Here is a 504,141-nt window from a genome sequence, read left to right as displayed (position 1 = left end):
GGAAAAAATGAGAGTGAGTAATTAGGCAAGGGGTTGAGATCATGATTGACTACAAGAAGCTAAAATTGTAGTTAGGCTGTGTTGTAATAGAGTCTGTCCACACAGCAGAGCAGCTGGTTTGAGTTATGCTGACAACAGCTGGTTAAACTTTACTTTTAGGGTTGTGAGTCACTTCAGCTGAAGCAGTCTTGGAGGGTATATTGTGCAATAGCACACCCAGCAATTAATTCACTGCAAGTATCAAAAAATATTTGTCACGCCTGTGTGCTAACAGAACTATATTACTATTTATGTATAATGTCAATATCATCAGTCAAATGCAATTACATAATAGTTTTTCAGTAATTTAAAAGGTACTTTGGCCATCTACTTTCTAACTGCATCTGCATCATTTGTCTGTAACTTCATAATAAAGGCCAGAATAAAAGACTTTTCTCACATTTTCCTGGTAAAAAAATATGATTTTGTAGAGAAATTACAATATTTTTGTGTTTTTCTCTTAACACCCAATCTTTTGTTTTAAATTATTAAACTAGGTGTATCAGCCACATGTTTGTTCACTGTTGGACTCTGTGCTCAGTCCTCAATCAATTTAGATAATATAGTTTGCACAATGGGAAAGGGGACAATGCAATTTATCTTTATCAGATGCTTTGATGATGGTCACAGCGGACTGGGGTCATACAGTTTGAATGACTGAAACTTGGTGCTGGATGACTTGGCAACATTCAGGTTTCACAATATTTGACACATTGAAAAGTCAGAGATTCATAGATGGTAGAAGTTGTATAAAATAAAGCATGAATTAATACATACCATTAAGCAGCTTTGTCATATTTGTCTCCCTACTTACCTGCAGCAGTGTGATGATGGCAGTACAATAAACAAATATCTCTCTAAAACTGAATGAGTGAGGTTGTGATTGTTGTCACTTGAAGTACGAGCTACTTCCATGTTGTTCCTTTCATGTTTAAGTAAGTTAGAGATTTTGATATACCCTATTTCTTAAGCGTTATGCATGGTTTTAAAATAGATTTGGTCATAAAGTGGAGAAAATAATCTTTTTATTATTATTATTCATTTTCATTCATGCAATGCAAATACTATATTTCTTGAAATATAACACTAACCTTCACCTGCAGCCACATTCATCATGATAACTATGCATTTGGCTCCATCTCCTGGTTTCACTGGATAACTGCATGTATCTGAATCACTTTACCACCTGGGAACTGACACCACATCAGCCCTGGGGAGGAAATCCCTCTTCTGTTGCTTTCCCTGGTGTTTCTTCCACTCCCCCTCCCCCCCCCCCTGTTAAAGGTATTTTTTTTTAGTTTTTAAGTTTTTTTTATCTGATGTGAGTGTGAAAGGACAGAGGGTTTTCAGACTGTAAAGCCATTCAAGGCAAATGTGTATTTAGTGATTTCGGGTTGAATTAAATCAAATTGAATTGAATTGTAGAGAAATTTTCTGTATTCACACCCTTGCTGTCTTCACAAGTTGGGTCTTAATCACATGAGACAAGAGGTAGTATTCAAAAGTGTGTAATTAGCATCACAAATGCACATTGATGTACAAAAAAAGGCAACTTCATCCACTAAAAATCATATTATAACTCTTCTGAGATGCACCTCCAGTCCTGTTTTTCTGAAAAGTCTTAACAGGTGTAAACATTGCAGAAATGGTGTGGGAGAGAATTTGCTTTCCAGATCCAGTGGCTTCAGCTCGGCACAAAAATATCGGTGTTGAATTTCACACGTTGAACACTTTCTATCCAGTCTTTTCCTTCAATCCTTCAATTGCTCTCCTACGTTTCAAGTTGGTGAAGAGCAACGCGAAGTTCACGATGTAAGTGGACACGCAGACCATGCAGAAATCCCCCAGAACAAAGGCGAGAATACATGCGAGATAGAGTGAGCCTGCCACAGACACCCAGGAGGAGAAGACCAGGAAGAGTGCCGCCTTTTTGGACAGAGTCAGTCCTGCAATGAAGACAAACACAGAAGAATTCAGTAAAACACATTACAAAAGTAATATTTGGGAAACAATGCATGTGGAAAGATATATCTGTGTGATAATAATATGTTATATCTCATGATTGAAGACGATGGGTTGCTGAATTTAGCTTAAGCAATCTATTTTGCCAAAAAATCTCAGCACTGCACTGTAATTTTGCAACAGACAATGACAGACTAACCAAGGCTCATCTGCAGAGTGTAAAATATGATGCCAAGCACACTGTTGGGCTGGTTCAGAGGGCTGTCTTTAGCAGCGAAGAACTGGACCAAGCCAAAACCACGTCCCCATCTGCAAAAATAGTAAAGAGAAAAAGTCAGAACAACATATTATTGAAATAAAATGAAAATATACTGTAGCCTACATAATTGTTTATAACTCATGTGGAGGTTCTTCAATTAAAACAGGACAGGTCAAAAATAGTAAATCCACTTCCTGGCATTCTTTTACAATAAAACAGTAGGTGCTTTAAAGCACTTCCAGATGATTTTAACACGTGGCAACACTGCAGGGGGCAGCCGTGCTATGAAATACTCATTTTCAAAGCAGAAGTAAGCTCAGAACCCCCAATAATTCAATGGAATCTATTGTTTCTGCGCAACAAAGCACATATCAACTTATACAATCCAAATAAGGATTAAAAAAACATACCTGGAGGTAAAGACTTTGGAGCAGCTCACAGACTCCCCCAGGTCGCACATCGCCCTGTAATCTGGGTCACTCTCTCGGGACAGCTCGACGTGAAGCGCGTAAACAGACAAAAACAAACCGAAAACACACAGAAACAAACGCGCTTTTCTCTCCCATTTCGGCAATGCCATGTTTACTTCAGCACACGTGTCGTTGGTACTTTTTAGATAAATTTAAATGGACTCAAGTCTGCTGAAAGATGAGGAAAAGAGTACTTTGTTTCTCCTCTCCAACTTCAGTGAAACGTCCACCGAGACAGGGCGACGTGTTAAAAGTCAGATTCTCTCTTCTGATTGGTCGGGGGATTTTTGTCGCGGCTTTTGATTGGACAGCTGAGTCCAGCTGTTGAACCAGCCAGAGGGGTGTTTACTGTTCTGTGTGTTTACTGTGGACTTCAGCCTGCAGGTTGGGTCAGATTACTTTGAAATGTAGCAATTGTTGTACAAACTAACGTAGGCCTAAGGAAATAATGAGCTAATATTAATAAATAATTCTTCCAACATTGTTCCAGCCTTAAAAAACGTGAGGTCCGCAAATGTTGTTGTTTTGCATATTTAGTATTTACGTTTGTTCAAATCAAAATACCTGTACAAAAACAGCACTAGCACAAACTCCATGTATGCTGTGTGTATTCTACAACATGTGAGATGCTGTTTCTTTTGTGCAAGTTTGTTGCTCCATGTTTGTCATGAGTTGGTATTGGTTACCATAAAAAAATAGTTTCCCATTTTAAAACTGCCATATCTAAAGACCGAATTAAGTACAACCTTTGACAATGTAGCTATAATTTAATTGCTAATTTAGCAATTAAATTGGGCTGATTTTAGCTGTTTGTTGTGATTATGTAATCCTGATTAAATGTAATCCATTACTCATCACCAGTCCTGGGAATCAGTGTATAATAAGTGGTGGAATAAATACACATTAACAGATTTGTCAAGATAGAGCATATTTTAACTACTTTATAGTTTTTAATTTACCTGCACCACTAAAGAACATTAACCAACTTGGCTGGGCCCTGCTTTATCACCCAATATTTGTGCCGCGTCCTGTTGAGGGGGCCTGTGTCGAAATCAGATTTTTAATCGATACTATGCCACATTATGCATATGCTTATATAAAGTTGTGTTAAATTAAAATCCCATCCAGCCGTGATATTGGGTATTGTACCTAGCCAATAATATGGCATCATGTAAAAGAAAAGGTAGATATAGTAGCCAATAACCAAAGATGTAAAAGTATTACCCTATGTAAATACTTAAGCAAAGTGAGTAAATGTATTTAGTTTTTTACTTTCCATCACTGTGTAAAATGTATTTACATGCACTTCCAAACACTTTTTTTTCTTTTGACATGTCTAATTTTTGTCTAGTTTTTGTCAGTTATAGTAGTAAGACATTGGTAAACTTTAACTAAATGCATTTACTCAAGTACAGTTTTGAGGTACTTGATCTTAACTTGAGTATTTACATTTAATACTACTTTTTTTTAACTTCACTACACTACATCAAAGAAGCCAGTATTGTACTTCTTACTCCACTACATTTAGGCTATATGACAATTTTAGCTAGTAACTAAGTTGATTCTTATCAATACAAAATATAAATCAATACATTTGTATGATTATGCATGAAACTACCCAGCAGCAAGCTATATAAATAAATTTAAATATGATCCACCTTTCAAATGATTACCACACCAATGCATCAGTAATTATCCAATAATGTATATTATTGTGAATTAAGTAGCCTACGTATCATACTTTAAAGTATATTTTATCAGGCTAATTTTGTACTTTTACTGAAGTAAGATTTTGAATACAGTACTTTTACTTGTTGCGGTGTATTTTCACTCTCAGATCTGTATCTAAAGTAAACAATAAAAAAATACCAGAGTACCTCTTCCATCACTATAATAAGGACCGTTATTGGCCTACTCTTAGTAGTAGTAGAAGTCCGTCATAGATACAGAGGTTTAAATGCAGGTACATTTCTCCCAATATGGCCCCTCCTAAAATTACTTAATTCTGGAAAACGGCGTCACCACCACCCAAAAACAGAGACCCTTCTGTCTGCCGTCATGTCCCGCCTCCCTTCACGTTCTCTGCTCCTATTGGTCAGCAGCTCAGACGTCACCGCACCTCATTAGTCCGCCACATGTCACTCAGACCGAACACGGAACTGTACGAGGAAGCGGCAGACAAAAACAAGAGATAAACCGTGTTACTACGGGATTAAAAACACAATTACGGATGTTGTTGGTGGCCCACACGGTGAGAATCTGTTCCGTGACTTTGAAACTTGTTTCTGTGTCGCCCTGTTTGGTTATATAAACCGAAAATAACACGATTTAAAGGTTTACGTTCCTAGGAAGCCTGAGCTTCAGGTAACTAGCCTACGCCCCTGCGTCAAAAAAGTGGGTAAGGCTGCGGCTTTATCACGTAATTTATCCGAAACACACTGCAATACAAAACTAGTGGACCTTTAAGACAGCTCCTCGTGGATTTATTCTCCGTGTAACTGTTTAAAAAGCACACATTGTAAGCTAGTTGTAGTCCAGAGCCGTCTTTTTACTGAGAGCTACAGGTTTTGGCCACTTGACAGGCCTGTAGGATGCTTAGTTGCTGGGCAGCGTGTTGGTCATGGCTGGTTACAAACAGAACCTCAGTTTAGTAAATAGTGAGGCTAAACCATTGTCTAAATCCCGTTAAGTTATATTTTTGTATCTGAATAATATGTCCTCTTAATAAAGAGCCCTGAAGAGGCTCCTGGGGGCCCGGGGCTCTAGTAGTGAGAGGGTTGTCAGCAGAGGTAAACATCAACAAATAAGTTGGCTTCCAGAGAAAGATAAAAAGTTATCCGTTTGACACCAGTGACTCTCAACTCTGGTCTTCTGTCTTCGGGTGATCACTGGTTTTCTCTTTTACCTGACTGTTCCATTGTAGCTGTCCAGCTAAGGATTAGTTATTGCAGAGACACATAGTTAAATGTTGCTGTCCAGCAGTCTGATATTGCAATGCGATTCAGAATACTGAGGGGATGATCATTGTTGTATCATCATTTAGTCATCATCAGTTTAGTTGAAAAATATATTAAAATGATCATGGTGTGATTTTTTTCTCTTAAGTCTGGAGAATATCATTTGTAGGCGAAGATGTCTTTGCAGCACCAAAAATTGTATTTTGACACAGATTTGGCCAAATATTGCACCTCCTTTAATTTGGATATTTAATTGGTCCATATCACAAGTTCAATAAAATGTATTAAAGCCTACTAGATGATACTGAAATCAATTTTTTTAAAGAATGTTGGTGTACATATGGTTAGGTTATTAAGTATTTTGTGTGAGACACTGACACCTTTATTTACTGCTGCTACGAACATTTATTTTTATTATTAAATAATCTGCCTATTATTTCCTCAGATAATTAACCGTTTAGTCTATGAAGTGTCAGAAACACCAAACCACATTTATTTGCCGGTTTTCTGTTTTTTAAATTAAGATATTATGTTGACCCTCATAGCAGAAAAAGAAAAGAAATACTCGCAAGAATCTATTACATTGCCTGGTCAACAATTCAATATTTTTGTCTATTGACTTTCAGTAGGATCATATGACAATATAATATATTATTTATTATTTAATGATGATGTCTATTGTCCAATGTAATTATTCTTAAATTACTAAAATAAAAATTACTAATTTAATTTATTTCTAAATGTAAAAAAAATTGAGCATAGAATTAAGTCTGATGTAATGCATAATAAAACCTATAATTTCTTTGAACTTTAGTCTGACAATTCTTCTGATTTTTGTATTAAATATTATATTGTAGAAATATTAAATACATCCATTTTTAAATTCTCTATAGAATAATGTCCACTAAGGAGGGAGGAGAAGGAAAAAATGATCAACCTGTGGCCATGTCACCTGAAAGAATGGCCCCTGACAAAACCAGAGAAAACCAGAACCAGCGTGAAGTCGAAGCACCAGGAGGCACCACAGACACCAGCACAGCAGCAAAAAACTTGGCTTTGCTTAAAGCACACTCTCTGGATGTAAAGTTCGATGTCGGAGAGGAATATGATGTTATAGAAACCATTGGCACAGGGGCCTACGGCGTCGTTTCCTCTGCTAGGAGAAGAGACAATGGTAAGGCTGATTTAATGAATAAATAACACAATTAACTGTCCACTGGAGTCCACTGGACCTCCATAGAGGAGGTGGGTGAGAGGAGGATGTTAGCCAAGCTGGCATCTATCATGGAAAACCCCTCTCACCCCCTGCATGACACTGTGGGGTCTCTGAGCAGCTCTTTCAGCAACAGACTATTACACCCACGGTGTAAAAAGGAACGCTTCCGCAAATCATTCTTTCCAGCTGCCATAAGACTGTACAACACCAACACAACCTGAACATTTTTGCATAAATCTGCACTCTGCACATTTCTCCACTTAAATTTGCACTAAGTTGTATATAGTATATTATTACTATTATTATTATTATTATTGTTGTATATTTGTATATTGTTAATATGTCTTTTCTTAGATTTTTTATTTTTTATCTTTATCTTAATTGTGTGAAACTTTGCGGCTGTAAAAAAGAAATTTCCCCACTGTGGGATTAATAAAGTCAAATCTGAATCTGAATCTAATTTTATGTGCTACAATGCAAATCCTTATCATTTAACATTATCATTCAGTCTCAGTTCAACACCCTGTCCTGCTGTGTGTTTACACCTCACAGGCCAGCAGGTGGCGATAAAGAAGATCTCCAATGCTTTTGAAGTGGTGACAAATGCTAAACGCACGCTGCGAGAGCTGAAGATTCTCAAGCACTTCAAACATGACAACATCATCGCCATCAAAGACATCCTGCAGCCCAACCTTCCTCACTCTGCCTTCAAGTCTGTGTATGTACTCTTTATTTTCATGGTAACTTGGGTGGCAAATAACAAGGTTCCTTACTCAGGCTAGAAAAGTCTCTTCAACTTTTTAATATCATGACATTTATAACAAGAATTTGATGAAATACATATATGGGAACTTTTAAGATCTAGATAAAATACTTCTGCACATTTATGCACCACTTACCTTTACATCAGCTTGTATACTCAAGCAATTTCACCTATATCTTAACATTTAACTTTTCATTGACCCATCATGAACGTTCACTAATACTAATTAATACCTAAAAAAGTATAATTACAAGAATGTTTATCTGAAAAAAATGCATTCTGCAGATTAACACTATTGTTGGAAATTATACCATACTGGATTTTTAACTGAGAGACATTATCTTAAATTGTAGATTGTTATATTGATTAAAGAGACGGTTCTATTTTTTGAAGTGGGATTTTAAGATATACCTAATGGCTCAATAGATGTCACACACACAGCTCATTTTCCACCTCCCATGTGTGCAGGTACGTGGTTCTGGACCTCATGGAGAGCGACTTGCACCAGATCATTCACTCTTCTCAGACTCTAACCTCAGAGCACACACGCTACTTTCTGTACCAGCTCCTCCGTGGCCTTAAGTATGTGCACTCTGCCAACGTAATCCACCGTGACCTCAAACCCTCCAACCTGTTGGTGAACGAGAACTGTGAACTAAAAATTGGTGACTTCGGCATGGCGAGGGGTCTAAGCTCTCATCCTGAGGAGTCTCATTCCTTCATGACTGAATATGTGGCAACTCGCTGGTACCGTGCTCCTGAACTTCTGCTGTCTCTCAACCACTATAGTTTGGCTATTGACTTGTGGTCTGTTGGCTGCATCTTTGCGGAAATGTTGGGGCGTAAGCAGCTTTTTCCTGGGAAGCACTACGTCCATCAGCTCACGCTCATTTTGGGTGTGTTAGGCACTCCTCCAGAGGGGTTGATAAGTACTATAAGGGCTGACAGAGTACGCTCATATGTTCAGAGTCTTCCAGCACGGTCTGCTGTGCCTTTGGCTAAACTGTACCCACAAGCTGAACCAGAGGCCTTGGACCTGCTGGTTGCCATGTTGCGCTTTGACCCTCGCGAGAGAATCAGCGTGACACAAGCATTGGAGCATCCTTACCTGTCCAAGTACCACGACCCTGACGATGAGCCAATTTGCGTGCCAGCTTTTGACTTTGAATTTGACAAGCTTCCAATGAACAAGGAACAAATTAAAGAGGCGATTTTGATGGAGATACAGGATTTTCATCAAAACAAACAGGGCTGTCGTCAGAGACTGCAGTTCAGGCCCTTGCCGCGGGCGAACGGCAGAGCCGCAGCACAAATCAGTAACACGCAGCCCTCGACTGTTAACCTGACCAAATCTACACTGGTTCCAATGGCACAACACACCCAAGCAGCACAGATTCAGCAACAGCAAATGAGGGAGGTGAAATCTCAACAGCAACAAGATCACACACCAGCAGAAGGAAGCCACACATTTCCAAATCAGATGCAGACCTTTAATAAACCCGGGTCCCTTTTGGAAGTTGCCCTGCCTCACGTGACCCATAATTTGCCTCCACTTTCTAAAAGCGAGAGTGGCCCAGTTGATGTGGACATGCCCAGTGCCAACTCAGACAGCGGTCAGCCAGAGACTATAGATTTAACAACACCAGTGTCGAGTCAGGACGCTCCGTCAGAAACAATGAGAGACAGTGAGGTACAGGAGCAGCTAACCAGAAGTCAGGCTCCTCTGACTCAGCCCACCCAGAGCCAGTCCATGACCCAGGCTCCCACCTCTATTCCTGCAACGCCAGCACAGACCATGACACCCCTACCCACCACTATGCCTTCTCTTTGTCTCTCTGTGGCACAGGCCCAGTCCCTGTCTCAGTCCCTTTCACAGTCACTGTCCAAGAATGTCAGGCCTCCTCCAGGTGCCGGAGAGGGAACCAGAAAAGAAGGAGCCATTTCAGAGGATACTAAAGCTGCACTCAAAGCAGCTTTATTGAAATCAGCTCTCAGAAATAAGGCCAGGGGTGGTAAGTTTATTGTTTCCCATATCCACTTGCATCACTGACATGTCGTTCTTTATTGTGAATGTGAATTTTATATCTTCATTGCAGATGGAGGTACCTCTGCGCTGGGTATCGACGTTGGCACAGGAGGCGTATCGTCCTCCCTGTCTTCTGTTCCAGATTTGCGGCGGCCTGTCACAGCCCAGGAGCGTCAACGAGAAAGAGAGGAGAAAAGAAGGAAGAGGCAGGAACGAGCAAGAGAGAGGGAGAGAAAAATTAAGGAAAAGGAGAGAAGAGAGGGAAAGCAGGGGGACTCCCTGTGTGGGGTCCTGCTGAGCGACGATGACAAAAACCTTTTGCAACGTTGGACGAAGATGATGGACAGCTGCAGTGAGAAATCTCATACTCCTAATAGCGATGGAGCAAAGAACAAGGACTGTAATGTGAACTCGCACCGGGGTGTAGCAATCGGCGATAGCACTGAAGGAGCACTGAACAATAAATCAGGAAAGGAGGCAAGGAAGATCCAGACTCATGAACAGTTAATCTCTCAAGTTAAACCTAACCAGCCGGGCTTGTTTCAGCCCCCCAGCACCCAGCAGCCATCGTTACTTTTCTCCATGAGTCAGAGGAAACCTCCAGCGGATGTAGTTGTTGCTGTAAGTGGAGGGATGGATATAATGAGCATCACAAGTGGGTTTGTTAAGAACAACACGCTCAAACCTCACAGCGAGAGCAACGGACAGAGTGGTTTCAGCTGTTTAGGGAATTGGAACGGGCAGCAATTAGAGACGAGGCCACCGCAACAACCGCAACCAAACAGGAAACCACAGCCCCCGCCGACGAGCTTTCTCCAGCCTCAGAGTCAAACCCAGCCTGACCCTCAGCCCCAGACGCAACTGCTGCCTCTGGAGAGTTTTTTGACTAAAGCTCCAACATTAACCGCCAGAGAGACAAATGGGAACGTTGATATCGGACGCCAGAATAACCTCAACTCCCACACTAACCCCTCGGCTGCAAATGCTGGTCCTATGGAGAAGCTGTGTCCCTCTGTAGGAGAGAAATCTGGGCCACAGACCACAAACCCTCTCTGTGGGACTTTAGGGGTCCCCTCACAGCCTCATCCCAGCTTAGGATTCACAGATACTGGACAGCAAGGGCCCTCCATTGCCCCTGATATACACACAGTAACGCTGCAGCTCTCAAAGTCCCAGGTGAGTCTCCGGTTTCTGTACCTTCCTTGTAAGATATTGTTGCTTTTTGCATGTAGCATTTACCTTAGAGAAGCTATATGTATAGACGGAGCACTGGTGCCGCTTTCATGATACAAAAACATAATTTTCTAGTACATATATACCAGGCTTAAATGTCACAATCTTCTGCTTGCCTTGAACTGATCTTAAAGATACAGAGTTCAGTTGACCCGATGTTTCCCCCTTTTCTCCTGTCAGGTCGAGGATGTTTTACCCCCGGTGTTCTCGGTCACCCCTAAAGGCAGCGGGGCTGGGTACGGTGTGGGCTTTGACCTGGATGACCTCCTCAACCAGTCTCTCACAGACCTGCAACACTGTGACCGGGACAGGTAAGGTCCATCACCGCGTGAGCTTAGTTTCTAATACTGCTGCCACGAACAAAACCAATGTCTAAAACTGGAAAGAAGGCACACTTCTTATATTTTAGCCATTGAGATCAGACTATTTTCTGGTTGTAGGGCTGCAACTAAATCTTTTTCTTCATTTTATTTATTCTGCAGATTATTTTTCTTAGTTATTCAATTCATCATTTGCAGAAAAAGTAAAAAAAAAAAATGTCCATCACATTGTCAAAGTCCAAGGTGATTTCTTGAAATGTCTTGTTTTTTTTGGGCAAAAACCCAAAGATATTCAGTTTAATTGTGAAAAAAATAATGAAAGTTGGCAAATCTCCATATTTGAGAAGCTGAAAACAGCATTTCTTTTTGGCATTTTGGCATGAAACATTACTTCCATGATTAATCCATCATCGACATAGCAGACAATTATTTTTTATAATTTTGTATTTTCATGAATGCAGCTGAAGTAGTTGACTCATAGATTTCCAAATTATATCCAGGTTCTAACACGCTGTGCCAAAGTGTATATTAAAAGCAATTAGTTGCTGTAACCGTTCCTAAGAATTGAATGAGGCATGTCAACCCGCCAAGTGCAAACATCATAACTCATTCCTCCTTAATCCCAGTTTCACATCCTTACATATTTGCCTTTTGATCAGTTGATTTAGTAAATGATTTGATCAAGAATCACCACATTTTAAAGAGCTACACTGTATTTAACTTATTAATGTGTCAAAGCAGCAAAATGCATTTCATGAGCTTTGAACGCTGAAAAACAGGATAAAAATTCAGATTGAACACGTTTGACTTCAATGTCGCCACTCTTCATGCTTTGTATATTTTTCTTCTCTATCAGCTACGACTCGGCCCCCCTCTCGGCCTCCCTGTTATCTGATTGGAGCGAGGTTCACCGCATGACTCCAGCTGATCTGGAATCACTGCAGCAGGAGTTACAGCTCGGCTCTCCCATGATCCTCTCCGATACCATTCCCCACGATGCCTGACCTTCCTTGCCTGGAATTTAAATGGCAACACTTGGATTTGTTGAAATGTTAGATTTTTTTAGCATGAAAACCTGAGTGAAGACTTACCAATTAATTTAAAGCTAGCTTTTTTTAATAGGCACTACCAAGCAGTCTTTTTGTTTCGTTTTTTTTTTTACCATTGACATGCTGCGCTTTCTTTGTAATAAAGAAAACTGTGTCATCACCTGTGTGTGCCTCTGGATAATTAATGAACTACAGCTGTTTAAGCTGTGATTAAGTTAGTTATCTGTGAGGAAGGACATTTAAAAATGACCTGAATGCATTTAAAAGAAACATTTGAAATAAAAAGGACAAAATTATTTGCATTTCAGAAATGCAGGGTGAAAATTAAGTAATATTTGCTTCCCAAAACAAGTGTGTATTTACTTAAGAGGGTGTATTAAGGTGGAAATAAAAGATAAGAAAGCTTTCAGGGAACGAAAGTGAAGCTTGGATCCATAAACACGATAAAACAAACTATCAGAAGCTATCAGAAGTTGAACAGAGCACTGACCTGATTTTTAGAATGAAATTAACAATTTATTGCAAATACAGAACACAATTAATTCAGCTCATAATTCTGATTTAAAATGCAAACCTATCAAAACTACTTTTACTCAAAAATCACAATGCAGAGTCATAGTTCCAAGATTATTTTACATTTCATGTTCAGTATGGCTCCACATGAACGCCAGGACCTGTTTTTTAGTTTGACTATTCAGCATAACATTGGACATCGGACATTGGTCAGACATAATTGATTTCCTCCTTCATTTGGCCTGTTTTATGTTTTCCCTCGCACAAATCCTGTTTTGGAAGTGTTCTACCTCAGGATCAGCAGAGTGGACAGACAGCTGACCGAAAGGGCCGTCATCCCACACCAGTTCTGGTTAGCTCGGCCATACAGCCGGATCTCTGGCAGCTCGCTGTTGATGAAGCTCGAGTAGGAGGTCAGTCTGGTATACACGCCTGGCTGGTTCGCCTGAGCACAGCCCAGTCCGAAACTCACCACGCCAGCCTGCACCCAGGTCCCATTTACCATTTGGCACACAAGAGGCCCTCCTGAATCACCCTGAACAGACAACACAAACAGACTCATTCAGCTTTCACCACTGGGAGGTATCAAAGCACTCAAAAGGGAGGGCTTACAAGCTAGATGGTGCATGATTGCAGAAAAGAAGCATTTTGGGTTATTTCCACTGCAGTTTTTTTTGCTTGTGTATACAAGTGTGTATTTGTGAATGTAAACGCAGCAACACAAACAGCTGATCCAACAGTACCTGGCAGGAGTCCTTGCCGCCCGCCTGGTATCCAGCACAGATCATGTCATACAGGATGTCCACCTGCTCCTTCGGGTCCGTCCGGTACATCTCCTGACATGAACTTTGAGAAATGATTGGCACCTCCACTTCCTGCAGAGTTGCGACTCCTGGCAGAGGGACTGAGGGGAATACAAGGACAGACGGAGGATGAAGGAACAAAAGGAGTGCAAGACTTCTTAATTTCTACAACAGGTGGTCAGTAAGCGTTTTTTTTGCTACAATTTACAGTAGTAGATGTTATTGTTTTAGTATTTTTGTCCAGTAAAGCATTTTAACATGCTTCTTGACTTTATTTCATACTATTTATTGGCCTTTCCTATCGTTTTATTGCTTTTTTCTTTGTGTAAACATAACCTGTTTACTCTCACCTTTGCATTTTGTTAAATGTAAAAGCTTGCAAATAGTTCACGTTTTAAGATAAAAACCAAACTAAAAGCCAGCCTCTGCTCACCATGCAACTTGTTTTATGAGCGCGATTTTACAATACTGTGACTTGGTATTTTTAGTTTATGAACTAAAGCTGAGAGCTGCTGCTATGCAATTGAGCTGAAGTGAATTATTTTGGGTGCAAATCTGTTGTAAATAAGTCTTATGCCCTATAATAATGATATGGAAGGATCTAAACTAAAATGACAATTACACTGATCTTTGCGGGAAAAAAAAACTTTTAAGGACAAAAGCAATATGATAAAAATAATATAATAAATAACATTAATATATGGCAAGTTTATGTAATTATGCATGTAGAAAATTAATGTGTGTATCACTTTCGCGCATTACATCAGGCAAAATGTTTGAAACAGAAGCTTAATTTGAATTATTCATCTAACAACACAATTTACTAGCACAGTGTTATAATGTCATCGCTTCACTGAAACACAATAAACTTAAATATAACCCAGCTTTTAAAGGACTGGCTTTCATAACCCACCTGTCCCATGCTCTGCTATAAGAAACTGTAATTGATAGCTATAGTAAAGAGAGTAACTCATTCAAAATTAATTTCCCGCCTGTTGTGTACTCTCAGATACCTGCCCCCCCCCCCCCCCCCCCCATCCTATATATTCATTTGCATAGAATAAAAAAAGGATAAAGGGCAAAAAGTTTTCTGCACACATGCTATGATGATGTGAATCTCTCCAGTCTTACCATCATTCCGGATGTTCCCCCAGCCGGTGACGTAGCAAGACATGCCACCTGGGAACAAGGTGCCAGAGGCCGGCAAGCAGACAGGACGGACATAATCTGTCCAGGCGACCGGGGTGGACAGCTCCACCAACGCCAAATCCTTCCCGTAGTGAGGTTCAGAGTAACCAGATGGGATCACCAACCGGTTCACACCATGCGCTGACTGGTGCTGGTTGTAGCCATTCAGCTGGTATCGGCCAGCGTAGATGATGTAAAGGCCCAGGTTGGACGGACTGAAAGAAGACAGAGAGACAGCAAATTAGTCTCTACAATACAACTTGTAGGCCAGGGCCTCTCTGCAGCACCACCATGCTTAATGCAGAAGGGTATTTTAACAAATATAGCAGCTCCTGCTGTTTGGATTTTGCATAGGTAATTTGCATTCTATTAAGCACCTTTTGAATCCGGAAAACCCCATATTCAAATGTTTTCAGGGTTTTCAGCACCTGTAGGGACCCTGGTTCTTGTCTTTGAGACCTTGTAGGGTGTAAATTAGCAAGAATTCAAATATTTGAAAGAACAATTTAGATGTTGACTATGGAGGCAAGTTTCCCAAATAGGTAAAAGGATGTTAAACACATTATACTTGAAATAAAGTTTCACTTTTTCTGAATCAGCCTGACCATTACGAGATTTTTGAGACTGATGCCGATACTGATTTAACATATTATCATACAATGTATTAAATTGTCAGCCAATTTATAAATGATAAAATAAAGAATAAATAGGAATAAAATAATGGCTGAACAAACATCACTGCTGTAATAACTAACACAATTTCCAAATCACACATGTATTGTTTTCAGCATTATACAGCCATGGGAAAAATTATTAGACCATTGTTTTCTTCAATTTTTTGTTCATTTTAATGCCTGGTACAACTAAAGGTACATTTGTTTGGACAAATATAACGATGACAACAAAAATAGCTCATAAGAGTTTAATGTAAGAGCTAATATCTAGCCATCTGCCATGGTTTTCTTGATAATGATTTCGGTTGTCATCAAGAAAACCAAGTAAAAAATGTACCTTTAGTTGTTCCAGGCATTAAATGAAAAAGAAAGCAAGGAGGAAACAATGACTGTAATATTGTGTAAAAAAGTTTTTATAATGCCACATATCGGACAGCATATATACCGATAGATAGGCCTTCGATAGGCCAATATCAGCCATTTGTCTGTTTATGTAACCAAGAATTCCCTTAAAATGACTCATGGCAAACAAAAGAAGCAGAGAGCCTGTGTAATGATGCTCAGCTGTGAGTTAACCCGCCGATTTGTGTCTGTGAGGAGTTTTCTTACTTGGGGAAACAATGAGCAGCTGATAGGACCCACTTCTCTGAGATGATGGAGCCTCCACAGGTATGACCAGTATTTGTTGTCTGGAGGCCGAAAGGAGGGAGGAGGGAAAAAAAGAGTGAGTCACCTCAGCATCACAAGCAAATCCCCTCTCTCAGCAGGTCAGTTTGATAAACAACACCCAGACTAAACCACACATATAACTACCCACGGGCAGAAATGATGCTGAAGAAGATTACACGGCTGAAGAGGTCTCACAGGGACCTACCTGGATATCCACCTGCCACGGCCAAGCCCCATATGTGGCGTCCTTTCCTCCCACAATCCTGTTCTCCGCGATAGTTGGTCGGCCACATTCTAGGGCGTAGGAAGCCAAAATACCTAAATAAACACAAATTACTGTTACTCTGACGGTGGACCCAGCACTACTTACACAAAAATTAAGTTTTATTGAATTAGCCAAGAGTGTACAAATGTTTCAAATGTGGACAAAGAAATAACAGACATGGCGAAAGCAGTGAGGAGATGGAGGAGGGGGACACGACGGTTGGAACTCACCTGTTACGCACCAAATAAGGCCAGAAAACTGTAATTGCGGCGACATTTTGTTAAGTTTAGCGTCACGAATTCTGTGTTGGGAAAAATCTTTTTTTTTTCTTCTTTTTCCTTAAAACGTTACATCCACCTTCACACTTCTTCTGGTACCTGATAACTGACACTTGAGCAGTGCAAGGAATTAAAAAAAAGTTACATTTCCTTGGTTATATTTTGCGTTTTACCGTCGAGAAAACCTCCTTAACTGTTACAGGTATCCTGAAACGGCGAAAGTGAGTGAAAAAAAAACAAGTGAACGGTGGCGACCTGTTCCCCAAACTACAGCCAATCAGCACTCATGTCCCGCCCCCCTGATCCACCTGAGCCAATGAGATTGAAAGAAAGAACCCGCGGACAAATCAGATTTTCCTCCTTGTTTGGTCACAGGTAAACTACCTTTTCCTGAATAAAGCGGTCCTTGTCACTGTTCTCACCGAGCAAATGTGCATTTTAGTATTTTATCGAGTACAATGCTATACAAGTCTCAGTCTCAGACTTTGGTAAGTAATCCAGATTGTCCATGTCCTGTTTTTATATATTCTTTCTTTATAATTATACTTTACGGGATGTTTTATACGAATAATGATAATATATGATTCTTTTTTTTTTTTTTACATGTTTATTATATCAATGGCTGTTATTTCCAGAACCTCGTGATATCTGTACTCTGACGCACTCACGATGCAGACTATCTCCTGTGACGTTATGTCTCTGAAGACAGCTTGCTGTTTATCTCTGTCCTTGGACAAGAACGGACAAGATGAGATGCTGCTTTTATATCCATCCAAAATAATGCGTAACGATTACTTCATTATAATAAATGTATAAAAACGGTCCTTGCTTGTGCTCATTAACTTGAATGTGCTGCAGTGGTGGAGAAAGTATTCAGATCCCTTAGGCTTCTTCAGTAAAAGTACGAATACCACACTGTGATAGTACTCCACTACAAGTAAAAGTCCTGCATTCAAAACTTACTGAAGTAAAAGTACAAAAATATCAGCATCAAAATGTCCTTAACGTGTCAAAAGTAAAAGTAAAGATTATTATTATTTGTTGATGCATTTATGTAAGCAGCATTTTGCTTTTCTCAAGATAGGGCTCATTAATATACGGTTGTGAGGTTTAATAAAACTTACAAAAGAGGTCTAGTCGCTTCAAATTAATCATGTTTTTCATGTTAAATCTGGACCTGAAAAGTAACTAAAGCTGGCTGCTAAATGTAGTGGAGTAAGAAGAAGAAGAAGTACAAAGACACATAAAATGGAAATACTCAAGTAAAGTACAAATACCTTAAAATTGTACTTAAGTACAGTACTTGAGTAAATGTACTTAGTTACATTCCACTGTGCTGTGAGTCCACCTATAGATGTTGAATTCAACTTAACTAAAAGACAACTCTGATTTACCAACAAAAATCATAATGTGTTGAGCCTAATATCATTTTTACCTTAACATAAAGCATATTCAAATTTTCTTACAGAATTGCATATTTAAAGGTCAACTGTATGTTTTATGCAATTAAATGAGGTTCAAAGAAATAAGCCTTCAAATGTGGGCATTCACTTTAACCTAATAATGTAAGTCATCAGCTGTTTTTGTGTGTGTTTGTGTATGCGAGCTGACAGTTTGTACTCAATCTTTATGGGCAATTTGTGGCTTAAAAACACAAATGTGAACAATGTCAAATCATAGGACCACACAGCTAGATCATGTGTTTTTCTTCTCAAAAGTTGTTATTTAATATTATACCTAATAGGCTTTACATTAATCCCAGGTATAAACTGTGTTGTTTGGAATGTGCTTCCCTTGTTTGACTCTGTGTTTGTAGGGACAAGAGTCCTATTTTTTCATTCCTCCAGGTACAAAACCAGTCTAACAGGTATGTGTATAAGGACTTCTAGCACAAATAAGACAAACAGCATCCTGGAGCAGCTCAAGCCACAGCATAAACCACTAAAAGGTCAAAGGTCAAAAATTGGATGTATGTTTAATTGATTGTATGTTTCCAGCGCTGAATTATTTGTACGTTTTTTGCTGGATTGTGAACATTAAAGTAAGTAATTTGATTGTTTTTATGTGCCACACATTGTGGTTACCCTATTATCCCCCCCCCACCCCTTTTTTTAACCACAACACCAAATGTTTGTTAATTCTTTCTGTCTATAAAGCTGTCTGTCTGTCTCTCTTTTTCCTTCTCTCTTTTCCTCTCTTCCCTCCCTCCCTGCCTCCCTGCCCCAGGCAGTGTGTCTAGTTTCACAGAGCAATTGAAGGTGACAGGGACAGAGAGAGAGGGAGAGGGAGGGAGGGACAGAGGGAGGACACATCACAGTATCGCCTCGGGCTACACAACAGTAGAGGAAGAGCGAGAGATGGAGGGACAAAGAGAAAAGAGAGGAGAGACTCACGAAAGTACTCATAGGGAATTCCATAAACAGGTAATGGGAAGATAAAGTTATGCACAAAGAGTTGCAATGTGTGAGTGTGTCATGTATGTGATGCCCGCAGGTCAGCCGATCTTCACTTTTCCATGTGTGTTTTTGTGTGCGAGCCCCTTCTACTCCGCTCCCCTCACTCATAATATATGAACACATTATAGGATCCAGTCAGTAAGAGCAATTATAATGCACTCCAGTTTGTTTTTATTTTAACGACTTGATGAATATTTGTCGTGGCATTGTAACCATGGTGACTGCCTCCACCGCCACTGCCTCCCCCTCCCTTCCCCTCCCAGGCCCGTCCACCACCCCTTCCCCATCCCCCCTTCAGCGCTGAAAAAGCAAGGGATGGTGGAGAGAGAGAGAGAGAGAGAGAGAGAGAGAGAGGTGACAGGAATGAACTAACAAGATGCACTAAAAAAAAAAAGCATGTCCTGGAGCTACATGAATCTTTGCAGCGAAGCACGCGCCGCCTCACACACACACAAACACACACAGACACTCACACACACACACACACACACACACGTTATTGCATTCAGCACATAGGGATCACATAGGTTAAGCCACATTCCAACAACTGGAACACAATACGATTATAAGACAACAGTGATTTCAAAATACAGGAGAGTAACCAGCTAGAGAACAGGGTGTTGGGATGATGATGGTGTCTGGGGGTTAATACCACATTTTTAGGTTTATATTTTTAATTAACTAAGCAGTTTTGTTAGTTAACTTTCCCCTTACTTACTTACTTACTTTCTAAGGCTGTGTATTGGTAAGAATATGGCGATGTGATATGTATCATAATTCAGGGGTTAAGATTCAATATATTGAAAAATACTGGGATTTTTAAAAATCTAATTTGAGGAAAAACTGTCAAAGTTGAAGGCAACAAGAAATGCATCAAATTGGAGAAATAATATATATATTTTTTATTATTATTATCACTGTTTTAATGCAACAGTGAGATCTGCATTTGCATTTATCCCAATCCCTGTAACATTTAACATTATAGCGTGGCAAGAATGCAGTGTATATACTAAATATATATATACCAATACTCAGGTATATCATTGTTTTTCAACACCCGATAACTTTGCATATGTTAAAATTATTTTGCTTAGGCACTCTACAAATGTATAATATTGCGTTAATATTTCCATTTTTTTTTACTACTTCATACTTCACACTAAATGTTATAGAAGCAAATATTTTGTGTTTTACCCCATTGCATTTATTTGACAGGTACAGTTCTATGCAGATTATGATTTAACGCAAAATATATGATTATCTTGTCACATATGGAGCATTATAATTGGTTAGAGCAGCTTAAATGAGCTCCACCTTAACCAGCTATAAACATTAAAATGCTGCTTATGTGTTCATGCATCAGTATTAATAATTCAATATATAATGTGTAATGATGTAGTCGTTCTGCATCATGAGCAAAAATGGTGATACTTAAAATACATTTTGATGAAAACGCGTATAAGTAAAATGTTGAATTAATAATGACACCAATTAATAATAATAAACTTTATTTATTATATATATTTAAGTGTTTTAGGTTAGTCAATTTATTTTTCGTTTTGTCCAATTTTCTCTTTTTACCCCCCATTTAAGTTATGTTTTCACACCATCATTTTCTTATGTCTACAATTTTTTCTGTATTAAATAAAATAAAGACAATTTCATTTTTAAATGATTTAAGTTTGTTTTAAAACAATTTAAGAAATTATGATAATGAGAAAAATGTTAGAATAGCATAAAATCAAACAGTTAAATACAAAAATAAAACAAAACAAATGCCCACTTATAAGATTTAAAAAAAAAAACAATCACAGTAATAAACTGAAAAGACACATTGAAAATAAAACAATATGCTAAAATGTATTTTTTATTTAAAAAAAAAAAAGATTCTTAGGACTTTTACTTGTAATGGAGTATTTTATAGCTTTTTTTTTTTTTTTTTAGCACTTTTCCTTAACTAAAGGATCTTAATGCTTCTTCCACCACAGTTCTTACTCCTTTTTACCTTTGAACTTGTCAAGTCCTTTCCTTTCTCCGAGGCACGTCTCGGAGGAAAGTAACAGAGAAAGAGGAGGGGGGGGGGGAGACCGAGCAATGGGGGCAGCGGTGAAAGAATAGCATAGTATGAAAGAGAGAGGGAGCGACAGAGAGAAAGGGAGCGCAAAGTCTTGTCAACCGGAAATAAAACAAGCTGGCACCCTCCCCATCCCCAAGCCCCAACACCCACCCCAAAGTCACATACTTCCTCTTCACTCTCTCTATCTCTTTCCTCTGCCTCCCTGCTTCCATCTTCCATCTCTCTCTTCTTCTCTCCCCTCCGCTGCAAAGAGATATATTTAAACCCCAGTTCTACTCTGCTCTCGTTCTTTGACTCCACCATACATACCGTCATACCTGCGTCATTACTTACGCCTCACATCAGACCTTGTGTGTCTATCGCCAAGGGTTTCTGTATGGTGCACCTTTAACCCGCTCCGGGGCCAGACAATGCCTTTGTTTATTGTCCCATAGCTTTCAGCTCTGTGTCTTATAGCAGGAGAACAATACCTCTGTGGACAGGGAACAATACCTAAGTGCTGTGGGAACAGCTGTTATTCAAACTCTGAGCAGTTTTAAAGCTCTTGTGTTAAAAAATAAAGTGTGGTAACTTTATCTGCCCGTCTACACTGTAAAAAATGTTTGTAGAAATAAAAGTAAAACACTGTCAAATACATCAGAAATGGGGTGTAAAATTAAAAATTGTACATCACCGTATTAGACACCATTAATTACCGTAAATCAAAGAATAGCACAAACCTTTTACTTTTTCTGTCATAAACTGGAAGAAACAACAAACACAGTTTTGCTGTAAAAATATAACATTTTCACACAAATTTATGGCGAAACACCATGATGTGTGAATAAATGACACAATTACCCTAAAAATAATAAATTAGTTTTTGCTGATATTTACATTTAAATTAAGAATAGACAATCCACTCACTGTATTTTTTACGGTGAAATTCTGGCAACCACAGCTGCCGGTATTTTTCCGTAAATTAAACAGATTATGTTTAACAGTGTAGAGCATTTTACAGCAATGTAGGCCTAAAACACTGGGGCTGGGACAGAATATGAGTCCATATGAGGATTATATGAAATTGCTGATTAAGAAAAGATTAATCAATAATTAATTGATTAATCAATTAATCGTTTCAATCATTAAAAAAAAACATTTGCAATGCGTTAAATGTCAGAATTACCTTTTTGTCCAGACATTATTTTTAATAAAATTTTCATTGTCATTTGGTTTGGGCCAAAACTTTAGATTTTGGTAATTAATGCAATATTTTCTAATTTATATTCATTGATCAAACAATTGCTCGCTTCATGATGATGTAATTCAGCAGATTTATCAATAATAAAAACAGTTATTTGCAGCCCTAGCTCAAAAACAAAGAATTGTAAAACATACTTTTGTTAAAATGTTATTATTATTATTTCATGAAAATATTTAGGTTTTGCTTATGTTGCTAAATTAGTTAAAAAAATCAAATGAACATATTACTTATATATCAAACAAATCTCGTGCATTAATAGGGTTAAATATTATATTTTCAGACATGAATGCGTTTATTACATTAGTAAATCAAATTACATTAAATAATTCAATGAAACAAATAATCACTAAGCTGTATAATTATCATCTTTATTGACTATTTCCGAATCATATCAGTTTCTCAAATAGAAAATCAGAAACATAATGCATTGTTAAGCCTAATATAACTAAGTGTCATTGTCTGCAAATATGTCATAAATATTTTAGTATGCACATGTTTTCTTGATTTTTGTTTGACATAACAATCAAACAAATTAATGTATTGTTTAGCCTATTATTTTGAATAATCATATTAAATGGAAATATACCAATATGTTAAGCTACATATTTTCTCATAATCATAATAATTTCCCTTCATCTTTTATTCTTGTTTATAAAAAATTGTGCAGCTGTGTGCTGTTACTAAATGCAGCATTTGACATTAGCAATATAATACAATATCATGTGGACATATCAATGCTTTATCAAAGTTTTAAGTCATATTCTGTAAGTATCCAAACGACGGAGTCCTTACTAGTGTGAACATTGAGTTTAATCTAATAATGTCAGTTGTCTGGTTGCTTATGTGTTGGTGTAAAAAAAAGTACCACACTTGACTCCCAATTATGCTCTGTATTTATGTGCGATTTATGGTTAAAATTGAATTCCATCATCTATTTATCATCCACTATCTCTCCATTATCTGTGCTTTATGCTCCACTCTCTCGGCCTCCCCTCCTCCTCTCGCTGGCATTAAGTTCAAACTTGACACTGATGTTGACTCACTTTGTCACCCCTCGGTGGCTCCCTCTCTCTCTCTCTCTCTCTCTCTCTCTCTCTCTCTCTTCCTCTCTCTCTCTCTCTCGCTCTCTCTCTCCATCGCTTGGAGGACAAGAGTGCCCGCAGACGCATTTCTCTCCAGAGCCCCCCCTCTCCCTCTTTCACTCTCTCTCACCCTGTCTAACTCTCTCCATCTCTCTCCTACTCTCTCCTTTACACACACACACACAGTTATTGTCAACAAAGCTGGAGAACAAGGGACGCAGGGGGAACAGGGGAATAAAGGTTCCACAGAGGAGGAAAGTCACACACGGGACCCGTGGCATCATCGTTTCACCTGGACACTCGGTAAGTTTGCAAAAAAATCCAGTCTTTTCCGTGCTTTTATGTGTATCTCTGTGTGCGGAGATCACTTGGACTTTTGGTAGCGACTCAGGGATGGACGACAAGTTACTTCCTGGTCATAGGATAATTTCTGGATTTTAATTAAAGAAACAGATGAATGAACTGTTGTTTCAGGGCTGCTTCACCCAAATGAATGAAGTTTGACCTTTGACATCGTGCTGCTGCTGTAGTTTGAGAGATTTGGCTCAGTATTAACTTGCCATTCCTCTACAAAGAGGAAATTCTGTTTAGTAAAAAGGGGAATATAAAAAAGGAAGCTTTTATTCATCTCAGACTTGCATGCATTTATGAGGCACATAACCATCTACTAGTCTTACACTGAAAGTTAAAAATGGGCTTGGTTTGAGTGTTTTAAGGTAGATTTTGCTCATAAAGCCAGTGTGTGTGTGTGTGTGTGTGTGTGTGTGTGTGTGTGTGTCAGTTTGTGGCTCCATGTAAATGCAGTGTCTTTTCCAGCATACGTGTGTGTGTGCATGCAAGCTTACCAGCAAAGATACAGCTAAAAGCAAGTAGCATAATAAATGTCATGGCTTTCAGAGTGGGTTCTAATGTACCTTTGCTCCCCATGGTATACTAGCATACCAATGTATAACACACACACGTTACGACAGCGTGCATGTAACTAACTCCATTTCTGTCTGTCATCATGAGGCTAATTCGCCACAATGCCGACCATGTGTGAACTCATGCGATATGAACCCCTCCTTCTTCTTCTTCTCCTCTTTCCCCTAACCCCCCCTCTCCTTGTCCTCCTCCTCCTCTTCCTCCGACCCCCTCCAGGAGGAAGGATTGTAGGATCGAAGGAGGGAAAGAGGAGCCAAAGGTGACAGTAAACAGGGGCGGACACGCACAGGACAGGACTCTTTTTATTTCTCTTCATGGTGGTTTGGACACTCGTAGTATGTATGAGAAGTTAACCATGCTGAACCTGCAGAGCGGCTCAAACTGGAGCGGGCCTAACAACTGGTACCATGACCCCACCGGCGTTCAGACACAACACAGCACAGGTGAGGACAACATATGTTAATGCTCACGGATCATCAGTTAAATGCCAACACAATAAAAGTCACTTGTGGCAACTTCCTGTTAGCTCAACGCATGAATCTACACATTCTAGTAACCTTAAAATGTAAATTTTCTTGACACTCCCACATCTCTTTTTGTCACCTTCCTCCCTGCCAGTGTCTGAGGGCTGTCTGCTGGACACAGAGGGCAGCATGGGGGGGGAGACAGGGGGAGGAGGAGCGGGCAGAGGTGGAGGAGTCCCCGTGGAGAGGGACGAGGGCGAGGAGTCTCAGCTGAGGCTGCAGCTCAAGAGGAAGCTGCAGAGGAACAGGACCAGCTTTACACAGGAGCAGATCGAGGCTCTGGAAAAAGGTCAGGGCATGCAAGCACGCACAGTTCTCTCCCCGCTTCTCAGCCAATCGCAGCCCTCCATTCCCAGACCAGAGTGTGTCATGACGCAGCTTGTCTTGCTGCTTTTTTTTGTCCCCCTGCCATCACCTTTGTTATTGGATTATAGTTTTACACCTTGTTGGCAACCTATTTAGTAAATGGCAGGAGAGAAAAATATAAGAACTGATAAGGAAACAGGCTTTTTATCAATCCCTGTGTGGCTTCCAGATGCAAATTATCCATAATCTTAACCCCACAAATATTCCTGATCTGCTCCAAAAAAGCCTCGGGCAGCATATACAGCTGCAGAGTTCTGATAATGCATCATTACTGTTGGTTGTTTTATGCAGTGAGATCTGGCCCTCATGGCCTCATATCCGCTGAGAGGGATCAGAAAGCCACCCTTGACTGGATATGGCTGCAGCAGGCCCTTGAGCTAAATAAGGACGCAATGTCCACTGTGCAGCCGAGTGGAAATGTATCACTGTGGTCACTCTGTGCAAATGACATTAATGAGGTACGCTGACCTCAGTGCACAGCCAAGGCACAATAACAATCATGTGTTGACACAGACGCCAATTATAACCAAGCCAATTATAACAATTTGTGAGACAGACTTAATTTATAGAGCCATCGTTGTGCAATATGGGTTTATTAACCATGTGTTACCAGTGGGAACTTAAGTCTTTAGGTCTTTACAACCCTGGTAACCTGTTAATATTATATTTTCAGCTATTTATATAGAAAAGATGGCTGCCTTTTCAAATGTAACCAACTCTGCCGTTACTGATCTATTTCTTTAACTTTCTCTGCAAACATTTTAAAGTATTATTAAGCATCAAATCTATAAAGATGGCTTCATTACCAGACCAGAAATTTCAGAATTACGTTGGGATGACTCAGACTGTCAGTTAGAGGGTGAGGCATATACTCGTTTGGACTTGTCAACAACACAAATGTCACCCGTTTGTCAACTTTAAATTAACTGCCACAGTGAGGAATGATACTCTGATACGCCCCAAATGAAACAACAGCTGAGTCAGGATTCACTTACCTCCAGCCTCACAGTGATCGTTTTAATAAAATGCTTCTGCATATACGTGAAACAACACTAATTGTATTTATTTGCTCCGAATGTAGAGAATAAGTGATAGCAAATTGAAAACCTATGACAACTTCTTCGCCGGTTTAATTTTAGTCAGCCTACTTTGAAATGAAATGCTTAGGCAGCTTCTCAACTTGAGTCCTTTCATTTGAACTTTCTGCGTGTTCCACGAAGGTAAATAATTTATACAAAGTGCAACAGATAAATATTTCAAATATAGTTGTAAGGATACATCTCAGCTTCCTGGATTTGTGTATTCCATGACAAGATAATTAGTGGTGCAGATGTTGAGCAGTAATTACTTCATATGCAGTTTAATATCTGTCTAAATAATCAGATCATTAATTGGTGATTTTAATTAAGTTGAATCTGGATCCACCTCATGCTTTCTTTTCACATAAACAGATGAATTAAAAATATGTTAACGCCACGCAGCAAGGGTTATGAGGCGAGCTGCTCCCCAGTCGTGCTGTCATCCTCGATTAAGACTCACACAGCGTGTTTGACATTAGTTAATATCTTCCGCAGAGTTTGAAAGGACACATTACCCAGATGTCTTTGCGAGGGAGAGATTGGCAAACAAGATCGATCTACCAGAGGCCAGGATACAGGTCAGACAACTCGTCTTTACACCTTACATTTGATGCTCAAGCTGCTGCAACATGCATGACAAAGAGGGCCTGGTTTGATTGACAGGTGTGGTTCTCAAACCGAAGAGCCAAGTGGAGGAGGGAGGAGAAGCTGCGCAATCAAAGGAGGTCAGGGGGTGTGACTTCCTGTTCACAGAGCCAAGCCCCTCTGACCACTTCCTTCAACACATCCGTCTATCATCAGCAGCACGGCAGCAGTTCAGGTAAACGCCAGGTCACTGCAACAAGGCTCCAATACTGTATATGTGTTCACTGGCTCATTCATACAGCACATGAGTGATACCTTTTTGCCCTCTATGATTTATATATTACTAGTTTATAATTACAGCTCTTAGAGTGACATTTGCAGGCAGGCAAACCATTAGAGTTTCTACATTAGAGCGCATCTATATTTCCACTGCAATGTGTTCCCATTGCGTGTGTGTGTGTGTGCGTGTGCGTGTGCTTACCATCTCGCTCTGCGTGTCTCTCTCCAGGGTCCATGTTGAGTCAGGCTGAGTCGTCCCTGCCCAGCTACAGCTCCCTGTCAGTTTTCTCATCGGGAGTCCAGGTTGGACATTTCATCATTCATCATTCATCAGCACCTTCCAAACTTTCCTGAAGCAGGTCACCGTCGTCACACAGCTTATTAACTCCTTAACGTCAAGACTATAAAACATATAATAATGAAAATAGATGAGGAAATAGTTCCACTTCTACTTCTTATTTTAAAAATAATATTATAATAATAATCATAACAGGATTTATTCCTCTCCTTATTAAACGATTAATATTGCTGTTATCTAAATTTAGTGTCATTATTTAATAATAATAATAATAATAAATCAGAAGGTTTATTGTCAGTTATAATTTTATTAAGGAATTTGCTTTCAATTCTGGTGCATACAATAAACATATAAAGAGGAAATTTAAAATAAAGGCAAAGTATTGTAATGGTCAAGAACATAAATATGGATTAGAGAAAATTACAATATGTTAACTTATATTGCACAATATTGGAGGGAATTATCATTTTTGCATCATTATTTATATTGAAAATTATATTTTTAAAAAAGTCCATAGAACATGATCTGTAGGCCTGGACAACATTCAGAATAGTATTTTGACACATATTTTCCCTTTAACAAATATTAAATATGGAATAGAGAAAAAATACCATAACAATATGGAAAAATATATTATATTTACAATATAAAAATGACAAAAATGTACCATTATTTGCATAATGTGCAAAAATACACAATAAAATAAAAAATAAAAAATAAAGAAGATGTGCAATGCACAGGGGTAATAGTAATGGTGGGGTATAGTCATAGTTAGTATATAATAATAATATGATAAGATAATAAAAATAAAAAGCAACGTAAAGGTTACACACAAAGCTAAAAAGAGGCAGAAGGCAAACAGATCTAGAAATATATCAATTAGACAGTGATTCTAAATTTGATATTGACTTTCTTAAAGAGGAAAAAAAAGTGGTACTGCATCAAAAAAAAATTCTCAAATCTTGATTCTTGATTAGGTTTATTGGTGACATCCATTAATAATAAACAGCCTCTCACATAACTCTATTGGACTGATAGTCAGATGGCCTCCTGGTGGCAATGTGACGACTTACAACATGTTTTTATTCTTAGTTTATCAGGTAGATTTCTCAACAGTCCAACAAGGTTTCAGTGTAAGTTTAGCTTCTCTGTGGAAGCCTTGCCATTGTTTGAGGATCAAATCATTTTTTTTAAAAAAGGTGTCCAGCAAAAGCTACATTTCTTAAAGCTTGGGCCACTAAAAAAAATTTCGAGGGGGACAAACATCACAGCATTTACCACCGACCTTGCTTTGATTGTATTGATTATCATCCCAGCCTCAAAAGCAGCATGCAAATACACACATTTTGTTTCTTATTTTTCCATGAATGTTAACATGCTGGACTCTATTCTGCATTATTTAAATAGAATTCCATGCATATAATCTTTTCAGTTTGTCTCCTGTTTCTGATTTTATAATTCTTCATTCTCTATTTGAATTAATATCTTAATTGCAGTTATTTCAACTGATATTGTAGGGAATTATTATTTTTGCATCATTACTTTTATTGAAAAATATATTAAAATGATCATAATGTAATAATCTGATCTGTAGGCCTGGACAACATTCACAATAGTGTTTTGAAATATTTGCCGTTTAACAAATATTGCCCGTCCTGGATATTGCAGGAGTCCATATTGCAGTTTTTTCAGCCCTACTTTGGTTACCCATTAGGTTGGTTGTTCATATACAATAATTATAATAAAAAGCAAAAATTTAGAATTACACAGTATCCGCGGCGGGAAAAAAATCAGGCCAACCAAATACAAAGATTAGAAAATAAAGGAAATCTTTTTGCAAATGTATTGCAATAATTTGGGCTGCTGCTCTGCTTTACTCCTACCATGAAACATTACTCTAGCGCCTCCATGTGGTCAAACTGAAACACTGCTGCCTCAACGGCACATGGTGCAGCAAACAGGTTTTCTTTGATAATGAAGTTTGTTGTTTCATTATGAATCTAACCTGAATCTTTGTCCCTCCTCCACCTTTATGTCCTCTCTCAGTCTATTCCTCCCCAGTCGGCCTCCTCCTACTCCTGCATGTTACCTCCATCTCCCTCTGCCCCACGCAGCTTTGACTCATCGGCATACTCCTCCCCTCATCTGCAGACTCCGTCCTCAGCCAACTCCAACACTGGTGAGTGCAAAGGGTCGAGACGTTAACTGTGTCTCTTGCTGAAATGAAACTCTACACCTCTGACTGACTGTCGCTGTTTCTCGTCCCCCTCTCTCTCTTCCTCCCAGGGCTCATATCACCCGGGGTTTCAGTGCCGGTCCAGGTTCCAGGAACTGAGCAGCAGAGCATGAGTCATAACCTGGGTCAGTACTGGGCCAGATTACAGTGAACAACAGACAATCGCTGCCAACCGGCAAAACAAAAGAAGAGAAAAAAAGGGCATGTAACAAAAAAGTGTCAAGAAAACAATATTGGGACACACGGTTTTGAAAGGAAGCACAGGACTGAGTTATAGAGCCCTTAATAAAATGCATTAAATGTTTACAAATTCAGCCAAGAGCAGCTTTGGTTGCACTTGACAGTACTCTGGTCATACTGGCATTTGCTTAGTGGTGTCAGGTTGCAGATTTTGTTTGGATAGTTAATCATAGGGCTGAGATCAGGATTAGTAATAGGATCAGTTTGAGGCGTGTTTAGGATTGAAATAGAGCTAAGATTAGCGTTAAAGGATAAGTGTGAAGGATTAAGGCGGATCTATTGGCAGAAATTAAACATAGTATTCATAGCTATGCATAATCACCGGAAGCTAAGAAAGGTTGTGGTTTTGTAAACTTAAATTGTTGTGGGGAAACTACACATTCCAGTGCAATACTTTTCATAGGAATATCTACAAAAAAACAGTATGAGAATAACCTATGCACTGCCATGTTTCTACTGAAGTCCAAAGCGTTCAAACCAAACTCTCCACTCTACAGAAGGACTTTCTTATTTTTATGTTACCTGAAGGCCATCATAGGTTTTACTTCATGCTTGGAAAGGGAGGGGTCAGTGAAGGGGTATTCAACCTCTTCGCTAGATAACACTAAATCCTGCACACTGGACCTTTAGGTTAGGGTTTAGGTTACACTGTCTGTGGAGATGTGACAGTGCTTTTTATTACCCAGTAGTTAAGAATTAGCATTGGGCCCTTTAAAAGTTTAAACATTTTATTGTGTTGAATATTTTGGCTTTTACTTCATGAACCCCTAAAAAAAAGGAAAAAGAAAATGTGCTTTTATTACACAAAGATAGAAAACTGACACTGTGAGATGTGGTTGAAAGCTCTGAAAAGCCAATAAGTAAACTTTTTGAGCATTATATTTACACATTTGCAAAATGTATCTTTAAAAAAGCAGAAAATTGCTCTGTGTCAGTTCAGAAAGTCGACCTGACGTCATTTTAAGCTCTCAGCCCGTAAAAGTGAGATAAACTAAAATATCTTCAAGTTAAAGAAAATACAAAAAATGGAAAAAGCGTGATTTTTTTTGCCCATAAACGCTGGTTATGGTTATAACTCCACCACACAGAAATGCTTAGAATAAAGGATTCAGTGGTACTAAGTAAATGCCAGCAGATGTCTGTATTGTGAAGTGTGACCACAGTTTCTTGTTACTTGAGCAGCTCGATGATATAGTGAAAGCAAGCTTGTTCCCTGATCATAAGCTGTGTGAGGCTATCTGTGAAGATTTTAGACTTGCTTATGGCAATCACTTTTACTAAAACTTAAAAAAAAAACTACCAGAAAAAAAAGTAAATCCTGCCTTCCCTGCCAGCAACATAACACTAAGACTGATACTGCATATTTTTGTACAGACATCTGTGTATGATGAAGATAACTGTGAAATATTGTCAGATGTTATTGGAGGGAAGAATGTAGCACGTTGTGGACTCAAATCATCCTCAAAGCACAAAAACAATATCATTAGCGACGCACAAAATCCAATATTGGCATCAGAAATCGTCTGATACTCGGCTGAACAAACTCATTTACAGATATCATATGTGATTTTTGCAGTAAAGCAACTAGATTTCTCTTTGTTTTATATATATATAGTATATATGTGAGGACTTTTTGATCTAAAAACTGAAGCAATTCCATAACAGATTTACTGTGATACTGTACGTACTCTGATTGGCAGGGACTTTTTTCACTAATGAACCATATCCAAGAGCCAATGACAATCAAGCATCATTACACAGCAAAAACAAAACGCCTTCAAACTATCAGACACTTAAAGGACTGACAATCAAAGCTGGGAATAGAGGAGATAAAAAAAATATATGAAAAAACTGTGAAATTGTTGCAACACTGTCAATACAAAAGCAATCAACTGTGCATGACCAAAAAGAAGCCGCTATAGACAATCAGCTACTTGCAGAGATGAACCGAATATTGTACAAAAAGCGTTACTGTACTTTGCAGGGTCTGAACCTCTGCTCACTTTCCTCTGACTATTTGTTTTGTTGATGCATCTTAGTTTAATCTCATATGAAACGTCTTTCAACTCTTATTTATTTGTCTTTTCACTCATTCACACAAGTCCTGTGTGTTGTTTCTGTTGTCGTTGTGTGTTGTGTTAGTACTGTATAGCTACCAAGAGTCAACCCTTTTGTGAAGGCCTTGGATCCCTTTAATGAAAATAAAACTGTGTGTAATGAAAATATATATTCAAAAGTCTTTATTTCTCATGTTTTTTATATTTGATTCAAGTTACATACATAGAGAAATAATGGTTATGTTTGACAAATGTGGTTCTTATATTCTAATCACTATTACCCCATCTAAAAAAACAACTATGTTTACATTTTTGGGCAAATTTAATATAATGTAAAAACTAATATTTCATGCCAATTAAAATCCTGTTCAACTTACTAAAAAATAATCATTATCATCGCGATGACTGATTGTTTGGATTTTAATGTATACTTTCATATTGAAATCAAAGCTAAAGTGGCTTAAACCTGCATTCTTTCTAATGACCAGCAGGGGGCGACTCCACTGGTTGCATAAAGAAGTGTGACTGTATAAAAGTCAGTGAGAAAATTACCTTATTCTTCACTGGATTTATTACCTCAGTAAATAATTTTCTGATGAGTTTATGGTCTTAATCGATGTTTGAAGTCTTCTTCAATACAGTGTGATGTTCATTTTGTAAATTTTGGTTCTACGATTTAGGGTGTGGCTACCTTGTAGTTGACAAGTTGACGGCAGTGTCTTCAAGTTCTCAGTCAGATCCACCATCTCACTCAAATATGGTCACTTCTGGCTCCAAAAAAAACAACCAGCAAAAGTGCCAATCTCGTGGCTTCAGAATGGAAGTCAATGAGAGCAAAACACAGTTAAAGGAGATGATTATTGCACTTGCATTAATCAGGTGGTCACAAACATGACTCCAAATTAATGTTTATGTTGCATACTTATGTGTAAAACTTGTGCTTAAAAATTGTTATATGTTAGTGTTCATACTACTTGTTTTTGCTGCCCTCAAGTGGCCAAAAATCAGTAAGTTTAAGGTATTTTGTCTGTTAAGGATAAAGAGGTTAAAATAAATGGTGGTCACTGTGATGGAGGCGTTCAGTCAAGTGGTCAGTGTGGAATATCCAACTGTTATCCACAAGGGGCAACTGCATAAATGGGGCGTCTGTCATGAAGTGGACATGGCGGAAACTGGCCGACCATTAGCAGAGCAGCCTTTTGTGCTAATGGCATGACTCACTTGGGCCCTGGAGGATGGACAGAAATTAAAGATGGGAGAGGAGGAAGAGAGGGAGGGAAAGATAATACCAGTGATGCTCTGCAGAGACAGAAGGAACACACAGACACATGGACGTAATGGGACTCTGAGATGAGATGTGAGATGCCGATGCACTTCGACTTAATGCAGCGTCATCAATTTCCACCAAATGTATTATGAGTACTGTGTTTTAAATGACACTGGCAAAATAGTCATTGTTGAAAATTATAAGCTTCATTTAAAAAATAAAAAAAAACTTACATTATTTAGACTGTTTCCCCATGACGATTACTATGGCAGTTTAAAAAATATTTCAGTTTGTGTTATTTAAGACAATATTAAAGTTAAAATGAATTAGATTAAATTAAATTACGATAAAATTTAAAATAAAATATTACATTTTCATTGTCATGTTGCAGAATTCTCAAAAAATGTAATAAAAATGTAATATAAAGAGAATACTACTACCAATTATTTTTTTGTGTATTCCAAAGCAAAAAAAAAAAAAAAATACTATAATGAGATGAAATCATCAAATAATAAATATGTAAATGGACTTTTTATTTTCAATTTCCTATTATTATAAGGAAACTCGACTTTAAGATCTGAATGTAAATATTACTTGATTTTGGCTCATTTCTCATGAATTGACATTCAAAAACTGTTTTTAAAATATATATTTAAATTTTTATTATGTTTAAATCATTTTCAATATTCAATCCTCGGGATTTCACATAATTATTTTCTAGAAAATTGTTTGAAAATAAAATCTGATGTGATTTTATTTTAATAATGTCAGACCTGATCTTCTGTACATTAACACGAATTAAAAACCTGATGCAACACAAACATTTTCTCAAACAAAAGTATAAAGTAATTATCATCAAAAACACACAACTTGTGACAAACATTATTTGGTGGAAGTGTGGCCTTTTCTTATTCCAGGACACTTTATTTACATCCATTTAAAACAATGTTTAAAGGGCGTTACACTCAAAATGTCAGTGAGATTACATTACTGAGCGCTTTTAATGTTCTGAACCCAACATTTTGTTGCACCAGAGGTGGGCAAGGCCAACAAACTGAAAGAGCAATTTGAACGTCTAACACACGAGGACTCTGACTCAAATGCAGAAGAAGCCGCATGCCAAAAATGCAGTTTAACTGTGGTGATAACAGAAACCAAAAAGCACCATTGTGGTAGACGTTCAGAGAGACGGTGTGTGGCTTAAAAACAGTTTGTGAAACTCAACCATACACTCGAGCGGGAGACGGGATATTGTGGTTGCAGGGCATTTGGGGTCAAATGGAGAGGCAGGTTAATGGTTTTAACCAAATATAATATACTTCTACAGTTCAGTTGCAACATATGCAACAAGCTGAGGGGCCCTGCATCAAAATCTGGTTCTCACAACTTTACCATTTTAGTTGTACTTTGCTCACATTGTAACGACTCAAAACACAGAAAAGACAGAATCAGTTCCGTGATTTAATGCCAATGTGAAAGTATATATATATATATATATATATATATATATATATACATATATATATATATATATATATATATAGGCTTACAGGCAGGCCCAGGAGTCATGAGCCAAGCAGGGCTTAAAACCAGGAATGCAGTCCAAACAGACAAACAAACCAAAAAGATTTGAGCACACAAGCAGGGCCAGTTATACTGCAGGGCTGATGAGGGAGAGTGGGAACAGGTGAGCAGGTGGATGAGGGAGAGGGAAAGTCTGAGGACACCTGGTGGACGGGTAGAGAATGACACTGAACGTGTTAATAGAAGTGGGAATGTGGCTGGAGGGAAAATGTGACACTCATGGTGCTTTTTACAAAATAAGGTTGTGTTTAATTAAATAATCAAATTCTTTCTGATATACAGAAAACCTTGGACTCATACAGTAGTATGTAGTAGAGTATACTGTTTGGCTTCTTAGTCCCAATTATAGTGCAGTTGTTATCTACACAGTGTGCTGTGTCACATGATGGGAACTGCCCCAGTATCAGTCATAACCACAAAAGATAACATTAAAAAATATCAGAAAAAAACTTTAGCTGAAAAATGTAAACATCCTGTCTGCATAAGAGTATATGTAAAAAATATCCATTCTTCATGCTGATGGTCATGTTTGCTTATGCAGGTCATTTAGAGGCATCAGTGTTGAATTAAGACTTTTTCATAATAAGTTAAAAACTAATTTTAGCTGCTTTAACAACTGATTAATATATACAAATGCAGACTTAATGGTTAAAGCATATTTTTGAGGTTATCCTGGACAGTATTTGTGATTTTTTTGGATTGTTGTAGTGATATAAAGCAAGCATATGAGTCCACTCCCATGTTGATAAACAAATTAAAAACTTGAAAAATATCCTGTTAAGGTATATTTAGGACAGTTAAAAATGTGTGATTAATTTATTATGATGTCACATTTATAATAGCCCATAACTTGTATATAAAGAATAAGTAAATAATTGTAATACTTTTACATATTCGCTGTATACCATACTTTACATATAAATATCTTCTTTATATTTTCTATATTATATATCTGTTTTTATACCCCATATGCTATACTGTGTGTACCCTCTGCATATAAACACACAGTGGTGGGCCGTCAGGGCCAGCAAAGCCTTCTCTGCTGGCCTAACATAACCAGAAATCATGATCATGATTATGATAAAGGTTCATTTAATTTTTCATTTACTTTCCCTAAATATCTAAAAGTATTCATATTCTCCTCATGTCATATTATGCTCTTTCCAGTGCTGTTGTTTTTAGGTTAGAGTTTTTATCCAATCAGAATTCAGCTATCTTATGTTGCCAGGCTGTATGAAATCTGCCCGGGCCTTCAGAATCAACAATGCAGGCGTCTGTGCGTCTGTGCACTGTAAATGAACGGGCCAATACAGTTGATAGATAGTTGCGATAGCCAATCAGATCACGAGTTGTGTCAGTAAGGCCCTCTAGCTCATAGACGTATATATGTCTATGAGCTAGCTGGCCTCACGTTGAACGTGACATTTACGCGTCCTGTGATTGGATATGGATACTTACTAGTTTGAGCCACGGCAGCGCTATGCAGATCAACAGAGTCACACCCGGGACTGTTAACGGTATGTAAATAATCACAAAAAGTCACAGAAAGTCGTGATATGTCACGTTTTGACATGAAAAAGTTTTTTCACAAAGAGACTTTGTCGCTGTCGCCAAAGTATGGCCGTCTTGTTAGTGTCTTTCTGATATTAATCAATAGATTTTGCAATGTATTGCACAATCTTGTTAAAGCTTGCATATTCTTTGTGGACTCATTTAATAAAACTTTTTGGAAAGATAATTTTAAAGACCCTTTTATTTTTAAGTTTTGACAGTAGCATACCAGATATGTTTTAATTGCTGATGCGGTAGGCTATTGGTGATTTTTATAATGCGCCGGATAATAGCCCATTTTGTACACAACTGATGTGATGCAATGCCTAGTAGTGCTTCAGTGTGTTTCTAACTACTCTCCAGTCCTGGTGTTATAAATGCTGGCATAATGAAAGGTATTTATTGACTAAGTTGGACATCACTGAAGGCCTAAGTGTGAAATGCACCGCCCGCCACTGTAAACACATGTACATATACATAAATATATTTATTCACTGATGTTCATATAACTGCATACGACAACCTATTTAACATGCTAAAAGTTTTCTCTAATGTGCAATATCTGTTGAATGCAAAAATACTCTCAGAAAAGACAAACCAACAACAACAACAACAACAACAACAACAACAACAACAATAATAATAATAATAATAATAAAATAATAATAATAACAAATGCCAAATAGCAGCCATGTAAGTATTTTATGTATATGATGTATGTATGTCTTTTTTTTTTATTCTGTTTTTTTTTTTTTTTAATCTAAATGTCTGTATCTTGAGCTGCTGTGACGACTAAATTTCCCCACTGTGCGAAAAATAAAGTCTTATCTTATCTTAATAAAACCATAAATTACAGCTAATTAACGCTTTAGCATAATAGAAAGTGCCACCAAACTCTCTCTTAATTTTATTTAATTTAGAGATTGAAAAGGAAGAAAAATTGGTAACGCTTTATATTAAGGTTCCTTGTAATAACCATTAATTAACAAGTAATAAGGCCCCTTTAAGTCCTTTGCTTATTAACATTATTGTGTGTTTATAAGCTTATATAAGTGTTAATAATGGCATTACAAACGCCCATAACCCACCCATTATGTCTTTGCCATGCCTTTATTAATCCTATTTTGTTTGCTTATTGATATTAAAATATACTTTATTGCTCATCTATTATAAGTTAACTATAAGTTAACTATCCTTTTTGCAACTACCGGATCTAAAGCGAGAACAATGCCTTATTACTTGTGAATTAATGGTTATTAAGGACCTTATTGTAAAGCGTTACCGAAAAATGGATTGTTTGGCTGACGTTGATCTCCTCACCTGTAGCTTACCTGTAACAGCGCACACCAGCGCTCCTCTTCAGACAAACAATGTGTATGTTGCGCGCCTTATATATATAGCCTCCGGGCGGATAAAGAGAGCCGCACTGACTGTGTTTGTGCAGAGAGAGGGAGGGCAGAGCCGGAGACACGCTCACTGATCGATCAGCCCAGCCTAGTCCCAAGAGACACCAGAGCTTCAGAGGAGACACAACGGTGAGCTTTGTTTCTGTCCGGGATGGTTTGGAGGAAGCTAATGTCATTAAGAACAAGAAATGTCTCTGTTTTGTCCACTTGATAAATGTTGTGATGATAATCGCGGTTTTCTGCAGTGACTGGGATGGAGTTGGGTCTTCTGCTGTGGATCCTTTTGACCTTAACGGGGAACACATCAGCGGCGGAGGAGAAGTACAGTACAGCTGTGGTGAGTGGATTAAAGAGAGGAAAAGTGGGTAACGCTTTATAATAAGGTCCTTAATAACCATTAATTAACAAGTAATAAGGCATTGTTCTCGCTTTAGATCCGGTAGTTGCAAAAAGCATAGTTAACTTATAGTTAACTTATAATAGATGAGCAATAAAGTATATTTTAATATCAATAAGCAAACAAAATAAGATTAATAAAGGCATGGCAAAGACATAATGGGTGGGTCATGGGTGTTTGTAATGCCATTATTAACACATATAAGCTTATAAACACACCATAATGTTAATAAGCATCTTGTAAGGACTTACAAGGGGATTATTACTTGTTAATTAATGGTTATTACAAGGACCTTAATATAAAGCGTTACCGAAAAGTGTTATTCTACTGTGTGTTGATTATATATATATTAACGTGGCATAATAACAGTCTAATTATCTATTTATTTCTATACTTCTCTGTCTAATTCTTAGCTGTGGTGCTAGATTTCTCCAGAATGTGCAATATATCATTTTCTTGATTATATTTTTGACTGTAGAATAATTTAAAGTCAGTTCAATTACAAATATTATTATATATATATATATATATATATATATATATATATATATATATATATATATATATATATATATTATTTATATACCCTGTTAGGATTATTAAACCATCAGCAGTTTTTTTGGGGAAAACACTTTCAATACTTGCCTGCATATGTTTTTTTCTTGTTTGTTTTAAAAAAATATATATATATACACGGTTGCCCATGAAGTTGGAATAATTTTGTTTTCAGACACAATCCTCTTTTAATTGTGGTTTAATTTTAATTGTGATATGTTTGGAAGAGATTCATTAATAAAGTTTTGAGAAGATATACACTTTATCGGTCAAGAATAAATCACATTGTCACAATCATTTCATGGAAAGAGGTAAAAACAAATATTTCATCCCAACTTTATGAGCGACCATGTATAGATAGATAGATAGATAGATAGATAGATAGATAGATAGATAGATAGATAGATAGATAGATTACTTTATTCATCCCCGAAGGGAAATTCGGTTGTCACAGCAGTTCGGTATTCAAGTACAATAAAATACAATAGAATAAAATACTTAGGTAGCATAAATAAAAACAACAATAGAAAAAAACACAGAATAGAACAAGGACAAGTACGTACGTCTCTCCGGCCGTGTTGTGCCTCAGGGCCATATATGTGGGGTCTATCTTTGCGTCAGGCTTAAACAAACTTAATTCTGATTGATATGAAAATCAGGGTGTCATATAGAAGAATACATATACATATATATATACATACATATACATATATATACATATATAAATATACATATAGCAAGTCATTATGACTCATTAGGTTTATAAAAACAAAAGATTATATTATAATATATATATTATATATTATTATTATATATTATAATAGATTATAATTTACATTATTTTGTTGTGCATTTAGACTTTTTTTTAAAATATTTTCAAAAAAAGTATGTTTGAAAACAACAACATTGTAACATTGTATTCAGATTATTACAATATGCTAATCTCAGTTGCACATTTTAACTTAAATCATGACAGGCAATAAAATATGGAACTCTCCAAGCTTCCTATGTCCAAATCACTAAAACACTTCCTCAGAAACACATAAATTCTGCCTAATATTGCGCAACTGCTCATGTATGAACTTTAGTGTGTCATGCTCATGAGGAAAAAAGTGTATTTTCACTTCTGCTACCTTAAAAGTCAATATAGTTGGTCTGCATAAAACAATAGGGGGACCTGACTATTTAAAAATCAGTCCAAATCAAAGACGGACACAGTGCAAAACCACCAAAATACAACGGTTGAGAAATGAGCCAACACCTTTTCCTTTCAACTGCAGCTACAGTAGAAGGGTGGAGGCAATGCAGGATGTTTCAAAATCACTTTTAAGTAACAGATTTAGCAGGTTGTGACATATCTTCTTGCTTATTTCAACTGTAGACCATTCTCTTCTCAACTTTCGGCATGCAAATCGTCAATTGCATGCTTCCTTTTTCCCATCAAGCAACTCAGTCAGCAAAGACAGGATGATGTAATATTAATGAGTGAGAAAGGCTGACACACTGCATTGTGAGAAACATGCTGGGTCTGATCTATAGTAGTAAATATCCTCTATGACATCAGCATCTGTTTAAAATGAAACTGTGTTATGCACATATGTTTGGTCAGAAAGTGTTGAAATACTGGAAGAGCGCATACCATTAAGGCATACCATCCTTGTAGCGGTGGACTCGGGTTCGAATCCGTCCCGAGCCCTTTGCCGCATGTCTTCCTCTGTCTCCCCCTTTCTACCTGTCACTATCTAATAAAAAGCAGTAAAATGCCCAAAAAAAATCTTTAAAAAAAAAAAAATCAAGAGAATTGTCTTGGTTTTTTATGTTTTGGCCTTCAGTAATCTGCATTAGGACCCACTGTGACCATTCCGCTTCGCAAACACACTAAAGTCTGTGTGCATTAAGATTAAGATTAAGATTTCCTTTATAAGAATCATCATCCTATGCTGTGGTAATGAATGAATGAATGAATGAACCCTTTATTGTCATTGCACAGAGTAACAAGTACAACGAAATTGAGCCATCAACCCGTCCAGAACGCATAAAACACCCACAAACAATATCACAAGGTAGACAGGACAGGAAGACAGGGTATGAAGAGAGAGAAATACATATGACGAGAGGAAAGGAGGAAAAAAGCATGAAAAAAACCTCAGCAACATGGCATGGTACACTTTCACAACATGAATATGACGTGCAGGGGGGGGGGGCAGCATAGCCATGTGGCCATCCGGATCCGCAGCCACCCGGCGCAGCTCTCAGACCCGCCTGTCTCGCTGGGGGTATGAAGCATCGAAGGCGTGGGTTGGGGGGTGGGTAGGGGGGGGATGTATGCATGTCAGTATATGTGGAAGTTCGTGTGTGTAGGCCTGAGACCCGCCTTTGTCAAGCACCAAACAGTTCGTCTCAGTTCGCTGGAATAACAAAAGCGATGAGCCTGGACGTTGCTAAGGAGATGACCTTCCTTCCTGGGCCAGGGAAGGAAGGTGGACAGTTCAACAGGTGGTTATGGGAGTTGAGAGGGGGAGAGGATGGGATGGAAGTGTCTCACTACATTCCTCAGCAGGGAAGATTAGCAACGGCCTTCGAGCCAAGGCTGTTGTTTTGGGGAAGCCAGATAAGATTGTAATTTGAGCTGTGGCTGGAAGTGGCAACGATTTCTGCTACTAATCCTGTCGATGGTAAAATGTCCCTCCCGGTCTCCGGATCGTTCCCTCTCCAGGGCTGTCACCCTTCCCTGAATGGTATCCACGGCGCGGTTTGTGACCACAGTCTGAGTTCCGACAGCCCTGGCGATACATTCAATCATCACGGGCATCTTAATGGGGCCTTTGACAGCTGACACCGTTTCCTTTGTGTTTCGATAAACCAGAGCAAAGCCCAATCCAAACAGCAAAAACCCTGTTATCATGGTTCCGAATAGGTAAAGATCTTCAATGTCCTCCAGAGACAGAGGTGCCAGGCACACGATGCGCCACCTGCTCCAGGCGTCCATCGTGTAGCCAGCCACAAAAGTCCCCTCGGGACAGGCGGGCTCCCCAGAACCACGGCTTCTCGTCGAGAAAATGGTGTCAATTGCGTTAAGAGACCAGTTGATCAAATCCATGGTTTTTGGTTTTTTGAGAGCAGTGTAGAGAGAGTCTTCCAAAAGCTAGACAGTAGACGAGACGAGACGAGAGGAGCGAAGCAGGGAAAAACACAGTGGGAGGGAGAGAGAAAAAAGATGCGACCGCCTCCGTTGAGAGCCAAACAAGAATAATTTTTGTGAAACCACACATTGCCAAATCTCCTCTGGTTCTCTTGTTTTCTGTGCAGGATTGGTTGAGCAGGTATGGCTACCTTCCTCCTCCTGACCCGCGCACCAGTCAACTGCAGACCAAAGACGGGATCGAGAAAGCCATTCGAGTCATGCAGAGATTCGGCGGGGTCCATGAGACTGGGGTGCTCGGTAACAATACATCATGTGTATATGACATTTCACATGCCTGGGGGTTTGTCACATGAGGTCTCAAACTTCCTGTAATCTGCTCTGTAGTTTCACCATACACTGTGTGATCAACTTCTCTTACAGACACAGAAACCCTCAAACTCATGTCTACGCCTCGATGCTCGCTGCCTGATATCGTTGGGAGTGAGGACATGCTGAGGAGGAGGAGGAGGAGGAGGAGGAGATACGCTCTGTCCGGCCTTAAGTGGCAGAAGACAGACCTCACATGGAGGTGTGTTTCCTGTCATGCTACATTGTGGCTTTTTATCATCCTCATATGAATCATAGATCTCTGTGTATCATCCACACAATTTATTTTTAGGTTTATAAAAAGCTGCAGCTGTCATTCTGCACGTCAAAGAGAATTTTAATCACACTAAAATTATGTTTAATTATAAGACAACTATGTTAGGATTACATATACCTTCATAGGGGAAGTTTTATTGGGGAAGTGTATTTTTTAAATCAAAAGTCTCACAGTGTTTTCAGTAGCTTTTTGACCTTTTGTTTTTGAGAAATCTGAGTGTTAGACCACAAGTCTTTCTTAACAAATCATGAGAAAAGCATTTATACAAACTGTTTGGATTTCTTGCTTCCACGGCTGCGGCTAAGTTTGAGCACATTCACGTTATCAATTTGCAATGTTATCTGGGGAATTTCACATTTAAGCGCATACACGTTAAAAAGAATAATTGAAGGCAAGTTCATTTATCTGGCACCTTTCAGCCACAAGGCAGTTCAAAGTGCTTTACATAAAACATCAAATTATTAGAATTAAGAAAGAAATTAAGAAACACAAGGTAATATTAAAAGACACATCTTAATAGTAAAATAAAATGAGCCTGGTGTTATTCTATATTTTCTTGTGTTTAAAAAAGTGTCATAAAAGGGTTGATGGTGTTAGTCACCTCTTAATACTGTCTTAATACAACTTCCCTATTATGTCGGTCGTACTCAACTCAACTTTATTTGTAAAGCACTTTAAAAACAACAACAGTCGCAACAAAGTGCTGTACATAAACAAGCAAACAAGAAACAATAAAATAAATAAAACAGGAAATACATACTTAAATAAATAGATTCATGGCTTTTTTAAAAACAATTAAAAAAAAACAATAAATAAAAACAAACCATAAAAACACTAAAACAAGAGCAGAGTCTCATGCGTGGTTAAAAGCCAAGGAATAAAAATAGGTTTTAAGATGAGTTTTAAAAATGGACAGTGAGGAGGCTGATGTGCAAAGGCAGGAGCAGCAGATCAGCTGACCTGAGGCACCGAGCAGGAGCGTAGGGGTGGAGGAGCTCAGAGAGGTAAGGCGGGGCGAGACCATTTAAAGATTTAAAAACAAATAAAAGAATCTTAAAATGGACTCTAAAATGCACAGGCAGCCAGTGGAGGGAGGCCAGGATGGGAGTTATGTGCTCCCTCTTACGAACTCCAGTTAATTTTTTTTTTTTTTTAGTTTTTTTTTTAGTTAATTTTTCCTTCCAAAATATTTTTATTGAAAAATACAATAAAAACATTTCCAATTACAGAAATACAATTATCCTTTTCTTATTTTTTATACATATATGTACATGTAAACAGTCACATATACACATACACAAACGAAAATGAACAAAAACACTGATAGATTTGTAGAAGAACAATAATTAAATTAGATTACAGAGTGCAGTGTAAACCCCCACCCCCCACCCACGTCCCACCTCGGCACATCACAACCAACAAACATACTATTGATCAATTATGCAATATAAAATGCACAACAACAGTAATAGGCAGAAATTCAATCAGGTAGTACCTCTAAATTAGTGAAATAGGAAATAAAAGGTTGCCATTTGTGAAAAAATTTGACTGTACTTCCTCTTAATGTATATTTAATTTTTTCAAGCTTTTAAAAAAAAAACATGAACACGAACTCCAGTTAAGAGGCGAGCAGCTGCGTTCTGCACTAACTGGAGCCGTGCGAGGGAGGACTGGCTGACTCCAAGGTACAGTGAGTTACAGTAATCCAGCCGAGATGTAACGAAGGCATGGATTACTGTTTGAAAGTGCTGGAACAAAAGAAAAGGCTTCACTTTAGCCAGCTGCCTGATTTGAAAAAAGCTGGATCTAACAAGAGCACTAATCTGACGATCTGATTTAAAATCACTGTCCATCTTAAAACCTAAATTTGTGACAGTCGGCCTTTTAAAATCTGCCAAGGAAATTCATTCGTACTGATGATGTAAAACATTTAGTCACAATAATATAGTTTCATTCTTAGGAAAGTTTTCAGCAATTTCTTGTAAAACAGCAGACCACTTCCACCATTTGTGTGAGAGATTACAGATAACAACCCACACTGGGTCTGGAAAGAGGAACCCTTTTTTTTTTAGAATGTATTATTGACTTTGACGTGAGTTCTCATGAATTCTCCTTCACGTCTGTCTTTGATCTCAACATCTGTGGCACGAAGAAATAAGCTTTATTAGGTTTTAACTACACCGGCCATACTTATTAGTAGGCTTGTTTCATCAATTGGATTTGTTGACAGGTTAGTTGTGTTTTCACTGAGTGCTTTCTGAGTACTTTTTGGAAAGCGGCTGAGTGTTTGCCTCTGTTCCCATACAGGTACTTTTGTAGCTGCTAAGGAACTGAGTCTGAATGTGACGTAAACAGTTCTGCAACAATTTTGACCATGACGTCAATGACGCTACGCTGACAACAAACCGACTTGTCGGCGGCCTTTCTTTTTCCTTTGTCCATCGTCGTCTCTTCTTTGGTTTCTTGATCTTGATTCTCTCGTCTCAGTCTGCTGTGCTTATCTCTTTTAGAAATGGCGCTGTTGTGTTGTGGTTGTGTCGATTTCTACTCACGTCATATCCTACCTCAACCGTATCCAATCAGCGTCGACTAGTCGGTAGCAGCTCAGTAGCGGCCCAGAAAAGTACCTAAGCAGTTGAGGCAGGTACTTTCTGAGCCGCTACCTGAGCCGATAACCGGTGAAGTTTGGCGGATCCTCTCTCCCGAGCCACACCCATAGTGGCTCACTAGAGGGAAAAGTACCTAATGGAAAAGCGCCTATTGTTGACAGGTGCATCCTTTATATTTTTGTTAAGCTGGAAAAATAGTAAAATTCTTATAAAACTAAATATTCTGTTAATTTGAAGAAATTGTAAGTCTTTCAAAGACTCGATCAACTTCATACGTGTATGTATTAAAATGACAGGGTGAAACCAAATGAAAGTCTCACATACAATGCACCGTGAAATGTATTTAGAGGATAATTAAAACAGGCTTCAACTTTGTGAATATCCAAATTATCTCCCTGTCTGCAGTGTCCACAGCTACCCATCACCCTCCATCTCCCCCAACCTGCCTGACCACGTGGTGGACCAAATCCTGACTGACGCCTTCAAAGCCTGGAGCGACGCAGCCCCCTTGACATTCACTCGGCAGAGTAGTGACAGGAGGGGGGCGGTGGCTCCAGGCGACATCAGAGTGAGTTTTGCCCAGTTGCTTCACGAGGATGGGTACCCTTTTGACGGGCAGGGCGGCACCCTGGCCCACGCCTTCTTCCCGGGCAGAGATGACATGGCAGGTGACACACACTTTGATGATCATGAGATCTGGAGCTATCAAGGTATTTACTGAAATCATGATGGATGGATTTATGATGACTAGAATATGTGAATGACTAATGATGAAAAAGTGTTTTTTTTAAAAAGTGATTCCTCTCAAATCCTGCTTGTTTGTGTGATCTTCCTCAGGTGGCAGGAGAGGCACGGACTTGTTCACAGTTGCAGTGCACGAGTTTGGCCACGCGCTGGGCCTGTCCCATTCCTCCAGCGATCCATCCATCATGAGGCCGTACTACCAGGGTCCCGTCGGAGACATTCCCAGCTACCAGCTGCCCCTGGACGACAAGACGGCCATCCAGCAGCTTTACGGTCAGTAACAAAATGATCACTGACTGTGATATTGTCCTCTATTGCCTATATCCACAGTTTTTTTTTTTTTTTTTAAGATATTTTTTTTGGCCATTTTGTAGCTTTATTGAGAGAAAGAGATACTGAGAGTGAAAGGGGGAGACAGAGGGGAAGACATGCGGGAAAGGGCTCCGAGCTGGATTCGAACCCGGGCCGCCCGCTTACGAGGACTGGGCCTATCCCACCACATGGAAGGCATTTTTCTGTCATCAATTATTTGATTTATTTAATAAGTATTAGACAAGTACAGCACTTGCATGGCAACAAATATCCCTGGGTTCCCTTTTGACCTTTCATCCTGACCAACATTTTCGTATTATTTAATTTACTGTGGTATAAAATGCTTAATGGCCATATAACCATGACATCAGGTGGTTTTTGGTAGGCCCTGAAAAAGGAGAAAATGTTGAAACTTGTTGTTTAAATCATGATAGTAAAGATTTACGAACATTGTACATGCTAACTTTGAATTTCAAGTGTTATAGCTGAATAAAACACACAAGTGCGTAAAGGTGCATTCACACACAACCGTTTCCTTCCTTGTTTTAAAAAGGAAACTGTTTGCATCCTGTGTCAAGCTTCCCCTGGCTACTGAGAAGAATGTGGGCTGCTTGCACAATTTATGTAGCGCTGTCATCAGCTTTCAGCGCCTCTTCACTGTCGTCTGCTGTCACTGTTCTGTTGTAGGTGTGAAAGTTAGTGTTGATCCGGACCGCCCACGCCTGCCCAGTCCACCTCCTCCTCGAAGACCAACACAGCCGTGAGTTGAGGAAACAATCAAAAACTACTCATCCAGCCAGACAACAAGCACTTATCATTTGCACTTGATGATCCCATGCATGCACTCAGTCTAATTATGAATCATGATGAGCAATTTAAGGCCAGTGGATGCAGATAAAAGCCTTGTGATGGAGCCATACTGTGACAGTGTTATTGCACCCTCTAGTGATTTTTTTTTTTATCAAACTGCATCCTATGAAATATAATTTGACTAAGCTTTTTCTGTCCCAGTGTGAAGCCCTCAGTCAACGAGCGCTGTCAGGCAGGCTTTGACGCAGTCGCAAATATCAGGGGAGAGGTCTTCTTTTTCAAAGGTGAGAAATACTGTCACTAATGCACAGAAATAGAAATTCCACGGAATAAAAAAAATACTTCTCTCTCAGATTTACAGTTATTGAAAAAAATGATTAGACCACCCTTGTTTTCTTCAATGTCTTGTTAATTTTAATGCCTGGTACAACTAAAGGTACATCTGTTTGGAGAAATATAATGATAACAAAAAAAAGTTCATAAGAGTTTAATTTAAGAGCTGATATCTAGACATTTTCCATGGCTTTCTTGACAATAACCAAAATCATTATCAAGAAAACCATGGAAAATGGCTAGATATCAGCTCTTAAATCAAACTTATGAGTTGTTTTTGTTATCATTTTATTTGTCCAAACAAATGTACCTTTAGTTGTACCAGGCATTAAAATGAACAAGAAAGCAAGGAGAAAACAAGGGTGATCTAAACATTTTTTCCATGACTGTACATTGTTAATTTAACAATTACATATTCAGAATTGGGTGCTGATGTAGTTTAATACAGGAAGCTCCCACTTTACCATCCGTGTATCTGAATATAGAATGAGACTCATCATGTTCACTCTCTTTTCTTGGAAAGGTGCACACTTCTGGAGAATTAGGCGGGACAGGCACATGGTGTCCCTCAATCCGGCTGAGATCAAAAACTTCTGGATGGGCCTCCCGCCTGGAACGAACAAGATCGATGCCGTGTATGAGCGGAAGAGCGACAGCAGCATTATCTTCTTCATCGGTGGGAAACAAGTTCATGTGGTTTTGTGGGTCTCTGCTGGATCTAATTTTGGTTGTGGTTCTTTTGAGTCAGACTAGAAGGTGTGAACTTGATTCTTCTCACAAAATTGGTGGTATTTTTAAGGTGTTGGTGGTTTTTCACAAGAGCATGGCATCTGCAGAGCAACAACTGCAATAAATAAGAATAACCTTGACAGATACCATTTTTTTTAATTTGCATGAACAAATTCTTACATTTCCTCTCTGGCTGTTCAGGGTCTCAGTACTGGGTCTTCAAGGACACGGTGGCCATGGAAGGCTACCCTCGGCCCCTCTCTGAATGGGGCATGAAGAGAAAGAGCGGGGCACCGGTGGACCGGGTGGATGCAGCCTTCATCTGGGCCCACAACGGCAAGACCTACCTGTTCAGCGGTGGGGAGTTCTGGAGGTTTGACGAGAGCCAGAAGGGCGTGCAGGTGAGGCAGCCGGAGGCGGGCTACCCTCGTGACACCAGCCTCTGGGCAGGAGTGCCCACCGACATGGATGACATCATCAGCTGGGGAGAAGGTAACCTTGTGTTAGGAGGCATAAATATGTAATGAATTTCTGGCACCAGTGTCGGATAAATAAACAAAAGGTGATGACACTTTAGTATGAGAGCAATGGAAAAGAACAAACTCAAAATAGAGATGGCTGATAGATAAATGTCAATGTTGTTTCTTTTTGTGCAGTGGTGGATGAAGTTTTCTTTGCATAAAAAATACTTCAGAGGTTGTTTGAGGTATTCAACCATAGTCAGTGTGTTACCTACAGTACATGGCGGTCGTCACTTTAAGTGTTCGCTACTTTTAGAATATATTCAAAGCTCAGGCAGCTCTTTTAGAAAGGGAACTGCTGCTGTTATCTGTGCTCTCTTCAAAGCTACCAGACTCCATTGACAAAAACTCAAAACTCATGTCATTTTAACTTGTGAAACATGGGAATTGCTAGTCTACTGCTGCCTCGATCAAGAAGATTGTTTGTGTTTTGTTATTGTGTGACTTTGGTGTTTCCAATGATTTCAGATTCACCAAAGTCTCACAATAACACAAACAAACTAACCAACTGAGGCAGAGGTAGAGCAGCAGTTCCCATGCTCTGTGAGGTGAAATTGCTGTTTTTGTCAATGGAGTCTGGTGGCTTTGAAGAGAGCATAGATAATGGCTTAAGTTCCCCTGTGTAAACTTAAACAGGCTTGTCTGAGGGCAAGGTAAAAATAGTGTACACATAAACTGATATAGATTTTTTTTTTTAATTACTATAATGCATTTTGCTGCTGCCTCCGTCCACAGCAGCAGATTGCTTACTTCAGTGCCTGTCCTCCTGCCTGCTTCTTCATGCTCACCAAGGTTATTATAGTTTCCGAAAGCTAACAAAATAACGAAAAATATAATTGAAAAAACATTTTTGTTAACTGATATAAAAATAACTAACTGAAACTGTATTGTGTGGTTACAAAACTAACTAAAATTATCGTGAAAATGTCCTTTATTTTTGTCTATGTCAACCTTTTTCATACATAAACCTTTTTGATTGATATGAAATCAATTACATCCATTTGATTTTATGAGTTAATAAGCTTATTGGGGCTAAAATGGATAAGGCAAAAGAAATAAAGGCAACATTTATTGTGGCCTGTTTGAAACTTGCACGCAACAAATACCCCATTATAAAAAACTAAAACTAAGCACAAAAAAACCCAAAATTAAAGGTAGAAAACTCACTCTAAAAATTAATTAAAACTAACTGAATTTGAAAACAAAAATTCACAACGAAATTAAAACTAAAACTACTGAAAAATCCAAAACTATTATAACCTTGGTGCTCACCACCATTTACTGTAGGTAATACACTGATTATGGATTACCTTAAACCACTACGAAACTACTTTGTTTAGGCAACTCGTTTAAAGTCCTCTTGGGTCTCAGTCCTGACTTTGTGCCTTTCACATCCCTTACCACACATTTTGTGGCATAGCTACTAAATTCAGTGCATTAATTTTCTGCTCCTGCTCTTCAGGAGATGCCTACTTCTTCAAGGACAACCTTTACTGGGTATTGGAGAGTGGAGGACTAAACCAAGCTGTTGTCACTCCGAAATCCATCGCTGTAGACTGGCTCCACTGTCCGGCTCCGCCTGCAACCGCCTCTCCTCGAAACCCAAAGGGCTGCCGCTGTGACTTGAATGACTCGTCTTCATTTCTACAAAGCAGCTGGCTCTTCCTCATCTCTGTTATATTAGTAATTTATTAATTTGTTAGAAAATAAATACCTGAGCTTGGACGTGGTTTGAAACTAGGCTGTTTTTGTACTTTTGTACTACTGTCAATTGTTCCACTGGACAGTAATAACGGCTCTTTACATTATCATACACTCACAGTACATTACAACCCACAAGCTGGTTTCAAATTACATGCTAGCATCATAGCAACGTTAATGTCTTCCTTTAGCATAATGAGTTTCACCTCTCCCTTAGTGTTGGGTTACATGGAGCCTGTATAGGAGAATGCATGGAAATTTCACACAGAAATCCAGCAAACGGGCTACTCTCTCATACTGGGGTCTTATACAACCACCTTATGGGCAGTAAACAGGCCACACAAACAAAATGAAGTGCAGTAGTCAATTCTGTTATCGAAGCTCATCTTTTTCAATTCAGAGTTTGTGCATTTGCATATAAAAATATATACAGCACAAACAGAAATATGATTAATTACACTTACAGACTGAGTTTTTGTTTGCACATGTAAATGATTTCCTAGAGGCACATGATCAAGAAGAAAAAGCACCTTTTTTTTTTTTTACAATTGAGCAAATGCTTTTGCTTGACAGTATTATTGCAACAGTTCTGCAAACAGAGACTCACAAAGCAGCAGTCAATTGTTTCCTTGTAAGAGTTCAAAGCAGAGTTCAGCAGCAGGTGATCAGGCCGCAAACTGAGATCTGAAATGATAAAAAAAATATGCAAAATGGCTGCATAGATGTAGCTGCTGATAATACAAATGCAATCTTCTTCTTTATATTATTATTTTTGCACTGATTTAATATCTATCCTGTAACAAAAAGTGATTTAATTCTTGTATTTGATTATTTAACCTTTGTGCATCCCTTTATACAAACTATCCTTTCCTGAAATAAAAATGTTTTTATTATTTTCCACTTACGTTGAGTTTATTTTTTTAAACCACCATACAAACATAATTAATTATTTTCTGTTTACTAAAAGCTAGGGGGATTTCCTGTTTTTATTGTTTATATGTGAATGATTAGCAACATGTTACGTCCCAGTCTAGCGGTGCCTTAACATGAAAGGCCATCTTCCCCAAAGCCCAAGTAGCCACCAATTTACACGTGTATATAAGTTTGTTTTATTTGGATATTTATAATGCTGTGTAGAGTGAATGTGATTTTCCACTTTGCTGGTGATTTTCTAATATTTTTCTCATAGATTTTCGAGGGCACAGTTTGGGTTTTCAGCTGTCATGTTTAGACTTGGTAACTCTTAGCTACACACCTGTGAGGACAACACACACACACACACACACACACACACTCACACATTGTGTAGAACAAACATTGTGAACAGCTGTTGTTATTAGTAACTGGCCAATAGAATCGGTGTCGATCACCCCATTTTCTGTACGGGGGCAGGCTTAGCCCAATACAAATAAAATGTAAACTTTTATAGTGTTCGTGGCTCACTCTGACTGAATTCCTGCCAGAATGATGTTATTCTGAGACCAGATCTGCATAATTTCACCTGTGACCAAAAATAAAGGCCGGTTTTGAGACCTTACTTTACCTCCAGTGTGTGTTTGCTCTTGGGCTTCCAATCTATGAACCAGAGTGATTTTTTACAAGGTAAAGGATAGATATTTATTTGCAATAATAAATATTCGAATCCATATATTTTCTGGTAATGCTTCAGGGTTAACTAAAGCCAAAATAACAAACAAAGAAATCTGTCTCGAAAATAAAAACTTTAACTACTCAATACAAATGAGCCAATCCCGGCCAGGGAGTGAAACCTTCCCACCAATCCTCCTGCAGTTTTGGCACGCCCCTATCTACATATGAAAGTGACACAAAAACACAGGGCACATGCACAGCAATCTACAAAAATGACCACAGTCACAACAACCAGCATTGATTTTAATGCATTTCTGGTTTTTCTTTTTTTTTCTTATTTTGCAGAAACCCCTCCTAAAACTGTTGTTTTAAGTTATTAAGTTATTGTTTTAACTTACTTACTTCCGACCTGATCATGTTACATTTTTTTTAGAATTTAAACCCTTTAAACAACATTTTGTTTACTTAACATCACAGTTTTATAAAAAGAAATACACAAAAAGTGAATTTTTAACTGTATACTAAATTCTGACTTTGATTTTTTTTTTTTTTTTGTCACTACAGGGTTCCATAATAAAGCAGCGATAGCTCAAGTGGAAACCAGGAAAATAGCTTGTATTTGACCCATAAGGCAGACATAGACAGAAAATGCCTTAATCTGATGGAAAATACTAAAAACTACAATATTGAAGCCGGAAATCCAAATTGAAAGCCTGATGTAAGACAATATTTGATTTAACAAAACAAAAAAAAGAAACTCAGCTCTATCTGTCATTTCCTCCTGAAGACCCCTCGGTCTCTGACTGCCTCTCAGAGATCGTCACATGGATGGGGGCACATCACCTCCAGCTGAACGTCTCAAAAACTGAACTACTGGTCCTCCCTGCTAAACCTACAATCCACCATGACATCAACATCAACATTGACCCCCTGTGTCTTGCCCCCACCAGGGTGGTGAGAAACTTAGGTGTGATGATTGATGACCAACTCATCTTTTCCAGTCATGTTGCCTCAGTTACCCGATCATGCCGCTTTGCACTTTAGAACATCAGGAAAATCAGACCTTACCTAACTCAACATGCTACTCAACTCCTGACACAAGTTGTCGTCATCTCAAAACTTGACTACTGTAATGCCCTCCTGACAGGCCAACGCCCTCCTGACAGGCCTGCCAGCCTGCACAGTAAAACCCCTTCAGATGATCCAGAACGCGGCAGCGTGCCTGGTCTACAACCAGCCAAAAAGGTCACATGTCACACTGCTGCTCATCGAGCTCCACTACCTGTTGCAGCCCGCATCCAATTCAAATCTCTAATGCTGGCCTATAAAGTTGTCTCCGGTACTGCACCTACCTACATGAATGCCCTGATTCAGACATACACTACTGGTCAAAAGTTTTAGAACACGCCAACTTTTCCAGAATTTAATTGAAAATTATGCAGTTTAATGTCTCAGTGTACTCTGAAATTAATGCACATTTGCAACATTTAAAATTCTTTATTGAGCGTGATAGTGTTTTGAAAGTAAAAAAAGATTCAAAATCACATTTTATGTTGGACTAAAGGACTAAAAAAAGACACAAAATGACCAAAAAAAGACACAAAATGACAAAAAAGACACCTAAAGACACAAAATGACAAAAAAAGACACAATATGACTTACAAAGACATGAAAATAATTCAAAAATGGACAAAATATCCCAAGACTCCATAGAGTTCAGTTGTTAACCCATTTCTTGTTCCCTGAAAAAAGGCCTACTTGTATAATTCTGAAATGTACATTATTTTTCAGTTTTGGTTAACCTTACCTTTTTTTATTTACCTCTGGCAGTTCACCACTTACCTTTGTACCCTTTCAAGCTGTTCATTTGACTTTAACTGCTTGAATTTCAATAAAAAACTGGAAAAATTGGGGTGTTCTAAAACTTTTGACCGGTAGTGTATGCTATGCATATGCTTAACGAATTGTCACTAGCACTTATTGATGCACTAATAGCTCTTACTGCACTATACCTTGATTGTTTGATTTTTTCTTCTTGTAAGCTACTTTGGATAAAAGTGTCTGCTAAATGACTAAATGTAAATGTAATGTAAAAAGAAAAAAGAAAGAAACAACTCACACCAGAATTTCTCCAAAATTCATCAATGCAGCCAAAATGATTGAAAAATCAAAAATTAAAATTAAACAATGTCCCAATAACGTTTAACTTGCTGGTGATCCTGTAGAGGTGGAGCTCTGCAGATGTAACACAGTAAATCATTATATGTTTAGCATTAGTAGGGTTTAGGAATTTCAATTGAACTGACATGTTTTTCTCTGTATGCAGGAAATCAACAAATGGAACATTTGTGTGTGTCTCAATTCCTAGCATTAGTGTCTGTTTTTGTGTCGTCTCTTCGGAAGATTATCTCTTGATCTCAGCTACTGTAGACGCTGTTTTCCTGCTACAGCCATATCTCATGCCGATCATTCTCCAGTGACAGTCCCATATAAGTCAAGCTAGATCAACTCAGATTGCCACCTTCAGTTGGTTACACCTCTCCCCCTGGGCCATGACATACTTGTATCAGTGACATCAGATCTGAGTCAGTCACCGCGGGTCAGAAAAAATAATATCTACTGTTGTTTAGCCTGACAAACCACTCTTTTGTTCTTTACTGACACCCTTCAGATGGTCCGATATGAGAACTAGCTGATTTTAAAGTTTACTCTGGTAGCACTCAATCTGAAAGTAAAGTGATGCACCTGTGAGTTTGATTTTTATGAAATATGATCATTCCTGCTTCCAACCCTCTAGTGCATAAAAAATACTTAAATACAACAAAAAAAACAAATATTTTAAAAGGGAATTGGTTACAGGAAGTCCCATGAAAAACAAAAAAATACAAAGGTATTATTAATTCAAAATCATTCCTTTTATGTTGTGTACCTCAATATGTTGTTAAGAAATCAATTTAAGATTACATAATCCATTCAGAAAGGTATATAAAAAAAAGTGGAGCAGCATATCATTTCAGTGTGGAAAATCATGATTGCTCCTCATTTCCAGTGGTTTAATTCTATAATAAACATAATAAAAAAGTTACAAAATGTCTGAAATTAAAATATATGAATACATTTATCAGAAGTTGTTAACTCTGGAACCCCAACTAGTCAGTACAATAATAATTTTGCACATACAAACCATTAGATCATTGCATCTGAACTGGTTTTATGAAAATTAAATGCTTACTTACCCACCAATGGCTTAAAGGAATGTTCAATCATGGAAAAAAGCATGCAAACAGGATTTCCTGATTATGTATGTGATCAAGTAATTGTCATAAATGTAGAAAACCCGTTTTCACAACAGTAAATTGTGGTTTTATAAGGCCTTTTAGGGGGGAAAATGGATCTAAAATTAAGGTACATTTGTTTGAAAAAAATAAAGCTCATAAGAGTGCAATTTAAGAGCTGATATCTAGCCATTTTCCATGGTTTTCTTGATAACCAAAATCAAGAAAACCATGAAAAATGGCTAGATATCAGCTATAAATTACACTCTTATGAGCTTTATTTGTTATTTGTCCAAACAAATGTACCTTTAGTTGTACCAGGCATTAAAATGTACAAGAAATTGAAGAAGGGTGATCTAATAATTTTTTCCATGACTGTATATACATAAAGAGAGCCAACTTCACCCAGACATGAAAAATTGTGCATGCTTACTTCAAAGGCCTTCAACTCTTCTTTGTAACGAAGAACATTTAATCATAATATGGCTAGTTAACCATTGAATCTTTTGTCCGAAGCACATTTAGAGTTGTTGAAGCAAGTTTGAACAGCAGTATTTATTCTGGGCTTTATGTTCAGGTCATTCGATAAGGTTAAAAGCATAAAACTTGCATCCTCACAGACAGATTTATGAAGAAGCAAAGTGTGAGAGTTGAAGCGAAGTGCTTCGGTAAGTATAGCAACCTTTTATGTCATCTAAGGTTTTGTGAAACAAAGCGCTCTCAAAAGCAATGCCAAGTCTCAAGTGTCTGGCTCGAGTTCAGTCCAAGAGCAACAATGGGGAGGAAATCTGATATGGTTACACAATGCTTTTCAAAAGAAAAGCAAAAAAAAAAAAAAAAAAAAAAAAAATGGCACTTCCTAGGAATTAGCCAACATTCATTAAAAGTATTTTGATACATAAAATCAAGACAAATGGGAGATATTGTCACCAAAACATTTTAATTTAGAGACACATATAGATTAAGAGGTCACAGTTCTGTTACATGTGCAAGTGTTGCGCTGTAGGGCAAAAGGCATAAACATATCATTGCGGTAAATAATGGTGCTCATTTGACTGAGTGACACGTCAATCCTTCATCACACCGGTTGAACGAGACGGCACAGGTTTCATTTTTGAGTGTTAAGCTTGGCAACATGGCTACATTTAGCACATATAAAGAGTATAAAAATATAAAAATATTATTTGACAGATACTCGTTATATACTTGACTTCTAAACATCCATTACTATATCTACCCAGTAAATTTAGTGCAAGTGCATCCCTGTACATAGCTTTGGCAGCTTAAAAAGAAAGTTCTTGTGCACATCATGTTTAACAAATCGATCAAGCAAGAGGTGCAATCATGCATACAACATTTTCTGGATAAATAATTGTTTCTTGACAACATTAATGCAACAAAGGTCTTGTGGTGTTAAGGCTCAGTTTTGTTTGTGCGTACTGCATCCTTCATACTGAATTTAGGACACCAATGAGGAGTCGTTCAGTGCATACATTGTCCATATTATTAACATGTAAAGTCAGACAAACCAGATTAAGAGGGAAAAGGAAAAGTGGTGAAGGGGTGTGTCCTCATTGCAAGCAGGTTAACCAGCATCAGCTGAGACGTCCCAACAACACCACCACAACCTTTTACATGTCTAAGCCTTGCCCAGAATGAGGCTCAGAGCCATCAGCCCCAGAGAGTAGCAGGTATTAGAGGCACTGCTAGACTGCGTTGTCACCTTTTGAGCTTTCTGGATGCCTCTGTAGACGTTGGTCATGAGAAGTGATGAGCTGTTGCCGATGTGTACGGTGGTACTGAAGAGGTCAATCTGGAAAACAAGATGTGAAGCACTGTTAGAGCGGCATTGCTAATCGGCCCCGGGATAAAGAAAAAGAAAACTCACCAAGTCTTTGGAGACTTTGACAGGTTCCTTGAACACAGTCCAGACCACAGCCTCATTGCAGTTCGGGGTGGTTAAAGAGCCAAGGTAGCGGTAATACTTGGAGCGATCCACGCCGGGAAGGAGATCATCCAGTGAAATTCCAGATGGTATGGAAATGTGGTCGCCTGGGGGCATAAACACAACCTCTGAAGGGACTGTAGCTGACACATTTCATTCAGAAACATCAGATCAAACTCTGCACAGGACAAAAGAAAATATCTGTTTACCGCTGTTTGAGATGTTGGACAGGTAGGAGGCCAACTTTTTCCAGCTCTCAGGTTTGCCAGTCTCATCTCCTGACATTGCCTGAAAAGTGCACACACAAGTGTTTTGTCCAGCCCCGTGGATGCTTCAAAAACAAAGAATGGAGTGACAAACTAAAGCTGCAACCTTCATAGCTGAAAAATTAAGTGCAAGTGACAAACTGCAGTTCCTCAAATGGCCACTTGAGGCTGGCTTCAAAAGCAAAACAATTCCCATAGACACCCATGTTAAAAAGTCGAACTTTACAGCCTGGTTAAAAAAAATGGTTCGTCTGTAAAGTCAATTTCTTCCTTTAGGACAACCATCCAGGGTGCTTTCTTTATAACTTACCCATTGAAATTCTATGAAGGCATAAAGTTATGCGTGATTAAGCGTGTGGCTGCTTTGAGTGACAGGTAGCTGCCCTCAGGTGGTGTGTTGGCAACCAGGCACTGCCTCCTTGCCCATTTTTGGATTAGCCAGGGGGTATGGAGCCAGGTAAGGCCAAAAGGGCAGTGGCAAGAGCCACCTACACCGAGCTTCATTTTGGCTCTGCAGAATCCCAGACTACACCCACATTTTAATTTAAGAGAATAATCCGGATGATGCAGTGCAACAGTTGCTTGGAACAGAAACGGGATGCAAAACTTTTTTTTTTTGCAATGAGTTTGCAGACAGATAACATTGGAGCATATTACAAGTCTTGAAATGCATCTTTTCTCACCTCGATAAAGAAACCAAGAGCAGCAAGCCCTGTAGAGTCAGCGACAGCCTGAGTTGTGTTCCCGTTATAGGACCCCTTGCTGTTTACAATGTGCAACTGTTGGAGTGCAGTAAGAAAAATACTTTGAATTAATTAATTTAAAAACACATAGCCTGAACTTATAGCTGAGCATGAAGCAAAGACTGAGCACTATACCTCCATGGGGTAGCGCTTGCCATCCACAGTGTGCTCGGAGCCGGGGACGGAGGAACCCTTGCCCCAGTGCAAGTGGAATTGCAGGCTGTCATAAGACTCAGGCAGATCTCCTCCTGAGATGCTTACACCGCTCTTTAGGGTGACTTTTACTGGGGGAGAACCCAAACAGAGTGGACTATTAAATCAAAACTGATGAGAAACAGAAGAAAGAATGATTTGTTGGCCAGATGTTGCTGCTAGGATTGCAACACCACAGAAGGAAAAAAAAAAAAATAGTTTCCAAGCATATTCTCTTAAAGCTTATTATTGCCTCCAGAAATACAATTCAAGCGGTTGGTTTCCTCACCTGTCTTGCCGGTGTTTGAGATCTCGTCCAGGTGGGTGGTGCTGCCGAAGTTAGTAAAGCTGAATGAAGTCAGATTGGAGTCAGTTTCGGCACTTGCTGGGACGATGTCAATGGGCGACTGTCGGCTGCCGTTGCAATACTTCGGAGCAATAGTCGGCCATTGGGTGTAACCTATAAAAAAATAAAAAATAAAAAAATGGAAAAGGATTTTTAGTAAGTGAAGAGCAGCAGCGTTTCAATTTATTTAGTGGCCATTGAGAGATGAGGGGAGATTACTCACTGCAGCTGGAATCATGGTAACACCATGCTGGAGGAGGAAAAAATAATTCAATTATTTTCAGTCATGGGGAAAAAAAGAGCACAGTTTATGCAAAGCTTCAATATAGATTTCAGACTAATAAAAGAGCCTCAAATATTTACCGACTGACTCCGAGGCACAGTGTGCTCTGGGCACCAGGATGCACACAGCGAGCGCAGCAACAATCCACTTCATCTAAAATAACGGGTGGGAAAATAGTTTTACATTTTTTTTTGTCGCACCAAAATTTTAAAAGCACCTGCAAATATTCAAATTCGTTCATTTTACATTTGCCAGCTAAACCAATTTGCCAATTGCGCACGCGTTTTAAAATAGGCTATATCAACTTTTTTTCCCCTTTAAATTAAAGATGAAAAACAAACATTTAAAAATGCATCAGCCTAATGTGAAGAAGAAAACAGAGACCTTCAGCAGCGTTCAAAAGATCTTTTTTTTTTTTTAAGTCAGTTTCAGAGAAATGGAGCAGGACTTTTAGCCGCACCTGAATCCAGTTAACCTGAGCAGCAGGGTGTCTTACCTTGGACGAACCTGTAGCTCCTTCTGTCTGCAAACACCTGTAGAGTGTCATCCTCCCTCTTTATATCCGCTCTCCCTCCAGCCCCCTCCCACACCGCCTCTATGTGACAGTCTCCCTGAAGAATGTCCTGCTGCTGCAGGTGATAAGGAGGGATTTTTTTCTTCTTTTTTTTTGTGATCGTTTGTTCGGAGGGAGTTTTTAAAACATTTATTTAATTTACTGTTACAGCCACGACTAATGGGAGGAAGTATTACTCTGCCAGTATGGCTGTGATATGTATCATAAATAATTGTATGCATATTTATGTATATTAAGTTTTTAACTTGATTTGTTATTTTTTTTGTTTTTTTCTGTACGTAAAGTTTACAATAACAACAGTTACACTAGACCCAGATCAACAAAGAACGGAATTTATTTCATTAATTATCACCACTTATCCGCACTGAGAGGCGGATATACCCTGGACAGGTTGCCAGACTGTCACAGGGCTGAAAAAAGGGGCGAAAAAATAAATGGGCACATTCTGCACAACATGGAGCCCCACCAGCATGCTAAAAGCTACGATGCATCATGTATGATGAAATAGTCCTCAGCCTTGATTACGATTAGCATTAAGTTAAAGGAGATCCAGATCAAAGTAATTAATGATATGGTACTGACAATTAAAACCATCAAACCGAACCATCTAGGGGGTCCGGGGGCAACAAGCACAAGGGAACATTTGCCTATTTACACATCCAGTGTAATATTCATCCACATCCAATAGTAACTCTGCTGTTTTTGGTCTCCTGCAGGAAATATCTCGTTCTTTAGCTGCTAAATGCTCCACCATGTTCACCAGTTATATATATTTAAATAAATAGCAACATGTCTGTTAAATATGTTTGATTAAATCATGAAGCGCAGATTAGAAATTGATCTGTAATTGATTTTATTTATTGTTTGAATGGATGTCATGCATGCTCTTTGACAAAAGCTCTATACCCAACAGGTGCATCTGAAAAAATGTTGAATATCGTGAAAAAGTTCAATATTTTTGTCAATCATTTCAGAAAGTGAAACTCATATAGATTCATTCCACATAGAGGGGAATATTTCAAGCCTGTTTTTCTTGTAGTTTTGATGATTTTGGCTTAGAGATAATGGAAACCCAAAATTTAGAGCCTCACTACACAGGGAGGGAATGACACAATGACCTAACAGAAACGTTTCCACACCCAGCATCAGCCATTTGTACAATATGCTTAAATTGACGAGCAACTTCTTGAGGATGTGCGAATAATGATTTCTCTCAGTGGCAAAAATGTGACATAACAAAAGAAAACTCAGCCTTGGTAAATATCTCTATGCATTTATACTGTATTAATCAGGTAATATGATTTTGATACAGTGATTGTGTTTGTGTGTTAATATTGATGTAGAAAACTATGATTACTTTAATTACATATATTCCATTTGCTTAAACTAATTAAGATTCTATAATCACAAAAAATAGTATTGTCTGTCTTATATTTTTTAAACTTTAAAAGAACATGTAGATATTGAAGAATAGTTGGGCTCTTGTTATATTTCTGTAGAACATAACAAGGCAGTATGTTCGTCATAACAAGTTTGTTAGCAGGTCACAAGGCCTTGTAGTGGAGCGGCTAAGTGATATAATCGTTCAGTTTATGATACAAGCGTGAAAATTGGAATGAACACTCTCCATGGGTCACTTAACAAGAAAATTGTCCGAGACATTTGAAATTTTAAGATGGCGGCCATTTTTCAAGATGGCCGACACCTTAGTGGAGCAGTTAAGTGACACAATGGTTTATTGGGTGATACACGCATAAAACCTGGCATGAGCAGTATCTGTGGGTCACTTGACAAAAGTAAGTGGCCCAGGCCCTGAGGCAGCAAAACAGCCCCAAGTCATGATGCTCCCTCCATCATACTTCACTGTTGGGATGATGTTCTCAGATTGGAATGCAGGGCCCTTTTTAAACCACACATATTGCTGCGTGTTCTTTGTGAAAAGTGTCATGGGGTGTCAGGTTGCTCTTTGGCAAACTTCAGGCATGCAGTGATGTTTCTTTGGAAATCAGCGACTTTCTCCTTGGTGTCCTGCCATGGATGCCACACCTCGGTGTGGTAGACTCCTTTTTAAACCATACATAGTGCTGCATGTTCTTCATGAAAAATGCTCTTTGGCAAACTTCAGGCATGCAGTGATGTTTCTTTGGAAATCAGCGACTTTCTCCTTGGTGTCCTGCCATGGATGCCACACCTCGGTGTGGTAGACTCCTTTTTAAACCATACATAGTGTTGCATGTTCTTCATGAAAAATGCTCTTTGGCAAACTTCAGGCATGCAGTTATGTTTCTTCCTCCGTAGGTTCCTGCCAAGGACACTACACCTTTTCAATTTTGCTTGTGTGGCAGACTCATGACTAGAAATGTTAATCAGTTCCAATGACTCCTTCAAGTCTTTACTTGTTACACTGGAATTCTTTTTTACCTCACTGAGCTTTCTGCGTTGTGCCTTTGGAGTGAACTTGGGTGGCGCCCACTTCTAGGAAGAGTAGCCACAGTACTAAATCGTCTCTATTTGTGGACCATTTGTCCAACTGTGGACTGGTGAATACCTAAAGTCTTGAGGTTACTTTGTAACCTGTTACAGTCTGATGCAATAAACAATTCTTGATCGCAGGTCTTCGAAGAGATCTCTTTTTTGCGAGGCATGGTTCACATGGGCAGATGCTTCTTGTGAATAGCAAACTCAAAAGTTTGAGTGTTTTTTATATGTCAAAGGATCTCTACACCTCACTCAAATCTAATTTTATTATTAGGACTTCAAGTTTGCTAACTCTTGACTCCAATCAGCTCTTAATGGAGTCATTAGCAAAAGGGTTCACTTTTTCTACTAGCATTAAGAGTGTCTCATATATATATATTCAATAAAACATGGAATATTATAATTGTTTGCATGGTATGAGTATAAGTACGTTGTGTCCATAATCAGGACTTAAATGCAAATCAGATCACATTTTATGACAAATTAATGCCGAATTAACTTTTCTTGCAACTGTATATTTGGAACAAAACTAGTTATTGGGCCATCACAGACCCTGGTTGCCATGGGGCTGATGGTTTCTAAGCACTACTAAGAACAGAAGTGCTTGCTATCCAATCATTGAAATTACTAAATCTCCAAATGACTAAGGTTTTTGAAGACAAATCACAGCATGGATTTTTCTATGTTGTTACAAAAGTCTGGGTATATTGATGTAATATTCTGGAGGGGTTTTGATCATTTTTATACATTCTTGATATTAGAGAAATGCCTAATTCAGCAACAACAACAAATGGTATCAACTTGTGGAACATAGTTGAGCATGGACCTCAGACTTCAACTTCAGAAAGAGAAAATGTAATGTTCTTAACCTGGATAAACCTTAATAGGTTTATTAGATTCACAGTGCTAGGCTGCATCTCAAATTAATCTTCAGGTTTACAGTTTACAGATGATGTACACCACTTTAATGTGGCATTTACTGTTCCTCCAATTGTCTATACAATGGGGCGGGAACTTAAAGCTGTTTTAACTGTAGCACTTGCAAGTACAGTTGGGTGTTAACATAGGCCATGTTACATTGCTACACTTTGATGTGTGGGATACAACTAAGTTCATGCCTTAACCCTACACTTAGTCCGATCGTTCATCCAATGCTATTTTTACCCTGTACGATCTGTACACCGCCCGATTAACTAAAACTACTCAGAGAGTTGTTGTCTGTTCTTTGACTAACTTTACAATTGGCTGACATTGAACCCCACTCTGAGATTAACAGCAGTCATATATCACCAGTTTGCCCTGGTAGTGCAGATACTCACTCTTGTCTAATCTGTCTGTGATCAACAAATCAACACAACTGTATTTTGATGTGTTAAAACTTGTTCTTTAGAATTATCTAAAACCCCATACATTTCTATGAGAAAATTGATCTTTTGAGGATCAAGGGGGCGGCCATCTTGAAAATAGAAATTTCAAGTGGCTGGGAGTGTTTTTTTTTGTCAACCCAAGTAACTGTGGGTGGCTTATTGTCAAGTGACCCATGGAGACTGTTCATGCCAATTTTTATGCTTGTATCACCAAATAAACCATTATATCACTTAAATGCTCCACTAAGGTGTCGGCCATCTTGAAAAATGGCCGCCATCTTGGAATTTCAAGTAACTGTGGGTGGGTTATTGTCAAGTGACCAACAGAGAGTGCTTATGCCAATTTGTATGGCAGTATCACCAAATAAACCATTATATCACTTAACTGCTCCACTTAGGTGTCGGCCATCTTGAAAAATGGCCACCTTCTTGGAATTTCAAGTAACTGTGGGTGGGTTATTGTCAAGTGACCAACAGAGACTGCTCATGCCAATTTGTATGCTAGTATCACCAAATAAACCATTATATCACTTAACTGCTCCACTTAGGTGTCGGCCATCTTGAAAAATGGCCGCCATCTTAAAATTTCAAATGTCTCGGACAATTTTCTTGTTAAGTGACCCATGGAGTGTGTTCATGCCAATTTTCACGCTTGTATCATAAACTGAACGATTCTGCCAAAAATGAGCACTTAGCCGCTCCACTGTTGTCCTGGGCAGCAGTGATTGTTTTGCCCAGGTGGCCTGACGTGTGACGGTATGAAAGAAAACTGGCGAATGAGCGGAGGGGAAGGCGGCACTTCCTGGAAGAAATCTACCTTCATTGATATAATTAAACTATGTTAGTGTGGAACTGGGGGTTTTTGCAGGGGAAGAGACGAGTTTTTTCAGACTTCCTGACCTGAAACCTGTCTGTGTGTATCAGGGACAGTTAAACTGATTCCTAAAGTGAATCCCAGAGCTCTGTAATTCACATTTCTTGACGTATTGTAATAAAACTATGTTAAACTGAGAACTCGGACGTCTCCAGCTCATCCTTTCCCCATCAAAGACTGCGCAGAAATAATTGGTGAGGTATTTTCCTGTTGGTGTCAGATAATTCAATTTTCAAGGTTTACTCATGCAATTTTTCTAACAGCTGCTTTATGTGTCTTTGTAGATTACAACACACATTTTAAATTAGAAAAACCCTACTCATTGTGCCTTAAATTGTAGTTGTATTCATTGTGGGAGGAGGCAGCATAGATATACAAGCACTGTAAGAATTAGGATTGACAAAAAAGTCATTATACTGCAATCTATGAGTTTCTTTTTTTATCATGCAATCCCCTTTTTTCATGCTTGACAAAAATGAGTCACTAGCCCCTTTTTCACGCCGCCGTTTCAAGCTGCGATATTTACCACTCTGTGGCGTTTCGCCTTCAGTCTGAACACACCAGAGGTGTAAAAGGGGGACCAAGTGTTTCTGGCTCTGTACCGTCATTGGAGGTAGTAGAATTGGCGAGACTCTTGGAGGCGGGATCGATGTGAACCGCCGGAGCCAACGAGACGTTAAATATGTGATGTACTTTATTTGTGCGACCAACACTCTGTTAACAAGAGAGGAAGTGGACCGTATCTTTAGAAACACGCCTTCGCTTGAGTCTGACAGTGATTGAATCTTTCATTCATTCATGCATTATCCTTAACCGCTTATCCGCACTCGTGTTGCGGGGGGCTGGAGCCGATCCCAGCTGACACTGGGTGAGAGACGGGTACACCCTGGACAGGTCTCCAGATTATCACAGGGCAGACACATCGAGACAAACAATCACACTCTCATTCACACCTACGGGCAATTTAGAGTCACCAATTAGAACATGCAAACCCCACACAGAAGAGCCGCAGGCCGGAGTCGAAACCAACGACCCTCTTGCTGTGAGTCAAGAGTGCTAACCACTACATTGAGGCCCCGTTTACACGAGGACGCTCGCGGGTGAAAACGACAAAATATTTTATCGGAAGTGCCTTTTGTTTAGACACAAAAATCTGAAACCACCTTCCAAAGTGGAAAAGTTAAATACGCTCCGCCGTAGCGTCTCCGTCTACACTGACAAGACGCAAAACTCTGATCTGATCTGCTCACGTCACGTATGTGTTTACGTCACATACATGCTCCAGTACAGGGAAATAAACAAACGTGGGATTATTTCCATGCGTCCACGCGACCTTCAAGCTGCTCTGGCAGCTCTAATAAACTTACAGGAGTCTTTCCACCAAATGTACAGGATATGTAGAGATAGTATTAGTGAACAGAGAAGGATCTGTATTGGGAAAAATGCTTGATCTGTAATTACCCAGCCAGACGGCTGTGAACGAGACCTGGGAGATCTAGTGATGGTGGAGAACTTTGTGGAAGGAGTAGCTGATGAAAATGTGTGGCGTGAAAACTTCTGCATGCCCAAAGATGCTCTTATCGCTTTAAGTGATGCCGCCTGGCTGCATACAATCGAATTTCACACACTTTTGCGTCACCGCGTGCACGCAGATTTCCTCCTGAAAATGCTCGTCTAAACGAGGAATAAAAAGTGAAGACGCGACGCCACTTTTGCATCTTCTGTTCAGACCGTCCTCGTGTGAACGGGGCCTGAATCATGTTAAACTGCAGGGAAAAAATGCAGAACAACTTTGCTTGAGCTTCTCTCTAAAGTGAGAAACAGCAGAATGTGCAGTTCTTCCACCATTATTGTGCTACACCAAGTCTCCTCCCACTTAGTTCTGCAATGTCGGCTTGCAATGTGAATGGACCCCGAGGTTACATCGTTTGTATGAATGTCCGTTGCGGCACTTCAGCGGGACTTTAGGGGAAACGCAGTCTGAAAGGTGCTAATGGCTCTTACTGCTACTCTTATGTGATTACAAAGGAGGCCATGTTTTTTTCAGTTCAGCTTGTGTGGTTGTCCGTCTGCCAGCTGGATGACGATAAAAGTTGTTGGCTTGATTTTTACACTACATTTTACATTACATGTCATTTAGCAGACGCTTTTGTCCAAAGCGACTTACAATAAGTGCATTCAGTTTCAGATTTTCCTGAAACCTGGTGGAAGGGCCTAGCGTGGGACAAGGAAGAACCAATTCAGTTTTGGAGCGGATCAAAAATCACAGTGCTGATATTTTTTTTCACTACTTTGGGAGACAGAGTGTTTGTGCATTCATGTTTTCTTTGTTTTTTGAGTACTAGGAAAAATATGTTCCAGATCACATTTCATGTCTCACCTGAGCTGTTTCTTTTTGCACTTCCTTGTAAGCAAATACTCGAAACTGCTATCCATGTGTTGTTTAAAGGCTACCCAAGTCAAAAAAAAACACTGCCAAACTCAGGTAAGAGGAGGAGGAGCAGAGATCCCTGCCATTCAAGTTTCTATAAACTGTTGCCATGATGCCGGGATATTGTCTCAAACTATCTGAAACCGCCCGTAATTACTTAACTGAGCTCAGAGTTAACAAAAGTTCTAGACTCATAGGTACGCCTTCTACAGTGTGTAATTCTGTTTATGATAATAATTATAATAACAGGTTTAAGTTATAGTAGCCTGTGAAAGGTGCAGCTCTACAAGATAAAAGAATGCTTTGATGAAAAGTCCAGTGTTACTCATCACTCCTCAGCAAGCCTCACTGGTGCATTTTTCATTGGAACTTGGAACTAACAAACTGTAAATTAGTTTCAGTGACTAAATGATGAAACACTGATAAGATGTCAGGTGCAGAGTGTGTGAGACCAAAAAGGCTGAGCCACCGACAGTGGTTGAATGTAATAAATCCTGTACTCTGACATATTTGCATGCAGTGGTGGAATGTAACTAAGTAGGCTACATTTACTCAAGTATTGTACTTCAGAACAATTTTGAGGTATGTGTACTTTACTTGAGTACTACTACTTTATGTAACTTTAAACTTCTACTCCACTTCATTTTGAGGTAAATATTTAAAACTTTTTTACTCCACTACATTTAGCTGCCAGCTTTAATTACTTTTCAGGTCGAGATTTAACATAAAAAAGCCAAAGACATTTTTTTAAAAATGAAACCTTATCACAGAATATTAAGTAGTTAAAATTAGCCCTGTCTTTACATGATTAAAACGCTTCTTATATAAATGCATCAATACAAATAATCTAATAATATATTTAGAATATATAAAATAATCTGAGTGAGGCCATTGTGCATAATGAGTACTTTTACTTTTGATACTTTAAGTACATTTTGGTGATGATTTTGTACTTTTACTTAAGTTTTGAATGCAGGACTTTTACTTGTAGTGGAGTAATCTCAGTGTGGTATTACTACTTTTACTTAAGATATCTGAATACTTTTTTTTCCCCACAACTGCTTGCATATTTTTTGACTTTTAAGCTTTTTATGATGAAAATACTGTACTTTTTACCCCATGATAGCCTATTTCTAAGCACATTCTCTACTACATTCAAAAGTTACATCTCACCCTTTTGTCATTCCGGAAAAGCAGCATATACTTGCATACTCGTGGCTAATTGCATGAAATTTTGCAGTAGGAGGGAAAAATTCCTTTCTTTAGTAGACACCTTCGTGACAACAAAATTTTTTTCAGAACTGGGATGTCTGGTTGATACCAACCCAGAGGAGGTATGTGGAACAGACGATCTGACGATCCATCTGGTGCGTCACGTTTTTATGTTTTTTTTCCAAGCCATCACAAGTCCTGCCATTTTAAAGACAGTACACAAGCTGACATACACACCTATCACTATTTGACTTTATAATCGTTTCCTGAGCAATAATGCTGCTGTCTTTTTAATACTGTGCACTGTTTTTTAACTTTACACTCATGAACCATCGGACATCTGCAATTTATTTATAGTGTTTCCCCTAATACACACCAGCTCTCACACACTCGACATTGCAATAAAAAGACAATATAGATATATTTATATAAATATGATAAATAGATGTGAATTCTATTCTTTTCCAACTTTGCCTCCCCACCAAGACCTGAGTACATAATTTTGTTCCACAATATGTTCCAGTAATGAAAATCAACTTCCTTGAATCTTGAAAATACATTTCTGCTTTAAAGTTGGATATTTTAATGTTCAAGTTTCCATTTAAGGAACTGCAACTTTTGTCACTTCTGTGTTGGCTTAATTCTTCAGCTCCGTAGGGTGCCATTTGTTTTTGACCAGGTCAATAAAAGAAGAATACCAAACACAACATGTATTTGCTGTAGCACAGCGCTGCAACACCACATTATGTGGTTAAGGAAGCATTTCACCCTCTAACACTATGAACACATTTATTTTTTTCAATTTCAGTTACAATAATACAGTACATCCCCACTAATAAAAGCACAACACTTGCAATAATAAATTATTTCTTTTTTGCATCTTCTGCATGGTCAACAACTGTAATTAGTGCTTAAGCATATTTGATAATCTTGAATAATCAGATATAGTTGATTGTTGCGTTTTAAATACTGTACATAATGATAAAGCAAATGAAGATCTGATTAGATCAAGTGGTACTCGCTCCACTCTTATGAATCTAGAGGAGAGGTGATGTTTGTGATTATGGAATTATATAACTGCATACTAAAGCTGTATGGAAATGAAAATCACCAATGACACACCACTCTCCAAGTATTTTGCTGACAATTGATAATCTGAACAGCACACAACCAATTATTAGTGCAGTAAGCTTCTTCACAGTAGTTCCAATCAGCTAAACCTTCTCACAAGTGAAATGAAAAGGCGCCGAGACAAGCCAGCAGCAGAAGCAGCATGATGGGACCCGGGGCACTGGATGCTGACTTGGTCACAAGGACTGCCCTGCTGTGAAGGTTCTGTCTGGGCCGAAACACGTTGGTATATCCTGCGAGAGTCGGGAACAGCTTCATCTGGTAGGGTGGAAGAAAATATTAGCTTTTATTGAGCACGAGGACGGTGCCTCTATGGCATGGGTCTCAAACTCGCGGCCCGCGGGCCAATTGCGGCCCTCGTGTAGATATTTTGTGGCCCCCACCTTGATATGAAAGTTTAATGTGAGTTTTATATGAATGCCACTTGACCGTGTTGTGTGTGGAAGGTCCCTTTAATTACTTTTTTTTGGTAATTCTGTGTCTTTTTTTTGTCATTTTGTTTCTTTTTTAAATCATTTTTTTTCTGTCATTTTGTGTCTTTTTTGGTAATTCTGTGTATTTTTGGGGGGTCATTTTGTGACTTTTTAGTCATTTTGTGTCTTTTTAAAGTAATTTAGTGTTTTTTCAGTCATTTTTTGGTCATTTTGATACTGCCTCCAGCGGCCCCGAGGTTATTTGAGTTTGAGACCCCTGCTCTATGGTATGCGCTCTACCAGGTGTGCCACAGAGGCACCCCGCAGATCATTCTTTTAACCTGACCTGTATGTGTTAGCAATGGATAGAAAATTACACCCCCGGCACCAGTTCAGCTTGTTGGGCAGAGAAACTTAAATGGTGCTGTTGGCAATCACGCAATGCCTCGAGACACGACTGACAGAAAGAGGTAAACACCCAGCAGAACGAGGAACTCTAATGTTGACAGCTCAAAGATGCTTTTTAAGTAAACAGCACTAGCCCAAGTATTATATGCAGTCATAGTCAGCTTGTGTGAATTTAAATTGACTTAAACCAGCAAATATTGCAAAACGAAAACACACAGATGAATGATTTCTTTCATCTGCAGCATCGCGTGACTGTTTTAATTTAACCTAGTTATTACAAGGGTAGGGCCACTGAAAAACGTTTTTGTCACCAAGTCTTGATTCATTTACATTCCTGCTGAGAACCAGTGCCAATATAAAAAGGAAATATTGACAATGTAATGGCATTCAACGTGCAGGGCTTGTTTAGAAGTGCATTTTTCAAAAAGGCACTCAGCCAACGGTTCCAGATGAGAGCAGGGATCGACTAACGTGACCGAGGAGATGATTAAACTGATAAGAGCAACTTCAAATCAAAGCAGGGCAGTTCCTGCAAGGTACAAGGAAATTGATAAGATTTAACCATTGTCCCTTCAGTTTTTTGATTATCCAAAGCAAACAATGACTGACATTAAACGCTAAGACATTCAGTGGGGACTTTTAGTTTTTATCCAATCCATACGGGTCAAACAGTGTCCCGTAGCCCTTGTTAAACATAATCTCCCGTGGTAAATACACCCACATGAACACCTGGGAGTTTTTTTGCACAACCGGAATTTAATGTCCTCGATCAACGATACTGAGTGTCTGGCAGTAACGTCTGGCATCACAAGATTTGCAAATACAGTGCAAAAGTGTAGTTCCCAACAAAAGTACATTACCCTGTTAAAGGAACGGTGGATTTAAAAAAAAGTCTTAATCAATATTATTACATACATGAAGCATTTTTCCCCAATACAGAACACCATCAAGTAAGCTGATGTAATGCCCTAAAGCTACAGCTAAAAGTCTGTAATTAAGTCGGTGATTAAAAAGTCTTTTAAAGTCTGGCGATTAGACAACACGTGTGCACGACATATACAACAATCTGCTGGCACCTGTTATGTACACGTGGCATCACAGGCAGTTCTGCATTTCAGTACTATCTGTTATCATTTGAGATTGTCCTGATATCGTGGAACAAACTGTTCTTATGTAACCTCACCAGCATAATGGACTGCCATTACAAAGTGTCATTATATGCTAAATATGCTATTAACCCGAACTACTGGAGAATTACAGTTGCAAAAAAGTATGTGAACCATTTGAAATGACCTTGTTTTCTGCATTCATTTGTCATAAAATGTGATCTGATCTGCATCCAAGTCCTGAGTATAGACAAACAACATGCTTTAAAAAAAAAAAGATCTCTGAAGACCTGCGATCAAGAATTGTTGATTTGCATCAGACTGTAACCTCAAAGACTTCAGGTATTCACCTGTCCACAGTTAGACAAATGGTCCACAAATAGAGACGACTTATTTAGTACTGTGGCGACTCTCGCTAGAAGTGGCTGCCCAGCCAAGTTCACCCCAAAGGCCCAATGCAGAAAGCTCAGTGAGGTGAAAACAAACTCCAGAGTAACAAGTAATGATTCATTAGAACTAGTTCTCTAGTCATGAGTCACATAAACAAGATTGAATGGGTGTGGTATCCATGGCAGGACACCAAGGAGGAAGCCGCTGATTTCCTAAGAAATATTACTCCATGCCTGAAATTTAACAAGGGCAACCTGACACATGTTTGATCAGTCCACAAAACAAAGGCTAAACTGTTCATGAAGAACATGCAGCACTACGTATGGTGTAAAAAGGGCACACATGACAACATCATCCCAACAGTGAAGTATGATGGAGGGAGCATCATGATTTGGGGCTGTTTTGCTGCCTTCGGGACTAGACCACTCTATCAAGGGGAAAATGAATAGCCAATTTTAATCAAGGGATCCTACAGGTTAATGTCAGGGTGACTGTCTGCCAGCTGAAGATCAGTAGAAGTTGGCCGATGAAGCAGGACAATGACCTTAAAACCATAAATCTACTACAGAATGACATCAAAAAAGAAAATCCACGTTTTGGAGTGGCCCAGTCGGAGCCCGGACCTCAATCGAACAGAGATGCTGTAGAATGACCTCAAGAGAGCCGTTCACACCAGACATCATCAGACTGTCTGAACTGAAGCAGTTCGTGAGGAAGAATGGTCCATAATTCCTCCTGAACGTTGTGCAGGTCTGACCAGCAGCTTTCAGAAGCGTTTGATTGAGGTTATTTACTCCCAAAGGGAGCTCGACCAGTTATTAAATCAAGGGTTCACTTACTTTCCCCCACCATCACTATGAATGTTTAATGGATGTGTTCAATAAAAACATGAAATATTATAATTGTTTGATATCAGGTTAAGCACATTGTGTTTGTCTATACTGGGGACTTAGATGCAGATCAGATCACATTTTATGACAAATTAATGCAGAAAACAAGGTCATTTCAAAGGGTTCACATACTTTTTCTTGCAACTGCATCTTTGAATAGTCATATCACTGTACCATATTCATTATGAGTAAGTAGCACGTACCAGGTCTTTATCCACCTTGACCGGCTCTTGAAAGACGGTCCAAATCACGGCTTCATTACATGAAGGGGTGGTTAAGGAGCCATTGTAGCGGTAGTATGCCTCCCGGTTCACACTGCCAAGCAAGTCATCGATAGAGATCTCTTCTGTGAAGTCTACACGTGAGTCTGCATGATGCAAAAACAGCCCAGATGTAGTGCAGCAATTTGGAGTTTTAGTGTATTTCAATGTATGCAAACATAACAAGCGTCCACTCACTGATGTTTGTAATAAACAAAAGGTAGTTGGTCAGTTTTTCCCAGGGACCTTTGTCAGACGTGGACGTTGTCTACGGAGACAAACGTGGTGAAGGATTAAGGAACATTTCTACAGGGGAATTCAAGTAACTATTGTGCAATCAACTAAACCTCTTACCTCGTGATTTCCTGAACTGCTGCTACTTTTTGTTGAATCTGTAGGCTGGAAAATAGATGTACAAAAAAAGGGAGTTTGGTAGAGCCAGTTTAAAGAAGGAGTTTTGCAATGCAGATGAGAAAAGCCATGAATATAGCACCTGTCAAAGAGGATACATACAGTGGGATCCAAAGGTCTGAGATGACATAAAAATCTAATATTTTCACACAAACCTGTAAATAATCAGTAAGTTTAAGGATTCAGAGAGATCTAGATCTGTGTCAAAATATAAGTTGGTCAATTCCAATCAGATACATTTACCAAGGCTGATATTTGTTTTTCCCTGTATACACAACCCCAATTCCAAAAAAAATTGTTTGTCTAAAACAAATTGTGATAATCCAGTTTTCAATTTAATATGCAACAAGGACAAAATATTGAACCTCTTAAAACTTGTTTCATTTGTGTTTCTGCCACATGCAACAAGCACAACTGCAGAAACTAGAAGATGTTATCTTCACATGAAGCCTTGTACATTTCATGCATTTTGGCCTTACAGCTCTTCTGTTAGAAGCCTTGACTCAAACTTGTTTTTAGTCAACTCCTTACTCTTCCGGTAGCCCTAAACCCAGCCCTTTAGGCTTTAGGTACGGTGGCCCTGAAGTGCAAACCACACCACCAATTCACCACAACACGCCAGCAATTTATCAAACGGAAAGGGTAGGTACATATTGGACACTGATCCTCCTCCTGATTGGTTCCTGCCGTCATTTGCTTCTCCATAGTCAAACCAGCGGTCCCTATATAATGTAGTGCGCCCGTATTGTGATATTTATGGTAAATTCATTGAGCAAGTTCAGAGCGAGCTGACATGAAGGATAAAAACTTTACTGTCATTCTTTCTCACTTTGCAGTATAAAACTTTTACCTGCAGAGAGGAGATGAAGTATTAACTTGACACACCACGTGAAATAATCAAATTGCGTCGTGCGTAGAATGTACACTGTGGAACACTGTGGAATGTCATAATAAAATGCCCTTTGATATTTACTGTACAGTAATTATCCAAGCGCATTTTATTATGAATTTCTCCAACACAACAAATGCATTTTCGGCGCGACGCAATTTGATTATTTCACGTGGAGTGTCCATGTAAAGTTAATACTTCCATCTCTTCTCTGCAGGTAAGAGTTTTATACTGCAAAGTGGGAAAGAATGACAGTAAGGTGTTTATCCTTCATGTCAGATCGCTCTGAGCAGTCTCAATGAATTTGTGTTGTGGTGAATTGCTGGCGTGGTTTGCACTTCAGGGCCGCTGTATTTAAGAGGTTAATGTTTCGAACTGATTAACTTTTCTAGATATAAACTCTGAATTTGATACATTGTTTTCATTTACATTCTACACAATGCCCCAACTTCTTTGGGAGCTGGGTTACACAAAGCAGACCTGATAGCATCTGCAGGCAAAACTATAAAAGACTAAGAACATTTCTGCCTGCTCTCATTCATAACTTAAACAATGTAGCCTGAGGTGCTGCATGTTGAAGTAGGTGGGAACAGTTACCTAATAAAGGTTTTTTTACGACTCTTATTTACCTCAGATACCGCAACTGGAAACTCAAGTATCACTCTATTAGTAATAACCACAGGAGGAAAACTAACTTGGCAAGAAAGAATGTGCAAACACTCTTACTACTGAACCATCTGCATTGGCTGTTTATATTAGGCCGTATTCGCAGTATAGCATGCAACAAAAGATTTATTTGTTCTGTACTAATGGGAAATGCAAGAATAGTTGCACTGCTGGATTTCTAACCGCCACTGGCAACTAAAATTAAAATGTTTTTCCAGAAACTGAAGAGTTAATTTGTCCCTGGAGCCCACGCACCATTTACATTTTTATATATTTGTACAGTGCATAAAGCCCTAAATGTTACCTCAATAAAGAATCCCAGCACTGCCAGACCATCGGGGGCCTCTACTGCGTCCTCCAGACTTAAATCCTTTCTCTTGCTCACTATGTGCATCTGGGGAAAAGAAACAGTTAATCACATGATGTAGTCAGGAAAAGCTGAATCTATTAAAAAAAGATGCCTGAAATGCAACAATGCCTGTAACTACCTCCATTGGGTATCTCATATTATCCACTGTGTGCTCTGAGCCCTTGGAGTCCGCTGCTGTGGAGCCCCAGTGGAAGTGAAACTGAAGGGTGGAGTAGACGTGTTCCAAACCTCCACCTGAAACCTCCACTGTGTCCTCCTTCAGGACACACTTCACTGGGAGATTATCATATAAAATATATTTATTTCATATTTTTTTTTAAAATTCAAAAAACACCAGTTAGTTGACAATTTGCTGATATAGCATGTGAACTGCAATTTTTCAGTTTATACAACATCAAATGTTGATTCTAAGGTTACAATTAATATTTCAATACCATTTAACCCTCCCGTTATGCTGTGGGTCAAACTGACCCATTTTAAAGTTTAAAAATCGAAAAGTACTTTTTCAGAAAAAGTAAAATAAAATTTAAAAAAGTCAATGTCATGTAAAACCATTACATTCTATATATAGGTTTTTCCAATGCACAAAAGTTTTAACATGCATTTTTTTTTAATGAAATGAATGAATTATCCTCATTGAACGATGATCTGTGAGAGGTAAAGAACACAATTGCACAAAATATTGATTGAAATTGTTAGTCATTGAGTCATTAATGAAATATAAACAATGTTTGAGATTTTTTGGTTTCTGACACTTGGATAAGGGTCAAATTGACAAACAAACATTATGGCTGTTATTGAGAAACAAACATAACAGTGTAGTCTAAAAAAGGTAAAAATGGTCAAAATATTATTAAAAGGTGATCCACAATAAGGCAGCTTTTAGAGATGGTAACAAAGCACGGCTCAAACAAATACAATACAAGTTGAAGAAGAGACTTAGGATGTTAGAGAGAATTGGGGAGAAATCTACAGAACAGCAACATCCGTGAAATGTGGAGAGGAATCAACACCATCTCTGGTCACAACAACAAGAAAAGACAGCCAGTGGCGGGTGATGTAGAAAGAACTGATGAACTCAACCAGTTCACAGATTCAATACGGCGGCCTCACACAATGCCAATGCTGCTTCTCCACCACCTCCTCCTCTTCAACATGTGTACATCTCCAAAGCATCCACCCTCCCTCTTACACCTCAGCCTCCACCCTTGTCTGTCACAGAGACGGGGGTGAGGTTGGAACTGGGAAAACTTTGCTCTGGGAAGGCTGCTGGCCCAGATGGTGTGTGTCCAAGGCTGCTCAAGGACTGTGCTGCCCAACTGTGTCAACCTCCACAAGATCTTCAACCTGAGTCTACAGTTGGGGCGAGTGCCAGCACTGTGGAAGATTTCCTGTGTTCTACTGGTACCAAAAATAAAATGTCCAGCTGAACTTAATGACTACAGACCAGTAGTCCTCACTTCTCACATCATGAAGACCTTGGAGTGGCTGATTCTACGCCTACTGAGAGCTGAAGTCAAAGACAAACTCGACCCCCTGCAGTTTGCATACAAACAACACATGGGAGTGAACGATCTTTCCTTCATCTCCTGGATCACAGATTACCTGACAGGAAGACCACAGTATGTCAGGTTGGGGAACTGTGTTTCTGGGACATTAATGAGCAGAACAGGGGCTCCACAAGGCACTGTACTGGCTCCATTCCTGTTCACACTGTACACAGGGGACTTCAAATACAACTCTGAGTCCTGCCACATCCAGAAGTACTCCGACGACACTGCTATTGTGGCGTGTATCAGGAATGGACAGGAATCTGAATATAGGGATCTGATAAAAGCCTTCAGTGATTGGAGTCACAAGAACTATCTCCTACTGAACACCTCAAAGATGAAGGAAATTATCATAGATTTCCGCAGGTTCAAGCCCCCTCTTCAGCCAGTGAATACCTGTGGGGTGGACATGGAGGTGGTGCCAAGTTATAAGGATCTAGGTGTATACCTGGATAATAAGTTGGACTGATCCCTAAACACTGACGCTCTCTACAAAAAGGGACAGAGCCGCCTCTTTTTCTTAAGGGAGCTCAGATCTCTTGACATCTGTAGTAAGATGCTGCAGATGTTTTATCAGTGTGTGGTGTTAGTGTGTTGTTTTATGCTGCAGTCTGCTGGGGAGGCAGCATCACACACAGAGATGCAAAGCGGTTGGACAGACTGGTCTAAAGAGCTGGTTCTGTGGTTGGAGCCAGGTTGGACACACGGGAGGAGGTGGTGGAGAGATGACCTGTCAACATGTTCTAGTCCATCCTGAAATACCAGGATCATCTGCTACATAAAACCTTTATGGACCAAAAAAAACAGCAGTGGACGGCTCCTCAGGCTGTCAAATTCTTCAAGACATAACAGACTAACTGAATTCCCCTAGGAGATAAAGCAATTTTGAATTTGAAAAAGAGTATAACATTCTGCAAAACACAAACTGAAATGTTTAATGGTACAACTCAATCATTAAAACTGTTGAATAATAAATATTGTGGCTCATTATTAAGCTTATATTGTATCTTATGAGGGTTATGATTAGAGAAGTGATTAAATATAAGGGGTGACGCTTATGAGACAGTCTGTGGTCCACAATATAAATATTTCTGACAGTTAGTTGATAAGAATGAAAAGGTTCCCATGAAATTCTATAGGGAATTAATGCAGGTCATTTTTGACCCATCTGCAACTACAAATTTGTAAAATGTATAAAAAGTTAAAACTAAATGGCATGATATCAATAAGATGTTTTTGGAGTAATAGCTGGAATATAAATGATAACTTTTCATTACATAGATATTGCAAGAAAACAACGGGTCATTTCTTTATGCATCTAAGGGTTAGGGGCTTGAGTTTTGTGACTCGGATTAAATAACATAAAATCATAAACATAAAATCAACAAGAGTTCCTGCTCTATAAGAAACCAGCCCATAACATGAAAATACAAACCTGCATGGCCGGTGTTAGTTATGTACTTTATGGTGTGTTTGTCGTCAAACTTTTTATAGGTGAAAGCACCCAGAGTGTCATCCGTCACAGTGCTGTTTGTAACAATGTCGATGGGTGACTGGCGTTCGCCGGCACAGTGGGAGAGAGGCAGACTGGACCAATGAGACGGAGAATATGCTGATGGTATAGATAAAAAAAAAAGAACCTTTAAATTCTATAACAGCATTAAGCTTTTGTTTTGTCAAGTCATCAGATTTGTGTAGGTTGATACATACCACAGTGATCATCATAGCAAAACGAGTGGCCTGAAGGATAGAAGAAGTTATATTTAATACTTGAACTCAGTCAGAAATATTATGGGCGAAATGTTTTAATAACTCACTGGGTGGTAAAGGGGTTGCAGGGGAAGCATACACCTTGCGTCCATTAAGTTTTTGCACAGGCCGATAAACGTCTGTCACGCCTGTCTTCGTGGGAAAACGCTGGATCTAAGAAAAGGACCAAACATTTGTTTCTTCCAACAGTTCCACCACAGTGAAGATTGTGGCAAAAAATAAACAGACTAGGACTTGATGGGCCTCCATAGCTATGATGAAAGTTTTCTCTTCCTTACAGCAGAGCCTGCCTTTTTAAGATTGCTTCAGTCTATTGCTACCCACAACTATCTGACTGTCAATTCATCAGATCGTCAGATTAGGGTGTGTGATGGTAAATGTTGCTATTTTCAGCACTGACAAGACTGGAAAGCTCACTTTTAAACTCCACACCCTCAGATCCTTTTGATTTCCAAATAGGTCGTCTTCAAACCAACCTCTTGTCTCGGCACAACTGGATTATGAGATAATGGGTCAGGGTTTGGGCACAGAAAAAATAAATACAGGAAGGTGGACTTATGTTGTGCCATCGGCCACATCTCATCGTTACATGTGGCAGTGGCTATTTTCTCATATTACAGCTGTTAGTTTGGGTTGGAGCACATTCTGTCCACAAACTAACTGCTCCAGTTTTGTTGTCCAGTCCTCCTCCCTTCTGACTCTCTCTCTCTCTCTCTTTATACTTGAATTAAGGAGCACTTGCTTTGACTGTCTTATATTGCTACAAATGTTTTATTGTTGATTTTTTAATTTTTTTTTTACATTTTGTCTTTATTTGGAATCACAAATTCAATAGCACATTACACAGTCATCACCATTATCATAATTGGCTTTGTGATCCGTATTTTCAGATTTTTATCTAGTTAGAAACAGAAACAAACAGAACTCTGGGGAGTTTCCATCCACAGCAAGTAGTAGAACAGATTAAAAATCAAAAAACGAAAGTTAATATCAGACAAAAGAAGGGCATTTTGGTGTGATGTACAATCTTCACTTCTCCTAGATTTCCTCAAATTTGGTTTTCTGAAGCCTCACAGAGAAAGTGATTCTTTCCATTACAAAAATGTTGTAGATGTCATACCACTCGTCTATAGATGGGCTGTCTGGCTTAAGCCATTTCCTTGTTATAGCTTTTTTAGCAGCTCCACTCAGTATGCCAAAAAGGTATTTTGTGTTTTTATTTGGAGGATGTAGAGTGCAGAAGCCCAAAAAGAAATTCATCCCAATTAAAAGCAATGTTCGTACCAAATATTCAGAAAGCATTTACATGTATACAGGCCCAGAAAAAGTGATAATGATTTGCCTGAGCTGTTAATTTTGTTTTGTTTTTTAGTTAAAAGCCTGTTGTGACTCATACAGATGTTAAAGATTGTGCTGTGACCAATAGCTGACTCAAATGTAATTGTTCTTTTAAATATTTATTCAATTATAATGCAGTGCTGTGATAAAAATACTGCGGTCGGTGAAGTTGAGGGCATGCACCTGTTGAGTCACCTGTCAGGTGCACATGTCTCTGCCTGTGGCCTGGTTTCGGCTATCTGCTCAGTGCTGACGGCTACAGGGTAGATAAGAGAAGGATCATGTGTCATTCTGTAACTCAACTATTTGTTTTTTTCCCCCCTAGTGTTACACAGCTTGCCCAGCATGTTCTCTTTGTCATTTCAGTCAAGAAAAATTAAAACAAGCCTGATTATCAAACATGATAAACAGGACAGCAGGAGGTACCAGTATGTCTCGGCGGCACTCTGGTGACGTTTGCCTGCATGAGTCTGTGGTTGATTATGTAAAAGTTTGTATGCATTTCAGCAGGCAATAAGTCCCATTTTTTTATTTGTTGCTGGTTACAGTTAATTGAATGACTAAGCCATGAGTATATATGAGTCTTATCCAAGAAAACCAGGTCACACAGAAAATTAATTACACGTCCTGCTACGATCGTGACATTAGGGTAGAAACAGGTATGCTAGGAACTATTGACATCTTCCACACCCACTATTGATGGAAAGATAGGACTGTCAATCTAAACTTGTTTACTGCTGGCTTACACTGCTGTTCAGGTTCGTTGGCAAAGTAGATCAAAGAAGCTGCAACTTAATTTACCTTTGGCTGCAGCTTGTTTACACTGAATACACAACTTTATCTCACCTCTTCAGCACCATATTTCATTTACTGAAGTATTTTTCTTTTAAAATACTCTACATGGTACCAAAATACTCCAAATATTTAAGTAGTACTGACTAGTTTAATGTCACATGTGGTAGGGAAAACAAGATACAATGCCATGTCTTTCTGTTGATTTGCACGTCTAATGCACAGTATTTTACAATCTGTGTATTCAGAATATTTTAAGTTAAACCTGCATAAGCATACATTGATATGGTGCATTCTGGGTATTTGGAGCAACATTCTCACTCATTTGGAATCAGACCAATTTTCTCTCTATTTTTGGTCTCCACAAACTCCTGAGGGAAATATCTGGCTTTTCAGCTGCTACATGTGACACTGTCTGGCGTGTAGCACACAGATGTTTTTCTTGGCTTCTTCACAATGGGGTTATACAGGAGCAGTCACAGAGAATCAAAACAGTAAGGTTATGGGCGGATAACTAAATAATGAACCGCAGATTCAGGTGACATTCCTTTCTCTACTAACGACGGCTTTCCGTTGTCATCCGATAATGAACGATCCGATAATCCATCTGTAAATGGACTGCATTTGTATAGAGAGCGTTTGAAGTGCTTCAACACTACAATACATCAACATTCCCTTAGGCTACCCTACAAGATGCCACCTGCTCATTAGAAAAACAATATTCAGACGCACCCACAGCTATGGAAAAAAGCTATGGCTTATATTTTGTTCTTACCCATCTCTTTGTTGTTTTGTGTGATTTGGCTGCTGTAACACTAAGTACTATTTAGTAGTACATACTAAACTCATACTGTCCACCTGAAAACACCTGTGTAGGTAATTTTTCTAAATCTCCTCATTTCTCTTTGCAGGCCTTCTGAAGAAGTATAGTCTGCTCTGATTGGTCAGTGTTTCAAGGTCTTTCATACCTGCGCTCTGCACCATAATTGCCGTTTAGGAATGTTGCAGCACTTTCTACCTATGCATAGTATCCCAACCTTACAGAAGTATAGACAGCTCATTTTGGCACAATGTCTGAATACAGGCTGTGTGTATTTCTCTGTGGATTAAGTGTTTTGATGCATTTACATAGAACCTTGACGTGCTTTAAAGGTTTTTTTAGATTAAAAAGACATGGAAATGTCACTCTTTCCAATATGGGACCTTTACATGTCTACATTCCTTTCTACTGAGGCTCATGTGTTAAACTAAACCTGGCCAACTCACCAGTTCTTTGTTGATGTTGATCGGCTCTTGGAATACGGTCCACACGACTGCTTCGTTGCAGTTTGGGGTGGTCAGGGAGCCCATGTAACGATAGAACTTTGTGAGGTTTACATCTCCAATCAGGTCGTCAATTGAGATGGTAAGGTTTACATCTACTGCATTGCCTGTGAAAAGATGTAAGAAACAAAAAAGGCAAGTGTAATTAAAATAAAAAGGGTTTAAATGCACTAAAATACCAGCGTGATCAGTCTGATGGCATCAACGTGATGATATCAGGAGCCTCATGCATTATGATGAGTGGTTACAACAAAATCCAATTCCCTTAACCTCACATTAACAATAATAACTTGAACTTCAAAATAAAAACACACAGAGTGCAAGGAGTACAACATCAAGAGCATTATTTCTTATAAGAAAACCTATGTCCTTTGTATTGGGACATAGGAAAACCTGCTGTATCTTACAGTTTCTTTTCTTTCTGAGGCTGTAGCGGGCTCAACCATGTCATGATTTCCTGTCAAGAAGGGGGTCAAATAATGTGCAAATGTTAGCACAAAACCCTGGATTTTTCTCCTTCAGAGGCTGTCGTGGGTTCAGGATATTTGAATTTAAAAAATGGGCTCTGTCTGCTACAAGACACAGATTTACATAGATGCCTGATTTATGATAGAATGCAGATCAAGGCAAGATTTTTGCCTCCTGTATTTGAATATTTCTGCATACTGGGTTCCCTAAACAGCCTGTGAATTACATAAATTGGATATCACTGAAAAGCTGAGACTTTGTGGATTCAATGAGCCCAACTGGAGGATACTCACAGCCTCATGAAACTTTTTAACCACAGACTAGAGACCCGTAGAAGATGTACAGCTTTTTATATTTGATTGTTTACCCTTTGGCAAAAGGTGTAACATCTTAAAGCTATGCTTTCATGCTCGTGTGAGACTCGAAATGACACCGCTTGAGGTCAACTTTGAGGTTTTGCATGCCTGGCGAGTAAAAAAAAACTGCAAATATGTTTGACACCTCTATCAGACCAGTAATACAACCTGCTGCAACAATGCTCAGAACTGGAAATACCCACCTGTCGCTCCTGTCAGGTTAGATGTGAGCATGTCCCATGGCCCGGACATATTTCCATCTTCTGTTGCCTTAAGGGAGAGGACATTTTAATTAGTTTTGGAACACTAGTTTGATCACACGCAAATTAAATCTCCGTCATGACTCTCTCAAATGCATGCATGCATTTCAAAGAAGTCTAACGAATAACAATAGTCCAAAATTTCATGCACAAAAAAGTCAAAATTCTTTATTCTAGTCCATTATTCCACTTGACACTTTGGGGGTTGAACTACAGTAAACAAACCAAACTGCATCTATAACATCTGGAATTAAAATTGGCTACATCTTGACCAGGTACTACAGTAAAATGCTGCTCGCATATTCAAAGATGTTCTAGGATTTGCATTGCATCAAATGCATGAATTTGGCCCAGCTGCAACCTCTTTCCGATGAGTAAGGTGAAACTCTTCAAAAATGTGTTTTAGTGTCATTCACACCAAATGTTAGGAAGAACGTTTTTTTGTTTGAATGACACTTTGAAGTGTAGGACATACATTTATTAGAAACCCAAGAACAGCAATTCCCTCTGAATCCTTTACGGCCTGCTCCGCAGTGTAACCTTTCTTCAGACTGACTATGTGCATCTGCAAAAAATAAATTGTTAAAACAAAAGCAAGGTCAGTGAAGGCACATGTTTTACAGAAAGGAAAAGCATCATTAGTATTTTAGAGCCCGGCCGATAGAGGATGGCTTATTTTTAAAATAAGGTGTCAGTATGCAAAATACATTATAAAATGTATTACATTGTCAACCAAATCTAGAAATGAAAACCAAGAAAATAAATGTAAATTGATAAACAGGACTGTGTGTTCAGTTCAATTTAAATAAATTAAACACCATTTCTTAATCGCCAAGCATAATTTTCTGCACTGTATGTTTTTGCCATTATGCAAAAAGTAGAAAAAAGTAGAAATAACAAAAATAAAGTCTAAATGTCAAGAATAAAGTTGAAAAAAGATTGAGAAAGAATGACGAGAACAAAAGTAAACTCTTTTCGGTATAGTTGAAAAGATATTCACAGATTTGTGTCAATAAGTCATTAGAGTATAGTTTCAGAGAAACTAGCGTCTATCTGAACAGTTAGACTGCAAGCTACAACCTGATTTTCATCAATGTCATAAAAAGAGCAATAACTACAATATTTATTAGTAGTATTAAATTCCCCGACACATAAATGAGCTATTGTTTTGGGGAAAATCTGCTTTTATGTAATTTATGTGCATTTTTTAGACATATTATGTACACGTATTTTCTCAACATTGTATTCCAACTTTATTCTCATCATTTAGACTTTTTTCTCAAACTCAATGATTTTTTTTCCCCCTCCTACCTGGGCCTAATCCTCTTTCGCACTAATAGGCAGATATCAGTTGACACATAAATCGGCCGGGCTCGAGTGAATGTCAAACATTATCGTACCTCCATTGGATATCTGTGCCCTTCAATCGTGTGCTCCGACCCTGGGTGATGTTCCTTATTGCCCCAGTGAAAGTGAAACTGAATCGTAGAATATGTTCCATTAAGTCCACCTCCACTCACTTCAACTTCATTGTCCTCCAATATGAGTTTCACTGAAGAAAGAGAAAGCGTGTTTATGTAGTCCAGGCATACAGAAATTAAACTATGTGACCAATTTGTACCCTTTGCACACAAAATATTGCAGTGTATTATACACAAAAAGCACTTGGTAGAGTCAGTTTGCGTACCTGTATGTGAATCGATTTTCATGGACTTGATGGTGTTTGGTGAGTCGAAGTTGGTCAAGTTAAAGTTACCCAGTTTAGGGTCGCTGTGAACATTATGGGGGTCTATATTAATAGGAGACTGCCTGTTCTCTCCACAATGAGAACCAGAGAGGTCCCCCCAGTGTCCCGGGCTATGATCTGTGAAAGTGGGAGGCGGTCTTAGTACCACAAGGTAATGTAGCAGGTGATAGTTTGAACAAAATAATTCTTAGACATCTGGCTGTACTTACCACAGCCAGTATAGCACCAGTCAGAGGCAGCAGCTGAAACAGAAATATAGCCAACGTACTGTGAATACGACAGTTAATAGAAAAGCATCAAATGTGGCTTTACAGGTGTATCTCAATACATTAGAATATCATGGAAAAGTCCATTTCCAGTAGTCAAACAGCCCCAACAAAGAATTTAGTGCATATAGATGGACGTACTTTTCAGAGGCCAACATTTCCATATTGAACATACTTTTTAAAATGTATGTTTTGTAATATGTCTTTTTTGAGACACTGAATTTGAGCTCTTCATTAAATGTAAGCCATAATCATTATAATTAAAATAATTTAAATAAATGAAGACATTAAATGTTTCATTCTGTGTGTAATGGATCTATATAATGTGTTATTTCCACTTTTTGAATTGAATTACTGACATAAATATACTTTTCTATGATATTCTAATTTATTGAGATGCACCTGTATTCGCTTTATGTAAAGAAATACTGCCTCACCTAGGGAGCATTGTAGCTTGGCCTAACAGGGGTTACTCAAGTAAAAAAAAAAAAAAAATTTAAATATGTTTTTTCTGACATTGAAGCTAAGTAAAGTACTGCTGTAGGCAGGGGGCAAAAGTAAAATGCATTTTAGTCACCTACAAAAAAAAAAAAATAAAAAAATAAAAAATACCTACCTGGCCATTAGACAGCCTTTGTTGAGGTTGAAATGGGGGAAACAGAAGCCGTTCTATGCTCTCATCAAAGCCACCAGACTCCATTGACAAAACGAGTAATTTTACCTTTCAGAACATGATGTGAGCTGCTGGTCTACTGCTGCCTTCATGGTTTAGTTCGTTCTTGTTTTAGAGTGACTTTGTGTTATTGTGCGGTGAATCCTGACTAACCCTTTGAAAAACTGAACAATAATGTCAGTGGTAGACCCGCAACTCCTGTGTCCTACGAGGCAAAATTACTGTTTTGTCGGTGGAGTCTGGTGGCTTTGAAGAGAACATAAATAACGGCTACCGTTACCCTCACGGAAACTTAAACACAGCTGTCTGACAGCAAGGTTAAAAAAAAGTTTATTATATATAAATATATAACACACAAACTGATATTGGGTTGTTTTAGGTGAGGCTTTTTAAAAAAAATTTATATACATACATTTAAAAAAATATATATTTAAAAAAAAAAAAAAAAAAAAGGTGTTCAAAATACATTTTGCTGTTGCCTTTGCCCAATGCAGTACATCGCTTAGCTTCTGTGTCGTACCTCATACAACCCCACTTCAAAATATCCAAACTAAGACTAACTTAACCCATAAGAAACCAGACCCATAATACTTAAAGGAAAATTATTACTGTGATGTGACATTGGGCATTAATGGTATTCATGTTTATGATATTTCTTATTTTAAAATAGAAAAACTAGACACATTTTCTACTTACAGAGACACAAATTTGCCTTTCTCTTTGCATCTCCACAACATAAATCAAAATTGTGACATTAATAGTGCTATTTAACAATAAATTATTTTTCAAATTTTTAAAAACAAATGACCATGTGCCTTTTTGTTTGCATCTCCATAACATATATCAAAATTGTGACTTTAATTTGTTCAGGAACAAGTTAAATGCAATACAGGACAAACTATTAAAGGATTAGATTTGTTAAATGGGTTTAGACTTAACCTCCTAACAAAAAATAAGGTTTTTTGAAGTCACTTCTTGTCACAGCCACAGTGTCGCTTAGGGATTTAATGAGTTAAGGTGAAGCATAAAGCTGAATATGGGATATTTCAAGTGTTTGTTACACGGGTGTCACCATGGGTTCTTATGGGTTAAGATTTTACAGTGTAGATAGTTAATCTTGATATACTGTATTTGATAATGAGTGGGTTCCAACCTTAAGATTGTGTAAAAAGCTGTGTTTAAAAAGACTCCACCTCTAAAATCTTCATATTATTTAATTACAGTCCTTAGAGGTAAAACAATCCAATATATCACAAAAAAAGATTTCTGCTCACATTTTCATGTATCGTATTAAAATGCAAATATGTTTTCTCTAGGAGTTTAAATGCATGACTTGAGTATCTGAACACCAAGGTCATGAGTCAGCGCTCTGTTTTTAATTTATTTTCATGGATGCATTTTAAGGTTCCTGTACATTATGATTCCTACTTAGTTTGAAGTTCAGAAAATAAGTCCTTAACATCCTAGATAAAATCGTATCCTGCGTCGATGGATAATTACTCACTCAACCATGTGATAGAAATGTATTTTACTCACCATACTTTACTATAGCTCCCAAACTGAGACACAGCAGAAGTGAAGGAAGATGCATCTGTAGGAGGAAAAGGGGAACCAGTTATAAATCACAAGTTTGATTGATTTTACAATTTTTTTACAATTATTTTTGGAGTAACCACGTTTTGAGACCGTCTGAGATGTCTTGCTTGTAAACTTCACCTTTTTCAAACAAGCTAAGTAACAGTCCGTCACTGGATTAAAAACCCATTAAGTGCCCTAATTTATACAGTAAACTAAAGTGATGCTACAGTGTATGAAAGGCAGGTATCAACAGACTTGTGATGGTAGCAAACCTTTTCTCATATAAGTCAAACAATCAATTATGGGAAGAATTTCACAAAGCACATCCTACCTTTCTGTCCTTACAAGCCTGAAGTCCTTGAGGATAATAAAAAATAAAAAAAATAGTAGATAGAATGAGGAGTCACTTTAAAAACTTGTCAATTTCCATACAAGTCCCTAAGTGGGGAGAAGGTGAAAAAGTGTCCCAATATGTAGAAATTCAGTCAAATAGAGTAGGAGGGACATGCAATGGGAGGAGAGGGGGTCCATTGTGTACACAACACTAAACCAGCATGGGGGAGACACCATAATCTGCAAACATGTGGGGGGTTACTCAGCAAGTTGGACAGCTAAATTAATTCCTGCTCCATGACTCAACACAGGGTTTTTGTCACCCTCCTGTTATGTTCGTTTCTCAGGAACAGCAATAATTTATCAGTCAATTTGAACCAGGGCATGTTTAATTATCCAAAAGTGTCAGAAAAATCCCAATAAACATTGTTTAAATGTAATTAATAACTCAACTATCCATTTTAATCAATATTTAGTGCAATGGTGTTCTTTACCTCTGACAGATCATGGTTCAATGTGGATACTTTACTCGTTTTTCATTTAAAAAAATGCATGATGCATGTTTTATGTAAAAATACTATTTTTTTTTTAGATTTTCAAACTTTGAAATGGGTCAGTTTGACCTGCAACATAACGGGAGGGTTAAACACACTGCTGCCTTAATATCAGGGGGAAATCGTTGCCCTCTAGATTAAAAAAAAAAGTTTAACTTTATTTTAAACTGTCAAAAAAAAAAAAAAAAGAATAGTCTTGCATACTTCAGTGCAGAATAGTTCATTTATTTATTTATTTGAACCCTGTGGGGGGGATAGTCTTTTACTGTGGTCGGCAGCAACAATAGAGCACACCCCAGAGAAAGGAAAACATGCCACTGCAATTTACATAAGACTATATCCCTTTTTAAACACAGGGCACGGCTCCACTAAGCTTTTAATTCACAGGCAGTGCTGCAAACTGACACCACAGAAGCTAAATGAGACGTCTTCACACATCGGGTTATGCAGGCTGTGGAATGTTCACCATAAACTGCAGTAATGTGAGAGTGTGCTTTGTGCTGGCTCGGAGCCAATAGCATCATTACACATCACCGTTTCTCACACCATTCACCTGGAGGGCTGTGCACTTTGCTGCCTCTGCTAAAAACTCACACTGAAAACCAACGATGGACAAAAATTCCTGCGGTTAAGCTTCCCTGTTAAAATCTAAAGCTTAGCTGTTCATTTTTGATTGCAGGTGTATGAAAGGCAGGCATCAACGTACTTGTGATGGTTGCAAACCTTTTCTTATATACAGGTGCATCTCAATAAATTAGAATATCGTAGAAAAATGTATTTATGTCAGTAATTCAATGCAAAAAGTGGAAATAACACATTATATAGATCCATTACACACAGAACTAAACATTTCATGTCTTTATTTAATTTCTTCTAATTATAATGATTATGGCTTACATTTAATGAAGACCTCAAATTCAGTGTCTCAAAAAAAATTTAAGATTTCAAAAGGACCAATTTAAAAAAGTATGTTTAATATGTAAATGTTGGCCTCTGAACAGTATGTCCATCTATATGCACTCAATACTTGATTGGGGCTATTTGACTTGAACTACTGGAAATTGACTTTTCTATCATATTCTAATTTATCGACATGCACCTGTAAGTCAGAAGAAGAAGAGAAGAAGAATTTCACAAATCGCATCCTACCTTTCTGTCCTTACAACCCTGAGGATTAGAGAAAAAAAATAGATAGAAGTGTCACTTTAAAAACTTGTCAATTTCCATACAAGTCCCTCAGAGAGGAGAAGGTGAAAAAGTGTCCCAATATGTAGAAATTCAGTCAAATAGTAGAGTAGGAGGGACATGCAATGGGAGGAGAGGGGGTCCATTGTGTACACACCAAAAAACAAACATATTGACAAACATCAGGAACAGGATGCAGGGGGAACATCTTGCAGCCTGCAGGCAGATCTCTAACTGTCAATCAATGTAATCATTTTATGAAATACACTATTCCAAACATTGATAATAAGATTGTCGTCATATTTGTCTGTTAAATACGGAGCTAGAGGCAACTGGTGGTTAGCTTAGCATAGCAACAATAGTGGAAACAATAGAAAAGAGCTAGCCTTAGCCTGAAAAACATGAGCAACTACTATTATTTTTTCTTTGCCTATTCCTGACAAAAACAAGGTGTTAAAAAGGGACGGACTATTTCCTGGACTCTAGTAGCCTAGTTGCTAGTAAAATCACAACTCTTCATCTGTGCACTTTAAACAAAAGAAATGTGTCAGTTAGTTTTGGCGAGGATCGTAGGTGGATTTTGTAACCGTGGAAATCAGTTTCCACTCTTTGCGTCTCTGTTACCATGAAAACATTGACACTAAAGACAATCATTTTGTGTCTACAGAGAATCAAATGTCTTTTTAACCTGGCAGTGTTTATTGTAATTGCTCCTGTGTTTAGACATACATCACTCTTTAGATAACCTACTCAACAGGTTCTGTGCCCTTCACCACACCTCAATACTTGGAACCATCAGAAACACATGGTGCTCAAAACAACTTGTTGACAGGTTTATGATGGGTGATGCGAACTTAAAGTGCATGCATGAATGAATGAATAAACAAATGAATGGCTTGACAAGAGACATTTATATGAGATGATGAGCTAAAATCCACAGAGGCCTAGATTTCCTGGTATTTTCTTACACACACCTCTGAATAAGAAGTACTCCAAAAGTTCAGAAGGTTAACTACAAGAGACCTTTAAAAAAATCAGTATACTGTATCAATATCATCACATAGCCCTGACTCTTTCTGTGTTGATTCAACAGCACACTCAATTGATTCTTCCTCCTCTTTTTGCCAAGTCACAAGGACTTTGTTGACTTTGTTTTTCCTTGACACAGGACAGAAGCTCACCTGTTACCCTCGCAGCAGGAAATCATGCTCCGGTGAGTGTGAGGGCTCCACCAGCTCACTCCAGACACTTTGTTTGACCTGAGCAGCAGGTGGAGCTCGTTTATTAATCAGCCTGTGATTGGCTGGGCAGTTAACCTCAAGTGTAAGGCCAGACAGTACAGGAAACAATATTGGGGTTTTTTTATGAACAGGTTGAGATTTGGAGGTGTTTTGGTTATGTCTTCTGGTGGAGTAGTGGTTAGCACTGTTGCCTCAAGAGGGTCGCTGGTTCGGCTCCAGCCTGCGGCTCTTCTGTGTGGAGTTTGCATGTTGTAAGCATGTGTACTCCGGCTTCCTCCCACAGTCCAAAAACATGCACTTAGGTTTATTGGTGACTCTAAAGGTGTCTTTCCATTGAGTACTTTTTGCCAACTTATTGACTTTGTCGCTATATTTAGTGACTATACACAGTAGTTCTCAACCTTTTTGAGTCGCGACCCCCAATTTAACATGCATGTTGTCCGCGACCCCCACTCACTGAACAGAATCTCACACGCACAGTTTAGATCATACAAAAAGGAAACAAAATGACCAAAAAAGACACAAATTGACCACAAAATGATCAAAAAAGACACAAAATGACCCAAAAAGACACCAAATGATAAAAAAAAGACACAAAATGACCAATAAAAGACACAAAATGACCCAAAAAAGAAACAAAATTACCAAAAAGACAAAACATTACTGAAAAAACACACAAAAAGACCAAAAAAAGGAAACAAAATGACCAAAAAAAGACACAAAATTACCAAATAACACACAAAATGACAAAAAAAGACATTAGGTGACCAAAAAGACTAACACATTATCACATGAACACTTTAACACAGTGGAGACAGAGCTGACTTCCAAAATGATTTGGCGACCCCCAGAAATCATCTCGCGACCCCAATTGGGGTCCCGACCCCATGGTTGAGAATAGCTGACTATACAGACCCCTCTAGTGACTCTTTTTCAAAAAAGCGACTAGCAACAAATCTAGCGACTCTTTTTGGTGTTAAAGGAGACTTCTGAAGACTTGTTACTCTTCTTAACAAGTAGCAGGCACCATGCCAAAGCACTCACAAGCGGCCCAGTCCTCTCGCAACGATCTCTCCCAGCTGCCTTAAATAGGTGTGAATAGGCATGTTTCCATTTGGTACTTTCCCCTCTACTATGGGTGTTGCTTGGGAGAGAGAATACGCCCAAGATTCGTCCAACTTCACCGGTTAGTGGCTCAGGTAACGGCTTACAAAGTATCTGCCTTGAGTAGGTACTTTTCTGAGCCGCACTGAGCAGCGATTTCGCGCATGAGTGATTCATTTGCAGACTGGTGCAAACTGGACGCTGAGGGGTTAACAGCTCCTGCTCTGCTGACTGCAGCTGGGAGAGACTGCAGCGGGAGGATTGGGCCACTTGTGAGTGCTTTGGGATGGAGCCTGCTACTCGTTAAGAAGAGTAACCAGTCTCCTATAACAGCAGAAAAAAGTTGCTAGATTTGTCGCTAGTCGTTTTTTTTAAAAAGAGTCGCTAGAGGGGTGAAAGGGGGCGACACTGCTTGCCGTGTCGGTCTGTTGTCAGATCGACTACAAAAGCAGCTACAAAAGTACCTGTATGGGAACAGAGGCTGAGGGGAACTAACTAGTGGGCGTAGCCAACACACTGAACCGCTTTCCACTGAGTACTCAGTGGAAACACGCCTAATGAGAGCGTGACTGTCTGTTTCTGTGTGTCTGCCCTGCAGGCATACCCCACCTCTCACCCAATGTCTGCTGGGAGCGGCTCTAGCCCCCAGCTGTAAATAAACAATTAACAATACTGACGTCAACGTTTTGGGTGTTTATTTTACTCCACTTTGTTTATTTGTGTCTCTATACTTTTCTTCTAAATTCACTAAAAGTCAGCATTAGTTAATGCCTCATTTTCATATTTAAATACAACATTTTTTACAAAATAAAACTTATAATACAAGTAATTATTGACTTCATGAAAGTAGTTAACCATGAAAGATTCATGGCGATATCTACTGGTTAAAAATGATTCAATGTTCACCTGTAGTGTCTTGCAAAATGTATGGAATTTTATAATATGTGACTTTAAGGCCGTTGTTTTTTGTTGTTTTCAAGATTTTTTTTTTTTTTGTCATACTCTGAGGCAGAAACTTAATGGCACTAAACTTTTCAGTTTCATTCCTATTTGTATTCTACATAAAATATCCTGACCTGTCCAGGGTGTACCCCGCCTCTCGCCTGTCAGCTGTGATCGGCTCCAGCCTCCCGCGACCCGAGTGCCGATAAGCGGTTAAGGATTTTATTCATTTATTTTTATTTCATTTATCCTAAAAACTAGATTTTTTAATGATAAAAAGAGAAAATGTCCTCTGTGAAAATCTTAGAATCTAATAATTGTGCAAAATGAGACAAGAATGTATTTATTTATTTATTTATATTGGTTTTATCCAATGCTTAGGTTTATGATCTTGAAATTGATCGGCACATATTTAATAAGACAACACTTCATTTGCGTATTTAACCATATCCTTTTGGAAATTGTGTAATAATAAAAAATCGTCTTAATGTAAGATTCATGGAGATATGTATATTTTTTAACCTTATTTACTCCCCTTATGGGCACAAGTTTCAGTTTAATTTGAGAGTAGATATATTCGCTGAAACATTTTAACCAATAAATAATTTCTTAGACACTGTGGTCATGTCAAGTTTAGAGGGTTACCAGGAAATTAAAAAGACTAAACCTAAAATAGGTATAAAATATCACACACACACACACACACACACACACACACACACACACACACACACACACACAAAAGAAAACCCTTGGAATTTGGAAAATTTTAGGTTCCCAGGAGAATGGCCACAGGATTATAACAGATTAAATAAAATAATAAACAGGTAAAAGTGTGACCAGAAGTGTTTTATTTAAGAAACACCAATACGTTTAGCTTACTGCAATTTTTCCACTTTTCACTTCTGAGTATACTATACTAAAATATATTTATAATAAGGGAATAAAGTCACTTCACAACTTGTCTCTCTAAAATTGTATATTATGTATTTTATAGGCATATTTACCAAGTTATTGACTGCAGTTTTAATGAGTATATGCACAAAAAAATTTTTTTTAAATCAGTAAACAATGTGAAATAGAAAACTAAAAGTAAACATAGCAAAAAAAACTTATTGGTTTATTGGAAACAAATATGTGACATTTGCATGTGATGTTCATATAGGCTACATTAACCAAGTTTTACATATAAGGAGATATTTATTAATCTAATGAGTTTTGGCAGCCGTTTTTCATCTTTCTAGTGCATTTATACATAAAAAAAAATCCTGCCACTAAGATAGACATTTTAATATTGCTCAGATTTACAAAAATGCTGCTACAGAAAAAGAATCCTAATGAATTATAGAATAGCCTAGCAATGTATTATCATCCATATTGCATTGAAAATGTCCAGTAGGAAGTTCATTAAATAAAGGAAAATTCTCTACAAACTTTTTTTAAGTTAAAAATATTATCATAAAACCTAAATGTGTTTCTGTCAGCTGTCATTTTCATGACAAGCTCTTGTGGGACTGGAGAGGTCTGGACAGCTGGACAGCTCCAGTCCTGACCGCAGTACCTCGTGCTACCACAAGGGGGCGTTAAAGGACACAGTCTTCAGGTTGCTCAGAGGAAAGAAGCAACACTCCTGCAAAACAGAGACCAAAGGTGAGTAAAGCCCACACTTAACTTCAAAACAATTACAATCATGATATAATACAAGAATAAAACTATATATTAATTAGTTGTGAGAGGTCTTACTGGAAGAGGGTCCCAGTTAGCTCATCAACAAGGCCACCTGGAGAAAAACATTTAAATAAGTCAAATTTTACTTAATGTATGGTACGTGCACCGTACAAATGTTTTCAATCAGTATTCATTTTTACCTGGTGTGCAAATGGTGTCACACAGTAATGGACAAATGTAGCAGGAAGAGCAGTCCTGGAAGAGAAAGGGGTTCAAATGAGGAGGATGTTGACTCTAATGAAAATTATTGACAGTGTTTTGGACAGTGGAGATGCTTACTTGGCAGTGCTCACAGTGATCGGACTCATCTCCCTCTTCACAGGGGCAATCGTCACAGTTAGTCGAGCAGTGCTAATAGAGGGAGGGACACACACACACACACACACACACACACACACAATGTACAGTTAAGATTAATCTTTCACTTTGAAATAAGCACAGACTTTTCATTTACTCTTGTAATTGTACCTCACAGATGGTGCAAACGCTACACAGAGAGCCAGAGCGGAATTGCAGCAGGTCAGCGACGGGCTCCTCTTCACTTGTGTGATCTGCTGTGTCATCATCATCGGGCTCGTCTATATGGAGTCAACAGGGTCACAGACAAATTAGGCTTCTAGAGCCATGAATCAGCACGGCCAATGCTATTTTTAATACACCAGAAGCACTTAATGTATATAAGAAATTGCAGTACAGAAAGAGACCAAAAAACTTTCTCATAGGTTGTTTCTCACTAGTAGCTTATTATGGCTCATATTTAAATAAGAGTTTTGGTCGAACCTTGCCTATAAAAAGGCAATGCACTTGTGTAACTGTTTGCTACCTTTTGCTTCCCTGGAAGTCAGTAGTGTAAAGAGCAGCCAAGTCTGTACATAATGTAGTTTAATTTACGTACGTGATTTACATTACGGAACAACCAAACTTTTACTAAATAGCCTACTGCCTAAACATAACCAAACTGTGACTGTTACACAATGTTAATCACATATTTAAAGGGGACATGTGCTCATTTTCAGGTTGCTAAATACTTTAATGTTAAAAAAAAATATTTTTCTTTTAGTTTCTAGATGTATCTGTATTCACTGTGTCTGAAACACTTCATTTAGTGTCTGTCTCTCCTGACTTTCCATCGACTGCAGCACCATCATCAGGCCAAATGCCAGTTTTACAACACTTTGATTTATGACAAAATGCCAGTTAAACTAGTGACAGACACAGCTGTACTGACACAGTGAGCATTGTAAACATTATACCTGCTGAACATCAGCATGCTAGTATTATCACTTTAATGATGGTGATGCATTTAGCTCAAGAACGGCCTCACTGAGCTGCTTGCATGGCTCTATTAGACTCTCTCATTACATTGTGTGTTACAAGTCCTGCTTGGTCACAATTCCTTAAATAACCAGAGGTTGAAGAAGTATTGAGATTTTCCTTTTCAAAGAGTATAAGCAGAGTATAAAAATACTCTAATACAAATCCTTAATGAAAACCTCACTCGTGCAAGACTACAGAAGTATGAGCATCAAAATGTACCTAAAAAGCACTCCTTATGCAAAATGTGGTGGAATGTAACTAAGTAAATTTACTACTGTATGAGGTAAGTTTATAATTCTACTTCACTACATTTAGAGGCAAATATTGTAGTTTTTACTCAACTACATTTAGCTTTAGTTACTTTTCAGGTCAAGATTTAACATAAAAAACATGATCAATTAAAAATGATTACGCATGTCCATAAATTCAACCACATACAAATATTTTAAGTAGTTTAAATGAGCCCTAGCTTGAGTAAAACACTGCTAACAAAAGTAATAATGCTAAATATATTTGAAATATATAAAACAATCTGAGTGGGTGCAATAAAAGTAAATCTCCCTCTGAGTAGTATATCAGAAGTACTTGAGTAAATGGACTTAGTTAAGTGTAAATAACATGTCTAAGGCATCCAAATCAAGATTGTAAGTTATGTGAACATAATTTGGCTGGGAACTCTGAGGGTGAGTTTTTTCTTAGTTTGAGGGCAGATATAACAAAAGTAAGATGTAAGGTCCGTGAGCAAACTATCACACTTAATGCGTTCCTGTTGTGGGATGTCAAAATAGCCACATAGGTTCAACAAAAGGCATGAATGGTTGAGATACTCTGTGGTGCCGGCTACCTCACAGATAAGCCGCTCTATTTTAGGACTGATATGTGCGACACAGTTCCTACAGCACTGCAGCGAGAAGAACAATGTCAGAAGGCTGCGGAGTTTAAAAAAAACTAGTTAGAAGAACTCATAGAGCCGAGGAAATGTTTTCTTTACAGTGATTGCATAGCTTATTACTGTGGTAACCAAGAAATCATTTAGAAAAAAACTATGTATTAAAAAAGTGTATATACCGCCATCTTCCTCTGCCACAGCTACATCCTCTTCCTCAGAGTCATCTTCATCATCCTCATCATCATCCTCATCATCCTCTTCCTCCTCCTCTTCCTCCTCTGCTGCTGCCTCATCAGCGTCCTCCTCTTCAGCATCATCTTCATCTTCCTCATCTGCAGCCTTCTCCTCTACATCTTCCTCTTCTTCAGCATCGTCATCATCTTCCTCATCATCTGCAGCCTCCTCCTCCTCATCATCATCATCTTCCTCTTCTTCAGCATCATCATCCTCTTCCTCATCTGCAGCCTCCTCCTCTGCATCTTCTTCTTCTTCTTCAGCATCGTCGTCATCTTCCTCGTCATCTGCAGCCTCCTCTCCCTCCTCCTCCTCCTCCTCATCTTCCTCTTCTTCAGCATCATCCTCCTCCTCAGCAGCCTCTTCTTCTTTCTCCTTCTCCTCCTCATCTTCCTCTTCCTCCACCTCAGCAGCTTCTTCATCTGCCTCCTCCTCAGCAGCCTCTTCCTGTTCCTCCTCCTCCTCCTCCTCAACAGCCTCCTCCTCCTCCTCAGCGGCCTCTTCCTCCTCCTCAGCCTCAGCCGTCTCCTCTTCCTCCTCCTCCTCCTCCTCCTCCTCAGCAGCCTCTTCCTCTTCCTCCTCCTCAGCCTCAGCAGTCTCCTCTTCCTCATCAGCAGCCTCCTCTTCTTCTTCCTCATCCGATTCTTCATCAACGTCCTCCTCCGCTACTTGCTCCTCTTCCTCACCTGCGCCATCATCACCCTCAACCCCTTCTCCCTCTTCAGCCACAACCTCCTCAACGTGTCTGGCGTCGAGGCCTTCCTCTGCTTCGGCCACGTCCAGAGCACTCACAACTCCAGAGGAGAGCGGGAGCGGAGCGGGGCTCAGGAGGACCAGCAGGAGCCCCACTAACCAGCCTTTCACAGGTGCCATTTTGGAAAACTCAGCTGAGGACGTCTTCTGAATTATAAATCCACACTGGGTGATTGTCTCTACCCTCTTTCTTCCAACAAAAGTTAACACAATTAATTGGTTTTCAACACTTAAATCCACAAAAAAAGTAACTGCTGCAGGTGGTTCAGTAATAAAGTTCAGCTCTTTGCTCCAAGCTGCAGAGAGACAGTGACCGTGTTTACAAGACTAACAGAGCAGTATGCCAGCCTTGTGCTGGGAACACAGAGGACACAGTGGAAACACAAGTGGGTGTAGTTGTGTGGCTGTATGAGTATGAGTGACAGGGGCACATGTCTGGGAAGAATGCTCCTGATGCCCTTAACCCAGTGTGTTAGAGAGGTGGGTGTGTGCTAATGGCAGACAGGGGGTTTCAGACTGCAGGAGGGAGGGGAAAAGAGAGGTCAAAGAACATATGGAAATGAGAGGGAGGCAGTTCAAAACCGATTAAATAACTCCAAATGTTTAAATAAATGTAACCTTTGTTGTCAGTGTGCGAAACTTAGTCCTATAAGATAAAATAGGATATGATATATGACTTTATTTATCCCGCAACGGGGAAATTTAGTTGTCACAGCAGCTCAAGATACAGACACATAGATATAGAGACAGAATAAGAATATAAAGAATAAGACATATACATAGATTTCTGCTATTTGGCATTTATTGTTAATGTATATTTTTGTGTTTGTTTGTTTTCCTGAGAGTATTTAGCATTTTACAGAAGAAAATATATTAGATATTTTTTTATATTTTAGCAAGTTTAAATAAGTTGTTGCATGTAGTAGTAATAGTAATATACATGTGCTTGTGTGGGTACAATGGTTTGTTTCAATTATTTATCTATTTTTTTCTCATTTTAAATTAATTTCACCTCATCCATATATCCCACACCATAGAAATGATCCAATAAATAATAATTAAATAAAAAATAAAAAACAGGAATAAAACCAGTGACAATACAATTCAAATATTCTTAATTAGAAATATAAAGAAAAACAGATGGTCCAATAACTTTTGCTGTTAATTCTCAGCACAATAACTTTCTTGTGGGTGTAATCAGTTGCACCATTACACAAATTTTCTTTAATTAAATCTAAAACTAAAAACTGGCTGAAACTTACGACCACATGTTATGGAAGAGGAATGCAATCCATTAAGAAAAAATGGTCCTGTTTTTCTCTATTAATGAGATAATTATCTGAATAATTTAGGAAAAACAGAGCAGAATTATTTGCCTGGGGTACGTGCCCTCAGCTTTACCGCACATTTAAAAGCACAGGCCTCATTGGAGGTAAATATAATACAAATACTGATTTCAGTAAATAATACACACTTTAATTAGGGCTTATAAAAATGACCACAGGGTTAAACCAACACCTCTCAGACACAGTCTCAAGGTAATATTTGCTTACTCGTCCTAAAGTGGAGGAGAACATGTCAGAATGATGTATGGAAAGGATGTAAATAGACGGAAATGGAGATGATTGCGGTCTGCACATGTGCAGCAACGGACATTCCAAAGAAATGCTTTACATTTGATGTGCAAAATGTTTTTAATACAGGATTCTTAACTATGAAGCCAGATTAGAGACGAGAAGCAGAGTTGGAGTCGGTGGCGTTGCAGGTTGTGTGAAATGAGGAGCATTTAAATCCAAATCACTCTGAAACTGAGACGCGAGCAGGGAGACACACATGCTCGCTTACATGGGTACATATTTGCACATGCAGCCGTCATGCAGCAAGAGGGCAGCAAGGCAGAAAGTGATGACACTGCCTCTCTCAGCGTGAGCCGCTGGTGCGACAGACAGGTGGCCCAGCTGGCTATTTACAGTAAAGGCTCCTTCAATAGCCCTGCTCCACTATGTGACCTTCAATACAGCTCTGGCACGCTGAAACTTAGCACCATGGTGCACCTTTCACACTATCCAGATCCCCTTTTTGTACAGTATATCCAAAGATCTCACTCCCATGTTTAAGTCACACTTTGCCTCAGTAATTCTCTTGTTAAGTTCACATAATTTATTCCCATAGCTGGTTTATTTCATCCCCTAAAGCAGAGTTTTCCAAACCACTTGTCCTGCATGTTTTAGATGCTCCTTCACAGCTGATTCACATGAGCAACTTGTTACGAGCTCTTGAAGTTGCTTGTTGACAAGCTGATCAGTCCAATCAGCTGTGTTGTTTTGTGTTACTTTTTACAACATAGCTCCATTTATCATGTAATTCTTGCCTGCAGTGTTATGGTCATGAAAACGAAGGTCCTGACAATAACGAATCCTGATTATTGATCATTAAAGGAATAATTTAACATTTCTTGAGATACACCTATTTGTATCCTTGCAGAGAGTTAGATGAGAATATGTTTACCAGCACCTGTAACTGACACTAATTAACCTGCATCCTAAGCCATGCTGGTTGTTCCCTTTTGTTTTCAGTTTTTGCACTAAGCAAACTGTCTTCTGGCTCATGAAAGTGGTTTTAATCCAAGGATGTACACACCAAATCAGGGGTTGCAGCAAAAATGTAAGTCCTCCAATTGATTGATGCATATAGGCTGCTGCAGTGGGGACCGAATCAATTTTTGGAGAAATGCTACCCAAAACTTTACTGCAGTGTCCAATCACCTAATAGCAATCAGACCGGAAGACACTCATAGGAAGAAGAACCTTGTACTTCACGTGACACTGTAGCTGTTTACCGAGCAACTGTGAAGATGGAGGAGAGACTGATCGCTGCCATGATGAAGTACAAACAGTAATCCTGATCCTTGTTTGCTGCAACACCTGATTTGGTGTGAATGCAGCCTAACTCTCTGCAAGAAAGTGATTTAGCACATTTCCCCAAAATGTCATTTGTTTAACAGTAAAAATGTATTAATTTGACTGTTTTTATACAATTTATTGAAAACATTTACATTTTGTAGCAACACAAGCACTTGATTTTACATGTACGGTTGCCATACAGTAACTAAACATAAAAGTATTACAAATGTAACTTAATGTAACCCCTGCAAACACTATCATAGTTTCAATATAGCTGTGAAAACATATATAAAAACCTGAAAAAGTAGAATTCCAGCATTTAAAACTACAGTAATGATAGTGTTGGCTAATAAAACACATAAAATGCAACATGCCACATGATAAATACATACACTTGACTTTGGCATTTGACTAAGATTGACTGCACACATAAAATATCAGCTTTGGCATTCAATCAATACTGTAACAAATAGTGATGGCGGCTACATTTTTTTCAGTTCAGAACAATTGAAAGTAGTAGTCCTGTGATGAACAGTCAGAGTGGTGGGTGGGTAACATGGGAGCAGCCAAAGTAAAAGCACTTAAATGTTGTCTTGTACCGACCCTGAGCAAGTGAAGGCATCACAGAGGACGAATCAGGTGGAATTGGAAGAAGAGGGGAATGCATCTGTGAAGGAGAAGAGGCGTAGTATGTCAAGTGCTGGAAAAAAACACAACTTAAACAAACTAGTCAAGCAAGCTTAGTGAAAACAACCATGTGTGTTCTGATTTTGTACCTCTTAATGACGGTGGAGGCCGAGGAGGTTTGAACGTGCTCCCTTGTGCCAAAGTATCCACAATCCAGCTGAGAGCATTTGAGCAGTACTCCATCTGAGAAGGATCAAAAGAGACAAAAGCTGTGTTTAGAGCGATACAGTGCACTGCAAAAAAAGCCAACTTGTATTTTTTGGCCTAAAACAGTGATTTAAGTTGGTAAAACTTGGAAATATAAATTATTGACATTTAGGGCAATAATGTAAGTTAGCACAACAAAGGAAGCCAGTTGTCTGCTCAAAAACAAGTTTGTGAGTTGTTGTTGTTACTTATATCTTTAAGTTGGGGTTCACAACAAGGGACAATAGTTCTGCTAACTCTTATTTCTTTGTTGTGAAATGCGGGAAAGCGGTGAAATATGGTCTAGCTAGCGGCTAACTGATGCTAGCAGCTAGCGGCGCTGCTTGTTACAGCTACAACAAGAGTAGCAAAAGTAAGGATTAAAAATTATTGCAATGTAAAATTATAAGTTAGTACTTACAGTTGAGTTGACATAAATCTGAATTTCAACCAACTCATCCAACTTAAAATTTTATCGAAGTTTGTTTTTTTGCAGTGTGACTCTCAGACACCTGAGGGAAGTGTCAGCATGATAGGAATATCATGCAATAGGCTCGGGTTACATGATCACAGTATCTCTTCACTGTCCATCTTTGAAACCTATCATAGGATTTTCTCTTCTATTCCATGCCAAATCAGAACAGGACAGGACACACAATTCTCATGGGAAAGAAAAACATGCCAACAGGGAAACACGCGTCCAAACAATGGTGTGAAATATTAGGAGGCAGGCCATGAATCTTTCTAATTGCAGGGAGAGTGGCTAGGTTATTTTCAGAGTGACAGGCCTTCGGAGGATGGACGTTTGTTTTCGGGATAACAAACGAATGGACTTTCGATCAAATGGGACATTGAGGTTTTGAAATAATGGGCCGTCAGTACAATGTGCAGCCTCCTCTGTGCCGGACTGTTTACCAGAGAGCCAGTGGAAACCCCTGCTAAAACAGCAAAGTGTAGTTTCACACTTTTACACCAGCTGTTTCCCCTCTATGCAGTACAGTAGCTCATATTTAACATACAGACAAGAGAGGGGTATTTATGGCATTTACTCTCAAAAAGAAAAGTATTTCCCAAAATTATAAGCTTTTCCTTTTACCTATATGTGTGAATTACCCTTAACACATATCAATATCAGAACATAGTGTTCTAGCTGTCATGATGGATATAACGTAGCCCTGCTATATGTAGGGGGTTGACATTTATTTAACCTTTATATGAGAGAAGTCGACTGAGCAGACGCTCTTTGACAGCAACGATGTGTATGTATCAAGACTGACAAAAGGGATGATATTCATTTGTTGTCCTTCACCGCTTATTTCAATTTTATGTAACTTTATACTTTTACTCCAATACATTATGGAGGCAAATATTTTACTACATTTAGCTGCCAGCTTTAGTTATTTTTCAGATCAGGATTTATAAAAAAAAACTTGATACATTTAAAGTAATTAGGCTTCTTTTTTTATTTTTTAGATTAAACCTAACAACAGTATATTAAGCAGTTAAAATGACGTTGAAAAAAAAATGTAAATCCTGTGTATGTAATTACCTCAATAATAATGATCCAATTATATATTTGGAATAGGGCTGGGTAATATAAAAAATATATTGATCTTTTTATTTATTTAAATGTGCACTTTATGGAGCTTTGATTTTTTTTTTTTTTTTTTTTTTTTTAAAGGAACTCCTGTTGTTATAAAGTATTTATGTTCACTTAAATAAACGGTTTCAATAAAACTACTTGCGACATGTCATATTTGGCTTTGACTTTGACTGAACATTTGCTCTCACTTTGCGGTAAAAATATCAGGAAATATATATCGTATATCGATATTCAGCCTAAATATATTGGGTCTTTTGGTCCATATCGCCCAGCCCTAATTTGGAATATATAAAACAATCTAAGTAGGGCCATTCTGCATAATTAGTACTTTTACTTTTAAAACGTTAAGTACATTTTGATGCTACTTCTGTACTCTTATTGAAGTAAGTCATGAGCACAGGAATTTTACTTGTAGTGGTGTCATTTTTTCCACCGCTGGATACGCCCTGGACAGGTCCAAAGAATGATAAACTAAAGTTAAAAGCTTTAATAAGAGTGCTTTCAATTTACCTCATTCTCAAGAGCCCTCAGTCTGTGATCAAAGTCTCTGCTTTCACTCATGTGTTTGAGCACACCATCCACTCTAAAAAGGAAGACACTTGTGTCAATATATGATGGAGCCAAAAAATAAGTACTTTCACTACGACAGTGTTATTGTAGGAAGGTGTGCTCACTTGGCAGACATCCGTTTGAGCCTCTCTGAGTCACTGCTTTTCTGGATCTTGTTCTGGGCCGTCAGGAAGTCCTCCTTCTGAATGGTTTCCCACGTCATCAGCCTGTTGGCCGCTTTCCCTTTTAACTGCAACACTAACAGAAAAGGAACTGGTCATTGTTTTGATTAAACCCAGGCACGGTGTTTCCTGAACCAAGCAGGAACCACCACGGCTGAGTTGAAGATAATGTGGAAGTAAACAATGATCCAGTTCCTGTTAGACGCTGACGTTAGAGGAACTGCACTGAGCAGAGAAAAAAAACCTACAACTCAAAACATCACACTGATGAAAGCCAACTAAATGACACTTTTATTAATTCTTAACCCTTAATAGGGCACTCATTGAAATACTTGCCAATTCCAAATTTCAACCCTAGAGAATATTGGAAGATATTACATACTGCCAGAATGTGTAAAAAAAAATACATACGAACCCGGGGGAGGGGGATAATATTTTGAGACAAAAGTTTACGAGATTAAAGTGACATATCTACGAGGAAAAAAATATGTAGATTTATGAGATTTAAAGTGGCGAATCTGCAAGAAAAAAGTAGTTTTTTTCCCACTTTTTTCTTGTAAATCTGCAACTTTTTTTCGCACAGATTTGCCACTTTAAATCTCTTAAATCTGCGACTTTTTTCTTGTGGATTTGCCACTTTAATCTAGTAAATTTGCAATTTTTTTCCTCTAAAAATTATTATATTATTATACAGATTGGTCAGATGTCATGGTGTCACCGTCTGACATAGCCTGATCTTTGCTGATTAGCTGAAAGAAATCCATGTGGTTCTACGACCAAACAGAGAGACACGGGGGCCCCATTTTGATATCCACTGAAGTTACCAAATATAGTTCTTCGCCCGATAAAGGGTTAAATGATTAGGGATTATTTCAAATACCTACCAAAGTGGTGGATCTTGACAGAGGGCACCTTGCGGATGACCCTCTTGATAAAGAGATTGATGTGAGAGATGATGATGAAAGGAGGAGCCAGGGAGGGACGGGAGTGGTACTGAACAATCAGGTTGTAGCGCTGGAACTTCCAGTAGATGTCGCTGTTAGCCTGCACTTCATTGAAGGTGTAGCTGGAAGGACACAAAGATAGCAGAGTAAAGAGTGATGTGATGAGCTGTAGAGAATCCACAGCATGCCAGTGATCCACTGAGACAGACTGATGAGCCCTTTGGGTTGTCAAAAGTATCGATACTCAAAAAAAGTATCTCTACTAAAACATTATATCTGGATACAATACTCATTTTCAAAAGTATCGATACCTAGCCAAGGAATGAACACTTAAATTATTGTTATTTTTTTATCAAGCTTGCCTAATATTGTGCACAGTATACAAAATATTGTTCTAATTGTTATTGTTTATTGTATTTATTTATTTTTTGCACTACCTCAGACCTGAAGCTTGTCATCATAGTTGCAGTTTCTTTTTGCACAACAGTTTTTTATTATGAATATTTAACCTGTGGTTCTGTTCATTTTTACATGTTGCATTTTTCTTGTTGTTAAAAATATTTCTGTTAAATTTTGGGGTCTTTGTTTTTAACCTTGTGGTATCGAAAATGGTATCAAGTATCGAATATTTTCCTGAGTTTCGGTATCGAGTTGAACATTTTAGTATCGTGACAACCCTATGAGCACTACTCTCCTTGTTCTTTACCTGAACATGGCGATGAGCAGGTTGATGAGCAGGATGTTGGTGACGAGCAGGTAAATAATCAGCAGAATGACCACCAGCCAGTTACTATACAAAGTCCTGCACGGCTCTTCTCCGTTCTCAATCAGCGTCACGTTGTGTGTGCAGGGCATGTCCCATGTCTTCCCCACTGGCAGAGACAAAGAAATGAAGGGAAGATTAAAGTATGTCTTGTTTTTTTATATTATCATATAAAGCTGCTATCGGGGTATTACAGGTGCATCTCAATGAATATAGAATAGAATATATAGAATATCATAGAAAAGTTTATTTATGTCAGTAATTCAATTCAAAAAGTGGAAATAACACATTATATAGATCCATTACACACAGAATTAAACATTTCATGTCTTCATTTATTTAATTTCTTCTAATTATAATGATTATGGCTTACGTTTAATGAGGACCTAAAATTCAGTGTCTCAAAAATTTTGAATATTACAAAAGACCAATTTTAAAAAGTGTGTTTAATATGGAAATGCTGGCCTCTGAAAAATATGTCCATCTATATGACTCAATACTTGGTTGGGGCTCTTTGACTTGAAGTACTGGAAATTGACTTTTCCATCATATTCTAATTTATTGAGATGCACTTGTATAACTATGAAATCAAAAAGCTGCAATGGATTTGGTATATGTTCGGTGAAGGCTTCAACATTATCCTTATACTGGTTTGAAACGGTAATTATTATTTTTTAAACACAAACACTCATACCATCCATCTCTTCCACAGGGATCTGTCCAAAGATGTGCAAGTACGGTCTGTAGAAAACCCGGCGAAAGATGCGATCCAAGCTCGGGTCGTAGGAGTAAAGCAAAGCCTGATTGGCTACACCGTATGCCATGAGCCACACCATGAGGAAGAACAGGAAGAAGAAGACGTCCTTCATCTGAAAGGGAGAAAATGGTCAAATATGTCGTTATAAGGCCAAAATCCTGCTAAGATATGTTGGTCTGATTGGGATGACATTTCTCACCATCTTGCCAACAATGATGATTTTTGGTCCCAGCTGTTTGTGGATGGCAAAGATGTGAATGAGACGGAGGGTGAAGACCATGTAGTCCACACAGAGGACCTCCCGGCCAAATCCATAGGACAATTTGAACATCCTAGAACAGAGTGAAGCAAATACACTGTGATAACAGCACCACCTAGTGGCCAACATGTCAAATCATCTAACATGGTCAATTTGATTTGATTTCACAGCTGCACCTTAAAAGGAATAATATTTAACTTTTTTTAACCAAATGCCTATGAAAAAATTGACCTATGTTACATATTTTATGAGCTCTGTACTTCCATTATTCCAAATGGTTCCAGCAATTTTCAAACATAGAGAAATCTGTAATTTCAGTCACTGTAACTGCCAATTTAATTTAGTCGCCTGTCAGTGGAGTCATATCACCTTTACACACGTGTCAGCCTTATAGAAGCTGTCATCAAATGGCATGTATCCACTTTCAAGACACATTTTTTGTTAATATTTATGGATCTTCATCATTTTAAACTATGTATTTTAAATGGATGAAGAATTTTAGTCATTGGACATCTAAATTTTTAAACTTTCTTACATTACTTTTATCTGTTGGTTTATGTCTGCTTTTAACTTGTCTTTGTAATGCAAGTTGTAACATTTGTTTTGAACAGTGCCCTATAAATAAAGATTATTATTATTATTATTATAAACTATAAGAGAAATAAGCTGAGCAAACATTAGCAGCAAATCTTTTATCCGGCCAACAGCGTGACAGAGCCACTTTTAATCATCTGGGTCCATGTGAGACCTTAGCAGATTATTAGGCTTCTGGTACATGATGACATGAATGTGGGTTTATTTTTTGTCATGTCTCTTTTTGGTTGATTTTTGTCCAGGTAGTTTTTTTCTTGAAAAAAAAAAAAGACATTGCATTCCCTGATAAATACAGCAATCAACCTAAAACTCAATTAGTGAAGGCTTAGAATGTTCACACTGTGGCAACAAACTGCTCTGTTTCAAGAGGTGAAGAGCCAATGCTATTAAGAACAACAGCTTTTTTCAACAGATTTTTATTTAACCTTAATTTTACCAGATTATATCCCACTTACATTCAAATCTTGTTTTTTTTAAGTTCTTTCGTTTGAACATTGAACCAATATTGTGAAATGTTTTGGCATAATCCTGTAGTAACACATACTGTATATACGGGGCAGTTGTGTGTACCTGCAGATTACTCCTATGATGAACAGAAAGATGGCGGTGAGGTCACACTTGTTCCACACATCCTGAATGTACACTCTGAGCCTCTGACGCATACTCATCGACCCCAGAAAGAACGTCTTGGAGAAGAAACACATGAAACAGATCCATTGAAGAAGCACAGCTATAAAGCCATCGGCATTAAATGAAGTGATTGTATGTTTTATCTACTATTGCAGAGGTGAAATGTGAAGCAGATGTATTGACCCTTTATCGGGCGAAGAACTATATTTGGTAACTTCAGTGGATATCAAAATGGGGTCCCCATGTCTCTCTGTTTGGTCGTAGAACCACATGGACTTGTACGAGGAGAACTTCACTATGACAGCATATTAAGGCCAAGTATGAACTGCAGATTTAAGAGATTTAAAGTGCCAAATCTGCTCAAAAAAGGTAGCAGATTTACGAGAAAAAAGTGGGTTAAAAACAAAAAATTTTCTCGCAGATTCAGCACTTTAAATCTCATAAACCTGCACATTTTTTCTCTGATTTGACACCTTAATCTCGTAAACTTTTTTTCTCAAAATATTACCCCCCTCCCCCGGGTCCGTATGTTTTTTACACATTCTGGCAGTATGTAATATCCTCCAACATTCTCTAGGGTTGAAATTTTGAATTTGCAAGTATTTCAATGAGTGCCCTATTAAGGGTTAAGTATGACGTCTCTCTGCACTCACCTCCCGGATCTCCTCACACACGATGGTGAATACCCAGAAGTAGAGCACATACTCGCTGATGGCCAGAGATTTGGGATTTGGAGGCTTGAAGTCCACCAACAGTACCCAGGCAAACAGCAGGAGGAACAGGAAGTACATCAGGACGTTGCCCAAAAATGAGGTGACAGGTGCAAACCAGAACTGACGCCATCTTGACACTATGAAGGGACGCTTGGGTGGTCTGGGAGAATGGGGTATGCCTGCAAGGAAGGTTATTGGACAAGGGTGAGTAGCTTAAAATGATTATTCCTGCATCTTTTTAAGGAGTGCTGCAGTTAAAGAGGATTTACCTTTGATGGTTGCAGTCCTGGGAGTGATTGGTCCTTGTGTATCTGCTTCACTGGTACAAAAATTACACATTTTTAATCAACCAACGCTAGAAAAAACAAGAAGAAATAGAAATAATTTTACACTGAATAAGTGATGTTCATTCAAAACTGTGCAAACCAGTGCATACCATTTGCTAGCTTTAACGGTACAAATAAAAGGCAGAACTGCATCACTTGACAAGCAAAATATCTTTAAATTGTTTTTTTTTTTTAGATTTACATGTGCTTGATGTCCGAGAAGGAAAAGATGGTGGTGCCATAGTTGCTGTCGCTGTCCCTGCCCGGCCCGTCCTCATTAGGCTTCCCTTCTTCCTCTAGATGATGGTCCTCTTGTTTCCTGCGAGGTGGAGTATGTTGGAAAGTATCAGTCCTGAAATAAGATTTTTTTTCCCAATGCTTTTCCAATGACAAAATAAAAGTGGATTTAACCTGAAGGAGATGAGATTGGTGTAGCAGAGGACGGGGCAGAAGAAAGCGAGCAGGAGCTTCCACACCTCCGTGCTCCTCTTCATGTCGCCCCACCAGATCTGAGACAACAAAGACTGGAGGAGAAGAAATGGACGATGAAAGAAAATGGACTATTTTCACTAACTGCAAGTTATTTATTCATGTGATTGTGGGCTGTGATGCATGTGTAATATTAGATCATTATTCCTTAATGCAACAACAAGGAGTTTTTAACTTAGACAAGCAAACAAGAGCATCAAAAGGAATTTCTTTATAATCATTCTTAATGTCTGTAACTGGGTCTGATTCCCTTTGACACCAGAAAAAAATATTTTTAAAACATTTTTTGCGGGCAAAGTTAGAAACTTATCATTGGTCGTTTTGGCTGATACCAGGGCAGGATCAGAAAAAAGAAAAGAATTGCCTGAAGCTAAAGAGGGACAGTGATAAAGCACAGGCGAAAATAAGTAGTCAACTTGGTGAGAACTGTCATTTCATTACAATAGAGAGGTTTCATTTATTTGATTATTTTCTTGGATAACAAAAGGAACTAACCTTTAGTCTGAAAATCTGCAAACTTGAGACACACTTTTTAAAAAAGGACTAAGCTTAAAAATTAAATGACCTGATTCCATCGTTTTCTTTCACGTGTCAGTCACACAGGTAAGAAAACAGCCTCACGGAAAAAGTTAGTCTTTAGGGCTTTTATTTTTAGCAGAAATTCTTTCGTCAGAATGCCTTTCGTGATGTACTTAACAATGTGAAAGGGTCCGTCTGTGCGTGAAAGGTATGGCTTTGACCCATTTATCCACCGCAATCTCCTCCCTAAAGATATTTAGCTGCTCTTAGTATCACTACTACTTCAGAGGCACACCTGTACTCCGTCATGACTGAAGAAAAGTCGTGCGTCAGCGCCCATGCCCATCTGGAGGCAGGTGGTACCGCCCCAAACTGGAGATTTCCTAATCAGCAGGGTGAAGGAGCGACTCTCGTTGCTCCGATAGCAAGAGCTGAAGACGTCTGAGGAGAGAAAAAGGAGCACAAAGAGAGTTTGGTTTGATGGTTGTCATTTACAAAACAAACAAATATGAAGATTATTCTGAAAACAAATTAATCATTATACAATGGATGTGCATGTATTACTTCCACTGACAAAGAATTTAAATACCACAAACAACATTAAGAATTTCATTTAAAAAATAGTGGTACTGCTGTGCATTACAAAACTCTCTTAGAAGGAGAATAACACTAGAACATTTAGGGTGTGATATATCTGATCATCATTTCTGCACATTTATAATCAGTTATTTTGTGTAATTGAACATTAGTAGATGGTCTCACCACCAGCCAGGTTCTCAAACTTCTGGGCCAGCTCCTTCATAGACAGTTTGGTCTCAGCCTCGACCTCGTACTTGGACAGTTCCCTCAGAATCTTACAGCCGCTCAGAGCGCTCAGCACCGACTCCCCGGCCTGGGAGACAGCACAGGAAGTTTAGTTACTGATGCAGTATTTTGCAGTACACATGACTATGACTTTCTTTTTTTAAAGAACTATCTACAGTTGTAAGAAAAAGTATGTGAACCCTTTGAACCCTTTGAAATGACCTTTGAGTTTTCTGCATTAATTTGTCGTGAAATGTGATCTGATCTGCATCTAAGTCCTGAGTATAGACACAACGTGCTTAACCTAATACCACGCAAACAATGATAATATTTCATGTCTTTATCGAATATATCCATGAAACATTTATAATGCCGGTAGAAAAAGTAAGTGAACCCTTTGGCTAATGACTCTATTAAAAGCTAATTGGAGTCAGTTCACAAGAAGCATCCGCTCATGTGAACCATGCCTCGCAAAAAAGAGATCTCTCCGAAGACCTGGGATCAAGAATTGTTGATTTGCATCAGACTGTAAGGGGTTACAAAGTAACCTCAAAGACTTCAGGTATTCACCAGTTCACAGTTAGATAAATGGTCCACAAATGGAGATGATTTAGTGCTGTGGCAACTCTCCCTAAATGGGCCCCCAGCCATGTTCACTGCAGGGCCAACTCAGAAAGTTCAGTGAGGTAAAAATGAACTCCAGAGTAACAAGTAAAGGCTTGAAGGAATCACTGGAACTAGTTCAGATCTCTAGTCATGAGTCTACCACAAGACTGAAGAGACATGGTGTTTGTGTGGTATTAGGTCAAGCACATTGTGTTTGTCTATACTAGGGACTTGGATGCAGATCAGATCACATTTTATGACAAATGAATGCAGAAAACTGGGTAATTTCAAATGGTTCACTTACTTGTTCTTGCAACTGTAAATGTGCTACTGCAGACTCAGTTCTGTTCATCATAAGCTTATAAACAAAGAAAGCAGCGGAAGACATTTTTTTACCATCTCCCAGAAGAAAGTGGCCATCTCACTGCGGTTCTGGAGGACGGACCAGATGAAGAGCGAAGCCCAGGGGAAGAGGCAGCGTCTCTCCCGATACAAGCAGTCACCCCGCAGCAGCTTACTTGCACGCTGGGATGATAAAAAAGGCAGAGGGGTATCAGATTGAGTGTGAGAAAACAACACTGACAGGTAGCATGTCGGTAGTTTGTTAGTTTTTATATATACGTCTATATATTAAGAAGAGTACCCTCAGAGCTCTCCTCTTGGATGTGATCTGTTCTAAGCCCAAAGCCTCAAAGTAAAACGGCTGGCAGACGTCGCCCATTAACAGCTCCAGGACTCCTGCAACCTGAACAAGAAGTGTATATGCAACCATGACTTTTCTTCACATTCTTTTTGTTTGTGCATGTGACCAAACAACCAACCGAACCTCAAAAAGGGTGACATCTTCCACTGGGCCACGTATGTGTGCTGCTGCCACTTTGTCCTGTATGTTTGATGCCGGGGCTGCAGTACCCAGCCGCTCCACTAGGCATCGCTGAAGCAGCCTGTACAGCACCGTCCCATCAGCCACCGAGCGGTAGAGGCTTTCCAGCCTGTTGTAAGTCAGGTAGTCCAGGATGTTGAGCCCATTCTCAGTGAAAAGACGCACAAACTGAGGCTTGTCATTGACCAGGGCATCTGTCATGGAGTCCTCCAAGTCTTCATACTATTTGATTGAGAAAAATACTTCATTTTAGGTATACATTATCACTCATTTCATACCAATACTGTTATTAAAAAAGGGCTTGAAAGAGGGTGATCCAATACACTTCACATAATGCATCTACTTAAGAGTGGTAGCATTTCTCATGTGATGTTTCCCTCTCACCCTCCAGGAGATGTCTCCATTAAAGAGTTCACTCTTGGCAATGTCAACCCTGTTCCATGTGACCGCTAGCTTCAGCTCTTCAGTGTAAGGGCTGTCCTCAACTGATGCACGATGCTTACTAGCTGAAAAAAGAAAAACACATTAAATAATGAGTGCAAGTGCAGACATTAAATGTATGATATGCTGCCACGTAAAACAGCCATTTTAACCGTTTAAAGTTGTCGTTATACCTCCCACCAGTGCTTTGAGCAGGACTGTATCAAATTCATTTGGGCCCTCCTGCTCTCCATGGTAGATTGTTATAAAGTTTCGGTTCTGGTAGATGCTCAAAGTCTGGAGAAGGAAAAACAAGATAATTAAATATATATGAGCTCAATACTTGGTTAGCGAGACTAAACTGCATACAGATAGTGACGAACAAAGATTTGGTGACAAAGGGTATAGTGAAATCCATGACATCATTAGGGGAACTGACTCAACATGCTGAGTGAACAGAAGATTTTATCAGGACTTCCTAAGTCAAGCCCAAACAGTAATAGGTGGCCAGCAAGTAGAATAAATAAGATTGTCGGTCCCTAGTTCAGCAGACTGATTACGTTACTGATTTAATAATCACCAAGACAGTGATGAATGAGTCACACAGTGAAGGCAGCATGTGGTGTTGACGATGTTACATCATACTTACAAATCAAACTGACACAAAATATTTTTAAAGCTAAAGCAGCTGTTAGGAGGGCATGCTGGGAGTGCAGGGAAGCTGAAATGTATTGATGCCACTTCCATTTAAATAGAGAGCACATCGAGGATACTGAGCAAAGAGGGTCACTGCTTTTTACATAGCGTTCTGAGAATTTGCAAGAAAGGCAAATGTCTAGATGGTCTAAAGTAAGAGTGATTTTTGACAACAAATACACTCAAGAGATCTGAAGGATCACTATAAAGGCGTTTATTTATATCATCACTATGGGTCACACACAATGCTGTCAATCCTTTTTTGTCTGCTGTGTTAATAGAAGAACGTCACCCGCTGGTTTGCAGAGTACTGTTTTGAAGCCTTGATTTTGGCTGAGTGAAGTCGCCCTCTGCTGGCCATTAGAAAGAATGCAGGTTTAAAGCATTTTAGCAATAGCCATGTTTCCATTAAAATTGAAGTGAATTTGAAGCGAAAATTTGAAACGTGACATTAAAAGAAAAGGTGAATTAGGGACGCTTCCATCAACTGGTTTAGAGCGAATAAAAAATAACCGTACAGGCTAATCCGTCAGTCAACAGTAGAAGATGTAGAGATTGTGCAAGAGAGAAATGAACCCAACAAAAAACAGGTTTCTAGTCACACAACTTTAGCTACCCACGAGAGAAAAGGAAGAGAAGTCTTCAGGAATTAAATTCAATTGGGCAACCTATAATTGTTTGTCATGTCAGCTCGTCTTGACCAGCAAAGCAGAAACAGCTTATCAGTCATAGGAGTTCAATGTTTTCTACGTCAGAACAACGAAAAAAGCTTTTCCATCTCCTGTTCAGCACAGTAACAAAGAAAAACAACCTTAAGTGCGCATGAAAACTTTTATGCACAACTTTGAAAGTTTTTTCTAATTCTGATGTTACCATCAAGCTTTTCTCATGCAAGTCTTCTGAATGTGCACAGAATTCATTGATGGGAACACGACTTATGACTTAATTTTTCATTCCTGGAAGCTACGTTTACCTCTTTAATGCATGTTTGTGTTTATGTTTGGCGTTAAAAAATGTTTTCCTATAATACTATGCCATATGGAAACTGAAAAAGTTTGTGAGTGGATTAATTACAAATAGCAGCAAGAACAACTAAATTAAAGCCAGCTGTTTTTGAAATGTGAGATAACTAAGACAGGGAGTAGCTTGACATCTACAGTCCCAGTGGAGGCTTAATAAATGTTCACTGCATGCAACAATATAAAGTGTTAAATGACAACAACATCCTGAAAAGTTTTCCGTTCCTTAGAAGGAGCAGCATCAGCAGCAAGACTAGACATGTAAGCTTGCCCTGAGGGTTATGGTAGACGAAAACAGGACTTAGTCCACTAAGGAGCATAAAAATGCACAGCGAGTTTATTGGCAATCTGCCCATCATATTATGGAATATAATGCATGATTAAATTTGGAATCTTGACCTAATAACATTAAAAGAAAGGTCAAGATGTTGCCAACAGCCTCTGAGATCATGAATAAACATTGTTAAATGTCATGGCAATCTACGCCAACAGCTGCTGAATATACAGCTCCTTCCTGTTCTGCATGTCAAAAAGCCGCACAATGACAACACATATCTCTGTCCCCACAGCACTTACCCGTTCAGCCAGTTTATCTGAATCCGCTTCAGAAGGGAAGTGCCTCTTAACCCGTTCTGCCACTCTGTCTTTCAGATCTACGCTGGGACCCGCCTCACCATCTCCCTCGCCGGAAGACTGGGCAACCGGGACTGACGACAGATTCTCCAAGACATCGCTCAGGAAGTCAGCGAGGCCCCCTGAGCCGGCCAGCACCAGCCAGGGCATGTTGTTTTTCAGAGAAAGATCTACTCTCTGATAGAACACAAATGCATAATAAAAAAAGTTCATTTAACTGTTAAAAGTAACTTATTCATATTTGTGTGGCAGTCAATCAACATAAAAAGCAGTGACGGTACCTCCAGCATGCTTGCCTCCCCTGAGATCAGCATACACAGGACAGGGATGTCAATGCTGCCACTGCCTGCAAAAACACAAACATTATTACAGTTAATTCCTGCAGTGCATTGGTAAATTATTTGTTTAGACTGATTTATCTTTCATGCAGACATTATGATCATGCTTGCAAACTTTAAACAAACAAACTGCATTATTTTCTTGTAATGGAAAGCCACTGCAGGAGCACAACTCTAAATTTTTGGACATATCTCTGCTTGATTTTACATGTTCAAGAGCCGTGTCTGAAATTCCTGCAGTGGCATGCAATGGCTTCCATCCAGTGGATCCCAAAGGATCAAGGCAATAGCGCATGCATTGACCGGAGTTCACCACAAGAGGGCCAAAGCACTGGAAATTGGTGTTAAATTTGCAGAATTTGTGAAGAACATTGCTCGGTTAAGACTCGTTTTTCTTTACAAACAGTTAGTAGAGGGAAACCAGAAATAATAGCAACAGAAGAAAATTTAAGGTCTGCTATATAATTATGGCTAAATTAGCCCAGATAATCTGTTCATCTGATAATCATTATAATCCATGTACACTAGTTTCACAGTTTTACCAGCAATTATAATTAAGGAGCAAGAAACCAACAAAAGGCATAAATGTTTTGACCTACTTTTTTCAGTCATATTCCTCAATAATTCTGTGGAAAACAATTCCTCTATTCTGATACTAGATATAATGCAAAACATTCTATTTCATTGCCCCGTCTCTCACCCCAGATGCCTGTGCGCTGGTGGGAGATGTAGTCCTCCAGTTTGGCCCTGAACCCTGTTTCTCCTCCTCTGCGTCCCACACTCCCATCATCCACCAGCAGGAAGGCCTGGTAGTTGTTGTCAAGGCAGCAGGAGTCCCGGGACGTGTTCTGGACGTAGTACTTAGCAGGAAAGCTGCCCTGCAAATTGAAGATTCCAAGAATATGATATATCAGGGTTTATTTTTCATTTAAGGACTGTATTTGATGGATCCCAAGATACTTGTAGTGTGTAGATTGTTGCAGGATACAAGTGAACAAGACATTTTTGGAAGTGGTTAATCAATTTGCAAATACAGTACGTGAGTGAGTGAGTGTACAACCTGTGGGTTGACCAGCTGCTGTCTGTTGTGCACCAGGCCCCAGGGAGCGATGCCCAGCGCCACCACCTTGTTGAGGGACACCGACGAGGCTGCGGTGGCATGATCCCTCACCGCCTCTCCTACACACCTGCCAACGCCTTCACGCAAGCCTGCTGTCAGGATCCACGCTCCTGGGTGCAACAATCCAAAGTGAATGTGAGAATAAAAAAGAAACTGCTTGGTTGTGGTAAAATGTTAAGAGAAAGAGAGATGTCACGACAGTGTTCAAAGCAGGAATTGTATGCCTGAAAAATAGCTCATTTCACTCTTTAACCCTTTGCTTTTTGTACTATACTTCACTGTGAACTTGTTTTTATGTCTATTGTCTATGTACAAAAACACTTTTTTGCTGCTAGATTTCTGTGCAATATAAATATTTTTACAGTTTTATGTTTATATATATACTTTATTTATCTTACATTCCAGAGTACAATCACCTTGAGCCAATGCATCAGAATTTTGTTCGATGTGCATATTTGCACATGAATGTGCAAATATGCACATGTGTAACTGAATGACAATAAAGTCCGTCTAAGTTAATATCAAGTAAATTACAAATTTCTAAAAGTATCTGTCATTTATTACATAATGTTTACATACAGTCTGCGTTGATACACACTGTCCATCTACATTGTGTATCAACAATACACCTGAATGTTTTTGCACCGGTGTTATCGTTGCTTTGGTCTAAAGCCTAAAGAGAACAGCTTGTTAAAGTGACCTCGGATGACGGGAGATCAGTATCACCATGTGCCACCTGCACTTGGCACAGTAGTCAGGAGGAAATGGCCATTGTAGTACCAAATTAGGATCAGACCCCAGGGAGTCATAGAGCGTAATGTTACTACTGTTTGCAACAGCTGTATTTTTCTCAGGAAAACCGCCATTTTATATCTTTCGAGAAAATGTTGATTCATAATTTGCCATTATCAGTCAGTTATTGAGAAATGATTATTAGGGAACTTACTTATTCTTACATAAGCAAAAATATACAAAACTGAAAGCACAGCAGTCTAGGCTCTTATCCACATTACAAAAATATCAGGTTGAAATAGTATTTCAATTCTGAAAAAATATTGCTGATTCTGTGTGGATTTATGGAGAGAAAGACGAAGAGAGGAATAATAATAATAATAATAATAATAATAATAATAACAAAAATAACTTAAATTTAGATAGCGCCTTTCAAGAAACCCAAGGACGCTTTACAATACAATACAATACAACAACGTAGGCATGACTAAAAAATTGGGCACTGATGGCGGGTTGAGGGTAGCCAGGCTAGGTTGAGGGGGTTAAGTGAGTCCAAATGCCTTGAGAAGTTTTGTGCAAATGTCCAGGGAGGCAGCATGTCGGGTTGCTGTCGGGAGAGAGTTCCAGAAGGCACGAGCCCCAAAAGTTTTTAGTTTGGTGCGGGGGGCGATGAGGAAACCTGTCAGAGGATCTCAGGTTTTGGGATGGTGTGTAGGGGTGGAGGAGGTCAGTGAGATATGGAGGGGCGAGGGCGTTTAGGATTTATAGGTCAGGAGGAGAAGTTTGTATTCAATGCATGATTTAACCAAGAGCCAGTGACCGTGGATGAGGGTGGGGGTGATGTGCTGCCAGGGCCGGCACTGGGAGAGAACTCGGCAGAGATAGAAATCTGTAAATCAGTATTTGTTTGGGTTTGAGTTCAAATATCACCAATCTTTCTCCAGAATCAGACTCAACCCTTGATGGAAATGTTGAGCCTAAAACATATGAAGTTGGCAAAATAATGGTATCACCTTTAGGGGAAAGAAAACTTAATCTGATGTGACTAAATCATAGATTTAAAAAAAAGTACTGCTACAAATGAAAAACAGTTAGTAGCATTGTAAAGATGCAACATGTTTGGTTTGTCTGTTCTGGGCAATTGTACAATAACAACATAATGATAAATATTACATTCCTAGCTAGCTGTACATGACAGTACACGAGTGGTACAGCCTCCAGTCATAACAATTCACTGCCATAACAATCCTACTTTTAGTTTATAGGTCAAAACATCTTCTGTCAGGCCACAATCTGATACAAACTATGTGATATGAATAAAAAAATGCACACCAGTCAAAGCCATAATTTTACATGTAAAGGGTAACATTTCATAAAAGCATGACATCATATGCTGACCATAGACAAACTGGATATTACTGTAAATGTTGGATATGGGAACTATCATCTACCCTGTGACCTACTTTCGCAGCAGTGTTTAAAGTGGTGGTTTAGTTCCTTCAAAGTTGCAGTTTGCTCTTCTGATATGTTTACCTGTGCTTTGTGAGGCTTTCACCAGTCCCTGCCGGAGGACCTCCCGTACCCAAGTCTTCACCTTTGTCCTGCCTTCTCCGCCCATTATAGAAACCACCAGGTTAGGCGCAGGAAGACCCCAGTGGGCCGTCATCAGGGTGTACACCATAGATGGGGGTGTGTCCCATGACAGACGCAGGAACTGATATCCCAAAGAGAGACAAAAAGTATAAATATGTGTTAAAATACACTGTTTTTGGTTAGTTCTGATAAAAGGAGCTTCTCAGTACAGGTATGTGATCTTACTGTCAGTGCACTGTGTTTGTTTACTCAGGTACAACTGCAGGTTAAAGATTAAAAGATTTTTAAAAAAGCAAAGTACTGATTACTCCACTCATTATTTGGCACTTGTCTTTAATAAAACACTCTTAATTTGATCATAAATCCTAAGGATATAAAGATAAAGCATTTAATAATCCGTTCAGAGAGCAGCACAGAACATAAAGGCCACCCACATAGCTATGCCTCTTGCTGGCTCCTGCAAACTGCAACTCTCCAAAGGCGTCAGTCGGGTATTCAGAGGAGTGTTGGGCGCTGTCCCAGTGGTTGACGATGGCTGTGCTGAAATAGTCACCGAGAGCCACAGAACCATGGGCATCTCTTGCACCCCCGCACTGACACAGCGCGCCATTACTGAGAGAGGTGAGAGGATAATACGTGTGAAAACATGATCATCCCTGACGTATCGGGACAGTAAATAGAGAGCAGTTACTATCACAGAGGAATGTGCTTCACAGAGTTCACAGTACCTGAAAGAATCTTCTACAAAGGTGCTGCACACTCTTTTCTTGATGATTTTGGGGATCCAGCTCTGAAAACATGTTCAACAGGTTAACACACTGTGATTAAATACAGGCTGTTTAAATATTATTACATTTAACTCCTTCCCTACCCTTCTATGCTTGGAAATTGTGTGGCTGCAGGGTGAAGGAAAGTGTCAAAATGTTGACTTTGGCTCAGAAAAAGTGATATGCTGGTGAGATATGCTGCGTGAAAACACCTGGCTGTGACTTCTGACATAGTGCTGTAGTTTCAGACAAAGTCTCTAAGTGTGTGTAAGAGAGTGTGTGTGTTCGGTGGGCACGTATGCCATTACTGCACACAGGTATCTTCAGAGCATACATACATTCTGCAGTACAACTGCAAACTTACTTGTTAAACAAAGGTGCCCCACTGGACTCTTTGTAACTTGAAATAGGACTGCATGATAATCTAATAAGAATGAATAATCTTTTCATGGTGTTATATCATCATGAAACCATATGAATCAAAACAGTGAAACAGAATGACTCAAGTCATAACTCAACTTCCTCAAAAAATCTGACATCAAACATATTGAGGGAATTTAATTTGAAGATTGCAGTTGGGTTTTTTTACATCACACTTGGTTCCACTTCCCATAATACTATGGTGCGTGCAGCTCAGGACAGGGTTCTCTTTCTGCATAATAATGGAGGGAAAACCCAAAATGTTGATTGAAATAAATTGTGAATAGTGTTTTCCAACAGCAGTGTGCAGGATTTTCTCCATTCATTAATTCAGCTTTACTGTTTCACTCCTGCGTGTCTACCTATCCTCATAATTATGCTTATGGGAATACCTCAGTGTACTTAAATCAAACTATTGTATTAATGTGTTTACTCTGTTTTGTGTGCATGCATGTAAAAATGGCGTGTGTTTATAGCTGGAAATATTTTTCAAGTTCTTCATTAAATAAGAAAATACTCAATACCTTTCATTTATCATGTATTTAATCCACACAGGAGGAATATATATATATATAGATATATATAGATATATATATATAGACTCTACTGTGTGGTTATTTAATATAGACTTATTATTTACTGAATTACCAGAAAACATGCTTTATTCTATATCGCCATTAAGATTTGAAATGACTTATTTAGAAATAGGTTATTGGCCATATCTCTTTATAACTTCGAATTTAAATTTACGATAAAAAAGGGATTATTTTCATTTCAAGACATTGCTTTCTGGTCCTATCAATAGCTGCGATGTTGTGAATGCGCCCGTCTGACAGGACATTTGGAGAAGCGAAAGCATATTTGATATGGTGGCTCCGTTCCGTTTAGTTGTGCCAAGGAACTCTGACAGCTACCTAGAGGCAAAATACCTGAGCAGTGGAGCTGGCACAGCTAAACGGAACGTAGCCAAAATTATAGTTATTAGCAACACCTGTGCTTGTCCCTGGAACTATTTGCAGTGAGAACTGAGCCGACCTTAACGTTGTGTATCTTTTTCTCCTGTGAATGTTAAAGCAATGATGCAATGGTGTCTGTTTGTTACACTTTTAACATTAAACCATAAAACTCACTTAGCTTTAAGTTAGTTATCGTCACCCTATTAAAATAATCGGCTTAGCCTACTCATTTTTTTCAAGTTTTGCAGGAAACACAAAAAAACAAAAGTGTAACATATGACATTTATTGATCATTTCACTCAAAAAGGATGTAACAAAGGATGGCTATTGGCAACACTATGTGTAAATTATGTAACTTAAGATAAATAAATGACTTAGGCAATTTTTTTGAACATGCCTTTGTGACTTAAGCAAGATATGGTAACACTTTATTTTGAAGGTGTCTACATAAGAGTCACACAAGCCTGTCAGAAACATGACATGACAAGTATCATGAGCATTAATGTTACTTCAAAGTGTCATTAATGTTCATGACACGCTCATGTCAGTCTTATGTAGATACCTTAGAGTAAAGTGTTACCAATATTAGTGTCAACAATAACACACAGATAAACTAAACTGATAACTAAACAATCTCCCTCTAGCTCTTCTTTGCTGGGTTCTTATCTGATGACTATGAATGTGGCAAATTGTCAAAGAAGTGATCTTAAAGGGGTAAAATCACATGATCTGATTAACTGAGGATGTAGGCGATTTTACAATATGTGGCCGGCGTCATGAGGAGATGATTTAGGAAAAAAAATATATTTTGACAAAAAATGACGATTATTTTAACAGTGTGACGTTATGGAGTGCTAACGGCTAACGTTAAGCTACAGGTTAGTTAACGTTAACTAGTTAGACTCTGGGAAGTACGTACAGTAACGTTAGTACGCTGCAGTGGGCGTGCTCTCATCTTTGTTTTTACAGTCAAGTTACTGTAAATAAGTGTGAAATAAGTAAGTTAGAAAACGGCTCATCGAAGCTTTTATTACTCACACAGTTAGTGAAATTTACCCGGTATTGTTTTAAACTTAACGGTCGAACGCGTCTTTTCCGCAACTTGGTGCGCGAGCTTCACTTCCGCCGGTTGGACAAGACAACACATCAGCAAAAATACGGGTCTGTTTACACACACAGTTACGACGCTAGTGGCTTTGATTTTCCGAGAACCGACCCTAAACTATGAGTATCATATTACCAACACACAACCGGTAGATACGTGCTGTCCGGTGCAGACAGACGTTTGAGCAGCGCTCGTCACCGTGACTCAGACCCTCGGGGTTTCACTGTCAGCCGCAGCTTTTATCACAACTTCCACTTTGTAAATTCCACTTTTATTAAACTGCAGTCTGCACCGCCACAACCGCAGCAGAGGGATTTAACGAAGAGGCACCACCTACCTGGTCCTTCTCAGATTTACCGATTTTGCCTGCTCCGACGCCTCCTCCTTCTCCTCCTGTCATGGTTTCTCTCTTTGTGTTCGCCTCAGTGAGAGATAGTGGAGGAAAAAACACTTCAGGATTTCTTTCTGCTCATTTCCAGGGAGCGGGCTCACAGGATAAGCCTGAAACTATGGGAAAGCCATTTCACAGGAAACAAGGTGTAGGCTAGAGCAGACACAGCATACAGGTGAGGGTGTGGTTGTACAAGAGGCACACAAGTTGCAAATACCTTCCTCCAAACTTTAAAAAAATAGGAGGGGCCAGAAAAACCACAGACATTTCATACCTGTGTGAACTGCTGATTATAAGCCTCTTACAACTTTCATTACACCGCTAAGACCTCTCTTTTTCTTCGTGAGTGATAACAGTTTGAAAAGAAAATGCAAATGCGGAAAGGACAACTGCAAAAACACTGTTGTGCATTGAGCAATTGCCCTAAAAATATCACACAGGTCAGGTCTGGATTTACAACATAGTGAGTGAGGCACATTCCTCAATCAGCCACACAGTGTTAAGGCCATTGACAGACAGAATATTTTGCACTTTAGACATTTAATAGAAGAAGAATATGTTAGAATTCGGGGGAATTTAAAATGGCAAGATTATACTGCACAAGGATAAAAAAAGGATTTTTTAAAAAGTCTGTAGCGTTGGTGGGTTGCCTAAAAAGCATCCAAGGCCCTCTGATTTTAAGTTAAAAAAAATCTTTAATACCTGGAAAAGAAATTTCCTAGACTATTTGCCTTGTCCTTAAAGATGATCTGATTTATTTATTTTTCTACATAACCAACAGCAAGATTCTGGACCCAGTATTTCTTTATGTAATTTTCTTAATATGTAATCTCAAAAAGGGAATTATTGAATTTAATAATAATGTTTCAGGGCCTCTCTACCTTCTCATAAAAAGCACCAAAGCAAATGATCCATAGGAAAAATGGGGGGGGGGGGGGGGGGGGGTCCCAAGGTAGAGCTGAGCAATAAATTAATTTTATGAATTAATTTGAATTTATGGTTTATGATGATTCTTAAAAAACAATTTTTCCATTCATTAAATCTTTACCACCCCCCAAAAAAATATATGTAGGAAGTGCCCATGTAAGCAGGATTCGATCTGTATAATTTTGTAATTTTTTCTCAACATTAATCAAAATATCCATAAACTGTAACTCCACACATATGTTTATATTAAATATTTATTGAACAATGCATTTAAATATTGAGGAATCTATGTTTTAAAAGGTAATATGATTAGGAATTTCACACAGTAGCCTATTTTAAAAAAAACAACCACATTCTATGTGGTATACATACATCCATAATAAGTACCAGTCAGTCAGAACAGAGATATTTGGTTGTAAAAATAGATGGAGTCCTTAAGTGCCATCAATCCCTCTTGGCTCTATTTGCCGTATCCCTGCGGGTTGTTGGCATTCTTCGACTTGGGCTTTCCATTCATTTTGCTGATGTGGTATAAAGTGTTGGCCAGGTTGTTGAGCTGGCACGTCCCGAGCTGGCATCCACTTTGAGGCGCACGGCGTGGACGTAACTTCAGCAGCATGCTATCAGTGCTGAAGAGGAAAAGGGGAAGAAAATGATTAAAGATCAAACATACAATTTAGGTTTTGCTGACAGCCATTATAAGAAGAACTGTAATAAACACTGCTGTATTTATGCTCATGCTCTTCCGTACCTGTGTTTCAGCGCCGCCAGGTCTAGATGTTTGTCTTCTGAATGAAAAGGGATGATCTTCAGAGCTTGAACATGCTGCTCCTGTGTGTTCTCTGACCTTTTCACCTCTGCAGCCTCGACGGCGTCTTCTGGGAGGACGGCGTCGGACCTGTGGGTCCATCAGAAAAAGGTAATGTAACATGGATAAAATAACAATTATTTTTCTAAAGTCCTCTTTTTTAAAACAGAAATGTCTTGATTTCATTTATATTTTAGCAGGCAGTGGTTGACAAATAACTGTGGCTACCGTGAGTCTCTCCCTCCTATCATTAGCTGTATATTTACTGATGTTTTACTGCTGTCACTGACCTGGGAGTGGGTCTAAGTGGTGTGGCAGCACTCAAAGGCACAGTCAGCAGCAGCAGAACGGCTATCTCCATACCGCAGTGGCCTGTGGAAGAAAAACCATAAGTCACGTTGATGAAAACATCCTGTCCTTTAAACGCTGAATCCTAACTAATGGTCTCCACAACTCAATTAGTTGTAATAAAACAGACAGGGAAATACATTTCAAGAAAGTTACAACATTCAGAATTGGAGATCTGTTCAAAATAGCATAAACATGGATGCGGGATGAAACTCACCACCAAGGAAATCCAAAAATTTGCTGTGGCTTCTTGAGTAAACCATTCGTGGATGGTGTTTTCTGATGGTTGGATGTCCAAGTCTGTCCCCCCTCTCCAGTCCTGGTCCTTTATAGTGTGTTAGCAGGGTGAGGGGGTGTGTCTGTAGTGTAGTCATTATTCGGTCTGACCAACTCCCACACTCGTAATTAATCAGATATGGTGGCAGTTTTATTCTTTATTTACCAGACTAGTGATATAACATAAACACTTTTTAAACAACAGCGACCCAGCACATTGTACTTCTACTGGAGGTGACCTTGTGCCTTTTGTGATGTTTACACTGATAGCCTCTGTACGCTCTTTGCTCCACAGACCCCCCCACCCTCCCACATCCTCCTCCATCCCTCTCCACCTTCACTCCACTTGCTGCTGAGCAATTGTTCCAGAAATCGTTCTTTCATTTCCATCACCTGCAGGAAGCCTGCAGAGCCCAAAATAACCCCAATTCTCCTCCAGGCTTTTCTTTATCGCCCCATTTTTCCTGTGCCTTTTTCCCTTGAGTCACTTTTGCCGTCAGCGTGTTTATTCCTGAAATGTCCTTCACTCACATCCCCCAACATACAAAAACATTTTCTTGTTCTCACACCTTTCCTAAAAGATAATAAATCAGATTTTACAGAGTCTGATATAACTGTAATATCCGTGAATAGCCTTATTAGCCCATTTATAAATGATTAGAGACATGAAACTTTTCTCGTTAAGCACATTACTATCATCTCTCGAGGAAATCCTCCCGTGATTCTTAATCTTTTAATAATACAGTAACTCCGTGGGGACCCCGTGTCACGTTTATTTCCACACTCTGTTTCTCCCAGCCTCTCTCTTTCTCTGTGAATCACAACTTCCCTTCTCTCCACTCCATTGTGAACCTTTCCTGTGACAACCATCTGGGCAGGTCGTGTTGTCAGCGTAGTGCACTGAGTCATCACTAGTGCGCGTGCACATGGGAGCATCAGCAGTGCAATGAGAAGGCAGTCTTGTGATTAAACAATTTAGTAATGCTTCGTGCCAAGTGTTGTGAATCTCCTCTTGGAAGAATACAACTGGCAAGACTGCAGGGACTGCGTGCCAAAAGAAAGCATCATCTATTTGTAAACTAGATCCTGTCCATCTGCTGCTGCCTAGCTTTGGACAAACTGGTGATTTCTGAGAAATAAATGAGCATATTTGAAATATGTTTAACCCAAATAAATCCACATTTACATTTAGATTGTATTTAAGCATAGAACAAAACAGCAGTACAAAAGTAAGTAAACCCCAATAGATCTACTACAATGGAAAGTAGGGATGAGAAATATGGGGAAATTAAATATCACAATACTTCTGACCAAAAATAAAAAAAATTAAGTGGTTAAAGGCAAATAATAGAATAATAATAGGACAGAAAATTACACCACTTTACTGTAATGCAGGAAAAAAACACATATTATGGGATATATGTAAGATATACAAAATCTAAGACAACATCTAGTCTCACATCATGATATTAATATAATATTGATATCTTTTCGAGCCCCTATAGTACATTTTGTTACTAATTAGGCAACTATTTTGATAATAGATTAATTGCTTTATTATCACTTTAAAGCAAAAAATATTTATTAAATTCTATATTTTAATTTGATGACATCACCTTGAGCTTTAGTAAATATGATGGCCATTCAGTTTTGACTATTATCTGACATTTATTAGTTGCAACCCAAAACAAATGTTGTGCGTGAAACAAGCTGAAAATGTTTTTTTCTTCCTGCTTGAAGAGTGTGAGGATCTTTTTCTGCGGTCTACAAATTTAGAAGTAATTCTGAATTCATACAGAGAATATGGAGTTATCACATTTGCCAGTTAATTTAAAGACTAGTGCAGCATTTTTTTAATCTACACTTGTCCACCAAATATAGCTGCAATAGCAGTTCAGAAGTGTTCAGAAGACGTGATATATTTTGTAAATTGAGTCTCGTTCACATCATTTAGGCTACAGCAAAATTGCATGGAGCTTAAAAAATACACAGCCACCCATAAAGTTGGAATAAAATATTTTTTACCTCTTTCCATGAAATAATTGTGACTGTGATTTATTCTACACAGATAAAGTGTATATCTTCTCAAAATGTATTAATCTATCTCTTCCAAACATATCACAGTGAAAATGAAACCACAATTAACAGAGAATTGTGTCTGAAAACAATATTATTACAACTTTATGGGCGACCGTGTATAAAACCTCAAAAGTTACAGATGTAAAAATGTAAAGTTTATTTGCCCACCATCAGGCCAAACTACACCATATTCAACACTGCAAATCCCGGATGAACACTTATCAAATTATGCTAAGGGCACACACACACACACACACACACACACACACACAGATTACTTGCCTAACAGTTATTCGGTAACGATTTACAATAAGGTCCTTAATAACCATTAATTAACAAGTAATAAGGCATTGTTCTCGCTTTAGATCCGGTAGTTGCAAAAAGCATAGTTAACTTATAGTTAACTTATAATAGATGAGCAATAAAGTATATTTAAATATATCAATAAGCAAACAAAATAAGATTAATAAAGGCATGGCAAAGACATAATGGGTGGGTCATGGGTGTTTGTAATGCCATTATTAACACTTATATAAACACACAATGATGTTAATAAGCATCTTGTAAGGACTTACAAGGGCCTTATTACTTCTTAATTAATGGTTATTACAAGGACCTTAATATAAAGCGTTACCAGTTATTCCCCCACAAGACATTTTTCTAAATATTTAAAATACGCTGATTTCAATAATTTGTGTCTGATATTTATCATCAAAAGCACATACGCATCTAATAATGGTTTATGACATATAAACACACACTCTAATAAAAACATGGAAATCCATAATCGGTCCAAAACAGAAACAAGTGGATTGACCCTTTAAGCCTGCAGGTCAGTTTAGTTGAGGCTACATGCAGTATAATGCGTCCCAGCCTCTACAAAGGCTAGTCATGATGTCAGTCTGAGTCCGGGTGATTACAGCAAACAGTCCCAGATTGCATACGTCAGTGACGACACTTGTTTTCTCCTGCTGTGAGGTCACTGAGGGTCACCAGCCTCTTGTAGCTCTGACTTGTTGATATCCTACATCTCAAGTGTCTTCATTCATCTTAAAGGAATATGCGTCTACTTCCATGAGAGCACTCTGTCAGGACTCCTCTGTCGTTTCTCCCGCTCTCGCTGACGTATTGTGTATCCTGTTGTTGTAAACCTGCAGCCACCCGCCGGCCGCTTCAGCCTCCCGGCTCTGTTTCCTCTACCCACTGGGCACAAGAGTGAGCATCCTGCCAGGAAAGCCTGTCATTCACTTGCATGTCATCTTCTCACGGAGTTCATCTTTCAGGGCTCTCAAGACACTTTGAAACAAGTGTGTGAACTTAATCTTTACAGTACACCATGTACAGTGACAGGTGAAAGTAGGTTAGCAACGCAGAAAACAAAAACAGCAGTGATAAAATGTGAACCTGTCGACCTTTACTGCAGATCTATATATCATTCTATCTGAACATCTATCCATGTTTTCCATAGTTCATGAATAGAGTAAAAATGTAAAGTTTACTTCTAATGAAAACATTTTATAATGCACACATTGTGTAAAACATAAATAGCATATTTAGACTCAGGGTTTATATAGTACACTAGAACTGAAACTAAAATAAAAACAAGCAGTGAAAAAGTAAACTGAAACTAAATAAAATGAGAGATCAGTTTCAGTTCAGCATTTCTGAAGCTGGACTGCAACCGTTATTTCCTGATTTAAAAAAACAAAATAATCAAAATCAATTCAAAATGAATGTGAGTTCATTTTTGGTTCAATTATTTTCTCTATAATATAATCGAAAAAAGCTTGTCCAATCTCGTGACATATAACCACAGAAACTAAAAAAGACTCATTTAAGAGATTGCGATATGCTGCACTTGCTTCAAATGGGCATTAATGCAGCATGAAGATGAAATATAAAACATTATGGCCATTCCTGAACAGTTCTCCAGCCATGTATTTTGTATCTATATGCAGCTAATAGGTCTAAGACAGGGGGAGGGAACCTGCCGCTCATGTGGTTCTTCAGGCCGTCTGCAGTGGCTCCCTGAGGCTGTGGGAAAGAAAAGAATGACAAGGAAAGGTAATTTCTTTGCATTTTTATTTTCATTCACCATTGGTAGACCCAAAGCAATTTGTATTCTTCATTTGTAAAAATGTGTAGCCTATATACAGCATACATTTTTTACTTTCTTTTTTTTTTTTAATTTCTCTAGCAAGGCTAACTTTCAGTATTTCTTCAGTGTCACATTTTCACTTGGGTCCTTGCTGCATTCTGACAAAAACATATAAATAAATGCTCACCAAGACCTTTTACTAATATTGGTAGGCTAATTTAGACTAGGCAGTGTTCTTCATTATAAGGCAAAAAAAAAAGGTTTGCAGCTCTATTCTGACATTTTTTTGGCCAACAATGGCTTTTTTGTTAGTTAAGGTTGCAGACCCTGGCCCGAACAACACAAAACTAACAGTACTTTAAACCTGTAACTAAATATTTAAAAACTAACCTGAATAACAGAAAAGCAAATAAACTCTGAAAATAACATCAGGTAAACTAAAGTGAAATTCAAAAGGTCAAAACTAAACTAAAATTCTAAAAGATGATTAAAAATTAAAAATAAACTTGACCAGACATTGCTGGATTGACTCAGCCATGGAAATAGCCCCATCCTGTGGGACTACACACAAACAACATTATAATACAGTACACAAAACATTTAATTCATAAATACATGATGGGGTCATTCTAGTCAATAAGAACACACTTTGAGCTATAACAGAAATAAGAAATATTGATGTTATGGTAACACTTTACAATAACATCTAAGTAATGTTTGTAGATGGTTTATAAACCAATTATTAACCATTTACAAAGTGCTATACACATATTTAATCTTTAAATGGTTTCAACCAATTTCTTAAAGGTATATGAATCATTTCAAAATCATTAACATACTAAATATGGTGTTAAAAATGTAATGAGTGAAACTAAAACTATTAATAAACTATTAATTATAATTTAATTGTTTGTTAATGGTAAATGAATTATAAACTTAGATTTAATATACCATCTATTAGCCATTTATAAATTATTTAATTAGTTAAACAGTAATACATTATGTATTTACCATTCTAAATAGCCTGTAAACGGTTTATAAATGATGATTAAACATTAATTAACTATCTGTTTACCATTTATAAATGATGGTTATTGTAAAGTGTTACCGATGTTATCTTATAGATGAATGTGCAGGTGCATTTCTCAGCCATGTTTGTTCAACTTCAGCTCAGCCGTCAATAGCTCCACTGTGGTTATGTAACAGCTAGAGAGGCGTGATGATGCCAAAATCTTAATGGTTATTTCAGAGACGCCCATGCTGTTAACAGATTTGAGTGAAATAGTGTGTTAAAGCTGGACAGAGAGAGAGAAAGAGAGAGAGGGAGAGATGTGCAGCACCGCTCTGAGTAACCTGTAGGTTAGAGGGTCAACACTGAGAGATATAAGCTTAGAGTCCATTAGTGGATTATAACCATATCCACGCCATGGCTCCTGCATCTCTCTTGGATTAAAAGAGGGGGAGAGAGACAGTGGGAGAGAGTGAGTGAGAGGGATAGAGGTGCAGAGATATGCTGAGTGCATGAGGATAACTGGAAAGCAAGGGGAATTGAGCAAATTCAAAGGCAGAGCATTGTATACTGAGCACACTTAGACTGAGAAACACTGGGGAGCGAGCTGAAGTAAAGTCGGAGCGGTGACAGATTTTAAGTTTGGCTTGGCAGACTTCACACCTACCGTTTTACAATATACTTATTCGTATCACCTGGCTGATTGAGTGAATTGCACAAGGTAAGTTCAGAAAAACATTTGGAGTTAAACTCTTTTGCTGTCTTTTTTATGTGTGTGTATAAAACGTCTTAGTATGGTTTAATTGTCATGTCAATTTCAGCTTTCATTAAGAGGGAGCATATTATCAGTAATCTCAGTCTTTTACTGAAAGTCTATCCTATGTGCTTCGTAATGTCACTTTTATTCGTTTTGTCACCTGAGTCAATGACAAAAGTCTTTTGTTACATTATGTATTTTTTTTGTCACTGTGTTTAATCACGCATAACCTCTGTCACCCACAATCATCATCATTATTGTGTGATGTAACTTTAATTTTGTTATGGCCTGAATGATTATTCCTCTCCCTGCGTGTGTTCGTGTGTGTGTGTGTGTTCACAGGAAGCATGGACGTGGACCTGCAGGGGATTATCCAGTGCATCAAGCAGGGGGATGAGAACGGTGTTCAGACACAGCTGCAGGATTTCAACAAAGAGGTAACACCACACACACGCTCACACTTTGTTGTGTCTGGATGATACGCTGCTGCTGACGCCATTATTGTGTCCTCATTTCTCTCCGCAGTATGCCCAGTGCTTCTTCTTTGATGCAGAAGAGAGAGACCGAAGGAAAGTAAGTTGGCTTAGACTTGTCAGGGAGTGTCCCTACCTGTGTCCTTAAACCTCACCTCTGCTTAACCCCCCTCCCCCCACCCCTCCCCATCCCCACTCCACAGTCTGTCTGTGATTAGTAATTGTGCTGTATCAGTTATCCCTGATCCTCTCTCCTTGCATGCTCAGGCAGATTGAGCCCAGGCAGAGTGATTGAATAACCACCATACAGCATGTTGATCTATTCAACAGCTCTATCTACCTATCTATCTATCTATCTATCTATCTATCTATCTATCTATCTATCTATCTATCTATCTATCTATCTATCTATCTATCTATCTATCTATCTATCTATCTATCTATCTATCTATCTATCTATCTATCTATCTATCTATCTTTATGTAATTGAATGCAATTTTTATTTAAATCCATTACCATTTGATTAACATTTGTATTTAATTTCACACTTTATTATTCATTTTGATTTAAATGTGATGGATTTTGTATAGCTCTATAAGTCATTTTTAAATTTACATTTTTTAATTGTTTCAGTTTAATTTCAATCTAATAATTTAATTTAATAAATGTAATTCATTTTAATGTAATGCCATTAATCAAATTATTTTTTAATAGAAGTTTTTTTTTTTTAATTAATTTGATTTTATTGAATTTAATTTCTAGTATTCAATTTGATTTATAATCTAATTTATTCTAATTTATTCATTCATCCTTTAAGGATTCATTTTATTTTATTGATTCATTTATTTTTATTTATATCTGTATGGATTGAAAGACTTTATTCCAGATTCACTGACACATGCCCCTCAGATGACATAATAAGTAAATAAATTCAGAAACATCACCACCCCCTTGTCTTAGTTCAGTCAGTTTCTCTCACCAGCTTTGTGTATAAGAAGAAACTGTTAATAAAATATTGTATGGGTAGATACAACACTTTGTGTATTATGGCTGCTAATTACAATATATAATGATATTATTTTCTCTCTCTTCTGCTGTGTTGCTCACTGAAATCGGACTGTCTGCCTCCTAAAGCAAAGAAAACTAGAAGAGGTACAGTGCTGCCAGAGTTTAGAAACCTCATAAACTAATTCAGAATGAATTCAGAATCAACTGTATTTGATCATAATTGTTCTTTGACCTGTTGTTTCAGTTCAGGAAGAATAAAGTGAGGGATTACATTGATTCTGACTCTGATGGCGACGAGTATGAGCACCAGGATCGGGGCCTCATCCTCAGACAGGTACCTGCCTGACACTGTCACTTTCTATTGTCAGTTGTTGTTTTTGTCTTTTTTAAACCAAATGTCTTTTCTTCTGTTCCTGTCTTTAGAATTTAGCTGTTGTCCTGGTGAGGTTCATAAGAGCAGGAGTTAAATCTCGTCTGCTGAGAGTATCTCTGCGAACCCTGAGGATCCTCTCCAGAGACAAGAAGGTCCTGGGCCCGTTGGTGACCGACAACGCCCTCCTGACGCTGGCCAAAATAGCCGGGCTGACCACAACCGATGCCACTGACGAATCCACCGACCCCGACTCTGATTTCTACGACAACATCATCGCTTCTCTGGCCGAGGCCAAAGTGTTTCACTCTCACACTGACGAGGACGAAGGTGACGCAGGAGCCAACGACCAGAGCGACGAGTGCTTCGACGAGGACGCCAAGAGCGACATCAGCAACGCCAACAGCGGAGATCAGGACAGCATCAGCGGCTTGGGCAGCCACAGGACCAGCATCAATGAAATGCACAGGGGTGGCCTACATCACAAGGTGCTGGAGAGAGGGAAGAGGGACCGCAGAGAGAGCAAGGTGGACGGGGATGAAGAGGAGGAGGGGGGGGGAGTGTCGGGAGAGGAGGCGCAGAGAAAAGAGGCCATGAAGGTTTTGTGTAATGTGGTGTACAACAGCACCTGGGCGCAGGAGAGGTTCAGTGCTCTCAGGTGGGCCTCCGCACAGGAAACAAACAGTGTGATTTCTCATAACATTCAGTTTGTGCAAATCAGCATTCAAACTGTTTCTTTTTTTCTCCATCAGGCTCATGTGTGGCCTCACAGAGCGTCTGTCCTCCAGTGTCAGCGGCTCGTCTCCCTCCAGTGTTCAGTTCTATGAACTACGCCTCATGTTCCTCATCACTGCACTACGGCGAGAGCTCAGCACTCAGCTTCAACAGGTGGCACAACCTCACTTACTATAAAGTTACTGGACAAAAATGTAGTGTAGTAAATATAGTGTTAGTAACAAAATGTAGCAGATTATGTAACAAAGCCCTGAACTATATGCAGTGGTGGAGAAAGTATTCAGATCCCTTACTTAAGTAAAAGTACTAATACAAATTACTCCACTACAAGTAAAAGTTCTGCATTCAAAACTGACTGAAGTAAAAGTACAAAAGTACCGGCATCAAAATGTACTTAAAGTATCAAAAGTAAAAGTACTTGTTATGCAGAATGGACCCACTCAGATTGCTTTTTATATTCTAAATATATTAATACATTAAATAAATGGTAAATGGTAAATGGGGTACACTTTAGGGGGTGCTTTTATCCAAAGCGCTTTACACTACACACTACGCTCATTCACCCGTTCACACACACATTCATACTGTTTGCCAAGGCTACCAGAGCACACTGGTGCCACCTGCCACCATTTGGGAATTAATTCACACACCGATGAACGCAGCATCGGGAGCACTTTGGGGTTCAAGGATGCTTCGACATGTAGCTGCCGTGGTCGGGATCGAACAAATAAATACATAATGTACAAAAGACTTCTGTCATTGACTCAGGTGAAAAAACTAATAAAAGTGACATTACGAAGCACAGGATAGACTTTCAGTAACAGACTGAGATTACTGATATTATGCTTTCTCTTAATGAAAGCTGAATCTGACATGTTAACATGTGACAATTAATCTGACAATTAAACCATACTAAGATGTTTTATACACACACATAAAAAAGTCAGCAGAAGAGTTTAATTCTAACTTCCGGTTACTGGACAAACAGCTCTACCAACTGAGCCACAGCCGCCCCATTATTTGTATTAATACTTTTATGTAAGCAGTGTTTTAATTTTGTAAAGACAGAGCTCATTTAATTACTTAATATACTGTTATAAGATTTAATTAAAAAAAGCGTAATCACTTTAAATTGATCATATATTTTATGTTAAATTTTGACCTGAAAAGTAACTAAAGCTGGCAGCTAAATGTAGAGGAGTTAAAAGTAAAATATTTGCCGGAAAAAGGAAGTGGAGTAGAAGTAAAAAGTTACATTAAATGGAAATACTCAAGTACATGTACCTCAAAATTATACATAAGGACAGTACTTGAGTAAATGTACTTAGTTACTTTCCACCACTGGCTATATGTGTTTGTTTATCATGTCCACTGGCTTCCTTTCTGCTCTCTCACACTGTTATGTCTCTTGCAGGAGGGAGGCGTGTCCATCCTCACAGCCGCTCTAGAGGGCTGCCTGGATGTTCAGTGGAAGGAGCAGTACGAGTGTGTGCTGGACCCAGCAGCACCACCCATCTCACTGGAAGCCTCTCAGTGTGTCATAGAGATCCTCAAAATCCTCTTCAACATCACCTACAGCACCCACAGGCAGGAGCCAAGCGAGGTCAGCGCCTCTGAGTCCATAATAAACCTGTCAGCTGTCACATTTAATGTCAGAAAATTAAAATATAGTGTGTTTTTTCTCCTTACTTCAGGATGACGCAGCTCTTTACCGACACCTGGTGGCGATCCTGCGTCTCTGCCTGATGAAGAAGTGTTTGCTGGCGGACGACACTGATGAGCTGCAGGGGTGAGCATGAACCAAAGTAGAGAATATTAGGAACACATGTGGATATAATGCTCTCCAATACATGAAGTAGAGCTTAATTAATAAGCTTCATTAGAGTAGAATTAATGGCAGAGCTGAATAGGTAGCTGGTAAGTATATGTTTGTATTTTGGCCACCTAACCTAAATACTTTATGCTCTCTTTTATCGAATCCTACCCTCAGTCACACGGTCAACCTGCTGTCAGCGCTGCCACTCCAGTGTCTTGACGTGCTGCTGGTGGTTCCTCTGGCGCCCGGCTCGGAGCAGTGCGAGGGGGTCAACATGGACTGTGTCCACACCCTGGTGATGTTCATGGAGAGACGCCTAGAGTCGGTGAGGGAGAGCGGGAAAGTTTGTGCCTAAAAAAAGTTAAACGGTTGAGTTTAAGAGAGCGACTCACAGAAGCCCTGAGAGCCAAGTGAGAATAAAAATGCTGGTGATCCATACTCTAAATCACATCTAAATTGATTTGTTTCCTGTGCTTATGAATTCAAAACTGTTTTTTTGTTTTTTTCAAGTGTAAAACTGGGGAAAACATTTTTGGCAGGTGTGGGTTTTTTGTGTCTGTTGTTGTAATACTCATTTTGGCCACAAGAGGATGAAGTGCACCACTACACCATTGTCCATGTTTTCTTCCAGGAGAGTTTCAGCTTCTCACCATTACTGTCATGTCTTTCTTTTGGTTAGAAATGTATTTTGAATTCAAACTCACCTGGAAGAAATATCCTATTTAGATAGTACAATTCTACAATTCTACAATGTCATTTAGCAGATGCTTTTATCCAAAGCGACGTACAAATGAGAGTTAATACAACACAAGCAAGGATGAAGTCAAGAAACATAGCAAGAGTAAGTGCAGTGGGTTAAGTTTGAGTCCATTAGGACACAAGTGCTTTATAGGTTGCAAGAGCAGTCAGTGTAGATCAAGAGTGAAGGTGTTCAGTAAAGAGTTGGTCTTCAGTCTCTTCATAAAGATTGAGAAGGACTCAGCGGAACGGATGGAGTTTGGAAGTTCGTTCCACCACCGGGGCACTACAGAGGAGAAGAGTCTGGTTTGAGACACAGAGACCTTCAGCAGCGGAGGAGCCAGACGTCTTTCACTTTAAGGGCGTAGAGGGCGGGAGGGTTTGTGAATCTGAACAAGAGAGTTCAGATAAGAAGGGGCTGTGCCCATTCCTATTTTGGAGGCAAGAGACAAGGCTTTGGATTTGATGCGGGCTGTGACCGGGAGCCAGTGCAGAGAGATGAGGAGCAGAGTGACATGTGCTCTCCTGGGCTGGTTGAAGACCAGACGTGCAGCCGGGTTCTGGATCATCTGCAGAGGCTTGGTGGTGCATGCAGGAAGACCCGCCAGTAGCCAGTTGCAGTAATCTAAACGGGATAACACAAGGGCCTGAACCAGGAGTTGTGTCGATTGCTCGGTCAGTTAGGGTCTGATTTTCCTGATGTTGTACAGGGGAGAATCGACAAGATCGGGCAATTGAGGATACATGAACCTTGAAGGTCAGTTGGTCATCAATCATGACACCCAAGTTTCGTGCAGAGCTTGTGGGTACAAGTTGCATGGATCCAAGCTGAAGATTGATAGGCTGATATACGGTTGAGGTTAAGCTGAAGGTGGTGTTCTGTCATCCATGTGGAGATGTCCAGATAGTAGTGGTGCACTTGGAGCCATTGTTGCCACAATAACCCCCCTAAATTCTCAACTGCCTCTCAAGGCCTCTGTAGTGACTGTTCGCTGATACTGAAATAACTTCAAGTTTTCCTTGTTCATTTGCTTCTCAGGGTGAGAAGATGAAAGAGAAGCTGACACCAATCCTCAATCTGCTGACAGAGAGCTGCAGAGCCCACAAAGAAACACGCCATTACATCAGGAAACATGTAAAAAAAAGAAAACCTCTGTGAAATCTTTGTGCTTCTTACAATATTTAGATTACATTTAAAACTAGTATTCTACTTTTTACTAATTAACTCATATCATTAGATCCTGCCTCCTCTGAGAGATGCTTCACACAGACCAGAGGAAGGCTCCACAGTGAAGAGTCGTCTGATCCGTCTCATGACTAACCTGGATACGGACCTCAAATACTGTGCTGCTGACCTCATCTTTGTCCTCTGCAAGGAAAATGGTAAGACTACACATTATCACCCTTCATACTTGAAAACGTTGAGCTCTCCACAAGAATTTAAAATATTTTATGTGGGTTTTGATCAATGCACAACACTGCTATGTTATGAAGCTCACACACCTATTTAAAATAAATGGTTTTCCTCAACATACATTTCTGATTATCACCCTCACATCTTCTCCCAGTGAGCCGCTTCGTCAAGTACACAGGCTACGGTAACGCAGCGGGCCTGCTGGCCACCAGGGGCCTGCTGGGCGGCCAGGGGCCCAGGCCCATCACCACTGACGTCCAGTACTCCAGCGACTCCGACTCGGACACTGAGGAGTACCGCCAGGTCAAAGATCGCATCAACCCGGTGACCGGGCGGGTGGAGGTGGAGGTGCCGGACCCCATGGAGGGCATGACGGAGGATGAGAAGGAGGAGGAGGCCAGGAGGCTCATCATGCTCTTCAACAAGCTCTCCAGGTCAGTGAGAGATCTCTTATCAACCAGAGTCTGGACCCTCTGACACTCAGTTTCCAGTGCAGGCTTGTTATTGTTTTGATTGAGAAACCCCTACCTGCAGAAAATTACCAAATTGTGGGTTGGATGAGTACAAAAGACTAATTTTAATGAATGCATTTTATTTTACAGAGACAGCATCATCCAGCCGATGGGAGTGGATTCAGAGGGGAAGCTGGTCTCAATATCAGGTCTGATGGAAAATGCCCTAACTGATGAGAGAAAGTCTGACTCAGACAATGACGGAGAAGCCGAGGATGGAGAGAAGAACTGAAAGATGTCTAATCAAGTTAATATCAATGAATGGATTTTATTTAGTGGAATTCTTAAAGTTTGACAGTGCATACATAATAAGTGTTGTAAATGTATGAACAGCATGAAAACAAAGTGACGTAGCTCTCAGCCAGACCCAGCCAAAAGAAATGAACTTTAAGAAAGGATATTAAAAGTTCAGTTTTATTATTATTTATTATTATTTTTTGATTCAGACTAATAATATAGAGCAGGAATAGGGTTTGAGTTGATAATAGATCCTGAAAAAAGGAACTGAATTCATGATAAGAACATAATAATATTGTCCAATATTTTAATAAAGTCTTGAAAGCATAATATTGTTTGTACTGATGTTATGTGTATTTCAATGCATATTTTCATTCAGCTCTTATAGTGAGTAAAATCCAACAAGGTTTCATCAGATACACATACACTTATTGGGTAGCCATGATCAGTGGTTGGAATCTAACTAAGTACATTTACTCAAGTACTGTACTTAAGTACAATTTTGAGGAACTTGTACTTTACTTGAGTATTTCAATTTTATGTGACATTTACTTTTACCTCACTAAATTTAGTTGCCAGCTTTAGTTACTCTACAGGTCGAGATTTACGTTTTTTCTTAAGTGATTAGACTTTATTTAAAATTAAATCTTATAACAGTATATTTAGTAATTAAATGAGCTCTGTCATTACAATAACAAAACACTGCTTACATAAAAGCATCAATACAAGTAATGGAATAATGATATTTTGGAATTTACAAAACAATCTGAGTGGGTCCATTCTGCATAACAAGTACTTTTACTTTTGATACTTTAAGTACATTTTGATGCTGATACTTATATACTTTTACAGTAAGTTTTGAATGCAGGACTTTTACTTGTAGTGGAGTCATTTCACAGTGATGTATTAGTACTTTTACTGAAGTAAGGCATCTGAACACTTCTTACATCACTGTCCATGATACTTAAATACGAATAAAAAAAACATGGTTCCAGGTAGCTCACTTTGCAAAGTGCGTGCCCTGTATACTAAAGGCTGAATCATTGCTGCTGCTGCAGCAGCAGATTCCAACCTGCAGCCCTTTGCTGCATGTTACCCCATTCTCTACCCCCATTCCTGTCCATCTACAGCTATCAAATAAACACAAAAAAACAATGTTCAAATAGAATAATCAAACATCTGCACAGCATATTTACCTTTTTTTTCTGAAAGGTCTCTGGTGTGTTGTGGTAGATAACTGTCTCAGATTGTGCTCAGGTGTATATTTGATATGTTGTTCCAAAAACAGACTGATTCCAGATGCTCTGATCACATCTGTACTCTTAAATCGACTCATTCTCAGTCAGTTATTGTTGTAGAATATTTATTTCACTCCACAAACAGTATTCCAGTTATTTTTATTTATTGTAGCTAAGATTGAATTCTATTCAGCACAAACACATTATTTGCGAGAACAGAGTGTAGAATAAGCAAAAAAGACCTGTGAAAAGAATAACGTAGCCTTTTATTCAGCTTCTTTGCATCAGAAAACAGTATTTTGGAATTGTGGTTAGAATTCTTAAAAACACTAGCACCAATAAAATCACTGAAAAGGCTCACATTAGAGCACAGGGATCATAGTCTCCTTATTATTTAATTTAAAAATACCAGAGTGATATCATTTAAAAACCAGCAAATCCACCACCAGCGCTATTATTGATGAGTTATTAACTGATCTATTCTATTTGGAGTAGAATTTCTTTATAAAATGTTCATAAAACACGTAAAAACTTCTGCAATGTTCTTGTCAAGGCTAAGGATTACAAAGAAAAAGGGTAAACAATGACTTTCTTCAGGCACAGCAGAATACGTCAGCACGTCTGCATCATCTCTTCGAGGGACATCTGCAGCTCCACAGACTGCAGGGAAGAGGCGCCACCCACAACAGCCATGTCCTTCAGCATCTCCAACGAAGTCAGCACCACCTGAGACAGAAAAGAAACAGGGAGCAGAAAGGCACAGGCGATGACAAGAACCACTAGATGAAGATGGCAAATTTGAACTTGACAGAAGCAATGAGGAGTGTCAAGCTGCTCTCTCCAAAGTAACTTTCTGTATAAGCTTTTTATTTCTCAGCATGCACTCCTCTGTGGAGGCTCAGGAGGAGAAAAACCTTTTACACCCGAGGGATCGGCTGTCACCACCGGTATTCAGGCTTTGTTCTCTCTACGCTATTAATCAATACTGAGACAAAATTGGCTCTTGAAAAGTGCTGTTGACTACAGCTCCCTTGAGTGGGCAATTTTGGGAGTTTGATCACTCATGAAATTTGATAGAGGTACGTGCAGCAGAGAAAAAAAACCTTCTCTGCCAAACTGAAATACTGCTTTAAGGTCTGTGAGAGCACAACAATGTCTGTGCCTTTTAATAATTCAGAGGTACTCTCACCTCCACTGTGATGAGTTTTTTCTCCCAAGGCCTGTTGTCTGGGTCAGGCCACTTCTCCCCGAGGCAGAAGAACAAGGAGCAGGGAGGGGATTCTCTCCCGCCAATGAAATTCAATATACCTAGAGGGAAAAGACAATCAATCACTGCGTCGAGCTTTCACAGATGAACCTACGTAATTATCCTTTACACCAACCTTGCAAAAACTCCTTAAACATGTACAGAGGTTGAGGCTGCAGTTTAGAAATCTCTTGCGGCGCCTTGTTCCTGTCAAACTTGGTGAAGCTCCAGAATGCTTTGATTTCGCCCCGTCGCTGGCCATAGACCACACTGCCCGACCTTCTCACATCCAAACCATCGCCCAGCTTGTCCAGGATGCGTTGGGTCAGATTTGCTTGGGTTTGATCCGGCATGACTCCAGGACTTGGCAGAGAGACCAGGGACAGACCTGACTTGGGATCCACAACTGTCCCAAAGAGTCCGGGCCTGACGTGAAGAAAACATGTAGCTTTTATGGTTAAGTTGAAAGGCAGTGGAATTTTACTGCTGTCCTATCCCACGCCCACAAAAACACATTCAAATGCCAAAAATTTCCCGCCCGTCCCTATCCTGGAAGAATGGCTCTCGTCCCATCCCGATATCATGTTAAAGCCCAAAATGCCTTCACTAAAGGGCACAAAAACACAAAATAAACATTGGGCAGGGGTCCCTATACTTTTTCTAAGGAGGGCCAGCTGCTAGATGCCTGTTTCTTTCACTTTTGGACCGCTGGAGTCCATCAGTGACTAAAATTGTGTTTCCATGAAAGTCGTAGAAAATTTTGAAACCAATTTTGAAATGTTGCATTAAAGAAAATGCGAATTAGGGACGTTTCCATCAACTGGTTTAGAGCAAATAAACAAAGCTGCATAAACGTACTTAAGTAAGAAGATGGCAGTGTGATGTATTGCTGTAGGCTAGTCCGTCAGTAAACAGTAGAAGAAGTAGAGATTGCACGACAGAGAAAGAACAACAAAAAAGAGGTTGCTAATTGAACAATTTTGGCCTTTATTTGCATTTTACTTTAATGCACTTTAATGCAAACCTTTCTAAATTTTTGAACATTTTCAAAATACGCTTTGACTTAAATGGAAACTTGGCTATAGTTTTTAACGATCACTCGTCAGTGAATTGTCTGAGAGTACTTTCTAGGTAAGTATCGAGTTCTTATGGATTTCCCATGTTTTTTTTAAGTCTGTTGACACTAATATACACAAAAATATACACAAAAAGTTAAAAACTTAAACAATTATAGGCTAACTAGGCATTAGTACATTATTTTTTCTTTATTTGAAAGTGTGGCACCCGGGGCGCCCCGGTGGCACACCTGGTAGAGCGCGTACCATAGAGGCATCGTCCTTGTGAGCGGGCGGCCCGGGTTCGAATCCGATTCGGAGCCCTTTCCCGCATGCCTTCCCCTCTGTCTCCCCCTTTCACTCTGTTTCTCACTATCAATAAAGCCTTGAAAATGGCCAAAAAATATCTTTAAAAAAAAAGAAAGTGTGGCACCCAAAGTGTCTGCTTAGAAAAATAATTTACAAAATGAATATCATGTAATCTGTGGAGTCGCCCCCTGCTGTCCATTAGAAAGACTGCAGGTTACGTCACTTCTCCATTGGCTCTGTGACAGTCAGTTTGAAGTTACTGGGAATACTAAACATTTGTCAGACATTCATCCTTTGATGAAAGCTTTATTTCGATGTTACCTGTAGACTAAGCAGATTCCAACTTCATTCTCAACGATCTGCTGAGACACCTGCACACCTCTGTAGTACACCGTTACCTTGAAACTGGTCTCTATGCAGAAAGAAGAGAAATGTATGAGAAAAGGCTATACATGATTCCTGTTTAAAACATTTTGTTAGGGTTGCCCTTTTTCAGTGTCTGTACAAATTCCTCATTTCCTTTTTTTTCTCAGTGAACTTACTGAAATTATCATCAACACGAGTCTTGTTCACGGAATCGAGGAACTGCTCCACCAGCTGCTCATCACAGTCCCCTCCCACGGCTTCCTCCATTGGATGTGCCGGTTGCTCAGGCAGCCCAGCTTCACTGACTGCACCCTCACACATTACTGGATACTGCTGTTGCTCTGGCAACGCATGTCCACCAATCACAACCCGGTCTTGGAGCTGTTGTTGCTCAGGAGGAGGCTCAAAGCCTGCGGTGCCCTCTGTGGATGGTAAAAAGTTGGAGAAACTGAAAAAGTGCTTCTATGAAAAGTGTTGTTTTCTGCTCACACTGCAGCAGTGAGGAGGGGATGATGATCAGAGCAGATACCTGTTCCAGGACCAATGTTCAATCCTCTGAGACACTCCTGGAGAATATCATGGCTGGCAGATTCTGATGGCAAATATTGATAAATTAAAATCCATTTCTGGGAATATTAAAGCAAATTTGCTCTTTTAAAGATATATAATAATAATAAACACCCGTTTACCTGAAAACACAGACTCTTCTGGAAGATAGAGACAGTCATCAAAGCAGGCAATGTCCTGGCTCTAAGATATCACAGATACACATACAATCATGAAATGACACATCATTTGCATTTTACTTTCTGTGTTCCTACAAACCCCACAAGCACAGCTGCTTACTTCTGGTGTAGGAAGGTGATAATCCTCGAACAAATCAGCTTCTTCTTGGTCCTGGGATCCAGCAGAAGCGTTAGCTTTGAGAGTGAAAGCAAAGATTTCAGAATCTGCAGCATGCTATCTTCGAATCATTTATTCTACTCAGAAACACATCTGTAATCTCATAATCCCCTTTACAAATGGTTTTGCTCTGCATTTGCATATTATGTTAACAAACCACAGAAACATAAATCCAGACATAAATGTATGCAAGACAGAATGTGAAGAAGGTGATCAGATTCGATGTGGCCACACTGATAGATCGGTGCCAATGAATATACATCATATAATTGTTATTTTTTTGTTATTAGGTGATTTTTAGCGCATTTCATCAAAGGCAACAGTCCTTTTTTAATGTGCTCAGTATCCACTACAATAAAGGACCACAAATGATGACTGATGCCCCGATGTATCCTCACCTCCTGACTCACTCGGCCAGCGAAACACTTTATGGGGATCAGCAGCATCGTTCTTCTTGTCTGAGACCAGTTTGAAGCCTTTGGCTCGGAGGGCAGAGCGGAAGTTCCTCTTCCAGACGGAGGGGTCTCCGTGAGCCCGGCCATTCCCACTCACCTCTGCCCAGGCCTGCAGGGAAGAACACTTTATGAACATCTAATATATGATGGATTCTTAAAATATAATTAATTTATTAACATAATGTTATTTATTACCTTAAAGATGAGAATGTCAGTGTCGGAGGAGTCCTGTCTTAAGGCGTGTTTCCATGGGGTGGAGAACTCTGTTCGCTCCGGGTTTGTCCACCTGACACCAGGATACCTGCCGCTGTCAATCTGGGTCCGCAGCCACGGGATGATTAGTTGTTTAGAATGAGACATTTCTGCAGAATCAAAAATAATATATATAATGTCAGCAGTGTTAACACGGCTCCATTTGTCATCCCTGATCATTAATATCATGATTTCAATTTAATCTACAATAGAACAAATGTAATACTTCCTGTTGCTACTTTTAAGTTTGAATAATATCCACACAAAAAAACCTGAAAATGTAGAATCTAACCCGAATATAAATCAGTATTTGGTCTCATACCTATGATTGTATATATACCTTGACAGTAAATAAACAGAAATAATCAGAGAAAAGACTACATAGTGTTAGTGGAAGAATTATTCACATGCATCAATTTATATAAAAGTGGCTGAGCCAGGTTGGATGTTTAATCACCACAATTATTCATAATAATAATTAGAATTTTCAGGTTTATTTTAAAAATACTCTTAAAGCCTGTAGATGGGAGTATTTAGCCATTTTACTAACAGATTCATTTATGGTCAACGGTGAAACCTTTGCATGTTTACATAAACTGTTAAATAAAGTGCAAAAAAATCTAATGAATGTATAAATTATCAGAATGAGCTTATACTGTCTGTACAAAAACATATTTACTTTTTAATACTATACCTGTATTATTCATTCATTTTTTTAAATGTTTTTTATTATTATTTAATTATATTATTATATTATTTTCATGTTTACTTGTGTATGCTTGTATATTGATATACTAATATGGCATAACAAAGAAAGAAAGAAAGAAAGAAAGAAAAAAAAGAACAGAATCTGATTACCAACATCCTCATTTCTGCAGATATTTCTGCTTATATTTGCCAATTCTGATTTGCAGGAAAGAGGAAGTAGGAGAATGTGAGGACAGGTGTGCTTCAATGCCAAAAAAAGAAAAGAAAAAAGTAACTATAACAGTGAAATGCATTCAAGCATGAAGAGTAAAAGTCAGAATAATGCTTCCTAAAACAGAGTCAAATATTAATATTAGAGTACAATGATTTAATGTTGTAATGTAACTGCTACCGCTATAAAATTGTAAATAACCACAAAATCATTGACATTGAACATAGCATGTAGTATATTATTTGCTGAGTAAGCTATCTATAGGTACCTCTTTGTCTATAGATGTAGGCTAATATAATGACTACTAATACTAATAGCCTTTATAGATATTTCCGTGTGGTCAATGTTTGACATTTTAGCTGCCAAAAACAGCAGCTGAGGAGTTACATATTAATTTACTGCATTAGTGGTTGCAAACAGCTTCACTGCTCATAGTAAACAACAGATAGAAAGTCTCATACCTGCTGAGGTTTCAGGCGGCCCGTGTTCCGGTGTCAAAAGTCAGAAATATGATGCAAAATAATGCCTGTAACTGAGAGCTGAAGATGTGTGTCACCCAATCCCAGCTGATATTTCCTTAAATACCGTGAGGAGTCCGGCTGCTGTCTGCTCTGAGGAGGTTTTCTCGGGAAACTCCGACTCGTCAGTTTCGTTTTCCAGATGTGACGTCAGCGGTAGTTTCATTTCATATCAGCCGGGCCGCTAGGTGGGGTCACACACACACACACACACAAACACACACACAAACGGAGGGAGAGAGACCACCGTCTCCTTGAGTTAACTACGGAAGAGGATTAGGGCCAGATAGGAGGAAAAAATCATTGGGAGGAAAAATATTTCATTAATGCACTTTGTCTAATATATCTGTTAAAATAATCGCCTAACTATTTTCCTCAGTTAGCCAGATCATGTGATTTTACCCCTTTAGATAATGGCCTATGTCAAGTGTGAGACTTAAGCGGATTTATTATGCCTGAGTCAAAATTATAATTTTTTTTTTCTCAATTTTTTTTTCTTTATTTATTTTTTTTTATTTAAAAAAAAAATTAAAAACATTTTTTTATTTTATTTTATTATTATTTTTTATGCGATTCTGCGCATGCGCGTCTTTTTCCGCTTCTGCGCACGCGCAGTTTTGCGCATGCGCAATGCCCAGAAAGCCCGCGCATGCGCAGAAGCGAAAAAGACGCGCATGCGCAGTAGCGCAGAAAAGCCGCGCATGCGTAGAATCCGGAAAAGCCGCGCATGCGCAGAAACGAAGGAAAAAAAAAACATTTAAATTTTTTTTTTTTAAATTAAAGGAAATAAACAAAAAAAAATGAATGTAAAAAAAAAAATAAATGTAAAAAAAAGTTAAGAAGTAAAAAAGACAGTGGTGGAAGAAGTGTTCAGATCCTTTACTTCAGTAAAAGTACTTATACCACACTGTCAAATGACTCCACTCCGCTCAGTTTAACTACCTAATAAACTTTTAAGTGGTTTGATTTATAAAAATGGGTCATCATTTTAAATGTATCATGTTTTTCATTTTAAATCTTGACCTGAAAAGTTACTAAAGCTGTCAGCTTAATGTAGAGGAATAAAAAGTACAATATATGTCTCAAAACAGGCCCGGGGTGGGTAATCGGGAGAATCGGGAGAGTTCCCGGTGGGCCGCTTCACTTTTGGGCCGGCCGATAATTTATTTATTTATTTATTTGACATTTTTCACGTTAGTCCATCTCCTCTTAAAGTACGCTAAACACGTTTTGCATTCTGACACCGCAGCCTCAGCATGGGTTGTACCATGTGAGGGAGTTCTCCCCTCCCAAATAAAGTTGGTTGGGTCCACAGCCGTCTTTCCAAAAAAGTTTTCTCAGGTAGGCTACCGATAGCTGGGCCAGCCCTATCTCAACGATACACGTCGGGGAGGATGGATGGGAGGAAGAGGCCAGGAGGGGCTGAAAAAGCCAGGTTGAAGAATAGAAAGGCATTGGAGGAGGATGCTGCCAAATGTGCCAAGCTTACTGATTTATTTTCGAGAGGACAAACACATGTGGCAACTGGTAAAGAGAGACATAGGCTTAATGCAACGTAACTGTTCGGCTAACGTTGTAACGTGGTTAATATCGTTGAAGCGTTGTCAACCTATTCGCAAGCAAAATATTGAATTGAATTAAAATATAAGCCTTTTTATATCACCTGATATATGGCGATTCATAGACTTTGCAAATATTATGAAAATATCGATAACAAAACTCAAACTTGATCTGTGTAGGCTATGCAGTGAAATTATTTTTTCTTTGTAGCTTCTGAGCAGCAGATAAGCCAGTCTCCTGCTGAAAATGATGAGCCCGAAATTTGCAATGAGGAGGCCATGACTACAGGGACAGGTAGAGAAGATAACAGAGTAAACAATATGAATTAAAGTTATTTAATGTAAGAAAGAGCAGTATATGACAGTCCATGATGAACCAATATGCATTATTTATTTTATGCTTTTGTTAATTTATCAACCTACTGTATCCTTGTGGAATAGTGAAATATTTTTTGTTAACTTCTCAGCTTAAGTGGATTATTATTTAACCTTTACATTATCTGTTGAACCATGGTATTAATAACAAAAACTACAGGATAGTAAGAGCTGAACTGTTGCTTCATTTGTCCAATTTCCACTACCATGGAAAAAGTGGGCCGGTCTTGGGCCTGAAATTCCCGGGCTGAAAAGTGGCCCCACTCCGGCCCTGTCTCAAAATGTAGTGGAGTCGAAGTATAAAGTTACATAAAATGTACATAAAAGTACCTCAAAATTTTACTTTAAGTCCAGTACTTCAGTAAATGTACATAGTTACTTTCCACCATTGCTACCTGCCTCTTCTAACTTATACATATCAGTTAAGAGTCCTCCTTCAGAAACTGTATGAGGATTAAAGGGATAGTTTGTGCATTATTATACAAAACTTGGTACAATTATTATCAATGCCCTCCTGAGGATAACCCTTTAAGGATTTATTGATCGACCCCTAGGTGGCACTGTGGTGGCAGTCTAATTTCATATTTGGTACCGTGGCCACACTATAACACTTAAGGCAATGAAATTCATAGGGGTGGTATAGACTGGCCCCTATAACGCACACACCCCGACGGCAGCATGCCCCAACATGCGTGTACTGCGAGGGCCCGTTCAGTACTGCTTGTAGTCCTAGTTAATCTTAAATTACATACTTTACACACAGTGTTATTACTATGCCAATAGCCATCCTTTGTTATATCCTTTTTGAGTGAAATGATCAATAAATGTCATATGTTACACTTTTGGTGAAGTTTTTTGTGTTTCCTGCAAAACTTGAAAAATGATTTAGGCGATTATTTTAACAGGGTGACGATATGTCTAAAATATTCACATTAATTACATAAAGCAGATTTTCCAAAACAATAGTTGTAGTAACCTACTACCAAGAATGTATGTGTCTGGGGATTTTAGTACTTTTCTCAAAATCATATTTCAACAAAAGGTTTTTTCATTATGCAGTTTGAGAAAAAAGTTGGAAATGTCAACTTTTGAGTTTGGTGAAGTTGATTTGGATATATACAGATTTGTTGTTCCTGTTTCCTACTTGGTAGCAGGTTATGTTACTCATTGAGGAAAATGAGGTTGTAGCTTGTAGTCTACTTTATCGAACTCAAAGAGTTGACTTTATTCTCGACATTTCGGCTTTTTTCTAGAAGTATATATATATATGTATATGTATATACATACATAAAAAATATATATACAAATATATATATAAAGACAACTCCTACTTGGCTACTTTTTCAGTGTATATTTGCTGGAGGACTTCAAGGAATAGTTCCAGTTTATTCAAATGTTGTATGAGGTACATATCCATAGTCTATTAGACTTTGGTGAACCCAATCTAGCCATTTAAAACACCAAAGTTACACAATAACAAACAAACAAACTGATTGAGGCATTGGTAGATTAGTAACTCCTGTGTTCTGCAAGTTAAATGTACTGTTTTTGGCAATGGAGTCTGTTTTTTTTTTAAAGATAAACTGGAAAACAGCTTCAGGTTCCCATGTAAACTTAAAACAGGGCTGCCTGACAGCAAGGTAGAGCAGTGAAGATATTCTAAATATAGCAAACCCTAACATATGTTTTAAACTGAGATTTAAAGTGAGCAGGGAGACATTTTCCTCCTTTGGCAGATTGATGCAAAAACCGATTTTCACGTGTCAAACTCTGCACATTAAAGTCAATGAACAAAAACCACACCTGAACCCCTGAAAAGCCTCTGGCATATGTGAGGACCGGTCTAAATGTCCTCACAAAGACGGATGGTATAGTACACACATACTGTAGGGAAATGAAACACCATTTGTTCTTTGCAGATTTTATTTGTTTCTCAAATACAGGAGAGTTAATGTACAGAAGGACAAAGAATTTCATCAAGAACTGTACAATATTTACACGCCTTTTTTTCCTTTTTTATGGAAAATTAGATTGTTTTCAAAATAAGTCATAGTATGCACAAACATCAAAATGATAAAAATGAAATGACTATTTCCTCTTTAAATATTACTTATTTATACTCCTTTACCCCACATGGGAAATGGATAGTTTACTTCTTTTTCTTTGCACCTGCATGACTGATGATTGAACTGAAGCACAACAATGTTAAGTTTCAAATAGACTTTTCCCCCAATTCTCTTCTTTTTTTCTCTTTTCTTACTTTTTTCATTATTTTACACCCACTGTATTTGATACAATATTTCTGTCTCGACGTCCGTTCTTTTGTATAGAGGGGAAGACGGCTTGGATATGTGGGTTACGACTGTATACTGATCCTGTGGAAAATAAAAAGGTATTTAAAATGTCAGGGCAGCATCCCAGCGCTTGTGAGAGTTTAAGTTAAAAACCTCCTCATATAAATAATAAAAATGTGTTTATATATTATCACACAGCTGACTGGTGCTGCCCTTCACATAGCACAGGATGAGAGAGAGAGCGTTTATTAACACATTTCATGTTTCTATCCGTGGACGAGTCCATGTTCACGCTGCTCACGGCACACTCTACACGCAGTTTAAAAAGCATTCTCACCCTCTTCCACTCTTCTCAAAAGCCAACAGCTGATGTTAGTCTTCAAAAAAATAATTTATGTAAAAACTAAGCGGTAATAGTTTCTCTTTGAACTATTGTCTTCATGACACACAGTTAACAAGATGTCAGTGGCTCCTCCGTTGACTTGGCGTTACGGCTCCTCTTCGCTCCCTTTTCACCAGCGGTCAATTCCCTCTTGACCCCCGCCAGCGACCCCCGATCCGCCGGGGTCCCCGCATCTCACAGAGTAAGACATTTCTTTAGTCAGTGATCATCAACAACAAGAAAAAGAACAGAGGCCAGTGTCTGAGGTCACATGAACAGACCCCCTTTTGTTCGTCAAGGGCCTTAAAAAAATTCGTCCTCAGATCTTAGAGATTTGAAGAGGGTCGGGGGGCTGTACAGTGGGATCCATCTCGTTCCGTTTTCTTCATTTTGTTTTTTTAAAATCCTCTCGCTTAAATCCATTTTCTCGCTCTCTCTTTCTGTCTTTTTGTGGTCGACTCAGGCTTTGGCACTGAGCGTGAGCAGCTCGATGAAGGAGCTGAAGAGGGTGTCCAGCCAGCTCTGGTTGGCCATGCACTGCTGCACCACTTCCTCTTGGCCTGGGTCCTCAGCTGCCTGCTCAATGGTGTTGGTCTGGAAAAGTGGGACAGAAACAATTGTGACGCCAAGACTCAAACCAGTGTCTTCTGACTGCACAGAGCCAGCTTGGTATATGCTGTCTTATGAGATTTGTGCATGCAGTATGTTAGAGGGAATGTGCATATATAAACACTGGAAACATGCCTGCTTACCTCTTTCTTGCACTGTAAGAAGGTGTGATATTTATAGTGATGCAGAGAGTGGAAGAGACTGTAGATCCGATACGTCTCCGATGACAGTTTAAGGTCCTAAAACAAAAACAAAAAAAAAGCATTCCAGTTTGACACATTAAATAGACAGAAGCTACAGTGAATATTATTCTTACAGTTCCATGTAAGATTGACTGAAAGTAGAGCAGGTTTGGAAACTCGCAGCAGGTGTTGAGAATGGAAGCTGGTCCTGTTTTACCCTCCCTGCCCTCAGGGATCCATCTGTCAACCACTTCTCACTGACAAGCTTTTAATGGCTATGGTGTTTTTACTGTGGTTTCAACATCTCAGATGAAAGAAACTACAAAGAATCACCTGGTTTGCTGGCTAAAAATGTCCTCCTCGTGTCCACAGATGTCTTTCAACAACTCCAATAAAATGATACTCCTTCGTGGGGACATTTTTCTGACCATAAGTTTCTTTTAGCACAATCTACTGTAGGTAACACACGGAAGATGGATAAAAACCATCACACAATCCCATTAAAAAAAAAAATCAGAATACCTTCAAAATACACTGAAATATGTATGAAGTGCCTAGAAACAGCTTTAATCCCCTTTTCAACACAGCCACACCTACCTGTGGTTTAGGCAGGGTCTTTTTGACTCTGTTGAGGGTCTTGCGGTTGTAAGCATCCCCACTTAGACGCACCCTCACCAATCCTGAGTCCAGGGGGTCTACAATGATCTGTGGGTAAGCGTGCAGGACCTCCTGTCAGGGGAGAGACATAAAAAAGGTCAGAAACTAGATAGAAAAAAGGACACCTTTAGTAAAAATTTAAGAGAAAATGCTCCAGATTGTTGTACTTCAGCTTGTGTTTGTAACCAATAAATATGTCAAATGTATTGTTTTTAATTATGAGTTAGTATATAAAGTATCAGAACCAAAGGTGGTGTCAGCTGATCCTTAAGTTGCCTGTGCCAATTTGTATGATAAATTCCTTAATTGATTTGTCAATTATGTTAGAAATGAACTTCATATTTAATAATTAATCTACAGATAGTTTCAGATCTGGATTCCATGACAGTACTTTAGTCCTGAGGGACAGAGAGAGAGAGAGATTACCTGGTGCTGAGAGCTCATGCTGACTCTCCTCATCAGCCTCCTCTTCTGTTCGCTGAGGATGCTGTCAATCTTCCTCATCGGTGGGAGGTACAGCTCATCTGGTGGCCAATCAAGGTAAAGGAAGTTTCATTAGTCATCATTCATATAGCTGCCAGTCATCTTTATAATGAAGGGTAGATTCAAAGCAGCTCTTTCTGGCTATCAGCATTCCCGGGGCTTCTCTTCATCCTGTCATACCTTTTTTAATTTGGATTTCCCAAGAACCATTAAAATTTTAATCTAACTGTATACAATTCCCCTGCTGTTGAAAGATCAGTTGCACATGGACGCTTGACAACACACAAAGAAAACCATCATTTCCTTTCAGTGTAGATATTTAATCCGCAGAAAACATGCAACCAGACAAGCAGGTCTGGTTAGTTTAGGAACCTCACTCACAATACAGGCTGCATCCGAGCTTCAGACTCTATTTCTGTCTCCTAGACTTCTAAAGATGGCTGGTGTGTGTGCAGTTCTCACCGTCAGTGTCCTCCAGGGCTTGGATCATGTCGGGGTCAAGCGCTGTGCTGACCAGCATCTCCACGTAGCTCCTGAACATCTCCCTCATGGCACGGTTGTTCACTCCGCCTTTCACTGGCACTGAGGAGCGGAAACACCAGAGTTTAAACCAACCGTTTTTAAAATAAAAAACCTCTATTATAATGACTTCTAGTCTGAGCACAAAGAACCAAAATGGCAACTCACTTTCATTCTCACTAGCTGCCTCCTCTGATGAGTCCGAGTCAGATGATGAAGGTATTTCCTTCAGCCACTTCTTCCTCTTCTTCGGCGGTGGCTCCGCCTTCACTTTGGCTGGTTTTGACTTGGGTGGGCGTTCAGCCTTCTCCTTCCTCTCCAGCGCTTTCTTCTCCTCCTTCGCTCTACTTCGTTCTGCCGCTGCGGAGCGTTTCTCCACTTTGTCCTGCTGCAGCTGCACTCGCTTCTCCTTCTCTTTCTCCTTCTCCTTCTCCGGCTCCCTGTCCTTCTCCCTCTCCTTTGCTTTGGGCACAGCAGCTTGAACCTCCCTCTTCTCTCGTGGTTCTTTAGTTGTTGCGGTTCTTGTTTTCTCCCTCTGTTCACGCTGGACTGGAGGGGTCACTCTCTCCTCTTTCTCTACTTTCGCCGGCGCCTGGGTAGTAGGAGGGGAAGCCATTCTGGGGACGGACTGGCGTCTGCTACACAGAAAAAAAATCATTTTAGTCTTAAAAAGGTCCCATGTTACAATTGAAAAAGTACACTTTCCATGTCCTTTTAAATTATAAAGCAGGTCTACGTGCTATATAAATACTGTTTAAGAAGTATCAAAATGATAAATCCAATGAGAAATGTTCACAGGCCATACGAGCCTTCGGGATTTTTGTACAGGTTGTGATGCCACAACTTTAAAAAAAAAAAAAAAAATCAGAAATACTTTTATTCTGGGAGGAAATTGCTTTTGTTACAATGGCTACTATATAACAATAGAAATAACTAAGTCTGTAAATAAAACAAAGACAAAATGCTACCCTAAATATATAACAATATAAAATACAAATGCAACAAGTCTTGAGTAAATAGAGAGATGTATGTATGTATGTATGTATGTAACAGTGTAAAAGTGTGACAAATCAAATTATTACAAATGATTTCTATTAAAAGTCTGCATTGCACAGATTAGTTATTATAAATAAAGTTATGAATTATGTCCTAGCTGCTGATGGTAAGAGCAACACTGTGGAAGGCCTGGAAACACTGACCAATTGGAGCAGACTGGGCTTTTTCTGGAGAGGGGCTTAAAAAGACAGGCACTTAAACGGAGCCCAACAGAGGGCTGAATATATATAATGCATATTCAGACAGACTGTACAAGAAAAATAAGGTGTTTAAACATTAAAGCGTTGAACCATGTCCCAGTAGAAACCCAAAATATAAGTATGAACCTGAAAAAGAGCATATTATGTCCCCTTTAATTTATTATGAATAGGACTTTCGACGTGGCAAATCTTGGTACCTGAGCCCAGGTGTTGCTCTGCGCCAAGGTCTCCGAGAGCAGACTCTGACGTAGTCCTTCTTGTTGACGTTCTCCAGGAACTTCACATAGATTCGCTGGTATCGCCTCTTGGCATCTCCAAAGTAGCCAAGATACTGCACCAGAAACAGATTAGGAAGATTTAATTACACTATAGCACAATGTTTACGGTCATTAATTCAACTGATGGCACTGTGACAACATGGAAATAAGAGTCTATCTATATACATACATTTAGGACTGTGGGGAATAGTTTGAAGCCTCATTCATAATGTTAATATTTTAATTTCTAAATTATTTTTCTAAATGCTGTGCAGCTTTTTTTAGGGTGATGACATTGTAAAATATGAAGACAGACATTTGAAGCTTCATTCGAAAACTCATTGTAGCGTCAAATCTAAAACGTATTAGAAAAACGATAATCTGTTACAGCTCTACATAGAGAATAGCATATGTAAGAGTATCTTCATCTCATGCTGTGGTGTAGCTGGGGCTGTGAAAAGTATTGAAATGACAGTTTGCAGGTGTGGTTAGACTGCTGAGGGCTGAGGGGGAACTTACGTTGCTTGTGGCGCAGAACTGTCTCTGTCCATCTTTGATCTCTGGGCTGAACTTCTGCAGCAGGGCTTTCTGCACCCTCCAGATGGGCGGAGGCTCACGGCCCGTCTGCAGGGCCAGCTGTGCACGAACGCAAGACACACAGGTAAAGGATAAGATGTCTACTGCAGCTACTGAAGGGTTCAAGTTATTACTTTCATTTTAGCCTGTACTAACACCTAACTACCAGTGTAATAATTTGCTGTTAGTTTAAACAATTTATGCAATTTGTTCTCGACCAGAAAGAAACCTTTTTCTATTTTCTTTTTCTTAAACAAAGTATTCTGTAACTGTCAATACAAACATTTCAACACAAATACCTTGAGAGTTCGAATGTCTTCCACCCGCACCACAAACTCATCCCTTTCTCTGAAGATGCCCTCGCCTCCGCTCTCGCTCTCGTCCTCCTCACTCTCCCCGGCAATGGCGGCATCTTCCTGCTTCCCGGCGAGGTGCAGGGAGGTGATCTTGGGAGGTGGAGGCTCTTCTGGAGAGGCGGGGGACTCTGGAGACGGCGTGGGGGACTCCTTCTGGTCTGAAGATGGAGGAGGAGGCGTAGTCGGAGGTGGGGGAGAGGCAGGCTGAGGGAGGGTAGCGGGTGGGGGAGGCGGTGGAGAGGGTGAGGTGGGAGCGACGGGGCTCGGAGGCTGAGAGGTCTCCTGTTGCTCCTCTGGTTGAGGCAGGGGTGAGGGGAGAGAGAGGGGAGGGAGGGGGGAGTGAGACGGGGTGGAGGATGAGGCAGGAGAAGGAGGGACAGAGGGAGGTTCAGGACTTTCTGGCTCTGGAGGAATCTCGGGGAGAGGCGCTGGAAGGAAAAAAGGCCGAGATTAAGGTCAACTTTGCGGATCAATTTAGCACAATGCTAAAATCACCAAAAGAATTTAATCACATTATGGGACAAAAAAAACTGCTCAGCCTTAGGGGGACAAATATTAATTTTCTTCAGCTGAGCTTTAGAAAAATCAATGTGCAAGAAAATGGGACATGAGAGGAATAAAAAGCTTGACTTACCATCAAGACTGGGGGCTCCAAGAGTTTCCAGCTGTGGCTCCCTGTCCTCCGTCATATCACTCTCTTCTTCTCCTCCTGTGCTCCTCTCCTCCTCATTCTCCTCCTCTTTGTTCTCATCTATGTCTCCATCTTCTGGCTGGAGGACATCGGGTTCGTTGGACTGGGGCAGGGCGTGTGGGGTATGCATGGCTGGCTGTGGGCTGAGCGTGGGGGGCTGCAGTGTGGGGGTGAGCGGGGAGGGGGTGGCCTGAGGCTGAGGCTGGGGAGGTGAAGGAGGTAGCGGGGTCTGGATGTTCGAGGTGAGCTGAGGAGTGTCATACAGAGCAGAAATAGCTGAGGAGATGCTCTTCTGGAGGTCCTGGTTCTTTCCCACCGAGTCCTCCTCGTCTGAGGAGAACGATGGCAAGGTCTCCAGGTTCCTCTTCAGCTCGTCCTCTAAGCGCTTGGGGCTGGGGCAGTTGCCCAGAGCCAGACCGCCATTCCCTTCGCTGTCCCCAAATGGAGGTGGCGGCGGAGGAGGAGGAGGAGCGGGAGACAGCGGGCGCAGACCTCCTGATTTACAGGGTGAGGTTTCACCGTTGTCAGGCTCCATTCCTGGTGAGATGTCCAAGCCTGGAGGTCTCTTCCCCGTCTTGAGGAAGTCCAAGAACGAAGCAACGAAGCCGGCCTTTGACTCAGAGTCCTTCTCATCGCCCTAGAAGGAATACACAAGAGAGACTTAGCACCACGAAAGTAGTGAACTCGACAAATGGCAAGGAATTAACATGATTAAATCAATTTCAAGTTCAACTTTTCAGCATTTTCTGCTTGACATAGCATGGATATAATCATATAGCTCTTACTCTTTCCTCCAGCCCCTCATCATCCACTCCTTCACTCATCATCTGGCTTTTCTGCTTGTTCTTGTCCTGACTTCTGCTGCTTTCAGTGCTGCAGGGGGGTCCAGGACTCAAACCGAGTGAGGGAGCAGAGCCCACTGAGCCGTCGGACAAAGCGGGGTCTGTGCCGGACAAAGAGTCCGTCCTCAGCAAGGCATCAGAGGAGGACAGGGTACCAATTGGTAACTTGATCTAAAACAAAAATAAAGACAAAAGGTAAGATTTAAGCAACTTTGCCTACATGTACAGACATATATATTTAAAAAAAATAGGAAACCAAGATGGAAAATAACATTTTTAATTATTAAAGGGCTCATACCACATTATGAGAGTAAAATTCAAGCAATTTCAAGGTATCTAAAGTGAAAAAAAACCTGACTCTGGAAGCCTTTATACCCTCCCTTTATAATCCTTCACTTAATGTATACACTGTGTTTATTTTACCAGCTGGTCATGTTAACTATGAGTGTATTTTTTGATTGTGATTATTTTATGCTTGCTAATTCCAGAGTAAGGGATCAACAGAGGACTTGTCCAGCAATTAGCTAGCTCAGCTTGACTGATGTGAGGCATTAGGAGACAACAAACAAATCTGATGACAGAAAAAAAATGTGATTGTGCAGATAAAGTACCATCTTAAAAATCAAGCATTTTAAGGAGTATGTTCAAATTCAGGCATATTACTAACCTTGAAAACATAACGGCTAAATTTAAGCAATTCCCTGTTATTACCATTTAAATAAAAGGTAGTACAAATGCAATGTATTGGGGGACATTATCACCACAAAAGCAAATCATATTTGAACCTCTCGTTTTATCCATGTTTTTACATGGGCAACACAATCATATTAATCTTGAATTACTAGTGTATGTCACTTAAGCACATATTTATTTTCAAGCTTTTCTAGATATATTCCACTGACCTTCAGAGGAGGAATAGGCTCGTGTAGCTGCTGTTGGGGCTGGTGATGGAGCTGCTGTGTCTGCTGCTGATGGAGGTGATGGTGTTGCATCTGATCCTGCTCCTTCCCGCTCATTTCCATGTACATGTCCTCCCTCCTTTGTCCTCTTCCTCGGCTTCCACGGCCCCTACCCCTACCTCTTCCCTCCACACTGAATCCTCCTCCTGGCGTCGTTGCAGCCATCTCTCCCATCATTCCTCGTGGAGTGTACGGCTCAGGCATCGGGCGGATGCGAGGCCGGCCTCTTGGTCTAGGCGGACCATCTCTCTTGGGTCTAGTGGGCTTTCGGCCCCTCTTCTTGGGCCCATCCTGAGGCATAAGAGTGTGTGAACCCATAGAGGAGTAGCCGGAAGAGTGGTAGAAGTCAATGTCGCCCATTAAGGGGCTGAGAGAGCCGCTTCCTCCTCCTCCTTTTCTGCAACTGGACACCAAGTCTGGCAACAGGTCCGGGAGTCTGCGGCTGTTTAACCGGATGTCGGCCGGCTGGTCAGCTTTGTCCTCATCATCTTCAAACTCATATTCTTGAGCGTAACTTTTCTTAGGCAGTGTGTTGGGGTCCCGGCGCTCCTTTAGCAGGTGGAAAGAGCTGGACTTGAGGAGCTTTTTGGGACGAGATGAGCAGAAAATGGGAGATTGGAGTCCTCCGGAACCAGCTCCTTGGCTAGTTCCTCCAGGCCCAGAGGTCAGTTTAGCTCCAGGGTTGTTTGGACCAGCAGGATTGGCGCCCATACCCATAGCTGGGCCCTGGGACTGTATCAACCCTAGCTGTTCAGTGTTCACAGTGGATGGGAGCTCATGGGTTTTAAGGGAGTCTAGATCCAAAGTCATGGTGTTGTTGCTGGGTTCCTCCAGGCCATGACAGTAAGGTTCATAACCCTGATCTCCACCATGGTGACCCATTATGTCATAGCCTGCTCCACCACTTCCCCCTGCTCCTCCTCCACCCTGTGCACCCTTCATGGAGTCCATTCCCTCTTGCCCAGTGTGGCTTTCATTCATCTCTTCCTGTCCTGGTCCTGCACCTCCAGCACAGCTTGACTTGTAGTCCTCTGCGCAAAACATGTCTTCCATTCCTGGAAAAAAGGAGCGGTCCTCATCCTGAAGTAGGGAGTCCGGGAAGCAGATGGAAGTAAGGGGCACAAAGCGGTTACTTTGTTGATTCTGGTCTGCTTTCTCCACCGGGCTAACGGTATCAAACTGGTGCTGCTCGGAGCGCTGCTGGTCCAGCTGGCTCTGCTGAGGGGTGAGCTGGGATGAGAGTGGCTGCTGCGGGTCCGGCTGAGACTGGGAGTGGGCTGAGGCAGATGGTGGGGGTATGTGGTGAGGGTGTGGTGGCTGCTGCTGGGAGTGAGGGTGGTGAGAGTGGGTTTGTTGGTGTTGAGTGCTGGGGTGCTGCTGCTGTTGCTGCTGCGGGTGGTGCTGTGAGAGATGGTGCATGTGAGGCGGGGTGGATAAGCCGATGTCGGGCTCCGAGAGGAAAGAGTGGAGCTCGGAGGCCGAGTGTTGCTGTGAGTGATGGTGGGATGGGTGCTGCCTCTGTTGCTGCTCCTGCTGTCGGTGGCGCTCGCTGCTACCTCCGCTCCTTCCCCCGCTGCCTGCTCCGCCACGTCTGTCCTCTGCGACAGCCACATCTGTGCTGGAAGTCTGAGAAAGAGAGCGCTCCAGCATGTCCAAGGAAGATACCACTGACCTTTGTTTAACCTGGCTCTGCTCATGCTGATGTGGAGGGGGCCCATGGTTGTAGTGAGCCGCTGCCACCTCCATAGCCTGGGACTGGAGCTGAAGCTGGAGCTGGGTGGTTTGGGACTGAGACTGAGCCTGGTGTTTACTTGACCCAAGTGTCCCGCCAGCGCTTTCCATGACAGCTTGCTGTTGGCTAATAGAGTGCTGCTGCTGTTGGGGATGAGAGTCCATTTTATGGTGCTGTTGATGCTGAGGGTGGGAGTCCATTTTTGGGTGTTGCTGATGTGGTTGGTGGGAGTCCATCTTGTGATGCTGTTGATGTTGCCGGTGAGAATCCATCTTGTGGTGCTGCTGTTGATGTTGTTGGTGAGAGTCCATCTTGTGGTGCTGTTGTTGATGTTGTTGGTGGGAGTCCATCTTGTGGTGCTGTTGATGAGGCTCCAGTTTGTTGCGGGTGGTGTGGGACAGCACTGACTGGAGCAGATGCGGCGGCTGACGGGACTGATCGGTGGGAGAGTCCATGAGGGAGGCAGCAGCTTGAGACTGGGAATGCTGTTGCTGGACTTCCGGCGTTTTCCGAGGATACGGGATTTCAGCACGCTCCTGTGGCTTCTTCTGGAGCTCCATTTGGCTGTGGGACGGTATCTGGGAATGTGACGACACATGCTGACTGTGTGTAGAGTGTTGGGGAGCAAGGGAGTGCTGACTGTATGGGTCACCCCGCCCGTAGTGAACTACAGAGCCGAGGTTATCGTGGTGATGGAGGTGGGAGTGCACTTGTTCAGCACTGGCTCTCCCTCCACTGCTCCTGCTGCTTCCAACCGATCCCTCATTCCTTTGCTGCTGTTGTTGCTGTTGATGGTGGTGTTGTTGATGCTGTTGCTGCTGCTTCTTTAGTGACATCTCAATCTGATTTTCCAGCCCTGAGATGGCCCCTCCAGACCCTGCATTACCAGTAGATGTGGCACTGTGGGTACGTATGACGCTCTGGGGGTGGTACCTCTCCTCAGAGCTCTTACCCATGTCGTAGCTCAGCCCTTTGCCCGAGTCAGTGGTTGGAGGCACTGATTGAGGCTGAGGCTGTGTTTGTTGGGACGTCTGTTGGGGCTGTTGTTGGGGATGGTGATGAGCAGACTGGGGACCAGGACTCGCTTGGGCTTGCAGGAGGTGCTGGATCAAGAACTCGTCATCGTCATCTACTTCCTCTTGGGACCTCTGAGTGCCCACTCCGAGCATGGATGTGTCCGCCTTTGTTTTTGAGGAGGTGGAATGGTAGGGCTGAGGTTGGGAGCTGGGGCCTCTGGTGTCGGGGTAGCCCTGCGGCGAGGCTAGGAAGGTGGGCGAGAGAACTGAGGAAATATATTTATTAGAGCCTGCACCTCCTGGAGATTGTGTTGGGCAGGTGGGCACTGGAGAGTGCAACCCTGGACGGATGATGCCTGAGTTGCCTGATGGAGAAGGGCTTGAGTCTGGAATATGATAAGACCCTCCACCACTACCACCTCCTCCTCTCTCATTGGTCATACTGTTTCCTGCTCCTCCCCCTGACCCAGAGTTCCCACTTCCTGCGCCGCTACTGCTTCCTCCTGCAGATGCTCCACTGCCTGATGAACCACTTGACCTTAAAAGGGCAGGAGAGTGACCTGGGGCTCCGTAGCCTAGTGATGGGCTTCCAGCTCCACCCAGAGAGGACGGAAGTGATCCATAAGCAGAGTCAGCTCCATATATATCAGTGGGGTATGACTGGCTACGCCCTCCTAAACTTCCATAGCCTTTCCCACCTGCACCTGAGCTCAGGTCTTGGGCTTGTGGTGAACTGAAGCCTCCGTAGGACTGAGCCAGGTGGGAAGTAGGGGGCTGATTTGGGGAATACGACTGTGTCTGTTGCTGTGGCGGGGTCTGACCAGTAAGACCAGAGGTGGGGGTCTTCACTGGGGGTACAGGTGAACCGTAGCCTGAGAGGCAGGATTTCGGGAGAGACTGGGGGGCTGATGAGGATGTCGCAGGGGGCTGCTGTGGGGTTGGGGGCGGAGGAGCTGGCTGAGGGGGTGGCTGCTGCCTGGAAGGGGCTGCACTGGAGCTAGAAGTGGGGATTGAGTTGGAAGGATGAGCCCCAGAGGTGGCAGAAGAAGAGGAGGAGGAAGAAGAGGTAGAGGAAGCAGAGGGTGGGGTGTGGGGAGTTCTCGAGGATGATGCTGAACTGGCAGAAGAATAGCCACTGCTGGAGCTGCTTTTGGTACCTTTCCCAGCTGAGGAAGAAGACGAAGAGGAGGAGGAGGAGGAATAGGGAGGCTGAATGATTGGCCGATATTGTTCAGTGCGAGCGGTGGGCTTGTGGTCAGATGAGGGACTCTGGTCGCCCAATGGGCTGCAGGACAGGCCAGCATGCCTGTGGTGGGTGGCAATCTGCTGGTACCCCGCCCCTCCACAGCTGAGGTAGTGCTGAAGGGAGTGGGCAGCAGAAGACGAGAGCTGTGACTGAGCTGGCGTCGGCCGCTGGTAGTGCTTGATAACGCTGTCCTGCCGGGGAACAGCTCGTTCCTGAGCCGAATTGGACTGGGACTGGGACTGAGGCTGGGGCTGGGCTGAGGAAAAGACTGACGCATTATACAGCTGGGACGACTGGTCCTGGAGCTGTGATGACAGCAGGTTGAATTGGTGTGACTGCAGGTGCCTGGCAGAGGATGCCTGGGCTGAAGTGGCACTCGTGGGATCCTGGCTGCCCCGATAGGCAGCTGCTGCAGAACCCTGCGAGGACAGGAGTCTATCAAAACCCAGGCTAGACTGGGAAGGAGCCTTGATGTGTAGCAAGGGGTCATGTGGGGAGAGCAGGCCATTGGATGTGGGACTAAATGTGGGCGTGTCCTGGAGAGAAAGGGAGGCTGTAGGGAAAGAGCGGCTGGAGAAGGATGCTGGATGTTGATAGGCTGAGAGAGCTGAGGAGGAGGGGAAGGAGCCAGAGCCAGGTAGGGCTCCAGAGATGAATAGTTCAGGAGGAGCAGGTGTGTGCATCGCTGTTAGGAAAAGGAAAAGGAAAACATACAGAAAAATTACTCATTATCCATCAAGCTATTACTCAAATTAGAAAATAATGTTAATAAAAAAAAAAAAAGTATTTAAAAAGTATTATCAATTATACAGTAAAATGCTTGAATGTTATATGTAAATGCTCAAACAGCAACACCATCAAAATAATAATAGAGCCAAACATTGGGAGTGTTCTTTAAATGTCATATTGACTGTGGGGCCTGTTTGAATGTCAACACAAGAGGGAAGATCTAACACAGCCCCACCTGTCTGCCAGGATGGCGTGCGGAACTGGGAAAGAAGGGAGGAGGCAGAGGGTGGAGGCTGGGGACCCCGAGACTCCAGGGCTGAGATCAGATTCATGACGGAGGCATCAGGGGCGGAGGGGCTGGCGTGGTGCAGGCCCGTGTCAAAGAGCCCCGACAGACCTTTGGGAAGAACCATGAAAATTGATTAATTGATAGAGAATGCAGATATTAACAGCTAATTGCAGAGATGCAAATGAAATCATAATACATGATCAGTTAAAATCATCTAAAAAATGAATTATTTTAGGACCTAGAATTAATCAATGTTGATTTGTTGAGTCTGTTGTCACACATACAAATAATTTAAATCAGGACATCATTAATTATGAGTGCAACTACAAGTACATCAAACTCTGTTTGTAAAAAACTTATATCATTAAACTGTATGAGAATAAATGCCATGACTACAGGCTTCAACATCTAGAGGTTCAACTCAGTTGAGCTATAATGTGCACATTTTTCAATGACAATCTAGCAGGGCCTGCATGGGGAGACATAATAATTCATGCCAGGGCCCCTTATGGTGGTGACATGGAAGGTATGACATTTATCTCACCCAAACTCCGTCCAGCTGCTCCCCAAGCCCCGCCTTGGCCAGAGCTCCCTGGGTGGTGATTGGTGGCATAGCCCTGCAGAGGGTGTGGGGTGGCGTAGGCTTGTCGGTGAAGGAGCTCAGACTCAGGGTGGGATGATCTGGAACTCCCATATACAAGACTACAGAGAAAAGGGGAGTGGGGAAGTGTGAAGTGTCATTAATTTCGGAGCACATTTACATACACTTAATCTGTTGTCAAAATGTGACTCTTTTAAGTGACCCTAGATTTTTTTTGTCAAAATACCCAAGAGCTGACATTCAAGTTAATTGCTCTTTCACTAGAAAGCCACATATCAGGTGTCATCACAAGGCTCCTCATTGGTTTGGTCTCAATGTCCAACTTAAACTGTAGCTTGCATGTGAAATCCAAAATCCCTAATGAGTCTGATGCATTTTTAAAGTCAATAGGAAGGAATTGTAGTCTAATCAATATCTAAACATAATTTCAAACTTGTACATTACACCAAAGTTCATGAGTAGATGTAAATCTGTCAAACCAGCAATGTGTCATGCAAAAATAATGGCATGTTAATCTGCAATAATTATGATAAACCTACAAGACTTAATCAGCAAATAATTTAAAAATGTATGATCTAAACATGCGTCTTATTCACCACTGAGGATTTTCCAGTTGCAGAACTTTGCTTTACAAACGCTGGATGAAATGCGTGGCTGCCTGGCTGGGCAGATAACATGCTAGCATTTGTGCTGCTGTTAGCACCGCCTAGCAGCAAAGCTATGGTAGAAATGCAGAGACTAGGCCCAAACTGCAAGGCCAGTCTTTTACGTGTAAATAGACCGTGGGTAACCAATGTGCAGAATAAACTCGAGTGAAAAATACTGTTTCCTTAATATATCTAAAAGACAAATGCTTCATTTGTCTGCAACCAGTGATTATGTTGATGTAGCTAACAGCTGGATGGTGCAAGTCGACGCAAATGCATGCTAAGCTGCATGCAAACACAAGCAAGTAGCCAGGTTTGCTTAGCCAAATATAACTTCCAATAGGAGCACTGTGGCTTTCAACTCTGATAAGGGGGCTAAATATGGGTCAAATTATCTCAAATATATGCAGCTAAATAAGCAATTATGCTTGCGAGCACAGGCCTCTACTGACTTCCATGCAACATAACGCTAGCTTGCAGGCTAACGTAAAGCTAAAAGACATCTTGCACAGCCCAGGCAATTCTCATCATCTTATAAATCCACCGTGGCCTTATTTTTTATTTCAACGAATTGTATGGTGCAACTTTAAATGCAGTGGGAATATTCCATAATTTAATTATGCATATTAACATAAATCATCCAAACCCCATCACCAATTATCTGGATCACGCTGGAGCATTAGAAATCTCAATTTTATTTGAGTGTGGCACCCCCTCCACTTTAAGATTTTTATTTCACGATTTCCTAACAACGTAACATTTTTTTAAATGTTTCATTAAATGCATGTTCTCGTTTATTATGCATCAGTTCTTGTTGATGTCTGTCAGGGGGGTTGCTGTGAGGGGTTTGCTGCGTCTGCACTCTTCGCAGTTGCTATAAATCCAATGAATTTATCTATCAGGGTCTGTGTCCAGGCCTGCACACAGGGAACAATAATTCCTATGGATGCTCCAGACATACCCCCACCTCCACCCCGCCAGGTCCACCTAAAACACACGTCTGTCAATCACATTCATTTCATATCCCCAACCTTTCCTTTCTCCACCCCGCCCACCCCCACGACACGCACACTGCTCCATTCCTGTTTATAATATTATTACTATGCAACTGTTTGGATGACAATGCACTGCACGTAATGGCAAGACATGGGACCGTATATATGAACCCAATGGCGACAATTTGTTTACATGGGCCACACCGTGCCCTGCAAAGTACCAGTGATGCATGCACATTGTCTGAATCCAATGCATACCTTGCTTTTGCCGATCTCTCGTAACTCCATCCTGCTCCTGCGCCCAAATCACCGAATCCTGTTCCCGGGTAATTTCTATCCATTTATGTGTTGTACAATGTGTGCGATGAGGACGAAAGCAACGAGAACGTCGCACAGCAGATTACGGAAAAAAATCCAGTCTTTCCCGTTCTCGGTTTCAGGCTATTTTCCCCGGTTTCATAAGCAAGTCCTCAGGAGTGGAAAACAGCATATTGAAAGAGAAATGGAGGGGAGGAGGAGAAAGCTGGACGAAAAAAGAGGGGGGTCTACGGGGTTATAATCCAGCCACCTCCAAAAAAGCCAGTCTTTCTCCTTTTCCTGCACCTTTCACATTTATCATTTCCACGAATGCAGATTTAGTCCAAAATCAGTCATGGTCATGATGGAGACGCCGCGGATTTGGCCGGTGATTGACGAATTGCTGATAAACATTTGATTTGAATGCGTCCTTTTTCACCGTCTCTCCTCCCCTTTCTTTAGGCTAGTCTTTGCTACGATGCTAGCACCAGAAAAGATTGCAATCGATGGGCCACGTTGGTAGCAATCACTCCCCATAGACAAGCAAAGAAATCCCCAAATTCAAAATCCTTTTTTTTCTTTGAATGCAAATGGTTCCCACCCCCCTCCGGAGCAGAGCTGTGGGGCTAGCAGCAGATGCTAGCTGTCAGTAACGTCGCATCAAAATAAAACAGGGCTGCCTTTATTTCCCCAAATGCTCGCTCCTCTGATTTCTGCTTTCTTTGGCCACTCAAGTAAAAGCGACGACGAATTTTCCCGCACCGAATAAAACACAACCAGACGACGAAAAAACATAAATACCGAACGAGGAAGTGTAAAGAAAACAGGCCGCGATTTAATATTTTTTACTCATTTTCCTCCGGAGACGCCATTTTTGAAGGCGGCTGGCCGCTGTCCGTCCTCCCTCTCCCCCTCTCTGTCTCACCGCTGAAGCTCACTCAGTGTCTGCGGTGACCTCCATTCACCGGCCCTCAGTCTGCCAACCAGCCCTGCATGCTTTTCCACATTTTCATCTTATCGAGAGGCTAATTATTAATGTACACTACATTTTACACGAACAAAAATAGTCAGCTGTTTGTCCTGGACGCTGCGATTGGCTGAGACGCATTCGAGTGCAAAAATATTTCCAGTGATAACCAGATTTATATAGGCCTTCAGCAGTCGCTTTGCAAATTCACATCCGAATTGTGCAGCCTGTTTGAGAGACAGAGCACTTCCTGCCTCCAGTCAGATGCTTAATTGGGCTGCAGTGTGCCAGTAATCAGTGGCATGCAAATAAGGGGTGTTTTCTTCTTGCATCTGCCAAATTTCCTAAATATGCTAAGACCCGTTTTAGGCCTTTCTTGCTAATTTTATTATTTGAAGAACCTGTCGACCAGACCACATGTGCACTTGATTTGTACGCCAGCAGATGGCACACTGGATTTTATGGTCATTGTAATGGAGGAGGAATCACTATGAGCTGAGACAGATAGATGCTTTTGCTCATATTTCATATTTTGGCCAGGGTTTTCTTCGACACTGTGATGAGCATTATCATCACATTAACCTGTCACTATCTCCGATTGCACGCAGATATATATTTTTTAAAGTATTATAAGAAGTGAGCTCACATCTAATATTGCTGAATGTTAATGTGATCTCTTTTGTTTACAGGTAACAATGATGGTCATGATGCAAACACTCCGGAGGCCCGTTTGTCCAGAAATTCATTGTGTGTACAGTATGAGGGTTTGTTGCCCTCTGCTGGTTACATTCTGCAACAAAATTACTGTAAATACTTGGTGAGTACAACATTTAATTCATCTGAACTTTTACAGCCCAATGTGTAAAACATGGGAGACAAAGTATCTCCTACATTTTTGCCATATAATGTTTTGTCACTTTTCCCTGTGTCATTATGAATGAGCAGTAATTATAGACAATTAAATGATACCGTAGAATGTTATATTTTACAACATATGTATTAGACAGGATATATTAGCCTACATGTTGACATTGTTCTGATTTTGCTGTCATTTCCTTCTTAAATAATCATTATTTTTTGTCTCAAATGCACATAATATTACATTTTTTCAGCCTAGGACCCCTTACTAGATAGAGAATATAAACAACGTTATATAGTCTTAACTATGTGAAAGATCAACACGAGAGAAATGTATAAGAAATATATTAGATGTGTATTAAACATATTTGCAAATTCAGAGTTATAGATTTAATTAAAACATTTAAATGTTATTCGTTGAACTTTAAAGCCTTTAAAAAAAATCATAATTATTCGATTCGACCTTTGAGAATAACTGCTTTAATGGGAATTGGGCATTTGTATTTTCTTTATATGTGTGTGTGTGTGTGTGTGTGTGTGTGTGTGTGTGTGTGTGTGTGTGTGTGAAAAAAGTATATTTTGCTATCCTTTTCACCCATGCAGAATTAGGAAAAAGGTGCTTCATATTATCATCCTTATATCATGTCAAAAGAGGGAGATGAAGCTATGTTATTATACTTTGGCAAATATTTCACATTATGTTTAGAGGAAAAAATCACTTGCATATGCCTAGAATGTTCTACAAAGCACAATACATTTTGATGCATTACAATAGATGCATTCCTTTTGTGCTTTAATACAAAGCTTTATGCATGTAAATAAATGATGTGATACAGTATAGGATGTATGATGAAAAACTTTTGACTGTGGGCCAAAAGTTTACTCAGCGTGAAGTAAACCTCACAATGGAATTTCTGAAAGATGAGTCGGAAGTTCAAAATAAGAAACAAATGTGTTCCTGTAGGGATTAACCTCCCTAATGCCTTTTATCTCTAAAAGCTTTTACATTCTGGGTTATTTTTAGAATAACACTTGCATAATTTCTAGCAGCGTGTTGGATGCTAATTTGATTTTATTGGTGAAACAAATGCTACACCTCTCAACCTCTTAAGCCAACAAAGCAGTGCAAAACAAAGTCAGGCTTTCCAGTCTCTTTTCAGGAAAAGGCCCTCCCCTGTGGTGTGTATTTTAGATGCATTATGAGGTCTTTGTAATGCATAGCGCCTGACTCAAAAGGTCAGTTATCTGCATATTCATTGGATAGATGGTAAAACAAAAGACAGGAATGTATGCATTTAAGAAAATAAGTTAATGTTGTCGGTCGATGTGGATGAATGGGGAAGAATATCGCAACTCACTTCCAAAGTATACTTTCTTTTGAGTTCATCATACACTGTCCCTGTCTTGCCTCCTCCCCCCTCCTTCCATTACTGTCTCTCCCTCCATCTCTGTAACTAATCTGTTACCATACGCTACTGCAGCAACACACCACCACACTACTCCAGCTCCTCTCTTTCACAATGCCTGACTCTAACGAAGCCATACCAGCACCATGCCAGGTGATCAAAGAGGATGTTGACAAATGGTGAGTTCTGACAGGAATGATGCACAATTAAATGCTGAAATTGGTATTTTTTACAAATATACATTGCATTTTTTTCTCCAGCCAGTGTGACAGTCTGTGGTGAATGTAGAAATTAGTCTCTGTCTAACTCTTTTGCGAGGATTAATTAAGTGTGTTTGGGTTCTGACTAAACACCGGTCACTTTCCATTACATCCACATTCCCATTCACAGTCATTAGTTATTCACTTCTATGCAGGACATCCAATGTATTCACATTAACTTCTCTTCCTGGCTCAACTTGTCAGAGCGCCCATGGGGTGATCATTAAGTCTAATTAGAGATCATGTAGAATACTTGTTCACAACTTCCAGTGAATCTACTCTACATCATAGGAGTGTAATGCCATTTACAAGGCATCTTTACAGTAACGTAAATGTCTTGGGAAGCACAAATAGACCTGAGGTTTAAAATAGGCTTTACACATATGACCTATTGCAGAGGATCGTGCACATTCCTGTTGGTTCGTGTTACACGAAGAAGCGGCAGACATTTGGTATGTGTGTCCACGTGCAGCCGTGATTAGTGTTAGTGCTGCACAGATTGCGCAATCTTCTTCTCTACAAATGCAGATAAAAGCAGAACTGGGGAGTTGAAATGCTTTATTATCCGCCTATACTGTAATAATCCATTTGATGCACATGGAGACTAAATTTAGAAACACACACAGTTTCAGCTGACCCCTGATGTCCTCATTTATTTTACATGTCTCCACATTTATGTCATGCATTTTGCAATATTTTGACTGAAACCATGCCAAAGAGGATAACCCAGCTACATGTTTGGAGAGTGGTAAGAGTTCTTTTGTAAATCCAGCTTTGTGTTTCAGTGTCAGAGAGAAGGGAGCAGATGCCTGTAAAGATCTGATAGATGCCTTCCAGGCCTGTATAAAAACTCTGTCTGAGGGATCATGATTCACAAGAAGTACGTCTTGTTAAAATGTAAGTTCACACAAATGACTGCAAACTATCATTGATCTTTTTTTCCAGATAAAGAGTTTTTTAAAAATCCTAAAATACCAGGGTTTATAAGTCAGAATACAGTAATAATCTTTCAACATTTGATTAATTACTATGTTTTTTCTAGCAATTTTTTCATCTCTCCTTACTGTTTTTTAAAAGCAGATAACCAAGAATTTAAAAAAAAAAATTAAGAAGAAAAAAAACTACATGGTACAACTTAGTTTGCTGAAGAAAATATATATTTTTTTTATAATTCTATAGAAACTGTACACTGTCTGTTGCAGTGTGAATTCACCTTTGATGCCAACTTTGTTGTGTTGAATTTGGATGATTTGAATCACCTACACTACCGGGACACACCTTCTCATTCAATGTTTTTGCATTGTATGTGTTATTTTCAGCATTGTAGATTAATAGTGAAGACAGCAAAACTATGAAAGAACACATATGGAATTAAGTACTAAGTATGAAATACTGCTGTTTGTTTTATTTATTTATTTAATATTAATCTGCAATGTTGAAAATAATATAAAGAAAGAAAAAACACTGAATGAGAAGGTGTGTCCAAACTTTTGACTGCTACTGTATTTTCTCACATACATGATATTTGCGGTCTCATGACGAGTGGTGGAATGTAACTAAGTACATTTACTCAAGTATTGTTCAATTTTGAGGTACTTGTACTTTACTTAAGTGTTTCCATTTTATGTAACTTTATACTTCTACTCCACTACATGTTCGAGGCAAATATTGAACTCCACTACGTTGAGCTGATCGCTTTAGTTACTTTTCAGGTGAAGATTTAACGTAAAAAACACAACACATTTTCAGTGATTAGACTTTTTTTTTTTTTATTAAACCTCATAACAGTATATTTAGTGGTTAAATGGGCCCCATCTTTACAAAACTGCTTACATAAATGCATCAATAATAATGATCAAAAGTATATTTGGAATATATATAACAATCTGAGTGGGCCATTGTGCATAATGAGTACTTTTACTTTTTAAGTACATTTTGATGCTGGTACTTTTGTACTTTTACTTAAGTAGGTTTTGAAAGCAGGACTTTTACTTGTAGTGGAGTCATTTCACAATGTGGTATTAGTACTTTTACTGAAGTAAGGAATCTGAATACTTCTTCCACCACTGTTAATAACCTTTCCAATCTTAATTTTTTTCATAAAAGCGCTCCACTTTCTCAGCATTCCCTTCCTTGCTCGTTGCACTGGACCGAACCATCAGAAAAACTGAAGAGGGGTTTGATGATACTGAGCTTCTGATACTGTGCAGTGTGAAACTCCATCTCAGACTGGACCATAACACTGATTACCTTCCATCTTTATGCACAAAAATGCAAAATATAATAAATATTAAGCTTGTCTATATACAGTATATTGTCTTTCTTGATTATCACAGATGTTTTTATGCCATTTTTTTTACATTCTTAAACTATAAACTATACTGGCAGTTCAAATCTCTCCACTGACCGAGCTTAGCTGCTATGTGGACTAGCTGCTCTTAATGGTATTAAGAAGAGCTTGTTAATCTCTGCTTAATCCTCACATTAGTACCTGCACTAAGCAGTCTAATGTCACTTCTCCATTCTGAGCGCTTGCAATGAGTGCGGGGATTGAAGGAATGCATAAAGATAACTGGAGGAAGGACCTGGAAGAGAAGGTTGTCTGGAGTTCCTTGTTCTGAGTAGAGATGGGAGGAAAAGGTGTTTAAATTACTCATACAAGCCAGATGATACAGAATAAACTCCTGTACAGAGGACGGAGTAGATCCTGGTTCTGGATCAAGCTCTGGAGAGACATAATTCACATGAAAGAGCATAGTTAGTTTTCATACATTCAATTTTGAAAGCAAACTAAGCTTTTTTATGTATGTTTGCAAGATTATGGAGAAGGCAAAGTTAATTTTGTCCTTAATACAGCTGCAGACTGAGACGTTTTGTCCTACTGTATTATTTCAAATACAGTTCATGGGAAACCAAACAAAGCATGATTCTAACAGCATATCTGTGTTGAATATATTCTCCCATTGAGATAGACAGACTGTATGATTCACGGCACTGATTTGAGCCGACTGACGTGTATTTCTTTTTATTTCACTGAAGTACTTTGATATCAAGAGACCATGGATGTCCCATCAGAACGCACCGAAAAAATGTTAGGCTGAGCATGTTTCCAGTTCTATTTCTGCACCATGGTTGGAGACAAATCCTTCTGGCTGCGTGTAAATCAACCAGCTAGGCGCAGATGAAGATGGGCTTTGGGGAATTATCCGCCCACACACAACATTTCAAATTGAGATTTTAGAGATTTTTCAAGGCACTTTACAGATGATACATTCAAATGTCCTACTTACTCTCTCTCTCTCTCTCTCTCTCTCTCTCTCTCTCTCTCTCTCTCTCTCTCTCTCTCTCTCTCTCTCTTTATAAAACTGTCAACCTTGTGTGATTCATTTAAATTAGCACCCAACAATTTTCTTTTCAGTTTCCTCTCCAGATGAGGAGGTGTGATGATGGGTCACCTTTCTTTAAGGACGTTTGCTCATTACAATATATTTGTTTAGTGTGGTTTAATTGTACCAAGGTCTTTGGCTGCTGTTGAGACTCTCTGGGACATTGCTGTTATCATGATGTGTCATAATAATTAGGTAATTAATTTACAAAAACACTTAAATCCTTAAACCATAAATATGTCAAATGGAGCCAAATAGAAGGTGATGCTAAATATTTTCTTTTTTTAATGAACCACCATAGGATAATGTGTTCCAGTGAAAACATTTTTTCACAGCAGACATTTGGACTTGTCATAGTAGGAAAAGCACAGGTGTAACTCATAACATTACTGTTTCCACAGTGCTTTTCCTACTGACAACAGCCAATCAGCAGACATTAAGCTAAATGTACATGCTATAAAAGTCTTGAAGTTTCAAGATAATTCTACTATTAGTAGTTAAAAATACTAAGTACAGGTATACACTATACTAAAGTATTTCAAACATCTTGACTATAACCAAATGCAAAAATGCAAATCTTTTATTAATGTTTTGCACAGCATCCCAACTTTTTTGGAAACAAGCGTACAAAAGGTTGTACACAAAACAAGTGTACAGCTTGTTCCCAAAAGTTGGGATGCTGTTGTAATATACTTGAATATTTCCAATTTATTCTACAAAATACCTCTACCCCTCTACATTCCATGTGGAAATAATAAAAATGTTACCCCAGTAACTGTATTGTTGTAGTTTTTTAAAATAGAATTGGCTTAACCAGCCACAACTTAAAACATTGAACCACAGGAATGCTTTTATTTTCAATTAGTACTTTTTGCTAATATTTATGAATGCAGTGGGAGAGCACTGACTAAATGCCTAAATGTAAAAATACTCTGTTTCAAGTAAAAGACCTGCATGTGTACTGCAAGTAAAAGTAGTATGTTCTTATGTGTTGAATTTTAATGTACCCATTTGTTTTATGTTTTTATGATTATTCCATGAGTATGGATATTACCTCTGGGTTTGGTATTTTGTTTAATGTATTATGTGTTTTATAAGTGAGTAGCCTTACTCAGTAAGACAAATATTGATATGGTCATAAAGTATTAAATAAAATAATGGATCTTGTATTTTCAGTAAACTGTGCTTAAAACTCCTTATAATGCACAATGGTCCATTTACAGCATTATATTATTATATATTGTATTGTTGTTTATTATTATGAATGCACCAAGCAATGTTTTTATCAAGACAACTGGTCAAATTGAAGCTCATTTGAATGATATTACATACTGTTATGTGTAGTTTAATATATTCAGAACCATCATATTCTGTTAATTGATTTTGTATGTAAAATATCTAAAAACTACTAGTAGGCCTACTTCAAAATTGCGGTTATAGACATTATTTGAGTGCATATAAGTTACTTTCACCGGCTGGTAACTGCTAATGTAGTATTTTGTTACTAAAGTCCACAACTGCACGCCATTAAAATGTGAGGGAGGCTAAATCTCAAATTTTACACTTTATATTACATCTAATTGAAAACAAGCCACCACTTGTGGGACCCCAGTGATGCTGCAAGGCCCGAGCTGGGCCCAGAGCAGCGCAGCATCCCCTAACAAGCAGCGTCCCACCCGCTGACTCTGGCCATGTTTACAAATAGTCACCCTGTTAAAATAATCGCCTAACTTATTTTTTCAAGTTTTGCAGGAAACACAAAAAACCGAAAGTGTAACATATGACATTTATCGATCATCACTCAAAAAGGATGTAACAAAGGATGGCTATTGGCATAGTAATAACACTGTGTGTAAATTATGTAACTTAAGAGAAACAAATGACTTAGGCAATTTTTTTGAACATGCCTTTGTGACTTAAACAAGATATGGTAACACTTTATTTTGAAGGTGTCTACATAAGAGTCACACAAGCCTGTCATAAACATGACATGACAAGTATCATGAGCATTAATGTTATCTTCAAAGTGTCATTAATGTTCATGACACATCCCATGTCATGTTTATGACACGCTCATGTCACTCTTATGTAGACATCTTCAAAATAAAGTGTTACCATATCTTGCTTAAGTAACAAAGGCATGTTCAAAAAATTGCCTAAATCACATTTTATTTTGACTTAGGCATAATAAATCCACTTAAGTCACACACTTGACAAAGGCCATTATCTTAAAGGGGTAAAATCACATCATCTGATCAACTGAGGATGTAGGCGATTTTACCATAGGTGGCCGGCGTCATGAGCAAGGCCGGATTAACCATATGGGCAACTGGGCAATTGCCCAGAGGCCCACGACCTCTAAAGGGCCCAGGGCAGTGTGGGCACAAGCATAATATCTGGTTATCTCTCGCTTATATGTTAAACTGTCCATTGCAGCTGTATGAATTTTGAGGTGACAGGGTGATTTCTGTTTAAAATGAGCTGAGGACCAAAATGCTACTTGATTCTAGATTCTTGATTTTTGTTTGTGTCTTGTCTTCTCTGTGATGGCTCTATCAATTCAATGCATTTGTGCTGCTGGGAAAAGGTGTTGTTAAATAAATATTGGATGCTTTGAAAGTGGTTGCTTACTTATTTTTTGTGAAAATTGAGGACACTTCCTTTCCTAACTTTTTCTATCTTGTTGTACGGTGTACGGTGGGTCAATTTTGCCAGATTATACTGATGCTGATGTGTTTTGTTTTCATAACATCATATGTGAGTGAGTGGCCTTGACAAGAGGACATTGTGGTGCATTTGTAGTTCTATGAGCGTTTGCACATCTGTACATGAAAATGCACTTGATGGCAGTTAGTTATTGATGTATTGCGTATAATATTACCGTAATTTATTCTATATTTTGCCAGATTATGGTGATCTTGGGGTCGTGATGATGGGGCCCTTGAATATTGTTGCCCAGGGTACAGCAAAGTGTTAATCTGGCCCTGGTCATGAGGCGATGATTTAGGAAGAAAAAAAAAAAACAATTTAGGCGATTATTTTAACAGTGTGACGAAATGTCTTTGATATTAAGAGTGAGGGGGGTGTCCGCAGCAGCAGCTCCCGGGGCCCACAGTGAGGCCACAGCGTTGAGGTGAATGCAGAGATAAGCGTATTTTGAGGAAGATGATCGGGAGGAGGAGGAGGAGGAGGAGGGCGGGGGAGGAGAGGCGAGAGGAGAGTGGATGGAGAGAGAGTGGGACCCGGATGCTGATGCGAGTGAGACGAAGGAAGGAAGAGGAGAGAGAAAATATCGATTTACGGCAAGAAAACCGAAGGGAGTATAATCCAGGGGGCCTTTATCCTGCGTGAACTGTTCCCAGAAGTGAGGAGGGGGATAAGGCAGCCGGTAATAGTGCGGGTTGGTGTGCGGATATCTGTGTTTTTGTACCTGCCGGTGAGGGAGGAGGACACGCCAAAGGAGAGGAGAAGATGCTGTGATCCAGGGATGTAGAGAGACGGGTACAGAGAGACAGGGAGGGGGAGGACTACGCTACGCTAAAGATGCTTGTTTTGCTAGGAATACGCGTTTCACCTCGAAATATTGCGGGAATGCGGCGGCCGTGTGATAAATCTTTCCGTTTGGCGATGCCCACAAACTTGAGGAGGAGTGTGTTTTTCTGACAGGCGGCCGCTGGACCAGGCGGGGAAGCTAAACTAGCCTCGCTGCTGTGTGGGAGAGCGGCGGCGGGGCTAAAATAGCATGTTGTTGCACCTGTAAAACAGGCCTGACAGACAGATTACACTGATTTCATTTCCAGTGTTAACATCCACTTGACGTATTTGACGTTTTGTTGGTCGACTCAGCCAGCAAAGGGTATAAATCTTTGCTTTGGGTGTGAAAAACACTCGGTTGTTTTAAGGCTAAATAACGTTACTCTGCGATAATTTTCTTATTAACCGTCATATATAGCTAGCTAACGCCATAAATGTAAGTTATACGAATAAGCTAATGTACAGAAGTGAAAATGTTTAGTTTGCCTACCTTGTCATGTTTATCTTTAGGGTAGTGGTCAGTATTTAATACCTAAAACAGCCTAGTAACTTGCTGTCATCTCAGTTTCTCTGCTTTAATCTACCACTGTTTTTTTCTTTTGTTAAATATTAACATATTTACCGTGCTAAAATGCAAAAATATTTAGCTTTGTTTATTAACCAGGTTTAGATAAAGAATGTTCAGTTATCATACACATGTTGTAAATCAGCACCATTTTTTTTACACCTTCAGGTTTGCAGTGTTATCACTGAAATAAAAGGTAGTCCTTCTTGCTAAGTTGAGCACCATCGTGTATCCCACAATAAGCTGTATAATATCACAGTGATTGCAATATCCACTGTGCAGTAGTAGTAGTAGTGTATTAGCCTCCAGTAAGAGCAGTATGAGTAAGGAACTGTCTCTAAGTCAGTCAGCTCAATATGTTGGGCCATACCGACTGGAAAAAACACTGGGGAAGGGACAGACAGGTGAGTACATCAAAATGGATTTTAAACCACAATTCCAAGTAAAAAACAGATACCGTAGATGACGCCTATTCCATGCCTTAATGTCTTTTTTTTGTCTCATCACATCTCTCTCAGGATTGGTCAAGCTCGGGGTCCATTGTATTACGGGTCAGAAGGTAGCGATCAAAATAGTCAACAGAGAGAAGCTGTCTGAGTCAGTCCTGATGAAGGTACAGTATGACGCTTTTGAGGTTGTTGCAGTGACGATAATGCTAATTTTATACATAGAAAGATGTGTTATGCTGTACACAAACTGCTCCATATTCTCTATATTTAGCTTTTGTAATAGTTTATGAATTAAACTCTGTTCTGTTGCTTGAAAAATGAAAAATGAGTGGCTGGTGTGCTCTGCTTTAGTATCTTCATCTCTTTTTCTCTTTACATCTGTCTCTTCTCACTAACCAGGTTGAGAGGGAGATTGCCATTCTGAAACTGATTGAGCATCCGCATGTGTTGAAGCTGCATGATGTTTACGAGAATAACAAATACCTGTGAGTTCCCTCTGCATTCAAAAGAGCCTGTGCTCACTGCAGTCTGCATTCTTTCTTTGTTGCTGAATACTGAACTTTGGAGCGGGATGGGTATAAATATTACTCTAAGAACTATATTAATCTGCTCTCATCACTCTAATTCTCACTTATTCTGAAAAGTTTTTGATCTATCTTGAGGAAAAATACTCACTAGAATGCTTTAGCACTGACAGCTGTTGGAGTAGAATATTTAACAGATTAAGAGCATCTGAGGTTAGATTTAAAAAAAAAGTATTTTTGTCTCCTCCTGTCTCTTTCGGAAGAACATTTTAAATCACACAGTTGTCCCTGTTTGTCGGCAGTTACCTGGTGTTGGAGCATGTGTCAGGAGGAGAGTTGTTTGACTACCTGGTGAAGAAGGGCAGGTTGACTCCCAAAGAGGCCAGGAAGTTCTTCAGGCAAATCATCTCTGCTTTGGATTTCTGCCACAGTCATTCCATCTGGTTGGTTTCTTCTGAGAGCAAATTAAACTCTTTAAACAATGAAGAATCAATGCCGATTTGATGTGTCATGGCAGAGGAAGCCAGAAACTGCCTTAGTCAGTAACATCAAAAATGTAAAGCAACATTCCTCTTTAATAATGTTTGCAGGCACTTATCATCCTTAAATTTCGTTCAGACACATTTTTGAAGGCGTGTCAAGTATTAAATTATTGGGAAAACTTGTGATTGTGAAGCATGAACGGATATTTAAGACACTTTATTTAAGTATTACTGTCACAGTTGAGCTGAAAGAGCATTATGAACAGTAGAAGGCTTATAGTATCTGTGTATTTGTCCAGTCACAGAGACCTGAAGCCTGAGAATTTGCTCCTGGATGAAAAGAACAACATCCGTATCGCTGACTTTGGCATGGCCTCCCTACAGGTGGGAGACAGTCTGTTAGAGACCAGCTGTGGGTGAGTTCTACTTCTTTAGTTTTACTATTACCAGGTTAACTGCCAATTCATCCAGAATTGTAAGCTTAGTCATGCTGTCTGTAATACATTTCTTTCATTATAGATCACCACATTATGCTTGCCCTGAGGTTATACGGGTAAGTGTTCCTCAAATGTTGGTACCTGACATATATATATGAGCAAATTAATGAATTATTAATTTATGCAAATACATTGTTACATGAGCTAAACACACAACACCACTAATTGTTTCAAAGTCATAAAAAATAATTTTAAAGGTGTTAATGGACTCCAGAGGCTGTCACTGGGGTTGTTTTTTAGACGCCTCATCTTTAGTTGGAGTGCTTCTTAAAGGCACAATAATCCAGTTCTGTTAATAAAAAAGATGATTTTGATGTGTTTTTGATTTAGCTTGACGAAGTGCTTAATTGAAATGGATTGCTTGAAGTTTTTCTATTTGAGATTTCTTGGATACGCTCTAAACGAGCTGAATTATCTCAGTGAATTTAATCAATTAATGTGGCTCATTTGGGTTTTCAAATCAGTCCTAGTCAGTGTGGAAGTCATGTGGATTCCGTCTTTGGCAGGGGGAGAAATATGATGGGCGGAGAGCAGATGTGTGGAGCTGTGGGGTGATCCTGTTCGCTCTACTGGTGGTTAGTACTTACTCGTGATTTTACATTATGGTCCCTTTGTTATGGAAGCCCATTTCTGCCAATGTTATGAAAAAAAGATCCTGTAAGCGAAAGAAAATGTCTTGAAATAATTACTTTGTTTCTTTATATAGTGATTTAGTAACAAACTATGAAAATAATGAGAAAATTTGTCAAAATAATCATCTTTTGAGAAAGTTTCTTATTGATGTTAGATACAAAGTCATTATTTTGCAATACTAAGTCATTATTTCTAGATAAATAACCATTTTTCTCAAGAAAGTTTCTAATTATGACGAACAGGATATTTATTTTTCATCAGAAGTTTAAGTTTTAATCTTGATTTTTTGGTTCCCTTTTCTAGTAGAAATGGACTTCCATACTTCTAAAAAACAACCATTCATGTGTTTTGGGTTCTTACTTACTTTCCCTTTTCAAGTTAAGTGTCTTTTATCACATCAGTTTTTCCATCCTTCTGTCCCTCTGTGCTTTTCTCCTACAGGGTGCCCTGCCCTTTGACCATGATAATTTACGCCAGCTCCTGGAGAAGGTGAAGAGCGGGGTGTTCCACATGCCCCACTTCATCCCCCCGGACTGTCAGTCCCTGCTCAAGGGCATGATTGAGGTCAACCCTGAAAAAAGGCTCACGGTATGAGACTGTGCTCACAGCAGGCTCATACACATATGGGCTGCCTTACCACCTGGAATTCATACACAAGCTGTATCCAGAGAATAATCAGTCAGATTTACACTTGTGTTAAATTGTCCACATTAAATTGGGGCTGATTCCCATTCCATCATCTAAATATATGGGAATTTAAGAGAGCAGCTACATTGGAATGCTGTCACTAATGTCGAAAAAAATAAAATTTTGGTAGCACAAATAAGTTTATTTTCCTGGCTGAGGTGAAAAAGGTGCAACAGAAACAGATTAACCAAATAAATGATGTACATAAGGCGTAGGACTTCATGTTCAATTAGGCTTTATCTCCACTGAAGAGACAAAAAATAGTAAACATTCAGATTAAAAGTCTCCTCGTCACACAATAATACATGAAACAAACAGAAATGTCACATTTCCATTAAGTTTTCAATATTTCAATATTTCTTTCGTTTAAATACGTTATCTTGTTTCTGCCCTTTTTTGCAATAGTATAATGGTTTTCCGACTAGAGAATTTGGCGCCACCTACTGCTTAACTTGATAAATCAAACTCCTAAATATAGCGTAATGGCAGTCGATAGAAGCAAGCATTCATTCTTAAGCTCGTCTTCTCAAAATTCTGTTAAAATTTGCAATACTTTTTGATGGAAACCTGACTAGTTTGTTTTAGGTGCATTCATGCCCAGATTAAAGATACACAAATTGTAATTGTAATGTACAATATTCATAACTGCTGAGGTGTCTTGTGCATGTAAAGAAAAGTATCTGGTGTGAGCTGTTTACACAGCACCGCTCGGTGGCCATCTGGCTGTTCACAGACTGTAGAAACTAATGGCCCCATCTGCTCTGTCACCCTTTACAGCTAGAGGCCATCCAGAAACATGCCTGGTATCAGTGAGTATACCTTCATTTTTACACACTTATCTGTAGAATTAAATACTAATTCAAAGGGATGCTGCATCTGATTGAATCATATATCTGTGTCATTCATGTGTGTTTCACTGTGTGTGCTTGTGTGTGTGGCTCCCAGGGGGGGTCGTAATGAGCCGTGTCCAGAGCAGCCTCCTCCCAGGCGAGTGTGTGTGAGGCGAATCTTGTCCCTGACTGAGCTGGACCCAGATGTGTTGGACAGCATGCACTCGCTGGGATGTTTCCGAGACAGAGGCAAGCTCACACGTGATCTGCAATGTGAAGAGTAAGTTTTTTTTCCAGCTCTTACCATGACTGTGTAGAAACACTTTGACATGATGCAATGCAATAACCATGCAACATGCCAGTTATCAGGCTATGGTATAATTTGAACCGGGATATATACAGTCATGGAAAAAATTATTACACCACCCTTGTTTCTTTACTGTTTTAACGCCTGGTACAACTAAAGGTACAAATGTTTGGACAAATATAATGATAGCAACAAATATAGCTCATAAAAGTTTAATTTAGGAGCTGATATCTGGCCATTTTCCATGTTTTGCTTGATAATGATTTTGGTTATTATCAAGCAAACCATGGAAAATGGCCAGATATCAGCTCCTAAATTAAACTCACATGAGCTATATTTCTTGTTATCATTTCATTTGTCCAAACACATGTACCTTTAGTTGTACTGGGCATTAAAATGAACGATAAATTGAAGAAAACAATATCTAATATTTTTTTCCATGACTGTATAAGGCAGTCATCAGTCAGCAGCCTGTTAGCTTAGCATAAAGACTGGAGACAGGATGAAACCACTAGCCTTGCTCTTTCCAATAGTTATAATATTCACCTTTCTTTGAAGAAAAAAATGGTCTAATAATTTTTTACAAGACTGTATATTGAAAGGTTACATTATTTACATGCATGGAGAAAAAAATAGATTATATAAGCCAAGACAATACAGAACATTTGACAACATAAACATAAAGAGCACACAAACATATTAAAAACATACAAACGCCACATCAAAATATATGTTCCACAAAAAAGGTGTTTCAGGACTGATTGAATTGTGTACAGGAGTTAATATTGTTCTGGTCACTCAGTCATGTATTTAAAATTCCAGCATGTAATTTTTATTGACCCCTGTGTATTGTGGAGAGACATTTTGACTGCTGTCTGAAAGCGGAGAGGGGATATGGTTTCCTTTCCATCACGCCATGTGAAACTCCTGTTCTGAGTCAGGTTGACTGACTCGCCGCCGGGTTAAAGAACGCAAGATGGTGGATAGACTGAGGCTGTGTGTTCTCGCCTCACAAAAATCAAAGTCATGGTGCAGTCAGGTGCTCCTTGTCACAACAAAGTGATATTGAGGGCTTCAAATGATGCCGTGCTATAAAAAGTCTGTGTTTTGTTATTCTGACATATGCAGTCGAGGACTGCGGCCTTTGAAAGATCCAGCTCCTGAACACAACTTAGTATGGAACACAGTGACTCCTAAAACCGTCAGCAGCTGTAACCTTTGCTCAGGTGGACAAATTATGGATGTCATTCTGACAAGCCTGCACCGTTTTAGGTGAAATTGCTGTTATATTTTTTCAACCTCGCCTTGTTGTGAGCTTCAGACTCATCTTAATTAAACGAGTATTTTATCAGCATGGCAGATTATAAAAACAGAATTAGGGATTATTTGACCATCTAATGTACTCCCTCTGTTACTAAACACTACTAATTCCTGTTTGATATAATTTATTGTTTATTTTCAGACTGTTGTTAGTCTATTTTATAACATATATATATATATATATATTTTTTTTTTTTTTTTTTTTTTTTTTAATTTTTTTTATTTTATATATATATATACATATATATATATTAACTTTTAGCTGTCTTTTCTGTTGGTTGTCTGTTTTATGTGAATCTTTTTATGCTGCTATCTTGGCCTGGATTTTGAGTCTCAATGAGAAATATACAAGTAAAATAAAGGTAAAATAAAACAAATTTTAGTATTAGAAGGATTACGTTTTGGTGCTCAGGTCACTTGCTATGACTTTTGGAAGGGTACCCTGCTCTAATCCCATATTGCTCCTTTCTAAATTCTCCCAAAATGTTTACTTCTCTAATTTTAGTGTCTTTTATTCTCTTTGTCACAGAGAAAACCAGGAGAAGATGATATATTACCTGCTGCTGGACAGGAAGGAGCGCTATCCCAGCTATGAGGATGAGGACTTGCCTCCGCGCAATGACGTAGGTCAGTCTTTAGGGGGCAGGAGGGATCCACTCAAGGGAGGCAGCTCAGCCTCAGTTTTTGTTAAGGGATTGTACCACAGTCTTTGAGTCTGTCGCCAAACACAGGTACTCATTAACTCTGCCAATTATTTGGGATAATTTTAGATTATTATTTAGAAGTTATGACATTTCCAATGATTTATTTTTGCACTGCTTGTTTCGTGTGAATTCACCGTGATCTCAACTATTTGCAATAAAACATGAAGCAATATGGAAGACAGACTGCAAAGTTTGCCCAAGTGGCCTGTTGTTGGCATGTAGATTTGTCTTTGAAAATAATTGTAAATTACAGAATTTTTCCAAGAACTCTGTGTAACATTACCACAACAACAAATCATAATTGTGTTTTACAAATTTCAAACCAGACTTTGCAGGACATCTGCAAGATTTCTCTTTGGGACAAAACTGTGAGAAGTCAGCTATTGTGTCTATGTAAGTGAAGCTAAGTTTAACACAGTCACAGATGGTGCACCGAGCCAGAGGCCTTTGGAAAAAAAACTCACATTTTAGTACTGCAAAAGAGAAAATAAATGCATATTGACAGAGTGACAACAGGGAGTTGGATGATGAAGACAGCAACGTCTCGTGCAAACAGGAAGCAACACCACTTCTAAGAAACAAAATGTTGCATAACATGTCCTGTAAGGTTATTAAAAATGCTTCAACATACATTTTTAAGGCTAATTTATGTTGGGATATCCCATCATGACTTTATGTTGGTGGTACAGCAGATCCTCCTAGAAAGCGTGTTGACTCTCCGATGCTGACGCGCCATGGCCGCTGTCGCCCCGAGAGGAAAAGCCTGGAGGTGCTGAGTGTTACTGAACAGGGGTCACCTACTCCACCTCGCAGGGCCCTGGATACAGCTGCACACAGCCAGAGGTACAGTATATTTATGCTTACAAGCACACACTCTGTACTGTTGCACCAAGAACGCACTCAGTTGCACACAGTTCCTTGTTGGTTATACTGATGCCCTTTTGACCTCCGGACTCTTTGCCAGGTCTCGCTCAGTCAGTGGAGCATCGACTGGTCTCTCCTCCAGCCCTCTCAGCAGTCCCAGGGTAAGGGCCTGTTGGCCAACTTTTAACAAACTGCACATAACGGCTGCCTCGATTACCTGCACTACCTTTTAACAGGATGCAAGCATGCATTATAAAATACTGAAGTTCCAACATTAATTTGTATTAACTCCCCCCTGTAACATAGTAAAGTTAAAGGATCGGCTCGTAAAAATGTTATATGGGCATCTGACTATTGTTTTTGAAAAAATGGTGAACCTATCTGTGAAGGCCTCAATGTTTTATTTGTGTGCTCACTGTGGTGCACATATTCAGTCTATTCTAACAGTTAGGTGATAACAGTACTGTTAACTTGTTGTAGTCTGGGATTTTTAACTATGGAACTGGGCAGTGATTCAGTATTATTAGTCATTATCTCTTCATTAGTTTTGTGACAATATTTTTATATATATTGTGGTCAACAAATGTCAGATATTTTACCAATATCTGTCTAAGAATTTGATATTCAATACTGTAAAACATATTGTTTATATCAAAAAAGATGCAATTGTCTTTAGCTTTTATATGTGATTTTGAATGTTTTATCAGTTCTATTGTAAACTAAATAATCAATATAGATATGCTGTGATAACTTTTGTTTTTGCCTGTAATGCCCACTCCGACATTAAACTGCTTTAAAAAAAATTCAACCACACTTTACAACCCCCTAAAATATCCATTTATCAAGCTCCTCAGTCATTATTACACATCACCACAACACCAGTTCCTCAGTGATTAAATCTCACCCAGCAGGAGGTTTGTGTGGCTTTTTTCTTCTGTCTTCATGTCACTTCTCTTCTTCATTATGCATGAACTAGTTGTAATACACAAGAATATAATACAAAACATTTAAGATAGATCATTTATTTTTGTTTTAAGGGATAATTTGCTTTCCTGGTTTGCTAAACTGCATTAAAACAGCCTTTAGATGGTAAATGAATTAATCTTAAACACAGTAACACCTTCACTGCCATTGTCCTTTGTCACTGCATTTTAACCCTGTCACTACCACAACCTTCACTCACATAAGCTACAAATGGAATTAAACTCTAAAAGGCCAAAACAAAAGCTTTTGTAGTCACTGGTAGTATTACATTTTGCACTTTCACTGCTCACAAGATGCACTCTTTTGACACGAAGCATGATATTCATTTCCATCCTTTCTCCATGTTCCATCCCCTCTCTTTCTTGTTTTCCATCTCCCTCACCCCACAAACCCACTCCCCAGTCCTATCAAAGCCCCGTCTTCACTTTCAGCCAATCAGACGTCACCTCTGCCATCGCTACCCCCCTCACAAAGGAGCCCAAACAGGGAAACGCCACCACTCCTCGCTCAGCTCGGGCTCATGACAAGCCTAAAGCTTCCCCCAACCCAAAGACCCAGACCCTGCCCACCAAGGGGCAGTCAGACCGACCCCATCTGCAGCCCATCAAGTCCCTGCCTCTGCACAACCCATCCTCCCGCTCACCCTCCCCTTCTCCGCTCCTCTCACCTATCCCTCGTTTCTTCTTCCCCTCGTCCTCTGTCCTAAAGTCAGTGACTAAGAGCTTCTACCCAAACTCTGCCCACTCTGTGCCGCAGGTTACTCCCCAGGGCTCTCCGTTGCCCACACCCTTGGGCACCCCTGTCCACCACCCTCACCACCCCTCCTCTACCCCGCCCTCCTCTTCCTCGTCCTCGTCCTCCTCGCGGGCGGAGGGAGGGGGAGGGGTAGGCTCGCTGTCGCTGACCCCGCCCTCCAGCCCAGGAGGGGGAAGCGGCATGGCGGCCAGCAGCTCCGCCCACTGGAGGACTCGCCTCAATTCTTTCAAGAACAACCTGCTGGGCTCACCGCGTTTCCATCGCCGTAAACTGCAAGGTGAGTATTGACCGTTTACCTTAGTAGTATGTTGGAGGTTTGTCATTTTTTTACAGATGCAACACTATTCGCACAGGTCTAAAATAGGTGATAAGTTCCAAGAAGTTGACTTTGTTCTAACACTGGTAAAGCATACATTTTCTGTTTTAAGCTTACAGCTTTTCAACCTCTGTAATGTCAATGGATTATTTCTCAATCATTTTTAGCTTCAACGATCAGCTCTATAGGCCGCTCTGTCTGTCTTCAGTTGTTTCTGACAGTCCACAAAAATATCCCCACCCTCTAGCGGCCACAGATTTTGCCCTAGGATGCTAACATTTAACATGAAGGTCAGGTGTGTGTTTGAAGGTGTGCACGTTTTAAAGCCAATTAGCTGAAATGGGAAGTGACAGTGGGAGTCGTCTTTGAGAGACAAGAGGGCACATCACTTCTCAACAGATTCACGTGCCATGGCCAAATGATCTGTTTGTGATAGAGGTACCATTGCACTCAGCAGAGAGTTCCTCCTTCATTGGTGTGGGTTAGCTCCATCCCTATACTTAATCCACAGCCTCTTTCATAACTCATGAACCGTTTCTCATAGACACTTGTGGGAGCACCATTGTTCTGCCCATGAGGTTGTTCATGTGGTCGCAGCTTTTTAGAATTGCTCTTGTTTTCCTCTGGCGTCAAGTTAAAGATGTAATATTGTACTCAATTGTTAATTTTAATAGTGAGTTGTCTCTTTCAGTTCCTACATCAGAAGACATGTCCAGTCTAACACCAGAATCCAGCCCTGAGTAAGTCACACTCCTTGAGATTACTTGCTGAGGTGTTCACTCAATAAAGCTGTGTGTTTAGGCTCTTGAATGTTTTGAGGTTTTCTGTGGCTCTGTGTATTTGCTCCTACTGGATATTTCTTGTCTGGCTACCAGGTTGGCTAAGAAGTCATGGTTTGGGAACTTCATCGGCTTGGAGAAAGAGGAGCAGATCTTTGTGGTGATCAGAGACAAACCTCTGAGTTCTGTCAAAGCTGACATTGTCCATGCCTTCCTGTCTGTGAGTATCTGATGTTGTCTGACTTCCATGCCTCTCACTGTCAAAGCTTGTTTGTAATTAAAAAAAGCATGGCTCTCACTGGCAAAGGACTTCACACGCACTCTCTTACTGTACTCACTTCATTTCTTTCATTATTTCAGTTTTCTTTTAATTTCAATCTTGCTCACTCGTGGCACGTTAACGGATCACTTTGCTTTCACCAATGGCTCACTCTTTCTCTCTTTTCCTCACCCTCACCCTTTGTCTCCCTATACTCACGTTGGCCCCCGTACCTCTCCCGCCTCGTAAGTCTGTCGGTCTCTCTGCTTCTTCTCTCTCTCCCCACCACGCAGATCCCATCACTCAGTCACAGCGTTCTCTCCCAGACCAGCTTTCGGGCCGAGTACAAGTCCTCCGGCGGCCCTTCCGTCTTCCAGAAGCCCGTCAAGTTCCAGGTGGACATTGCTTTCTCCGAAGGCGAGAGGGAGCGAGACAGGGAGAGGACCGAGAGGGAGGGGAGGAGGGAGACGGGAATCTACAGCGTGACGTTCACCCTCATTTCAGGCAAGTGAAGCCGACATTTAAACCTTTAAATTAAGAATTTAATTAAACTTTGTTAAACATTTGGAATTTGTTTTGGTTGTACCTGCTTAACCCTTTGATGCACAACATGGGTCTAAAGTGACCCGACTGAGTTTTTATTTTTCTATATCTTTGCAATAAATTAATTTCATCATTTAATATTCCAGGTTTTCCTAAATCAACTTGTTTTTGATCATCAAACATCCTCATTTTTTGTTTTCATTTCTTACTTTTTGAATAAAAACCCTTTCTGTATCACTACGCTTCTCATGCACAACATGGGTCAAAAACTTCATGATGGGGTATTGTGTGTATAATTTTAAGGAAAAATGAATTTAATCAATTTTGGAATAAGGCTGAAACATAACAAAATGTGGAAAAAATGAAGCGCTGTGAATACCTTCCAGATGCACTGTATGTGTGACAAAATGATACATAAACATGTTAAATATATTAAATATATGAGTGTGGAAAGTAACTATTTGAAACAAATTACTTAGTATTAGTACTTACTTAGTATTAGGTCATTTAATTTTAAATCAACTTTGGATGAATGAGTCATTTTTGACCCATGTTGTGTATTAGAAGGGTTGTCCATATGTTGTGCATCAAAGGGTTAAATAAAGTTTAACATTTTGGGAAGCAGCTTTATTGGTTTCTTGAGGAGTGTTTTATGAGAGGATCAAGATCAATACAGAAAGGTGAACAATATAGCCATTGGACAGAGCCAGGCTAGCAGTTTCATCCTGTCTCCAGTCTTTATGCTAAGCTAACAGGCTGCTGACTGCCTAATACATCACAGGAGATACAAGAGTTAATCTTCTCTCTGCCAGAAAGGAAAAACTGTCATGAATTTGCCTTTTTTATGCAAAATAAGACACTCAAAATGCTTGATCAGATCCTTAACTGTGTTTACGCACACTTGCTGATTATGATATTTCCTGAAATTAACTATAGACTGTATATAAAGAAGGATGATCCCTCTTTACGTCCTCCACTGTACAAAAAGAAGGTGAGGTAATTTGGAGCCAGTCTGTGCTGTTGCGGTGGGGTGACATTGAGGTCCTGCCCATCCACTCATCCAGCTCAATCTCAATCTTATTAATTCAAACCAAAGTTATAGGTAAAATAAACACATTGCTCAATGTAAGAAGACTACCATCTACTACCTACCAGACAACTACCAGATGGTTTAAATACAGCAAAATATGATCTGAATAGTGTAGTTAGGGTTTTCTCATGAAACTCAACTACATCCTGTACATCTCCAGGTCCGAGTCGCAGGTTCAGACGAGTGGTGGAAACGATTCAAGCCCAGCTTCTCAGCTCCCATGATCAACCAATGGTGCAAGCCCTATCTGGTGAGACTGCTTATGCACACTTATGCACCCACCTGAGTAATATCTTTTCTTTGATTTTAGGTTCTGGACCACATAACCATTTCTTCTTTCCTTGTACTGAAAGTGTTTTTTCAGTTTTTACAGAGGAGCATGGTTTTGTCTGCAGCAACGTCTTCTCAAAACCACTATATGCATATTTAAACCTCTTTTCTAGCCGTTTTTAATGTTTTTCCTGCAGGGGTGTATGTGGAATCAGCAGGCAGTTCCATCACTATCTGCTTAATGTTTTATTTTTATTCATGCTAAAGACTTGGTTGTTTTCTGTTCAAACAATACTCTGTTATTGAAAACTCTAAGAATGCCCTTGACAGGTTGTAGGCTCTCATCACCTGCAGTGGCTGAAACAGAGGGAGAACGGTAGTTGCAGCCTCTGACTATTTGTCAATTGAACAACTGACTTTTAAGACCTTTACACACCAGGGGCGAGACAGATAAATTACACGAAAATGCAAAATACTGGCCTGGGTATATGTCTGATCAAAACTATTCATACCAGCAGCAACAGCTGCAACACACAGTTGTAGAAACCCTGGCGTGCAAAGGCCTTTAGGCACTTTTTTAAATTATGTCTGCATTCATTTATTTCTTGCCCTGACCTATAGACACAGCAGCATTTATACGTCGGGAGTGACTTTCCTGTTCTCTTCTCCTGATCCCTTCCCAGATGAGAAGAACGGCCGGCCCCATGGGACCCCCACCCGCCAAAACTCGAGGCGCTCCGAGGGTGGGGGCGACAGGTGCGAGTGGGGAGACCGAGCAGATGGCGGAGGCATAGGCGGCAGCGGGGGAGTTCTGCAGCGCAGAGGCTCGGCAAAAGAGAGAACCCGACTGCTGTCCTCCAATGGAACCCAATCCCAACCGTAGGATAGAAAGAGAGACCGCGCAGCAGGATGCCTGAACTACACCGGAAAGAAGAAAGTGTAACTTCATCTCCAAGTATCCCTGCAAGCCATGAGCTACTCCTATTCTTCCTTGACTAAGTTATTGAAGGTGCTTGACCATAGCAAGGATTGAGCCTTTTCCCTTCATGTTTTTTTCCCCCCCAACTCGACATTCTTTTGATCTTCTGGATCACCAGGATTCCTACCCTTAAATGAAAACGAAGAGTTAAGGAATCACCCTTTAATGAAAAAAAAATAATAATATGTGAATGAGCAGTTTGGTGTCCATCATAGATACAGCTTCACAGATCAAACTAGGAATTTTGAAGTGCTAATGTGCATGCCAGTTAGCAAATCAGCCTGCTAAAGGATGCTGAAATGATCAGATAGGCTAGTCTACCATATCATTGTAATACAGTATCTGACACCAAAAAGAAATAAGTCTTGTGATGGTTCCTCAAGATTACTCTTAAAATTAACCAGTGCGCTCATATCATTATCAAGCAACATGCAATTACCAGTCCATACTGAAAGAAATATAGATAGAGTATCTCAGCAGATGAACCCTAAGAGTTAGCAACCTGTTCCCACTTCAGAGAGTGGTGAATAAAAAGGTCCTGATTTTCTCAGGAGAAACTACATCCTGGAACTCCAGCAGTGTCTTCTCCTGAGGTAAAGAAAAACCAACAAAGTAAGCTAAAGTAAGTGAATGTGAAAAAAAATATTTTTTTATTTAGTTTTTATTTATTGTTTACATTTTTTCTTTTTGAGGATGTCAGTAGCACAGTGATAGCAGTAAAGACAGTAACTACAGTGTCGGAGAGGGGAAGCTGACCAGTTGCTTTTTAGAAGGCATTAAAGTTTATTGTTTTGATTCTTTTTGTATTTTCTTTTTACTCAGAGACAATATGAAACAATGCATCTAAGATTTTTTTTGCGTTGGACCCCTGTTGCTCTGAAGAAAAGTATTTTTGATTTGAACAGAAATATGAACATTACTATATGAAGAAAAAAACACTATGCGTGAATAGTTCCATGAACCTCATCACAGCTGTTTGTGCCCAGATTGAATGAGAAAAGCATTCCTGACCTGTGGATCAAACAGAAGCCACCTTTCTTGTCGAGCTTGTCTCCTATTGCCATAGTATTCATGTACTGACTCGGAACAAAACAAAACAACAACAACAAAAAAAAAACACAAAGGAAATTCATCAATGGACATTTTCATAATGCCGGACTTAAAAGGCTTGCGATGTCAATTCCTTGTTGAGCAGGACTTCATAATGGGAAGCAAGCAAAGAGTCTCCTAACCCCCATGCTCCTCACTTCAGTGTTCACCAACGAGCCAAGTAGTCCATCACTGCACCCACGCTCATCACCAGAAAGTCGCACCATTCTGCAAGCAGACGTAGCAACTCGGACAGTCATGTATTACTCCAGCACTCTATCAGACTAGTCGATGTTTTTCACCAGTCTTCCATACAGCACAATATGCAACAAAAGGGCAGAATGTTTTCAGAGAGATACACAGTGCTACAGTTCTGTTTGTTTTAATGTTTTTTTTTCTTTATAGTTGTCCACATGCCTATCCATCTATTTATTTATTTATATTTATTTATTTATTTGGTCATGTGGTTGTGTCATGTGTTTCGTTTACAAACTAGATTTTAAGCCAACAAAAATATATCAAGCTAATTTAAGAAATTACTCATTATCACTGTTTGTTGTTTTTTTTTTAAAGTGTTTCTTTCCAAGAAGAAAATGACTTTGACTGCTCTCATTTTACTTGTCTAATGTTTATATTTCACATCTCTTTTATCACGCTTATCTCTGGTAAAGTGTGTGTGAGACGGGTGGATGAAGGCTGAGTGAGAGTGAGCTGAAAACTTTGCAACAGACGCATTTTGAGCTGATCATGTACGGAGATTTTCGACTGACCCAGGAATATTTACATGAACTAACATAGCCAAACCCTAACAGACGCATAATTTCTCTCACACACATTACAATGCTTGCTAATTGGCTTCATCTCTTGCTTTTATGCCTTGTCCCTTTGACCTGTCTGTCCGCCTCTTCACCTGTTGTGTAGCCATCACCACAAGAGATACTGTACAAAGTTGTTTGCCTCACTGTCTGTACACACACTCTTTGATTGCTCACCATCACCAGTTTCATCTTTCTCATCACCACGTCACCTTCACTTTCATTGACCCAACTCTGGCTAAGATTGTAAACTATTCTCCATTCATAAGGGTCAGTAGAATAAGGTGTTTAAAAAAGAAATGTCTGTATCATAATTTAAATATAAAAAGTGCACTATTATAACTATTGCCTGTGATAAAAAGAACAATTATGATTGAATTGATGGTCAAAATAAAGAGAGATCCACCTTATTGTTATGGTTACAATAATAAACCCTAAATTCATGTGTGTGTCTATTTAGTTTCTGGGTTAAAATGGTGTTGATTTAACATTGCTGTTTCTTTTATCTTACACTAATGCTGAAAAAGTGAAACAGTAGGTTAGTCCTACCATCTTGAAGCAAACACTACTGTAGTATTTGCAATGATATAAAATATTACTATATTACCAAGCTAAACAGTCATTACAACAACAGGGGAAGTCTTAATATATACCAGTTTTGACAATTATGAAATTTTAAAAATGTTATTAATACAAATAATAATAATATTGCGTAATTAATACTGTACTTCTTTCTGTTTCTTTCCATTCTCGCTTAGCTTGTTGTTTAATCTCGCTAAGCTTGTTTATTCTCCATTAGCTTGTTGTTTAATTTACCAAACAACAAGTTTAGTTACAGAACAAGTTTTATACCAGTTAGCTGAATAGCTCATTTGCATAGTGGTCCCCGGGCAGGGTTAAACAGTTAAAGATTAATTTAACTGATAGCTTTTGCTTTTGTTGTTGTTGTTGTTTTTCAAATTTCTAATAATATGATGATATTGTTATGATTTTTTTTTTATAACAATCATTTTTTGTGAAAAATCTTAAATTGTGACAAAAAAAGCCCGAAGATGGCAAAAAGCTGTTGAAAGTCCCAGAAAAATCGAGGAAGTGGACTTTGAGTGAAGATTTTCTTTTTGTTTTATTCATTTATTTTTTGTCAGGACTAGAAATGTGTAAGGGTATCTGAAAAACAGTTTAAGTTACTGGTGTTAATCATTTCTGTATCAAATATAATAATGAACAAGTGTAACAAGTTAAGCTTGCTAGTATTTTTCCAGTGACCTACATTTTACTGTAGAAAAAAAGGTTTTCAAAGCCTATTTATGTAATTTCATTTTTATTCAAAACATATGACAGACACTGAACTATCCCCACAAAAGTTTTAGGCAGGTGTGAAATACTTCTATAAAATAAGAATGCTTTCAAAAAATAAATAGTAATGACAATATTTTAAAAAAGGTTAAATAAAAAAATTGTAAAGCTTCAGAGGTTCACGTTTTCATAGCTTTTTTTGTTATAACATTCAATACATGTACTGTTTGGTGTGGACAGATAGAAGTCTGGCTTTTTGTTTAAAAAATTGAACTAATGGATATATAATTTTAATTTAAGAATTGTGAGCAAATATTTCTTTCATATTCATTGAATCCAAACAATACACCCTGTTAAAATAATCGCCTAACTCATTTTTTCAAGTTTTGCAGGAAACACAAAGAACTTCACCAGGAGTGTAACATGACATTTATTGATCATTTCACTCAAAAATGATGTAACAAAGGATGGCTATTGGCATATTAATAACATTGTGTAAATTATGTTCTCGCAGTACACGCGTGTCGGGGCATGCTGCTGTCGGGGTGTGTGCGTTATAGGGGCCAGTCTATACCACCCCTGTGAATTTCATTGCCTTAAGTGTTATAGTGTGGCCACGGTACCAAATATGAAATTAGACTGCCACCACAGTGCCACCGAGGGGCCGATCAATAAAACCTTAAAGGGTTATCCTCAGGAGGGCATTGACAATAATTGTACCAAGTTTTGTATAATAATGCACAAACTATCCCTTTAATCCTCATACAGCTTCTGAAGGACTCTAAACTGATATGTATAAGTTAGAAGAGGCAGGTAGCAATGGTGGAAAGTAACTATGTACATTTACTCAAGTACTGGACTTAAAGTAAAATTTTGAGGTACTTTTATGTACATTTTATGTAACTTTATACTTCTATTCCACCACATTTTGAGACATATATTGTACTTTTTACTCCTCTACATTTAGCTGACAGCTTTAGTTACTTTTCAGGTCAAGATTTAAAATGAAAAACATGATACATTTAAAATGATTACCCATTTTTATAAATTAAACCACTTCAAAGTTTATTAGGTAGTTAAAATGAGCGGAGTGGAGTCATTTCACAGTGTGGTATTAGTACTTTTACTGAAGTAAAGGATCTGAACACTTCTTCCACCACTGTCTTTTTTACTTCTTTACTTTTTTTTTTTTACATTTATTTTTTTTTCTTTATTTTATTTATTTATTTATTTTATGACATGCTCATGTCACTCTTATGTAGACACCTTAGAGTACCAATATTAGTGTCAACAATAAAGCTCTGATAAACTAAACTGATAACTAAACAATCTCCCTCTAGCTCTTATTTGCTGGGTTCTTTTCTGATGCCTATGAATGTGGCAAATTGTTAAAGAAGTGATGATCTTAAAGGGGTAAAATCACATGATCTAATCAACTGAGGATGTAGGCGATTTTACCAAAGGTTGCCGGCTTCATGAGGAGATGATTTAGGCAAACAAACCAATTTTGACAAAAAAATGACTTTGGCGATTATTTTAACAGTGTGACGATATATCCAAACCGTCGAATGCATAGGTCAAATGTTGACCGATGTTGACATAGGCGTCTCTCCGCCCCTTGAACGTAACAGCTGCGGCATCACTTAACTGTCCGCATCTGCGTGATTGCGACATTTCCGACAGTCGCTGAAGGCAGCACCAGATCCATCCAGGAGAGCATCTGTAGTTCAGTGAGAGGAGAGAGAGGGCCGATACCACAGCAACAGACACCGGACACTGGCTCGTCGTCAGGAGTTAACAGGCGCTTTCCTGACACTCCGGGTTCTCGAAATTTCGTGACCAACACCAGGTATGATAACAGGGCTTCTGCTGTGTCGTAGTGCGTTGCATTGAAGACACAGACAGTCCGAAGCCCCATCAGCATCCGTTAGTGTCGAGCTAACTCCATAATAATGGGCTCGGCTAGCCAACACTAGCCGTTGCTAACGTTAATATTCAAACCCGCTGTGGGTAAAAGGTCAGCTAGCGTTAACGGCCATCTATTAGCTTCCCTTATTTTTAGCTTAATAGCTAATGTTAGTGTGGAGCTCTCAGATATAATGATATTACCAGGTAGATGGCGAAATACGTAAAGATGATTAATATCACTGTTACTACTGCCGAATCACATTTATATTAGTGTTCACGACCAAATAAGGCGTTGATTTGAATTGTTTTAACCCTCAGGAGTCCATCTATTTATTGAAAATACACAGCATGCTTTATTTACAGTAATAACTTAATTTATATATGATATGTAGACAATCATAGGAGCTTTCACAGTGTGCCTTTTATGTTTCTAGACCATTTTTAAATTGTGAATTTTCTTTCTACAATGAAAACTAGTAACTACTATTTTTAATTTACGTGCAAATAGACAGTTTTGTAGTTTTATTATTATTTTTTCTTCTGCTGTTTTTGTGTGTATAAATGGTAAAAAAGAAAAAGAAAAAAAAAAAGAAGGTACATTTCCATATACACCCGTGTCTTTTGTTTGTATTTTCGGTTCCTGGCAGCTTTATACTTTGTTATTTAAATTAAAATGAAAAATCTGACTGATAGCCAAGTTTGTGTTGAGAAAAAGGAGCCATGCATCTGATGTAAGGACAGACTGAAAGATGCTGAACACAGACAGAAATTAATGCATAGGAAGTTGACAAATTTGAACCAAAATGTCCTGGACTTCAGAGGTTTAATATCACTGTTCCTAATCAAATCACATTTATATTAGTGTTCACGACCACAAAAGGTGTTTATTTGAATTGCTTTTAATGAGAAGTAAGAGCTAGCTAGCTATAAGAACCCTTTTATTAACTCCTTTCTGCTTTCATTTGGGCTGACTATATTGAAAGGGGTGGAGGGTCATCCTGATTGTTAACGTTATTTACACAACAATTAATTCTTTGTTGACTGAGCTTTTGAAAGTTGTCCTACCGCATTCCTTATAACGCCACCCTGTTAAAATAATCACCTAACTCGTTTTTCAAGTTTTGCAGGAAACACAAAAACTGTAACATAACTTACACCAAAAGTGTAACATATGACATTTGTTGCAATTTTTTGAACATGTCTTTGTGACTTAAGCAATATATGGTAACACTTTATTTTGAAGGTGTTTACATAAGAGTCACACAAGCCTGTCAGAAACATGACATGTATCATGAGCATTGATTTTATCAAAGTGTCATTAAAGTTCATGACACATCCCATGTCATGTTTATGACAGTCACTTCTTTTATATATTTATAGCTCTCCAAAACAAAGTTTCAGTTGTTTTCAGTAAGATCATCAGATCATAAAATTACCGTCTTCATTATATCTATTTATCGTAGTTAAAGTCCCCCACCAAAAACATTTTAGAGTAATACTCTTTTTAAATGGTTTTCCCACTTAAATGTAAAGAGAAAACATTGAGAAGGTGCTGGAAAATTCAGCACTGTAACAATGAGCCCTTAATTTTGTGAGTAAACATTGAGTTTTTATACTGTGTGTGACAAGTGAAAAGAGTCAAATCTAGTATAAACACATTTTAGTACTGATTATGAGCTGAAGACTGGTCTTGACTGAGCCCTGAGCACAGGGATCTAAAGTTGTGATAAGATTACATTTTTGTCTTTTCAAGGTGATGCAATCACATAAAGGTGACCTTACTTCAGCTGAGTTAATTAAGAATATTTTTTTTCTCAGATAAGTGAGCTTTGAATGATGTAATTGTGTCTACAATGTGAGTATGATTACAGTAACTTAATGATGTTACATTTTCAGTTGTTTACATAATGAGACATTAACATACAGGTATTTCGCGTCTTTAATTTATTCTTTGTCAGACACACTGGCATTTAAAGGTTAGTCAAGATAAGTCACAATGAGGCAGGGTTGAGAATAAATCTGTCTGTGTGGTATGTGAAGTTCCAGTAACTCCTTACTTTTTTAGTTATTTACTTTGTAATGGAACATTTTTATCTTGAAAGGCAAAGAGCCACAAAACAAACATGCATATTAGAAAGAGACTTGTGGTCACAGATTGTAACAAGGGGTTTTAGTGTACATTTTAGTTTGCTTTCCTTTTCTAAACTGTTCAGGGGGGTTGCCCTTTCACCTAGTTTACATATTCTGCTGTTGCATCCCTGTGTCCTCTTCTTGCTCTGTCTGGACCCATTGTTAATGTTGTTCCTCATGCTCTGGCAGTTTGACAAAAATCAAAATGCACCTAAATGTTATTAAGGTGTTGTTTGGGTTGTGTCAGTTATTGGGGAAACATGTTTTTTTTGTACTTTTATAAACCTTTAAACTGTAACATCTGTGCACAGACTTATATCATAGCCCCTTCCCCTTAATTAATTTCTGTTGTGGAGATTTCTGAATAACTGAGGACTTGACAACAGGAGAGTGGTCTTTATGGTTTATTAAAAACTCTTGCAAGAGGACACATCAACCCACACCACATGAGTGTTGCAGCCTCTTCTGTGGCATTCCTTTATACAGTACATGGTCACTCCCAGATCACACACAGCTGTAAACAGTGGTGGAAAAAATATTTAGATCTCTTACTTCAGTAAAAGTACTTATACGACAGTGTGAAATTACTGCACTACAAATAAAAGTCCTGCATTCGAGACTTACTTAAGTAAAAGTACAAAAGTATTAGCATATCAAAAGTAAAAGTACTTGTCATGCAAAATGACCCGCTTAGATTGTTTTATATATTCCAAATATATTATTAATATTATTGATGCATTTATGTATGCAACATTACAGTTTTGTAAAGATATGGCTCATTTTATCTACTTAATACTGTTATGAGGCTTAATTTAGCAGTCAGTCGGTGCAAGTCCAATTTGTTTTATCAAGTGACTTCAAACTTCACAACACTGTTATACCATGTGAGATAATTCCATCACATTACCCTATTCAATTATACCATATGTGCAGCCTGATCAAAAATATCATTGTTAAGCTGTATCATTGTCTGGCAGTCTTTTTCATAACACAGCTAAAGACATGACCTCTGAGTAAATTGGGAATCAAAGTTGCAGAGATGCTGAGGATTACTACACTCCTAATGCTAATTAAGCTCTAAAAATGTTTTGTCCAGTGAAATGGATATTGGTAATACATTTAAGTGGGAGTAGCGTTTCCTTTGGTGTGCGTTCAGTCTGGACTAAACAGAGCGGGTGTGTTGTTTCTGTGTTGGCACTGATATAATGTGCTGATGAAACGTACTGCTGTTAGTCCTTGGATTGTATCTGCCAGATCTGAACTAAAGAGCAAGATCTCAACAAGACCTGGGGACGATGAGGGAATTTTGTTTGTGTATGTGTGTTTGGATTTCTAGACACACGCAACTAGAGCAGACGTGGCCTCCACAGGGGTGCAGTCCAGTGTCAGAGAAACTAAACCTCAGGGCATTATCCATAGCCTATTTGTGGAGGAAAATCAATTACCATTGCAAAGAGAGGCAGCTATTGCCCTAAACAAATATATCCAATGAGATCAGCAGCCAGTCAGCGCTTTCCCATCAAACTCTATCAGCTTCAAGCTGACTTTGCATTTGAAAGCCCTCATGAATAATGTGTCTCTTTTTCAGCTTTTCTTAAAAATGCTCATGCATAAGATGGATGTGTTTTGCCAGGCATGCACAAGCGGGTTTTGCAATTCATCATCAGTTTGATGAATCATCTGTAAGGTCTTTCTCTGCTACCACCTTCAGGACTCCTGTCAGTTTCATGATCACAATTCACACAGCGTTATGGTGCTGTTGACCGTGTACATTGCTCTTTTTGTTTGTTTTTTTCTTGGTGACAGTTTGCAGGCAGTTCTCCGTGTTGTAATCTTCCCCCAGGGTACCTAAATGTCACAGCAGAGGTCTCATCAGAAGTATCGTGCATAGTTTTTAACAACAAAATCCAAGAGTAAGCAGGGTAACAGCGAGAGACTGACACTACATAAGCAGTCAAGCTAAGAGTTATCTTTATTGTCTGACAAAAGATATATTTGTTACAAAGATGATGCCGATTATTATTCCTGAATTTAAAGTGAATGTGTGGTAACCTCAGACTGTATGTGAAGGTCTGTTTGAGTGTTTGGTAATCCTTTTACATCTAGGGAAAGCAGCATTCAAATGTTTGCAAATGTTAGTCACCTAAGTATATAAGTAATTGTGTATGCTTTCCATATTTACCTGAGATCACGTTTCAGACGTTTGTTGCTTGAGGCTTCACAGAACCTTCTTGCCTTTAGGTTGTTGGCTGACTATTGAAAAAATGTTCTTTTCTTCTCACTTTCTATCTTTCACAGCGTGCACAGTCATCATGGCGGAGGCCCACCAGGCGGTGGCCTTCCAGTTCACGGTCACCCGAGATGGCATTGATCTGCAGCTGTCCCACCAGGCCCTCACTGAGATCTACCTCTCTGGTGTGCGCTCCTGGAAGAAGCGGATCATCGGTATCAAGGTATCTCCACTCACACCTGTTGTCTGAGTCCTAAAACTGTTTATAACAATTTAGGATTGTCACAATACTAAAATTTTCAACTCGATACCGATACTCAGGAAAATATTTGATACTCGATACAATTTTCGATACCACAAGGATAAAAACAAAGAGCCCAAAATTTAACAGAAATATTTTGATTTACAAGAAAAATGCAACATGTAAAAATTAACAGAACCACAGGTTAAATATTTATAATAAAAATCAGTTGTGCAAAAAGAAACTGCAACTATGATAACAAGCTTCAGATACTCGATACTTTTGAAAATGAGTATTGTATCCGGATACAACGTTTTATTATCGATACTTTTTTGAGTATCGATACTTTTGACAACCCTATAACAATTACATATATACCTCCTTCTCTTTGGTGTTACTGCTTTTCTCACACTATTCGTTTCAGCACTTGTAAAATTTGAGCAAAATGTTGAAGAATCTTAAAGAACTCCTCCAATGACAATCTAGTTTTTAACCTTGCCAAGATGTTTATGTGGTGTTTTTATATGTAACATGACAAATCAGGAGTGAAATAAGCAGTCGATACCATAACCAGGGTTTCACACATCACATTTTCTGGTCATTCTTCTCAATTTGCAGGTTCGCAGCTTGCTCCTTTGCAATAACAAACTTGAACTTGGCAAAAAGTTACTTGTACTTTCACCTTTTTCATTAAAACACCGACACAGGCTGAATGCAACAGTGTTGCATCGTCTTTTACTGTTAATTGTTAAAAATGTTATGTTTTTGTTTTGGTTGTATAACCCTGTATGCAGAGTGCTCCCAGAAAAAGAGAGCATGCTCTCAGTGTTTTTTCCCCTTTCATCATGTGTGGATCATTATCAATCAATAATAAATGCCACACAAAATGACACACTCTTTCCTCTTGTCTGTGTTTGATCCCCACGTCCATCACTCATTCATTTCCCAAAGTAATTTGGATAAGAATTAAGGTTATTTTTTCTGTTTTATGCGTTTCATATCCATATCAAGTTGGTAATGCACCTCCTGCAAAAGCCTTAAATAAACAGTTAAATTACTGGTGATTTGGTTGTGCAAATCAGGCTGCATCTACTGGGCTAAATGCATTAGACATAGCCTGAGCATTTATATAATGTGTTTTACTTAAACACTTTACTATTTACTTGACTACTGAATTGTCACTGTGCATGTCAGGGTACTGATTGTCAACAGGAAGAATGGGATTTTAAACCAGTCTCTCTTTTTTCATGTTAACAGAACAGCGTGATAACGGGGGTGTATCCTGCTAGTCCTTCCTCCTGGCTATTTGTGGTAATTGCAATCCTGGCTACTATGTACACGCGCTCCGACCCCTCCATGGGACTCATAGCCAAGATACAGGAGCACCTGCCAGTCAGGTAATACATCTCTTGATTCGATGAAATGGTTAAAGTTAATGCATATTATTTTGTCTCAGCCTTTCTCTTTGTACAGCTAAAGAACAGAGACTCTGAAATTACAGCACACAGAGAGGGAGGGTGCCTTTGCTCACAAATCTAATATTCTACTTTACATAGCCAATACTTTTTTAATGCAGTGGTGGAAGAAGTGTTCAGATCCCTTAATTAAGTAAAAGTACAAATACCACACTGCAAAATTACTCCACTACAAATAAAAGTTAAAAAAAAAAAGTCCTGTATTCAAAACTTACGAAAAGTAAAAGTACAATCATCAAAATGTACCGAAAGTATCAAAAGTAAAAGTACTCGTTATGCAGAATGGCCCCCCTCAGATTGTTACATATATTCCAAATATAATATTAATATTGTTAATGCATTTATGTCTCATATCATGTTTTGTAGGTTAAGTCTTGACCTGAAAAGTAACTAAAGCTGTTAGCTAAATGTAGTGGGGTAAAAAGTACAACATTTGCCTCTAAATATAGCAGTGTATTAGTGTAAAGTTACATTAAATGGAAATACTTAAGTAAAGAACAAGTACCTCAAAATTGTACTGAAGTACAGTACTTGAGTAAATGTAATTAGTTACAATCCACCACTGGATATTGTTCACATCACTGATTTGGAAAATAATTTTAAATGTCATTACGCTTTATATTACCACTGTGAAACAGCTAGCTGTTCTCATTAAAAATTTAAAAAGTAATTTTCCTTTCATCCATCCTTGTTCCTTGTTGCTCTTTATTCTCGTTCAATATTTTACCGTTATTTGTTTCGCTCACTGCTCTTTTTTCCCCTCCCTGTTTCCCCTCCGTCTCCTCCTTTCATTTGCAGCCAGTCGATGAGTACCCAGTGCCAGACGGTGGTGTCAGCAGTGCTCTTCAGCACCATGCTATGGCTCTTACTCATCTTCACCATGCGCCTGTGCCTCAAACAGCTGCTCTCCTACCACCGCTGGATGTTCGAGAAGCACGGCAAGATGTCCAACACCACCAAAGTCTGGGTGGTCAGTGTTTTTTTCCACTTACTTTCACTGTAATCTGGTCCTGTCATCTTTGCTATGCAGTACCAGCACGAAAGCTACTGCTGCAAGCCGCAACAATATGTATGTTTTAAAGCCACCAGACTCCATGGAAAAATACAGTAATTTTTCTCTCACAGAACACGGGAGTTGCTGATCTAGCACTGCCTCGGTTGTTTAGTTTGTGTGTGTTTTTGTGTGACTTTGGTGATTCTGAACTGTCGCTTTAAAACACCAAACTCTTGTGTTCTGTGGGGTAGAATGACTGTTTTTGTCAATGGAGTCTGATGGCTTTGATGAGATAACAGCTTCAGCTCTCCCTGCATAAACGAAAAACCGGGCTGATTGACAGCAAAGTAAACTGGTGAACATATGCCAAAAATAGCATACGTGATATACATTATTTTTGTCTACAAAAAAAAACACAAATAATAAGCCTTTAGTTGGTCCAAATGTAATGTTTAGTGTATTTGTTTGTGATTGCCTTTGTTTCTATGCCAGGCGCTGGTGCGGATCTTCTCTGGCAGAAAGCCTTTGCTCTACAGCTACCAGGGTTCGTTGCCAAACATGCCTGTGCCTGCCATCAAGGACACAGTCAAAAGGGTGAGACCTCACGTGAAGCAGAGGAAATGACAACACGCTGATTACTGTCTTTGAAACAGATGGATCGCTTTCTCACATTCATCATTTTCTGCCTCTGCTGCACTAAATTTCCTTTGCTGTGTTCTAAGTGTTTCATCTGACTACACGCTTGTTGAGAAATGTATAAAGATGCAAGGTATCCCTTCTAAACTGAGATATATTTAAAACACAAGATTAGATACAGTGGAAAAGAGATGTGGTCTTATATCAGCAGAGTTTGATGTGGGTGTCACAAACCTTTTTTTTATATTTCTGTTTTTAGAAGCCCATGTAATCCTTATGATCATTTTATTTCTACTTCCTCTTTGCACTTCTCTTTTGTTTAGCACTTGGAATCAATGCGTCCACTGTTGGATGACACAAGCTATGAACGCATGACCAATCTGGCGGCGGAGTTTGAGAGCGGCGTTGGTAACCGCCTGCAGTGGTACCTCAAACTCAAAGCTCTCTGGGCCACCAACTACGTAAGTGGTCGAGCACAATGCTCTGCTTGAGTGTGGCTACTTCAAACAGCACTTAAATGTCCAATGCAAAGCAGGCCAAAGGAAATTTAAAATGTCATTAATAATGTATATCATTGTGAGGTTCTGTGGTTTAAATAATTGATCCTGTCTGAATATGTAAGTTGCTGCCAGTTGGCTGCAAGATAAGTTCCCTCACAATTATTTTATTGTGTCTTTGTTTTAATTCTTCAGGTTAGTGACTGGTGGGAGGAGTATGTCTATCTTCGTGGACGCAGCCCAATAATGGTCAACAGTAACTATTACGGCATGGTATGAACATCTTTTTGGCCTAAGAAATGTGCAGTCTAACCTGGTGTAGTCCATTTGATTGACTCTGTTTGGACATGTTGGCTGAAGCAGGTCTTAAGGGTTCATTTATTCTACTCTATTTTATGGATTTGAGATATTTAATAATTGTTTCTGTGAAGCATACTTGGGTAGAATAATTCATATAATTGTTACTGCTTATTAGACTAAGACAAGTAAATGTGTTTTTATCTTTTTATTAATCCTAGAAAAGTTAAAGCTGAGATTTTTTGGCCTCATTGGGCAGACATTCAATAAAACCATGGCAGCATTTTGAAATTCAAGGGATCTGAGAGAAAAATAGACTTCTATACCTCCTCTCGCTCTGATTTCAGGCTTTAATAAAAACTAGCCTGTGATGGCAGAATTTGGCCAATCACAGGTCAGAGAGAGGGTGTTCCTATTGGCTGTTCTACAGATGCAGAGGCATGTCCGTTCAGATGGTGAAAGCCTAATTCAGTGGTTGAAAATCCTGCAGGAAAAGTTGTTTTTCAAACATTGGCAATTGCCTACACTGCAGGACAAACCAAAAGAAGATGGAGTTATTAAAACAAGAGTGTAGAAGCCTCTCTGTAGCTGAGTGGTTACATCACATGCCACATAACTGCAACGTTCCAGATTCAAATGCAAATTAAAAAGGGGAAGGCTGTATTTCAAATTCTGGCTTTCCTTTATGTATTTTTTTTTGGTCTTTTCCAGAAAACTGCCTACCACAGTTTATACTGACAATTAATGTTTACTGTCAACATTTATATTCATACATCTTCACACATATTGTAATCTGAATGCGAATAAGTGTATTAAATTAACAATACCTTGTTTTTTATCAAGAGAACCATAGCAATAGTAACTTAGAAGATGCCATTTATGCACACCCCACCCAAACTGTCCAGTCAAAATGTATCCTTGTCCATCCCCAGGACTTCATGTATGTGACGCCCACACCCATCCAGGCGGCCAGGGCAGGCAACAGCCTTCACTCGCTCTTCCTTTACCGCCGCAAACTCAACAAAGAAGAGCTTCAACCTGTGAGTTTAGAAAGCAGTGAGCACTCGCTGCCTCATATACACGGAGGCGTTTTTTTATTCATGTCTCTTTGCTATGGCAACAGAAGACTTGTTCATCAAATGTCATTCATGTTGGAGTTATTTGTTTGTGAAAGCTGAAAATAATTACAGTAGAAATGTATGAGACTACCAGTATATGTTTCGTTTGACTGGAAAACATCCATTCATCGCTGTCTGTGTGTCATGAATGTTAAAGATAGATCCATTCATTTATTTAGTGTATGTGAAGACATTTCCCTCATGTTCTCATACCATCTCTTCCCTTTCCCCTTGCTTGATTTCTCTTTATTTATTTCCCTCTTTAAAAAAAATCTCCTTTTTTGCTTGATCCTGCGTTTTCTCCACTGCTCTCCTCTGTTCTTGCCTTCGTCTCCTCTTTTCCATTTTACCAGATCCGTTTACCAGGCTCTGGCATTCCTCTGTGTTCAGCTCAGTGTGAGAGACTATTCAGCACCACACGCATTCCTGGAGAGGAGACCGGTAAAGAGACTGACACACATAGACACACGCTGTGGCAACATGATGTTTCACACAGCGCTTTATATATATATGACGAACAGGTAGCTACAACACACCACTGCCTCAGAGCTGATGAGGCATACTGAAGGTGTCTGAGCCCTCTGGAGTTTTAGCGTGGGATAAAAAAATTGTGTGAAAGACTGTGTGTGTGTGTGTTTGTGTGTATGGTCTCAAGAAGCAATGCGCTGCGAATCACTGAGTCATAATATGTCTGCTGCAGAGGCCATCCTGTCATCTCTCATCTGTCTCCTCATGCCTTCTGGTCTCATGGCAGGTCTGTCTGGGTTTCTAAAAAGGGTCTGTCTCTAACTAATGTCTATTTTCTTCTGCCCACACATTTTCCTCCCTCTCTATTTCAACTCTCCTGTATTTGTTTTTTCATCATCCTTTTTGTTTCCCCTTTTTCTCTCCCTTACTTCCTTTCTACACTGGGCCGTCCTCCTTCATCCTGCTCAGTTGTTGTTGAGGTCTGCAGTTCCTTGCTGTTCCTATCAATTTGAGCGGATGTTCGACACTTGTCGAATCCCTGGAACACTCACAGGTAGTATTTATATTTTTTACACAACTGGCCCAATCCTAGATTTTTAAATTTCAAACCACTATGATAACAACACAAATGTGCTTAACATATTTTGTTGTGTATAATTAAGAAATTAAAACAAGATACATCCCTGTCTCTTGTTTTATAAATGTTCCTCGTCCATATGTTAATAAAACCAACATCTTGAAAAGAAATACTGCAGCACTGTCCTAAAATCAGGCACTTAAAGGTACTATATGAAGTAGGGATGTGTTTTTGGATGAAACCTGCAATCTCGATTATCTATGACGTTAACGATCAATTTATCAATTAATCCCTATCTTTTTATACATACTCAAGTATGTATAAAAACATGCATACATGAGCAAAATAAAAGATATATATACAGTACTATGCAAAAGTCTGTTTGATAATGGATGCTTTTATTTTGAAAGGACTTAAAAGACTTCCTGTCAATCGTAAAACTAACTCAAGTGAGATTAAACTGTAAAGATGACGTCAAGGAGTTCAAAGTTTTAGCCCCCGAAGAGGCATGAGGTTAGTTTTCACAGTAATCTTGCATATTTAAGAGTGTTTTGTGTTAGTTTTGTATAAAATTAAACTCAGTAATTCATGCTAGCAAGGTTTGATACAGTAAGCTAGTTTTGCCCAAATTAACACTCTATTATGTCTCTATTATGTATTTCTGTGTGTTTTATAATTGTTATTGCAACTTTCAGTTTGCAAACTGTAGCTTTATCCAAGTTAACTCTCAGCTCATTGGCTTATTCACGTACGGCCGCAGAACTGAACGCTCGGCCGTGTTTCAGTTCAGTGAGTACTGATACGCATTCTTAGATACAACGAAAAAATACACAGATCGATTAAAAATTCTATGTGATCAACCAAATTCTTAACGACCATTGATCGATCATTGATTAATTATTCCCATCCCTAATATGAAGCAACTTACGTGACAGAACGGGACCAGAAAGAAACAGAACCTGCAGCAACATCCGGGCATGAAAAGTGAAGCCAATACAGAAGTGCCTTAAACTTGCATTCTTTCGAATGGCCAGCAGGGGTCGACTCCACTGTTTCCAAAAATAAGTCTACGAGAAAATTACCCTGCTTCTTATTTGAATTGTTACGTCCATAAACATTCTCATAATGAGTTGATGGTCTCAATCACTAGTTTCAAGTCTTTTTGTTTATTATAAGGATTTTAAAAAATCTCCATCATACCTTTTAAGTAGGCTTTAAGTTCATCTCTTAAGTCATCTCAGTCATCCTCTTAGTACAAAGATAACCTAAAACTATCTGTTGTGGCTGTCGTAAAGATGTTTCACTGTTCATTTGAATTCAGTAAAGTCAAATGTGTGCCAGTGTGAGTGTTATATGTGTGCATATGAATCAGACCTTATCCCATCAGCTTTATGGGCTTTTAAAGTTGACTTGTAGAATAAAGTCAGATCACACAGCATCTTTCCCATGCCACTCTACATAACATGCATCCTGCACATCCACATTATCTATTTAGATTGTTTATCTATGTATGTTTTGTCTAATTTGATCTGAATTATATCATAAGGACATGTTACAGATTCAGTCGCTATGTGCTGCAATTCCAACAAAAATGTAATTGAATGAATGAATGCATTGCTGAAGATGAATGATGAATGTGAGAAAAACCCATGCCAGTCAGACAAGGTACACATAAATCCGTAAATGAATTGCATCAAGTCTTATGTATTTATGTTTCTAATACAGCACATGGCTTTTACTCAATTGACAATTTTTTTCCTTTTGTGTGCGTAGACACTCTCACACATTGGCAGGACAGTGACTATATAGCCGTATACCACAAGGGTCGCTACTTCCGTCTTAGGATGTACCATGCAGGCAGACTCCTGACGCCCAGGGAGATTGAATTCCAGGTTCAGAGGATCCTCGATGACCCTTCACCTCCCTGCAAAGGAGAAGTCAAACTGGCAGCCCTGACTGCTGGAGAGAGGTCTGTTTAACAAGCCACTAGCTTTAATCACATGGACAACACAGCGCACTGCATCCTTAATGTAATGCCCTTCTGTGAAATGTTTCCCAGAACTCCATGGGCTAAAGCCAGAACAAAGTTTTTCAGCAGTGGAGTCAATAAACGTTCTCTGGACTGCATTGAGAAAGGAGCCTTCTTCGTGACCCTGGAAGATGACGATGACGACATAAAGGCAGATGACCCGACACTTTTAGATTTCTACGCCAAATCCTTGATGCATGGGAAATGTTATGACAGGTAATTTGAGACCTAACTGATCACTGTCGTGTGAGCATGCAACACGTTTCATTTAATCTTTTTTTGGTTGTCATGCAGGTGGTTTGACAAGTCCTTCTCAGTTGTTTACTACAAAAATGGAAAAATGGGGCTCAACGCAGAACACTCTTGGGGTGACGCGCCAGTGATGGCACACTTATGGCAGGTAAGGAATGGAAAGAAAAGTAGGTTCAGATCTGATTCAGACTGAGAAGCCATCACTTATCATTGTTGTGTCTTTGCAGGCGCATTGTTCTAATGACTGTTTCCAGCTCGGTTATAATGCAGAAGGTCACTGCAAAGGAGAAGTGGATTCATCACTACCACGACCACAGAAATTGAACTGGGAAATCCCTCCAGAGGTAAGTTATCCATTCATATATTTCCCTTAATTTTTTTTTTTTTAAAGTAAACCACATAACAGTATATTAAGTAGTTCAAATGAGCTTTATCTTTACAATATTAAAACTACTCACATAATTGCATCAATACAAATAAACCAATAATATATTTGGAATATATAAAATAATGTGAGCGAGCCATTCTACATAACTAGTTCTTTTACTTTGATACTTTAAGTACATTTTGATGCTGATACTTTCTACTTTTTTAAGTAAGTTTAAATTGCAAGACTTTTGCTTGTAGTGGAGTAATTTTGCAGTGTGGTATTAGTACTTTTATTTAAGTAAGGGATCTGATTACTTCTTCCACCACTGCAGTAAACACATTCAATTCAATTCAATTCAATTCAATTCAATTCAATTCAATTCAATTTATATAGCCCAGAATCACAAATTTACCTTAAAGGGCTTTACAGACTGTACATGGTACAACACCCTCTGTCCTTTGACCCTCACATTGGCCAGGGAAAAACTCCTCAAAATACCCTTTTTAACCGGGGGAAAAAAAAAAACCTCAGGGAGAGCAACAGAGGAGGGATCCCCCTCTGGGCCGGGTAGTTGTGTGTGTTCTGCCCTTTGAGTGGAGTAGCTCAGGGCAGGGTGTGTGTGTGTGTGTGTGTGTGTGTGTGTGTGTGTGTGTGTGTGTGTGTGCTTTTGTTTAGTTGGCTAAGTGAAGATTGAGTAATTGGCAAAGTCACACACAGATTATCTGTTCTTTAGCTGTAAAACAAGAAAGTTTGCTCCGGCAGGTTAGGTGGTGTTTAATTTTGCCTCTTTTCAACATGGCAGCTGGCTCACAAACTTTCTCATTTTCCAGCTAAAATATTTGAGGAAATAAATAGGCAATGCAGTGACAGAATCATGTTTTTTTAATCTTGATTCAGTGTTCCCCAATTTCCTTGTTTTTATCATATTTAGTCCATATTAAGTTTGCCAGGGTTCAGACATGTTACCACATGTTTTTGTAGTGACTGTGACAATTATAAAGTTACCCTTCTGAACCTTTAACTTTGTGTGTGTGTGTGTGTGTGTGTGTGTGTGTGTGTGTGTGTGTGTGTGTGTGTGTGTGTGTGTGTGTGTGTGTGTGTGTGTGTGTGTGTGTGTGTCTCAGTGCGAGGAGCAAATTTCTCAGTCTCTGGCAGTGGCCCAGGCCCTGGCTGATGATGTGGACTTGCACGTTTTCATCTTCCGAGACTTTGGCAAAGGAAAGGTCAAGAAGTGTCGAGTCAGTCCAGATGCCTTCATTCAGATGGCTCTTCAGTTGGCCTACTACAGGGTAAGCCTCCCTCTGAAGTGTGTGTGTGTGTGTGTGTGTGTGTGTGTGTGTGTGTGTGTGTGTGTGTGTGTGTGTGTGTGTGTGTGTGTGTGTGTGTGTGTGTGTGTGTGTGTGTGTGTGTGTGTGTGTGTGTGTGTGTGTGTGTGTGTGTGTGTGTGTGTGTGTGTGTGTGTGTGTGTGTGGGTCTACATTAAATTTCTGCATTGCATTCAGTTGCATGTGAATTTTGTTTCTGCATTCCAGGACCAGAAGAGATTCTGTTTGACGTATGAAGCCTCAATGACCCGTCTGTTCAGGGAGGGCAGGACAGAGACTGTTCGCTCCTGTACCAGTGAGAGCTGTGCCTTCATCCGAGCGCTGGAGGGTGGAGAGGTGAGACCACAGAAACTCTCCCTTAATTTTGGTGGAGTATATAATAACTCAAAAGCGGATATTTAAAGGTTCCCTGATTAAATTAAATCTGCATTGCAAATTATTAATCTAACTGCCATTTCCGTTGCATAAATCATACGGTGTCTATTTTTAAAATGTGATATGCCAAGCAGTCATGCCGCTTATGCTGTTCCTCATCAGGCAACAGATGTGTGCAGACGTTTGTTCCAGGAAGCCACAGAAAAGCACCAGAATCTATACCGTTTGGCTATGACTGGAGCTGGCATCGACAGACACCTCTTTTGCCTCTATGTGGTGTCCAAATACCTCGGAGTGGAGTCTCCCTTCTTAAAAGAGGTTCATTTCTTTTCTTTGTCATTGTTATATAAATATCAGTCTGTCTACTTCAGTATGAGTCCTTAGAAGAGCCAAGGACTAGTGACTAGTGCAGTGACTAAAGCAAACTGATGCAGTGGCTTGTTGTGTGTATTTCAGATGCAGTCTGAGGCCTGGCGGCTGTCCACCAGTCAGACTCCAGTTCAAATTGAGATGTTTGATGTCGTCAACCACCCAGATTATGTCGTCTGTGGAGGGGGCTTTGGACCGGTAAGTACTTCATTCCCAAAAAGGGCCCGAAGTGGACTCAGCTTTAAAGCTAGTTAAGATACTGGCATCCTCACCATTGGTACCAACCATATCCAGCTGTTTTAGGAAGTTGCTAAATAATGCTTTAAAGTTAGGCTAAATTTAAGTGAGGAACAAACTACCATTTGACCATTTTCAAAGGGACGTCTGACCTTAAGATATCTAAATAAATGGGAACCCACAAGTCTCCCCTTTACAGACTTTATGCTAATCGCTTTGAGGGCAGAAACTGCAGTTTTTCATGCAGTGCAGTATAAATGTGTTATTTTCACCTGTTGTATTGAATACTTCTGCATAACGGGGACCTTGAACAGTCTTGAATTGCATTAATTGGATATCACAGAAAATCTGAGACTCTTGTGGTTCTCAATGAGCCCAATCCTATTCATGTGTGATGATGTTAGTCCCCTAAACTGGAAACCACAAGTAAACTTAAAACATTGTAGAATGTAATTTAACCAGTTGTTTAATGTAATTACATTTTCCACATTACATGTTTTACCATGCAGTAGCTTTTGCATTAGTGGACACTAATTTGACACATTTCAGTCTTTCTCTCATCTAAATCTGACACTGTAAAAGTATACAGATATTTTTAATTTTTTTTTTTTTCTTGTGCATACAACACAGGCTCTTCCCATTTGAAAGTGACCTAATGTTATGATATTCATTAAGCAGCCATGAGTATAACTTTAGTCTACATCTGTTTCAGGTTGCTGATGACGGTTACGGGGTGTCCTACTGTGTCGTGGGAGAGAACATTTTCGGTTTCCACATCTCGTGCAAACACTCATGTCCAGACACTGTGAGTGTAATCCATGTTCCTATTTCGATTCATGAGAGCAGATGACAAACTTTTTGGGATAAAGTTTAGCAAAATCCAAAATTTTGCTAAACTTTAAATTCTACTTCCCTAATTCTTTATTCCGTGCCTCCCCTCCAGGACGCCCATAGGTTTGGTGGTGAGATCATAAAAGCCCTGCACGACCTGCTGGAGCTGCTGAGCCCTGGCCGAACAGAGCTCAAGACACAGCTGAAGTCATCAGAAGTCAAGAAGAACCTGTAGGCAGTTACTCAGGAGAAAAGGGTGCTGAAGGGAAAAAGTGCAAGCATAAATGTTACACTACAAACTGAGGCAAGACAGGGTGTGTTACATGAGGCTTTGGGAGACATTTTTAGCCAGCCAGATGATATTCAAGGGACACCGTCAATGGGAAAACTGATAAAATGGAGGGAATGTTTTTACTGATATGCATCTATGTTTGTGTGATAGGTGTGTGAGAAGGTAAAAGGTCCGTAGGTTAATAAATAACAAAGAAGTGTCATTCAATTGCAGTAGGGCCTATTGGTCTAGTTTAGGGATGTCCCGATCCGATACATTTAATATTTAATATTGATCCAATAGTTGTATTTTTTCCTAATTAATACAGCTGCACACTTCAGTTACTTTCAAGTTATTAAAATCATATATGCTTGACAGCTAAATAGCTCTGCTCTTTTAAGAAAAAAATGACTGCATCTAAGCTGTTACATAATGCTTATTTATCTTTTAACAAAATTAGACAGTATAAAATAGGAAACCATCTCTGTAATCCTTTTGACATTGTCACTGTTTCGAGGGGATTTCTCCTTTAAGTGTCCTCTAGTTTTCGTTGCTTGACTGCAGCCTGCGCCTGAGTTACTTGAATTAACTGTGTTACGTTTACATCTTTATTTTAGTTTTTTTTTGTTGCACAGTTTAAATTAATATATTAACCTACTCACACACATGAAGCGGTCGTTAACAGGATGACAGCAAAACACAAGAGACTGAGTTAAAATTTGTGCACATAAATAAACAGTCTCATACTGTACTCACGTTGCTGTGCATGAAAGCTTCACAAGTAAAAACATCAATGCAACAGCTGACTAAAAAAAAGGATCAATAAAGCAACAATCAGATCAAACTCAGTATAACTCAAAAACCGATGGCAATCAGTTATAAAATACCTTGATCGGCCGGATACATTTGAGATCGGATTGGGACATCCCTAGTTTATATTACAGTCAAAGAAATAGTCAAAATTAATTCCTGTGATACATTTTAATTGTTTTTAAAAGGATAGTATGAATCGCACACCACTCAAAGTTGGGGTTCACCTTATTGCAGGGAGTAATTTAATATAGATTCAAGTGCAGTATGCACTTTTTGTGCCACTAATTTTATGTTGTTGAATTTTACTTTATTTTATGGAAAGAGTGATGCATTTTGAGTCAGGGAGCATTAGCACAAAGAGAAAACATGCACCATCTGAATGCGACATTGCTGTTACAATAACACTACGTATTTTAAAATCTTGGAAGTGTTTACGCATTATGTACAAATCTGCTTTCTACAAAAACATGATTGTAATGCTACATGTAGTGAAATGACATGGCTTTATTCAATTCATAGGCTGGCATTACTGTTTGACTGGTGTTATACTCAGAGACAATATACCCAGGAAATATCTCTTCATCTTTTCAAACATATTCACAATGTACATTCAAATATTGTAGGTCAGTTTTCTTTTAGGATTCATTTCAAACCTAACCGTAAAAAACTGTACTGTAATGAACTCCAGTTATTTCACTGCCATCTATAAATCTGTTTTGTATTGATTTTTATCACTGTATTATTGAGGAAACACCATAACAATGCAAGCGATATTTATGAGCATCATGTGCAGGTATTTAGTGTTGAGCAATGCTGCAGGCCAGATGTGGATTACATGTGAAGCCATCTCGTTTAAATGATGGTGTGTGCGCCAGTGACACAGATTCTTCTGTTGTTCTTCATTTATTATTGCCTTTTTTGTTTTCAGTTGAGCTTGTCTCGTTGTATTACTATTGTCAGCCTTTTTAATGCAATATTATGGGGGAAAATAAAGTTATTCTTAAGAAAAAAGTTTTTGTTTTTGTTGCCTGAAAGAGTACATTAATTTAGCGTTAAACTCCTATAATATTGTGCACTTAGATGTAAAAACAAAGCAAAATTGATGCAACAGAGTCAGAAACATCTCTTTTTATTCTGTGTTCTTCTCTATCACTGGTGACTACATTACCCAAAATGCAATTCTACAGAGGACATCACACAATCAGATTTTGCACAGCTCCTTAGATTAGATTTTATCACAATAAACAAACAAAAAAACAAGTATACCAAGCAAAAAACAGCAAATTGAATAAACAACATACTTTTTTATGTCAGAAAAGGAATCCTACTGTTAAAAAAAAATTATATTTTTATCAAGAACTTAATGTTAAACATGAATAATGCGCAGTTACCTCTTGGGCCACAAAAGGACGACGGTCTTTTAAGATGAAGCTCGAAGGCTTTGATTGTTATGTAGGAAAAAATGTATGGATCTTTTTTAAATATTGTTTCTGCAAAAGGACACAGCACAGATGTTAATGATAAACAAGAGTGAGCATTGAAGAGTGTTCGAAACTTAAATTTAGCCTCAGTATTATATGAATAATATCTGTGTGCACTGCAAGAAACGTAATGGCCTGTGTATAATTAATTCTAATAATTATTTTCTGTTTACCTAATGCTAGGGTTAACTAAATGCTAACACGCCCATACAGACACTCAAAAGTAACTATTATGTCTTGTTTTTCACTGCAGGTCATTTCATCGTGGCAACTTCACTTCAAATTATTCAAACAAGCTTCATTGATTTTCTTCTTTTCTTCTTTTTTATGGAAAATCCTCCCATCTGGTTGGACTCTCCACTTAAGCATGATCACCTCAAACTTTTGTTGGATCTGTGGAAGCAAAAGCAAACAACAACAAAACACCTTAATTCAAATGAGCTTATTGTGTTACTATAATTGCCCATGTAAACTGTTTGTGAGAAGACGACTTAATAACTACAATCTGCTGCACTCTAACTTACTTGGTTCAAAATGGCTTTGCTCACAACAGAGTCACTGAACTTTAAGAATGCATTTGACTTCATTTCCATCCTCACAATCCATTTTCTTTCTTCTCTGGCTAAACAAACAGAAATAAAACATCAAGTATACTTTTGGCCATGTTGCACAGAGCAAATTTGAAAAATGTATACTTGACAGAATTAGACTGTTACAGATGTTATGTGATCACCTTTGTAGCAGATGAAGGAACGCTCGGAAGTACACCCTCTGTCAAACCACTTCTTTTGAGAAGGGCTGTACAATGCACAGTGTCCGTCATTATTTGGCTGAGATTTTTCCCAGTATCTGAGGGAACTGTTGCTGTGGTCCGACCATTCCCACTCATCTCTGAACAAACCGATCCACACCAGAGACAGCGAGGACGCATTTTCATTAATCATTTGCTGTAACGCCTGATTCTCAAATTGGCTCCTCACATTGGCCAAGTCTGCATCATTTAGGCGACAGTACTCCTGGGCTTCCCTCCATGACTTCTCTTCAAGAATGAGAGTCAATCCACCGGACCCCACGTCTGTGAATATTGTAAAAGGTATTGTAAAGATTAAAAGGTTTGAAGAGAGTTGCTACATGCACTTAAAGGTGCATTAAAGAGATATTCCAGTCATTTAGTATTGCACTTTCATAAAGTTAAGAGAGGTACAAGACACTTTTTAATTGTACTGGCCAGCAGGGGGGTGTTTGCAAAGACAATTCAGACGGTGTAGAAGAATTCAAACTGTTCTTTGGTTTTCCACTGGGAAATCGGACCAACAAGACCAACTCGGTGCCATTGAAAGAGACCAACTAAAAAGTGTATCATTCATTTATTTGATTTGTTAAACTGCTGTGTGATTGGTACGGGCTAGCGCTAGTGTGCTAACGTAAGCCGCCAACTTAAAAAAAACCTAGCACCATTGTTACGGGCCTGTGTATGGCTTGTTGCTTTTTGTTTCTCTTTTCTCTGTCCTTTCAGGTACCGCCCATTACCTCTCGGCCATTGACAGCAGCCGGCTGATTCAGTGAGGAGAGTGCTCCTGCAGCCAGTGGGTCGTGGTGTGCGGTGTGTGAGTTGTGGACGTTTCTGGCCGGTGTCGTCTCGTTCTGAGAAAGCCTTTTCTTTGTGATACATGCATTTTGTGAATAAATCCCTGCGATTGCAGACGGTCCTTAGTTACCTTTGGTCTTTGCTTTAATTGTTGCCTCCCTATATTCCCCTAGATTAATTTCTGCTCTGTCAGGGTCATAACAACCATCTAAGGCACTCACTGTCAATTTAAAGCCGTCTTACTTACCTTCTTGACAGACGAAAGGGAGTGTTGTTTCACACAGAGCACTGAGCCATTTCCCATCAGCCCTCATGCCTCCACAGTTGTGAGAAGAATCAGGTGAACCGGCCCAGTTAGTGTATTCAGCTAACCCGTGACCGATCTGTGCTTCCCCTGCAGACCACAGCCAGGACCCCACCCCGGTCTCCCTCAGACCGATCCAGCTTTGTCTTGTGAGGCCTCTGGCTTCAGTCACGGCCACCAACCTCTTCATGTCGTCATGGCTGCCGATGGTAGCGAGGTCAGTGTAGTTCTCTCTGCAGTAACTTTGGGCCTGGTCCCAACTCTTAGCCTCGTTTATCACATAATAATCTCGATGCATGTTTGAGCCCAAAGGGATGCAACCTGCAGACGAAACATCAAATAAAATAGTTTTTTCGGTTAGAACGTGTATTTTTGTTATACCATTTAACAGAAAAACACTTACTTGAAGCAAGCAGCAAAATCAGCAGATGGTGCATATTTTTCCTAGAAAACAAGAGGAAAAAAATCAAATCAAACAAAAGTTAAAGTCTCAAGTGCTTGTTTAAAATGTTGTCCCTTTAAAGTATTTGAACACTAGTGATACACCTCTCAGTGCAGGTAAAAGCTTTTAATGAGGCTACAAGTTGAATCATGTTTGAGAAAGACAATTTATATATATAAATACTATACAGTAATTGATCGCATTAGTAGAAAAGTACGGAGGCAGGGAAAGGCCATGCTTGCAATTACTTTTTATTTATAACAAAATAATTAACCTGTAATCTTAATAACAGCATTAAAAAAATTGCAAGCATGCCTGCTCTGCTTCCGTAGAAGACAGATTTTAACAAAAGTACTAAATTCTTTCAGTAACTTTATTTCTTTATTGTTACATAAGCCAGAAAAGGAGAAAGCAAACAAGTTCTTCAACATAAGAAATAAAATGACTAAAACAATAATATACCTTTCATAAATTGCTGATTTGAGTTGCTGCTCTGTTTTCTAAATTAAATGTGGACGTGGATAATGCATTAACAGCAAACATCTGAAGAGCATCTCAGAAAGCAATGATTATTAGATTGAATAGTTCAAACAGAGAAAATGAAATAGCTAATATTTTGATACTACATTAATAATTTAAGTAATTTAAAGCTAAATATCTTTGGACTGCTGGAAGGAGAAGAGAGATATTTCATGATGTCAAAAGGTAAAATGTGATGGACACAACTTATGACATTTTATTGACCAAAATATTTACTGAATAGATGAGAAAGTGGTCTGACTGATCAATAATGAAAATAATTGTTAGTTGTGTCTTTAATCTATTGGTTGACACAAATTTATGGTATTTATTTGTGCTATCGCTAACTAATAAAAAAAAGATAATAATGATAATAATTTGAATTTAGGGTTTAAAGCATGAAAATATATAACTACAGGATTTAAAAAATATAAAGATATATTACAAAACATATATATGTTTTTATTTCCCAGAAACAATTACATTTTAAGATAATTAGTCTAAAAAAAGACCAGATTTGATCTTACCTGATGCACAGACGTTCCCTCGTGAGCGTTAAATAAAGTGCAGGTTGTTATTGTTTCTTTCTCTCTCTCTTCATGCATGTTGTGTTTCAGTCCTTCTCAAAGTGCTTTCATATTTGTCTTTATGGAAATTTTGTCTGCATTTGATCATTGCAAGGGCTTATTTGCATTCACAGGTGTAGTTTTGCAATTAGCTAGCTCACATATAATAATGTCGGTTTCCACATAGATCCATCCATTTTGGGAATGTACACAGGATTTCTTTCGCGTCCTGAGAGAAATTGTTATTGTTTTTCCTTCTTATTCTTTCTCCTCTGTCTGTGTTTGTCTTCTGCCATCTGTCTTTGTGTCTCTTGTTTCAGCTGTGAGGTCATCAACAAACCCTTCGCTCATTATCCTGCCCGTCAGACTTGAGCTCATGCTCCCAAAAGCCACCAATAATCCGCATACAGTCCCCTGTCCTTCTTTTCTAAATTTTGCCACACACACACAGACAGACCTACACACGCACACGTTTTATTCCAAGTCCCCTCGCCGTCACCCTAGAAGACCCCTTATATAAAGCTCTGTCTCCCCTCTAGTTTTTACTCCACTTGTTTTTATCATCAGTGAATCGTCCTTTTGAAGTTCAGGTATGTGTTTTGACTTTCCTCTACACTGCTTTTTCTTTCTGAAAGGTGTTTATTCTCTTACGCTGTTGTAATGTTTGAACTATGTGACCAACTAGAAGCAGTGACTCCATTATATTTAGCTGGATCTTTATGTGGCACTATCAGAATAGAGCTATGTGTATGTAGTTGGTTTGATAACATGCAGTCATATTGTTTAGGGAGCGTAAACATTTGACACAACAACAAATTACAATGTTGTAAGATGAATTTCAAGGCAGTGAAAGCATTTGCTTAAAGCTGCTATAATCAATATTTTTATAATAAAAGCTGATCAAATAATTATGTGTATTTTAAGAGGGTTGCACATAGTGTCTTTCAGCATCTTTAAGTTAATTGTTGTGTTTTTCTGGGTCACACCTTTACTGTTTTATTCCTCTCCCACCACTGGAGCAAAAAAACCACCAACCCTCTGATGGTGTTTTTTGCATTTACATACAAGATCAATGCATCTTACAAGCCAGACAACATGAATGACAAAACTCTGTATGCATAAAGTGAATATCACTCAAAATGTTGCAGGAAATACAAAGCAAATGGCAAATGCAGTAAATCACAGCAAAGTATGTTTATTTTGGGTCCATACTGCTCTGTACCGTCAGTCATCAAGATGTATCATCTAGCTTCAACTGCATTTGAATGCAGCATTAAAACTCAATTTAAGCTATATGCCCAGCACCAATACATAGATGGACACAAAGTTAGCAATGATGTTAGTTTGTGAGCATAGGGGAACATGCAGCAGCTAAAGAGGCAGATATTTCCCATGGGAGTAGTTAGAGTCTTAATAACAGAGCTAAAAAATGAGCGAATATTGGAATCATTTATCAGGTGGCCGACTCAAAATGAATGACTAAACATCTTCCTCTTCAGCTTTCTTTCATGGTATAACATCACAGACAACATATTCAGTACCTGCTTGTTCCTCATGAAAGCACTATCATGTTGAGTGAAATATATAATCCAATGCTGTGTTTGGTATCTTTGAAAACATTGGGATTTCAACTAAATTACAATTAAATTCAGGTGGATTCTGGTAAAGGTGTGAAAGTTATTCTTGGTGCCCTTGGCCTCTGTGTCCGTCTGTTTGATCAGAAACATTCAACAGTAAAGCGATGTGATGAATTCCTCTTCCAATCCCTCATCTGCCTTTTGTCAACGTGCCCGTGTTTATTCAGATTCACATGCTCATGCTCTGAGATCTTGGCTATAAACTAACGATGGAGGGATCTGAGAGACTTGGGCGGCCGGTGTTTGATCTGCCGTGTTAATACACTCAAGGACAGCCGGTCTGAGAGGCCTTCCAGTTGATTGCATTGAATAAAGTGTTTTAAAAATTAGTCTATTGCTGATTTAAGAAACCAATTTTCTTGTTCGGTTTAACTGCAGCTCATCAGAAAGTCTTTATAATATTATATCTCCTCTAACAAGACCCACTCAAATACGTTTATATGCTGCTGAAGTAATGGTTAGAAATGCCAAAATATTTACGAGGCTCCACACATTTAAATATCCCTTCAGTGACACTGCGAGTAGATCAAATGATAATAGAGGACTTGGCTGGTGTTAATAGCAGCCAGCCGACCAGCTTAATCTCTCCATCCCACATTCTCTCTCTCCAAATCAAATTAAACAAGAGGGATTGGCCAGCTGATACCTCACTCTTATCCTGGGTAACAGGACACTCGTCTGGCCTATTGTTCTTCTGCCTTCTTCTATTCCTAGATCATTAGCTACAAACGGACTTCCCCTTTATCTTATTCTTTGAACAAGAGCACTGGCCTGTGTTAAACGTGAAATGCTGAAATGCGTCCACTGTTCTATTATTTGACATCAGGAGACAGGATCTTTAATGACTAATAAAGAATAATTGAATCTCAGCCATCTGGAACCAACGTGTCCTCCAACCCATACGACCACATTTGTTCTTACCCTTTAGTTCTAGGTTCATGCTACAAAATGACTTGGTTAGGTTTAGGAAAAGATCATGGTTTGGGTTTAAATAAGTACATTTGTTACTTTACTTTATTCCAATAAGCTTCACACGGCATACAAACAGTGGTCTCCTGGATCAAAGTCCAATGTATGTTTGACCTATCCACGACATCATTTGACATCCTCCTTTGCGCCTGTCATAATTATTATAGCCACTAGAAGTCACCGCCTAACAATAAATGTAAATATGGGTCGTAATTAGGCGGCAAACCTCCCGGTCTGAGGCAGTGAAGCAAATGTGAAAGTTCCTTAAACCTGCATTCTTTAAAAATATCCAACAGGGGTCGGCAACAGCATTTGCAAAGAAGTCCAGTCCTATTTATCTCAATTCAAAACAAGACTATTTCTCACTGGATTTATTATCTCAGTAAAAATGTTCGTGGCAAGATTATTGTCTCAACAACTCATTTCAAGCCCTCTTCAATACAATATGATGTCGATTGTGTAAACAATGGTCCAATATAGAAGAAAATACATGATAAAGCAGGATATGATTTGGGGCGTGGCTACCTTGTGATTGACAGGTCTGTAACATGGTGATGGGTGTGCTCATGCAGACCCCCCCACAGCCAATTGTTTCATTTAGAAACTGCTAATGTATGTTGGATTCTGTGAACAATGATGATGTGGACATTTTCCAGTCAATTGCTTTAATGGTGTCATCATTAAGTGACATGACTGTCCTAAAATGTTTTTTAACTGTACAGCAAATAGAGGAGAGACATAAAGTGCAGCAAACTTACTCAGAAAAAAACTGTTTTGTCCCAATTACAGTCTCACAGACATGAGCTGACAAGGAATTGTGACGAGGAAACTTTTTAATTTTCTCTGCTCATCTGCCTCCATGTAATTACAACATTTTGTTTCATTCATATATTGGGCTAATACTGACACAGACTTTGTATTTATGATTTTCTCTCCAGTGTCATCATGTCGGAATTTGAAGATCACGGGTGAGTCAATCCGGTCCAGGTTACCTTTTTTCTCATTTATGAACTTTTCTACATGCATAGTTCACAAGCTTCTGCTAGGTCTGATGTATTCTTTCATTTTTTTTTTTAGAGGTCATCAGGAAGGTAAGGACATTCACTCTTTCATTTAGTAAAGCCGCAGTTTAATCGTTTCTCTTATCTCAGTCACTGTGTCACTCTTTCTTTCTCCAGAAGAAGATGAGGAGCAGGGAGAAGGAGGTGAGACTGTGATGATGGACTTTAATAGACTAAAATCTTTGAAATAACAAGTACAAGCTGTAACAGAAGCCTGTCAGTGAAAGCACAGAAGAACCTTCCAAAATGCAAATATTGAGTTGTTGCTATCCAGTGTTTACATATTTATGCAAATATCCAACATCATTTGCATAGTAAAACACAGGAACTTTGAATATATATTTAAATGGATCTAATCGTATATTCCCCTGCACAATAAGAGCACAAATGTAGTACATGTTTTAAGGAACAATAAACAGGTCTTGGTTATGAACAGTGGCGATGAACTCGGGATTTTTAAAGTGTTAAAGTTTCCATATTGCACATACAGGTGCTATACAAGTTGTGAATGTATCAAAATACACACAGTCCGTATTCAGAAACTGTGCCTTTAAACAAGCTGTCAGGACTTCTGTAAAGTTGCAGCAAGAGTGGCTGCAATGACGGTGCAGAGAGAGAGTGCAGATGCAGAACACATGAAAACACTGACCAATCAGAACAGACTTGGCTCTTTTGGATGGGGGGCTTAAAGGGACAGGCACCAAAACAGACAGAGTGTGAATACATTAATATTCAGACAGTATGAGATAAAAATATGTTTAAAACATTAAAGTATGTAAACATGTTCAAGTAGAAACCCAAAATGCATGGACATGAAAATTAGAATGTCCCCTTTAAAATACCCTTCCTGCCTCTAAAGAGTTAAACTTGAATTTGTTGCTTATGTTGTGTTTTCAAACTCCTGTTTATAAAAAATGAATTGATTCACTTTTTTGTTGCTGTTCTGCTGTCATATTGAAGAAGAACGCCCCAAATACAAGTAAGAGGAAGTGGAAATTATATACATTCAAATAAGTATTGTCATATTTTACGACTAAGAAGTATAAATTGTGTATGTTGATATGGCTTCACGTTTTTGGTATTTTACAGGCCGGTCACACAGCTCGCTGCCCCCAAAATCCCGGAGGGAGAGAGGGTTGACTTTGATGTATGTTCTGTCAAGATGTTGTTAATGGAACAATTACAGCGCAAAAACAAGCTGTTAAATAATCTTGATGTGCACTGATCCCTTTAAGGATATCCATAGGAAAAGGATGGAGAAAGATCTGCTGGAGCTGCAGACTCTGATTGATGTCCACTTTGAGCAGAGGAAGAAAGAGGAAGAGGAGCTGATTGGACTCAAAGACAGGATTGTAAAGCACTTTCCATGATGTTTTCCCAACTGTTGGTCCATTCGTGTCTCATGTATTTGTCTAAAAGTCCCGCTTTTCTGTTATAGGAGAGTCGTCGGGCAGAGAGAGCTGAGCAGCAGCGTGTTAGGGCTGAAAAAGAGCGGGACAGACAGACACGGATTGCGGTAATTGACATTTTACATTATTCTATGTATGTTTTTTAATCGATAAATATAAATAATCTGCTCAGATTACAATATTCTGTCTTTAAGCATGATAAAGAGCAGTAATCATCTGAAGATGACTTCCTCAGGAGGAGAGGCAGAGAAAAGAGGACGAAGAAGCGAAGAAGAGGGCAGAGGATGAAGCCAAGAAGAAGAAAGTGCTCTCCAACATGGGGGCTCACTTTGGAGGGTTCCTGGCCAAGGTAATGCATTTACAGGCAGATGTGTCACTGTGTGATTTCAGAGTTCATGTGTGTCTGATCCTCCTAGAAAGTGTTTGTTTCCTGCAGGCAGAGCAAAGGCGAGGCAAAAAGCAAACTGCAAGGGAAATCAAGAAGAAGACCCTGGCAGAGAGACGCAAGCCCCTGGCAATTGAGAACCTGAGAGAGGACGGCCTGAGGTCAGTTAAAGGCCCATTAAAGGTCCCATATTTTAAAACGTGGGATTTTTTTCATGCCCGTTAAACAGGTCTAGGTGCTTTATAAATATGTGAAGGTATCAAAATGCCTAATCCATGAAGAGAATTGTACACACCCTGTATTCAGAAATTGTGCCTTTTAAACGAGTGATCACAACCTCTACAAGGATGTGATGTCACAACTATACTATATACACATAGAAAGTGCTGCTACAGTCATTCCCCAGCTGCAATGATGGTGCAGAAACACTAAGAGTGCAGATGCAGAAGACCCAGAAACACTGACCAATCAGAGCAGATTGAGCTTTTCTCAGGATGGGGGCTTAAAGAGACAGGCACTAAAACGAAGCATTTAAGACTGAGGGTGAATACAGGTACATTTAAACAGACAGTATGAGAAAAATAATGTGGTTTTTCAACACCAAAGCATGTAAACATTTTGTTGTACAAACCCTAAATATGAGTATGAACCTTAAAATGAACATAATGTCGCCTGTAATACATTTTTATTTATTTGAGTTGCTAGTAGATATGGGTACATTTTAAATAAATTGTTCAAGAAAACTAGTTCCATGTTGAAGGAAGGCCAGCTTGGTAAGCCTGGCATATATCAATAAAAGCTGCCTAAAACAGTAAAATATTTAATATTTGTGCATATTTCTGTCATCTTTCATTTCTAATGCTGCTGTGTTTTAGAGAGAGAGCCAAGGAGATGTGGGAATGTATTTACCTGCTGGAGTCAGAGAAGTTTGACCTGACTGAGAAGACGAAGAGGCAGAAGTATGAGGTGAGCTGTTAAGCTGAGAATGTACAAAACTGCTGTTCTAAAAATGGCTTATTTATGACATTAGATTACGTTTCTTTTTTTTCTCCCCAGATCAACGTCCTCCTGAACAGAATCCAACATGCTCAGAAATTGTGAGTCACTCTGCTTGTCACAATCTACCGTGAAACAGTCTTCATGCCTGTAGAGCATTGTATGCAGCTACTTTGCATCGACTATGCAAACAGACCACAGATGGCAAAAGTCGCAATGACACAGGAAACTCACAGCACTCTGCCACTTTATGCACAGAAAGGACATCTCAGATAATGAACATAAACTCATTGTCAATCAGTCACACTTTCTGTGCAAACTACAGCTGTTCATAATCTGTATGTGCTTTTTTTTCTTGTCTCAATACAGCAAAAAAGTCCACGGTAAGGGGAAGGTCGGAGGACGCTGGAAGTGAACTGGCACAGGAGGCACAATGAAAGAAGAAGATGGTTCACTAGTTTCAGGAAGATTACGGCAATTTTGCAAAGATTTTCTGTGGCATCTCTTGAAATACATTCATAAAATGGACATTCAAATTGAGAAGGAACCCTATTATTTTCCTTGAAAAGTTCACAGCTGCTACAAATAAAAATAAGTTACATCTGAGATATGGTTAACTTCCTTATGAAGGAAAAATACATTTGATCTGCATGAGATGTTGAGAAATAACTGTGATGATTGTTGCATATTGTGAAGGTAAAGCTGCCGACAATGGGGGCAAAATTACTTCCTCTGTGGTGTGAAAACAGCCTGGACGTCATCATTCTTCCCTTCACGCCATGGCTCAAATCCAGCCTCCAGAGCAATGCTCGCCACTTTTTTTGCAAAGCCTGCTTCTTGGTCTTTGTTCAGATCCAGAATGTACCTGAGTTACAAACACACAGACACATAAATTAAACTTTAAAACAACGACTGGCTTACAGGTATTATTAAGTTTCTATGAGTGGACTGACAGATGTGATATGGAGCAAACACGAAGAAGTCAGATACACAAAAGCAAATCCACTTGTGAATAACATTGCATAGTCACTGTACTCTTGGTGACTGTACTGTCACCATGGTAACAAGCCCTGTTACTATAAAAACCCTCACTTGGCCAACTCCACGACAAGCACAGCGTCTGGTGCTGCAATCTGTCTCATCGTCGGGCCCAACTGGTGCACGCAGCTTTACAGCAGTGACAGAGAGGAAAACAAAACAGAAATGAAACATGGTCAGCAGTCATATCGGTAGTCTGCAGTCCAGGTGACTGTATGTTACTATATTTGTACTGCAATAGAATATGGGTTATTTATTTTGGGATATTATATGTGCAGTATTTAGGGGGAAAACTCTCACCTGGCAGAAAAGTAGATGGTGTTAAAGAAGTGTGCGTATTTCTGTTTTTCTGGCAGTTTGTGAAGTGAGTCCATAGGCAGGAAGGTCACAGAGATCCCATTTAAATGCATCAACTCTGAAGAGGATTTGAGAAAATTCACTGCAAGTTTCATTCACAGTTCTTTGCTAAACATCGAAAGAGGCTATGAAAGGACGGGAAGTAATCTACCATGTGCTGCAAAGACCCACTTCCCATTTACATTTCTTCAATGTTTTCAAACATCAACATAAATCATTGAAAGCCACATGCCTGCTCTGGTTTACAGCCATTTACCATTAATGGTGACAGATTTTGGGTCAGTCTCTTGGGATGGCTCCTCTGCCTCTGACTGAGAAGTGGTGGGGCAGCCCCGTCTGCTGGACAGGGACTGGAACAATTCCTGTACATTTGCAAAGGAGATATCCTGGGCTGTCTGTGGGTGTGAAAGGAAGAAAGGAATGGACAGGCATTAATATGTTTGTCACTATAAGCTGAAGGAACTATTATCTAACATACTGTGTATTTTACCTTGATGTGTTGCCCATTCTGTGTCTTCAGCAGGCTTGTGTCATCAGTTTCAATGCCAAAGGAGAGGTAAGGGCTGGAAACAATGTCTCCCCAGTAGCCCCTGACTGCCACTTTGTCCCCTTTCTGTCCAGAATCACAAAAAGTTCGGATACACTGTATAAAAAAAGTGGCCACTGTGCCATCCATTGGTTTGTGGACTTCTTTTGAAACCTTGAGTTTGGCATTATGGCCATCACCACATTGTTATTGGATGTGACTGAGAATCCACTTATTTTATACTGTCTATAGTCATGTTTTTATCAACGAATACCTATGCACATTTTAAAGATTCACATAAGAAAAGCTTGATGGAAAACCAAAATGCAATAAAATTTTTGAAAATGCGCATAACTCATTTTTACACTTGCCTGAGGTTTTTTCTGTCTTTTTAAAAAAATTGTTAATGCACTAAAATGGAGATGGAAACGATTTTTCTGACGTTCTGACACAGCAAACATTTAACTCACATGACTGATCAGCTGTTTCCGCATGAAAGAACAATTGTTAGTTGCCCAATTGAATTAATTTCCTGAAGACTTCTCTCCATCTTCTCTCGTGGGTGGCCGAAGTTGTCCGATTAGCAACCTCTTTTTTGATGTTGTTTTTTCTTTCTTGTGCAATCTCTATTTCTTCTACTGTTTACTGATGTATTAGCCTAAACTGCCATCTTCTGATGAAAGTACATTTATGCAGCTTTGTTTATTCGCTCTCAACCAGTTGATTAAAACGTCACTAATTCGCATTTTCTTTATTGCAACATTTCAAAATTTTGCTTCAAAATTTGCTTCGACTTCGACTTCAACAGACAAGCATTTACCTGACTGAACACTCTTGAAGAGAGCAGACTTGGATTGGTTATTTTATAGTCGCCTTCCCTCATCTGGAAAGCCAATCCCCGTTCCCTCCACTGTGCGTACTGATGTTTGTTGATGACACCACACTGCAGATACCAAAAGAATGTCCATCCGTCAGTGCAACTCATCAGACTTGCAACTTCTTCTAAAAAAGTATTTCCAAGGGCAAATTTAGAAAGAAAATTTAAATCAGACAGTCCACAAAATATTCAAATACCCCTTTCTCGTGCAGTTTCATTGTAAGGTCCCAGTCGAAGCAGCCCTTCTTTGAGTCGTATCGTGCTCCAAGGTGCAGCCTGACCCGATAATCCCAGGCTTTGGACATTAAGATAGGGGTGGCATACTGAGAGGAGGAGGATGAAGGTCGAGGCTGGAGCCACAGCTTGAAAATCCTGGCCAGGTCATCTCGCTCCTTGAACTGTAGAAATATAAAGAGTATTAAAGTCTTTGAGTCATAAGGTCTTAATGAATTAAAGAGGATAGGCTTGTTCAACAAATGATTGTACCTTGAGAAGAGTTGTGTTCAGACAGGGGTGCATGGCTGTCTCCAGTGTTTCAGTAACAAACAGTGAGAGCTGCGATGCTGCACGTCTCAGTGTTTCTTCTGTCTGACTGCGGATCTCACTGTTACCAAACACCTCCAGGAAAACCTCTGTTTTCTCTGAGAACAAAGATGATTGCAAAATAACATAAGTTGTTAGGACATATTTATCTTTATAAATACTTGTTGAAGATTTGTTGAGCAGGTTAATAATTTAACAAACTCCATTGTTCCAACCATTATCTCCCATGCTTTCCTTTGGCACTAGTGCCAGGTAGAGGAGCAGCAGCTGTCTGGCCACCACCTCCATGCTGTTTTCTATCACCCACACCTGCAGTAAAGCAGAAAGAGGAAGTTTGCAGCTCCTAGTGGAATATATATACATATATATGTTTCCAGGGTGTCAAGAGACTGAGAGGCTCACATGAAGACTTTCTTTGTTCTGCAAACCAGAAATCATCTTCAGAATATGACGTGGATCTCCACAGCCAACCAGTAAAACGTTGGTGTCCCCTTTAGGTCTCATAGGGCCTGGGGACAGAGAGGATGCAGTAGTTCCAACAGACCATACTCCCACAGCAGGGTACAAAACCTCAATAGTTGGCATTGAATGGACTACCAGATTTGTAGTCTTGTTTACTCATCCTTAGCCATATTTTAAAATGATCAATAGATCAGAATGTTGCCAATGTTAGATTATGCTAAATAGGATGGACATCACTTTATTATTCAGTGTAATAGCCCAACAATAGATAACAATATGATTAGGGACTGTGATAGCTGATATTGAGGCTACATTGTTTAAATATCTACCAGTAGATATAACTATATAAAGAGTATGTTGGTGTTTATGAGTGATTTGTCTAGTTTTGTGTACATCACTTAACTTCAAACGTTTATTCTTTTCAGTTATGTTATTGTAATCCAATACATACCATAATGTCATAAAAAACATAACAATATGACACTGTAAAATACTCCATTAAAGCCCTGCAGGTTACTTATATTGGTTTTAGTAGCGACAATACTAAAATACAAAAATAACAACATGTACTTTAAGTGTCAAAAGCGAAAGCACTTAGTATACAGACTGGATCATTATTAGATAGATAGATAGATAGATAGATAGATAGACACTTTATTTATCCAAAGGAAACATACTGTCCAGCATACATTACAGAAAAGGACACAAGAATATTCAAAGATAGAAGTCAAAGATAGAAAATAAAATACAGTAAAGTAAAATTGCAGAAAAGTTCAAAATTGTTTAGCGACAGAACAATAGAACACAATTGGTGATTAAAAATAAACCCTAAAAAATTATATATAAATATATATAAAGTAAATGAGATGGTGAATAATTACTGTTAAGCCTACAATAATAAGTACTGTAGAGCCTGGGCTCAAACTAAAAAGTAAAGTAGAATTATGTTAAGAATTATCAATATTATCATGCATGCATTAACAATTAAAGCAGGGCTTAGAGGTTGCTGTAGTTGGCCAGGTGAGGCTAATTTTGATGCACGTGTGTACAGTAGAAGAAGCTCTCACCTGTGCTCAGGAGGTCGCGCGCAGGACTGAAGCCCCACCAGGTGATGCAGCCGGCGCCCTCAGGTGCTCGTCCAGCACTCATCCTGTATGTGAGCCAAAGAAACACAAACCAAGCCGGACACCTGACTGTCAGAGGTTCACACCAAGGCTCAACCAGTAGAGGTAACGTTAATGTTTTGTGTGAGTGTTGTTTGAGTGTCCGTTAGCACCGTTAGTTAGTTAGCTTAGCTTAGCATAGAACCAACGTTAACTAATTAACGTTAGCTTAACATTTGTCAAAATGTCAGCTTATCAATGAAGCTGTTACTCAGGGGTACTAACGCATCTTTGAACTCAATATGGGGATAAATGGTCGAAGGCTGCACAACAAAACTCACCTTACAGGTTGATGACGAATGAGAATGTTAAGTTTGTTGCTAACGGTAACAGTCTGGAAGGAAGTTTGCATTTAATTGCTAGGCAACACTTTCTAACAGAGGAGGACAGACGCCATCTAGCGGTGTCATGGCTGGACTTGATGCTCCTCTTGTCTTATTAGAGTTTAACACCAGTCCAGTATATTACTACAGCGAAACATATTTGGATAATTGCAAATTTCACAATACTATTGTGTATCTATAGCTTTAGTATTCAAGATTAATTTCTACTATTTTTACAGCCTTTAGGCTATTTGGGAAATGATCATAGATTTCCGCAGGCTCAAGCCCCCTCTTCAGCCAGTGAATACCTGTGGGGTGGACATCGAGGTGGTGCCAAGTTATCTAGGTGTATACCTGGATAATAAGTTGGACTGGTCCCTAAACACAGACGCTGTGTAGTGTGTTGTTTTATGCTGCAGTCTGCTGGGGAGGCAGCATCAGGCACAGAGATGCAAAGGAGGTGGTGGAGAGATGGGTCTAAAGAGCTGGTTCTGTGGTTGAAGCCAAGTTGGACACACTGGAGGAGGTGGTGAAGAGATGCACTGTCAAGATGTTCGAGGCCATCCTGAAATACCCGGATCATCCGCTACACAAAACCTTTATGGACCAAAAAAACAGCAGTGGACGAAGGATCTTTTGTATCTCTCCGTCCTGCAACGGATAGATACAAAAGATCCTTCGCTCCTACAGCCATCAGGATGTCTCATTCTTCAAGAGATTCTACCAGACTAACTGAATTTCCCCTTGGGGATAAATAAAGTAATTTTGATTTGATTGATTTGATTTGATTTGATTACTTCTAACAGTTTAACAGTAACAACATACAATTAAAGCCACCCTCTAGTGTATTTGGCATTTTTATATTTCACATTTTACTGAGACATAAAGATGGTTGTTGCTAAAACAGGAAGATTACTATAGTAGTTCTACAAGTCATACGTCATCAGCCAAGTTTGTGACTGTTTGTGTCATACAAGTTAGTTAATGCTAGCTAGGTGTTAGCACCCCTAACTTGTGGCATTAGGGTTTTAATTTAATTTTTTATTTTCCTTCACCTGAGTTAAGAACGTTATTTTTACAGTGGTGTTTGTTGCCTTTTTAATAAATACAGGAACTACAGGAAAGTAATAGAAGCATTTATGTGAAACTGTACATTATGGGTTTATTTTAATTTGAAAAGATCCAAACCATTACAACAAGCATTTTTCAGGACTCTGCTGCACCACATCACTACAGAACAGCAAAAAGGCCCAGTGTACATGTCAACAAGTTTCCAGAGTGACTTTTCAGAAAAAACAGAATAACTGATATCCTTCCTTTACGCATCCAGATTTTACTAGGCCCGTGCATGAGCATGCACAAAAGATGCACATTTACATAGAAGTATTTTCAAAGTACACAAATACAAAGTCATGTTGGTTTACAGAATCAGGTTAATAGGGGAAGGTAACAAGAATAACAACCAAATATCAAAAATGATCTGTACATGACACGCACACACATGCACACATACATACACACACACATTAAAGTATCTTAAAAGAAACACAATGGAAACAGAACATGCACATTGAAAAAACATTAGGATTAACATTAAGTAACACATCAGCATTATGTCTCTCTAAAACAAGGTGTGTCTCTAACGAGGTTTTGCTTTGACTGCCGCGTCAACTTCTTCTTCTGGCAACAGAGTGTGCCACTGGGCTACTGGACGTCTGGGATTGGCAAGCATATCTGACCAGTGTCGCAGGCCAACGCCTGTAGCTCCGTAACCCATAAAGGTCTTTCCAATGGGGTCGTTGCTCCCCAGTTTATCATAGTCAAACACTGTGAGGACAACTTGTACTTTCTGAAAGACAAAAAAAAGACGTTATCAAATTATTCCACATGTCAACACTTTGTGTTTGTTACATTTCATATTAATAATTGACATGAAGACATAGCCTACCTGTATCTGCTCAAAGGGTACGTCAAAGCTGAAACTCTCATTAAAGTAGGGATTGAGCGTGTTTTTCTTGACTGTCGTCTTCTTCTTCTTCAGTCGTTTCCCATTTTGCTGCAGAACAATCTTCACATATGGATCTTACAGAAGAGGAAGAAACATGATAGAGTCGTGTTTTGTTGGTCTGTTTTACTTCCTTGTGAGTTATTTTGAAAAAGGAAATATATGAGTGAATGATGAGTGGCAGGAAGCTTAATTACCTGATAAACCACCAACATCCATTTTCTTCAGATTCTTTGCCTCCATGATGTTCACAGTCAGTTTTCCAGCAGTGGGTACATACCGTAAAGAAATGCAAATATCCCCCAGTTTTTCTTGCTAAGAGAAAAATATTATAAATGACCAGCATGTTCCATCAAATTAAATTGAACACATCTTTTTTTAATATCTTTTAAAATCATATATTTTTTTTAATTTAAGAACAAGGCACATCATATTTTCCTCAGTAAATATAAAATACAAACAATATAACAACAACAACAAAATTTACCATACCTCCTCTTTCTCTCCACTCTCTACATCTCTCCATTGTTGCATTGGCTGGCCCAAATCAACGCTGTTCATGGGAATCTTTATCTCACCAATCATGTCATGCTTGGAGAAACGGTCAAAGTCAAAAACTTGCAGCACCAAAGTCTTACCGCCCAACTCTGCATACGGGATCTAGAAAGAGAGGTTACAGCATTAGGATGTGCAGTAGATGAGGGTAGACAGTTTTGTAACATGTAACAAAATGTGCTAATCAAGACAACAACAAAGAACATATAGTGACAGGAGACAATTAAAAACATACTGCTTTGATATATTTGGGGAGGGATACCTTGACGGACGCCATTCAGGAAATGAAAGACTAAAGACGAGGGGAAGTAGAGACATAGGCCAAACTTCTGCCTCACGAGGGGTACAAAGAGACATGTCATCAACAACCTGGAACACCAACACAAGCTGCGACAGAGACATAAAGACAAGAGAAAGAACAAACAACACAGACAACATCAAGAGGACGCGATGTTGGGCACGTGGTACCTTAAAGATGAAAGTCTCGTTGAAAACAGGGCATAAATTCTTGCGCTGAACTTTGGTCTCGTACTTCTTCTTTTTGTCCGGTAACAAAAAGACTTTGACATAGGGGTCTGAGGTTCCCCCCATGTCCATAGCAGCAAGGTCCTGAGCCTGAAGGATTCCAACTATAAGCTTTGGAGGAAAGACAATAATTGTCAGAATCGGAGTCCCTATACTCTAATCATTACTATAATTGTCTTTGATTAAGCTGATAATGTTTTCTGTTTTCACACAGGACCGACCTGAGCATCTGTGAAGTTGTAGTCCAACGAGAACTCCAGTCTACCCAACTTTTCCTGTTCTTTCTCCTCTTCCTCTCCTTCCTTCTTCACCTCCCCCTCCTGCCAGGCAGAAACACCAGTGCCTTGTATATTCATCATGAATATCTAGCTCAGGTAAGATTATACCATAACGTGAAATTACATACCTTCTCTCCAGCCTCTCCTTCACCTTCCTTTTCTTTTTTGCGGCGACCCGTCTTCCTCTCCCTCACTTTCTTTGGCTTTTTCTTTTTCCCAAAGCATTTCTTGAAAAGACAGAAAATGCAGCATGCCACCAAAACCAGGACCACCACCACAATGGCTGCTACTGCCCACACAGGAACTGCAACATATGAAAAAGGTGAATTCACCCATCAACTGTATGCACAATGGGAGTATGCTTATTATGACAGAAAGGAGTGGATGTCGGATCCTTTGGTGTCCATTCTGTTCACACTAGTTACAAGATGTGAGTCAGGCCCTCAAACAACAACAAACACCAACAAAACAATCAAATAACTCAAATTTCAGTCTGATATTTAAGGAGATTTCTTAACTTGAAAACACTTTAACTCACTATAAGCATTTATTAAAGTTTTCACGTCAGATTTAAATCTTTTGCACCTTGAGATTGCACAAAAGAAAGATACACTTTCACAATATTGTTGAACATAAACTGCTTCTCCAAAACTTAAAAACAGAAAAGAGGGTATGCATAATGCATGATATCACTGATAAAATTAACTGTGGTGTTTTCGGTAGGGTCTTTTTCCACATTTCTTGACCTTAATTCTTTCCACTCGTTTATCTGGGAACAGTTTGTTTTGCATGCATGTCTGTTGTCAGCAACACCCTTTCCAGCAATCAGATAATAGTACACTCTAAGCTGGGAGTGGCTGTGTACAACCACAGTCCCCAGCACAGCTCATCATTAAGTGCTTTACTCAAAGAGCCTCACCAGTAGTTGTTAACTAGAGGGGAAAAACAATTGTCATGCACTTTTTCCAGTTTTTTTTTATCATCATGACTATGAAGATCTTAGTATATGGTATAATAACCTCAAAACAAGCTCATATTTCTATGAAATATTTTTTTAACTATGTCTGATGTCAGCCCAACTCAACCCAATATCTCAAACCTTTAAAGGAATACTTCACCCTTAAAATGACCATTTGTAAATCAATTCCTCACCCCTATTACCTTGAATTCTTAGACAAAACTTTGAGTTTAACAACAGCAAAACTATAATAAAACATCAGTTTAAAACGTATAACAAAACTCATGAAGCATAATCCAACTTCAATTTATCTAGTCATATGCTCAGTACTTTCCAAACTTCATCAAGGATTTAGTTTGTTAGCCATGGAGACATAGAAAAAAAATCTAATTTTCTTCAAGAATTCAAGGTCAAACAAGGTAACCAATTGATATATAAATAGTAATTTCTAAGTGTGAAGTATTCCTTCAAGAAAGCCAGACTAGACTGGTCAATACAATATGTGATATGTATAAGATTTTGTCTTTTAAATAATTACCCCAAAAAAAATAAAAAAGTTTGCAAAGATGTAAATTAGGTTGTGAAATTGAGAGTCTAGAAGTGGCTTACTTGGCAGATGAGTTATCTCATTCATGAACTTGTCCTTCATGTGGTTGTAGTCGTGGCTGGGGTGATGTTCTGTATGTGAGTGTTCATGGTGTTCTGAATGGGAGTGCTCATGGTGAACCGGCTCTGTTGCCTCCTCTGGCTCTGGTTCAGACGGCTCTGCAGCCCTCCGGGCCCGGACCCCGATACTGGCCAACCTCATGTCAGCTGTCAAAACATCAGAATCAGTAGAGTTATTGTTGGTTTGATGTTCTCTGTCATGTTGGCTCCTACAGTGAGAGATAACACAACTTCGTATGTGCGCTGTGTAATCCCTATGTCCATGCGTCGCAGTCCAGTTAAAGAGCATAGGACATCTCTAAGCCAGATGCTCAACATGGCTGACCCTAATCCCTCAGTTACTCTCATTCTCTCTGCCATCTCCCCCGCCCCTTCACCCACGCTTCCACTCCATGGTTTGTTCCATCCCTGTTTTTCTCCCTGTACTGTCTCCGCACGTAACTGGATTAAACTCTGCAGCTACAATATTAATCCAAAATCCCAGATTCCCAAAGCTTAAATAAATAGGGGTTGGTCTCCACCCTCAATATTTCTTCCCTTGGAGTTTTCTGGAATGAAGACTGTTTATTAAGACATTTCAGGTGAAGCTCAGTGGACTATTGTAAAAAAAATCGCAGGGAAAACCTCATCTTTTTATTGATCTATCTTGCAATCCTAACAAAGTCAAAAATAATTACTGTATCTGCCTGGGTCACTTCAAAAATTAAATGGGTTCTTCCTTGGCTCATGCTACAACATTTCACCAAGTTTCATGAAAAGCGGACCAGTAGTTTTTCCATAATTTTGCCGTAATTCTGTATGAACCAAACCTGAACCTTACCAGAGGTAATAGAATTTTTACAATATAATGTACATCAGAAGTTCATTTTGTTTTGTTGGAATCAGAGCACTTTCTCAAAGACAATTTGACATCAACCAGAAAGTCCTGATTGAAAATGAAACAGTATTGGCATCTCTTCACATTTTTAAGTATCTCTTACCAGCTGTGTATTGGTAATCATTGTTTTGTTCAGATTCATCGGAAATTATGAGCCCACTCGAAGACTGCAGCCCTCCGCCAAGGCCGTGTCCTATCTCGATATGTTAACTTGAGTGGAAAAATGTTTCCATTTGCTTAACAAACAAACTGAACGAACAACATAACCTCCTTGGCAGAGGTAACTATAATACGCACATAATTGAATTAGTGAAGAGGTTGAGCACTCCTTTAAGCGAGTATGCTCAAAGCCAAATACAAAATGATCACTGAAAAAACAAATTTAAAAATCTAGCTCCTTCTCAGCAAATAATTTTGTATGATTTTGTGCTCTTAATCAGTCCAGAAATGTTTTAAATTGAACATGCATATTTGACTTACCAGTTATGCTCTTTTAATTCCCTCTATGCCGACAGAGCTTTTGGAGCAACTTTTATTATAAAGTGTATTTGTTGTTGATTCCTCTTTTGCCCGTTGTAGTCCTCACATCCCCATTGTTCCTTCGATATGCTGCTGGCTCTGACTGACAGGCTCCCTGCAACCTTTTCCATCAAAGCTAAAGCGCTGACAAATCACTAGAGCAGCGTTGTGGTTTAATCCCTCCACCCCTCCTCTCGATATTAGAATGCACACATCTGTTGCTGTGTCTCTGAATGAAGACGTAGAGTCACCTTTTCTTAGATTGCTACTTCACTGTTAAAAATTCACACATGTTGAATCATTCTCTATGTTGAGTAGGAAAACTGACTGTGCGTTAAACTGGTGAAACATGGCTGTGGTGGTTGTGTTTATCCATTAGATTGAAGAGATTGTAGTGCATCAGTCCTTTCACTAATCCCCTCAGCATAGCTGTCCTCACAGTCAATCGCCAAGCTACCAACAACTTTCACTGAGTGGATATTCCATCCTCCCCATCCCTTGGCTTACCATTTTACTGTATGAAACACAGCCACATTTAGTGCACTGTGAACAGTAATCCTCAGGGCATGGTGCCACGTGTTTGCACTGCTACATCTGGAGACCTCAGTGGCTCCAATCCAACATGCAACAGCTTCCTCTGACAGATACCTAACTAAACTAAACAGGGACACATAATGGAAAAACTAGCACAGCAACAAAAAAAAGTGTTATTTCAGCGTTATTCTTGGTCGGATTATCACCCCGCAGTGTCTTAGAAACATGTTTTGTAAACATTGTTACTCATACAATCAGAATATTTCCTCCTGGTTAAAGAACTGATTTAATCCAAACCAATAAAGAAATAATTTTCTTGTACAATGTTTGTATAATTTATCTTATCTCTCTAGATTGCGACTGAAACACAGACAGAGCACTATTTCTGGCTATAATACAGTTTGTTGACATGCTTCCAAAACTGAATCTTATCTTTGCTGAAACATATAATTTGTGAAGAAGCAGCGTCATTTCTAAACCACACTGTCTGGTAGCCTAATGTTAAACATTAAGCTTCCACCCAACAGTGACTAAGCAAAGTCCCAATGTTATCTTTACAGTGTTCTATAGGGGAAGACATGGCATTAGGGAAGTACATAACGTTTGTTTAGATTGCATGGCAGAACAGATGACAATGTGAGAAGAATAGTTCAGACAATAAAGTTGTTAAAGTGGTTGTAAAAAAATCGACAAACAAAAATTACATGTCAGCATAGTCTGGCTTTATTCAATAAATTCCAAATCTTACATTATGTATTTGACTTAAAATAGTATGCATTTTTACAATATATTTTGGAAGGTTAAAACCTCTGACATACTGGAATGATTGACACAAGATACAACAGAGTCTAAATGACCGATCAACAGCTGAGAAAATGGTATTTTTAGCACCATATTCATGAGAACATTATTTTTCCAATGTAGTTTAAGAAAAATTGAGGTATTTTCTGTTATTTTTGCCTTAGTTTTCTTGTGTGGTTGGTACAAGAATCACGTTTATGGTAAACTGAAAATATTGTATTGTTTTTGTAACGGAGAAGACTGCACAATGTAAGGGAGTGTTTCCCTGTTGACTATGTATCTTTTGAAATATGGAGCTGATGTCACTGTGCTGGTGTGACCTTTTACAGAGTGTGTTTATCAAAGAGGTATTCTCCCATAGGGCCGTGGGTCTCGGACGCAGTGATGCGGGTCAGACTGCCGACGTAGTCGCCCAGCTTCTTGATGGTCTCGTGGCTGTCGGTGAGGAAGTCCTGTTCGAGGAAGTCACACAGCTACAAAAGAAGTAACATAAAATAGTGAGTAGGATGTAAAACAGTGTAATAAAAAGGTGGCCAGATCGGTAATAAATTAGGACACAGTTAATATTTAATAGAACAAATACCCCCTGTGATTTGGCTTAAAATGTTTTGATTTGGAACAGTGCACATGCTTTTTTTTCTTCATGTTAATGATTATCAGCTAGAGAGAGAACAAGAAGCAGTAATATTGAACAGTGCCAGACTTACGTGAGGGTCAGTCTGGACGCCAGCTCTGCGGTGCACATCAAGGATACAGCTGTTCAGGGACTTCTGGTAGTCCAGGGAAAAGGACATTGCATCCAGACCACCTCTCCAATCCTCTCTGCTCGGTTTCTAGAACAGGAAGTTAATACTCAAATGAATATATGTAAAAATCTTTACAATAATGGCTTAAAAATGCCCCCCTCTCCCCAAAAACTGGACTTACAGCAATTGTCTGCAGCAAAATTCGACCTCCTCTCATGTTCTGATATTCCAACAGCTTCTCAGCCTGTTCCCTCTCTTTCACCGAGCGCTCCAGGAAAAAGGTGGAGAATTTTGGCAGGGCAACATCGTCCCTGTCAAAATACATCCCCTTCAGAGGAACACAGAATTTAGAGATTATAGTGTAGACACAGGAAAAGAAATTACGGTTCTATTGTTTTATTTTAGGGCAAAAACAGGATTTAGTAACAATGCATAACAAATAAGACAAGTTATATATTGGTGTTTCTGTTACAAATATCATACCAGAGACAGGTAGGTGTAGGATGCATTGAGCTTCAGGTTGATGAGTTTGTTGATGTCTCCTTCGGTCTCCGAATGGAGGTTCTGTTTCACCACAGACTGCATTTCTAAAAGACAGAAAACAAGCCATTAATGCGACAGCTATACTGGTTACCAAACACCAGCTTAGATAAGGCTTTTACTTAACTTCAGACAGATAACCGTTAGATCTCTCCCGTTGTAGCAGAAAACAGCCAAAGCAAAGAGGACAAAGCAATGTCTTACCTTTGCTTTCTCGACCAGCTAACAGACCCTTTTGTTCACTCGCACTGTGAAGTCAGCTTATCTATGTTCTGCACGTCTTTGCTGGCCAGCCTTTAAGCAACCGGTATTTAACGGCTTCAGTAAAACATCGTGTTATGAGTTGAGTTCAAGTGGGTTGTAACCTCTCGAGTCAGGTGTTCAGGTGACGCTAGCGTTAGCACATTTTGTCCCATGTTGGACTGAAGTTTGAGCTCAAGTACAGAAAACATTAACGTTACCTCAAAAGCCCCTACTTTGGTTCTTTTATTGAAAGCACGTAAAAGTAACACTGACATTATCTTAAAAAGCGCTGACAGCGAGCTGAAATTACAAGATGCGTGTTTAGCTAACGTTAGCATCAACTAGCATAACACAAACACTTGTGATAGCTGAACCTGACTGTGGTTAGTTTGGATTGTTTACCACAAGTTAATTTTTGTCACTCACCTGGTCTGTGAAAGCAACGCTACTCCACGTTGCCAGCACTGCAAATGGCTTTATCTTGTTTACACAACTCGAAACTGAAGAGACCCTCCCCCAGCTAACGTGAGCTAGATATGCTAGCACGCTTGTGTTTATATTCTTTGTGCCTCTCTGCTGCCACCCCTTGTGTTGAGGACGCACGGCATATTTCAGACAGCCAACCCATAGACATTACATGTAGTCATTTTTTTGTCATTTTTGTTGTTGTTGCCTAAATCATCTCCTTATGACGCCGGCCACCTATGGTATAATCGCCTACACCCTCAGTTGATCAGATCATGTGATTTTACCCCTTTAAGATAATGGCCTATGTCCAGTGTGTGACTTAAGCGGATTTATTATGCCTGAGTCAAAATAAAATGTGACATGAGCGTGTCATAGACATGACATGGGATGTGTCATGAGCATTAATGACACTTTGAAGTAACATTAATGCTCATGATACTTGTCATGTCATGTTTCTGACAGGCTTGTGTGACTCTTATGTAGACACCTTCAAAATAAAGTGTTATTTATTTTTTATTATATAATATTTTGCTTAAGTCACAAAGGCATGTTAAAAAAAATGCCTATTTATTTCTCTTAAGTTATATCATTTACACATAGAGTTATTACTATGCCAATAGCCATCCTTTGTTACATCCCTTTTGAGTGAAATGATCAATAAATGTCATATATTACACTTTTGGTGAAGTTTTTTGTGTTTCCTGCAAAACTTGAAAAAAATAGTCAGGCGATTATTTTAACAGGGTGACGATGTTCAATCAACCCTGAACAAAATGCCTAAACAACCCGACGATTGGTATTTATATATTTTTTATTTAAAGGACCATTATACTTCTGAGCCTTAAGACTGACACATGGCTTAAACGTTGCATGAACAAAAAACAAATGGCTGCACAGTGATGAGTAAAGACAACATTGAAAATATAAGAGTGGAAATGATAAGTAGACTGGTTTGTTATGCACATTCATACACATTGCATACATGCATTTCTAAGCAGCAGGCACGGTTTAAAGAGGGCTGAGTCCTGGAGTGGATGAGAAGCAAGTGGGTGTCCTGGTTTGCACAGTTGCAGTGCGCATATGCTGCAATCTGACAAAAATCTCAAAAACAATTGTGATTATAGTCATGGTAGGGCTGGGCGATATGGACCAAAAGTCATATCCAGATATATTTAGGCTGGATATCTATATACGATATATATCCCGATATTTTTATCGCAAAGTGAGAGCAAATGTTCAGTCAAAGCCAAAGCCAAATATGACATGTCACAAGTTGTTCTATTGAAACCATTTATTTAAATTAACATAAATACTGTATAACAACAGGAGTACCTTATTTGAAATCAAAGCTCCAGCTTTATATCGATATATCAGCCAGTTCTAAGTCATGGATGAGCTTCTCAGCATATGCAAGTCCAAGAGGCAAGTACTGGGCAACACATTTGGTGTTGTGCTCATAGAAATGCTATGCAAAATAATTTATCAAGTGGTATAGCATACACCTAGTGTACAGTATGACCTCACATACTGTCAGCCTGAGTCAGAGCAAGACTTTTGCTAGATTGGTGAAGCAATGGTTCCAAACTTCAAATAACTATTGAAGTGTACGGTTTTGTTATGCATTAAGGTTCTAGGCCTTTCTCTCCTCAAGAATGGCCAGAGCCACAAAATCACATAAATTTTACATTTTTTCTTTCAATAGAAGGTTTCAGTTACACCAATTTTAATTGACATAATTATATGTTGTAATTCTGCATTTCAGCCAGCTATTCTAATGTAATACCAGGAGAAGTGGAAAATTAATATAATTCATAAAGGTTACTTCCTCCTCATATTTCCCTAATGGACAAGATTAGACAATGTTTTATTTGATAGACCAACACTTTTATTTGAGTGCTGAACCATAATTTGATACCATAAACACTGTCATGACTTCATGTTCTGCTAAAGTGTACCCATGTTTTCTGTTCACACTTCCTTATAGATGTCAACCACAAGGAAGCTATAAATATCACTGTCTTCAGAGACACTGTGAAGAAACCAAAAGCAAATCTACTGTTGTGTGAAACCAGTTCAACTGAACTGAGACGGCAGGTGATTTTAACTGAGAAATCATTAAAATATTCATTTTAAAATAGTAAGAAGACAAAACAAATATAATTTATATGGAGCAACACTTGAAAGCATTGCCTGCGTTCATAAAAACTTGATAACTTTATTTGCACACCATAAAGGATTACAGGCAAGTGCAAACATTAACCTGCTTACGACAAACACAGCTAAAGCAGCCTACTAAACATGTAAAACAGGGTAAAATTTACTTGATTGACTTACCTTTGAAAAGAACCACATTATAACCGTTAATAAGGAAGTAGCAGGCGGGGCAAAGGTCTCTGTGGTTGTACAAGGCCAAAAAGGAGAAGCAGCTATTTACTTAGTCACTTGCCAGTATGAGAGGGGACCAGAGGTGACAGAAGGAGGACACGGAGAAGAATTAAAAGTCAACACCCCTGGAATCAAGTTAATATTGGACTTCATCTCTTCAGGCACGAAGGAATTCTTTGCCAACCTCAAGTGTTGTTGTTTTTGTCAACACAGCCGTGGCAGAACTGAAAATAGAAACTTGAAGTTTATCTTGGGATAACAAAGGACATTTACAACTGTATAGTATGAGTGTAGCTTAATAAACCATGATAATGAAGCCATTATCTTTCAAAATCAACTCAGACCACTTTCTGCTGTGTGTCTTCCTGAGTCTACTATGGGTAAGTTTTTTTCTTTTTACTTTCCACTCTGATAGTGATCAGATCAGTCTGTCTGTTAAAAGAAGGTTAGCCTCAACAAAAGAAAAGCGTCAAAACCACAGTGATGGTTTTAAGTCATGATAAGAACAGCTTAGACTGTGGAATAACGTTATACTACTATAATGATTCTGGAGTGTACAGAAAACAAAAAGACTTGCACAACTTTAGAATGATGGACTTTTACAGATGGTGAAATATGAATAAATTTTTTCTTGACCGCAGTAATGTGTTCTCACTTCCTCAGAGAAACAAATGTGTGTATAAGGAAATAATGTAATGTAAAACATAGAGGACAATATGCCGTCTTTTTATTGTATATTTTAGACAAAAGGATTGAACTGAATACAGTTCTGTATTATTGCTTTTATCTTTTGGAGTATATGGAATAATATTGTAGAAAACATAGCCCATAGAAGATATTTTCAGTAAAGACTGTGCACTTCATTATCATGATTTCATTTTATCAGCTCTTTTAGTAGCATACCGTCAGCGTTGCTGCACTCATTAAGATTTATAGGTCAAAGTACAAATTGATACAATAATTTCCAGAGCATAATTTGCATTTCGAGATCTCAGATGTTTCCTGTGTGTCAGGCACACCAATATCATGTTTCTTTCAAGTTGTTTGTACGTTATGTACGTTTGTACCTTTTAGGGAAAAAGAAAGTAGAAAGTTTTTTTAAAGAAAGTAGAATAGAGAGTCTCTAATCTGTAGTGCTTTCTTTTTCCCCCCTCCTTGTCACACTACTGTTCATATAGTACATTCGGTGATTTTTCTTATTTTCTACCTTATATATTGGTATTAGACCTCAAAACTATGATGTAACACATATGGAATCATCATATGTGTATATATCATTTTTTTACTACATAATTCCATTTGTAATCTTTCACAGTTTTGAGGTATTCAGTATTAATCTACAATGTTGAAAATAATAAAAATAAAGAGAAAACATTGAATGAAAAGGTGCGTCCAAACTTTTGACTGGTACTGTATGTTCAATACAATATAATATCAATAACTACAATTCGAGAACAGTGTTGCATTAGGATACTCACAGTCAGCATAACTTTGAGTCCATAGTCAGATGAACACTTCAGTCTATTTTGTACAGTATAAAATGTTTTTGATGTTAGGTCATTCTCTCTGTGTTCCAACAATTCCTATTCTGTTTTTAGGGTGTCGCTGAAACCAAGACAACAGACACAATGCCAACATCAACAGGGACAAGTACACCAGAAGCAGAACCCACAACAACACCATCCACCACTCCATCGACAACCCTTCCAACAACACAGCCACGTATGTTTGAGCTGTTGCCTTCTATCTTTGGTTGGCCACATGTCTGTATTTCCTTGTGTTATAGTGCAGACTTGTTTTGGAGGCTAATATATTATCTAATGTTGCACTCAACTCCTGAAAACAAGTTTTTATGTCTCTTTACATCCTAGCTCCTCTCAATGCGAAAGATTTCAAATCAGTTGACCAAAATGAGACCAGTATAACTCTGCAGTGGAAAAACGTGGGTGACTTCTACAACTATACACTTGAGTTCAGTGGAGGACAGATAAACATCGCTGGATCAGAGGCAGACCTCATTACACGCATAGTCCCAGATCTCATTCACACGACACAATACAACTTCACTCTCTTCACTGTGCGTGGAACTGCCAGTAGCGTCGGAGTAAACACCACTGCATATACTGGTAAGTCATTTTTTCAGAGCTGTTTTAAGATATAGCTTAAAGTTTCACAGAAACACATGAGTGTTACTCACCTAATATATTTGGTTGTGTCTCGTGAAATACTGGAACTTAATGCAACTAATTATATCCAGATTTTGTGACAGTATCTTCATGTCTCTTTACACCCTAGCTCCACCTAATGCAGAAGGTTTCAAATCAGTTGACCAAAATGAGACCAGTATAACTCTGCAGTGGAAAAACGTGGATAAAGTCTCCAACTATAGACTTGTGTTCAATGAAACGGAGATTGATGTCCCTGCATCAGAGGGAGAACAAAATTCTACCTACACAGTCTTAAACCTCACTAGTGGGACTAAATATGACTTCACTCTCTACAGTCTGTTTGAAAATGTCCAAAGCAGCGGAGAAAAACTCTCTGCAGTCACGGGTAAGATGTTTTCTCTCTGACATAGACCTACAACAAGACCCAGGCTGGAGCTCTGTTACAGTGTCTGATTTAAAGTTTCTTATTAATAGATGACTGTGGCTCACTTAACATTGTGGCTGTTGCTGATAAGATAATTGAGTTATATGAAACTATACATTTGGTTAAAAGACAAATAAAAACCCTTGTAGAACCTGATAATGTAATAACTCCCCGATAATGTAATAACCCCGATAATGTAATAAAAATCTGCACTTGAGTCCATTGAAAATGTAATAAAACCTGATAAGGTAATAACTTCCCGATAATGTAATAAAGTGCATTCCCAATAATGTAATACACTTTTTACCATTAAGGTAATAAAGTATAAAATTAATGGGAGGTTATTACATTATCAGGTTAGCCTGATAGGTTAGGAATATACTGTCGTTTTTCAGTAAACTCAGATTGTGTTACAGTCTCTTCATGTCTCTTCACATCCTAGCTCCACCTAATGCAGAAGGTTTCCAAAAAGCTGACCAAAGTGAGACCAGTATAACTCTGCAGTGGAAAAAAGTGGATAAAGTCTCCAACTATAGACTTGTGTTCAATGAAACGGAGATTGATGTCCCTGCATCGGAGGTTGATCCAGTGAAACACACAATCCTAAATCTCACGACTACGACACAATACAACTTCACTCTCTTCAGTGTGTATGAAAATGTCCGTAGCGACGGAGTAAACACCACTGCATATACTGGTAAGTCATTTTTTCAGAGCTGTTTTAAGATATAGTTTAAAGTTTCACAGAAACACATGAGTGTTGCTCACCTAATATATTTGGTTGTGTCTCGTGAAATACTGGAACTTAATGCAACTAATTATATCCAGATTTTGTGACAGTATCTTCATGTCTCTTTACATCCTAGCTCCGCCTGAAGCAGAAGGTTTCCAAAAAGCTGACCAAAGTGAGACCAGTATAACTCTGCAGTGGAAAAAAGTGGATAAAGTCTCCAACTATAGACTAGTGTTCAATGGAAAGGAGATTAATGTCCCTGCATCGGAGGTTGATCCAGTGGAACACACAATCCCAGGTCTCACGAATACGACACAATACGACTTCACTCTCTTCAGTGTGTATGAAAATGTCCGTAGCACCGGAGTAAACACCACTGCATATACTGGTAAGTAAATTCTCCTCTCCTATAATCACATAACAAGAGCCAGAACAGAGCTTTGTAAAAATATAATGTAAAGGATTACAGTAACAGAGTGTTACTTACCTAATATATTTGGCCGTGGCTGGTGAAATACTGGAATGTAATGCAACTAATTATTTGTTTGCAGAAACTACACAAATCACAACATTTAATCATGTATACTCTGTCATTTTTCAGTAAACTCAGATTGTGTTACAGTCTCTTCATGTCTCTTTACATCCTAGCTCCGCCTAATGCAGAAGGTTTCAAATCAGTTGACCAAAATGAGACCAGTATAACTCTGCAGTGGAAAAAAGTGGATAAAGTCTCCAACTATAGACTTTTGCTCAATGAAAAGGAGATTGATGTCATTGCATCAGAGGGAGAACAAAACCCTACCTACAGAGTCCCAAACCTCACTAGTGGGACTAAATTCAACTTCACTCTCTACAGTCTGTTTGAAAATGTCCAAAGCAGCGGAGAAAAACTCTCTGCAGTCACGGGTAAGATGTTTTCTCTCTGACATAGACCTACAACAAGACCCAGGCTGGAGCTCTGTTACAGTGTCTGATTTAAAGTTTCTTATTAATAGATGACTGTGGCTCACTTAACATTGTGACTGTTGATGATAAGATAATTGAGTTATATGAAACTATACATTTGGTTAAAAGACGAAGAAAAACGCTTTATTGTGACGATGACTGACTCTCAAGACTTTTTCTACGATGAAACTTTAATCTCTTTGTCTTTTCAGCTCATAAGAATGTAAACACATTTGTCTTTGTCTTTGGAGCAAAACAAAACTTGCAATGCACAGACATTATGTGATTATATAGTGTGTATTTACAAGGATTACTTGCTGACAAAAAAACTGTTCATCACAAACATGTTAATCAGGGATATCCTGCCATTTTAAAATGTTTTATTTTGTGGCAGTTCCTTCATAATTTTTCTTTACATCCTAGCTCCTCGTAACACGGAAGAGTTAAAATCAATCAATCAAAGTGAGACCAGTATAACTCTGCAGTGGAAAAAAGTGGATGACATTCTCAGCTATAGGCTCATGTTCAATGAAACGGAGATTGATGTCTCTGCATCAGAGGGAGAACAAAACCCTACCTACACAGTCTTAAACCTCACTAGTGGGACTAAATTCAACTTCACTCTCTACAGTCTGTTTGAAAATGTGCATTTATCTTGTGTGGACTTAACCTAGCTCCTAGTCTCTGGTAATGTAATTTTGCTTTAAGATTGTGAAAAAAATTTCAAACCAACCCCGTTGGGGCTGCTGGTGGCTTGGCCCCTTGCACCATCTTTGTACCTCCTGCCCTGACCATGACAACGTACTCAATCCCAGTTCGAGTTTCAACTAGAAGATTCTTCAGACCTCGCACAACCTGTCGCACTTATCACAACCTTGTGCACCCTGCTCGCTCCAAGCACACTCAGTGCCTCGTCAAGGGTGGACTCTGGAACTGTCAGTCTGCATGTCGCAAGTCTGAGTTCATCTCTGGCTTTGCTGCTCAGCAATCACTGGACTTCCTTGCCCTCACTGAGACATGGTTAACACCAACCAACTCCTCCACTCCTGCAGCTCTTTCTGCTGCCTTCTCCTTCTCTCACACTCCTAGACACACTGGTAGGGGTGGAGGAACAGGTCTTCTTATCAACCGTGACTGGAAGTTCTCCCTCCATCCACTCCCACAGTTCTCTCCACGGTTCTTTGAATTCCACGCTGTCTCCATAACCTCTCCCTCACCAATAACCATTGTTGTTCTCTACCGCCCACCTGGTCCCCTTGGAGAATTTCTGGAGGAGCTTGACGTCCTACTGTCAAACTTCCCTGAAGATGGTCCACCACTTGTCCTTCTCGGGGACTTCAACATCCAGCCCGAGAAGTCAGCAGACCTACTACTTCTACTCTCCTCCTTCGCTCTCTTGCTCACTTCATCACCCCCTACTCACAAAGCTGGCAACCTCCTCGATCTCATTTTCACCAGGAATTGCTCGACTACCAATCTCTCTGTAACCCCACTTCATGTCTCTGACCACTACTTTGTCAAGTTCTCTCTCCCACTCTCCCGATCGGACTGTCTGTCCTCACCGACAGATACTGCACTGGTCCGCCGCAACATTCGCTCTCTCTCTCCTCCTGCTCTGGCCTCAACTGTTCTCTCATCCCTCCCTTCATCGGACTCATTCTCACTTCTGCAGCCCAACTCTGCAACCGACACTCTCCTTGCCACCCTCTCCTCCTCTCTTGACTCACTCTGTCCTCTCACTCCTCGTAAAGTGCGCAAGTCCTCCCCTGCCCCTTGCCCGTCCTACCACTTGTCAGCTGGATCCTATTCCCTCCCACCTGTTTCAGTCTATTGCTCCTGATCTCCTCCCGTTCCTCTCCCATCTTGTCAACACTTCCTTGACTACTGGCTGCTTTCCTAACTCTCTGAAGGAAGCGAGGGTGAATCCTCTCCTAAAGAGATCCACCCTCGACCCATCCTTAGTGGACAATTACAGACCCGTCTCTCTCCTGCCGTTCCTCTCCAAAACTCTGGAACGGGCTATCTTCAATCAGCTGTCCTCCTATCTGCATGGGAACAACCTCCTTGACCCTCACCAGTCTGGTTTCAAGAAGGGCCACTCAACAGAGACTGCCCTTCTCGCTGTGACTGAACAGCTTCACAAGGCGAAGGCGGCCTCTCTCTCATCTGTTGTGGTTCTACTGGACCTTTCTGCAGCTTTTGACACTGTGGATCACCAGATCCTCATCTCCACCCTTCATCACCTGGGAGTATCTGGCTCCGCCCTCTCTCTGCTCAAATCCTATCTCAAGGACCGCACCTTCCGTGTAACTTGGAGGGGTTCTGTTTCAGAACCCTGTCTACTCACCACCGGGGTCCCTCAAGGCTCGGTCCTTGGTCCGCTCCTCTTCTCGATTTACACCAACTCCCTTGGCTCCCTCATCCACTCGCATGGCTTCTCCTATCATAGCTATGCCGACGACACCCAGCTAATCTTCTCATTTCCCCAGTCTGAAACACGTGCAGCAGCACGTATCTCTGCATGTCTGGCCGACATCTCCCAGTGGATGTCCTCGCACCACCTCAAACTCAACCTGGGAAAGACTGAGCTACTTTACCTCCCAGGGAAAGGCTCTCCCACCACTGACTTCCACATCACTGTCCAGGACACAGTGGTTGCCTCCACAGAAACCGCCAAAAACCTTGGCGTAACTCTTGACAACCAACTGTCCCTCTCAACAAACATCACCGCCACCACCAGATCTTGCAGATTCTTGCTGCATAACATCAGGAGGATCCGCCCGTTTCTCACCCAGAAGGCAGCTCAGGTCCTGGTCCAGGCACTGGTCATCTCACGCCTGGACTACTGCAACTCCCTCATGGCAGGTCTGCCTGCCAAAGCCATCCGACCTCTACAACTCATCCAGAATGCAGCTGCTCGATTGGTCTTCAATCTTCCCAAATTTTCACACACAACACCTCTCCTCCGCTCCCTCCACTGGCTACCAGTGGCTGCGCGGATACGCTTCAAGACTCTAGCTCTGGCGTACTCTGCTGCTAACGGTTCAGGTCCTACTTACATCCAGGACCTTGTCAAACTCTACACCCCTGCCCGTCCTCTCCGCTCTGCATCAGCCAAACAGCTAGCGACTCCCACCTTGCGTGGGTCAACTCGCCTCAAAACCTCTTCCAGACTTTTCTCTGTCTTGGCTCCCAAATGGTGGAACGAGCTCCCCACCGACATCAGGACCTCAGACAGCCTGTACATCTTCCGCCGCAGGCTGAAGACCTATCTCTTCCAACAATACCTCGGTTAAGTCATGGTCACCTAACAGATATATATATATTAAAAAAAAAAAAAAAAAAAAAAAAAAAAAAAAAAAAAAAAAAATTTTCTTCTTCTTTTCTCTTCTTTTCTTCTTTAACATATAGCACTCCTTAGCAATGACAGTTAGCTCTTAAAGTTATGTACTTACTCGATTCCTATGGTCTATGTCTAGTACCATCAGGTTGAATGCACTTATTGTAAGTCGCTTTGGACAAAAGCGTCTGCTAAATGACATGTAATGTAATGTAATGTAATGTTGCTGATAAGATAATTGAGTTATATGAAACTATACATTTGGTTAAAAGACGAAGAAAAACCCTTTATTGTGACGACGACTGGCTCTCAAGACTTTTTCTACGATGAAACTTTAATCTCTTTGTCTTTTCAGCTCATAGGAATGTTAATTTTAACTGTACTTATCTCTTTCCACACCTTTGTCTTTGTCTTTGGAGCAAAACAAAACTTGCAATAGCTACACTGGCAATGCACAGACATTATGTGATTATATAGTGTGTATTTACAAGGATTACTTGCTGACAAAAAAACTGTTCATCACAAACATGTTAATCAGGGATATCCTGCCATTTTAAAATGTTGCATTTTGTGGCAGTTCCTTCATAATTTTTCTTTACATCCTAGCTCCTCGTAACACAGAAGAGTTAAAATCAATCAATCAAAGTGAGACCAGTATAACTCTGCAGTGGAAAAAAGTGGATAAAGTCTCCAACTATAGACTTGTGTTCAATGAAACGGAGATTAATGTCACTGCATCAGAGGGAGAACAAAACATTACCTACACAGTCTTAAACCTCACTAGTGGGACTAAATTCAACTTCACTCTCTACAGTCTGTTTGAAAATGTCCAAAGCAGCGGAGAAAAACTCTCTGCAGTCACGGGTAAGATGTTTTCTCTCTGACATAGACCTACAACAAGACCCAGGCTGGAGCTCTGTTACAGTGTCTGATTTAAAGTTTCTTATTAATAGATGACTGTGGCTCACTTAACATTGTGGCTGTTGCTGATAAGATAATTGAGTTATATGAAACTATACATTTGGTTAAAAGACAAAGAAAAACCCTTGTAGAACCTGATAATGAAATAACTTCCCGATAATGTAATAACCCCGATAATGTAATCAAAATCTGCACTTGAGTCCATTAAAAATGTAATAAAACCCGATAATGTAATAACTTCCCGATAATGTAATAAAGTGCATTTCCCAATAATGTAATACACTTTTTACTATTAAGGTAATAAAGTATAACATTAATGGGAGGTTATTACATTATCAGGTTAGCCTTCATTTCGCAAGTCCTGATAATGTAATAATTCCCCAATATTGTAATAATTTAACAGCAGACCACCAATTACTTGAGTTCAAGTGGTGATATTGTGTAGGAACTCTAGCTCAAGAGCTCTAGCGCCACCAACAGGTCAAAGTTGAATGTTTATTAACTTTTGACCCGTTTTTCACAAACGAGGTATCCATGACGACACACGAATGCATTTAACAGCTTCTTGAAATCTAAAGGTGCTTGGTGTTATACTTTATTACATTATTGGTAAAAAGTGCATTACATTATTGGGAAATGCACTTTATTACATTATCAGGAAGTTATTACATTATCAGGTTTTATTACATTTTCAATGGACTCAAGTGCAGATTTTTATTACATTATCGGGGTTATTACATTATCGGGGAGTTATGACATTATCAGGTATTTACAAGGATTACTTGCTGACAAAAAAACTGCTCATCACAAACATGTTAATCAGGGATATCCTGCCATTTTAAAATGTTTTATTTTGTGGCAGTTCCTTCATAATTTTTCTTTACATCCTAGCTCCTCGTAACACGGAAGAGTTAAAATCAATCAATCAAAGTGAGACCAGTATAACTCTGCAGTGGAAAAAAGTGGATGACATTCTCAGCTATAGGCTCATGTTCAATGAAACGGAGATTGATGTCTCTGCATCAGAGGGAGAACAAAACCCTACCTACACAGTCTTAAACCTCACTAGTGGGACTAAATATGACTTCACTCTCTACAGTCTGTTTGAAAATGTCCAAAGCAGCGGAGAAAAACTCTCTGCAGTCACGGGTAAGATGTTTTCTCTCTGACATAGACCTACAACAAGACCCAGGCTGGAGCTCTGTAATAATATATAAAGTGTTTTTAACAGATGGCTTTTGCTTACTGAATATATATATTAACTTGTAACATGTTCTCCTTTTTTTTTTTTTAAATGGTCAGTAACCGTCACAATTTGTTCCGTGCTGAAACAACCCTGTACCCTCTTTCCTCTTTCAGCTTCCAGAAACGTTAACAATGTGACCGTGCTGAGACAGAATGAGAGTAGTATAACTCTGATGTGGGACAAAGTTAACAACATCTCAACATACGTCCTACAGTATGATTACAATGGAAGTTCCATTGAGGTCACGTGCGACACATTTTATCACAATGCGACAGTTACTCGTGTGGTCTCATTGCTAAATGCTGGGACAAAGTATCGTTTCACTCTCATCACTGTCTTTGAGAAAGTTAACAGCACTGGATTCTCATTTAACGCTGCGACTGGTAGGTATTCTGCTTATGATATGCAAATCATACACAAATTGCTGCATTTAACTGTTACTTTAAAAAACAGTCCCAACCATTACTTAAGTAAAAAATAAAACTTTAAAAAGACATCACATTAAGAGGAAAAAAGTGGAAAATAGATGCACAAAAGTCAGAAGATAGTGATCTGGACTTGACTTTGTACTGCCTGGATACATCTACACAAGACGTCTAACTTGAAATGGTTGTCTCTAAAATATGTCTAGGATATTTCTCACGCTTATCATCAGGTTGCATGTCTAGAAAAACAGACATGCAGTATTTTTTAACACCTTTATTATAAGTTATTTACGTGGTCTGTGTATGTGTTTTCAGTTCCCTCAATGGTGGCTTCGGTCGATGTGTCTGAACGCTCTTTAACCAGCATAACCCTGACGTGGCCGGATGTGAGAGAAGACTGGGACTACCGTCTCCAACTTAATGGGGAAAATGTGGACCCTCCCCCAGAGAGAACCACGGGTGTTGTGTCCTACGCTATCAAGTCTCTCCAGCCTGGAACAGAATACCGTTTTAACGTGGCCACACTGTTCTCTGGACTCGAGAGCGCTGCTTATGAAGACTTTACAGTAACACGTACGCAGCTCCTTTCTCCTAAACTGTTGTTTATGCATTTTTTCAATATTGTAAAATGTTTTCTGTTTTTTTTGTTGCAATTATTGTCTTTCAGGAATAGACTGTTCCAGTGCAACCTGGCGTGTCACCACCTCATCGATCCACGGCATAATAGAAGGCTTGTTCTCAAATGCAAAGACCACTAACGGATCGCAGCCTCTTGATGGTCATGTGGAAGGTGGCAATGTGTCTTTTACTGGCCTTTACCCTGGTGCGACCTATAATGTGTCTCTTGTGTATGAAAAAGAGTCCCAAAGTTTTTCACAGTGTATCCACGACCTGACAATAAGTAAGTATGAATCTTTCTTACCACATTAACTACACTGTAAAAAAAAATCTGTTTAATTTACGGTAAAATACCGGCAGCTATGGTTGCCAGAACTTCACTGTAAAAAATACAGTGAGCGTATGTAAATGTAAATATCAGCAAAAACTGTAATTTATACTGAATAATCCCATTACTTTTAGGATAATTGTGTCATCATGGTATTTCTCCATTAATTTTACATCAAAATTTTATATTTTTACACTAAAACTGTGAGTTTTATGATATTCTTTGATTTACAGTAATTAAAAGTATTCACTACGGTGATGTACAATGTTTAATTTGACAACCTATTTCTGATGCAATTTGACAGTGTTTTACTGTAATTTCTACAAAGGTTTTTTACAGTGTAGTATTTCTCTTTATTTCTGAAATAATAATGTGAAGTATGGACATGATCTTTCTCAGTCCACATTTTAAGAAGAAAGATTTTAAAGCTACCATAATGGTAGTGGAAAGTGCAGGAAAAACTTCAGAGCACTCTGCAGCACCTTTTATTCACCTACCACAAATTAATACTGCTGTTTGAAATGTTTCTGTATTATTATATGGCCTGCAGCTGTTATTATTTTTAATATGAATTGATTTATAAATAATTTCTCTCAAATTATGAAATAATTGCTTTGTCTGTAAAATGTGAAAAAATATGAGTTCCTAATCCAGAGTCAACAGCTCTGTCTTCAAATTGCAAATTTTCTTCCAACCAGCAGTCAAAACAATCAGAAAATAAAGAAAAACATCAAATCAGTACTCAGTAAGATTGTCAGAATGATTGGCATGTTGTGTCTTTATAGTTTGTTAAGATAATTTTTTGTGGATTGACTAATAATGTGTTATATTTGACTATAACTTTTCTTTGGGACAAAAAAAGACAAATCAATGATTGAAATGAATGTTTTGTTTTATGACAAAAGTTAAACTAAAATTGCATTTTAAAAGCATATTTCCACTTGTTTGTCTCAGTGCCTCCAGCTTTAACTGCTAAATGTGAGTATTCGGGAGCTGGCTACGCTGTCTTTATTGTCTGGAAAGAACGGGAACCTGGTATGTGGACTTCAGTGGAGCTGAACGTGTCTGATCAATCTACGGAAATCAAAGGAGATCAAACTGAGAAGCGTCATGAAACGATAATTGGATTCCTACCTGCCAGAACATATCAGGTGTCTTTGGTTGCAGTGTCTGGGACTGTAAAGAATTCTGAACCATTTGTTTTTTCCTGTCTTACTGATCCCAGGGGTGAGTCAAAGTGACTTTTTTACTCTACACTCAAAAAATAACTTGTTCCCAGAACGAAATAAAATTATGGAAATAATTTCCACCTAAATAAAATGCTTTAATTTAGTGAGAAACAGTTTTGTTGAGTGAACAAAATGTAAATATGTCGGGTCAACATGATGTATTTGCATTACTGTTACATAATTACCAGGGGTCAGTCCAACTAGATCTGTAAGGGTAATTGTAACAAACTAACGTAATTTTCTTGGGCCATTTAAACTTGTATGATATTATTAAGGGTTAGTTTATTTAATAGCGTAGTTACAACTACTTTTTAAAATAGTGAAGTACATGAATTAATTATGCTGAACCAACAAAACAAAGTTAGGTTGAAGTGGTTTAGCCTAAAAGATTGCCTTTATCATATGAAAATGAACATAATAGCAATTATTCAGGAAATACATATTTTTTATGTTCAGCAATTTAACTAGGTTGTTTTAACATAAAGTATTCCAGTACATTTTAAAGTGTTTCATTTCAAAACTACATGTTTTAAAACTGTTCAACCACAAAACATAATTTTATTTAGTAGAAGCTACATGTTAGACTAAGGAGAAGGTAACAGACACCCAGTTTGCTTTTTTTGAGTGTATAGAAAGAGCATTAATGTGTGTTTCCTGATGTAACACGTTAACAATGTTTTCTCAAATTTTGCTTGTTTGGGCATCGGTTTTAAAACTTTTTTTTTGGTTTTGCTGTCTGCTGTGTTGAGTATCTCCTGTGTTACAAAGCATTTGATTCAAACTCTACTTTATTTTCTATCCAGGAGTCATTGCAGGGTCAGTATGTGCTGTTCTGCTTTTTCTTCTCCTGGTCCTGGCTGTCTTCATTGTTATTAAAAAAAGACCAGATATTTTCAGGTTGGTGCTGCCTCAGTGACTATAGTTCATATTTCATTAGTACTCAATCAGACTCAATCAGAGATAATCTCTGCTTCTTTCCAACAGCCAAAAAAAATCATTCATTAGTGGTTCCAGACAATCCAAAACTAAGTGCAAGTAAGTATATGTTTCATAATCTCTTCATAGTGTTAAAATCAGATTCTCAAAAAGTGGGGCGCTGTGTAAAATGTAAATCAAAACACAATTAATCGAATTCAGAATATTTTCCAAAAACAAATAGTTTTCCAGTTTCAGCATAGATATCTTGTCTTTTTATTGTATTAAATTAGGCTGTAAAAGTACATTATCACAGTGTCCCAACTTCTTTGGAATCATGGTTGCAGGCCTTCAATGCAGTGAAAAGAGAAAATGAGGTCTCGTATAATTAGATAGAAGAAGTAGGTTAACCACATATGAAAATATACTGTATTTAAGATAACATGTATCTTCATCCTGCAATATTTATGTATATCCATTGTCTTTATCAGCATTACAGAGTGACTTGAAATCTACTTTTTTTTAATGTTTTTTTTTTTTCAGACCTATTTCTGAGTCAAAGTTTCCAGCCCACTTCCACCAATTAGGCGCGGACGAGAACAGAGGTTTCACTGAGGAATATGAGGTGCGATAAAAAGTGAATCATGTATTGTTCTTCCTCTTCTTTCTGTTTCCTATTTTTATATAACAATAAAACTTTCCGTGTATAATTGCTGCCTAATTTGCTTTCCGTTGACCTTTGTCTCAATCACCTAACGTGTCATCTGCCAACTTCCATGCAGAGCCTCGTTTCTGTTGGCACGGAGCAAACACGAAAGGCAGCTACTCTACCTGAGAACAAAGCCAGGAATCGTTTCAACAATGTCCTGCCCTGTAAGCCTGTCCTCTGACTGCTTGACCACAATATCATGAGCAATAGAGACAGTTGCGGTTCTACACAGGGGCCTACAGAGGCCACTGCCCCTGTGTAAAAGCCTTTGGCCCCTGCTGTGGCCCCTGTGTCAAATTAATAATAAAATGAACAATGGAACAATTCTAACCTTTTTTTTGTTCAAACAATATCTCATTGTACACAAAAGAAACCCAGAATGTTACATTGTATAATAGTTTAACTCTATGGAGTCTTATAGGGCTATTTTGTCCATTTTTGAGTCCTTTTCATGTCTTTACGTGTCTTTGTAAGTCATTTTGTGTCTTTTTTGGTCATTTGTGTCTTTTTTGTGTCTTTTTTTGGTAAATTTGTGTCTGTTGTTATGTCTTTTTTAGTTATTTTTTTTGTTTTTTTGTCATTTTGTGTCTTTTTTTTGGTCATTTTGTGTCTTTTTTGTCATTGGTGTCATTTATGTGTCTGTTTTAGTTATTTTGTGTCTTTTTTTGTCATTTTTATGCCTTCTGTGGGTTTTTTTTGTTATTGTTATTCTGTCTTCTCATTTTTTGTCTTTTATTGGTCATTTTGTGTCTTTTTTGGTCATTTTGTGTCTTTTTCAAGACATTCAAAGATTTTGAATGCTTAAATATCACCTTTGCCATTTTTTCATGTGCTAATGTGCCCCTCTGATTAAACACTGGCCCCTCCTTGGCCCCCACAATAAAATTGGTCTAGAACCGCCACTGAATAGAGACTCACTAGATCCACTGGCTCATTCTTAGCAATGTCTACTTGCAGTTCAACTATCTTCTGTTTTCTCATCATAGACGACTGGTGTCGGGTGAAGCTAGCGACATCCAATCCTGATGGAACCTCTGACTATATCAATGCCAGTTACATGCCAGTAAGTAATATTTAATGATGGACAAAGGGCAGAATTGATAAGCTTGAACTGTTTATCACATGCAGCTGTGTTGCCATTTATGAAGTCATAGACATGCCATAAAAACAATAAAATAAAATTAAAATGTGTTAAAGAAATAGAAAATAAATGGGATAAGATTTAATAAGTAAATACAAAATGTGAAAAATATAAAGACACATAAAAGGAAAAATAAATGTGGAAATATAAAAGAATAATTTAAGCATTTTCATTGATGCAAAAATATTGGAGCTAAAGCAATCAGAAAAATAAAAGGATAAGAATAAATAAGTAAATAAATGACACTATATAATAAATAATAACATAAAATAAGAAATGTATATACAATAAATATATATACTTTATTCTTTTATTTTTCGTTTTCTTTCCATTTTTTTATTTACTTATTTATTCTTTAATTAATCTTTGTTTTTCATCACTTATTTCCTTCTTCTTTTACAGATATATATATATATATTTTATTTACTTATTTATTCTTTAATGAATCTTTGTTTTTCCACACTTATTTCCTTCTTTATATATATATATTTTTAATTATTTTATTTATTTATTTTTTTCATACTGAGCCGTGTAGGACGTAAACAAGCTAGAGAATAGTTCATGTTTGACAACTTTGACAATTGCTTCTCAGGGCTACAACAGCAGCAGAGAGTACATCGCCACTCAGGGCCCTCTGCCCACCACAGTCAATGATTTCTGGACAATGATCTGGGAACAAAAAATAAAAGGGATTGTAATGGTAACAAACTGCAACGAGGGAGGACGGGTGAGTCACGAGAAAGATCTGAAAATGTTTTATTGCCAGATTGTAAAGGAAGTGCAAACGTAAATCAGTTAGTCATTGTAAATCATTTGCTCTTGGTGTGATAGTTAATGAGTCCTATTGTGTAGGTCATTACTGTATTACTTTTTGTTTGTTTTTCTAGGTTAAGTGTGAACGATACTGGCCTGCAGACAAGCCTTGCTCTTATGGAGAGCTGGTGGTCACTTTGAGATCCGAGCAGCAGGAACCCGACTGGACGTTGAGGGAGTTCAGGGTGAAACATGTACGAAACATCTCTATCGTGTTCATAGTGTTACTAAATAGGTTTGGTATTTATGTATTTCCAAGAGACAAAGCACAACAAAAGTGGGTAAAAGTGTGACATATGTTTGATGACTTCATGGTCGACTTTCTTGCTTCAGAATATAGACTAACTGTGTTTCAATTCCTCTATGTGAATTGTCTTAAAAGAGGAACAACTCAGAGGAGCGCACAGTGAAACATTTTCACTTCACTGCTTGGCCTGACCATGGAGTCCCACAGGGCACACAAGTCCTGATCCAGTTCAGAAGCCTAGTGAGACGCCACATAAATGCAGAGGGGGGCGGAGCACCAACTGTGGTCCACTGCAGGTACAGAATGAGTGCTTGTCTTAAGTCTGGAGAGTAACCTATCACAGTCAGACAAAGGTCAAAGACGCGCCCCGTAGTTGGGTCCACTGTTGTTATGAGAGCAATCGCGGTTCTAGACCAATTTTGCTGTGGGGGCCAAGGAGGGGCCAGTGTTTAATCAGAGGGGGCATATTTTAAAAACTGCAAAGACGATATTTAAGCATTCAGAACATTTTATTTTAGGTTATTTAATAATCTCATTTAAGCATATTTGGAAGATACAAATACATTGATTGAAACAATGAGACTAACCAACAAGAACAGTTATTTTTGTACGTCAATGATATTTCTCATCTTTGAGCACAATTACCTTTATATTTATTTTGAAAGTGCGGTATAGTCAGAATTATGTTTTTTTTTAAATATACACAAGCTTTTATTGCTTTTATTTAACTACACAATGTACACATTTTGGGTTCCTTTTGTGTACAATATTGTTTGAAGAAAAAATAGGTAAGAATTGTGCCGTCATTCATCGTTATAAAATGATCATTTCATTATTAATTTGACACAGGGGCCACAGCAGGGGCCAAGGGCTTCTTCACAGGGGCAGTGGCCCCTGCAGGCCTCTGTGTATAACCGCCACTGTATGAGAGTCTGTAATTCTGTCATTTTAAATTAAATACAAGCTTCGAAACCTTCACTGGCTTAGTTTAAGTTAGTTATGAATAGGAAGGTGCTCAGGAAAATTATTGAATGTGAGGTATTTCTATATAATGTTAAAATTCTACTTTGAAACCATTAGCACCACCTGATTTTAAGTTTTGCTGCATGTGTCTCTCCTAGTGCTGGAGTGGGGAGGACGGGCACGATCATTTCCCTGGACGTGTTGCTTCAGCAGCTAGAGAAGGAAAGAACAGTGGGAATCAAAGGCTTTGTGCACAAGATGAGACTGAGCCGGCCATACATGGTGCAGACAGAGGTAAAAATGATTGTAATATGGTATTTAAGGCTGAAAAAACACTTTCTTATTTTTCGATACACTCAAAAAAGCAAACTGGGTGTCTGTTACCTTCTCCTTAGTCTAACATGTAGCTTCTTCTAAATTAAATGATGTTTTGTGGTTGAACATTTTTAAAACATGTAGTTTTAGCATAAAATGCAACACTTTAAAATTTACTAGAATTAAAACTCTGTTTTAAAATTATTTATTTCCTGAATAATTACTATTATGTTCATTTTCATATGATAAAGATAATCTTTTAGGCTAAACCACTTCAACCTAACTTTGTTTTGTTGGTTCAGCACAATTAATTCCTGTACTTCACTATTTTAAAAAGTAGTTGTAACTACCCTATTAAATAAAGTAACTCTTAATAATGTCATACATGTTTAAATGGCCCAAGAAAATTATGTTAGTATGTTACAATTACCCTTACAAATCTAGTTGGACTGACCACTGGTAATTAATTAACAGTAATGCAAATACAGCATGTTGACCCGATACATTTACATTTTGTTTACTCAACAAAACTGTTTCTCGCTAAATTAAAGCATTTTATTTAGGTGGAAATTATTTCCATAATTTTATTTCGTTCTGGGAACAAGTTCTTTTTTTGAGTGTACTCGTTTAGACCTGCGTCAGAAAAGATAAACAAATCAATAGTGTATGTGAGCTTAGGTTTCCATGTGAGCAAAATTTCCATCCTCTAAAAAACTGGGTCCAACTTGGCCTCATTTGACAATATTTATAATATAAAATGTGTACATTTACAATCTTTGTAAATGCAGAATCTGAAGGCAATGGGATAAGATTTTTTCAGGAACCTCAGAAATACTAGCCAATGACCCCAGGGGCAAAATAAACGCTGAATTGTAATAAGTCCAAACACAAAAGCTCTGCCAGCATTATGCAGGCACTTTGAGCCTTATAAACATCTACAAGGAAGTGTAAAAAACAACTCCGCACCCATAGTTCTGCTTTTTTAAATGACCAGCACATTTGGTTGATCTATTTTCAGTCCCAGTACGTTTTCCTGCACCAATGCATCATGGACTGCCTGCAGCAGAAAGAGAACGTCGAGGAGAACATATACGAGAATGCGGAGATGATATACGAGAATGCTACCGCTCTGCGAGAGCTTCGCAACACAAATGTCTAAACTAACCAAAATGATTAGTCTTTTATGCACTGGATTAAAAACTAATTCTATAGTCTAAATGCTGTATTTTGTTTTAAACTGTAAATATGAAAAACATGCATTTCATATATTTACTGTAAATGCTTAGCACTCTTCAGATTTTATTTAAGTTGTATATTTTGGTTCTTTTTATCTGCCAAATGTGTAATCATCTTATTATTATTATTATTATTATTACTGTCATGCAACACTCCAGATGACCGACGAATGTTTTCAAATCACATTTATTAACAATAAGAAATAGATGTAGAAAATAATGATCTTTTATTTGTACAAGAAATAAAATATTTTTATTTACAAAAGTACCTGAGTGTGTTTTTTCAAGTTGGATAAAAACCCAGCACTATGTCGTATTTACATACTCGTATCGAACGGACCCAGAACAGTAACAAACTGTGTATAAATGTTGCTTTATACACTGGGTTGTGATTCTAGTGTTTGTTCTTAATGTATGTCAATGATCATTTGCTTCTTAGAGCAGACAACACACCCACTCTGCTCACACATCCTTCTCTTTACTCGGTGGGTCCCGTCTACTGGAGACAGTAGAGAACTTAGAGTTTATAAGTTCCCGTCTGGCGTTTATGGCCTCGAGGTTGATCTCTACTGGCACTGACCGCTGCTTGCCTGGATGCAGGGGCTCGATTTTACCAGCTACAGGCGGAGGAGGGACGGAGAACTTCTTAGCGATGTTGTGCAGCACACAGCACGTCTTGATAATGTTTGACTTCTTGTCCAAAGATCCTTCTTGTGCGAAACCGAGTTGCATCAGACACCTAAAACGCCTCTTCAAGGAGCCGAGCATTGTCCGCATGACGTTGTAGATCTTCGTGTGGGCCTCGTTGAAGCGGGACTCTTTGTCATTTGCAGGTTCTGACACAGGAGTCAAGACATGTTTGCTTAATAGGTAGCCTTTCCCGCCTTTAACAAACACAGAAGAGGTACAGTTAATAAAAATGTTACATGGATTTACAGGAATTCATTAGAAAGTTGAGAAGCTGTACACATACTCTAAGGAAAGTGAGTGCTTTATTTAGAAGATGATGAAGCAGTATTGTGTTTCAAAACGGCAACTAAAAAAGACATGCATAATTTCCTGTTAACATGGAACTCCTAATTTAGAGTGATTGTAGCAACAGAATTGCATCACCTTGTTTGACAGAAACTATAATGAACTAAAGTCCCCTTACTGGCTTTTTACAGAGGTTTCCTCAGCAAATTCAGTCTGCTGAGGAACTTACAGTTGAAAGCTCCTGAACAAGATAGTAAGTTGATTATGAGTTTTGCTTTTTTTTTGTTGGCACCATAAGATAAATAACAAAATAGCTGTGTTTAAAAAATGTGTTTTCTAATATCTTTATTGACAACTTGTGATCTTGTGACAACGTGTAACTGGGTAAAAGGGCTAATTATGCACTGTCAAACATTAAAGCGACAGTTTACTACAAAATCAAAAACATACTTTTTCTCAGACCTGTTTCTCTATTTATCATTCTAAATTTGTTTGGTGTGAGTTGCCGAATATTGGAGACATCAGTCGAGTAAGAACCTTCCTTCTCTCCAATATCATGGAAGTATATGGCACCTGGCTTCACCTTTCAAAGGGGTTTTGAGGCATTTGGAGCATGCCATGCATCATCATTATAATGGAGAGAAGGCAGACATCTCTACAGCTGATTTCTCCAACACTGGGCAACTCACATGCAAACAATCTTAAAACACTGGTGGACTCAGGATATTTGAGGGCCAGGGGCAAAAACCATGAAAGAGGGCACCCGCTGTATGTGGTGGGGCACCAGCACACAAAAAGGGCCCTTTATCAACCTGGAGGCGCTTCATCGTGTTTTATCTAACACAGGGCCATCCAAGGGGGCAATTTTGCTGCTTTTGCATCACTCCCCTGCTTCTCAGAGTCCACCTTTGATCTAGACCTGTGGGTCCTAAACTCTTTCACATCAGGGATCCCTAAACTCATACAAACTCGACCATGGACCCCTATTTGATGAGCTTTTAGTTGTTTTGTTGGACAAAGTGTATGAAATCCATGGGTAAAATACTTTACATACATTCTATATTCATACACTGTCATTGTTTTACCCATACAAGTAATTATAGTGAAAATAAATGTGTGTTGTTTTTTTTTACTGGGGACCCCCTAGAATACCCTGAAAGACCCCAGGTGAGAGGAAATAGGCGATGTATTTTGGATTTTGGGATGAACTGTACCTTTAAGTGTCACTTTGCACAGATGAATTAAGTTATTCTGACATTCAAACAAGGGGTCCCCACTCTTATTTAATCCACCAGTCTACTTAGCTATCAATCAATCCATCTATGGATCGAATCTGTCTTACCAATAACCCAGTATGCTCCATGCAGCTCCTCCTCCATCTCCCTTCCTTTGAACGATGATTCCCACATTTCCTGCTCAAACGTGCTGCCCACACAACATTTTTCGACATTCAGTATGTTGCCATCGAAGTCACACATGATCTGGCTCACCACCGATGTGTACCCCAGGGAGTTGACAAAAGACCTGAAGGTGTCCTTCTCATAGGGAGAGGCTCTGATCTTGAAGTGAGCAGGAGCAACGACGCCCAGCACCTTGGGGATCCCGCAGAACTTCTCAATCTTGGATGCGACGTTGGCTCTGGCTTCCCGGATTTCTGGGAAGGAGATAAACTGATCGGACATCCCTGCGAGGACGCTGGAGACTGTGGAGATGATGGCGAGGCAGTCGGTCTGGCTCTGGCCGACCCTCTGCAGGACGTCGGCGCAGGAAACTCCGTGTGCGTAATAATTGAGCGCCACCATGACCATCGCGTCCACGGACAGCGGGGTTTTCTTCGTAGCGACGGCCTTCATGCGGATGCGGACAGCATCCGTGAGGAAAACGACGCAGGGTCTGGTGAGGTGGAACATCTTGAACAAAGATTCATCATCAAACTCGTCGAAACAGCTCGGAGGCACACAGTCCTCTCCGTCGGGACCGAGGAGCTCCTCCTGGACGGCGAGCCACACCGGCAGACTGAAGGCCATTTGTTTACTACCGCTAATACACGTGTAACTCCGGAAGAAAGTGCAACAAAAAGATTACAGGATCAAATGATAAACAGTAGCAGGAATAATGGGAGCACAGTCTTCTTCTCTAATGTTTTGTCAGCCTGCAAAGCTGTTCTCTATCGCCACCCAGTGGACAGGCACGCAACCATAAATAGTAATATAATGTAAATCTCAGGAATAGCTGGATTTATAATTTTTGTAGCATTTGTAATTTTTTGTTTGGATAGGTTTACACAAGTGGTTAGTTATGAAGATTGTAAGACTTATTTTGGAATATCAAATTAAGTTTGGCATTTTATGCATAACAAAGAACTAATATTAATTAATAAAACTAATATTTTATATCGATATTGTACAATGGATAAATTGTTTTAAAAAATGTATTATTTATAATTTGTATCATTATTTTTTTAAGTTGCTTCAAGCTTTGGAACATTTTAAATCCTTTAATTATTATTTTTTAAATGATTTATTGTTATTTTTATTTCATATATGTTTTATACTATTATTAAAACGTCCCTCTCCTTGCTAAGGTATGCTGTTGGGAATTATTGTTAGATGTGTTCAACAATTATAATGCAGATTTGTCACTGGAAGATGTTCAATAAAGTTAGGGTGGAGAAATGTGAAGTACTTGGGGGGGTAAATATTTTATGACTTTTAAGTATATTTCTCTTCCTGGTTTGTTACAGTTTGCATGAATAAAGAAGTTCTAATTTCCCCTCTATAAAATAACATGCTAATCCTATATCAAGTAGGAACCCTGCACTGGTGAGAAAAGTGCTTATCTGTTCATAGTATCCCAGTAAAACCATTTACCTTTGGGGGAACCAAAAGCAAAAGAGAGGAAATGGAGGTAACATGCTGTTATAAAAACATTAACTGTTATACCTGAGCTACCGAATTGTACATTAGTTGCAGGTCTAGTTGTAATTTTAACCAATCAGATTCATGCATTTACAATAGTTGTCTAATGGTCCATTAACAATGTACGTTTGAATCAGCACATTTCAAACAGGCACTAAACTAAAATCTAAACTAGAATCATGCCGTTGAACTTTAAAATACATCAGGATATCATGTATATTAGCTTTTTTTGTTTTGTTTATTATCACACAAACCATATATATGTTTAAAAAGTATGTACTTTATTGAATATAATAAGATGCATCCTTTTTCCATCCACTGTACAAGTGTTCATCACATTCAGTATATCACACACTTATTTTAGTGCGTAAAAGATTTTCCACATGTTGCATTGTTCCTGGATAAATAAATAAAAGTATTTTTTTTTAATGAAACAAAGGGTAAACAGTGACGACGTAATAAATCTCCTGCAGCTTCTCTTCTTCTCAGTTCCTCAGTTTTTTTATAGCTTGGGCGACAAATAGAACATGTTGTTGACTTCACTAATGGAAACATCTTTCAGTCTGGGTATCCCCCCCTTGTGGCAGTCTTGTGTCCTCTGGGCTTGAGCGTACACATCTGTGACAGATAGGAAACATTTAAAGAGTGTTAGGGTCAGGAAGTTCAGAACTCCTTTGGAAAATCTTGAAGATGTAAGTGTTTTGTCATGTCATATTAGATTATAATATACAGCACACAATATCTTGAGCTTTTACAATACTTTTCCTATTGCCATTTAATTTTTTATATAACTGCAATAGTTGTTATTACGTCATCCTACTACAAATTACTGTATAGTGGTAATGTTGGCTTCCAGCCAGCCTATGGCAGCATCCTCACCTGTGATGTTGTCCACAGAGTCGAGTGGAGCCGTATTGTTCATGTTAACTCCAAACAGCAGCACTAAAGATATCACCAATGCAACCAGTAGATAGATCGGTACAGCAAGAGCCCAATACCTACAAAAGAAATAACAATTCTTCAGTTGATGACATGTTGGTCAAAAAACCTCTAATATGGCATGTGTTTTTCCTAAGTCACTATGTCATTTAACAGTCAAGAGAGGATTATTATTATATATTATATATTAGTTATTTATTACTTTTTACTTACTTTTGAGGCCAGTAAGTGAGCCCTATTGAGTGAAGCCACTCCTCTGGTATAAATGCCCACATGCAATACAGAACTGTGGAGAAGGAGGGAAAGAAGAGGTCATATTGCAGACATGTTTTTTATTCAAACTAGTAAATTAGGGATTGGGTTTTTTTGCAGGTGCTTCACGCACACATGCAGGCTCGCACACACACACACACACACACACACACACACACAGAGTTACTTCATGACAATTAAATTAGCCGTAAACTGACAGTGAAAGTGCTGAATGAATACATATGACCAATTTGTTTTGTATTGTTAGAATAATAATAATATTAATAATAATAACAATAATAATAATAATAATAATTTATTTTTTTTCTTCTTCTTCTCATCATTATTAGTTATATTTAAAGAAGAACTTTAAAATATTTAACAAAAGCACACTCTCTTCTTCAATAAAACTAAATTAATATAAACTTTTCTTAATATAAAAAATGAAAGATGGCCTATTTCCTACAGTATGTTACAGAAATACCGTATATAATACATTTATATGTATTTGTACATATATTTGTAAATTTGACTAATTTGTTTGTATTAGAATTATTATTAATTTAATTAATATTTAAAGTAAAACTTGAATTATTTTTAACCAAAGCACACACAGATAAATAAAATGTTTTCTTCTTTGCTAAAATATACACTTTTCTTAATTAAAAAAATAGAAGATGGCCTACCACCACAGTATGATACATAAATACAGTATAGTATATTTATATGCATTTGTAGATACACAAGCAAAACATTCTACACAATAAAATATATTTCATAGACATGTAAGAGAGAGAACACATTAATTCAATTGCTTACCTCACTTCTTAAAAGTCAGATCTGATTACCATTGCTTTAGTACACTGTGATAATGTCAGTTCTTTTGTATTGGTATCGATATAAATGACAATATAGGACTTACAGAAGCCAAACTGTGAGCCAAGGAACAGGACAAACCCATAAATGGCTCTCTCAGGCAGAGGAGAGGGAGAATTTTCCACCATGATCTGAAACCACAACAAAACACAGACAGAGGTTGGAGTGTCACAATCTGGGATATAACGTTAGCTCCAGTTACAGATCTATAAAGACGTATATTTTTGGTTAAACTAAAAGCTAAAACAAGCTAACTGAGAATAGGTTTATGGCCATAAACACATATTCCCTGTCAACGCACCTAAACAGAGCTTTGTTATTTACCAAGATGTCATCGAAAGTTGCGACAAGGCGTATTAACCCAAATGTAAATCAAGAGCAACTAAACACACGTTAAAATCTAAACTTTTAGGCAGATTTTTTTCTTTATTGACGCTGTCAAATCGTCGATCAATTATTATGCCTACTTCTGTCCCATGTGGTATTCGGTCCGATGTGAAACGTTTGCCACAAAACGAGCTTCCGCTTTGGGAATTAAAAGAAAAAGAAACAACAAATTGCATTTAGCATATTTTAAATACTAAAGCATAATATAAACCGGATTGAATATTAATTGAAAAATTGCACCGTAGTTGTAGGACTGTTTAGCTTACGAATTAGACACACGCATATTTGGACTTCATGTTTCTACCGGACAAATGTGGCTGCTGCACCTCTCGGAAATATACATTTCAGCATGGCTTTGCTTTGGACCACCTGAAGTTTGTTACTGAGCGTTTTTCTCAGTAGTTGACGAAAATATCCGAACAATTTATAAATGTCGGTGCGGCTACACGGTGAACTGACTCCGGGGAAACATTTGTCGGTGAGACGGTGTTGAGCATTACTTTTTTAAACGTTTTAAGGTGACTGAGTGGCGGTCCAGCGTGGCTGAGGACGGCTAACAGACTTCACATATTTTAACCAAATAATAATTCAAAAATATTACAGCGAAACTGGCCATTATGTCGAAGGTGAAGGACAAGAAAAAAGACCTCTCTGCTAAAACACAACAAGCCACATCTACGGAGAAGAATAACACAGCGAAAAAGAAAAGGAAAAAGTGGATGACTGAGAAGTTTAAAAAGATTAAACCACAGCCACAACCCAAGAGCCAAGAAAAAGCCAAAGTGCAGCAAGTGGTTCCTCCAAAAGATGCCCAACAGTTCTCTGCCAACTGGAAGGCTCTACAAGAGGTTTGTTATTGTTATTGGCTTTCGACACCACGTAGAGTTGATTTTATGTGTGTACATGCACATTTTATTTTGTGTGGTAGTGCATTTAATTTAATTTATTGTTTTCTTATCGTTCTATTGTCGAGTCCATCTTTTTTATTGTGTTATCTATTTATTGTGTATCTTTTTGTGCAGCAATTTGGAAACCTTGTGTTTGCTAAAATCCATTCCATTTACTCAAATACTGTTGTGCTTTACTTGAGTATTTCCATTTTATGTAACTTTACACTTCTACTCCACTACTTTTAGAGGCACATATTGTACTTTTTACTCTGCTACATTTAGCTGACAGCTTTAGTTACTTTTCAGGTCAAGATTTACCATAAAAAACATGATCATGATTGACTGTTTAAATTGATCCTTGAACCGTATATTAAGCATTTACAATCTTGAAAAATGAAAATGCTGCCAACATAAACGCATAAGTAATAATATTCCACTAATATATTTGTAATATATATAACAATCTAATCTGGACTTTTACTTCTAGTGGTGTAATTTAACAGTGTAGTAATAGTATTTTTACTTAAGTAAGGGATCTGACTGCTTGTTTCACTTTTACATGTCATATCTTTGTATTATATTTTGTCATATTCAGCACTTTCCTGAAAATTGTTTAACAACTTTGGCAAACTTTCCACAGATATTAAAAGCCAGTCAACCCGAGAAGAAGCCGCCCGTGACACCAAAATCCCAGAACGGCGCTCTGCAAAAAAAGGAGGCTAAAGAAAATACTTCTAAAAATATTTCCAAGAACACACCGAAAGACTCTGGGAAGAAAGCAAAGCACAAAACTGCTCCTAATAGCATCCCCGAGGACTCTAAGGTGAACTCGGCGGGTCCAGCTGTCTCGGAGACAAAACAGTCTGCTGCTCCAAAAAGGAAAAAGGACAGTGTGAAGTCAAACAGCGAGCAAGCAGCCAAGAAGAAGAAGCTGGTGGTTGAAGAGAAGAAACCTACAGAGTAAGTGTACAGCGACCTCTGCTAAATGTAAAGGTCAGGAGAAGTTGCGGCTGCTTACTTTGTCTTGTTTTGTTGCAGAGATGACCTTTGGTTTGACGATGTAGACCCTGATGACATTGAGGCCACAGTGGGAGCGGAGGCAGCAGAGATCATGAGGAAGAGGCAGGGCATTCAGAGGAACCCTGACACAGAGAGCGCCCTGGTCAAGGAGAAAGCCTTTGAGGGGTGAGTGACGACAAAGTCTTTTTGTAGCCTCATATATTTGCTACAAAGGTGTTCATGATATAAAAGTTAAGTCATTAACTGAGAAATCTGATATGGCCTGGACCTACCAGGATGACACAGGCTCTGGTTTAGCTGCAGTGCCGTCTGTGCTTTTAAAAGGTAAAACATGCAGAAATTAACTTAAAAAAAACAACAACATACCAGAAAAACACCACTCAATAAACACTTAAGACCCAGTAGAATTGTCTGGCGGTGTCTGTATCTGCAGATACTCTGCCATCTATTTTCTCTTTTCTTATTATTTTTTTCCTGTTTAACTAACTTTGCACTAACATTTTTAGTGCATTTTATAAATAGCACATCTTTAAAGGATTCACCAATTTGCTTTCTTGCCTGGAAATGGATAAGATCAATACTACCCTCATATCTATAAGGTAAATACAGGTGCATCTCAATACATTAGAATATAATGGAAAAGTCCATTTCCAGTTTCCAGTTCAAGTCAAATAGCCCCAACCAAGTATTGAGTCATATAGAAGGACATACTTTTCAGAGGCCAACATTTCCATATTAAATATACATTTGAAAATTGGTCTTTTGTAATATATATATTTTTTGAGACACTGAATTTTTGGTCTTCATTAAATATAAGCCATAATCATTAAAATGAGAAGAAATTAAATAAATTGAGACATGAAATATTTCATTCTGTGTGTAATGGATCTATATAATGTGTTATTTACACTTTTTGAATTGAATTACTGACATAAATAAACTTTTCTATGATGTTCTAATTTATTGAGATGCACCTGTATAAGGTGAGCTTAAAGATGGAAATGAAAACAGCTCGCCTGGTAACTCTGGAGGCAACACAGCCTGCCTTCAGTCACCTCTACAGCTCACTAACTAACTGATATCCTGGAGTCTCAGCTGGTCACTTATTCCAAGAATAAGCATATTTCCCCAGTGTCATAATTGCCTACTACTTCCCTGGTGTATCATGCTGTTTTAGTCGGATGTGTTTTCTCTACCGACCTCACTGCAGTTGTTTTGTATTTGTTTTGTAACAGGATGAAAATGAGCTTGCAGTGATATTTCATTTGCCAAAAGAGACTATTTTCAAAATGACTTCTTAAAACAGCAGTTTTACTCCAAGAGAGCTACAAATAGTGATTATATTTGCATTTGCAATGTCTCTCTTTCCTGCAATGTAGCTTATGAATACAAATGTGAACCTACAGGTGTCTGAAATGGATTTAAAATGCACACAAAACTCGAAAAAGATTTACAGAAAGTTAAATGGCCCCATATATACATAGTCAAATTCCTTGTATGATTAGACATACTTGGCCAATAAAGTTTATCCTGACCAACACCGCACAGTGTGTAACAAACAGAGGCAACAGATCCTCCTCAGGCAGGTTGATGCAGTAGTGAAAACTGTCCCCTCTTATAATCTTGTTTGCCATTCACCAACCGGTAGCCTCACCAGAGCCGTGGCCATCGACTGCGAGATGGTGGGAGTGGGTCCCGATGGGGAGGACAGCATCTTGGCTCGCGTGTCCCTCGTGAACCAGTTTGGGAAATGCATCTATGACAAATATGTGAAACCCACAGAGAAGGTGACAGACTACAGGACAGCTGTCAGTGGCATCCGACCACAGGACATCAGAGATGGTGAGTTATGGAATAAACAACTATGTGAGAGACTGAATCGAGTTTTAATGAATTAAAATGTGCCGTTGCTCCATGATTTGTAACCAGTGTTTGTGTCACTGCAGGAGAGGAGCTGCAGACTGTGCAGAGGGAGGTCGCTGAGATCCTGCAGGGCAGAATAGTAGTCGGACATGCCATACACAACGACTTGAAGGTAGCATCGATATCTGAAAGGGAACTAACTTGATTGATTTTCAAAATACGGCACAGGCCAAAAGTTTGGACACACCTTCTCATTCAATGTTTTTCCTTTATTTTCATGACTATTTACATTGTAGATTCTCACTGAAGGCATCAAAACTATGAATAAACACATATGGAATTATGTACTTAACAAAAAAGTGTGAAATAACTGAAAACATGTCTTATATTCTAGTAAGCAAAGGGTGGCTACTTTGAGGAATCTAAAATACAAGACATGTTTTTAGTTATTTCACACTTTTTTTGTTAAGTACATAATTCCATATGTGTTTATTCATAGTTTTGATGCCTTCAGTGAGAATCTACAATGTAAATAGTCATGAAAATAAAGAAAAACGCATTGAATGAGAAGGTGTGTCCAAACTTTTGGCCTGTACTGTAAGTGTAAGCACTTTTAAACCGATCTTAAACTCCTGTTTCAGATTTTACTCTTGGGTCATCCGAAAAAGAAAATCAGGGACACTCAGAAGTACAAACCTTTTAAGAAGGCTGTAAAGGTACGTACCTTAATGTTGACAATCCACTGATCCAGATCTCTGAGTCAGGTGATCCTCGTGAAATCTTTCTATGACATGACATTTAAAAAAATAACTGCATCAACAAATTTTCTTTTTAAGGCATTAAAATCAAAGTCTGAAGTGTTTGAGCATTCATCTAAATGAATTTACTGACAAACACTTTATTGAACATATTTCCCAAAACAAATCCTACAAAATCTCATTACTGCAACTGCCTGAAAACATCAAGACCATTGAGGAAAGCTCATATTTTCCACATTTTTAAAAATAAATAATGGACAGTAATTGACAGTAAATTAAAACTCTGAAATAATAATTATTTTTTTAAATTAACATGTTTTTTTTCTCTTCTATTTTGACTCATTTCTCTCATTACTGCAACACCTTTAGCAATATACACAAACGTATATAGTTTTGATATTTCATTGGAACCTGAAAGAACATAATAAATGGTTCCTACCCATACATTTAAAAGCAAACTTTTGCTTTCCCATCAATTAAATAACAACATTAAATGAACACCTGTTGCAGTTATGATACATAGGTTTCAGAAATGAGGTTGATGATTTCGGTAATGATTCAGTGTTTTATGTTATGTGATTATTCCCATTTTTTCCCCTTTTTAGAGTGGTCGGCCATCACTGAAACTCCTCTGTAGAGAAATACTCAACGTTAAGGTCCAACAGGGTGAACATTCATCTGTAAGTCTTCAACACATCAGACACTACTGCCACTTCCAAATGCATAATAATTTGTTTTACTTTTCTCTATCAACAGTTGATAAAAAACTAACCCAGAATTACAAAACATATCAATAAAAGATGTGAAAATTAGCATCTTGGACTGATTTCCGTCTCTGTCTGTCCACTGTCCACCAGGTCCAAGACGCACAGGCCACCATGAGGCTCTACACAATGGCAAAAAAACAGTGGGAAGCAGAGATTAAAGCCAGTCATAACAACAAAGACTCAGCCAAGACTAGTGTGAGAAAACCAAAGTCTGCCAAGATCAAGAACAAGGGCATGAATTTCATGGGAATATGAATTCAAAAGCAATCTGCAAGAGGACAGGTCATCTCCGGATCACATCCTGACTGAAATGTTAAGAGGTTTGGAAAGATGTCCTTAAAAAAGGTTCTTTTAACAGGTGACCCACCGGACAGGACGTGAGAGACAAGACTGTTTTCGCCAAAACGTACAAAGTCTGAGAGAGTACCGGGCTGCGACTCGCTAAGGGATTCAAACATCTGCGAGATCCTTAAGCATTTTTTAATCACACTGAGCCATATTCCCAGAAATAATTTCCCAACATGATATTCCCAGCTGTCGGCGGCAGGTGTTCACATCATTCAATTTCATCTCTCAAGTGTTCATGAGAACTGAAAAGCATCTGGGATTTTTCCCATTTCAGTGTTCTGTAATGTCGTGTTTGTTAAGATCTTTGCTTTCGTGATTCCTGGTTTCCTTAAATGTTTTAAAAAGTATGAATACAACAAAATATATTATTTCTATGGAGCTATATTGCAATTATTGTTTATAAAACTCACCAGTGATACAGTTTTTGTTAGTGAAATAAATGAGAGAACCCATTAAAGTCCATTCTTGTTTAAAACTGAGCCTTTAGAAATGTTTTAACGCAGTTTGTTTGCTCTGGTCATCACACACACAGAAGCGAACCAAAAAGCATCACAGCAAACCACTTAGATGTGTGCTAGATCTGTGAGAAAAACGTTGCTGTGCAGCTCTCTGCCACTACACTGCAAGCTGAGTCATGAAATTGTTGTAATCATCAAACTATGTGAGAAACAAGTAATAATGAATCAAAATGTGCTGTTATTGTGATTTATCACATTATCAGTGTTTGTGTAACTGCAGGAATTGATTTACAGGCCGTGCAGAGCGATGTTGCTGAGATCTCAGACGGAATGTTCCATGATGTGAAAAACTTGTTTTTGCCAAAACGTGCACAATGTAAGGACTGTTCTTCAGCCGAAGTATCCCAGGATGTGACTCACTGGGATTTAAACAACTGAGAGATCATAGAGCTTTTTATTCAAGCTGATCTTTCAGCCAATTTCCAGATATAATTTCCCGACAGTGTATTCCCAGCTGTCGGAGTTTGTTGTTGAGATCTAATTTCATCTCTGAAGTGTTCATAAGAACTTGAACTTCATAATGGTTTCACTGTGTGTTTTTTTTTTTTTTGTCTAGTTTGTTTGCTCTGGTCTTAATTGATTGACATTTGAGCATTTTCCCCTTGTGTTTTGTGTGGGGAAAATCCAAAATGCATCAGTACAAACCACATGAGGACGTTCACCCTGCGTGTTGCTGAGATGTGTCTGGGTTGGGAGCAAGAAAGTAAATACAGGAAGAATGTCCTGAGTTCAGGACAACTGGATACTCTATGAAAGAAACTTTGTTTGCTGTTCAGCTCAAACTTGCAGCAAACACCTGGGAGTTTGGTCAGAGCACATTCCCACCACAAACAAACCACTCTAGAGTTGTTTTGGGAATGGCAGAGGCCACCTCCTCAAAGAGTCTCGGTGTGGTTGTTTCGGGCCGTATTAAAGTGTGATCACTGTATCACACCAGAGCCCTGTACTACGAAGCCGGATTTGAGGGTTAGCGAGGTAACTTCAGCTCTTACCCAGGGTTTTCAGTATCACGAAGGTGGTTCTCTTTTCGTCTGGCTAGGTCACCATGGCAACTCATGCTAGGAAGCTAACCTGGTCGGGACCAGGTTATGTTCGCGATAAGAGATCAGTATCTACAGTCATGGAAAAATCATTGTATAATTATCATCTTGATGATAATTGTAGTTATTATCAAGAAAACCATGGAATGTCTAGGTATCAGCTCTTAAATTAAACTCTTATCAGCTATTGTTGTTGTTATCATTACATTTGTCCAAACAAATGTACCTTTAGTTGTACCAGGCATTAAAATGAACAAGAAATTGAAGAAAACAGTGCTCTAATATTTTTTTCTATGACTGTGTAAATGCACTGCCTACTAACTAATCAATTCTCTTGGAAAATGGCACACCCCTTTTTTGGAAGATCCTGTGGACCTCTGAGGAGGGCGAGAGTATTTCGAGGCCGACGAAACCCCAAAGAATATTTATATGAAAAATACAGATTCTCAGCGGGGAGAATAAGATATAAATGTAAAGTTGTTGAGTCGTAACATTACATTGTCACCAAACGGAGCCGTGAAGTTACAGTAGAGTTACTGTGTGTATCACTGTAGCAGTCAGCTGATGTGTGTGGTTGTTTCACACTAATCTAAAGAGTGCAGTTTGTAGTTCTCTGGACATTTAACCACACAGTCTCTGAAATTACTCTCCTGTAAAATTAGTTAGCATACATTAATACTTCACAATATTAATAATCAGTATGACGTTTACTTGCATATAAATATATGCAGACCATTGGAGACCAAGGCCAAAAGCCTTGTAGCTGGTTATCAATGCTTGTTCATGGTGTTGCTGGTTTACAGCTGCATGGTTCGGCCACTTAGTGGTGGCAAAAGTATTCAGATCCGTTAGATCAGTAAAAGTACTAATAAAACACTGCAGAATTACTCCACTACAAGTTAAAGTCATGCATTCAGAACTTAAGTTAAAGTACAAAAGTATCAGCAACAAAATGTACTTAAAGTATCAAAAGTAAAAGTACTTGTAATGCAGAATGGACCCACTCAGATGGTTTATATATTCAAAACATACTGGATTATTATTTTTGCAGCATTTATGTAAGCAGCATTTTACTGTAATCCAGGTAGAGCTCTTTTTTTTAGCTCTTTTATGTGGTTTAATTTATAAACATGCATAATCTTTTTAAATTTATCATATTTTTTCATGTTAAATAATTAAAGATGTCGGATAAATGTAGTGGGGTAAAAGTATAAAGTTACATAAGTTGAAATTCTTAAATCAAGTACAAGCACCTCAAAATTGTACTTGAGTAAATGTACTTAGTTACATCCCACCACTGGTTTGGCTCTCAATAAGAGAATACATACTATCTAATCAATTTGACCCCAGATGCATCTATAGAAAGACATGCACACTCTGCATGTAACTACAATATTATGTTTTTTTTTTTAAATACTGGAATATTGTGAGATTACCTGTTTGTATTGAGGCTTCTCACAGCAGCGCCGTCTTCTGTGAATGTATGCTTCACTTCCAGTGACAGAGTGTGTTTAGGCTTCCTGTGTGTCAGTGTGATTTGCTGCTGATGTTTGATAGAGACTTTGCCCTTCTTGTCGTAGAAATGAAACCTTGGTCAGAGGAGTTCAGGCTCTAAATTATTACTGTGCCTGATCAGACTCTGGCAGCCTCGAGCAGATGGAAACTTATTTTCTGTATCTCTCTCTGACAAGGAGAGGGACCGGTGTATTGTGTACGATCACTTTTAAAAAAACAAAACAAAAGTGCATTATTGCCTTTGGTCTCAAACTGCACAGGTTGTTTGAATATACTTTTATTATGATAATATCATCATTAAGCATCTTAGCGAAGACGTCAAACGAGTTTTAATCATTATTTTAAACAGATTCTCTATTATCTCACACAGTCCCATCCATGCTGCTTTTCTATGTGGTTTTTTGTTGCAGTCCGTGTGATGAAATCAGGGTTCAGGCCTCCTGTGTGCCAGCAGTGTCAGTGTGATTTGCTGCCCAGAGGCTGATGTAAAGTGTGCCCTACATTGCTCAAGTGAAGCTGACGCCCTTGGTGTGCAGCCCCCGGGCTCTAAATTAGGCTCTGTATGGAGCTCAGTCTGACACTGAGCAGAAACCTCCGAGTACATTGGAATGCGGGAAGTGACTCATCTCCTGATACAATACTTCTTTTGAAGATTTTGTTTTCTGGAGAACACTGGGTGCTCAGTGGTACAGCTGTGTTGTGATCGTGGTGCACCAGAATAGCAGAGCTGGATTTCCTCAATGTGAAACCGACACGTCTCCCTCTAGTGGTAAAACATTATACAGACGAGGAACAGTCCGAAGGTGAGAAGATACAGAGCGGGTTTGATTGATTACAGTTCATTTCTTGATGAAGATAGTTGATTAAGGCTTTTATTAACTTTGCTATCTGAACTTCATGCTGCATTAGAAACGGCTCAGATTACCCACTCAGGAAATATTAATCTCCCCAAGTGAGACCACAGCTGTTCATTGTTGTCATCCAAGATTTCTTTTTACCAGCATAGCTGCTGTTTCCAGGAAATCTACCAGAATCATTTAATAATGTTTACGTAACCACTGGCAAGTTTTTAAAGAAATGGCTTCCTGTCTGATATTTCACAACAGAGTATAAATGTGTGTGATGCTCTGTAGAAAAACATAAAACAGGCACAACTTGCTGCAGTTTGTGAAAATGTATAATGCAAGTTTCCAGTGGTGGAATGTAGCTAAGTACATTTATTCAAGTACTGTACTTAATTTAAGTACAAGTACCTCAAAATTGTACTCATATTATGTAACTTTATACTTCTACTCGACTACATTTAGCTGCCAGCTTTAGTTACTTTTCAGGTCAAGTATTAACATAAAAAACATTATCAATTTAAAGTGATTAGACTTTTTTATTTTATTAATTAAACCTCATAACAGTATATTAAGACGTTAAAATGAGCCCAGTCTTTACAAAATTAAAAGCTTCTTACATAAATGCATCAATAATATATTTAGAATATATAAAACAATCTGAGTCTGCCTAATGAGTACTTTTTTGTTGTTGCTGCTGCTACTTTTGTACTTCTACTTCACTAAGTTTTGAACACAGGACTTTTACTTGTAGTGTAGTAACTTCACAGTGTGGTATTCGTACTTTTACTTAAGTAAGGGATCTGAATACTTTTCCCACCACTGAAAGTTTCCTGCTACTGTCACAATAACAGTTTGTTTACAATTTGTACATATTACCAACTAAACCTCTGTAAATCACAAGATGTAGAAAGAATACACTTACAATGATCTTCAGGGATTAATCCCTCATTTATTTACAACTGCAAAATACACTTATGGTTCAACATTTGGCAAAGAGATTATGAACAGCATCACGTTATTCAAAATGTTATACCCTCCAAGTGACTGTTTCCTTGAAAATCAAACAATTTAAACTAAATGACCTTTAAGAAAAATGAGGCAATACTCAAAAGAACTTAAAAAAACATTCATTGTGAAGATTTTTGATTAGTGGTAAAGTGTATAGAAGTCACACAGTGTGAGAATCATCTGTCATCCATCGCTCCGTCCGTCCTCTTGCTGCTTGTTTGGCTCGAGGCAAGCAGAACAGAACCTGTCTATTCAATAAGATATTGATGGCAAATTTATCTTAAATCAGATAAAGATAGCAATCAATCTCGCCTAGCAATACCCAAATCATCTTCTGTATGTGTATATATTCTGATTGTATAATCTGGAACGGGGGTTAGCAACCTACTAAAAAAAAAAAGAAGAGAAAAAATGTCTGAATGGAGCCGCAGACCTTACTTTAAGCATTACAATCAAGATAAAACAGCCTACTAAACCAAAATGCATCATAATAAACATTTATCAATATGATTTTGTCATAATGCAACAAGGACCCAAGTGCACATTTGGAATCGAAAGCTAGCCTCGCTAAGGAAACTCGACTTGAAGATGGAAAAATTTAGAGGTTAAGGTGCCGGGTTGCGAGCTTTTGTAAGCTATGATGCACATTTCAGTTGACTATTACTGCCGTATATATAAGCAACACATTTTTACAATAGACGAATACAAATTGCTTTGGGCCTACACCATTGAAATGTAAAGAAATAACCGTTTCATTGGCTCCCGAGCTGCAGGTTTCCTGTCCCTGATCTGGAAGAACACTGTGTACAGTTGCATGTCAAAACTGCAGACCAATCCCCAAAAATCCTATTTTATTATATAAATAAATGTCTGTTCTATATGGAATATGCTGTACCTACAAAATGATGGTCACAATAAGGCTCTAAAAGATAATCAAGGTGTTCATATTTTCACTATAATACAGCATTTATGTCTTTTAATTCTTAAATTAATCAGGTAATTAATGCTGCTCAGTAGTGCATAACATAATGAGGCTGTAACACACAGCAGCTCTGGGGGACTGCAGAGTCACTGAAATGTCATCCGAACAACTGCAGAGCGGAAAACAACATCCTGACTGAAATGATCCAAGGTTTGGAAAAATGTCCTCAAAAACATGTTTTTCTCAGTATGTGAATGATGTGACTGTTTTTGCCAAAACCTACACAAAGTCTGCATTGTTGTGAATGAGAGCCATAGGCTGTGACTCGAGTTCAAACAAGGTCAACAAGGGCAGCAGTAAGAAGTCTGACCTCAGTGTTATATACAGTCATGGAAAAAATATTAGACCCTTGACCATTGTTTTCTTCAATTTCTTGTTCATTTTAATGCCTGGTACAACTAAAGGAACATTTGATTTGACAAATATAATGATAACAACAAAAATAGCTCATAAGAGTTTAATTTAAGAGCTGGTATCTAGATATTTTCCATGGTGTTCTTGATAATGATTTTGGTTATTATCATTGGTTATCATAAGACTTTGTTTGAAGTAATGTAAATTCCTTGTAGTGTTTTAAAAAGTATGACTATTGACTATTTTCTATGTAGCAAAGTGTGATTATTGTTTATAAAACTCACCATGATGTTTTTTTATGCATTAGTACTGTTGCTATCATGACACAATATCAATAATTCAATAAGATGGATCTTACAGCCTTCCATTCTTCTGCATGTTTTCTCAAAGGGGAATTAGAATCTAACATTTTTTGTGGGGTTTAAACAAGCAGCATCTCTGCAAAGTTTGATTTATTTTGTTCTTGTACTAAAACTCTACTTTCTCTCAACCAGCTTGTGAAGACCATGTGATGTTTTTCATCTCTGAGGAGTAGAAGCACAGAGCTAGTGGAAACTGTTTTTCGATGAGTGATGGACAACATCAATAGCGATTATTGAGCCCCTGTTTCTCATTGTCAATTAGTCTTTGCATCCTCAAGGCCAGCAATCCTTCCTGTTAACCCCACTGTACTCTCCATCTGTGCAAATGCATTGCGCGCAGTAGATATAGTGCAAATACAGTATGAAGTAGAGGCGGTTTGTTGCTTCTTGCAATTCTGTTTAATTTGTATTAAACCTACAATTTCTACCCACAAGAACGATGATACAGTTTACTGGAAATAACAGTGAACCGTCTGAGGACACCATCTCAGAACTGCTTTCAGTACTCAAGCATCTTCTCTTGACCACACAATGTCTCCTCAGGTCTTGTGCTCACTGCTTCCTTATGCATGAGCTGCACCATGCCGCTGCCAGGAGACTGGCTGTGGATGTGTCTGCGTTGGCTAATGCTCACTCTTAGGACGAACAAAGTTGAACATTCAGTATTTATGCAGGTTGATGAAGAAACACTGTCAGCTACTTTCTGTGGATGAGTTCTCTCTGCATCTTTTCTGGTCTGGTGATGCTGAGGGTGATTTTGCTTTTAGTTTGAGACCGAGGGCGTTGTCTTTAACCATGCAGATGTTGAATTTAATTCCAACAAATCTTCCAACACATATGACCTTATAGGGATTTGTTCTTACCCTCTAATATGACCCACGTTTCCTAAATTAGCACCCCTACCAGTGGCCAGAGATCAGCACATCCTTGTATCCAACAAAACGGTTGTATTTTGGTTAGGTTTAGGAAACAAAACTACATGGTAAGGCTTATCGATTGCCGTAAAAATAACTTCTGCCAGTGGTTTTTCACACACAACACCACTCCTCGGCTCCCTCCACTGGTTACCAGTGGCTGCGCAGATACGCTTCAAGCAGCCAAACAGCTGGCGACTCCAACCCAACTCGCCACAAAACGACTTCGAGACTTTTCTCTGTCCTGGCACCCAAATGGTGGAGCAAGCTCCCCACCAACATCAGGACCTCAGACAGCTTATACATCTTCCGCTGCAGACTGAAGACCTACCTCTTCCAACAATACCTCGGTTAAGTCATGGTAGCCTAATAAGAAGAAAAAAATGCTCTTATTCTTTAGTGTATAGCATTCCTGTAGTGGTTACAGTTAAAAGTTATGTACTTTCTTGGTTCCTGTGGTCTAAGGCTAGTACCTTCAGGTTGAACGCACTTATTGTAAGTCGCTTTGGACAAAAGCGCCAGCTAAATGACATGTAATGTAATGTAGTAGGTAGGTGATGTGAATCCGCCACTTCCTCTACCTCCAATCTGCTCACTCCAGACATGTTTGCCTCGTTCTTTACTAATAACGTTTCTGCCATCAGTAACCAGTCCTCAGAGCCTGACCCACTCTGTCTGTGGCCACTAGCTAACGATGCCTTTCTCCCCTCATTCCTCTCAGATTTTTCGTCTGGAAGTTGGAACCATTATGAAGTTGATATTTCAGTTTTCTCAATACTTTAATTTATCACCAAATACCTGCAAAACTCACATTTTCATACTTTTACAACATGCTAAACTAAGATGGAAAATATTACCTGCTAAACACAAATTGTCACCGTAAGCATGATAGCATGCTAATATTAGCAATTAGCACTGCTGTGTTCAAGCAGAACCTTACCGAGGCTGTAGACTGTTGCTGTATGACTTTTATCATACTGTATGCTAAATGCATTTAATACTGTGTATTAAATGCTTACAGGCTTTGCTGGAAGGGCCCCAGCTGATGATTTAACAGCTTGAATTATTGAGCACACCCGTATAAATCATGTTTTTGATGGTGCTGCAGGGGTTTGAAGGGTTGTAAATGAACAAGTGATATAGTGCAGAACAGAGTTATGCATTGTTTTCTGCAGCTGCAAGAAATGGCTCTAAACCTCACAAGCTCATTGACTCACTGACTCCGGACATCGGCTACTGTTTGGATTATTGTGGCATGTTGTATCCAATATAATCAATGGACATAAGTGGAAGAGGGCTTCCTCGACAACTCAGTGATAATACAAAGTAAAAAGCAGTGAAGCTATAGCTTGCTGAAAATCAAATGAACACAAAAAAGGCTCACATCTGCAATTCAGAATAGCCTGATTGTGTTCTCCTTGCTTGCTTTTTTGCATCCAGCAGCTCCCTCCTTTTTTCCTTTGTATGATCTAACACAGCTGGCCTTTCTCCACTGAGGAAAAGGCGTGTTTTCGGACGTTATAAAGGCAGTGGCTCTGTGTTCAACAGAGTAGTCTAACAGCAGTAGAAGCCTGACTTTTACCGTTGTAGATAAACTTGGTAGTTTGCTTGTATTCGCCTTAGTTTTGGAAAAGGATAAAGGAGAAGACCAACAAACAAAGAGCGCTTTGAATGTCTCATTCAAGACACAGGTAAGTCTTAATGCACTTTAAAATTGTGCTTTAAAGAACTGCCATCTTGCTTCGCTTTCCCCTACTCATCCTTTTTCTGTCTGCACTTAAGAACATTTGTGGTCAAAGGAGAATGCTACAGGCACCTAAAGCCATAGCCTTTTGCCCTTTTACTACTGTTGTAATTTTTATGAGGCCGTGTTGCACTCGACCCAGAGTTTCCTGTTGATAAGTGAATCAGCAACATTGCTGATCACTGTACTTCCACTGCAGCACAGCTATAGGCCTGCTGCAACAAAAAACACAAACACAAAAAACGTCTGTTTTTATATTTCTTAAAGAGACTGAAATAACCTAGAAGTGTTCATTGAGCTTGTCAGGGATCTCATTGAAATAGAGAGATTTTTAAAAACAGACTGTTCCTCCAGAGCAGAAATAACTTAACACACTGTCTGCCTGCTCCTCCTCCTCTTCTTCTTCTTCTTCTAATTATTATTATTATAAAACATATTACTCCACGCTCACTGCCATATAACTCACCTGCTCTTCTGCTGCCACATGACTGCTGATGTCAGCCAGAGTCAAGGCTGGAACCTGTAGACAAAATGGTGTTTGTGCGTCCGTCCAGCCAGCAGAGTGAGCATGTGTGGGCTATGTAGGCTAAGTGGGGAAGGAAGAAGGGGGAGAGAAAAACAACAGCCAGTTAAACAGATGATAATGAAGCAATGTCTATTACAGCCATGCTGTGTGTGTATTTTTTCCCTTCTCCCAGCATATGTATTTATGAAGTTCAGCAGCAGCCATATGAGAAATTAGCCTCTGTATTCACCGGGGTCCTCCCACCCCTCTGTCTTGTTCTCTAATCCGCCCACATGTATCGTCTGAGGAAAAAAAATAGTGCAGAAGGTGACGCTCCTCCAAAGGAACAGAGAGAGGCACAGAGAGGGAAAGGCAAAGAGAGAGGTGTCTACAGGCTGCATCTCCATTGAAACATTTGCAAGGGAGAGACAGAGGAAGAGCTGAATGGTAGCTACACCCTGCGCCTGGAAGCGTAGAGACACTGTAACAAAGGCTGGCAATTATTTTTGGCAATAACAAAGAGGTGGGAGAGGGGCTCTGAAATCGAGGGAAATAGCAAAAAAAAAAAGAAAAGAAAAAAAAAGATCCCAGTTTTCAGGGGGACTTCTGCTTCATTTCATTCGAAAAAGACTCATCCCTTTGCCATCATCAGCATGACCATAAGCTATAAGTAACATTCGGCAATAACGGTGTCAAAACGGGATTTTCAGCGCGCAATCCTGTTTTTATTTTTATTATAATCGGGGGAGAGAAAAAAACGAACCGAATGCCTACGAGAAACTGGATACTCTCTGAAATCATAAGAAAGAGCGATCTAACAAAGAAAACTACATTTTGATTGATCTTTTAAGCTTGATGTGCGTGTTTCTGCACGCGCTCGAAACAGAACCTGAACCAAAAGCAAGTGAGTATTAACCGTGTCTGTGTATATGTCTGTATTTTGGTGGATTTCTTCTGCGTTTATCCGTCTAATAACAAAGCATTTATTGGCCAGCTCTGAAAGAAACAGGAGGAGGAAAAAAGCGTCTAGCCTGCATTCAACAAGTATCGTTAAATCCACAATAACTGCGATTTCTTTTCTGTAGCCTGTTTGTGTTTTGATCGGGAGAAATCAGCATCTGTGCAAAATGTTCAAATTAGATTTCAAACCTTCTTTTAACGCGTTTAATTATCATTTCTAGCTGCTGTAATACAACTGCACTTTTACTCAATCAGATATGATTTATGCACTGATATGATGCCTAAAAATGTCATTTTTATATATAACATTCCTCATTGCACATATGGTGGGTGTTTCCCCATCTACACCACTAGATCAGAGCTGTTTCATGCCTCTGAGGGGAACGTGTGTGTGTGTGTGTGTGTGCATTCCTCGCGACATATCATTGTGTGTCTGTCTGCATGAGTCTCCATGTGTGTATTGCTTCGTGCATTTGTGTGCATGCATTTGTTTTACTCGTGTGTGTGTGTGTGTGTGTGTGTATGTATATGTGTGTGTGTGTGTGTTCTTGCTGTCGTAAGTGTCAAGGCCCTGAAATGGAGGTTTGATGAAGGAACCATATAGAAGGAGAGTGAGAGGGGATGACACACATGCACGCACACACACACACACACACACATGGGGGAGAGAGAGGGAGAAAGAAGAGGGCGAGGGGGACAAGGTGTGAGGAAAAGATGGGCACTGGAGCAGAACCACAGGGAGGGCAAAGCGTCACTGAGATCCAGGAAGTCTAAGGGGGCAGTTAAATGTCTAGACATGGTCTTTTTCCCCCCTACCACTACATCACCTTTACTCTGTCAACTTGCTCCATCCGCATTCCACTAGTTTCATAACGCCTCGTCTTCCTTCACTTTCCAGCGCATGCCTCGCTTTTCCTGACAACTGGCTCCAGCATGCTCTTCCCCTTAATGGGAACTCTCTTCCTCCATTTGCTCTCTGCTGCCTGCCCCCCTCCCCTCAATCCTGCATTATGAATCTACAGCTGGAGCTATTTTTAGATTGAGGGTAACCCAGAAAACACCCCTTCGATTTTAGCAACAACAAAAAAGCAGCAGAAAAAAAAGCCTCCCCACTAGAGACAGTACATGCTGTCAGTGGTTGCGATTGGTAGAGTAGTGATGGGGCTCGAAAGGAGGCCGCTGCTGTTTAAGCAACGGGGGGAATAAATCTATTTTGAGGCCCGTGATTGAATTACGCATCTGTCGAGTCCTGGGTTTGTGTGTGTGTGTTCTTGCCTCTGACCCTTCCTCTCTCCTTGGCCGGGATGCTTTCTCTCTCAACTCACGTCTGTGCAGCAGCTTCAGAGAACTTTCCCCCTCTGTCCTTCCACTAATTCATTACCTGATCGAGCTGATCCTCCTTTGTGTTTTCAATCCTTGACCTTGAGGCTGACCTTTCATCCTCTCTCCTCTCATTCTCCCATTTTTACTCCTTTCCACCCAACTTCTCTCCCTCCCTCTTTAAAAGTCTAATCTGTGTCTTCCCTGGCCCTCCTCTATGTCTAATCGCTGGCTAGTTCACAGGTCAGGAGTCAGCGCAGTAATACTTCATCCCTCGTCCCGTTTGTCTGTCTGGCCCTGTGAACCACATCATTGCACTGCTGGATCATAATGGTCCTAATCATGCAGGAAGGGCCGCGTCATTAATTAGGAGCAGACAGGTTTAAACAACCTTACAGAGAGTCGGGAGGTGTGGAGGTTAAAGCTATTTGCTCCTGATGCAAATTCTCTAAGAACCTGATTTTAAATACTGCAGGATATTAGCTCAGATTTAGCCAGGTCTATAATTAGAGTTCCTTCCCGACATGACACACTATCCCCTGGCTTTTCTCTTTCCCTGCACTCGTAGAAGGATTTTTCTGACCTCTCTGAGAATCATTTCTCCTTAAAGGCAGCTTTAGTACCTCTCCCTCCATCACTTTCTTTCTTCACCTTACCTTCTCCTGTCACGAGTGAAGTCTCACCCAGTGGGCATATCTATCCAAAAAATCTCAACATTTACCCTCCTGTGTGCAGGAAGGACTTTAGTCACGGACAGTGGCTGAGCTTTAAGAGGTCTATTACAGGCTTCATTTCTGCTGCTCTGTTCCTGAAAATGGCCTTATGTATTAATCATCGCCAGCCAGCTAAAAGGAGCAAACCAAGAGCACATGGTTCTTTTTTTTCTCGCATAAAAAAAGAAAAAAGAAGGTGACTGGAGGGGATGATAGCTGGAGCTTCTAAGGAGGTGTGTATGTGTGTTGGGAGGGGGGGGGGGGGGATTGACCAATATACACAAGACCCCCCAGGGGGTGTTGGTGCTGCAGTATGTGTGGATTGGTCAGCCCCTGGAGATCTCCACGCTTGTATTGCGGAGGAAGAGCTGCCATTTCCTTTCTGCTTGCTTAATTGATTGGCTATTTAATTCATGTTCTGGGAATTGGCCGCTGGTGAGCTTTATTATGATGAGAAATGTTTTTTCTCTGTGTACATTAGCTGTCTCAGAGCTACTGGGTCATTGTGTGTTTTTCTCTGCATACGCACCCTTTATTTATTTATTTCTTGTCTGCATCCATTCATGATATCCATCTCGTTTTCATTCTTAGTCATTCACTTCATACTACCTCTCACCACTATCCTGACACACACACACACACACACACACACACACACACACACACACACACCAAATCTTCTCTCCTGCCAGTTACACCATGAGGTGCAATGACAATTCGAGGGGGTGGGAGGAGAGGAGAGGAGGGGGGGGGGTGCACTGTGTGGTGTGACACCGCACTAAAAGGGGAGGTGACCGCAGTGCTTTCACTGTGCTGCAGTGCCTCACTTTCTCCTGTTGGGGTCTCCTCGACACTGGGGAGTGCGAGGGAGAGGAGAGGAGCGAAGATAAGGTAGAAATGAGGGGGAGAGAGGAAAAAGGAGGGAGGGAGGGAGGGAGGGAGGGAGGGAGGGAGGTGATATGGGTGGAACAGCATGAAGCCTTGTGGTTACATCCTTTGATGAGGTAGCTGGTGGGAAAAAATGGCTGCGCACCAGAAACACATACGTAATTTTTGCTATCTCTCTCCCTCTCACACACACATAAATACATTACACACTTTCCTGCTCAGCTGTATGTCTGTTCCTACACTTGTTTTCCTTCCTCTCTTCCTCTCTCTTCATCAATCCATTCCTCTTATTAGTATTGCAGACCATTTCCAACCTCATCTCACCCTCCTCCTCCTACACCTTTAAAGCCATTCAGGTGCTGTCCTGAGCCACTGCAAGGTCTTTTTTTGTCTCCTCCGTCTCCTCCCCCACCTTTTTTTTTCTCTATGCCCTCTTCCATTTTCCCCAAGATTGCTCATTCTCCTCTACCTTTCCCCACCTACTCCCTATACCCCTTTCTCTCCTTCCCTGTCCAACATCCCTCCTCCCCCATCTCATCTCCCTCCCCCTATCTCCCCCTCTGTGATTGGTAAAGGTTTTTGCTTTTTCTGCCAACTGCTGGGTCTGTTCCGCATAGTCAGCACTCCTCCAAAATTCCTCCCTTGCCTTCTCTTTCTGTCTCTCCCTCTCACTCTCTAGCGTGTGCTCTCCTCCCCTCCCCCCTGGTTACTGCTGCTGGTACCTCACAGTCAATGCATCCCATAATCCCGTGCTCCCTCCCCCTCTTGCTGCAGTGTTTCTGCTAATATATATTAGCGTCAGTGCAGCCTTTTCGTGCACGGGCTGCATGCACGCTCTTTCTTCCTCTCATCCCCACTCTCTCCATCTATGCATCCACTGCAGAAATCATCTCCTTTTGCCTTCAAAATGATTAAGCCTCATTTCACCCTCAAAATGCTTTTCTTAGCCTGTTTGTTGCAGCCAGGTGAGTGTGTGTGTATGTATGCGTCTCCTTCCCCTCCCCTCTCGCTATCTTTCCCCTCGTGTGTGTGCAGTGGTAGCAGGGTGGCGCAGGACATGGTGGCCAAGGCAGGAAATGCTGCAGGAGAGAGAAAGAGTGCTTGTGGAGATCGTTCCTCCTCTCTGCCCCCCCTCTTCCCACTTCTCCCTCGGTTTTTAGCCTCATGCGCTTCATCCCGTCCTTCTCACCTCTATGCTTTTTTCATCTCGTCTGTATCTCGACTCTCTTCCTCCATTTTACACCTCACCTTCTTTAGCTTCCGTCCCCCCTCCATACCTCTCCTCCTCGTGCTTTTCCCCTCTCTGCTCTCTGCAGTTTTTTTTTTTTGCTCTCACTGATTAAAGTGCTGAGGCTGGCTCTTAAAAATATGTGCTTACGTCTCCCATTTTAAGATAGAAACCCCTGAAACTGTGGACATTGTCCGGAAATGCAGCTTGAAAACATTAAACTCACCTGCCTTGACCTCATTAAGATCACTATTCTGGTCTAATTCACAACTACTTTCACTCAAACTTCAAATTTTACAATCTTATACTGTAATTAGTTGTGAGAAAAGGCGGGCACATGCCAATTAAACTCTTAATTTGTTTAATTGCCTAAAAGAATACTTAAGTGCATTTTCAAATCAATAAGCTCACCACACATGACTCAGGGGGGACAAAAAGGCATTTAACCACAGTTACAGACTTGTGGCTGTCCGTGTATAAAATATTCAGCAGTTCACTAATAAACTACAGCTGCCTATGAAGTAGAAGCAAGCAAGGGGCACAGGGGAGTTACAAAGTGAAGCCAAAAAAAGAGAGAAAAAAGTAATCCAAGGGATAAAAGTTCCTCAGTTAAGATCATAGGAGCTGCTTCTGAAAAGTTTAGCATCCCGTTAGAGAGGAGTTTGTGCTGGAGAGTGAGAGAGTGTGCCGCTGTCCATGGTGCTGAAATCTAATCCATCCCACAACACAAGCGGTTCCTGCTGGAAAGCCCCACAGGACAGAGTTGTTTTTACACTCTGCCTGCCTGACCTCACTTCCAATTTGCTCAGTTTGAGATGTTAGTGCAAGTCACTGCTTCCTTTTTGCATTAAATTATTCCATATTTAACTTATTTCTACAGTTTTAAAGATGCAAACTAAAGCTGCAGAATGATGCAGTGCAATAGCTCATTCGGTGCAGGATTTTTTTTTTTTGTCAAGCAAGCAGTTTTGATGCTCCTGCAGCAAACACTGCAAAGTCTTTGAGAATTTGAGATAAAGTACAATTTTAAAGCTTTGGTAATTTTTCTGATCCGTGCACATGCAAGACATCCATTTTAGCTTCTGTTGGCTGTGCACAGTACTAAATACTTGTGCTTTAGCGTTTCCAAACTCAACCCATGCAAAAACCTTGGTCTTATTAGACCTTACCTGAGTGTTGTTAAGTCCAGGATCTTCAAAAATGAAAAAAGGATAGTTTTTGTACCAAAAATGAATACAAAAACAAAACTGACAAAAAAATCTTAAAAGACACACAAACTTAATGTCAGTATAAGATTTGAAGAGAAAATTGAGACAGCAAACTTTTCCATGAACAAAAAGTTGTTTCTGCAGATAAAAAAGTGCAGTGAAATGATCAAAACAACAGAGCAAGCACTCAGAACAAGTAAGAAAAGAAAGACTGCAGTGTCCTACTTGACAGGAAGGAAAAGTCTGAGGGGAAAGAGGAGTTGACCCAAAGTGAAGGAAGCTCACTTTGGGATAGAGGGGAAAGGAAGATTGGTGCAGCAAAAGAGGGGGAGAAATGGAAGAAAGATGCATTAAGAGTGAAATGCGAAATGGGGAGAAAAGAATGAGAGAGAGAAAGAGAGGGGCACTGGATGGGAAATAAGACCGTGTTGTGAGAGGAAGAGGAGAAAGAAATGAAGCCTTGATTCTCCTCCTTCAATGAAATGTGATTCCTTTATGCGGAATAGGAGAGCGAGTGAACGAGAGAGGGAGAGAAAGTGAAGGAGAGCGAGAGAGAGAGAGTAGTATAGGAAAGGGAGAGGGGGGAGGGCCAGCGAGAGCTCACAGGAGAGGAGGCGGGAGGAGGAAGGAGGAGAGTGGTGCATTTCTTTGAATAGAGAAAAAGGTTAACAACATAGATGCGGCGCATGTATGGGCTTTCTGCTGCCAACGCGTGTCTTTTCTGAAGCGCCGTAAGCCCCCCGGATGGAAACGACCTCGCACAGAGAGAGAGAGAGAGAGAGAGAGAGAGAGAGAGAGAGAGGGAGAGAAAGTGAGAGAGAGATAGAGAGAGCGCAAATAACTCTGGCTTTTTACTGCAGCAGAATTCATTCACTTTTATAGTGCACTCTCCTTTTCGATGCTCTTCCTCCTCCTCCCCCCTACACTCTCTCTTCAACCCCCTTCCTCCATTAATAGGGAACAGACAACATTACACTAGCTGTTCACTGTAGTGCCTGTGCTGCATTCACTTTCTTTCCTCTCTCCCTCTCTCTCTTTCTCTCTTTTCGTCCCCCATCTTCAGGTCTTTGTCTGCCTTGTTTTCCTGATTGTCCTGTCCTTTTCGATCCTCCCATTAAAAATCAGATTTATGGCCTACTCTTCCTCCCCCCCTAACCTCCCTTCCTCCTTTCATCTCTCTCACACCCTCCTCTTCCTCTCCTCTACCCCTACATGTCTTTACACACACAAGTGGCAGAGAGAGCATTGGCATAATTGTGCATCGCATGAATCTGAGTGCGGTCGGAGGGGGCTGCAGCAGTGTGTGTAGCACGCACATAGGCTGATTGAGGAGATCTAACATTAGTACGGACACCGCACTCTCGGGAGGCAATTAACACACACATACACACATGCTCACACGCAAACACACACGCACACACGGTGCTGCACCACCTTACGTCAGAGAGGCAATCTTGGGGAAAAGGGGGGAGTAGCAGGGAGATGGTTTGGACACCCTAGTTTTCTCTTTTTCTCCCATCTTTGTGCCACTCTTTCCTCCTTGCCCCCCCTTGGGTGCACATGTGGAGGAAAAGAGCAGGGTGGGTGCAGGTGGCGAGGGATGCTCAAGCTTCACAGTGGCCTAATTAGGACGAGGATTTGAATGAGAATCGACCAGATCAATTGTTAGTTTGAGGAGAGCATAAAGTATTGGCTGGGATGACAGAGAGTGCTGGGACATGTGTCATCACTGTGAGGATGCTGACTCACGAATGTGCTCACCTGCTCTCATATGTTGCACTAATAAGTTGCAGGCATCTTTCTGCTCCAGGATGTCAAAAACAACTTTTCCACCCCCCTTGCCCCCCCCCCCCTCTCACTCACTGCACCTGCACAAGGTCATTTTGTGCCCTTCCATCAGCTGATTATCAAGTGAATGATTGCACATACAGTTGACATCAGTGCGTTTATACATTTGTATTGCAATGTTGATAATCCACATAATATTTCTCCCATCTGCTAAAATTTCTGCCCTTTTTCTCTCCCCGCAGACTCCTCAGACTCCTCCCTCCTCCTCCCTTCGGTTTCTCTCATCCTCTCCCTCCCCCCCGGTCCTCTATGCTCAGTTCGGTGTGTGTATCCTCTTTCAAAGGGCGCAAGGGTGGGAACAAGTCGTCCAACAAAGCATGTTACAGCGCAGACATGACTTGTCCGTCGGAAAGCGAGAAAATCGTAATAAACTGCGGGGGGGTGCGGCATGAGACCTACCGGAGCACCCTAAAAACGCTGCCCGGTACCCGCTTGTCGTGGCTCACCGAGCCGGATGCGTTCAGCAACTTCGACTACGACCACAAATTAGACGAGTTCTTCTTCGACCGCCACCCGTCAGTGTTTTCCTTCATCCTCAACTATTACCGCACCGGGAAGTTGCACTGTCCCAACGATGTGTGCGGTCCCCTGTTCGAAGAGGAGCTGGCTTTCTGGGGCATCGACGAGACGGACGTGGAGGCGTGTTGCTGGATGAATTACCGGCAGCACAGGGATGCGGAGGAGGCGCTGGACAGCTTCGAGAATCCAGAACCGGACGCGCCGGACGACGAGCCGGCGCTGGGCGGCGCGGATGGGGACTTGAAAAGACTGTGCATGCAGGAGGACGCGAGGAAAGCGGGCTGGTGGAAAACCTGGCAGCCGCGAATATGGGCACTGTTTGAAGACCCGTATTCCTCCAAATATGCCCGGGTGAGTTCCCCAACTTGTTTCTGTACTGTTGCATATTCTGCCTCATGCACTGCTTGACTCATGATAAGTTTTTAAAACTTTGTTTTTTAATGTTCTTTGCACATTATCATTGAAACCAGTCACTCATAATTAACTGTGTGCGGCCCTATGGCGGGATAGCTTGTAATAAATGGCAGGATATAGACTTACTGATAGTGAATAATTAATGCTGATAGCATAGGGGAAAATGGAAAATGGTATGGCTGCTATATCTATTGGTAGATGGGTACTAGTTGATGTAACGACCAAGGTTTTAGTCAAACACATCACCTCCATGTCTTCTCCTTGATCTACTACATGTTTCAGACGTGCAGGATTCACACTGAATGCCGTTTTTATTGCCATCATAATTCCTATCGCCGTATTCTGCTACTTGAGCAGCTTTAATACATATCTCCCTCCAAACGCGCCATCCGCTGCGCCTCCTGCATCCAAACGCCTTCATTAGGTCATATTTGTTCGTTTACGATGCACATCAATGGGCCGTATTTCATGGTAGTCTTATTTATTGTAGCAGCGCACTCGGGACGCTCACACGACGCCGATTCGTCAGTGCTAAAGTGCATGTCTTCCCCCACATTTGCCCTTGGTAGTGCTACAGTCTGCTGGGTTGTTTTTTGCCAGCCAGCCCCCTGTCCCAGTTGAATGCTACATGGCTTTTACGCACGGGCTTTATTGGCGTTACGCACAACTTGCGCCTATTTTGGAATGCCCTTTTATTGTTTGTATGTAACTAGTTACTGATTTACCTCTTAAAAGCAAACGTTTGATGGTATTTGATCATACAGGTGTACCAGTAACAAGTCCCCCTGACTGTGTTTTTGATCCGTGGTACATGAAAACAGTTACAGTGGGCTTCTTTTTTCCTCAGACCCTCCAGTTACAGACGGATCCAGCTGCTTGATCACTGCTGCTTTGATTTGTGTTTTAGTGATAAAGTTTTATCATCCTCGTCTTGCACCCTGTCTGTGCTTTTGTTGGTGCTATATTGCTGCTGTGAGGGTGTGTGAGGACCCATAGATGCTTTGAATGCATGCACACTTTAGGTGAACATGCAGAACCAGACAGTCAGCAGACACCTGCAGTGGCCAATTCATGCCATCACGCTAGAAATAGCTAAATGTCTATGGGAAAAAAAGAAAAAAAGAAGAATTGAACCCCCCCCCCCCCCCCCCCCCCCCCCCCCCCACACACACACACACACACCTCTTCTGGCACCAGGTATAGATCTGCATACCTGGATTAAATTCCCTGCAAAGGAAGAGGGAAGTGTGATGGACCGATAGTCTGGTTCAGGCCACCTGATCTGCCTCTCAGGACTTGGGATCAGGCAGGAAGTCTCTAAGTGTCACTCTCATCCCAATCAGATTGATTTCTCACTATCCCACCAACCTCTATACTCTATGCAACAAACAGCTCATAGAGGTTTATTTCTTTGCAGAATATCCAAATGTTACATGACACAGCTTCAGGGTCGTGGGATTTTTAAATCACAGCACAGATGCGAAAAGAGCAAGGCGAAAAGATGCTTGTTTATGTAAACAGAAGTGGATTTGGTGCAGAATTCTGAATTTGTCATACAACAAGAAGAGGTGGCATTTGCAGCATTGCCATTTCTTGGATTCAGGCTACTGTACCAGCTGCCTTGCTGCTAGAATGCTGTATATTATGTAATGTTCAGTTTTACACCACATGCACTGGTTACAGTGGCCAGGATCTCATGAATCATACAAAAACATTCATTGAGCGTAATGGTTGCAGATAGTGATGTTTGTGACGGCATGTTGGGGGTTATGCTGAGTACAGAGCAGGTAGTAGGTGGGATTCATTTCAATGGCTGCACAACACCAGCTCTATTTGTGGGTGAACACAGCCCCGTTTCTCTCTGTAGGTCTAATATGCTGGCGCTATACGTCAAACAGCGTTGTGACCCAGATCACTTGCTTTTTTCCCCACTCTCGCTCTTTTCTAAATGTATCCTGTCCAACGTGGCAGAACCTTTTGGTCTTTTCGGTCCTGAGAGATGAAATTTATATGTGGAGAGAAAAGACAGAGAGATGCAGAGAGACTAGGACAGGGGGAAAAATGAGATGCTGATGTGGAAATACAATGAGACAGATGAGAGAGAGACAGAGGGAGGAAGTGGGAGACGAGAGGAAATAAAGGGAGACAGGAGGAGAGACATTACTCTAATGATTTAAGGGTTTTTTGTTTGCATGGCTGTGATGTAACGCATCAGCAATCAATGTTTTGATCAGAGCGTTCGACACGCATGCAGCAGGGCTTTTTTTTCCCTTTTTCCCTCCCTCCTCCTTCTCCTTCTGCTCATGATTGTGTGAAGCTCGCTCGTGGATCTACCGTAGCAGCACACACATGTACAAACACACACATGCTGGTGTCTGTGCTGGCTTTTCTGCTGCAGTAGACACGGGAGAGAGGAGGGGGAGCACTGGAGGAAGAGAAAAGAGGTGGAGTGGGGTGGGAGTGAGAGTGAGAGGGATAGACGGAGCGAGGGAAATGGAGAAGGGGTGAGATAGTGGGGGGGGGGGGGGGGGGACTGAAGGGGAGCCTGAGAGGGGAGACGAAGAGGAGGAAGAGGGGTATTGAGATAAACAGGGAGGAGGTGACAACCACAGGGAGAAAGACGTTGCATGATGGGGGTGGGGACCCTTGTCTTAGCATCTTCGATTATCTGTGAAGGCTTGAGCCATCCAATCTTCCTACCCCGGCCCTCCTGCCTGCCTATTGATTGATAATCAATTGATTACCTTCTCTTTTTGTCTGTTTTGAAAGCTATTCTCTCTCTCTCTATCACCTCTTAAAATCTGAGAATGCTCACAAGGACTATTGCTTATTCTACTCAGTTGGATGGTTACACGACCGTTAACCCATTGACAGAATTTATGGATGTATATGTTTCTGTTTGATGAGGTGTTATACAATACGATTTGCATCTGATTTCTTTATTGATCCAAGCCTGGTTGACATAGATCTGGCAGTGCAGCTAAGACAACATGGAGCTGTGCTGTTATTTTTGACAGAATTTGGTGCAATTTATCCCCTTTGTTAAAGATTTGTTCTAACCTGTTTAAACTCTAATCTGCTTGAATGACAGTGATCCTAATTGAACATCCAAGGATTCACCAGTATTGATAAACAGTGGATATTGTTCTTTGTAATTGAACTGGAGTTAATCTAATTTGATCTAATCACTTGACACTCAGGTTGAATATATGGTATTAAACTAACTATTTTTTAAGCCTCAAAGTTAGGAAATAGCCCTTAAGATATGGGATAATTTGGAAAAATTAAATGGTACAGTTACTGCAAGAAAAACTGTCAATGTCAAGATGAACCAGTTAATTATGTATATATGTATTTAAAAAAAAACAGGCTTTAAATGCACCAAATGTGATTTTCTTTCCACCTCTCAATCAAAAGAATAAAAAAAAAGTTTCAATATGTTCTTGCTGCGCTTGTAGCACCAGCAGTCAGCTTCTTCTGGTTAGGATTTCTTCAGTGTTCATTGTCAGCAGGTTGTTTTTTTTAAATATATTATTATTATTATTATTATTATTATTATTATTATTATTATTATCTGCAGAGGTCTTCTCCTCTCCAAAAGAACAAAACTGGCTTTAAAGACTGATTAAAAAAACAACTGAATGAAGCAGTTTTATGTTTAAAAATCAGTGATTCTCCAATAATGTTTGGCAGACAGCTGCTGCTAACATTTGCTCAGCTTGTTTCTCTGATAACTTAAAATTCATTCAATTCTGGTGACTAAAATCCTTTATCTGGTTAAATTATATCTAAAAAGTGGATCATTAAAATGTGTTTTAAAACTGGATAAAAAGTTAATTTATCATAACGGTAACTTGATTAATATTACGAATTTCTCTGGGTTTGAAAATAGTTGGAAACATTTGGTATTATGTGAGTACACCGCTCAACAAAATTATATAAGTATAGTCGATTTTAGACATTTTAATACAGAAAAGTTGCATATTATATCTTAAAGTGAGCATAAAAAAATCAATTTTGGACATGGTAAATCTGAATAAAAGATATTAATGTGACACACTGTACATCATAGTGTAAAAAACTACTCTGGCACATAGAATCCACTACTATCTGTATGTTGTCCCACTGTCCCATACGTTTCGCTGTGTTTTGGTCACCTCCAGTTTTGCACCAGAAGGGCACAGTTGTCTTTGTCAGCAATCTCCTGACAAAGCACCATTTGTAGCTCAGCATGTACAAGATGCCCCTTTGCCCCCTCCAAATCGGACTTCGTGTGCCTGTATTTGGTTCATTTTCGGGGGAAGCGGTACTGTGTCCAGAGCCCCTCTCTCCCTGAAGGTCATGTCTTGTGGTTCATTGTTTGCTGTCCCTTTTTTTCCACAGTGCTCAGTGCTGGAGCGCACAATGCTGTCATAAACACAAATGTGACCTGCTGCTGTGCCGGACGGCCTCAGAACAGGTTGTCTCCGGGTAAAAAATCACTGTGGTGGACAGAAAATAGAAAAAAAGATGTATTGATAGCCGTCAGTGTATATATAGATATGGTTTTGGCTGGAAAAGAAGAGAAAACCTTGTCACAGAGAAGATGAGTTCTGTGTGGGATTGGAAAGACAAAAGTAAAGTTTTTAGTAAGGTTTTTGAAGCGCATGCTGTCCTCTTTTGATTTTAACCAGTATCAGACATTAATTTATACTATATACTAGGTCACTTCTAATTTTGAATGGTCTTGTGAGATTTTTTTGCACTAGTTTTGTTCACCCCAGAGCAATGTAGTTTCACAAACAGTTCCTCCTGACTCTGGTCAGAGCTGGAACCGTGGTGAAGGTGACTGTGAATTGAACCCTGGACTTTACCTTGGAGTATTTTTCTGTTATTTGTTGCATGTACACTTTATGCTCCAGGGAGACTTAACATCACATCTGCCACTTTCACCACCTGGATCTTAAAAAAAGATGCACCTCACCATAAATCTGCAACAAATACGTCGTTGTACAAATATCAGAGCTTCAGCATCCCTCAGCAGTGTCCCGGTGTCGGTGATGTTGGGGAAATTGGGATAAAAGTCGACGGGGGCAGCAGCAAAATTTGAAGTAACCTAGTTAACAAAAGGTCCATAATCAAAAACACACAAAAAATGACCAATCAAGGCTGCGGTAGACCAGCTCCTGTGTTATGCAAAGTAAAAATGACCATTTTTGTCAGAAGAGGCTTGTTGCTTTGAAAAGAGCAAAACAGCTTCCATTCCAAGCCAGGAAGAGTCATCTGACACCAAGGTAAAACAGTGAAAATATTTAAGGTGAACATTTTTTTGGTTGCTAAAATACATTTTGGTGCACCCCCCGTCCACAGCAGTACATTGCTTAGCTTCTGTGTTAGTACTCCTGCCTAATTCTCCAAACTGGGGGCGTGCTGACCACCATCTACTGTAGGTAATACACTGACTTTGGATAAGGATGTTGAATTAAACTTTTACTTTCAGCAGCAGGGTTTGGTATTCATGCTTCCCATTTGTTTCCATTCAAACCCGACCCTGCTGAAAGGCCTATTTCCCACTTCCATTCTTGTGCTTATCCCTGTGGGCTTCGCCTGAAAATAGCAAAGACAGGAAAACGAGGCCTTAATTTCATTCACTGGTGGCAAATCTATTCCTCCATTATTGTTGAGAGGATGGGATTATGAACTTGTATGAACACATAAGACTGGAAATAGCTGAAGCACCAAACCTGTCTTGACAAAGAAAAAAAAAAGGGATGGAGGGAGGTATTCTTAAGTGCTCACCAAGTTTATTAAGGTAAACTGTTTTCCTCAAGCGGTAGCTGCTGGCAGGGGCTTGATAATTAGTCAACCTGCCTCTTCTGTGCCTGCAATTGGTGAACGTATCGTGTTCTGTTTCAATTTTCCCTGACAATGTTTTGTACCGCAGGCCTTCTCGTGTTGTGTTTGCATCCTTGGGAGTCACAGTCCCTTGGTTTGCTGCCATGTAACTTGAGCACTGTCTGTTGGCGATACTTTACTGGATAGATGCTTGATGTCTCATAACAAGGGCAAAGACTTGATCTCTGTGTAAAATAAGTGAGAAGCACTTTAAAGGGGTAAAAACAAAATGACGTGGTTCAGTCTATGGTAGATACATTTTTTGCGTAGTTAGATCAGAGAATTGATACCACTTTTACATCTGTATGGTGAATATGCAGCCACAGCCAGCAGCAGGTTAGCTTAGTTTAGCATGAAGACTGGAAACAGGCTAAACAGTTAGCCCGGCTCTGTAGAAAAAAAGTATCAAAAAGCGAATTTGCCGTTTTTAAGTACCTGACAATTTCTTGGCTGGGACCAGTAATCTCCTTGACTGTCTTGGTTGCCTGGCAACTGCTCAGAGGCAAGAAATACTTTGGCACATAACCCACGGCAAATTGTCATTTTAACTAGAGCTTGACCATTATGGGATTTTTGTGACCAGTACTGTTACGAATTTTATCTGGGAAAATATTTAACATTATTTTACATTATACACACAATGCATTATATTGTCAATTATAAATATAAACACTGAGAAAATAAAAGTTACAATTTAAACAAAGCAAAATAAGTATAGTATTTTAGTATCAGCTAATTATTGTCCATTTAAATAAAACAAATAAATAACATTTAAAAAAATAATATATATATATATATATATATATATATATATGTATATATATATAAATAAGAATAAGAATAAATAAATAAATAAAATATAATAAATATCTGAATAAATATGTTCAGTATCAGTCAATTGCTGTACATTTAAATAAATAAATAAAATATATCCCTATATTCTATTTCTCAATCAGATCAGTCTTTTCATATGTTCTGTAAAATAAGGGTTTAATATCAGCACATATTGGAAAACATGTACGGCAATACTGATAGATAAGGATATGCATGTTTTAGGCCAATATTGCTCATTTCTAAAGTTTTTTCCTACTGATTTAATAAACAATATATAAAGTGTTAACTCGAGAAAGTGCCAGTAGACAGATTTTGTTACCTTCGGACAGAGCTAGGCTAACTGGCTGCTGGCTCCAGCTGCATAGGCTATTTACCGTACAGACACATGAGTGGTATTGATCTTCTGTTGGCAAGACACAAACTGGTATTTCAAGTGTATTTTCCATAATGTCGACCTATTGCTTAAAGTGTTACATTACATTCTAGACAAAAGCATTTAACATGTTGTGTGATTATGATTATGTTGCAGAAATTGCTTTATCATCACTCCAAATGCCTTTCTTCTACTCTTTCTGTCCCTCTCAGCCATCCTCCTCCTCTTCCTCTGCCCCGGTCCATTTAGCAATGCCGGTTAAGTGCTGAATCAGCGCTCCACACCGCCGTACTGACAGTCAATTAGTTGGACCTTGTGGTAAACCCTGGACGTTTTGCTCTTATGCCCCGAAATCGAAATGATTCAGGACAGTGGCATGGTGGAGAGCTCACCAGTGCCAGAGCCGATTACAGTGGTGGGAGTCTGAATTCTCTAAATGGGGCAAATCTTGTCAAATCACACGAGAGAGCAGCGTATTGTGTACTACAGTCGCATGGACCCACCACACACACAAGCACGTGTATATGTAAACAAACAAGTACACAGTGTGCTCGCACACAGAGAAAAATAGTTTTAATTGCGTGCTGAATCAAAAATCCTTTCACTGCATCAAGATAGTCAATTATTCATGAGCAATATCCAGCACATACTGTAACTAAACAGACTTAATGTGGTATAGAAACACATTCACCCACTTCCTTTACAACATGCATCTTACATTTGACCCCCGCAAACAACTGGCAGAGCATAAATCACTTTCAGTGCGCTCACCTTTACACACTGGCCCGTGCTCTGTAAGTGTAGCTGCCCATAAACCACTCAGCCGAGCGTTCACACTCACAGCACACAGATAAATCACGTCATTTGACACGCCTCCACATGTAACCCCGCAGATCACGCTCACACATGCCAATGCCCCAAAAACATAGACCAACAAACTGAAGGTGAAGTAGCTGACAGACAAGGTTTCCAATCAATCACCATTTTTGATGATTTTTTTGTAGATTAAAAAAAAAGTTTGTTCAGCAAATAACTGTAAAACCTTAAAATCCAACATTCAAAAACTCAATATTCTGTTGGAAACAAGAATAATAGCAAATCCACACATTTGGGAGAGTAGAACCAACAAATCAGTCGTATTTTTTACTTATGATACATAACATTTCCGAATTAACGCCTTGTAGACAATTGTCGCAAATTCTAACCAAACTGCTTTCGGTTGTTAATGCATATTCGACACACTCCATGTATGCTACATACATGTGATGATGGAACAGCAATGATTGTACAGAAACATATGTTTTTATTCAATTTCAAAGCCCAGTTTCAGCAAGAGCAGCATCAATATGCCCAATTATGCCTGTTGTTAATTGCATCATAGCTAAATCTATATCTATTGTATGTGCTATATGGAAATGAACAATCTCCACTTAATTTAGCATCTGCTTAAAAGCAAAAACACAAATAATATTTTTTTTGATACATATAGTTGTAAATAAATTTAGGCAGTAAAGGTTTAAAATGTGTAAAATTGTGTAAAATATATAATCCAAAATGTTTCCAATAATGATCAAACCAGAGTAATGTTTATTGTCCAAGAACTCGTTCTGTGTCCGCTGCTTGTTAATAGCGTCATATCACTTTTGTGTGTCAGCTTTTGGCCAGAAGTTGTCATAAATTTAGTTTTTAGTCCCATTTTAATGATATACTTTCTAGATCTTGGTTGTTTTTAACTACATATTTTAGCCGAATAAAGGCTTTTAATCATTAGACTTCTGGATCTTTAAAGTCCTAAGAGAAACAAACTGAGCAATAGTTGGCAGCGGCTCGGCTCCAGCCCCTCTGCCAATGTGCCAAATAGTGTTGGAGAAACATAGATTTCTGAGGTGGAACTGCTTTATTCAGTGCTTTTACTAGTTTTAATCATCCGATACATTTGTTTTGGAGATGATGAGACCTCTGTGGATAATTCGGCTCACGGTAAAAACCTTCTGATCAATGAACACTGAAGGAATTCTAACCGGAAAAAATTGACTGCAATAACGGCATTGCTCCGTCTTTTGTTGTTGTTTTGATTGAGAGACCCCTAGCAGCAGATAAATTACATATTGCAATGATTAATTATCAAGATTCTTGTTTTATTTTCTCTTAATCATCCTTCATACAATTAAATAATACTGTAGAATAATGGTGACTGAGCATTCAGTGGATTTTGAAATATAATAGTGCTAAAAAAAAGCAAAAACTAAATTTCCTTACATTTCCAACCTAATATCTATTCGAGCTGCGATCAGCTATTATTGCCTATTAACATTACATTTGTGGATTTTTAGAAAACCGTGAAAAATGGCCATAAAATTTTCTTTAACCCTAAGGTGATGTCACAAACACTTCAAAACCATAAAGAAAAGCAACAACCCATCATAATTAAGACTCTTAATCCTAGGCATTTCTGTTTGAAAAATGAATACTGTAGCTCTACTGATGACAATCTCCTTGACTAAGCATTTAGTCTATAGTTGGCCATGTGTCATTTCCCCGTGGCACTCAAACAGTCAAACTGTATCCTTGCTCATTCCTTTGGAAAATGATATTGGAGGGCGTCACTGGGACAATTCCTGTGTGACCATCTGCTTCCTCGTGATTGTCCCTCCTGTCCAAGTGGCAGCAGAGTGGAGGCAGAGCGAATGACTACTTTAAATAGAAATGTGATCTCTAGAAGTGTGTCTGATTCAGGAGTGCATTTGGATGGAAATGTATCAGAATATCGTGTGGGGGGTTTGCTGAGATCATTCTCTGAAATTTGTCCGTTCCGCAACTTTTATTTCTTTGATTTAACTTTCTGAGCATCACGACAAAGTAAGTTTCATTTTTGCAGTGCTCTTGTTTAAGCTAAAAGTCCTTTATGCGTGTCCCATTTCATTTTCTGTTTTATGATGAAGCTGTGAGGTGGACTACAGATAGTTACTGAAGCGCAGAGGGACAAAGACAGAGGGAGAAAGGACGGAGCAGAGGAGGGGGCATGAAGGCAGTCAGTCATCATAGCCATTAGGACAAGGACAGCTTTGCCAAACTTGCTTTTGCGTGTCTCAAACATGGAGCAGAGGGTGAGGAATGGAGGAAAAAGGGAGGATCGGCTGAGAGAGAGAGAGGGGGGCGTGGAGGCTGTGTCGCAAGGACAAATGCACATAGCATGCTGCAGTAATCTGGAGCGAATACAAAGCAGATGAGAGGGAACGGACACTTGTACAGTTCACTCACCTCCACACAGTATTTTTGTGTCATCACAAAGGTTTGACAGGACTGCAGTGGGAATTAAATGGAGGGGACCTGAACGCTGCAGAGAGGATTCTTCTCTGTGACGTGTCGGCTGTGTGTGTGTGTGTGTGTGTGTTTGCATGTATGTGTGTAGGAGAGCTTACCGATTCGACTGTAGCGTGTCAAGGAGTTGAGTCATTCAGGGAATGTCTGAAACAGAAGTCTGTTTTGTGATTGAAATTTTACCAGGATCACTTCCAGGAGCACTGACCTCAGAGACGGTTTTTGCACCACTTGGAAAATCATGTGTATGCAGGGATTACCCCGAGCAGAAGCTAATTATATCTCTAATAAGTTCAGTGCTACCTCCTCCCCAACCTCCATCGCTCCTCCTTCATCTACAGCATTTAGGTATTGATGCACACATGTTTCGCACATATGTGCGTCCCTCCGTCCCTTATTCCACGCCTCACCTCTTTTGCCCTTCATTATTACGCAGTGTCCCATGTTGTGACACCTTGCACAAGCTCACAATATCCCACTTTAACCGCCTGTCCCGGCTCGGACCAGCGTCGGACTAACGTCGATTACATTTCCCCTCAGGGCGGACCATGGCTGCAGTTCCTCTGGGACGGGAAGAGAGGCTAACAAGAATTTGATATCTCTTCTGATATTGCTTTCTGTCTATTGTCAGTCTGTTATTATCAGCTGTCATGGATCCCCTCTTTGAAATAAGCTGAGGGGCCACAAGATCATTCTACTATTCTGCAATAGTAGAACCACCACAATCAAAATGTCTGTCATGTTATCGCAGTACAAAGAGGAGGCTGCTTAGGTTTTTGCAGTAATGTAACTGATAAAAGCACTAAAATATCACCTGATTGATAACTGTCAGTCTATCCATTGTTTAGGTCATTTTTCAAGTAAAACTCCAAATGTTTGGTGATAACAGCTCCTCGAATTTGTCAGATTGTATATCATAAATCATGTTTAATGCCTTTGAGTCTGCAATAGCTAATTGTTTTGGCGACAGCAGGAGCAACAGAGAATTGACTGTATAGACACCTACAGAGCAACATATTTAGTCCCACATTTTCCTTCTTTTTAGCTCAGTTTTTGGTTTTCCACCACCTCCTGAGGGAAATCTTTGGCTGCTTAACCCCTTATCATTTGGCCCCCTTTTATTGAGAATTTGGGGTTTTGGGCAGTGGATTTATAAGGGGGAGATAGCAGGTCAACAATAAATGCCTCATAGAAGTGGTTCACATCATCTGAAGGCTGGGGAGATGCAGCTCAGCTCTGTGTGTCAAGTTGTTCTGGTCATAAATCTCAAATAAAAATGACTTAATTAATGACTTAAACCTCTTAAGGTGTTCAAGGGTTCAGAACATTAATGTTTGGCTTTCTGAAGTGCATTTGCCTGTTTAGGGATTGCAGAAATATATGCAGAAATATTCATATACAGTAGGCGAAACTGGCACATTTTACTGCATGAGAAAAGCTATGTGGTTTGCCTTAAACTGCATGTTATCATTATAAAGAAGGAATGTATGTGAATAGGACATTTGAGAAAACCCAAAGAACCTCTGCAAGCAAATTTAACCCCGCTATAGCCCCGTGAGCCCAATGTCCCAGGGGCGGTAAATCTAAACACAAAGGGGTTAATGCTCCACTTTGTTCACCAGATAGTCAAATTACTTTGCCTGTTGATAAATTCAATATTGTAATTACCGTGACAGGCCTATAACTTATTATCATTGGTCGTCATTTTTTAACATTTCCCAGAATGATTTTTCAAATCAATAACTGAAAGATAATTACACATGCTTTCTATGTGGTATTAACTGTAATTAGCGATTAAATGCCAAATGACAGGGTGAATACTGTAACCGTGGTTATCATCTTAGTCGTGTTTCAGGGACCCTGGCAGCATAACTTAAACTCACATGCCTCGAGGTTAAGGGTCATAAACGGCTAAAAGCCACTAAAGTAATTCATAATTTAACGCGTAGAAAAAATGAAAGACATCTTTTCTGTACTTCTCTCTCTCTCTCTCTCTCTCTCTCTTCATCCCTCTCTCTGCCTTTCCACTCAGTTTTGCTGCTTGTCCATTTCACACACCATGTCCCTAAAGGGAACTCTCTCTCTCTTTTGACATTTTAGTTGTTCTCTTTGTCTTGTTCAAGAGTGTTTGACTGTTAGGTTTAGGTTTTTTCTAAATTTTGTAATCTCGGCCTAAAGCAGCAAAACCTTCAATTACTCTGCAGTGTTTCTCAGATTATAACGGCAACAATGACCACAGTGATGATGAAGGCAAAAGTGAGGGCTATTCCTGTAACCCACCCAAGGTTATACTCACACTGCACGCTAAGTGGCTACTTTAGACGTCTCTGAGTGATGGCCACAGCCATTCACCTAAGATAATAGATTAATCACCTGATCCGAGTCGAACCCATTGCGTTGCCCTTCGGAAAAACGTTCTGTATTTCACATCGTTTAAATGTTCATTTTTCATGCCTCATTCATGTGCAGATTCCACATCATCCTTCAATGTCTTCTCATCATTGCTGACTCTGCAGCAGTGGTCGCCCATTTGCTTTGCCCTCTGGGAAAGGCTCCACATGCTCAGTCTAACCGGGCGCCGTTCGTCATACTAATGCTAATCAAACATCAGCGTGCGTGGAACAAAAGCACCGTTAATCAGAATCAAAACCCCTTTATTTGCCTCGATATATCTGTCAAGGTCACTCACCTTTGACCTCATAAATGCTAATCTTTCATCGAACAATCAGCGGCCGGGCGAATGATCACAGTTCTGCTCTACATTCAGCCCTTTACGCCAGCTGTAGGAGCAGTATTTGGCTTAGTCCTGTCCTTGGTGCCTGAAAGCAGAGGCTAACGCAGTGGTTGTCATGGTGACAGAGAGCCAGGCAGGGCTGTGGTAATACTGTAATGATAAAGCTCTTCTGGATGGTGGTGCAGTAAACACAGCGCCACTAGGGTCCCGTTAAGGAAGAGCACGGCGCACCGCCGTGCATGCAAAAACGCCTGTAGGGCTAATATCAGCTCCGACAATCTCTCCTTGGTTATATCACTTACATTCATGCTCTCCCAACACCTCCTCCTTTCTTCTTCTCTATCTCTTTATTGCACTCTCACTCTCCAATGCCCTGCTCTCTCCCTCTAGATTGGTGAGATTCACGTCATTGTCTTCTCTCCTCCGCTCGCCTTTTCATCTACTCTTCCTCCATTCCTTCACTCTTTCTTCTTCATTCATTCACCGAAACACAATCAACGCTCTCTATCATCAACTCTCTCTCTCTCTCTCTCTCTCTCTCTCTCTAAGGCTCTTTCTCATTTGCTTCTCTCTCTTTCTCTCTCCATCTCTGACTCTGGCTCTTTTAAATTTATGTTGATGATCTTTCCAAATCTAATTTCAGAGTCTAGAGAGCGAGGGAGACTCTATTGGGCGTTGAAGGTCACTGGACTGCAGGTGTCACACATGGTAGCTTTACTGTAGGGGATCGGACGCATTAAGCTTCACACAGATTTTACAGCATGCCTCTGCGTCGTACATTCAGAGCATTAACATGGCTGTGCACCACCCGAACACATACACCATTGCATCGGTGCAGCAAGGCAAGGGATGCAGGGAGAAAGCAAAAACAAAGTGCCTGAGGAGATAAATAAGTGTGAAGTGACAGATTGCTACTCCTCCTTTTATCATCTTCCTCCACCTCTTTCTTTCCTTCTGTCTCCATCCCTCTCCATCACCTCAATGCTCATGTAGTTACCACTCACTATCTGCGATCAGCAAGTGTGCGCACACACCTCCTGTGCCCATAGGCTGTTTGTCTCGCTCGCATTGTGAGTCATGTCCACACACACACATACTGGTGCCAGGCACTTACGCCAACACATACAGTACACACACACACACACACACACACACACCTGATGTGTAGCTTTAAGCAAATTTTAAGCAGTGGGGGTGCGTCTCTATCACACAGAAGATCTCTGCTTGACATGCTGCTGCATATTTAAAAAGGACCGGCTGCTGTGATGGATTGATCAATATTGATTTGATGTGTAATCCACTGTGCTCTGCCATCTTGAACTACTGTATCATTTAATTACTGAAACCATGAATGAAACTTTGTTAGCCGTAATGTATTGTGGCTTTTAACTATAGCATGGTCCAATTAATTACAGTACAGTAAGTAGATTTTTTTGTGAGGTTGTATGAGGTGCTTCATACATCCGGAGTCAGTGTATAACCTGCAGTCGATGAGGTCTGAATGCCCCGAGTACCGACATGGAAGCACAGCAAAATGTATTTTAGCCATCTAAAATAAAAATCTGTTTAGTTTACTCTATATTTAGAATATTATCACTGTTTTACCTTGAACCCTTTCTGGCCAGGAACTGCAGCTTTTACCTATGTTATCTCTCTTCAAAGCAACTAACCTTCATTGACGAAATAATTAATCTCAACAAGTTGCAGCGTTGTTGCAGGCAACAACGCTGCCTCGATCGGTTAATTTGTTTTAAGACTTATAAGACCGATATGGAATTTTTAAGGCTGATGCTGATAGCCACTTTATTGCGGGGTTGGATTACAGATATGGCGGCTGATTTAGTGAATTCATGACCTGTAATGAAAATAAAAATTTTCTATGTGGATTGTGCACCCATTTTGCACAGATTTGACTCTGCAAAGGTACTCAGGAGGCTTCTTTAACAAATTAATTATACATTACATTGTTTCCATCAATGCATTTTTTGCGCATTTTAAGGTTTGCATGAGAAAAGCTTGATGGAAAGACAATAATTTGATTAAAACTTTCGAAAATGTGCATAAAAGTTTTTACTTGAGGTGGGGTTTTTTATTTTTCAAAAAACAGTTCTTGCACTAAACGGGAAGCAGAAACGATTTTTCTGAATAAGTTCTTGCGTATCAAACTTTTAACTAACCTGACTCATCAGCTGTTTCTGCTCTGGCGTCAAGATGAGCTGACATGAAAGAATAAATATAAGTTGCCCAATGTCATCGAATTCCTGAAGATTTCTCTTGAATTTCTCTTGTTGGTGGCCAAAGTTGTCCGATTAGCAACTTCTTTTTTGTTGTTTTTTCTCTCGGGCAATCTCTACTTCTTCTACTGTTTACTGACGGATTAGTCTACAGCAATACATCACACTGCCACCTTCTGACCGAACTACGTTTATGCAGCTTTGTTTATTCGCTCTATACCAGTTAATGGAAATGTCACTAATTCACATTTTCTTTAATGTGACATTTCTAAATTTTGCTTCAATTTTAATGGAAACACGGCTATTGTCAAATATATCACCATCTTTTGAGAAGTAATGACACACTTTACTGCCCATTCACTATTGCTTTTCAGCCATCTCTTAGTGATGGAGGGAAGAACATTTTATTTGTCCAGCACAAACTGCTGGTCAAATTTCATGATAAGACACTTTTTCTACAATAAATCACCTCAAGCATAGTTTTCTGCATTATCAAGTTTTCATATCAATGCAATTGGGAAACATATACACCCATACCCATACGTCTATATCTTTCTCTAGTTTGTTTGTGGTATAGGTGTATATGGAATATATACTTTGGTGAACACCAAATTCACACAATAGCATAAACAGACTAGCCAGTGTTAATTTGTGCCCTTCTCAAACATGTATTTTTGATTTTCACTGCATAGGTTTACCTGTCAATGATGAGTCAACCTTTCTTTGTACTGAGTGTGTCCTCACTCTTGTTTAGGAACACGTTTAGTCTTTCAGTCTCAGGTTTGAGATTGAAATTCAGATGTGTCACTTCCTGTGTGTATAAGATTCCTCACCAGAGTTCTGGCTCACCCGACACCAAAGTTTAATTTAGAGGAAGAGGATGAATCTGCAAATCAGGAGAGACTTTGCCGTTGCATCACAAATCTCTAGTGGCTGCGCTACATTCATACTGCATCAGCTTCATAAAAAGAGAGATTGATGAAAATTAAACCAATAGCTGACGTCCATGTTTGTTGTTGTTAATTTTCTTTTTGATGTTGATGATTCCTCCTTTTGTGTCAAAATAGAAAAATAACTAAATGGTGTTAAAATGATGTCATCACATTATCTTTGATTGAGCACAATTTCGAACAAAAAAAATTAATATATATATAGCCTTTTTTCAAATAAAGATTTGTTTTGTAGAAAATAATTGCTTAAAAATCCTTTTCTAAAAGCAAACAAACATGTATTTATTGTTTTTTTTGTTTTAATGCATAAACATCAACACTTAAAACATTATGAACATATCGCACTAATGAAAATAATAATTCGATTATTAATACTGAAAGGACCAAAATAAATGAAAATAATAATAACACAAATAAATAAATAAAATGAAGAAAACAAAAGCCCTTTTAACTGTTTTACAACTATCTACTCTAGGAGAAGCTAGAGGCTATCTTTCACCTCTTGTGTTTTTAATACAGAATGCAACATTTTTTTGTCATTCTCCAACATGGCTGACATTTGCTTTCACATGCATTTGTAAACAAACGCAACACATGCACACGTCACCCGCTGCTTTCTTACTGCGTGCCAGAATCGGGTCGGTCCTGTGGCTTCTTCTCATGATCAGCTGCTGCAGTAGCAACATATGCCGTATAGCTCCTGTTGCCTGAATGCACAAAACCGACACAACATCTTACCAATGCAAAATGAATGCGACACACCAGAAAAACATCAGCCACTGCCACCGGCGAATGTCATCTTATTTGCTTGCTGATGTCAGCTGATATCAATAGTTGGCCAATGATCGATGCAACTCTGTGTCAGAGTATGTTAAATCAGAAATGTCTGGGTGGAAAAATAATAGTTCAGGTCTCATTATTTGGAAATGTAGAACGGATCTAAATAGAATCTGATCAACATGATAGTCGAACACTTTATTATGTATATCTATTTTTAGTTTTTACTTCCAGGAAGTGAAATATGTGCATTCAATGTTTTCCTTTTGTATGGACAATAACATAAAAACACACAGAGAACTCCCTCTGTCCCTCTGGTTGACAGAAGTCACATTTATGGTTCACGCCTGTCATTTAATATTAGGCTTCAACCTCCTGATGGCTTTCCTTATTCTTTCTTTCCATCTCACTCTGACTGTCATCATTTCTTTCTTGTCTTCTTAAAAGTCGTCTTTGCACGGCACGTCACTTTAACATCATCAGAACGACGAGCTTCCTTTGTAAAACTTATCTCGGGACACTTTCCTCCGTCAGTGTTTGAGTCCCGCTCACTATTCTGGCACGCGGTCCTCACCTCCTCTCGCTTTCCTCATGCTCTGTCCTTTCTGGTGGATTGCTTCAACTTTTTTCCTTTGTGCTTCTCTACGCATGGATCCACATCGTCTGGTCTCCCTCCCACCTGTCCGCCCCCTCCTGTGTCTCCACCTGTGTAGCCTACATAGAAGATATGATGCTACTGCAGTTTTTCCTCCTGTGTGTGTGTGTGTGTGTGTTTGTACATGTGAATGACAGAATTCTTTTAAAAAATACCCACTGCAGCATGAAAAACTTTGAGGACAGATTTCACACTTCTAATCAGCCTCAATATTTCATTACTAGTAGCAGCGCTGCTTATCTACTCAGTTTAACCGTTATTATGTATCATTAATGTCATTGTAAGGTATAATGGCAGCAGCGACATAAAAAATAAGCGCGTAACACTTCAGGGCAAAACTCTCCGCTCTGCCCTCATTTGTACATGTGAAGGTTTTCAAGTGTTCAGCCAATGAGGGGACATCCTGAGCAGGTCCCGCTGGTGCTATCCTGCTATCCTGCTTCCCTGGGACAGGGGGGCTGGTATAGGGGTAGAGGTAGGAGGGTGATTGAGAACCTTAGTGTGTGTGTGTGTGTGTGTGTGTGTTTTCATGATACAGAGGGGGAGAGCACTGCAGCAATCTGAGAAAGTAGGTCAGACACAAGTGAAAAACATAGCGGAGGAGAAAAGAGGTAGGGAAAAGAGATGGAGATGGAGAGGAGAAAAAAAAGGCGGGAGAGATTGGGAGTGTGGGGGAAGAGGTTGAGAATATAGAAAACAACCTGGAATAAACCTGGTGGTCTAAACTGTCAAACTATTTCGAGAGAAGCCTTAAAAACACATTTAATTGAACAAAAAATAGATCCCGATGTAACAACATCAAAGTACAGATTGGACATTTGCATGTACTACATCTCTGACTTCTTTCCTGGAAGGTCACTGCTTCGGCTAATATTAGTCGCCAGCTAATCTCCTCAATAAATACAACGGCTCAGAGCCTTAAGTCTTCTGCTTTGTCTGTTTGTCATGAAGGCACTTAGAGAAAATATGTGTAGGCTCTCATTCAATTTCCAAATCAAAGAAAAGCTGTGTGAGAGAGAGAAGCGAGACCTTTTTAAGAAAAACAACCAAAAATTGGTTCCCTCCATTTGCTTAGTTATAAGGCTTCCTCTTATAAGTATGTTGCTCTTGATATTACATAAGTGCATAATGTCGAAAATACACCGTGACATGCACAATACACTGAAGGCACTCAGGCTTCTTATATATATGGGCTCCACTCAAGTATGAATTACCTTTCTCTTTTGCTCTTCAGGCCATGTCTGTTTTATTATTTATTTGATAAAGCACAAAGTATACTGCATCTATAAATACACTGCAGGGCTCGTAGGAATGGGCCGCAATGGGGGAAAGATTGTGCCTCAGCCACGCATACACTGGTGTTATCACGCTACTGTCATTGATTCAGACACAATTGAATGGGTTACAGTACAATCATTAGCTTGGCGACATATAGAAAGTTCACGCAGATGTTTAATGCTGAGAAAATTGCCTTTGAGCGATGGAAAAGCAAACAAACCAGAGAAATAAAGTCATTTAGAACACAACAGCTTATTTTTTTGCTTTATGTCTAGGAATTTACCCCAAAGACAGAAGTAAACAAGCAAACATGGAGCTGGAAGACACTGTAGTATAGAAAGGATACTAATGCAATACTCAAAAAATGTAGAGGGGTTTAGAGGCAATATGAACATTTTATTTTGAAATATTGACTTTAATATTTCTTGTTTCAGTGAAATCAGCTTATGCTTTACAGTTAAAACATTTTTCATGTAAACCTCAAGTTCACTTCAAGGGACACAATATTTAATATTTCTAACACAAAATGATGATGATATGAAGTACATAGCATGTATAAAATACTTTATAATAATGTTCCCATTTGCATATTCTACATATGTCTAAGAATCACGGTGTTATTTCTAACGTAAATAAGATTATGATGCCGCATCCTAATGTAGGCATATACATTACCTTTTTTTTTTTTTATACCAATAAAATAAAAAAAAATCAATAAAATATTACTTACAAAAATAATATATTTGTGAAATAACTAATGAATAACAAACATTGATAATAACTAAGATTAATCTTGCAAAACAGATAGACATTTTTTCTATATGTGCAGTTATATGCATATACAACCTTAATTTTATGGGGCAATTTAATCTTTAAAATGCTAGACACTCGAAATATCCAGTAAGGATATGTTATATATATATATATATATATAATTATTATTTATAAATAATTAACCAAAAATTCAAGACAAATCAAGAAAATCTTTAATTTTATTTTGTGAGTTATTGCTTGACTGCAGCTTATTGTGCTAGAAAACTGCAGTTCACTAGGTGTTGCACCAGACTCATGTTTGGACTCTGAGAACACAGAACACACAGTGAGCTGTGGGACTGATGTGTGGGATTTCTCACTCATTTACTGAACTTTGGCATACACATCATGAATTATTTACTAATCATATCCTTTGTTTTGTTTTCCTTGTCATCTCTCCATCTTCTCCTGTGTCCCTCCTCTCTCACAGAAAACCACAAATAACTTAGTACTATCATTCTGTTTATTTAATAATCCACTTCATGTTTTGGATTCACTTGAAAATAATATGATTGGATATGATATGATAATAATGATTGTATGTTTATTTGCTTAAAGTAGAACTATACCTCTTCTACTGAGTCCAGCATGTTTCTACAGTAGCCCAGAATGGACAAACCAAACAGAGGCTTTGGAGAGGGATTTAATTTTTTTATATTACATAAAAGGCCATGGTATTTCTCCGACACATTTAGAGAGGAAGGGGGGAGGGAAGGGATATTTGGTGGGTCACAATATGCAACCTCATTGCTATATGCTACCAACTCCTTCACACTGTTCATTTAAGGAGTGTTTCCAGGATCACAAATCTCAGCCAGGACCAGTAGGGTTTTGGTCAGGCTATTTATTTATTTATTTATCATTTAGTAGGGGTCAGATCTGCTTTAATGAAGTGTGTATCTTGTTTATTTGTATTTGTTAAAATATGTTTTAAATATTAAACTCATAGTATTTTCAATAATTTGATAAACTCATAATCACTGGAAGTCGTTATTTCCTGACATGATACTGAAAGCAAATATATTTTATGGCCTCATTGTTTATGACTGTCAGATATCATTTGATCAGGTCTAATTAGTCTGAGTCTGATTATCCTTAGACTTTAATCACAAATCATGCCAAGTTCCTTTTCGAGGCAGGTCCACTTGCCCACTGGTTTGGTACAACTCTCTTTTGTTTTTTAAATGAAGTCTATTTCAGAATGGGTCCAACGTTTTGAATATGGCTGACCATTACAGAGTGAGAAGTATTTTTTGTGTACATAGGATAGTATTTACACTTGTGTACGTAGGAGGGAAACACATACGCCAGTTGTTTTTCTCTGCTGTTGCCTGAATGTATTTTTCTTTATATATTTCTATGTTCTTTGGCTTGCTTAATTATCTTTATTTGCAATTGACCCTTTCTCTTTCTATCTTTTTTTCTCTTTTTTTCTTGTTTCTTTCTTTCTTGCAGTATGTGGCATTCGGCTCCCTGTTCTTCATCCTCATCTCCATCTCCACTTTCTGCATGGAGACGCATGAGGCCTTCAACACCATCCTCAACAAAACAGAGAACGTCACGGTGGGCAACTCGACTCGGGAGGAGATTGTATATGAGGTGGTGACCGACAGCTGGTTGACATACGTGGAGGGCGTATGCGTCATCTGGTTCACCATTGAGGTCTTGCTGCGTGTCACCTTTTGCCCAGACAAGCTTGAATTCTTCAAAAGCAGCCTCAACATCATCGACTTCGTCGCCATCCTGCCCTTCTATCTGGAGGTGGGCCTGAGTGGTCTGTCCTCCAAAGCTGCCAAGGATGTCCTGGGGTTTCTCCGTGTTGTCCGGTTCGTCCGTATCCTCCGAATCTTCAAGCTGACCCGCCACTTTGTGGGTCTCCGTGTCCTGGGACACACCCTGCGTGCCAGCACCAACGAGTTCCTTCTGCTGATCATCTTCTTAGCCCTTGGTGTCCTCATCTTTGCCACGATGATCTACTATGCTGAACGTATTGGTGCAGACCCAGACGACCCAACTGCCAGCGCCCACACCAACTTCAAGAACATTCCAATAGGATTTTGGTGGGCCGTGGTGACCATGACCACGCTGGGCTATGGAGATATGTACCCGGAGACGTGGTCAGGGATGCTGGTGGGTGCTCTGTGTGCCTTGGCTGGTGTGCTGACCATTGCCATGCCTGTACCTGTAATTGTCAACAACTTCGGCATGTATTACTCTCTGGCCATGGCCAAACAAAAGCTGCCCAAAAAGAAGAACAAACATATCCCCCGAGCACCCCAACCAGGGTCCCCCAACTACTGCAAGCCAGATGCCCTGGCTATGGCTACCGCGTCACCGCAAAGGCTCTTGGGAAATGTCCTAGGTGGAGTGATGGGGTCGGGAGGCATTGGGGGTGACTGTCCTCTCGCCCAAGAAGAAATTATAGAGATTAATAGAGGTGAGATATTTGTTTTTTCATGTTGATTCCCTTTTGCAAATATGAGACTTTATCAATGGCAGTTTGAGGCATGCACAGTAATGTTTTTAGAGGTCCAGTGGAGGATTAGAGTGCCAAAGAAAGAAGAAGTGATGCATAGTTGATTCTGGATCCACCCCGGAGAAATCACTGGCCCATCAGAACTCATGTGTAATTTATGATCAACTGGTAGGTCCACGGCCGCCTTAAGGCACCCATCTGTCAGTGAAGAACAAACACTTTGGAAGGAAAATGAACTCAATTATCTGTTAAAACAGCTTAATGCATCTCAATTTGGGCTGACTGCACATATTTTCTCTCTGGCATTAGCAGTAAAGTCTGGAGGAGAGGTAATTTGGCTATTTGTTTGCTCTTTACATGCTGCAGCATCAGGCGTCAGGCACATGCAACAATAATGCACCTTTAATGCATTACTTTACTGCCTTAGTCATCAGTGAGCCAGAAAATATTGGTTTCATCAGTGCTTTTACTACATCCCGTCTGCTTGGCTTCCCTCCAGACTAAAATGCTTTCCTGTAGGTTGTGTCAGTGGATTTTTTCTAAGCAGGAAGTTGTATTGGTCAAAATTCTGACAACCGCCTCCCAGACTGCTCTGCAGTATCATCACCATGTGATGGGAACATATTTTATCATAATGCCTCAGTGGACATGTGGGTGACCATGACAGCTGTCATTTAATGGACATTATTTAGTACTCCATGTTCAGGCCTCCAAGATTTAGATATTAAGACTTATTAGTCCCACAACGGGGAAATTGCTCGCTAGCTTTGCTCAAAGGATCCTCAGAAGGCATCATATCATTGGTGGGACCAAGTCATCATTTTTCAAGTCAAACGTAGGTCTCAAGTGCCAAATCAAGACTTAAAAGTGCCAAGTCCTAAACTTTTAAATTTCAAATCCTTAACGACTCATATTACCAAATGTAATGCTGTAAATGCTAAATGGGTTCAAATAAAGCTGATCTGGGAGTGAAGCGTCGATTTTCTAAGAATATACATATTGTCAGTTGATTCAGGAAATAAAGGGACATTAGCTGATTAGTGACACACTTTTTTATTTTATTTTATTTTATTTTTTACATTTTTAAACTTGGGGGTATGTGTCAAGTAAGTCAAAAGGCTCAACTCCAAGTGAAGTAACAAGCCAGTGGTGTTGATGTCCAAATTGAGTTGCAAGACTTTTTTGATTCTTATCAAGACCAAGTCACACCTCCGATATATATACATGTAGTAATTGCTTTCTTGGTTGATTGTGTTGTCTTCAATTCTTTATAAATAATTCCAAATGAACGAAGCCTTAACTGACTCAACAAGATAACTTTTGAATCTGTTAAACCACATTACATTACATTACATTGATGTGAACTAGAAACCAGCTAGCAAATGTGTGTACATTTAGGATGCTCTAATCAACAAAAATGTGGTAGTTTTTCCAATTAAAAAAATAACCTAAAACATTGATGACATTGATTTTATTGCACTTGTTTAACAGTTTAAACTATAAAGGCATTTTTTGATAAATAAGCCACACAAGATGTTTTTCTCTATGATTATCTTATGAGTCTCCTGTATGTGGTTTTCCGCAAGATTCCAAGCAGAATGGCGACGCAGCCTCGGCCGCCCTGGCTAACGAGGACTGTCCCACCATCGACCAGGTGCTGAGCCCAGATGAGAGAAGCCCTATTGGGCGAGGGCCTACCCGGGAACGCTACCAGCAGGACCGCGCCTGCTTCCTGCTCAACACCAGGGAATTCCGTGCCACAGATGGGAATGTGCGGAAAGGTACGTTACACACCAGGAGACGGATGCAAAAACATGCACATCTTACGTAAACAGATCCACACAGCAAGATGCCAGGCAAAACATACTGTCGACATATATATTATATACGTCCAGTGTGCAGCTGATGCAGATAAATACACACAGTATGTACATAAGATCCAAACATTTAAAAATGGGTTGGATGGAAGAGCACACATGAACTTTTGAAGCCTCCAATCACAGCTACCAGTAAGACATACACACATATCCAGTCATGCCGTTACAACACATGCATAAACACTTAGCTCTTCTGCTCTGCTTCTACTGTTTCCACCTCTTCACATTCATGTTGTCTGTGTTTCCATCACCGCTTGGTATCATATTTTATTTCTTCTGTCAGACAAGATTTTCTGTCCCTCTACTACTCTCCTTTTTTTCCCTTCTTCTTCTCCTCAGTCATGTCTTCCATCTCTCCATGGTGTCTCTGAATTGAGTTCTGATTCCCATAATGTCACATTCATTCATGCTCATAAACGATCTCAGTCTTTCTCTGTCTTCTGGACTCAGACAGTTGACCATGCATTAATTTACTTCTCGTCACTTCTGTTTCTCCCTCTCTGTTTCTCTCTCTCTCCTGCCTCGTATTGTCCTTTTTTATTTCTCCTGCCCTCCCCCCTTGCCTTCTGTGATTACTTTCCCTCCCTAACCTGCTGCACATTTTCCTTCCTGACTCCCTTCCTCCTCTGGCCCATCTTTACACCCATTCCCCCATTTACCCCCTCCTATTTTTCCTTTGTACTGCACCGTAACCCCTCTTCCCCTTCTTCTTTTTTTATTTTTTACCCCATGTGCATTACCTTCGTGCTCATAACTACCTGGCACCTTTATTCATTTACTACTGCAATCCAATCACTACCACTGCCGCCAACCTGCACCAAAACACTCCCTCACACTCCCTCCAAACTTTTAACACCCCCTGTTGACAACAAACTAGAGGCAGCAGCCCTGGCACCCAGCCCAGACTCCCCTCTGACTGAGGATTGGTATAAGATGGAAGGGTCTCTGTTACAGCAGGACCTCAATGCAAACTCCACCTCCTCCTGGATCAAACCATAGACCAGAGGTAACACTGAAAAAAAACCCATAAAAATAAAGGAGCCCATAGCCTAGTCAACTTTTGACTGAAATAATTCAGAAATTTTGATCTGGCTCTCCATCATATAGCATGCTTTTACAGTTGCACACACTACACTACACTACACTCACTTTAACACACACGCAGCTGCACACACTATGCATGACTTCAGATCACAGATACACCACCATTTCCACAGTGTTTGTGTCTACATGTTCTATGGAGTTTAAAGTGTCACCCGTGAAAAGTCTTCCCTGTGACTGAGAGTGTGGAAAGTGTGCTGTCAGTTTTTGAAGTTGAGCTAAGGTTAGGTACTGCTTAAATCTCAATATCAAGGTGTTGGGTGGCATTTCAGAGCTCATTGTCTGATTTTTGAGGTATTTTCTGATGAAACCTAACCTCAGCCCAATTCCCAATTACATTTTGTGAACTCAGCGACAATCTCAATAAACGATGTAAATAAAAGATGTTACAAAAAAAAAAAATGGAAAGAAATGGGGATTCTCTGTGATACACACCCACAATGAGTAGTGTGCACAAAAATGTGTGTATGTGCCTTTGTGAGGGAAACATGCATACAAGAGCGCGTCCGTGTGGGTGTGCACATGTGCAAATACATCCAGCAGCTCAAGTGAAAAATAACCCGTGTCCTATGTCAATAACTAATAAAACATAACACTGAAGAAGATTGAACGGGAACAGCGGGTCACGTTGTTGTCTGATGTGCCTCTGTGTTGTTGTTGTCTCTCTCTTCAGGTTGTGTCATATCACGCGTGTGTATGTGGGCTTTTTCATTCTTACATGTTATACACTGTGTCTCTGTCCTCTCAATGCCGTCTGAGTGTTGTGTTTGTGTTGTCGTGTGTGGCTTAATTTTGTTTTTCCCTTCGACTGTTTATTCGTGTTGCTCCCTACCCCACGGACCTCCACCATGGCAAACAAAAGCACACACTGCAATTTAGAAAGGCTTTACCTTGAAAAATACACTCCTTTTTTCCATTTCATGAATCTATATATGTACATGTCTTCATGCACAGGTTAAACTTGCATACTCTTCAGACAATGGGGCTTATTGCTTATATCCTCGAACATTTCAGGCTCAAAGATGTGCATACCTGCATGTACATATGCCCTGTTTTATGTAAAAATCCATTGGCCAGTCTTGATAGATTCACACAGTTGAGTGCAGTGTTGTATGGTGATGATGATCTGTCCAAGGCTAAAGGTCACTGGGGTCAGCGGAGCCATCCAGGTCAAGGGATAGTACCTCTTGAAACATGCCACGCTGAAAACAAACTTTTTCAAACTGTGATCACGCAGTGTCTTACTTCAGCTTTGTAAACAAAGCCAGTTATCACAATACTTCTTTACCAAAATACTGTGTTGTGAGCGTGAAATGGGTCTGAAATACTATTCCCTAGACCATGTGTCTGTGGTTTCAGCGCCTAGTGCAGTCCAAAGTTCAGGACCTTTTGTATTTGCACTTGTGGAGATCCAGATAGAAATCAAAAGGATTATGAGCTGCACTCGGTGACTGAAACACTAACTGACCAGACAGACACACAAACGCTATGACAGATTTGATTGAAAAGTGGCTACATGCTGTCTAAGGTAAGCAAGCCTCGAGCTGTCCAAGCCCTTCACTTACAGGTCCCTGACATTGCTTCAGTTTCAATGGTTCTTCTGTATAACTGCAATTAAAGTGCTGCAAAAATCCCTCTTTAAAGCAAATCAGGAGTCTATTGAAGAAAACAGGTGATGATGTCATTAGGGAGACGCTTCAGGGTTTGGGCTTCTTAAAGGAAAGATATACACTGTAATTCTTGCATTGAGGTTAGGGATCTAAAATGAATCTCTAATATTAAATAGGACTGCACTGAATAGTTTAAAGCTTCATCCAACTTCTTCTAAATCAACATTTGAGTGCAGCTTTTTTTGTATGTTTATTCATTCCGTTTAAGCTCAGTATTTCTTTCTGCACAGCTTTAGATAAAGATCAGACTGCACTTATATTATTAGCATTATACTAATAGTAGAAGTACATTCCAGTGGTTTCTGCATAGGATTGTTTCTAAATTATGTGATATGTCTTCCGGCTGCTAATTTCACCAGGAGTGCAGACAGCAGCTCTGGAGACATTTAGTTAGGGGCTGTAGCAACTCGAATTCAGCCAGCACAAACCCCGATGCAGAGGTTGTGGTCCAGATCCCAGATTCCTTTTCATATCAGCAAACTTTCTTTTAGGGTTTGCCCTGGCTCAATTCGGGTTGCCACTGCTGCTAACTGAAAGTCCATCTCTGAAGTCGCCATCCTCTCTCTTCCCAGCAAAGTCTCCTTTGAGGGACCGCGGGTTGGTCTCACTTATTCTTGTCTTATTTGTAGTCTGATAAACAGAGAGACTGAGATCGGGGCGAAGAGGGGCTATATGACTCCATGCATGGAGCTCTCCTTGTTTTAATAATAATAATTTTATTTGTATTGCACTTTACATTTCAAAAATCTCAAAGTGCTCCAAAAAACGATCGATGAGGAGGAACACTAAGCATTAATAAAATAATCAGGTGTTAAAAGCAGGAACTAGAAAGACAATTAACAAAATGCTTTCATAAAAAGAAAGGTTTTTAAGTCTCATTTAAAGACATCTATGGTTTGTGTTTTAAAAAAACAAACCCAAAGCAATATGTTACAGTCAATGTTGCTATTGTGTTGGGCAATTACAAATAAATCTGATGAATCACTTTATTCAAATTGAGGATTTTGTTTGAGGTTTTTAAATGTTTTTCAAAGTAGTGATGTTATCAAATATGACAACAGACATTTGAAGCTTCATTTGAAAAACTCAGTAGGATTTTTGAATGTAAAGACAACAAAACAAATTCAGTACAGCCCTTTTATTTAATATGTGAAGATTGTTGCAGTGTAGAAAGATTACTTGGTGCTTACAATAAACACTACAGAAATCTGATCTGTTTCTTTCCATCACTGGAACCTGATTCTCCTGCATCATGCGATACAGCCCCCTGATTGACGTGTAGCCGACCTCTTGCCTAGTGCATGTAAATAAATCTTTGGCTACATATAGAAAAGTGTATATACTGATGTTCAAACTCACACAATTACCAATCAGTAAAAAACATCTGTGATCTACAGGAAGACAAACAGTTCTTAATATCTAAAAAATGATCCAACCCCCACTGGGTGTATGTTAGTTAACTCCTTCTTGTTTTTAAAGAGGGATTCTCACGCTGTATAAAACTCATTCTTGTGTGCTTCAGTTGTGATTTATTTCATAGAAACACGCATAAGATGTCTTTGCCAACTTGATTTATCAGCTTTTCAGTTTCTTCTCTTTGATTGTTGGCCATTTGACTTCCTCCCCACCCAATGCAATATGCATGTCTCACTAAGGTCAAACGGTCAATCACCCCTTTGATTGCCCACTCCCAATCACTCCTCTAGACCTTCAAGGATCTTGTTTGTTTCTGTCTCTCTCCCTCCTTTTAGTTCCTCACTATATGTGTGACAGTTGTTGTTGTTTTTTTCTTTAATTCCTTGGGTTTTTGTGCTTCTTTATGTCCTGTGTTTCTAACATGGTGTGTGTGTACACCTTCATTAAGTATTTCTGTGGAGTATTACTGGTGATTTTGTAGAGCCTTGTGTTGTAGTTATTGTGTGTATGCTTTGTGTTTTTTAACGTGAGCAGGATTAAGTTTTATTTATGTTTAATTCATATATTTTGCTGGTTTCTGTGATTATGGTCTGATTTTTTTCTTGATGTTCTTTGAGTTTTGTACAAGTGTGTTTTGTTATTTGATGTTTTGATTGCCCCTATGTTCTTCCTGTGTTCTACTTTGAGTTTTACTATCACCTACTCTCTGTCAATCTCAATTGGAACGACAAAGGAAATTGCCAACAAAACATAAATGGCACAAATCTCACTGGTTCAGGGCATCATTTTCAAGAATTTATTAAAATAAAACCTTTTTTGATGGATCTTCCACCCAAGAATATTAGTTATATTATATATGCTACTCCTGCCAATCCTAAACCAACAATTTAATACACTGTTGAGGTTTAAGAAATAATAAATATCATTATAAACAAGCTTTTATATTTAGCAGGGCGCATTTGCCCTCCATCCACATTTCATCCCACCCTCATTTACCCGATTGTTTACTATTCATAATGAGAATTCATGTTAATGATACTGGTAAGGATAAATTGTTGTTCAACTTCAAGACGAAAGGTTTTTTTAAAATTCACTTAATGGTAGGGCTGGGTATCAAGTAAAAAGTTAAGATACCTTAAAGTGATACCAATACTAATAGAGTACTTTTTTTTCATACTTTATGCGATACACATCTGGAGAATAAAAGTATTCAGTTGCATGTAATTCTACCACCACTTTTCCAAATCCAAATAATTTTTACATGAATACATTACATGCTCGACTTCAACATACCACAGTCTGTATGGTTTGTAGCTGTTGGAGTAGTGGGCCAATCACACGTTGCATTAAATAGAACACTTGCAGTGATTGGATGCATTATTTTCTAGATCTGACCACAAAAGAATCATATTAAAGTTTTATTGGACTGCAGAAGTTTAGATACTACTTGGAACTGGGTTATTTGGTCGATATCCAGCCCTAATTATTATGTAAAGTGGCTCAGTACTACAACTCCCTCTGTGTGAAAATTTGTCCTCCTGTATGCCATTGTACTCATGTAAGACTTGTCCTACATTGTCCTGCATGCTCTACCGTCGTGTGACAAAACCAGCGTGTTTTTTTCAAAACAATCTACAAATATTCTTTAGTCTGAGCCAGATTTTTACTTCTACATATGTATATATGTACATCATATACATATGATAAATATGTATGTATAAGTAGTTTATATTTATAAAAGATTTGAGCTTTAAGATAACATCTGACACATATGGGTCTGTATGACCTACATACAGATAACAAGAGGATGAAGGATCTAGTTTCATGTCATTTAGTTTCCCCAAAAGACATGGAGGTACTGTATGTACTGTATGGACACATTGTGGCTTCAGTAACGACCATGAAGGGATCAATACATCTAATAATGGGTAACAGGAGAGCACACCATCTTTAACAGGCAATTGATCTCATGTAAGGATGATACAGTATGTGGCCGAGCCAAGAATAGAATCTGAAGAGTCAGCAAATCCTGTTCCTCCACAGGAAGCACACACTTATAGGACATATGTGAATTTTAAGGCGGTCAAGTAGCTGTCTTCCATCTACATAAATACATGCATACATGATTGATTAAGAAAATTATTTCAGCCCAATTCAGTCCGTTTAAAAGATAATTTCCTTGGTAAACAGTCTGGCCAGAATATTTGGAGTTTCTCCTCTCTCTGTTCCTCTGTGTCCTCCCTGTCCATTACCTCCTCCTTCTGTGATTAACACTCATTCTCCATCCCATCCCCAGGCCGCCACTGCAGTGCAAGTGTAACTAAAGTCTGACTGTAGGTAGGTACGCACTCCATCTATAGTGTAAATTAAGTGTGACTTTGGGCAGGAATTATGTCATCACTGAATACAGTGACAGCCAGACTCACTATTTCCCAATAGACGGTCCCAGAGCACAAAACCCCTGTTGATGTTGTAAATACAGTACTTAGCACAGTGAGGAGGGAGCTAGCAGACCGTGACAGACTGCAGTGGCTGAGACATGATTAACTTTTATCAGCATTCTAACTGTCATTTATGAAAACACTCCTTGCCTTTAATTTTACAGAGCAATACTTTTATACACCAGCAGAAGAAAACGAATGTAGCCTTTGGTTGTGAAGCAGCGTATATCTGTAAATCATCAAGACCATGTTCCTGCCCCCTCCCATTATTCTTCATCGATTTCACTTTCATCTAATAACCAATATACCAACTCTTTATTCCCTCTTTTTCCATATTTTCCTAATGTCATTCTTGACAAGTGTTTTAAATCTTCTGTTTCTACAAAGACTTAAACTAATAAATAGCAGAGCCTACATTAAAGATTAAATTATTAAAGAATTAAATGCTGCAGTAATGACCACCTGTGTGTTTAGTTGTTCAGCCTTAGCTTGGTTGAAATTCATAATGTATGTGAAACATAGCTTTGGTATTCTGGGAGCAGTGTGTATTCTTCCCTTCATTATTTCTCTCCTCACGCTGCATACTGATTTTAGCACCAAAAATAGATCCAAAGGGATTTCTCAGCAGGATCAAAACCTTTCGTTGTAACTTCATATAAGGGCTTCCCAACTTTATTTTAGTAAATGGCAACGTCAAATCTATAGCACCTAAGTAACTAGTAATATTTAACCTTAAATCAGCTGAGCAACATTTCTTTATAAGCTTTTGGGACAGTTAAATTAATATACAAGTAAATACAAATAATTTTATTCAACATAGTAAATTAGTTATCTAATATTCTGATGTCAAATAGCAGCAGTTTGATGTTAGGATTGCATTTGGGTCTTTCCACACCAACTCACCTGGACGTCTCAGTTTGCATTTTTCTTGGAATAAATTGTGTGAAAACTTAAAGTCATGGGACCTTTTTAAAATGTGATCTTCCACTATGCATTTACACCATTAAGGAAAAAAAAGTGTTTCAGGGAAATTGAAGTAATCCATCTTGGGAAATAATACATTAAAAATACCTTGAAAAACTCAATTTCTTTTCAGCTCTGAAGCTATATTTAGTTAAATCTGTTGCACCCAAGTTTAAAGTTTTTAAATGCAGCAGCAAATAACTTCAAATAAAATAAGAATCAGAACTTGGTTGTAAGAAAGTGAAAACTACAGGATATATAAGTTTTGGAAAATTAAAGATTATTTGTTTGGGAAAAAAAAAAAAACTTTTTATTAATTTGATTACAGTAAAACATTTACCAACAACTACATACATGAATACATGTTGCATATTATTCTTGGGGTTTTTCTGGATGTTCAGTATATTTTTCACTCCAATCTAGTGGATAATAGGCAACTGGTGAGGTTTAGAACATGCAGACAGTAATTGATGATTGAATTTAGTTTTGAGGGTCGAACAAAAGGTCCCTTGGATTTAATAATTTTTTTACATCATTTTAAACATTAACTTGGAAGTCACGGTGAGTTTATCAATGCAGCTCTGACATGGTGAGGCTGATATAAATTAGATTAAAGATATCTACTGTTGGTAATGTCATGTAAAACACCTATTTTAGAGTTTGCATTAACTATATTGCTGTACCTCTGCTATAAAAACAGGTTGGGTGTTTTTCTGTCCCTCCTGTTGTTGGCCTTCAACTCCGATTTATCATCACAAAAACTTCTGCCATTTGATGCAACCTGACAATTTGTCTCAATACATTTGGGTGGTATGAACAAAAGAGTTTTGTGACTAAACTTGAGTTTGAAGCCTCGCCACAGATTGACCAGACAGCTTCTCAGACAGATCTGTGTGGGACATGCAGCCTCAGAAACCCAGTGAAAATGCATCATCAATATTTCACCGAGTTGCCATCCGACTAATGTGCCTGAGCTAGTCAGAATAAAAAAAGGACGTTTATTTATGGTTGGCTCAAATGATGCGTAATCTAGAGTGGTGGAGTGGTGGCCACTGTGCACCACAATATATTCTTCCATTCCAGCAGGAAGGTACAAAGGGCGTCATACTGTACCAATGGGTGTTCTTTGTTGTCTGACTGTGGCCTTGTGGTGGTTGGAGTTTGACAAAAACATACATAACTTGGCAACTTTGTCGCAAACTCTGTTACAGTTTAATTGCATTATATTTAACTTAAATACCAGCAAACGTAAAACATTCCTAATAACACTGTTAAACTCCATCCATTACAGGTCAGTTAGCCATTGTTAGGGCAGATTATCTGCCACCTACCAATGGTGTCTTTCACTTCACCTGATGCAACAACACTCTGTCAGCACAGCACTACCTTCTCTGTAGCTGCTTCCTACAGGGGCAATTTAATGTCTGCATGCTGTGTTACACACCAAAAGTACAGTGGGAAAAGACCCAAAGGCCAATGCAATATTTTTTCGATAAATTGGTTTTGTAAACCACGTCTATGTATTATATTTAAGTCACTTGCACGAGTGGGGGACATTCCATTGTTCTGACTGCCCAATAGTCTGACAGATTTCCCAATGGACTGAAATCCCATTAGTCTGACAGGCCATTAAACCAAAACCAAAAATGCATCGCTTCGAAGGCCCAACAGTCCGAAAATACACACTAGAGTTGTGTATTCCAGTTAAATGACTGCAGGTCTGTAGTCAATTATGGTCATGAGTTAAATAATGGTTGGGTTTAGGCACAAAACCACTTGGTTAAGGTTTGGGAAAGATACTGGTTTGGGTTAAAATGTCACTTGTGCATCGGGCTTCGGAACAATGGGTTTTTCTTTTTGGGATAATGGCCCATCGAACAAATTGGATTTTGTTCCAGTGGGAAATTCATCAGAACATTGAGATGTCGGAATAATGGCATGGCAACCACAAGTAGACAAGTGCATTAGTAAACCATGTGTCATTTCCCACTGTAAACAAAATGTAAACTGATCTCAGGATGCTTTTATCGGGGGATAGGCAGTGTTTTTAAATATTTTAGGGAGGACATTTTTGTGTTGGCCATTTGAAGTTTACAGGAGCCAAAAGCAAATACTAAATGGGCTGTTTTTGAATCGTAATCCAAGCCTAATTAAATATTTTTGCAAATCTTTATTATATTGTTTAAGCTCTCCTTTTTTTTTTACCTTAAACTTCATGTGGTCAACTCCAACACTGTATCAGTGATATCTGAGTATTTATGACATGTGTTTGTGTTGAACTGTATAGTTGTGGCCAAATAGTTGTCTAAAACACCTTAACATTGCACATTAAGCTTCACATGATAAAATGTTGGGTGCTTTATTCAACGGGCTGTGATAGGTGTTAAATCTCTTAATATCAAAGAATCTTTTGTTTTTCTGTTTTGAAAAAAAAAAAAGACATATCATAACTCGCATTTTCTTGTTTTGTCTTGTCTTGTCTGTCTTGTCTGTGTCTTTCCTGGTCTGTCCTTTATATGTCTTTATGATTTAATAACATTTTCAATTTCTTATCCTTGATTTATTCTCTTCACTTCTTTTCAATTTTGATTTATTCTTATAACACCTTAAACCCCATGTTCATGTTTCAATACTATGTAACCTTCATAACAAACCACCCAAACATGCCGAAACATTTAAAATATGATTTACTTTTATTTTATTTGCATATGATATAAAAACAATAACAAATAATGCAATCTTGTGAATAAATTGATGGTTAAAATTATTTTCTTAAAGCAACGGGCTACGAGAAATCTCGCAGTCTTAATAACATATCGGGAATGGCTGGATCATCACTGCGGCTCGCTCCTATCACTAGCCCTCCCTTTGAAAACTATGAGGCCCCGGGACCACTGCGCCGCTGTCGCTCCCCCATCCCCTCCATTTTGTAGCAAAAAAACGGATGTTCATGATTGGATGATAAGAGATGCAGTGGATTAGCTGTGAACTGATCGCATTGAAGTCTACATTTGGACTGTACACTTTGCAAAAACAATAGCAATAACATAAAATGAACTTGAATGTAGAAAGAATGACCCCTTGTCTTGTGGATGGTTTATGATGCATGCATCAGGTTAGCTGATGGGGTCAGCTTTAAAGATACACTGTTATTTTAAATTATAAGAAGAAATGTAAAACATTTGGATTGGTTAGTGAATAAAGAATAAAATAGTATCAGATATTAGTTCTAAAAAAAGTGCACAGTTACATTTTTAAGTTTAGGATTAGGTGTGTAGATGGACATCCATTATTAAATGTTCTGGACCAAACAAAACCGAGCTTACAACACTGTCCAGAGAAGTGACCATAAAAACAAGATACTTCAGTTCATTTAGCCAAAGACAAAAAAACGCATTTATAGATTAGATTGATGTTTTAAGGGTTTCTACTTTCTGTCTTTTGTGAATATTGATGTATGTACAGCGTAAACATCATTTTGGTAAATCCCTCTAAAAGACAGACTCGACTTCTAAAAGTCTCAGTATTAACACTTCATTTTCTATCTCATCATTGTGACATCATTGGACACTATGGTGGTAGTTTACACAGCAAAGCTAAGAGATGTCAAAAGAATAATTTAAAAAAAGAAAAGAGCTTAGCTTAAATGAAACGAATAGAAGTATTGTACCATAAGAGCTCTCTCGATTGAGCAGCCTAACGTGACTCTTGAAAGTTTATTTTATTACATTGCTATTAGGAGTGAACACTTAAAGGTCTATTCAGTCACTTTCTGTAGCAGGTGTAAGCATGTTGTCACATACATTGACATATATCTACCATCATCTTATGCATCATATGCAATTATAACAATCATATTAAAAAACAAAACTGTATGCCCCCAAAATATATATAAAATATATTATAGCAGGATAGTTGGCGTTTGGAGACGATGTTATGGAAGACGAGCGTCATGGGATTGATAGAAGTAGCCAAGCTAGCACTACATAGTTGCTTACTACTGGCCTTTATGGGTTTGTATGAGCGTATGATATTCTACAAAATTTGATTCCTAGCCGTCGTCCGTCACTTGGACACTGACACTGATCTCTTTTAACGGTCTCTGCTTGGACTGGGAGCTCCCAACATGGCTGAACCAGTTTACGTTAACTGGTTTTCAGACAAGATAGCTTGTAATTTGCAATGCTGATTGCTAGCTAAACCGAATGACCTAAAGCCATTTAATGTTGGTGCTTCGGACTAGCACATAGACCCAATCAACCCAGTTGATTCTGTACTCGTGGAGGCAGATGAGTACAGATGTTTAGCATTTGAAACTGGGTGAAATAAAATCCTTGTAACTGTGTTTTATCTCCCAGATTGTCTTTGGCAAAATAGCACAATGAATCTATCACATTCTCAGTAATAATTTCTATTTGATGATAGTAAATGACTGAGTGGACCTTTTAAAGTAATGCTAATCGGAACAGTCATGTAAATGAAATATCTAATTACAAACCTATGATTTTTCAAAAAGAAATCTAAAGGCAATGTATTAAGAAAGCTACTTAAGTACAACAAATATACTTATACGATAAGATGTGAATGACTACATAATTATATACTTAAAACAAATACAAGCACTTTACTAACAGACAATGTTGATTTACTAACCGTTAATGCTTGCATGTTGGGATAAGACTCAGACAATGTTAAAACAAATGAACTGATTGAACTTGTAGGAACAAACGCCTCAAACTAAAGATGTTCAGCTTTTCTAAAAATCTGTTTGCTTCTTCTTCACTTTTTAGGTTTTTTTAAAATATATTTTTTCCATTATTTTTTTTGTTTTTGGTTTCAATGTTTGTCTAAAGCAGTTTTAAAAAATACACTTTAAAAAAGATGAAATGCAATCAAAACAGTTGGTTAATCTTTGATTAAATATAAACAGTGGTTACAATATACAATTCCCTTTGATAATTTAACATAAACAATCTCTTTTAGACAATTTATGGTTTTAATTTTTAGTTATTGCTATCCTTGCATGAAAACAGAACATAGTTGAGCAAAAACTTTTTGAAAATAATAACATTCACATATGCAATAAACGTGCAATATTATGTTAATGCTGGAAACATGCTGTGCACATACATATGTAAATATACAGATCTATTTTTAATCTTAAAAATGCACAGACTTTGTAGGCAGTCTACCTATTATCTTTGATTTAGCTGTTCCAAGAAATATTACAATGACATCATGAGCCATTTGTCTTAATTTATTTGTTTCAAGTCAATGTGGTCTTACTGGTCCTTTAAACTTTTTGATGTTGTAGCTGCCATTTTTAATTGTTTGAGTTTTGTAATAATTTTTTTTACCACTTGTACTGGTAATGTGTATTTCATTGTAAGGAATGACTTTTCTGTACCACTGATTGTCTAAAATAAGATTTGTTAAAAAGATACAATGTTGTATTTAACTGTATTTAAGTTCTTTAACGAACAGAAATGTAGTAAAAATGAAATCACAAGGACAAAATGTAAGTACTTTAGAACCAATGGTGTAAAGGGAGAGAATTGACTTGTTTAGAGAGTCAGGTCCTGATATGCTTACTGTCATAATCTATGGTTCTGATCGCCATTTTGTCTAAAAATCAATGTGCTTCCAGACCCCTCAACTTTGAGAACTTAGATATGCAGTATTATGATTTTGGATGAAAAGCAATGGCATCACTTGATAGTTTGCTTGGAACTTGAGAGGTTTGTAAAAAGTTACAGTGTCTCATTCATGACCGATCCTCCCATAAAGTCACCGCAAGAAGCAACGCTTGCCTGACTTCGTCTCATACGGGTTTTTGAAGGCCATCACACATATTTTCAGACCGATGTTGCTAAAAGTCGTGTTTATACTCAATATTGTTACATTTCACCATGCTGTAAAAAAAATCCAATAATTTAGTGTTGTCTGAAAATACCTGAAACAGCATGCGGAGCTTTGTTTCTCCAGTGAATCCGAGCATTTTTATCACAGCAGCTCCTTAAAGTATAACGTCTACGTGAACTTAGGGAAGGTAGGGAAACTCTGGGATAGTATGTTTTTAGATTGATTAAACTTGCAGGAAAATGTTTTTTGAACATGTTATGACATTTATTGATTGGCCTGGGTTTATTCCTCAAATCTAATCCTAGTCCACATCAGCAAACCTGAATGTTGGCATATAGTTTTTGGCTAGCACCACTTGTCCACCATAAAACCTCATTAAACCTTTTAAGTGCACATGCATACCGTATAATCTTAAAATAACTCCACAATGTGGATGTTAAAATTTGAGATACTAAATGTTTTACATGCTATAACTGACAAGATATGGGTGAGAGATAATCTCATATATCTTCACTTTATAGTTTATGATTATAGAAGTTTTGTATTTGTTCATATTTGCTTTGTATTGTAACGAAATTGATCATAAGAATGTCATAATTCTTGTTATGTTGATCTTAAAAGAGTCATATCACATAGTTGTGGCCAATGCAAATCACCTAGGACACTCTGACATAAACATTGTTTAAGTAAACAAAACAGGCAGATGTTGTAAGTGCCTCTATGAGGCCCCTGTAGGCTCTGATGTCAATATAGGAGTTCATGCAAACTAGCTAGATTTAACTAGCTAAACCTTTGAAGCAATGCTTAATAGGTCAGCGGTTATAATTGAATATGTACATATCTGTATCTACACATGTGAATACATTAAAGTCATACGAAATTAATACATTTTCGCATATTTTGTGAGTATGAGGCAGGACTGATTCTAACAGAGTTGATTGACTTTATATGTGTGTGATCAGAAAGGTCCTGCAGCGGTTATTGAAGTACCAAACTACACCACTTAACCTGGCTTTCTAGGGAAAACAAGAAATTATGTTGTTTTATTTATTTATTTATTTACTGTACTGTTTCCATGTGATACTTTAAAAGCATGCTATTATTAATTCAGCTGTTATGACGATGGAAAGTTCTTGGTTATGTGTTATCTACTCGGACAAAAGCTAGTTCCACATGGGGTTAATGCATTGTATTCTACTGTATATGAATGTACAGTACATAATAATAATTAATATTTCACTGGTTCTTGCTGATGTGTCCTGACATGCATGTGTGGTACATGTGCAGCTTGGAGAAGGAGAGTTCAGAAACTGATCACTTATGGATTTAGTAAACATAGGAATAGTTAAAGCTGTTGCACTGTCAGTATAGATTTTTAACTTTGGGGAAAAATATAAAACTGCTGTTTGATCAACTTTGAATTGTGCATTAAGCCGATTGACAGCAGTTAAACCTCTGTGTGTCTGTTGCTATGGTGCATCATATGGTGTTGCATTAAGAAGATGGTAAAACTAATATGTGTTTTCCGCTAAATCACGGACTGTAGCAAAGTAATGTAAATTTGGGCACACAGAGATGAAACAGCTATCAATCCTGTTGAAAATGCATTGCTGGACAGAAAATGAAAGAAACATGTGGGTTAATTTCACACAGTGGTGTGCTTGTATTAGTTAATGGATATGTCTTTAGACGTGTACATGTGTATGATTTTGTGTAATACAGCTGCTGACCCTCCCTTATAATGTAAACTGTGGTTGCTTGTAGGATGTTTGAAGACCTTTACTCTCAGTCAACTAAATCCCCAACATTTACCATACAACTGCTCTTTAGAAAACATGATGTGTCTTGCTTCTCTGGAGAAAACTGCAACAATACAATGGAATTTGAAAGAGGAAGAGAGTGAACAGAAGAGCAGACTGGAGGAGCTAATGCGGCTGCAATAAAGGATAATGTTTGTATTGGGTTGATGTTTGCTGCCGAGACCACAACAGTAGTGTTTAATCTCCTTGTAAATAATGCAGGATGCCAGCACATGTGATACAGGAATTGTTTTCCACAAGAGTAGGCAGAGAATTAAAAAATGCTCAGCCTACTTTTGTTAACAAACAGTTTCTTGAATTTGCACCTGTGTTTTCATGATGCATATCCTAAAGGAATAGTTCAGATTTTAGGGGTGGAGTTGTATGAGGTACTTATCTATAGTCAGTGTGTGTTACCTACAGTTAATGGCGGTCGGCATGTCCCCAGTTTGAAGAAGGAGGCAGGAGTACTGACCGAAAGCTAAGCCACTAACATTACGAATATTTTAACTGCTTCAACTTGCCATCAGAAAGCCCTTTCTAGCATTAAACTGAAGTTGGTTTATGGCTTCTGCAAAGCAAAGCCACCAGACTGGTGGCTCTGACGTGATCACAGATAAACATAACTGCTTCAATTCCCCATCAGAAAGGGCTGTCTAACGACAAAGTAAAGCAGTTAAATTGTTCTAAATGTATAACATACACTTCAGCTTACACCTTTTTTTAGGCAGCTAAAATACATTTTACACATCTGCTGCCTCCATCAACAGTAGTACATTGCTTCACTTCCTTGTCAGTACTCCTGCTTCTCCAAACTGGAGGTGTGCCAACTGCCAATAACTGTAGGTAATACACTGACTATGGATAAGAACCTCATACAAACCCACTTTTAAAAAAATGCACACTATCCCTTTAAATTGGGGGTTAAACCTCCTGAAATGGTGTCAGTCTGATGTATAATCACACTTTTTCTTCTTCTTCTTCTTCTTCTTCTACTAACATAGATAGCTTTGAGTATGTTTGTTTGTGTCCATCTGTCAAAAATGTCTTCATAAAGTGTGAACACACACGCACACACACACACACACACACACACACACACACTTAACTGCTCAACATCTCCCTATCACCTAATCTTGTTCAAAATGCTCTGTACATAATTGACTCCTGTAAAGATGATGGTTTGCTGAGATTTGGAGTGGAGAGCACAGTGCTGGTCAGTTGGCTGGCAACTTGTTTCATTCAGTCAACTGTTTGTTTTTCTAATATTGTCAGCCACCAGTTTTATTGTCATCATTTCTTGATTTTGTGATTCAAGAATATATGCCAACTTTCTGTCTGTACTGTGTGTTGGAGATAGACTGTTTGTAGCTGTGTTAGGGTTGTCATTACAGTTTAAATTTGTGCACTTTATTCTGACATGCACAGCAGTTTACAGGTAATCGTAATTCCTGATTACTTCCCTATTGTACATTATGTTAGTGACACTATGAAACTGTGTTATTGGCCATTGATTGGTTTATATTAGTTAAGCACTTCTATAAATCAATCCAGATAACAGTGCTTACTTGTAATGTTACAACTTTTAGTTAAGTTTCATGATTTCTTACATCTCTGTGATCTCTGTGAATTTAATATTAATGGCTTTCTGTTCTTGTCTTCACAGTGTTAAGTTTCTAGCATTCGCCTTCTCTCTAATGAGGAGTCAGTAACCGGTAAACACAAATTTGCGGCGGGAGCCACGTAAGCTACAGGTGTGACGCGGATGGACGGTTTTAAGGAGATCTTTGGGGTGACAAGAGAGAGACCAGAGGTTAATCATGAATTTAAAAAAAAATCACATGGTCTGCTCCTCACATTGTTACCAAAGCAGCCTCTTGGAACTCCGACCACATTTTTGACAACTGTCCGACTGACCTTTTCCTTTTTTTCCCTTTTTTTGGCAAACTGACTGAGCATTGCACTGACACACTTTTTGGGAGAGAAAAGGACTCCTGATTACACATTCCAGATGACATCTCTCTGACAACATTATTCTCGCAATCTTGTATGATGACCAACTCAGTACCATCGCCAGTGCTGAACAACTGAGCAACTTCACAAGTTTCCGAGAAAAACACTTGTCTTCACAAAGGACTGAATGAACAATGTAGCATCTCTGCTAACATATTGTAGCATTTGTTGGCCGGGAAATAACTTGACTTAATCCATCGACGGTTGGAAGAGAGAGGAATTTATGCATACAAGGGATCTTTTTAGATGTCATTTTCCTTTTAGGTTCCTTTCCAGTGAAGAAAAAAAAGTAGTACATGAGAGACAAAGGATTAGTCTTACTCGTTAAAACATTCCAAAAAAAATGCACTTAATAAAAACAGTGCTTATGAAATCATTCACAAATGCACAGTATTTACACCTATAGTCCCTTATTCAAGTTTAGCACTTGTATAGCATGTTTGCCACTGAAACTATGTCTTCCATTCACTTCTATCAGACTGAAACTCTGCCCTCTTCACAAGTACTGAGAAAATCCAAAACAGCACGAACTATGAAGCTGAACAAACGAAGCACATGTAGCATCAGCTCAAACAGGTCATGTACGGCATTTTCACAACAAACACTCACCACGAAAATGGTGGCACAAGACTCATCTTTATCTCTCATGTACTGACATGAAAACCTATGTGGGAAACCAAAGGTCCTGTAGCAAACACTTGCTGAATGACCTTCTGTAATGTATAGTAGATTAGGAGGAATATTCCATTTAGGATGAGGCTTGTACTCACCCTTACACTGCCCATAGCCTCTGTTTGGTAGAAAACACATTCCTCTAAAAGTACTTTAACTGCCACTAGCATCACATCCCTATATGCACATTTAAATATTTTTCCCATGTCTGACTGACAGTCATGAGGAGCAAAAAGACTGACTCAAGGAGACAAAACAGACGTCCTAGAGACAATTGTCCGTCTTTCTTCAATATCAAGGGATATTGGCCTGCCTAAATTACAACGAGAAGGACGCCCCTGCCACAAGGACACTTTTTATGTCACATAAACTGACCATTAGCTGGAAATTCTGTGCTTTGATTTCGAAAGGGACCAATCAGATAAATGCTACTCCGAACACAAAGGCTGACACTGCCAATTAGGCACAAGAATTTCCAGAAGAATACTGCCCCATCTCTCTCTTGTCCCTCTTGCTGCCAACGACTGCTTTTCAGGCAGGTCGATGTCAAGAAAAGGATGGCCCATCAGGGGAGCAAAAAGGGGAAAAAACAAGAAATGGACCAAGAGTAGAGCACGTGTGGAAGTGTACAAAGAGAACAAATCTATATTTTGATAAACAAATCAACTATCCATGGCTTCGGAGGAAGTTTCTGAGCAGAAAAGGTCCAGAATGGAAGAAAGAGAAAAAAAAAATCAGATGCAAATGTTAATAGAAAAATTTGGCATCATGAAATGGAGTCAAAGTCCTGGAAAAAAAAAAGATGGGAAGTGAATATTTTGTTATGGGGAGTGGGCGAAGTTATTTTCCCCACAAGCATGGGGAAAATGTTTTTTCTTTTTTTTTTTGAAAGACAATGAGCAACAACAGACTCTTGCCTATGAAGACATGGCTATGACAAAGGATGGACGCTGAGATAAACAAATGAAAAAAAAAAAGATAATGCATTTTTGTAACTTTGTTTACCAGCATGACTAGTTTGCATGACTGTCTTTTCTGCAAGCCCTTAGTTGAAGACAAGGGTGCTAGAGATACAAAAAAGTATATATAAAATGAATTAAAAAAATGTTATATGCAATTAATGTTTTAAAAAAGATTATAATGAAAGAGAAGAGCTATATTTTGTTTTGAAGAGTAAAAAAAATGTGAATATTGAAACATGTATGTTTGCAAAGTACACCCTGAACTATGTTTTGTTTGATGAAATCTCTCTGCTACTACTGCCCTACATTCCCCATTCCAGTGTTTTTGACCGCTGCCATAATTTTACTTTGTTATGCATCAACGGCGATTTTCGAGACTTTGCCAAACTATAGCATTTGAGCAAAGGTTGTTTGTTGTTAAGTCCATGTTTTCCTCCTTGAATCATTTGCACAACTACCGTAGCAGCAGCAGCAACAGCAGCAGCAGCAGTTCGAAAACAACAGCTCTCCATTACCACAACTTTGACTGCTTGATTAGTACTCACAGTTTGCTTTTTTTCTTTGGCAATAATACAAGAGTTGTCACATGATTGTAGCAGGCAAACGGAGAACCTCGAGAGTATCTTCAGCGCCTCAGTGTCAAAGAGATTTGTGAAGGCCCTGGATGTCCCATGGCAGGATTTTGCTGGGATGGGCAGTTCTGTTCCATTAGTCCTACGTAGAAAAATGGGAGTACAGGGACAGGTTATCCAATAAAAAGACCAATAACAGACTAGGAAAGATACTATACTGGCGAACAATCAAGAGAGATTTCAGGTTTGCATGGAACCAACTGCCATTCCAAAGTTTGTGTGTGGTTTAAAGGACTCAGGTGTGTTGATGGTGTGTGTGGATGTAGGTGTTTTCTTTCTAACATAATAAATTCTAGTATATAGATAACGATAATGTGAACACCTCACCGTGACGTGTAAAAAAACGCATGCATTATGACTTGATAATCTCTCGAGGGGGGAACAGAGTCTTGACATATCCCCTAAGCCTCCTGTCATCGTTCGTCATGAATCCCCGTCCTGATAACTATGAACACTGTGCTGTGTCGTAGAGCAGAAACGTCTTCCTTCGAGAGGCAACTGAAAACTACTCACACTCACAGTGTCAGCATGAGTGTGTAGAGGTAGCTCGTCTTTGTTTCTTGTTTTGGATGGTCAGGTCTTTGCATTTGTCATTACCCATAGAGTTACTGTCATCCAGCTGGCTAGTCGGCAGCTCATTACAGCACACAACACAGTCATGTGAGCACCAATCAAAGAGACCCAGAGCTTCCAAAATGATGTCAGTGAAGTAGTTTAAGTGTTGCGAGACAGAGAGGATGAGAGATACCAGTATCCACCGAGGGGAGATTAACGAAAGTTTTTTATTTTTAAAAAAGCATCTCATTGTTGAGTGCTCTCTAAGCACCTCATCCTTGGTTCCGGTATTCCAAGTGAGTTTCAGGCCCTGCTGGTCCAGGGCTCAGCTCAGGCAGCTGAATGGTCATCTGTCCATTCCCAGTACATTATAGTTGGAGGCTCACCAGGATATCGTGTGATGTAGACTACACAGACTATTCAAGGTTTTACAGGTTCTAGAGCTTCTGTCTATTTGCTAAAATGATCCGCAGGATTTTGTTTAGCTCCCTTGTCTTTTTAAAGCTCCCAGTTTTCAGTTCCCATTTTGGAAGGCATTAAGCAACTTTGGCTTCGATGGTCACAAAGACGTTTATGAATATTTCAGAGGAAAACTTCGAGCAATGGTGTGCACACTAGCAAAAACATTGTGCTTCACCCAGCTGTTTGTGTTTTTCATGGCCCGAGTGCTGTCTCTCTTTTCTTTTTTTCCCTTATTTGTCACCGTTTCGTTTGCCATGTCTTCATTCTCTACATTGTGACTTCTCTGCCAATGCCAGGCTGAAAAAAAGATGTCTTTCCTTTTCTATTGCATAATACTGCCATGTGATTTTGTCATGATGAACAGAATGAGTTACAATGTCGAGAGTGCTAAGTCTGTTTTAAAGTTTTGCAATCTGTTTAACAATGATTTCCTGTGTTACACTCACATAACCAAAAGAACAAAAATGCTTTACATGGTAAGTAGGTGCCACTGTTAACCTAACGGCTACTGTGTGTTGTGACAATATTATGACATGTCCTCTCCGGGTGTTTGGAAGGTGTTGTGTGGTCCTTGGTTGCCACATATTCTACAATATCCTTATATTACTATATTACTTATGTACTTATGTACCTTATGTTTCTGTTGAATATGTTTTTTGTTTTTTTAAATTGAGGACACTGTATGCAATCTGCACCACGAATGCCACTGATCGACACTTACTGTACGCTCCCTGAGACACAGATGTTCTGTCATCAGTTCAGATGATTGCAACCACATGTGTAGTGGCTTTATGGCTTTCCATAAAGTGACTTAGCAATCACGCTAATCTAAAAATATTTTGTTTTACAAAGTGATAAGACCAGAGTTGTTTTAGAGGAAGCATTATCATACTGGATAGATTTTTTTTTAAATATATTCTATATAATCTTATTTTAATCAGAAATAATGTGACGAAAGCCACAAAAGTCATCCAGACATACATACATCTAATAGTACAGGATAACATCATGCATTCACGTAAGCATTCCAAAGATAAAAGATGTATGTTCATTTTACATGCCATCAAATTGTATAAAACAGACTTAGGTACTAGTCCATTGTACTACGGTCTTAGTAGGAGAGTGAATGGGGAGAAGAGGTGGCCACTGGAGTATCTGGTTGTGACTTATGCCGGATTTTATTTTTGAAATGTTGGGACACAATGAACAACTCATCAAAAACTGTATAAAGTATATTTCAATGGAATGTTCATGATCTATCTTTTTATATTTTGAAGAAAAAATAGAAACATATCAATAAAGTGTCATAATTGAACATATTTCTACTATTGAGACTTAAAATGTATGAATGTCAATGCGATCTAATGTGAACCGATCTCCATAGCAGCTTGAATGAATAACTGATTAACAGTCATGAGATGCTTTTTCAGAGACATAAAAATTGCTTAAAATCATTGAAATGAACTTAAAATAAATGAAAAAGTGACATCACTGCTGTGTCAGTTTGTTTAAAAGCTTGCACTGACTGCATACTGTCTTCTGTACCGACTGTCACAGTTAACACTTTTCATCCGCCTGTCAGGAACAGGATACCACAACACAGTGATTGATCTAATCTGGCTTGAAGTGTGGGCACAATGGAAATCCAAAGTCTTCCAAAGAAAGTGAAGGATGACACAATACATTTGCGACTAGAAGTTTAAGGATATGGTGTGTTTTGATGTCAGCATTTCTAAGTTTTTTTTCAGCCAGTGACTGTTGCATTAAGCCATTTTTAGCACCTAAAATATAGACATCATATAACGGTAATCTATTTTTTTGAGGTCAGCTGTCTCTGTGATTTGATACTTTGAGAATCATGAGCGCTGCTTTCCCGGCTCGATATCACATAACTGTAACTTTAACCTCTCATGAAAGTCGACACTAACATGTTAGCATCATGAGGAACTGTAATATTTCATGAATTGGGAGGTGCACACGTTGGAGAAAAAAAAATCTGTCGCAGGAATATTTATTCTTTTACAACCCACCCGAGGCTTCGGTTTCTGAAGTGTGCTTGTTTAGCATGCGGCTAAAACACAGCGGGTTCAGGCCCTTAAAGACAATTATAAAAGCTTTGCGATAGGTGAACAGAGCTTCAACAATTCATAATAATCGCTATAAAGCATTTTAATAATTGAGTCAACACAAGTCATTTTTCATGCAAAAATGTCATAAAAAACTGAGGTTGGTGAGCCTCTAAAATATGGAGATTTCCTGTTTTTTTCCTGTTTAATACTGAATACATTTAAAAACAGTACTTTGGACACATTAAGTATTATCTGAAATTATATAGATCAAAAGCTTAATCGGTTAATTTAGAAAATAATTTGCAGATTTATCTATAATAAAAATAATCGTTTGTTGCAATCCACAGGTAGACATATTAAAAATCATGTCAGGGTTTAAATATCAGGAACTTGGATAAATCTAAGTATTAAAAAAGCTCTTAGGACACCTGCACAGTGAAATGTGCCATAAGCTGGTGTAAGAGCCACATGGTAAGAAATAGCATAGTGGTCTGATGAGTCATCTATTTTCTACTCATGGATACCCACTGTCTGTTTCAGACTGTTGTACGTAGTAAGGAATCTGTGGTGGTATGTGCAGCCATCTCATGTCACAAGGTCTCATGATTGCACTGCAGAGCTGCATGAAAGCTAAAGAACTTAAAGCCATTTTACAGAACCAGAAGCACCTTCTTCTCTGTCACAGTCTTCCCTTATCCAAGATTATGATGCAGGATGCTAAAAATAACACTGCATTTCAATGAGGTGTCATTTTCTGGTTGATTCCCATATCCTTTATAGCCCCAAAAAACTACAAGTGTTCCTTACTGCATGTAATCAATATTAGATATTCATCTACTGTTGATTTATTATGTCCACATGGTTCCTCCTCCTGCTTATTGCTTTAAAAGCACATTTACACGAATGGTCAACAGATTTATAGTGAGCAACCTAAGTTATATCATTTGATGAAATGACATGTGATCAGATGGGGATGTAATGTAGCAGCCCAGTGAGCAGTGGATTTTTTCTGTGACTGAAGGCAGCTATGAGGAAATGTCGGCAGAGGCCTCCTTCAGTTTTTTCTCCTTTGTGCCAAAACTTCAGCTCCCTCTGGCGGCAATACGCAGTAGTGTCTGGATGGATTTATGAAAAATAACAGTAAATCTGATTGATTGGTTGATTTAGCCTTTAAGTATTTGGTTGTTTTTGTCATTTATTTTCTTGTTTTATTATTTAAGTCAAAATTAACTGAAGTAGAAGTACCAGACAAAACATTATAATTATTATTTTTGTCCTTATTAGGAAAGTGTTTTGTGATTCCATTTTATACATGAGACATTACCAAATAATAATAATAATAATAATAATAATAATAATAATAATACTTTGCCCTTTCCCCAAATACAAATTTTGGCCCTGTTTTTGTATTGCTTTTTTAAATCTGCCCTTAAAACAGAAAGTCGTGGTCAATAGGTCAAATTTCAGAATATAACTGAATCAATAAATGTAACAGTTTGAATCATTGTTTTCACAATATTTTAGTAAAATATTTCCAATAGATAATGGAATTACTTAAACTAAAACTAAAACACACACACAATGTGGAGTATTCATTTTTATATTGTCCAATTTTTTCATATAATTTTGCTCTTATACAAAATAAAATGTATACTTACATACAGTCATGGAAAAAATATTACACCACCCTTGTTTTCTTCAATTTCTTGTTAATTTTAATGCCTGGTACTTGATAATGATTTTGGTTATTATCAAGAAAACCATGGAAAATGGCTCGATATCAGCTCTTAAATTAAATTCTTATGAGCTATTTTTGCTGTTATCATTATATTTGTCCAAACAAATGTACCTTTAGCTGTACCAGGCATTAAAATTAACAAGAAATTGACGGAAACAATGGTCTAATATTTTTTTCCATGACTGTAAATGACTTTACAACCGTGTGCATGATTTACACCATACCTGGATTTGAATCCTCAGAGGTTCAGGTGGTGGCTGTTTTTTTTCCTGCTGAAGCATATTGTGTGACATGCAGCAAACCTGTAGGGACGAGCAACAGATTGTGAGACTGGTGGGGCCTGATCATGATTTGGATGTGATGAGAAAGAAGAGGCCGTCAAAGGTCCAGTTTTATTTGAAGGAGTACTTCACTTGCAAAATTTCTTTTTGTACATCAATTATTCCCTCGAGTTACCTTGAGTTTGTGCAGACAATGTTGGTGAATAGACTCTTGGTGAAAACCAAGAAAACACTTGATGAACTTAAGTAAAGTAAATGGACGCCGCATTTAACAACTGCAAAACTATATCAAAATAACAAACTCTCACACAATTTGTGCAGTGTCCAAGTCCAAGCCAAATGAGGGTTTTTGTGCTACATAATAATAACAATGTATTCATGCAGTTGTTCCTATAGTATTTTATTTTCTGCTTTCTGACAAAACTTCTCATGAAGCAAAAATAGACCTTATTTTGTAGATCTCAACAACATATTCTACTATATGAATAAATACAACTTTTACTACTGTTTTGTACTTCAGCCTTATCAGCCTAGTGGTACAAATTACTGCACAGCTGGCAAAACTGCTATCCAAATGCTAACATTACAGCTCTGCTATACTTACAGGCAGTGCTCCATGGGCCTCGGTTGCTCCCTCAAACCCAACAATATCTTTGAAAATCTAATAATGCTCTTAAATTTACCAACAAACGCTACAAAATTGTGTTTCTATCAGCTAGCTTCCAATGCTATCTGGTAATCAAAGCCAAGGTTAACTTCACACACGTGCGCGCACAGGTTAGTGTTTCAGTTCCCATTGGATAAAATGGTTGTCAGTCAAATCATAGTGGGCGTCAATTACTTACCTGTGTGCATTCTGATTGGCTACAGCTTCTTGTTTGGGGTGACGTCGAAACATCTTATTATTTTTGCAGAATGTGTCTGGCTTCAAAATTAGGCTGCAGTTGCAAATTGGTTACATTTACAGGTATAAGTATATGCTAATATATTGGTTAGCAGAAAGATAAAACAATCTGTGATCATTTTATTAGAAAATCCATACTGGTTGACAAATGGGTTGTCTTATTTTCAGGGTATTTTCTGTTTTGTTTTGTAGTACATTTAGACATTTTTGATAGACAACTGTTTAAAGGTCCTTGATTGCTAGCCTAAATTTAACCAACTTGCTTTCCAACTTCAAATAGCAATTTCCAACATTTTCATATATGCTAGCCTTTATCTAGATAAATTGTAAATCTAGCAAGTGCAATGCAAAGGGCTTCTGTAATGTATATATATATATATATATATATATATATATATATATATATATGTATATATATATATATATATATATTACTCCAAACCATGAGAATATAAATACCCCATAATAATTAAAAACTATTTTAACTCTTCCATATACAAGTCATTTAACAAAATTAGCAATAAAACATACATATTTTATATTACATTTTTCCTTACGCATGTTTTTTCTCTGACATGAAATATTTATCAAATCAATTTATTTAAAGTTAATGACAGGGAGTGAAGGACCTCTGTCAGTCAGAGTACCATGCTTGTTAGAGGGGGCAACACCATGCAGTGCCAGGCAGAGGTGACATTTGATAGTGAGGTTGAAGGTTGTCTTGCCTCATAGCTAAAATGGAGGGAAAGGACAGGGAGGGGTTGGAGGGATCTAGCAGAGATTGAATTTCAACAGGACAGCATTCCCAAAAAATTTCAAGACAGACAACGTGAGGCAGCAAGGGACAGGACAGGATCGTGGATGTTCCCAGAGCAAACAACTGGAAGTGCAGTTTGTGTACAACCTGGTCAGAGAGACAAACAAGACTTTGTTTATGAAAGACGTACATGATGACAGAGGGAAAAATGGACAACCTGATGACTCATACGAGACGAACAATGTGATTTTTTATAATCCTTTTATTAGTCTCTGTCAGCAGCTGTTTACACTGAGTGAGTAAATGCTTTTATCTCACTATCTTGGTACTAATATTGTTTGCTGATTTTCATTATTTTAGTTCACCTTTTAATTAAAAATAAATAGATTAAAAAATGTATTCAATGTATTGATTCATTTACATCCATTTATATTTAAGCAACTTTTTTGGGTGAATGTGTAAGTTTAACTGGTATTAATTCTGTTATGGAAAGTGTTTACAAGATGAGAAGACACCACTACAGGCATTTGTTTCTACTGCTCTCTGTAATGTTTGTTAATTGACAACCAAATCCACTGATGGATCTATAACTCTCGTTTCAGACACTGTTTGCTTTTGAGTCCAGTTGTTCTGTGGTCCGACCTGGGAATCCAAAGGAATGGACAGCAGTGACCCGCAGGACGATGAAAGAGGAGGCAGAGGAAAAGACAGTGATGGAGATGAGGAAAAACAGTTGAAGAACGAGCTCAATTGTGAAGAGAAAGGGGAGAAAGAAATCAAAGGGAATGACAAGGAGAAAAAGAAATCTGGATCTCGATCTGGGTCTCTGTGGAGGAGTGGATGGGCGTTGAGTGAAAGACTGGCCATCAACGTCTCAGGGATGCGTTACGAAACTCAGCTTCGCACCTTAGCCCAATTCCCCGACACCTTGCTGGGTGACCCCAGGCGCAGGTCACGCTACTTTGACCCACTTCGAAATGAGCTCTTCCTGGACCGAAACCGCGCCTGCTTTGACGCCATTCTGTATTTTTACCAGTCGGGCGGGAGGCTCCGGAGGCCCACAAACATACCTCTGGACATCTTCATGGATGAGCTGCTGTTCTACGAGCTCGGAGAGGACATCATGAACCGCTTCAAGGAGGATGAAGGTTTTCCAAAAGAGGAGGAGGCGCCACTGCCAAGCAACGAAATCCAGAAAGCACTGTGGATGCTGTTTGAGCATCCCGAGTCCTCATCAGGTGCACGAATCATCGCAATCATCAGTGTCATGGTCATCGTGGTGTCCATCCTCATCTTCTGCCTGGAGACGCTGCCCGACTTCAGGAACGAGAAGGAGTCACGGGAGGTAAGAGATGTGATCAAAATGTATGTTTGGGAGGCAGAATGGTAGAAAAAATGTGACAGGGATGGAAGTTTGCTAGGCCTCCGGTATTGCAAACTGTTCTTCTTCCCAGATCATCTAACACCAACACTTTTCATCTTTTCATATCCCTCGGCGTCTGATCATGAAACATAATGCACCCTTTAGAGTCTGTATGAGACACACTGGGCTTTCAAGTTACTGCAGTGTAAACTCATCTGTGACAATATTTGACCCTCAGAGCCAGTGTTAGGGGAGTAACAAGCGAGAACGTCCACGTAATGTGGAGGACTGGGTGGATGAATGGATCAAATATTCACTTAACTTTAACTGTTCATGTCCCATGTGAAACCAAAAGTCAAAGTAGACTTATTTACAACGACCACTTAAGTTAAGTTACGTAGCAAACACAATTGTTTTAACCCAAACCAGAATCTTTTTCCTAAACCTAACAAAGTAGTTGTGTTTGAATTCACAAAGTTAACCATGTGTTCGACCAGATTAAACCTGCAAGTGGAGCATCAGAGTTTACATTTACATTTAGTCATTTAGCGGATGCTTTTATCCAAAGCGACTTACAGAAAAAGGGAAACAATCAAGGTATAGTGCGATAAGAGCCATTAGTGCAGCAATAAGTGCTAGTGACGATTTTTTAAGGAAGGAGTCTTTAATTTGTTGTTTGGTGCTAGGAGAGAAGGTGCTCTATGAAGAGCTGGGTATTCAGGAGTTTTTTAAAGGTAGAGAGGGACGCCCCTGCTCTGGTAGGAGCGGGTAGTGTGTTCCACCAACGGGGAACAACAAACGCAAAGAGTTCGGAGTGCCTCGAACGAATGAGTGGCAGAGCCAGGAGCCGTTCATTGGAAGAGCGCAGCGGTCATGAGGTAGCATATGCCTGTATCATAGGGCTACTTAGTGTGTGACCTAGTGATGCCAGGGGGTCCTTGCTAAGTGTTTGTATGTGACAAGATGGGTACTAGAACGGATCAAGTATTTCTGGATTTTCTCAAGACGTGCTCATCCAACAGAGTATACATATTACTAACAGCTAGCTATTTGGGACCAGGCTATTTCCAGGAACAAAAGCGAAAGTCACATTGCTGATGCTTGAAATAAGCTACAGTGTATCATCTCCGGTCAATCTTTCTTCATCTGTTTCTAAATGTACCGCAACAAGCGCCAGAGAACTCATGCTGTCCGGTGGTTCAACAGTTCACCAGGGTCACCTCTCAATACATAATGCACTACTAATAAACATGTCCAGTAGATCTCGAGAGCCCACACTTGACACTGCAATTCCTTGGGTCCTCAGCAATACAACAACAATCAAGTTTGAAATGATTTGGATGGACATTTGTCAGAGAGAATGAAGGACAGGCGACTCCTTCCATTTAAGTTAGATTATTTACTAACCCTGAGGGCACTAATGGAGGTGACACCAGGAGTATAAAAAGAACTGGGAATGTCCTTTGACCAAGAAAACCACACATTAAAATGAATAAAAAGTTGGTGTACAGACAGGGTAGGTCAAATGTAAAGGTTTGGAGAAGATACATTGTTGGAAGTCATTTAAAAAAGTCTCTACTGGAAAATAACCCTACTACTTTTAACGTATTTTCATATCATGTTTCCATGTTCGATATCATATCTTTTATTTCAATGCCACTTGCAGAGACAGAGACAGTAAAAGCCCAAAGCAAACCACCTGGGTATAAAGTCTTGAACTCGTGGTGTGTGACAGCCTGGGTCAAACTGAAACATGATATCACAGCAAGCAGGTGTTTAGGTAAACACTCACTGAGTGAGTACTACAGTGTGTGAAGAGGAAAAATACTTACACAAGGACAACTACAGACAACTTTGCCAATATATCTGGAAGCAAACCAGAGTGAGAGAGAGAGAGAGAGAGAGAGAGAGAGAGAGTGAGAGAGAGAGAGAGAGAGAGAGAGAGAGAAAGGCAAGCTTATGGTGTGATTATTTTAGTCGGCTGTTAAATTTGATACACTCGGATTCAGGAAGCGCTAAAGGGTACAGGGAGTAACGGGTGGGGCCTGGAGTACAAATAAAATGATAGAAAGGGAAGACAGGGTGAGGAGACGGTTAGGTGTGTTAATAAAAGGTCACGCAAGTGACCAAACACATAGGCAAAGGTGAGCCAGAGCTTTCCGGTGGCTTAGAAGAGGAGACTTAAAGGTCTCGCAGGATGAGAAGCATACGTTGGGTCATGTTAACACATTCCGCTAAGCCAGGCTGCCTTTGCACAAGGGAGCTGCCAGGAAACTACTGTAACTCACTCCAGTCCAAGTCCCACTGAACTGCATTAGCAATGTTACACAGCTGCAGAGGCCAGGGAGACAGGATAGCAACCAAGGTGGAGATGGACGAGGAGACGTTCTCATGTTTCTCTTCGGAGATCTCACGGGGTTATATTTAGCTTTAGGAGAGCCCTTGGAGCAGATCAACACATAGATGTCCACCTTTAGTAATAAACACTGTCACTGACCTGCTACTGAAAGTCACAACGAATACTTGAGGTTTATTTAAACTGCCATGAAACTTTATATATTACACACGGCCCATTACAGCATACTGAACAGATCTGTTTATATCCGTATCATCCGCTTTCACACTTTTAATTTGATGTTAAGTGTAAGATGCTTTAAACAGCCACAAACCAATGCCTGAATGTGACGCTAATAGCGGACACGGAAGACGAAATGACAGGTGGAGTGAAAAAAGAGATAGGTGAAGCTATGATTGAAATGTAAAGCCGCAGATGTCAGCCGCTTTTATGATGCTGTGAAAAGTGTGAACCAATGAGATGGTGGGCAAGATACTGAAGTGTCGATGGGGTTTATTAGAATAACATGAAGACAGTACCTCAGCAGTTCGTAAAGAGACGTAAAAGAATATACAGTTAAAGGACATTTCGAAAAAGAATATGTATTTGCTTTCTTGCTGAGACGTCGGTGAAAAGATAAATATCACTCTCATGTCTGTACATTAAATATAGCTGGTCACCAGCTGGTTAGCTTAGCTTAGCATAACATCTGGCAGGAGGGGGAAATGGCTCTTTCTGGTGACAAATTCTACCAACCAGCACTTCTAGTGTTACATCCTGTTATCCTAGTTATAGAAGTTACAGTCACAGAAAAAATAATTAGACCATCCCTTTTCTTCAATCTATTGTTCATTGTAATGCCTGGTATAACTAAAGGTACATTTGTTTGGACAAATATAATGATAACAACAAAAATAGGTCAGAATTGAATTTAAGAGCTAATATCTAGCGATTTTCCATGGTTTTCTTGATAATGATTTTGGTTATTACCAAGAAAACCATGGAAAATATCATATATATATATATATATATATATATATATATATATATATATATATATATATATATATATATCAGATATCAGCTCTTAAATTAAACTCTTATGACCTGTTTTTGTTGTTTTCATTATATTTGTCCAAACAAATGTACCTTTAGTTGTGCCAGGCATTAAAATGAACAAGAAATTGAAGAAAACAAGGGTGGTCTAATATTTTTTCCACGACTATATATCTCGTTTTCTAAATCTAAACTCTAACTTAATTCATGCATTTTGCCCTTACAGGTCTTCTGTTAAAAGCTTTGGCTCAAAACATTTATTTTGGTCTAACCCTAACCCCTTTAACTGGTTAATTAAAAAAACTGCAAACATAACAAGCACATTTGTGCCAATTTGTTTAAGTTGTATTCCTGAACTGGCTTCCAGATTTTAGGTAATTGAAATATTTTGGGGGGTTTTAAGTGCATATTTGCCAAAGTTGTGTAATACATATGTGAGAGAATGCTGTCTTCCTTGTTTGATGTGTAGTGCTGTCCATGGTGCTGATCATGAAATGGTCACGATGGGAAAATGTCCTTTTAAGTTGAATTACATGATTTATAGTTTGAAAAACAATTAGCAAAATTATAGTTAAATCATATATTTTGCTTTATTTCCAATTATGTCTTACATCTTTCCTGTCTTCTTTACTTCAGGAATATTTCTACAAGTACCACGGCCTGGCGAAGAACATATCTGCGAACATGCCTCCTCCACACAGTGTTTTTCATGACCCCTTCTTCCTGGTGGAGACCATCTGTATATGCTGGTTCTCCTTCGAGCTCCTCATGCGCTTCGCTTGCTCCCCCAGCAAGATGCACTTCTTCAAGGACGTCATGAACATCATCGACTTCAGTGCCATCCTGCCCTACTTCGTCACTCTGGGAACGGAGCTGGCCAAGGACAATGACGCCTCCCCAGCCACCTCCTTGGCCATCATCAGAGTGATCAGGTTAGTGCGGGTGTTCAGGATCTTCAAGTTGTCTCGTCACTCCAAGGGTCTCCAGATCCTCGGTCAGACACTGAAAGCCAGCATGCGCGAGCTCGGCCTGCTCATCTTCTTCCTGTTTATCGGCGTCATCCTTTTCTCTAGCGCCATCTACTTCGCCGAGGCCGACCACACCAACACAGACTTTATCAGCATACCACATGCCTTCTGGTGGGCAGTTGTCACTATGACCACAGTGGGTTATGGCGACATGTACCCAGAGACAGTGTGGGGTAAACTGGTGGGCTCCATGTGCGCCATTGCAGGCGTGCTCACCATCTCGCTGCCAGTACCCGTCATAGTGTCCAACTTTAGCTACTTCTACCATCGGGAGACTGAATGTGAGGATCACACCGAGTACACTCACGTCCAGACGAGCCTGTGGGAGGAAGAAGGGCCAGAAGGGGGGGAAACAGAGGAAGAGGATAGAGATCAAGAGGGAGAATATTATGCCATTGAAGGCACCTGCAACCCTTTGAATGGGACTCTGCTGGGTGGACTGTGTGCAGGGCAGAGCCCCGAGTTCAGAGGAGGAAACATGTATCTGAGGGAACCACTGGTTACTCAAGTGTAGGGAGTGTTTTTTGTGTTTTTTTTACCATTTGACAGTAGGAGAAATGATGTGAAGTGAATGAAAAAGCAGAATGAAACACAATGAATGAGATTAAAGTGGAAAGCAAACCATAAATGTAACAGTAATGTGCCTATTAAATATGTTGTATTGCCTTTATTTGTTCATTTATAGGTATTTATTGCAACCAAAAGGCATTTTTTTGTACAATATTGCTTTAAAAGAAAGAAATAGACAGTGAGTTTTACATTCTCAGGGTCTTGATATCAATATAATATGAGCTGTTATTTATTAATGCTTTCAGCTTGTGTTTGAAAATGACTTTCTGATTGTCTGTTCTGTGCCTTGAAACTATGATGTCTTAGTACTGTCACTTTTTGGCTTAATTGAAGTTTGAAGTGTAAGCAGATAGATTACTGGCAATATAGATGTCATGTCTCATCAAAACTCCAAACCAAACACCAGCAGAGCTGTCGCTGTAGACAGAGTGAGATCTCTCGTAAACCAACCCCACATTCTCAACATTCTTCTGTAAGTAATGTACAAAGTTCACATTTGTGTAGTTTTGGCTTTTGTGACCCGACATGACCTTTATCGTGCTGTATTACGACACTTAATGACACAGTGTTAACCATTTCTGTTAAAGGGGGACGTTTTGATTGCTATAACAAAAGGTTCTGCATTTACCTGCTTAATTATGCACTCAGTGTTTTTAATAAAGATTATATTTTATTAATTTTCTTAAAAGAAGCACTGTTATTTATGGTTGTCTGTAAGTTTTTGGAGAAAATGTGCTGTTGCTGCTGTAAAAAAATGCCTATTAGATATAGCAGTGTTATTTTAGGATATAACAAACTAAAGAAACATAATTATACTTAATCCTTTACTGCAAAGCCTACTGTATCTCTAAGCAAAACATTTGTCTCAGAGGTCTGCCAGATCGAATCTGTGTTTCACTGTTGTGTTGCCAACCTTATCCAGGGCTCCTAAGCTGTTGTAAGCAGTAGCTTTCAATGACGTTGCTCTCAGTTTCACTGGAACACATAAGACTTTCCACAGCATCACAGTGATGACCCATGGAAGGTATGTGTACTAATGTAGCGTTGCTGGTGTAAACGGTGTAAATCAAAAAATACATATTTTCCATCTTACCTGCTATTCTTCAGTCTAGATTTTTTCGGTGTGAGTTGCTCAAAGAAGTTTCATGTAGGAACTATTTTCTCTCATAGTTTCTATGTGAAACTGCAAACAACAAGGTCTGTGGATTAGCTTGAGTAACCGACACATTAATTCCATTTATATTTGAGATATTTCTATGGCCGATATCTCCAACTCACACCGAAACAAGCTTGATTGATGAATTGCTTATAATAGCTTAAAATATCAGTATTTTTAATCATTTTTACTACCTTGAATCCCCCTTCTCTAAACTCTTTCTTTTGCTTTGACACATCAAACCTTATTGTATATTGAATGTAAAGAGTTTTGAATGGATCCTACCTCCTGAACTACTGCCTCATCAAAACCCGCCTGATCAATCTTAAAGGCAGTTTCTGATGTTTTTAATTTAATTTGAACAAAGAAAGTGTTCCAGAAAGTAAAGCGGTGGTCTTTAAAAGCTGAACTCCAGGGTCCATGTGGAGATTAATACGTTCGAAATAATCAGCTTTGATTCAGAAGATTCCTTAATGAGGACAACAGAAGAAGATTGATTAAAAGAACACTGAATGTGATCATGTTTTCATCCTTTTTCACTGATATTTAAATAAAAAACAGATATATTAATATGGATTTTGGATTTTGGTGAACTGTCCCTTTTAGATGCTGTAAAAGGTCAAATAAATTAAGAAAAAACATTTGTAGATTTTAAACCAAAAAACCTTACCAAATAACAAGCTGATGAATTAGCTGATTGAATGAATATATACAGTATATAATCATTAGTTGCTGCCCTATACAGTTGTTATTTGAGCCGTTATAGTCTAACTATAGTTTTATTTACTCAAGACTTAACCATTGAAACCTTTTCTAGGGTAAATCATGGAGTAATATGAACAAACTTTTGGCCAAAAAAAGAAGAAGCCGAAAATGACATCCTCTGAGGTCTTGTTTTGTCCAGCCGTAGTAAGTGTTGGTGTTGGTAGGGATTTTTAAATATATTTACTACATTAAATGACATTCAGAGCCCAGAGCCCATAAGTCTGTCCATCCTGGGAGATGGATCCCTCCTCTGTCTCTCTCCCTGAGGTTTCTTCTTTTTTTTCAGGAGTTTTTCCCTGGCCGATGTGAGGGTCTGAGGACAGAAGGTGTCGTACAGTCTGTGAAGCCCTTTGAGGCAAATCTGTGATTTGTGATTTTGGGCTATGTAAATAAAATTGATTTGATTTGATTTGATAAGCAAAGACAAGTGATTCAGGGAACTTGGCCTGCTTTCCTTCATGACTTATTTGTCCACCAGAGAGCGCTCCTGCTCTCACAATATTCAGCACACTTTGCCTCCATCATGAGAGCTGTGATCATTGGTAAGAATACTCTTTATCGTTCTGTAAATGTATTATTATTTTTTTTTTAAGTTGTTTAATTGAATTTATGTATAATTTTCAAGACAAACAAATTACAAGCAAACAAATCAATCATTTATCATTTATTTTCTCTCTAATCTGACACACACACACACACACACACACACACACACACGAGTTGTACAAACACTGGATTTTTCGACAGACTATAGGCTACCGTGGCTTTCTTTTTTTTTTGGACATACTATAATATAGTGGGTTTTTAAATATAATTTTGGACAAACTATACTATACTATTATGTTTTAGGCATTTATAGACACAGTACACTTTTATAGTTTTTTGACATTTCTCAACATACACTTTTTTTCAGATTTTGGACCTACTACAACAGGGTGTTTTAAGAAATATATATTTTTGGACACAGTACACTGTAACCACCAATTTATTTATTTTTTGACATTTTTTGACATAGGACACCATTACCATAATTTAAAAAATGCTTTTTTCAAAAAGCCATTTTAAGTGTTTTTAGACAAACTACACATTGATCGTGTATGACATTTTTCGACATAATATAGTGTGGTGTTAACTTTTTGTTTTGTTTTAAAAAATGTTCTTCTTCAAATTCTCGAAATCCTATAATATGGTGTTTTTTCTCTAATTTCTGCATAAATTATATGATAAAATGTATCAACAAACTATAATAGGGCCTTTTAAAAAAAAAAAAAACCTTTTTAGACATTTTAAAATTTGACCATTTTGACAAAAAAACGACATACGACTTTTTTAAATTTTTCTCCAAATTTAGACTTCCTATCATATGGTGTTTTTCTCTAATTTCTGCATAAATTATATGATAATATGTATCAACAAACTATAATAGGGCCATTTGTAACATTTTTAGGCATTTTAAAAAATGACACTTTTTAAAAAAAAACGACATAGGCCTACGACGTATGACTTTTTCTCCCTTGAAAATTAAACATCCTTTAATATGGTGTTTTCCCTCTAATTTCTGCATAAATTATATGATAATGTGTATCAAAATACTATAATAGGGCCATTTTAAACATTTTTAGGCATTTTTATAAAAAATGACACTTTTTGACCAAAAAAACGACAGATTGTAGTATGATTTTTTTTTCATTTTTCTCTAAATTCTGGAAAATAAAGGATATATCCTATAATATAGTGTTTTTCAGATGAGTTACAATCTCAGGTTTAAGCCGATTTGCAAACTCATCAACCTCTCCACAAAAGCCTGGTCAAGACTCCACTCTTGTGCCATGTACTCCTGTATTGTTTGGTAGTGTTGACAATCTTGTACTCCTTGATTTTCCTTGATTTTCTCCTTGTGAGGTTTTTTGTGGATGTATACTCACTTGTGCCTGTTTTTCCTTTGTGAACAGATTTATGTGTGCCTTGCTGCCTCACCTTTCTGTTCCTGATTCCTTCTATGTGCTCGGCCCTCCTGATGGAGAATATTCCCTGCCTCGTCATTGACTGCTATCTTTGTTTGTTTTTTTGTTTCCTTCAAACTGTTTTTGTATATATTCCTATGTCCGTCTCTGGAAATTTGACATACTATAACAAGGTGTTTTCTTTATATTTTTGTGCATGTTAGGGATCTGGTTGTGTTTCGACCTCAAAGCAGAAACGGTCATAATGTAGTTTGTCTAAAAACACCTTAAAGCACTTGAGAATTGTATTTTGATCATTGGCTAGTAAGTCCAAAGATATATTTGAAAAAAAGAATAATTAAAAAGGTTTAAATGATTGAAATGGTCCCCAAAGCAAAGACAAGTGATTGAGAGAACTTGGCCTACTTTCCTTCATGACTTATTTGTCCACCAGAGAGCGCTCCTGCTCTCACAATATTAAGCACACTGCCTCCATCATGAGAGCTGTGATCATTGGTAAGAATACTCTTTATCGATTTTTTAAAATGATCCTACTTAGGTTTTTTTTTCAATTGCTTTATTGAATGTATGTATCATTATTTAAAGACAAACTCAGACAAACAAAATACAAGCAAACAAGTAAAATTTATATAATTTATTTTCCTCTCATCTGATAGACACACACGAGTTGTACAAACACAGGCCATTTCTTACTCAGACACAAACAAGCTCTCATACTGACCATGAAATCTCATAATTTATTTTTCAGTCTTTAAATAACTATTTGAAATACACCAGACACACAATAAATAAATAAGTTACAATATTACTGTGATTTGAGAACCAAAAGCTTATCATAAAACAAAATCAATAAATAAACAATACATTTTTAAAATTGATTTTCTATTTGTCCACTGAGAACTGAGGACTGACCAAAGTATTCAGACCCATTCCAAGAAGGTCATCAGAGTCCATGTTGACGTTTCTCTCATTGTTTGGTGGCTGTTCAGACACATTCTCCCGTGACAAAGTATTCCTGAGTGGTAGGAATCTAGTGAAAGGGACTGTGTGTCGATCCGGGGAATTTCTTGATGCCAGAGACACGGGAAATCCATGGTGCGAGGAAAGGAAACGGGTGTATCCATCCGCCAGCAGCAGTTCTCTGAAGGTGCAGTCAGCCTCTGAGTAGTGTCCCTGAAAGAGACGGCAGCAGTAAACTGTCAACAACAGGAAGGATGGAGACTTTAGGAAAGTATTGTAGGAAGAGGTTTTCTTTGCTTACTGTACCTGCCCCCTCAAAAGGCCTTCACCGTCCATACAGAGAAACAACGATGATGACTGTCCCTTAATAGCTATATGGCCTGGTTTCACTGATTTCAGCTCCAGCACACCTGGAAATACAAAAACAAAAATAGGTTTATCTCCATTTTCTGGATTCAACTTATCCAGTGTATTGTGATGATGTTTTTTCAGGGAAAATACTCCACATTGGGCCCACATATATGCATTGATGGATTACAGAACAGGCCTACAATAAAAAAAATGTCGTAGTATAATATGGCATACAAATTTCAACAATCTACACTACTACATGTATCAACAGATTGTAATTGACCCATCTCAAGCAATTTTAGGCATTTTAAAATTGACCTGCTATACCATACTATATACCATGCTATAGTATGACTTTTTTCAGTTTTCTGACATCCGATAATACAATGTTTTTTCTGTCATTTCTGGCCATATTATGCTCTAATATGTATCAACAGACTATAATTGACTAATTTTAAGGGTTTTTAGGCATTTAAAAATGACACTTTTTGACAAAAAACAACATACTATAGTAAGACTTTTTTATTTTTCTCCAAATTTTGGACATCCTATAATGTGGTGTTTTCCTCTAATTTCTGCATACATTATATTATTATAAGTATCAACAAAGTATAATAAAACAATTTTTAACATTTTAAGACATTTTAAAATTTGACTATTTTTGACAAAAAACGACATATAGTATGACTTATTTTTCTCCTTGAAAATTAAACATCCTATAACATGGTGTTTTTCCTATCATGTCCGCATAAATTATATGATGATATGTATCAACAGACTATAATAGGGCCATTTTTAATATTTTTAGGCATTTTTAAAAAATGACACTTTTTGACAAAAAACGACATATGACTTTTTTAATTTTCTCCAAATTCTAGACAACCTATATTATGGTGTTTTTCTCTCATTTCTGGCCATATTATGCTCTAGTATGTATCAACAGACTATGATTGGGCCATTTCTAGAATTTTTGAGGATTTTAAAATTTGACAATTTTTGACAAAAATCGACATATGCCATTAAAATGTCATAAAAACATAATATTGTATGTTGTCAAAATTTTATTTAAAAAACATCATAGTATAGTATGCCACTCAATTTTTAAAAATCCCCATTAATATACTTTGCTATCAAAATTTTATGAAACATGTCATAGTATAGTATGGCATCAAAATGTAATAAAAAAAACAGCATAATATTGCATCAAATAAAATAAAAAAAAAGCCAATAGCATGACCTCAAAATGTCATAAAATAATAATAGTATCATATGCCATAATTATTTAATAAAAAACATCATAATATAGAATGCCATTGAAATTTAATAAAAAGGTCATACTACAGTATGTATTCAAAAAGTCATAAAATTTGTGCTTGATTCTGATTTATCTTCCAAATACTCACTGTGAGGAGTCTGAACATCACTTCCTGACACTCTCCCATTCAGGGTCATCTGCAGATACATCCCTCTTCTGTGGTTATCTGCAACAAGAAGAAAAGCAGGAAGAAAGTTATCCGCATCATGGGCAGCATTATCACATCAATATAGCCATTAGATCCATAACTAAAGTGTTATAAATACCTGTGTAGAGGTGTACCTCTCTGACCTGGTTATCAAAGGATAGAAGTGGGTTGGAGTCAGTCAGATAAAATGACAGAGAGAAAGGAAGTGAGATGATCAAGAGGAAAGATGACAGGCCGGAGAAAGAGGTGTATGGAAACAAAAACATTTGGAAGAAAGGTTAAGGAGGATAAATAAGGAATAAATAAAAATAAATAACTCAACTAAAATAAGTAATAGCTTAGGAAGGAAACTCGCTGTTCGAGCGAGATCTTTTAGTTCAAATTCTAAACAGGAGCAAGATTTGTGCCCTTTTAAAGGAGTTTGGAGAAGGAGGTCCGACTTCCTGAACATATGAGTCAGACATTTCTACATAATGAAAGCGTGATTTAATGCTGAGAGGAAGACCTGTGTTTAAACACTATGTATGGGCTTCTTCCTGCCCTTTACAGTAAGACATGCCTGTAAAGTTGGCTGTTTGGATTCCCACTCTGGAGTCAGGTGGGATCAAATTAATCAGAGCAAAAGTGTACATAAGAATAGTGTATGATTGATTTTATGTTTCAATTATTAGTATTATTAGTGTGCATATTATAATTGATGTGCGTTATTTATTAAAATGTATTTTCCTGCTTGAGTTTTGACTTTTTATCATTCTATTTCCACAATCATTTTTCAATTAAATACACTTTTTTGTTTGATTATAATAATCAAGATATGTTTTTGTCGTTCTTTGCGCCAATATCCCTCCATAGCACTATAAATATTTTTTTGAGACTCTTGATTTGTTCACACTGATTAATATCAGAAACTATGCTTTGTCATGTGAGGACAAACAGCTCAGTTACTGAGGATGTTTTTTTCCATTCAGGCCTCCACTTAAAAAATATACAAAATTTCACAACTGCAAGAAGATGTAACACAAACATCTTTCTGCGTCATCTGCTGGTTAAAGTATAATAAACAGTAAGGAGTGCGTGTAACTGGGTTTCACTGTGTTTATCTTATGTGTGCGTTTGAAGAAGAGAAGTGAATTACAAGCAGAAGACGAGTGTTTATGTGACTGCAGCTGTGCGGTCACAAGGGACGCTGTACGTCAGCTTGTAAACTCACAAGTTAAGAAACAGCGTGCACCACCAATAAATTTCACTTTTTCTTCAGAAATTGCATTACCACATTGTTTCATTTCCCTGCGATATTACAAATCTACATTAAAAATGCACCAAAACTACCAAAGTCTACTTTTATCTAAAATAGGAATAGTTCAAAGTACCAGACTCCATTGACAAAAACAGTCATTTTATCTCACAGAACATGGGGGTTGCTGATCTACTTCTGCCTTAGTTTTTTGTATTGTTGTGTGGCTTTGATGAATCTGTTCAAACCCTTTACATCCCTAAAGTTTAAAGCCATCATAGTTAAATGAATCAGAGAGTCCTGGGTGGAAGTCTCTAATCTCTGAGGTAGTGGTGGAATGCAACTGAGTACATTTACTCAAGTACTGTTAAGTACATTTTTGAGGTGCTTTTACTTTATGTGAGAATTTCCATTTTATGTAACTTTATACTTCTACTCCACTACATTTTGAGACATATATTGTACTTTTTATTCCTCTACATTTAGCTGACAGCTTTAGTTACTTTTCAGGTCAAGATTTAAAATGAAAAACATGATACATTTAAAATGATTACCCATTTTTATAAATTAAACCACTTCAAAGTTTATTAGGTAGTTAAAATGAGCAGAGTGGAGTCATTTCACAGTGTGGTATTAGTACTTTTACTGAAGTAAAGGATCTGAACACTTCTTCCACCACTGTCTTTTTTACTTCTTTACTTTTTTTTTTTAACTTTTTTTTTTACATAAATTTTTTTAATTTATTTTATTATTATTATATTTTTTTGTATTTATCTATTTATTTTTATTTTTTATTTTTTATTATTATTTTTTTATTTTATTTTTTTTTATTTTTTACATTTTTTTTAATTAATTTTTTCTCGCTTCTTCGCATGCGCGGCTTTTCTGCGCTTCTGCGCATGCGCGGCTGCTTTTTTTTTTTTGCTTCTGCGCATGCGCGGTCTTTCTGTGCTTCTGCGCATGCGCGGCCGTTTTCGCTTCTGCGCATGCGCGGATTTGGCGCATGCGCATTGTCCAGAAAAGCCGCACATGCGCAGAACAGCAAAAAGATGCACATGCGCAGAAGCGAAAACGGCCGCAGATGCGCAGAAGCACAGAAAGACCGCGCATGCGCAGAAGCTGAAAAAAATACAATTTTTAAAAAAACAAAAACAAAAATAAATAATTAAAATGAATAAATAAATAAAATTAAAATTAAAAAAATAATAAATACATAAAATAAATAAATAAATAAATTTAAATAAATTAAAAAAAACAAAAACAAAAAAATAAAATAAATTTAAAAAATTAATGTAAAAAAAAAAAGGTAAAAAAAAAAAAAAAGTAAAGAAGTAAAAAAGACAGTGGTGGAAGAAGTGTTCAGATCCTTTACTTCAGTAAAAGTACTAATACCACACTGTGAAATGACTCCACTCCGCTCATTTTAACTACCTAATAAACTTTGAAGTGGTTTAATTTATAAAAATGGGTAATCATTTTAAATGTATCATGTTTTTCATTTTAAATCTTGACCAGCTAAATGTAGAGGAATAAAAAGTACAATATATGTCTCAAAATGTAGTGGAGTAGAAGTATAAAGTTACATAAAATGTACATAAAAGTACCTCAAAATTTTACTTTAAGTCCAGTACTTGTACATAGTTACTTTCCACCATTGCTACCTGCCTCTTCTAACTTATACATATCAGTTAAGAGTCCTCCTTCAGAAACTGTATGAGGATTAAAGGGATAGTTTGTGCATTATTATACAAAACTTGGTACAATTATTGTCAATGCCCTCCTGAGGATAACCCTTTAAGGTTTTATTGATCGGCCCCTAGGTGGCACTGTGGTGGCAGTCTAATTTCATATTTGGTACCGTGGCCACACTATCACACTTAAGGCAATGAAATTCATAAGGGAGGTATAGACTGGCCCCTGTAACGCACACACCCCGACGGCAGCATGCCCCAACACGCGTGTACTGCGAAGGCCCGTTCAGTACTGCTTGCAGTCCTAGTTATAAACTGGACCTAAATGGATAACATATGTGGATAAATGTCTAATTTGGGGATACTGGGCATGAATTAGCTCCATGTTTACAATCTTTTAAGACATTTTACTTCCCTCTTATCCTAACTGAAAATTCCATCTGATTAATAAAAATGGGACAGATTTTAAAATAAAACTCTGCCAGGGGATGGCGCTACGCTGTTTAATCTTCATGTTTTAACACCTACTCAGAGGAAGTTCCAGCACTGACACTGTCATTTAGGTGTTTAAGGTTTTTTTTAATAACTCATGACAAGAAACACTCACACCCTTTCCTCCTTACACCTGTTTCCTTACAGCTGGATCAGTGAAGCTTCATCTTTCTTAAACACTTAGAGCCACTTACCTGTGATCTTCTGTCAGCGTGAAGGGGAAATAACTCTTCCAGCAGCGTTTTACAGGTATGTTTTTTAATTACAGCTTTTACAATCATTATCATTATTATCATATTATATTCAATTATCATCACTACTCTCCAATAATATGAATTTAAATCATAACACAATTTTTTTTCTTCAAAATGTACACATACAAGTAGCATATCTTAAATGTCCATAATTTAAAACATATTTCCTTTTTCAACCTAAAATGAAATTACAGTCATTCTTAAAACTAAGTATGAAATGAACATACAGTTTAATACACACACATACTGTACATACATACATACATACATACAATAGCAGTTATCATAAAAAATGATAAAAATAAAATACACACATTTTACAAAGTCCTGACCCAAGCTTTCACATCATTAGATGATTGATATCATGACGTTCACTCTAAAATGGTTGATTTTGGCATGCATATTAACACAAATGCTTAACTCTTTTTTCCCCCACTTTGAACAGGATTTTGTCGTAAAGCACTTTTACTAATTGTCTCATTGTCCTATTCACATTTGTGCATCTCATGTCTGTTATGGCTTAAGAACATAGTTTCATTCCCCCAAAGTCCACTCATATTCACCTCCCTCTGCCCAAACTCTACTGTACTGTGATGTTTCTAGCCAGAACATGTTCTATTATCAGTCTAAAATCATAGTTAGATCACCTGAAAGGATGTGTGAAGGGGTTTCTTTCTTTTGATCTGGAACAGGAATGCAGTTTCCAATTTTAGAAACTATAAATTCATTGTGTCAATATTGCCATATCACACTCAAAAACAGAAGATGTATTCACGATAGGCGATGGTCACTTTCTACAGGCCACTTTCTACAGAATCAAACAGCATCATGCCACAACTATGGATCAAGATGGGGTGAGAGAGAGAGAGAGAGAGAGAGAGAGAGAGAGAGAGAGAGAGAGAGATGGATAAACAGACATTCACTCATTATTTTATCATCTTTTCAGAAATCATTCACTCAGTGTCTTTGATTCTTCGAGACATCTCGCTCGAATGTTGTTGGTCATCTTTTAGTGTCCATTTTTGATTTTGATCCTTAGGTTTTTTTCTTCAAAAATGTGTTGTTTTTTTCCCCTTGGGTAAGGATTGAGGTGGGGCTCTACAAAATGGAATAAAACACACAAGAACCGTGAAAAACTCCCGCTGAGATGAGACGTTTGATTCAGTGTTCACACAAGCTATTTTTAGCGACAGATACAGCCGCCAGAGAGGGTGCTTTTTCTTACCTGGTGTGCTTATCTTTTAGCAGGAATATGTTCTCACGGAACCCGACTCTCCTCTCGGACCTACTGACAGAGAGAAGAAGGGAATTAGTAAATAAAACTCAGTGCAGTGGTTCAAACTGGAGCACAACAAAATCAATCAACTGTGCTTTAGATATTTTGCCATTAATCCAAAAGGCTTAATAGACCAAATATTCCGACTTTATTCTCAAAATCTCAATCTGTTTTTCTAATCGTAGCCCTCCATTGGACTCCACTTTTGGTTTATCCTTTCTCTCTGATTTGCGACTGTATTCTTTCTGTCTTTTTTCAGTTTCATGGCAGATTGCAGTCACTGCATTTGAGCTTGCATACTGCCCGAAAACAATTCGATTTTTACCAGGAAGGACATAAAAATTGACGGTATAACAGCTTCCCAAAAGTGAAGCCAAAACACCTCCATCGCCCTCTGGTGGCTGGCTGCAGTCTAGGTCATAAGCCCCGCCCCCTCCCTGCTAGTGTATCGAACATGAGCCAAATTTTAAAAGAAATCAAACATTTTTTTTCCCAAATGTGGTTTTATCATTTTAGATAGTTCTTGTACATTTACATTTTTATAAGTTTGGTTTTAATATGATTGCCAGCTGTGACTCGCGATTGGGCGGGTCGGTGTATGGGCGGGATAGCGACTCTGGCTCCAAAAAGACATGATGGCATTTTCTTATATATTGGCTTCTTTTTGGACAGTGGGGCCAAGTGGAGACACATTGGCCCTCATTTATCCAACAAGCGTAGAAACAAGCGTAGAAAAGAGCGAAGATCTGAGCATATGTTTCGTCTTATGACAGGGTTCACGTGTGATTTATCAAATGATCATATCTCGTTAATCACAGCATGAGAATGATCAGCTGTTGATAAATGTGCTGGTTCCAAACAAGCGTAATTTAAATACCACGCCCTAATATATACCTGATTCAGATTGAGAGTTTACGACACCGAAGGACGCAATACGATCAAAAAGAGGATTTTTTTCCCTCCGAAAGTCAGCTTTATTAGCAAAGTGCACCGTTACAAATAACAAAAGGAGCAAAATACACATTTTACAGAAATACGCAGCGACGGAGGTTTATGAAATAAAAGTACTTATAGTTCTATACTCAAACAAGTTCACTGAATATTTTACATTTGGAGCACAGACTTAATTTTTCACAGCTTTTTGGTTGTAGCCAGGAGATAAACAATGTTTTAAAATAACTTTTAATTCCAAAAGAAGAGGAATTTCTCAGAGGCAGAAAGTGAAACACTGACGTCCAACAGCTGCAACACAACAAACTTGTTTTGTTTGGCAGCATAAAAAGTGAAAAGGAAGGAAATCAGTGGTGCTGTCAGCAGAGTGGCAGTGGACCATCCAACTCCTGTTGAGGTTGGAACATTTCATTTATACATTGTGATATATAAAGCCTAATAGGCTATATAATATGCAAATATTATTATTATGATGGAGAGATATTATTCACTTTTTTACATTTAGTAATAATTCTGTTCCAGTCAGAGGTGGGTGTGGCAACGCTGATTGGAAATGTTTCTATTCGGGCAGAACCGGTGGTGAAGGAGACGCTGATGCAGGATAACGGTAAACATTTAATAGCAGAAGACAACAACATTTAATAGCCTCAGCTAGTATTCTGTTTAAAGAATTTCACGGTCACAGGGTGTATTTATTTTAAAGTATGTTTTAATGATAAATTCTGCAGCCTAAACTTGCTTTGGTTTGTCACCATAAAAAACAAAACACCAGAGTTTGATCAGCTCCAGGCATCGATACAATAGTCTAAGACCAATTCTCTGACTCAGACGTGTGGACACACTGACTCAAATTTGCGTACACGAGCTGAGAGCAGACTGAGATCTGATCGTACCTTCCGATCACGTCCAAATTGATAAATGCCGAGGCTTGCGTAGAAATGATCGTGCGCCCACTTTACGCTCACTTTCTGTGGTACGCTCGTTTGATAAATGAGGGCCACATTCTTTCTTAATATAGACTACAAGTCAAAAGTTTGGATACACCTTCTCGTTCAATGTTTTTATTTTTATTTTTCTATATTTTCAACATTGTAGATTAATACTGAAGACATACTATGAAAGAACACATACGGAATTATGTAGTAAAACAAGAAAAAGCGTTGAGCAAACTAGAATATGTTTTAGATTTTAGATTATTCACAGTATCCACTTCTTGTTTTGATGACAGCTTTGCACACTTCTCTTATTCTGTCAGTCAGCTTCATGAGGTGATCAACGGGAATGGGTTTTAATTAACAGATGTGCATTGTCAAGAGTTAATTTGTGGAATTTCTTGTCTTGTTAATGTGTTTTAGACCATCAAAGCAAAAGGTGGCTACTTTGAAGAATCTAAAACATAAAACATATTCTGGTTTGTTTAAAACGTTTTGATCTACAATGTTGAAAATAATAAAAAACATGGTACACTGAGTGAGGTGTGTCCAAACTTTTGACTGGTAGTGTACATCTACAGTCATGGAAAAAATGATAAGATCACCCTTGTTTTTCTTCAATTTCTTGTTCATTTTAATGCCTGGTACAAGTAAAGGTACATTTGTTTGGATAAATATAATGATAACAACAAAAATAGCTCATAAGAGTTTAATTTAAAAGCTGATATCTAGCCATTTTCCATAGCTTTCTTGATCATGATTTTGGTCATTATCAAGAAAATGGTTAGATATCAGCTTTTAAATTAAACTCTTATGAGCTATTTTTGTTGTTATGATTATATTTGTCCAAACAGATGCACATTTAGCATTAAAATGAACAAGAAATTGAAGAAAACAATTGTCTAATATTTTTTTCCATGACTGTCTATGGGAGGTAGAAATGCACCTGTTCTAAATATTAAGGAAGAAGTGTCCCCTGCGTATTCCCCCAAAACCCAGAATCACCAATGAGTGAGTCAAAAACACTTCATGCTTATTTGTCTTGCCTTGCAGACATTTTTTCCCATTTTCTTTTTGTACCCTACGTCTTATTTTTTCTCCATGCTGTGTCTTCACACTGGCCCTTTAACTCATTCTTTAAAAGGACTTGGACTTGGAGACCCCTAACCAATCAAATGGCTCCTAAATCTCCATATTTCAATGACCACCTTGTTCGATGTGTAAATTAACAAATTACATCAGGATTGAGTAACACAAATCTGCGTGCAGTAGTTTGTTTCTCCTGTTTAAACACTGTGAAATGCCTGGTCCTGATGCATAGCCCCCGTGAGCTACGTCTCCTCACCTTCACTCTGAACTTTTCTCAGGGTGACGGATGGGGTCGAGATTGCGGAGGCACGGAAGTTGGCAGGTAATGTTTCTGAGGAGTCGGAGGTCACGCCGCGGAGGTCCTTCTCTCGGAACATTTTCCTCCATGATGGTGACCGTGTAAATGTTTTCGTGCCGTCCTATGGAGACAATGAAACAACATCAGTGATGAAAAATAACAGCGATCACAGTGGAGGATATCTGTTTCAGGGGCTTATTCATTATACATTAGTAGGGTTTAACAATGTAGTATTTGACAAAGCTGCTTTTGTTGTGACAATATACCACAGTTGCACAGTTTTTAGACCCACAAGCTGTAACTAAGCAATTACCAATGGTGTAAACACAGCTGAAACACTTTGGCATACCAACAATTTACCAGCAGTGGCACTGTTGTCATAAAGGCTCTGTTTATAAGGAAGAGAGATACTTCAGTCTGCTGTTTTACAACAGAAAGGAAATGATCCAGTAATGTTGGATATTTTACCAAGGGCAAAAAAAGTTTGGATGAAAGGCCTCTTTTTTCAAGTAAAATAGCCAGCAGGATGAAATAAATGGCTCAATATATAAATTAATATGCTAATACATTTACCAAAATACCATTAAACACAAATGTAAGCATTCATTTATTGATAACATGTGACATACATTGATATTTGTGTTTAATTTGCTTCTTTATTTAATTACATTTGTAAAAAAATATGTTTACTTTGCTATTAAATTGTCCCTTTTATTAAAACATTAAGTAACCTTTTTGCATACATTAATATTGATCTTAAATGTATTTTTAAACATATATTGATTTGCATTTTTTCCTGCATTTATTTCATTGCAAAATTGTATATTTATTTATTTTAAATATATTTTAAATGTATATTTATTTATGCATTTATTTCCCAAAGTTATTCATTTATGTATCATTACTTCATACTTTTTAAATATTATTTTTTGAACATTTAATGGCATATTCATTTATTCATCAAGTGATTTATTTATTCATATAAATTAATTTATATTTATTTTAAATGTATATTTACTCATGCATTTTTTCTTTTATTTTATTTTTCTAAATAAATATTTTATACATTTCTTCATTATGAAAATGAGGCTCTACATTTATTTTTAATATAATTTTTGGGACATTTAATGGCATATTCATGTATTTATTTTATTCTGACAGCTTCCAGCCTTCATAGTTACAATCAACACACGCTCCTGCCTCGTGGCAGCAGTGATTAACTTGATTGATTTTTCACTGACAGTCTTTTTTGTCTCACCTCATCTGGCCTCCTCTCTGTTCCCATGGAGATGAGAGCATTGTACTCCTTCTCCAGGAGCTGCCTCGCCTGCAAAAGATAGATCAACAGAGTTTTAAGATCATAATTAAGATAATTTAAGAGTTAAAGATTAGGATTATCTTGGCATTAGGCAAACAGAAGGTGTGGCAATGAGAGTTTCTGACAGTTGTGAGATAAGCGATCCGTGTCGACACGTTGACAATAAAGGTGTTGTGCAGAGGAGTACCTGTGTGTTCTGATTGGGTATCTGGAGGAGGAGGGCCAAGTCAGTGTAGTCAAAGGTGTCATCTAGCGCCAGGAGGGCCCCGTGCACCCCGCTTTCTAATAGGTTGTCAGCAAACTCTTTCAGACCGATAGACTGCACCCAACACATCACTCGCTCATTGGACCACACCATTACATCTGTGGAGAAGGACCCACAAAGGAAGTTATCACCAGTTTACTAAAGACCAAAAAAGCATGTCTGAATACACCTCAAATCACAATTACCTTGGTTCTGGTGTTGACTCTCATCCCTCTTCCTCTCCAGTTCCTTCCTGTCATAGTTCAAGCGCTTCAAGCACATGATACCATAATGAAGACTCACCCTGTAATCAAGACACAATGCTTTAATTCTCACCAAAGCTGGCCGATACACAGTACAAGTCAAAGAAGGAGTAGAGAGATCATATCTGACTTTCAGACCTGTGGAAACTGTCCACCATCTTCAGCTGGCCCCTCAGTTCTTTCTTGGTGAGGTGATCAAGCATACGAGCATCCACCAGCGACTCCATGAAGTAGGAGCGGTACTGGGGCAAACCCAGGCTGGGCAGCCACTCGTTTCCCACCCACTCGTGGTTCATGTCTCCATAGGCTAGGATCTGGAGGATGGATGGAGGGGAAGGTGCGGGGGTGAGTGAAGTCAAGAAAACACAGATTTCCTCCATCTACAGCTGCCTCTCCTTCCTGTTCATTCTATACACACTGCACTGCTGTATAAACACTGCTCGGCAGCAAACAATCACGCAAAGCATCAGAAAACATGGGAATTGTAAGCTAAAATGGCAAAGATAATTATTTGTGTTGGTACCATTTCAGGGATCTCCATGTTTCCTACACTGTACTTTAGAGTTAGACTGGAAGTTTGAGTTGTAACAGATTGGTACCATTTTCTAACAAGGTAGCCTACCTTATCCATAAGCTGTTTTTGACACTCGGATAGGCAGTTGTGTTTTCGTACAAACCTTTATAATAACCTTTCTACATATAGGGCACCACAGGAATGCGCACTTAAACCAGGAAGTAAATTAGCATGTTAGCGCCCTGGGCTCTCTCCTCTCAAACTCAATGAGGATTTTGAATGGGTTGGTCGTTAGATGCCTGAAATAAGGTCTGTGGTTAACACAAGCTGAAGATATGTTAGTGTTGTGTTGCACGACATAAAATATGTTAGAAAATACCCCCAATTTTGAATTTTTACGTTTTTATGTGTTCTTAAAAAGGTGGTTGCTAACAAGTGGCTAAATGAGACCACAGTGGTTGTCGGGTACATTAAACGTCATCACACCGGACAAGGACAGGAACTCTCTCACTAGTCCACCTCACAGCCTCTAGTCGTGTTTTTCAGTGCTCTTGTAAACTCTTGTAGATTGTAGTTTAGGTTAATAAACAATTTATTAAGCTATGGTTTGGCTAGCTTGTCAAGACTGCTGGTTAACTTGTCGGAGAGCGTCTGAAGCAGAGTGATGTTCAAGATATGTGACCGTGGAGTATTTATCTAGTGCATAACGTTAGCTTTTTACTTCTGTCGAAAGTAAGTCTATGCAGCTTTGTTTATTTGCTCTAAACCTGTTGATGGAAATGTCCCTAATTTGCATTTTCTTCAATGCAACATTTCACAATTTGGCTTCAAAGTTTGTTCGGACTTTAATAGAAAAACGGCTACTGACATTACTGAAGAAAAGTATTCTCATTCAGATTTTGTTAATTTTCATTCAGTGGCTCTCTCTTCTGACCCTTTCATTTCCATTAAGTCTAATGAGGGGGAATTTCAAACTATTTTACCTTCAGCTGACATAAAACAGGTTCAGCTGCAGTATACAACCCTCTGCTCTTCGTAAGTAATAGTTTACACCAATAGAGCTAACAGATCATATTTGGGATGTGTTTGACATAGTGCTCATCACTAAGTTATTCAGTACTTTGAAATATTGAGTCTTAATATTCCTTCATGCGTTAGCCTAATAAAGTTATAAATCTGTTCCTCTTGACCTAATAGCAGACTAGTTGAGCCTTTGTCAAATAAATACAGCTGCCAGACACTCACCTGGTCCCAGCTGAACTCCTTCTGCTCCTTGGGTTTCAGGCAGAGCAGAAACGGAAGAGAAAAGGGACAGAGAGTTGCAAAAAGAGGGAAATATCACCAGGGGAGGAGTGTGTTTGTGTGTGTGTGTTATGATGAATCAGAATCAGGATAGAATGGGGAAGAAGAGAGGGAAGGCAGAGGGAGGAAAAGTTTTGTTAGTGAGAATTAGTTGGAAAACACTACATCAAAACAGATTTTGAGGGAATAGTAAGGGAAAGGTGTAGCCAAACATGCCTAATCAGAGACAAAGAAAAAGAAAAAAGCTGATCAATGAGAGACCTTTGGTCATATTTCTAAGAATTAAGAGGCCAAAACGTAAACAGTTAATTACAATCACATGCTTAGATATGGAAAATACTGTAAAAGTCCTTAAACATAGAGTCAATCAATATCCTAAAATATTGAACTCTCTTTTACAATTTGGTATTAATTGTAACATTCTTACTGGCTTGGTGGCAGCAGTGAGAGACTCCATCTCAGCATGTGTCATCCAAATATTACTGGTCGACTGTAAAGAAAGAAAACAAATGCAACATCAGTCTTTGTTGTTGAGTGAGAATTTATTAATGTACCATCATCATTTTTGTGCTGATTATTATTACTGAGCCTTACAGAGCGAGTGCTTGCAGGTGCAGACGGACTAGTGAGAGAGACCATTTCCTGGATGGCCAGGCGCAGTTTGAGCCGGTGTAGAGGGTTGCTGATGCCGATCTCCCTCTGGATCTCGGTGTCCGACAGGTTAGCCATAATGGCGCCGCTCTTAACGTTGGCACGACACGCTGCCACGTACCACGCCGGCATCCCGACCCACAGCTGGATGAACAGAGAGAAGATGTGAACAGCAACACTCGGAAGGATAATGAAAAGGTATTTGTTGCATAAAGACGATTTAGCCCTAACCTTAAACTGACCTGATTACTTAAATTAACCAAAACCCCTCAGATGCTAGATAGCTACATAAACTCATTCATAGAAAGGTGTCATGATGTACCTCGAGCCACGTAACAACAGTCGGGCCATCCCATGACGCAAAAGGAAGACCCTGACGACAGGCTTCCTCTAATAAGTCGTGCCTGGGAAGGTGAATAGAAAACAGAAGTTGGGCAAAGATACAGTACATTTCAATTTTACCACCATCTCCTTTAGATATAGAAAATCACATTGAACTTGAGATGTTACCAAGCTATCCTAACCACAAGGGGGTATTTATTTTTTTAAAATAATTGGCACCAGGGGAATCAAAGCTGCAGCCTGGACCACTGAGACCTGATCTAGTACAGATTCAGATCAACTCTTTATACAGTTTACTGTAACTTGCAACATTAATTTCAAATTGCATCTGTGGCCACAAAGTGGTGCCAAATTACCTGTTCGAGTAAGTGCCCATGTTCATGAGGGGAAGGGCCAGAATCTATTGTTATTTAAGTTCAAAAGGGTAAGCAGTCACAGATATATTTTTATACTGCAAAGCTAATTCTAAATGAGTCGAAACTTGTAAATGAGTGTTAACTTGTCAACCGCAATTAGCTATGAAATCAGCACCAATTAGGTCTGTGTCTTCCACCCAGGTTTAGGTTTGACATTTCTCACTTTTGCATGGGTCCAGGTATCAGCTCTTAAATAACACATGGGTCAACTTCAGTTTTACTGTTCTGAGTGTTTTGGGGTTTAGGAGCAGATTTTTGGACTTGTGAAGACCTAAAATGGTTTGTGAAATATAAGAGAAGTGTTTGGAAAGATGACCGATCTCACTTCTTTTTGCTGCGGCGGTCTTTCTCCACTGTTCCAGTCCCAAGTTTAGCCAGGCCTAACGGGTCAGCTGAACCCAAGTCATCAGAGGGTGTGGAGGCTGGAAAGGACAAATTTAAGACATAATGATTATTTCATGAATGCACCTCAATGTTGGACAACATAATGGCATTGTGAACGAAGAGTTTCTAATCTGTTAACAGACCTAGCGAGGCAGATTCGCGTCCCCCAGGTGCACCGATCCTCCCCTTTTCCTTTTTGCCAAAGAGACGACCAATAGACGACTTAATGCTTTTCTTTTTGCTGGCCTTGTGGAGGGAGTCCTGGCTCGCAGTGGTGGAACCGTCAGCAGAGTGACTAGGACGAAGAAAGGAAGATGCTGAGCATATCTGAGGGCTAGTTTGTTAGTCAAATAAACTATTTATGAGTAAACCTTCCTAAGAGTACCTGCGAAATTCACGGAGGTCGTCGAGGCCTGCTCCCGGGTGAGTGTGTGTCATTCTGTCCAATCGCAGGGCTCGAGGAACAGGAGGAGGGGTGGAGTCGATCAGGGCAAGTGCTCTGCATTCCTCACCATCTTTGCTATTCTGCAGGGTGGAAAGAGTCAGGTGAATTTACACAGGATCTTCTTCTTAAATTAACCGAATTCAAAGCACATTTGTGGCCAACAGTACCTGTCGTTCATTCTCCCTGGCGGGAGAATGTGGCAGGCGGGGGGTGGAATGTCCAGAACTGGGTGGTGAGGGAGACGCCAACGTGGAGGAGGTGATGGAGGGAGTCATGTATCCCCTCCCGACGCTGTCCCGTCCTCCCAGCGAGGAAGGTGGGAGAGGTGGGGCATCGAGGGCCACGCTGCTGACCCGGCTCTCGATCTCTTCTGCCCTCAGCTCTGTGCTCTCCTTTTCCTCCTGAATCAGCCTGACAGAAGAATTTTACATTCAGTCTTATTTATTCTTATTCTAACAGAAAAACCTACATAGTTTTGAATCCAGGCTGAAATATTTGTGACCCAAATGGACATAACCCTCTGAACCCCTAAAGCAGCTTTAAGGCGTTTTTTTTCCACTTACACATTTTACTCACTATGGCCCTGTTTTTCCACTGCAATATACAGTATTCTATATGTATGTATAGAATGTATGTATATGTCTTAATTTTTATATTCTTATACAGTTTTTTATATATATGTCTGTATCTTGAGCTGCTGTGACAACTAAATGTCCTCACTGCGGGATAAATAAAGTCATATCTTATCTTATATCTTATCTAATAGGTCCAATAGATCTATATCTACAAGAGATTTTGTGAAATGTCTCAGCTGAGTCATTCATGGCTTCTGAGTTGTGCTCAGGAGTGCAGAGTTAATTGTTTCTTATAGGATCTGGTTAATACAAATTTGAGTTCACATTTTAAATAAGATAGATAGAAAAATAATGATTTTATGATATATCACAATTTTAAGCTCAGATTTGGTCATTTTTCATCACACAATTTGTGTTCATGTGTATTTAGCTATTTATTTAATTCCTATTTATTCTTTATTTTCTCATCATTTCTAGAATTGGCTGAAAATCTAATACTAATCAATTAATTCTAATAATTGTAATAATAACATATAATAATAATAATAATAATAATAATATGTTCAATATTATTTAATGAAGTTTTATGTTTGAGAAAGTAGCTCTCTGGGTACTTCTGCAGAGTGGTGAAAAATTGGTGCACAATCCATATAAAAAAGGTCTATTTTCATTTCAGTTCAAAAAATGACTATATCAGCCACCATATCGATTATCAATTAATTTCTGCCTCCAAAATAAGTATTAGCGTCGGCCTCAATGATTCCAGATCAGTCGGGCTTTAGTTTTTGGATATGACAAATGTCTGTTTTTGTCAAAGAAAACATGTCCTTTGGGGGTTCAGAGGGTTGACATCATGAATTAGTCTCATAAAAGGGAAAACTATAATGGACATGATTACACTCACTTGATCTCCTTGTTGATGGCCTCCAGTTGCTCCTGTAGCATAATAGCCAAAGTCTGTACATCTGTCTGTCCGCTGGGAGAGAGCAGATCTGATCCGAACAGAGTCTCCCTGTCGTCCTCGTCGTCAGAGCAGCCTCCCTCCCCACCCTCGTAGCCTGGACCCAGCATATTGGTGTTGTCCCACTCTCCATACTGGAAAAAGGAAGAAAATGCACCAATTATCATCTTAACAACAAATTACATCCAGGTCGCCATCATCATCATCTCAGTGTGAGATTAACACCTTGCTACTATCGTCTCTGCCCTGCCCCCACCGGCCTCGGTGGGACCGCCTGACCACCACCCCACTAGAAGAGTTGCCATAGCCGGACGGGAGCGAGCCTCCGCCCTGGGGGTACCGCAGCTCCGAGGCGCTCCCTGGAAGAGATCTTCTAAAGAGGGTGGAGGGAAGTGAGCTCACGCTGCCGGCCCTATGGAGAGTTCATTGTTGTGTTAGTAGTTGAAGATGAAAATGGCCCCAAATCAAGACATTATCAGTATCCATATAAATAAAGTATACATATGTTATTTGCCATCACAACACCCTCTGGACACAGAATGAATAAATACTTTTTAAAAAATAATTTAGTGGAGATACATTACATAATGGGCTGTGTATATAGTAGTAGAGTATCCCTTGGGAGTCTTTGTTTTTATTTGGGCATTTACAAAGTGTAGGACATATTGTATGAATAAATAAGGTTCATTGTGGCTAACCTGGAATAAGAAGAGCCAGGCCTGCCCCTCAGCTGATCCAGCTCCAGTTGGATTCGCTCCAGCTCAGCAAGGAGCTGTTCCTGAAGCACAGAGGAAACAAGACTTTAAGTTGCTCTTTCCAAGGAAAAATATCTGTTAAACATTACGTCTCCTGTTTAAAGAAACAAGAGGAATTCTTGAGAATTGTGAAAATGTTGATACTTAGGAATCAGCATCCTTCGCAAAAGTGTAGATGAGCATATTTAGCAATGATGTTGCTGTTAAAAGTGGGATTGTGCACTTTGACCCCTTAAATACAGAAGATGAGAAGAAAATAACATGAATACCTTATTAGCTATAAGATCATCTTGGATTTTCTTCATATTGGACAGTTCCTCTGAAAGAGCATTCTGGCAGAGCAGAAGAAAGAGTTTTTAATTAGTTTTTTTCTTATTTCCATTATATCACAAAATATTCTGCACCACTAATCATTCCCCTCGTTACCTTTTCCTCTAACGCTGCCATCCTCTCTTTGAGGTGGAGCTGCAGTCTCTCATTGGACTCAGACAGAAGCTTGTCCACTGTGTCTGAGAGACGTTTGTTGTGTTCGTCATTCATTTTCTCCCTCTGCCTCGCCTGAAATGAAACAGCCATGAGAGTGGTGCTCAAAAAACCAACAGCAAACTTTAATTCAGTTAAAAATGGAAACTGTAGGAAAACGGGGTGAAAAAAAAGATTTTACCCTCTGTAGCTCTTGGTTCTTCTCCTCGAGTTGAGCTTCCATTTGTCGTAGTCGCTCCTCAAAGTTTCCATGGCGCTCCTCTGCCTAAATTAGAAAAATAAAACACAATTTCCAGATGCTCTGTTATTGCACCCAAATAAAAGCTTGAGGATTGTTGTTCAAAAGAAGTATGTTTTTTTTCTGATTATTTGAGGCTATGACAACATATATGTTTTTTTAGTAAGGTTGTATGAGGTGACTATTCTGTTTTCAATGGTTATTTCAGATTTACCAAGGCTACCTGTAACACAAACAAACTGAACAATCAAGGCAGCGGTAGGCCAGAGACTCCCTCGTTCTGCAGGGTAAAATTATTGTTTTTGTCAATGAAGTCTGGTGGCTTTGAAGAGAGCATTAGGTAGGCCTCTTCTTAGGTGGATAAAATACATTTTGCTGATGCCCCCTCCACAGCAGTACATTGCTTAGCTTTGGTGTCAGTACTCCTACCTGCTTTTCCAAAATAGGAGCGTATTGACCACCATCTTGACTGGCTATAGATAAGTACCTCATTTAGCCCCCCTTAAAAAATCCTAACTCTATATACTGAACCTTTAAATGTAACTAGCAGCACTTAATCAGTGTGGCAGGTTGTCTGGTCAGTCAGGTTCAGTGTGTGATTGGTTCTGACTCTGACTCTACCTTGTTGAGAGCAGCAACCCTTTGGGCAAGCTGGGCCTCTATCTCAGGCAGGGTCTCTGCCCTCTGCAGGGTCTGCTGGAGCTTCTGCTTGGCTTCATCCAGACGCTCCTGCAGCTGTCTGTTCTTCTCTTCACTCTGGACACACCGAACAAAACACATGGAGATCAGTTAAAAAAAAGAGTCTTGCACCTAACACAATTGTTTAAGATAAACTCATACCTATATCGATTTTTTAAAATACTACCACTCATAAATCAGAGCTGACATGTTTTATTATGTTTGTTTTTGAGACACCTGTCTGTGCAGTGATTCCTTGCTGGCCAGCTCATTTTCCAGCTTGTCTTTGATATCATGGAGAGAAGTCGCCTCCCTCTGGGCGCTGAGGTACCTGCATTCAACACCAAGACACCGTCCAAATATTAGAGCTGCAGCTGGACAACATAACATGATATATGTGATTATATGGGGCGCAATTACCAGTGGGAAGTGATGCTAAAATACCAACAAACTAAGTCCTCTTACTGTCAAACAGACAAAATCCAGATGCTCGAATGTTTGAGCTGATCAAAATGTTAAAGTGCTCATCTGAGTGGCCTTCAGTAATCACAGCATTTTAACTTTAGTGATTAATTGTAGACTTTTTTGCTCCTCAGGCAACATAGAAGCTGTCCTAACCCTTCTTGGTGGAGATTGCGAGTGCTATATTGTGAAAAAATCCTCCTTTCAAGTAAAATGAAATGTATCTGTTTTTATTTACAGAAAATTAAAAGGATGCCAGAATGATTAATTAATTTTAGATGTTCATTGTTGACATTGGAAATAGTAAGAATTGGTACCTTCAGGCCAGGGGTGGAATGTAACTAAGTACATTTGCTCAAATTGTACTCAACTGTACTTAAGTACAATTTTGAGGTACTTGCACTCTATATAGTTTACACTTTATATACTTTATATAGTATAGAGTATTTTATATATGTTACTTCATACTTCTACATATTGTACTTTTTACTCCATTACATTTAGCTGCCAGCTTGAGTTAATTTCCAGGTTGAGATGTAACATAAAAAAATACAGTCAATTTAGAATTATTATGCATGTTTATAAATTTAACCACATACAAGTATATTAAGTAGTTAAACCTGGACAACAGTAAAGTCATTCTGCATAATGAGCACTTTTTCTTTTGATACTTTAAGTGCATTTTGATGCTGATTTAATCTTTTATTTAAGTATGTTCTGAATGCAGGACTTTTACTTGTAGTGGAGTCATTTTTGCACTGTGGTTTTAGTACTTTTGCTAGTATTCCACCACTGCTTCATGCCATTATATTTTTAATCAGTTAATAAAAGTTAAAATTGTGACGGACTTAAACTCTTAATTTCTGATCTCATCTCATCTTCATTTTCAAATAGCCTTTGTGCCAGAAAGTCTGCTTTCTTGCTTATCGCTTGTAGCTGCATTCTTAATAGGAATGTAATGCAAATGTAAAACAACCTTAGACTGCATAAAGAGATGTCAGGACATGTCCAGCCAACAGGTGAAACATATGGTCCTTCTGCTATGTTCATTACAGCTGAAATTCAGGCACTCAAAGAAAAAAGGCGAGTCCTCACTTAAACTATGAATGGATGCTTCACAAAAAGAAACATTACCTGCGTTCTAGAGTTGTAATCCTTTCCTCCATGTCCTCCCTTTGGCAAAGGGCCTGGAAGAAGTAGCAAACATGTTTCATGAAACAGGATGATGTGCAGTTCAGGTTTTCATGATATACATGAGATAATAGTTATTGTTAAACATTTAATGTAAGAGATACCTAACAGGAGGAGATACATGAATTGTCAATTTTAACAACATTGTGTAAAAAGAAAAACATTCTTCTGCATTTATTTGATACTTCTGTATCTGCTGTGACACCAATAAGCAAAAAACTGTTTAATTTCTCTTAATTTCCCTCCCATTATCCCCCCAAAATAATGCATGTATATTGGTACATATTAGTACTTCTACAACATATGTCCATTATGTTCAAATATACACTTGAAGCCCCAGGAATCAAGGGAGCTCAGGGTCTTGGCCGGGAAGAGACAAATTGGCCCTACAGACCTCTTTCACTTCCCTTTGGAGCTTCTGATTGGCCTCCTCCGACTTCGTCACCTCCCTCCTGGCGGCCGCAAGCTGTTCCTCTATTTCCCCAACCTGACGTGACACCACAAAGGGACACAAGATGACACAGATTGAACCTACGTGAGTCAGTGTTAACCGCCACAGCTCCAAGTGTAAATAGACACGACAAGTGATTCACTACAAATGCCTGTCTGGTAAATGAAAGACTCTTAAAAAGCATCACTGACATAAGTGTAACATGCTGAGAGTCTGACGCATGTAACATACAGACACAGAATTAGCTTCTTTTCAGTTTTCTCTGAAATCCTTTTTATCCTCTGTCCAGCCAGCCAAACCGTTGACCCATTACAAACATCAGACAATGGCTATATAGAGTGTTTCTCTGATAGAACTCAAATGGTGTTGTTTTTGTAGACTATACAGTAAAAATATGGCTTTTTAAAAGGAGCTGCACTAGTCTAACTGGCCACAAGAGGGAAGAGGGAGACCAGCAGAGCTACTGAACATAGATCCCCTCCTTCTCGGGTTAGCTTAGCTCGACTGGATTACGCTAAAAAAGGTGTTCATTATGTAAAATAAAAAATAAAAAGAAACGCACTGTTGAAGTATAAATGTGCAAATGCATTTTCTTTAGTTGTGAAGTGCCTTACTGACAACATGTAGTCCTCAGTGCTAACCAAAGCCTACCTACCCTTGGTCAATGTTTTTTGTGTCTATATGAGATTTAGTCAGCCCTCACTTTACAGATCATTTTAACCACTAGCCTTTTTTTCCATTCATATCTAGGGTAAAGTTAAGGAGTTCTTTTATTTTGCCTCAGTATTATTGGTATAAAGTTAAAATGTCATGGAGCTGACATCATTACAAACCCAGCATTTATCAAAGTGATGAGGTTAAAGCCTTGTTGTCAGTGTTTTATTAAACTCCTTTACATGGATGGATATAATAACTATATATTAACTTAAATATCTTCGCTTAGATTTCACATTTAACCCTGACACCACATGCCAACACTGAATTTCTGCTTGAAGAAATTATGAGGTTTGCACCAGAGTGACATTGGTCCCCATTATGACAAATAAACAAGAACACAAACTCACCTGCCGGCACATGAGGGCCAGCCTCTCCCTCAGCTGGGAGAGTTCTGCTCTCTGCCGCTCTATCTCTCCTTCTCGCTGTCTCTCCAGCTCGCTATCCTCCAGGCCAGTGGAGGGACCATTGGGTAGTCGCTGGAATAATGAAATTATAGGAAAGAAATGACAGTGATGAAGGAAAATAACCAGTTAGAGTCTCTTTAGTTCGTAGCTGAAATATATGACACGTGGATGAGGTGAAATAAGAATCACACTGACACACCATGTTACCCTTACATCTACTTTTCTACTTTCTGGACAATAACACAAACACAAAAACAACTGGAACCAACATGCATAAAACCCTCCCTTACATCTTTCCCGCCGTCCACCCCTTGTTGACGTCTTTTAATTTGGTCTCTTAAAGAGATTACCTGGAAAAGGGGAGACAAAACAGAGGATAAAAAATAAATGTTCTTTCTTCACAACAAGCTAAAGCATCCTTAAGTCACAGAAAAACCTTTGGATTGGACTTTACCTCTTGAGAAGATGCTGCAAGTTGGTCCTCTAACATGGACACCCTCTCGAGGGCCACACGGAGCCTCTCTCGAACCTGTGGGATAGAACAATGACTGACATCATGGCCTTTGCAGATTATGATTCAAGCTGCATTTGTATCGCTTTAACAAATTTACTTTTACTTTATCGAAATAACTACATTTTCTTGACCTTCCTGATGCGCTTGATAAAAAGAGCAAGGTACAAGGTGATAGAGCCAATCAAACAGCTCATAAGAGGCCAAGACACGGACATTGTCAGGTGCACAAGGTATTTCTGTGCACTGCATTGCCACTCATTTGATCCCACAACAGCAATTTGGTCATGGATTGTGAGACGATCAGTGCATCAGTTCATATCAAACTTGTAGTAATGCTTTGAACGTCTTCAGTAGGAGTGAAAACATTTTTTGCAGCAACGTTTAGGAGAAACCTTTCAGAGCATCAGAAATGAATGCTCAGCAGGAATAGCAATTGAAATGCAAGGATTTATACTTTAAGAAAAAGACTGCATCTTTTGAGCTAAAATTACCCCCATACACTACTTCATGCCTCTACTCCACTACATTTCAGAGGGAGATATTTTTTCAAACACACACACACACACACACACACACACATATATATGTTTGAAAAAATATCTCCCTCTGAAATGTAGTGAAGTAGAGGCATAAAGTAGTGTAAAGTAAGTAAATAAGTAGGTAAATTACAAGTATGTAAAAACTGTACTGTACAGTACTTGAGTAAATCAGCAAATGCATATTTCAGCCATGCTAACAGGCTAAGCTAACAGGCCAACAAACTTAAGCGACATTTGAAGTTGTCTTAAATGTTATAGTATTCCTAAGTCTAAAGAAATTTTCTCGATAGTTTTTTTTCTTAAATTGAAATAATCATTTTGAGACAGTGGAAACACAATACTATACTGTATCATCTTTATAAGCTAACATAGCTAACATGTTAGCAAACGGTCTGTTTAAACATTAACATGAGCAACATTAGCATGAATTTTACAACCTGCTCCCAGTCATCTTGCTCAGTTTTGGTCCCTACCAAGTCCTGAGGGAATTTTAACTCTCGCTGTTAAATGCAAACTTTGTCTGTCTGCAGTTTGGTGCTCGGTTGGCTAATTTAGCATACAGTCTGGTTTTACCGCTTTTTCACTCAAATGCCTGACATAAAATCTTTTGTTGATATGAAAATATTCATTCTAACCACTTTTAAGCTTGTGTATAGGAAGTAAAAGTAAAATATGTGTACTTATTTCTTAACATATTGATAAACACAGGCCCTGGTCCACAAAGGACAACAGTTTGACCCACCTTCTCATCCAGAGCCTTGTGGTGTTCAAATAGAGACTTAAGGGCCTTGAGGACTTCCACCTCACTGGAGACCCCTGCCGGGGACTGGGCTATTCTTTTCACCACCGTCATCCTCAGACTTCGCTCATGGCGAGACACCAGACACTCCAGGTGTTCCAGCAACAACTACAGGAGTGAGTGGGTTGAATTTGGAAGAGGTGGAGATGTGGTAGGAGAAAGCAAATACGTGAACCGAGAGCGGTAAGAAAAGGGAGTTTGAAGGACAAGGACAAAGACAGGGAGGGTTCAGAGAAGATGCAGAGGATTGAAGGGTTTTAAGAGTGACAATGAGATGAAATTGGGTGGAGAGAACAGCACCCGGTAGCAGAAAGGGACAAGGAGTGAGTGGAAGAGATAAGGGAAGCAGATACGGGCACAAAAAGGAGTCATGAAGGGAAAATGTGGAGGAAAAAGAGGAAGGAGGAAAAAAAAAACCCAGAAGCAAATGAAACAGTGTCACACCCACACAGCCACAATGGGTGAGGAAGATAACACAGAGGCTGTTACAGTGCTAATAGGCAAAATGGCCGCTAAACATCTTACACGTGTGTTGTTTCTCTCCGCCTTGAGCTCAGCAATCTCCTCCTCCCTCTCCAGAAGCTGCTCCCGGCAAACGTTCAGCTCTTTAGTCAACACAGCAAACTCCTGTGGAACACACAAGCTGCGTTCAGGGGCAAAGAAAACAAACTGTTTAAACGTACGGTTTTGATAGCTCGGTCTCTGCTCAGCCGCTCGAGTTGCGATGAGAGTTTAGAGGAACAAATAATAATAATAATTCAGGCCAGACGAATCTAGAAAAATTATATGGAGTTGGCTGTTCAGAGTGCATATTAATGGACACTAAAAATATACATCATCAAAAGCCCTCCAGAAACACACTGTGTAGAACACCTGAGACCAGCAATGTAGGGAGACGTACATGATGTAAACCAACATAACAATCATGTAAATCACTGGCACAGTTTCCAGCACCACTCTCTCTCACTCATCCTCCTCTGTGAACTCGCACTGGATGGATTACATCACACTGTTACACAATGGCTCTGCACTGGAATGCACAAGAGAGACCCCCAAAACACAGCATCGATATGTCATTTACAACACCGCTGGGGATACATTTGCAACTCCTGCATAAAGCTTAAAACACAGTGCAAAACAGGAGAGCTAGCCTTACATAATTTCCTTAAACAACACTGGTAAAATCCACGGTCAGTGATTTCTTTATGTCTCCATAAACCACCTTGAAAGCCTTCAGTTTAGAGGCAATTGGCGTTTATGACAGTGACAATGAAACGCAGATGTTTTCCAGTCAGGATTCCCTGCTTTAGGATTCAAAACAGTTAAAAGTAGACATATGAGATTGGTCTGTGTTTGTGTGGAGGAAACACAGAAGAGCCAGAAAGAGATCTATACAGATGGTTACACAGTGGGTCCATTGGCTCTTGGCCTTATGGGATTGTTTTGTGTTTGGATAGGGGTCAGCTTCTCAGTCGGCTTCCCTTGTCCCCTTATTGTTCCTTCTCTATTTCATGTCACTCTATCTCTTTAGGCATCCATTCATTTAACTGAAATTGCAGCCATGCTCTGTGATGTACAAGGAAAATTAATTTACATAAATAAGAAAAACATTTAAAATGCTTCTGAGTGGTGTGTAAGTTGCAAATTGATAACGACTCAAAGGTTTTAAACACAAAAAAAGATAAACACCTGAACATTCAAATACAATTCAGGAATGTTGGCCCTTAAAATACTGACATTGTGTGGATTTATAGTGTTTATTTGTTTGTTAAAATAGCATCGGAGACACATTTAGGGCTGTAACTCATGATTATTTGATAGGAATGGATTACCTGCTTCTCATGGCCAATAATGATAAAGGGTAACCAATAAGTTCACAAATTGGTTTGAAATTTAAGTTGATAGTCTGCAGTTAATACACATATAGATATTAACTCCAGAGCTCTGTCCAATCAACTTTGACATATTGGATTCCTCAAACTTCTTCTAGTAAAGTACATCAAAAAAACTTGACAAACACACTATTGTTTTTTATCGAGCATTTTGCCAAAGATTTGAAACTAATTACTTTAAGACATAATATAAACATACTGTAGACATAATCTGTCACATAATAATGCAAACTTCCCATTATTGGCTGAATATCAGTCAAATATATGTTGTGCATCCCTGATATTTTCCTTATCTGCTGAGTAAACCTAAGTGGGCGGCTACAAATTACTTGTAGGATCAACAATCCATGATACTGTTATACATATATCACTAAATTCTCACAATTAAGAAGCTAAAATGCAGGAATGTGTGGCATTTTTGCTTGAAAAATTATTGAAACAATGAATCAATTTTTAAAATAGTTGCTGACTTGATTGAATGTTATTCTGGGAGTTCTTTTGTTGTAATTTCTTCCCAATATTTCAGTAGAAATTGGAGAAAAATATACTAAATTATATTGAACCAGAGCCCTTAGGTTTTATGATCTTTTTATGACAAGCAAACATTAAAATGTTATCTGAGGAATAATGACAGTAGCTCTGGTGACTCAATATGCTCCATGTTCAGTACAAGTTTGAAAAGCTTGAGTCACTTTTCTGTCTCTTTTCACATTTAGGGAATCAAACGAGATCTAAAAATGAGGGGGGAATGACAGTGACAGCATCTCTTGATATTAGATTCGTACATGAACATTTGAGTCAGAGATGGCATTTATCACAAAGCACAACATGTGCACAAGGACTGGATTTGGTCAATTTATGCTGACACATTTTACACACAAACATAAAGGGACCTCATAAAGTGCTGACGACAGTAAGTTGTGACAGCAAACTATACCTACTATAAACAAAGTATACACAATCACAGTTTGGGATTTGTTCCAGCAAAAAAAGAGAAAGCTGTTCATTTTATAAACATAGGATAAAATTCCAGCTATTATTAAAAAGCAATTTCACCCAGTAAACTCAAGAGAATCCCTAGAAAATCAAGTATTCATTTGAGTTTAACTAAAGCCATTAACATATTAGCTCCCAGCATCATTAATCATCCACTAACAAAATGGTCAACAAACATAATAAAACCTGATTACACAATAACAGGAAGATTGCGGATGCAACTTGGACTAAACAGCCAGAAGATGATAGGAAGAAAAAACCCTCTGCATTAGTAAGAACAACATTAGCGAGGAAAACTCTGATGATGCAGAGGGGGAAGTATTTAACATCCACTTTCTTGCGACTCTCTGCATGAACTGTCACTGCAAAGGATTACTGTCTCATGAGCTCCCTTCACGATGACACACACTCAGGAAAACGCACTCGTACATAATAGACACTGATAGCACAGAGGATAAACAATGTTACCTCATGAGGAGGAGTCTTCAACTTAAAGGGGACCTTATTGTGCTACTTCATTTTTTCTGTCATATATATTATGTTACAATGCAATATAATCAATGTAGCCAATATTTTCAAATAATATGTTGTATATAGGAAAAAGTAATCCCTGTGAGGTTCGTTTTTTCTTCTGACGTCATTCCTACAACACTGATTCCAAAAAAGCTGGGACGCTGTGTAAAAAGTAAATGAAAAAAGAATGCATGTGCTGATACAGTTTTCAATGGATTATATGTCAAAAAGGACAAGCAATCTGCTCCAGGCCTGTTACTGCAGTGTTTACATTACAAATAAACTGGTAAATAGCTACATGCTAACAGGAATTACAGGGAAACCTGTAAAATTGGTTGCTGATGTTAATTTCACCCCAATTTTGGATCAAATTCCTGTGGAACATGTTTGATCATGTAGTTCTTGGTTTCAACGTCTTTATTTGTGATATTTTATGGTAGAAAGTTCTGCTACACTTCTTATACATGTTATGGTCATATCTGCGTTGATGTACCACACATTCATTAGCCGTGTTTACATTAAAGTCGAAGCGAAGTTTGAAATGTTGCATTAAAGAAAATGAAAATGAATGACGTTTCCATCAACTAATTTAGAGCGAATAAACAAAGCTGCATGAACATACTTTGGTCAGAAGATGGCAGTGTTTTGTGTTGCTGTAGGCTAATCTGTCAGTAAGCAGTAGAAGAAGAAGAGATTGCGCGAGAGAGAAAAAAAGCAACAACAAAAAAGAGGTTACTAATTGGACAACTTTGGCCACCCACAAGAGAAAATGGAGAGAAGACTTCAGGAATTGGAATCAATAGGCAACTTATAATTGTTGGATGGAAACATGACTCGAATCGTGAGAGCAAAGATGCAGAAGACCTGGAAAAGTTGACCAAATAGGGCAAGAGGGGGGGCTTGAAGAGGCGCTCAAATAGAGACTTTGGGTAACGCTTTGTTACCTTGTAATAACCATTAATTAACAAGTAATAAGGCCCTTGTAAGTCCTTACAAGATGCTTATTAACATTATTGTGTGTTTATAAGCTTATATAAGTGTTAATAATGGCATTACAAACACCCATGACCCACCCATTATGTCTTTGCCATGCCTTTATTAATCTTATTTTGTTTGCTTATTGATATTTAAATATACTTTATTGCTCATCTATTATAAGTTAACTATAAGTTAACTATGCTTTTTGCAACTACCGGATCTAAAGCGAGAACAATGCCTTATTACTTGTTAATTATTGTAAAGCGTTACCGAGACTTTCAGACAGAAGGTGAATAGAGTTGCAGTAGCCATGGGCAGTCTGAGAAAAATAATGTGTTTTTTGAACATGAAAGCATGTAAACCAACATACAAAGTGATCCTGAATATAGGCATAATAAGTCCCCTTTAGCACACTTATACCATCCAAAACACATACTCTCTCTTCCAAACTCTGAGTCGCCCATATACACGCACACACAGCTGTACCTGTGGCAGAGCGATAGATAGCTGCCTCTGGAGTGACTCCTTCTCGTGGCCGAGCTCTCGGAGGCGGAGCTGAGCCGTGCCCAGGCTGTCCTGTGTCTCCCTCAGGTTCTCCAGCAGCCTCTCCCTCTCCGTCAGCATGTTGACCATTAACGACTCCAGGTTCCCCGTGCTGCCTCCTTCGTCTCCTCCGCTTCTGGGCTCCCTCCCGCTGAAGCCGCTTCCTCCAATTGCACCTCCTGTGCCTCCGACTCCGGCCCCCGCAGGTGAGGAAGGGCCCCCACCAGTCCCACTCCGCCCATCCTCAGAAATGGTGGGCATCACCTCGCACATCATCATGAGACCGTGGCGCGTGTGTCAAGTTATTAAAGAAAACTAAATGGGGATTGTGCGTGCAAAATGTTTTGTTTTCGTGCCTTGGGTTTTTATGAGCTTGTACTAAAAGTTGGTGTACAAAATATAAATCTTTACATCTTCAGTTTTCCAAAAATATCATTCCTTTGGTCTGCATATCTTCCTCTGTTTATTGCCTTTATATTGTTGTTTTTTTGCTCACTTCTTCCTCTAAAAAGTTCCAACCTGCATGTTATATGATCAGAATGCTTATGTGTTCCTGTGTTATGCAAGAGGTAAGAGCATCTACGGGGAAGCCGTTCTGTGGGCGGCTGGGATTGGCGGAGGGTGAGGAAGGGAAGGGGTTATGGGGAAGGAAGGGATAAAAGAGGGCCGATGCTCCTAAATTGTGTCCACTAGGCAGAGCTCCTCACAGCATCGGGGGTGAGAGCTGAAAAAGAGAGCAGGCATTGCATTAGATCCCCCTCAATAAACTTCACTGTGAATTTAACAAATGAAAAAGGACATTGCAAGAGTGAGCTGCTAGTTAGAAACCATGTACATTTATGGAAATGTGACAGTAATGTGAACTGATGTTTTGCAATTAACATTTCTGACAAAATAAAGAATATGTTGACTCAGTACATAATAATGTGATGCCAACTCCAATAAATTATGAATACCAGATCCAAGCTTTTAAATCCACTGTGAACCTTTAGACTCTCAGGTTACAGTGAATGAAAAGATGTATTTGAGCAGCATACACACTGAGTCATACCACTTGAGAAATGTCTCGAGGAGACATGAGTGAAACTATTACTGTTCAATTTAAATGCTACATAAAATCCTCTGTGTTAAAGAAACAGTTTTGCATTTTGGGAAATACAACTTTTTTTCCTGAAGGTAAGACGAGAAAATTGACGCCACTCTCACATTTGTCTGTTGAAGGTATAATATGCTAACTATTCCATATTACAATGTCTAAACATGACTTGACTGTGTACTATGTCTTATTCAGTTGTGTACTTAAATCTGGAATTTTTTTAACAAGGCTCTTTTAATTTGGTTGCCTGTAAGTGACATCATAATTGACTTCTTACCCGGCACCTTTCTGATTTTCGCTGTTTTTTAACTATAACAGAATATATTTTAACCTATTGAAGCCTTGTAGTGTTTGGATTTTTAAGTTATCAGAAAAACAAGCTGAGAAAAGCTATTCACCAAACAGCATTGGGGAAACATTGTTTTTAATGTGAAACTGCTGCATTCAGTGCTTTTACATGTTTTATTCTGCGAGTATGTTTGTTTTGGAGAGGAGGAGACCTGTGCAGATAATTCGTCTCCTGGTAAAAACCTCCTCAACGCTGAAGACTGAAGGAATCCTAACTGGGAGAAGCTGACTGCGGGTGCTTCAAGCCATAGCTTGACCGAATTGAAACTCCATGTTTTGTTAATATTTTGATTGAAAGACTCCTTGTTGCAGAAAATTACATATTGTACATTTAAATATAGGGCTACGTCCAGCAATGCAAGACTGCCTGGACTGCCTGTCAAAATAAATTAATAAATAAATCACATGTAAAATGTGGCTATGTTCATACGTTTCCAACAGTGAAAGTGGCATCACAATATATGATTGCAGAGGATGTTGAGATGGACAGGAATATTCAGCCGTATTTATGCAAACAAGTGTCTACAATGCCAACCGAAACCGATTGGCTTTTATTATGAAAAGTAAAAACTTAAGGAGTAACTCTGTAATATATCTCTGTTGAGGATGTGGAAAATAATCCTCAACAGGGTGCCGTCTAGGTTTGGACTATTGAGCTCCTGTGTTTATATTTTATTACCTACATATGTAAAGGTGCAACTTATAACCTGCGGCTACACTATATGTTTTGGCTGGGCATCATTAGCTTTTGTGCAATGCATCCTGGTACAGGCAGATGTGACTGAGCATCACATAAAAAGTGACACATTTTCCCTTTAAGGCTTCAGTTTCTATGATCTTGGTGTGATCGGTGTGACTTTAGCACTGGTGAAAATGTTAAATGCTCATTTTAATGATTAACAACATATAATAATGTGGAATATATTCTCATTCTCATTTTTTTCTGACAAACTAATTATGTGTTAGTGATCTAAATATTAAATTTGTCCAATAAGCTTCCTTTAATCAGTCGTCATATTGCATATTTTAAAGAATCTTATTAACTGAGTAAGGTTTCTGTCTCATTCTGCAGACTGTGGGCCAAAACCGTATGGATTCAGGCAATCAGCATTATTATAGCGCCTCATGCCCCTCTCTACTTTCCTACCATATTCTTCACTGTCTAGTCTACAATACTCAGGGGCTTGCACTGGCCTTTATACTTTTAAGTGGTTTGGACTGATTTAGTGCCCCATGCAGGCTTCTGTACGTCAGCGAGACTGGGCAGCGTAATAAAGAATTTCTTTGTCCAACCAAAATCATCTATTTCGTGAATCAAACATATTTAGCACACAGACCTCGGTAACAGTGAAAACTAGTCCTGCCAGTGGCCTTATTATTATTATATGGACGTCCAGAACCAAACATGGGGACTGCTTGCTGGTAATTGGAGGCCTGATACAGCTCTAAATTAGCTCATCATGCTGGTGAGCTGGCTAGAGTACTTGGCAACCTCCCTGTATGTCCCACTAAAAAACAACTTCCTTCCTTCTCCGCTCCACTGATGGATAATCACTGATGCAAGACTGCACTGGCAATGAGTGCATTTCCTTAAAATACAGTTTCTGGTTTGAGAAAAAGCTCCAAACTGCTCTGCAGTAGTAAAATGTGTCATCATAAAAGGAGTAAACCTGGAAAGGTGAGGCTCTGGCATCATTATATTGCAGAAACTTTTTTTAAAACTCAGATGTGGCATGAAAATGAGATACTAACTGCTAATGTTTATTTGCACAAAGACACTAATCAAAAAGTATACTTTTTATATGAAAAACTTCATTAGTGAAAGGAACACAATGGCACATCTGCCCTATTTTAGTAGTAAAACGTGCTAATAACGGCAATAGACTCTTTTCCCATTGACATTAGATGAGTATATACTGTGGGTCAGTTTAAATGTTACAGTGGTTATTTGTTTTGCTTTTTTATATAATTTCTTATTCACCCTCACTTTCAAACTCAATGCAGACTCATTTGGAACGATGTTCAAGCACTGCATGGATTGTACAAGTACATTTACTCAAGTACTGTACTTACATATAGATTTGAGGTATGTGTACTTTACTTGAGTATTTCCATTTAATGTAACTTAATACTTCTACTCCACTACATTTAGAGGCAAATATTGTACTTTATACTGACAAGTTTAGTTACTTTTCAGGTTAATATTTAACATAAAAAACATGATAGAGTTAAAGTGATTAGATATTTTAAACCTCATAACAGTAGGCCTATACTACATAGTTCAAATGAGCCCTAACTTTGCAAAATGAAAATGCTGCTTACATGAATGCATCAATACAAATAATCTTATAATATATTTAGAATACATAAAACAATCTGAGTGGGTCCATTCTGCATAACGAGTACTTTTACCTTTGACACTTTAAAGACATTTTGATGCTGATACTTTTGTACTTTTACTGAAGTAAGTTTTGAATGCAGGACTTTTACATGTAGTGGAGTAATTTCACAGTGTGGTATTAGTACTTTTACTTAAGTAAGGGATCTGAATACTTTTTTCCACCACTGAAAAAGAGTCATAGCATCGCGCTGGAAAAAGGGGCAAAAGATAATGTGTCTACTCATGTGTCATAAATATAAATCCCAGTGACTACTGTAGAGTCATCCCAGGAATGAATGCCAATTGTAACCTTTCCCACTAAAGACTACAGAGGTGTTAGTAGGTGTAAGTGGAAATGGGCTTTATTCGCCTCCTTAAAGACAAGTTGATCAAACTATGCCATGTGTTTGATCAGGTTGTTTCCAGAGGGCTCTTGTAGACCAAAGACACCTCCTGATTGCTACATTGTGATCCACCATAAATATCTACCTGGAAATCATTTGGAGTTGGTTCAGAATCTTGGAACACCTGAAATGCTCCTGCTAAGGTAAGAAAAACTTTTCATTGCTGAAATCCTGAATCAGTACAGGAAAAACATAACTGTGCAGCCTGCAAGTTTAATTGAAGCATCAGCTGTAAGGGGGGGCCTCAGGACTTGTGTGTTTGTGAGTGTGTGTGGAGACACAACTAACAAGAGAGCATTAGAATGACACTAGCTTTATGAGTGTTCTTTGAATAATTGCTATTCTTGCAGCCGTATAAATGAGTGAAATTATAATGGAGTCTGCCAGAGAGCAGCTTGAAAATGAGCAGGTGATAACATGTTTCTATAATGTAGAGCTACATTATCAAGCTGCATCACATTCAGCGGTGTAATGGGCGAGCTCAGTGTCACCACACTGAAATCGATCGAGTGTGTGTGCACATGTGGGTGTTTTCATATTATGATTGCCCACATCATCATCATCATCATCATCATCACCATCAGCAGCAGCAACCACACTGAATCCTGCATGTATAGCCGCCTTCTGTGGAGTGGACACACTGGCTTTTATACAGTATCTGCCTGCTATATGACCAATTAGGACCCACAACTAAGCTAAGTATCATGTTACTAAATATTCCCTGCGTCTGAAAAAATGACAAAGGAAAAAAAAACTGCCATAGCCTTGTGTGTGTTTGTGAGAGAGAGAGCAGTAAAAACAGCTCTTCTCCACCAGACACTGGGGCGGGGAGAGAGGGAGGGAGAGAGAGAGAGAGAGAGAGAGAGAGAGAGAGAGGTTTGCAGGCTGCCACAGCCGCCGACAATTAGAACTAAAGAAAGAAGCTTTTTTCTGCATCCTGTTACATTTTAAATCACCTTCACAGCGAAATAATGCACGCATTTGCATTTCAATAAAAGCATATAGCGACTAATAATACCACCCCCCCCCCCCCCCCCTCCCCCCGTCTTCCTCCCCCTCCTCCCCTCCTAATACCATGAAACAGTACCCCCCTGGCCAAGAAACGCATCATTGGAATCGATAAGTGATTGTCGGCAGCTGGGTTAGAGGCTTTTATTTGCACCCACACTGCATACTGGTGGATGATGATGGAGGAAGAAGGAAGGAAGGGGGGGATGACAAGGCTCAGCAGATGACAGGTCTGTGGCTACCTCCATTTCTGGATGTATGGAGGAAAGACCATTCGATGATGGGGGGCGCGCACGAGCACAAATGCACGCGCAAATCTACATTCTTATAGTAAAAAAAGGGGGATCTCTAAATTCATATTGCAATAAAGCAAACAGCACTGTGCCGTCGGGAGGATGGCCCAAAAATGCATATCGCACATTTCCAGTAATGGGCCTGGCTTCTTCAGACATTATGGAATTATAAGCAACTCCATAAAGGCCCAGTGACAGACAGCTATGGAGGTTTGACTACAAACCTCCCTACGGCAAAGGGCTTAGTTACAGCCATGATTAATTACAAGCAACAAATAGTAGGCCAATATACAGTGGCATCGTATCATCTCTCTCACCTCACCTAACTGTATGCAAACGGGAGCGAGCAAGCGCGCCCTAAATAAATCGTGCTGCCAACACACCTGTCAATGCCTGACACTGACATAGGCACCGAGCGTTGCATAGTCTTTCTAATATAAGCCTATTTGTCTGTATTCAAATACTGCCCCCCTCCCCTCCCTCTCTGTCTCCCCCTTCCACACACACACATGCACACACAGCCTATACACCACCACCACCCCCTATCAATCCTTCACAACACAATGTTAGGTTTCACACACATGCACGCACGCTTTAATCATTAGTGCATGCATGCATATTTGTCTTCCGCGTCCTCCGATGGCTGTTATTTCCCCCTCTCGATGGAAACTGGGTTGCGATGGGGCGGTGTGAAGTTGCATCCTTACCACAGTCATCGCGGGGAGCCTGTAGTGTCCATGTTTGATGTTAAATATTCCTTAGGTCCATCACCGCGAAATCGCGCCTCGGTGTCGGTGCCCCTCATCCGAAACCGGAGCTTCTACTGTATGTGTTATTTTTTTTCTTCTTTCTGTCTCTCTTTTTCCACATGTAAACGGCGAGGAGAGGAGGGGAGGGGGGACGTAGAGAGACGATACGCCACCTTACCACAGACTCCCCCTCTGTCGGATTGGAAGGTAATGGGTCTTAAAGAAACATTCTCTCAGCATTCTCCGCATCTCTGTGATTTACGCGCGCGCCACGCACTCACGCGCACTCGCAGGCCAATCAAACACCTGATTAATTATACAATGTGTATGTGTTTCCGAGACAAACTAACTGACAGACATTTTTCTTGCAATTAGCCCATATTGTCCCCCTTATCCGCAGCTTGAGCCAAAATTAACCCATTTAATAGAAATACTGTATGCATGATAAACAACATGCATACTGATTCTGTTGTACGTCATATCTGCTGTCTGCACCTGCAAAAAGAAAGCTAAATGTGTGGGGCGATGTTCTGTAGGCCCAACTTTAGTCAATGAGAAAAACCTCATGTGGTTATTATTAGAAATGCTATCCATTATTCTGAAATATATCTAAAACATATATATGTCACTAGTAAACTCTATTAGACATAATTTTTTTACAAGAAATAATAACCATAAACACCTATTTGGGGATCACATTTTTCCAAACTTCAGTATGCAGCTTGAGATATGGATGCGGTATGTATAAAAAAGACACTAGCTATTATTTAAAATATAATCAGGAGTCCCTCTACTGTCTGTAGTGTGGTAGGAAAATGATTAAATTAATATTAAATCATGTTTAAAGATACTCTAAATGGCAACTTTTTAATCTGTTTGTGGTTTTGGCCTCATCTATGGATGACGTCCTGAATTAATATGCATGTTGATACTGATATCCCATTTGTAAACAGATAAGCGGGTCTCTCTCTCTGTGTATGTGTGAATATGTGTGTGTAGCCCAGTAAACATAAGGTGGTGCTGTCTTTAAGAGAGAGAGCCTGGGAAGGGGTGATGTAATGTGTTCTCAGACAATGATGTCATCGACCGAGACACGGCAAGGATTTAAAGTGACAAAGGCATTTTCACTGGCTCTGTGTAATTCTGCATCAGGACTTGTCAGAGAGCAGCACCTAAGCACCCGGGGGACTTTCATTGAGCAAAAAAAAAAGAACCTATGAAATGAGCGAGCGTACATGTGATTCTTGCACATATAAAGCAGGAGTCGTTGTGTCTCGATGATTTAGCACACAACATGTTTATTAATCCATTTGAGATACAAAACACATTTTGTTACAGTGACAATCACAGGGTTATGTTGCCATGTTACACAAGCAGCAGTCACATAGTTTCTTTGTCATGTTAGATGCATGAGTGGAATGAAAGAGTTAACCTCAAATTCTGGGCATGTATTCGACTGTACACCTCCCAAGAAATTACCTCATATGTCGTTTGTATGGCAGCTTATTTCTACTAATATTTAGGCAGCATCCTCTAGTGGTAATAATGACAGAAGCAAAGGCAGAAATTAGGTCATGGATTCCAAAAGCCAATGCGGAAGTGAGAGTATGGAGTATAAAGAACAACAAAGTCTACTTAGGGAGGGTGAAAAGGGTCAAACAAACAGGACTGTCATCCAACAATGATATTCTTGTCCCCAATGAAAACAAAAGTAAACGTTATTTTACGTTACTTCTGTTAGTTAACTTCCGTTGTAAGCTATGTCACACTTTACAACATGCCCAGGAGTAGTTACTTCACAGCAAACTATGTTTTCCTAAGCCTAACCATGTAGTAATGTTTCGTAAGCTTAACAAGTAGTTTTGTTGCCGGAACCTAACCAAATTGCGACCTTGTGACAACATTAACCACATGTTTTAAACTGCAACTGTTATGTAAAGTAATGAGGATGTGTAGGGCCACTTATTTAAGAAACACTCCTGTGGATTGTAATAATGGGTAGGTACAAACAACATATGTGGTCGTATGGTATGGAGGACTTGTTTGTTTGACAGCAACTATACACAGAGTATTTATTAAATAGCATCAAGTGGAAGAACAATACTATGTTTGCATACAGTTTTTGTTTTCATGAAATATGCATAAAACTTTCTATTTTGTTTGACAATTACAAACCACATATTATGAATGATGGAAATGTTCAAGTTTACCAAAGATTAGGACTATTTCTGACATTGTATGTTCCCATTTTACCATTTCCAATCCAAAGTTAGGTCCAGATTCACTCCAATTAATTATCAAGTCCTCCTCCTCAGGCATTTTATTTACTATAAATCACTTAACTGTGTTCCTGTCCTTCCCAAGTTCATTCCTTTAAGCTCCTTAAGCCTTCACTGTTCTTTCCTCTACAAACTTGTCCTTATTACTGTAACTCGTGCCTTCCCAAAAGAGGCACTCCGAATCACTCTGCCGCCCTCGTACACAGAGCTGGATGGAGTGATGGAGTGGTTGTTGCCTCCGTCTTGGACTCTCTCCTTGTTCTCCTCACTTAAACTACGACATTTCCTCAGCTCATCGGCTCTCTCTTGGTCCACCTTCCTGTCTTCTAACTCTTTTACCCCACTTTGTTCTTCTTGTGTCTTTGCATATTCATCCTGGGCCTGATCAGGAGCCTGAACAGGAGCTTCATGGACAGTTTCTCTAACTTCCAACTGCCTGTCTTGCCTTGAGGTGTCTTCACATTCTTTTTGAGGGATCTCTTCAACACGAGTCTCTTTTGCTGAACTTGCTGAGGTATTTAACAATGCTTTGTCCTGGGTTGATTCATTATTAATTGAGGAACTATTTTCAATAACATCAGATGGTAAATGTAGTCCCGAATCCTTGCTCTCTTGGTGAGTAGATGTCCGAACATTATTGGACGCTTCATCTGGAACCGATTCAGTGATCAGCAGTTCTTCTTCTCCTTCTGGCCTGGATGACGTTTGGGCATTGCCGTCATTCTTTGTTATATCTGTGTCTGAAATACTGATGTCGCATGCGATTTTATAGAAGAGTGAATGGTTCTCTTTCATTTTCTCTAAGCTTTTACTGACTGCAGATGACATTTCATTGCAATCAGACCCGTCGTCTGTGCATGCTGGTTGGTTCTCGATGTCTGATACCTCCTCATTACACAACGAGTCAATGCCAGGGATCTGCAAAGGTATGAACCCGTGCCACTGGTTGGTGGAGAGGAACCATTTTGCTCTTAGATCAGAAGATGAAAAATCGCTTTCATTCTCTTCAGCGGCAGGTTCTTCAAGCTTTTGCTCCTCTACATCCTTACAACTTGTAAATCCCTTGCCTCCATCTTTTTGGTAGACAGTCATAGAGGAGATGTGATAGGGTGACGCTGGTCGTTTTGTTTTGATTTTGGCAACTGCTGTTCGTCCTCTGTGATCTTTCTGTTGTGTTTTGTTCCCAAACTTGACTTCACTTTTAGACTTTTTCACTTGTGTGTCTCTTTCATCTTCATCCTGAGATGTTCCACTAGAAAGCTGAAGTTCTGCAGGACCCCTGATGTGATCACAGCTTCCATAGCCTTCGTAGGATCTATGGCCTTAAAAAGGTAACAGAGCAGAATTTGCCAGTAAGTTTGCATAGTGCATAGATAGTGTGATTCTAGCTGATACTTCTATAGCTTTACATGAATTCAAGGAAGTACCGGAGTAATTAAGTCTCCATTGCATCATTTCCTACAATACAGAAGCATTCGAATGCATGATGTCCTCACAAATGTTCGATTCTCTACTTTTACCATTACTTTCTATACAGTGTTTCAATAAGAGTCATGTCCAGGAGTTGTTTCACCATGTTATGCTTCTAACAAGTCACAACTTAGTAACGTCAGCCAAGTTAAAACTGTTTAGCTAGCTAACGTTAGCGTGCTAACATTAGCGTGCTAACATTACTGTGCGCTGTCTCCAACAGAATAAATAATTTCAACCAACTAACTGCGGTGTTATTGTGAAATATAACATTAGTTGCTCTAGCTAGGGTAACTTAATGACCACAAGGTAAACATAATTGGGTCAAAATCACAACAGAATGGTGTCCAGTGTTTCGGTGAGTGACCGTGTTAACTGGTGACTCAGGTGAATGTGCCGTGGAACATTTTGGGGTCCTTGTAAATGCCATCAATTTCACTTTGATCCATTTAAGTACATACATAAATCAATACATGCAACCATGGAACAGTTCAGCTGAAAGTCTCCGGTTAACATAGTCACTCATTTAACTGAAACACTGGCAGCCCTTTCCCCAAAACCCCTTGTTTAGTAGGAGGAGTTTTCTTTTTTTATGGAAAACTTAACTGTTATTTGGCAAACAGTAAGTGATATACTGTAACTTATAACACAGGAAATATGTACCTGATTTCATTCTTTGTTTTCTAGTTGTGTCCGGGGGCACCTGGTGAGCTTGCGACCCTTCCCCCCTGATTGGCTGCTGATCGTCTGTTGTTGCACTCTGTCTGACTGCGCTGATAGATAGACAGACAGACAGACAGACACAGACAGACAGACAGACAGACAGATAGATAGATAGATAGATAGATAGTTGGTTTATGGAGAACTTCATATTTGTTAAGTGTATGTACACCTTTAAATAAAAATTACAAAATATCCCACCTTCTTATGACTCTCTCCCGAATTCGTTCCACTCGACGAAGCTTGGCCTCTCGCTGCTCAGGGGTCAGACAGGGGTCAGGGTCCATGTCCGGGGTCAGGAGGGCTGAGGCCTGTTCATCTGTCTGTTCAAGCAGTGTCACATTAGAAGGAACCACAGGCCATCTTTAACAGCTCGACAAAAAAAATTCAACATTGTTTTATTAGTTTGATACTTTATGACTTTTCCTAAATTTATGAGAATTGCTTATGAACTGATTGATTTCAGAAGTCTGCCACAGAAAATGCCACATAACTTGTGTTTGGGCTGTCAGTTGTAAAATATGGTTAAATACTATGACATTTCATCTGTGCTTTAATCAAGTCGACGATATCTTTTCATTTTATTTAACTCTTTCTTACCCTAATGTCCAAGCTCACACTTCCATTTCCTACACCTGCTTGGTCTCGGAAATGTTCCCTCGAGGTCTCTGTGGGCTCGGCTCTGTTCGCTTCTGACCGTGACTCTCTCATGGAGGATCTCAGTATTCCCTGATGCTGCTGCCTGTTTATCTTTTTAACTGGCTGACCCTGGTGCATTTCTGCAGAAGACTGTGTTTGATCAGGACCCTCCAGCAACAGACGCCTGGGTGGCTTGTTCAACATTTTTTTACTCTGCTCGGCCAGTCTCTGCTGCATCTCAGGTGGGATCTGCTCGGGTAGTGGGTTGTCAAGCTCAGGCGGAGGGTCCTCAACAGAAACGCGCCTGGCCACGAGAGAGGACGGGAGTACAGCTGTAACAACCCGTGTCACCCTTAGAGGAAAGGGTGCCTGGGGAAATACCAAGTTAGATTAGTGAATGCATTTCAGTATATTTTAAAACAGTAGTGATTCAGTCACATTTAGCAGACCTCCTCTCTTGTCTCTGAACTTTGACCTGGAGCGGGTACGGGGGGTTTCTTCTTATTAGTCATCCTCTCCTGATTCCTCTTTATCCGCTCAATCTGCTCTTCTTCACTCATCTTCATCTTCTAGAAAAGATAGAATATGAGTCATTCGTGAACCCTGCACCTCGGCAATATGCATGCAGAAAAAGGTAATGCAAGAATCCATGCATTTGCATATCAAAAACATTATTATTACAGCTGTGTTTGTGCAGAGGTGTACGTGTGCATATGGCTGCTATGTTCACATATATGTATATGTATGTGTGTGAGCATGTGAGGAAGGGGGGTTGGGTGGCAATAGTGAGAAGACTGAGCCACTGAACTGAGACACGTGCCTCTGCCTCCCCCTCTTGCCTACAACAGGCACTGCAACATGCCCTAATTGCAAGGAAGATGAGAGAATCAAAGAATTGGAATTTGGCTGTGATTGCAATGAGGGGAGAAATCTGCTTTGACTGCTTCTATATTTGGAGTGTTTTGGATCACATTGCATACATCCAGATATAGTTATAACCAGCAAAGAGGAAATTATGAAGAATCAAACCTTGGTTGATTGGTTGGTTGAATCTGGTGGGATCCACTTTGAACCAGATTCTAAGGATGAAATGAAAATAGAGGAAAGAGGAGGAGAAGGAGAGAGGGAGTCAGAGAGGATGGGTGGGAGGAGAGAAAAATGGAAATATGAGGGTGGAGGACAAAACAAAGCTTTTGCATAAAACTCTTTTAAAATCTGTTTAATATTAAATGTGTTGGAAAATATTTATCTACAGGCCACTGTGTTAATATCACTCGTTCAATGTACTCTGTTTGTATTGAGTATATCCATGCCAACCGAATGCGTCTGTCGGTGCCTTCACACTAAGGAGGTCAGGCTGACTGTTTCCTCTCCTCCGTACAGGATCAACAGTGTGGCTGTAGATTCCCTGAAATACAAGCAGAGAAAAAAATGTAAAACATTTTCAACTTGATATGGTTTGTCAATGATAATGCCTATATTATATTTCAGACCTCATATGGTGACTCTGTCCAGCCATGGCCCTGATCCCTGCTCTGGTGGCTTTCCTGTAGCTCCTGGGGTAACGGTGGGCGGAGCGGTGGCTCTTGTTCCACATCCTGCAGGGATCATTGTCACAATTATACAAGATTTTACTACATCCATACCAGATTGATGAAGATTGATGCTGCATGCCTAGATATTATGAGAGACAGCACGATCTGTATGAAGGCAGAGAATAGCAGCAAATTTTGGTTTGCAAACCCTGCTGTTCTGTTGACCCACTCTGATAACCAAACATCATGGGTTGATTATGATGGAACAGTTGATCCCTGGGCACAGTCAGGCAAAAGGCCTTATCACCTTGTGTTGCTTCTTATTTTGTTGTTTCTGTGTCTCTTTATAGTCATTATGCAGAGGTTTTGAGACTCCTTGTCTTAATTTTGTATGTTTTTTAGTTGGTTTTGTGTTTTTTTTGGGATCATTTTGTGTTTTCAGTATTCATGTGTCTCTTCGAGTGACAATTGGCATGTAAAGGCTAGGAGAGGCCCAAACACTTCAACATGCTAGGCCATCCATGCCTAAAATGATGACAAACTCAAAAAAGGAGAGCAGATCAAATGAAGCAATCACATCACAAACTAGAATTGGGCACTCGGAGAGCGCACACCTCTGCCAAGGTCATGACCTATCTCGTTCTCTCTCTCTATGTTAACATAAATGACAAGTAATTAGTGTATCTGGCTTGGGATTTGGATCTGCTCCAAAACTGAATTGGTTGCCTGCTTGGCTCATACTACACACTTTCACCAAGTTTCATGAAAATAGGGCCAGAATCCGACTAACAAACAAACCAAAAACATGAACCCTTTGCAGAAATAATAAATTAGCAGTAATTATATATATATATATATATATATATATATATATATATATATATATATATATATTTAAAGCAATGTTACTCAATGAATGAACCCCCAAATGCTGTGGTCACACTGTAAGGAAACACCTATAGGACTCAAGATCGAGTCAGCACACACCACCAAATGGATTTAACCTGAGCAAACAGCAATTTTATGTTTGTTTGTAAGTAGAGAGCATGCATCAGGACAAAAGAACAAAGAACAGGAGTCGTACCATTGGCAGGCCACTCTGCTGCCTCTCTGTGGGAGATCCAGGGGATCCAGGATGTGGAGACGGCGGCTGGAACACTGAGGGCAAGACAGTAAAGATCAATGTGACATTGACACTGTTCATCTCTTGTCAAGTCTCATGTGCATCATCAAGTGAAACCAGGCAAAACGTTATTAACTAAACTTTCAAGACTTTAAAACCAATTCCAGTACTGTAAACACACAATTAATAAAACACCTTATTTTTGTAACTGTTTTTGCTCTACAGGCCTAATTACCTACGCCAGCCATAGACTCTCAGCATGACAGTGAGTGATGCTTACTGTGGTGCCTCTGTAGTCCCAGCAGGAAGCGGAAGTGATCCCTGTTGACCTTTAGACCAGCCAGGATGTCCTCCATCATCCACAGCTCTCTCTGGGCCTGAGACTGGTCCTGATAAAAAGAAAAAAAAACAAGATGTTACTTATAAAATACATGGTCGACCATAAAGTTAGAATCATTTTGTTTTCAGACACAAACTCTGTTAATTGTTGTATCATTTTCATTGTGATATGCTTGGAATAGATTGAACGTTCTGAGAAGATATGCACTTTAAGAACAAAGAATCAAGAATAAATCACATTCTTACAATCACTTCATAGAAAGAGGCAAAAAAAATGCTATGCCAACTTTATGGGCAACCGTGTAAATTCAGGTATGAGCCTCAGTGATTTGTAGAAAGACATTTATGAATTTAGAGTCAGTGGCTACCTGTGGCAGTCCAAAGTTACAGATGTGCTGAAGGTGTGACCGGATAACCGACAGTTCACTCTCCATTCTCTCGTATTGACTCCACACCCTCTCCATTTCCTGAATAAAAGGATTAGAAGATTTAGTGAAATATATTTAAAAAATCTGATGATGAATATAAAAACTCATTTACACATTACATCTAGTAAACTACTCATGCAGTGCAATTGTTTGTCTCTCTTATTCCTCTATGCTGACTACACACCACTGATACATCACACATTCTGGCCCGGATTGTGACCAGCTCTTCCTGGAGCAAAGCCTTCTGGGTCAGTGCTTCTTCCTGTGCTCTCGGCCCCTGACTTTTCCACTCTTCCAGCTGCAGTCTGGACACTTCTAACGCACAGTGGACGCTGTCCTGCAACAGGAAAAAAAGTCTTATTATTATTATTATTACTATTAAACCAGCTACAATATACTGCTTGCTTTTTATTATTACAATGGGCTTACTGTACATTTGTAGTCTCTCATTACTCACCTTATCCATTTGTAGTTGAGCCAGTTCCATAGACAGAGACTGGAGCAGCTTGTCACACCCACATAACCTCGTCAGAACAACCTGAAGAGGGAAAATCTAAATCAGAACTCAAGGAAACATCTAATAAAATGATGAATAACCACACCATTTGGCGACATTGTGAGTACTCACGTCTGCATCGCTTTCAAGAGGCCTGATTGGTGGAGTCGGGTCTGGCTTCGGGGCCTGAAATGCATCAAAGTTATCATTTTGTTAAACTGTAGATTTAACAGAAGTGCTTTTTGGATATTGCTTCTTCCTGTTCAATAGCTTTTATCAATATGTGATTGCAAATAGAATTTTAACAAATTCATTTTTGAATATGTTTTTATGAAATCCTTTGTGTTGACTACAGTTGGTAATGTAGGTTAATGCTTGAATGCTTCAATGTTAAGATTGAGCTGCTGTCGTTCAAGAGCACAGCCCAAGCTTCGGAGCTCTGGTTGAGAAAAACATTAATTGGCCATGAATTTGAAGGAAAATTAAAGGCTCTGTAAACGACATTCAGAACATTAATATAGCAGAAAACAGTGGAGTAATGGCATCCTGACCACAGAATAAGGTTATACTTTGTTTGTTATACGTTGTTATACTTTGTTGTGATAGTCCGGAATGAGAGCCGTGTGTAGGCAATACTGGCTCAGACATAAATTTGCTCTGAAAGCCGTTTACAGCACCTTTAAGATACATTTGTAATTGTCAACCAGCTGCTTGCATTTTCATATAGCATAATCCTGGCAGAGCTCATAACAATCTGGGCAAAATACAAATATCTACAATTAAACACAATAAAAACAATGAGCACCATGTATAATTTATTAGTCACAAGCAAAAACTCTCAAAATAGCATTAGTGACAATACAGAACAGTGACATGAACATAAAACATAACATATTAGAGTCTACAAAAACACATTGATAAAAAAAAATATTAGTCTGTATGGTTGAAGACAACACAAACAACATTTTTGAGGAGACATACATACATGACCAACACAACACAGGTCTAAAGTTGTCCACACACGACAATGAAAGAACAGAGCGGACTGGCTGTACCATAGCTGGCGGTAGCACACAAACAGATAAATTGCTGCGGTGGTGGTGATGATGGTGGTGGTGGTGGTGGTGTGGGTGATGGGGAGGATGTGTGGCTCTTGATGAGGGGGGCAAAGGTGGCAGTAAGTCTGCATGTGCCCCTGTGGAGTAGCTCTGAAGGAAGAAACATGTAGATGGTAAGAACAGAGAACACTTGGCATTATAAAATACATACCGTGCTGCACACTAGACTGGTTATTTGATGTAAATGTACTGTTCATACTATAAATAGAGCCTGCTGTCCTTTAAAAAACAAGCCTGTAGGTCTACATGTTTATGTAGACAGCGACCTCTAGTGGTTGTAGTGATTATGACGGGAGCACAGAAGGAAGTGTAGGTCAGATGATGTAGTATAAAGAATGACAAAGTCTGCATAAGGAACCAAAAAGGAATGCACAAACAAATGTGTATCATTTTTCTAAACCTAACTCAGTAGTTTTGGTGATTTTAATTCTAGACCCCATAAAGAGCACCATGTTTTTAAACAATTTGACAAAATCATGGAATTACAAGTTTCGGGTCCCAAAAGACTTTTAACCATTGACTTACATTGTGAAATAGACATTAATTAGTGGATCTATGTTTGTCTTGAAAGCCTTGCAAAACGACTTATATCACAATCAGAATTTGATCCATTCTGTGGGATGTATAATTTTATCCCCATTCAAGTTAGCTAAACTGGAATTTAGTTGGTTAAAGTTTCTGGTGTGATCTATGGGCCCTACAGTGTGGAATCCATGGAAGATCCAGGTTATGTCATACACAAAAGTCAAACTTTTTTGGCTTCATTTTCAAAGGAATGAATGGGGCCCGGCCTTAATGCTGTATCCAGTTCTCTTTATCCATCCATGGTCGTAACAGAGGGTTATGTGATTGTATGGGTTGGAGGACTTCTCGCTTAATCACCTTTCCTAAAGGACGTCTCCCACTCGAGATGTGATGGACAGACCCATACGTAGGAGTAGGCTGGAAACAATGAGAAAATTAGGCGTGAGTAACATGAGATGTTTGGTGATACACTCATGTTGAAGGGATACTTTAGTGATCAAGTTTTGCACCACCATAAAGGTAGGGGGCCCACAAGAGACCACCATCAGGGTTATTTTTTGGCTATTGTAGTGTATTTTTTGTTCAAGATAAACCAAACCGGTCCTGACCTTGCTGAGGTTCTGCCACCTTTCTGTGACTGGAGTGTTAGGAGTGGATTTGAACTCCAGCTTGGGTGAAGCAGGTGCGTAGTACAGGGACTGTGGCGCCATGACTGAGTCATCATGAGGTCGAATGTCAACCCGTCCCACGGGTGTATGAGGTCGAGACCCCAGCTGACCTCTTGAAGTCAAAGAACCTGTTCTCATCATTTCCGTCTGCATCGGCGGAGAGTTCTGTCCAGGAAAAGAGTCTTCCTCTTGGTGTGGACCACAAGGAGGGCTCGGTGTTCTGTTTAAGGAGAAAACATAAGAGAATTGTCAAAGCTGGGACCTTACTGCGGAGGATTTTCCCTTTAAGTAAGCCACTTGGATTTAAATATGTGCCTTTCACACACAAAGGTGATTTGACAACCTGCTGTTTCTCTGACGCACACTCCGCCTCCCCCTCTGCTCCGAGCGCGACGTCCCCATCCTCCCACCAGCGAGATGACTTGGTTCGCTCAGAGCCCTGCTGACGTGCCTGTGTCTCTGGGAGGGACCCTCTCCATCAGAGGGGGGTTTAGGGAAATCCACTGATTCACTGCTGCCACCTATCTGTGTGAAATCCTCATAACTAGTGCAACGCCTGAAAGGATCAGAGATGCAGCAAAATCAGGCTCAATCATGAATACATATTCACTGTATAACACCTCACGTCTGTAGTGAATAGAGCTGTACCTGTTCAAGGAGCTGTTTGGCTCCATTGCAGCAGACTGACTGAGGGCTCGGACCCAACCCAACATGTCCTCCTGAGTGTCAGCACTGAAGAAATAGGAGCGCATTCCCTGGTGCACCACCTAGATTTACAGAAATAATTCACAACTTAACAACATGTGTCATTCCCTTCATAGAGGATGAATGGACCTTACTGAGCTACCACTAAGCCAAAATTAAAAATGTGGCTTTAAAGTTTCAACCATAAGCAACTCTTATTTTGTGCTGATTTTGGCAACCCATTTAGACAAAAGTGCTTCTGCCAAACTGTTAGAAAAAAAGGTGGAAGATCCTCTCAACCACCACCTTGTCTTGCTGATCCCATCTGGATCGGCGAGGACTGGCAGAACAACAAGGCTAAGCTTTGCTCCTGGCTGGATCTGGGTCTATCCACACTGAATCTTGGACCCAGTGGCATTACATCAAGCATTAAGAATTACTATCAAGAAATAGTCAATATTCCCGCTGATGCTCTCGTTTACTTAAGTAGGTCATTGTCTTCATTTAACACTCCTTGCAGTAACTGGCTTTTAAGAAATGCTTTAATATTTCCCAATTGGATGATTTTGATCAGTAAATATTGAGAGACTCCTTTGTGGTGTTAAGTGGATTAAAAATAGTTCCTGTATAAAAGTTCATTTTGGTGATCAACAACAGCTTTAAAATGAATGACTTAAAAATCAAATGATAACAATGCACCCATTGATTGAACGAATATCCACATGACGATACCTTGAAGGTGAACTTTCTGTTCTTGCATTCTCGTGATGTGCAGAACAGGATTTTGTAGCTCGGCAGTGGGATGCTGCCCAGCACAGATTCTTCTCTACTGTCTGGCGGGGGCACAGAGAAGAAGTGCACAAAAGAAGAGATGCATTGTTGTACAGTCAGGGAACATGAAAGGGTTTTTATTCCAAACAAAGTGCTGGGCTACAAGCTGTGTACCTTTATAGTAAAACAGGCAGTAGTTAGAGAGGACAAACCACCGTCTCTTCCACAGCTTCAGACCAGAGCTGTCCTGCAGGAGGGAGATGTCGTTGAATAAATCAGCTACATGCAATAATGAAGTTATGAATTATTATTCAGGCAATATTTGGGAAATTACTTTTTTGTTGAGCCATCCTCTGATGACCACAGCGCAGTTGGGGTCTCTTTTGGCAGCCTGACATCTTTTCCCAAATGTTTGCACCTTTCCATCACCTTCCTGTTACCCAAGGAGATACATTTAGGTGAGTTCTGTCCATGCATGTAATTATTTATGTTTGAAAGCTGTCCACATGTGCACATAATACAAGATTTTTTAAAAACTTAAAACCAACCCTTATGACCGGAAAGTAGGAAATGGTGGCGACGCTGGACGCTTGGCTGACTCTGTCCTGGTCATCCATTCTGCTGTAAAAACAGAAATATTCACATATAGAATAAGATAGACACCCATTAAAAGGAAAGGAAGGGTTGATAAGAAGAGGATCACAGTCACAAAATTTGTAAATGTAGGAGCTGGATGTGAATGTCCCATATGAAACACCAGTGTTTGTACCAAAACTGACACCTAACATTAAAGTTAATCAGTTGTGGAATGTAAACTAAGCACATTTACTCAAGTACTGTACTTAAAAGCAAATTTGAGGCACTTGTACTTTACTTGAGTGTTTCCATTTTTATGTAACTCTATACTTCTTCCATTACATTTCAGAGGGAAATATTGTACATTTTACTCCACTACATTTAGCTGCCAGCTTTCATTACTTTTCAAGTCAAGATTTAACATGAAAAACATGACCAATTTAAAAATGATTATGCATGTTGTTAAATTAAACCATAGTTAAAATTAGCCCTGCCTGGACAAGAGTAAAGTTCTGCTTACACAAATACATCAGTTATAATATTCCAATAATACATGATCACCCATAAAGTTGGAATAATTTTGTTTTTGGACACAATCCTGTTAATTGTGGTTTCATTTTCATTGTGATATATATATGTATATAGTCATGAACCTGCTCACAGATCACGACAAAACAAGGGAGACCACACATGTATTCAAGTTATAATAAAATAATGTTTAATTAATTGAAAACACAAAGAAAATGAATTATGTGAGTCAGTATATCAGTGGTGAGGTGTGTGCATGCATGCGATGTGTTGAAATGCAAGTGTATAAGCTTAAAGTAACTAACACACACACACACACACACACACACACACACACACAAATATACAAAATATCTAATGGGTCTTTGAATTAAAGCTCAATCAAGTGAAGAAATCCCATCATAAAAAGATTGACAGTTATATTTTGCCTAATATCTGAACAAACATTTACTTCCTGTATTTCCATGACCACATGTTGTGTCCTGAGCTCTGCTGACACATTTGAATGAACTGGTTTCTCTGCTAAGACATGAGGCCTTACCAATACAATCTGAAGCAGAGTCTCCCACTGTAGAATCAGTCAGTCACTCCCATGGAACGCACCCCCGCAACCTCCGAACACACATTTGCCACATTCCCATATAGTTGAGATTTTTTTCCTAGTCAACTGTTCATCCTCTCGGTGAGACTTGGTGTTGTGCTCTTCCACTTCCAGCAAAAACTCTCCCACAATTCTATTCTGAGCCACAACAGGCCAGTGCGCATCCCCACAACGAAACTGACAGGTGACAGCTGCATCGCCGTGGTAGCAGGGAGGGGCCCTGGGACCGTGTGAAAACCAATCTGGCAGCAGGGACAGGGCTGGTATGAGAGACGAGATTTGGAATGTGTCCCAAACTGCAGCGTGGACTGCTGAGGACAGGAAACCAAAATAAAAGAGCGTGGAGCCGGGGAAGTAAAGTGGCCTGTTGTAGACAAATGTGGAGAGTGGAGGTTCACTGTGTCACTGTGGGTTTGTTTCTGTAGCTCAGGTCACATGATAACATGTAAACTTGCATTTACAACCAACTACACAATTTTATATTTGTTTATTTTATCTACCAACCTTTTTTTTTCATTTAACTTAGTTTATTCTACTCAAGTCCAATAATTTCTATAAAATGTGGACAATATTTTTAGTTTTTCTTATTTTTTTATTGATTTAGCAAGCCCTTAGAATAAAAAATATATATGCATAGAAAATTTCACGTTATTTATGTTCTTAAATTTCAAATTTTTAAGTCTTGAATTATGGCTATTATAGCAATTATAGATTTTTAAAACTGATCTGAAACTGAACACCTGCTGCTGCTGTCTTAGAAAAACTTAATTTTCCAGGTTATCTAAACTGTGCCGTTATTGTTGACTCTCATGAAACAGCAGCACAGATAAAGTTGAACATAAAAATTCATGAGAAACTTTTCACACTGAGCCTTCACAAGCACTCGTGGGTGACCCAGAGGTTTGACATGGTTTAGCTGCCGCAGTCTGTGTCTCTATCAACCACAATCCCCTACGAGTGAGACACGGAATAAATAGGAGGAAACAATCAAGTCTTTGTGAGAGATGGGAGCAAAGACTAACAACCTCATAGCCGCTGGGGGTTACGTGGGTGTTGTGAAATATTTGGAAAATCTCCTTCTTAATCAGTGGGGGTCACTTGCTCGGGGAGGAGAAGACTTAAAATGCTAAAGAGGGATGGAGGGGAGGACAAATGGTGGGTCTGTGTGCCACACAGAGTGCGCTTTGTGGCGCCCGAGGACTCTGGAGCATCATGTGAAGTTAGACACAGAGCATGTTGAATAAAATATCCTCCCTCTCCATCAACAAAAACATTTGCATATCTCCTACATTCTCATGTCTTTTAATGTCAGTGTAATCATCACTATACGTTTGACCTTGATAAGTAAAGGAGTGACGTAAGGCGACTAATGTGACTACTCATGAGGATACTGGATTATTGTACACACAGCATATTTCACGAGGCTTTACACAGTGAAGTTTGGCTATAAGAAGCATAAACGTTGCTGGGTAAATACAGCTGGGATATCACAGCTGTGGAAAGCTGAGAAAAAGTCCCACAGTGGGCCTGTTACAGTTCAGTCACAGAAAATACAACACATTGTTGCTTCACAATCTTGTTAACTTGACAAACTGGAAAATTACTGTAAAACTTATCAAATTAAAGGATAAAGCTTCACTTTTAACTGCTCAAATATTGCTCAGAATGCCATGAGACATAAATGATAATAAAGATGCCATATTGCTGTACCTGACTAATTGTGCCCGCCTGCTGACTGCTTCCAGCTCCATCACTTGGCTCTCGTCCTCACAGCATCTCCTCAGGCTCGGCTGCCCTCTTCTTGGCTACCAAAAGCTCCTGTTGTCCAAACAGCCACAACACTCTCCCAATATAACTCCGCTTCTGTGCTCGCACGTGTGAACCTCCCTATCAGTTTCTCACTCCTTTCTCTCCGCTCTGACTCTTCGCTGCAAGTGTTTGTCCAGTGATCTACCTACGCTGGCTGTTAACACTCTTCTGTCTCTAACAGTGAACTCTCTGTGAGCCCCTTCATCCCCCCCTTCTTCCTCTTCACTGTCCCTCCCTCTCACCCTGCCCTTGACAGCCTCTCTGTCATTTGCTGAGTGTCGGTTTATGACTTGGAATTTACAAAAAAACAGTTGCTCTTCTCTGCCCCTTTATACATTATTTGAATTTCATTTCTTGGCTATTTGGATTTCGACTGATGAGCGTTAAAGATGAGGATGCCAGCCTTGATAAAGGCCTGACCTCTCAGGGTATGAAGGATTCACTCTGACATTTGATCGCACGGGCTGAAAGGTTTTGTTTCACTTGCAAGAATTATGTATTGAAGCTGTAATAGATTCATTTAACTGGATATATCCACTGAACTCATGTGTGAGTATTGAGGAAGATAAGATCAAACAATAGACCCCTTTTGTCTTTTTTAGTGGGGGCGATATAGGCCAACAGTAGAGGTCAGATAGAAATGATGTATATCACATGAAAGCTGAGAACCCAGAGATTAAAATGTCAGATGAAATGTCAGTTTTTCCCTTTGCAGAATTGAGCTAAAGTTTAAGACTAGAAGAACACACTGTAGACACCTACACTCTTACTAGGTTCGATGACTTGGACCTCTAAATTATTCACGTGAGAGCATTGAAAGTTGACAATTTATTGCCCCCACAGTATATATTTGGCAGTATGTCATCACCCTGTTAAAATACTCGCCTAAGTCATTTTTTCAAGTTTTGCAGGAAACACAAAAAACTTCACCAAAAGTGTAACATATGACATTCAATGATCTTTTCACTCAAAAAGGATGTAACAAAAGATGGCTATTGGCATAGTAATAACACTGTGTGTAAAGTATGTAACTTAAGAGAAATAAATGACCAAGGCAATTTTTTGAACTTGCCTTTGTGACTTAAGCAAGATATGGTACTTTATTTTGAAGGTGTCTACATAAGAGTCACACAAGCCTGTCAGAAACATGACATGACAAGTATCATGAGCATTAATGTTACTTCAAAGTGTCTTTTTAACCAACTTCAATATTTATACAACTACTGGGCAATATAACCTTATATACATCACAGTTATCAGAAAACAATTACCACATCATATCAATCATATCAAGGACATATGCCTTCTCTACTTCTCTCATTTAACGGCTGTAGAGACATGTTAGCTTACCCAGCTACTCCGTTAGCACACATTACAAATGACAGCTAATACCTGAGCTAGCGTAGTGGTAGCAAAATTCGGGATTAGTGTTAGCATCGCGCTAGCGTAGCTAGCGACCTTTTTAAAGTCAGTTTACTCAGTTCCCAATGACACCAACACTACGGAGGTGAGTTCAAACCATAGGTTCAAACATTAGGAAACAATCCTTTAGCTCCGGTTGATTTATTAGAAGTATCTCAACGAAAGGCATCTTCACACAACAAGCTACATCAACAGCTCATCACGGACGAGGCCCAGCCTCTTAGCAGCCTCTTGTTCCTAAGAAACAAGAGAGTTATTAGACAGTGCTTCGATGTGATGAATCATTAATTGTCGACCTTTATGTCACCTTTCTCAACGAGATTCGTCAGTTTACTCACTAACTGGGAGGTTCTCAAGTCAAAGTCTACGGTCAAAGTGCGCTCATGATCATGACCATGAGTTGAGGCTAAAGCGCCTCCTTGTGGTGGGAAATAGTAAACACTTCACATTACATAAATGGGTTTAGGAACCATGTGGGTTACACGAACAATATTAATGTTTACACATTATTAAAAAATGTTTATATATTTTCAACATGCTTTATGCTATACATAAATTAATTGAGTAAAAAAACAATCTCAATGGTTAATGTGGAAAAACTGAAAAATTCTTTAGTTACCATCTATTTTTTCTTAAAAGAATCACATCATTGTGCGTGTCTTTTTTATGATTGTTTGTTTTATTTTAAATTTTTAAATTTTTATCTTTTTAATTTAAATTGATGAGTATATGTGTGTGCTACAAGGTGGTGGAGTGGTTAGCACTCTCACCTCACAGCAAGTGGGTCGCTGGTTGGTGACTGTAAATTGTCCGTAGGTGTGAATGAGAACGTGATTGTTTGTATCTATATGTTAGCCCTGCGATAGTCTGGTTACCTGTCCAGGGTGTACCCGCCTCTCGCCCAGTGTCAGCTGGGATCGGCTCCAGCCCCCACGACCCGAGTGCGGATAAGCGGTTAAGGAGAATGAATGAGCATATGTATTTCTTCTTTGAAGGCATGTTATTGGCTGAATCAGTGCTTGAGGTTTATTTTTCACTTATTTTTTTTATATTTTTTTCCCCAAGCTTTAAGTCATAAGGATAAGTTCTGGTATTAATATTGCCAAAGCATCAAAATTAAACAATATCCATCAAAAATGCACAATACAAAGTATAACTTATACAATACATGAAATAAAAATAATTTATTTGTTTAAAAAAACGTAATAATAACCCCAGTGAATAATGTGGTGAAACGGAAACATTTTTCCCACCATCTCCCCAATTTGAATTCAGTGAATCACAACTGTGCGTTTTATTCTTATTTTTATTTAGTTTTTTTATTTTTATTTTATATCACCTGATTGATATTGATGAGTATTCAGCTAACAGTTACAAGTTAACAATGTAAGTAATAGCTCAGAATGTCAAAATTACAACTAATGGTCTAACAAATCCCTGTCTAAAAATGTATTCAAGTGCAAATCAAATTAAAAATTAAGAAATAATTAATGAAAAATAAAAATTAATTTCTCTCTTTCGTCCTTGTCCAATCCATAGGTCCAATCACACGCGTTTGCGCCAGTTGCTGCCATGGAGACAGAACGTCGGCTGATCCTGGTCCGGTATAAAGGGCCGCAGCTCAGTCTGATCTCCCCTTTGCATCTGGACTTTGACACACATTGACCTTTTGCAAAACAAACTTTTGTAGTTTTAAAGCGCTAGAGAGAAACTAATTTGTTGTCAAATAAATCTTGTGCATCACTGAACTGCTGCGCAACATCCAGGAGCACAACCATGGTCCTCGACCTGGTGATCCACCCTGATGGTAAGATATATATTTTTTAATTTTTGATTATTTTACTGATGTCTTAGTGGTTGATGATCCATCTCCTAATAACAGCTAAATGCTTTATCAGTTTAAAAAAAAAGAAGAAAGAAAATAAGTGTAGCATTCAGGATTGATGGACACACTGAAAAAAGTGATTTTGACCCTTAGTAGCCTAAATGTTACATATATTATTTAAGCATATTTTAATAGAAATGATGTGTTATTTAACTCCAATTATAAAATACATGTAATTTCAACATATATTGTCAGAATTATGACACTCTTATTTTATTTAATTAAATGTAGCTCGAAAAAAATACGTTCATCCAAATTTCTTTTTTTTTTTTGTCAGTTTAGACAGTTCATTCCATCCTTATGATTATGGTTGACAGAATTTGAGCAGTGTGTTTCTGCTTTCTTGTGTTGTATTGTTTGTATCATATTAAAGTTGGTGGTCTACACATCTTGTGGTTCTGTGTCATGTATGATAGCCAAAAAATATTTAATTAGAATCAACTTAATAAAAAAGGTACAATTTAAACATTTTAATTGATTTGAAAGAGTACAATCGGCTATATTTAAAAAACACACACAATTTATTTAAGTTCATTTAAAGTGGGTTTAATTTAAAATGAACTCAAAATAATTGAGAAAGAATTACATAATATATATATTTTTAATTTACTTAAAATGTATAAGTCCAGTCAACATAATAAAAATATCTAGATTCAGATAAAATTATTTCGTGCATTGTATATTTCCGCTTGTCATAATAAAATGATGTCCATTCAACAAAACATTTTTTTGAGTGCAGGTCAGGATTTTTGGAAAATCACAAATTTAAGGGTGCCAGACTTTCACTCGACGATTTCTCTGTGAATATTAATGATTTTAAGCAAAAAATGTCTCAAATTTCCCGGGAGGGGTATAGTATGCATATGCAATATGTTTTGAAAACACTGTTGTTTTGCTTTGAGGGTAACAAAAGTACCTAATATGATATTGATAAAATGGCAACCAGACCAAGTTTAGGGGATTCCTATATATATGTTTATATATGAATATATGTTTCCCATGGAGACCATGGAATTATTATGAGGAGGACGTCAGAACGTCAACGGCTGTGGTCAGAACGTCAACGTGCAGCTGTACTGAAACACGTCGTGTCCTTCTGTGTGGATGAACACCTGAGTTCATTTGTTTACAGTGTTGAAGCTTGAACCTATTAATGTGGAAACCGCTGCTCCTTTTAGTTTTAATGTTTATTAGGCTTATGTTAAATTAACTTGTTAGATATTACTCAAAATACACCAATAGATTAATGGGTTTCGTACCATTTTTTCCCGAGCTCCATGTCGGATAGTTGGTGTAGGCTATCTCTCTCCCGATTTGATCATTTTCCCGGTTGCTCCACTGCTTCCTTGCTGCTATTTTTCTTTACTTAAGGCTCCGAGACCTGAAATCGGAACCCAAATTAATAAAAAAAAAAGTGGAAGGAGCCGTGCGTAAAAGCGCGTGCCGTGCGCCTCCTCTCCTCCTCCACCGATTAAGTGTTTTTCAATCGCATCTAATTATTAATAATGATGATTATTGTTAGTAGAAGCAGTGGTGTAATGTGACTAAGTTAATTAACTCAAGTACACCACTACATTTTAAGGCAAATATTGTACTTTTTACTCCACTTCCACCACTGATTAGTAGTAATAGTAGTTTATCATTATGGTCGTTGTTATGTGTTCTCTGTTAAAAAAAACCCCGTCATAAAACAGTTTTATATTTCCGATCCTGTTCAAATTCCAAACAAAATATTTTTATTAGCTACAGTATGAGTAAAACTCTTTTACTACATGTCTGAATAAACTTGTAAAATCAATTAAAATTATATTATTATATTATATTTTCCCAAGATTACCACATTAAGTTAAGTTGCAAGTGTGCAAGAGAGTAAATGGTTATCTGTATGTCTCAGATGAATGCAGCATGAATTGATTCTCATGCTCAAAATAAAAATATTTGATATTGTGACACAAGTAGTGCAGTTGTAGTTAGGCTGCTGTATTTTATATTTACTGTGTATGTGGCTAATTTAATGCAATCTATTTCATGTCGAGAAATCATTATAATGTGAACTCACATTTTCAACTGCTTTTTTTCCACAGGTGAAGGCTTCCCTGAGGTCATCTGGGATGTTGGTGAGTATGAGGAGGGTTTTTTACAGGAAGAAGATGAGCCCTCTCCTCCTTATGAGACTCAACATCCAGGACTTCTGGACGACAGAGACAATGCATTTACCCCGGAGCAGATGAGAAGGATGGACGACTACAGGAGAGCGGTGGTCGCCTTTTTTTCAGTACACTAAGTATGTAATCCCCTCTCTATGACTACAAAAGCACCAGTAGTAACATACAGTGGTGGAAAGTTAATTTTATATATGTGAATTTGAACTATATTCATGAGGGTTTTTTGTCTTGGACAGGGCTGGACTCCTCCTGTTTGTTTTGGTACTCTTTACTACTCAACCTGACTTTAGATGTTTATTTTACTACGCTTTGTCTATTTGTGGCTGTGGATTTCTCCTACATTCACCAAAAGTTAGAATTACATAATGCCTCATTTACATATCTAAACATAGAATCCCAGAAAAGGAAGACTGTTTTAATAAAAATAATCAGCTGGGGAAGTTTGAGGTGATATCTTTTTGTTAAAATGTTTACCCTCGTCACCTGTCGTGTAACAACAAGATTTGATTTTTGTAGCTTATTAATATCAGACCAACTCTTGTGGTGTTAAAATGAGTCAGTCTAGACTTTAAATGTTTCCGCAATCAGACAGAAGCATTTCCCCAGATGACAGGCTCTAATTTAAGTTTTCTGCTACACTGAGTCAGCGACTTGTGGAGTTCTTCAAATATTTTCAAGATAGAAACTGAAGTGCCTTGACTTACATGCAGTACACGAGAAAGATGGCGCTTCACTGATCCAGCTGCAACAAAACAGGTGTACGCTGCTTTAAGGTGAGAAGAGTTGAGCGTTTCAAGGCATGAATAATATAAAAAAATCTAGACAGAGGGAAAACACTCAAAGAAAAAGTGAAAGGGGCCACTACAGATGCCTCAGGAGAGCCGGCATTATTGCTGTACAAGAGGAAGATATGAAAGGCATTTTAAGAGCTACGAGAAGAGCAAGGAGATAAGAGGAAAGTCAAGTCTAAATATACTCAAACAGGAAGGCAGCCTGAAGGCCTGGCTATGCAACTGTTCAACCCAACACATACAGCACAAAACACTCAAACCATTGCTCAACACTCAAATAGTAATCATGCCACCTTATAATTAGTATCTCACTTGTGCAGGCCATTTGGCTTTGACCAGGAAGGTCGTGACCTCATGCCCACAGGGGATAAATCAGTCTGCCTCCACATATTTACCAGCAGTCCCTTTTAGCATACTACACAATGAGCCCTGCTGACTGACAGCTGCGTGGATACTTCTCAGCTCCTGTTACACACCAAACAACCTGTGGGGCGCTCTCATTCAGGAAACACACACAGTGGCTCCAAGACTCCTGGGAAATGTGGTTTGTGACTAAAGAGTGTTCGCTTGAGTCCACAGTTACCTGTAAAATAAGGGGAGAGTCCAATAATAAATACACATATAAAGAGATTTTCAAGTCATATAAATAAGGGATGCAACCAATGATCATTTTCATTATTTATGAATCTGCTGAATTATTTCTTAATAGCTCAGTCTGTAAAATGTGATAAAATACTGAAAAATGTCCATCACAGTTTCTCAAAGTCCAAGCTGATTTCTTAAATATTGTTTTGTCAGTCAAAACCACCAAAATATTCAGTTTAATACAGAAAACAGAAAAAAAAGCAGGAAATCACAATTTGAGAGGCAGTAATCAGCATTTTGTGCTAGTTTTATATGAGAATACAAAACTAGCACAACATATGTGAAAATACAACGAAAGATTTATTTGGCGTTTATTTTTTCATGTGATCACTTGATCGTTTAGTCAACTAAATGTTGCAACTAATATGAAGAAAAAAAGCAACGTCTTTAAGTGAGCCAATAAACTGTGACATTAACTCAATTGCTCCAAATTAATTACTTATCAAAAGCTATTTCTTAATATGAAAGAATAAAAACAAAATGATGCAACATTATAGAAAGTAATCTCTTTATTCAAATTAAACAGTCAGGCAATTCATGATGTGTGTCACATTCTGTGAAACAATTTCCATTAATCATTTTTAATTTATTGTGTTCCAAATGCAATTTATCTGAAGGGAAGAATATTCTAAAGAGAATTAGTAAAATCCATTTCAGCATGCAGTCAGTCCAAACTGTCAATAAAATGTTTTGTACAAACATAAATCCAGCAGGTGGAGCTGTTTAATAAATTTCTACATCACTTACAGACAACAACAGAAGTATTCATGATGTTGCAGGATAACTATGTTACAACAGAATATAGTGCAGCCTTTATACAGAAGTCAGTGTCAACATGTCTTGTAATGTGTCACTTGTAACAGGAGATGATGCTGTTGTCTTCATTGACCAAACATGGAAACATTGTTTACAGTGGGCTCATCACAGAATTGGTGGAAACTGTAAAGTAATTTACACAAGTGCAATATTTCCCTTAAGTGTAGTGAAGTTAAACTATAAAGTAGCATTAAGTACATACTGTACACATGAGTATCTACATTATTACATGAATCTGCATTTCTGAATATTGTCTCCCCAGTTTAAAGGTAGTAGCATATTTCATGAAGCTTTACACAGTGATGTTTGGCTATAAGAGGCATAAATGTTGCTGGGTAATACAGCTGGGATATCACAGCTGTGGAAAGCTGAGAAAAAGTCCCACAGTGGGCCTGTTACAGTTCAGTCACAGAAAATACATCACATTGCTGCTTTACAATCTATTAACTTGACAAACAAGCTTAAAAATTACTGTAAAACTTATCAAATTAAAGGATAAAGCTTCACTTTTAACTGCTCAAATATTGCTCAGAATGCCATGAGACATAAATGATAATAAAGATGCCATATTGCTGTACCTGACTAATTGTGTCCGCCTGCTGACTGCTTCCAGCTCCATCACTTGGCTCTCGTCCTCACAGCATCTCCTCAGGCTCGGCTGCCCTCTTCTTGGCTACCAAAAGCTCCTGTTGTCCAAACAGCCACAACACTCTCCCAATATAACTCCGCTTCTGTGCTCGCACGTGTGAACCTCCCTATCAGTTTCTCACTCCTTTCTCTCCGCTCTGACTTGTCGCCGCAAGTGTTTGTCCAGTGATCTACCTACGCTGGCTGTTAACACTCTTCTGTCCTCTAACAGTGAACTCTCTGTGAGCCCCTTCATCCCCCCCTTCTTCCTCTTCACTGTCCCTCCCTCTCACCCTGCCCTTGACAGCCTCTCTGTCATTTGCTGAGTGTCGGTTTATGACTTGGAATTTACAAAAAAACAGTTGCTCTTCTCTGCCCCTTTATACATTATTTGAATTTCATTTCTTGGCTATTTGGAGCTCGACTGATGAGCGTTAAAGATGAGGATGCCAGCCTTGATAAAGGCCTGACCTCTCAGGGTATGAAGGATTCACTCTGACATTTGATCACTTGCAAGAATTATGTATTGAAGCTGTAATAGATTCATTTAACTGGATGTATCCACTGAACTTATATGTTAATATTGAGGCAAAGAAAATCAAGCAACAGACCCCTTTTGTCCTATTTAGTGGGGGACAAGGTAGGGGTCTTCAAGTGGCGATATCGGAGCCCTGTACTACGAAGCGAGTTCAACATACCCAGGATATCTTCTCGTGATCTCGCTCTACTAAGCCTGGCAACTGCAGTAACAGATAAGTGGTATCACGAAGCTAGTTATCAACTTTCTTAGTTAACCCAGGCTGTCCTCTTCAGGCTCTGTGCTAATAGGCGTTGGGGATATCATTTGACTGAACTACTGGAAAAAAAACGATCGCTCTCCACCCACTTTTATGAAGTACATGAATTATTATTATAGCTATAAGCAATACTGTTGCTTTAAATAAGGCATGTGATTCATTTTCGCAGAAAATAACAAGTGTGAATTAATGAATTGATATATATTTTTAATCACTCCATGCGCTCTCAATGCCTACTGTTGATTTCTAACCTGACAGCTGCTACACTGAAAACTGACTTTTAAACATTAAAATCATACATGGATTTAGATCTGAAACTGTCCCATAATGAAGGATACATCAAAAATATTTAGTTTTCACTCACTTCAAAAATAAACTATTTTTAGGCCTTTTATCTTGAATAAACAGGCTAACAACAGACATTTTCAAATCAATATTATATTATCAGTACTACCGGCAGTTTAAAATGAACATCAGCAAACTAATAGAAAAACATCATACTGATTAATAATATAGTGAAGTGTTAATGGATGCTACCTAATTTTACAGGAGTAATTTCAGAGACTGTGTGGTTAAATGTCCAGAGAACTACAAACTGCACTCAGTAGTTCAGTGGGAAACAACCACACACATCAGCTGACTGCTACAGCGATACACACAGTCACCCTCATTTCACAAACGAGAGTAGAAACGAGCGCAGATCTGAGCGTATATTTCGTCTTACAACAGGACTCAAGTGTGATTCATCAAACGATCGTATCTCGCCAATCACATCGTGAGAATGATCGGCTGTTGATAAATGTGCTGGCTCCAAACTATTTTATACAGTCTATGGTTCCAAACAAGCGCAATTTAAATACCACGCCCTAATATATACCTGATTCAAATGGAGAGTTTACGGCACCAAAGGACGCCATACATCCAAAAACAGGATTTTCCCCCTTTAAGTCAGCTTTACTAGCAAAGTGCACCATTACAAATAACAACAGGAGCGAAATAGACATATTACAGAAATAAGCAGCAATGGAGGTTTATGAACTAAAAGTACTTATAGTTCTATACTCAAACAAGTTCACTGAATATTTTACATTTGGAGCACAGACTGAATGTTTTCACAGCTTTTGGTTGAAGGAGGTAAACAATGTATTAAAGTAAGTTTTAATTTCTCAGAGGCAGAAAGTGAAACGCTGACGTCCAACAGCTGCAACACAACAAACTAGTTTTGTTTGGCAGCATAAAAAGTGAAAAGGAAGGATATCAGTGCAGCTGTCAGCAGAGTATAGTGACCGAAAGAACGAGATCGCGGGTACAATCGGCCGAAATGAGCTCCCTCCGTAGGGTGGCTGGGCTCAGCCTTAGAGATAGGGTGAGGAGCTCAGACATCCTGAGGGAGCTCGGAGTAGAGCCGCTGCTCCTACACGTCGAAAGGAGCCAGTTGAGGTGTTTTGGACATCTGGTAAGGATCCTCCCGGGCGCCTCCCGTTAGAGGTGTTCCGAGCCCGTCCAACTGGTAGGAGGCCCCGGGGAAGACGCAGAACACGGTGGAGGGATTATATCTCTCGCCTGGCCTGGGAACGCCTCGGGGTCCCCCAGGAGGAGCTGGACGTTGTGGCTGGGGAGAGGGGTGCCTGGAATGCCCTGCTTAGCCTGCTGCCCCCGCGACCCGGCCCCGGATAAGCGGACGAGAATGGATGGATGGAGAATGGATGTCAGCAGAGTAGCAGTGGACCATCCAACTCAACGCCTTTACATTTATAGCTTATTCTCCCCGCAGAGAATCTGTATTTCTCATATAAATATTCTTCAGAGTTTCCAACAGGTTTTATCTGCCCTCCTCAGAGACCCTCGCAATATCCACGCACGAAGGTCCACATTATTTTCCCAAAAGGGTCCGTCATTTTCCAACAGAATTGATTGGTTAGCAGGCGGTGCTTTTATAGATACTTGTCTCTTATTGAGAACATAACCTGGTCCCAACCAGGTTATCTTCTCAGTCTGAGTTGCCATGGTGATCTAAAAGAGAACCACCTTTGTGATATTGAAAGCCAAGGGCAAGAGCTGAAGTTACCTCGCTAACCCTCAAATCCGGCTTCGTAGTACAGGGCTCAGATCAGCAGTTGAGGTCACCTAGGTCTGACTAGAAGAAAACACTATAGACACCTACACTAGGTTTGATGATTTCGACCTCTTGATTATTCAAATGAGGGAGCATAAACTTCAAAGTTGACAATTTATTGTCTCACACAATATTTTGCAGTATATAAAAATAAAAAACAAATAGAGCTATTTCATTGAAAATGTAAAAAAAACAAATGAGAAAAGGTCATATAAAAGTGTCCCTTCTACTTATAAGAAGTTAAGAGTTCAGTCCGTTCTGTCAATTGACTACTACTACCTGGGTGTTACGTTATCAGTGTTACAGAGAGTGAAATGAGATGATGTTTGGGGTCTTCCGAATTGATACCACGGCTGGCCACACCGCGCACCATTCTGTCCAAGCTGCTCTTCTTTTCTGGCTCGCCACCGAACCTCCACTGGTTCAGATCCGGATCAAGTCCTAATCTGGCAATCAAAAAAAACAATCTACATATAGAGCACAAACACACACACACGCATATATATATATATATATATATATATATATATATATATATATATATATATATATATATATATAATAACCATCACATCATCCTAATTTCACTTTTCACTCAAAATATCATCCATATATATACCCAGATGCATGATATACAGCATTCAAGTAATTGTCACGAGTCTGTATACATTTACAGTACTGTATAAGTGATTGTACCATGACGATACAATGCCCTCATTTATATTTTTGAACAGCTCTTTTAATCACTATTCTTTTTAGCTGCAGCATATTTCTCTATTTAACTCTTTATATCCATAAATGAACAGTACTAAATTACTCTTTTTAACCAACTTGAATATTTATACAACTACAGGGCAATATAACACCTTCTATGTATCTCAGCTACCAGAAAACAATTATCACAACCTGACATATCAACACAAATATGCATCATATGCCTTCTCTATATCTCTCATTTAACGGCTGTAGCGACATGTTAGCTTACCCAGCTACTCCGTTAGCACACAAATTACAGCTAATACCTGAGCTAGCGTAGTGGTAGCAACACTCGGGATTAGTGTTAGCATCGCGATCTTTTTAAAGTCAGTTTACATAGTTCCCAATGACACAAACAATACGGAGGTGAGTTCAAACCATAGGTTCAAACATTGGGAAACATACAACAAGCTACATCAACAGCTCATCACGGACGAGGCCTACCTCTTAGCCTAGCCTCTTAGCATGTAGCAACCAGGCTTACCGGAGTTTTCCTGAGAGGGCTCAATCAGTGAAGCGGCTCCTCTGATCCACAAAACGCACAATTCTTGTTCATAAGAAACAAGACACTTATTTGACAGTGCTTCGATGTGATGAATCATTAATTTTCGACCTTTATGTCATCTTTCTTACCGATATTCGTCAGTTTACTCACTAAGTACTACTTAGTATGCTACTACCATAGACGGTTACTACTAACTAACTGGGAGGTTCTCAAATCAACGTCCACGGGTCAAAGTGCGCTCATGATCATGACCATGAGTTGAGGCTAAAGCGCCTCCTTGTGGTGGGGAATAGTAAACACTTCACATTACATAAATGGGTTTGTTTACAGTGTTGAAGCTTGAACCTATTAATATGGAAACTGCTGCTCCTTTTAGTTTTAAAGTTTATTAGGCTTATGTTAAATTAACTTGTCAACCTGACCCCGGCCACCACCACCACCACCAACCAAGGGGATGAGGAATATTTGACAATATATGATCTTAAATAAAAGCAAAATATTTGATTTTCATTTGACTCAAAGGCATTTCTGTTACAAATTTACGTTTTAAGAGTGTGATTTTGAACATTTTGGTAAATACACAACATGTAAAACAAATCATGTTACATGTTGATATAAATAAAAAATAAAAACTTTTCATGCACTGGTCAATTTTAAAACCCTGCTTCTACAACATGTCTTATTTCAGACTAGTGAAAGAAAATATCCAAAATACACATTTAGATGTTTATTTTACAACATTTTATCTATTTGTGGCTGTGGATTTCTCCTACATTCACCAAAAGTTAGAATTACATAATGCCTCATTTACATATCTAAACATAGAATCCCAAAAAAGGAAGACTGTTTTAATAAAAAATAATCAGCTGGGGAAGTTTCAGGTGATATATTTTTGTTAAAATGTTTACCCTCTTCACCTGTAGTGTCACAAGGTTGGAATTTTATCTCAATTTACAGTTTGTATGCTGTTAAGATATTTAATGTAACTTTTTTTTTTATATCAGACCAAGTTTAAAGTAGTGTTAAAATTACATGACAGTCTCTAATTTAAGTTTTCTGCTACACTGAGTCAGCGACTTGTGGAGTTCTTCTTAAAATATTTTCAAGATAGAAACTGTAGTGCCTTGACTTACATGCAGTACACGAGAAAGATGGCACTTCACTGGTGCTGCAACAAAACAGGTGTACGGGTGAGGTGAGGGTAAGGTGAGAAGAGTTGAGCGTTTCAAGGCATTAATAACATAAAAAAATCTAGATATATAATTACTTCCTTCAGTGATCGCACAGTCAATAAAATGTCATAAAAACTGAAAAATGTTCATTCCAGTTCCTCAAAGTCCAAGCTGATGTCTTCATTTTTTTTCATTTTTTCAGTCCAAAACCCAAAATATTTAGTTTAATACAGAAACGGTAAAAAGCAGGATATCTCCATCTGAGAGGATAAATCTGCATTTTCTGCTACTTTTGCATGAAAATTATTTTAATGATTAAATGATTAGCAAAGTAGTTGGGGTTCATTTTTCCGGTGATCAATTGATAGATTACTCTGTATAGAAAGTCGCGATATCTTTATTTAAATTAAACATTCAGGCAATTCATGATGTAAGTCACATTCTGTGATCAATTCGATTAGTCAACTAAATGTTGCAACTAATGTGAAGGAAAAAAAACAACGTCTTTAAGTGAGCCAATAAACTGTGACATCAATTGCTTCAAATTAATTACTTATCAAAAGCTATTTCTTAACACAAAAGAATAAAAATGAAATAAAAAATGATGCAACATTATAGAAAGTCATATCTTTACTTAGATTTTTTAATTTATTGTGTTCCAAATGCAATTTATCTGAAGGAAAGAATATTCTAAAGAGTTAGTATCCAAATCCATGCAGTCAGTCCAAACTGTCAATAAAATGTTTTGTACAAACTAGAATCCAGCAGGTGGAGCTGTTGGTTAAATTTCTACATCACTTACAGACTGATTGAAATAATAATAATAATTCAAATCAATGAGTAATGTAGATATACAACTCTGCTAAAATACATACAATGATTCATGATGTTGCAGGATAACTATGTTACAACAGAATATAGTGCAGCCTTTATACAGAAGTCAGTGTCAACATGTCTTGTAATGAGTCACTTGTAACAGGAGATGATGCTGTTGTCTTCATTGACCAAACATGGAAACATTGTTTACAGTGGGCTCATCACAGAATTGGTGGAAAATGGAAATTAAATTAAACAAATGCAATATTTCCCCAAAGTTTAGTGAAGTTAAACTATGAAGTAGCATTACGTACATACTGTACAAATGCCTAAAAATGATACTAGAAGACATGAGTCTATAAATTACATGAATCTGCATTTTTTGAATACTGTTTCCACAGATTGAAGGCAGTAGAAAGTACCTGAATTCTTATAAATTATTCAAATTAATATTTAAGATGAATTACTTTATTTATTTTTAATTGCACAGTGCGGAAATTCAGGTTATTTATGTTTTATTTCTATGTGCATCAGGCATTATGTTTCTTGAAATGTACAGTAGGAGAATGTGGAGATGTACTTTATAATTAACTATATGCCAATATTTAATATATTTGATGCTCACCCAGTTAACATGACTTCCCGTACACTTTTTTTTGTCATCTAACTAAATATGGATAAATATGTTTGTTAAATGAATGCAGATAATGAATGCAGATAATAATGTCTCTGTATGGCAGCAAAAACAGAAACCCTGTTGCCAAAATGGAAATGTTTTTATTTCAGATCATGTGTGATAGCACTTCTGAAAAAACAAACAATCAGATACAGCAAACTGAAGATCTCTTGGCTGATGTAAAAATTCATATTACTCATATTACACATATAGCCCCAATCACCAATTGGTTTGCTGTATGATGACAAAACATTATAATTTAACTGGTCAAAAAATAAATCAAGTCACCTGTTGAAATGATTTCCATCAGCTTTAAGTGTAAATATTCTTCTCTGGTTTCAGTTCAAACAGTTTGAAGCTATACTGGTGTCGTCAAAAACCACAAGCAGTTGCAACAGCAAACCATAAACAGACCTTGACCCAGTATCCCAGTGTCATGTATGTACTGTATGGGGCCCATGGCACCACATGTCACAGTCTGGCATCTGTAATTACATGCAGGACAGACAACAGAAACAGAGAAGGTGAATGAGAGTGATGGGTTAGGGTTAGGGTTCTAAATCTATCCATCTATCTATGTGTGTGTGTGTGTGTGTGTGTGTGTGTGCGTGTGTGTGCGTGTGTGTGTGTGTGTGTGTGTGTGTGTGCGTGTGTGTGTGTGTGTGTGTGTGTGTGTGTGTGTGTGTGCTGTACATGCAGACAGGGTGAGAGAGCATCATGTTACTGATGCCCCCACAGGGCCATGTTAAGAGTTTGAACTTGGGCCAGTTGCAACATGACAGTAAATCTGCCGGGACCAATAGTGTGAGAATAAATGAGGGCTGCACATCATCAATAGGGTGTTGTGACTGAGTAGATGTAATTTAGAAACAGCTACTGAACACAACTTAGCGAGCTGCAGCATGTGTCATAACTGTCATAAATGTGTCCTGAATAGTGAAAGAAGTGAGGACATTAACATGAGGATAACAGAGAGAAACTGACCTTTATCTTCTAATGCTGTTAACTAATTATACATTTTACACTTTCTGTCTTCATTCAATATCTTTAACCCCTGGAGCCGATCCCAGCTGACAGTGGGTGAGAGGCGGGGTCCAGCCTGGACAGATCACAGGGCTGACACACAGAGACAGAAAACCATTCACGCTGTCATTCACACCAATTAAACCTAAGCTGCATATCTTTGGACTGTGGGAGGGACCCAGAGGTGCATGCATCATAGGGAGTGTTTCTGGAAAGCATTTAAGTTTTTATTCCAACCCTGTCTCCTAAAAAAATAGTTCCTGCTTGACTACAGACAGTTTAAAAACCTGGTTAATGCTTTGAATTGAAGCAGTAATACTAAGGAAAAGAAAAGATCATAGTTTGGTTTAAAATAAGTAGCCTGTGTATGTTACATAGCCTAAATGTTTCATAGACTGTATCAAACATGGACTTAGTTTTTCAAGAGCCATTGTAAAGGCCTTTTAACACGACAACGCTCTCGGTCGAAAACAATCAAATATTTTATCAGATGTGTCTTTCTTTTAGACGGTGATAGGGTTTTGGGGCTTAACAACGCAAAAAAAAGGAAACCACCTTCCAGAATATAAAAAAAAACACACTCCATTGTTGCATTTCCATCTAAAGGGTTGAAAACACAACAGTGTGCTCTGATCAGCTCACGCTGGCTCTCGCCACGTACACGTTTATGTAACATCCATGTGCAGTCCAGGCAAAACATAACAAACATGTCAGACTATTTCCATCAGTCAGACATTCAGCTCTGAAAACTGTCCAGGAGTCATTTCAGCAGATAAACAGAATTATCACAGATAATAGAACAGAACAGATAAGTCGCATTAATTACCTATAGGGCAATTTTTTGATGCACCAATTCGTTTCTTCACCATGTTTTTTCAACTGTACGCTATTTCGCGCTACTAGGAAGACAAGTAGTGGTTGTCTTGGTGGTGATGTGTGGAAGTGCTTGACAGCACCAGCTAGCCAGCTAATGGCATACCACATCGAATTTCACAGACTTTTGCATCAAAAGTGAGAAAAAGTGAGAACGCATCCCCACTTTTGCATTTTCTTTCCAGATCGCCTCCATCTAAACAAGCCCTAAAGCTCAGTGTCATCAACATCTTGCTGGGTGATCTGAAAATGTGGAAAGAGTAGGAGCAGGGGTGAGCCTGTCACTCAAAGCGGCCCTGCCCTGAAATATGCATAACCTTTAGACGTTATACTGTATAATGTAAACAGGGGAGTTACATACTGAGCCATGAATGGGGTAAATTAGCCAAAAGAGACCAAATCAGGCTGTTAACATGTTTATTTCTGCTGCAAAGTTGGGCATTTCAACATAGGTGTCTTTGGAGACTGAGTTAAGGAATGGACTTTCAGCCTTTAATTAGAAACATACTTCTGATATTAGCAACAAATTACATTTTCCTCAAAACTAATAATAAAAAAAATGACCAGGCTGTTTGTTCTCTGGTATTAACAGTCTGTATTGTGACTGTAGCCACAAGGCAATGCAGCATGAAATGTGGAGCACTCTCTCCTTCTCAACATATATGTCACACTATATGTGTCACATATGGCACTTTGCTCTTGACACAAGCCTAGAGTTACCACTCACTCACATGCTTTGCATAAACTAATCCAGATACATCACATCCAGAAACAAACATGTAGGCCACTGCAGCTCGGGTGTGATTATTCTTGGATCATGGTCTCAATTTATGTTTTCCTTGGTCCACGATGGAGGTTTGCGCATGTCATTGAGATTTAACTGTCGCTCTTTCCGACCATAAATCCACACATATACTCAACCACGGCATAAATCACACTGAGATGTCTATGAGCACAGGTGTGATTCAACAGTTATATATACACAGAGTTATGTAACTATATCTTTGTTTAGATCACCACACGTGACAAGACAAAGGTTTGTTAACATACTATTATTCTTAATTTATGATGTGTTTTTAAAAGTATTTATGAGATGTGACAGCATGCATGTACTGGGTAAACAAGTATCCCATTGGGAATTTGCACCCGTTGAAATGCTTCATTTGAGCCTCTGGGCCTCAAATACCTTCCATACATGGCCTTAACAGGTAGTACATGTTAATTAAATAACTGGGCTTTATCTCAAGGTTTTGAGACATAATATACACTTGTGTGCCACATCTCAACTGTGGCATCAGCAGGACTGTGGAGTAATAAAATATAAGTAACAGAGTTTGTGATGGCACACGGCTGATTTGGTGTCAGTAACCTTCCTGCACACAATTCATTATTTAGTTCATGTGAAGTTACATAAAACAATCCATTTGTTTTAGAGTTGTTTTATTAGCACTTTTTGGAAACATGTTTTTTAGATTTTGAGTTGTGTTACCAGGTTTCTGAGTTCCTTCCTGGTTGAGCAAAAGATAAGGAAGAGACCCACGAACCAGACCAACAGTCTGACACCAGGGTTTTTGTGTGTTTTAGTTGGCGTTTATTCTGACCTCCCCTGTGTATTTATTGGGTTGATCAGATCAAATTTAACTGTCATGTCTAATTGTATCAGGTCTTTATGTTAAGGGTCAATCTGACCCATTTAAATTTTTGTGTCGACCAAAGTGCAGGTTATCCTTTCTTTTTTTCCATGAAATTTTGTGACTTTTTCTCCTCTAGGGTCATGAACTGCTATGTAAAATCTGAACACTTTGATGTGTTCTGAAATGTCTGCACACAGTTTGTATACAAAGATGATGTTGCGGGTCATTTTGACCCAGACACAAAGTAGCTGTTCAAATCCAAAATAAACATGTCTCTTTGATGTACTTCATTTTGATTGCCTCTGAATAAACATTCAGAACCAGGTGTGTGTGGAAGAGGGACTTTCTTTCCCCTGTCCTTGTCACTGTTTCCATGCCCATTTTTGGAGAAACACACCAAAAATGAGCTCCAGACGATTTACAGCTGAAGAAGCTTTATCGCTGCTTATGAACTGGGATAGTGATGTAGAGGAAGAGATTTCAGAGACGGAGGATCCTTCAGAGCCAGAGGACAATGCTATTGATGATCCAGATTGTCAATTTTCCCATGATGAGGAGGATTCAGAGGACGAGTCTGCAGGTGTCCCTTCATCAGATGAAAACCAAGAAACGCAACAATCGTCATCCACGGAGGGGACATGGACATCTAAACATGGTAAAATAAAATGGTCAACATCACCACACCAAAGCCGAGGTAGATTGTCATCTTCTAATGTCATCAAAATGACTCCTGGTCCTACAAGATTTGCTGTCACAAGAGTTGATGATATTGAATCAGCATTTCAGCTCTTCATATCCCCACCCATAGAGAAGATAGTCCTCGTGCTGTGGATTGAGATCAACCATCAGTGGAATGCCAGCAAACTGTACCAACGTTGACTTTTCCTGGAAGAACTAGGCAAAGCACTCGTCACTCCCAAGATCCAGAACCGGGCCAGGCCAGCTCGATCCCCAGCAGCTGCAGCTGTCATCGCAAAGGTCCAGGGCAGGGCATCTGACCAACCCACAATGGATCCTTTGGATACAGGTGCAAAGAAACGCAAAAGATGCCAAGTCTGTCCCTCTCGAGATGACAGTAAAACAAGTACCTCTTGTGTGAGATGCAAGAAGTACATCTGCAAAAAGCACACAGTCACATTCTGTCCATCAAGTGGGGAACACTGAAAATGGTGAACGTCGAAAACCCGAGGAGTTCAGGAGTTCTTTAATATAGTGTTGGAATTGTATATATCTACTTCTCATCTCTTCTAAATGTTTGTATAATATAAAATGAAGTTCTTATTGGTTTAACTTCATTTTATGACTGTTTTGAGTGGATTTACACAATACGGGTCAAAATGACCCGCAACATAATAAATGTATTTTTTTCTCAACATAATACAAGGGTTAAGGCATATTTTTCAGTAGAGTTATGGTTTCTTATGACCCAAATCTAGGGTACCTATAACTCACTTGCTTTCAGTTCTTTGCTGAACATTTTTGCAATTAAATCCAACTTGTCAAACTTTAAACCTGTGTTCCTTGTTCCTTGGATGTTTGATCCACAACCGAGTGACATATTTAAAATATGAATATAACAACTTAATTCCATTATCTTTAAGTTTAAATTAAACCAAATATTTTGTGTGAATAAATATCTAATATTCATTCACTTCTTGCTCTGTTTTTGGTATCCACCAACTCCTGAAGGGAAATATCTGGCTGTTAAATGGTTAATATGTTCACCAGCTAACTGGGTCTTTCTGTAATTTGGTGCTGAGCAGTTAGTGTTCAGTCGAATTTTACAGCTTTTTGGCCAATGCCTGCTGTGGATGTTACGTCGCTAAAAAATCAATGAAAATGAACAAAACCAGTGACGTTTCAGGCCCAATAGCTAAGCAATGAACTGAAAGTCATTGTAAAGCTCCATAAAGCCGAGGGGAGTTGCAGTCTAAGGTGCATCACTACAATGACCCATTTCACATTGTCTAATAGTTCTATAAACAATTTTATAGCCACATTAAGCATTCACTCTTTCCTGACTTACTTCTGAAAGAGTGTTGGGTAACGCTTTATAATAAGGTCCTTAATAACCATTAATTAACAAGTAATAAGGCATTGTTCTCGCTTTAGATCCGGTAGTTGCAAAAAGCATAGTTAACTTATAGTTAACTTATAATAGATGAGCAATAAAGTATATTTTAATATCAATAAGCAAACAAAATAAGATTAATAAAGGCATGGAAAAGACATAATAGGTGGGTCATGGGTGTTTGTAATGCCATTATTAACACTTATAAGCTTATAAACACACAATAATGTTAATAAGCACTTGTTACTTGTTAATTAATGGTTATTACAAGGACCTTAATATAAAGCGTTACAGAGTGTTGTTCTATTGACCTTTAAACAAGGGATCATAATGCCTCTCTAAATGTCATGTCCTTCATTCTACAGTATGCATGACAGCATTTAAAGTGAATGAAATAGTGACATGTATTGTAGTCACGAGGTGGTATGATGTATTGGGCCTCCAGGAGTGTGACTGTTTCACCGTGTGTCCCACTTTTAGTTCGCTCAAAGATCATGCTGTAGGTGCAGCGGCGACAGGCGTTGAGGGCCACCTGTCAAAGTAAGAAAGTGATCTTCAGGCTGGAGACTCTCACATATCAAAGTGGCTCCCTTTGGTTCTGAGGGGGGAGATTCTCACTCCTTCTTCTTTATTTAGCCAAATCCAAAGAGGATCGATGCAGGGAGAACTTTACACTCTGTCTGCAACCGTCTCTTACAAGAACATAAAGATCTACACCCATTAGGGGACAATCAGAGGCAGAATAATGAGAATCTTTTTTCTTTTTTTCCATTTCAAAGGGTTTATCTGCAGAATTTGCATGAAAATAAAAGGATTTTGCTGTTTTCAAGTTAAAGTTTTGCAGTGTCACAGAGGTATTAAAGGGGAACACCACCTTAATTAATCCCTTGTCATTATACACCCTTTTATTGAGAATGGGCAGCAAATGTTTAAGGGAAGACAGCAGGTCAATATAAATACCACATTGAAGTGGTGTAAATCATCTGAAAGCTGAAAGATAAATCTGAGCACTGTGTGTCAAATTGTTCTATATTATTATATTATATTATTCTAATAAAAAATGACTTAATTAATCTATTAAGTAAACCTATTAAGGTGTGTAAGGATTCATAACATTAATGTTTGGATTTCAGAAGTCCATTCCCAAGCTTAACTGTGTCCCCAAAGTTGTTGCAGCAATTTTTGGGTTGAAAGTATTTGTTACAAACATTTGGTGCCAATTTAGGCAACTTTTTAAAATTCGAGAATGAATAGAAATGGTCAAAAACCCTCCAGAATATTACATCAATACACTAAATCCTTTGGACCAAGATAGAAAACATCCAGGCTGGGATTTTGTTTCAAAAACTTTAACCATTTTGGAGATTTCTGTATTTTTGATGATTGGATGACAGGCACTGAGAAACCCCCTTATTGTCCTTATTTCCCCTGAATGCTCTTATTTGTGACAATTAAATCTCTATCTCACTTTCTCACAGACAATTATTTTGAGAATGATTTTGTGGACCCACAAAATGTGTGAAAAGCTGATATACAAATGATCCTTTTGTTGGTGAAGTATTCCTTAAAACTTAAAAAGAAGACAACATTGAAACCTTGCAGTCATAACTTATAAACACAACTTGAGAGAATATTGTTTTAATTTAATAAAAATAATCATTTACAAGCTTTACATTTTGGTAACACATTCTTTATTTCATAGTCACAGTCATAGACACTCACCATTCATACATATCCAATCTTATACAGAAACACACAGGAGTAACAGACAAAAAAGTACATGAAAATAAAAATATATTTCTCAAAAAAACATGGAGCTGTAATTTTTTCCCCCCACAAACAGAATAGAACTGGTGTTTGATTGATTGACTTCTATCAAAAACTATATTAGGTATTAAATAGGAAATAGAGGAATAAATTATATGACAGTATACATAGTTGTGTACATGCAATGTAAAAATGGCCAATACATATTTCTCTATTTTCTAAGTCCATGTGGAATCAAAGCAGAAGTGAAACATAGAGATGCTGTTTTTGCTGACATGGAGTTAGGAGTATACAAAAATGTACACCACTATCGTGATACTGGGATAACCGTATCGCCCAGCTCTAAAACAATTTGAAAACAATTGAAGCATAATCAACAGATTTGATCAGATTTTGCTTCAGGAATTCATTCTGTTCTCTTCAGTAACGTACACGAGGATTGAATTCCCATCCAGAAACCTGGAAGAATCTTTTTCCCGACTGTAGTATTAACTTTTTGCAATAACCTAACCTCCCTCTCTGCCCCTTCACCGGACACGGCATAAAAGCTAATGAACCCCGCAGGCTGGTCGATGTAAACTCCAATTGTGGAGCAGCAGGGGATATCCGTTATGCGTTTTTCTAAACCGTTGTACCAGATTTGGTAATATGTCCCTGACCAGCATAGACCCCAGGACTCCTCATTTTCTCCTAAGCCGCTTGGCCCAGCGCTCGCCCTCCTGCCTGCTTCTTCATAGGCGGCTCCTATTGCCACCCAACCCGTGTACTCCACCTCGTAGTAAACCCTCATGTTCCAGATGCTCTCTTTGCACAGCACCTTTGAAGAGACAAGAAAAAAGGAAGTGTTCTAAAAATTTGTATTAATCTGGGGTTTTTTCAACGTTTTAATCATATTAAGCAAATGTGTCCCTGCCTGCTGCATGTGGAGGTACTGGCTTTAGGTTACATCAGACCAGTGTTTCTGCTAAAGGCTGGCAGGCTATAAGGTTAACTATATGTTAAGATAAAGGGAAGTACACATGACAGGGGGAGTCAGACACGGGTCAGACGTATTTCTGCTGACCATACCTTTGACTTTGGAGAACTGAGAAAAACAGCATCTGTGTCAGACAGGTCAACTAGACGTTGGAAACCTCCCACTATAGGATGCATATAAGCCAACAGCTTTTGACTATCATGTGAGCCTTTTTCTCTGTAACGTTACTCGCTGTGTTGCATGATTTAAACGCTCCTCTTGTACAAGATCTAAATTAAATTCAACTTAAACTTTGATACTCTGAATCCAACTGTCTTTATTGAAGGGTCACTCTGAAAAATTCTTATAACAGGAAGACAAATTAAAAAACATTTGTTTGTTTTTTAGAAGATAGCTTGTATTTGCATTATTTTTTGACTTACCTGTGGAGAGTACTCATATCTCTCTGGTCGATCCAGGACGGGACAAACCTCCTCGGTTCTGCGACACACTTTAGACCCGCTCTCGGAAATCCACAAAAACTTATTGGCGGTCTTATCGTCCAAAGACACATTTATCCAATCTAAAGAAAAAGATGAAGCAATGGTAGCTATATTCAAGCAATCCTAGAAAATATTGATTTGATTTTGATTTGAGAAAAGCAAAAAATCTGCTCAGTGCTCATACACTTCATGAGCTCGGCTCTGCTCTTTGGCTCTGGGATGTCCGGGACGTAATCGGAAACTTTTTCTGTAAGGAGAGAAAATTGGCTTGAGTACAAGTTACAAGGTGTTGCTCAATACATGAACATCATGAATACATGTATCAAGTCCATTACCTGTATTTGTCTTCTGGTTCTTATTGGATTTCATTTTCTTTCCTAAAATGAGGTCAAGGTCAAACACATTACACAACAACTAAAAATGCACACACGTAAAACTTCAATTGATATGGTATTTTAGCATTATGGTAGCATTGTTAAATATATATATTATATGATTATATTATATATTATATAATATAGGTTTTGCATTCACTTTTGACACTAATTGACACATGTTAAACTCAGAAGTATGTGACACCCATCTCTTGTTTAATTCCATATAATGACGGATTTATAGCACCCATGTAAACAAATTCATATTGAGTAAACAGAATCCAAAGTACAGTGTTTGACAAGACAGATATTGCAATCTAACTGAGAGCAGCCAGAGGCAGTAACTAGTGTTAAATGACACAAGTTCAGCATCATACTGAACATTTAAAGTTATGTTTCTTAAAGTCTAGACAGGCAAACAAACAAAGGTGCTTGTTCCTTAAAAACACTCTGCCGAGGCTCATCTGTCAGTGTCACAACTGATAAACAAGGATGCTTTTATAGGTTTGTTACAATAAAAATGTATTCATTTTTATTTTAAATATGCATTGTACAAAAGTGTACCTGGTTTGTCGGTCTCTGAAAGAGTTATTGCAGGGTTGGGTCTAGCAGGCATCTCTACGCTGTGGGCTTATAATCCACGTCCAGATGCTTTGAAATCTTTTCATTCGTCCAAAAGTTAAAGTGCAAAGCGTCTTCCACTTGACTTTTATACCCTTGGTAAAAACGAGGCGGGGGGGGGCTTAAGGAGCGTCTGAACGAGGTGTTAAGGTCAGTGGAACGGGTGATCAGCAGGGGGTCAAGTGGGAGTATGGACTTGACTTTGACATATGGATAAGTGAGGTTAGGACAGACATCTGACTCGCCTGAAACTTAAGGAGTGTGTTCATAAAAGCCAGACGGTGGTGGCAAGTATGAGTTAAAGTGGGAGTTGGAAACTGGTCTTGTCAACAGGAGCGGTAACAGAAACATATAAACCAGTCAAACCATCTTTGACATAAACCACCTTTATTCTAATCCAAGTCTTGAATGAGGAATATCAGTGTTTGTTTGTTTTTGTTAATGAAAATACTATGCTGACTATTTAGGAATATAGATATATGTTGGGAATCCAAGGAAATTACATTATACACCAGCACCCATACAATAAAACAGCATCTTTATTTACATTTTCTTTTCAAATTACTGTCAGTTAGAAACACATGATTAATGTTGCGATTTGAAACAAAACTACAGTTCTTCAAGCACTTGCTTAACAATGTGAAATGGTCGCAGTAGTTAGTAGTTTAGCCACCAAAAGCTACTTGGTTATGTTTTGTAAAAGTTTATGGTTTGGGTTAAAAAAAAAAAATGTTCCGTAACTTGGTTAGGTTTAGACAACAGAAGTATGTGGTTAGGTTTATGGACTAAAACTGCTTGGTTTGGTATAGTAAAATATTGTGGTTTGGGCTAAAAAAAATAGTACATCTGTTATGTTATATAGTCAACATTTACTTTTGTTTTTACACACTCCTGGGTGAAAGTCCTGTCTGTTATCCATTCACTCCAGAAACAGATATTCACAAACTTCGATAAGAATCGTTTTTGTGATAAGTCAAAAAACAAATGTAGTCAAGGAGGAAATGTTTCCCTCAAAATGTAATTGATGCAGTTGGTTGCATGGGAATGTAATTTTTAGGTTGTTCTCTTGAGCGGTCCGAGTTACTGGAATCTGTAAATATCCCACACATTTTTTATCAGGCAATTTAATGTGTGTTCCCTGGTGTTCATGTCCAGTTGTTGGAAGTTATGTCCTGAAAAAGTGTTTTTTAAACCTAACCCTGTTCTTTTTTTCCTAACCTTAGAAAACTGGTTTTAGTTGCTAACCTTAAGCATGTGCCTAATCTTAACCATTTTAACATTAACAATGATGTGTTTAAAACACCGATTATATTTTGCTGTCGTTCTCTTGAGCAGAGAAACCAGGACAAAATGTGTCTCACACAGTGTTCTAATATTTATATTTATTTATTTATTTATTTATTATAATTCTAACTTTACAATCTGCATACATGTATACCAATCTAGGGAAGTCATATACATCCTTAGCAAACAATAACAATAGAGGAATAAAAATACATATAAACATATCAGTATAACCCTTGAGTGGTCCGGTGGCTTCAGGAAAGTCCAGAAGAGCAGAAGTCAAAGGTGAAACCCAGCTACCGCTACCTTATTGACTTTATTGAAAATGTACAAAACTAAGTGCTCGATATCTGAGAGGTACTGTATATAAGGAATATAGCTGGTGCTAAAATTCTGATAAAATGTGCGTTTATGCCAGCTATAGAAGACAAATGTTGGTGTTGTCCAGTCAGTTGAAGTCAGAGTTCATAAACTCTGACTTTTAAAACTAATGTAATATTGACTGAGTCCTTTTATTCCTCCTTCTTTTTGATCAGACAGTGTGACTGTGGCCCCAACCAGAAACCTGGTATCATTTTCTGCTCAAAGGGACTCCTAATCGGCCACAAAAGTCTCACTTCCTTCTCTCCTGTGCTCTCCTCTCCCTCCTTCACCTCCTCCACACCATAGAAATTCAGAATACCACCAGGCTGATCGACATACACACCAATTGTGGTGTACTTAGGAACCTCCATGATCTCTACATTTTGGCCTTTGTGCCAGGCGCTATAGCTGGAACCGCTCCAGCCGAGACCCCAGGACTCCTCATTCTCCCCCAGACCACAGGATCCATCGCTGTTCCTCCTTCCTGCTCGTTCGTACGCGACCCCGACCACCACCCATCCTGAGAACTCCACCTCCCAGTAGCCTCGGAAGCCCAGGATGCCATCTTTGCAAAGAACCTTTGGGAGTGACAGTATAATTTAGAGGGAATCCACCATAACTTGTGATTTATTACAGCTGCTACCCCAAGGGAATATAGAGTAGCATCACTTTCTCCGACTTGCACTGCCAACCCAGTTGCCTCGGGATTTAAATAAACACAGGGGAGGACAGGGCTCTGGTTCGTAATACTCTTGCTCGTGTTTTACAATCACATCAAACTTCACCGCCTATGGCACGGTGACGACAATTTCATGGCCCTCTCATCTCATTTTACAGCAGCAAAAATATATTATAAATAGCAGACGGAAATAACCATTGCTACATCTTCATACCTGTGGAGAATACTCGTATCGCTCTGGCCTATCCAAGACGGGACAAGTGACATCATCAGTCATACGCGACACCTTAGCACCGTCCTCTGAGATCCACAGCATTCTATTGGCTGTCTTGTCATCCATGGAAAGAGTGAACCAGTCTGAAAAAACACCAGAAAGAAATGATGATTTAAAGGGTTAGTTCAGATTTTCTTTTATAGTGGTCTTATATGAGGTATTTATCCATAGTCAGTGTATTACCTACAGTAGATGGCGGTCAACATGTCCCCAGTTTGAAGAAACAGGAGAACTGCCACAGAAACTGAGAAATGTACTGCATTGGATGGGGGGGCAGCAAAATCTATTTTAGCAACCTAAAAGAGGCCCACCTAAAGTGTAAGCTATATTTAGAACATTTTCAACATTTTACGTTGCCTTCAGAAAGCCCTCTTTAAGTTTACGCATAAGAATTCGAGCTGTTCTATGCTCTTGTTAAAGCCACCAGACTCCATTGACAAAAACCTTAATTTTACCTCACAAAACACAGAAGCTGCTGGTCGAACACTGCTATGATTGGTTGGCTTGTTTGTGTTATTGTTTGATTTTGGTGAATCCGAACGAACCCTTTAAAACCCCAAAGTCAAATAATGACACAAATAAACTAAGCAGAGGTAGACCAGCCACTCCGTGTTTGGTGAAGTAAAATTATTGTTTTTGTCCATGCAGTCTGGTAGATTTGAAGAGAGTTCAGTTTCAGTTTAAACTTAAACAGGGCTTTCTGACGGCAAGGTAAAGCAGTGAAAATATTCTAAATATAGCATACACTTAAACTGATATTGATATTTTGGGTGGCTAAAATGCATTTTGCTGCTGCCCCCATCCACAGCAGTACATTGCGTAGCTTCCGTGCCAGTACTCCTGCCTGCTTCTTCAAACTGAGAGCTTGACTATGGATACATTACCTCACATAACCCCACTTCAATTTAATCCAAACTGTAAGAAGGTACAAACAAGCAAAAGAACAATAATCTTACGCTTGATGAGATCAGCTCTACATGTTGGTTCAGGCAAAGCTGGATCGTAGGGCGGGATCTTCTCTGAGGAGTGAGTGACACAACAACAAGGTCAAATAAGGTCAGTGCAACTGGGGACAGATGAGATATGAGATTTGCATTAACAGAAAAACAAAAGCTTGTCATAAGGTCTGTGTTACCTGTGGGTGTGTTTCCAGATTTGGCTTTTTTTGCTGCATAAAACAAAGAAAAAAATGCAGAAAAATTGAGCAAAATTTAAGCAGAGCTACCTATATTGAGGTCAACATACTTGAATGTTATAAATACTATAGGCTACTATAGCGGTATGTGTCAGGTGTGTCTCAACAGGTGATGAAGAGCAATACGGTGTATACTTAGAAAACCATCTGCCTCTGTCAGATCATCACATCAGCAACCACATACTTTCCCGGAGCCAGTGGCTGATTCATGCCAAGCGGCTGGATTTAACGAGACTCCTCACACGCTGTGAAGTTGGCTTCAGTCACGCTGGAGCTTCACAGCATGAAGCAGTTTATCAAATAAGAAGGAATGCAATCCGCTTGCACGAATCAAAGATAAGTTGAGGATGTTGATCCACCATTTGTTTATTGAAGTAAATAAAAACCAGGGCACTTGAGTTTAGGCATCCGAAAGTGACAAATTGCATTTTAATTCAGTCTCAAATGAAAAGCAGCTGTTTTGCAATAGAGTTAATGTGAAGATAATGAATTGTAACACATGCTTCATCTCTAAATTTAATTACACAGGCGTCTCGCTTTAATAAAACAAGCTTATGATACAGAGACAGAAAATAATTAAGTTTGCTATCGTTTAGATTTCAAATTAAACTTGATAACAGGACAGAGTATTGTGTCATAACTTTCCTGGAAGCAATAATTGATAAATTGCAATTGCATAACATGCTAAGACGTGTTGCCAATTTTGTAACATATACTCGTGTAAGCATGCAGTTTCCAGTTTGTTCTTAAGGACAGGGATTAAATAGAGGAGACACCTAATCCCCACAGCATTAAGATGTCAGCGTATACTAACATAAGTAATGTGTTTTATTTATATCAACAAGCACATCATTTCCAAAATAAACTTTTTTTTTTCATTCAGTCATCGACCCCAGCTCACAACAAGCTTATCTTGGCAAGCAGGGAAAATATTAAAGGGACAGTTCACCAGAAATCACCCGTCTAACCTGTACTTCCGGTTAAAAAGATTGGTTGTTTTGGTGTGAGTTTTGGAGATATGTGTCTTAAAATAGCTGGCTTCTCATGAATATAATGGAACTATATGACGCTTTGCTTGTTAACAATACTAGAAAGAAAAAAACAAGGTATGTGGACTATCCTGAGTAACTGGGGCATGATTTATAGAAAGAAACCATGCTGTTGAGTTTTGCAAATTTATTTATTTGTTTTAGCATTTTTCAAACCAATCTACATTGATAAATAGTACAAGAACAGGTAAGAGGAAAAAATAGTACATTTACAAAAAGAGACATGTTTAGATTTTTTTCCTTGTTTTTTAGTGCAGTCCAGAGAACGCAGATTGATTGGTTCTTTTTTGTAAATCTTTTTTTTTTTTTTTTTTAAATATATGCCCATAAAGTTGGAATTATTGTCAAATTTGTCCTCTGTCAATTGTGGTTTCATTTTCATTGATTGACTTATTGATACATCATGATATATTTGGAAGATTTTGATTAATATAGTCTTAAGAAGATATGCACTTTATCTGTCAATAATAAATCACATTGTCACAATCAATTCATCATCATGGAAAGAGGTAAAAAAAAAAAACAAACATATCATCCATATTATCCATATATTATTATCTTATTCCAACTTTATGAGCAACAGTGTATTTTGCACATGAGGTAAAATCAGTCAAAATTATGGTAGTTCATTCATTTTAAGAATGTATTTGTGTTTGGAAACAAACTCAAAGGTGAACTGTCCCTTTAAGACATTGCAGGTTTTGCATACCAAAGATTTCAAGGTGAAGCTCAGCGTATATTTTTGTCTTTGTCATGATAAATCATTATCCACATTTTTCAAACGGTTATTTTATGCGCAGTATGCTTGTCACATCTGAATTAGCTGATATTCATCTCTGTGTTGACCGTAGGCTCAGTGAGACCACGCAAGGATGTTAAGCCACCTGTCTGGATATAGCACAAAGCGATGTAAATAACTTCTTTGTTTCAAAAGCAGCCCAGAATCCCTCTGAGGCCAATCTGAACGAGGCCTAGTTAGTCAAAGTGACAAATGTTTTTGAATATGCCTCATCACTGGATCTGTGTCTATCAAGTAATTGTCAAATTTAAGTTTGTAAAGAAGTCCATTTTTCTATTATGGCTACAATGTTCAGTTTCATCATTAAAAAGCAACTGCAAACTAGTAGTGAGACTCTGTTCCTCTGCAGGTCATGATAGTTTGTTGTCTTTGTCATGATAAAAGTCTATAAAAGAAGACATCAATGAGCTACTGAATGCCTCTCATTCTGTAACTCTGGTGTTAGCGCATTTAATGCATGCAGCGTGTTAAATCGTTGTAAATGCAGATGATGTTGACATTTGCAGACCCTTTGCTCCGAGGCAGTTAAACCATTATACTCCTCTCATAATGACAAGCATGAAATCAGCCAGTGAAATATTGCGCTTCCCACACAGAAATTAACTCTAGTGACCCATTCAGTCAGGATCTGCCTCAGAGGATAATAAAAAAAAAAAACTTCTGCAGACACACACAGGCTGGGGTCATTAAATCAGTACATTTAAAGAGTTGCTGACTTCTGTATTACATGGACCAATTAAAATTAATTACTTAAAGGCTCAATTACTTTAAAGGAGAGGAATCTTGAAATATTTAGACTGATTCCAAATGGTGTAAAATAAAGATCACCTTTATCCGACATCCGGGTGTCAGAGATGATTCTGGTGGTGGCGGGCATCTTGATGGCGGCTGTTTAAGCTGCTGCAGTGAGCGTGGATCAGCCCTGATGTCACCGGTCCCTCTGAGTATGATGAGTCTCTGTTGGCTCCACTGTGTGACAGCTTAATGCCACTCTTATATACCTATAATGCAGGACAGAGGTGAAGGAATGAGAGGCCGGTGGCGTGGACATGAACGTGGGGTTATGCTTTCCAATAGAAAAGAAGGGGGGAGGCTGGAGGATTGTAATCGGAGCTGCGTTTGTACGTTTTTCCTTAAAAAGGTTGGATGGATGCTTCAGTGTCTATAGGACACCCCCTTGCACCGAGTAAACCACACCTCCACCCCTCACTGTGCATCACCACCACTGATCTCCCCACATTGCACAGTGACAGCACTGATGGGTGGATGGGGTGATTAGTGTATGCACAAACACACACACATGAATTCTGAGTATGCAGCTGCAAAGATTTAAATCAGCAAGGGGGAGTTTCTGACGTCAAGCAGTGAGAGGTCCAACAGGTGCAAATGTGTTAACATGGTGAACAAGTATGAATATGGAACTTTTTTCTGTATTAGACTTTTAGCAACGTTTTGCGATTAAAATATGAATGACCTCTCTTGTAGCCGCAATTTTAAAGCCTGTATTTACCTTGTTTCTTATTCTTACATTGAAAAAAATGTACAAAATAATTAAAATCTCAATATATATTTATTACTTAAACATTTACGAATATGATTTATTTTGTAGAGCTTTGATTGATACAGATGAATATACAGTATATCTTAAGATCAGTGAAAATATGTATTTTTTATGTTTTTATGTATTTTTATCTAAACTTGATTTTGGAAAAATATTGCTTCTACAAAGAAGACAATTCTTAATATAACACAATTTGAGTGATCTTATGCTGTACATTTATAGAACTGCACGTATTCAATTAATCTGTGTTTAGTGATGGAATTAAATATGTTTTTTATTAGTGTATTATTATGTGTTGTGTATGTGATGTGATATAGTATGAATACTTAAGATTCAGTTGTTTGGGCAGCACAATTCTGCACCGTGAAGCAGTAGGGGGTTAGGTGCCTTGCTCAAGGGCACAGCAGTCCTTGACCTGGGATTTGAACTGACTCCGGTTACAAGCCTGCTTCCTAACCTCAAGGCCACAGACTGCTACTTACTTTCAGTAGCACATTTAAAGCTGGAATTCATCAGTTTCTACTATTCTTATACTGCGAATATAAATTTTAAAAAACAATAAAACATCTCTAATTATATTTGGGGGGGGAAGTGTGAAAAATATAATTTTTAAACTCTGTCAAACTTTGATTCATACAGCTGTATATAGTTTAAATATTCAGATTAAGTCAATTAAGTGTTAAGGAAGGTTAAAACATCTACAAATATTCATGAAATTCGATATAATAATCAATAATAATTAAATCATTATTTTATGACTTAAGCAATCACATAAAAGTACAATATTTGTACAAATATAAACTTTTAAAGATAATTTATTTCTTAAAGTTAGCAGATTCTGAATGAATTTCACAATACTGTACTTATCTGCATATACAAAAAAATCAATACATCTTCTTAATTTTGTGATGAAAAAGCATTGTACAAACAGCACATAAACAACAGGATATCACAGGGATATAACACCTGATTATAATCGTCCATAAATCTGTTTACAGCAAGAAAAAGTCCAACTCCATTCTGTATATACAGACATATATCCCAGTATAACCTACTTACTGTAACCTAATAACCCAAGGCGGCAGACCAGAGGTGCCTCAGTCCATCATACCAGACTTAACAATGCTATTGACCTGAATTATCACATCAAGCATTTACCACCACAAGTGCCATGCATGTAATGCCCATGGCCTGGATAAAAAGAAAAAGCATGTGGCTGGTTGTAAACCCTTCCCTGTGATATGTCCCTCCTGCTGTGAGCTGTGTCTCAGGTGTTTACTGCAACGGCACCCGGCCAAAAGCCGAGTCAAGGCTGCCCCGTCCTTCTTGTGTTCCTGCCTGCCCAAGCAGATAGGGCAGCGACTGCCGTGCAACCGACGTACTAAACAGTACATACCGGGAGCTTTAGTGACGGAACTGTCCCAGACTGCCCGATGGGATTTATTGCGAATAAAGTAGAGGGGAGTGTGAATGACAGGTTTGCGTGTGGCTATTAGAGTTCCTCCGATCTCCTCTCATAGACGGATCAGAAACCAGGAGCAACAGAATTTCAAAACACTGCTGACCGACAAGTGATCTCTACTGTGAAGGCCAGCGCAGAGCAGTGACCCTGCTGCTCTGCATGGTCAAGGTCATGACTCCAGATTATTAACTTCCAGAGAGGCTACAGGCCTTTACCAATGTGCTTCTTCTACTATATAATCATAAACTAACTTCTTGGTCAAAGCAGCAACAAGGGTAACGCTTTATAATAAGGTCCTTAATAACCATTAATTAACAAGTGATAAGGCATTGTTCTCGCTTTAGATCCGGTAGTTGCAAAAGCATAGTTAACTTATATTTAACTTGTAATAGATGAGCAATAAAGTATATTTTAATATCAATAAGCAAACAAAATAAGATTTATAAAGGCATGGCAAAGACATAATGGGTGGGTCATGGGTGTTTGTAATGCCATTATTAACACTTATATAAGCTTATAAACAAACAATAATGTTAATAAGCATCTTGTAAGGACTTACAAGGGCCTTATTATTTGTTAATTAATGGTTATTACAAGGACCTTAATATAAAGCGTTACTGCAACAAGCTGTGGAACTGGTGTAAAGTTGAGGCGGTGTAAGTAAGGTTGGAACCATCTTTTTTATAAAATGTGCCAATGTGCTTCTTCCACTATATAATCATAACCATAGAAATAATAGATTGGAAATTGAACTGCCATGGTCTGTTGACAAGTTCAACACAAAATGGTGATTGTTGGTAGTTGTACTGATGATAACACATTAGTGGGGCTGCAAAATGTGGCACACTCGCTGGTTTGGGAACGCCGTCTGTTTTTCCTACAGAGTTAGATTCTATTTGTGGTGGAAGCTGACTGGGTCCACTGCAGCACCTCAAATTCAGCCAGCACAAACCTCGCGGGGTACGGGACTCCACAACTTGTTGCTGCTTTGACCCTTAGGTTTGTGCTGGCTAAATTCGAGTTGCTACAGTGGACCCAGTCAGCTACCACCACAAATAGAGTCTCATTCTGTAGGAAACACTGACGGCATTCCCAAACCAGTGAGTGTGACACAGTTTACAGCCCCACTACTGTGTTGTCAACCTTGACAACTACCAACAATCATCATTTTGAGTTGAACTTGTCATGGCCATCATTGACCATGGCAAACAGTTCAACATAATATGAACACAATTACACAACTTATATAACAATTATATAGTAGAAGAAGAAGCACATTGGTACATTTTATGATTAGAAAGTTACAACCTTACTTACAACGGCTCCAACTTCACGTTAGTTCCTGAACTTGTTGCTGCTTTGTGCAAGCTGAAAGTCGATACACCGATAATTAAAAGGTCTATCTACAAGCTTTCATCTTGTCTAACTTGTGGACTGATAAACAGATAGAGCCTAACCCTAACCAAGAGTGAAGAAGAAGGGGTTGAACAAATAGACATGCTGCTTTACAAGACGGAGGCAGCAGGTAGGTAGTGTGCAAAAGACACCTCCTGATGGTTTGTACTACTCCGCTGCTTTTTTGGCTGCAAAGCCTCATCTCAGTGAATCGCAAGTTGACTTATACAGAAGTTCGCCACTTCACTGGTCACTGTTCTTTGCAATGGCAGCAGTACACATAAAAACTCCAATTGATTGGAATGGGAATGTCCCTACCACTCTTATTCTTACTCTTCTTGTTCTATGATTGTATCACAGATTTCAAAGTCAAATGCAAGTTTATTGTAATGTATTTTAATTAATTAAAATGTTATTTTCACATCAGACCTTTTTTTGGATAGATTCACCAATCAATCGACATTGATGGGCCTGCAAATCAATTATCAACTCTTCCAAGAATTGTGAATTCCTACAAAACAGCAGCCTACATTACAGACAATAAAGATTCAAAATCTACAACCACAAGACACATTAACCCTTAATAGGGCACTCATTGAAATACTTGCAAATTCCAAATTTCAACCTTAGAGAATATTACAAACATTATTATATACAGCAGATATTACAAACAGCCAGAATGTGTAAAAAACAACAACATATGGACCCGGGGGAGGGGGGTAATGTTTTGAGGAATAAATTTACGAGATTAAAGTGGCAAATCTACGAGAAAAAATGTGCAGATTTATGAGATTTAAAGTGGTGAATCTGCAATAAAAAAGTTGTTTTTTCACATTTTTTTCTCGTAAATCTGTGACTTTTTTCATGCAGATTTGCCACTTTAAATCTCTTAAATCTGCGACTTTTTTTTCTTGTAGATTTGCTACTTTAATCTAGTAAATTTGCTACTTTTTTTTTCTAAATATATATATATATTTTTTTGGGATATCCGCTGAAGTTACCAAATACGGTTCTTCGCCCGATAAAGGGTAAAAGGTCATAACAGAGAAAATCAGGTACAGAATAAAAATATGGCTTTACCTTTAAGTGCTGCTCTTTGAGGCCCACAGAACCACAAGCGATGACTCTTCGCCAACTGAACCAACCAGTTGTTTCGCCTCTCTATCACTAAAGGTCTCAAGTGGGGGTAAGCTGTCCTTCTAGTCTTACTTGACCCTTCTGTTCTGTACAGGACGACCACATTCCTGTAAACGTATCAACTTCCAAGATGTGTGTGTGTTACAAAGAGATTGCATGGTAATTGAAAAAGCAAATTCAGACTCATACTTAGGAAGATATGGGTCACTGGGTCATGTGTTGGCGCAGCCCTGAATATCCACGTTTGGCAGGCTCCGTGGCACGCCCATTAGTGAGCTCATTATTTCTACATACCTTACCAAAATTTCTCCTCTGGGCACCCCCGGGGGCCCACCAAAACCTTTAATGCCCCCTTTCCTGAGGGTATATAAAGAAGCCGTTTGCATTGCTGCAGCAGTATACTGCTGACAGGCGCCAACATTCAAGAAACCATCGACAAGACAAGAAGCTTGAAAGATGCCAACCAATCCCAGTATGAGAATCATCCCGGCTGCTGGCAGACCTGGTAAGAAAACTACTTTTATGGTCTTTAACAGGTAATGAATATTGTTCAATGCTGCAGTTTGATCAGCCAGGAGTTTAAATACGCACTAGAAAGTTTATCTGGAGTTCTTTTTGAGGCAGAATGCACACAACTGGATGGGAATTTGTGCCTGAGCAGTGATTCCCAACCAGGAGACCTTCTGCAGTTACCAGTGGGTACATGGGAATATTGTTTGGTAGCTCAACTAATTTCACATCAAATAATCAAATAAATGCATGAATATTCTGATTAGAAAACAAAAGTGTTTGGACAAATTAATCTACAAATCATATATATTCATATATTGAGTCAGCTGCAACTTTAGCACAATGTGTTGCAACTCAGAAAAGTAATTTGCAAGCAAGTACGCTAAAAGCAATGTGGAAATGCATAAGAAGTAGCTAAAACTAAGAAATACACAATTCAAATGGAAAGCGTACTAAAAGTAATGTATAAATGGCCGAAAGAGTTAACTAAAAGTAATTAATATACAGTACAGTTGAAATAATTAACTAAAAGTAGAAGAAGTTCAAATGCAGACTTGATGAATGAACGTTGTATGAATGAAATATGAAAAATGGAAGTTGAAATATTGAAAACAGTGTTAAATAATGTTCCATGAATGATTAATTCAGTTGAAGACATTTGGAGACTGATGGGTGTTGTTGTAAGAGGTATATCTTACAGAAAAGGTTGGGAATTACTGTTTTAGATAATAGCAGAGCGGTAACAGTTGACAGTTTGAACAGCTGTCAAACACTTTATTGCTTCGTGTATTGTTTGTATTAAGTTTTATGACGTTAAACTAAAGTATTGAATGATTAAAGCTGAAAGTCGTGTTTGTTTTATTCTTACAGGGACAAAATCTAAAGTCTCTGCTTTGAGAAAAGGTAAGAGTTTTAAAGCAAACAATGAAAAATAATCAATAATGAATAATCTAAACCAATACTTTTGCTTCTTACCGTTTTATCTTATCAGCCACAAACATTGTGACTTTTCTCATCATTTAGAAATCATCCCAGACTACGAGCCCAACATCCCTGAGCCCACATGCAGAGCTGATCTCCTGAAACGTAAAATAATTCAAAAACTTTTTACATCACTTTCATATTGTGTAGTTTCACTTTCTGACTGCACATTTTCCAAATCCCATAGACTGGTACAAGCTTTCTCTGGATGACAAGACAGCCAATAAGATGCTGTGGATCACAGAGGGTGGAGCCAAGGTGGCACGCATGACTGATGATGTCACTTGTCCCGTCCTGGACAGACCAGAGAGATACGAGCATATCCCCCAGGTAGCTTGGATTGAGTTTGTAGGTCACAAATCCAGATGTAAAGTACTTTTTGCCAACAAATTCTTCTTTACTCTTTCAGGTTCTCTGCAAAGAAGGCATCCTTGGCTTCCGAGCTTACTGGGAGATAAAATACTCAGGTTGGGTGGTGGCCGGAGTGGCCTATGAAGGGGCGGGGAGGAGGGGGAGCGACGGACAGTGTGGGCTGGGGGAGAACGAGCACTCCTGGGGTCTTGGGTGGGGCGGATCCCACTACCAGCTGTGGTTCAACGGCATTAGCACAGAAATCTGGGATATTCCCCAGTACAGCACCATTGGGGTTTACCTCGACCATCCAGCCGGTGTCATCAATTTCTACGCGGTCGAAGAAGTGGAGGAGGGAGAGACGAGCAGGAAGGAGATCACGCTGCTGCAGCAGATCAAGAGCTCGTTCAAGGGCAGGATGCTGCCAGGGTTCTGGGTGGGACAAAAATCATCATGCGTCTTAGTAAAACCAGAGGAGTAAAGTAAAGATTTTCCCATTCCCATGTTTTACATTTCCTTTTGAACTTCATTTAGAATACATATTTGAAACTTTATCGGCCTTTATCGGGCGACGAACTATATTTGGTAACTTCAGTGGATATCAAAATGAGGTCCCCATGTCTCTCTGTTTGGTCGTAGTCGTAGAACCACATGGACTTGTACGAGGAGAATTGACTTGGAACTTGACTTGAGAACTTGGGGGCGGAGCAAATCTGCTCGAAAAAAATCGCAGATTTACGAGACAAAAGTGGGGGAAAAAAACATTTTTTCTCGCAGATTCACCACTTTAAATCTCATAAACCTGCACATTTTTTCTCTGATTTGACACCTTAATCTCGTCAACTTTTTTTCTCAAAATATTACCCCCCTCCCCCGGGTCCGTATATTTTTTTTTACACATTCTGGCAGTATGAAATATCCTCCAATATTCTCTGGGGTTGAAATTTGGAATTTGCAAGTATTTCAGTGAGTGTCCTATTAAGGGTTAAACATGATATCTGCGAGGCATATTTCGGGATAATGCAGGACAGACCATTCTAAATCAATTTGTATATAGAAATAGATATTTATCAAGAAGCTGCTATTTGATTTAAAGTGTTTGTGTCTCATTGAAGTGTTAATTCTGTCAAACTGAATGTTATATATTGTTACGAATGTCATATGCTGTAGCATTGTTTATTCTGGTGCAATAGCTGTATTCTGCACTTTCTAAATGTTATTTTGTGTGTGACTTTAAATAAAATAACTGAATGTCATTAACACGGTGTGAATTCTTCTTCTAGTTGATTGAATATAACGGATATAAGCTCAAATGTGAACATATTGCTTTGAGTCAGTGCACTGCATTTAATTCTACTTTTACAAACTATCAGAATAAAGTAATACAGTACATTTAACCTCATTGCAATTATGATTATTTACCTTATATTCAAATAAATATGAATACAAATAAGCACATGCACATAAAAATCCAGGGCACCTCAACATCTGCAGACTTTTTCAGCAGTGCTGGAAAGGTCAGAGACTTCAATTACAGCTTCCCAAATATATCAAAAACCCACCAGAAAACAGACTATTTAATAGTATATCTCCAGAAGTTATGACAATCATAGTGATTAACAGCCAGTCAGGTTTCCATGCTAAATACTTTTACGAGAGGTCAAACAAAGCAGATTCTTTTCGCAAAGCTGTATTGTGTCATCATAGCCTATAATCACCAGGTGATAAGTCATGCTTTATAAATACGAGCTTACAGCACAGGAAAAGTAATCCATCAATGTCATGTGAAGCATTTAAAAGCCACCATACCTTCAGCTGCTCGGGATCTTTCATTCTTCACCTTCCCCTGTTAACGCTGAGCGGGGGGTCTGGAGGATTAGGCTGGTGACATGAAAGCAGATCCTGCGAAGCTATAAACAAGATCATATGTGAGCACATACAAACAGAAGGCCAGTGAGGGTACATGGAAGTAGGAGAGTTGATGAAATACAACACAGCAGATGCAGGACTTAACTCAATGCTGAGCTCATTGATAAATAAAATCAGACTAATTTCATCTTTGGATTAAAGTGAAGGGATCAAAATGACACAACTGATGGGGCTGCTGGCGCCATGATGGATAGGAGGGAATAATATCTGCAAAATGTAGCCAAATATTAAGATTGTTTCTTTTTTGCACATTTTAGGTATAATAGTGTTCTGCATTCTCCGTTCAAAGTATTCCTTTTAGAGGTTTCACCTTGTTATATCAGAAATCTCTTCAATGATGTTTCAACAGCAAACAGATTGATATCATCAACATTAGAGCTGCAGTGATTATTTGACTAATTGCTTAGTTGATTAACTAGCAGAAAGATAATAGCAACTACAACCCCCGATTCCAAAAAAGCTGGGACGTTGTTCTGAAAAACATAATAAAAACAGAATGCAATGATTTGCCAATCCAACCTTCAATTGAATACAGACTTGAGGCATTCATTGTGAATTTGATGCATTCTGTTATTTACATTTTACGCAGTGTCCCTGACATTTTTCAAATCTGGGTTGCATTTGAAGAACTGATTAATTGTTAAAGGAGTTGTGCATGACATTCAGAACAGGAATATAGCAGTAAGCAACAATTTGTTTTGCGTAATATGAAGTCCTGACCAGGGAATGAAGTCACTTTTACCAGAAGAATTCAAATTCTACAGCCAGACATTTATCTCTATTTTTATTTCATCAAATGATTAACGAGAAAAAAAACTGTAATGAAAATAATCCTAAACAGCAACACAATAAAGACGTCTTAATCTGTCTGTCTGTCTGTAACTGTCTGTCTGTCTGTCTGTCTGTGTCTGTCTCTGTATCTGTATCTGTCTGTCTGCCTATATGTATCTATATCTATCTATATCTATCTATCTATTTATGTCTGTATATATGTATCTATCTATGTATCTATCTATGTATATATCTGTCTATATATCTGTCTGTCTGTCTATATGTATCTCTATCTATCTATCTATCTATCTATCTATCTATCTATCTATCTATCTATCTATCTATCCATCTATCCATCTATCATCTATGTTATACATCTGTCTATATATCTGTCTACCTATATGTCTACCTACCTACCTACCTACCTACCTACCTACCGTTGGAGATAAGACTGTTACTGCAGGTTGAAGGCCTGACTGTCCTGACAGTTGGTAGTTATCTGGTTGAGACATTTATTCTCTGGGATAAGACAAACTGGTCTTTGTCTCCCCCTAGCGACTATCACCAGTAATACAACAAGCTGTGGCTCCCTGAAATACAATGACGCATTCTCTCAGGAAGCAAGCCACGACCCCCTCAGCATTTTAAATGTCTATCGCAGTCCTGTTAATGATTAGAATCATTAAAAATATTTTTAAAGAATCTTTGTCACATTACCGACAGTTCTTTCTTCCTTGCAACCATGTTTTCCTCAGAGTCTACTGAGCAGGGAAACAGCGCCCCTCTGGATTCTAACGGTTGTGTAATATTAGTTAACCTTTGTGGTTAAAGGTAGTACTGCACCCTTACCAAGAAGGGAACAAACATGAAGTAAACATTATTACCCTTTAATAATAGCATCTGTTGCAACAGTCACCTGTTGACTATGTGACTTCTGAATGAGTCTGCCAATTATTTATATGTGAGAGTCCTCATTCTTATTTAGTTTTTAAACTGGGCTGTTTAATGATGTTTTTTTTTTTTTTTTTTTTAAAGAAGTAATTAGAATAACTAGCAGCGCTGTCAACTTTTCAGTTTAGTTTTAGGTGAGATTTAGTATCGGTGCATTTTATAAAAAGGCTTTCTGTTACTCTACACACTGCAGGGACTTGAGTCATCACTCCTCAACCTCCAGGAATTTTGTTTAAGCAGCTAAATTCAACATTAAACAAACAGAGCATTTGTAGATGAAAAGCTAACTCACTAATAGGCAATAATGAAAAGAGGTGCTTGTCAATAGGGTGTCGTCAATGTCTAGTTGAGTGACAGCAGACTGAAGGTCGACATATAGTAAGTGTCAGTGTGTGAAACATTTGATGAGAAAGTGAACAAACTCTTCATCAGGATAGTTTTATAGAGTAGTGGCTAGGACATTGCACATACTACTGCACATATTTATTGGGCCGCATACTTCCTGTAAGAAACCAAGAAGTGAAGAATCAGGAGAAGACATGGGGTCAAATGACATCGTTTCCATATGCTCAGGAAAATCTGGCCTGCACCTGCCAAAAAGCCACTTCAACAGGGTCGAAAACATCCTTTTACGTATGGCGCCATCTCCTGCAACCCTCCAACATTGCAGCTCCTGTTAAACTGCATGTGTTTTACCCCAAGAATATGACGTCATTTAACCCTGTGTCTTCTCCTCCTTCTACACTCCTTTTTTTGCCTCAGTGAGTCAGGTAAGGGGTGGAGCTTTGTAAGACCTCCTCTGCTTAATGCTGTTGCTTCACATGTAACACAGGGAATTGTTTCATAACAAAGTCCTGATATATTGCTGAATATGTAGACTGATAGTGTGCTGCAGGACTTCAAATATATTTCACACATTAAGGGGATGGTATAACATGGAATATTGTTGTAGAGGGTAGTATGCATGCATCATAGCTAAGGATAGCCTGGAATATTGCACAAGCTGCTGTTTACCAACTTGCCACTAGAACATCCCTTTTAGTTTCAAAGTGCTGCACAGCATCTACTGCGCTTTTTATGTGGTGACAGCACTCCATCTGCCCAGTGCAGAAATCAGTACAAATGGTGGTAACGTATTGGTGATATGTGGGACATAGTATTATAAAGATAAGCAGATGGCAACAATAGGTTTTTATAAATAAGGCTTTTCCAGAAATACAGATATATGTGAGGACTTTTTTTAATGCTAATAATAAAGAAATGGGAAACAAATTATACATATAAAGTAATCAAACAAATCTCTTTATTTCCATCATTGTTGAAGTAATTGATTTGGTTCAAATTAAAAACTCACTAATTAATTTACTGGATTTCAACCAGCCGCTGGCAAAATATATATCAACTTCTTGGACCTTCAACATCCCAAAGTGTAAAGAGAAACATTTTACACAGTTGTAGTCAGCAGTGACGTTTTCTGTTTTAAAATTATTTTATGGCTTGACATGTACATTGGCATCTACAACTACTGTTATTTTAGATTAATAGTTGGTTCCAAACATATGGAGTGTGTCAGTCATGTGATTGATATGTGTGGGTTTACTTTATGATGTTAACGTAAATTTTTTGATGTTTTTGTATTCAGTTCTTTCAGTATTAGTACTGAGCTGTATTTCTGTAATATTGTTACATGTCACATTGTAATATGTTTTGATATAATCTTAAATCTGAAAGTTTACAGTTGAATCAATGTATTATAGTAAACCACAGTGGAAGGATTCAAACATGATTTTTGATAACTTAGTGGAAAGGACACATTGTTCAACTTTACAAACTTTATTTCTTTGGATGACCTGTCTGACTTGGCTTCTGGACCTCTCCACTGCTACAATCAGCACTTAGTTTCAGAGATAATATAGTTGGCCCCTCTAAGAGACCTGCTGGCCCCAGTCTGACCACTGTGGTAATGGACCAGAACAACCACTGGGTATACCGTATATATAGTTAGTGTTATTCTACTTTCTTTATTGGTGTGAATGCTGGAGGCAAGACATCCTAAAGAAATAAATCACCATGCTGCCTGCTGCAGCACTGACTGGCTGACTACTAATTGGCCAATTTGCAATAGCGTCAATAACGTTTTAGCTATTTTTGCCTGAACCAACACTGCAGGGTGCATGCTACTATGGGGAACCAGGGTGAGTCTGGATCCTCTTAATCAGACATGAGCTTCCCTGGAAACATGATTTATAATGTTTTGGGGCCCCTCCAAATATATTAACAATACTCGATTTTTGCCCTGCATTTCTTTTATTCTGCATTTTCATCAACATGGCTCATACGTAAAAGTAGGCTATTATTGATGTATGATTTTTGCATGAGGTTGATTCATCGTGAATTCACACAACACAACAGCATGCATTTATTTATTGGAATTATTTCCACATACACATCCTATTTGTGCCAATAAACTATAGAATATACAACATCACTCTGCAGAGTATACTGTGCTTTAGTTGACTGTATTGTATCATACTGTGATGCTGTCCTGCGGTTCATTGTGGTCGACTTATTACAAGCCTCTTTATCATATTTGCTGACATAAAGCAAGTAGGCTTACATGCTTGCAGCTGAGAATCTTTCTCTGCAACAAATGTCAGTCAGAAAGGTGGGCTCCCCCACTATAGTATAGTTTGCATGGCTGAGACTTCCACTCAAGTATATGGGTTTAAATACTGTCCTGAGAAATATGATCTGTTCAAGACGGGCTATTATTGTTGTTGTTTTCCAAAGCCAAGTTACAAGCATAAATTTCTGCCTTTGAAACTGAAGACTTGACCTAGCGACCACTGACTGTTTTGTTGTTGCTGGGTAACATTAGTCAGCTAATGCTAAGCTAACTCAACAGCTGTTGCTTCGGCAGAGTCGCTAAATCATGCCACATTTGCTAGTGTTTATAAAAAAACAATGACTTTTCTGCTTGATAACTTTTAACACAATTGTTCTTAACATTTCCTTTGTTTAGCAAACATTTTGTAGTTATTATCAATGACAATATATGTTAGCTAAGTTAGCTGAGTAAGCAACTATGACGTTTAACTTTTATAGCCAATTGTCACGTTACCAGGGGCTTTTCCTTTCCTCCTTATTGCTACATTTCCAACAGATAATTAGCTAAGAAATTAGCTTAATTTTTTTACTAACTACAGCTGTTGGTTTTCACTAATGGAAGGTGCAACGTTGAAACCTCGATGGCACACCTTCAATAGCGTTAACTTGTCAGCTAGCTAACGTTAATCCCTTGTTAGCCCCTAGCAAATCATTTCAGACAATAAACGTCTTACTTATGCAGTCTATTCTTCTTACGAATCAAAGTTGATTCAAACACATTTGATACCTCCAGTAACAGCCAAGTGCAATCATCAAGTGCAACATTAAAAACTAGAGAATTTCCTCTGGGGGCTACGGGGGCTACTGCCGGTGTGTTTACACTATTGAGATTCTTCAGAGATTTACATTACAATACGTATAATATACATTAACAATTAATACTAGTTATGTTATGATACTACATTATATACAAGGAGCACACCTACAACAAGCATTCCTTTACAAGTATTTATTTATACAGCAACCTATGCTCTTTAACCTCAAAATTTGTGTGTGTGTGTGTGTGTGTGTGTGTGTATGTGAGAAGCATGTGTATCTGGAGGAGTGTGTGCGTGCGTGTATCTGTAACTGTAATCACATCAAAGGATCAAAGGCGTTGGGGTCGACCAATCAGAGCAGAGCAATCAACAGTATTAACTGCTGCTGTAGAATGTTCCGGACCAGTGAAAGCAGCCAGAGGTGGACAGATGGGAATTTCTGGCCTCGAACAGAAAGCATTTTTGGCAAAACCATAATACCTATCATTGATCCGACTCATTTCACTTTGAGCACTCCTGAGTTCTTCCTGAACAGCTACATATGTTTTTTGTGAAGAAAAATGAAGAAATAGCTTTGTAAGAGCGATCTGAAAAACTGTTAAATGTGCTTTTCTACAGAAATCTTCCTGCGTTTTTAATATGGGAGTCAATGGGGCTGTTGGTGCGTGTTGGTGGCGCATCTGTGCGTCCTACGCCCAAATGATAACTCTGACAGCTTTACCAGAGGATTGTGAGTGAGAAGACAAAGTTACCTACGTTTCTATGTATAAATTATTTCTGTAGGGTGGAATTTGCGGCCTGGAGCGAGCGCAGTTTTCAAATTTATTTTTTTCTCTCCCTCTACACTGCGCGATGATGTCACACACTGTGACACGAACATTCCATGCAATACACACCCATTATAGTCTCAGATTTTCTCCAAAATTGATCATGGTCATTGAACAGGGATTGATAAAAAACTATATGACCTATCGAAACGTGGATTAATACACCGATACACAAGACTTGTGTCTACAGTTTAAAGTTTAAATGGCGTCTCTAGGTGAAATTATGCCGGAGAAGTAGACATTTGAAAATCTCCAATTATTGTTCTTTTTCGCTCATTTTTTTTCGGCCATCCCATTCATTTCAATGCAAAATTTTGGGCAGTTTTTCGCGACTTACGTCGCGATTGCCCCGTGGCCCTAATAAAGTTTACTCCTCGATAGTAACACTGGATACTGCTAGCTGTATGTTAGCAATCTTCAGTTTTGCAGCTGTCCGGAGGCCGTAGCGGGCTCAATTTTAGGAATATGCTGGAGATAAGGGTATCATATAAAAGTAAAAGATAAGCAATCTGTAGGCACCATGTGTATCATGGCGTGTCGGAAAGTTTTTAAAATAATGCTACAAATAATCACAGCCTCATGAAACTTTACAACCACAAACTAGAGACCTACAGCATTTAGAGGGTGTGCAGGTTTCCTTTTAGATGATACTACTACTTTTCCAAATGCTTCTCAGTGTAGTCGGTTGTGGAGGAAATCGCATCAGGAGCATGCAAATCTAATGAAGCAACACCTGATTGAGTTATATACATATACACACACATACATATAATTCTAAACCACAGGTGTGTGTGCTTCCAGGGGGTCAGTAGATACCTCAAAAGCATCCACCTCGGGGAGCTCACAGTCCAACTGTTGAGCTACTTGCTGTCATTCTCTGCTCTTTGTCTCTTCTGAGTTTGTGTCTTTGAAATGTGAACATTTATAACTAGATTAAAACACTTAGCACCAGTAAACCCTGCCCTATGTTCTTCTCACTATAGCAAAATGGAGTTAAAATATACACTAGAAGTGGATTTTAATTTGTTTACCACCATTTATCGCCTCTTATGTGCAGGGGGAAAAAATCTTCCTCATTAAATTATATGGAACTTCCTGATGTTTCCACAAGATGGGGCCATGGTGTCACACATTAATTAAGAACTATACCAATGCCCATAACCAGTAACTCTGCAATAAAACAGTGTTGTGTACATTTTAAGGTTTAATCATCAATGACTTTCACCATTTTATCAATTTTCTATTAAGAAAAAATAAATTACAGTTACTTTTCACCAAGCCAAGCCATGAAACGATCCTACTTGTTTAAATCCTGCGATAAAAAGCAGGTGCCAAGCCAAGAGGAAAAACCTACAAAACATTTAATTGAAAATGGAAAGTGTATTGCTATTTTACATAATTACAACACTTTAACATAAGCTTCAAATGCCTTATGTAGTGTATAAATATCAATATCAATTAGATATGCATTTCAAGTAGCACAGCCAATTTTAAAAAATGATTAAATGTAGGCCTAGATGTGTTGGAATCTCCCTTTAGTCATGGTTTGTATACTTGTAATATTAATTTTTGGAAACACCATTACAGCTAAATAATTGCATCTGAAATATTTTGCCGTGAGGGACATCATTTTTGCGTAGAGGAATTTGCAAGTCAAACCACCTAATAAACTATTAATACAAACAATAAAACCAGACATAAAACACAGAAACAGAGATAATAAACAGGCACTTTAATACGCAAATCAACCTGATATACCTATATTGCCCACCAGACAGTGCAATAATTGGTCAGTCTGTGGTGTAAATTAGCAAGCTGTTGCAGTGTACAGGCAAACACTGCTGCTGAATTTCATGTTAAAATTAAGCCATCTAATTGCAGAAGGAATAAATAAGACTCTGCTCCCTCTGCTATGAAGTTTATCCAGTGTGAAGGAGCAGCCAGAGAGTATCAGTTCCTCAGTAAGTCAAAAAGATGTTCGTCTTTCAGCACATGACTCTCACAGATTTCAGTTATTTGTGTGCAGCTCAAAGCGGTAACCAAACTGGGTTTACTCACAAAGCCCCCCTTCAACAACTGAAATACGCACAGCTAAGGCAGTGAAATCTGTTAAAACAAGGTCATAATTTTAGCAGATGTTAAAAGATTTTCATTTTCTGTAGGGAAAACAGCTGTGCTTCCCCGCAAATTATCTCTGACTGTCTCTGAAGTTTGCTATCAGTAAAAGTCCCCAGATATTTATAGTTGCCCTCCAATTCAATTCCCTTATCAGATTGTAGAGTGGGTTTGGGAGCAGCCTGTAAACCTCTAAAATTTATTGCACCATGACACAAAGTCACAAACAACACCATCCTCCTGGAGGATACAACGGAACACCAGAATAATCTGCAAACTTGATAAAATGTCTGTCCAAATATTTGCCGTGGCAGTCATGAATATGAATGGCATGATCGCAGGGAGAAATATGTACAGCCCAACACAGAAACAGTAGATAAAAAAGGAACTTTAGGGATCGAAAACTGTCGCTTAAAATGTCTGTAATACAGCCTACAGTGTGGAGAGCAATAGGAAAGGAAAAAAATACTAAGAAAGAGTAAAACTGTCAAATCTAATGAGAAGAAATGTAAGTGAGCATGCAGGACCCTAATGAAGTATACATACTGTACATTTGCCTCTTGGGTTTTGTCAGTTTTTCAGCTATAACGGCCTGAAATCAACATTTATTTAGAAAATTCCACATCAGCTAGAATCCTTCCCAGGCAAAGCAAAAGCTAATTTCAATTCAATTTAAATATGTACTTGCAGACGCTCAATTAAGCCGTATCTTCACAGATTCTGGACTAATCACTGACTAATCACACTCGATGCTGACTGAGTAAAAGTTATTTTCATGTTGCCAGTAAATCTTTATATCATCACTATCTAAAACATTTTTTTTTCGAGAAGCTAAACAGCTCAAAGTATTCACTGAGAAACTTAATATACATAATGCCCTCCCCCATCTGCCTCTCTCTTTTTGCCTGCACACACTCATACACATTCATAACCATGCTCTAAACTTCCTTTGTGGTTCCATTTTCTGCATCAGGGCTATTTTAAATTACTCTCCCCTACTTGCCATTTATGTGGTATACTGTTCACCACTTCACTGCTCTGCCGCTATCACTGTACAAATAAATGCACTCAGCTATACAAGCTTGTTATATCCTGCAGTAAAGTTTTAAAATAACTTTTCATATATATGCAATATATATGCAATATATATGCAATATAATTAGAATAAATATAAATATATAATTAAAATATATGCATTCTTGCAGTGGTAAAAGTAGCAATACCACACTATAGAAATACTCCATCCTCTATACAAAATCTTACATGTGTTAAAGTATGCAGGTAAGCAGATTCAGAGTGAAAGCACTGTATTCTTCTGTGTTTATAGGTCGTGTTAAGTCGTGTTGGATTAGATAAGAAAGTTGATATTTAAGGCTAATCTGAGGGTGAGGTAACTTGTGGTGATCATACATGATCATGTTACCTTGTAAACACTGGTATAAAAACCCCACACACCATCTCCTGTACTGTCAGTTTTGCTCTCTCTCTGTATTACTCTTTGTATCCTAGAGACATCTCACCACTGCAGCTATAGTTATACCCGCCTGGGGGTCCCTTTAGACTGACATGCTAGCCCCTTTCACAGATTCACACTTTGACCTCAGCAGCAGGGGACTTGTGTCCACGGTGGCTCCGGCTGACGCATGCACATTTCTGATAAATGAAGGAGAGATGACAAACAGTAATGAAGACGTGCCGAAGACCGATAAGATCTCCATCGCTATATATAGGACCTTAAAAACAACAAGGGATTTGGGAAACTAACCAGCGGGAATCAATGCATCAATAACCAACTGCAAAAATGTATACTAGACACAGGAAATACATTTACTTTCACTATTGAATTGGATCTTGCCGAAAACCAATGCCAGATCCAAGCCACGTTATTAAGTGGGGCCATTCCCAGCATCCATATTTTCCCTAATGATTAGAAATAGGACTGAAACCTATACTTGTTTTCAAAACAGGCTGTGGTCATGAAAGAGGTCAAAGGTCAGACCAAATTTAGGAAAGAGGGCAAATATTCAGTTACAAGACAGGTTCAAGTTTATGGGTTTTGGGTTGGATTAACTGGAAAATATGAAATGTATTTTGATGTGAAACAGGTCAACTTTGACCCACTAAAGGGACGATTAATTTGTGTGCACATAATATTGACCTGGGGAACATAGGGCCACTGGAACGGAGCTACAGTCAGTCAGACAGGTTAAGTTTCTGGCTTTATATTAGCTTAGGTTACAGTTAGCTAGTTGACCTCCCCTTCCCTGTATTGCTCTTGGCTAGCAGAAAGTAATCAAATACACGTTTGCTTTGTAACGTAACATCTTTAAGTACCATGGAACATGTTTTCTAGTGAAATAATTTGGCAAGCTAGCAAATTAGCATAATGCATTCAGATATTATTTTGCTAGCAATAATATGGGAGCGTGTCTATATTCCCTGGGTCCTATGATCCCCTCTTTGTATGAGACTGGGGAACATAGGACCCTTTTCCCTCGCTTTTCCAAAAAGGGACCCAGGGAACATAGGGATGACCCCAATGAGATCAGCAAGCAAGGAAAGAGGCAAAAACAAAAGCAAGCTATAGGAAGTAAGCCAGCCTGGGGTCAGTTTCAGTCCCTAAAACCAAACTGAGATGACCCTGCATGGAATCAAATGCCCCGCTGATGATGTCTAGACTATTGGGTGGTGTGGTGTTGTGGTGGGTGCCGATTTTCGTTGATGTTAGCATGACACTTGTTTACTGATGTTAGTGGATATTATTTCAAAGTTAATGAAGCAAGTGTTGCACACTGTCGGCACAGTAGGAAGAGCTCAAAAGAGGCAGAGAAACATTCATTTTCAATAAGGTCCGGGGCTGTTGTAGGGCATCCGAAAAACATTTAAAGTTTTTAAATCGCAAAGCGATTAATGGGCCCAACGTGTAAATAACTTCACATTGTACATTTAAGTTGGATTTGAGTGAATTTCCAACTTTTGCTTTCTATTTTACCTTAAATAGTATTTTGCATTAAATATGCTTATTTTCATGCAGAGAGTTAGATGATATCAGTGATTCACTTTAAGAATAAAATAATGCATGCAAATAACATGCAATTTTTGATAACCTGCCCATTGTTTTAGCAGATGTTCTCAGCACTCTGTGGCCTGGAGGGTCGCCTGTTCGACTGACCCTGGACTGACAGGTCAAGGACTGAAGTGCCCTTGAGCAAGGCACCCCCCCACCCACACACACACACACACACACACACACACACACACACACAGCTCCCTAGGCGAGCAGAAATGTGCTGCCCACTGCTCCTAAGCATGGTGTGTCAAAAAGGATGGGTTAAATGGAAAGGTTAAATGGAAAGGTTGAATTTCCCCATTGAGGGACTAATAAGGGAAGGTGTATCTAGCATCAATAACAGACAGTTTTATAAATTGCCTTTCAAATACTCTACGTCTATGTCTAACTTTTCTTTAATTAACTTCTACACTCAGTGCAACAGATATAGAGTCGTATCAAGTGAACTGTATTAAAAGAAACCACAAAAAGTATGTGCAAATCCTGCTCTTAATGCAGGTGATAATCAAAAGATTAGTTAAACATCAGTTGAAGCAGATAAAGTGTCGAAAGTGAGTCACTTGTTGGTGTATTCTGTATTTCTCCAGCGAACATTAAAAGCTCAACAGGTTTAGCCAGTCCATTAATCTCATCATAAATGTGTAAATCCTCTTTCGCCACCGCCTCACCCTCTTGTCTCTTCACCTTATCACGCTCTTACTCTGAGTGCCTCTCTTCTTGAACTCCTTAAGGGTGTCTTCAGTGTCTCCTGTGCTCTTCGCTCACTGGAGGGTGTGGGTGACTTGAGTGCCAGGAGAGCTTTGAATAACAGAGAGAGGGGGGAGAAATAAAAGGAAGCCCTCAGTCTTCCAGCAGCAAGGAGAAGACACACAGGAATAACCATGCCTGAGCCAGTCCCTGCAGGTATGCAGATACTTTTTGTGAAAGTGTAATTCATTGTAATTAGTTTAGAGGCTGGGTTTCAGTGGCAATGTTGATGCTTGGATTTGGGTTGCCTGGTTTGTTTGCTTGCAGTATAATACTTTATAATTGAGGATGCTGCAGATAGTGATGGATTGTATAAAAAAAAATTTTTGTCAGAACTATTGTATTTTGCTAAGATCAATTCATTAAGAAAGACCAAGATGATCTAATAAAACAAAAAAATAGATGTATATTTGGTTTTGAACAGGAGATTAGTTATATCTGGGGAGGACAGTGATGCCTCCGGTTATGGCTCAAGATACAAACAAATTATATCATCTGTTTGAGATGAAAAATTGTTATTTTCATGTTCAGTTTCACAAGCTGGGTAGGCAAAAAATTGAGCTGCAGAGGGTTCGGATTCACAAGATAAACCCTAGGTGACCCTCAATGCTCGTCTACTGCTCAGGTATTTTGCAGCCCAGTTGAGGACAACAAATAATATCACTTACCGTCATCGCTCTCATCACCTAATGTAACTGGAATGTGTTGAATTTCATTTTGACAGTTTCACCAATTCCTCCGTATTTAGAAGTAATATTTGAACACACAATCTAAAAAAAAAAAGACTGTAAAATTTGATTAAAAAAAAACAAAAAAAACACTGGACCAAAACATTAAACAGATCAAATCCTTTAGAAATATGATCTTAAAATATTGTAAGTTTATAATTCTGTTTACTTGCCCCTTCCTGATAAACACTCACCCCTAATGGCATCAAAATCAGATTTGGCACATTTCGCCTCTTTGCCTCCTCGTTGTTATCTGTCCATATATAAAATTTGAAAGGCCATAAATAATCACATAGTCAGCTGCTATGACATCATGGTGGACAGTATGTAACTGACCTCAGCCCAGACATCTTGCTGACTTAACTGGAGTGCTTAAAGCCAGTTGAAGTCAGGTAATTATGCCAGGTACACCAAGTTCTTATGTAAACACTGTTGCAGCTATGTAGAGTATCGAATATGCATATTTGTGCTGTATGGAGGTTATGTTTAATGCAAGCTACTGTAATTGACTCATCCATATTACAGTGAGCTTGTAGCTCACTGTAATATGGATGAGTAAAATTGTAAAATTGTAGCTACTTTAAATATAGCAGTCAGAGGTCATTAGGAGGTTAATGTATGTAAACAACTACATTAACCCTGATGCCTATATTCTCAAATACAATTTTTATTGATTAAAAAAAGCAAACACAGGTGGATAATAAGCACTCAATCTAAACTAAAAACTACATAAATAAAGCTTGACAGTCTGTAAATAGTTTTTTTCTCTGATAAATCTGGCATTTGCTGCTACTTTGTACTAAATAGTTGTCAGTCCTTCCTCTATTTTGACCCTGTGTGGCTCTAAATCACTGAACTGACAGAAACCTAAGATCACAGTGGATGAGTCTGTTACAGGAGTCGCGTTTTACAGGCCAACACTGTGGGAAGAGTGTTGAGCCTTTTCAAACCCCTACATCTAAATTCTATACTGACTGTGATTTGATAGTGAATCTAACTGGCTTTGCTGGACTTGTTTGCACATTACTCCTAATTCTACCATGCACTATTTGGCTCTTTTTCTCTCCATCTGACCCTGAGCTTATCATTTACAGATCTAGGCTAGTCCCCTTTTTATTTTTATCCCAGGCACTACTTTTAAAATTCACCATATACAGCCACAGAGATTATCCGTATGTTGAAACGATCCAACTTTTTTTTTTTTTACTGTATGTCTGCACCTCCCACCTCTCTGTCATTCCAAGCCTAACTCAACTTGAGTACGAGAGTCAGATAACTGTAAACAGCTCAGTGTGTCTTAATAAAATCCTCTGAGACACAAGTGGCAACATTTTCACCCTTAACTTACAGTCTAACACTAATTTTTCCACTCTATGAATTATTTCTGTATTTACACGTGAGATGAGTTGAAATGTTTTCTGTTCTGCTTCACTAAGAAGTCAGATCCCGCCCTCAGCTAACAGCTAAAAATACGCCGCAATAACCCCTGACCTTTTCTACACTGTTTTTTATTCCTCATAAGTTCATAGAGTTTCACACACCCAAGCGTATCAGATTTTGCTGTAACCCCTTTGCGATTCCAGCTCAGATAAATCATTACGTAATCTATCACTTCCAACCAGAAAGTTCCCCCATGGTCAGCAGGCCTGATGCGCCCCTCCTAAATGTGATGTTGCTCCAGTGTACTCAATCAAGCACATGACAGTTTTCCAGTCAGTGGTTGGAAGTGATGCTGTGATTCATGGTCGTAATTCCTTTCATCATTATGACCTGATGAAACTCTACGAGGGCACGTCGGACCACAACTGCCACGTAAAGTTTATCCAGTTCCTCAACAATGTTTATCTTTCCGATGATATAGATCCGTGACATTAATGAGGAAATAATCAATCATCTCTTGGATAATAAAAGGTACATTAAGGCACTATCTGATGTACAGAAACACCCAAAATCAAACACAAGATAGGAAGCTAATTCCTACCATTGACTTTGTGAACATTAAGGATATATGTCAATGGTAATTTGTAAATTACCATTTTCAAGCTTTGAGTTTTTGCCATTTTTAGTTGTTGTCATCTTATTTTATTTTTTGGAACAAAACGTGACCATATTTGGACAAGCGGTTAGAGCCAAGTTATAAGCTAGCTCTAGTGCTAGCTAGGTAGCTTGGCTAGCAAGCTGCACAAATGAACACCAACTCTTTTGAGTGTACTTTGACACAACTGCAAGACATTTCAGGTGACCAAAATGTTTCCATTAACTTTCATTAAGTAAAAACGCACTAAGAAACAGTAAAAGTTATTAGACATTTACACAAAGTGCACCCTGTTAGAAACCTGTCAGTTACAAGGTAGCCATACCCGAAAGCAAAGCATAACCTGCGTTAACATCTTTTTTTCTTTTTTTTTTTACTCTAAATGGGACCATAATCTACAGAATGAACAGCATGCTGTATTGAACAATACTTAGATCTACAAATTGGCTCTATAAACTTTTTATGAACTCTATAAATTTTGAAAATATTTACCGAGGCAATAGGTGTAGTGAGAAGTAGGCCTATTGTCACTTCCAGACACACTTAGCGATTGTGTGAATTTCTTCTGACATGCAATCTAAACACATTGTTTAATTGCGTTACATACAAATTTGTTGTTCATTCTTTTAAGTCTGTCCCACAGCTGAGCCCCATCACTTTCTTTATTCAAACCTTAGGCTATAGTGCATTAAAATAGACCATTTTTAATAATGTATACACATTTTACGATTAGATTTTGCTCCGATCATGATAACAGACTGGCATCCAGTTCCAGTCCTGATGTCTGGGTCATTGCACACACTGTAAATCAAGCTGTCAGTGGTAAACACACAAAGGTAAACAGTGAGATGAAGCTGCAGTACCTAAACTGACCTCCAAAGATGAACACTGCACACTGCAAAAATATATGCATAACTCATTATGCTTCCAGAAATAGACCGACTGTAGACAAATATATACAGTATGCAATACTACAGAGAGCTTATATACACTAGTAACAAATTAAAAATAAAAGAAAGGAATCTCCACCAAGGAAACAGACAAACGAAAACAACAAGCATAGCTACTAATTATACATCTACAACAACTTTGACAACTTTGCCAATATATGAAACCACGGAGAGTCTCTGAAGGGAACATTTAAACTGTGAGGAACAGCTGTTTGGAAGTTGATTACCCCACTTTATCACAAACTTGTTGAAGATGATCATGATTCTCACCCCAAGTGGATTGTTTTAGCAGATGCTGATGCAGATTTACGCTCCATGCAGGTGTTAAATCCTCTCACGGGGAGTGTGAAGTATTTACACCAAAGTCTTTGAGTTTGCACATTTTCTTCTTTTGTACAGACATAAATAACAAGCTTTGTTACTCTTTAGTTACTTACAGAAGAGCTCAGAAATATAATAACTGTTATATAAGAAGCCATATGGCCTAAACATAGTTGGGGCATTAAATACAATCTGCTTATTGTATGAGGAAGGATAAATTATGTGCATAATGACAGACCAGATGGACAAAATAATAATTTCTCCAATATCCAAGTGAATACAATGTCCCGTCATGACGTCTATTTTAGCAAGAAATTTATGGCAACCCAAAGTGACCAGTAAATCCAGGAAGGTCGAGTAGGTCTGACTATTCAAGGAAACTGCGCACAACTTCAGAGAATGTGGCATGACTACAGGAAGGTCATAAGACACCGTCCCTGGCCTTTAGCAGCGTCTGCAGTGGCCCCCAGGGGGACACTTGAGGAGTTGGCTATATTATATGCCTCTATTTCAGTTGAGAATTTCCTTACCAGATTTAGGCCTCAACAATTACACCCACAGCGCTCCGCACTCAAAATCAAACCGACTGCAAGTGGTCCACTGAAGCTCCAATTTGGCCACAGAATCATGTCTCGCCATTCGGTAAAAATGATGCAGTAAATTTATGAAATAAGTTGATGATTGATGAATTGGTGAAATAATCCTCCTGTTACTGAAATCGAGGTTGAGGTATCAGTTTTAATGATTTGTGCCGGAAGTTATGCGGCTTAATAGAAATTTCAAAGGTGGCCATTTTACAGAATGTATCCTTTTACCTGGAAGGTAGTCTTTTATATTGATAGTCCCACTTCATCATAAAATCTGATATAAAGGCATCCCTGAAATAACCATTTATATAAAGACATCAGTTCCAGACAAACATCCAAAAAGATATCATGAGCCAAGTGTAACCAAAAAACAAAATATGGTCCATGACTAATCATATTTCCGAATTGTTTAAGACAACCCAATGTTAATTGTTAATATTGTGTACAAATACAGTTTCTAATGGTCTTCTTATTCTGTTTCTAATTCCCAGATAAGCCGGAGGGGCAGGGTAAGTCAGCTGCTCCACAACATCTGCCTGCTGACCTTTTGTGTGCCATACATTATCACATAGTGACTTGATTATAGCTCTCACATTTTCACTTTTGCTCACATATCATGTCAAGTGCCCATGTCAAGCAAATGCAGGATCTGATTCTCTGAAGGTGTGTAATCAGCACCAGAGCCCAACCAACTGATATTTTCAGCAGATATAGATGGGTAGCTATCAGTATAGACCTGAATGTTCTCTGATATGTGCTGATATTAGAAAATAATATTATCATGTATACACTGTCGCCCATAATGATTGTGACAATGTGATTTATTCTTGATGGATACAGTGTATATTGTCTCAAAACTGGATTAATCAATCTCTTCCAAACATATCACAAAGAAAATGAAACCACAATTAAACAGAGGATTGTGTCTGAAAACAAAAATTATTCCAACTTTATGGGCGGCCGTGTATGATGAAGAAAATGGTGCTTTGGGTAATTTAGAATTGTTATTTTATTTTTTATTTTTTTATGGTCAGTAAATATGTATTTATTTAATTATAATTATTTATCTATTTTATTGTTTTTGTCCATTTTTATTTTTTTTATCATTGTTTATTTCTAGATCTGGTTGACAATCTTCTACATTGTATTTAAAAAGTAAAATAATGATTATTATTATTATTATTATTATTAGGTATTTTGTTTAAGATAAGTTAAATCAGCCTTCTGAGTACATTTGCATAATCATGTTGGTTGAAAAAATAAAAAATAAATAGAATAAAATAAAATAAAATAAAATGACAAAATCAGGCACAACCCAGAGAGCACGGTCTATTGTTGTTCAACCTCAAAGTGAGCCATTAGCTGAGTTAGCTGGAAATCTTTGAATATTTCCACTCTTAAATCAGTATTGGTTGTAAAAACTCTGTATCGGTCAGGCTCTAAGCAGCACCCACCAATTCATGTATGAACATTACATTTATATTCATATATGCCAGCTTGCTACATTATGTATGTTTCTATAATTTAACCTTCAGGCGTTTTCTCTGAGAATCTGTTGTACTGCACATTATCACATTACTGAAGCTGTTTACTCAACTGTCTTCCAATAATGTAAGGACACAGGCGGCACTATGAGAAAAAATGCTTTGGTTTTTACAAGCCATATTTGAGTGTGGTCATGTGATATGGGTTTGGATTTTATGTGTTACACACCGATAAAGTCTATTTACTCAGCTGTTGGAGTGGAATAAATATCTGTTTTTCATTGGGGTTACCAAGGTGCTACTTTTCATTGTGTCTAACAAAAAATCCACTAATTTTAGTCCCTGAGGAGCCGACTGCGGAGGGTGAGGGACAATGATTTTCTTTCTCCCCCCTTTTTTTGTGACTTTAAGTGATTCAGTGCATTCACATGGTGTTAATATGTGACATGGAGTGGGTTTGAGTTGACTGTTGAGAAATGCATTTGAACTAATCAGTCAGGGTAATTATGTGAATAATACAGAACAAGTGGTTTAGCTATAGATAATAAGTTGAGCAATTACGGAGTCAAGACGATAGGCCTATAAGTCAATCACATCACATGAGACAACACGAAGCCGCTGAAGGGGGATAATGCAATTATTATGCCACTTTGATTCGCCGTGTTTGCATTTCTTCGCTGGCCTACAGCATGCGTCACATGTGGAACTACATCCTGAGTGTGTGGATTTTGTTTCCTTAATCTAATGTCAGAAATCAGTGATGTCATGCACTCTGCACATAATGTGTTGTCCAGCATTATGTTGATCCATTTCTTCCTGTTTTGTTGTTGTGTGCTGATGACCAGTCTAATGGGAATTAATGTTTCCTTGTCGGCGTGTTTCACAAAAAACAAAATATTTAGCATGTTCGACATGTATTGCACAGAAATTATCCATATGTATGAAGCTGGCAAGACGAGCCATCTGTGTGGATTTTAATGGATTTTGTACACTGACTGACTGCGACTGGATGCATTTTCCACATCTGTGAACTCTCACAATGACCTTTGGGTCACATTTCACTGCAGGCATGTGAAGTGTGAGCAAGTCTTCTCTGTTTATGTGTTTCGGTTGAGTTTACCCGGAGATGCTCCCAATTGAACGTTGTCCAGGTCTCATCATCTCTCTGTTCCCAATCACTTAACCATGATTTTTATTCACCCAGCTGAACCGCAGCCAGTGCAAGATGGTAGGCACCGCTAAGCATCAGTGGAATAATAAACACTTTCTATTAACTTTCTCCTCAGCTTATGACTACATATAGTGAATAATTCTATATTGGGAGCTAATTTGTATTCATTTTTCTTAGAACTACCCCCTGCAGATGGAGGTAAGGAGGAAAGCCTGTACTCTGAATGTTCTGGTCCAACTATATAATCCATATAATGTATTCACATAAAGGTGCATACATGGGGCACTCTGCGTGGAAATTACAGTTTCTGCATGACTCTTGCAGGTCCTTCTGTTCTGTCTCAGGTGACCTGCATAACATTTCACATGTATTTTCTGAACACCTCTAAAATACATGAATTAATGCTCAAACGGAATGTCTTTTATTCAAATGAAAAAATAATGCACACCTATGATAGTCAATGATTGCTATGAAATAAATAACAGGAGTATATATTTCACTTTAAATGCATTATGCTGTTTGTCATCATGGACTGATATATACATATACTGTGTAGTATATGGTATGTGTGGATGGTTTGGTTTTACAGTTTGTGCAACATGTTTGGTTTTGTAATTTATTGTTGTATTTCCAGTTTAAAAGTATATACAGTTTTATATGTCCTGTTTTCTGTTACTGAAAGTGTATCTTTTGTGCTCTATTTATACATCTATGTATGTATATATATTTCTGCATGCAGTAACATGTCAAAGGAAGACACTTTTTATGAAATATGATGCATTGTGCTTGTGTTGGTTTATTGGTCGCTGTTGCAGCTGTGCGTCATCTTTTGTGCGACACGCGTTCGCTTCCTAGCTGCTTTTTTCAGTTAAGTTTGCTTCCTTGTCTGCAACAGATTCAGAAGCTGATGGGGAGGGTAAGGAAAGAGCAACGTTTATAGTGATGTGCCCATTGATGAATTTACTTTTGCTCTTCCAAAAGTATGATTTGAGTGTTCTTTGTGTATAGTTTTAGTATTATGTGTGAGTTAGATGTCACATAATATATAAAGTGTTAAGTAGACCTAGGTCTATCTTAGGATTTGAAATCTTTTTGATTACTTAAAACTGGACTGAAATTGTTGCAAGACAAATTGTTCAAATGGCAAACACAGATCTTACTTTGCTCTATAAGACTTATAAATTATATTTTGTGGACTCACCATTACCAAAGACAAAAGACAGGTTGTTTCTCTGCCACAGAGCAGCTAGAGAGATCCTAAATGTAACATAAGTATGCAGGGTGGCTCTGCTTGCCTCAGCACTCGTATCTTACAGATCCCACGAAAATCCCTTCTAAAACTCCCCCTCAGAGCCTGCAGCTTCTTGCGGCTGTGCAGCAGTTACCCCCAGAATAAGCCACACCTCAGGCCTACAACTCACCAGATCCTTGCCTGTATCCAAGACGAAAATAGAGCTCACTAAAGTGATCTCATTTGCAGTTTATTGCGTGATGCTATCTGTGTCTCATTCACCTGTGTCCTCTACTGCTGGTAGACAAATTATGCTGTTTCTGTTCTTTCAACAATCCAGAATACTTTTTTCCCATGTGAAGATTACTACCCATCCCATCTGTGAGCTATGATACCAGCTCTCTTTTGCCTCTGTCCCGCCGGCAATTTAAACAACGAGAGTGGAAACACAGCTGTGCTTTATGTGTAACAGTCGTTTTGGAACAATGGCAGCTGTTGCTGCTTGTCATCTGATTGGGTGACACTTTTATTAATATTATGCTCTATTGTAATACAAGGAGCTCAAGCAGTGAGGTCATCCAAGATATCATGGCACACCAAACTGTGCAACGAAAAGACACACTGGGTATAGTGTCTCATGCTAATTCTGAAGGCCAAAGGCCTGTAGATGGTTTACCAACTAAACCGTAGTCATGGTCATTCTCGAGTTGCATCACAACTGAGGTTTTACGAGTGAAATTCAAGGGGAGTTATTCATGTTACAAAGCTGTCCTGGTCTGCCATGGGCTTTCAGGGGCCCTTGAACTTTTAGCTCCCAGAGAGACGTGCTGGATGTTTGCTCTGTCCCGACTGATTAGGAGTAGATTGAATGGAAAAGGGTTACGGATGCCAAGACATCAGGGAGCTGAAAGCTGCTCATTCCTTCTGTTGTCCTTCAACATGTATGTGGAATGTCCCATACCTACTGAGCCGAAGGAGAAACAATCTTTTCCACACTTGGACACCTGGCTGAGGCTTAACTAGCAGCGGAACAAGTCCATAACCTTATGTTCAGTGCATATTATCACTTGTTTAGGAGTCTGCAGCATAGCTCAGCTCTCCAAGTCTTGATGATCACCTTAATAGAAAGGTCAGCTTATTTGTTCATGCTTCCTTTTTAGGCTACTTGGCCATTATGGAAAGACTTTGAGGTATGTAGGGAAGACGTGAGCAACTGCAGACTCCTGTAAGGTGACATGGCAGCTTTCTGTCCTCATAACCAGGCTGCTATCTTGGGGCTGTTGGCTTGAGACCCAAAACCTGCCCTGAAATACAGCCTGCAGAGCGAAGAGAGTGGTCAAGGAGCTGGGTATGAGGTCATTAAATGTTTAGTCTGGTTACTGCCCTGGATGTCACATCCATAATTTCCTTGCAGAACGGGTGCAGTGATGCATCTGAGGAAGCTCTTTTATCTCTTTTTAGCATTTATGAGTGCGTATCTCATCATCTTGAATGCCTATTAGTGAATGCCGGACTGTGCAAGACAGACTGTACAGTAGCACCGGTTGCCCAGAGGGAAGACGAGTATATTGTTCTGCAGATGTTCCACACAGAGCTCAGCTCAGCATGTGACACATAAAGTGTAAAGGAAAGTAGGCATGGTGGCAGAGCATGATTAGAGGAAAACTGGAGCATGAAACAAAGCAGTATAAAGAGGAGACTGCACAATAGAAACACCTTGTTGTTGTCACTATCAGCCATGTGCCACCCAAAGCAGAGCTCAGTTTCACTTGGGCAAGCTAGGTTTCGCTAAATGTTACTTTCACATGGTGAGGGGATTTAATTAAACATTTCAGCGGGATGGTAGCATGGCTAGCATGCTAGGCTTAATCCAAAGACAGCAGCTGAAGAAAGTTCAGAGGGAAACCTGAGGAGACCTCAGAACTAGTCGAGATGCCAGGACTTCCTCTCCAATTTTAGCCATGGGAACAGGCTTAAACAAATCTGCCTTTTACCTTAGGAGAATTAAACCGTGTTGAGTAACTCTCGGGATATGATTTTAATGACAAGGAATTAAACACACCTTTTGGGAGGACATTTTTAGTTCATACACAGAAGCCATTGACGCTCATTTGATTTTTCATGTCTTCCATTTGTTTGATCCCCACTCCTGACTCCGAAGTGGGAATAGCACCCGCTGAGGTTGCCGTCAGTGTGTCTATTACAGTTGAATTTCTGTGTGGGAAGTGCTTATCATACCAAGTCGGTTTAAGGTCATATCCATGGGGGTTTTACTGTGTGGGGGTGGGATTATCGTCACTTGGCCCACTGCAACTGTTTTGAGGCAATTTTTGCACCAGTATTGGAAACATTTTGAATGTTATAAGAGCGTAAGTGCAGTTTTTGCCCACAGTTGTATCAAGCCTGAGGGAATCTTAAGAGGAAAATGCATCAAACATCAAGACAAATTATTATATTCAGTACACGTCGATGCCCTAAACAGAAAATACTAAACAAAACGTCTTTCAAGCCACACTTCAGTGGTTTATTTAAGCGGCCTGGGGTGCAAATGCTCCGTATGGGGTAAAGTAATTGCCTCCTTTGTGACAAGCAGCCTTGCAATATCAGTCCAAAAGAAGTAATCATAGTGATGTTTGGTGATTAAAAGTGCAGTAATCAACACATTTGATTACTTTCTGTTTTGAGTGATAACAGTCACACTTTTTTTGGATTGCCTTTCACTGTGTGGTGTATTAATGTAATAATTCTACAGAATAATAATTCTGTAATTGCCGTTCACTTGCCTTGTTTGACCTCGAGAGTTTACACCGACTTATGGTACAGTATAACCGCTAATTGTTATACTTCCATATGTTAAACGGGGATGTTTGTTTTTCCCAGCCAAGGAGGAGCCTGCAGAGGAGGGTAAGGTTGAGCTGGAGGCACAGTGCGGGACTGTGACTATCTACTGCATGCAAATGTGATGTTATGAAATGCAGATCTATGCATCCCACAGTATGTGTTCTGTGTTAGTCAAATATCATGCCAAATGAAGTTGTCAAGTATAAACCGAATGTATAAAACTAAGCACTGTACTGTATGGTTCACTTTACTGAGATGCTAATGTTAATGGTAAATATGCATTGTTTACTGTTTTGCACCTTGGATGCCAGATCTTTGATATGGGTAGGAAGCGCCGATGTATGAAGGTCAACAGGTGCACTTGCTGGACGTTTTATATTTAGCACAGTCAAGAGTTCATTAGCACATTTTAGACCTTCTAATTGGTTATGATACTTTGCTAAAGTGATTATGTGTCACTGGAACTATTGCTTGCCTGAATACATGAAACATATCCATCTTTGCCCTCTTGTCCGTGTATGTGTTTGGATCCGTGTTTCACCTGTTAGATGAGTTTTTGTTCTGAAGCATTATATACAGGTGCATCTCAATAAATTAGAATGTCATGCAAAAGTCCATTTCCAGTAGTTCAAGTCAAACAGTAATACAAAGTACAAAGTATTGAGTCATATAGATGGACATACTTTTCAGAGGCCATCATTTCCATATTAAACACACTTTTTAAAATTGGTCTTTTGTAATAATAACATTTTTTTGAGACACTGAATTTTAGGTCTTCATTAAATGTAAGCCATAATCATTATAATTGCAAGAAATTAAATAAACTAAGACGTAAAATGTTTCATTCTGTGTGTAATGGATCTATATAATGTGTCAGTTCCACTTTTTTAATTGAATTACTGACATAAACTTTTTTATGATATTCTAATTCATTGAGATGCACCTGTACGTGTTCAATGTCTCTTTTATATATAGGATAACAGCCGATGTGCACATATTTACAATTGTGATTTTTTTTTCATGTGAACAATTTATAATTTAAGTTAAAACAACTTTTGTTTGTAATTACTGGGGAAGACAAACCCCATAACTAATCATGAAGTCATTTGTCAAAGCTTTTTGGGCAAACCATAAAACAAAAGCACAGAAGATTTACTTTACATATGTATAGTCATTTGTCAAGAAAAGCCCAAACTGCAAGATTTGATTATATTTGTGATAAGCAAGAAAAACTACACAAAATCTCACAAATAGCATCCCAGGCGCAGAAAAAAATGGATATATAGCACATCGACATACCAGGCAGTCAAGCTCGAGAGGGGATCTGGTGTTTGCTTTCACTTTCGTTGAGCCAGAGAGGATCTGCATTGTTTAAGTGTAGCGTTTACAAACAGTGAGTGGAAATTCTTGCATAGTGTGCCTTTAATTAACTTTTTGCAGCTACCAAATGAAAAGTAAGAACAATGCCTTATTACTTTTTTAAAAGATAATTTGATGATTTGATGCACTGATATAGTCTTATTAAGATAAAATTATATTAATAAGCATCTTATAAGAACTTATAAGGGCAGTTTTTGGTCACAGTAACTTGCAGTTAGAGCTAAGCAAGAATATGCAGATGTTTTTTTTTATGTTTGCGGGTTTGTGGGTTTTGTTGTCATACTTCAGTCTTTTAGCTGCATTTGTTGTTTGCACTTTTTTTCATAAGTGTTTGTAAAAATGTCAGAGCATTTCACTGTGTCCTTTGCACTTTGGGTTGTTGCACACTGGGGACGTTTTCAATGCCATTTCAGGTTCTCTTTTCTTTTCTTTTTGTAAGAGTAAGTAAATGCACTAATTTCTGTCTCTGTTTCCAGAGGGCGGAGCGCAGGAGCTCACTGGGCTCTTCGTCGAGAAGCCACCGCTGGAAGTCACCGCTGTTGCAGGTCAGAAACAGATGACAGGAAGCAGTAGGAATCCACAATGTGTTAAATTAATGTTATAGGAGTTAACCAGTTAGGTCCTTTTTTTGAGAATTGGTGGTTGTTCGCAGTGGATATTTAGGGGGAGATAGCAGGTCAAAAATAAATGTCTTCTGTTCTTCAAACTGCTTAGAAACCCCCTTATTGTCACTATACCTGGCTGCACACACTCTGAATGCTCTAGGTCTTTAGTCTGTGGTTGTAAAGTTTCATGAGGCTGTGATTATTCTAGAGGTCACAGCAGCTCATTTTATACACTGAGGTTGAGACTCAGGAAAGGCCCTCACTGCAATGAACTGGCTACTACTGATGACTAACATCATCCCACATGAAGAAGACTGGGCTCATTGAATCCATAACAGTCTCAGCTTTCCAGTGAAACCCAGTTTCAAAGCCCGTATCAGTTTTTTCGAAAACTTCCCGACATGATATCCTGACATTCTTGGGGTCTATAGATTCCTTAGATCTTCTACTTTCATATAATATCAGTGTCTCCAGTTTATTAAAATTTAGCCCATAAACCCTACGGAAGAAGAAAAAACGCTGGTCTGCTGGCAGGACGTCTGAACACCGAGTTGTTAATTGCTTTTTGTGCATGGCAGGTTCGGATATTACCTTCATTGCCAAGGTTGACTCCACCACCCTGACAAGAAAACCCACCATGAAATGGCTGAAGGGCAAGTGGATGGATCTTGGCAGCAAGGCCGGAAAACACATGCAGTTCAAAGAAACATACGACAGGAATACCAAGGTGTGTTAGACCGTTAATCTCATCATCCCCTTTCTGAAATAACTACGAAGTACTTAAGTTATATTCCCGCCTCCCAAAGATCTATACTTATGAGATGAAGATCATCAAAGTGGTGGCTGGAGATGCTGGAGGCTACAGGTGCGAGGTGTCGGCAAAAGACAAGTGTGACAGCTCCACCTTTGAGATCTCTGTTGAGGGTGAGTGAAAACGGACTCTGAGGCCAGTTGAGGCTGCCACAGATTCCATACGTGCTGATGTTCTGATTTGATCCAGGCCTAATGTGCGGTCTCTGCAACTTCTCTCATTACAGCTGCGCAGCAGGAGGCCCCGGCTGATATTTTGTCTTCCTTCAAGAGAGCGTAAGGGCACTGAGGGCGGGGTTGTATTTCAGCCTCTCTCAGTAGTATATGTGTGTGAATACACAAGAGGGAAAAACATACGTAGACTATTAATATATATATGACAGTATGGTTAATGCAATGTGCCATATGCCTGATGCTGGTTACACTTTGTGTACTGAATGTCTGTTTCCATACATACAGGGATGCTGGAGAGGATGAGGGAGATCTGGATTTCAGTGCTCTGCTGAAAGCCGCGAAGAAGTGAGAAACTGAGGATTTTTACCAATTTAAAAACAAACCATTTATGGCTCTCCAGTGGCAGAAATACATATCCCTCTGTCTTGATCGACAGGAAGAAGAGGCCTGAAAAAGAGGAACCAGCAGTCGACGTATGGGAATTGCTTAAGAATGCCCATCCGAGCGAGTATGAGAAAATCGCCTTTGAGCATGGCATCACTGACCTGAGGGGCATGTTGAAACGTCTCAAGAAGATGAAGGTGGTCGAGCCCAAGCATAGCGAGGGTAAGTCGGGTCAGGCGAGAGGTGAAGGGAGGGGGAGGAAATGGATTAGGAGGTGAGACAGCAGGAGACGACAGGAGGCAAGAAAGGGCATCGTGCAACCGGGCTGAGGAAATAAGAGAAGGGAGATTTTTTTTGAGCTGATGAGTTGCTCACTCTTTTTTCTTTTTTTCCCCTCTCTTTCTGCCTGCAAATCCAGCTTTCCTGAAAAGGCTTGATTCTTGCTACTCGGTGGAAAAGGGCAAGAAGATTGTCCTGAGGTGTGAGGTGGTCGATCCCGACGTCCAGGTCAAATGGTTGAAGAATGGCCAGGAGATCAAACCCTCAGCCAAGTACATGTTTAAAAGCATCACCACACACTTATTATCATTAGTTCACATAGACTGTTGCTAGTGTCTTTTTTCACCCTGCTAAGCTTCATGTAAGACATTTTGCTTAATTAGACAGTAGTCTTAGGCTGTATCACATTAATCATCAAGCTTAGATGGACTTGACGGGCAGTGTTTTAAAAATACCATGCTAAAATTATCTGCGGCACAAAGTCATATTGAGAAGCGATGCTGCCATCAACATGTTTTATTTTTAGGCGGTCATCAGGAGCCCCCCCATGGGTTAGGCAAGTCCCACTGCCAAGACATTTTATGCCTCATAATGTAAACTAATGCAGATACCAGATAATCTATGACTCAGGTGGCAACTGAAGCTGGGTCTTCATAATCCAACCCTTTCAAAATAAATGCCAATATCACCTTATGGGACTTAAGTTGTGTACTCACATAATCCCAAATGTTTCCAACTCAGAAATACATAATTATAAGGTTCACTCTCATTTTGGAACTTTTTTTTTTCAGCGGTGCGTCTCCTTTTTTCGGGCGGTATATGCTTCTAATGGGTCATAAGTGAGAATTCACAGGGATTATTTTTGTACAATTCTGTACATAATTTTATAGAAATCACTAAAAAAAAAACAATCTGTTTAATTTACGGTACAATACCAGCAGCTGTGGTTGCCAGAACCTCACCGTAAAAAATACAGTGAGGGGTTTTCTACTGTAATTTTAAATGTAAATATTATCAAAAACTTTAATTTTGACTGAATAGTCCCTTTATTTTTAGGGTTATTGTGTCCTTGTGAGATTATGGTATATCTCTGTTAATTTTACAAACAAAAAAAACTGTTTGTTTTCAACAGTTATCAAGTTTTGTGCTATTCCTTGATTTTTCAGTGATTAAAAGAGTCTACTCCAATGATATTCAATTTTCAATTTGACCCCCTATTTCTGATGCAATTTGACAGTGTTTTACTGTAATTTCTACAAACATTTTTTTTTTTTTTTACAGTTGCTCACAAAGTTGGAATAAAATATTTCTTACCTCTTTCCATGAAATTGTGAAAATGTGATTTATTCTTGACAGATAAAGTGTACATCTTCTCAAAACTTTACTAATCAATTTCTTCCAAACATATCACAATGAAAATGAAACCACAATTAATGGAGGATTGTGCACTGTAAAAAAAAATCTGTTTAATTTACGGTAAAATACCGGCAGCTGTGGTTGCCAGAACTTCACCGTAAGAAATACAGTGAGCGTATATAAATGTAAATATCAGCAAAAAAACTGTAATTTATACTGAATAATCCCATTACTTTCAGGATAATTGTGTCATCATGGTATTTCTCCATTCATTTTACATGAAAATTGTTTATTTTTACAGCACAACTGTGTGTTTTCTACAGTTTATGACAGTAGAATTTAAAGTTTTATGCTATTCTTTGATTTACAGTTATTAAAAGTATCTACTACGGTAATGTACAATGTTCAATTTTACGACCTATTTCTGATGCAATTTGACAGTGTTACTGGAATTTCTACAAACATTTTTTACAGTGTGTCTGAAAACATTATATCAACTTTATGGGCAATTTTGTAAATATATTTAACCATATGGTGGATTTTAGCCAATAGACATCTGGATCTTAAGTTATCAGAGAAACAAGTCGAGCAAACATTATCAGAAACACTGATTTTTAAACATGTAACTGTTTCATTTAATGTTTTTAGCAGGTTTAATCACAGGTTATTTGTTTAAAAACAATGACAAGATCTCTGTAGTTAATTCGGCTTCATGTAAAAACTTAAACTTAAAAACTAAATGAGGACCAATGAAAGAATCCTGACCTTACTTCACAACTTCACCACACTCTGTCCTTGGATTTAATTGAGACTCCCCTAGCAGCAGAACACTACATAGAGATATAAGACATTGGTAGTAAAACATATCATTGACTTCGTCCATTTGTCACTTTTCAAGGTACGTCATGGAGTCATTGGGGAATGTCAGAACACTTACCATCAACAGGACGAGCCTGGCTGATGATGCTGCCTATGAGTGTGTGGTTGGCGAGGACAAGTGCTTCACAGAGGTGTTTGTCAAAGGTGCAGCCATATTTTTTTCTCAGTTTATCAGCAGTAAAAATCTGGGTAACGCTTTATATTAAGGTCCTTGTAATAACCATTAATTAACAAGTAATAAGGCCCCTGTAAGTCCTTACAAGATGCTTATTAACATTATTGTGTGTTTATAAGCTTATATAAGTGTTAATAATGGCATTACAAACACCCATGACCCACCCATTATGTCTTTGCCATGCCTTTATTAATCTTACTTTGTTTGCTTATTGCTTATTGATATTAAAATATACTTTATTGCTCATCTATTATAAGTTAACTATAAGTTAACTATGCTTTTTGCAACTACCGGATCTAAAGCGAGAACAATGCCTTATTACTTGTTAATTAATGGTTATTAAGGACCTTATTATAAAGCGTTACCAAAATCTGTATGTGTAAATTTTTTGTTTGTTATGTTTGTGTTGATGCCTGTTGTCTTTGTTGTTGTATGTCTGTAAATTGTTGAGTGTTTTGTTTTGTAATGTAGGACCCCCTCGAAAACGAGAGGATTCCTCTCAAGGGGTTTATCCTACTCAATAAAATTTCTGATGATGATGATGAAATCTGAATGTGATGATTCTCTGCTGTTCCCAGAGCCCCCTGTGACCATCACCAAGCTGATGGATGACTATCACGTGGTGGTTGGAGAGAGAGTGGAGTTTGAGATCGAAGTGTCAGAGGAGGGAGCCCACGTCATGTGGTCAGTATATCTGTGATTTTGGAAAAAAGGCTCTAGGCCACGGCTTTAACCCTTTGATGCACAACATGGGTCAAAAATGACCCGCATTCATTCCCCATGTTATTTATAGCTTGCTGTGTGTTTCTGTGCTCTATCTTTTGATATCAACTTATTTTATAATTGAATATTCTAAATATTCTTTAAATATCTTGTTTTTGATAAAAACAGATCGTTATTTTCATTTTGCTTCTCATAATTTATGAAGACATTTTTTTTTGTATTATTACATTGCTAACTAATTGGCTAAGTAGCTTGCTAAGCTAACTACTTAGCCAAGAAGTTAGCTAAGTAGTTAGCTTAGCAAGCTACTTAGCTAAATACTTAGCCAAGAAGTTAGCTTAACAAGCTACTTAGCTAAAAAAAATGGATATGGCTCATTTTTCACCCATGTTGTGTATTAGAAGAGTAGTGACAGAAAAAGGGATTTTATTCAAAAAATAATAAAGGAAAACATAAAAATTAGGATGCATGATGATCAAAAACAAACTAATTGAGGAAAACCTGGAATACTGAATGATGAATTATTGCAAAGATATAGAACATAAAAACTGTCGGGTCACTTTAGACCCATGTTGTGCATCAAAGGGTTAATTACATATCTTTCTTTCACTCAGTCCTACATTTGTAACACCACACTCAAAAAAATGATTCAAGCCCTTCTTAGATGTGACACATTAATGTATTGTTTGTCTAATGAAAATATATCAATTCAAATCAAATTAAAAGTAGTTTAAGAAGTGTAACCTAAAATGTATTAATTTACTCCCCTGTCCTTCCTTTCAACCCAAAAAGAATGACTTTCAGTTTTCAATTCTATGTTTTTAGGTTGAACAAACACAATTTCTTTATTTTAGCTCTCCTTGAAATAAATGAGTTGAGGTAACTAAATTTAAATACAATGCATATATGTTTTTAATTTGAGTTCGACCAAATGTAAAAAAAAAAGTGAGCTACATTAACTCAAATACATTATATTACATCGATGCACTTGTTTTGAGTTTGGGCTACATATATTTGTTGGATGGAAATTCTGCCCACAATTGAATTGAGTTCATCCAGTGAGTTATTTTTCTGAGCGCAGGGCACTAAAAAAGGACTCGAAATACACGAGTCAGATTAGGTACAACAGTTCAGTTTAACCCTCCTGTTATGTTGTGGGTCACATTGACCCATTTAAAAGTTTAACCCATAAGAACCCATGGTGACACCCGTGTAACAAATACGTTAAATCTTCTGTTTTTTGTTACTAGGCTAAGTTTAAACCCATTTAACAATTCTAATCCGTTAATACGGTGTCCTGTATTGCATTTAACTTGTTTTGACCACATTTCCTGAACAAATTAAAGTCACAATTTTGATAAACAAAAAGACACATGGTTATTTGTATTTATTTATTATCGATTTATTATTATTATGCTACTTAAAAACAAATCTAAAAAATAATTTGTTGTTAAACAGAACTAATAATGTTACAATTTTGATAGATGTTGTGGAGATGCAGAGAAAAATGAAAATTTGTGTCTAGTTTTTTTAAATTTTAAAATACGAAATATTATAAACATAAATATTATAAACATAAATACTATAAGCGCCCAATGTAATGTTTATGTCACGTCACAGATCTTTGACATTTAGGGATAGTGTTTTTGAAAACACATCAGAAATGGTGGTATATCCCCCATAACTTTCCTTTAAGGATAACTGGGTCTGGGTTCTTATGGGTTAAAAATCTAAAAAAAACTGTTTTTTTCGGGGTGAAACTTCTTCTGCTTGATTTAAGAAGTGTATCAACAGATAAAATGAAAATGGTTCATTTCACATATGTGTGTGTCGTGTTGATTTATCAATATCACTTCATAAAAAGAATTCAAAATGTAAATAATTTAAAAAAAAATCAATGTCATGTAAAACTATTGTATTTTATATTTTTAACATACTTTAAAAAAAATGAATTATCCTCATTGAACCATGATCTATAAGAGGTAAAGAACTAAATATTGATTACATTTTAAGTAATGGAGGTAATAATTAAATATAAACAATGTTTATTGGGATTTTTTAAATTATTTATTTAACATGCTCCGGGTCAAATTGACCCACGAACATTGTTGCTGTTCCTGAGAAACAAATCTTACAGGAGGGTTAAACCTCCTGTTCAAACATTCAAACCTCATAATTAAGCTTTGGTTGATACACAGTGAGGCCGTCAGTGTGACAAAGTCTAAAAGGCAAAGCAGGGTCAATACATACAGAGGCTGCTCACAAAGAGACGGTCTAAATTTTCATCACAGGGGAACAAAGACAAACTAGCCACAAGCAGAAGAACACACACATTGCAAAAAAGCCAACTTGTGTTTTTTGGCCTAAAACAGTGATTTAAGTTGGTAAAACTTGGAAATATAAATTATTGACATTTAGGGCAATAATGTAAGCTAGCACAACAAATGAAGCCAGTTGTCTGCTCAAAAACAAGTTTGTGAGTTATTGTTACTTATATCTTTAAGTTGGGGTTCACAACAAGGGACAATAGTTCTGTTGTGAAATGCGGGAAAGCAGTGAAATTCGGTCATTAGCGAAAGCTAGCGGCTAACTGATGCTAGCGGTGCTGCATTGATACAATGCTAACTCAAAATTGTGGTCGCAACATTATCTGCCAAAAATCTGAATTCAGAGTTGAGCAAACTCAAAATGAAAACTTAAAATATTTAGTTTAATTGTCCAACCTAAAATTTTATCGAAGTTTGTTGCCTTGAAATTTTGAGTTCACCCAACTTTTCTTTTTTTGCAGTGCAGGGTGTATATAAAAACAGATGAGGAGACACAGGTGAAACTAATCAGGGCGGGGCATGTAATCATAATGGCGGGAAAACACAGGAAGCAAAATCAAAGACAATAAGGAAACACTAGGATTACAAAAATAAAACAGGAAATACAAAAACAACATAATCCATACAGGGTAACTTGACGGACTTGACAACATTGCAATGATATCGGCCACAGTACATGAATTAATCCCTCACCTCATAACTGACATCTAGCCACAAATACTTCCTGAAATTGTTTTGGAGAATACTTCTTTTTTTTCCATTTCTTTGCCTATTTGTTATTCAAATTCAATATTTCTTTGTTGGAGCCAAGTTATATTTATAGAAGTACAAGTTTATAAATAGGAACAATTTCAGTGTGTTTTATGCCAAGTTAAAATCAGTCAGATAAACATAATTAGATGTAAGTCATGTTCAGATAAGAAAAATATTTGCATAAAGATGTTATTTTTGTACCTTTTGTTATGAGCAGTTAGGCAGGTTACTGTTACTGTGACTTTAAGAGAAAATGTTTTTGTTTTCGTTTTTTTTCTGGGACAAGGGCTTTGAAGTAACTTCCATTAGTTGAGGCTCAGGGAAGGACCAACTACATGGTTTCCTTACTGCAGTAATAGTTATTGATTAGTGAAAATCAATATTGAACACTCTTGTACGAACATAACAGTGGAATAACAATTTTTTGTTACCTTTTTTTTTTCCATCGGAGTAATGTGGAATATTTCCTCGTCATGTAACTTAACATGTGTAAAACCAAAGTCTGGGCCTCAACCACTACGATGAGGGTTGTCAGGTGTATGTGTGTGGGCGGGTGCTGGTTTTCCCCACATTATAGGGCCACAGAGACATCCTAGGGACCTCTGACAGTATTGGGACAAAAAATGAGGTCCCCAGAGGGCAAACCCTTTCAAATAAATTCAAAAGTTATTGTGAATGTGCCTGGGTGGTTTTGCCCATTTAAAATGTTGATCAGTCTAAGTGTGTGTGCGTGTGTGTGTGTGTGTGTGTGTTTAGACATTTCCCATTGATGAATGAAAAGCCCACTAATATTTGTCAAAGCCATTTTTAGCCGTAACTGAACGGTAATTTACATCAGACTTTAGTATTAGTATTAAACATTTAGCTGTGCCATGCTCACTGTGTGCTCTTTTCCAGGTACTTTGAGGATGTGGAGCTTCACAAAGACAAAGACTCAAAGTTCCGCTTCAAGAAAGATGGAAAGAAGCACTGGCTTATCATCCAGGAGGCTACGCTGGAGGACATTGGAATGTACCATGCCTGGACAAATGGGGGGCACACCAAGGGAGAGCTGGAGGTGGAAGGTACCACTAGAAAATGTTTGATTTTTCTGAATGATTGTGGGGTTTATGACACATTTGAAACTGAAACCTAATAACTGTTATGTAGTTATTTTTAGTGTAGTTTGTTCACTGGGCATTTTGTATAGATATACTATATTCAGTCTGGGTTCGCTATCATTTAAATGCAGTGCTGAGGATGCAGCTGAATTTAACTGCTGGCCTCAGGGCTTAACGCCTCTCTTTACAAACAAACTAACAACTCATGGCAGTGGGTGTCAAGATGTTGCTATCATGAACCCTCTTCCCTCGTCCCCCTTACCTTCACACGCTCTTCTCTCTTCTGATTTCCAATGTCTTATTCAGAAAAACAACTGGAGGTGTTGCAGGACATTGCTGATCTGACAGTCAGGGCGACAGACCAGGCTATGTTCAAGTGTGAGGTGTCTGATGACAAGGTCACAGGAAAGTGGTTTAAAGACGGAGTGGAGGTCTTGCCATCCGACCGCATCAAAATGAGTCACATTGGAAGGTACAAGGACATACATATAGATTCAAAAGCATTTTTAGGACATTTATCATAAAATAAAAATAGGTTATCACATCATCACTGGTGCTTATTTCAGGTTTCATCGACTGATTATTGATGATGTGAAACCAGAGGATGCTGGAGACTACACATTTGTCCCTGATGGATACGCTCTGTCACTTTCTGCCAAACTCAACTTCTTGGGTGAGACGGACAAACAAGATTCCAAAAGTGCTTTCATGGATGCATTAGTCAGCCTACGTGTTAATGTCAACTCTTTTTTTCTCCCAAAACAGAAATTAAGATTGACTATGTGCCTAGACAAGGTAGGTAGCTTTAAATTATCTCAGTTCACTTAAACGCTATTTTTAATCTTCATATCCCAAATCCACTTCCACACAATCTCTTTGTATGCAAACCAGATCCTCCAAAGATCCACCTGGACACCACCGGAAACATGGTCTCCCAAAACACCATCATTGTGGTGGCAGGCAACAAGCTCCGTCTGGATGTGGAGATCACAGGAGAGCCAGCACCTACCTGTGTTTGGTCTAAAGGAGAGCAAGTAAGCATGTAACAGATACAGGGTCACAGAAAAATAACCACTTAAATATTCATGATCTGTGATCTTGGAAGGTCAGCCTAACCTGCTTGTGCAGTATGGCATGTTTTCTTTTTCTAATTATTCTTTGCTCTTCTCCCTCATTGTCTGTTTTCACTGAGCTTCAGTTAAATGCTGCCTCGACAGAAAATAAAACTGCTGTTCTGTTGAGATTTGACCCATCCAACAGAAATTCCTGTGCCCTCAGGCAGTAAGGGGCACAAAGGAAAGAGACTGTCCCTGATTTTTTTTGGTGCCAAAGTGCCCTTTTCAGTAAAGAGATATGTCTGTGCCCTAGTGGGATACTTTGAGGCTTTTTATTCTGTATTACGCTTTGGTAACCATTGGGAAGCCCAAGTGCTGCCACAGTCTCCCTCTGGTCAACTCAGATGGCCCATAAAGGCCCTTCTGATTTGTCCCAAAGCCACTCAGGCTACATTCAGCATCAGTCAGTCTACATACAAACCTTTTGTGATTTCATCCCTCTTGTGTGGTCACTCTTTTACCATGCTGTAAATTCCTGTTTGTCAGGCAATTACAGCAACAGAGGGGCGCATAAGGGTGGAGGCCAGGAAAGACCTGAGCTGCTTCGTGATTGAGGGGGCGGAGAGGGAGGATGAGGGTAACTACACCATCTGTGTCACCAACCCTGCTGGAGAGGACAAGGCCATGCTGTTTGTGAAGATTGTGGGTGAGTAAGGGTCTTTTTATAACGTGCCGTGACGTGGTTTACATTTCACCAGTTTTCAAATATCTCATTTTAAAGGTCATATATTGTAAAAAGTGAGATTTTTTTAATTGTAAAGCAGGTCAAGGTCCAGGCTATATAGATACCATGAAAGTATCAGAATGATCACTAGAAAAGCAAACACTGTGCCTTTGAATTAGCTTATGGGATTTCTATAAGGTTGTGATGTCGCAACTGTACTGGTGCTACAGTGCCGTTACAGTCATTTACAACGTCACTATCTCTATACCATCTGCATTGATGCTGAGAAAGCAGATGAGGAAGACCTGGAAACTGACCATTCAGAGTAGACTTTGTTTTTTTAGAGAGATGTCCTTAATGAGACAGGCATTAAAACGAGTAAACAAATAAATTTAAAGACACAGTGTGAGAAAAATAATGTGTTTTTTTTTTATTATTTTTAAAGCATGTAAATATGTTCTAGTTCCATGAAATTTGGTGTACATATTGATGTTCCCCGCAGAATGAATTTTGATGATTTGGTGATCTCCTCACATAGAGACAGAACACATTTAAGTCCCGTCCTGCTCTGACTCCATTTCCTCTAGCGCCATAATCAGGCCAAGGTTTTGGCTCCAGTACTTTGCTTTATGACATGCAAAACCATTATAGATAGCAGCAGCCTCAGCTGCACGGTGCTAAATTGCAAGTGTTAGCATGGTAAGATGGTGAAAATTGTAAATATTGTAACGTCTTAGCATTAGCATAAAATACAAGTCTGAAAAAATAGCAAAATAGGTCCCCTTTAAACTTTTCTGATGTACATTAAAAATAACTGTAATCTTATTTTTAGATGTGCCTGACCCCCCTGAGGATGTCAGATGCTTATCAGTGGGAGAGGACTGTGCCAACATCGTTTGGGAGGCTCCCAAATTTGATGGCGGTGCAAAACTCAAAGGTAATGGATGAATTTGATTCAACCTTTTCGTATTTAATGGGCTTGGCATCTGAAATATACTTTTTTTTAAATTCTTATATTATTATTCTTCCCTTGTTTATGGTTTTGTCCCTTTTTCCTCCGTCAGGTTATCTCATGGAGAGGAAGAAGAAAGGCTCCTCCAGATGGACAAAGCTCAACTTTGACGTATATGAATCGACTACATATGAGGCTAAGAGGATGATTGAAGGTGTTATGTATGAGATGAGGGTGTATGCTATCAACAGCATTGGCATGTCTCCGCCAAGTATCAGCTCTAAGCCCTTCATGCCTATTGGTACGTATCTCAGCTTATCTTCACTCCATCTTTCTCTGTGTCCTCCTTTTGTCAAACCAGTGATTCTCTTGAGTGTCTCTTTCTGTCACCCTCAGCTCCAACCAGTGAGCCAACACGTCTATCAGTGCATGATGTGACTGACAACTCATGCTCCCTGAAGTGGCTCGCCCCAGAGAAGATCGGAGCTGGAGGCCTGGATGGCTACGTTATTGAATACTGCAAGGAAGGAGGTGATGAGACCAAATGGGGTTCGAATATTCATGGACAATTTAACTCAAATCAAAGTAGAGCTTAAGTCAACAATCGACCAAATAAAGGAAATACATCTATGATCAAAATCTGGATGAATATATGTAAATGAGCACAAAAAACAAGATTCAAATCCTACTCGCTGTGATTTACTGCATGTAATATTCTTTTATTTCAGACACTGAGTGGGTGGTGGCAAACCAGGAACTTTGTGAGAGGCAGGGATTTGTGGTGCGTGGCCTCCCCGTGGGAGAGAAGATCAACTTCAGGGTGGTGGCAGTAAACATCGCTGGACGCAGTCCTCCAGCTACGCTGGGACAGCCCGTCACCATCCGTGAAATCATGGGTGAGTCAGTCAGGGTTAGATGTGAACAGACACGGGTCAAAGAGCATTTGTAAACATATTTTATGGATTATATCTCTTATTCTGTGCTAGTATTTGAACATATATTATATTTTATATAGAGAGATGCTTAATACTATCATGGTGTATTTTAATAAGATATCTTTTCCTACTTCAGAGCATCCTAAGATCCGCCTCCCTCGTGACCTGAGAACAAAGTACATCAGGAAAGTAGGAGAAAAGATCAACTTGACTGTCCCCTTCCAGGTTAGAAACAAGCCTGTGCCACATATATATGATAATGTGAACTAAAATATATAATAAATACAAAATATTAATATACACAAGTGGGAAATAGACTCTGTACACTGCAAAAAAAGAAAAGTTGGGGGAACTCAAAATTTCAAGGCAACAAACTTCGATAAAATTTCAAGTTGGACAATTAAACTAAATATTTTAAGTTTTGTTTTTGAGTTTGCTCAACTCTGAATTTCTCTGGCACGATTGTCACGGCGCTATGAAATGTCAGCTTGTTGTGACCACAATTTTGAATTAGCATTGATACGCTAATGGATACTCTTGTAGCTGTAACAAGCAGCGCCGCTAGCACCAGTTAGCCGCTAACATCAGTTAGCCGCTAGCATCGGTTAGCCATTAGCATCAGTTAGCTGCTAGCATCAGTTAGCCGCTAGCTTTCGCTAATGACCAAATTTCACAACAAAGAAATAAGAGTTAGCAGAACTATTGTCCCTTGTTGTGAACCCCAACTTAAAGATATAAGTAACAACAACTCACAAACTTGTTTTTGAGCAGACAACTGGCTTACTTTGTTGTGCTAACTTACATTATTGCCCTAAATGTCGGTAATTTATATTTCCAAGTTTTACCAAATTAAATCACTGTTTTAGGCCCAAAAATACAAGTTGGCTTTTTTGCAGTGTACTTAGACTATAACCATAGGCATTATAGATTTAAAGGGAGTATTTTAACATGTTTTAGAGAGTACTACTGTGTGTATGAATTGTAAACCGTTGTAACAGTTGTAAAGAGCCTTTGTGGCTCCAGAGGGATCTGCATTGAATAAAAAAGAAGATATGCCTGGTTCTGCTGCATTCATTTTGGCATGTTATTTTACCCATTGTTTTTCAGTGTTATAGAATTGCTATGCTAAATTGGTGCTGTGCTATTTTATTGGTAAAAGCCAAATATATATATTTTTTAAACATGATTTTACATTGTAGGAGTCCCCTTTTCATGACCCAGCTTTATTAAGTGAGAAACACTGACAGCTTTGAAGAAAAGCAGATTCTCCTTTTCCTGTAAATCAGCAATTTTAGTACACACAATGGTGTCTGTTTAGGATCCGTCAGTGCTATAATTTGACTAGCAAATCCTTTTTATCCTGAATAATGGGTCGTTTTTGTGTCCAATAGGGTAAGCCACGCCCTGTCGCAACCTGGTTCAAGGACGGTAAACCCCTCGACGAAAAGATGGTCAGTGTCCGTAACTCAAACGTGGACAGCATCCTCTTCATCCGCTCGGCTGAGAGAGAGCACTCTGGAACATATGAGCTGGTGCTAAAGATCGAGAACATGGAGGACAGAGCCAACGTCGTCATCAGGATTGTTGGTAAGGTTTGTCTGCAACTGGTGACATGCATTACGCAACCTGGTCTTGCAGAAATCCGTGAAATAGCCACGGATTTCGCTTAACTCAAAATCTGTGGAATAGCCACGGAATCGCTCAAATTTCCGTGAAACTGACACGGATTTCGCTACAATGCAAGTTAATGACAGTCATATCCCATGGCTATTGGTTTGTTCCAAGTCACGTGACTTTCAAGGTCCCAGCGGTCAGAACAAAAAACATGGCGGACAGTTCTCTCATTTTTAGTGAAAAATCAATATTTTGATTTAGTTTAAGCATAAAAATGGATTTTGATCACATTTGTAGCGAGAAATGTATGTTTTATTTTCTAAATATTCACTCAGTGAATGTACATAATCACTTTGTATGTTGGAATAGCCACTGGATATGACTATGTCATTAACTTGCATTGTAGCGAAATCCGTGTCAGTTTCACAGAAATTTGAGCGAATACGTGGCTATTCCACGGATTTTGAGTTAAGCGAAATCCGTGGCTATTTCACAGATTTCTGTGAGATCATGTTGGCATTACGGCTTCTGCTGAAATGTTGTTACTTTAACCGTCAGTGTGTGAGAACTATTCTTTGTGCTTTACTGAAAATCACATCATGGACTATTTCCAGATAAACCTGGACCTCCTATGAACGTGAAGGTGACAGATGTCTGGGGCTTCAATGCAGCACTGGAGTGGGATCCCCCCAAGGACGACGGCAACACTGAGATCACTGGATACACCATCCAGAAGGCAGACATGAAGACTAAGGTGAGAGACGAGGAAGGGGCTAGTGTGTCAAACCTACAGAAGATCATCATTAACCACAACCTATATTTAGGTCCTGCAGCTCATCAATAAGGCCAAGAAAAACTCCAGCCAGCGTTTTGACACCTGACGTATTCTTTATTAGAGGTGGGAATCACCAGAGGCCCAACGATACGATTTTATCCCGATACTTGAGTCACGAAACGATATTATAGCAATTTTAAAGAATTTGCGATATGGTGAGTATTGCGATACAATAAATTGCAATTTAACTGTTTAACTGCATTTCGTGTCCACAAAATAAATTCAGTCATGAATTGTTTTGTCCAATAAGAGAAAATTCTCAGTCTATTCATCTCACTTCAGTCATTTTATTTCTCCCAAATGAGAGTCAAACCCACAGACTGACCAACAAAGTATTCAGTCAAACTGAACTGAACTGATATTAAACCTGTATGGACAACAACAATTGCAGCATTTTCTCAAACTTTCCTCAACTTTAAGCTTCACTGCTCTAAATTTTTCTGAATGATACATTAAAAAAAGCTTAACTTTGCAGCGTTATTTCGACATTTTCCCCCAGCCTATGGATTCCTTAGACATTCTAGTTACATATGATACAAGTATCTCTAGTATATTCCTAAAAGTGAGCCCGTTATGGCCTCAGGAACAAAAAAACGGCAAAAACACTGACAGCCGGAACGCTAAATATCAATACTTGGCGGCCATGAATCGATATAATATTGCCACGCAAAATATCGAGATACTATGCTGTATCGATTTTTTCCCCCACCTCTATTCATTATGCTTAATTTGTTATAACAATATCACCATTTTCTCTCTCCAGGACTGGTTCACTGTTTATGAGCACAACAGACGGACAAACTGCACAGCTTCAGATCTGATCATGGGCAACGAGTACATGTTCCGCGTCTACAGTGAAAACCTCTGCGGCCTGAGCGAGGAGCCGCGTATGGCCAAGAACACTGCCGTCATTGCCAAGACAGGTGTGTACAGTAGAGTGCGTGGATTGCGTTGGAGATTTCGAGAAAAATGTGCCACAGTTCTGCTCTGATTTATATAGAGGTTGACTGTGTTCCTGCACTCTCCCACCCTTCTCCATAGGCCTGGAGCACAAACAAAAGGGCTTCAAGGAGAAAGACATGAGCTGTGTGCCCAAGTTTACTCAGCCCCTGGTTGACAGAACTGTGGTGGCTGGTTACAGCACCGCCATCAGCTGTGCCGTCAAAGGCAACCCCAAGGTAAACATGCATGTTAAAATAGCCTGTGGAGCGTGAGTCACAGGAGGAGGCTGACAGTGCCGCTTCTCATAAGCAAATTAAAGTCTGACGTTCTCTAGGACTTAAATCTGCCAACAGTAGACATTACATAAAAGATTTTATATTTCTGTAGTCTAAGGATTACATTTATTTATAGCCGATATAAAATATGGATATAGTCTGCAAGATGTCACTCATGTGTTTCTAAAATGAAGCTTAATTTGGGTGGTTGTCGCCACCTTGGCTCCACCTAACTCCCGGCTAATCCAAAAATAGGCAGAGAGCTGGAGTGTTGTTGAGCCGAATGAAGGCTTGTTGCTTAAACACACCATCTGAGACGGCACCCAACTGTCTCTCTGTGTTATTATGCATAACTTTAAGCTTTAATGTATTTTTAAAAAATGAGATATATTAAAACAACAATCATCCCCCATATTGACGATGAACAAGGAAATTAACCAGCATGTTTATTTCTGCTATAAAGTTTGGCATTTTAACATGGGGGTCTATGGGGATTGACTCGCTTTTGCCTCTAGTGGCCAGTTGAGGAACTGAAGTTTTCTGCCTTGGTTTCATTTTTAGCCCTATGGTTTCAACTCTAATTTATTGCATGTAATTATTCATAATTTGATTTTTTTTTCATGTTAGCCTAAAATTGTCTGGATGAAGAACAAGATGATCATCGGTGAGGATCCCAAGTTCTTGATGCGTAACAACCAGGGAGTCCTGACCCTCAACATTCGCAAGCCAGGCACCTTTGACGGAGGCAGATACACCTGCAAGGCTGTCAATGAGCTGGGCACGGACGAAGTGGAGTGCCAGCTGGACGTCCGACGTAAGATTGGGGGGGGTTGGGGGCGGAGGTAGGGATGGATAATGATGGAGTGGGAGTGTTGGTCATTCCAGTGGTCACTTGTTGTGTGGAATGCAGATGATCATGTACTCTTTATGCCAGGCGGTTCTGGCCTCCCTTTTGTGCATTATTTCCTAATAATGGACGCCTGTTCATTATCCAGTTTATACCACTGGCCAAAGAAAACATTGAAGACTTACATTAATTTATATTTATTGGCATTTTGTATTAAAAAAAAACTAGTTTTTCAAAAGATTTTTTTGGGGTGAGACTAATGCCTGAAACAATAATTACCATGTCATAGGGTTCTTATACAATGAAAATGATGCTCACTACTACAATAAATAGAACAAACCTTGATTACGACTTGAAAAGAGGAGAATTTTAGCCGCTCACCGAACCCTTGAGTTAGCCAGGAAGCTAATGTTATGCTAGCAAGCTCCAATAGCATATAAGGTGGTTAGTTTGATTGTGTGATACACAATCAAAGCTGAAAGCTGACTGTGTTTACAATGACAGCTGCAACAGAATTGAACTGTTTAAACGCAGATTTGAAACACAATACTCTGCCATTCAATGTGGTCTTACTTCAACAAAATCTAACTCCCATCATCTGTCCTGTTATCCCACAGTTGCCAAAGACCTGGAGCCGAAGTGAGAAACCAAACAGCAAAGAATGTGAAATGATGTGAGCCAAACAGTGAATGAAAACAGTGAATACCAGTATGTAAAGGACACACTGTCAAGAGTGGATCTAATAAAATCTAGTGATGCCTGCAATAAAAAAAAATGTTTATTTTGAATATGTTTTATTTCTCTGTTAAAACACTTCCTATGTATATTCTTTTAATCACAGAAACACAAATCATAAAAGAAGTAAAGAGCTCACAGCCCCCTCCACACAACAAATCAGGATCCAAAGTTTTAAAATACATGGCACATTATAATAAGAGAAGCACCTCTGTGTATTTTTGGCACATGTGTGACAGATGTCTGCGCTACACCTCCCTGGAGTAGTGTGCTCTCCTCCTGTGGATTGCCACTCCTATGCTGAACAACAGCGCCACTACCAGGAGACCCACAGCAACTGCAAGAGCTGTTATGACACCTGTGGGAGAAAACAATCCAGTTTAGGTACATGTGAATGTGGAACATTTGGAAGATTTCCAAAAAGTGTTGATATTTTTAAATCAGACAGTCTGTGCTGCAAATCCCCCACACTGGTCCCTAAAGTGAATACAGGAATAAAGATACTGCAGTGAAGCGTTAACAATGGCAAAATATGTGTTGTAATGGAAATCAGTGCAAGCATGAGAGTATAACTTTTTCACCTGTGCTTGACAATCTCGTCCTAAACCCACACTCAACCTCCCAGTCGTCTGTCACCACGTCCCGCACCAGCTCAGTGAACATGGACAACGGGCAGGGGTTCAACCCGTTGCATCCAGGCACAGGGTTGGGGTAGGGGTCCCGCCAGGAGTCATTGCGGTAATACAGCTCCAGAGAGTAGGACCTGTGGCATTATTAGGATTAACACAATGAGACGACACACACTTGCATTATGTAAATAGGATTCTATCATGTGCTAATTTAGCTATTGCAGTCCTGGGTGACGGCCAGATTTCTATCGAACTGAAAAGGAACACAGAAATGTACTTAACCCTTAGAGACCCACGTAGAGCCATTTTTAGGGGAGGACGAGGGGGGGTTAGCAGATAAAACAGTAGATGCCACATAGAGGTGGTGTACATCATCTGAACGCTGGGAAGCTGAAGGTTAATTTTAGATGCAGCTCAGCACTGTGTCAAGCTTTACTAGACATACATGTATGATGTGAGTATGTGAGGCATGCCATCCCCATGCTCAACCATGTTTTATAACTGTATCCCAAATGGGACACTGTTTGGCTAAGATTCTATCAAAATTTCACATTAACTACTAATAAAAATGATCATGTTAGGCTTCCAATTAATTAAATGGTGTGAAACTAAAGTCTAACTTCTTATCTTTCAAACCGTATATTGTTTTATTCGAGTACATTAGGCTCGGGTTTACTAGAGTTTGCAAAAGGATGCTAATGCCGGTGAATTAGCCGTGCCCGAACTGTTTCCCAAATCGGGCACCTTGGATCTCCTTGCTGTAAAACAATGGAGGCTGCTGAGTTTTTCGGGGGGAAATTGGATGTTTCTGGGTAAGCCAAATAAATATCACCATTATCAACCATTGTTATCAACACATCCGGACCGTACTTCTGTCCTTCACAATAAAATTCAGTACAGTAAAAATAAAGATTGTCGCCCAAGCATTCTTACTGCTTTCTCTCATCTAATTTACTTTCGTATTCTAATTTGACATGCAAATCTCCATGTAGATAAATTAAATTTCACATGTAGATTGTTAAATATGTATAAATCAATTATACATAGACTGGTGGTGACGATCTCATTCGAAATGACCGTGAAAACACCAGAAAGTGCAGCATTACAGATGTGTCCAATTTGGGATACAGTCTCTATACGTTTTTGCAGATATTTGGGGTGTGATACCATTTGTTACACAGATTTGATGCAAAATTTGACTATTTTTGACCACTTGAGAATGAATAAAAATAGTCAGAATCTCTCCAAAATACCAGTTTGGACAGGAAGACATTGAGGAACACCATAGAACACAGTAGAAAATACATCTGACATTCGGACATTTCTGTAAGAATTTCATTTTTGGGGTGGATTTCGAATGGATGGTGTGTTTTCTGTTCTGGAGACTGCGGAAACCCCCCTCGTTGTCAGAATACATATCTCATTGGTCTGTTAATGATGTTGTGATTATCCTTGAGTCACAACAGCTCATTTCATACTGTAAGCAATCCAAGGATGAGCAAATATTCAAATACAATCTACAAAAAATGCATGCTTTTTACCACATACTGCATTGGATTAGCATAAGGTGGGCATGTCTGTAGACTTGTACCCAGAGAACCCATCTTCATTCAGATATATTGAGGTCAGAGGTCAAGAGACCCCTTTGAAAATGGCCATGCCTGACCCCAAACAAGATAGCAGAACATGAGTGGTACCAATGGGTTTCTTGGATTGTTTTTTTTTCATATGACACCAGTATCTTCACCTTAGTTTGCTTTAAAACAGAGCCTGCTGCAGCCTCTGAAAGACAATTCTGTGTGTCTGAGAGAGTTAATTTGGTTTGTTGCGGCTAAACAGTCAGATGCTCACAGTGTGGTGTGTTTTGGCCATCTGACCTACATAGTGTAATTAAATATGCAAAGAGCAGACAGGACGTCATTACCCATCATACTCCTGGTAGAACTCGAAGAGTTGACAGGCAGCATAAGGAGGAAGAAGGCCGTTGTACACATCCAGAGCTGCCTGGAGGGTGATGAGGGTAGAGTCATGCTGGAATGAGAAACATCAAGGAGGTGAGGAGATATGGCAGTTTGCACGATAGATTGTAAATGTGCCCAAAACGCTGAACTTACAGCTGAGTACATAATGAATTTGAGGGAGCTCCCTTGCTCTACAGCCCTTGAGAAATTCCTCAGGATGGCGTTCAGCAGCACCCCTGGCAAATGAGCACATCAGTGTCAACAAATTAAATTTTCCCAGACACTAACACAATCGTTTTGACCTTAATAAACATCTTGTAATCATCTTTGTCCCATTAGCTCATATGTGCTAATACGCTTTCAGGAAGCCCGGCCCAGCACTTTGTCTGAGGCGTAAACAAAGCCTCTGCCAGCAGTCACAACATTTTTACTCCTACAACATTTTTTCCTGATTTAAACAAAGTGTCTCCAAATGTGGATCCTCACCTCCCGAGAGCCTGGCCTTCTCTTTCCGCTTATGACTGAGGATGCTGTACATGACCTCGAATGATGCAATTCTCTTCAGGGTGTCCAGAACATCTTGGGTGGCCCAGCGTGGGAGAGTCAAGTTATGGATCCTCTGCACAAGAAAAATAACATTCATTACACTGCATCACGCTAATAATCACATTACACAACACATGAATCGCAACAAAGGGGTTTAAATGGCTGTATTTCATCGTTGCTATTATCCCGGCTATTTATAGCGCCGGTCTGAAGATAACAGATGCTCATTTTGCAAGTGTGAATGAGCGTATTCAACCTGGCCTAGAATCCACCCGTCTCATAATGCTTTAATTATCATTTCAATATGTTGTCCTATTCATGTCTTACTGTATGTATAAAAATGATTTCCCCACACTCCAGCCCCCCTCCCCATCTCTCTGCAGATGTGTTGAAGAAAACAGATCTTTTCCCACTTTCTGTTCTGGAGATGGTGTTTGTATCAGTAACTGAAGCATTTGCAAACTGCGGAATACAGGGAGTTATTAAATTGTGTTTCTGTGCGTTATTGTTAAGTATACCTGACAGGTAAGAGTGTCGTAGACCCTCCAGATTTTTTTGCCAACCAGTTTGGAGACGGGGTAGCCAGTGTTGTTGGAGAGTCTCTCGACAAAGTACTGAAATGTGAAGAAAAGAGTTACAACATTACATTCAAAAAGAAATATTCAATATCCAGTGGTTCCCAAACAAGGGGCTGGGGCCCTTCAAAGGGTCACAACATTAAACTGGAGGGGTCGTGAGATGATTAATGACTTTTTCAACTTGCTTTGTAAACAAGTTCTGTAAAATATTAGATACCTTTACTCATGAAAAGCTGTGTTCGGAGGGCAACATCTGAAACTTGTACGCACAGAGCAAGTGCTCCAAATTCCAGGTGATGCAGAATTAAGAGCGATAAAGTCCAGAGGGAAGATGTGGTGGACGCATGGGTCAAACAAACCGTGACTTTCACCCGGGAGAATGCTGTTTTTGTCTAGTGTGAAACCAAAAGTCAATACTGGTTTGTTTACGTTGACTAATTAACTCACATAGGCTACATAACTTAATTTACGTAATAAACATACTTAACTTAACCCAAGCCATGATCTTTTCCTAAACCTAACAAAGTAGATTTTACAAAGTATGACAAAGTGACACTAAGGGGTCCTGACCAAGTGTCTGTATGTGATTAGTTGTTATTAAGAATGGGTCCAAACTAGACACGGCTTCTTTGTAACGAGTCATAAAGCCCAAAGGTTGAAAACCACTGGTTTCATCTTTAACAATAAAATGTAAATTTTAAAATGTAAATGTAAAATCCAGCTGTCAGATATAGTGGCCTAAAAAGTACAATATTTCCCACTTAATGTTTTTGGGTATAAGTGTACAGTTCCATATCATTAGCCTCATAGCATAATTGCCTAAGTCATTTTTTGGCCAAATTGTGATATCTGCCTAACTTTACTCTCCTACTACTGCTGCATCTTTCTGCCTTATTGCCAATGTTCTCAACCTATCAGAACACATGTTAGAGTCCAAAATCACTTTCTGCCTTAGTCATCTCTTTGACTTACAAACCAAACTACATTATTTATATGTTGGACAAAAATTGCCTTAGTCAGGGCATATTCTGCCTAAGTCACTTTTATCTGTTATGAAAACTTGATCACACTTCTATTTGAACTTACTGTTACAATATCAATTAAAAATACCAATGGGCTTACTAAAAATTGTGGGTTTTTTTGTTTTCCGAAAATGTTCAAATATGACTTAGGCAAATATGCTATGAGGCTAACGATATCATGAAAATGCACAAGTTTTAAAGTATCTCAAAATTGCACCTAAGTACAGTACGTTTTACTCTTGATTTCAACATCAAACTAGTGATTCTCAGGGATTATGTTTGTATAAAAAAGGAGTCTGTAAACACAGCATTATCTGTTGCCCCCCTTCCTTCCTTCAACTCAATGGAAACCAGTAGTGCTAGCCCCCCGACTGCGGTGCTCACCAGGGGGTGAATGCTAAACACAGATTCACTCTTTTTTTGGAGCAAGGTTTGTACGTTTGGTGCTTCGCCTCACTGAATATGCAGGTTTGTAGTGCTGTCCACCATTTTTGTAGCTTTCTCTTGGATTTGTGCACACCTTGTGCATTAGCTCAGGAAAAGAAGAAATACAGCACCACTACAGACTTCTAGTGGCTCATAAGAGATGATTGAAAGGGATATTTTTGTGAGTCTATACCTTTTTAGAAACAAAGTCCTACTTATTGTGCTTTTAAATGACCAATTTATGTTTTTCTGGGTTGTTTTTGCAGATACACTGATAAAATAACTGTGAATTACAGACATTAGTTGGTTAATAGTATGGATTAGTATTGCTTATTGATTCAGTGATTGTTGTAAATTCAGACAACACAGTGAAAATGGCACCATTTTGGCTCTTGCATCCAACTTGCAGGTACAGTGCCTCCAGCAGAGGGTGTTAAAATTCAATGCAGGAGACCCCATCCTGATCTCAAACTCCACCTTAATAGGCAGCACATGGGACTCAGTTTAATTAAAACCTTTTTATTGTAATTCTTAATCTAATTCAATCCTACCGTTAATTAGCGTCTCTGAGAATGTGCGAGAAATTGCACTGTGCAGCTTTTTCGAGGCACTGGAGTCACCGTGCCTGAGAAAATCACTGAGAGGACATGATGTCTACAGCATAACTAACACATCCAATGGAGGTGCTGATAACATTGGCACCACCAACTGTGAAGTATATATTTCTCTGTTTTACACAAATGTGCATTTCACAGTGTTTGTTAATTTACAAATCAAGGCACAGATAAGCTGAAAAGAAGCAGCAGAGGTGGGGAAAAGTATTATTCACAGCAGTTCTGATTATATAATGAAGAACGGATGAGAAGAAACAGAACAACAGAGTTACAAACAAGTTTTTAGTGGTTAACAGGCACATGACTCATAGAAAAGTGATGTTTAACACAAACCGAGCTGTGAGTAGGTCGTTCACGTCACTGAGCAGATACTGAGGATGAGTTACAGTGTATTATGATGACTGTCTTCGTCTGTGGTTACCTGGTGAGCCCTGAGGAACCTCTGGTAGCGCTCGCTTTCAAACGTCTCCGTCATCAGCGCTCTGAACCTTGGACAATCTTTGCCCGGAGACTTCAACAGCTTGAGAAATCCAAAAACAACCACACAACATCAGTGGAAATAATGCACATTTACTGCGGCTACTGCAAGTCTTCTGGGCACAATTATATGTTCATTTCACACTTTAAAACAGTGGGGAATATCAGCACAGCAGGTTCACAGCTGAGGTGAACACAGACTGCAACACAGAGCTACAGAGAGGGAGACTCAAATTAACTTGTACAAGTTTCTGTGTGTGGATGCTGCTGTGTGAAAGGAAATATTTATGTGGCTCAGCAGCCCACCTTGTCCTGGACTCTGGGGATGGTGTGCACTGGAATAGGCCGCCACAGTAACTGGGGCATGATGGGAGGCGGGTGTCTGGTTGGGGGGAACATCCCAGCAAGGCAGGCCTGCGCACTCATCAGAGTACGGTCGTAGTCAGTGCTTCTCACGTATAACTGTTGGAAACATGGAGGGAACATGGTATTAAAATGCACCACACAGTATGTTTGTAATAGGCCTGGCACTGAATCCTACTAAGTTCTTCCAAATGGGACACTTACTTTTTATAGAAAGTGAAAATGTCTGCTTGAGTCTGCTTCTATTTTTATTTAATAAAGAAGTAAAAATAAATGCACCCAGCAAAGCGGCAGTGTATCATGAGAGAGCTGTATTTCTCCCAAGTCAACTGAGGTATTCCCTTAACATGAAGAGGAGGGGAGTCAGAAGAGATCCAAATGGATGCGAGAGGGAGGGGGGAAAGGATCCGTCTTACTGTGATCTCTTCTGACATCAGCCTTCGCTCGTCTATATCTCTCTGTCACCCCGTGTCAGGTTTTTGCACACAGTAAATCACGCTGATAAGGTTGGATGTTCCTGTGATGCCGAGAATGCTTCTTTTTTTCCCCTCCCTTTTTGTCAAATTAAAACAGACATGGCAGCGCGGTGGAGAAGGTACGGTACAAGTTGACAGAGACTTGGGCGACAAATCGCCAATGACAGGTATTGAGAAGAGCTGTTATTTTCGTGGTAATTGCGCGTTATTTAAGTGAGGGAGAAGGGGGATGAATGCAGGGATGAGGAGAGAGAAAGAGGGTAAGGGAGGGGTAGGAGAGAGTGAGATAAAAAAAAAACAGTGCAGTGTAAAGAAAACAGAGACAGGAAAATATAAAAAAATCAGATAATGACAGTTTGCTAAGCATGCAGCCCAACGTGCATGCTGCCAACTGTACTTTACAGGGAGCCCAGGGGCAAAATTACCCCACATGTTACAACAAATTGCAAAGCCATGGCAGTGATATCACCAATATGAGTCATGCTCATTAACTTAGTTTACGTTGTTAGAGCTAATACACACACGTTTTCTCATGTTGGGCCGAGGGCACGTATGACAACAGCATTAAGTGACACTGAAGCACTCAGGCTCACTCAGGGGACGTCAGAAAGACATTAAATTCTGGCACACATTAATGTCTGCATCCATAAATACACTTACCTCTTTGTTGTTGTAGTCTTCGCTGAGAAAGTTGCTGTAACGCCTCTTTAGAAACCTGCCCAGCTCAAACTGTTGTTTCATGCCCAGCTGAAAGGAAAATTGCGGGCACTGTTAATCTTTGTCGAAACTGACCTTTTGCTGTAGTTTTGGCAGATTTAAGGTCAAATTCAACTTATTTACATAAAATAACAACATTCACCCATTCTACAGGGGCTCCTAGAGCCAGAAATAATGTCACTGTAAACCGGCTAATTGCCCGAGAGCAGAACAATGTCACAGTAGGAAGGAATTTAATTAAGTCTACAACAAGCTCCTCTACTATTTGAAGACTTGATTTTATGTTGTGCCGATCATAATTGAAACATACCACATCTAAAGCTTATATCCATATAGTGATAGCGGCTGTAATTCGTAGATAACCTACATAATTGTGAGCCTGGAGGTGCAGCTTTTAATGATTGTATTGACCTTTGTTTTTAAGGGGCAACCTCTAGTGGCCACAGTTAATATTACGGGAAGAAAGCAGGGAATGAAGCGACGCAGTATAAAGACTGACACAGGCCGTTTAGAGCAGGTGGGAAAAGGTTGCAAGAAACACCAAACTTTATACCAAGAAACTGGTGTTTGTGTTAATTTATATTATAAAAGTGAAGGTGGTTATTTTAAGTTAACTTGTAAATTAACCTCTGTAAATAGGGATGTCTCAGCCTGCGTCACCAAGTCAAGTTTTGTTGCAGAAACAAGTAGTTCCGTTTCACAAAGTTAACCACTTGTTTTAAACAGTGATCGACCGTTTTTTTTTACGCGAAAGATTTCATGGGGATTGTATGAGGATTGTATGAGGATTATACGAGGATTGGTTCGCCCAGTTGATACTTAGATAGGCTCCAGTACGGTGGCCCTGAGGTGCAAAGCACAACAATGTTGGACGAGACAAAATAACAAGAATAGAAAACACAAAAATATTTTACAAAACACAAAATAGTTTTCTGAAATGCTGTTGTGTTTTCAATTTTTTTTTCTTCTTGATTTTGCTTTTGTGTTTTGTGTAATGTTGTTGTGTTTTTAACCTCAGGGCCACTGTACACAAGGCCCCCATGGCCCTGTACGGGATGAACTGGCATAGGAACATGGATGGATGGATGGATGGATGGATGGATTTGTTACACTACATACACCTAAACGCTCTTTACTTTGCAAAATCCTGCTTGAGAAAATAAGAATGAGTAAGACCCAGTACCTCAGTCAGTTGTCCGAAGCCCTGAGCCCACACTTCCTCCCCATGAGGATCCCTGGGATATGATTCAATAGGCGATCGATCTCCATGGCGGAATACCTTAAAAAGTGACACAACGCACACATTATGTCACGTGGATTGAGACACCACACTGCTGTGGCAGTCATTACACTCTGTACTTAAGAAAAAATCCACCTTGAGACAGAAGTCAGAAATAGAAACCTGTGATCTTGAATTTGAGACACAGAGGAGTCACTCTGATGACACAAACACTGGAGCTGCTCCGTTCGTATTATTAACTGTGAGGACTCACTTTTTGAGCAGTGACATGACACACAGGTTGATTAAACTGGATTATGGACACGTCTGAGTCACTCCTGTTAGCTCCACGGTGACTTGAACTTTACAAACAATTTGGATGTAAAAACCACAAAGTCAACAAAGTGATCGTTTGCTTTCAGAGATAATTGATATTTTCCAACAGTCGCTGTGTTTTTCAATGCAAAACACCGTCCTAGAATTTAACACGCATTGCACTAACCTGAAAAAAAACTTCACTCAACCAAAATTAGAAAACATTTACACAAAAAATTATTTGCAAATAATTAAGCATAACCATATTAAGATTTAAATTCACAGAGAAGAAACATGGATGAGACAGTAACAGTATGCATTCAATTGTAAACCAATATGCCAATATAACAGAAAACAGATTTTATGTTGTAGGTGATTTTTCTAGCAGTAGTGGAAGAAGATCTTTGACATAATTAAAAGTAGCAGTAGAGTAGAAAAAATCTAGTGAGATTACAAAAGTAATAACATCAATAAGTAAAATTACTCATTATGCTGAAGAGCCAATTTCAGAATTACATGCTATCCCTTACTTGTTTTACACTGCAAAATTACTCCACTACAAGTAAAAGTCCTGCATTCAAAATGTACTTCAGTACAAAGGTACCAGCATTAAAATGTACTTAAAGTATCAAAAGTAAAAGTACTCATCATGCAGAATGGACCCACTCAGATTGTTTTATTCTAAATATATCATTGGATTATTATTTTTGATGCATTTATTTAAGCAGCTTTTCAATGTTGTAGGGCTTATTTTAACTACTCTATAAACTTTCATGTGGTTTAATTTATATATTTTTTCATGTTAAATCTCAACATGAAAAGTAGCTAAAGCTGTCAGCTAATGGTAGTGGAGTTAAAAAGTACAATATTTGCCTCTAAAATGTAGAACAAGTAGCTCAAAATTGTACTTGAGTAAATGTACTTAGTTACATTCCACCACTGGTCTTAACTCTATCCAAAATATCACACTGTAATATATTAATTTATTATATCTTAAGTTATTAATCTGCATTTTCCATTATAACTTAAGATATCACATAAATGCAAAGGAGTAAATGTACAATATTGAATTCCAAAGTGTAGTGAAATATAAGTATGAAGTAGCTGAAAATTTAAATACTCAAGTAACTCAAAATTGTACTTAAGTACAGGACTTCAGTTGATGTTCTTTCACCACTAATATGTGTAATATATGAGGTCACAGCATTGGGAAAAAACAGGATTTCATTTAAATCCTTCAGTTGTCTTTTTCATTCACCACTGTGGTATGGTGTAGAAGAAAGATATGCAAAGAGGTTTATGAACGGAGCAGTAGTGTCTGGGAGAGATATGGCTGACACTGTTGGAGTTTAGGCTCAAAGTAATCCTTTGTCACATAAATGTGTAAATATAGTAATGCTGGCTGAGAAGCAGTGTAATCAGCAGCCATGTACAGCCATATCAGTCTTGTGTGATCTAAAGTGGCTTCTGTAAAACATTGTAGAACAGCTTAATATGAAATTGCAACACTATGTTCAGACGTTATCATTATAAATCATGCACACAGGAAGAAAGAGAAACTTACAGCGACTACGAACTTCAGCACGCGGCACTCAGTCGAGCCGAAGACACAGAGGAGGAATAAACAGCCCAAACTTTTCTGGAACTTCCACATCTTTTTGACTTTGTTGATCTTCTTTGAGTTTCCCTGCTTAAACAAGGAGGGAAATGTCAAGAGATTTTAATTATAAAAGGCCATTAGATGCAGAATAACCAACACTTTTTTAGATCAGTCATGTAACATATGAAATATAAAGTATGTCATCTAAAAAAAAAAAACAACTGTTTAGTATGTCAACTTGCTTTAAACATTCATTAAGAATACATGGGTGTGCAGTGGAGGACATGTACAACAAAAAGCCCTGTCAAAAGCGATTTAGCAGATCGTGTAAATGAACACTTACCTCAGCACACTTGTTCACACATTTTGCTGCTGCAGTCAAACCAGTTACAGACAGAGGAGGACTGCTGTGCAAATCTCCTGTCACACGTGCATGTTCCAGTTAAGGAGGGAGTGCTTTTATAGCCCTCTTACCTGACCTCGTCTCCCTCTCTCTCTTTCTCTCTCTCTCCCCAAGGATTTCTGATCCCAATCTACTTCTGAAGTCCAAATCACTGTCTCTGCCAATTCCCCCGCTGTGCAGTGACATGACAACCCCCACCCGTCGGCAGACATATTTGAGTCATCCTTTCAACTTAAGGATACATATTTGGCCTCTCGATGTGGATTTCCACTCTTTAAAGCCACAGTCAGATATTCTTAAGGACACGCCGGCTTAGGACTAACAAAAATGACAAAGAAATGGGTTCAGTTAAGACGTGCCCACCTGGCTTCTCAAATTGTACTCCTACGGGCATAAACACACGCATACACACTGGCTTCGGGCCACAAACACTCATTATAACTTGCTATGTCATCCGCCGTGGGTTTGGCCCCAAAATTACAGGGCCTGGAGTGTTTTCCCTGACTCGACACACATGTAAGTAAGTAAGTATCTGTTAGTATCAAAGCAGCTTTATGGGATACAATGGGATTAGTGAGTGTGAAGATTTAGAGCTATACAGCGTTGACATCATATTTGATAAGTGCAAGATAGGGATCTGTTGTACTAAATGATACACAGTACAGTATTCACAGGGGTGGCTTGTCAGTTTAACATGAGTGTTCGACATATTAAAGGCTTAATCGACTTTAATTCAAAGTCAAATAGCACACATAATGTCACACACATTAATATATAATATATTATATATTAATATTTCACTTAAACTAAAGTTTATGTAGTGATACAACAATGTTAAATCACTGTATTGCATCCAAAATTTACTAAGTCAATTCCTCTGTGCCGTAGACATCCAAAAACGATTAAAAACACATGATTAAACCACACCGCTGCACTTTGTGACATTATAACAACAAAAAGGGCCATTGAAAGTTATTTTTAGTCAATCCCACACACGTGTCCTGGTGCTGGAAATACTCCCTAGTGTACCAAATTAGTGGCTGAAAATAGTCACAAAATAAATGAGGTAAATTAATAAATGAAATAATAAATTCAGGAAAAAAATCCCAGGGGAACAGCAGGGCACTGTTGTTCTGGGGATTTTTTTCAATTCTGACATGTGGGTGAGAGTTATAATCTTAGTATTAACGAAGGAAAATTGGACGTTTTTTTTTTTTTTTTTTTAATGCAAACAGCTTTTTGAAAATAATCATACATTCAAGTCCAGCATGTGCTATTACTTCCTCCACGGAGGTCATTTTTTTCAGCCTGTTGTTTGTCTGTTTGTTAGTAGAATTACAAAAAAACTACTGGGCTGATTTTCACAGAACTACGTGAAAGATTGCAGTATGAGACAAGGAAGAACCCATTAAATTTTGGAGTGGATCCGAATCATGCGGCGGATACACAAAATAATATTTTCACTTTTGCAAGAAAAAGCATTCACATGGCATCCAAAAAAATTGGAAAAATTAGATCCTGACTAGAAAAATTAATGTAAACAACCCCCAGATGCCCTTCCAGTTTGAAGTAATTCCAAATATTCTATATGGTATTCAGTATTAAATGTAGCAGAATAAAAGCAGCATATAGTGGAAATAATCGTAAAGTGGAGTACTTGTGGAGATAAAGTGACTAAATGTTCCACCACTGTGCAGGTCTCTCTCTGCCCATCTGTTTTATTCTTTCTCTCTATATATCACAGCAGTGCAGAGTAATGCTCTCACTGTCTATAACACACACACAAATACACACATATGTGGTACTGTAGCTGGTACAGGTTGCTTTTAAAAAACTCTGCACATATACAAATGGGTCAGTGAGTCCACCTGCACTGATCTACAGAACATCATATACGTACTCAAGGGTCTTAGTTGGGGAAAAGGAGTTTCACCACATGGGGCCAAAAGACACACACACTTACTGTACACACACACACACACACACACACACACACACACACACACACCATCATACTGTATGCACATTGGATACACACCAGTTCAGTGAAGGGTCATAAACACGCATGCACAGACTCACAAGTCTGCAACTCTGCATCTTTTTCTTTTTCGCTATCGGTCGAACAAACATAACACACACACACACACGCACGCACACACGCTTATGCCGTCCTTTTTCCTCCCTCTCCCCCAAGTGGCTGTAGTGTTTTTGTCTTTGTTGAAATAATTGCAGTGATTTTCGAGACCGTTGTCATGGCAACACAGAGGTTGATGCATGTTGACAGAATCTGTTGCAGGGCGACCGAGAGACTGAAAATGGGAGATAAGAGGTGGGAGGAGAAGTGATGCATGTGTGTACGCGTGCGCAAATGCGTGTGTGTGTGTGTGTGTGTGTGTGCGTGTGTGTGTGTGTGCGTGTGTGTGTGTGTGTGTGTGTGTGTGTATGTGTGTGTGTGAAAAGGTGTTGATGGTGACAGTTTGGGGGGGTTGGAGGGAAGCGGGGGTTGTGGGGGGGCTTTCATGTGCTTCAATCCATATGATGAATGGAGATGAGCAGTATGGGACATCTCAGCTTGATAGAACGAGGCCCAAGATCAGGAATGAACAGTTATGAGTGTATTGTGAGCGGAGGAGAGGGAGAGAGAGAGGTGGGGGGGTGGGGGGGGGGACCGGGGTGCTATTTCAGTCCGGGCGTTGTCATGGAAACTGCAGCCTCACTACAAATGGAGACATCCAGAACACATGGATCGTCAAACAAATGGCGTGCGTAGGGCCCAGCGTGAAGCTACGCCATGGCTGTGCGACACTGTGCCATCTCGGTCGAACCCACCCCCACCCCTCCAGTCAGTTAACAGTGGCGTCTTCTTCATCACCAAGACTGAATATCAATGGGAGGGTCGCTTTTTAGGGAGTGAGCGGTGGAGGAGGGGGACAAACGCTCGGAGTCAGGGGCTAAGTGACAGGCAATAGTGTCCATTCAGACAGTGAGTCACAGCCACTCGCTCTCTGTCTTTTAATTAACAGTCTTTTCCACACTTCCTTCCCTTCCCTCGTCTCCTCTCCTCTCTTGTCTCTGCTTCTGTCTACCCCTGTCTGTCTCCCATCCTCTCCCTCTTCGTCCTCTCTCTCTCTCTCTCTGTCTCTCTCTCTCTCTCTCCCCTCTCTCTGAAGGACGGAGGTATTCCCACATTTCTCCGTTGCTATAGCAACACCGCAGCGAGAACAGGAAAGAGAGGACGCAGGCAGGGAGGAGGAGGAGGAGGAGGATGGAGACGTGGTGGTGAGAAGGTGGGGGTTTTTGAGGGAGGGGGAGGGGTGTGGAAGCGGCCTAAGATGAGAGGATGTGTGAACAATGCTAATGCTAACGGTAGCAGCAGCGACGGAGCAGCCAAGTGTTGGTGAATTCCCCTCTCGTCGCATCATGTCGGGCGCACTCTCACATGTCACATCCAAATTTGCATAATTGCCAGGGGGAATATATCTGCTCTGTACGTTGACATCCTCCACAAAATGACACATGAGAACTATCTCTGCTCGGCCATTTGACTCTTTTCCTCTGTGACAAACTCTGCAGAGCTTCAATCCAATTTCTCGAGCATCATTTAAGACAGCAGTTTGGGGCTGAGCTCCTGTGTGCTTATTTTCCAATGATTCAATCAACTCAGTGCGGGTCAAATGACCCACTAGACGAGAAGATGCGTCTATGTGGAATAAGCCATGGGAAGACCCGAGCTATTTCATATCGATGTCATCATCCCATTCAATCAGGACAGAACGCAATCTCATTATCTCTACATATATATCGTAAGGCGCTAGAACAAAGCAGTGTTGCATCAATTTCCCAACATGTAAAGATATGTAGCGCGCAGCAAAGCTCATGTGGCCTGCAGAGAAGACAACCGCCCACATCCTTCTCTTCCCTCAGTACAAGTGTTTGTCTGCTTTGACATGTTGTTGTACAAAACTCAATAGATACACATGATCCCAGACTGATATGAATATTCTCTCATACATGCTACAGCACACATATGAATGCTTAAGCTGCTCGGTACCTGCAGTAGTCTGCTGCATGTCAACTGTCTCGCTGTCCTCTCCTCTCAATCAATAACTCATCTCTCGACGTCAATATTGTTATCCCCCATGGGACAAAAATGTCCTTCTTTAGGACAAAAGGAGAATAAGCAAGATGGCAGGAATGGGATGTGAGAGATGGAAAGATGAGTTTCTTCTGTCTTCATGTGTTATTGTGATATCCATGCAAGGAATCACCATGACTTTCCTTTTTCTTTAGTCATTGTCAAATGTCCACCTGGGTAGAGGAAAGCCAAAATGATGTTGAAAGACACAGTGACAGGGCAGTTTTTGAGACATTTTGTCAAATATTATATTGTGAAGCCATTTTGTCCCATCTGTAAAGGAAAATATGAGATGTGACAACAAGGAAATCAACATTTTAGTATTGTAGCATTTTCCTCCGAATAAGGTGGTCAATATCACATAGAAAACTTATTTTAATGCAACAAAACACGTTTTAAAAAGATTTAAGCATTTAGTAGATGTGTTAGGCAGTTAGATTATCAGATTGATTGACAGTTGGCAGCCAGTAAGCTTAGCTTAGCTTAGCCTTAAAACCAAAAAACAGTGAGAAATAGCAGCCTTAAGTTATTTAAGTAAATACACCAGCATCTCTAAAGCTTATCAATTGACACATTACACCCAATTAGTTTAATTCGTTTTGTACAGTAACTTAAATGTAAAAATCACAACTTTTTCTTAGACAGGACTGGTAACTAATACTACATAATAATGTTGAAATTTCCAACTTAATTGTATTAATATTTGAGGTGCATGACACCAAAGCTAAACAAAAATATGACCATTAAACTCTGAGCAGTGGAAGAAAAATCACACATGAGCTAACAGATGCTCTTATATAATATTTACATCACTTAGCGCGTAATGAGTTATCAAATGGTGTTGCTAGTGGCTAACTTGCTAACCTAGCTAGAGATGGTATTGCTAAATACAAAGGTTTTCCTGGACGCATCCATCGTGGTTTTCCAACTTGTTGCACTTGAACATGCATGGTCAACTCAAGTTTAACGTCAGTCCCAGTTAAGACTTCCAATTTTTTGTACAATTAAAAAAGGGAACATGTTAAAAAGAGGTGCTGGTAGGCAAATTTCTTGCCGTTGGACAGAGCCAGTTTCCAGTAGGGATGTTCCAGTAAAGCACAAAATACAGATAATTTTTCTATCTTTGAAAAGCAGAGGATGTGGAAATGTACTGTATAATTAATTATATGCCAACATTTAATCAATTTGATGCTTTTAAGGCACAAAATTGCTATGCCAATTAATATATATGGTTAGAAAACACAACATTTTCCCGCTTTAACATGTGATTTCTTGTATAAACGATACACATTTCACATCTTTTATCTGAATAAAGAGACAAATAATTTAGTTTGTTGAACAAATACAGATACAGATAATGGTGTCTCTGCACCTAGAGTTTCCAGTATTTATGCTAAGCTCAGCTAACTGTCTGCTGGTTCTGGCTTCATATTCGCAGTACCGACATGAGAGTGTTATCGATCTCCTCATCTAACTCTCAGCAAGAAAGTAAATTACTATGTTCCCCAAAATGATAATTAATTGAACAATTAGTGCCAGAGTTGAATATGTTTCATATTACTGAAGCATCAACAGGGTAAGTTAAAGTCACTATATAATTTAGAGTGCCATAAAAATCAAAACACCATTACCACATACACACAACATTAACCAAGCAAAGTATAAACATTCCCCCCTATCTGCAGTTATGGTAAATCAATACTCAAGTAAGTGTAATAATCTAATGACAACATCAGTGCAGTGCCGGAAAAGTGTGTTTGTGTGTGGGAGTGCATGCACTGGGGAACAATTTGCTACATACAGTACCTTCCTCCAGTAATTACACGGGAAGTGTCTCTTCATAATGTATTCTAGAAACAAAATATTCATAGGAAAGTAATTACTTTAAATCTCATCTTCCACCATAGGCCTTCAGTGAGACAAGCCTAACTGGTGAGATATTCATGCACAAACAACTTCCTCTTTTTTGTAATTTCTGGTAACCAGTAATATAATTAGAATGTATTATAAAGTAGCTAACTGTGCAGGTTTTTTTGTTTTTGGTTTACAGTTTGTCAGCTGTATTTTTGGTCGAATTAAAGCAAATTAGAGTCTGGGAAATCATTTCAATA

The 504,141-nt window shown here is 39.0% G+C and overlaps 32 protein-coding genes and 2 long non-coding RNA genes across 59 annotated transcripts; 14 read left to right on the top strand and 20 right to left on the bottom strand.

Moving 5' to 3' along the window:
* Window positions 1-1,531: 1,531 nt before the first annotated feature.
* On the bottom strand, window positions 1,532-2,972 carry vkorc1 (vitamin K epoxide reductase complex, subunit 1). The gene is made up of 3 exons (XM_059324848.1): window positions 2,671-2,972; window positions 2,201-2,310; window positions 1,532-1,985 (listed from the first exon to the last, which is right to left on the bottom strand). The coding sequence occupies exons 1-3, from the start codon at window positions 2,838-2,840 to the stop codon at window positions 1,774-1,776; spliced, it is 492 nt and encodes a 163-aa protein (XP_059180831.1). The 5' UTR covers window positions 2,841-2,972; the 3' UTR covers window positions 1,532-1,773.
* Window positions 2,973-4,871: 1,899 nt separating this feature from the next.
* mapk7 (mitogen-activated protein kinase 7) lies at window positions 4,872-12,454 on the top strand. The gene is made up of 7 exons (XM_059324961.1): window positions 4,872-4,981; window positions 6,581-6,861; window positions 7,456-7,621; window positions 8,135-9,678; window positions 9,763-10,868; window positions 11,106-11,236; window positions 12,102-12,454. The coding sequence occupies exons 2-7, from the start codon at window positions 6,585-6,587 to the stop codon at window positions 12,247-12,249; spliced, it is 3,372 nt and encodes a 1,123-aa protein (XP_059180944.1). The 5' UTR covers window positions 4,872-4,981; window positions 6,581-6,584; the 3' UTR covers window positions 12,250-12,454.
* A 334-nt stretch (window positions 12,455-12,788) lies between these two features.
* Window positions 12,789-16,929, bottom strand: zgc:92313 (uncharacterized protein LOC436869 homolog). Its single transcript, XM_059324857.1, has 6 exons — window positions 16,637-16,929; window positions 16,347-16,459; window positions 16,082-16,161; window positions 14,742-15,013; window positions 13,551-13,711; window positions 12,789-13,342 (listed from the first exon to the last, which is right to left on the bottom strand). The coding sequence occupies exons 1-6, from the start codon at window positions 16,680-16,682 to the stop codon at window positions 13,094-13,096; spliced, it is 921 nt and encodes a 306-aa protein (XP_059180840.1). The 5' UTR covers window positions 16,683-16,929; the 3' UTR covers window positions 12,789-13,093.
* Window positions 16,930-17,026: 97 nt separating this feature from the next.
* LOC131959650 (uncharacterized) lies at window positions 17,027-17,508 on the top strand. Its single transcript, XR_009389500.1, has 2 exons — window positions 17,027-17,172; window positions 17,320-17,508. It is a non-coding gene; the product is annotated as an uncharacterized LOC131959650 (long non-coding RNA).
* A 6,196-nt stretch (window positions 17,509-23,704) lies between these two features.
* Window positions 23,705-51,974, top strand: mmp25b (matrix metallopeptidase 25b). The gene is given in 17 exon segments (XM_059325326.1): window positions 23,705-23,845; window positions 24,683-24,909; window positions 25,085-25,279; window positions 26,931-27,013; window positions 27,099-27,255; window positions 27,529-27,602; window positions 29,644-29,776; window positions 38,184-38,275; window positions 42,200-42,332; window positions 42,456-42,603; window positions 45,693-45,997; window positions 46,125-46,304; window positions 47,031-47,103; window positions 47,355-47,437; window positions 48,010-48,162; window positions 48,417-48,707; window positions 50,199-51,974. Coding segments are annotated over 16 exon segments (2,454 nt in total). The 5' UTR covers window positions 23,705-23,845; window positions 24,683-24,803; the 3' UTR covers window positions 50,447-51,974.
* A 4,249-nt stretch (window positions 51,975-56,223) lies between these two features.
* On the bottom strand, window positions 56,224-59,646 carry LOC131959509 (carbonic anhydrase 4-like). 2 transcript variants are annotated; one of them, XM_059324715.1, is made up of 9 exons: window positions 59,574-59,646; window positions 59,158-59,230; window positions 59,018-59,044; window positions 58,738-58,908; window positions 58,392-58,540; window positions 58,197-58,292; window positions 57,457-57,535; window positions 57,191-57,354; window positions 56,224-57,115 (listed from the first exon to the last, which is right to left on the bottom strand). In XM_059324715.1, the coding sequence occupies exons 1-9, from the start codon at window positions 59,622-59,624 to the stop codon at window positions 56,942-56,944; spliced, it is 984 nt and encodes a 327-aa protein (XP_059180698.1). In that variant the 5' UTR covers window positions 59,625-59,646; the 3' UTR covers window positions 56,224-56,941. The 2 variants fall into 2 exon arrangements, with proteins under 2 accessions (XP_059180698.1, XP_059180699.1); XM_059324716.1 differs by lacking the exon at window positions 59,574-59,646 and adding an exon at window positions 59,462-59,500.
* Window positions 59,647-68,788: 9,142 nt separating this feature from the next.
* On the bottom strand, window positions 68,789-90,362 carry LOC131960065 (carbonic anhydrase 4-like). 4 transcript variants are annotated; one of them, XM_059325278.1, is made up of 19 exons: window positions 90,322-90,362; window positions 90,115-90,163; window positions 89,105-89,122; window positions 87,027-87,081; window positions 84,761-84,793; window positions 84,492-84,668; window positions 84,205-84,356; window positions 83,280-83,369; window positions 82,748-82,814; window positions 81,664-81,827; window positions 78,315-78,420; window positions 78,208-78,237; window positions 77,933-78,109; window positions 75,066-75,220; window positions 74,882-74,971; window positions 72,966-73,010; window positions 72,810-72,879; window positions 72,555-72,718; window positions 68,789-69,402 (listed from the first exon to the last, which is right to left on the bottom strand). In XM_059325278.1, the coding sequence occupies exons 1-19, from the start codon at window positions 90,345-90,347 to the stop codon at window positions 69,238-69,240; spliced, it is 1,833 nt and encodes a 610-aa protein (XP_059181261.1). In that variant the 5' UTR covers window positions 90,348-90,362; the 3' UTR covers window positions 68,789-69,237. The 4 variants fall into 4 exon arrangements, with proteins under 4 accessions (XP_059181261.1, XP_059181262.1, XP_059181263.1 ...); XM_059325279.1 differs by lacking the exon at window positions 90,115-90,163 and adding an exon at window positions 87,400-87,425 and having other exon boundaries at window positions 90,322-90,357; XM_059325280.1 differs by lacking the exon at window positions 90,322-90,362 and adding an exon at window positions 87,400-87,425 and having other exon boundaries at window positions 90,115-90,187.
* Window positions 90,363-93,505: 3,143 nt separating this feature from the next.
* Window positions 93,506-97,468, bottom strand: LOC131960062 (cilia- and flagella-associated protein 251). Of its 3 annotated transcripts, XM_059325275.1 has the most exons (6): window positions 97,001-97,468; window positions 96,560-96,922; window positions 94,624-94,689; window positions 94,435-94,506; window positions 94,296-94,350; window positions 94,167-94,207 (listed from the first exon to the last, which is right to left on the bottom strand). In XM_059325275.1, exons 1-6 carry the CDS (start codon window positions 97,466-97,468, stop codon window positions 94,167-94,169), a joined length of 1,065 nt encoding a protein of 354 aa, XP_059181258.1. The 3 variants fall into 3 exon arrangements, 1 of the variants encoding a protein (XP_059181258.1); XR_009389582.1 differs by lacking the exons at window positions 94,435-94,506; window positions 94,624-94,689; window positions 96,560-96,922; window positions 97,001-97,468 and adding an exon at window positions 93,506-94,057 and having other exon boundaries at window positions 94,171-94,207; window positions 94,296-94,336; XR_009389581.1 differs by lacking the exons at window positions 94,167-94,207; window positions 94,296-94,350; window positions 97,001-97,468 and having other exon boundaries at window positions 94,443-94,506; window positions 94,624-94,733; window positions 96,541-96,621.
* Window positions 97,469-100,374: 2,906 nt separating this feature from the next.
* LOC131959753 (transient receptor potential cation channel subfamily M member 4-like) lies at window positions 100,375-122,104 on the bottom strand. Its single transcript, XM_059324969.1, has 28 exons — window positions 121,882-122,104; window positions 119,025-119,086; window positions 118,731-118,908; window positions 118,237-118,417; window positions 115,912-116,081; window positions 115,552-115,729; window positions 114,795-114,859; window positions 114,457-114,690; window positions 112,360-112,462; window positions 112,130-112,251; window positions 111,689-111,967; window positions 111,506-111,607; window positions 111,259-111,387; window positions 110,215-110,344; window positions 109,748-109,893; window positions 108,856-108,968; window positions 108,647-108,763; window positions 108,388-108,437; window positions 108,059-108,297; window positions 107,346-107,461; window positions 106,122-106,254; window positions 105,860-106,034; window positions 105,109-105,274; window positions 104,343-104,524; window positions 103,402-103,534; window positions 103,238-103,310; window positions 101,028-101,121; window positions 100,375-100,918 (listed from the first exon to the last, which is right to left on the bottom strand). The coding sequence occupies exons 1-28, from the start codon at window positions 121,942-121,944 to the stop codon at window positions 100,887-100,889; spliced, it is 3,765 nt and encodes a 1,254-aa protein (XP_059180952.1). The 5' UTR covers window positions 121,945-122,104; the 3' UTR covers window positions 100,375-100,886.
* si:dkey-94f20.4 (synembryn-A) lies at window positions 121,189-137,870 on the top strand. Of its 3 annotated transcripts, XM_059324971.1 has the most exons (16): window positions 121,349-121,437; window positions 122,024-122,110; window positions 123,625-123,781; window positions 130,580-130,674; window positions 130,763-130,810; window positions 131,845-131,862; window positions 131,963-132,052; window positions 132,142-132,746; window positions 132,841-132,976; window positions 134,238-134,426; window positions 134,518-134,612; window positions 134,814-134,964; window positions 136,417-136,512; window positions 136,616-136,760; window positions 136,946-137,225; window positions 137,394-137,870. In XM_059324971.1, the coding sequence occupies exons 4-16, from the start codon at window positions 130,585-130,587 to the stop codon at window positions 137,533-137,535; spliced, it is 2,085 nt and encodes a 694-aa protein (XP_059180954.1). In that variant the 5' UTR covers window positions 121,349-121,437; window positions 122,024-122,110; window positions 123,625-123,781; window positions 130,580-130,584; the 3' UTR covers window positions 137,536-137,870. The 3 variants fall into 3 exon arrangements, with proteins under 3 accessions (XP_059180955.1, XP_059180953.1, XP_059180954.1); XM_059324972.1 differs by lacking the exon at window positions 122,024-122,110 and having other exon boundaries at window positions 121,189-121,437; XM_059324970.1 differs by lacking the exon at window positions 122,024-122,110 and having other exon boundaries at window positions 121,189-121,600.
* Window positions 137,871-139,023: 1,153 nt separating this feature from the next.
* Window positions 139,024-144,933, bottom strand: irf3 (interferon regulatory factor 3). Its single transcript, XM_059324653.1, has 11 exons — window positions 144,745-144,933; window positions 143,308-143,474; window positions 143,056-143,221; window positions 142,601-142,674; window positions 142,444-142,504; window positions 142,284-142,346; window positions 141,931-142,176; window positions 141,710-141,800; window positions 140,161-140,450; window positions 139,968-140,086; window positions 139,024-139,504 (listed from the first exon to the last, which is right to left on the bottom strand). Exons 2-11 carry the CDS (start codon window positions 143,470-143,472, stop codon window positions 139,391-139,393), a joined length of 1,389 nt encoding a protein of 462 aa, XP_059180636.1. The 5' UTR covers window positions 143,473-143,474; window positions 144,745-144,933; the 3' UTR covers window positions 139,024-139,390.
* A 3,707-nt stretch (window positions 144,934-148,640) lies between these two features.
* prr12a (proline rich 12a) lies at window positions 148,641-165,613 on the bottom strand. Of its 2 annotated transcripts, none has more exons than XM_059324547.1 (15): window positions 164,312-165,613; window positions 162,355-162,512; window positions 161,757-161,918; window positions 156,742-161,477; window positions 155,783-156,010; window positions 154,941-155,634; window positions 154,250-154,734; window positions 153,894-154,010; window positions 153,315-153,448; window positions 152,030-152,499; window positions 151,805-151,924; window positions 151,286-151,383; window positions 150,800-150,931; window positions 150,164-150,259; window positions 148,641-150,005 (listed from the first exon to the last, which is right to left on the bottom strand). In XM_059324547.1, exons 1-15 carry the CDS (start codon window positions 164,392-164,394, stop codon window positions 149,871-149,873), a joined length of 7,848 nt encoding a protein of 2,615 aa, XP_059180530.1. In that variant the 5' UTR covers window positions 164,395-165,613; the 3' UTR covers window positions 148,641-149,870. The 2 variants fall into 2 exon arrangements, with proteins under 2 accessions (XP_059180530.1, XP_059180531.1); XM_059324548.1 differs by having other exon boundaries at window positions 152,030-152,496.
* On the top strand, window positions 164,608-170,146 carry LOC131959363 (uncharacterized). 3 transcript variants are annotated; one of them, XR_009389445.1, is made up of 5 exons: window positions 164,608-164,738; window positions 166,007-166,134; window positions 167,657-167,760; window positions 168,627-168,738; window positions 169,948-170,146. It is a non-coding gene; the product is annotated as an uncharacterized LOC131959363 (long non-coding RNA). The 3 variants fall into 3 exon arrangements; XR_009389446.1 differs by lacking the exon at window positions 164,608-164,738 and adding an exon at window positions 164,891-164,995; XR_009389447.1 differs by lacking the exon at window positions 164,608-164,738 and adding an exon at window positions 165,345-165,387.
* A 4,381-nt stretch (window positions 170,147-174,527) lies between these two features.
* Window positions 174,528-190,958, top strand: brsk1a (BR serine/threonine kinase 1a). Of its 4 annotated transcripts, none has more exons than XM_059324700.1 (19): window positions 174,528-175,730; window positions 175,845-175,939; window positions 176,175-176,260; window positions 176,602-176,742; window positions 177,081-177,197; window positions 177,301-177,334; window positions 177,785-177,853; window positions 178,353-178,499; window positions 179,376-179,407; window positions 179,544-179,708; window positions 181,585-181,682; window positions 182,452-182,602; window positions 182,724-182,784; window positions 184,364-184,640; window positions 185,371-185,419; window positions 185,555-185,678; window positions 186,011-186,221; window positions 187,511-187,600; window positions 188,292-190,958. In XM_059324700.1, the coding sequence occupies exons 1-19, from the start codon at window positions 175,646-175,648 to the stop codon at window positions 188,501-188,503; spliced, it is 2,244 nt and encodes a 747-aa protein (XP_059180683.1). In that variant the 5' UTR covers window positions 174,528-175,645; the 3' UTR covers window positions 188,504-190,958. The 4 variants fall into 4 exon arrangements, with proteins under 4 accessions (XP_059180683.1, XP_059180682.1, XP_059180685.1 ...); XM_059324699.1 differs by having other exon boundaries at window positions 182,449-182,602; XM_059324702.1 differs by having other exon boundaries at window positions 182,449-182,602; window positions 185,968-186,221; window positions 188,292-188,338.
* Window positions 190,959-193,305: 2,347 nt separating this feature from the next.
* Window positions 193,306-211,228, top strand: LOC131959330 (carnitine O-palmitoyltransferase 1, liver isoform-like). Of its 3 annotated transcripts, none has more exons than XM_059324492.1 (19): window positions 193,306-193,648; window positions 198,145-198,290; window positions 199,566-199,705; window positions 200,582-200,753; window positions 201,270-201,371; window positions 201,737-201,874; window positions 202,106-202,183; window positions 203,140-203,247; window positions 203,679-203,766; window positions 206,144-206,339; window positions 206,430-206,615; window positions 206,694-206,799; window positions 206,879-206,995; window positions 208,146-208,310; window positions 208,554-208,682; window positions 208,884-209,039; window positions 209,178-209,288; window positions 210,040-210,132; window positions 210,271-211,228. In XM_059324492.1, exons 2-19 carry the CDS (start codon window positions 198,150-198,152, stop codon window positions 210,391-210,393), a joined length of 2,349 nt encoding a protein of 782 aa, XP_059180475.1. In that variant the 5' UTR covers window positions 193,306-193,648; window positions 198,145-198,149; the 3' UTR covers window positions 210,394-211,228. The 3 variants fall into 3 exon arrangements, with proteins under 3 accessions (XP_059180475.1, XP_059180476.1, XP_059180474.1); XM_059324493.1 differs by lacking the exon at window positions 203,679-203,766 and adding an exon at window positions 204,262-204,346 and having other exon boundaries at window positions 198,136-198,290; XM_059324491.1 differs by having other exon boundaries at window positions 198,136-198,290.
* A 1,145-nt stretch (window positions 211,229-212,373) lies between these two features.
* Window positions 212,374-214,913, bottom strand: LOC131959947 (lymphocyte antigen 75-like). The gene is made up of 5 exons (XM_059325162.1): window positions 214,559-214,913; window positions 214,254-214,414; window positions 213,457-213,850; window positions 213,248-213,345; window positions 212,374-213,116 (listed from the first exon to the last, which is right to left on the bottom strand). Exons 1-5 carry the CDS (start codon window positions 214,911-214,913, stop codon window positions 212,997-212,999), a joined length of 1,128 nt encoding a protein of 375 aa, XP_059181145.1. The 3' UTR covers window positions 212,374-212,996.
* Window positions 214,914-219,496: 4,583 nt separating this feature from the next.
* LOC131959367 (dynein axonemal assembly factor 3-like) lies at window positions 219,497-227,861 on the bottom strand. Its single transcript, XM_059324553.1, has 13 exons — window positions 227,847-227,861; window positions 227,470-227,552; window positions 226,343-226,449; window positions 226,156-226,249; window positions 225,884-226,038; window positions 225,595-225,795; window positions 225,341-225,463; window positions 224,485-224,607; window positions 224,251-224,389; window positions 223,938-224,052; window positions 223,692-223,766; window positions 223,327-223,464; window positions 219,497-223,015 (listed from the first exon to the last, which is right to left on the bottom strand). The coding sequence occupies exons 2-13, from the start codon at window positions 227,549-227,551 to the stop codon at window positions 222,919-222,921; spliced, it is 1,449 nt and encodes a 482-aa protein (XP_059180536.1). The 5' UTR covers window position 227,552; window positions 227,847-227,861; the 3' UTR covers window positions 219,497-222,918.
* LOC131959946 (troponin T, slow skeletal muscle-like) lies at window positions 219,694-222,704 on the top strand. Its single transcript, XM_059325161.1, has 11 exons — window positions 219,694-219,716; window positions 219,826-219,839; window positions 219,927-219,953; window positions 220,770-220,788; window positions 220,899-220,956; window positions 221,045-221,161; window positions 221,248-221,325; window positions 221,454-221,567; window positions 221,655-221,764; window positions 222,479-222,569; window positions 222,660-222,704. Exons 1-11 carry the CDS (start codon window positions 219,694-219,696, stop codon window positions 222,702-222,704), a joined length of 696 nt encoding a protein of 231 aa, XP_059181144.1.
* Window positions 227,862-229,068: 1,207 nt separating the features above from the next.
* Window positions 229,069-233,164, bottom strand: LOC131959368 (synaptotagmin-1-like). The gene is made up of 8 exons (XM_059324554.1): window positions 232,819-233,164; window positions 231,380-231,555; window positions 231,195-231,293; window positions 230,917-231,084; window positions 230,386-230,553; window positions 230,091-230,208; window positions 229,837-229,970; window positions 229,069-229,737 (listed from the first exon to the last, which is right to left on the bottom strand). Exons 1-8 carry the CDS (start codon window positions 233,162-233,164, stop codon window positions 229,528-229,530), a joined length of 1,419 nt encoding a protein of 472 aa, XP_059180537.1. The 3' UTR covers window positions 229,069-229,527.
* A 2,341-nt stretch (window positions 233,165-235,505) lies between these two features.
* zgc:56095 (Ferritin, lower subunit-like) lies at window positions 235,506-237,718 on the bottom strand. 2 transcript variants are annotated; one of them, XM_059324558.1, is made up of 5 exons: window positions 237,562-237,718; window positions 236,836-236,939; window positions 236,534-236,680; window positions 236,314-236,439; window positions 235,506-236,079 (listed from the first exon to the last, which is right to left on the bottom strand). In XM_059324558.1, exons 2-5 carry the CDS (start codon window positions 236,935-236,937, stop codon window positions 235,930-235,932), a joined length of 525 nt encoding a protein of 174 aa, XP_059180541.1. In that variant the 5' UTR covers window positions 236,938-236,939; window positions 237,562-237,718; the 3' UTR covers window positions 235,506-235,929. The 2 variants fall into 2 exon arrangements, with proteins under 2 accessions (XP_059180541.1, XP_059180542.1); XM_059324559.1 differs by lacking the exon at window positions 237,562-237,718 and adding an exon at window positions 237,097-237,489.
* A 2,365-nt stretch (window positions 237,719-240,083) lies between these two features.
* On the top strand, window positions 240,084-258,866 carry LOC131959364 (receptor-type tyrosine-protein phosphatase H-like). Its single transcript, XM_059324549.1, has 23 exons — window positions 240,084-240,368; window positions 241,587-241,710; window positions 241,860-242,114; window positions 242,284-242,541; window positions 243,023-243,277; window positions 243,447-243,701; window positions 243,962-244,219; window positions 248,205-248,462; window positions 249,411-249,668; window positions 249,879-250,148; window positions 250,506-250,763; window positions 250,858-251,091; window positions 252,091-252,363; window positions 253,169-253,262; window positions 253,350-253,400; window positions 253,824-253,905; window positions 254,063-254,153; window positions 254,976-255,052; window positions 255,723-255,857; window positions 256,018-256,137; window positions 256,326-256,486; window positions 257,312-257,447; window positions 258,487-258,866. Exons 1-23 carry the CDS (start codon window positions 240,294-240,296, stop codon window positions 258,625-258,627), a joined length of 4,119 nt encoding a protein of 1,372 aa, XP_059180532.1. The 5' UTR covers window positions 240,084-240,293; the 3' UTR covers window positions 258,628-258,866.
* A 39-nt stretch (window positions 258,867-258,905) lies between these two features.
* On the bottom strand, window positions 258,906-261,813 carry si:dkey-197c15.6 (putative nuclease HARBI1). Its single transcript, XM_059324557.1, has 2 exons — window positions 261,021-261,813; window positions 258,906-259,587 (listed from the first exon to the last, which is right to left on the bottom strand). The coding sequence occupies exons 1-2, from the start codon at window positions 261,703-261,705 to the stop codon at window positions 259,166-259,168; spliced, it is 1,107 nt and encodes a 368-aa protein (XP_059180540.1). The 5' UTR covers window positions 261,706-261,813; the 3' UTR covers window positions 258,906-259,165.
* A 1,126-nt stretch (window positions 261,814-262,939) lies between these two features.
* Window positions 262,940-265,229, bottom strand: pigp (phosphatidylinositol glycan anchor biosynthesis, class P). 3 transcript variants are annotated; one of them, XM_059324560.1, is made up of 5 exons: window positions 265,131-265,229; window positions 264,710-264,794; window positions 263,749-263,821; window positions 263,476-263,594; window positions 262,940-263,214 (listed from the first exon to the last, which is right to left on the bottom strand). In XM_059324560.1, the coding sequence occupies exons 1-5, from the start codon at window positions 265,224-265,226 to the stop codon at window positions 263,099-263,101; spliced, it is 489 nt and encodes a 162-aa protein (XP_059180543.1). In that variant the 5' UTR covers window positions 265,227-265,229; the 3' UTR covers window positions 262,940-263,098. The 3 variants fall into 3 exon arrangements, with proteins under 3 accessions (XP_059180543.1, XP_059180544.1, XP_059180545.1); XM_059324561.1 differs by having other exon boundaries at window positions 264,965-265,149; XM_059324562.1 differs by having other exon boundaries at window positions 264,988-265,140.
* Window positions 265,210-271,171, top strand: rexo4 (REX4 homolog, 3'-5' exonuclease). 2 transcript variants are annotated; one of them, XM_059324556.1, is made up of 9 exons: window positions 265,210-265,528; window positions 265,654-265,898; window positions 266,581-266,900; window positions 266,979-267,125; window positions 268,609-268,802; window positions 268,907-268,995; window positions 269,465-269,539; window positions 270,187-270,261; window positions 270,439-271,171. In XM_059324556.1, exons 2-9 carry the CDS (start codon window positions 265,668-265,670, stop codon window positions 270,601-270,603), a joined length of 1,296 nt encoding a protein of 431 aa, XP_059180539.1. In that variant the 5' UTR covers window positions 265,210-265,528; window positions 265,654-265,667; the 3' UTR covers window positions 270,604-271,171. The 2 variants fall into 2 exon arrangements, with proteins under 2 accessions (XP_059180539.1, XP_059180538.1); XM_059324555.1 differs by having other exon boundaries at window positions 265,210-265,898.
* Window positions 271,172-280,591: 9,420 nt separating this feature from the next.
* kcnc3b (potassium voltage-gated channel, Shaw-related subfamily, member 3b) lies at window positions 280,592-335,844 on the top strand. 3 transcript variants are annotated; one of them, XM_059324550.1, is made up of 6 exons: window positions 280,592-281,387; window positions 288,831-289,518; window positions 310,880-311,861; window positions 313,487-313,681; window positions 314,655-314,783; window positions 330,696-335,844. In XM_059324550.1, the coding sequence occupies exons 2-5, from the start codon at window positions 288,898-288,900 to the stop codon at window positions 314,774-314,776; spliced, it is 1,920 nt and encodes a 639-aa protein (XP_059180533.1). In that variant the 5' UTR covers window positions 280,592-281,387; window positions 288,831-288,897; the 3' UTR covers window positions 314,777-314,783; window positions 330,696-335,844. The 3 variants fall into 3 exon arrangements, with proteins under 3 accessions (XP_059180533.1, XP_059180534.1, XP_059180535.1); XM_059324551.1 differs by lacking the exon at window positions 314,655-314,783; XM_059324552.1 differs by lacking the exons at window positions 280,592-281,387; window positions 314,655-314,783; window positions 330,696-335,844 and adding an exon at window positions 324,147-325,991 and having other exon boundaries at window positions 288,856-289,518.
* Window positions 335,845-340,212: 4,368 nt separating this feature from the next.
* Window positions 340,213-346,370, top strand: LOC131959609 (potassium voltage-gated channel subfamily A member 7-like). The gene is made up of 3 exons (XM_059324819.1): window positions 340,213-340,369; window positions 340,677-341,419; window positions 345,465-346,370. Exons 2-3 carry the CDS (start codon window positions 340,733-340,735, stop codon window positions 346,368-346,370), a joined length of 1,593 nt encoding a protein of 530 aa, XP_059180802.1. The 5' UTR covers window positions 340,213-340,369; window positions 340,677-340,732.
* Window positions 346,371-350,837: 4,467 nt separating this feature from the next.
* Window positions 350,838-354,039, bottom strand: fgf21 (fibroblast growth factor 21). Its single transcript, XM_059324436.1, has 4 exons — window positions 353,204-354,039; window positions 353,026-353,103; window positions 351,578-351,681; window positions 350,838-351,484 (listed from the first exon to the last, which is right to left on the bottom strand). The coding sequence occupies exons 1-4, from the start codon at window positions 353,349-353,351 to the stop codon at window positions 351,194-351,196; spliced, it is 621 nt and encodes a 206-aa protein (XP_059180419.1). The 5' UTR covers window positions 353,352-354,039; the 3' UTR covers window positions 350,838-351,193.
* Window positions 354,040-356,890: 2,851 nt separating this feature from the next.
* LOC131959282 (liprin-alpha-3-like) lies at window positions 356,891-387,386 on the bottom strand. Of its 4 annotated transcripts, none has more exons than XM_059324432.1 (32): window positions 387,107-387,386; window positions 380,814-381,594; window positions 376,474-376,575; window positions 375,892-376,056; window positions 374,551-374,625; window positions 374,387-374,446; window positions 374,040-374,168; window positions 372,919-373,011; window positions 372,468-372,520; window positions 371,109-371,202; window positions 370,815-370,949; window positions 370,137-370,220; window positions 369,899-370,030; window positions 369,742-369,804; window positions 369,416-369,495; window positions 368,943-369,129; window positions 368,661-368,851; window positions 367,349-367,592; window positions 367,122-367,261; window positions 366,880-367,031; window positions 366,678-366,774; window positions 365,917-365,998; window positions 365,538-365,738; window positions 365,371-365,433; window positions 364,887-364,913; window positions 363,266-363,441; window positions 363,071-363,168; window positions 362,808-362,983; window positions 362,561-362,629; window positions 361,261-361,423; window positions 357,982-358,044; window positions 356,891-357,854 (listed from the first exon to the last, which is right to left on the bottom strand). In XM_059324432.1, the coding sequence occupies exons 2-31, from the start codon at window positions 381,147-381,149 to the stop codon at window positions 357,998-358,000; spliced, it is 3,714 nt and encodes a 1,237-aa protein (XP_059180415.1). In that variant the 5' UTR covers window positions 381,150-381,594; window positions 387,107-387,386; the 3' UTR covers window positions 356,891-357,854; window positions 357,982-357,997. The 4 variants fall into 4 exon arrangements, with proteins under 4 accessions (XP_059180415.1, XP_059180416.1, XP_059180417.1 ...); XM_059324433.1 differs by having other exon boundaries at window positions 357,982-358,041; XM_059324434.1 differs by lacking the exon at window positions 374,387-374,446.
* A 1,040-nt stretch (window positions 387,387-388,426) lies between these two features.
* si:ch211-234p6.5 (pleckstrin homology domain-containing family A member 7) lies at window positions 388,427-416,095 on the bottom strand. The gene is made up of 23 exons (XM_059325160.1): window positions 415,962-416,095; window positions 400,492-400,564; window positions 400,278-400,376; window positions 400,118-400,190; window positions 399,905-400,005; window positions 399,137-399,255; window positions 398,832-399,044; window positions 398,429-398,708; window positions 398,178-398,237; window positions 396,310-396,363; window positions 396,139-396,219; window positions 395,875-396,018; window positions 395,622-395,720; window positions 395,195-395,303; window positions 394,876-394,949; window positions 393,750-393,854; window positions 393,574-393,664; window positions 393,286-393,335; window positions 392,706-392,825; window positions 392,218-392,625; window positions 391,819-391,940; window positions 391,561-391,670; window positions 388,427-390,749 (listed from the first exon to the last, which is right to left on the bottom strand). The coding sequence occupies exons 2-23, from the start codon at window positions 400,558-400,560 to the stop codon at window positions 389,554-389,556; spliced, it is 3,777 nt and encodes a 1,258-aa protein (XP_059181143.1). The 5' UTR covers window positions 400,561-400,564; window positions 415,962-416,095; the 3' UTR covers window positions 388,427-389,553.
* Window positions 416,096-426,420: 10,325 nt separating this feature from the next.
* On the bottom strand, window positions 426,421-428,462 carry LOC131959944 (tripartite motif-containing protein 16-like protein). Its single transcript, XM_059325159.1, has 4 exons — window positions 428,411-428,462; window positions 427,657-427,719; window positions 427,413-427,552; window positions 426,421-426,831 (listed from the first exon to the last, which is right to left on the bottom strand). The coding sequence occupies exons 1-4, from the start codon at window positions 428,460-428,462 to the stop codon at window positions 426,421-426,423; spliced, it is 666 nt and encodes a 221-aa protein (XP_059181142.1).
* A 1,562-nt stretch (window positions 428,463-430,024) lies between these two features.
* LOC131959942 (tripartite motif-containing protein 16-like) lies at window positions 430,025-434,987 on the bottom strand. Its single transcript, XM_059325158.1, has 5 exons — window positions 434,939-434,987; window positions 432,203-432,235; window positions 432,024-432,086; window positions 431,008-431,150; window positions 430,025-430,692 (listed from the first exon to the last, which is right to left on the bottom strand). The coding sequence occupies exons 1-5, from the start codon at window positions 434,985-434,987 to the stop codon at window positions 430,264-430,266; spliced, it is 717 nt and encodes a 238-aa protein (XP_059181141.1). The 3' UTR covers window positions 430,025-430,263.
* Window positions 434,988-441,082: 6,095 nt separating this feature from the next.
* Window positions 441,083-441,988, top strand: LOC131960167 (stonustoxin subunit beta-like). The gene is made up of 3 exons (XM_059325418.1): window positions 441,083-441,261; window positions 441,344-441,486; window positions 441,566-441,988. The coding sequence occupies exons 1-3, from the start codon at window positions 441,117-441,119 to the stop codon at window positions 441,986-441,988; spliced, it is 711 nt and encodes a 236-aa protein (XP_059181401.1). The 5' UTR covers window positions 441,083-441,116.
* A 20,644-nt stretch (window positions 441,989-462,632) lies between these two features.
* mybpc2b (myosin binding protein Cb) lies at window positions 462,633-486,564 on the top strand. Its single transcript, XM_059324662.1, has 28 exons — window positions 462,633-462,675; window positions 462,796-462,816; window positions 463,514-463,534; window positions 468,547-468,615; window positions 469,254-469,402; window positions 469,482-469,599; window positions 469,713-469,761; window positions 469,945-470,004; window positions 470,096-470,265; window positions 470,462-470,594; window positions 472,577-472,701; window positions 473,311-473,416; window positions 477,433-477,599; window positions 477,942-478,107; window positions 478,202-478,308; window positions 478,527-478,669; window positions 479,237-479,396; window positions 480,247-480,351; window positions 480,479-480,667; window positions 480,763-480,897; window positions 481,095-481,262; window positions 481,438-481,526; window positions 482,693-482,888; window positions 483,530-483,669; window positions 484,514-484,673; window positions 484,792-484,928; window positions 485,595-485,781; window positions 486,432-486,564. The coding sequence occupies exons 1-28, from the start codon at window positions 462,633-462,635 to the stop codon at window positions 486,455-486,457; spliced, it is 3,339 nt and encodes a 1,112-aa protein (XP_059180645.1). The 3' UTR covers window positions 486,458-486,564.
* A 67-nt stretch (window positions 486,565-486,631) lies between these two features.
* LOC131959825 (testicular acid phosphatase homolog) lies at window positions 486,632-502,001 on the bottom strand. Its single transcript, XM_059325043.1, has 12 exons — window positions 501,947-502,001; window positions 497,457-497,582; window positions 495,542-495,637; window positions 494,302-494,388; window positions 493,109-493,264; window positions 492,747-492,845; window positions 490,204-490,299; window positions 489,626-489,758; window positions 489,293-489,375; window positions 489,103-489,209; window positions 487,131-487,312; window positions 486,632-486,907 (listed from the first exon to the last, which is right to left on the bottom strand). The coding sequence occupies exons 2-12, from the start codon at window positions 497,544-497,546 to the stop codon at window positions 486,798-486,800; spliced, it is 1,239 nt and encodes a 412-aa protein (XP_059181026.1). The 5' UTR covers window positions 497,547-497,582; window positions 501,947-502,001; the 3' UTR covers window positions 486,632-486,797.
* Window positions 502,002-504,141: the final 2,140 nt, after the last annotated feature.

This window comes from Centropristis striata, chromosome 21 (assembly GCF_030273125.1).
Source record: "Centropristis striata isolate RG_2023a ecotype Rhode Island chromosome 21, C.striata_1.0, whole genome shotgun sequence".
Taxonomy (NCBI): Eukaryota; Metazoa; Chordata; class Actinopteri; order Perciformes; family Serranidae; genus Centropristis; species Centropristis striata.
Note: the sequence above shows the minus strand (reverse complement) of the source record. Positions and strands in the feature narration are given on the sequence as shown.

What these genes read in the sequence shown, in the direction of transcription:
- LOC131960167 (XM_059325418.1), top strand. Translation starts at nt 441,117, where the DNA reads ATGAATAATCTAAACCAATACTTTTGCTTCTTACCGTTTTATCTTATC. An exon ending in CAGAGCTGATCTCCTGAAAC is followed by an intron (nt 441,262 to 441,343) that starts GTAAAATAATTC and finishes CAAATCCCATAG; the next exon opens with ACTGGTACAAGCTTTCTCTG. An exon ending in GATACGAGCATATCCCCCAG is followed by an intron (nt 441,487 to 441,565) that starts GTAGCTTGGATT and finishes TTACTCTTTCAG; the next exon opens with GTTCTCTGCAAAGAAGGCAT.
- LOC131960065 (XM_059325278.1), bottom strand. Translation starts at nt 90,347, where the DNA reads ATGATTTCCTGCTGCGAGGGTAACAG. An exon ending in CTGGTGCTATACTGGCTGTG is followed by an intron (nt 84,669 to 84,760) that starts GTAAGTACAGCC and finishes CCACTTTCACAG; the next exon opens with ATCATAGCCCGGGACACTGG. An exon ending in TTCTTGGGTTTCTAATAAAT is followed by an intron (nt 82,815 to 83,279) that starts GTATGTCCTACA and finishes CTCTCCCTTAAG; the next exon opens with GCAACAGAAGATGGAAATAT.
- mybpc2b (XM_059324662.1), top strand. Translation starts at nt 462,633, where the DNA reads ATGATTTTTATTCACCCAGCTGAACCGCAGCCAGTGCAAGATG. An exon ending in GCTGTTTGTGAAGATTGTGG is followed by an intron (nt 479,397 to 480,246) that starts GTGAGTAAGGGT and finishes TCTTATTTTTAG; the next exon opens with ATGTGCCTGACCCCCCTGAG. An exon ending in CCGTCAAAGGCAACCCCAAG is followed by an intron (nt 484,929 to 485,594) that starts GTAAACATGCAT and finishes TTTTCATGTTAG; the next exon opens with CCTAAAATTGTCTGGATGAA.
- irf3 (XM_059324653.1), bottom strand. Translation starts at nt 143,472, where the DNA reads ATGTCTCATTCTAAACAACTAATCATCCCGTGGCTGCGGACCCAGATT. An exon ending in CTGGCCGAGTGAGTCAGGAG is followed by an intron (nt 142,675 to 143,055) that starts GTGAGGATACAT and finishes TCACTCTCAAAG; the next exon opens with CTAACGCTTCTGCTGGATCC. An exon ending in GTTTAAGGAGTTTTTGCAAG is followed by an intron (nt 140,087 to 140,160) that starts GTTGGTGTAAAG and finishes TTTTCCCTCTAG; the next exon opens with GTATATTGAATTTCATTGGC.
- LOC131960062 (XM_059325275.1), bottom strand. Translation starts at nt 97,468, where the DNA reads ATGGCACCTGTGAAAGGCTGGTTAGTGGGGCTCCTGCTGGTCCTCCTG. An exon ending in CAGATGAAGAAGCTGCTGAG is followed by an intron (nt 96,923 to 97,000) that starts GTGGAGGAAGAG and finishes GCTGAAGAAGAG; the next exon opens with GAAGATGAGGAGGAGGAGGA. An exon ending in ATCACTGTGAGCACTGCCAA is followed by an intron (nt 94,351 to 94,434) that starts GTAAGCATCTCC and finishes TTTCTCTTCCAG; the next exon opens with GACTGCTCTTCCTGCTACAT.
- LOC131959946 (XM_059325161.1), top strand. Translation starts at nt 219,694, where the DNA reads ATGTCGGAATTTGAAGATCACGG. An exon ending in CTGAGAGAGGACGGCCTGAG is followed by an intron (nt 221,765 to 222,478) that starts GTCAGTTAAAGG and finishes GCTGTGTTTTAG; the next exon opens with AGAGAGAGCCAAGGAGATGT. An exon ending in CGAAGAGGCAGAAGTATGAG is followed by an intron (nt 222,570 to 222,659) that starts GTGAGCTGTTAA and finishes TTTTCTCCCCAG; the next exon opens with ATCAACGTCCTCCTGAACAG.
- kcnc3b (XM_059324552.1), top strand. Translation starts at nt 288,898, where the DNA reads ATGCTCAGTTCGGTGTGTGTATCCTCTTTCAAAGGGCGCAAGGGTGGG. An exon ending in AATTATAGAGATTAATAGAG is followed by an intron (nt 311,862 to 313,486) that starts GTGAGATATTTG and finishes GTTTTCCGCAAG; the next exon opens with ATTCCAAGCAGAATGGCGAC. An exon ending in AGATGGGAATGTGCGGAAAG is followed by an intron (nt 313,682 to 324,146) that starts GTACGTTACACA and finishes ATTTTCTTAAAG; the next exon opens with CAACGGGCTACGAGAAATCT.
- pigp (XM_059324560.1), bottom strand. Translation starts at nt 265,226, where the DNA reads ATGCAATTTGTTGTTTCTTTTTCTTTTAATTCCCAAAGCGGAAGCTCG. An exon ending in GAATACCACATGGGACAGAA is followed by an intron (nt 264,795 to 265,130) that starts GTAGGCATAATA and finishes TTGTGGTTTCAG; the next exon opens with ATCATGGTGGAAAATTCTCC. An exon ending in TGGCTCACAGTTTGGCTTCT is followed by an intron (nt 263,822 to 264,709) that starts GTAAGTCCTATA and finishes CCTTCTCCACAG; the next exon opens with TTCTGTATTGCATGTGGGCA.
- rexo4 (XM_059324556.1), top strand. Translation starts at nt 265,668, where the DNA reads ATGTCGAAGGTGAAGGACAAGAAAAAAGACCTCTCTGCTAAAACACAA. An exon ending in GAAGAGAAGAAACCTACAGA is followed by an intron (nt 266,901 to 266,978) that starts GTAAGTGTACAG and finishes GTTTTGTTGCAG; the next exon opens with AGATGACCTTTGGTTTGACG. An exon ending in ACCACAGGACATCAGAGATG is followed by an intron (nt 268,803 to 268,906) that starts GTGAGTTATGGA and finishes GTGTCACTGCAG; the next exon opens with GAGAGGAGCTGCAGACTGTG.
- LOC131959825 (XM_059325043.1), bottom strand. Translation starts at nt 497,546, where the DNA reads ATGTGGAAGTTCCAGAAAAGTTTGGGCTGTTTATTCCTCCTCTGTGTC. An exon ending in GAAGGCCAGGCTCTCGGGAG is followed by an intron (nt 489,376 to 489,625) that starts GTGAGGATCCAC and finishes CTCATTTGCCAG; the next exon opens with GGGTGCTGCTGAACGCCATC. An exon ending in TTCTACCAGGAGTATGATGG is followed by an intron (nt 487,313 to 489,102) that starts GTAATGACGTCC and finishes ATAATGCCACAG; the next exon opens with GTCCTACTCTCTGGAGCTGT.
- zgc:92313 (XM_059324857.1), bottom strand. Translation starts at nt 16,682, where the DNA reads ATGTCGCCGCAATTACAGTTTTCTGGCCTTATTTGGTGCGTAACAG. An exon ending in CCTTATTTGGTGCGTAACAG is followed by an intron (nt 16,460 to 16,636) that starts GTGAGTTCCAAC and finishes GTGTTTATTTAG; the next exon opens with GTATTTTGGCTTCCTACGCC. An exon ending in CGTGGCAGGTGGATATCCAG is followed by an intron (nt 16,162 to 16,346) that starts GTAGGTCCCTGT and finishes TTCGGCCTCCAG; the next exon opens with ACAACAAATACTGGTCATAC.
- prr12a (XM_059324547.1), bottom strand. Translation starts at nt 164,394, where the DNA reads ATGGATAGAAATTACCCGGGAACAGGATTCGGTGATTTGGGCGCAGGA. An exon ending in ATGAGGGGCTGGAGGAAAGA is followed by an intron (nt 155,635 to 155,782) that starts GTAAGAGCTATA and finishes TATTCCTTCTAG; the next exon opens with GGCGATGAGAAGGACTCTGA. An exon ending in TCTTACAGTGCAAGAAAGAG is followed by an intron (nt 150,006 to 150,163) that starts GTAAGCAGGCAT and finishes CCACTTTTCCAG; the next exon opens with ACCAACACCATTGAGCAGGC.
- LOC131959282 (XM_059324432.1), bottom strand. Translation starts at nt 381,149, where the DNA reads ATGATGATGTGCGAGGTGATGCCCACCATTTCTGAGGATGGGCGGAGT. An exon ending in ATGATCTTATAGCTAATAAG is followed by an intron (nt 369,496 to 369,741) that starts GTATTCATGTTA and finishes TCTGTGCTTCAG; the next exon opens with GAACAGCTCCTTGCTGAGCT. An exon ending in GACCTCCGTGAATTTCGCAG is followed by an intron (nt 367,032 to 367,121) that starts GTACTCTTAGGA and finishes TCTTCGTCCTAG; the next exon opens with TCACTCTGCTGACGGTTCCA.
- LOC131959753 (XM_059324969.1), bottom strand. Translation starts at nt 121,944, where the DNA reads ATGACAGGAGGAGAAGGAGGAGGCGTCGGAGCAGGCAAAATCGGTAAA. An exon ending in CCAGCAAGAGGCATAGCTAT is followed by an intron (nt 118,418 to 118,730) that starts GTGGGTGGCCTT and finishes TTGGGATATCAG; the next exon opens with TTCCTGCGTCTGTCATGGGA. An exon ending in TTCTCGGACATCAAGCACAT is followed by an intron (nt 108,438 to 108,646) that starts GTAAATCTAAAA and finishes TTTTTGTACCAG; the next exon opens with TGAAGCAGATACACAAGGAC.
- LOC131959368 (XM_059324554.1), bottom strand. Translation starts at nt 233,164, where the DNA reads ATGCTCTTTAACTGGACTGCGACGCATGGACATAGGGATTACACAGCG. An exon ending in ACGAGACTTTCATCTTTAAG is followed by an intron (nt 230,554 to 230,916) that starts GTACCACGTGCC and finishes CTCTCTTTCTAG; the next exon opens with ATCCCGTATGCAGAGTTGGG. An exon ending in AGAGTGGAGAGAAAGAGGAG is followed by an intron (nt 230,209 to 230,385) that starts GTATGGTAAATT and finishes TTTTTCTCTTAG; the next exon opens with CAAGAAAAACTGGGGGATAT.
- LOC131959330 (XM_059324492.1), top strand. Translation starts at nt 198,150, where the DNA reads ATGGCGGAGGCCCACCAGGCGGTGGCCTTCCAGTTCACGGTCACCCGA. An exon ending in GAGCGCTGGAGGGTGGAGAG is followed by an intron (nt 208,683 to 208,883) that starts GTGAGACCACAG and finishes GTTCCTCATCAG; the next exon opens with GCAACAGATGTGTGCAGACG. An exon ending in GTGGAGGGGGCTTTGGACCG is followed by an intron (nt 209,289 to 210,039) that starts GTAAGTACTTCA and finishes CATCTGTTTCAG; the next exon opens with GTTGCTGATGACGGTTACGG.
- brsk1a (XM_059324699.1), top strand. Translation starts at nt 175,646, where the DNA reads ATGAGTAAGGAACTGTCTCTAAGTCAGTCAGCTCAATATGTTGGGCCA. An exon ending in ACTGGGGAAGGGACAGACAG is followed by an intron (nt 175,731 to 175,844) that starts GTGAGTACATCA and finishes CATCTCTCTCAG; the next exon opens with GATTGGTCAAGCTCGGGGTC. An exon ending in GCCCTCTCAGCAGTCCCAGG is followed by an intron (nt 182,785 to 184,363) that starts GTAAGGGCCTGT and finishes TCTGTGCCGCAG; the next exon opens with GTTACTCCCCAGGGCTCTCC.
- LOC131959947 (XM_059325162.1), bottom strand. Translation starts at nt 214,913, where the DNA reads ATGCATCGAGATTATTATGTGATAAACGAGGCTAAGAGTTGGGACCAG. An exon ending in CCCTTTCGTCTGTCAAGAAG is followed by an intron (nt 214,415 to 214,558) that starts GTAAGTAAGACG and finishes CTGCAATCGCAG; the next exon opens with GGATTTATTCACAAAATGCA. An exon ending in TTCCTTCATCTGCTACAAAG is followed by an intron (nt 213,346 to 213,456) that starts GTGATCACATAA and finishes CTGTTTGTTTAG; the next exon opens with CCAGAGAAGAAAGAAAATGG.
- LOC131959942 (XM_059325158.1), bottom strand. Translation starts at nt 434,987, where the DNA reads ATGCCCGCCACCACCAGAATCATCTCTGACACCCGGATGTCGGATAAA. An exon ending in ATCTGGAAACACACCCACAG is followed by an intron (nt 432,087 to 432,202) that starts GTAACACAGACC and finishes CTCACTCCTCAG; the next exon opens with AGAAGATCCCGCCCTACGAT. An exon ending in TAGAGCTGATCTCATCAAGC is followed by an intron (nt 431,151 to 432,023) that starts GTAAGATTATTG and finishes GTGTTTTTTCAG; the next exon opens with ACTGGTTCACTCTTTCCATG.
- vkorc1 (XM_059324848.1), bottom strand. Translation starts at nt 2,840, where the DNA reads ATGGCATTGCCGAAATGGGAGAGAAAAGCGCGTTTGTTTCTGTGTGTT. An exon ending in TCCAAAGTCTTTACCTCCAG is followed by an intron (nt 2,311 to 2,670) that starts GTATGTTTTTTT and finishes CTATTTTTGCAG; the next exon opens with ATGGGGACGTGGTTTTGGCT. An exon ending in CACTCTGCAGATGAGCCTTG is followed by an intron (nt 1,986 to 2,200) that starts GTTAGTCTGTCA and finishes TCTTCATTGCAG; the next exon opens with GACTGACTCTGTCCAAAAAG.
- fgf21 (XM_059324436.1), bottom strand. Translation starts at nt 353,351, where the DNA reads ATGTTTTTGTTTCCATACACCTCTTTCTCCGGCCTGTCATCTTTCCTC. An exon ending in AGAGGTACACCTCTACACAG is followed by an intron (nt 353,104 to 353,203) that starts GTATTTATAACA and finishes TTCTTGTTGCAG; the next exon opens with ATAACCACAGAAGAGGGATG. An exon ending in AAGGCCTTTTGAGGGGGCAG is followed by an intron (nt 351,485 to 351,577) that starts GTACAGTAAGCA and finishes CGTCTCTTTCAG; the next exon opens with GGACACTACTCAGAGGCTGA.
- si:dkey-197c15.6 (XM_059324557.1), bottom strand. Translation starts at nt 261,705, where the DNA reads ATGGCCTTCAGTCTGCCGGTGTGGCTCGCCGTCCAGGAGGAGCTCCTC. An exon ending in TGGAGCATACTGGGTTATTG is followed by an intron (nt 259,588 to 261,020) that starts GTAAGACAGATT and finishes TGTTTGTTAAAG; the next exon opens with GCGGGAAAGGCTACCTATTA.
- si:dkey-94f20.4 (XM_059324972.1), top strand. Translation starts at nt 130,585, where the DNA reads ATGGACGTGGACCTGCAGGGGATTATCCAGTGCATCAAGCAGGGGGAT. An exon ending in GAGAGGTTCAGTGCTCTCAG is followed by an intron (nt 132,747 to 132,840) that starts GTGGGCCTCCGC and finishes TTTCTCCATCAG; the next exon opens with GCTCATGTGTGGCCTCACAG. An exon ending in GACACTGATGAGCTGCAGGG is followed by an intron (nt 134,613 to 134,813) that starts GTGAGCATGAAC and finishes TCCTACCCTCAG; the next exon opens with TCACACGGTCAACCTGCTGT.
- LOC131959944 (XM_059325159.1), bottom strand. Translation starts at nt 428,462, where the DNA reads ATGCCTGCTAGACCCAACCCTGCAATAACTCTTTCAGAGACCGACAAA. An exon ending in CAGAGCCGAGCTCATGAAGT is followed by an intron (nt 427,553 to 427,656) that starts GTATGAGCACTG and finishes CTTTTTCTTTAG; the next exon opens with ATTGGATAAATGTGTCTTTG. An exon ending in GATATGAGTACTCTCCACAG is followed by an intron (nt 426,832 to 427,412) that starts GTAAGTCAAAAA and finishes GTCTCTTCAAAG; the next exon opens with GTGCTGTGCAAAGAGAGCAT.
- LOC131959367 (XM_059324553.1), bottom strand. Translation starts at nt 227,551, where the DNA reads ATGAGTGCTGGACGAGCACCTGAGGGCGCCGGCTGCATCACCTGGTGG. An exon ending in AGAACAAAGAAAGTCTTCAT is followed by an intron (nt 226,250 to 226,342) that starts GTGAGCCTCTCA and finishes GCTTTACTGCAG; the next exon opens with GTGTGGGTGATAGAAAACAG. An exon ending in ACCATCTACTTTTCTGCCAG is followed by an intron (nt 223,767 to 223,937) that starts GTGAGAGTTTTC and finishes ACTGCTGTAAAG; the next exon opens with CTGCGTGCACCAGTTGGGCC.
- LOC131959609 (XM_059324819.1), top strand. Translation starts at nt 340,733, where the DNA reads ATGGACAGCAGTGACCCGCAGGACGATGAAAGAGGAGGCAGAGGAAAA. An exon ending in ACGAGAAGGAGTCACGGGAG is followed by an intron (nt 341,420 to 345,464) that starts GTAAGAGATGTG and finishes TCTTTACTTCAG; the next exon opens with GAATATTTCTACAAGTACCA.
- zgc:56095 (XM_059324558.1), bottom strand. Translation starts at nt 236,937, where the DNA reads ATGCAGTCTGTGGTGAAACAGAACCTCCATTCGGAGACCGAAGGAGAC. An exon ending in CCTACACCTACCTGTCTCTG is followed by an intron (nt 236,681 to 236,835) that starts GTATGATATTTG and finishes GTTCCTCTGAAG; the next exon opens with GGGATGTATTTTGACAGGGA. An exon ending in TTTTGCTGCAGACAATTGCT is followed by an intron (nt 236,440 to 236,533) that starts GTAAGTCCAGTT and finishes TTCCTGTTCTAG; the next exon opens with AAACCGAGCAGAGAGGATTG.
- si:ch211-234p6.5 (XM_059325160.1), bottom strand. Translation starts at nt 400,560, where the DNA reads ATGGATGACCAGGACAGAGTCAGCCAAGCGTCCAGCGTCGCCACCATT. An exon ending in TCCGGGCCAGAATGTGTGAT is followed by an intron (nt 395,721 to 395,874) that starts GTATCAGTGGTG and finishes CCTTTTATTCAG; the next exon opens with GAAATGGAGAGGGTGTGGAG. An exon ending in GGGACTACAGAGGCACCACA is followed by an intron (nt 394,950 to 395,194) that starts GTAAGCATCACT and finishes TCTTGCCCTCAG; the next exon opens with TGTTCCAGCCGCCGTCTCCA.
- LOC131959364 (XM_059324549.1), top strand. Translation starts at nt 240,294, where the DNA reads ATGATAATGAAGCCATTATCTTTCAAAATCAACTCAGACCACTTTCTG. An exon ending in TTTCAACAATGTCCTGCCCT is followed by an intron (nt 254,154 to 254,975) that starts GTAAGCCTGTCC and finishes TTCTCATCATAG; the next exon opens with ACGACTGGTGTCGGGTGAAG. An exon ending in ACTGCAACGAGGGAGGACGG is followed by an intron (nt 255,858 to 256,017) that starts GTGAGTCACGAG and finishes TTGTTTTTCTAG; the next exon opens with GTTAAGTGTGAACGATACTG.
- mapk7 (XM_059324961.1), top strand. Translation starts at nt 6,585, where the DNA reads ATGTCCACTAAGGAGGGAGGAGAAGGAAAAAATGATCAACCTGTGGCC. An exon ending in TGCAGCTCTCAAAGTCCCAG is followed by an intron (nt 10,869 to 11,105) that starts GTGAGTCTCCGG and finishes TTCTCCTGTCAG; the next exon opens with GTCGAGGATGTTTTACCCCC. An exon ending in CAACACTGTGACCGGGACAG is followed by an intron (nt 11,237 to 12,101) that starts GTAAGGTCCATC and finishes CTTCTCTATCAG; the next exon opens with CTACGACTCGGCCCCCCTCT.
- LOC131959509 (XM_059324715.1), bottom strand. Translation starts at nt 59,624, where the DNA reads ATGACACTCTACAGGTGTTTGCAGACAGAAGGAGCTACAGGTTCGTCC. An exon ending in GAGCTACAGGTTCGTCCAAG is followed by an intron (nt 59,231 to 59,573) that starts GTAAGACACCCT and finishes CCGTTATTTTAG; the next exon opens with ATGAAGTGGATTGTTGCTGC. An exon ending in CTCAAACACCGGCAAGACAG is followed by an intron (nt 58,541 to 58,737) that starts GTGAGGAAACCA and finishes GTTCTCCCCCAG; the next exon opens with TAAAAGTCACCCTAAAGAGC.